The sequence below is a fragment of the Malaclemys terrapin genome, chromosome 4, assembly GCF_027887155.1.
Source record: "Malaclemys terrapin pileata isolate rMalTer1 chromosome 4, rMalTer1.hap1, whole genome shotgun sequence".
Lineage (NCBI taxonomy): Eukaryota > Metazoa > Chordata > Testudines > Emydidae > Malaclemys > Malaclemys terrapin.
This window is the reverse complement of record NC_071508.1, coordinates 90,996,513-91,542,104: the sequence shown is the minus strand read 5'-3', so window position 1 is coordinate 91,542,104 and position 545,592 is coordinate 90,996,513. Positions and strand designations below refer to the sequence as shown.

The 545,592-nt window shown below is 43.5% G+C and overlaps 10 protein-coding genes across 12 annotated transcripts; 3 read left to right on the top strand and 7 right to left on the bottom strand.

Annotated features, from left to right (window-relative positions):
• The first annotated feature begins 7,940 nt into the window (after positions 1–7,940).
• Positions 7,941–20,644, top strand: JMJD7 (jumonji domain containing 7). Of its 2 annotated transcripts, none has more exons than XM_054025387.1 (8): positions 7,941–8,036; positions 9,475–9,628; positions 10,383–10,636; positions 11,446–11,502; positions 12,564–12,659; positions 14,414–14,490; positions 17,922–18,081; positions 19,305–20,644. In XM_054025387.1, the coding sequence occupies exons 1-8, from the start codon at positions 7,952–7,954 to the stop codon at positions 19,391–19,393; spliced, it is 972 nt and encodes a 323-aa protein (XP_053881362.1). In that variant the 5' UTR covers positions 7,941–7,951; the 3' UTR covers positions 19,394–20,644. The 2 variants fall into 2 exon arrangements, with proteins under 2 accessions (XP_053881362.1, XP_053881363.1); XM_054025388.1 differs by lacking the exon at positions 7,941–8,036 and adding an exon at positions 8,274–8,367 and having other exon boundaries at positions 19,305–20,643.
• A 1,200-nt stretch (positions 20,645–21,844) lies between these two features.
• Positions 21,845–48,885, top strand: LOC128835749 (acyl-coenzyme A thioesterase 1-like). Of its 2 annotated transcripts, XR_008444696.1 has the most exons (4): positions 21,845–22,420; positions 24,961–25,163; positions 27,087–27,768; positions 46,620–48,885. XR_008444696.1 is itself a non-coding variant. In XM_054025386.1 (3 exons), exons 1-3 carry the CDS (start codon positions 21,967–21,969, stop codon positions 27,687–27,689), a joined length of 1,260 nt encoding a protein of 419 aa, XP_053881361.1. In that variant the 5' UTR covers positions 21,845–21,966; the 3' UTR covers positions 27,690–38,417. The 2 variants fall into 2 exon arrangements, 1 of the variants encoding a protein (XP_053881361.1); XM_054025386.1 differs by lacking the exon at positions 46,620–48,885 and having other exon boundaries at positions 27,087–38,417.
• A 30,916-nt stretch (positions 48,886–79,801) lies between these two features.
• On the top strand, positions 79,802–98,214 carry LOC128835748 (cytosolic phospholipase A2 beta-like). Its single transcript, XM_054025385.1, has 11 exons — positions 79,802–79,829; positions 81,158–81,195; positions 83,290–83,426; positions 85,007–85,229; positions 85,859–85,976; positions 87,829–87,966; positions 90,026–90,130; positions 91,143–91,334; positions 92,963–93,129; positions 94,856–95,042; positions 97,784–98,214. Exons 3-11 carry the CDS (start codon positions 83,308–83,310, stop codon positions 98,026–98,028), a joined length of 1,494 nt encoding a protein of 497 aa, XP_053881360.1. The 5' UTR covers positions 79,802–79,829; positions 81,158–81,195; positions 83,290–83,307; the 3' UTR covers positions 98,029–98,214.
• A 14,076-nt stretch (positions 98,215–112,290) lies between these two features.
• On the bottom strand, positions 112,291–249,961 carry SPTBN5 (spectrin beta, non-erythrocytic 5). Its single transcript, XM_054028619.1, has 64 exons — positions 249,866–249,961; positions 247,740–248,371; positions 246,568–246,706; positions 242,705–242,937; positions 241,956–242,109; positions 240,285–240,485; positions 237,169–237,375; positions 231,048–231,260; positions 229,920–230,072; positions 229,295–229,425; positions 227,449–227,700; positions 226,812–227,099; positions 225,784–226,027; positions 224,608–224,747; positions 222,520–222,619; positions 221,015–221,185; positions 220,398–220,562; positions 219,549–219,775; positions 217,172–217,358; positions 215,816–216,016; positions 214,212–214,328; positions 212,606–212,769; positions 210,799–210,931; positions 207,814–207,959; positions 205,916–206,030; positions 203,416–203,526; positions 201,871–202,050; positions 199,168–199,371; positions 197,098–197,247; positions 185,140–185,244; positions 184,174–184,359; positions 168,889–169,044; positions 168,037–168,228; positions 166,596–166,691; positions 164,347–164,465; positions 163,081–163,195; positions 161,692–161,805; positions 158,157–158,278; positions 156,901–157,063; positions 154,761–154,949; positions 153,360–153,437; positions 151,777–151,949; positions 150,614–150,704; positions 149,510–149,656; positions 147,964–148,101; positions 146,297–146,553; positions 145,965–146,151; positions 142,679–142,891; positions 139,610–139,806; positions 138,756–138,960; positions 137,771–137,965; positions 136,855–137,010; positions 133,450–133,667; positions 130,130–130,319; positions 128,769–128,945; positions 127,549–127,653; positions 126,417–127,025; positions 122,986–123,057; positions 121,371–121,457; positions 120,845–120,936; positions 120,521–120,606; positions 118,753–118,888; positions 117,215–117,342; positions 112,291–114,095 (listed from the first exon to the last, which is right to left on the bottom strand). The coding sequence occupies exons 1-64, from the start codon at positions 249,959–249,961 to the stop codon at positions 113,950–113,952; spliced, it is 11,094 nt and encodes a 3,697-aa protein (XP_053884594.1). The 3' UTR covers positions 112,291–113,949.
• Positions 187,225–191,973, bottom strand: LOC128837431 (uncharacterized). The gene is made up of 2 exons (XM_054028620.1): positions 190,228–191,973; positions 187,225–187,299 (listed from the first exon to the last, which is right to left on the bottom strand). Exon 1 carries the CDS (start codon positions 191,820–191,822, stop codon positions 190,290–190,292), a length of 1,533 nt encoding a protein of 510 aa, XP_053884595.1. The 5' UTR covers positions 191,823–191,973; the 3' UTR covers positions 187,225–187,299; positions 190,228–190,289.
• Positions 249,962–251,804: 1,843 nt separating the features above from the next.
• Positions 251,805–261,288, bottom strand: LOC128836151 (spectrin beta chain, non-erythrocytic 5-like). Its single transcript, XM_054026169.1, has 5 exons — positions 261,178–261,288; positions 257,634–257,801; positions 257,394–257,523; positions 253,717–253,831; positions 251,805–252,099 (listed from the first exon to the last, which is right to left on the bottom strand). The coding sequence occupies exons 1-5, from the start codon at positions 261,286–261,288 to the stop codon at positions 251,805–251,807; spliced, it is 819 nt and encodes a 272-aa protein (XP_053882144.1).
• Positions 261,289–279,137: 17,849 nt separating this feature from the next.
• On the bottom strand, positions 279,138–344,317 carry EHD4 (EH domain containing 4). The gene is made up of 6 exons (XM_054024973.1): positions 344,065–344,317; positions 321,934–322,110; positions 313,059–313,156; positions 297,832–298,244; positions 287,084–287,248; positions 279,138–280,755 (listed from the first exon to the last, which is right to left on the bottom strand). The coding sequence occupies exons 1-6, from the start codon at positions 344,298–344,300 to the stop codon at positions 280,219–280,221; spliced, it is 1,626 nt and encodes a 541-aa protein (XP_053880948.1). The 5' UTR covers positions 344,301–344,317; the 3' UTR covers positions 279,138–280,218.
• A 10,988-nt stretch (positions 344,318–355,305) lies between these two features.
• On the bottom strand, positions 355,306–411,542 carry LOC128835464 (cytosolic phospholipase A2 epsilon-like). The gene is made up of 21 exons (XM_054024972.1): positions 411,432–411,542; positions 410,944–411,030; positions 404,745–404,814; positions 394,210–394,346; positions 392,316–392,444; positions 391,017–391,057; positions 390,349–390,391; positions 389,437–389,512; positions 386,379–386,548; positions 386,157–386,252; positions 385,292–385,329; positions 380,142–380,277; positions 371,543–371,679; positions 370,382–370,607; positions 367,575–367,689; positions 366,941–367,078; positions 364,388–364,495; positions 362,826–363,014; positions 359,682–359,848; positions 357,324–357,510; positions 355,306–355,988 (listed from the first exon to the last, which is right to left on the bottom strand). The coding sequence occupies exons 1-21, from the start codon at positions 411,540–411,542 to the stop codon at positions 355,756–355,758; spliced, it is 2,634 nt and encodes an 877-aa protein (XP_053880947.1). The 3' UTR covers positions 355,306–355,755.
• Positions 411,543–445,994: 34,452 nt separating this feature from the next.
• On the bottom strand, positions 445,995–479,968 carry LOC128836754 (cytosolic phospholipase A2 epsilon-like). Its single transcript, XM_054027314.1, has 21 exons — positions 479,858–479,968; positions 479,075–479,161; positions 476,592–476,664; positions 476,009–476,145; positions 475,464–475,595; positions 471,875–471,915; positions 471,069–471,111; positions 469,978–470,050; positions 469,122–469,291; positions 468,913–468,999; positions 467,643–467,680; positions 466,596–466,731; positions 455,862–455,998; positions 455,213–455,435; positions 454,285–454,399; positions 453,750–453,887; positions 450,450–450,557; positions 449,619–449,810; positions 447,970–448,136; positions 447,374–447,560; positions 445,995–446,466 (listed from the first exon to the last, which is right to left on the bottom strand). Exons 1-21 carry the CDS (start codon positions 479,966–479,968, stop codon positions 446,258–446,260), a joined length of 2,604 nt encoding a protein of 867 aa, XP_053883289.1. The 3' UTR covers positions 445,995–446,257.
• Positions 479,969–487,372: 7,404 nt separating this feature from the next.
• Positions 487,373–540,996, bottom strand: LOC128835398 (cytosolic phospholipase A2 epsilon-like). The gene is made up of 21 exons (XM_054024853.1): positions 540,901–540,996; positions 540,070–540,156; positions 526,541–526,613; positions 521,157–521,293; positions 517,746–517,877; positions 516,543–516,583; positions 514,182–514,224; positions 513,256–513,313; positions 511,421–511,587; positions 511,215–511,301; positions 509,444–509,481; positions 506,409–506,556; positions 504,559–504,695; positions 500,759–500,981; positions 498,287–498,401; positions 496,779–496,916; positions 493,544–493,651; positions 492,707–492,898; positions 491,749–491,915; positions 489,706–489,892; positions 487,373–489,374 (listed from the first exon to the last, which is right to left on the bottom strand). Exons 1-21 carry the CDS (start codon positions 540,994–540,996, stop codon positions 489,166–489,168), a joined length of 2,583 nt encoding a protein of 860 aa, XP_053880828.1. The 3' UTR covers positions 487,373–489,165.
• Positions 540,997–545,592: the final 4,596 nt, after the last annotated feature.

Below are 545,592 nucleotides of genomic sequence, written 5' to 3'. Positions count from 1 at the left end.
AGGCAAAAACTTGGGTGCTTAGGTAACTTTTACCCTGAAAATGCAGATGCTGAGTAAGTTTAGGTGCCTAAAGGGTTTGGTGGGAGTTTTGGCAATTGCAAAGGAGCCTAAAATTGGGACTTAGACACCTAAACCTTTGTTAATCTAGCCCTAAGTCTCTATAATGTGGCCATAATATGTAGTGTACATGCCTGGTTTCTTCAGATCTTCATAAGAATGTTAGCATCCTCCTTTTTCTCAAACCATTTCTCAGTGTTGTCAGTAAAAACATCCCTCACAGAAAACATGTGCATGTTCTTGCCAACAACCTCTGCATGCAGGGTGGATAAAAATAAATGATTTAAAAAAAAAATCAAGAAAATCAATTTTTTTTATTTAAATGGGCTTTTTTTTTATAAAAGGTTTTTTCCCCTCAAAAAGCATATCTAAAGATAGTTTTAATGAAGATACATTATAGCTCAAAGATATCTCATCATGGAATAGGGATTATAAATTCTAATTCTATAGAATGAGACAATATAGTCATGTAATGTTTAAGAAAAGTTTTGTAAATGAGTTCCAATAGTTCATGGATTAGGGACCCAATCTTGTGGGTTCCACAGGCTTCTGTATAGATTTCAGTTAATCTTTCTATCTACCCAATGGGACTCAGTGCTCAGTCTAGAAGATACCATCAGAGATGCTTAGTTTTGCAGTTCTCAAACTGTGGATTTGTGTCTCCAGAGATCACATGCTTGTTAACAGCAAAAATGTTTTTAAATAAATAATATATAGAGGTGAGAAATAACAGACCTCAACCCTACTGTCCCTCTGCAAATTTGTGTACACAGAGTCAATCCCTTACCTCTCTCTAAAAGTGCAAAGTTTCAAAAAGTTCAATGAATAGAAGATTGTTGGGGGCGGAATAGATCTGGACAAGGAGAAGAAGTCTGAAGATAAATGTGAGAAGGGAGGGACAGGCAGTAGAAACAAAAGTGAAACTGTTTGAGCACCATATTCCAGAAGCCTTGAGGTCTTTTTTCTCATTGATTTGAGATATACCAAACCATTCTCTCACTAGAAGGGAAAACCTAAAATGGCAGCAGACTATAAAAGAGACCCAGTTTGGGAATATTTTAATGAAGTTCCTCTACCTGTGGGTAAGATAGGCATGCGTGCAAAATACAAACAGTGCAACAAAGAAATGCAAGGCCTGGTTGCCCGAACGAAACATCATAAGAAGTGTTCCTTCTCAGGAGGAAGCTGCGTTGAAGATGATGAAAGGAACATGTCTGAACATGCAGGATCTTCAGGATGGTACACTTTTTTATTTCGTACTTCTTTCTTAAGGACTGCCTGTCTTCCTTCTGGACTAGTCTTGAATTCTCATGTTTGAGCAAAAAATATAGTTGTTACTCTATGGTACTATCATTTTAGATGCAGTTGTGATAAAAAATAAATAGCTGAAATAGGCAGATCTTCCTTTTACAATTTCACCTTTAAAGTTGTACTGAGTGTCAGTGAATGCAATGAGTAATACTAAATGAGCAGTATGGTTATAATAATGAAATAACTGCATTGACTTATTCTGTTTAGGAGAATCCATCCTCAATATATAGGATTCTGAAGACTATCCACCTTCAAGATCACCATCATTTTCTATAGTTTCAGAGTTATCTGCCAATGATAGTGTTTGTCACATCATGTATGTCACATAGCCACAGTATATCACCTGTAGGAAAAAGAAAAAAAAACTCCATCAATCAGAAACAACCACAGATAAGTTTGTGATAAGAACCAGCAAATTACAAAAAGAGGTAATTGACGAAAAAATTGCCTGGTTTGTTTATGCAACAAACTCTCCTTTCTGTGTGATTGAGAACCCACACTTCATTAACATGGTTCAGTCATTAAGACCAGGATACAGTCCACCCAACAGAGCAGATGTCACAGGCAAATTGCTGGATAAAGTGTATGAAAGAGAAATTGAGCAGTGTGCAAAGGGTCTAGAGGGTAAAATTGTTAACCTGAGCCTTGATGGGTGGAGCAATGTCCACAATGATCCTGTTGTATGTGCTTGTGTGACAACAGAAGAAGGGAATATCTTCCTTACAGAAACAATTGATACATCAGGAAATGCCCACACAGCAGAATACTTACAAGTAGCAGTAAAAGCTATAACAAACTGTGAAAAAATTCACATGTCTAGTACGCAGCTTGGTCACAGACAATACTGCACATGTCTCCAAGATGAGACTAAATTATTTAGAAGAGAGTCCCAAGCTAATGACATACGGTTGCAGTACTCACTTGATGCACCTCCTAGCCAAAGACTTCAGTGTTCCAGAAATAAAGGCTAATGTTGTTGAAATTCCAAAATACTTCTGTAACAACCACTTTGCACCAGCTGCTCTGAAAAAAGTGGGAGGAACCAAGCTAACTCTCCCACAAGATGTGCAATGGAACTCAGTAGTGGACTGTTTTGAGCACTATATCAAGAACTGACCTAATCCAATGACAGTTTGTGAACAAAATCGTGAAAAAATAGATGGCACTGTCACAGCCAAAGTTCTCAACATTGGGCTTAAGAGAAATGTTGAACACATGCTGAGTACCCTGAAGCCTGTTTCTGTAGCCTTGAACAAAATGCAGATAAATAGCTGTTTTACTGCTAACGCTGTAGAAATTTGGAAGGAACTGAGTGAGATTTAAAAAGAGAAATATGCAATGACAGTTAAATTACAAGCATTAAAAAATGAATGGGACAAGAACCATCTCGAGCTCATTTTCTTGCAGATATTCTCAATACTTGGTACCAAAGTCAAACCTTAACTGCTGAAGAAGAGGAGTCGGCTATCATGGACATCCAGCAGTCATCCCTCCATAATACCAACTATAATAAACTTCAGAGCTAAGGGTGAACCATTCAAGAATTATACGTTTGCTGATGCAGTTTTAAAGAAAGTCACACCAGTGAACTGGTGGAAGTCACTTAAGCACTTGGATTCAGAGACTGTTGAAGTGATAATCTCACTTTTAACAGCAGTATCCTCTTCTGCTGGTGTAGAAAGAATATTTTCTTCCTTTGGACTAATTCATTCCAAATTGAGAAACCGTTTGGGACCTGAAAAAGCAGGAAAGCTTGTTTTTCTTTTCCAGATTATGAACAAACAGAAAAATGAAGGTGAAAATGACTGAGTTAGCTGCAGAAGCCAATATTTTAAGTTTCCCATGTTGACCTGGATGACAGTCAATTAATTTTTGTTTAATATTTCATTTAACGATTTTAGTTAAACAATTTTAACAAAAACAAACCTGATTTTAAAAAACTTGAATGTTTAAGTAAATTAAAAAATTCATATGCTTGTTTTGTTAAAATATTGTTTGCTGTTGACGAAAAAAATCCAGAATACATAATGTTATTGTTTTAGTTAAATAAAACAATTTAAATGTCTGTCTGGTGATGTTCTCCTCCTAATACAGCATGGCAAGAAAATCCTACAAATATTAATGATTAACCTGTTTAACTGGAGATAGTTCACCTCCCAATGACTTTATAAATATCTGCTTCAGTTACCTTTGGTAAATGAAATAACCAAACAATCATTCATTTTCTGATATAGCTGAAAAACTAATCTGAAAAGTAAATCACTTTAAAAATGTATCATGTGTACCTTCTAAAAATGAAACCTACATTTCTCTCTGAGTTGTGAAGAATATGTATTAAGGTTATAACAACCAACAAGAATGCACTTTTATGTAGAAATCCATGATTAAATCGAGTCTTCCTGACTAGTGATTTAAATCATGAGTTAAATCAATTTGATTTATATCAAATCCACCCTGACTGCAGGATCCACCATGATGCTATCAGGCCTTCATTTTCCTGCTCATGAAAGCTGTCCTGACCAGCACAGAGCAGAGAGAAGGAGCAAGATCACATTAAATGTTAACCTTAACTCATGTATTGAAACTTTGTCAGGCCAAAACTGCTCCACTGCTTTGCTCCTTCTCTTTGGACTTAAAACATCAAATGTGGGTAACACCTCGACTCTACAATACTTAAAAAGACAGGTCAAGGCCTCAATGGTTAACAGTGTTTGCGGGTGTGACGTTGTGCAGTCTATATGGTTTTATAAAAACTTGATAATAAGTCAATATAATGTAACTGAGATAGTTTTAGAGAAAATACGGTAATAAGTGAATGTAACATAACTGGGATATGCTTCATGCAAAAGGTCTCTTGTAAGGTATCATTACAAAGCTTATAATCTACTGAGTATGATCATCTGATTTGTATAAATGTACCACTCTTGAATCTAAAACTAGAAATATAAAATGTAAATCTGAGGGCCTATTGTAATTGTGTAAAGTGTGGACCATTAATGATGGTTTGGAATCTTGATGACTCCCATTGTCTGCAGATGGCTGTATTTACCTGTAAGTCTTCCTGTACATGTGTGTGCTGGCAAGTGAGTAATGAAGTCTTGCAGTGACATGTGATCACGTCACCTAAACTGGAATCCATCTTTAACCTGGTGCTTTTCCAGTGAGGGGGGGTGGAAACCCAGAGAGACAAAGGGTTTCCCGCCTTATGCAAAAGATATATAAAGGGGGGGGAAGAGAACAGAGAGAGAGAGAGAGGAGCCATCATGAAGAATCCCCTAGCTATCACCTGAGCTGCAACAAGAGCTGTACCAGGGGAAAGAATTGTGCCCAGGCCTGGAAGGTGTCCAGTCTCAGAAAAAACTTACTGAAGCATCTCTGAGGGTGAGATTATCTGTATTTGGTTTGATTAGGCATAGATTTGCGCATTTTATTTTATTTTGTTTGGTGACTTACTTTGTTCTGTCTGTTACTACTTGGAACCACTTAAATCCTACTGTCTGTATTTAATAAAATCACTTTCTATTTAGTAATTCACTCAGAGTATGTATTAATACCTGGGGGAGCAAACAACTGTGCATATCTCTCTCAGTGTTATAGAGGGCGAACAATTTATGAGTTTGCCCTGCATAGGCTTTATGCAGGTAAAACGGATTTATCTGGGTTTAGACCTCATTGGGAGTTGGGCATCTGAGTGCTAAGGACAAGCACACTACTGTAAGCTGTTTTCAGGTAACTTGCAGCTTTGGGACAGGAGATTCAGACCCTGGATCTGTGTCTGGAGCCAGACGGGAGTGTCTGGCTCAGCAAGACAGGGTGCTGGAGTCCTGAGCTGGCAGGGAAAACAGAAGCAGGGGTAGTCTTTGCACATCGGGTGGCAGCTCCCAAGGGGGTTTCTGTAATCCAACCCGTCACAGCGGGAAGGACTCCTGCGGTCTTCTATGGTCACTCTGACCGACGTTGCCAAAACGAAGGCAACTTTACTTCTGAATGAGAGTACCAATGTAGGATAGAGACCCAGCAAAGAAAAACCCCATGGCTAGCCTGTGTCAGCCGAATCGGGCTTGCAGGGCTTGGACTGTGGGGTTGTTTCATTGCTGTGTAGACTTCCAAGCTCAAAGATCCTCCCACCAAGCCGGATCCCAGACCTTGGGCTCCAGCCTGAGCCTGGAACTCTACGCAGCAATGAAACAACCCAACAGCCCAAGCTCTGTGAGCCCGTGTTGGCTGGCATGGGCCAGCGGTGGCTTTTTCTTTGCTGTGTAGCTTTACCCAAAGAGAGTTAATGCACATAAGTTACACTGCCCTAACTTCGCACCTTTAGTGTCCCTCCATGTAGACCAGGGGTTCCCAGCTTTGGGCCGCGGCTTGTTCAGGTTAAGTCCCTGGCGGGCCGCGAGACGCTGTGTTTACCTGAACCTCCGCAGGTTCAGCCACTCACAGCTCCCAGTGGCCGCAGTTCGCCGTTCTCAGCCAATGGGAGCTGCAGGAAGCAGTGCGGGCCGGGCCACCGCTTCCTGCAGCCGTCATTGGCCGGGAACGGCAAACCGCAGCCACTGTGAGCGGCCGAACCTGCGAACGCGCAGATAAACACAGCATCTCGCGGCCCGCCAGGGGCTTACCCTGAACAAGCCGCGGAACCCCTGATGTAGATAAGCCCTTAATAAGGAAAGGGAAGGGAACGAAAAGTTAAGGAGAGGAAACCTCTTAAAACATTTTAAACTCAAGGAATTAACTAGTTTTCCATGACTCCCACGCAAATGGGGGGGATGAGGCATTCAGCTGCAAATACCATTAATGGGGAAGGAGCAATGTTAGCCACACAATCAGTATCAGAGTTGTCAAGCTATTAATAATAATAGTTCATTTAACATCTAGGTCAGCATTATAGCCTGTGTCCTCAGAGCTAAGAAAATGTATGTTTTTACTGTAGGGTAAATAACATGCATTAGCTATCCCACTGTAAAAACATAGTGGGCACAAGGCACTTTAGTTTCACCAAAAGGCAAACTAGAGGAGGTCAGCACTATGCCCTACCCCCCTCCCCCCCCCCCGGCCAATGAATGCAAAGGAGTAATAGGCTCATGGTGTGCACTTTACAGGATGGGGAGTTACTTACAGAAATAAGGATTTTTAATAAGTTTTCAATTACAAAGCGGGGGGGGGGGGGGGAGAGGAGAAGATTCAGATGTTACTGGAAAAGTCCAAAATGGTATTGAATGTTACAGGAATGTACAACTGTTTTAGGCATATATGGATTCTTTGGGCAAGGTAAGAGCAAAAGTATGAAGTTTGTGTGCCCTAGTGGCTCAGAAACAAAAAGACAAATTTAAAAAAAAAAAAAAGTATTTGTTTATTATTAATTTAATGACTTTTGGATGCATAACTCGTGATTTTTTAATTCTTCTGGTTCTTAAGCTATTTTGGAGTTATGCACCTATATTTAATACAAAATGACAATAGAAATTTGCCTCTGAGAAAAGGATTTCATAAAAGATTGCCCTTAAAACCAGATTTTTAAAGGTCTTTAGGTGACTAACAGGATTTTCAAAAGCATCCAGGTGCTTTCAACTTTTAAAAATCAGGCCTGCTCTACTGAATATTTATAGGGTGCTTGATAAAGAGGCAAAATAACAATTGACAAAGGCAATCCCTAGTGGTGGATCAAACAAAAGATGCTTTGACATCAACCAAGGAAATCAGTCAGCCTTGATGTCATATGATCCCAAAGAATAAATTTGTGTACAAGAAACTTCCCCCCAAACTTTAGTCTTAGAATTAAAAACTAATATAGCAATATAACCAGGCAGCATTATAGTAGAAACACTATGGGCTGTAATTGCTGAGGCTATTCTCAAGCATCTATTAATATTTTCAATGATTAGTTGCTATCAAAAATGTTAAATAGCACAATGACATCCCTCTTCACAATGTTAACAAAGGTAAATGAAGTGCTAAGAGGCGGCAATAAAAACAACATTTGAAAAAGTAAATAAGTGAAACCACAGTGTGTGGTGGATTACGAGGACAAGGCCGTTCGGTTCAGGCAAGCAGAACAATAGCTCAGCTCTGTGAACTCCTGCGGGGCTTTATGCGGATATATGAACTGCGAGGGGACTTCGTTTAAACACTAGTACAACCATGAGTGATAATTATAATTTTTAGGGGTATGGCCGCTCTCCCTTAGCAGCTCAATCCGAGGCAGGAGGCTGCACCTTAACAACACAGCCTGGGAAACGGGTGCTGAGATGCGCCCTCCTTTTGCAACCAGGGCAGAGGGCTCACCCCAGCTGGGGTAACTCTATCCCCTCTGCCCGCGCCTGGCAGCCCATCCCCAAACCCAGCACCTGCCCCTTGGCCCCGGTCCTTCACCTGCCGCCAGCTGTTTGACTCGCGCGTGCACTCTGTTGATCCTGCGCAGACCCTGCCCCCTTAAGCACGTGGAATCCCCAGTAAGAGCAGAGCGAGGGCAGCGGCTTCAGCAGATGTTACTGAGCATGCTCAGTAACCGCCGAGTGGCACGTTGCGTCGAGGTGCGTCACAGCTGACGTCAGTACGGCCGGCTGGCGGCCGCGGCTGCTCAGGGATGGCCGGTGCGGGTGGGGAAGGGGAGGCAGCAGCGCTGCGGGCGGTGCGAAGGTGCCTGGTGGCGTTCCCGGCGGAGGCCCGGGGTGAGCGCGAGCGAGCCGGGCCCTGATCGGCTGCCACCGGCCGGAGGGGGGCTGGGAGCTCTCTGGTGGCTCGGCCCCGCCATCCCGGGGCCCCCTGCAAAGGGGGAGGGGCGTGCCCGTGCCGTGCCTCGCCTCGCCTCGCGGGGGATTGAGGGGCGGGCTGTGGAGCGCTAGTAGGGGAGGGGAGCAGCCCAACGCGCGCGGGGGGGGGTTGGGTGTCCGTCACCCTCCCTTCGCCGCAGTGCCCAGTGAACACTTTGCAGAAAGACTCGGATTTGGTGACCGTTGCGGCCCTGTGATTCTATGGACACCCCCTGACCCGTTAGTGAAGGTGTGAGAGCCAATAATAAACCTCTCCGAGCCCCCCCGAAGTCTTGCAGCAAGATCAGGGAAGGCCAGACTTTACATTCCTGATGCTACCAAAAGTATAAACTTAGCAGAAAAGAAAGGGGGGGAAAAACACCTTTGGGGCCTTTGTCATATGTCGTAGAGAAGCAAAGCAGTGCACAAATCTAACTGTTAAAAAATCTGTTGCAGGACCCTGCTAAAGATCCAATGGCACCATGTGGGGAACTTTGAAAAACATTGTTTAGAGATGGTTCTCCTATGTTCTGCTTTTGATTTAGTGTAATCTCTAAATTAAAAAAAAACATAACTAAAGATTTATTTGACAGCAGAGCATGTATTATATATTTATTTGTGTAGACAGTAATGATATTTGGGCACCCAATTTGGAAAATGGCCTTAAAGGCAGGTCTCTACATTACATTTAGGCACCTAAATGAAAGTTGCCTGATTAGAGGTGCTGAATGTTTCAGAAGGTGAGGCTATCTCTAGGCACCTTTGTTGTATGAGCCCCACTATTGGTGCTGTAAAAGCAGCAAAGAGTCCTGTGGCATCTTATAGACTAACAGACGTATAGGAGCATGAGCTTTCGTGGGTGAATACCCACTTCTTCGGATGCATACATACGTCTGTTAGTCTATAAGGTGCCACAGGACTCTTTGCTGCTTTTACAGATCCAGACTAACATGGCTACCCCTTTTGATACCATTGGTGCTGTTTCCTTCTTTCAGCTTCACATGGTCTTTTATCTATATGAAGTATTGTCACATGGGAGATGAATCACAGCAACTGATTGACCACAACTTGTTTCAACCTGTTGTGTGGCTTTGCATATGAGGAATCTGACAGTGGAGACCACCTCATCAATATGTAGGGTTTTGACACCTGGAGACTACAGGTTCCAGCATACAGCGTGACCAGTTCTAAGCTGGAGCACTGCATGTAGGGATGTATAGTCTCCATGGTCCTGTCTACACTGGGGAAACTTTCTAACGTGTTTTAAAACTGATTAGAACAGTGTAGAGATGGTTTAAAGTGGTCTGAACTGCTTTCAAGACTTCCGTAAGATTGATTTTTTTCTTTGTCTGGGCAGAGTTGGGACTGATGGAATCAGTGCCATACCTAGATAGCCTTCTGTCTCCGCTGGAATTTTATCGGGAATGGGTGTGTCCAAACAAGCCATGTATAATTCGGAATGCCTTTGATCACTGGCCAGCTCTGAAGAAGTGGACGTTAACTTATCTCAGGTAGGAATCCGCTTTGAAGCTAGGCAGTAGCTCAGCTGAACATTACAAACCATCAGAAGAGAGCTTCTTGTTGTTTTGGTTTTTTTAAATTATTGATAAGACTGGCTCAAATGAACCTGGGATCCTGTGTGAAGACTTCTATTGGGCATCCCAGCTGCAGCGCCCAAAATTCAGAAGTTACTTTCTTCCCCCAACTACTGTACTGTACTTAGTTCCATTAAAGGCTATGGGAGATTTGGTTTTGTGTGCCAGAACTTGTGGGGGAGCGGAGGGGGCAGAGAGAGAGGAAAATAGTGTTTGGAGGCTTGTTAAACAGGAGGAACATGCAGAGTGCCCCAGTCAGGGCTGCAATAGATAGTGATGTCTTGATTCCCCAGCAGACTCAGATTTTCACTACAGCGCTCATTCAGCACAAAGCAGGCCATGCTGCACACCTTGTGACTGTGGCGCATGAGCAGAAACATGCTGGCATTTCATCCTATTCTGATTGGGGTGGTTTTTCTGTGGCTGTAGGTTTGGCAGCATTGCTTGGTGGCATTAATTATGATTAATCCCTGGTGGCATTAATTATGATTATTTAAAAAAAAACAACAACTGGGTGTGGACATGAAATAATTCAGTGATTGAAACTTTTATGTCAAAGAGAGAGGATTTCTCGGTGCATCCACACAGCAAAATGTGATTTTAAAAATCTATCTAAAGTATATGTTTGTAGATTCCTCAATTGGCTCTGAACCTCAGATATATTTTGCAGGAAGGTAGCAGGCTCCAAGATGGTGAGTGTGGCAGTGACACCAAATGGTTATGCCGATGCTGTTTATCAGGACCGGTTTGTCATGCCAGAGGAGCGGCACATGCTTTTCAGCAACTTCCTGGACATTGTGGAGAAGAAAGTGATCTCTCCAAGTGTGTTCTATGTGCAGAAACAGTGTTCAAACCTGACTGAGGAGTTCCCTGAACTTTTAGGTGATGTGGAGCCTGAAGTACCGTGGATGAGTGAGGCACTTGGTAAACACCCCCTGCAATCAGTGAATACTTGTATAGCACTTTAAACTTCTGTGATGTTTATATGTTTATTTGTCAACTCAGGAAGGAGGGAGCTAGTAAAATAGCCTAACCTTGCCCTTTGGATTGGAGGACTCCAAAACAGCTTGCTTGCCTACTGGGTTCATAGAGTGTGAAACTGTGCCATTGTATTAATATACCTCATTTTCATCCACAAGTGGCAAAAATGTTGGTGGCTTCCTGGGGACCTGTCTACACTACTGCTCATGACGTTGCTACCACCTGTGGAGCTAAACTGATAGCAAAAGGGGAATTTTTTTAAAGCCTATTATAGACCGTACTCTAGAGTACTGCTTTAATATTACCTTTCTGCCCCTTGTTGTGCAGTTGAAGGTGCTTGCTTATGGTAGTAAAGGATTATTCGTTACAGCTGACTTTATTTCTAGAGCATAATTCATTCCTTTTAATGTGGTTCTCCTGACCCCTTTGGGGTTTTGGTACATGAAATGCTAGTTTGTGATTTGAGCTATGTATTGGGGACACAGGTCTCCAGAAATTGTGAACTGAAGGTCATAAGCACAGCCTTGGGGATGAATAATGCTCCATCAGTTAGTACAATGGGTCACTGCGACAGCCTTCAGTCTAGAAGGAGCTCATAATTATTAGCTATTAGCAATCAAGGCTGACATATTTACTGAGGTGCGTGGAGAATATAAACAAACTGAGTTGGCAGAAAAATCTTCATCTGCGGCTCTTTAAACATAATATTGAAATTTTCTGTTGAAAATTACTTCCTCTTCCTCCCCTTGCAGGAAAGAAGCCCGATGCTGTGAATTTCTGGCTTGGCGAGTCTGCTGCTGTGACATCCTGTGCGTAGCATATGATGCTGTCAGGTCTTGTATGTGCCCTCAGCTCAGATTTTGACATACTTGTTTTGAGGGGCAAGGGGGTGGGTCTCTTTGTGGACTCCTAATGGATAGGTCTTCATATGTAATGATCTTTCTTCCTACCCACCTTGTCCCAGCACTTGGCTGATGTATCTGTATGTGCATCTGGCTTATTGTTTCAGGTGGAATACTGAAGATTTCTGCCCTTTAAATCTTGGACCTTGGTTTAAAGTAAAGCAATAAAATTTCAGTCTCGTGCTTAATAGTTCAGACTAATTGCTATAAGTGTCAGGATTCTCCTTCCCTAGTAAAATTAATTTGCACAATTAATAACATTAGGGGTGTTTTCCTCTTCTTCTGAAGTTTATTAGTAACTCCCATACAGTACATTGGATATTGGACTTGGTAGATCACTGGTCTGAGGTGGTATGGCGCCTCCTGTTTTTCTCTGTTTTTGTCCTAGCCATCTCTTTTTTCTGTGAGATTTTGAGTTTAGAGCGGAGCAGAAATGGATGGTTTAGTGGTGTCGTCATCAAGTTTGAAATACATTTACTCTCTGGAATCAGTTTCAGTTCCCGGAATGGTTGACTCAACCCTTTATTCTTCTGAGGTAGATTGAGAACCTTGCATTTTGCTCTGTATGGGGGTATTTTGGATGAGACTTTAAAAACTGAGGTAATGTCTGCTCTCCTTGGACATTGAAGATCTCAGGACATGTTCATAAGAGGAGGCACTAGCCAAAATTCCTGCCTGCCCTCAAACTTGTTCAATGTGTTTCTGTGCAGGTTGCTTGCCAGATTCCGCCCCAGAAGTGACTGTTTTTCTGTGGTGCTCTCTGTATGTTGCTGGTGAAGTGATTTGGAATCCTTTTGGATAAAAAGTGCTGCATGCTTATGAAATATTATTTCATTATTACTTCTTTCTCCTCTGGCCCAAGAGGAAGAAGCAGCCTACCACTGCCAATAAGAGTTGTCACTTTCAGTTTGCTACAGTTTGTGATCAAGAGTTTGTGATGTGGTGCTTTTCTTCTTTCTCAATCCTAGTACATAAAGATCACTACGAGAACTTGTACTGTGTGATTTCTGGCGAGAAACATTTTCTGCTGCATCCACCAAGTGACCGCCCCTTCATCCCCTACGGTACATGCTTTAGAGTGTTTGTGTGTGTATATGTATAGAGAGAAGTGACTAAAATAATTAAAGGTAGAGACAGGAATAATGTTCTGATAATTTTTTCAGTGTTACATTTTGCAATGTGAATAGAGATATCTACTACTCCGCACAGTAAGTATTTGGTAATAGATTTCTATTCCTGGGGCTGGATCCTCCGCTGGTATAAATTATTGACTTCAGTGTAGTTGCTCTGATTTATACCAGCTGAGAATCTAGCACCTGGCTCTATGCTCTTAAGTGTCGGACTGCCTGGAATTCCTCCAGCTTTAGAATGATTAAAATATCTCATCTGCAGTGAAGCTTGCAGGATCCTCATGCCCTGTAGTTCTTGATTCCTCCTGCTGATTCTCTTTCTTTCTGGAAAAAAGCAGGGAAATTAAATACAAATGTGTACATTAATGAAATATTAAAGTTACAAATGTAAATGCTGAAATCTAACAAAGAACAAAATAAGGTTCTTATAGTAACATTAGCTTGACCACAATACCTATAGCTTTTATTTCCTATTTCTGTTACTTTTACAAGTGCACATTAATATTAATATTTATGTTAAAGGTATACAAAAAATGCTATACAAGATGGACTATGTGAACCTGTTCACAAGAACCTTAATTTTTTTTAACTCCCTGACTTTTGAGCTTTTAGATTTATAACCCTAATGTAAGACTAAGATCAGTTCGTGTGTGTTATTTTTATATATTATCATTGTTCTAATATTGCTCTGGTATTATTTGAAACTTGCACTTTTATAAAACCTGTTGGAGCTAAGACTTTGCTGAAGTTTCTTAATCTGTGTTGCAAGGCAGATCATGATATCTAAAGATCAGTAAAAGAACCATTGGAGTGCAGAGTTAGAAAACCACATGTGTAGAAGCAATGAAAGAAGAGCAGCCCAGGTTTTCTAAAATGGCTGATAAGCCAAATAAGATAAAATTAGAAGTGAAAGGTTAGCCACAAGTCATTAAGAACTTAAATGAGAGCTCTCTTGGTAGAATGACCAAAGCAGAAAGGACAGATAATAGAGTGCTGGGTAAGATAGGGGAGAAATTGTGACTTGAAAATGGGATGGTAATTGGAACAAAGTAGGCTCGAGAGTAAGTGGCATGTGTGTGTTGAGGAAAAGGAAAAAATTAATTCATTTGAAGGAAGAGAGGACAGAGCCCAAGAAAAGGTAGGCATTGGTGAACGTTGTGATGGAGTGCAGAGCTGGTAATAGAGAGGACAGAAATTGGAGGACTTGTGGTCACGGAATGAACAAAGGGAAGAAGGAAGCAGAGGAAAGAAAACTGGAAATGGTGGTTGTTTGATGGTGTCTTAATATTTGCGTCCATCTGTGAAAGTGTCATGTACTATGTCACTAAGGCCTGGTCCACACTAACCCCCCACTTCGAACTAAGGTACGCAAATTCAGCTACGTTAATAACGTAGCTGAATTCGAAGTACCTTAGTTCGAACTTACCGCGGGTCCAGACGCGGCAGGCAGGCTCCCCCGTCGATGCCGCGTACTCCTCTCGCCGAGCTGGAGTACCGGCGTCGACGGCGAGCACGTCTGGGATCAATCCGGGATCAATTTATCGCGTCTAGATAAGACGCGATAAATCGATCCCAGAAGATCGATTGCTTACTGCCGAACCCGGAGGTAAGTGTAGACCTATCCTAAGACTCTGTATTTATTATTAAGATTAATGCCATTTAACCCTTTCCGTGCTCTACACTTTCAGAACTCTACCTTCCTGCAACATATTGCATATCAGAAGATGGTTCGTTTCAGGTTGTGGATGAGAAGGCTGCAGACAAGGTACTTAGGACATCTTTGTATTAAAAGAACACCATCAACTTGACTAATTTTTTTTTAATTGACAAAAGTAGTTTCAGGTATTACACCATACCCTGTGACCCCTTGCAAGTTTTTGTGGTTATTATTTGAGTATGTCCTGTTTCTAAGATGACTCTTTAACTGCATACTGGGAACCATTGAAATCAATAGCTATTAAAGGAATAGCCTTTCAAAATAATGTCTTCTGTGCGCTGAACACAAACAGATCCATTACAAGTCTTTTTACATAATACCAGATAAAGGAATTTAGCTCATCGGGGGGAATTTCTCTGCTGTGCATACCTTGTGTTGGCTCTCTGCAGAGGGGTGAATTTCATCCTAGAAAAATATCTTCTGGTGCCATAAAACATAGTAGTTATCTTTATAAACAAAACATGTTTTCTTCATAGTAGTAATTATTATTTGGTCAGAATGATCGAAAGGAGGCACCATACAAAACATATACAAATACTAGGTCCCTATCCCAAAGAGAAGTATGGCCCAGTGCTTAGGGTGTTAGCCTGGGATTGGGGGGGCTTGGGTCAGTTTCCTGTTCTATCATAGACATTCTGTGTGGCCGTGGGCAAGTCACTCAGCCTCTTTGCATCTCAGTTCTTCAGCTGTAAAATGAGAATAGTAATACTTCAGTAATACACAGAAATGTTGAGGGAAAATATGTTAAAGATTAGGAGGTGTTTAGATATCATGATAATGCAGGCTAATAAGTACAGAAAACTTACAATTCAATTTTAGACATGACGGAAAGGAAGATAAGAAGGGATAAAGATTGCAGTTATAAAATTATGCAGTTATTCTAAAATCATAGATTTTTAAGGCCAAAAGGCACTATTGTGATCATGTAGTCTGACCTCCTACACATCACAGGCCACAGAATTTCACCAACCCCATCCTGTAATAGAACCATAACCTCTGGCTGAGTTAGTAAAGTCGTCAAATGATGATTTAAAGACTTCAAATTACAGAGAATCCACTATTTACTCTTGTTTAAATCACCAAGTGACCTGTGATGTCCCATGCTGCAGAGGAAGGCGAAAACCCTCCAGGGTCTTTGCCAATCTGAGCTGGGGGGGAAATTCCTTCCCGACCCCAAATATGGCAGTCATTTGAACTCTTGAGTATGTCAGCAAGACCCACCAACCAGTCCCCTGGGAAGAATTCTCTGTAGTAACTCAGAGCCCTCTCCATCTAGTGCCCCGTTTCCAGCCATTGGGGATTTTTCCTAATAGCAGTTGCAGATTGCCTACAATGGCATGTGGCCCATCTCATCATACCATCCCCTCCATACATTTATTAAGCTCAGTCTTGAAGCTAGTTAAGTTTATTTTTGTCTCTTACTGTTCCCTTTGTAAGGCTGTTCCAGAACTTCACTCCTCTGATGGTTAGAAACCTTCATTTAATTTCAAGCCTAAACTTGTTGATGACCAGTTTATATCATTTGTTCTTGTGTCAACACTGGCACTTAAATACCGGGGAGGCAGAGGAGTTATCCTTGTGATGTAGAGAGCAATCAATCTCCCCTCCGCCTTTATTTGGTTAGGCTAAACAAGCCAAGCTCCTTGAGTCTCCTCTCATAAGATAGGCTTTCCATGTCTCTGATCATCCTAGTAGCCCTTCTCTGTACCTGTTTCAGTTTGAAATCATCTTTCCTAAACATGGGAGACCCACATTGCACACACAATTCTAGATGAGGTCTCACCAGTGCCTTGTATAATAGCAGTAACGCTTCCTGTCTCTACTGGAAATACCTCGCTTGATGCATCCTATGATTGCATTAGCCTTTTTTCACAATTACATCGCACTGGTGGTTCACAATCATCCTGTGATCCACCAATACACCTAGTTCTTTCTTCTCTGTCATTTCCAACTGATACATCCCAAGCTTATAGCAAAAATTTATGATGGTAGGCTCTCAGCACATGATCTTTCATTTTGCACTATTAAATTTCATCCCATTTCTATTATTCCCATTTTGAAGGTCCTCCAGATTTTCTTGTATGATATTCTGGTCCTCCTCCATATTGGCAATACCTCCCAACTTTGTGTCATCTGCAAATTTTATTCGGGCACGCACACTTTTTGTGCCAAAGTCATTAATAAAAATGTTAAATAAGATTGGTCCGAAGACTGATCCCTGGGGAACTCCACTAGTAATCTCCCTCCAGCTGGACCAGTTCACCTTTCATTATGGCCCATTGTTGTCTCCCCTTTAACCAATTCCTTATCCACCTTTCAGTTCTCCTATTAATCCCCATTTTCTAATACTTTAACTAATAATTTCCCATGTAGAACTGTATCAAATGCCTTACTGAAATCCACAAAGATTAGATCTGCATTTCCTTTGGCTAGAAAATCAGTTATTTTCTCAAAGAAAGAGATCAGGTTGGTCTGGCACGATCTACCTTTTGTAAAACCATGATGTATTTTATCCCAATTACTGTTTACCTCTGTGTCCTTTACTACTATCTTTCAAAATTTGTTCCAAGACCTTGCATTCAACTCAGGTCCAACTAAAAGGCCTGTAGGGGAAAAGACTGATCGGGGAAACTTTCTTAAAAATAAGTGATATATTACCTATTCTCCAGTCATAGGATACTAGGCCCGAACTTACATATTCATTAAAATTACTTGTCATTGGGCCTACAATTTCATGTCAGTTCCTTTAATATTCTTGAATGGAGGTTATCTGAGCCCCCTGATTTGGTCCCATTAAGCTGATTGAGTTTAACTTCCACCACAGATGTGGTAATTTCTACTTCCATATCCTTGTTTCTATTAGCTACTCTGGCACTACCCCTAAGCTCCTCGTTTCCCTTATACAATTTGAGGCACAGTATTCAATTAAGAGTTGGGCCATGCCTAGATTATCTTTAATCTCCACCCCATCCTCAGTGTTTAGTGGTCCCACTTCTTTCCTCGATTTTGGCATATGTGTATCACCCAAACAATTGTAGGTTACCCAAGCTCAACTTATCTTCTGCTTTTGTTGGCCTTCATACTTCCTACCAATAGGCTAACTATGTCTGTCTTCATTCAGCAATCCTTCAAGTACGCCATTTTCCCCCTGTCCATTTTCTATCCCAGGTCCATTCCCTGCCATGTAACCTCTGTCACAAACAATCAGATCCCTTTTCCTATGCCCAAAACAGTGTCCACAGAGTCTGCAGTTAGTACTTGGTAAATGTAAGGCTCCATCACCATGTCTTATAGAAAGGAGCATTCTTGTAATATGGTAAAGTGGATTTTACAGGATTTACAACTGTATATTTTCTAGTACATTTTATTTACAAGCTCAATAAATGAATGTTTTTGTTTATTAACTCCATTTTCAGGGGGACCCTAACATTTTATATCTTGTTAAATGCCACATGTACAACATACTCTTCTCCTTGCAGGTGCCATGGATTCCGCTGGATCCTTTAAATCCAGATCTTGAACAATACCCAGAGTATGCCCAGGCAAGGCCTTTGCGGTGCACAGTGAAAGCTGGTGAGATGTTGTACCTCCCTTCCCTCTGGTTTCATCATGTTCAGCAGTCACATGGTTGTATAGCAGGTAAGAAGAGCTGTTAGGAAAAAACATATTTTCAGTCCATGATGGCATAGTCCATTTTCTCCAGCAAAACATGGTTGGGTACAAGGGCACTTTCACATAGTCTTTTCTTCTTCATCTCTGGTAGAGTTAGCTATCTTGGCATGTGACTATAGTGTTACCTCCTTGCAAATACTGTTCTGACCATATCTTGTATAGAATTGCTAAAGAATGTAGTGAAATGGGTGAAGAAGGTAGGAAAAATCCACTAGTCTTTGAGGCTGCAGAGAGAGCCACAACACAGTCACCCCTGTAGTAGTTTGTTTTGTTAGAGAGAGCTAAGCAGGTTATTTGATTGGTGGCTGCAAATTGACTGACTCCACACCATAGGCAAAGAAACTGCACAAGGAAGTTTGGGTTTTAAGTGTCTGTTATTATCAGACCAGTAAAAATGAGTCTTTAATGCATAAAAGAAAACCAAACAAATATACAAGTTACTTGTTGTCTCTGCCTTTAACAAAAATCCCTTCCTCTGCTCATAAGATATCATGTGTCTCTCCCTCCCGCCCCCCTCCCACCTCTCCCCTTGGAGAGCTCCAGACTTGCAAACCTTTCTCCTCTTATACGCCTATACCATTACTGTCTGTATTGCAGGATGCAAGGAAGGGCTTTACTGTATTTGTTCTCCCATAGCCAGAGCAACTCCTTCCATGCAGAGAAAAAATATGTAACAGATGAGTGTTGAATAACATCAACCCAGTTATGAAAGCAAAGATACAACACTGCTTGCAGATATTGGAGGCATTTTAGTACTTGCCATAGCATGGTAAAAAGACCCATTAATTTTCATTTTAATTAAGAGGCAAAATTTAAACACTGGGGGGAGAGAGAGGTTCAAATCTAGAGTAGGTCATAAATTAAAATGAATTTGTATTCTTGGCCTAGATCACAGCACACATTTTCTGTTTCTAAATGTTTTGCAAGTCTGCTCAGGAAAGTCCCAGGACTGGCATTTTGGGGGTTAATATGAGTTAGGATTGAGGTGCATTGGGAGAGCTATGTAACAGATGCTGACTCACTGCCTGCCTGCATTATGCTTGGCTCTAGTCAGAGCTGGAATTCTTTTAAAGTTCATCCAGTTTTGAAAAATGAGTGCCTGCATTACCTTCTAAAGCAGCATATGAATATGGCCATAAGGCATTTCTAACACCAGACTATAACAATTTTCCTATCTCTTGTCTCCTCAGTGAATTATTGGTATGACATGGAATATGACCTGAAGTACAGCTACTATCAACTTCTAGATTCTCTCACAAAAGCTGTGACACTGGTGTAGCTGAGACTGGGGACTCAGTCATAAACCTTTCTGATGTGACTGAGTTATATGCGTCTGCCTGGAGTACAAATATGCTTGAGTCAGAACTACTAAACATTAAATTATCCTCAACAAATGTCTGTCAGAGGATATTTGTCTTGCTTGCCTTTGGAGATGGTATCATGCAGTCGTTCAGTGAAATTCCAGGCCAAATGGCTATCTTTTTTTGGCTTGACAGGAGAGAGCTTGTTGACAATATTTCAAAGCCTTCATGCTTAGCCTCAGATGCCTCAAGGAAGGCAGAATTTTAGTGGAGCCACTGCAGGTTTTGGAAACCTCAAAAATGTAAACCATGTGTGTTCCTTTCCATTTGCTAGACTCTTTAGAGCAGTGGTTTTCAAACTGTGGGTCGCAACCCAGTACTGGGTCACGGAATGTAAGTCAGTGGGTCGCAGCGGCTCTGGTCAGCACCGCTGACCGGGCTGTTAAGTCCCATTGGAGGTGCTGCCCGGCTAAGGCAGGCTACTCCCTACCTGTCCCAACACCGCGCTGTGCCCCAGAAGTGGCCAGCAGCAGGTCCGGCTCCTAGGCAGGGAGGGGGGCATGGGTACTCCATGTGCTGCCCGAGCACCGGCTCCGCACTCCCATTGGCTGGTAATCGGCTAATGGGAACTTGTGGGGGGAGGCGGCGGTGGTGCCTGCGGGCAAGAGCCACGTGGAGCCGATTGTGCACCTCCACCTAAGAGCCGGACCTGCTGCTGGCCACTTCCAGCATGCAGCGCAGTCTGCGGTGCCAGGACAGGTGGGAAGCCTGTCTCTGCTTCCCAGCTGCACCACTCACTGGGACTCGCTGGAGGTAAGCCTGTGCCCCAGTTCCCAGCCCTGAGCCCCACTCAAACCTGGAGCCCCCTCCTGCACTCCAAACCCCTCATGCCTGGCTCCACCCCAGAGCCTTCACCCCCAGACCAGAGCTCCCTCCCACACCTTAACCCCTCATCCCCAGCTCCATTGGGTTGCGGGCATCAACAATTTTCTTCAACTGGGTCACCAAAAAAAAAGTTTGAAAACCACTGCTTTAGAGAACATGCAAAGCTGTAGCCACAGATCTGTCTGATAACTGGCAAAATAATGAGGCAAAACCAGCTCTGCAGTAACAATGTAATCATCAGCCCATGACTCCCATTCCTTATGAGACAACAATACTTTGAGTTTTAATTCACTGTGTTCAGTGGCTGTGTGTAATGCTCTGAGAATTCAGAATACAAATTGTGCCATAAAATATCAGTGTTTGTAAGCTTATTTAGATACTAGCTATGGGAACCCTCAAATGATATGGGGAAGGGGAGTGATCAGGAAATCATGATCTAATTGTGATTATTTTTCATGTAAAAACATGTCTACATTTCATTGTGCAGATTGCCAATGGTTGTGTGGGGCTTTAAGAGTTGCTTTTCTGGATTCATAATAACTGAGAATCAAATCCCATCTGTTCCCATCAACAGAAAATTCTACTTGCTAAAGCCCATTTACCATAATCTGTGACTTTTCTAATGAAATTCTGCAATTCTATGGCTTGTGTTATGGAGGTTACTAGATAACTGTGCCTCTGTCCTTAAAATGTATGAAACACATGGTCAGGGAGTTGTGTGAACCATGGGCCTGATTCTGCACCCCTTACATGAATATTTTCATTGAACTCAGTGAAACTACTCATCTGAGTATAGAACTGCAGGATTGGGCCCCATGACAATGCTGTTGCATACATAGATCTCACAATAGATATGTTCAACAGCATTGTTAATATACAAAATGCCAAATTTTATTTATTACAAATCTTCAGAGGTACATACAAGCATTACTCAATCAGGGCTTAGTGGGAGAAACTTGTATTCACATATTATTAGTCAGGAAAATGCATAGAAACTTTAGACAGTACTGATTATTGCAAGAAAAATCCTTTCCAAAGAAACACATGAATTTTTAGTCTAAACCTATTTTTCAAATCTAACTCCTGTTCAACAGTTACTGAAAACTAGAGATGGACTCAAGACAGAATTCAGATTCATAATTGGATTAGAATCTTTGTGTCTGGGGTATTCAGGCTTATTTGGATTCAGCGTGCCTTAATAGAGCCCAAGCCAGGAATTTCCAAATTAATTCTATGTTCAGCTGTAAATTTCCCCAAAGTCTGGAGAGAAGATGGGGTTTGGAACTGTTTTTATAGTTCGGCCCCATATATATGAAACACTATCAGGTCCCAAGGACTTTTTATTCATTCCAGGACTTGTGTGTGTGTGAAATAACTATATATCTATCAAATATTAAATCACTAGTCCTGGAATGAATGAATTGGTAGTATTTCAGTACAGTCTCTTCAAACAAAAACTTCCCTGTTTGGAGTTGTGCTGTCCTTTCCTGATATAGTGAACTACATCTCCCAGAAACCTTTGCAACAGGGCTTCCGAGACTGTAGTTCCTTTTGGACTCTGGCATTCGCAGGGATTGCAAGTCTCAAGAAGAGCCAAAGCTTCTGACAATTCCTGTGTCACACAGCTGGTATTTTGCATTAAGCTGAATTCCTCCTCCAACACTCAATGGCAGTGAGTGTAAAGGTCTTGCCTTCTCCCAAGTGTTTGTTTGATGATCCCATTCAGATTAAAGTGGAGGGTCTCTTACCGCTGCAGAAGGTCACTCTGAGGGCATCCCTGACTGATGAGAATGGGGAACTTTTCCAATCCTTTGCCTACTACAGGGCTGAGAGCAATGGAGAGCTGGACCTGACATGCTCCTCAGCCCTGGCTGGCAGCTACTCTGGGGTAGAACCCATGGGACTGCTGTGGTCACTGGAATCTGAGACGCCCTTCAAACGGTTGGCAAAGAAGAATGTCCTCACCCCTTTCTATGTACACGTGGAAGTGTTTGAGGGCCACGATATCACCAGCCAGCTCCTGGACAAATGCATTAATGAGCGGAAATTTTTGGGAGAGGGGGTGAAAAGGATTCCGGTCAGAGAAGGTCGGCTTAAGGCAACTCTCTTCCTGCCTCCTGGTGAGTTTTAATTTCCTATTAGTTTTTCAGCTGTTTATTAGATCACGTAATGTGCACTATAGTCCTTGGATAGACTTATGGGACCCAGAGCAAGGTTTCAGTTAGCTGGTCACCTGGGCTACATGTTTCTCCTCTCCCCTCAAAAAGGAGTGGATCCAGTTTTTGTATGAGGAGCATAAGTGTTTATTGCAGAGGCAGTGCTGGCTGATGCTCGCTGAGGGGAGTGAGAGTAACCTATGACATGCCAGCTATTTTCTTCAGGTTGCTGCTCCATTCAGAGAAGAGAGAGCAGATGGAGGCAGGGTTGGGTGTGGAGTGAGGGCTCTGGGGCAGGGACAGTTGTGATTTTTAAACTCCTCTGTGCAGTCCTAACACAATGGGTTCCTGAGTTTTGACTGGGGCTTAGGTGCTACTGTAATACAAATCATAGAATAAGAAAAGATGGTCCTGTGGTGAAGGCATTGCACTGGGACTCAGGTGACGTGAATTCAATTCCAGGCTCTGCCACAGTCTCTTTCCTAATAACCTTAGGCAAGTTACTTTAATCTTTTGTGCATAAATTCTCTCTCTGTAAAATGGGGAATAAACAGGATAAATTCATCAATGTATGTGACACATATATACTGTGGTGATAAGGTGGGCTGGCAGAAACAGGTGGGAGAGCCTAATTGACTATGGCTCACCTTCCCCACGGGAATCCTAACCTGCCATCAGTGGAAAATCTTTTAACTCCTTTGAAATACCTAGGAAAGCTTTTTGAAGGGACAGTAGAAATGTTGAGAGGGGCATGCAAAGAGAAAGGGGTGGGATGGGCAAGGCAGGAAAAAGAAAGCAAGGTTGTGGTTCCCAAGAAGAGAGGAATTTAGAATTCTGGGAGAACTGGGACTTGAGGGAATGTCTGGAGCCTAGATTCGACAGAAGTCGGGAGAGGCGTAAGGGAGGTGAAATAGACTTGAAGGAGGCTGGGGGTGTTTAAGGGCTGCCAGCTGGTTGAAGTTTGAGAGATCAGAATGAGGATCTGGAATCAATACGAGGGGAACCAGAAATGTAAGGTGCTAGGTGTTTGGTGTTTCATGGGACTGGAACTAGAAATACGAGGTCAGTAGTTGTGGGATTAAGGAAGACTGATAATGGGGATTGGCAGACTGGGGTGAGATGTGCTAGAAGAGGGAATAAGGAGGATAAACCTCTGCTGTATGAGGGTCTTGGAATACAGATGGAAATGGGGAGGAATAGTTAAGGACACAGGATGTCCATGTCCTGCAGACCTATAAGGCCGCCTAGGAGCATGGGAGTACTGATGGAGAGATGGAATCGTGGGGACAAACAAAAGTGGCAAGATTTGAGGATTAAAGACCTGTTTCAAGGCTGTGTAGAGAGATACTGATGAGACTGGGATGCTGAGGAAAGCTGTTGCTAATTTTTAGTGGTTATTTGCCTGGAGCTGTGCTTAAAGAGCACTCAAAGTTGACCAAAATTTTTAATTTTGTAGAAACAAGTTTTTATAATATCAAAGCCTTGTTAGAAATGTTTCCACTTTTTTTTTTTTTTTTTTAAGTTTCCTAGTGAAAGCAGTTGGGCATGACAGTGATTGATTGATCAGATCATAGAACCATAGGAAAGGGTCCCAGAAACTGTGGGATAGCCACCCAGAAGAGAGTAGAGTTGGTTAGTGTCTATCCAGGGCCAAATGTGCCCAATTCTGCATGGCTAGTGTAAATGCATAGTTTGTGCTTCGGTCAGTTCAGTACAACCAACTGAAGTACAAATAATGTAAGTCTTTAATATGGACAAGGCTTTAGAATAGGCATCCTAACCAAGGTGCTGATATATGTTAGACAAGCATGTTACAAATGCCTAGATCAAATTCTAAACTAAGGGAATTCTCATTAGTGACACGCAAGGAATATGGAATCCAGGAAAGAGAATCTGTTCATTATTACATAAACACTTCTTCTGAGAACAACAATCACAGGTAAGTCATTTTTATCCTTCTTAGTGAAGGACATAAAGTACATATTGTAGGAGAACCAGACAAAAGAGGAGGTGGGCTTTTTATTTCTTATCGTTTACTCCAGAAGTCCTTGGTATCTTGCTACAGAATATTAATATCTCCCACTGACTTCACCGCTAGAAGTCACTTGTATCTTGTGGTGGGAGCTAAGGCCCCAAGATTGTTTTAGGTCTTGTCTACCTAAAATTGATCGGCATAACTCCAACAGTATATAACTAATAACTTCCAAAGTGAAGTAAATTAGTCTGCAACAAAGTCATTTTTATTCGAAAAGAGTGTCCACACTGTGGAGTTATGCTGGCACTAGTTATTCCACTGTGGCTATGCCAGTCTGTTTCCCCATCTAGACAAGCCCTGAGAGTGTGTGTGTGTGTGTGTGTGTGTGTGTGTGTGTGTGTGAATCTAGTTTAAAAAAAAAAGCCTGAGTGATTTTCTGTCAAGACTTACTGTATGACTTCGTGCTGTGGAAATATTACTAGACAGCTGTAAGACTCCTCCACAGTGAATGAGCTCTCCTTCCTTTCAGGATCTGGTCCATTCCCAGGACTTATCGACTTGTATGGAACCGGAGGAGGTCTTGTTGAGTACAGAGCAAGTCTTTTGGCTAGCAGGGGCTTTGTTACACTAGCTCTCGCTTATTTAGCCTTTGAAGATATCCCAGCTCTCCCAGACATCCTCGAACTGGACTATTTTAGGGAGGCTGTGGAGTTTTTGCAGAAGCAACAGCAGGTATGAGACAAATTAGAGTGCCTTTCAACTGGAGGCTATATCACACTTTCCTAAATTGAGATGTATATGCCAATAAATACACTTAAGTTTCTGAGAGAGGTGGAAGGAGACCGTGGAGTCAGAAAGACTGAGCACAGTATGAAGAGCCAGGAATGCATGAGTTCTAATCCCAGGTTTGATACTAATTTGGTGTGTGTGTCACATCTCTGGCTCTCATTTCCCCCAGGTGGAACAAGAATGACTACTTCACAGGGAGCTGGGAAGCTTAATGAATGATTTGCACAGCATTTTGTGATCCATGGCAGAAAGTCACTATCATGGTGCTATGCAAAGCAGCAATTGTTATATAAAGTTACACATTAGAGAAAACAGCTGGGAGTTACAGGAATGCTAAACTGCTTAAGACGGGACATGTTCTAATTCTTTGTCTATTATTGAAGCTTAAAAGATACTGGAATGGAAAAAAAATCCGTTCACTTGCTGTGCTAAAATACCTTTCAGGTTGGAATCTTATACAATTTTGGCCCCGAATAAAGTTTTAGAAGCCAATAATAGAGATTTATAAGATTGGTTCTTAAAGCTTTAGTGTCAGAGAGTGCCAAGCTACAAAACACACAGAGGCCAAACTTAAACAGCAATGATTGATGGGGATGGCATAAACAGCAATGTATCATCACACTAGAAAAATGTAAAGAGAAATAAAATACCAGTTAAGCTTTAAAATAAATGTTACCATGTTTTGCAGCTTTGGTCATTTCCTAGCAGTCAGATACAGTGAAATGACCAAAGGATTCATCTGCACCATCCCATTTGGTTGGTAGTAAATATTATACAAATTTGTAAGCATTCAGGGCACTTTACAAGACACAGCATGAGACGAGTCCTATGCTGAAGAATTTGTACTTTAGAGGTATTGACTTCAATGGGAGTTCAGGATGCTCAGCACCTTGCATAATCGAGTCCTTACACAGCAAAACAAAACACAAGACAGCAGTGGTTATAAGAGATGGTGTTACAATGTGGGTTGCCTGTTGAAAGGCCAGGGGTCTGGAGCCAGGCAGTCCTGTTCTTAGGCCGAACTCCTTTAAGAAGAGGTGTATGGGCCTAGTAGAAGGGATTATCTGACTCAGTTGGGAAGGGGTCACGGGAGGGCCTGATGAGAACCTGATTCTTTTAAAGGCTTGAAGAGTTCAGTTGAGGAGGGGAGCATGGGAAGCAGGTTGACTACTGGGACAGGGGGATTCCCAGGCAGAGGGTCTGTAGGAGGACTGGGGAGGGGTTGCCAGGAGTAGGGAGACTCTGGCAAGGAAGGCCCTGGGACGGGGAAAGGTAGCTGTTGGGTTTACGTTGAACTGTTTTATTTTGGGATTTACTAAATATAGTTGGTGCAACCAACAAATGGTGTCCTAGAAAGAGGGTCTGAATAGACTCTGGGCATGGTGTTAGTCCTTCCTAGGCTGCAGGAATGGCCAGCAACCTCCGGAGGGTCTGAGAAATCAATGGAAAGATCAGCCCAGGAAGGATTCATGGAAGAAGTGGGTTTCCAGAGGTTTTTAAGATGGAGATGAGGGTTCTTGGAGACCATGCATAATGAAGCAGCAGCAAGATTGAAGCCAACAGTGGTGGGAGGAGAAGGGCTTAGTCCAGGGAGAGGATGTGTGTGTGTGTGTGTGTACAGTGTTGGAGATGTAATAAGAAGACATGGGAGCAGAAACAGAGGGACTGAGGAGTTTGAAGTCAGGATAGTGGAAGCCAGTGACAAGATTGAGGGAGTGATGTGGTGAGAGCAGAGGGAAAGGAAGAGGTGGTAAACTTTAGTGGATTGGTCGGTCTGGCACAGGGAAAAATGAGAAGGCTGACAGATGGTTACAGTCGTTTAGGGGAAAGATGGCATATGATGCTTGTTCCATAATTGTTTTGCAGGTGAAAGGTACCGGGATCGGAGTTTTGGGCTTATCTAAAGGGGCAGATCTAGCCCTTTCTCTGGCCACATTTCTGCGAGGCATCCAAGCAGCTGTCAGCATTTCTGGATGTGGTGTTAATTCCTTTATCCCCCTGCGTGTTAATGGTTTCACTATTCCTCCCCATCCGTGTGACTTTGGGAGGATGAAGACTGTCGGTGAATTTGGAATGATAGATTATTCAGAAGTCCTGGACGATCCTAGGGACCCAGACACTTGGGCCTGCCGCATCCCAGTAGAGAAATCCCCTGCCAAGCTCCTCTTTTTGTCGGCGCAGGATGACAGAAACTGGAAAAGTGAGCTCTACTGCCGAGAAGTTGTTCACCGCCTTCGACAGTGTGGGCGAGATGTGGAGTTTTACTGTTATCCTGGGGCAGGGCACCTCCTGGAGCCACCGTATTTGCCTTTGTGTCAGGCCTCAATTCATAAGCTGCTTGGGGCATGCATGCTGTGGGGAGGGCAGTGGAGAGAGCACGCCCGGGCACAGGAGGACGCATGGCACAGGATACAGGTCTTCTTTCGGCAACACTTGCTGGACTCTGATGCCATCAAGAGTAATCTATAGGGGTGAGATTGCCATGGTGCCTGAGGGAGTTAGGTAGCCAACTCCTGTTGAGAGTCAATAGGAATTGGTCCTGGCACTGGTAGGTATTTTGAAAATAATCTTTACCCTATTACTCTTTAGTCTTCATCTTCTATTCTCTTCTCAAACTGCACGCCCGCTTTCCTGTTTAGCTTTCCTACTGCTCTGCTGATTTTATACTAATTTGGAGTTGAATTTTAGGGTCCTGTAGACTCAGGTATATTGTTGATAGGCACAGTGTGATTTGTCCTTATACTGCTGCAGTACCAGAGGTCAGTCCTTGTATTGAACAGAAGTGGTCTATCGTGCCAAATTGGTTTTGTGGTGTGGTATGTTGGCCACTTATCTCCTAGCTCAGTTCCTTTGTAACATAGGATCTGGATCCCCAGGGGTGCTTAGCACCCATAACTCATGTCCAGGATGAGACCCTTAATGGAGTCTAGACATGAATACAGGTTTAAGGTGAAACACTAATGCCATCGTCCACATCTCCTCAGTACTGGGACAATTTACTGATTCTTGGTGTATCGCTTTCTCCTGTTCCATGATGATAAAAATTCCACTATTCTAGTGTCAGGCAGCACCCCATCATCAATGAGTAGGCAACCACCTCTGCAATGGAGTCTTGGGGGCAGTTATACTCTTTTTTTTTTTTTTTTCCCTGCCTCAGAGATAATCAGACCACGAGAAATAAAGTTTGCAGAGGTTACACTATGTTTATCAACTTCTGCTTTAGGTATGATTCATTTGAGATGGAAGTGTCTAATGTATTAATCAGTAAATGCATGGCAAATGTATGTACAACTGAGTATAGAATGACTTTAATGTATAGAAGTAAACATTTCAGTGTACTGGTTACTGTTCAGACAACAGGTTACCCAAAAGTTCGGTTTAAACACAGCACTGGATTGGTTTAGATTAAAGGTAAAACAAGTTTATTAACAAAAGAAGATAGGATTTTAAGTGAATTCTACTATGAGATAAAAGTTAGAAATGGTTACAAGTAAATGAAAGTGAAAACATGCATCCACAAGTCAAACTTAATCTAGCAAGTTTGGGTTCAAGCTTTCTTTAAGTTGGCCTTTCTCACCCACAGTCTTCCAGCAAGATGGTGACTTATCCTTTCCTTGGTCAGGATTTTTCCCAGAGGTCTAAAGATGCTGGTCCCTTTGTCGTCTTAGGTGAAAGAGAGAACATGGGGTTCTCTTCCTCCTTTCTTTTATAGTCCAGTGAGCCTCTGAAATACTTTCTTCTGAGGGTTACCCTTCAAAGTAGTTTATTCAAGGCTCAAACAGTAAAGAAGGTGACATGGAGTCTGCTGGTGAAGGAGGCTCCATCTCTGTCTCTTTGCCTGTGCTTGCTGAAATGCAAATTTGTTTTGTCTCCTGCTATATTCTCCTCCTGCTGTCTTGTGGACCCTGTTTACTACTTTCAGGTAAATTGAAGTAAACGCACATTCCTTTGTTTAGGATAGACATGTTTAACAACTTTTGCCTAGGTAGGCCGTGTGGTTTTGAACATGTGGTAACATCATCACACGGGGATTTCATACCTTTAAATAAAATGTTGCTACATACATTTTGCCATGAAGTTTTTGGCCATAGAGTTGTTAGTTTTCAAATGATAATTCACAAGGCATATTTTGTACAAAGATCATTACAATAGTATATTGGGTGATTAGTATCACGGGGATACCCCTCCTTTCCAAGTAGGCAGAGAGTTTTGTGTTCCTGGCTCACCTACACTTGCTTGCTTCTTCAGTATAGTGCCACTGTTGAGCTCTATGCTACTATCTGCCCAACCCAGTTTTTCCTCATGTCATTCCTCCCCCATGCAGGTATGTGTGTCCAGCATCTGTTGGTTCCTAGCATTTAGTGGGATGGTGGGAGCTAGCAGCTCACTGAAAGAGGGCCAATTGGAGGAGAGGGTGTAGTTCCCATCATGAGAAGGCAGGCTCCATTGTTCCTTACCCTTCTGAGGACCTGAGAGGTTAAGGGCCACAGTTTAAAAGTAGCATCAACTTCAGCTTGCTTTAGTTTTTTGGCTTCCCAAATTTAAACAGGTAGAACTTGATTTTCAGAGATGCTAAGAACCTGCATTTCCTGCTGACTTCAGTTGGAGTCAGAGACTCAGCACCTCTGAAAGTCAGATCCTGAAAAGCACCCCAAATTGGACACTACTTTGGACACTTTGCACCAAAGGTCTCACAGCAAGTCAGAAGCAAAACTCAATTACTCGTGACAGGTTCGGTCACAGAGACCCCCTTGGGACTGTCACTTGACATGCTGGAATTACCTCTGAGCCTGTTTTCCCTGCTGGCTTGGGACTCCAGAAACCTGCCTTGTTGAGACAGACACGCTAGTCTCCTGCAACACCAACCCAGGTCTGGTTCACGCCCCCAAAGCTGCAGACTTTAACCAAAAACTGCTCAGCAAGTCACCTATCTCCAGCACCCAGACACCCAGCTCCCAATGGGATCCAAACACCAAATAAATCCATTTTACTCTGTATAAAGCGTATACAGGGTAAACTCATAAATTGTTCACTCTCTATAACACTGATAGAAAGAGATGCACAGCTGTTTGCTCCCCCAAGTATTAATCACTTACTCTGGGTTAATTAATAAACAAAAGTGATTTTATTAAGTATAAAAAGTAGGATTTAAGTGGTTTCAAGTAATAACAGACAGAACAAAGTTAGTTACCAAGCAAAATAAAACAAAACACACAAGTCTAAGCCTAATGCATTTAAGATACTGAATACAGGTAAATCTCACCCTCAGAGATGTTCCAATAAGCTTCTTTCATAGACTAGGCTCCTTCTTCATCTGGGCCCAGTCCTTTCCCCTGGGACAGTTCTTGTTAGTTCCAGCTCAGGTGGTAACTAGGGGTTTTATCATGACTGCCAACCCCCTTTGTTCTGTTCCACCCCCGTTTATAGCTTTGGCACAAGGAAGGAATCTTTTTTGTGTCTCTGGGTGCCCACCCTTCCCTCTAAATGGAAAAGCACCAGATTTAGGATGGATGGACTAGATGATCATAATAGTCCCTTTTGACCTTAAAGTCTTATGATTCCAGTACCAGGTGACATGATCACATGTCACTGCAAGACCTCATTCTCCATTCTTTCAGGGCTGGCCTGCACATACCCAGGAAGGTTTGCAAGTAAACAAAGCCATTCACAACCAATTGTCCTAGTTAATGGAAACCATCAAGATTCCAAGCCACAATTAATGGCCCACACTTTACATAGTTACAATAGAACTTAAGAGTAATACTTCATGTTTCTAGCTTCAGATACAAGAATGATACATTCATACAAATAGGATGAACACACTCAGTAGATTATAAGCTTTGTAATGATACCTTACAAGAGACAATTTGCATAAATCATGTTCCAGTTACATTATATTTATGCTCATAAGCATATTTCCATAAACATATGGAGTGCAATGTGTTCCGTCTTCCTACTCTAACCACTAGAACATGTTCCCTCCCTGATGCAAGGAGAGAAGGAGGGCAAAGGGACAAGAGAAGTACAAGTCATTAAAGTGTTTGATTTTGACTTACTATAGGGAGATATCCTTTTTAATGCTTTTTGGGTTAGTAAAAAAAAGAAAAACCTGTTTTGCATCCTTCACAATTTGGCTCAGGCTCTGGGTCATTCTGTGCTTACTGGACATGTGGTTTGCTTTTGTTTTCACTGAGTACAGTGAGACATATATTACAGTGTGTGCTCTACTGATGCAATAGCTCAAATGACTTATTTGTTTTTGCTGTGGAATCAGAGGGCCCTTATTGGCCTGTTAGGTGCCTATTATTGCTAAGCTGTCTGATAGCCATCAATGACATTTAAATTGCTGAGTTAGCTGACCCAGCTCACTGTTATGAGCAAATAAATAAGGTAAGAGGCCACTCTAGCCGGTCACACTAGATTTTTTTTTTTTTAAAACAAGTTTTTTGCTATTAATCCCCATTGTGAAATTTGGGTTCAGGAAGTAGAAATCTGAAATTTAGGGGGGGGGCAAGTCTAAATAATTAAATTATACACCATTTCAGCAAAGTCTTGTGGTGTATGTGATTAAATGTTTTGCTGACCTGGCACCAAAGCTTCTAAGTATGTGTGGTTTTCTGCTGGAATAAATAAGGCATTTAGAGGTAGTCCAGGCAAATAGGGCAAGATTCTGTTCCTCTTGAAGTCAATGGCAAAACTTCCATTGAGTTCAGTGGTGTTGGATCAGGACTTGACCTCAGGCTTCAGCAGTGGGACAGTACAGGAAATGTTACTCAAGAATACCTAGAAAGTTGTTATATAACTAACGATAATCACCCTCAATTTCACAAGAGAGTCCATGCCGAGCAAAGCTATTGCAGGGAATAAAACATTGATGGTGGAAGCTATGCTCATAATTTGTTTATAATTTTGAGAGAGTTAGCTAAACCGTGACCTGCCAGATTAGCCTATGGTAGACTGAACTAAAAGATCTTTACTTGACACTTGCATCAATCATCCTTTTGTGTAGAAATTTGAGGTACCTCTCTATTAAGTGAATGAAAAAGCTTTGTGACAAGTCTCTTAAAGAAACTGAAAAAAGCTCTACAGATTTAAGCTTCTCTGAAGAAATTTGCTATAAAGAAATAATACATCTCGCAATGCAGGTTTTGAGCAGAATAATTTCTATAGCTGAACTGGAGTCAAGCAACAAGAGTTCATAAGTTTGTCAGCATCTAATTAAAACCTTTCTGCACTTATCCAGTCCCTGAATTGCAAAGAGGAGGATAAAGAACTATAAGGAATTCCGATCTCTTCCAGGGAACTTAGACTAGTACTAAAGGTCCTCTGTGGATGAGTGCTTCAGTGGATTGTCTTTTCTCACAGAGGATCACTTATTTTCCTGAAGGATTATGAGCTTGTAGGGGGGCTAGAGTGGACTTCGCCCTCTATGGCCAGACCTGGCTAGTCTGAGATTTTTGGAACATGATCTCAAAGCAGGTCTAATGGTCTAAACCAGGAGTGACCAAAGTTACTGACCCTCCAAGTTGCATATGACAATCTTCAGAAGTTCAAGAGCCAGGGAGCACCTGCTGGGGCTCGGGGCTTCATCCCCGTGCGATGGGAGGGCTCAGAGCTTCATCCCCACGGGGGTCGCCTGCTCAGGCTTGGGGATTCAGCAAGAGTGAGGCTGAAGCCCCAAGCCCTGGCAGGCTCACTCCATAGGGCTGAAACCCCAAGACTCCCTCCCAGCAGAGGAGATGTGATGCGGGGGGCACATGGGGTCACAGATCCCACCAGATTTTTGCCAGAGTTTGCTGGCTCCGCTTGGTCACATGGTGCTGCCAGGCCACCTCCCTGCCTAGCAGCTGCTAGAGCCCGCAAGCTTGGAGCTGTGGCCATCGGGAGCGGCAGCAGCAAACAGCTGGGAGCTGCAGGGAGGGCCACTGCTTTTGCTGCTGCCTCTCCCCACTGAACTAAAACAGAGGCCCTTCCCCGCAGCTCCCAGGTGTTTACTGCTGCCTTTCCACAGGGAGGGGCCACTGAAGGTAAGGGGTGTGTATAAACCTTTACATTGTACCTCCCCCCCCTTCTCAGCAGGCAAAGCCCCTAACCCCGCCACAGGGCAGAATCCCCAAGCTACCCCTCCTCAGTCTGGTAAGCAGAGAATGGTGGGGTGGAGAAGCGGCGAGCTGCACTTTAACTGTAAAAGAGCCGCAGGTTGGTCACCCCGGTCTAAACAAAGGTGTTAACAGTTGGGCATTGCTTGAAATGCGTGCAGGGACTATCTTGTGCTTTGCAAGGCCCCAGGTAAGAGCTTATGCGAAGGGGCATCAGCTGCATGAGTTCTCCTTTCTTCTCCCAGGGGGAAATTAGGCTGAGTTGTTGAGATTATAGGAATATACTGAAGTTGTTGGTCAATAGGGTCCAAAAAGTACAGGGCCCAAATGGTTACTTGAACAGAACGTAAGGCTTGCCCTGAGTCAGTAGGATCCAGGTACAATACAACTGTCTATTAACTGGAAGCACAGAATAAAAATGATCAAAATATAAGCAGAGCCTTATTAACTGTGGGGCAGAGAGGGCAGTGAGGCACCGAACTCTCCTACTGTAAACCTACAGGACTTGGGCACCCACCTCCCATTTGTGCTTTTGTACATCTGCCTATTCTAATATTTTCCAATTATATAATAAGATGTAAAATCACATTTGCAAAATCCCAGTCTCTAAAAACAGAAATTTCCGGCTAATTCACTCTAAAATACAATAATTGTGTGAATTTCCCTATGCCCACAGAAATTGCAATTTCAGGTAGGGCTGTTTAAATATTTTCCAAACAGAAACCACTGATTTTACTAACAGTTTTGTGACTAAAGTCTAAGTACTTCAGGTCATGAGTTCTATTATTCCTGTAAGAGGTCTTAAAAATATGGAAATAGCCAAAGACAAGTTTGGTTTTTTTAAAAAGGTATGGATAAATTTAGGGGGAGAGTGTCTCCTTTAGCTGTTGGGAAAAGGCACTGAGGGCTTACAATTACATGCCCTTTCCCTTCTCAGTGAAGGTTGTGATTGTCCCTTCAGCAGGGAGAAGTGAAATCCTTGGGCATCTTTCTGAGCCCATACTTTGCAAGGCCTAGACACCCTTCAGGAATGTGACTTTCTGGTGGACACTTACGCCTTTGGAGAAGTAGCGTGTGTAACTTGAATGGAATTTTTCTAGCAATTCTGCTACACAAAGAGCTCATGCTCAGGACAAACATTCTCATCATTTAATCATTTCTGGCCTTGTAAAAAAAATCAACATCTCTCTAGATATCTTACTCAAGCAAGACCACTGCGGTTCTATGAAACACATGGAAATGAAGAGGTTCAGCATGGGGATATACTCTCTGTAACAGACAGTTTGGGTCTTTTTCTTCAAAACTGAAATCTCACTTCATTTTCCAATGCATTAGAGGGGTTTTTTAAACAAGGCTTTAGAGCAGGGCAAACTCTGAACAATGAAATGGAAGATACTCAAATCTGAATGTGTTAAAATTTCACTGTGAAAGGTATAATTGTGCCATTGCTGTAGAAAAATTGCAAAATTAGTACATTTTGACCTTGAAAATAGATAGTTTTCTGTAGAATGGAATCTGAGCCAAAAAGTGTGAAATATTGCCAAAGAAATGGGTTAGACTTTGAAATAAAGCCAAAGAAAATTAATATGTTTGATGTACAAACCCCACGTATCTCAATTGGAAAAGATAAATTTTGCAGATAAGAAAATTGCCCGGGGGAAAAAAATTGCAAAAACTTTAAATACAAGTATTTTATTTGCAGAGCCCAGTCCAGGCATGTGACGGTGACATTGCAGAGTGAAGGTGACAGCATTCTGCACTTTTGGGTAGGAATACCCCATGTCACCCAAAGGGTGTGTGTATGTGTCCCACATTTGCTTATCCTCCAGTCCGCTTGCATCCCACTGCTTGTAGAGTTTATGCTGCTCTGTGCCTTTCTTGGCCAGTTATCTGCAGAGCCCTGCCGGGCACTTCATGTTCCTGCTGCTGCTCCCACTCTCCTACAGGAAGAAGTAACCCATGCCCTATCTGTTCCGGTCTCTTTCTCTCTCACCCTTTTATTCTTCTTCAACCCCCTCCTCAGATGCAGGCTAAATCCAATTAGTGGCAATGCCCATTCCTGAGTGAGAGAGAAAATACATGAGCTATGGCTGCGGAAGGTTACTGCTAGGGTAACTAAGCTTCCCCTGTTTAGTATTAGTTCAGGGAGGTAGGGAAAGCAGTGGAAGACATTTGAGGATAATGGAGAGGGAGGAGGATGGGAACATAGGGGGAGGGGGAAGGTGGGCTTTGGGCAGTTATAGAGGAGTTTTGGTGAGTAAAAGGGAATATGGGCAGCCAGCAAGGGGCATTTAGGGTATAGTGGAAGAATATAGGGGAAAGAGGCTATTTAAGGGGATGTTTAGGAGGAAAAGCTATCCTTCATTGTCCCTCATTTTAGGGGTCAGTGTCCCACATGGTTTTGTTTGTAGGGGGAGGGGCTGTATCCCACGTGATTTTTGAGAGGTTTGAATGGATGCTTCCACCAGCAAGTTGTAGCAGCAAAGAACTTAAAAATCTAGAGCTATCCTCCAAATACATTGTATAAACACACACACATTCTTATTACATCACACCCTTATAGCACGCGCCTGGCCTTACAGAGCCTTATAACTTAGAGACACAGTTATACTCTCAATGCCTGGAGACATTTTCTCTTTATACCACTAGTCAAGGAGTAATTAGTGAGGGCGGGTCATGCTGGCCTTCAACAAAAGCATGCAGCTAAACTACAGCTCCGCTCCAGGGCATCATCCTATAAGCTATGCAATGAAAATTGTTCAGAGTTCTAATGTTCAATGCTTTTAAAATGCAAACCCCATGTTCAGGAGTTCCAGAGAAGCTCTTGTGGTTATACACAGGGCTAATGCAGAAGCTTGTCTTTTATCTCATAGCCTTCCATTGGAAGTGGGTCTTGCCCTTAGTGCCTAGCGCAGTGGCCAGATGGAAGGATGGGCCCAGGACACAGTTACTGATGATATCCCAACTTCCTCTCTCTCCACCCCTCCCTACAAGATTTGAGATATTGATTTTCGGCTTTCATTTTTGCAAGAGTGAAGCACAGCCCTGTGGAGATGGAAGAAGGGGAAGTAGATTTTCTTAGCTTAATGTCACCATATACAGTGACAAATCTGACCTATAGTGAGGATGTCTTTGACAAACTGCTAAAGTGGAGTGATTACGGCGTCAGGAATAACAGAGACCAGATTCTGCAGGCTTTCCACACAGCCAATGACTGGAGAAAACACAGGAGACAAGAGCGTCAACAGCCTGAATCCACCTTGAGGGAAAGTTTGGATTAATATCTATCCACACACAAGCACCCAAATGCTCTGCCAATGGCAATATGACAGTGGGAATGGCTGCTTGGCCAACATAGGGCTGTGTGATAGAATACTCACTTTATATTTTCAATTACAAATGTTGCTTGCCTATTTCAGATACTTTAAATCTTCTGTTAAGGAGATTGCTGCTTTACAGAACGGTACACAGGAAGTTCCTGAGCCTTTTGAAAAGCAGTGTTGTCTGGAGGAATGACTGCAGGGCTGGGGACAATGAGGTCCTGAGTTCTAAAGTCTCCTCCAACGCTGGGTGACCTTAGGCAAGTAACTTCACCTTTTTGTCTCAGCCTCCTCAGCAGTAAAAGAGGGATAAGAATTCATATTTTCAAGGGTGTTGTGAGAATTAATTGAAGGTCTTTACAGCGCTTTGAACATGTGAACAATTATAAAAATGCTGATTATTGCCAAAAGACCCTGCTGTCGTGCCCCAGCTGATGGCTCAGCCGTCCAGACATTTTCCTGAAATTGCCTTATAAAAATATTTAAGGCCCCCGTTGCCATACTATCTGAGGGTATATCTACACTATGAAATTAGGTCGATTTTTAGAAATTGATTTTATACAGTCGATTGCATATGTCCACACTAAGTGCATTAAGTCGGCGGAGTGCGTCCTCACTACCATGGCTAGCATCGACTTACGGAGCAGTGCACTGTGGGTAGCTATCCCACAGTTCTCGCAGTCTCCACTGCCCATTGGAATTCTGGGTTAAGCTCCCAATGCCTGATGGGGCAAAAACATTGTTGTGGGTGGTTTTGGGTACATGTCGTCAGTTGCCCCTCCCTCCGTGAAAGCAATGGCAGTCAATCGTTTTGTGCCTTTTTTCCTGGGTTACCCCTGCAGGCGCCATACCACAGCAAGCATGGAGCCCTCTCAGCTCACCATCACCGCTGCTGTTGTGGGCAAGTCTACTGTGGGGGCTGCTGTGATCCAAGTAGCCAGTGAAATCATTGACGTTCTGTTATCAAGGGGAGTGACTCTGGGAAATGTGCGGGCCTTTTTTAGATTTTAGGTGCATCATATTCCTGTCCTTTTTTGATAGAAGTCTTGCAGCCGTACATTCCAGTCCGGTCAGCGCTGTAACACCCTATAGCACTTCTGTGGTTGACACATGTAACAGCTCCAGGGCTGTTTTTCCTTGGCTGAGGTACCTTGCCCTACCCAGACCTCCAAGCATTCGATACAGAAGCACCTGCAGCAGCTGGCATTGCTACACAGCAGCATCTCCTTGCCTTCGCAGCAGACGGTGCAGTAGGACTGCTAACCATTGTCTTCCACTGCAACTCTGCTCTCCTGCTCCCCAGTGATGAGCTCGGGGGATCCATTCATGAAGCCTGGACAGTAGTAAGGAGCAGTTCAACTATAGGCTGAGTAAGTGCAGCATCGTGGTAGAATGCGCCTTTGGACGTTTAAAATCTCGCTGGCGCTGTTGGTCAGACCTCAGCGCAACCAACGTTCCCATTGTTATTGCTGCATGCTGTGTGCTCCATAATATCTGTGAGGGTAAGGGGGAGATGTTTATGGCGGGGTGGGAGGTTGAGGCAAATCGCCTGGTGTCTGATTTTGAGCAGCCAGACACCAGGACGATTAGAAGAGCACAGCTAGGCATGCTGTGCAGCAGAGAGTCTTTGAAAACCAGTTTCATGACTGGCCGGGCTTCAGTGTGACACTTGTGTGTGTTTCTCCTTGATGCAAACCCGCCCCCTTGTTGATTTTAATTCCCTGTAAGCCAACCACCCTCCCCCCCTTTGAAATAAAGTAACTATTGTTTTGAAACCATGCAGACTTCCTTTATTAATTTAAAAAAAAAAAATGAGATAACGGACAAGGTAGCCCGGGTGGGGTGGGGGAGGAGAGAAGGACAAGGCCACATTGTGTATTGTAGCCACACTAAAAATCAAACTGTTTGAATGACAGCCTTCTGTTGCTTGGGCCATCCTCTGGAGTGCAGTGGCTGGGTGCCCAGAGCCTCCCCCTGGCCCCCGTGTTCTTGGGTGTCTGGGAGAGGAGGCTATGGAACATGGGTAGGCGGTTATACAGTGGATGCAGCGGGGATCGGTGCTCTTGTTGGCTTTCATGCAGCTCCAACAGATGCTTCATCATGTCAATTTGCTCCCCCAACAGACACTTCATCATGTCTGTTTGCTCCCCCATTAGCCTCAGCATCACTTCCTGCCTCCGCTCTTCGCACTCACTTAATTCTTTCCTGGCCTCTGCCACTGAATGCCTCCATGCATTAAGCTGTGCCCTATCCATGCAGTAGGACTGCATGAGCTTGGAAATCATGTCATCACAAGTGTGTTTTTTTTACCTTCTAATCTGCGATAAGGGGGAGTGTAGAAACATTCTATGCTCAACGATTCTGGGGGGACTGCATGGTCACCTGTGCGGCTGAGTTCGCCACGCTGACCAAACAGGAAATGAAATTCAAAAGTTCCTGGGGCTTTTACTGTGTACCTGGCTAGTGCATTGGAGTTCAAAGTGCTGGCCAGAGCAGTCACAATGGAGCACTCTGGGATAGCTCCCGGAGGCCAATACTGTCGATTTGAATCTGCACTACCCCCAAATTCGATCCAGCAAAGTTGATTTTAGCATTACTTCCCTCGCCGGGGAGGAGTACAGAAGTCGATTTTAAGAGCCCTTTAGGTCAGCGGAATGGGGTTGGTTGTGTGGACGCAGTCATTTTTAAATCGACCTAACACGGCTAAATTTGACCTAACCCAGTAGTGTAGACCAGGCCTGAGGCTCCATTTACATAACTCCAATAATACAATAATATTCCTCAAACATAACCTTTCTCCTCCCTACACTCTAGCTAAGCCCTCCATCCCCCACTCTACTGGGTACTGAAAAATCACATTGTACACTGGAAAACCTCTCTCTAGAGTCTAAATGCAGGAGACTTTCTTTCCCTCAGACATAGTGAATTATAGAATGTTTCTAGAAAAACGTTTTGATGTTTTGTCCTAAAAATGTGTTAGTACATTTTTTGCCAGTGAAAATGAGGGACCAATAGCACTTCTGAGCCAGACATGCTGGGAGGAATCCTCAACTGCACAAGCCTTATAAGGGCTCTTCCCCATGAATATCCCTGTACAGGTGGGCCTCCTTGAGACACAGAGTGTGCAAACTTGGCTTGCACCTCTTCCTCCCATCCCTTGCCAGAGCCCCTGTTGCAGGGAGTGTTCTATAGGGGCTGGGAGTATGTCAGGGCAGGGCCAGGCCAGGGCTATGTGGGGAGATAGTTGAGGTATTCCTGTGCCTGAACCACTGGTTCTCAACCCGTGGCCCAATCAGCATAGAGCTGCAGCCCATGTGACAGCCTCAGGGCCATACAGGTAGTATATCTATTGTGTGGATGTGGCCCACCTAGAGAGGTGCATATGTGGCCCCCAATGGTAAATAGGTTGAGAACCACTGCCCTGGGCTATTCCCAGGCTGCTATGAGGCCCATAGCGGTCCTGTCACCCAGCATACAAGTGAGGGAAGTCCTAGATGCATCTTGTACTAAAAATGCATCTTGTACTGGCAATACTGCAGTAGCAATGTTTCCCATCACATGAGAGAGAAGAGTTTGATTCCCAGTGTTTTGCTACTCAAGTCATTAAAGGCTAAAAAATCATTTGGAAGAAGCATGCTTGGTCCGTGGTGATGACTCACATCACACATACTGAATAATGAATTGTGTTGATCTGCCTTTTGGACCAGGAGGATTGTGTCTATGACCAAATGGTGAGGGATGGAAGAACACAGGTGTGTATGTTGGAAGGGCACCTCAGATGTTTTACAGGGCCACGGAGCATGCAGAGATACACAAGGTATATACAAACATTTAAGTTGGGGGTGGGGAGGAGCAATCTCTGTAGCTGAGTAAAACACATTGAGCCAGAAGATGGCAGTATAACCAAAGAAATGAGAGTGCTACTGTAACAAACTTCATTGCATTCCATATTTCATTAACCTCTAAACTCTGCATTTTCATTGTCAAACTGACAGACTTACTGCTCAATGTTCGAAACCATTATATAAAAGAAGTAACTGACATAATGTCACTTTCTAAGCTAGCTTCTGTAAATTCATCGTCATCACTCCCATAACGTCATTGGTCGTTGGGGCACCATCACTGATAACCAATCATCTCCACCCTTGACGATTGTGTGTCTCTGCGAAGTCCATTCCTGTCCACTCTTATTTTGTCAATCCAGCTCTTCTTCTTACTCAGGCCAAATTTATCTGTGGTATAACTCTGAAGTGAATTGATGAAGTTGGCCCATCTGCTTGTAAGATAACTAACACAAAATAAAGCAACATCATATTTGTATAATAAATGCAAAAGCAATATTTATGGAACTATAAAATGTTAAACTTTCACACCTTGTAAAAGCCAAGAAATCGTAAGTTAAGGAAGGTAATTGAAACATCTTTTTCTGTTTTTAATGTGTTCCTTTCCCACCTTCTTAACTCTGCCCCTAGTGTGTATCTATGATTTATTATTTTTAAACATCATGTATATTAGAGCTGAGTAAATAATTTTGCTAGGAATAACTTATTCAACAAACTCTTCTCTTTCTACTTGTGGAATATGTCAGAGAAATTGCTGATATACAGATATATCACTATCTATATATCTATAATAATTTCCCTGCTATTGTTACTCTACTGATTGCAAACAGTTCACTGCTAGTATTTGTTATTTTATGCTGAGAATCTGAAGTGTTGGTTAGTTGTGATTGGTCACATCACTCATGGTATTTAAATTTTTTCCCATGCCTGGTTGATCATAATGTAGGAACAGGATTTTATAATGTCCCATAAGAATTAATGTATGGTTTGATTTCATCCTGTAAGCCACCTTTTTTGAATAGCAGAAAGGAATAACAGACCAGAACAATCCTTCTGACTGATTATGGTCACCCTTTTGTTTTAGGATAAGTTATACGGTCTACTATGGTTTCCTATACGTATTACAAATTAGGCACTCTAGTTAAATATACATTTCTTTGTTTTAAGGTTTTAGTAAGTAAGAGACAGACTCTTGTATTGTATCTATGTTAAGGAGATTAGAGGAATGTTGAGGGCCTGTTTTAGTTATGAGATTTAGCAAGGCTTGATTTACAATATATTCTGCTGAATATACAATACTGCTGTCTGTATACCTTTGAAGGTTTCTGTAAGAGATAGTTTGTGTGAATGAGGAATGCATGCATCAGGAAAAGATAAGGTGTGAAAGCCATCACAAATGTCCAGATGGTCAAGAAAAAGTGAGAGACTTGGAAAGACCAGGAGACAATCAGAAAACATCCATTGTATCCAATGCTAAACATGTTAGCAGCATTGACGACCTCAGAGGTGAGGCAGGCACCCCCGAAGGCGAAACAACAAATAGAAGATAACGATGGGAAGCCTGACAATAACCATCAAATGATAACACCACTTCAGGACTAATGATTACAGGGCGACATTGCAAAATGCATGGACTCAAATGGGAATTTACAGCTATAAAGCTGGGGTGTTTTGCCATGGAACGCTGGGTTCAGTCCTGCAAAGCCTCGAGCATCAGATCGCAACCAACAAGAGCCCAGCTCCACACTCGTGCTCAATCTAACTGGCCATTAGATTGACTCGAGCTACAACAGACTGGTAACTATAAACATCAACTGGCAGGACTGTGTGTGTGTAACTAAAAAGCATATGCTAACAGTTGTATTTTCAATAAATGCTGCGTATTTGCCTTCTCCTATAAAAGATCCCATGTGCTTTGTATAGCATAACAATAACTTTTACAGAGAACATGTCTAGTATGAATATTTGCACACGAAATTTCCAGCTCCCTTTTTGTGATTTTTCACACAATGAGCTTGAATCTTCTATTCATGAACATCTGTGAGAGTGAATTTGGCTACTCCCAATGTCAGTGGAAAACAAACACAAATGGGGAGACCATGACAGTGTTGAGTCTGAACTTTTGATGAGCTTAAACTTAACCCAGACTTGATATCTCTGTCTGAACTTTTAATCAAAGCTCTGACCTGCGAACTACTCATGACACCCCCTCCCCTTAAGTAGCCATCTCCCCTTTTCTCTTTTTGAATTTACATTTTAACCTGTTTTATCCTGTAGAATCTTGATTGATTATGCATGACCATTATGATCTGTTAATCACTTTGTTTACTTCTGTGTATAAATATTGATGCTCACCCCTAATAAACTTGCCACACTTACTCTGAAGCCTTTCAAGCTAAGGATAGTGTGAGCCCGTTGATCAACGAATTGGTGTCTGGTCTCTGACAGATTGTGAGCCCCATACCAACTCCGCACAAACTCGGGTGCTGGAGAGGTGAGTGAGGACTTGCTTTTTACCTAACAATTTGGGGGCTCGTCCGGGATTTCCTTCTGGTGCGGTGCCTCTGTCCAGTGGTCAGACCACTCATATACGAATTGGCAGGCGCCACGGGAGATTTCTCCCAGCCAATTCAATATTGAGGGGTCGTGTACTGGACAGCAGGGTAAACGCCAGTTGGAGGGCTCCTGTCAGACACCATGGGTCAAGGGACTAGCGTGCCTCTTGAGAGTCCGTTGGGGATTGTAAATAAGTTATGGAACGAAGGGAAACTCCCAGTACAGACAGGAATGTCTAGGAGGAAGTTGTACACACTGTGTGTAAGGAATTGGACTGGGTATACCGCGGTATTGGCCGACCCGGAGATGAGGTGGCCTTCGTATGGCTCTTTCGAACAGGCTGCCTTAAGAGGAGTAAGGAGCCAGATCGAAAAAGACCATCCGGGACAGTTATGTTACTGGTTTTGTTGGGACACAGCAGCAGAGCTGTGGAAATCTTTAAAAATTATGGCAGTCAGGTATTCTCCCGAGAGTGAACCCCCTCCATGTTATTTCGATGAAGGGTGTAAACCACGGCGTGTTTTGACTCATCAGTTGGTCCCCACTGCACCTGCCCCTATTCCTCCGCAGGGGGACTCTCTCCAGGGTGCAGAGGGGAATCTGCAGGACTCCAGATCGGAATCTCTGCAGAGGGATAAGGGGGAAATGGAAGGGCACACCTTGGGAGAAGTAATTACTAGGCAAAAGATCAAGCAGATGCAGCAGGTTGCATACCCCTCCCCTGGGGACGCCCAGAGGGTCCGGTCGCATCCGCAGATACTTACACCAGGGATGAATACATCCCTGCACCACCAGCTCAGCCCGTTCCCGAGGCCTGGATCAACTACGGGCAACAGCAGCAGCTGCAGCAAACTCAGCCTCCTCAATGACGGTACCCCGGGGGCGAAGGCAAACAATGTGATGGTCTTATTTCCTTAATGTCTTTAGCCGGCTCCTTCCTCACTTTCTTCCCTCCCAGCAAAGAGCCTCGTCTAACCCTTTCAGTCCAGGGACTGCCTGTCTCCTTCCTCAATGATACTGGAGCTACTTTCTCTCTTTTAAATCATGCCCCCTCTCCCTGGCTATCCTCTGAGGTTAAAACTGCAACTGGGGTGGAGGGCAACCCACAGTCTCTGGGACTCACTTTGCCTCTAAATGTTATTTATGCTGATAAATGTTTTTCTCACCGTTTTCTTTTTTCCCCAGCTTGTCCGATCCCTTTGATGGGCCGGGATTTACTCTGTAAGCTTGAGGCTACTTTAACCTGCACTCCTGAAGGGGTAGGATTATTGATGACAGTGTTAGGAGATTCGGCCCCAACTCAGGGTAATTGGGAACCCCCCCCCCTCCCCTGACCTCACTGACTTGCCTTTAACCCTCTGGGGAATTTCTGACACTGATGTTGGCCTGCTCCTTTCGGCAGAGCCAGTAAGGATTCAAGTGAAGCCCTCCTTAACCCCCCCGTCAGTCCCTCAATATCCCCTGTCGCTGGAAGCCCGGGAGGGCATCCGCCCCATTATCGAGGGATTCATTGCACAAAAGCTAGTCCGCCCTCAGCGCACTCCCTGTAACACCCCTATACTGCCTGTCAAAAAGCCTCCTAAAAAGGACGGAGACCCTATTCGTTGGCGCTTTGTACAGGATCTACGGGTTGTTAATCAGTATGTGGTCCCTCTTCATGCAGTAGTTCCTGATCCAGCTACTATCATCAGCCAGATCCCCTGGGATGCTAAGTGGTTCACTGTTATTGACTTAAAATCAGCCTTTTTCAGCATTCCTGTGCACCCAGACTCTCAGTATCTCTTTGGTTTCACCTGGGAGGGACAAAGTTATGTCTGGCAACGACTTCCTCAAGGCTACAGAGACAGCCCCATGATTTTCAGCCAATGCCTCCGCCACTACTTGGAAGGCTTCACCAGTCCGCAGGGATCCACGTTAGTCCTATACGTAGATGACATCCTATTAGGTAACCGCGAAGAAGCTGCCCTCCGCATCGACGGTAAGACACTTATTATACCTACACACCAGAGGCCACAAGATAGACCCTAACAAGATTCAGTGGGTCTCACAGAAGGTCCGATATCTGGGCTTCCTGTTAACCCCAGAGGGGAGACAAATGGACCCAGTCCGCATAAAGACTATCCAAAACTGCCCTCTGCCAAACACCAAGAAACAACTTCAAGGTTTCTTAGAATTAATTGGCTTGTCACCCCTGGTTGCCGTCCTGCGGGGAGTTAAGCAAACCGCTCCACCGACTCACTGCTAACCTTGCTCCTGACCCTTTGCAGTGGTCTCCGGACACAATCCAAGCCTTTCAGTTACTCAAGGACAGTGTGGCCTCCTCCATGTCTCTCCGCCCCCCCCAATTACAGCAACCCTTTCACCTTTTTGTCCACGAGAGGAGCGGAATTGCTAGTGGCGTCCTTACCCAGCTGAGTGGGCCCCACCATTTCCCGCTTGCTTTTTACTCTCAGCAGATCGACCCTGTCGCTCAGGGAACCCCATCCTGCACCCGGACTCTGGCAGCAGCTGCCCTGCTGATCACAAAGGCAAAGAGCCTGACCCTGGGTCATTTTACCACGGTTTGGACCTCTCATGCCTTGTCAGCCCTTCTGCGTAGGGGCACAACCCAAGTCTTTTCGGCCCATCGTCAGCAACAGCTAGAGGCCGAACTCTTAGAAGACACTAACCTAATTTTTGAAAGGTGTGGGCCCTTTAATCCAGCTACCTTGCTTCCTGACCTTCCAGTCCTCCAGGATCAGCACGACTGTTTAGAAGTAGTTTATAGCATCTTACAAATAAGGGACCTGGCTTATGCCGGATGGCTGAGCCTGCCTCCCTCGCTCCACATACCCCGTGGCAGTTCACTGGCACCATGATAAGGGGGGTCACTACGGCACGCACGCCCTTGTGGACACCATCGCTCGCTTTTGGTATGCTCCAGGCATTCAACCCTACTGCCTGTCAATAGTGAAAGCATGCAGCACATGTCAGCGTAATGGACCTGCTCCACCTCTTAACAAAATTAAGGGTGGAAGACCTCCGCCTGCTGCTCCATTTCAACATCTTCAAATTGACTTTGCAGATATGCCAAAGGCTTTTGGGAAAAAGCACCTCCTTGTTTTGGTTTGCCCTCTGACTTCCTGGGTCGAAGCTTTTCCTACTGCTAATTGTACTGCTGCCACAGTGGCGAAGATTCTCCTTAGAGACATTGTATCCCGTTTTGGCATCCCTCTCGTGCTTGACTCAGATCGCGGACCTCACTTTACTGGTCATGTCCTTGGCCGTTTAGAACAAGGACTGGGCATTTCACACTCCTTTCATACACCCTACCACCCTCAGTCTAGCGGGAAAGTTGAGCGTATGAATAGGGAGCTTAAGTTTACATTGGCTAAATACTGTCAGGAAACAGGGTTAAAGTGGCCTCAGGTACTTCCCTTGGTCCTGTTTCACCTTCGTACTCGCCCAACCCGTGTATTGGGATTATCCCCCTTTGAGCTGCTCTATGGACACCCCTCTTTCAAAGGCGGGGCGCTACCACGTGCTGATGTTTCACTATTGGGAGGGGATCATATGACCGCGTGCCAGTTTCTCTCCCTACAGGCTCGCCTCCGTACCCTTTGGAAAGCCTCGCAGTTTTCCCAGACCGTGCCGCTGGAAGAACAGATCCACCCGTTCCAACCAGGGGACTTCGTCTGGGCCAAAAAGTTCGTTCGTGGCGACACCCTCCAGCCGAGGTTTACTGGAACCTACCAGGTTCTTTTAACAACCCAGACTGCAGTGTTCCTGGAAGGACGCAAATCCTGGATCCACCACTCCCACGTCAAGCCAGCCGTAGTGGACCACAGTGACGGACCAGCAGCTCTTGCCACCACTGAGGACACTGCCTCCGACCAGTGGACCAGCTTACCTCTTTCAGACATCAGACTTAAATTGACTCGGCAAAAATGAGAGGACCTTTTATTCTGACAACTGTATGTTCTTTATTATGCCTTTTTAGTTTATTTTCTGCCTATGAAGATAATGCTTTTATTAGATATTCCCACGAGGTTAAAACTCGTATTTTAGGAAATAGAAGTAATTGCTGGGTATGTACTCAATTTCCAGTAAATGCAGAACAGGGACTCCCCTTCACACCCATTCCCCTGACCACTGCTAATATGACTTGGATGCCACCGGCTAGAGTAAAAGATCCAGTCCAACACAATCTTACATGGAACAAAACAGGAGTGCCAATTAACAGATATCTCAGGGTAACCAATCAGACAGGATCACTGTGTTTTGTTAAAGAAAAGGGGTCAACTTTTGTGGGAACAAGTAAATGCAACATGTATTTTAATGGCACCGCCTTTAGTAAAAATCTTGGCTTCAAGCCTTGCGCATCCCACTTATCCCATATGTGGATCCTCACCCCGATCCAACTTTTTCATGGGTGGGCAAGCCTTCAGAGTCAGCTTTTAAGAAGCCCTGCTCAGATCACGAGGGTGTCCAACTAATTGCTAAGGGACATACGATTGCCTTCTACAACTGCTCAAGCAGTACTACACTGCCCTTTGAAAACACCACTACCAAATTGTGCCTCTGCAGTTCGCACAATGACCCCTCTGCGTTACCAGGGGAACAGTGGTCCAACGGGTGGTGGGTTACCTCCTACTTTGAGAAATGGAATACCCGAAACGCATTGTATGGAACATACTGGGTGTGCGGGCCCAAAGCTTATTACTTTCTCTCCCCTGATTGGGCAGGGTCATGTTATTTAGCGTGGCTAACACCGCCTTCTCGCATCTCCCTCACTCCCCCTCATTTTCCCCACGTTCGTAACATCCGTGAAACCTTCAGAAATATTAATATCCGTGATGGTTTGTCGTGGCAGCGGTGGGCTGGTCTCATTAGCTTGAGGGGTGGTGTCATCCGTCTACAGGGATTACTAGAATCTTTAACCAATGAACTGCGACCCTATTTGAGAATCAGGCCGGGGAAATGTCCCAGCTGCGCCAGTTAGCTTTGCAAAACCGAATGGCTTTAGACATAATGTTAGCAGCCTAGGGAGGAACTTGCGCCCTCATAAATGAAGAATGCTGTGTTTTTGTAAATGACACCTACTCTGACACTTTTCAACGTACCAAACATCTAAGGGAAATGGCTAAGAACTACTCCTCTGGCCAGCCACCTTATGATTGGTGGGGAGCCTTATGGAATTGGCTGCCTGGATTTGGGTGGGTTAAAAAACTCTTGGTGGGTATTGTTGGGGCCATAGTAATCCTTATAATACTGTGTTGCTGTATTCAGTGTGTCCCCTCCCTCATAGACTCATGTGGGTCAGTTTATTCTTTTCCTACTTCAGCCAAGGGCCTTACTCTCTTCGAGTTGGCCCAGGCTGAAATTGCCAAGCGGCCCTTGGCTCCTTAAAATGGGGTGTAGCTTTTGGTAAATAGTTATCCCAAAGCTACAAATGGAGGAATGTTGAGTCTGAACTTTTGATGAGCTTAAACTTAACCCAGACTTGATATCCCTGTCTGAACTTTTAATCAAAGCTCTGACCTGCGAACTACTCATGACACCCCCCTTCCCTTAAGTAGCCATCTCCCCTTTTCTCTTTTTGAATTTACATTTTAACCTGTTTTATCCTGTAGAATCTTGATTGATTATGCATGACCATTATGATCTGTTAATCACTTTGTTTACTTCTGTGTATAAATATTGATGCTCACCCCTAATAAACTTGCCACACTTACTCTGAAGCCTTTCAAGCTAAGGATAGTGTGAGCCCGTTGATCAACGAATTGGTGTCTGGTCTCTGACAGATTGTGAGCCCCATACCAACTCCGCACAAACTCGGGTGCTGGAGAGGTGAGTGAGGACTTGCTTTTTTACCTAACAATTGGAATGGATTCACTTTAAAATATGAATGCATATTTATGGAAATTCTTTTGTCGTATTCATGCAGACCTAATTTATATGAAGCTGTATGTTTACATAGTGCTCTGCAAATATAGATTGTCATGTTCCATGTCCAGATGAGTTTAAAATCAAAGGACTTGATCATGTAACCTTTTGCACATGAGAAATTGCATAGGAACTTGTTTGCATATGCAAATACAGCTCTCATGACTGAATGGTAGAACCAAAATTTTCATTGGCTATGTTTTTATATACCTGAGTTTAGATACCACAGAATTTTTACAACAGTTATTGATCTGAGTTTACTGCCAAACAATCAGCATATAATGTATCAATCTGAATAGCCAAGAACCTACTTTGCTAAGACACAAGAAATTTTAAAAGCTTTCTATACCCATTGTTACTATAGGAGTGTACCATCCTAATGCTAAGCAGTTGGCCACAGGGTGTCGTTGTGATTTAAGACATCAGAACTGGCTGCTAAACCTTTAGCACTCTACACGTATACAAAAAAATGACCCCTTGACATTACCTAAGGAGATAATACAGCTAAATGACAAGTTCATTGAAGTTTTGCTATAATAATTGTTGAGGAAACTCTTTCATTCTAATATCAGGGGGTAGCCGTGTTAGTCTGTATCTACAAAAACAACAAAGAGTCTGGTGGCACCTTAAAGACTAACAGATTTATTTGGGCATAAGCTTTCGTGAGTAAAAACCTCACTTCTTCGGATGCATCCGAAGAAGTGAGGTTTTTACTCACGAAAGCTTATGCCCAAATAAATCTGTTAGTCTTTAAGGTGCCACCAGACTCTTTGTTCTTTCATTCTAAGCCTCCATTTTCAGGCACTTTATATTTTTTTTTGCAAAGTATTATACTTGGGGTTGGAATCTGTCATGTTTGTTTTCAGCCCAAAGTTGCCGGCTCTCCAGATATGTGCATATGTAAGCATGCTTAAATGTGGCAAGACTTAGATAAAAAATGTAGTGTAGAATGACTCTGGACTCCTCCCGCAGCTTACCCGGCTGCCTCTCTAATCCTTCCAGCTTTTGCATATCTGAATGTGCAACTGCATGCAAATTAAATAACTTCAAGACAAATGTTGTGCACCTGGGGGCTGTACTGACCAGCATGTCCTTTGCCACATGGAGCACGTAGCATTTGAAATTGCAGGTCTTGTTTGGACCAACAATACCATTCAATTCCTACTATACTTTCCCAATTTTCCGAAAAGCTCTGGCTCGGGAGAGCTGTGGCAGAAGCTGTTGGATTGGGTGGTTCAGGAATTTCATAATGCACTGCTGCAGCAACAATTCTGGGGCCAGTTGTGTATGAACATGGCCCAAGCACTCGCTGAAAAAATGATTTGCCATGTCAATGCACTACAACATTGCAAGGTCACATGTTATAACCAGTACTTATGCTCCTTGTTTCTCTATGAAATGGTGTATTGTCCTAGAGTAGCAGGCCCTATGCTAGCATCTTAGTAGACTGCACTTGGATTAGTTTAAGACCCCACTTAAGTTATAAGTGACGGCATCTGACACTTACCTACTAGCCATGTGCAATACTATATTTTCATTACTGTTTTCATTTTCAGTCACTTGTAACCTTTTTAGATTTGTGAAGTGCTGTGGTAGATGGTGTCCAGCTAGTTCAATATGAATCATAGAATATCAGGGTTGTAAGGGACCTCAGGAGGTCATCTAGCTCAACCCCCTGCTCAAAGCAGGACCAATCCCCAACTAAATCATCCCAGCCAGGGCTTTGTCAAGCCTGACCTTAAAAACCTCTAAGGATGGATATTCCACCACCTCCCTAGGTAACCCATTCCAGTGCTTCACCACCCTCCTAGTGAAAAAGTTTTTCCTAATATCCAATAAAGTTTACTTTCTTTGTGAGGATTTTAGAATCTGCATATTTCTCAAAGTTATGTGGAGGAATCCTGCTACTGGGAGATTTGTCATTGACTTCAATAAGACTAAGATTTCACCCATCATTTTTTTTTATCCTGAAGCTGGCTGCATGTGATAGTCTTAACTCTTCTTGTATGGTTGATAATGAAATGCTACTAAAGGTGCTGTTTACTCATTAGGCCTATAAAGAGAAAATTTGTGTGCAACCTTGGAGCAGAAAGGGAAATGGGGTATTGCCATGAATAGATGAAATGGATATTTATTCATGTATGATTGAGGTGGGTAGGGACACGAATCAGACAACATTTTTTTCTTGAAATATCATTTTTTTGTCTTATTAATCAACAGCTGCTCCTGAAAGGAAATAACTACATAGGTCTGGCCTGGAAGGTGATGCACTGATAAGTGCTCAATGCAGTTGGGAAACTGAAAAAGCCCATAGGCTTTAGTAGAGGACACAGACACTCTGAGGCATGTGATTGGCTTGAATTGACAGACACATACAGCCTGTGAGAAAATAAATGCATTTTTGGGCCATGCTTTAGGTAATGTCCATATTCTTAACTGAAACCTAGTGCCAGCCTAGTCATGCTTTCCATGGTATTTGTCTAAAAACACTTACTTTGATACCTCTTTACTCTGGGATTTTTTCCCCTCTCTTTTTGTAAAATTATCTTAAATGTAAGAATATTTTATTGACCCTCTGAACTGGTCTCTGACTATGAGATGGGGCAGATATGAAGAGGTGTTGGACAGTGAAAGTAAATTCTGATTTTGGGAGAAGTAGACACCAGAGTGGGTAATGGCTTGAGGGAAAAAGCTAGAGGTTGTGATATTCTTCCCCAAACAAAGCTGCAGAAATGCTGCTAGGTCTATTACGGAAAGGGTAGAACTAATTGACCTGAAAGTTAACAGGCAGGATTGCAACCAAGATTGACATTAAAACTGACTTTTTTTTTTAGTTATCTGGATGCAAAAAAGATAAATAAAAGCTGCATGTACATGTATCATGGTGGCATGAATTCGACTGCTCAAATGATTTTGTTCAAATGTTTAAAAAAAATACATTTGGCACAAGACTAAGTGTGAGCAATGTCAATGTTAGTTTTTTGTGTATGAAAAAAACCTAACCATGCATGTCCAGTCAAAATGACTTTTATTTTAGATTAAGAAAAAACAAAAATAAGGAAGAATAGCAATAAAATTTCTGTGAGAGATCTAAGTGTGTTTCTCCCCTGTAACAGACTACAACTCAAACTAGATGGCTGCTTTATCTGCAGCCATTCAGAGCTCTCAGAAACTTCTGAAAGGGATTGTAATTTTGAGCTCCACACATCCCCAGAAGGAGGCATTCTGAGGTAATTATGAAGGAGTGAAAATACAGGTTTGGAATAGACTGTGTTGTTGATCTCTTTACTTGTGCCCTGCCCTGTGCCTGTCTTGGTGGTAAGGAAGAAGGATATCATAATTAGGTTAGCCATATCATTATAATTGTCCTAATTATACTGCCTACACACTGATGTGTTAACAATGAACAGGAAAGTCAGAAACCTGCTCAGCTAACCAGACATGAATTAATACATGAACTGTGCCGCTCCCATGGAATACCCATGGAAGAATGGCAACTGACCCAGGAAACTCTGTGAGGTTCACCTTCTGCTATTTCCTCCAACTGTTGACTCAGGGAGGAAGGGCTTGGGAGCATATGGGAGAGGCAGGGGCTGTTTCCTCCTAACCTCATGGCTCCTAGGATCCACAGGGAATTGAAGCCTGGGCCTACTCAGTAGGACCCTGCACGTGTCCTCTGTAGTACAGCACCTGAGAAGTTTTGCCAGACACTTCATGCAAACCCCATATTTGGGTGAAGTGCAGGGAAGTACATGTATGAAGCCTAAGTTTATGATGCTTCTAGCAGACTTACTTTAGTTTTAGATACTCCTTGTGGCAACAGGAGCAGCAAAGCTCTTCACCTGAAGCCCTTCCCTCCCATATAGCTCATGGAGAGCCTTCACCGCCCACTACCATTGGAACAAACCTCTGAACTGTTAATATAGGCAGGGTGGGTTGGGGGCTGGGAAGCAGAGGAGAGTGATAGATTTTTAAGGTCAGATGGACCTACTATAATCATCTAGTCTGACATATTGTATAACTCAGGCCATAAAATTTCAGCCAGTGATTCCTGTCTGACGCCCATGTTGTTGGGTTGAGCTGGAGCATGTCTTTAAAGGAAAAACATCTAGTCTTGATTTCATTGTAGATGTCTAGTGGGAGGGAAGTATGGGGAGGAGGCTGAGGAAAAGGTCAAGGTCACAATGTGAAAGGAAGGTATGGAAGGGAGAGAATACATAAAGGTCATCTTGGAGAACAAATAGACTCAATTTTCAAGGACTAAAAATAGAAACGATTATTGGTTTTACCCCAGCAGGTAGAAACCTCAACTGGGATCAGGGCCCCATTTTGGTAGTTACTACACAAACACACAGTGAGGGACAGTCCCTGCCTGGAAGAAACTGTGTCTAAATAAATAAAATAAAAATCAACCCCAAACAGATCAGTAAATAGGGGTGAATGGATAAAAGTTAAACAAAAATAACAAAAGCTAAGCAGCATTGTTTGAAGAAAAAAGTCGTGTGTGGAGAGGAAGGCAGGGGGAGAATTGTGTTGATATTTCTTATGTCTGTCTATTTGTGGCCTGGTCCAGCAAACAGTTATGCATGTGAGTGTTTTTACTCATGATAATTGTACGATTGATTTGAATTAGACTAGTCATCTGAGGAAAGGTATTATGTCTGTAAATATTTGAAAGATTGAGGCTTTAGACTGTAAGTTCCTTGGACCTATAAAATGGCGGTAAAGTGTCTAGTACAATTTTGGGTGCTCTCTAACTAGGATTAATAATAAGCCATCAATTACTACAGGAGAGAAGGCTATGTCAGATCTGTTCCTCACCACTTGCCCCCAGCACTACACCCCCAAACCACACACAGCTTCATCCCCACATATTGTTACTATGGCAGACTCAAAGGCAGGGAGAGAATGATGTGGTGGCAATACATTTAGTTAGAAAAGCACGTATCTTCATTACATTTTTCCTTGAAACAATAGAGACACCCATTTATATCCATACTGCACTGATCCAGGAGCAAGGAAACCCAATTTGTTTCTACAATCGTTAATCTCCTGCAATGGATACAATGTTGCATTCTTACATTGGAGCAATTGTCTCATGGAGGACACTGCAGCATTCATGGTAGATATTAGAGCTGATTGAAAATTTTCTGAAGGAAAATGCTGATTTGATAAAATCAAAATGTTTTATGGGAAATTTTGTCTTGAAATTTTCAACAAAATTGATATCAAAATGTATTGTTTCAGCAACCAAGCGCTTTGACATTTTTGACTATTGTTTTGATTTATTATATAATTAATTATGTGGTAAAATAATAAGTGTTTCAACCTTATAGAGACAAAATCTTTAGATGAGGTTGTTCTGATATTTCCAACCAAAATTTTTCAGAAAGTTTATTCTGTGGGAGATTTCAACTTTGCATTATGGTTCGAGATGAGAAGTTGAAATCTCCCACAGAATAAGATTTTTATTTTGGTTCAGGTTGAAAGGAAACATTCAAAAGATGGAATCTCCAAGTTTCAACCATCTCTCTGATAGGAGGTAGCATTCCATGCTATAACTAATGGGGACACGTCTAATATGCTCTGCTTCACCCAGTGTAGCAATGGGAACTCAGATATTCTGTCCAGCAATAGATTTTATGTGGAATACTATATTGACACAGACAGGGCACATAATGTGGCTAATGTGAGACAGGAGGGAGGTTACTACTGATGGTTATGTTGGGAGGAAGGCAGTGCAGTGTAGGGGTTAGGGAACAGGGTTGGAAGCCAGTATTCAAGTGTTTATTCCTAGTTCTCATGCTTGAAATAAGGAGGCATAGATACCCATGCTTCTTATCAACTGCTGATTAAATGTGTGATCTTAAGCAAATCGTTTTGACATTGGTTTCACCATCAGACACTAAAGCGGGGCTAATAATTCATATTTCATAGGCGTGTTGAGAGGCTTTGAGCATCTCAGATGAAAGGCATGACAGAAATCCAAAAAAGGATTTAGTTCCATTCTATTGTGCAGTCACATAAGCATTCCTGCACACAGTCATAATTGGAGCTCATCACTTACGTGATACATTTTGCTTTACAAACACACACATGGTACATTTTTATTATGTAGCTCATCTTTCAAGCATGTTTGTGGGGGATACTCTGACAGACTTGACAGGTTTGCCAGTAAATATATGGCACAATAGGGAGTAACAACATATCCAGAGACAGTAGTGTGAGTCAGACTGCCCCATCCACTGAGATCCATGTGTACATACATGAGGATGCTTATGTTCTGAATCCAGTGATGCCATGCTGCCCATCTGAATGCTGCTCTACACATAGGAGACTCTTTCACCTCTGAAAGAAGTTCAAAAGATGGGTGTGGTATGTTGCTATAGCAAATGACTGGCTAAAACCTGCTCACCTTTCTCATGCAAAATTCCCATTTGAAATTGGTGGCTAATACCCCAAGAATCAGAGGGTGAATTAGAAAATTAGTATCTGCTTTAGTGAGAAGCTTAATTCAAATATTTGTCAGGACATCTGGAGTTGTCTCTGAGATCCACAGACCAGGTTAGGCCAATTTTCATACTAACCACACAAACACTTAAAAAGCTATAAAGTTACGTGTATTATATCACCAGAACATTCCCATTGGCTGAATATACCTGGAGGTCAGGGACTGTTACCAAGCATTTTGAGAGCTGTTGAACCCTTTTGTGGATGTTGCACAGATGTAAGTATAAAGCAACAGAGGGTCCTGTGGCACCTTTGAGACTAACAGAAGTACTGGGAGCATAAGCTTTCGTGGGTAAGAACCTCACTTCTTCAGATGCATCTGAAGAAGTGAGGTTCTTACCCACGAAAGCTTATGCTCCCAGTACTTCTGTTAGTTTCAAAGGTGCCACAGGACCCTCTGTTGCTTTTTACAGATTCAGACTAACACGGCTACCCCTCTGATAGATGTAAGTATATTTGTCCAAAACTGCTGCTTTTATTTCTAAAAACTTTTGGAATTATCAATGTTTCATTGTTGCACAACTTGTTGTATGCTCGGAAAACCAAGACACATCAGTCAGCTGTTTGCTTACAGTATTGGAGGAAGAGGAGGAGGAGAAGGAAATATTTCTGCTACAGCAGCCTACTACTTCCCAGTTGCACAGTTTTAACATATGCAAGAAGTTGGACCCTGATTCCAAGGAAGTGATGGCTGATGAGTAGAGCTAGTCAAAAATGTTATGATGGAATAGTTTTTCCATCAGAAAATGTTGATTCCATTGAAACTAGGTAGGAACATGCTCTGCTCTCTGGGTCCCCAGGCTGCCTACCTCCCTGAGATGCCAGGCTTCTGGTTCCTCGGCATCCTGGGTTCCACAGTGCCCCAGCCAGCCATCTCCCCAGACTTGTCCATCTGGTGGGCAGGCAGGCTGGCCAGCTCGCTGGGCTATCTAACTCACTGGCTGGCTGGCTCTTCATGTTGCCTGCTGGGTGGGTGGACTGGAGAGCCAGCCCCAACTTTTTTGGAAAATTCTGTTTTGGTTCTTCTGAAATGGAATTTTTCAAAGATGTCTGTTCCTCAAAAAATATTTTATTTCTGACTTTTTGTTCCTATTCAGAGTGAAACATTTTTTGGAAATGCAAATTTTCTGTGCAATGGAAATGCCAGTTCCTGCACAGCTCTACGGATGAGTCATGTGAAGTTGTAGAGAATTAACAGCTTGCATAACAACACCTGGCCGACAACTACTTGTAGCATATGTGTGAATGTGCAATAGCCTGTAGATAGCTTCTTGAATCCTGCATCACAGTATGTGAGTGTATGAGCTATTTCTATGTATGTGAAGTTTTGCATGATCTCTATTACAGAGTGAGAGACTGTAGGGTACCAATGTGCATACGCTGTGTAGAAAACCCTATAGTTAATTTGCACACTCCTTTTCCACCTAGGAGAGGCAGCTGTGCTAGAGGTGATCATGGGTGTTGGCACCTCTGAAATCTAGAGTTCCATAGGAGTGCCACTGACAGAGACTGTTTGCAAGAGTCACCAAATCAGTACATCTCTTCGCCAGTCTGGCCCCATCCCATCTGGGCCTGGCACACTCAGTTTTAGGCTTCTGGGCCCTGTGGATGGTTTGTACTACTGTGCTTCAGTTCCAAGCAGACTTATTGCATCTCCGGGTCTACCTGGCTCATTGGCCACCTCATACCACACTGCTGAGTTAAGCCGTAGAACCCTGGGCTTAAAATCCTTTGCTAAGAAGATGCTGGATGCTAAGGGTTCCCATTTCCTTCAATAGCTGTTAAAGAGTATACAGAATTCCTGGATTTTAAGAAATAACATACAGAAAGGGTGGCAGTTCTAGATGCCTCAAACATTGTGTGAATCAAGGCGTTTGAGGAGATCTTGAATTCCAGGAACTGCAAACAAAAGAAATTATGGGCACTCTACCACAATGTGAGTTCTCTCCATGGGGAAGTGGTGAAAGTCCCACTGTCTGAAATTAGATTGAATGAAATAGTACAGAATGGAGTGTAGAGACCAGTCCTCTATGGGCTGAGCTAATATGTCTTTTTCATCTTTAACTGTCATGAATCTGAGTCTGAAGTCTTTGGGCAGATCTGTAGAGGCTGTACTGAATGCCCCTGATTCAACCTATCCTACCTGCCTCAGACACATTTCAGTCCAAAGCAACAGAGGGTCCTGTGGCACCTTTGAGACTAACAGAAGTATTTCAGTCCAAGTGTCTTCAGATATCTACCTCGGATCTTGTTTTAACTCCTGCCTCTTATACATGCTTTGAGTGTCCACTCTCATGGTCCTGTTGTATTCATGTTGGGACTGATCACTCAGTATGTGAGTTGGACCTGGAAACCAGACTGCTGTTGCAATGAATTTAACAGTGCTTGCATCCTGTGTCTCACTGTCATGGCCTTTATGTTCCTATAGGCATAGGCTTTCTCACCTCACGCTTCAATGCAGCCTTCCAAGTCTGCTGAGACAAGAATAGTCCACTGGTACTCATTTGCTCTGCACAAGCAAGGGAATGCCCAGGGGTCCTGGCATTGGTCTTCACCAGCCCACACTGTATTTTTGTCCACAGCTTTTTTCAAAGGAAGTACATTTTCAGTACTGAAGAAACTATGGAAATTTGGTGTCGTTTTTGAATTGTTGTTTACTGCCTTGATGCACAGACAGTATCTGGCCCTTTGATTATGATCCACAGCTTGTTACTGTTGGTTAGATCTCTTTACATAAAGCTGTTAACTACGTTCTGACATGACAATTAGGGCTAGATTCTGTCATCCTTACAAAGATATCCATGGACTACTTGTGGAGTAGGTTACTCCTTAGTGTTAGAAGGGTGGTAGAGTTGGACCCTTAATGCAAGAACAATTTGTTTCAAAAAATTGTTTGAAAATTTCATTTCAGAATTTAAATACTTTTATTTTCCTTTTAATATTTGTATTATGTTTCCATTATTTCATGACATCAGTAGTAGTAATGCATCATGTGCACTCCTACTACTTCTGTTGACGTCATAATATGACATAATAGAATGGCTGAAATACTCTATATTTATTTATATTTAACATTAAGGGCTGCTGCTACTTAGCTTGAAACATCTTGTCTAGATCAAAGTGTCTCTTGTTTGTGTTGTAAAAGGGAACCAGTCTATAGTCAAATCACTACTTCTGGGTGTAGGGAGGCCTTCAGCATTAACTCTTACAGTTCCTTGCAGCCCAATTCCCAGACTTATTTTTATTGGAGTTCCCTTTAGATGGGTTGATGCCTCTCCCCATCTTCACCCTGACCCCCTCATACCATTCCTCGGCATGCTTGCTGCACTATCTCTTTTTTTCCTGTCCAGTTTTTCCTCTCTCCTCTCCTTTGTTTTTAATTCTACTTTTCCCCTTCTCATCTTGTTTCTTACCAGTGTATTTTCCCCTCCCTGCATCCTCCTTTTAATTGTTTTTGATGCCCTCTTTCAGGTAGCTCCCTCTCCCCATCCTCCTACTTACTGTAAGGGTGCATGCTACTTATAGTGGATGTCCATTGGTGGCTCTGTGGGGCTGGGTCATGTCCATTCTCATGGCTGAGCTTAATGCTACACAGTTAAGAATAGTTTGGCTGGTGGGCAGCTGCATGGGCCTGTGGTATTGCACACATGAGCTGCTACAATTGCTGCTTTAGAAGCTACCTTGGGAGCAGGGAGGGAAGGTAGGTGCTTTCAAGGAATCACTCAGTATTCTACCCACAAGCACAGATTATGAGCAGTTGCTTCCCCTGCCCTCATTGGGTTTTTTCTTTGTCCCACATGCACTCCTGAGCTAGCCTGGGAACCCCCCTTCTATAGAGCCCATTTGCCAGGTTAGGAAATCCTGTTACACTGGTAAATAGAAAGATTCAAAACTCTACATTTAAAAAAAAAAAAAATCCCAGTACAGAATGGGCTGAGCTGAGAATCTGGGGATGAGACGTTTCACCATAGACATCTGTGGCTGAGATTCAGGGATTTCTTCCCATCCTCATTCTTTATGGAAGTATTGTGCTTTTTGGAAGTGTTGGATAAAAACCATTATGGGTAGGCATGATTTGGTGGAGATGTTAGGGATAACTCCTCTGAACATGGTAGTATGCACTTACTGGCCACCAGGCACATGAAGTGTTATGATAGCTGCATTTTTCCCCTCACCCCAAGTATTGGGGCACACGTCAGCAGACTGTTTTCTCTGCATATAGGAGTCAGGGGGTGGATCTCAGAGTCTCTATAAATTACACCTGCCCTGCTGGGTGTATCAGTGTAAAGGCAACATCAAGCTGTGTGTGTGTGCCTGGCAGCCAACAGCCCTGTTGCTCAAAAGTCAGTTGGAATTTTGCCATCATCACCACGGCCTAACTTGCAATTAATGGAGAACTCTGCGGGTAAGGTAAGAAAATACCCAGTATCCTTAGTGACCGTCAGAAACCCGGCTGCTGTGGAGCATCTGTGCCACTTCTCCTCAAGTAACTTCCAGACGCAGGCCAGATCCTTTGAGATGCAGATGTGACTGCCTGTGGTAGAATGCAGCATATTTTAGTCCTGCTTTAGCTGCAGGGAAAGTTCTGATGTGGCATTTGGGTGTCTTTTTGTACCTCCACTATCCTAGTGGAAGTTCTTCATGTCTGGGCTTGCGCACTCCACTAATGAGTGTCTTTGGCAGGTGAGGGCATAATTCTTACTTTTTACTAAAGGTAAACAGAATTGTTAACAGTCTGAGTTATTTTCTCACAGGCGTATTTAAGAGAGGGTGGCAGATGGCAAAGAAAAGGGACTACAGCATAGTGGAGGCAGTACAGACTGAGTTATTTCCAAACCAATATCCCAGCTCTTATACCTCATTCACAAAAAAGTAAGAGAAAAAAGGGCATTTTGAGGTTTTAAACAAAGTAAGAGGGACAGTGTTGTATGCTGCAACTTGAGGAGAATCATTGCTGATCATGTACTATTTATAACATTCTCACACACAAAACCCTTTAAGGTGAAGTTAAGGTTGCAGTACATATCGATGGTTTGAAAGCTTAACTTTAAGAATAATAGGTTAAAAACAATTTAAACATTACAAATCCCTTTTGCCACCCAGAAGGGGTGTGGACCTGTTTGAATCTTTTATACTGACAGAAGGCTTCATGTACATTCTGAAGACATTAGATTCCTATTATACCAGCTAATGCTTTTTATAAAGAGCATCTGAAGGGACATTTGCATTTTTCAGCATCTTGACAGGGCAAGTTAGAAACCAGGGAATAGTGGTTTTATTTTTAAAAATAGAGTTCTGTAGAAAACATAAATACATCATAACATCTAGAAAATTCTCTTTACTATTCTTAGAGTCTTAATGCATCACCATGGTTTCTACAGAAGTTTTGGTCATGGTTACTGTCCAAAGTGATGATATAATTTTGATTTGATATTCACATCAGGGCCTTTTCTTCTGGTATTGGCTGTAGTCATCCCTAGAGCTGGTCCAACATTTTCTGATGGAACATTTTTCTGTCAGAAAATGCTGTTTTGTTGAGGTTGAAACTTTCCATGGATGCATTGATTCCGATGAAATTTAATTTAGAAAAAATGTAAAACACAGTGATTTGTTCTGATTCAGCATGAAAACAAATTTTGAAATCAGGGAATTTCCTGTGACATGGAAATTCCTCTTCCTGCATACCTGTAGCAATCCCTCCTCAATAGTTTTTATTTCTTAGGACATTATGTCTCATTCTGAATTTGGGAAACAGGCTCACTTTATAATTAGCCGAACCAAAATTCGGTATCCAAAAATAATGATGAATATGTTGAGTGACTCCATATGGTGTAAGATGTATTACTTACATCCCTTTCCTCTATACAGTAGTGGAGAAAAATTGTATCACACTGAAGGAAACAGTTGCACCAAGCTAGAAGTCACTGAGTAGAAGTACCCACTGCTCGATATAGACCTATTTAGCTAACTACAGGTTGCTGAAAGGGCAAGAGAAAAATCTTCATCAAAGGAGCAATGAAGTTACACCGTAGGGATTGCTTTGGCCCAAAAAGGTACTTAGCTTTGATGAGATGAAGGTGAAATATGGCCAACCCTCCCAACTTGGGATCCAGCATGTACACATCAAGGACTTTATTTCTAGGTTTGATCTTAGAAGTTGCACTCCCAGCTGGACTTTGCATGCTGTGGAACTGACTCTCATAGAAGAAACAGCTAATAGTAGAGACAATAGTGGGACTGGTTTGAGACTATGGCTGAGAGACAGGCATTTAGATCTGGAATCTAGAGTTTGATGTATAAATTCCAGATTCTATTTCTAAATGGCTTTTCCTTGTCCTATATCCAAACAAGGTCTTAGTAGACTCTTTATTGTTAATTGATCAAGCAAACAAATCAATGTTCCCTATGGACAGAGAAGCAGTGGGGGAGTGGATATCCACCTAAATTGCTGGTGGAACTGACATTTGATACAAAATTTCTGGAACCATGTTTTTATTATTTTATTATTATAAATGTCCTGATTTCCTTTGTTAAAACTCTAAGGTTTTGGTTTTGGACTGGTATCACAGAGAGACTGTCTATAAGCAGAAGAGACAATTGATTACCATCTTTTTGGTGCTAGTAGGCATATGAATTACTGTTTTAGAAGCTGGGGAGCAGATCCAGCAAATGATTAGCACTGTAACCTTCCAGAAACTGGCTTCCAGGGTCAGCAGGATGAGTAATGTACACAGCATACAGAGATCTGGGGGCCCAAATTTTAGGAACATGTCTATCCTATGATGTAATTTCATTGCCTCTTTGTCTTAAAATATTGAAAAAACAACAAAAAGCTTTCTCTCTCCTCATAGTTTTGTCCAACAAAGGTAGGGTACATCAGGAGTTGCTATACAGCAAGATGGGAAGAGAAATCTTCTGTGTGTTTATGGAATAATATTTCCCAACCTCCATTCCAAATGTTAAGAGTATGTTCTAGAAGAGTATGTGCTGCCTGGTGATTTCTAATGGATGAGAACATGATCAAGGGACCTCAGGGCAAATATGTTCTTCCTCCTATCTAGTCAAAGCTACCTCCTGCTCCTAACCAGCCAGAGAGCTACAGCTCAAGGCACAGAAATAGACTGGGAAGGGGGAGGACCCTGCACCTTTCGTTCATCAAAGTTTATTATTCTACAACAGTTCTGTAGTGCTGTGAATTATTGCTTTCGAAATGTCAATAACGTACATTACTTGCATTGAGGAGCTGACAGCCTAAATAATAGAACAGCAGCACAGGAAAGGAAGGATGTGGGGCATTATTGATTAAGAAGAAAGGAGCAAGGATTGCTTGGAGAGACAGATTTTAAAGAGGGGTTTGTGGAAGGACAGAGGGTATTTGGCTGATGGGGACAGGGCCAGCTTTCCAGATGTAGGGGGCAGCATGATGAAAGGCATGAAGCTAAGAATAGGAAAAGGAAACAGCCTGTACATTCCCCAGCAGCACACTGGGGAGCTTGGGAATGGTACAGTTTAGCACAAAGGGAACAGTTAGGCCTGGGGACTGAAGGAAGAAAAGGGAGTGAGAAGATAATTTGGAGTAAATTCTATTCTATTCTGCATAGGTTCTTGCTCTACGTTTATCACTATAGCATGTAAGCACCTTCCAGCAGTGCATTAAGCAATATGACTAATATCTGTCATATGTTGTTTGTTCTCTCATCCTCCTCCCAGAGGGAGAAGCACGTGCAATGCAGCATCTTGTTTTGGCAGAAGATTTTTTAAATGTACTAATTGCTCTGTTCATATGCTAGAGAAGACAAGGTCAAAGAAATGTGCCTTGCCCATAGAGTGGAAGGTGGTGGGGTTTGTGATGGTCCTTAGTCCCTGGGGGAGTTCATTTCACAGCTTGGATTGGTCCCTGAGAAAACTCTGTCTTCTGCACAGATGAGCTTTGCTCTTATTGTTGAGAGTTCCATTATGCTTAGGACTTTAGGAAGATCTTTGAAGATAAGGACTGATATCTTGAACCTGATTCAGTATTCTCTGGGAAGCCAGTGTAGAGAGCAGAGGATGGGGTGATGTGCTTGCTGTAGCCTGCATTGTTGTGGCAATGTGCTGTAGCATTGTGTACTAGTTTGAGTTTCCTCAGCAGTGAAGGTTTCATGCCCACGTATTCTACATTGCTGTAGTCTAGAGGAAAGGTGATGAAGGTCATCATCCTCAAGGATGGGACGGGGTCTCCAAGCCAACCAGATATGGTAGATAGCATTACTCATAGACGCTGCTATGTGAGAGCTTAGAATCAATGAGGAATCAGACTACAAACTGAACTGATCTATGGTGGGAATGAAACGATCACCAAAGGAGACTTCACTGTGACTACAAACGCTTCAAAACATTTTCCTCTTCCCATCTGCCTCATCCCTGTTTTGTTGAGGTTCAGCTTCAGTTAGCTGTTCTTCATCCATACGCTGATCTTGTCCAAGTCCTGGGCCACCTTTGCAGTAGCAGTGTGGTCATATGCGGTGAAGAATAGGTAGAGCTGTTCGTCATCTGCATACTGCTGGCACTTGAGTCCATGTCATCTGACCAATTCACCTAATTGCTGCATGTAGATGTTGAAAAGGACCAGAGAGAGACTTGATTTTTGTGGGACTCCACAAGTCAGGGTCTAGTAGTGGAGGTGCAGTTTTCCATCACTACTTATTGAGCATTTCCTTCCAGGAAGGCTACTAACCATTTAAGCCATTACCCTAGATCTGTTACCTCTCTCAGATGAGACAGCAAAAGCTCATGGTCAACAGTGTCAAATGCTGCAGAGAGGTCCAGGAGGATGAGAATTGGACATTAGGAAAAAACTTCCTAACTGTCAGGGTAATTAAGCACTGGAACGAGTTGCCTAGGGAGGTTGTGGAATCTCTGTCATTTAAGGTTTTTAAGAACAGGTTGGACAAACACCTGTCAGGGCTAGTTATTACATATTCCTGCCTTGAGTGCAGGGGACTGGACTAGATGCCCTATTGAGGACCCTTCCAGTCCTAAACTTCTATGATTTTTCTATCTATTGATAGGAGAAGACCATACATCAGTGCCACTAAAGCAGTTTCAGTTCCATGTCCTGACCTGAATCCAGATTGTGCTGGGTCTATGATGTTGGCTTTAGCCAAAGCTGACTACAAGCTCATCTAACTAGCTTCCCTACGAGCTTGCTCAGGAATGGGAGGTTCGACACTGAGCAGTAGTTATCTAGAACCAGTGTATCCAGGGAGGGTTTCTCCAGTGTTGGTTGGACTATTGCATGTTTGAAAGAGGAAGGGAAGCTTCTTTTTCTGAATGAGGTGTTGGCTATTTTGGTGAGGAGTGGCACTAGTTGGTCATGACTCTTTCACAAGTCCAGAAAGGGTATGTGTCAGATTCACAAGTCTTGGGATGGGATGCCCATAGGGTGTCCAGAACTTCTTGATGAGTGAATGTATTGACCTCCAGGAATGCAGGGGGGGCGGGGGCTGTTGGTTGGCAACTGCAAGTGAAGCAGATCTGTGTCATCTGATAAGGCTTCCAGAATGTGTGATTGTTTCAGCCAAATATGTGTTACTTCTTCACAGTGCTTGGTGCTCAGTTCTGATGCAGGTTGTAAGCATTCAGAATTGATGAAGTGGTCTCCCACTCTGGATGGCTCCTGGGGGCTGGAATTTGGCAGCTTTAATGGATGCTATGGATAAGAAGGTTTTCCTGGCCTGTAATACAGCCTCACAAAGGCTATGAAGACTTTGTTATGTTTGATCCTGCCTGTATCAGCCTCTTGTTTTCACCCTTGAGCACTCAACTTTCTAACCTCTCTTCATCCAGTGCAGGGTGTCATAAAATCCAGAAAATCTGTGTGTGTAATGGGAAGGAAGGAGACATCTGGGGGCCGCTGTGTCGATGGTTGAGGCCAGGATAGAATGATAATTATTCACCAGATCCCCGATTCTTCATGCTATGGGTGGAGACTGGTGCTGGAACACTTTTTATAGTGGGAATGCAGAAAGCCATTGAACAAAACCATAAATTTGGTACATGATGGAAGCTGTGCATTCGGTTGCTATTATTAGTTCAAGCTGCTGCTGTATCCCCAGCACCCCCTGGTGGAGTGCTGCTGTATTTTAGCGGGCTTTGGAATTTGTTGGAGTCCATCAGTCTTTGTGGTCAAATCACAATCATTGGTCTTTCTTGTTACCTGGGACTTGGAAGGTCTCTGACCACTGCCTAAATGAAATAATGGTCTATCCAAGACAGTGGCTGGGTTGTGATGTCCTCAGTCTGGATATCTAGGCTGAAGATCAGGCCCAGGATGTGACTGGCTGCGTGGAATGGACCTGAGATGACCTGTCAAAGTTCTAGAGAGGCAAGTGAGGCAGTGAGTTTTTGGGAGTTCGGGAGCAGGATTATAGGGACTTAGCAGATTCTATTCTGTGCAGGTTCTTATATTGCCTTCATCACAGTAGTATCAGAGTGCCTTCCAGTGCTGCATGAAGTGGTTTGACTACCTTCTGCCACATGTGGCTTGTGCTCTCTCACATATTTTCTTCATCAGGTGAACTGTGTGTACTCTGTAGTGTGTTGTTTAGGTAGGGTTTGGGGGTTGTTGTTTTTTAAGTGTATGTGTTGCTCTCTTTATGTTAGAGAAGATGGGTTGAAGAAACATGCTTTGCATTTGGAACAGAAGGTGGTGAGGTTTATGATGGTTCTTGGCTCCTGTGGGAGTTCCTTCCACAGTCTTGGAACAATCCTCAAGAAAATCCTATCTCCTGCACAGATGAGCTTTCTACTTATTGTAAAGAGTTCCTGTGGGCCAGAGGAGTGGAGCTGTTAACTCTGCTCTTCATCCCTGGCGGTAAGTGATCTTTCAGATACACTGGACCCAAGCCAATGAGCTCCTTGAAGAAAACGACTGAGCCTTTGAACTTGACTTGATATTGACACAAGTAGACAATAAAACTCTCTCTGCTAGCTCCTTTCTCAATCCCTGTGGACATCATTACAGTTCTCTCTGTCACTCAGGGCCCTAACCTGTCCATCATTTTTGACTCGGACCTCTCTGTAGCTCCTCAGATCCAGGCTATGTCTAAGTCTTATAGATTCTTGCTGCATGCTGTCCATAAGACACTGCTTTTATTATTCATCCACACAGCTGAAACTTTTGCCCAGGCTCTTGTCACCTCACATCTTGGTCACTGCATCATCCTTCTCTCTATCCTTGACAAATGTACTCTTGCCCCACTCATATCCATGCAGAATGCTGCTCAAAGATCACTTTGCTAGCCCGTCGCTTTGACTGTGTCACCCCTCTTTTTGTGTCTCTCTACTGGCTCCCTTTTCTCCATCGTATCAAGCACTTGTTTTCACTTTCAAGGCCCTTCATGTCCTCTCCCCACCCTACCTATTATCTCTCACGTGGTATTGAAAGGTCATCTCGTGCCTCTGATCAGCCCTGATGTCCGCCTCCATCACCTGTATGTTAAATTTTCAAACAAGCTCTCTTGTGCTTTCTTCCATGCTGCCCCTCATTCCGGGGAGGCGCTCCCTGGAACCATCCACGAAGTGAACTCATTCGCCTCCTTCAAAACCCTCCGTAACACTTTCCTTTGCTGTGAGATCTATAAAAACTTGAGTGCTGATGAGGCCAAGGTCTGTGAACTACACAAACATATTTACACCCAGAGCTGAATCCACCACCCACTGAAGTCAATATTCATTTTCATGCAAAAATAAAGGGTTGTTTTCTTTGTTTTTGTTTTGGCCAGCTCAGCAGTTGTGCTGAAATGTATACATTTGACTCTGCATATGTACACGTGAGTGCTAGTCACTGGTGTGGGCCTATTTTGAGAGGAAAAAATGGGAAAATACTGTGCACATGGGAAAGGGAAGGGTGCCCCAGAGCAGCAGGAAAGGTTTAGGTACGTGAATATTGTGACAATCATTCAGAAACTGTAAGAGTGCTTATGATTTTGAATTAAATGTAATATCCTATGTAGTTTGCTGTGTTATGAAGACAGCAAACCTTACCTTTAGCTCATGCTAAAGTGGTTGGGCCCAATTTTTATCTCAGTTACACTGGAGTGAACCTGGAATAACTGAGGCCTTGGTTCCATTGTGAAGTTGGATCATGTATTTTTCACTGGAGTGTTTTGCACTGACTGCAGCACAAATGATTCAGTGAGCCCTACCCGCCACCTTCAATTTGTTTGGCCCTGGATCCACACTGAGGCTGTCCTAAGCCAATTCAGGTGTAGCAAGTTGTCCTCTTTGATGACCTCTCTCAAGCTAAAGGGGAACACTCCAACCCTTTAAAGGGGAGACTGCTGCTCTGGTAGACTTGTGCACTCTAATGCCACAGAACCCCAAGAGGTGGGTGGAGGGGGAAAGTGGGCAAGATGACAACTGTCGCAACTGACAACTCATCATTAGTGAAACAAAGATTCATCCGTGCCGCCACTCAATTGATTCAGCCTGCAGCAACTGGGACTCTGTTGTTGTTTGAGCTATACAATCCTAGGGCACTTGCTGTGTTTATTTATCCTCCCAACAATTGATTGTAGTACTTTTTGTATCTGAACACAAGACCATTTGTACTGATTGAAGGGGACAATTTATTGTTTAATTTCTCCAGTGTGGACAAGTTCTGAGAGTAGATGATGGCCCATATTGTGCTGGAGGTGTCATTAGTTTTAAAACCTCGTATTAGGATGTTAATGAAATCCCACCAGAAATACTGGTTGTACAATCCAGCATTCAGATGTTAATAAGTCTTTGCATGTGAAGATGTGTAAGTCAAACTCTTGTGATTGGCTCAGAGGAACAGTTGGGAAGCCAATTTCCTTGTTTGTTAGGCCTTGTCCACATGGGGAAATTGACTGGCATAGCTATTGTTGAGTGAACTATTCCCAAGTAGAATGATGATTATTCTGGAATAAAAATACTTTTATTTGGGAATTAGAGGGTCCACACAGGAGAGTTATTCCTTTATAGCAGTATTATTTCAGAATAGCTATGCTGGTCAATTTCCCCTATGTAGGTTAGGTCTTTGAAAGCAAGTTCTTTATGAATAAACACTACAGTAGCTACACACCTAGATTAAAGATTAAACATCCGATCTGGAAGGGGAAAAGTTTAGCTACTAATGCATCCAAGGGTCCAGCTATTCTGTTAGTGTGTGCAAATGTGATTTTTCATAGCGCAGTCAGTTGTGAGCACACTGAATTGAGGCCATCTTGAGACTTGGTGAAAAATGGGTCCTAATGCCTAGATCCCTGGACAGTGCTCTGATATCACAGGGTAATGCAGTGCTAGAAACCTATAAGGTGCCCAGATATCACGGTGGGGTACTAGTATAAGTATCTAGGTAGAGCTTGTTCAAGCAGCCACATGCTGCCAGGGTTGGTGTTATGTAACGCTCAGTTTTGGCACAACTTGGGTCAGTGGTGCACTGCTGCCAGCAGATCTGCAGCGTAACCATGCTCGACAGCCATCAATGCACTCAGGAAGTCTGAAGATGAGGCAGCATTGACTTGACTGTAAATGTTGTGCCTGGCTGTAAATGTTGTCAGAGGCTGAGACTATGGATCCTCCCAGCTCATACCTTCATCCATCCAAGACGTACCCAATAGCCTGTGATACATTCCCTGGCATAACTTGTTGCTATTAAATTAGATCAAGGTTCCTTCATTCTAAATTTACCTGGGGGGTGGAGAGGACAACTTTTAAAGGCCAGTTTTCAGGGGATAACGGTGATGGTGGTAGTCATGCAATGTATCCTTCCACTATGAACAATAGTTGCTAGTAGAAGAATAAGAGCAAACCATAAATAGAAAGGCCCTTTTCTGTCCTATTTTGAATATATTTAATGTTGTGTTATTTTATGCTGATGAAACTCGTGTTTGGTTTCTCTGCAGATCAAAACCTCTCCCAACTGCCTGCTCTCTGTGAGAGTCATCCGAGCCAGGAACATCACCTCGAAAGACCTCTGTGAGTTGTGTTCTTCCGTCAGTACTTCCCAGGGCTCACTGGCTGTGAGCAATATATGTGAGAAGCAAATGCAGTGTAATTAAAGAGGTTGCACCTGGATTATTACTGGGGGGGCCTGAAGTACCTGCAGATGTGAGGACATAGTCTTTCAGGGAGTTAGTGGGACAGAAGACTCCCAACTGTGGGTCCTTTTGATTGTCCCTTGCAGTCAGTCATTGCAGTCTGTTAATCTGCTTGGGACAGTTTGTTTATGGTTTTCACATGTGGATAAATCAACTCATAGACTGGAGTTTCACCAGCCAGACTGTGTGAAATGCAAATGTTCCACATGCTTTAAAAAGATGATATAAGGTACTGCAGACACTCAGAATCTCTATTTCAATTTCCATCAGATGCGTCTGACGAAGTGGGTATTCACCTATGAAAGCTTATGCTCCAATACGTCTGTTAGTCTATAAGGTGCCACAGGACTCTTTGTTGCTTTTTACAGTTCCAGACTAACACGGCTACTCCTCTGATACTCAGAATCTCTAGTGTCTCAGGGCAAGATAGAGAATTCTGGGCAGCCTAAGCCCCTCTGTGTTCTGGGGTCTCTGCAGTCTCCAGATTCTCAGCCACACAAAATTATATTGATTCTCCCTTGATAAGAAAAGCAACCTGCTGGGCCAGTCCTAAATATGTGCTGAGTATGCAGCCAAAATGGGTCTCTTTTGTGAAAACCCCTCTTAATTCGCATTCCCTCCCTACATATTCCCCCTCTCAATGGCCTACTATGGTCCCCTTTGAAAGATGTTGTGACATTATGCCCCATATTCTTTATAGAAATATTGTTATGATATGAATATGGCAACCCTAAGATATGTTTTATGCAAGATGGGTCATGTGAGATATCATTGGAAAGGTTATGATTTCCTGAATGTGAGTATCCAATTTGTATGCATGTTATCCGTTCTGTATCTGAAGCTAGAAATATTGACTATGTAATAGTTACAACTGTGTTTTCACCTGGGAAACACCCACCAGACAGTATGCAAACAGCCTGGATGGGCCATTTGGAAGGAAACTAGGACTTTAGATACTAATCTCCCTCCTTCCTGAGAAGTTTCCTGGGATGCTGCTTTCACACTGTAGGGTCATGTGATCATGTCACTTTGTACAGGATTCCATCCTGAAATGCTGGTACTTTTCCACGGGAAGGGGGTGGGGATCAAACTAGGAAACAACGGATTCCTGCCATATGCAAATCCTATTTAAGGCTGGGGAGTGAGTTAATCAGGGCTCTTCTCCACTGCCTCCCTGCCCAAGAAGGAAGACTGCTGAAAACACCTGAAGAAACAAAGGATCTTAAGTGAGGGGGAGGGCAGGGGCTGAGCCCAGGCAAGAAAGGTCAGCCTGCAAAAGGAATCTCTACAGATTTACGCTGCAAGCAGTGCAGTTTACCTTCAAGAAACTCTGAAACCTGCTTGAAACAATATTTAGGGTGAGAAATTATGATTTGTAGCCAGTATTTCTTAGTGCAGTGGTCTCCAACCTTTTTACACCCAAGATCACTTTTTGAATCTAAGGGCAACCCAGGATCTACTCTGCCCCTTCCCCAAAGCCCTGTCCCACTCACTCCATCTCCCCCCTCCGTCGCTCGCTCTCCCCCATCCTCACTCGCTTTCACCAGGCTAGGATAGGGAGCTGGGGTTCGGAAGGGGATGCGGGCTCTAGGCTGGAGCCCAGGGGTTCGCAGTGTGGGAGGGGGCTCTGGGCTGATCCTGGGGAAAGGGGTTGAGGTGCAGGAGGGGGTGAGGGGTGCAAGCTCGAGGAGGGAGTTTGGGTGCAGGAGGGGGCTCTGGGCTGGGACAGAGTGTTGGGGTGCAGGAGAGGGTACAGGGTGCTGGCTCTGAGAGGGGGGTCAGGGCTGGGGCTTGGGGCACTGGAGGGGGTTTGGAGTGCAGAAGCGGGGTTCGGGGTGCTGGCTCTGAGAGGGGTGGTCAGGGATGAGGGTTGGGGCACATCAGGTGGCACCCTGGAAGGGGAGTCCAACCCATCACAGATGTACTCTGGGACACTCTCACCTCCCATTTGCAGAGGTCCTCCATAGTTGATGAGACATCCTTTTGAATATCCCCAGTAAAGACAGGCACTCTGACCCCCCTCCTCCAGTTGCTTAACTGTCCTCTCCTGCACTTTCCCCTAAGCTAAAGCATCCTTGATCTGTCCAGTTAAACCATCCCACTCCAAGATGTGTTATGCGAGTTATGGAAATATGTCTGAGACCCCACACCTCTCACTTCACAAAGCCATGCAGAATATTGGCCCAGTCCTGGCTTCAAGACAGACCTGACACTGTGCATCTTTGAGTGGCCTTTTGTGTCTTGGAGTTTTTCAGATAGAATGTTACAACCAAGTCCCTGAGCAAAAAGGCAGTTGAGTGAGCTTCCACAATGATTCAAATAAGTGTGTGTGGGTTAATAAGAATATCTGGGTGTATAATAATAATAAAGATTAAAAAATAGCCTAGAGCTTCTGAAGGGAAATAAGTGGCTCTTGTGCTCCAGGACATAAGCTAACTTCTAATGGGGCTAGAAAGATAATTTCTGTGTGGGCAGGTTATTTAATAACTGTGCACTGTAGGGTTTTTTGTACCTTCCTCTGAAGCATCAGGTACTAGCCAGTGTCAGAGACAGATATTGGATGGAGCACAGCTCTGTGGTATCATCCATCCATCCATCCATCCATCCATCCATCCATCCATCTATCTCTCTCTCTCCCCTTCTCTAGAATAGACAATTTCTCTTTTCTCCCCAAAGCCTGCTAGGTAATGTCATTCATGTCTGCTTCTAAGACTGAAACAAGTTTTAAGTATTTGATATAAAATACTGGCATGTCATTTCTTTTTCTTTTGCAGTCACTGTATCTGATTGCTACGTGAGCCTGTGGCTGCCAACAGCTTCAAATAAAAAGGTCAAGACCAAAACCATCAAGAAAACTGAGGACCCTGTCTGGAATGAGACCTTTTACTTCAGGATCCAGAATGAGGTCAAGGTAGTTAAGACAATGAGAATTCATCCTTATGAAGAGTCCAGAGGCTTCACTTTAAATCCTGCTGATCAAACAGAGTAGACAAATTAGGGAAATGCTCTTGAGACCGAATTCCAAAGAGCTGATTGTGCAGAGTAAAATAGAGATCAGGTGATTTATTTGAGACAATCTTGGTTATGGAGAAGCTGAAATCATTGGTCCTTGAATTGGGTGACAGCAAAGGCTCTCCAGAGAGGAACCATTTCCCCCATCACAGGATACAACAGATGATTGAAAAGACATTGACTGAATCATTATGCATCAGTTTCTTGGAATTTAGTTAATGACTGAGTTCCACATTGCTAGGCTCGTGAAGGAATGCACTGCCTCCTTTGTTCTTCTCTTCTCTCAGCTGAAAGATAATGTAACAAAGATTACTTAAATTTTTGTCTCTTTTAACTAGGGTATAGAATTCTTACACATCTTCCCTTCTGCTTCCAGAATATCCTAGAATTGACAGTGTATGATGATGATTCACTCACCAAAGATGACGCACAATTCACTGTTATGTTTGATGTTGCTAAAGTCAGGCCTGGAGAGGTAGCCTATGAGATATTCTCTTTGAAATCAGAGGTAAGAACTGAAATTTGAGGAGAGCAGATCCTGATGTTGCTGTCTCATCTGCTTCTCGTACTGACCTGGCTTTGGCTTTACATGAGCTGATACCCTTGTCCTGTTTCATTAAATGTTTGTTAGCAATGGCAGCAAAAATCTCTTTTCATAGATCCAGAAAAAAACATTTATTCTCTGTTATGCCATCATCTTTGTGAGAGGCTAAAAAATGTTGACAACTTGTTATCATTTAGGCCTGTCCAAAGTGCTATTTATCTTATGTGGTCCAAATCAATAGCTTTCTACCCTTTGACTTAATTTTACTCTCCCCATGCTCAGATGCTTCTCTAAAAATGTGAAAAATTGGTGAAAAAACCTGAGGAAAACTCATACATTTCCTAAATGACACAATTATTTCAGGGGGAGAGGGGTTTGTTTTGCCAGGTTCTGTGGGTTTCCTTTCATTTGATTCTCATTTTCATTGGCCAACAGTAAAGGGAAGCATAATCTGATAACATCCCTGATAGTCCAAGGGTCTGGTCGAAGAGAGTTGTCCAGAAAGTAAAGCTAGGATAGTTCTGGTCTGAATGGGTTGATACCACAGATGCTTATTGTTCCTTTTTCTTTTCAGAAACAGGAGTCTCTGGAAGTAGAATTCAAGATGGAGAAAATGTGAGTAAAAAGTCCAAAGTTGTAGGCCCTTAAGTGGTATGTGTAGACTGGTAAGGTGCTAATAACAAATTCACAACAAGGATCAACATGAATGTAATATTGGAAATGTATCCTCCTCCTCCTCCATTTAAAAACAAAAGAAGAGGAGAGTTGAGATTACAGTTTTACTGCTTAACTTTGTTTTATTTTTACCTCATTATTCCAACACACACTGCCTCCATTTATCTGTTTTGTACACCTATTGCAGGTGTTTCTAGTGGACAGAGGTCTGTTCTCAGTCCAGTACTATTCAGTATTTTTATCAATGATCTAGGTGAAAACAGAAAATTATTGCTGATAAGATTTGCAGAGGACACAAAAATAGGTTGAATGGTAAATAACATCGGGATAAGTCAGTTTATAGAAACCAATTTGCATTGCATGGTAAGGTGGACTCTTTTGAACAAGATGTATTTTAATACAGCCAGAGGCAAGGTCTAGAGTAAAGAATGTAGGTCACACTTACAAGATGAGAGAGGGTATCCTGGATTGCAGTGGCACTGAAAAAGATTTAGGAGTAATGGTATAACTACCATGAGCTCCCAGTGCGATGTTGTAGCTAAGATGGGATTATGAGATATTTGGATGTATAAAATAAGGAGAATATCAAGTAGGGAGGTGGTGGTATGCATTAGTGAGACCACTGGTGGAATAATGCATCCAGTTCTGGTGACCACATTGCAAAGAGAATGTTGAAAAATTGGAAATGGTTTAGAAAACAGCTACAAGAATGATTAGAAAAGAATGGAATGAAAAAGAATGGAAAACATGCCTTATGATAAGAGACTTTAAGAACTATTTAGTTTTATCTATGAGAAAGTTAAGAGGTGACATAAGCATCTTCTGCAAGTACCTACATAAGGAAGAGATCTCTGATAATATATGGCTCTATAATCTAGCAGAAAAAAACATAACGAGAAAGCTGAAGCTAGACAAATTCAGACTAGAAATAAGATACATTTTTTTGACAATGAGAGTAACTGACCATTGGAACAATTTCTCCATCATGCAGTCTTTAAATTCAGATTGTATGTTTTCCCCAGAGATATGCTATAACTCAAACAGAAGTTATAGGCTTGCTGCAGGAATCATTAGGTGAAATTCTATGACCTTTGTTATGTAGGAGGTCAGACTAGATCATTATAATGATCTCTTCTGGCCTAAAAATCTATGTATCTATGAAAACACTTATGCCTGTGCTTACTTTACTGTGAAATCAGAGTGTCTGAGATTTCCTTCCCCAGACCTAAAGAAGAACTCTGTGTAGCTCAAAAGCTTGTGTGTGTCACCAACAGAAGTTAGTCCAATAAAAGCTATTACCTCACCCACCTTGTCTCTCTCAAATCCTGGGACCAACACAGCAAACATGCTTTATTACAACTGCCATGAGCAATCCCATTGATTTCAGTGGTCTCACTGACTTTACTACTAAGTGTAGTCTCATTGATTTACTCACAGTAATAAACAAACACATGTATAAGTGTTTGCAGGATCGAGGCCTTAGACTGTAAGCTCTCTGGGGCAAAGATTGTCTTTTATTATTGCTTGTCTGTATAGTGCCTAGCACAATGGGATCCTGATCCTTGTTCAGGATTCCTAGATGACCATGATGTAAATAATCTGGAGTAGTCAGACGGGATATTTCCTCCCACTTTAAAGCATTGCATAATTTGTATTTATAGTGGTTTTTGCTTTCCTCTTATGGATCATGTGATGGCTTCCAGTACAGTTAATCACAAATCAGGTTGATCTGAGGCAAAGACATTTGTGGCTTCCATAGCACTTGGTTTCAAGTTGGGACGGTTCACTATAGCTCATCTGACCCTAGGCCTGAGTGCCGCAGGAGAACACGAGAACCCTGGGGTGGGCTCCACCTGCTCCCATGAGATTGGAGTGAGCCTGTATGTTGCATTGAGCGTAGGTCGTTAGGCTGCCAACTGGTGAGATATGGCAGAACAGTTGAGCAACCAGTCCAATGCCAAAGCTGCTCAGATGAATACCTCTCCCACCATATCATGCTACAGGCAGGATATGAATCTAGATGGACCAGGACCAATGTTCCCTGTAAGCTGCACACATGTGCAGCTGTGTGGTAATCTTGTATATGTTGCACAGGTCAGAAACCATTCAACTCATGTCTCCTCTGTGTGGCCCAGCAGGATGTGGTATGGCCCCTTAAGAACCTGCTCCGCTCACCCCCAGGACAGGGTGTGTGCAGTCCCACCTCCCCACTGCAGAGTGGTGGAAGTGCTCCTGGTCTCCATGCTCCCCTGGCCGGAGGGAGGTGGCGGTGCTGGGATGCCCCTTGTGCAGGAGCTCAGTGAGGGGCCTGGCTGGGCTCTGTGGTGCCAGCACAGGGCAGGGCTGCCCAGAGGATTCAGGGGGCCCAGGGCAAAGTAATTTCGGGGGCCCCTTCCATAAAAAAAGTTGCAATACTATAGAATACTAAATTCTTGTGGGGGCCCCTGCAGGGCCTGGGGCAAATTGCCCCACTTGCCCCACCTCCCCCGCCCCGGGCGGCCGTGGCTCAGGGCACTGGCAGCTCCGGAGGTGTGGCCTGATGCGGCCAAGGCATTGTCCCCGGTTCTCCTTGCCTGGCAGTTGGTTTCCAGTGCTGCAGTGGTTGCTGCTGTAGAGAGGCAACAGGGGAAGGAGTTGTGGCCAGGCGCCTTCCTGGGATTGCCCAGCGGGGGGGCCTCAAAACCTCAGCCTGGGACAGGTGCAGTCTGACACATCCCATATCCTGCACAGACCCCTGGCTGGGCTACTGCTGATGCAGAGTGGATGGCTGCAGGGACTAGTTTGTGATACTGGGAGTAGCCACCCTGGGGCAGTGTCCCCTGTACAACCCCCTCCCCCACCACATATGTGCACACACACCTCTACATCCCCTACCCCATGCACACACAATCACCTTACACATCCCTACATCCCCGGTGTGCACACAATGACCTCATCTGTCTTTCTGTCTCTCACACACTCACACATACCCCCTGCACACTCCTCCTCACACCCTGCACACAATCCTCACTTAAATAAAAATGTAAGCTTACCCAAGGACAAATATGTGCTCAGTGTAGTCTGTAGCCCCTGTAGTATATATACACTAAATAAATAAAAAAGGTAGAGGGAACATTGACCTGGGCACCAGTCTAGGTGGTCTGCTCTGTTATGGACTGTCTTGGTCCTGCTAGTGAAGGCAGGGGGCTGGACTCTATGACCTTTCAAGGTCCCTTCCAGTTCTAGGAGATGGGATATCTCCATTAATTATTATAATTATTATAATTATTAATTATTTATCCCAAGAGGAAGTTTTAAACTTCAGTTGTTAGTTTTTGTATTAGGTTTTTTTTTATTTTTGGTTTCTCAATGTGATAGCAGCTGTGTCTCTCTATTGTCTAACTTTGTAAAGTTTTGCTTAATCTGCGTAGTGAGTGCCCATATTTCTGTTCCATATGTTAGGGCTCTCAGAATACATTAGTGTTTTGCAGTAATTTTTAAGCAGGGAAGCCATTTGTTCTTAACTGTACAGTGACAAGTGCTCATTTGAAAAAAATCCTTCAACTCAATAAAATTGGTTTGATTTTTTGGTTCTGTTTTTTCAGTCCTGGTCCTCCTGAGAAGCTCATTACAAACGGTGTCCTAGTAGTAAGTTTAAATTTGACTTTTCCTTTGTTCTTTCCCTTTGTGTCTTCCCTTCATTGTTTCTTTTCCCTGTGCCAGAAAATCCTTTTTTGTACTTTATACAGAGGAAATAAGTCAAAATGATAGGTAGTAGCATGGGTTTGAAAGAAAGAAAGAAATGAAGTAGGGATTCCCATCCGGTGTGTTTTCAGCATTGCATTCTCCATGCACAAATAAGTATTCCAAAACATATATGACATCCTGGCAAGTTGATGGGAAAACTATCATTGACTTAAATTAATTTAGGATTTTGTCCCATATATGGTTTGTAAAGGCAGCAGTGACCCAGATCAGCAGGGTTTCCTAGACAGTGTTTCTTTCTAGATCTGCTAGAAAGTCTTCACCATGAGAGCCTTTATTCTGTTTACTTTGGGTCATGTGTAGCATCACAAGGGTAGGGAGGGTGCAAATATTTTTTCTTGCCCTCTTCAAAGGCCACCCACAATGTGGCTGAGGCATGTAGGTACTGTGCATTGGCATTAGCCTTAAGTGGGGTGGAGTGAAGGTGAGGCTGTTTCCTGTAGCAACCTGCATGGAACTTGGAGGGAGGAGCACAGGTTGCAGGAGGGAAGAGTTTGGAGGAGGCACCTGGAAGACTCTCGGCATGCACGTGTTTGGAATGCTAGCCGCAGTTGCAGCCTCTCTTAATAAACGGCCAATTTAGTTTTACAAGCTTGGAGTCTCTCATGTTATTACTCAGCAGGTGTTACATGAAACATTGCCAATCCTCCTGGGCCATGCCTCCCAACAGTCTTGGATTTCGCAGGGATCTCACTTTGACCCTCAAAGCCCCTCTTGCTTGAAGGCCACTTTGCCCCAATCCCTTCATTTGATGGCATGTGACATGGTGCACTGGCTCACAGCACCAGTCAGGGTTGGCCCGTTTGCCTCTCTGTGTCCATCTACGAGAGGTGGATGGGCCAAACCTGAGTGGCACTGCGTTCCACTTTCGCTACTTTGGACTGCTGAAAGGTATGCCCTTGGCTGGCCCAGTGCCTAGGGAGCACAAACTGCACCCTACCAAGTAGTGGAAGAGCTGCTGGCAGCGTACACTCCTCAGGAACCTCTCCTTACAACTACCAATCTCGGGTTGCCTTTTGAAGTAATGTTTTATCCCTTTCCCCTTCATTTCCTGAATAAGGAGTAAGACTTCTGGCCATAAATTTTCCAGCCATGCTGTCTGAATGTGCTTTTGTTAATGATTTAGTATAAGTTGTCCTTGAAATGTCCCAAGGAGCTACAGTAGCATTAACAATGCATTAGAGATCAATTGGAATAAATTGTAGGGAAGATAGTTGAAGTAACCTCGATCAGGAACAGTGGGAAGCTGACATACATGCTCTGATTATGATACAAACTGCACAAGAACCCATCAGCTGTCCATGTCTCCAGTCTTCACCCCCATTAGTAGATTTCTTTATCATCCATTCTTTCACTGATTGTCTCTCACAGTCTCGTGAAGTTTGCTGCTTAGAAGTTCAGGTGGACAAGGAGGAGAATAAAAAGTATTTGAAAGGTGAGTCCATTTCCTGGGTAGGTAGCAGGCAACAAAATCTACCCTTTTAGTAACCTGCTATTTCCAGCTGCAGACACATTACATCACAGTGAGGACTGTTTCTAAATAGCCCTTTGAATGACAATAAAATATGGTGCAATGAAAATCTCTGAGCTGCCTTTCTCAGCCTCGATCCTCTTTCAATTTTAACTGTTAACTTTAAGGAAAAGGGATAGAGTTACCAAGGTGGCACATGCTTTTATGGGTGGGAAAAAGGGGGAGGGGATCCCCCCAAGTCAACAGTGGGAAGGCCAATATATCTCAAATTTCCTTTTGTTGAATGAGAATACTGGCTACTGGCCATTTTTGGTTGGCTGCTGAAGGGTTGTGTGAAAGATGTAAACTGCACAAAAGGAAGTGTGCCACCTTTGTTGGTTGTTGTACTCCGGAGTCAGTCATGTTCCCTGTATAAATCTATTTTCTCTAGAGAATAAAAATGTTGTGCTTACGGTGGATGCATCATATGAAGGAACACAGAAAACCACTACGGACTCGGATATTTTCCGCTTTCACTGCATAAAGAGTTGGGAGCCAATACTAAAAGCCAGGCTGCAGGTAATATCCTCTCTTCGTTATCCTTTGTTACAACTCTCCCACCCATTTACAGTGGATCAGAGCTGCTCAGTTGTTCAACAGATTTGAAATGTTTCCTGCTTCCAGATAAAACAGTTAAGTTCCCCTTCCCCCAGTGTGTTTCAGATACAGAAGAGAATAAAGACAATTCAGATGACTCCTTAACAATACCCTTGACATTACTTGCTGTGGGACAGAAAGTGAAAGTAGGCCTTCCTGTAGAAAAGGTGAGTGCGTTGTCATTTACATTGACTTTTGCTGAAGGGAGCAAAGATAAAGGTCGGTTGAATGAATAAAGGAAAATAACTGTTAAGCATTATAGCAATTGGTAATCTGTTTAATTTATCAATAAACTAGTGGGGTGGACAGGAAGCTGGGATAAAACTAGCAGGTTATTGAGGCTTCATAGATTCTATGCTGTCTTGGAGAGTTCACTATCTTTAGAGTAGTGACGTTTTATTGGTCTGAGCACTGTTGGGACATCCCTTTATGAAGATGATGAATATGGGTGGGTGTGCCCAAAACTAAGTTTCCTGAACAGCAAGGGTAGCAGTGCTCTCCGACCAGCTGGATATTTTTTAATCTTAATCTAAAAATGTTTGGCTGATTGACATTTGTGGACATCATCCCTGGAGCTGGCTAGCTGACTGCTCCTCCAGTTCTAATAGACCAGGCAGAGCTAGAGGAGCGCCAATCCAACCATCTCCTCTTACTCAGGGCCGGCGCAACCCATTAGGCGACCCAGGTGGTCGCCTAGGGCGCTACAATTTGGGGAGTGGTGACTGTGGTGGTATTTCGGCGGCGGGACCTTCCGCCGCCTCTGTGGGGGGCAGCATTTTGGGGCGGGACCTTCCGCCGCCTAGGGCGTCAGAAAAGCTGGCGGCACTCCTGCTCTTACTCTGCCAGTGGGGACCGTGCTTCCTCTTCCAAACCTCATGGCAGGCTTGGGGTGAGGCTACGGAGTGAAGAAATTAATCCCTCAGGAGCCTTTCTCCCAGGGAGAAGGGAAAATGAAAATCTTTCTGACTCCCTCTGGATCCCCCATCCCTAGAAGTCTCAGTGTTCCCCTCTTCAGCAGGCCCTGACTTCTCCTTTTTTACCGTTAGCAGCCTTTTGATGGGACCTAGTGATTTATATCCCTTCTCCCTCTGCCTGGTCTTCAGTGGACTGGCTGGCCCCCTTCCTCCAACATTTGTCTTGGTGTGAGGGGAAGCCTGGTACTGCTGCTCAGGCTGGCATGCTGATCCACGACTCCATTTGGGCATCCACAGGGAGGCGGGTGGCCTATCCCACTCATTCAGCAGTGGAACCAGAAACAATGCAGTCAATTCCACTGCTGCTGAAACTTTAGGCTGCCTAGAACATCTGTTGGGGGCAATAGGCTTATTTACTCCCCTTCTCCTTCCCAAGGATAACAGAGGAGGAGGGTGGGAAGCCATTCATCTCCGAAGACACGGAGATTGGGGAGTTAAAAAACATCCCTCTCACTAAACCACCATTGTTCATTTATTGAAATCTTACCCGTCTTTTTAATATTGTAATTCTTTGCTTTTAGGGTACAAAGTTGGAGCTGCAGGTCCAAGTAAATGATTGGTAAGAAATCCTCTTTCTCCATAATGTTCTTATTGCTTCTTGGGGCAGTAATTCTAAAGCACTTGAGAGGAGAGGCAATTCTTGACTTAATCCTAAGTAACACATCCAAGTCGGTTCAATAAGTCACTATAGTAGAGCCACTGGAAGAGGGACCACAATATAGCAAACATCCTTGGGGAAAATCATAACATAAATGAACACCATGACATTAAGTGAGAAAGGAGAATTTGAAAACTGAGGAACCTAGTTGCAAAGGCCCTAAAGTGAATGAGAAAATTAAAATCCTTAGTCTCAGCATGGAGCCTTCTTAAACATACCACAGCAGAGTCAGAGAAGCAGGAAAGCACTAGAAAAAACGGATAGCATTTAAAAAGCAAGGTTCAAGAGGTTATTCAAGGCAAATAGCTATCTTCCAAAAAAAGAAATCCAGCCCAAGTGAAGTCAATAGAAAGGAGCACTAACTAGGGAAAATAAAATGTTAGGATGCACGAAGAACAGAAAATACAGAACATAGTATATTACAATTCCATCAATCAATCATGCAGCCTCGCATGGAATCCTGTGTTTGGTTCCGGTCACCATAACTCAGAAAAGATGCATAGCAGATATAGCAGGGGTGCCGGTGTCAAAGCTAATTAGAGGCATGAAGAGATTTCTCTCCAGCTTAGCTATCTTTCAATGACTGAAATACCAGATATGCTTGGAGAATAAGCTTGTTGTCAGGCTGGTCCTGCCAGATATGTGCTGAAATTCCATTCATCTCACTGGACTTTCTAGTGAAAAACATAGAAAGGTTTTCAAGACAATGCAAAAGCGTGAAGAGGCTAATGTCAGGTGTTTGCTCTGAGGCTGTGGGACTGGTTTGTGTGTCTGTAAATCTGAATGATGAATCATGATTCTTTATAGAACTTAGTTGCTGAAAATGTATGTTTAAATTTTAAGAAGCTGATCTGGGCCTGTGTGATTACATATCATTATGTATGTTCCAGCCCAGAAAGTCTAGATGTGCGTTTAGGATACAATCTGTGTGAAGAGGAGCAAGATTTCTTACAGAAAAGGAAGAAGGTGGTTGCTAGTGGCTTGAAAAAGGTTCTTCAGCTGAGGAGAGATCTGCATGAGCATGAGGTTTGTGAGTCAGTCAGTCCTGTGACTGGGGTGAGGTTATGGGAGAGGAAAATATATTTCAGATATGGTGAGTCTGAATCTGTGCGGTTCCCAGGGAATTTCATCTTCAGCCCTTCTATGTTGCAGGCAAATCCATTGATTTTAATGGAGCTGGAACAGAACCCCAAAGTGCCATATTTAAAAATGATTAAGGATCTTGGAATTATGCACACTGAGTAGTGTTTAAAAATGCTGCCTTGTATGTCCAGCTTTAATATTAGAGCTGGCCAAAAATGGGAAGTGTAGTCCAGCCAGGGACCCTGGTCCATAGAGGGGAATGGGGGCATGAGGCCCCAGAAATTCAACTCCCATAAGACATCCTGCCTGCACTTCTGAATTGAAATTTTTCTGGTTTTGATTTTTCACAAAAAATTCTTGTTATTCCACAGTATCTGCTTTGCTGCTAAGAGCCAGGATGAATTTTGAATTTAACACTTCCCTTTCTAGATGTGTTTTTGTTAGAGTTAAGTAAATAATTAATAAAGAAAAATTTCATTTGATGAATGTACTGTTTTCCTCCCTCCTCCGCACCTCTTGCTCTTATCTCACTAAGCAGACCATGATTTCCTTGAATTCTTTCATTATTAGATCTTTTAAAAATTTTCTTGATGCTAAGGGACAACTTCTTATCTGGTATAAATCATCACAGTGCCACTGATAATGGGTGAGGAGAAGGAGGAGACTTTGCATGTTTATTCAAAATTTTAAACTTTTTTAGGGTTCAGTTGAGACTAATGGAACCCACATATCTTTTGAGGTTCACTCCTCACTAACATCAGTGAATAAGATGACTCTCCTGAGGACTGACTAAACATTGGCTCTATTTAAGCTTTCTCCGAGAATATCCGCTGACTCCAACCCCAGATCTTCAGTTGTCTTTTCTGGGTAGGCAGGTAGCTAAATGTTAAGGTTAATGTTTGTTTTCAACAGATCCCAGTGATAGCTGTCATGGCAACAGGAGGAAGTGTCAGGGCAATGTCAGCAATGTATGGCCACCTCTTAGGTCTCCAGAAGCTGAATCTCTTGGACTGTGCTACCTATCTCACTGGTACTTCTGGCTCAACATGGTGAGGACAAGAGAGGGGCTTTATTTATTTATTTTTAATTACAGCTCCAGAATGGCTGTGACTCTGACATTTCAGTGCAGTGACAAATGCTTGTAACTTGTTTAGATCCTTCGTGTTCTTGAATGCTCCTAGTCCATTGCTAAAACTTGGAGTTGGCTTTTAAAATAATTTCAGTTTAGGACTGCTAAATCTCTCCAAGTTTTGTCTCTTTTTCAACCCCTCTCTTCTAAAAAAACACAAATCATTGTAGAAAGCCTTAGGAGGTTCTACTTGCCCTCACATAGAGATACTCTCTGCTTTTCCCCATCACTTTTGTATATTCCCAGCCTAAGGCTATGGTTACACTACTGCCGGATTGATGCGCCAACGATTGATGCACTGGGGGGTCAATTTAGTGGGTCTAGTGAAGACCAGCTAAATCGACTGCAGATCGCTCTCTCGTCAACCCTGGTACGACACCTGGAACGAGAAGAGTAAGGTAAGTCGACGAGAGAGTGTCTCCCATCGACCCAGTGTAGTGTAGACACTGCAGTAAATCAACCTAAACTAAATTGACTCCAGCTATGTTATTCTCGTATCTGGAGTTGTGTAACTGAGGTTGACTTACCACGGTAGCGTAGACATTGCCTAAGTCATGTATATAAACAGAGGCTTCCAATCCTGGCTCTGCCACTGACTCTTTGGTAAATTTGGGGAAGTCACTTAGGATTGGAGCTGACCACAGGATGACAGTTCTGTTTCGCAGAAACTTTTCAGGTTTTGAAATTTGGTGTCATTCTGTGCTGGAACAAAGGAAAACTTTTTGACGATTTTTGTGAAAATGGAATGATATTGAAATGTCTCTTTTTGGATTGAAACCTGATTTTTTTTTTTTATTTTTTTAGGCGGTGGAGTGTTTAGGTCACTGGCTTGGGAGACCCAGGTTCAAGTCCCAGTTCTGCCTAAGTTAGAACAGTTTTTCCTCCCAGATCACACTGAATCAGGCAGGGACTTTGAACCGGGGTCTCCCACAATGCAGGCCAGTGCCCTAACCAGGCTATAGGCTATAAGAAAGCACACTTTCTGTCTCACTTTCTTCCTTCTCCTTCCTGATGAAAACCAGAAAAACTGATATGGCTTCATGAAATGTTTTGGCTTTGCTGAAACAGCATATTGCAGTGAAAATTTCATTTTTGTCATAAATGTTCCAACCAGATGTATTTAGGACAGGAATCCTGCTCCCAGTGCAGTCAGTATAAACCCTGCACTGAGTCCAAGGGGTTAGGAGCAAATGCTTAACAACTCTCTGGGTTTCTCCATCGGCAAAATAGGAATAGCAATTCTGGACACGGGGCCCAATCCAAGCCCTCAGATCCAAACACCCCCAAGCTCTTCGAGGAACACTGGATCTGGATCTGAATACTGTAAACCAAGAACATCCATAAATAATTCTCACCTGCTTCATAGGAGTGTGGTGAGGTTTAATTCATCGAAGTTTGTAAAGTGCCTTGATGTCCTTGAGTGGAAGACACTAGGTAAATGTAATGTGTTTTTATTATTAAACCGATTCTTGTTTTGTTAACATCACCTCTTTGCTTCAGGACCATGACCAACCTGTACAAAAATGCCAACTGGTCACAGAAAACTCTGGAAGGGCCAATCAGTCTAGCAAAGAAACAGGTGATGAAGTGCAAGATGAATGTTATTTCCATGGAGCATCTTAAATATTATCACGAAGAGATGATTAAGAGGGCAAAAGGAGGACACATCTCATCTTTTACAGAGCTGTGGTCACTTGTTCAGGAAGCGTTTTTACATGATGAGGTACGTACAGTGCTTCCTGGAGCATGTACCTGCTATGCCATAGCTAAGGAAAATAATTTCGCTGTTTCTTTGAGCCTTTAATGACAATGTGGGTGCGTGCAAACATATAGTCTCCTAAAATATAACTGTTCAGAAATAGAGGTGGATAAAGTTCACCAAAGTGCCTAAGTCCTATGTTTAAAGGTGACTTAAGATTTTCCAAAGCATCTAGTGATTTTGAGTGCCTCAGTTTTTGAGTGCCCAACTGATTTTCGAAAGGTGCTGAGCAACCATCCTCTGAAAATCAGCCGCCTTTACAGGTGTCTGCAGCTGGGCACTCAAAAGCTGAGTCACCAAAATTACTAATAACTTCTGCAAATTTGCCTCTGCCTCATTGAAGGTCAATAGGAGTTAGGTGCCTAAATCACTCAGATGCTTTTGAAAATGTTACCTGGTGTCAAAAAAAAATCCAGGCAGAGATTTGGAGGCCACTTCTGAAAATATGTCCAATAGATTCATACATTTGGTATTAACACATCTATTTATGCTGCCCAGGTAGACTCTGTTGGCAGCTTCTTCTTATTGCATTTCAGATTGTTTGTTTCAATTTTCCTTATGCTCTTTGTGATATTTTGTGTCTCCTTCATTAGCCAGAGGAGAGTAAACTCTCAGACCAGCGCAAGGCGGTGGATCAGGGTCAGAACCCCTTGCCTCTCTATGCAATCCTCAATGTCAAAGCGGAACAAATCAGCACTTTTAAATTTAGAGGTAAGTGTTCCAAGCTTTACCCGTGTTTCTGAATTCAGTTTCTTAAGGGTCAGAGAGTCTAAAGAGATTTTCAGAAGGGAAAAAATCCCCTCCTGCTCAGCACCAGTTCTGGAAGGTTCACCTTTTACTGGAGTGAGAAAGGAATTTGTCCTTACCTGGGAACTGCTGGGTGCTCATTACTTTTGAAGATGAGAGGAGATGATTTAGTGGCTAGGGCCCTTGGACATGAACAGGGAACTTGGATGTAGACTCAGGAGACTGGAGTGTAGTTTCCAGCTGAGCCACGGACTTTGTGTAACCTTGGGCAAATCACTTAATGTACCTTGTGTTTTAGTTCCCCATCTGTAAAATCCGGAGAGTACTTCTCTACTGCCCTTGGATACTACTGTGAGGAGGGCCATATAAATATCTAAACAGGCAATGATCTGATCTTATTTAGAAGCCTGAATCTGGGCTTTGAAGTCCAATGTTAGGCGCACATTTTTTGAAAATCTTGGCCTTAGCATCTGTGATGGTTCTCAGCATGCTCAGGAATGTGAGTCACCTTGTTAAGTGCCAAAACAGTCTCCCGTGGGCTATGCCAACACTTACTTTGCCTTGCAGCTTAACATTAGGTTCACCCCAGTCCCTGACCCCCCATTTGAATCATTTCATTGTAGAGTCCAGCCCTTATCCACTGAACACTCACAGAAATACTAGGTATTCTGTCCCCAAGGGAACCATGTGCACAGCAGTTTGTCTGATTCAACCCAGGACCAGTTCTTGTATAACATCACAGCACTGAGATTTATAGTGAAAACAATCTATCTTAAGTTTATTATCAAAGGTTAAGATTTAAGAGATAGTGAGTAAGGATAATGGAAACAGAAAGGTTACATATAAAACAAAATCAATACCTGCTTTCTAGAGACTAAACTTAACTTTAACAGAGTAACCATCAGTCTAAAAGCAGTCTTATGTCACCTAAAAGAATACCGTGTTTCCAACCAGGGCAGGTTGGGATCCCATTTTCACAAATGTAATTGCGTTGCCTTCCGCAAGTGCAGGATCAAGGGGTGTCCTTTTGCCTTCTCCTTATATCCCCAAATTTCATTGTTTGTCCCCAGAGTCAGGACAACTCCCTGTGGTTCAGTCTCTGATGTCTTGCCTCCCTGTTGACTTTCCATCTCCCTGTTGACTTTATATGTAAATAGGGCTTCAATTGTGTTGACTTACAATGCTACACGTGAACCAAGATAGGTAGGTGGATATATGCCCTTTGTCTGGAAAAAAATCCATTTGTCAACCATACTTTGATTCAAACGTTAGGAGCATGTTTTCATTATGCATACGCAACCTTTTACATAATAGCCACACAGACATTTCACAATAATATTAATGATCAGCATGATCCTGGCTTTCATGTAAGATCTTACATGACGTGGTTTATGGATAAATACCATGAAAGCGGTGTGTTGGGGTAATGAGTTTGTCAGGCCTGTTAGGAATTGCTGTTACACAACAGTGAACCCGTTGCCAGTTGGCACCAATTGGCCTCTATGTCAGAGTATCCAGATTCATTCAATCCTGGGCTTCCACCCAGGGCTTCATCAATGGGTCTCTCAACTCTTATCTGGAGAGACAATATTCTCCTGAGATGAGAAACCAATTTAGTCTCCATGTACATCAGCTCCAAATGTTAATGAAGAGGGTAGTAGGGCTTATCGTATACAAGCTACTGACAGCACAGAGGAGCTGGGAGGAGCAAAATTGTTCGATTGGTGAATTGCTTTATCCATCTGCGTAAGTCTCATTTTCTTTTCCTACTCTCTTAACATTATAATAAAAACCTTGTGTGTCAATCCTTTTGTAGAATGGGTGGAGTTCTCACCTTACGAGGTGGGATTGCAGAAATACGGAGCCTTCATTCGATCAGAAAATTTTGACAGTGAGTTCTTCATGGGGAGGTTGGTGAAGAAACTCCCAGAGTCTCGGATCTGCTTTCTGGAAGGTGACCTATTATTCATGGAATATAGCCTAATGAAAACACCATAGAGAACATAAATGTGGCACTGGCTAGCTACAGGCCTATATATTGCAGTCTTAAACAGCCAGACTCCTAGGGTCAAATTTACTCAGATCCAATGGAGTAGAATACTGCCAACTTCAAAAGTTCAAAAATCATGATTCGGTCTCCCTAAAATAATGAGTTTAAAAAAATTATATTGTGTTTTTGATCTATCTTTTGATTTTTGAACTCCTCCTGCCCCCTCCCCCACTGACAGATCAGAGTTGCCAACTCTTCCAAATACAGAGTTGGCTGGTTTTGGCTCTCGCAAAGATTCCAGCTTTTCCTCAAACCCCAAATTTCTAAATAATTAATTCTGTGCCCTGCAGCCCCACATCTACCCACCCCCCAGCCCAGAAATTAATTATGTACTTACCAGCCCCCACGTCCATTCTCCCCTACCAGCCCCCACACCTGCCCATCCCATAGACCACCAATTAGTGATGCATTCCCAGCCCCTCATGACTTCTGTCCCATCATTCCTACATCTGCCCCTTGCCCATCTGTCTACCTCTGGTCCTCCTGCAGCTCCAGGGATTCTTCACCCCCTTCCCAGACCTGGTGGCACAGGGATGGAGGGGGAGGAGCAGCCAACAGAGCCAATCCATTTTTCATGGGAAGGGAGGAGGAAGCAGAGTCACCCTGAGCTGCTGGGGTCTTTCTGCTCCCTCCTCTCCTGTGACAATGGTGTCAACTTTCCCCTGCCCTACCCCCAAACTCCTCTTGACTCTTGAGGGGAGAGAGCCATCATTGGTTGCTCTTCCCCAGGAGGCAGGCATGTGGGGAAGACAGCCAATCAGAATGGGTTCCCCCCTTTAAGCAGGGCTGAAATCCATGCAAGGGCAGGAGCTTCTGGCATCACTAACTGGCTCCACTAGGGGCTAAAATTGTCATACTCTCATTGCAAGAGATGGCAACACTGGCAGTCGCACCATGATTGAGTTTGGCCTCTTATGTGTGTGCATGGAGGGAACAAACCCTGCATTGAGGGCACAAGAAGTGGGAACTCCTTGCACCCCAATACACCTACACAAGTCCTCACAATCTGATCCTGTACCTGTCAAATTCCCATTGAACAGATACATGCCTTCATTTATAAATAGAAGTAATAACACTTGATTAGATAACCCCCTCTTAGGTGCTGGTGATTTCATGCAAGAGAAAAGCGTGCTGTTGGGGAGCAGCAGATGTCTCTGGGTCTCATTTACATAGTAAATGCTGCCCCTGTGGGGTCTCTGCAGTGCTGTGGTAGCCATCTCTCTTGAAACAGTACCTGGAACCATGCTAGGTGTGCCACAGCTGAGGCAAGCTCCGTATGTGCTTCTGTTGCTAAGGCCTTATTAGCCCTCACACCTGGTGGAGCTCAATGCTGTTCCTCAACTGCCTTCAACACCAGGCTGCTCCCACAGTCCCAGACACCTTGCTTCTGTGCCACATGCCTCCCAACTGCCATCCTAGCATCCACCCCCAAATCTTCCCCCGCTGGTGCCCTCTCACTCTCTTCAGCCTGATGGAAAGAGCAACAACAGCTACACCCTTAGCAGATGTTACTAATAATAGATTCACTACATTGTACTCTGCTGGTCTATTACTGACCCAAAGACCAGTTCACAGAAGGGTCTTAGGTTCATTCTGCTTCATCACACCTTTGTGTCAATATTATACCTTCTATCTCCACTAATACACATGGGCATTAGAGGCGCTCTTTTGGGTGGGTGAAGTCTGTACTTTGCTGCCCTCCAGTAGAGTGAGAGAATGCAATGTTCACCAGCATCTGAGGAGGAGCTTTTCTTGTCTGAGCTCTACCAATCTTTGTAGCCGAAGTCCCAGATTTGCTATTTTATCTAGGGCACTATGTTACAGCACAATCAACTCAGACTACTGAATTATACTCAACATGGGTTCTTGTAAGTAAAAATTCATGACATTTTTATCCAGATGAGATAAACCACTGGTTAACTTGAGCTGATATGGTGTTTCTCTCATGTGGTTGGACTTGCAGGTATCTGGACTAATGTTTTTACTCGGAATTTGCTGGATTGCTTATACTGGTCCTCAAATTCAGATGAATTCTGGGACCACTGGGCCAAAGACATGGTAGATATGGGTAAGAGTTTAAAGCGTTTTAAGAGCAACATATATTCTTGCCTTAACTGACCGCATAGTTCTCATTATCAAGGAGAGGATTAGGAGAAGATACATTTCTCCTACTTCTGCTAATGAACCCTCACAAACTCTCTAAACACCAGTGCATTACCTGTATTCTGTTATTCCACTGTGGTTACCAGTGGATCCCCCAGTATGATTTTCACTTATATCAGATTTTCTCCGATAGCATTGTGATAGTATGGGAGTCTTCCCCTTGTGACAGAAATGGGTTCATTCTGCACGGAGGCCATGTAGGACTCTGATACCAGTATATTACAGTGTAACCTTTTGTCTGCCTCTTCCTCAGCTGATCAATATTGTGTTGCCATTGTTTCATATTCGGTAATGGCGCTGGGTCAGTAGCACTGCCCTTGCCTTATTTTTGTGTCTTTTAAACAATTGAAATGGAAACTCTTGTAAAGATCAAAATAGGACCAAAATCAAATAGGACCAAGAATCCTAAAGTGCTAGTATCATCCTACTAGCCAAAAACAACTTATCACTCACCTTTCCATTCACCTGGTGACCCTGCCAATCTCATCCTGTTGAACCCAGCCATATTTAAGTCCTAATTTAAAATGTTTTGATTAGTTTTAATTTTGCTCTCAAACCACTAGTTCACTTCAACTGTGACTATGCAAAGGGTGGGGCAATTGGTGATGTCAGGCTGTCAGCAGGGCTATGAAGCAAGCATGTCATTTGAAAGACTAGAAGTTGGAAATTGTTCTTTAAATAAAAAAGAATCAAATATGATCAACTGTTTCATTAAAGTGTGTGTGTGTGTGTGTGTGTGTGTGTGTGTGTGTGTGTGTGTGTGTGTGTGTGTGTGAAAGAAAGTGAGAGGTGCACAGACAAAGAAACAAGAAGAGGGTTGACCCACGAAGTAGACAGAGAGGATGATGAGCCCAAGAAAGGAACATTCCATATTCTTTGTCAAAGTTCTCTCTTACCCTCCTTTTTCTATTTCCCAGGTAGAGAAAATAATGCTTCTGATGACTCTTCCATTGTCATCAAGTCTCCATGTTCCATATCAGGAAACCTTTGTGAAATCTTTAATGACATTCTAACCACCCGCCCGCTACTGGAAGAGACTCATAACTTCTTGAGAGGCCTAGAATTTTACAAGGACTATCTCCAACAGAGAGGATTTATTGAATGGAAAGGTAACTGCAACGCAACTAACATTAGCTGCACTTTTGAGGTATCATCTCAGGTCAAGGGATACGACTAATGGCAATAACAAAAACTTAACAAGCCATTATGTGTTAGAGATGAGTGAATGGGTCGGCTGAAAATATGAATCTGGTGAACCAGCCACTCTGGGACCCAGGGGCAGCTCTAGGCACCAGCAAAGCAAGCATGTGCTTGGGGCAGCCCATTTGCAGGGGTGGCAGGGATCCAGCCTGGGAGCTGAGAACCAACGGGGGGCCCTGGGAGCTGTAGTTCCTTGGTTAGCTCCCTGCCTATAGAGCCAGCCCTGGAGCAGGGAAAGAACTACATTTCCCAGCATTCCCCTTGGCCACTACCAACAGGAAAAAGGGGGAAGGAGTGAGGTAGCTGAGACCTCATGCTGCAGTGAATGAAGAGCTGCACTGTGATAGGGATACCATATTTTAACATTCAAAAAAGAGGACACTCCACAAGGAGGGAGGGTAGCCCCACCCTGCCCCCATCCACTCCCTCCGACTGCCACCCACAGAAACCCCAACCCATCCAACCCCTCCTGCTTCCTGTCCCATGATCACCCCCTCCCAGGACCCCTGCCCCTAACTGCCCCCCAGGATCCCACCCCCTATCTAAGCCTCCCTTCTCCTTGTCCCCAACTGTCCCCTCCTGAGACCCCCCCCAACTTCCCCTCTAGGACCCCACCCCCTACCTGTCCCCTGATAAACCCCCAGGACTCCCATGCCTATCCAACCGCTGCCTGTCCCCTGACTGCCCCCCCCAACCCCTGACCCATCTAACCCCCCCTTCTCCCTGCCCTTGACTGCCCCCCCCATCCAACCTCCCAACCCCCTTTCCATGCCACTCAGACCAGCGTGTCTGGCTCCACGCAGCGCCAGACACTCTGCTGCATACATGCTGCTGTGCTCCCCCGCGGAGCCACAGCCGCCTTCCGCCCCCCCAGCACCTGCCTTCCAGATTTGAACACCTCAAAATTCAGGAGTGCTCAAGCTCAGTTTGGGCAGCTGTTACTTCGTTTCTCCCAAATCAAATATACTGATCCACTGTAACTTGCTTTAGAAAAAGTAGGATAAAATTGAGCAAGAAATGCTTCCCAATGGTTATTAGGACTGGAATTGCTATTTTCAACAGCCATTGCCTTTTTTGTTTGTTTGTTTAAAAGGAAGACAGTGATATTGCGTTGGCAAATTCTCCATAGAAAGAAAGAGAGGAACAAAAGAATAATAAATGCACCTCAACTTTTCTTCATTTCTGTAGGACAGTCTTATAATATGCATCCAGATATCCTCCAGTCACACAAACTGAAAATTGTTCCACTTTACTGCAGTTTTGTAACCATATGAGAACCAATCCTGTCTGTGTTCTGTGCACATCTAAAATTCCTGCTGAATGACCTGCCGTGGGAGCGAGTTACCAGTGACCCAGGGCTGCGGCGGAAGGAGGGTGCGGGGGGGGGGGGGGGGGGAGGGGGGGAGAGGGAAGAGAGCCCAGGGCTGGGGTGGCAGCAGGTGTGTGTGTGGGGGAATGTCTTTTTGTTTTTTCTTGTTCTTAGAAAATAGTCCATTGTTCCTAGTGATACAGTGATTAAAATGCAGTTATCTTTCAGACACTGTGCTGGATATATCCCCTAACAAACTGACTCCACGGGAGAAACATCTTTGCCTAATAGATGTTGGCTATTTCATTAACACCAGTTGCCCACCGCTTCTCAAGCCAGAGAGGAATGTGGATGTCATCATCTCACTTGATTACTCGATGGGCAATATGTTCCAGGTGAGACGATTCAAATTCACTATTGCTTGTAGCACTGATGGCACCTTTCCTACAAGGCTTGCCTGCCATTTTTATTTTGTTTTTAACAGTACAGTTATAATAGGATTTGGACTCAGTAGTCTGAAGTCCACTATCACAGTGGTACAAAAGAGAAGTAACTCCTGATGTCAGAAAATTAATACCCATGTAGAACTGTTATAAGCAGTTGCTGAATTAGGTCCAATATCTTTTGCCACCAAACTAAACAGTGTTTAGTTAATTACCACCAAGAGGCTCCCACTATTTTCCCCTTCATGGGAGAGCAAACTAGTCAGAATGGCCAAAACACCAGTAAAAATGCACAGAAAAGGTACAATGTTCCAACAAAGCCTATCTCCAGTTTACATCAAGATCCTCCCCTGCATACATGGTTTCATGAAAAAATGAGGTTATCTATTATGTTTTACATCTTTAATAGGAGTGTGAGGAGAATTAGCCTGCTTTTTCCTTCCATTTTGACAGTGAGTGGCTCCATATGTATGGCACAATCATTTCCATGTTGGATTAGTGCACAGTGAATTGCTTAGAGTTACATACATAGACCGCTGGAAAATTCAGTCATTCCAGAGCGTAGTAGCTCAGATATTTAGTGTTCCTTGCAAGGAGTGTAGTAAATCTTTGCTCCACAGACTGCACTAGGTTCTAGTTCAGGGGTGGGCAAACTACAGCCCGCGGGCCCAATCCGGCCCGCGAGCCGTTTTAAGCCAGCCCGAGAGCTCCTGCTGGGGAGCAGGGTTGTGGGGCTTGTCCCGCTCTGGCACTCCAGTCGGGGCGCTGGGTTGGGGGCCGCACCACGTGGCTTGGCTCCGCTCCGGCACTGGGTTGGGGGCAGCACCACTCATGGAAGCTGCGTCGTGGCGCTCCAATGGGAGCTGCAGGGGTGGTGCCTGAGGATAGGGCAGTGTGCAGAGCCTCCTGGCCGCACCTCCACATAGGAGCCAGAGAAGGGACATGCCGCTGCTTCTGGAAGCCGCTTGAGGTAAGCGCCGCTTGAAGCCTGCACACCCGAGCCATATTTTGCTTACCTTGGATTGGTTTATGAAGAATGATGCTTTACTGAGTATTGTAAAGGCACCTAGAAGCAGATGGACAGGGACATTTTACTAATGGGATAAAGTACAAAGTACACACAGGGGAACATGCCAGTGCTTGATTCTCTTCAGCTACTATAACAGTTCCTACCATGGATGGATAGCACCGGTGAGCTTGAAACAAAACCTTGGCATTGAACATCCCTCTCTTGATAATGGACTGAACAAACACCTCGGCTCAGACATTTCCATACTTTTGGAAAATTCAGATGTGCCCTATGTCTAATAGAGAAAAATTGTAACCCTTTTTCCCTCTTGCCACAAGCCCCTTTCATTACTCTGTGTGGGGTTTGTTTATAAAGTATGGATGGGATTTTCAAAACACTCAGAGTTGGCCTAATTCTGCCCCCACTAAAATCTAGGCTAAAACTGCCACCAACTTCAATGGAAACAGAGTTAAGCCAGTGCTGGAAATTCCCACCCTCTGAGCTTTAATAACACAGAGGCTTTTGGTCAGGCAGCCGTATAGGGTGTTTGTATCATCCAGTATTGTGCCTCGTGTGGTTTCAGAGTAATTCAGTGTCACTTGTTACAGGAAAGCCTGAGTTTAGTCTTTTGTGGGGGTTCTAATGTGGTCTTATTCTGTGTCTAACCAGCAATTAGAGATGACATACAGATATTGCAAAACACAAGGAATCCCATTCCCCAAAATTGAGCTGAGTGAGGAAGACAAGAAGAATCCCAAGGAATGTTACGTGTTTTCAGAGGCAGAGAACCCCAGAGCTCCCACAGTGATCCACTTCCCATTGGTGAACAACACTTTCAAGGACTACAAGGAACCTGGTAAGTTCATTGTCAACAGGAAACAATCATTTTACTACACTTTGTGTGACCCGTCTTCCCACGTCTGATTTCCCATTTGTCCTGTTCACCTCTGTTCTGTCCTCCCTGGGCTGAGTGCCCTGTTTTTTTGACTGCACTCTCCAGTGACCTAACATATAACAGCAAAAGCTTTGGCAGAGCCAAGTTTGAGCAGACACGTGGAGATTGATGCAGACTAGCAAACAATGTCAGAATAAATGATGCTCTGTGGCTTTTGCATGTGAAAAGCGTGGAGGGGGCTGGGTTGTAATGGGGGATGGGATAAGAGAATTTTTGGCTGACTCAGCTAGAATTCTTCCTGGACTCCGGGGGGAAGAACATATTAGAGTAGCAGCTCCCCGCCTTGTAAATGGGTACATCCGCGCTGGGCCAGCTCTGCTCTCTACCTGACGCTCCCATGACCTACGGGGAGGCAAGCACCACCTCTAGCACTGCTCATTCTCTGCACCAAGATTGTGCTTAAATCTCTGTAGATATTTAGCAGCAGACTGTTCCCTCAGAAGGTGCCTTGAAATTGATGCCTTAAGCCGCAAAGGACACTTTAAAGCTAGAAGGATTCAGTAGGTACCCAGTTTTCTAAACAGCTGTGGGACACCCTGAAAAAAAGCAACAGGCAATGTTCTATCTATGCCTGTGCAGACATTCCAATTGTAAACACTCTGAGCTTTTAAAATAATGAATTGGTTTTATTCAACCTTGGAATGATTTGCCTTTCCCAGTGAGGATGGTGAAGCCAGCCAGGCTTGAGGTTTCTAGCTGCAGCCCTTTTGAGCTCTCAGTGCAAAATTTCAAATCTGACCTGAAGCAAACTGGGTTTTTTAGATGAGTTCGCAAAGAAAAATACTCTAATTGTTAAATCGATTCTGTTCAAGCTTTGCAGAAAAATTAATTTGCTCTGGGACAACTGCATGGAAAACTTTTCCTCAGAAGGAATGTTTGGAGAAAGTTATGAGCAACTAAAAAATAAGCGGTTAAGAAAAATGTCTCCACTGCTACTATCATTTCCCATGGAACACTAATACTAGTGTTAAACCCAGGATAAACAGATACACTGTGACTAAATCCGGTTTAGAAACTTTACAGGTTAGTAATCAACGTATTAGGAAGAAGGCTGGAGCTGGTCCATAGGGACAGAGAAAGCTTCACAGAGTAATGCGCGTTCAGGCAAAGCTGTTGAAGACAGCAGAGCAGGTCAAACAGAGGCTTTCACAGTTCACTTAATGAAAAGCAGCTGAGTGTGTGTGGAAGGAATGCAGGAGTTTAGCTTCTCAGTGCCCGAGGCCCAAACCTGTGAGTTATGAGTCATACCGGTTTGCCTCCAAAGAGTAATTTATTCATAGATCTGGGCTTCAAGCTGACAGGTCAACTGTAAAAGTGTGCATTTGGGGAATGGGAGGTCTAGTGATTTCAACTTTAAAGGTGGTAATTTTCATTTCTGGCTGAGTGGGAGACACCCCAGAGAGCTTTTTATTTAATCATTTGATTTTGGCTAGGTGGCCAGTTTTGAAAAGTTGGCCCTTTAAAATGAAAATCCTGCATTTGTATGTTAAAAACAAGCAGTGGCATCTACAATGTAGGTGATTGGCATAGAAAATGTGGCTCATGATGCTAGAGCACTAAAAGATTCATTTGAGGCAAAGTGTTAGCACATCACCAGAAATTCTACATAGTATTATTCAGTATCCCTAGCCTGGAAATCAAACTTACAGGAAAAACTGACAATCCAAGTTAGAGTGTGGAAGTCAGCTGATGCTTCATGAGCATAGTGTAGGTGTCAATTTCACATGGGTCAGGTGGATATTGCAGATAACATTTCACATATGGCCTGTTTAGAGCCCTAGCAGAGATCGTACAAAATTAGATTGATCTGGGCAGGTTGCTTTCAGACTGCAAATAAATTAGATTCTCTTGCAAAATGAGAGGAAGGAAGCGTAACTCCAAACTCAAAAGCATAAATATTTGGTTTCTGTAGTCCTGGGATGCAGTAAACAGGATTTCCTGATATGAAGTGCTAAATAAATAATAAAACTTACCAGGAGCATTGGACTGTTGGATACTGGCACATTGGGGTATGGTGTTAAACTGGAGAATGAAGATGTGATACCTGATGGCTGGAGGAAGGCAGATTGATATGCAGAAGACTCCCCGCCCCCTTCCATTCTTCTGTGTGCGACAGGCTTGGACTCTGTTGATTTATTTTTTTCTGCAAGAATTGTGTGCAAGGAAGGGACACTTGAAAATCAGGCCAGTAGTGTTCAGAAAAAGCCTATAGGCCTAATTCTGCACTCAGTGTGATGTCAAGCCAACGCATTGAAATTAATGGAATTACTTCGTATTTATGCCAGTTTAACTGAGAGGGGAAAAAATTGGCCCACTGCCTCCGATATATTTTTGTTCCTTCTCTGCTTTTGACATTGATTTGTCATCAGGTTTAAAGTCAGAGTTTGAAACGCAGACGTATTATACTTAGCTTTATCAAAAACCACCTATTTATGCCCACAGGATACCCACAGAGTTAGAATCCCCTTTTGACCAATCAGACTGCTCCATTTATACTAGCCCTCATCTAATGACCAGTAGAACTTAACAGAAAATGGTCACTGCTATTGCTATTGAGAATGTTATGTGCGCCAGACCCACATTTTCCTGTCTTTCGTATTCAAGATTCAGCTCACAGTGGTGGCTTTTCTCTTCCTCTGCAGGGGTGAAGCGCAGTCCCTTGGAGATGAAGGATGGTGATATAAATTTGACCAACAATAACTCACCATATTATTTTACAAAACTGGTGTACTCTGCTGAAGACTTTGACAAACTGGTAAATCTGAGTAGCTACAACATCCTCAATAACAAAGACCTGATTCTACAGTCCATCCAGAGGGCTATGGCATGGAGGAGAACCAGCATGAGTGGACGTTTACCCACCGGTTTTGAAGTTCAGTCTGCCTAGGCAGTATTTCTGCATCATCTACCTGCTGTAGGTTACAGTGTTCTGCCAATATTTTACCAGAGGCACTGCTGGTTACCTATTACATTGTATGAAGTGATACGGCATCTGTGTATTTCTCATCTTGTCCATTTCAAATTGTCTTAGCTGTAAACAAGTTTTATTAAAAAAATCCAGTTTTTGCAGCCATACCAACCTCAGGCTGTGTTCTTATAAGCTCCGAGGGTGGGGCCTGGTTAGTGGTTGATAGGAGACCTCCCAGGAAATCCCGGTGGTAGTTCAGTGAGTACACTCTTCTCTCAGTGGCTGGGTCACTACAAAAAAATAATTTTCCCTCTGTTGATATTCACCCCTTCTTGTCAACTGTTGGGAATGGGCCACATCCACCCTAATTGAATTGGCCTCGTTAGCATTGACCCCTCCCCCTTGGTAAGGCAACTCCCATCTTTTCATGTGCTGGATATTTATACCTGTCTACATTTTTTCACTCCATGCATCTGATGAAGTGGGCTTTAGCCCACAAAAGCTTATGCCCAAATAAATTTGTTAGTCTCTAAGGTGCCACAAGGACTCCTTGTTGTTCTTACTGATACAGACTAACACGGCTACCACTCTGAAACTCTTCTCTCAGTACTGAGCCGATGTCCCCTCTCCCCCATCCCCTCATGGTGTTGCGGGAATGTTGTCGGAGGTGCGGAGTTTGGGATGATACATTACAAACAAAAGCCCTGACCCCTGGCGGTCATGAAAGGCCTGATTTTCAGAGGTATGGAGCACTTAAACTCCCATTGAAATTAAAGGGATCCATGTGGGCTCAGCACTGGAGACCAGGCCATACAAGAGTGAAAAGAGTTAGTGTACGTGGCCAAATTCTAATGGGAGAATTCCATTCTACCTACCTTCCCCTTGTGGCTTAGTGGGAAAAAATATTTTCCTTCCATTGCCTCAAACAAATGGGCACAGAAATGGTGTCATATTCTACCATCCAAGGTCAGATACATTTCAGTGGTGTGTGAAATAAGCTTTAGAGAGTTAGTAAAATGATTCTGAGATCCTGCTGCTGGAAACATGCTATAGTGTAAATGATTTTTATTAACTACTTTGTGTGTGGTGCTTTTAAAGAATATCATGGGCCAAATTCAGCCCTGAAATAAGTGGCTGTAATGGAGACATGTCTGAGTCACTTTTACTAGGCCAAGAAGACATAAGTCGAGATGTTCTTATTCATTTGTACAAACTGAGCTCTGGGCAAAGTTAATACAGAATAAAGTAAGAGTAAACAGCTATGGCATTTTTTACACAGGAAATTTGTCCTTTACAAAACCATCGCCTATATCGTCTTATGCAAAGTATATTTTAATAGGTGGGATGGAGAAATATTTAACGTTTAGCCAAAATAAAAAAGGGAAAATGCTTCATACCGCTTTGCTGAAAGAAAAACAAAGAAAATTGAGTCTGGTTTTCATTTAATTATGAATACACTCAAGAATGTGACTTGGAACTACGGGGGACAGACTTCGTAACCTTTCGGTACATTAAAAGGATGTTGAAACTTTTCTGAATAGAACACAATGCATTTACAAACCAGATCTTCAGCTGGGGCAAATCAGCATAGCGCCACAGAAGTCAAAGGAGTTACAGTGACTTAGGATCTGGTTCATACTATCTAAGAGTTTTTTCAATCCATATTTATCCTTGGTCCGCCAAGAAAAACGTACATTCCTATGTATTGTAGATATAAGCAGGGTCTAAATTAACTGAATTAATTCTCCCCTGACAGCTAGCAGGGAGGGGGAGAGACTTTAGGAGCAAGCTGTATTTACATGAACACACATATAGATATCCAGCAGATAGCGTGGGGTTGCTCAAAGGAATCAACTTTGGCTAATGTTAGCGGGGGGCGGGCAGGTGTCGAGGAGCAGTGACCAGTCAACTCAAGTGCTCAGATGGCGGAGCAAGCAAGGTGCCTTCTTCCTGGGGTGGGAGCAGGGCTGGTGCAAGGAAGTTTCGCGCCCTAGGCGAAACTTCCACCTTGTGCCCCACCCCCCCGGTGGCAGCTCCCACCCCAGCCCACCTCTGCTCTGCCTCCTCCCCGAGCACGCCACCTCCGCTCTAATTCTCCTCCCCTCCCAGGCTTGCAGCGCCAAACAGCTGATTGGCGCTGCAAGCCTGGGAGGCAAGAGAAGTGGAGCGGCAACTGCGTGCTCGGGGAGGGGGCGTAAGAACGCTGTAAAAAAAAATTAGGGGCACCACTTTTTGGCACCCCCAAATCTTGGCGCCCTAGGCAACCTCCTAGTTTGCCTTAATGGTAGCACTGGCCCTGGGTGGGAGGTGAACGCACACATATGTGCCTCTGAACCCTGGGTTGTCTCTGACCAAGGACAACCATTATGCATGGGGTATGGTGAGGGAGCAGAGAGAGGCACAGAAAATGAACTTTTGGTTATAGAACATGAGGTCCGGTTCTGAGGTGCAGCATCAGGGCTGTAGGCTGGCCCCACGAGGTCCAGGATCGGTGCTCTTGGCCAGCCCCGTGGGGTCTGGGATGTAGGGGCAGCTGCCGAGTCCGGCAGGGTCTGGGGGCTGCTGAACAGCTCAGTGGGGTCCAGGATCTGGGGCTGCAGGCTGGCCCCAAGGAGTCTGGGATGTGGGGGCAGCTACCCAGCTCTGGGGGGCGACCAGGACTGCTGGCAGACCTCACAAGGTCCCAGGCTGCTGTATGGTTGTGAGCCTGCCCAGCTCAGTTGGTAAACTCTCAGACTTTTAATCTAAAGGTTCAAGGCCCTGGGCAGGTAATGAACTAGTCACTAAGATCTTAAAAAGCTGTCTTTAGAGTCTTCCTTGATGTTACTTTTGGCCCACGAGGGCTCAGTGAGAGTACCTCCCCTTCTGGGACCCAGGAAGCCCCCACTGGTCATTCTGCTCAGGCTGCCCTGCTAGCTGGAGCTCTCACCTGGGCTACTGCTGCTGTGTGTGTGTGTGGGGGGGGGGGGGGGGGGGGGGGGGCTCTGCCTGCCCTCCGGAGCAGAGCACCTGACACCACCACCATCACCATCCCTAGGTCTCCGCTGGCTGGCTGCTGCTACCCTCGAGGAGGAGGGGAGGGGGTTTGTTCACTAACTGAGTGATTTCTAACATCTCTGTTCCTGGGGTGGTGGTGACTCCTGCTGCTGTTGTGGGGAGCAAGGGGGCAAGGCGTGGAGCTCTCCCCCTCACCCATCTGCTCCCCTCCCCCACTTCCATCACCATACTTGGACCTGCTCTTTGCCCCTGGATGCGGCCATCTGCTTCGCCCTGTATCCATCTGGGACTGAGTTTTGCAGGTGCACCTGCCACCACCCTGCCTCGGACAGACCCACCCTTCCCCAGTGCCCCCCAGCCTCTCTGCATTAGTTTGCCCCTTCCCCCACCTGCCCCTTGCTGCCCATTTGGCCTCCCTCCCGATTTTCATCTTGACCGTCTGGGAATTTTCCTGTCTGTTAGTTTGCCTGCCCACTCTAGCCTTTGTAAATTTGTCTGCCCCACCCTGGCCCTTCAGTGTTTGCTATTGCGCCTGCCCCGTCCCAAACTTTGGGCGTCCCGTTGGTTGCCTGTCCCACCCTCACATTTTCAGTGCCCTCCTGTGATTTTTCTGCCCTGCCCCATTCCCAGCCGGCTCCCCTTCTTCCCCTACCTTCCCTTGCACCCCACATCTCACCCTTGTGCCCATGCACCCCTCCCTAAGCACTTGTGCCCCCTTTCAGTTACCCCCCCCCCATTGTTCACAGCCCTCCCGATTATGGTGCAGTCCCTCCCCTTCCCAGTGCAGCCAGAGGAGCCGGTATCCCCACCCTGTGCAGTATTTGCACCCCTCCTTTTCCCCTTCGTTGCTCTGCCCCGAAGCTCTTCTGGCCAGAACTGCACTGGGTCTCTACAGGGTCCTCCACCTGCCTCTGGAGGAGGGAGGACAGAGTCTGAAGTGCCTGTGCACGCAGGTCCATGTCATCCACCTCCAGGCCCTGCAGAGGCTCCTTTATGGTGCAGGTAGTCCGGCATGGAGCGTACTTGCGCACGCCTTCCTGCACCGCTTCTGAGGGCTCAGATATGACCGGCAGCTCGTTTAGCTCCATCCGAGAGGTCTTCTGCGAGACCTCTCTGGGCTGCTGGTCTTCTACCAGGACCTCCTCCAGACCTGGAAACTGCTCTCAGTGACCAGGTCCGTGGTGGCAGATCTCCTCATGGAGCCCCTGCTACACAACCCCCAGCTCCGTGTGCAGGTGGTGGAGTCCCCCTCGGTGCGCCAGACGTTGATCCTGGCGGAAGTCGCCAGAGTCGGAGACCTCCTCGACTATGACCAGGGAGACTGGCTGGATCCCCTGACGCTCGCTCTGCACATGGGGCTCTCTAGGTCTTGTACTCCCGGCACGTACTTCAGGAGGTGAGAGCCGCTTTACCACCCACTGCTTGGGTTTTCCTTGACTGGATCCTGTGAGAAGGCATGCCCCGCCCACCCTACACCCCCAGAGCCGCCGGCCCTTTTCATCGGGCCCCTGCCCCATGGACCTACCCCGCCATCCCACCCCTTTACCGCGAGTCGGCTGCACAAATCGCAGCCGGTTCGATTCTGGACCGCACCAAGAAAACATATGTACACACTTCATGTCCTCACCCTCGCGTCCCGCCCCGACACAAAGTGGCAGGACCTCCTGCCACCTCTGGCAAGTGAGAAGCCCTGGTGGGCCAGCCTACATTCCACCCTGGTCCCGAGAGCCACCAGGGACATTAGCTGGCAGCTCTGTCACGGAGCCATGAGCACGGGCGTGTACTTGGAGCGGTTCACTCCTGTCCCAAACACCTGCCCCTTTGCGGCATGAGGGAGACCCTGGCGCACATATATCTGGAGTGCCCCAGGTTGCAGCCCTTATTCCGGCTCCTCCTAGATATTTTATTACATTTTTGGTTGCACTTTTCCCCTCACCTTCTCATCTATGCACTCCCTATCCTTGGCCCCACAAAGTCACGGGACCTCCTTGTCAACCTCCTCCTAGCCCTGGCCAAAATGACCTTCTACGAAACTAGGTAGAGGAGGTTGGCCGACAGGGTTTCCTGCGACTGTGGGGCCTATTTCCGCTCCTCAGGCTGTTCATGCAGCCGGGCAGAGTTCCTGTGGGCTCTCTTGAGACCTTTGAAGAGCAGTGGGCACTGTCCGGGCTTTCTGCTCAGTGTCCCCATCCGGTTCCCTTCGTTTAGCCCTGTGACCTCACTCCCGTTCCTGTTATATCTTTAGTTGTCCCCCGCAATCATTTGGAATCCTGGACCTGTGGAGCCTCCCCTTAGGCTAGGGGAAGGTCCTTTAGGCCTGGTCTACACTATGACTTTAATTTAGCAGCGTTAAATCGAATTAACCCTGCACCCGTCCACACAACGAAGCCATTTAATTCGAAATAAAGGGCTCTTTAAATCAATTTCTGTACTCCACCCCGACAAGCGGAGTAGCACCAAAATCGATTTTGTCATTTTGAATTAGGGTTAGTGTGGCCACAATTCGATGGTATTGGCCTCCGGGAGCTATCCCACAGTGCACCATTGTGACCGCTCTGGACAGCAATCTGAACTCGGATGCACTGGCCAGGTAGACAGGAAAAGCCCCGTGAACATTTGAATTTCATTTCCTGTTTGCCCAGCGTGGAGAGCACAGGTGACCACAGATAGCTCATCAGCACAGGTGATATGCAGGCCGATAATCGAAAAAGAGCACCAGCATGGACTGTACGGGAGGTACTGGATCTGATCGCTGTATGGGGAGAGGATTCAGTGCTAGCAGAACTTCGTTCAAAAAGACGAAATGCCAAAACTTTTGAAAAAATCTCCAAGGGCATGATGGGACTCAGATCAGTGCCGCGTGAAAGTCAAGGAGCTCAGACAAGCCTATCAAAAAACAAAGAAGGCAAACGGTCACTCCGGGTCAGAGCCGCGGACATGCCGCTTCTACGACGAGCAGGGATAATCTCATCAGCTACAGCTGAGGATTCTGCAGACGGGGAAGAGGAGGAGGACGAGCTTGCAGAGAGCACCCAGCACTCCGTTCGCCCCAACAGCCAGGATTTTTTTTTCAGCCTGACTGAAGTACCCTCCCAACCCAGTATCCAAGACCACAACCCCATGGAAGGGACCTCAGGTGAGTTTACCTTTTAAAATATAAAACTTGTTTTAAAAGCAAGGGTTTTTAATGATTACTTTGCCCTGAGGGATGCATTCGCAGCCAGTACAGCTACTGGAAAACTCTGTTAACGTGTCTGGGGATGGAGCGGAAATCCTCCAGGTACATCTCCATGAAGCTCTCCTGGAGGTACTCCAAAAGCCTTGCCACAAGGTTTCTGGGTAGTGCAGCCTTATTCCGTCCTCCATGGTAGGACACTTGACCGCGCCATGCTTGCAGCAAGTAATCTGGTATCATTGCATGACAAAGCCTGGCAGCGTATGGTCCCAGTGTTTGCTGGCATTCAAGCAACATCCGTTCTTTATCTTGCTGTGTAATCCTCAGGAGAGTGATATCGCTCATGGTAACCTGGTTGAAATACGGGAATTTATTTAAGGGGACAGAGGTGGCCATTCCTACTGGGATGTTTGCCTGTGGCTGAAAAGAAATTTTTCCCTGCAGTTAGCCAAGCGCAGGGGGGCGGGAATTGGACCAGAGCTTTTCGCGTTTGGCTAGCAGGGATCTTCCCTGATACCAGCCACGTGGTGGGGGGAGGGATAAAGCGATCATCCAGAGAATTAGATGGGGGGGGGGTGATTAGTTTGTTTTCTGCTGCTGAATGTTAACAGGAAAACCACAGCACTCAACGGGCTTTGCTTGGTATGTGGGAAAGGAGGGCGCAAAAGCTGAAAGACAATGGCTTACTGTGGCCGCATGCAAACTGAATTCTGTTGCCCGGACCTGCGTCTGTGATCTCTAGCAGCAAAGCCACAGGCACTCAATATTAAGAGGCAAAATGCGACCTTGCACAGAAATCACATGTGCTATGTAATGTGAATAGTGTTGGTCACCGTGAAAGAGTATAAGCATTGTTCTGCAAAATGTATCTTTTTAAAAAATTCTCTCCTTTTTTCCCTCCCTCCAGCAGCTGCAAATTCTTCAAGCCTCCCTCCTCCGTCCCGAAGGCTATCACAGATAAGGCATCAGAAAAAGAAGACGCGAGACGATATGTTCGCAGAAATCATGGAATCCACCCGCAGTGACAGAGCTCATCTGAGTGAGTGGAAGGACACGGTTTCAAAGTATAGGAAAGAAGCCGGTGAACGTGAAGACAGGAGGGACCAACGTGAGGAGAGGAGAGACGCTTGAGATGAGAGGTGGCGGCAAGAAGATCAGAGGAGGCAGGATGCAACGGTGGGGCTGCTGTGTGAGCAAACAGACATGCTCCAGCGTCTGGTGGAGCTTCAGGAATGGCGGCAGGATAACAGAGTGCCACTACAGCCCCTGTATAACCCTCCTCCCCCATCCCCATGTTCCATAGCCTCCTCACCCAGACGTGTAAGAACGCGGGGCGGGGGGAGGCTCCGTACACCTTCCCATTCCACCCCAGTGGACAGCCCAAGCAAAAGGCTGTCATTTTTTTACGGCCTTTTCCTTCCCACTGATCCTCCTCCCAAACCCCACCCGGGTTCCCTCCCTCTTTTTATAATCTATTAATAAAGAATAAATGATTTTTAAATGATAGTGACTTTATTTGGTTTGAAAGCAAGCTGAGGGAAGGGGGAGGGTGAGTTCCTTACAGAGAATGAGTCAATAAAGGGGGCAGGTTTTCATGAAGGAGAAACAAACAGATATTTCACACTGTAGCCTGGCCAGTCATGAAACTGGTTTTCAAAGCTTCTCTGATGCACAGCGCTTCCTGGTGTGCTCTTCTAATTGCTCTGGTGTCTGGCTGCGCGTAATCAGCAGCCAGGCAATTTGCCTCAGCCTCCCACCCTGCCATAAAGGTCTCCCCCTTACTTTCACAGAGATTGTGGAGCACACAGCAAGCAGAAACAACAATGGGGAGATTGGTTTGGCTGAGGTCTGAGCGAGTCAGTAATGATCGCCAGCGACCTTTTAAATGGCCAAATGCACATTCTACCACCATTTTGCACTTGCTCAGCCTGTAGTTGAACAGCTCCTGACTCCTGTCCAGGCTGCCTGTGTATGGCTTCATGAGCCATGGCATTAAGGGGTAGGCTGGGTCCCTAAGAATAACTATTGGCATTTCAGAAGTATTGGGAGCATAAGCTTTCGTGGGTAAGAACCTCACTTCTTCAGATGCAAGTGAGGTTCTTACCCACGAAAGCTTATGCTCCCAATACTTCTGTTAGTCTCAAAGGTGCCACAGGACCTCTGTTGCTTTTTACAGATTCAGACTAACACGGCTACCCCTCTGATATTGGCATTTCAACATCCCCAACAGTTATTTTCTGGTCCGGAAAATAAGTCCCTTGCTGCAGCCCTTTAAACAGAGTAGTGTTCCTGAAGACGCGAGCATCATGAACCCTTCCCGGCCAGCCCACGTTGATGTTGGTGAAACGTCCCTTGTGATCCACAAGTGCTTGCAGCACCATTGAAAAGTACCCCTTGCGGTTTATGTACTGCGTACCCTGGTGCTCTGGTGCCAAGATAGGGATATGGGTTCCATCTATCGCCCCACCACAGTTAGGGAATCCCATTGCAGCAAAGCCATCCACTATGACCTGCACATTTCCCAGAGTCACTACTTTTCGTAGCAGCACCTGAGTGATTGCTTTGGCTACTTGCATCACAGTAGCCCCTACAGTAGATTTGCCCACTCCAAATTGATTCCCGACTGACCGGTAGCTGTCTGGCGTTGCAAGCTTCCTCAGGGCTATCGCCACGCGCTTCTCAACTGTGAGGGCTGCTCTCATCTTGGTATTCTGGCGTTTCAGGGCAGGGGAAAGCAAGTCACAAAGTTCCATGAAAGTGCCCTTATGCATGTGAAAGTTCCGCAGCCACTGGGAATCATCCCACACCTGCAACACTATGCGGTCCCACCAGTCTGTGCTTGTTTCCCTTGCCCAGAATCGGCGTTCCATGGATAGAACCTGCCCCATAACAACATGATCTCCAAAGCACTGGGGCCCGCGGTTTGACAGAATTCTGTGTCCGTGTCCGTGTCCTCATCACACTTGTCGCTGCGCTGCCGCCGCCGCCTCCTCACCTCGTTTTTCTGGTCCTGGCTCAGCATAAACTCCACGAGAACACGCGAGGTGTTTACAATGTTCATGACTGCTGTCTTGAGCTGAGTGGGCTCCATGCTTGCTGTGGTATGGAGTCCGCAGTGTTCACCCAGGAAAAAAGGCGCGAAATGGTTGTCGGCTGTCCATTGCTTTTTTTCATGCAGGGAGGGAGGGAGGGGTGAAACTGTACCCAGAACCACCTGCGACAATGTTTTTTGTCCCATCAGGCACTGGGATCTCAACCCAGAATTCCAATGGGCGGGGGAGACTGCGGGAACTATGGGATAGCTACCCACAGTGCAACGCTCCAGAAATCGACGCTAGCCCCGGTACATGGACACACACCACCGAATTAATGTGCTTAGTGTGGCCGCATACATTCGACTTTATACAATCTGTTTCCCAATTTCGAATTAGATAAATTCGGATTAATCCCATAGTGTAGACATATAAGTAGTGCACCTGGTAGTGGGTCCTTCCTGGATCCCAACAGAACCAGGAGGCCCACTACCAGGTGCACTACTCCTTGGGGGAGGCCCGGTGTTACCTCTGCTGGGCGACGGGACCTGCCATCTCCGGCAACCATGGTTACCCATCTCCCATGGTTGTCCCTCCTCCTTCTGCCATCACTCCCACTCAGGCCCCAGAGGTAGCCCCCACAGCGCACCCAGATGAATGAGTGGGCCCCGCCTCCGTGATGGGCAGGGCCCATCGAGGAGAGGGCAGCAGGGCCGTTGCTGGGCACAGGAGAGGGAGGGCTGGGTACTCATGCAGCAAAAGGGAGGTTCCAGCTCAGAACCTCCCCCTTGACAATGGGGGGGCTGCCCCCAAGCCTTCTGCCACGCCCCCGGATAGAGCCCACCCAGTGGAGCCAGCCAGGAATGCCATGGCGGGGGGGGGGAGGGCCCAGCCCTTTTGTCACCTGTGCCCCGCGTTGGCACCGAGGCGATTGCTGCCTCGGTTGCAGGCAGGTAGGACTCTGGGGCAGTGGGGGGAGACTTCACCTTTGAGGAGATCGAGTCTGACCCCAATCACCCAGGGGGAGAACGACCCTTTGCCAGTAGGCCCGAGTCTGAGCAGCCGTTTGGTCATGCTGCCCCCTCCTGCTCTTTCCCCCTTGCCCCAGGCTGCCACCCCTGGTCTCGAGCACGGGGCGCCCTTGGGTTCATGCAACTGCCCGGCCTCAGATGGCATCGTGCTCGTGGCTGCCGAGCCCCTGGTGGCGATGGCCGGGGCCCAAGCCCTTGGGTGCACCCCTTTCTGAGGCAGGGAGGCCACCTCCCCGCCCGGTGGGGGGAACCTGCTGCTGATGCCACCATACCTGAGGCCGCGGTTGAGGGTGCTGTGCTTGTTGAAGCGCCAGGGCCTGGCATCGGTGAGGTCCCCCTTCCCGTCCCTGCCACTTCGGCCCCTGAATCCGGTTGAGAGGTGCTGCACTCTGGTGGCATGCCTGCCGGGGACCCTTCTCCCACCTTTGCCTCCGCCTCCATTCCTGGTGCTGATCCCAGCCCTGCTCCCGACCCCTGGTGATGCGTTGCCCACCTCCTTCCCCTCCACTCCCCATATTGCTGCCGCTCCTGGGGTTGTTTTGTTTCCCCTATCCTCAGACAACCCTCAGGCGGCAGTTTTCGTGTCCCCCATCCCTGACCCTCTAGGGGCTGCTCTCTCCCCTCCGCTGCCCCCCTCCCCCACCAGAGCTGGAGACGGGTCACACAGTGCCACCACTACAGGCGCCACGCTGGGTGTGTGTGTCTGCCCCCTGTTTGCCCATCTCCGTAGGCCGCGGGACTGCCACGGGGGCCCAACCAGAAGACGGCAGCAGGTCTGTGACCCCGTCCCCCGCTGTGCTGTGGGACGAGCTGCACCACTTCCTATTGGAAACCCGTGGCTTCAAGGGTAAGGGTAAGCTCGCTTTCCAGTGCTGAGGGGACTTCCATCTCATCCTCCAGGCTGTGAGGGCTGTTTTGCAGGAGGGAGGGGGACCGAGAGGCAGGACATCATGGCCTATGGGCGGGCCTGCAACTTCCGTTGATTGTTTCAAGGCCTGCTGGGGGCTGCCGACACCCCTGCCCACAAGGATCCTCCCCAATCCTCACCATTAAAACCAACCGTCTGCTACCTTGAACACCCGGGGCTGTAGGATGGGTCTTTGGGAGAGGGGGTACTCTGTGATTTTCCTGTAGGAGACCCACACGGTTCCAGTCACCGAGGCTAGGTGGAGGCTGCAGTGTGGGACGGGGTGTACTTTAGTCACCTCAGCGCCCATTTGGCTGGGGTGGCCACCCTGTTCTCCCCCAACCTACAGCCTGAGGTGCTGGGGGTTGCTGAGGTCATGCCAGGTCACCTGCTGCACATCTGGGCCTGTGTGGAGGGGCCAACATTGAATCTAGTCAACATCTGTGCCCCGAACACAGGCCCGGAGTGGGTGCATTTTTACCAGCAGGCGTCCGCCTTCCTTGGCATCTTGGATCCTCGCGAGTGCCTGGTCCTGGGTGGGGATTTCAATATCACCCTTGAGGACCGAGATCGCTCAGGGCTCGAAATCAGCCAGGCTGCCGCAGGCATCCTCAGGGAGATAGTCGACCATCACTCCCTGGTGAACGTCTGGCACGACCACCACCCCGATGACAATACCACCTTCACCTATGGCCAGGTGGAAGGTGATCGGTCGCGCCACACCTGGTTGGACTGCATTGATTTAATCACACTTCCATCTGGCATGAGCCCACTCCTCCGGCATTCGGCTGGCCCTGTTGAGGTTCTGGCTGCACTTTTCCCCACACCTGTTTATATCTGCACACCCTGTCCACGGCCCCACCAAGTCATGAGACCTCCTCATCAACCTCCTCCTGGCCCTGGCCAAAGTGGCCATCTTCAACACTGGGAAGAGGATGTTAGAGAAGGGGGTGCTCTGCGACTGTGGGGCCTATTTCCGCTCCTCCCCGGTCTCACGCATCTGGGCAGAGTTCCTTTGGGTGGTGTCCTCTGGCTCCCTAGATGGCTTTGAGGAGCAGTGGGGGCTGTCTGGGGTTCTCTGCTCAGTGTCCCCCTCTGGATCCCTAGTTTTGGACCTGTAACCTTCACTCCTGACCCTGTTATTCATTAGTTGTCCCCCGTCTTCAGTTGGTTCCCGGGTCCAGTGGTCCCTCCTGCAAGGCTGCCGCCCTGCCCCTCAGGATCCGGGGTCCGGGATTGGGTGATGCCAGCCGGCTGGCTTCGCAGAGCCCAGGGTCGGCGTTGGCGTTGCCGTCCAGCCCCACAGGGTCTAGGGCTGCTGGCCAGTCTCTCAGGGTTAGGGTTGCCAACTTTCTACTCGCACAAAACCGAACACCCTTGACCCGCCCCTTCTCCGAGACCCTGCCCTCTATTCACTCCATCCCCCTCCCTCTCTCACTCACTCTCCCCCCTCACTCACTTGCTCATTTTCACTGGGCTGACTCAGGGGTTCAGGGTGCAGGGGGGATGAGGGCTCTGGCTGGGGGTGAAGCGTTTGGGGTGCAGGAGTGTGCTCTGGGCTGGGACCGAGGGCAGGAGGGAGGGCAGGGGGGTTGGGCATGGGGTGGGGCAGCTCAGGGGTGCAGGTTCTGGGTGGCGCTTACCTCAAACAGCTCCCGGAAGCAGTGGCATGTTCCCCCTCTAGCTCCTATGTGGAGGTGCAGCCAGGGGGCTCTGCACGCTGCCACATCCGCAGGCACCACCGCCACAGCTCCCATTGGCCGTGGTTCCCAGCCAATGGGAGCTGTGGGGGCAGCTTGCGGAGCCCCCTGGCTGCCCCTACAATGGAAGTGCCAGCTGCTTCCTGGGAGCTGCGTTGACTAGCAGGGAGCATGCCAGCCACGCTGCGTGGTCCACCAACTGGACAGTCAATGACCTGGTCAGCGGTGCTGACTGGAGCCACCACGATCCCTTTTCGACCTGGTATTCTGGTCCAGGGCCCCCGGCTGGCCCAGCAGGGTCTGGGATCTGCCCCATGGGGTAGGGGTTGGGGCTACCGGGCCCCGCAAGGTCTGGGGCTGCAGGCCGGCCCCCTGGGATCTGGGGTCCTCGGATGCCCGCCTAGTCTGGGCCTGCCGCCCAGCCCCACAGGACTGCCACCCAACTGCCCTGCCACCTGGCCCAACCCAGCGGGGTCCATGGTTCTTGCCGCCCCCTGCCTAGGGCTCCACTCCATAGAGGGGTCTGTGGGCGTGAGGTGCTGGGCATAGGGGTCTGTGGAGGGGGGTTGGGAAGGGGGCGTGCTGTGGTTCTCAACCTGCTGCCCAGGTAACTTATTGATAAATAGGTTGAGAACCAATGATGTATGGAGTTGTGCACTTAAGATGCTTTACATCACCATGTGTACTAGCACTAATAATAATTCAAACCTTAGCAGAATAGGAACTAAAATAAGTCACTAGCCAACCCCCCACCCCCACTTGAAGTGAGAGTGGGGACAACATGTCAAAGCCATGTGTCCACGTTGTCCATATAAACACGGCTCACAATCTGTTTGCACATCTGCATGGCCCAGTGCAGGCTCCCTAATTTGGATCCAGGTCCTCAGAGGTAAAGGATGCTGCACACCCACTTAGAGCTCCTCCTATTCCTCCTCCCCTCATAGATGGACACGGAGAGGCCAGGAATAGATAGAGTTTTCGTTCTGTGCCCCTCACCCCCGGCCATTTGCCATACTTTTTATTTTAAGCCACTGCTTGGGGAAAATGTTAGTACTTTTTACCTGCTGAATAAGAGTCTTTTGAAGTAAAGAATTGAATAAAGTGCAATGGCCTAGTGAAAAACTTAATGCATAAACAAACATTGAACAGCATTTTGTGTTTTATATTGGCTCTACTTACATTTGCTATGAGCACTCTCTAAAGTATTTGTTACAATACCTGATTTTAAGAATGGGAAGGAATGAAATTCTGTATCTCAATTGGCGTTGGAGGGGAAGAAAAGTGAAAAATCTACTTTTACTTCAGTCTTTCCCAGTGGGCTAGCAGTCAAAAGCACAAAACAGGTTCTTGAAGGAGGCTATTAAGAATTCAGTCAATTGAAAGATGCCATAATTTTACCACTCGGTGACTTTATTTAAATAGAAGCAGGAAAAATATTTTGATTTAAACTTTTTACTAGCGACTGAACAAGAAGTTCAAAATGAATCGAATAAAAAAATCTGAGAACACAGTTTGCAGTTATTAACAATGAAAGGAAGACAGAATTTCCATTAATTTCCTTTGCTAGATTGACCCTAGTTTTGTATCTGTATTTTATTATTAAAGCACACAGAACCCTTTGAGCCTGGGTGCTGATAAATTTGAATTATTAGCATATTAGCATATAGCTGCAGTAATGGTTTACCAGATGGCATTCAGATTTTCCCTACCATATGCTCCCTTTCCTGGGCTTTCATCCCATAGTTGCCATATAAAAACCTAAGACAGGTGCACTTCATTTTTATACATTATTTGCCTGTTGCAAAGGGGTGAATGCATCTCCCCTCAAACAGCCTCAGAAATTGCCATCTAAACACAGCTGCTAAAGTTTTTAACTTTACATGATTATTTGGCTAGCATCACACACAACTATACATCATTTTTAGGGAGATCATTCATTTTAGTTCCACAGTTATTTACATTCCATTCAAATCTGGTGCCCCCCTCCCTTTTATTGTTTAAAATTATTTGCATAATAAATAAAGAATCCTGAAACTGAGGGTATAGACAGAGCTGTAGACACTAAATTGAATCCCACAGCATTTTGAGGTTCTTGATTGAATTGTTTTTGGCAGTTGATGGGGAGCTCTGCAAGAATCTAGCAACACCTGAAAGTTTAATATGAGTAGGAAATATTCCTCTCTCTCTTTCCATAGTGACAGCTGAAAGCATTGCAGAAACGATTCTTGTCACTTCATGGAATGATTCCATACAGAGTGCCACTCACAACAGTAATGGCAAGCTGTGTGCATTTAAGCTGTCACAACTGTACACAATGGAATCAACAGCACCTTTATTTTAGAACTTAGAGGCAAAATAAGGGGGAGAGGGATAGCTCAGTGGTTTGAGCATTGGCCTACTAAACCCAGGGTTGTGAGTTCAATCCTTGAGGGGACCACTTAGGGATCTGGGGCAAAATCAGTACTTGGTCCTGCTAGTGAAGGCAGGGGGCTGGACTCAATGACCTTTCAAGGTCTCTTCCAGTTCTAGGAGATAAATTAATGGAGATATCCTAATTTTAATTTAAGACATTGCATGGATACATTGTGGGGGGGGGAAGGGGTGAATACACTAGTGGTTCATCTATAGAGATTTGGGATCAAAGTGCAGCTTATGCAATAAGTAGATACGAATTCAGTTGTATCTTATCTTGGTCCCTGGTAGACATTAGTCATCATCACACAATTTGCCATGATGGGTGGGGATAAGGAGTATACCAGACATTAGCCAGCACTATTATTTCCTCACATTCATGAGCATTCAATTTAAACAAAAGCCTTCTATAGACCTGGTACAACCAGGTACATTGATCCACCCAAGTTCAATTTGTTAAAACAGTGACAGTTCTATTCTTTTCAAAGTGATGTCTCTTTTCCCAATGCTTGAGCATTCCCTTCTCCCATACACATTTCACTTGCTCACTATCCATCTGGACTCCAAGGCAATAGGGTGCTATGAAGGGGAAGAGTCTGTCTCATCCAGAAAACTGAAGAGTGCGTGCTCTCTTGTGCTGCTGCTCTTACTTCTTGGAAAAAAACTTTTGAAAGACATTCTTATCTTTCTTGCGTTTCTCCTTCCTGCCCTCAATCGCTAGATCTTCTTTCATCTGGGTCTGTGGATTTGCTAAGCGCTTGGTCTGCACACTCTGATCCTCAGCCTTGGTTCCTGAAAAAGAATTAGTGATGTATTCATTTTCTTGGGATAGGGAACACCGAAATATGGGCTCCCCCTCAGATGTGCATGTCAAGGAGGCTCTCGCTAGGTCTCCCTACAACAGACTAATCCAAGCCATTTCATAGCATTAGCATCCACACCTTAATTCTCAATTGTTATATCCCTTCTTCTCTGCTATTGATTGGTAGAAGCTACGGTGATGTAACTTTGAATTCCAGAGGGCCCTGGGAGGGGGAGGTGATGCTAGCATGGTACACATACCACTACCCAAAAGTCTAGTATCCTCTTCATGATACTTCACAGTGCCAGATGCCATAGGTAAAACTCCTCCTTGGACAATGGCTTGTGCCATTAGCCCAAGAAGCAGCATATTTAACTTTTATTCACAGTCCTGGAAAGGATAAAGCTTTCCCATTGCAGTGCCCTCTGTTAAAAAGAGCTGGCGCCTCTTAATATGGTTGCAGGCTTTTTATGGTATTGCTTTAGTATAATGTAGCTGCTTTGCTGGGTGCACTGTGGAGCACGTGGAAGAAAAGCTAACAATTTGTGTATGTTTGACACACTTCTCAGCTGTAGAAATGTAAGAACTGTGAGAAAGACCAACAAACAATGAGAACATGAAAGGACTTTGTACAGACACTATTATTGGAGGTGACTTTCTCAGCTCTCATCACCCCGAAGGACTCCCAGTATGTTTCCTAGTCAATCTAGGTTCTCACCAGGATGATGTGAATGTAGAATCACTCCAGCTTTGTAAACTTTCCCAGGGGAGATTTCAGGCACCTGGATTTCCTTTTTGAGCTCCTGCTCTCAGTGTTTACAATGACAGTCTTTTTTTTAGTGGTGTCTCAAACTATCTAGGGGGAAGTTTGCTATATGTAAGTTTTCTGTGTAATCTTAGTCAGAGAGCAGAGACAGTAAGGAGCTAGGAAACAAAAAGCTAGTTTTGATATGTTGTAAACATTAAAGATTGGGGACACTCTGCAACTTTTGCTGATAGTGACACTTGCATAAGACTAGCTGCAGGGACTATATGGCATATTTTAACTAGGTTATCTCTGTAACAATAAGGGTCTAGATACTCCAGTGTGAGAACAGGTTTAAAACCCAAAAATAAACAGTTAAACCAATTGATTGCATGCAATGGTGTTGTATTATAAAATATATCAAGCATAGCCTTTTATGAAAGCTTGCAATGTTCTAAACTCAATCATTATGAGATACGTATGCAGGCTATGATTATGAATTTATGTATTTGTATATATAGAAAACTACGCTGCAACTTCAGCTCCACTTCAAAGCAGGGCAGTGAGTAGTCAGGAAGGTAGGAACACCTCCCAAAGTGTCTACACGAAACCAGCTTCAAGTAACTATTCATTTTCCAGACCAGGAAGGGACACCGGAGGCCCATTAAAGTGAATGGAAAGACATAGAGACAACTTGAGACTGAAAAGAAAACCTCCATCTTTAGAAAACGAGAAAGACGGTAGTTTTTCCCACTTTGAGTATTTATAGTGACTGAAGGGAAAAAAAACAGGAAATCCTTTTAAAATGGAAAGGGTTGAACTGAAGACCATTCAGAACTTGGGGGACAGTCTCAAGGTGGGAGGCGGTCTATGAATGCTGGATCCCTCCTATAGCTTGGGAAACTGTTTTAAGGCAGTAAGTAACTCTTATTAGAAAAGAGATTTTATTTAATATGAATGTGTAAAGTGTGAGGTTTATTAGGTCACACTCCTCTATGTGAATATGCACAACTGCTCCATGGGTGTTCAGATGGGTTGCCCACAGTTCACACCTGACCACCCAAACCCATTCATTTGGCAGAGGGGACTAGGTGTTCAGATAAAACTGAAAAGCATGTGGCATTTGTGTGTCCAAACCAATACTGAAGAAGAAGAAAAAGAATAAATGGACAGAATAAACCCTTCTCACGTCTTCCTTATGGATTCCCCTGTTCTCTTCCTCATTCACCAAACAGGTCAACACTACTTACTGGCATGATAAAATACGCTCTTACATTTAGATAACACCTTTCCTCCAGAAGGATACCGCAGCACTTCACTAACATTTCAGCTATTCTCTTTGAACTGGAAAATAGCAGCTGCTTTAAAACAATGCACGGTAACACTACACAACCTCAATTTGACCCCCGATGTGTACGCATTATGATACACTATTTAATTACATAATCACATACTTATTTTTTTTCCCACTGGACCTCTGCCTCATTTGGTGCCCAGGATGGACAGCGCTCAGATAATGAACACCTATTTGATACTTTGTTTTCCCCTCTTTGTTCAGTGTGTGCCATCAGGTCTTATATACTGCACCCTATTCAAACCCAGCTCTGGACACAGAACCATCACTTTTCTCATAGGCTTTTCTGTGAGGCTCATCACTACAGTATCTGAGTGCCTCGTAAACATTAACGTTACCAGAAACAAACATGAATGAATTTATTTTCACAACAGCCCTCGGAGGTGAGGGATTATCATTCCTGTTTTTACAGATGGGAAACTGGGGCACGGAGCCACTATGGTCAAACATGAGCACTGTCCACTGAATGAAGCAGGGGTCCTGTGGAAAAAATAGTATGTCATCATGTAATTAAAGGTGGTCATGACGCATACGCACCAGACAGCTGAATTAAGGTTGCACATGAAACCTGAATTCTGGCATTTCCTAATTTTTGAGTACTGGACACTGAAAGCCTCACCTTCTTTTGACATAGATTTATGTGTGTTTAATCTATATATAGATACAGATATATCATGAGAGACTGAGAGAGAGCCTGAGAACAAACACCCTGTATTTCATAATCCCAATAAAGAGAAAACTACTGTAGGAGTGAAACCAGAAGACAGGCAGATCTACGGCACGTGAAGTATAATGATCAACTAAAATAAGCTCTTGGGGAAAGTCACTAAGTCAAAATGTATCAGTAAATTTCCAGAGGAAGTGAAAAAGCAGAGGGATTAAGACATAGCAGGGAAGGGTGTGGCGTATATTGGGTGATACAGCATTTTCCTCTTTCTACATTTTGAAACATGATTTCTCAATCTCAGTACTGTGCTTCTCACACAGATCAAGGCAGAGTTTCTTATTACCCATGTCTGCAGGGTTCTGGACAGAGGTGGAGCTTGGTGTCCTCATAATCCCATGTGTGTCTCCCTCAGATTCCCTGGGAATGTTTGCAGATTCTTTCTCTTGCCTGAGTTTGAAGGAAGGAGTTCTCCTGTCAACAAATAGCACCACAGAAACTCAGTGACATTTCAGACATGAATTAAATCAGTAAGTAAAAAGTAAGTATTCAGGAACAATTCAGTCATGCAACCATTTCAAAAGCAAAATAACCACCGGACAGAAGAGATGTGTTGTATATACATATGTGCATTAATATAACCAGTCTGCAACACAGAATAGGAGTAACTTTGCAAAATGCACCTACCCACTCACCTCTGGTGAATTACTTCATTTGAAGGACAAATAAAATATCAGTAATTATTTTATCATTGTTCATCACAATGGAATAACGGGGGTAAACAGATTTTGTGACTGGGCTGGAAATATTCTTGACAATTTTGCAAGTCTGATACTAGTCACTAGGTTTGTGTTACGTCTTTTGGTCAAACAGTCAGTTTCCCATTTATCTGAGTGGGAACAACAGGAGTAAATCTGTGTTTGTACAGCAATCACAGCTGGTACTCATTGACAATCTATACAGAGAAGAAGGATGGTCTTGTGCTTCAGGCACTGGACGGGATTCAGGAGACCTGCATTCATTTCCTAGCTCTGCAGTAGACTTCCTGTGTGACCTAGGGTAAGTCAAATCTCTCTGTGCCTCACTAGTCAAAATGAGGAGAATAATTCTACCTTACCCCATGGGGGATTTGCAAGAATAAATTCCTAAATATTTGTTGAGTTACTCTCGTGATGGTAAGGACACTCTCTGCAATTCTCTGGTAAACTCCGTGAAATCTCTAGCAATTATAACGTTGCAGTTCTAATCACATTAACAGGCATGAGGTGGTGAGTTCTCCTGCAAAACACAAGGAGTCGGCTGGGACAATCAAACTGGTCTTTTTGGTTTCCATGATACCGTGTGTGCTATTGCATTCCAGGAGCCTATGGGTTTGCACAGGTCTATGGCTCACACAGCTCATGAAGTTTAGACGCATGGATCCTCCCAGTACAATAGACTAGACAACGGGGCTGTTTTCACGTCATAACTTGTAGGATTTCTGCACACTCCATTTGCAGCAGAAATGGATTTACAGATTTTCTACAACAGAGACACAAACAATATGTTCAAATGCTACCTTTGGATTCTCAGATTAACACTTGAATATGTAAAGAGGCCATTGTGTGTCTAGTTTTAGTTCATCACCCAAGGGGAGGATTTGGATGACCTTGTTAAGGACCCCTATTGGAAAATTGCATTTAGCATGTCATAACTGTCAAAATGGACTGAATCAGAGAAGTTACTGCATAATATAGTCCTGAGGCTGTGTGCTGCTGAAATACTGAAAACTGAGCTGGTCTTTTTAATACCAAGCCTGTCTATCTGGCATCATCCTGTATTCGAGCACTGCCTAGCTACTAGCAAGAATGAAATCAGACCAGCTCAGCAGTATACAGTTCCCACCTGGGTAGGAAGCCTCTGCTGGTTTGTCTGTCAGCGGGCCCTCCACCTGGGACGTTCCAAGGTCTGGTCTGAGGACTCTCTGTATTTGGAGCGACTGGTTGTGCCATCAGCTTAGAACCATGACTGTTACTGTGGCCTGCAGGGTCAAAGAAAATACAGGAAACATGTTTGAATCAGAGACAGAAGCAGAGTCAGTCATTCCTATATCCACTGCATACTTCTTTGAGCTGCCGGTATCACTGCATTCCTGTCCTTTTTCATTATGCCACAGAAGCCATCACTGCTTACTGAGGTTTTCAGAATAAGGATTGGATGCACAAGGGAGCAACCAAGAGCCAAGGGCCCTGTCTACATGAAGGCTGGAAAAAATGCAAGAAGCCATTGCGCATTTCTCCCCAGCCAGTATCTTGACTCAAGCCGCACTACAACCAAGAGGCTGCTTTCTATGTCACTCTGGGGACACTATACTGTAAGGTGCCCAAGGGTATGTCTACATTGCAATTAAAAACCCATGGCTGGCCTGTGCCAGCTGACTCAGGCTCGCAGGGCTTGGGCTAAGGGGCTATTTAATTGCAATGCAGGTGATCAGGCTCAGGCTGCAGCCTTGGACCCTGAGAGGTGGGAGGGTCCCAGAGCTCAGGCTGCAGCCTGAGCCAGAATGTCTACACCACAATTAAACAGCCCCTTAGCCCGAGCCCCATGAGCCCAAGTCAGCTGGCACGGGACAGACACGGGTGTCCTATTGCAGTGTAGACGTACCCGTCACGTCAGCTATCAAGTGCCTTGGTGTGTACTGTTCTCTATGGGTAACACACACAAGCAGGGATCCTAGAAACCTTTGCCATGGAAAAAATGCAAAAAACCCACGGAATTTACATTTTACAGAGAATCTTTAGTTTTTATATTTTGTGAAAAAATAAAAACATATATTAACTACATTTTACTGAAAGTACCAGTGTCACTTATTCAATGCATGCAACCTCACACTCTTGTGGTTGATTTTTGAATGCACTTTAAATTTGTATAGCTAAACATACTCCAATCAACTGCTTCCAGCATACAGAGGTTAGTTACTCAACTGCATAGCAGGGTTCATGTTTTAATGCATCTTAGATTACACGTCAGCCTCCAGACATGAGTAATTAAAGTTATGAAAAGATGCCAAAAATTGTAAAAATCACTGCTAAAGACCGTGACACTCGGCAAGGACAAATTTCACATTGATGGTAATGTGCTGTTCTGTACTGTATGCAGCAAGGCTGTAGAGTACATTCAAAAGCAAACACTTGTAGAATACATGGAAAGCATTAAACTTAAACTGAATGCAAAGAAATGAAAACAAGTGGCTGAAACAGCAGGACCATCGACAACAGTAAAGAAACAATGCACTGTGACTGGATCATTCTGTTAATTTTACTTTGTAATAATGATTGATGGCACTGGTAGGCTTTGAACTTGCTTAAAAATTGGAAATATATCAATAAAACATTGTGTTCAACTGATACCTATATATATGGTGGCTCGGGAAGTTCAGTGTTTCATTTTAATTGTGGAAAAACACGGATTCTTATGGGTTTTTTTTAAGTCACAGACTTTTTTTTTTAATCACAGAAAACTAGGCTCCCCACAGATGAGACACTCAAACACATTTAAAGGAAGAGCACCACACAAGGGACAGCTTGTGATTTCAACATCCTTTATTTCCTCACCCCTCCTGTCATCATCACTAAACTAAACAATTACCCCTTAAAAATGAATGATGATCTACCTATAGTATTCCTAAGTGCTTGTATCCATTCATCCATCAACTTCTGAGAAGGTGCTGCAAAGTAGTATTCTGCCCCATCACTCAACCTGTAAACAGCAGGGATAGGAAGAAGGGCATTCAAATTAGTCTAAATGTCTACATTATTGTCCTATTGAGAAAGGCAGGAACTGCAGTATCTGCAAATTCCTGCACAGACAGCACTCTTCAGCTTTGCCATACCACAACGTTTTCTGAGATAGGCTTGGATGAGTATGGCTGCGAGTAGTTGCAACATTGCAGAGCAGCCAGACCTGTTTTGCTAGCAGGTCTATGCGTATGATTTACCGTAAATGAAAGGTGTTCTCTTTCCTGGCATAGTCAGTCAGCCTCTCACACTTGGCACCAGCAACACTGATTGATGGGATTGTGGTTACGGTCTGAAGGAGGAAGAGATTACAATGAATGTCCTAATTGCCCTTCCTTTTAGGATTCAATCTCATCCACACACTGTGAGCACACACTGATACCATCATTCATATTATTCCTAACACTGTCACTAGGTCCCCTGGTAGGAAGAACTATACAAGATCCATCCTTCATACAGTTTGAAGAACTGGTACTTCATTGTGTCTTGAAGGCATTAATCAAACAAGAGAATGTTCAATAAATCTCAAAAGCCCTTTTCTCAACCTTATAGCTGGAAGCTGCACCAATCAGACTAAATTTCGACCAACTGATGCATGAAAGAAATTAATCCCCTTCTAATCCTATGTTTTCTTTTTAAAGAAATTGGGAGATTAGAATGGAAAAACAGGGAACAAATCTTAAACCACCTTTGGAGATTACCTGACAGATTCAAGAAACAAATTACCTTGGACGCTTCCGTTTCATCATTGTAGAAGTCAAGTTTTTGTTTGTTGAGTTTTACATAATAGGAGTTCCAAGTCCTTGACTGTGGCTACATGAATAAAGAGGATAATAAAATGTAATCACAATGGTATCTATAGTTACATCAATGACATCCATTTCTATATGCGGTTTCTAGCCATGCAACTTGGGGCTGGGACCTCATCAGCTCTCACGAGCCAAGAATGGTCAACCTAGGCTATTTCTAAGGAAACCCAATGCACTGTAGGAATTGGTTTTAGTGATTCCATCAGTGGAGCCACATAAGTCAGTGCTGAACTAATGACACAGCCTGGTGGAAGCAGGCACTAAACTGTTGGTTCCTTCTATCTTTTAGGAAGGATATAAACCCAGCATTTTATTTCTGCTTGTTGAAGACACCATTTCATTTGATCTAATTGGAGTTGGCTCTAGTGCGCTATCCATGTTCCAATTTTGGCCATTATAATCTGCCTAAAGTTTCAATGTAGTGTGGATATCGAATTCTTCCCCACTTACTGGGCACTGTTTTAAAAGCAGCTGCTACTTTCCACCCCAGAAGGTGGTTGTATGTCTGCAACCGGCGACACATTTGTGAAGTGTTATGGGATCCTTCTGGATGGAAGGTGCTGTCTAAATGTAAGATGATATTATTTTATTGTGCCAAGAGTTGTCTGCTGAATGAGAGAGGAAGGGGGAATTGTTAAGGAAGATGTGAGGAGAATTTATGTTATGAATTTATTCTATTTCTTTTTTTGTGGGTGGGTGGGTGAGATGAGAATTCACTAACAGTTAATGTAACTTGGGGTTTCACTTGTGTATCCTTAACAGGGTGACAGTAGGTTCTATTTTGCATAGGAAATAAAGACCAGTGTGGATTTGCTTAGGTCCGGTTAAAAGTTTCAGATAAAGAATTATTCCCAGGGAACAAACAGTCTAAGAGTCCTGTCTATGTCTAAGGCCCACACAGACTCTGTTAACAAAAATCTATGCACTGGTAGATAGTGACTGAGAAAACCTGCACAGAAATTTCCCAGCTGTGGTAAATATACCACCACTACTTCACTGATGCAAGCCTTGCCCTGGAAATGGACTTATATTTTAGGGTAAGAGGGGAATTCGAGCTTTAATTTCATTCAGCCTTGGCCATGCTGAAACTATCTCACCAATTTACTACCCAACCATCAACTGGAAGAAACACCTCTTCTAATACGAGCAGAAATTAATATCCAAGCTAATTAAATTAGAGGCTCTCTCTGTCATCAGGGCTTCACTCTTTTTGAAGGGGATTTTAGTCTACATGTTCATTTAGTCCCAGGTTCCAGTAAGTGCCCCATCAATGGGAATTAAGCCTGAGCTGGAACATCTCTCAGATAAGTGAATTCAGACATCTTGTTCATTCCAGGCCTCATCTAACACCCACTGAAGTCAAGGGAGTCCTTTCACTGGCTTCTGTGGGAACTGTATCAAGACCTCGGTTCTGAGAGCCTTCCCAGTGAAGGTTCACCGCCCCTCCCCCACCTCCCAGTCAGGTTCTGTAGCTATTTGGTCATAATGTAAGGAATGGTGGCTGAACATGAAGTGAATGCATTTGATTCTACCTGCTTACGTCCTGGAAGAAGCTGGTCCCTTTTTTCTAGTAACCCCTCCATGTTCTGGTGATTTACAGAAACCTGAAACACACAAGGACATTACAGTTTCACTTTGAAGAAGTCTTTTCAAAACTTCAGAAGCAATTGTGAGACATATCCCAAACAGGCCATTGTTTTCCCTTTAGCCTTTGTCTTTTCTATGCTCCTGGAAGCCCTCTGTAGACCACATACAGAAATCTAATTTAGTGCCTGAATGAAGATGTTCAGACCTACACTGGACAATCTACTCATATGATTAGTTTCACCATAGTGTACCAAAGGTCAGCTTACTTGGAGTGATACTGCATTTTGTGGTGTAATATAATGTGACTATATGAAAATATCTTAGCAGGTATGTTTTTATGCAATGCTTAGAAGTAAATCTGAATCCTTCACAAAATATTTTACTTTGGTTGCTGTCATCTAGATCCTGCCTGAAGGTCTGCCTGGGGATCTGACTCTGGCACTGTGTGGTAGAAGAGACTCCAGGAGAAAAATAACTGTTTTATGGTTTTGGATGCTAATTTGCACTACTATAATTAAAAATTATTATTTAAAAATTAAACAACCATAGTATTTTATAATACATATGCAATACATTATTTTAATATATTTCTATAACAATTTATTATGCTGTTCTGGCATGTCTGGAGATCAATGTCATAACACTACCATTCCGCTTATTCACCAATAAAATACCATTAAGAGATCCTTAAAAATCCTCATATGGTCCCTCTTAATGTATACCTATATCCGCACGTACTGGTCTGACCAGTTATTGTAGATCATCAGTGTAATTTTATAATAAACTTTAACTAGTTAACGTACTTCTCTAAATAATCTGTTTTGTCAATATATCCTCTCATACATGAGTCCCTCCATTCTATTTATCATCCCTGCTGCCTTATTTTGCACTCTCTGCCTTCTATTGTTACATTTCTGCATTCCAATGAGGTAACAAAACCAGGATACTGTATTCCAAATGTAATCTCAGTGTTTCCATGACTATTTAGTTGGGAATTGGTCCTGCTTTGAGCAGGAGGTTGGACTAGATGACCTCCTGAGGTCCCTTCCAACCCTGATATTCTATGATTCTATGATTCTATTATGCGGCTGCTTACTGATTTACATGCTATAACTCTCTTAAAACAAATCAAGCCAATATTCTACTAGCTTTTTTTACTGCTGTTGCAAAAAATAATCCTTTGTTTGATTGTTATATGGCAATTTGTGTTATAACATCATCATTTAGCATTCAGAAAAGGGTGCTGAATTGCACAGAGATTGATAATAGAGAAAAAAACAACCAGTATATTATAGGTGGTACAGGTAGCAACACCTACAGTTCAGGTTCCCCAACATTTTTCATAATATTAACCTGCTTTAATGTGCTCATAACTTTGCCAAACTTTAATCATTCAGGCTGAAATTTTTGATTCTGGGTGGCTGCCTGAGGCTGAAGCTTTTGGAAAAAATGTCAGTAAAACTGGTTCAGCAATTCTCAAAATGGGGTACATGAAAAATATATTGTTTTGCTCATTTTAAAAAAAGACTGGGAGTTAGAAAAGAAGTTGAAGAAGGTGGCACAAGTGGAAAGACTGGGACAAGGAGCCAAGGGAGGAGGGGGCAGGTAGAGAAACTAGGACTGTATCATAAAGACTGTCATAATTAGGCTTGAAAGGACTGGATTTTTATCAGTAAATGTCGATTTCACCATACACACACAAACCAAAAAAAAAAAAAAAAAAAATTCTATTGATAATCAAAATTTACAGATAGGCAAAGTAATAAAAATGATGCTTAAGAACTTACTAGAGTTCGTTCCAAGGATATTTACTTTGTATGTTTTGACATATGATGTGGACAATTTGTATTTTAATGGTTATAAAGCTTTAACTTTTTGAATCTCAATGTCTACTGTCATTAAACAATTATTGTCTCACCCTCCATTGTCTAACCCCCCCACATAATTTCTTCCCACTGAAAATTTATAGGAATAAAAATCTAAAACAAATGCTTAAAAATAAGCATCAATATTATCCATCTAAATTATTTAAAAAACCCTCAGATTCTGCAAAGCCTAATAATAATGCATATGCACAAAGAAGCCAGATTAAGGTTGCACAGACAACCTTTATCTGATCTAGAACTAATTGAAAATTTTCCAATGAATCAGGTTTCCTCTGGAAAATGCTGATTAGACAAAATTGAAACATTGCAGGAGTCCATTGATTTTGTCAAAAATTTCTATGGAAAGTTATTGAAATGATTCATTTCAACTTTATCATTTTGGGATGAAATGAGATTGAGAAATCTCAGAATTTCTCAAAGGAAGGAAATTCTATTTTCCAGTCAGCTCTAATTTTAGCATTTATTAACGTCTGGATGCTTAGTTTGAGACCTTAGTAAAGTTCTTTAATGTATTTTGTAATGTATTAGACATTAGGGTGACCAGAGGTCCTGATTTTATAGGGACAGTCCTGATATTTGGGGCTGTGTCTTATATAGGTGCCCTTGTCCCCCACCCCCTGTCCCGATTTTTCATACTTGCTGTCTGATCACCCTATAGGACATAAAACCTTTACTGTTCAAACTTGTTCTAGCTGACTGCATAATTAAATCAATAGTCTTTTTGTGTATCAGTCTCCTTCAGTCTTACACAAAAAACCCACCTGTGTGCAGTCAAATCAGGTAGCTACATGCAAAATATAAATCACTGAAGGCATAAGATTATCTAGTTAGGCACTCACTATTTGCACAAGCAAATGAGAGGTTTAGTGGATGCAACTGCGCAAACGTGTTTTCAACAGCCAAAAATCTGGTCCTATTCATTAATATTTGCATTTTTCAATTAAGTTGGTCTATTTTGAATGCTATTTGTTATTCATTAAAGTGAAGAGTGATATATGACAAGATATATTTTCTGGGACATAAATTCAAATAAAATATTGCTGGACAAGATTTAACCTAACAGTCTCATCATGGGGATTAGCTATCATGCCAAGAATGTATAAAGAAAATATCAGTCAGAATAGATGCTTCTTGGCTTCAGGGGAAAGACATTTTTGTGAGCAACATACCCCCCGTAGTGAGAGAGAGAGAGAATAGCACTCATTGCCATATCAGGTAGCAGTAATGTCTATAGAAATGAGGCATTTAAAAAGATTCCATAGACTGCAGGCATACAACTGCTTCATATCACTATCTTTCTGGATAATTTAGAAAGTATATAGCAAAGGCACATTAAGTGTTTCTTGCTGTTTGGGTCCACTAGGGATATATGTGCATATGGTCAATCTTTGTAGTTTTCTCACACTCCTTATGTTGGCTAGTAAGATATAGATCTGGGTATTGCTTCAATAGGGTGGCTGTAAAGGTTCTGTGAATGTAGATGAACTTACCAAAAGGTCATTTTCTGACCTCTCAAGAGAGGAACCGGACTGTGGTGAATGTGGAGAAACATCTAATGAACTTTGGCTAGACCTAGGCGAAGTCTTCACAACTTTTATTTCCACGTTAGAGACGGGGCAACTGCTAAGGTTTTTCTCACGGGGTGATAAGAGGTCCTTGGAATATGGTTCTGACAAACTGGTGGCTCTTTGTCTGTTTACTGGACTGGGAGGAGAGATGTGGCTTCCCAAGGACGTGACTTGCAGGCCCATCAGTTTTGGCGTAGGTTGAGCGTTAATCTCACTGAGCCTCCTCACAGCTTTCGTTTCTCCATTGGTGCTGGGCAACATCTCTGGATTTTCCCCAGACCCAAATTGCTGGAATGCCTCGGTGGACTTTTGGACTGGAGAGACAACAGTTTCAAGGGGACCCCTCAAGGCGAGGCTGGGTGAGGAGGATAGAGATGCCAACGGTCTGGTTCTCTTTATCTCTATCAGTCTTGAGGGTGGCATCCTTCTGTCTGAGGGCTTCCTTCTCAGAGATGGGACCCTAATGATTTTCCCTCTCTCCTTTTGCCCATTTTCCTCAGCATAAATCTGCTTCAGTATCTTCATTTCCCTCTGCAAGACACAAAGGTTACATATATGACAATCTATGAGTGCACATGTAAATTGAAGTTAGGATTACCTTCAGAAGCATTTTCTATTGGCCTTTATAAAAATGGTATTGGCCTTTATAAAAATGTATCTGACAGCACAGGGCCCAACCTTCTACTATGGATTCCCAGCCCTGGGAACTCTAAACAGCTTGGGCATCTGTAGTCCAAACTGTATTGTCATCTTGTTCCCAAGGCCTCTTCCTATGCTCACAGCCTCCCTTGTTGCCCTCCTGCTCTCGGCAGAGCACCAGCTCCCAGGTCTGCTCTCCCTGGAGTCTTCCTCAGTCAACCTAGTCTTCTCTGAATTACAGTCTGCTCTTATTTTCCCAGCAGGTCTCCTCTTAGTCCCCTGATCCTTTACCACGTCAGGAGGCGAGCTGAGTTTAGCACAGGAGCAGCAGAGCCCCAACCTCCTAAAAAGGCCATCTCACCCCATGACAAACCCCTGTCTCACGTACTAATCCATCAGCCTTCTTCCCTCTCACCTTTGTTTTCCTGTTCAGCTGTACAAACTTCTCCTCTTGGGCTGCAAGCATCGTCTCAAAGTCCCGGTGTTTCTTCAGTAGTTCCTCTACATCAGACACTGAATCCTGAGTGGAAAAAAAAAAATCAACAATAGATACAGGAATCCAGTGAGACAAAAATAACTGTTCCTGAAAAGACTACGACTGAGATTTTCAAAACAAAGGAGTACATTTAGCCACATAACTCCCTTTAAAATTAATGGGAGTTTGTGTCTAAATCCTCTAGCTGGCTTTCAAAATCTCAGCCTACACTTCTAAAACAAGTGGTCCATGGGCTGAATGTGGCACATGAAAATAAAGGCTCAGTTGACAAGACTTCTTTCTCCCCAGCTGCTGGCTTTGTCAGCCACCAGCACCCTTACTGGAACCCACCAGTACAGCCATTACGAGAATGCAGTATCTTTCACAGTGAGATGATCCTCTATGAGAGTCACTAATTATTTAAAAATGTTGCGATTCATGTGAAATTTCTCGTCCTCCTTCTCCTCTCTGCTGTGGAATAAAGGCCCTGCAATATCACCACCAGCATGGCTTGCATAAGGTATCGTGATTTCCATGTGGTATCCTGGCTGCTACAGTATAACCAATGGCACACAGGTTAAATGCCTGGATTCAAGTTTATGCCAGACACATGGTTTACTCCTGTCTTTCCCCCTGCCAATGATCACTGCAGGGATCTCACAACTGATCCTCTGTTGCCCCTGCATTGGGCCTCCATAGCCAAGTGTGTGGCCACCCGCTCAGCCACCATAATATGGTCATCAAACAGAAAAAAGCTGTTGAAGTTGGTGCAAGAACAAGGATTTCTAGGGCAAGCTGGAAAAGCCATGTACACAAATCTCCCCACCCCCCCAAGAGAGGCCAAATCACCCCTTCTCTTCAAATCAGGCTCTCTCCCTCATATGAAGGGGTAAGAACCTTCTTCCAGATCCCTGACTAGGCTAAGGAATGGGTAGAAATTCTCCCCAATCTTTTGCCACAGCAGGTCACTACCCCATTAGTTACTTTTCCTGCCCCAGGCTAAACCCTTTAAAAGGACATAGTACCTACCTTTTGAGAATCCCAAAGCTGCATTACTCAGCCATCAATGTTTTGACTGTGATTAACGTAAAACAGAATCTCTCAGGGGTGGGGTTACTTGAGATGGTGCATTTTAATAATGTTATACTGTCCTTACTCACCCCATAGCTAGGATCTGAGAGAAAGCCCTCCTTGGCAGCCAGCCATGCCTCTGCTTGATCCAGCTCTCGCCGTAGTAATTGGATCTCCCAGTTTTCCTCATACAGCTCCTTCCTCAAATCCCAGCTCTCCTTCACCTTCTTCATCAGTTCTGACAGCTCTGACAGTTTTTCCTCAATCTAGGAAAACAACATTTACAATATAGGGAGATAAAAGATCCACTTAGACTTTCATTTGACAGCTATCTGCCTTGTAATTTGATCATGTGACCCATACATGACCTCCAGAGAACTTTGTGATCCCAACCTAACTTAGAAAGGAAGTTTGAGTCTGCCTTTTGCCTGCCTGAATTAATTTAGCCTCGTACTATATTCTATATCTGTATGCATATTCCGTGTAGGCAGGACCAGTACTTTGCTATATGTTCTTCCAGGGCTACACTTAACTCAGATGTTGCAGTTTGTAACTTATAATACTGAACTAATGGGTACCCACACAACAAGACAAATTCATCTGGCCATGGCATGACAACACTGATTTATCTTTTAATACCAATGGAAAACTGTCTAGTCCTCTCTGCAGCAAAGTTTGCAACAGAAATGGGATCTTTCACAAATTCCAAAGACTCTTAACTTCATGATCTCCAGATCCAATTACAATCTCAAGCCAAGCCTGGGGTCATTGTAATGGTCAAATTCTGAAGTTACTTAGATAACAGGATCTTAGAGTTTTTCAAAGTTACTTCTCGCCCTTTTCTCCTTTGTAAAACTCCTGAAGAATCACACGTTTTCTGAAGTGTGCAAAGACATTACCCCACTCTGTATTTGTTCTATATTGTATTGCATTCTATTTATCCTATTTCTTGTGCATTTAGACAATAAGATTTAACAATGGTATTTCTGTGGCACATATTCCCCACTGTATAGTGTGACGTAGGCCTACAGCACAGCATAAACAACCACCAGCAATATTTCAATCTAGGTATTGTTGTAATTTTACAGGTTAGTTTCAGAGTCAATTTTGAAGGAGATAGGAACAACTCTAAATGGCGTTCCACTTATTCAGGTCTCTATGCAAAATTTGTCTTCATATTTAATATTAAAAAACCTGTTTTTTCTATCTAGCGTCTCTGTTTTGAAGGACAGATTTATGTGAAAACCCCTGAGAGGCATGAACTCTCTGGGGGCGCTGAAGTCTAGTTCCCTCCTGAACACTTACGGAATGTCCGTTATAGACCGTAGTATTTCTGGCAGCGATGCTTCACTCAGACTTTTATAATATTGTAATTAAGGTGTTTGCCCACTAAGTTTGTTTCCTTACCTGACTCTGATTTTTTAAAATGTTTAACCCGCCATCAGCATACCTCCATGGACATGAAGTGTCCGTTTTTCACCAGGTTGTTCCCTGCCCGCTGCATATCTTCATATTTTAGCCACTGCTTCTCTGTTTCACGCTTATATTCTTCATGGTGCTTGATTAGCAGCTCAGCACCAAGAACATCGCTTGCTAGTTCCTCAGATATCACCAGTGCATGCATCTCATTGGCCCAAACCCTACGGGAAAGGAATCAAAAGGCGTCAGTCAACACTGAAAGCTGCTGAGGATAAAAATGGAATGATTCACAAACACTCAGACACGCCCACAAGCTTATACATCCACAGATTTACAAGCCCTTATTTACATACAAGGGACACACACATGCACCACTCTGGTAGATATCCACATCCATATGCACATTTACACACTCAAGGGACACATTCCAGTGCATAAACATACACTCAGACATACCCTTGCCCCATCAATAATTATATTATACTTATGGGACAAACATGATACACATTCAGATAATTAGAGAAGGGAATCATGAAATTACATGCACTGAAGAATATCTCCTGTATATATTCACAGTGCTTTTATGCACTGGGCATTTATATGCATACTTAAATGCATGACATACATTCTGTCATGCACAAGAATACTTAACACACATACAGGGCACACATACATGAAATCATATTCACTCACAAAGTTAGGCAAAAGCATGTACCTACAATAGGGTTACCATATTTCAGCAAGCAAAAAAGAGGACGGGAGGAGCCCCGCCCCTGTCCTGCCCTAGCCCCGCCCCCTGCCCCACCCACTTCCCACCACCTCAGAACCCCCAACTCTCCCCCCCGCTCCTTGTCCCCTGACTGCCCCCTCCTGGGACCCCTGCCCCTAACTGCCCCCCCAAGACTTCACCCCCTACCTAAGCCTCCCTGCTCCTTGTCCCCTGACTGCCCTCTCCTGAGACCCTCCCCCCAATCCTAACTGGCCACCTAGGACCCTGCCCCCTACCTGTGCCCTGACTGCTCCAACCCTTATCCACACCACCCACCCCCAGACAGACCCCTGGGACTCCCACACCCCATCCAACCACTCCTCACCCCCTGACAGCCCCCCCCCAGAACTCCCGACCCATCTAAACCCCTCTGCTCCCTGTCCCCTGACTGCTCTGATCCCTCTCCCCACTCCTGCCCCCTGACAGCCCCCCCCCAGAACTCCCAAACACCCCCCCTGCTCCTTGTCCCCTCCTGGGACCCCTGCTCCTAACTGCCCTCCAGAACCCCACCCCCTACCTAAGCCTCCCTGTTCCTTATCCCCTAACTGCCCCCTCCTAAGACCCCCCCCAAACTGCCCCCCAGGACCCTACCCCCTACCCATACCCTGACTGCCCAAAACCTTATCCACACACCTCCCAGAAAGCCCCCCACGAACTCCCGCCCCCGCCCCCCGTCTCTTGACTGCCCCCTCCAGAACCTCCCTGCCCCTTCTCCAACCCCCTGGCTCCCTTGTCGTTGGCCTTCGGTTTGCCGTTTGTCCCGGCAGGCTGGGGAGCAGCAGGGGAGGGAGTAAGTGAGCTCTGCTGCAGGGGGAGGAGGGACTCTCTCTAGCTGTCGGAGCCACATGTAAGTGGCACCATCCAGCTGCCCTGTTAGCCGCGCGTGCTCTGCATGGGGGAGGGGGGAGGGGAGTCCGGACATTAACAAATTCCCCCCGGACGCTATCTTTAGTTCAAAAATCCGGACATGTCCGGGGGAATCCGGACGAATGGTAACCCTAACCTACAAGGCCACAGCCTCAACTGGTATAAAACAAGGTAGCTCCATTGATTTCAATGGAGCTGATTTACAGCAGCTGAGGAACTACCTCACAGTAGGCTATCCCCACCTACACACTCTGACAGACAATATTCCTAAAACAAGAACACATTTGTATTCCTGGGACAATGCTCGTAATACTTAATAGAATTGGTCAAACATTTTCTGATGAAACATTTTTCATGGAAAATGCCGTTTCACTGAAATAGAAACATTCTACAGGAATGGGGCAGGAGGGAGAGATAGCTCAGTAATTTGAGCATTGGCCTCCTAAACCCAGGGTTGTGAGTTCAATCCTTGAGGGGGCCATTTAGGGATCTGGGGCAAAATCAGTACTTGGTCCTGCTAATGAAGACAGGAGGCTGGACTTGATGACCTTTCAGGGTCCCTTCCAGCTCTATGAGATAGGTATATATCTCCATATATTTATAACATGTAGATGTTGAAAAAAAATCACTAGGGAGTGTTTTGACTTTGAAATTTATTTTATGATATAAAAAAATTTAAAACAGTTGAAATTAAAATGGAATGTTTTGATTTAATCTGAAAGAAATGTTGCCATTGACCTAAAACAGAATTGTTGTCAGTTCATGGGAAATTTCAAAATTCAATGTTTTGTTCAGATTAGGAACAAAACCCAGTTTCAAAATAATGGAATTTCCTGCAAAATAGAAATTCTGGTACCCACACAGATCTTTTATTTATGCAGAAGGGAAACAGCAACAGGCACATGCAAGCAATATTATCTCTCTCCCTGCTCCCACACAAAATACTTCAACTTTTGTACATGCCTGAAATAGCTGTGCTAGGATTGCCTGTGAAATGGTTGTGCTGACTCTTACACACAGGGCCAGCTCCAGGCACCAGCGTAGCAAGCAGGCCAATAAAGAGGGGGCGGCACGTCCGGCTGTTCGGCGGCGGGGCCGTCACTCCGTCTTGGAGCGAAGGACCTGCCGTAGAATGAAGCAGCAGTAGAGCTGCCGCTGCTTGCGACTGCAGCTTTTTTTTTATTTTATTTTATTTTTTTGCTGCTTGGGGCGGCAAAAACGCTAGAGCCGGCCCTGCTTACACATGGGAGCAATGGTGTCTGTACAGCTGCACAGGGATTGGAGTATTCAGATGTGAGGAAAGGACTATGCCCTCATGTAGAATCAGCAATGTTTGGAAACCAAACCCCAAAGTACTGAACTACCCAAAGTGCTTGATTTTCCAAGACACTAGAGGTATTATTTAAGTTGTCCAAAATTTGGCGGGTCTGTAACACTGTGCTGAAATAGAGTGGTATGGTCCCACATCCAGTATGTGACAGGCTCCAGAAACAACCCTATTAGTTTGAACCAAAGTATCTGTTCTTCTCTACAGTGGGGTCCACTCTGGCCACTGCAGCTGAGAAGATGCTTTGCGTTATCATTTAAAGGGAGCTGTAAGCAAGCTGCAGAGAGATGGGGGCAGGGATGGCCTATGCCAAGTGTCTAATTTAGAAGACTGCATTGAGGAAAACAAAAATAAGGCCCCATTGCCAGACAGAGGGCCCAACACATACATCAGCTCCCTGCAGTCGTTGAAGTAGACCTGGACCTGTTCTGCCTGGCTCAGCCTCTCCTTCCTCTCCACAGACTTCCTGTTCAGTTTCTCCCAGCATTCATCCACCTCTGTGAGTCTCTCCATTATGTTCTCCCTGGCCTGTGGGTAGAGCCGGCTGAGACGCCGAGCCTCTCCTTGGATCCGCTCCAGCTCTTTCGCGATGGCTGCAAGGTCTCTCTGGAACACAGAAGCGATTGATCACAAGACGAAATTGAGAGCATTAGGTTCTGCTTCAGCATTGACACTGCAGGGAAATAATCCTGAAAGCAGATCTCAGACTGTTCTTGACCTTTAGGCTCCTTCCACCCAGTTGATCCCACAGAGTGAGAAATTACCTCATTACTTTGCCTGCTGCCAGTTACCTTCTGGGATTCATCTACATTCACCATTGAACAAGCTTGTTCAGAGTTGTCATGAAGGACACTGCAGTAAGGTAGAAGATACCTTGGGAGTCTCACTCCCTGGGCCAGCAAAAACTGTGTTTCTAATATAAATGATGTATTTGGGGGGAGGTCAGGGAGGAGTCAGCTGCATCAACTGGGGGAGGAGGTACTACCCTGTAATGCAGACCAGTGACACTGGGGCTGGCTTTGAAGGAAATGGGAAGGAATCGGGTGAGGATTAGGAGAGAGAAAAAGACAGGAAAGTAAGGGTGCAGCAATTCCCAGCAGAACATCTGCTTTCCAAAAATTTAATCTTTTATTTTTGTTTTGAGAAAGTACTTAGAGGAAGTCTGGCATGTTCAAAACACACCCAATATTCCTTCCCCGCCTCAGTAGCACCCCAACTGGAGTCTTAGAGATCATCTCAATTCTCCTGCTCTCTAACTCCTTTTTTCACCTCTGCCTCATCTGGCCTAAACATCATAAACACCTACTGCCAGCCCACAGGGATTGCCTGCTCCCAATCCAGAGCCTGACACACCATTTAAGTTGAAAAATAAGGAATTTAGGTACAGCAAAATCTAGGCTCGCCATGCTCTGTGAGGCTAAGTATTACTTCGACAGGACTAGCAATTCCTGCTGGCCTAGGGAGCAAGAAGTCACATCCCAGAATTCAACATGGGCCTTTTGAATGGCAGCAAAATATCAGGCTCTGATGGCCTCTTTTCTAGCAATGGGCTGGCAGTCCCAGGAGCCACTGGTATTGCAGTGCTAGAGGCTCCACATCCACTTCAAACTAAGGCTTTGAACTTATTTGAGCTTGGGTTGGAATTTAGTTTCAAAGCCTGTCATAACTATAAAGGGAAGCGTAACAGCTCTCCTGTGTACAATACTATAAAATCCCTCCTGGCCAGAGACTCTAAAATCCTTTTCCCTGTAAAGGGTTAAGAAGCTCAGGTAACCTGGCTGACACCTGACCCAAAGGACCAATAAGGGGACAAGATACTTTCAAATCTTGGGGGTCGGGGGGGGGGGGGGAAGGCTTTTGTTTGTGCTCTTTGTTTGGGAAGTTGTTCGCTCTTGGGACTGAGAGGGACCAGACATCAATCCAGGTTCTCCAAATCTTTCTGAACAAGTCTTTCATATTTCAAACTTGTAAGTAAACAGCCAGGCAAGGCATGTTAGTTTATCTTTGTTTTCTCAACTTGTAAATGTACCTTTTGCTAGAGTGTTTATCTCTGTTTGCTGTACTTTGAACCTAAGGCTAGAGGGGGGTCCTCTGAGCTCTTTAAGTTTGATTACCCTGTAAAGTTATTTTTCCATCCTGATTTTACAGAGAGGATTTTTACCTTTTTCTTTAATTAAAAGCCTTCTTTTTAAGAACCTGATTGATTTTTCCTTGTTTTTAGATCTTGATCCACCAGGAGTTGGTGGGAGGAAGGAGGGGGGATGGTTAATTTCTCCTTGTTTTAAGATCCAAGGGGTTTGGATCTGTATTCACTAGGGAATTGGTGGAAAGTCTCTCAAGGCTACCCAGGGAAGGGAATTAGTTTTGGGAGTGGTGGCAGCAGACCAGATCTAAGCTGGTAGTTAAGCTTAGAAGTTTTCATGCAAGCCCCCACATTTGGACCCTAAAGTTCAAAGTGGGGAAGCAGCCTTGACAAAGCCTATTAAGTGAAGTGAAAAATACAGTAAGTAGTACTGTGGAACTCCTTGCCAGAGGATGTTGTGAAGGTCAAGGCTATAACAGGGATCAAAAAATAACTACATAAGTTCATAGAGCAGTGGTTCCCAAACTTGTTCCGCTGTTTCTGCAGGGAAAGCCCCTGGCGGGCCGGTCTGGTTTATTTACCTGCCACATCCGCAGGTTCGGCCAATCGCGGCTCCCAGTGGCCACGGTTCGTTGCTCCAGGCCAATGGGAGCTGCTGGAATCGGCAGCCAGTATGTCCCTCGGCCCGCGCCGCTTTCAGCAGCTCCCATTGGCCTGGAGCAGTGAACTGCAGCTCCTGGGAGCCGCAATCGGCTGAACCTGTGGACGTGGCAGGTAAACAAACTGGCCCAGCCTGCCAGAGCCTTTCCCTGCACAAGCGGCAGAACAAGTTTGGGAACCACTGTCATGGAGGATAGGTCCATCAATGGCTATTAGCCAGGATGGGCAGGGATGGTGTTCCTAGCCTCTGTTTACTAGAAGCTGGGAATGGGCAACAGGGGAGGGATCACTTGATGATAACCTGTTCTGTTCATTCCTTCTGGGGCACCTGGCATTGGCCACTGTCGGAAGACGGGATACTGGGCTAGATGGACCTTTGATCTGACCCAGTCTGGCTGTTCTTATGTTCTTATATCATTCCTGCACATGTAGATGACCTCTCCTCCTGCCTCTGTTCTAAAGATGGGCTCTTGGACCTAACCTTTTACTGGCTTCACTGAAGTAGCAAAAAGAGGTTGCAACACCTGATCAATTGTTCACTTTTCCTACAACAGACTGTGTGCTTTCCTCCATGCCATGCCTTATGCATGGGACACCTTCCCTGAACTAATCTGCAACGCTACTATGCTCTCCTCCTGCAAATCCCTCCTCAAGACCCATTCGTACTAGGTTGCCTTTACAAATATTCCAGCTGATAATGCTCGTTAATACTGTTTATTTGATTGTATGTTTTATCCCTCTCCCCCATCACTTCAGATGTTGCAGAACCAGGCATTAGCCACTGTTGGAAGACAGGTTACTGGGCCAAATGGACCTTTGGTCTGACCCAGTCTGGCCGTTCTTATGTTCTTACTAATATTGTTTCAAGATGTTAAAAGCAGGATGAAAGGCCTCTTGCATGAGGCACCATAGACACTGCAGTAATGGATCAGACACGTTTTCCATAGCTCTGAAAACAGAGCAGCCTGAGATGCCACTGAGTCAGGTGCGGGTCTCTTGATTTTATTCATTTATGTTTTTCAACCTGTGTTTCAAGGCTGTCCGACTTACCTCCACTCCTTCATGCTGGCTGAGGAGGGTCTGCACACCCGGAAGGTCATATCCATAATCATCTATGTCCACCACTGCCTCTTTCTCCTGCATCCAACCCTTTAGCTCATCCACATCGTGGTCATACTGGTGAACTTGCTGGGCTGCTCTCAGATTCTGAACAAAGAAATGGTTCACTAGCGGCATCATCCACTATGCAAGGTGCCATTCTGCTCTGATGCTAAGGAGCCTAAAGTGACACTCTGATGCAAAGTATGGTAACACTGGAGCTGCTGAGCTGTTCAGAGGCACATGGTTAAAAATACTATAATACACATTTACCTTTATTCCAAGATCAAAAACCTGTTTTTAAACAAACAGCTAAAGCTGCTAAGATATAATAATGTACTTAACTGCCACCTTATTTAAACCCATGTGTATAACAAGGAAATTAATAGTTAAGGACATCATATATTTTACTTTGTGCACATACCAAACACAAACATTGGGTCAAATCCTGGGCCCTGTTCTTTGTGTTACCATGTTGATCTGAAGCTGCAGGAAGCGTAGGGAGACAGAATATATTGGAATTGGCTAGGAGATTGGACCTGAAACTTATCTTCTTACAAAAAGTGTTAAAGGATTTTAAGGACCACAAGTGATTAGTTTTCAGTTTTAAGTCTCATCTGAAAGATGTTTTATATGTAATAACCGGTAAATACTAATCCATTTTCGTCAAGGATAATGCACAGGTCAGCAAAGGCTATAAGACAATATTTGAACAAAAAAAGAGCTGTCTGCAACACCCTTTCTGCTATTACAACAAATGCATTCCGAGAACAGCCGTGGCACCTGCCTGATGAGTCAGAAAGGGAAGTAGGAACATTCAGGAGCTTTAGTGCTCAAAGTGCATTTTATTTAGTTGCGTGCATCATACCTCTGTCCTTGTCTGGATGGCTTGGCATAGTCTCTCCCATGTGTCATTGACCTGATGGGTCCTCCTCTGGATATCTCCTATCTGGCTGTGGCACTCTTTCTCCAGGTGAGATGCTAATTCATTTATCGAGAAAACCTTAGTATGTCCCAGAGGTTTCACCTCCTTTATAAAATCTTCAAACTTTTTCTCCAGCACCTGCAGAAAAAGGATGGGGAGGCAGATTCAAATATGAAGAACTTCTACAAACCCATGCCACCAACTATGAAGGAGGCAAAGGGAACTGATCACTTCTCTGCCATGTCCTACAGAACTTTCCTGGAGCGTAAATCACTTAAGTCAGATTTCCTCCACTCATCCCCAGAACAAAGCACCTCTTGCTGTGAGGAATCAACATCTTATGTCACACAGAGATCACCTACCTCCTTGATGGCCTGATATGTCAACCAAGAACAACAAGCCAAGAACAGGAATGGAAATGCAAACAATTCAGCCTCTTCCCACAAGCAATAGTTGTTGAAAGTATATATTCAATGAAGCAAGTATAAATTACACCTCTCTGCACCAGCCTGGCACCATTGTGCCTTCAAAGGAAATTAACCCTGGGGTAAGCAATTAGTGGTATGGATGCTCTATCTCAGGCTTTTCCGCTGAGGGTGCTACAGATTTACAACCAGAACCCCAGTTCCCAGCCCCTTTCTAGCCAGTGCTGGGCCCCCTTTTGGGCTATGCTGGTCTTCTACAGCCCTCTGCCACAAAGGAAAAGAGGATGTGACAGCTTTCTTTTGCCCCAACTTTCTCCTCTGGTCGATGCTGCCTCAGAGAGCCCTGCAAATGGGTTAACCAGGCAAAAATTAGACCCAATGTGTGTAAAAGAGACAATCTGATTTTGCTTAATTTTTGTCTGTGTATTGTGCTTCAGTGCCACCAGTTATACATACAATAAAGCTAATACCGTCCCAGTTCTACCAGACAGGAAGCTTTTTACCTCAACATCTTCCAAATCCTGCCCATAGTCATCTGATTCTGCCACAGTCTGTCTGCTGGAAAGCCAGGCATCCACTAACTGGATCTCTCTCTCAAACTGGTACAATTGGTATTGTTCCTGCAGGTGTCTCCTCTGGGTCTCGGCTCTCTGTAGAAGAGACTTGTAGTTTGCTAGGACAGCCTGGAGCTTCAGAAGCATGGCTGGACTGTAAAGAATAACAATCAGCAGCCATGTCATTGGGTAGAGTACTTAGCCAGTAAAAACTATTTCTGCTACTATGTTTGTAAATGTCTCTTTTGCCCTCTAGTGCTATCAAAGCAGCAGCTCAAATACAAGAAAAAGGAAGAATCTAGTAATAGGGTGAATTATGTTAGAAGTGTGAGAACCAATAGGTTCAGGAAATTAAAATATCTTATTTCAGAGAATGATCCTTTTTCCATCTCCTCCCTCCCTCCCCTGCGACAGAAAAACATATTGGAAAGAGAAAGGTAATGAATTATGAAGAATTCTGATTTGCTTAATTCCCGGACATGGTTAGCTCAGATCCTTTAAACAAATGAGGTCTGGATGAGAACTGCTGGGAGTAGGCAGGAGCCAGAGAAACTAGGCTAAAATCTATAACCTTTTGTTGCTTGTTATGTGGTTCTATTGTATTCACTGAATAACAGGAAATCAGGAAAATGAAAGGTATGTTTTTGTTGCAGTGGGAAGGAAGGGCTTTAAAATGTCTCCTGACAACAGTGTTTCTGACAGAGTCACTGAATGGTTAATGCGGGCTACTCCTCTTTTCAGTTTGTACCTCTCTAGCAGGTTTCTGTTAGAAGTGGAACAGCAATCCGGTTCCATTTTCCTACCTCTCTGGGTTATCGCTGTTTACTAGATTGGTGCCAGTCTCCTGAAGCTTCTCAATTCGGGGCTTGAACCCTTCCACGTCCAGCTTGGTAGCCTCCAGTTTGCGAAGCAACACCTGGGTGGTTTCTTCATTCTTCCCACAGTCAGATGTCTCAAGGATGAACCCCCTGTCTGCCATCCAGGACTCCACTTCCAAAAGCTGTTGGAAATTCCGGGATAAATGTGAGACACAGATATTCATGCATGAGAAAGAAACCTGGAAAGCAGTAATGCTCTAAGAGACCTAAAGGTGATAGTGGACAGCAACCTAGATGTGACCTTGCAATGCAATATAGTAGCTTTCATTCTGAAAATTGTGAGACTAAACCCAAAACTTAAGAGTCATGTAGTTGGCCCCCATTGTGGTAACTGGGGAAGCAGTTTTTTATCTCCCTCCTATCTGTATAAGTACTTGCCAAATATGAAAAGTCACAAGAATGGTTTGGGATTCTGGTTTAATCCATTCTAAGAACTCTCACCATCAGTTAGCACTCTGGACATCTGATCTATGGTGGTGTTCAGCAATCACTCAGAGCCAAGAAGGCTGACAAAGGCCTGCTTCATTCAGTGTTTGAATTCTACCTGACTGGCATTGCTTAGCATGGTTGGCCTTCTGCATAGCATAACAACCAGTTGCAAATGGCTCGTCAGAGCCTCTTAAAGGTACAGTTCCACACATGATCCTTTAAACAAATGAGGACAGCACAAGAGCCTCATGATGTAATGCATATATGGCACTGATATACCTTGAATGATTAATAAGTAACGATTCCATCAAGGCCTTAAAAATTAGAAACACTATCCACCTCTGTTTATCCCACAATAGGATCCACCTATGAAGACAATAAGAAAATGGTTCACATCATGTGAGACGCTCTGTCTAAAGACTCACACATCAGCCAAGGTCAGGCATTCCCCTCCCCGACTATAGATACTTAAATGGCTAAATGAGGGTATTGTTAATCACCTAGGCAAGAATCTCTCACTATTTGCATAGGTGTAAATTTCTTTCTCTCTCCCAACCGAGCTAAAATATTCCAAGTTGCCAAACACTCTGCTTTCCATGTTGAGTGGGTCAAGACAAGAAATGGGTGGGGAAGCTGCCAGTTAAAGAAACTAGAAATGTGGCTGTAAGAGCGAAGGTTAAATTGGGCAAACTATTACCACAAGAAATCCAAGCCATATGTTTTCACCCCAAATTATAAACTATACATTGTTTCCTTGTAAATCAAATATACTGTGAATAATCTGTCTTTCACCCCAAATTAGAATCTGCACATTTGTTTGCCTTCTGAGTTAGATCTATAGCCTTCTATATGTGGGAAAGGCCTCTTGCTCTATTGTAAGTCCTAAATAATGTGAAATGCTTAGTATAATCAGAGAATGCACAGAGTATGGCCTCCAAATTTAGAAGGTCATAAGGATTGTTGGTTTTCATTGTAAATAACTGTTGCACTCTAGAAGTAATAGAAATTGTCTGGCACAAGGAAGGAGAAATGTTGAAAGACATTAACTAGGGTATAACTTTGGGATATTAAGAGATTGCTTAAAGGGGGATCCAGATTGTTAGTAGGGCAAATAATAAAATACAATCCTTGAAATGAATCAAACTTAAAAAGCCTCCGACAAGAAAAGGATTAAGGAAATTTGTTATACACCAGTGCCATCTTCTGGTGACCAATGGAAGCAGCAGAAAAACTAAGAGCTGAAATCTGAGGACCCACTTTGCACCTGTCCCATAGGAATCAGAGTGTGGTCCCCTCCAATGAGCCCTGATGCTAGAGTGTATAAATTGAGGCTGCCATGCGTTCAGGGAGTAGACGGAACCCAACACAACAAGCTGCAGAATCCCAAGTGTGACTGACGCCCATACCAGCCATGTGGAAGGACTCTCCCCTGTTACAGGGTTGAGAGCAGTGCTTAATTTCTGCCAGGGCTGAGTGTTGGCACCTCTAGGCTTGGCAATTCATATCCCTTACACATCAGTTATGAAAGTAAAAAAAAAGCTTGATCCTCGGCACCTCTTTCATTATAAATTAAGCACTGGTTAAGAGGATAAGAAGAAGTGGGGAGATTTCGTCTCAAAGATTGTATTTCCCCTTCTATTCTTCAATAGAAATAGCTATAGGTTATCTTGCTGAGTCTACACTCTCTAGTGAGACCTCAAATAACCATATTTTATATTCTAACACCTTTATAAGTCCAAGTAAATTGGCCTAAGAGAGATTAAAAACAATAACTTTAAGCAATTGCTTTTAATATTCAAAACGTGTCCTTTTTGGACCAGTCTAGTCTAAGAGAAATAACCACACTCTTCAAAGTGCCTTAAAGACAAATGGAACCTTGGAAGTGTGACAAATGTGTTAGGTAATAAAGAATTGAGAATTGTTGGTAGTAAGAAATGTTGGTAATTTGCACTGTTCTTTAATATAACTGTAGAGCCTCAGCTCTAGTATGTGATCATTGCTTTTGTATTGTGTGTGTCATATACACAACTGGTGTGTGTACATTTGAGTGGTGAACTGTTGATTATATATTTATGTGGTTCTGGGTGAATTAATACATTGTTGGTTGGTTAAGAATAAGCAAGTGTCCTGATTTGAGAAATACTGTTCAAGTTAAAAGCTGACCTGGAAAGAACCCAGCATTAAACTAGTAAGCTAATGCTCCCTGGACTCAATAAAAAGGGGTTATCCCATTGGATTCTATTATACATTGACAAACCTTATTTGTTAGATTTCAGCTTTAAAATCTAACTGGGACCCTGGCAAATTCAAAAATTGACCCCCTTTTGCACATATAATGAGTCTTTATAATAAATATAAAATAATAATTAATGGAGATATCCCATCTCCTAGAACTGGAAGGGACCTTGAAAGGTCATCGAGTCCATCCCCCTGCCTTCACTAGCAGGACCAACTACTGATTTTGCTCCAGATCCCCAAGTGACCCCCTCAAGGATTGAACTCACAACCCTGGGTTTAGCAGGCCAATGCTCAAACCACTGAGCTATCCATCCCCCACTTTCTTACCTCACTGAGGAATTGATGGGCCTCATATGATTGCATGAGTCTCCTTCTTCTCTCTTGAGCCTCAGCCTTCAAGATTTCTACAGAAGTCTCCAGCTTCTTCAAACGTTTCATGATCTCCTGGGAGGCAGAATGCCCACCCCTCACCAGCTTCTGCCCAGTGCTGACCACCACTTTTGTTAGAGCATCACGGCTGCTAATCTCATTCTCCAAGTTCTGGAAAGCACAAATGAGACACCCCAAATGTAAGCGATGGAGACCTTTCTACCTATATACTGCACTTAGCAGCCCAGTCAATCAATATAATAATTACAAATCAATGTCTTTTTCACATTTAAAGATGGGCCAAGGCTGCAAAGTTTAGATCCAGACCAGAACTTATTGGAAACTGAGGAGTATTTGGACTAAGAGTTTCGTTTGGCCAGTTACAGAAAGAGGGTAGCTGCAAAGTTCAGCTCCTGATCTAAACTTCCCTAAGGTTTTGAGGTAAAATATCCTAACCACAAATACTTGCTATCAGGAGCAACCACCTGAAACACTCACTTGAATCCATGGTTATGCCATACTTCATGAGTTAATTAATGAACTTCTAGGAAACAGCCCCAATTTTCCATCAGTTCAACAGCTAAATAAATGTTTCTAGCTCTTCAATGTAATTCCAGGAAACACAGCTTTACCAAAATGGCATTTCAAAGCATAAAAGGAACACACAGCGATGGCCAAGACAAGGAGATAATGGTAGGAGACATGAACTACTCAAACCAGCTCCCCAACAACCTCTTCCAGCCCAGTGTTTGAAAACATCTGGCGTTTACCAAACCAATTCAGTTCATTCCTATGCACACACATTCCCACCCAATAGTGCTCTTCCTTGTCTTACTGGTGTAACTTAGACTTTATTCTCTTTGGGCAGGGACTCAGTCTTCTCTGTCAAGGGGGCCAGGCATTCTGTAGGTAACAAAATGACAGCACCCTACACTCAAAGTATTTCCCAGCCTGATGAAATAGTTCTGCTTAATTTGTAATTACTATGGAATTGAGCCAGAATGAGAGTTGCACTGCAGTGTTACATTATGTAGAAGAGATTCCCTCTGTAGCAATGAGCCATACTTTTAGCTCAGCTGGCAGATCACTTGTCTGTGAATGATGGGGGCCCCTAATCTTATCTTTAATTTCCCCTTATTAATCTCAGAGGCAGCCATATGTTGCTGAAAAGCGATACCATGTCTGACACTAGCAGAACAGAATCCAGTGTCAAACAGTTTGTACTGTGTATTAATAAGTCAGCAATGTGAAGAAGAACTTCACTATTTAATATTTAGGGACATGTTTTCAAAGCTCCTTCATTTGTACCCACAGGAAATGGAAACAGTGGTGTGTATAAACCTTACATTTATGCACACAAACTGAATATTTGTGTGAACACGATTGCTATATATGCAGGTAAATACACATTTGCAGAGGCAGGTATTAGATATTTGCTCACAAATTTCATCCACACTCCTTTCTGTGCTAGCAAAGGTGGGACTGAATTTTGAAAACTTGGCCCACCAGGACTAGAAATAAAACAGTAGTGTTCTTTAGAGGGTGAAACTAATCTCACAATAGAGTGGAGACTGGTTCCTGATCTTTAACATGAGATCCCCTACACAACCAACGTAAAAATGTCTAGTAGCCTGTAGTAAACTAAAAGGTTCAGAACCGGAAATCTGAATTAAAAGCTTTGAGGGCCAATCACGTCCATTGGAAGAACTGGCAAAATGTCAGGGAAGAGCAGGCCTGTTATTTTGCAACTGTAATACACACTATTTTCCACCCGACTAAAATTCTATTGAAATATTTCGAAACAGCAATAAATAACAAGGAGAATTTTGCAGCTTAAGGTGTCATCACCACAGTCCCCCCCTCCTAGCCCAAGCTCCTTCCCCTGGCAAATCCAACCCCAATCATTCAGTCCTTTCAGGGACCTAACTTACCTCCCTACAATGCCAACGTTCAGAATGTTTTTAAACAGAGGAGTTTAAATGCAAGCACACACTCGTCCCCACTTTCCATCCTGGTGAAATGAGCCTTCCGCACCAATTGCATGTTCTTAAAACGCTATAAATTCTCCTATTTCATTTGTTCAAACCACTCACTGGTCAAAGTAAAATCTACATCAAACATAAATTATTCACAATATACCTGTGGCCTCCACAGCAATATGCTGGAGAATGCTTGACAGCCCTTTGTTATAAATGTTCCATTTAATTCAAGGGATATTTGGGATGATTTTCCCACCCTTCACGGGAGTCCACACCTTTCTAATAAACCACCTGGACTGGACATGACTTTTACCCCACGGCTTTAAAAAATTACTGAAGAGCAGATCTTTTTTCTCTCGAATTGCATCATATTGCACCAAATGTCAGGTGTTTTAAAAATATATTCCCAGGGGATGATAGCTCTTAGTAGATCTGTAATTTGTAATGGGGCTAGGGGCCAGAAGAAGTTTAACCAACAGAAGACCGGGGATGGTACTGAAATGAAGTGCCCCTCATTACCCAGCAAAACCAGTAGCTGCTGCAATCTCCCTACCTTGAAATTCTTCTCTCCTATCTCATTTATTGCAAAGGAGCAGATTACTCTAGTTGAAAAACATGCGTGACACAGCTGCTGTTTCATTGGTATGGGAGATGACAACGTTCCAGGTTCTCCTTGTCTCTGATGACAGATCTGAACCTTGCAAAAATCGTAGTAACTAACTTGAAAGTTGTTGCTAAAATGATGGTGGGATAAAGGTAATAATGTTCTGTTAATTCCCTTATTTTTTCAAAAAGTGCAGGAGGAGAAGGTTCCTGTCAAGCCCCCACCCTGCAGGCATCTGGAAGGCTAATATGCCTGGATGTATTTGCTGAGTTTTAACATTTTTTCTTGGGACATCTGTTGCTTGGAGAAGCCTTGCCAGCATGCACAGACGCTTGTAAAATCTATTTAGTATTGCAACAACCAGGGTCGGAGCTCAATAATTTGCACAAAGGGATAGGGTGCCCAAAGGGGAGTGCAGGGTACACTACTCAGAGTATTGGTGTGAAAATACATGCCCTGGATGCAGTCTTGAACATTCGAAAGGCACAGAATTGCTCATTAAAGAGCACCCTTGTGAGACAAGGATAAAAGTCATCCCTGGCAGTGACAGTTTCGCTGTAACCAGAGCAGAGGAGAAGTGTTCCACTGTAGGTACATAGGCACCATCCCACGTTCTCCTGCTTGACTTCAAACAGTGGGGATGGTTCCCATGCTACTTTACCTGATGCTTTTCCTGTAAGCTTTGGACTGTTGTCAGAGATTGGCCATAGTCCTTGGAGGAAGCCAGGGGGAGCTTCTCATGAACCCAGGCCAACTCATCATCAACATCCCGGAAGAACTGGTACTGTAGCCTGCTCGCTTCCAAACTTCCACGCCGCTCCTGCAGTGGATCACTTAGGTGCTTGTACCTGCAGATTTAAAATGGAACCAAATTAACACAACAGAGAGATCGTAAGGTAATAGAAGCAGGTGCCTTGGAAATGAGAAAATAAACATAAAGGAGAAAGATAGAAGGGGACAGAGAAGTGAGAAAATGGGCAGACACCTACATACCTGTGCACCACCTGATCAACCCTCTCCTGTAGCTCATCTGCAAGAAAATGCTTCTCTTGCTGGAATTCGCAGGCTGTGTCCACAAGCACTTGTAGCCGATCGCTGTGGCTAGCAACATCTTCCTCCAATGCCCCTTGTTTCTTCAGGAGACTATTCAAAACCACCAGGTCACTGCTACTATCTGGAGCCTTCAGCTCGCTTTCCACATCTTCCAGCCATTTCTCTATATCCTCCACACTCCGCTGGAAACGCAGGGCCTGGGGGCAGGCAGGAAGCAAATGTCAGCAGGCATTTAGGGTTAAAAAAATCCCAACCTCCTCTGTCAAGGAGCATGTGTGTCACTTTTGAAAACCTTTTCAGGGCTCAATGAATTATCTCCTCACTTCTGATGTGGTGTGCAAATGTAGAGAACACAGTCCATTGAACAAACTCACAGAATATAAAAAGCTCTATGATCTGGACAAACTGGAGAAATGGTCTGAAGTAAATAGGATGGAATTCAATAAGGACAAATGCAAATTACTACACTTAGGAAGGAACAATGAGTTGCACACTCACAAAATGGGAAATGACTGTCTAGGAAGGAGTATGGAGGAAAGGGATGTGGGGGTCATAGTGAATCACAAGCTAAATACATCTCTACCTCGATATAACTCGCCCCGATATAACACGAATTCGGATATAACGCAGTAAAGCAGTGCTCCGGGGGCGGGGCTGCACACTCAGATCAAAGCAAGTTCAATATAATGCGGTTTCACCTATGATGCGGTAAGATTTTTTGGCTCCCAAGGACCGCGTTATATCGAGGTAGAGGTGTACAAGTCAATAGTGTAACACTGTTGGGGAAAAAAAAAGCAAACATCATTCTGGGAGGTGTGGACAAATTGGAGAAAGTCCAGAGAAGAGCAAAAAAATGATTAAAGGTCTAGAAAACATGATCTATGAGGGAAGATTGAAAAAATTGGGTTTGTTTAGTCTGGAAAAGAGAAGACTGAGAAGGGACATGATAACAGTTTTCAAGTACATAACAGGTTGTTACAAGGAGGAGGGAGAAGAATTGTTCTTCTTAACCTTTGAGGATAGGACAAGAAGCAGTGGGCTTAAATTGCAGCGGGCTTAAATTCCTCTCAGGGTCGTTAAGCACTAGAATAAATTGCCTAGGGAGGTTGTGGAATCTCCATTCATTGGAGATTTTTAAGAGCAGGTTAGACAAACACCTGTCAGGGATGGTCTAGAGATAATGCTTAGTCCTACCATGAGTGCAGGGGACTGGACTAGATGTCCTCTCAAGGTCCCTTCCAGTTCTACAATTCTATGATTCTCTGACATGCCCAAGGCAGCTGGTGGATGTGATAATTCAGTGCATATCGCCTCTGCATCCTCCTCTGGAGGTCTGGCTGTAAAGTAAATCTTCCACCAGCAGACACCACATGAGAACATAGCAGCAGCAACAGACTTCTCTCTGTGGGGTTCCCACCTCTTTGCAAAAGCTTCAGTGCATCTGGCCTGTGCTTTGTAGTATTTGTTATGTGCCACTGATGATTAACTCCTTGGCTCCAGTGGCTTGGTGCGACAGAGCACGCGAGGCAATGGCACATGGATGAAACTTAGCACTTCTGCCTTGCTCTGTCACATGAAATGGCCGCAGGACCTGTCCCCAGCTTTACCTTGTAGGCATCCTGTAGCTTGGTCCTTTTTTCATGGCAGTTTTCCAGCAGCTCATCCCAGAGCTCTTCCATTTCTTGCAGTCTGGACTGAATGGCCTCAGGAGCATAATGTCCCTCTTGGAGCATCTTCTCTCCCTCCTGCAGCAAAGACAGCAGACACCACCCTCTCTATTAGCCCACTGCACCATAATCCACCACCTATCTGTCTGAGATGTGTGCTTGGTTATCAACACCCATAAGCCACTGCTTGGGGGTGAGAACCTGCTTCTATAATCTTTATTAATCCCTTAGCAGAACACGTGGGGTTTGGTGGGGATAGAAGAAAACACTCTAAGTTAAAACTGTTGCTGGAATTGGGATGGTAGTTGAGCTTGCCAGACTTCAGGCCTCTAGCGCTATTTGAAATGCCAGAGACCTATTGCAGCAGGATGTCTGGGAGTCAGGTACTGACTTACAAAAACACACTACAGTCTCCTGGCAGAGGATCAATCTGAGGTGAGAGTATGCAGTATTTGTACTGCCTAAAGGCTGGTACTGAATCTGGTTTGCCAGCATGGTATTAGTAAGTGCCCATCAACCCATCTCTCTCTATTTAACACCTCTGAGTGCTAAAATCAGGACCACCTTGTGCACTGTATGATATAGTCCGAGTCTGTCAGTATTTCTAGGATAACTCCCCAGTTTCAGATGCTTATAGATTAGCTGGGAAAAAACCATCCAGCAGGCTGGCAACTTTGCAGTATGTTCTCAGCCCATGAGCAAGTTTGTATTATATCCTTCTAAAGTTAGACTAGGGCACCTTTTAGTTATACAAAGGGGAGAAGTGGGAGAGGAAAGAACCCATAACAGGTTTCCAGTTGCAGATTTTCCTCTACAGAATCATTCAAAGACCATCTTTGTTACATGAAGGAACCCTAAAAAAAGATCCTTTCAAATGACTCCTTAAAGGCACAAGATCCAGGCGGGTCAGAGAAGGCTATAGCTGCACACTGCAGTATTCTACAAACAGTGGGTACTGCAATACCCAGGCACAACGAGATGAGTGTGGGTTGAAGCTTCACTCTTAACTCTGAAGTGTCTATTGTAAAGCACCTTGTACACGATTGGTGCAATAACAACAATTACTGTACTGAGTTTAGGTTAAATAAATATACACATAAGCATCTCCAGACTGTCCATCTACACCTGATACTCGATACCTGGCCAAAGTTTGTCATGTTTCCCTCATGCTTCCCCCACTGGCAAAATTTTAATGATAATTCCCCTTAAAATTCTTTGTTCCTCTTAACACCCTCCATCTGATGTGCTCTAGGTTCTTGAGCGGTATTAATAAACTAAACTTCAAAACTCCCTTTAGAGGTTGGTAAAAGTATTGCACCCATTTTGCAGATAGTAAAGTGAGACAACGCCATGTAGAACTTAAGTTACTTTGTCCTGGATCACACAGGTGCCCCTGCTTATTTAATATCCTTGTGATTCAGACATTCTGTTTGGCTGAACCTTTCCCACCAGCCCCCACTCCCCACATCAGCCCTGCATCTCTTACAGCCTTGATGCTGTCTATGCGATTTCTGTTGGCCATGATCTCTGCGTGGAAAGTCTGGTGTTTCTGCAGCTTGGTCTTCAGGTTGCTCGGGTCCTTCCAGCTCTCATCCAAAGCAATACTGGTCTTCTCATTTATCCAGGCTGCGACCTTGGGGTGGGGGGGTGGAGGGAGGACACAGAAGATGACAAGAATTTCAGAAGCTACTCAGATCTTATTTTCTAGGATTCCCTCTTATACTTCTAATACAGTGGGGCTAATTAATGGAGAGAAGCAAAAATGGCTGAATTCTCCTTTCTATGCCTCCACAATCTCCTCCTGTCTTTCAAGAGGAGGAGGTCATCTCTATATCTCCAGCCACTACCATTCCGTCTACCTCACATGACACTAAACACAATGGCATTATCCCCTTTTCCCACCCTGTGTGCATGTGTGTGGGGGAAGGGGCTGTCTCCATAGTTCTAACCACAAGTCCACTGTGTCTCACAAGGAAAGGATTGCTCAGCCCCTTTCCACTACCTCTCAAATGTGGAATGCACCCCCTTTAACGTCTACTTTTCCTTCTGTACCACAGTGTCCAAAAGATATCTCAGGCTATATCTACACTGAGCCGCAGTGTGGACTAAGGGGGCATGAACTGCAGAGTGCACCGAAGTGTTGCATGCTAACTGCCCTGTGTGGATGCTGTTGGCATGAACTAAAAGGTACTTAATTTGCATCAACACAGCTTTGTCTGAAAGAGGACTATGTTAATGCAAACTAGGTATCTATTAGTCCATGCCAGCAGTGTTCACATGGGGCAGTTAGTGTGCAACACTCTGATGTACTCTGCAGTTCACACTTCAATAGCACACACTGTGGTGCAGTGTAGACAAGCCCTCAGAAGTGGACGGAATTTTAGGTGGGGAGGCAGGTGTGGCTTGAGGGTTGAAGAAGATGCCTTTTTTCTCTACGCCTATATCTTCCCGTCTCATCTGATGTCATCCCAGCCTCAGTTCCTTGGCTCTTTCCTAGTAAAAAAACTTCAGGGATTCATGCCCAAGCAGCACTGCTGAGTTGTCAAATGTTTTAAGAAATCACAACAACGTGAGGAAGATATAACTGTACCTCAAAGGAATTCCGCAGAAACCTCTGCAATAACCTGGATTCCTCCAGCACATGCCTGCGAGCCAGGGCGTTCTCCAGCAGTTTATCTTTCCTGGGATTAAAAAGAGACACATGAGAACAAAGCTACAGCAGAAGAGACTAGTTGGCATAAGTGGGTAGCATTTTAGCCTTTCACCTCTAAAACTCAGGTTTGCAATGTGACCTTATGTTCTAGTGGATACCTATCCATATAACCCAACTATCATATAATTCAGCATGGCAGACTTGATGCCCAGGACTGGAATATCAGGGGTTCTGTAGTTAACCACCATTAACTATATGATCAGCACAGGCACACACTATACCTGTCACCAGCTAACGCTACCGATGCCTTCAGCGGATGGCTGTACAGGCTGCCACATGATCAGCAAGCTAATCTTGACATTGTGCCTATATGCACATCACCTACAACGTCTCTTGTTCCTGAAATACGGTTTAGCCATGGAAGTTTATCATATTAAAGCTACACCATTCTGAAATGCAGCCTCTCCCATTATTACAAAATACAGAGGAAACAGTATGAAGTGTGACAAGTAATCGAGGCCCTGAGTACTGTATTCAAGTAAATTCATACATGTCCCATTTCATCCCAAAGGATCTCAAAGAACTTTACAAACTATACACAGATCATTTCAGTCACGCCTAGTGTGAACAGCTGTTTAACAGTTCACTAAAACAACATGCAACGTTTTAGGACAAGATGTGAAGAACACCTTATGCAACTGAAATTAAAAGGTGAAATTTAGACAGGACACAAATACCCCCATTGAGAATTTGGTCAGGACATTGGGTCAACCCCTTTACAGTTGTGAAAAATGCATCCCTAATACCAGGCAGGGACACTGATTCAGTACAGACACAGATGTGTCTCTTTCTGAATCACCAACACCTCTTCCTGCAGCACCGAGGTGTTCCTTGAAAGTCTCCCATGGAAATACCGACCTGCCTCAAGCTTCCTTTGCTTGCAAAATGTGACAGGGCTTCAGCACAAAGTGCAGTGTGGACTAAAGTACAGACCAATGTCTATGGTTCCCCTAAAATATCTAGACAAAAAGCAGTAGAGCAGGAAGGGTCTCATTTGGACAAGGCTGGGTAACAGTGACAGGGAAAGGGGTTGGATTTACCTCCTCAGAATAGCCTGACACTTGTTCGTGATGTTCTCCGAGTCGTAATGCTTGCTCTGCCTCAGTTGCTGTGCAAAGGAGGCCATCACATTAATCTTCTCCATCTGGGCTTCCAGAGCCTTTTCAAACTGCATGTGTTTCCGCTGCAGGCTCTCCACACTGGACACAGAATCCTGGATGGGATTCAGTGATAATATCCATCATTAGAAGGGAGTCATACCATTCACCACATTCAGGACTCAGGAATTAAACAGTCATTACTCTTCCCCCACAAATCGTCCTGGAAATGTATTGGCCTTTGAATTTGAGACCACAGTCCCCTGGCCTTCAAGGATTTTCTACCCACCATGTGCGGGCAGCAGTTCAGGATCTGTCTGCTTCAGTGCTGAGCAATCTGCTGGAAGCTTAGCTCCATATGCTGGAGTGTAAGGACAGAGCACTCAACATTGATCGATACAGAGAGCTGACTGAGGTTTGGAGATACGGAGCCTTCTCCTACCCTGGTAGGAAGCCACAGGACGGAAGACTAACATTTTAGTGGATTTGAGCCGCATTTAGTCATAATCTAATCTTGCAAGAAATATCTGCTGGAAGCACATAAATATGGATGACAAGCTGGGATCAGGGTTAATGAACAAATATGTCAGAGAGAGAGAGAGAGAGAGAGAGAGATTTAAACCAGAGCACCAGATCCAACCTATGAACTTGGAGAAAGCTCAGATCCAGATTTGAACTGGATAACTCAAGTCCTGTTTTGTCAGAAGCATGGACACTGAAGTCCCCTGAACTTTGTGATCCAAACTTCATGACTCAGATCTCACTCTCTCTCTCTCTCGTCTGCATTTCTCTGGACTTCCTATCCAGAATCAGAGGTGTCAAAATACTATAACTACTCAGGCATGTTTCTCCTATTACTTCCACCCTGGATGACACTAGAAAGCATTGGAAATCTCTTGAGGAAAGTTATCTTCATGAAAATTCTAGCCCTGTTTTCAGATCACAATGCACCAGAGAAGTATGCAAATATCCAGACATTTATATGAGTCTTTGGAGGCGTGGCCATCATCAGTAAATACAGCAACATAACTGAAAGGCAGACGGTACTCAATAGGATATTTTCTATACATTCATGAGCTGAAGATGAATGGGAAATATAGCAGGGATTCATAGGAAGCCATATATTTCAATAGATGGTACTGTACATGTGTACATCCACTCCTGGAGAGACAGACACCAGGCACCAACACCAGACATATTCCATGTTATTAACACTGATGGATATGTTTTCCTGGGCCATATGTGACAGGTCACAGATGTAATTCCAGCTTCCACCTCTAACAGGGGTGGATAGAATATTTCACTATATCTGATGTTGAAAGCCTGAGCCTTCTGTGTACAAAACAAATAAAAGAAACAGGATTCTGCATAAACAGCAAGATGCAGTAGGGATCTCCTCATGAGGAAGCGCGACATGGGGATTTTAAAAAGGCTCACAGGATGTCAGAGTATTTCACACCTTCCCCATCTTCTCACTGATGTCTCCCTGCTCCAATGGAAATGTTGTCATTATCCAGCTCACCTACCCCTAAATCCTCATTGGCCAAGAAGGCCTCTTTGCTGCTGAGCCAGCTCTCGTTCTGCTCCACATAGCCAAAGAATTTCTGTTTAGGGGAGAAAAAGTAACCGTGAGTTCAGTTTCTAGCCTGTAAAACAGGGATAACCCTCATCTGTAAAAATGGGGCTGGTAAATACTTACCTGCTTTATAGGACTATTGTGAGGATTAATTAGCTAAAATAGACCAAGCACTTTGAACATGAAAAGTGTACGTAAACAGTGTAAGTAAGTATACCGTGTAAGTATTTAGCTATTATTAACAGAACTCTCTTGCTGGTATATACAACTACTCAGACTCAGGATACTGGATTTTCTCATATGCAACAAAAATATTTGTGGCATATGTGCTAATGCTGCAGATCAGAATCTAATACCTTTATTCACAATGAATAGTACCGTACTCTATGAGCCGTCCCAGTGGAGTAAGGTATTACTCAGTTTGAGAAAAGAAATTAGAATCTGGTCCTAAGTAAGTAGAATAAATTCTATTCTCATGAGCTTCAGAGTACAGAACACTCTTTGGGATCCTGTAATCCAGCATTTGCTTGACATGTCCAAGCCACCTAAGTCTTTTCTTACTAATCAACATTCCCATGAATGACCAGCACGATTTAACACTTCCACATTTGTTATCCTGTCTTGCCATATTATTTGAAGAATTTTATGCAAGCATCTGCTATGAAAGCTGTTTATTCTTTTGGTATGTTTGACATAAGTCGTCCAGGTTTCTGAGCCATATAGAAGAGTGGAAGCACTCGGACAGTGTACTGATGAGCACCATAGAAAATCCCATGAGGAAATTAATCATTCTCTCTTCAGAGCAGGGTTTGAATGGTGTGCAGTAAATAAGGCCTACAGCCACATATTGAACAATGAGGAGAAAACTAAATATCGAATAGCTGCTCATTCTTTGAGCACCAGCCATTCTGTGCACTGTGGAGAAAAAGGTATCAAGTAATTAAACACTGTATCATAATGCATATGGATCACTTGATGATTACCTGTTCTGTCCATTCCCTCTGAAGCACCTGGCATTGGCCACTGATGGAAGACAGGATACTGGGCTAGATGGACCTTTGGGCTGACCCAACATGGCCATTCTTATATGCACAAGGGGATCAAATTAAGGTTGTACAGGCAACCTTAATTCTGGCATTCCTAACTTTTGAGTGCTTGACTTTGCAACCTCAATAACGTTCTTATATTTTTGTGTGTATAATATATAAATGACAGGTTATCAGAGGAGTCTGAGCACATATGTCCTCACCACCTGTGGCTAACTCCAAACGAAGTCTGCCCATTCTTTTCGAAATCCCTCTATGCACTGAGGAAGGTTCATTGATGCTGCATTTTTCTGTTGATCACTTACCTGTAAGTCCTGGGCCTGAAACAGTTTTACATATTGCTCCTGCCATGCCTGCGTCAGTTCAGACAAGGCTTGCTGCAATCTGGAGAGAGATTGGTGGATCTCAAGGGTTGCATAATGACCAGAGTTGGCAAGTTTCTGACCAAAGCTGCCAAGTGAGTGGAATCTTTCCATTCGGGCTTCAATCTCCGCCTAAAGTTCATTAGAAAGATTGATGTCAAAGGTTTATGGAAAGTCAGCTATTCAGGATATAGGTCTTTAAGGGAAGGAAATGGACTGTATTTTAACCTTCCAATACTAATATTTGTATGGAAAATCATTCATCTTTGTGCTATGTCACTGAAACAGCAAAGGAAAGTCTAAGCACATAAATATGGAAAACAAATGCCCTTATTTCTCCAAGAGACACTGGTCCCCTGCAAGTCAAGATTGTGATTCATTTGGGAACAGAATGGGAAATGTTTAGAATTAAATGGACGTGGATTTTTAATTTGCATAATGTCATCCTTTTCTCTCATAAAGGGTGGCCCCTAGATGGCAAACTGTACTTGGAATTTCTCTTCTCCTGTCTCCTGCCAAATAAATTGGCAGCAGGTTATTGCATTACAGACACTGTTTAACCTTCTTTCTTCGTGTTGAAGTGAAACATGTTTAAACTTCTTTTCTAAAGTGAGAAAAAGGTAGCAATATGTCTGTATAATGAATCCTTAAGGTGAAAATGTAATTTATTATGAGATGTATACATTTAATGTGGAAGTTACAATATAAACTATTTGAAAATAAAAGAATTGTTCAGAAAAATACCATTGTGCACTCACTTTTTAGTAAGATGGACATGTAAAACATCACAGACAGTTGATGGAATATTAATCACCTGAAATTAACACTGCTGATTCTTAGATCCAACTTTTCCTTCACTATTAGGCCTTGGGGGCACAGCTTTAACTTTGTGTAAATTAATAATTACAGTGCATTTTATGGCTGGAAATTTGGAATGTACAATAAATCTGTTTTCGGTGAGGCCTCTTTTTACTGCATTGTAAAATTATTAACATTGTTGAATAGTTTCTGACATGAGAGAAAACTGGCAGCACATAAAACTTGTGTCAGAAGAAGGGAGAATATCTGGAGTTTGTTATTAAATCCTGATCTGGAAGATTAATTAGGATTGTATTTTGTTAGTGCTGGGACCCACAGAGTGTGTGGACTTTTATTCATAACTTTCGTTAATGATTCTGGGAATATGCCTGTTCATAAAGGTAACAAAACTGCAAAGGAAATCTGACAAGGTAGGGGGAATAGCATGATAAACAGTGATGGAACAGCTGGGATGGGGAAGAGGTAGTAACCGTATGATATTTATAGCTCATTGTTTTGCAAAGTTAATTAGCGATTCCACTCCTAGTAGGAAATCTGCAAAAAAGTTAAGTAAGCAGAAGGGGGAGTAGGAATTTACAAGGAATTTACACTGGGATAAGGAGTATTTCATCTTGCCATCATTGGATAACAAAATGGACTAGCAGTGGCTCTAAATTACCACCTGCTGGCCATTCGGTGTCCTCTGTGAAATAAGCTGGTGATCTCAGTCCACTTCCCAGTGGACATCTGTCTACATCACAGAACATAACGTATAAAAAATTGGCGCTAACTGACACCCTTGTTTAGGGTGACCATATGTCCCAATTTTATAGGGACAATCCAGATATTTGGGGCTTTTTCTTACATAGGTGCCTATTAACCCTCCCCCCCCCCCCATTCCGATTTTTCACATTTGCTATCTGTCACCCTACCCTTGTTAGCAGTCTCAGCAGAGTGGTCAAGGACTGAATGGGCCTGCAGACTGAAGCACCTTTTTATATCTAGAGGTGGACTCTCCAGTGCAGGGTTAATGCACACCGATGGGATTGTTTAGAGAAACACGAATGGGCACACAGCCCATGCAGTATCTGCTCAGGGGATACACAGATTCCTTCAGTCTCCAAAGATGATATTTTGGCATCTTTTAGTTGTTTATTTTAAGAGAAAGGATGATCTGATACAGGGAACATGTTCCCTAGGGGTGTCCTGCAGTGAGTAATTCCAATCACAGTACCCTGGAAAGGTTCTCCAGGGGATACAATTATAAGCAATGATCATTACTTGCCTTTCTCTCATGATGCTCCTCAATCATGCTGTCTGCCTCAGCTGGGCTTTTGGGAAGACCCCCTGCCTCCATTAAGCCTCTGATTTTTTGGATCCAATCTAGCAGCTCCTTTAGCTCCAAGTTAAACTTCTGCAACTGGTAAGAAGCTGCCAACTTTTCCCTCCTGCCACATGATGGACAATTATGCATTAGCCAATACACGGTCAGTCTACTTCCTTTCCCTGCACAGCCCCTGCTCCTGCACCATTCTCTACAACAGCAGCTCTCAACCTTTCCAGACTGCTGTACCCCTTTCAGGAGTCTGATTTCTCTTGTGTACTCCCCAGTTTCACCTCATTTAAAAACTACTTGTTTACAAAATCAGACATAAAAATATGGAAGTGTCACAGCACAGTATGACTGAAAAATTGCTTACTTTCTCATTTTTAACCATATAATTTTAAAATAAATCAATTGGACTATAAATATTGTACTGACATTTCACTGTATAGTATATAGAGCAGTATAAACAAGTCATTGACTGTATGAAATTTTAGTTTGTACTGACTTCACTAGTGGTTTTTATGTAGCCTGTTGTAAAATCAGGCAAATATCTTTATGAGTTGATGTACCCCCCGGAAGACCTTTGTGTACCCCCAGGGGTACGTGTACTCCTGGTTGAGATCCACTACTCTACAAAGCTCCTGCTGGGAGAAGTTGAGGCTGGGGTAATTTGTAAACTTCCCATACGACTCCTTACAGTGTTGCTGTTAAGCTGAGCTCACAGTAGCTGCAAACTGCATTGGAATCACCATGATGACATTATTTCTTCAGTAATTCCTCATGAGAGGCCAGAACTGGAGCAACTATCAAATCCTTCACAGCCACTCCCTTAAGTGATGATTCCTGCTCAGAGCCAGCCTTTGCATTTTTGGATGGGCCTGAGAAACAATCTTTTGTCCCCACCCAGACATAACTGCTGCACACAGTGATCTCACCAGGGCTGGTCGGAGGATTTGGGGGAATTTAGAGAGATTATTTTTGGGATAAACCACAGTCTTACTGGACTCATTTTACATAAAAAATATGTATGTGGAACTTAAATTCCATTAAATTAACCAAACTGCTGCAGAAGTAAAGCCCAGCTGTCTGCACCGGATATTGTATGAAGTCCCCAGAGAACTTTGGTGGCCCATGGCAATTGCTTTCAGGGCCCCAAGGAGCAGCTCTGTTTCTGCTGACAGAGATTCAGATAGTAGCCTGGTAGAAGGCTTTACCTTTGTTTGGCCTGCCCCTGGAGTCGTAGCCAGCTGTCTTTCATCTCTCTTTGCTTTGTACTCAGTTTGTCATTTATGGATGGATTCATCTTGCAAAGGCGGAAAGATTTCACTTCCAATGTCTGAGGAGAGATTTATAATGGACTACATTTACTCAGATTAATTATTGTATTGGTTCCTATGAGCTAGCCTTTCCACTCAATTGCTTGAAGGAAAGGGATGCGGCTTATTTTAAGGGCCCAGTTTTCAAACATTTCTGCCAAAATTGTGGCAACAAATTACACACAGGCAGTAGTTGCGTGCAGACTCCACATTTGTGTTTGCAAATAATCATCCAAATGCACAAACCAAGTAACTATATGCTATTTTTCGCACACACACATCAATTGACACTTACAAATGCTGTTTATCTGTGTGTGTGAGAACATTTATTGGCACCACTTAGGCACTGATGTTTGAACGTTTCACCCTTAAGTAACAAGAATGCTTTTTCCTCTATATGCAGTGTTGTTGTTGCTGTATCGGTCCCAAGATATTAGAGAGACGAGATGGGTGAGGTAATATCTTTTATTGGACCAGCTTCTGTTGGTGAGAGAGACAAGCTTCTCTGGTTTATTGGGATGTACACTATTGGCATGAGAGGTGGCTAAAACAGGAGTTCTTCTTGTCGGTTCATACTGATGACTTGAATGAGAAGTGATGGCAGCTACAAGTGAGGCAAAGGAACCTCACAGTGTAGGGGCATCAAGCCAATAAAAACAAATGTTATTAGATAATTGGCTGTAGATTACAGGTTTTAATGTATATGCCAAAAACAAAACAAAACCTACAGAAGAACCTCTAATTCTCCCTAATGACTCATGGTGCACTACTGAATTTTGCAGTTCAGTGAGCATGTGAAAAAACAAACCACCAGGATACTGCCTTAAACAACTGTACAGCAGAACATCACTAATCGGCACAAATGGGACCAGGACCATTGTGGATGGATGCGGTTTGAGGCCTAGATTGTGCTATGAATGAGGTGCACCAGCAGCTAATTCCTAGCTCTGTTTCAGGGCATCAGTGAGTGCCAGGAAGTAACGTGATGCACTCCCACTGGCCTGACGGGAACATGATGTTACTGACACTGGCTTGACCTTCAGCACAGGATCAGAAGCTCATTTGTCTCTGCTTCAGTAAACTGCAGTCCCAAAACATCATTTTCAATGTGGGTTTGTGGTTTACTGAAGTGCTATTTAGTGAGGTTCTACTGTCATTATTTAACACAGCCTGGCCAAATTGCCCAGGATTCCCATCTGGATCCCCCCCCCCCCTCCACCATGAAGATGAAATGAAAAATATATATTTATAAATAGTGAAAAATCTAGAAGGAAGAATGTTACTTGCCCATCAAGAAAACATATTTTGTCTCCGGTGATATGCAAGGGGGGTGGAATAATAAAAAAAAGATACTCATTTCACATTAAATTTACTGCAGGACATGACTAATAGTATGTGTGGAATAGACAATAAATATATAGGAAGGTCACTGATAATCAGCTTTTTCATATTATGAAAATTAACCAGTGGGGTATTATTTTATGAATTTATCACACATTCTCTACCTTTGCATATTTTTTTTCAAAGAAAGCTGAGAGAAATTTATGGCTTCCAAACGTGCATTCAAAATAAGTAATTATCCTTAAATCTTCAGTTGGTAATTAAATTGGGAACACTAGCTCATGTGACCTGCGTGACTATCTGGGAATCTCTCTACAATTTATGAATTTATCTTTACCAGGCTGCAAACCCCATTTTGAATGTGCAGCCTTTTGCCTTCTCTGTTGTCTACTTGCCTCCATGTTGGGTTGGAATTCCAAAGACGGGTAGCAAAAGAATAGCAAGAGAGAGATGCTGAAGTTAAGTGCTCTTCCGTTGAAGGGGAACTGCTCTAAACCACGGATGGCTCCCAATGAAGTTTAGCAGGGGAGAAGTTGCCTTGGCAATGAAGTCACCTGCCAGAGATCTCTGGTCACCTGGGGAAGCTGGCAAGAATGTTGCCTGACAAAAGGGGCTAAGTGCAGGGCCAGATTTACAACTTACGTGTCCCTAGGCACAGCATCTTCAGCACCCTCTCCCTCCCCACCCCCCCGCTTACAGCTGACCTTTGTGTTGCACACAGTTTTAGAGAGGTGCCCCTAGAACGCCGGCGCCCTTAGGCATGGGCTTACTGTGCCTAATTGGAAATCCGGCCCTAGCTAGGAGTTATAAATTGGGAGGAGCTGATTTATTTGGGTCTTTGGCCATTTTGTATCCAGCTAGAGAGGAAAGAAAAGCAACCCAGCATATAGGGACCTGCATGAAGGAGGGGGCCCTGCTTGATTTCCTGAACCCAGATGGTTCCCCAAGGACTCCCAAGGGAAGGGTGAGGTAGGGAGAGTCATTGCAGTTAGGATGGTTGTCATGTTCTATACATGATGTATACACTCCTGTGCTTTACATGATTAAGTGAAAGAGCAATTGAGTTAGACTCTGGGCAAAGCATCTCTCTGTATCAAATGCATTTCAACAACTTACTAGCTTCCAGAGAGACTCAAATGGTAAACCAGAAGGCTCACACCTTTTGGTGGGGTTCTGGGAGAAGGTGTGTAAATATATGGGAGTCTGAAGGGTTGCCCTGTGACCAAAGAGGCTAAGCAGCTGGACAGCTGTTTCCTGCTCTCAGAAAGGGGTGGCAGATAGGTCTGTGCCTCAAGAGCGTAGATAGGGACCCTAACATTGGGCCAGTGTCTTGACCCTGTTTAGGCCCTAGAAACTTAAAACATTCAGGGATTCAAGAACCCAGAGCTTTGAATTCCTCTTACAGCTGCCTTGTGGGTGGCCACCAGGGGTACAGACTGGATCTGTGACAACCTGTGCTACTGCCTCTGAAGTTGGAACAGGACCCAGATACCTCATTTGGACGCTCATATTAGCCCTTAGTCATGTAAAGGTCAATTTTACATGCATACGAGCTGCTTAGAGCATTAAAATTGACATTTGGACATTCTGTTTAGGGGACTACACTTGGAAATTGTGCCCATTGTGTTTTTCCACTTTTTAGAACAGAAATGGATACAAGCTTTTGGTTTAGTCCATTGCTGATATAGGAGCCAAGTTGCAAAGATGCGATAGGGATCTGGATCCATACTTTCCATAAATTCAGGGAAGGTCCAATCCAGCACTGAGATGTGGAACCATCTCCAAACAAGAGAAACATAATATGCTAAAAACATATGTTCCCTTCCTTCTCAGCTTTAGTACTTCAGAAGGGTGGGCATTTCATATGACAAACTGTGATTGAGGGGAATACAAAGGAACTAGAATCGTTCATTATAAAGAAGTCTGCTCTGAGGACCTCCGAGTTTTCTATCTGCTATGTTCCCATCCCAGTTCATCTTGTACTAAGCCTCTCTGAAGGAGCTCATCAAGGATTTTAGCAGAGACAAAGAAACAAAAACAGAGCATTGTTTTAGCAGCCCCAATATGTACCCGCTATCCCCCAGCCTCTGACCTCCATTTTGGACTTGATGACACTGATTTCCCTCTCCATTTCCTCATGTCGTCGCACCAGGTTTGCCACACTCTCCACGTCTTTCCCGTAATCCAATGCTTGTATCAGTGCACTCTTGGGGGGTAGGGCAGAAGAAGGAGAAAAATGACAGGATCATATCTCAGTTCCTTCAAATGTTTCCTCTCTCCTTCTCTCTTAAAACCTTCCTTTTATCCCCGTCCTAAATTTCAACAATGCAATGATAAGTGGCACAGAGAGTTGTCACTAAAGAGGTAGAACAAGAGTTCAGAACTCCTTGACCACTTCCAACCCTGCTTGACTTGGTGTGTATCTGCATGCGTGTGTATTTAACATAAGCACGAGAGAGACTTTCTATTTTCCTTCATCCCTCCCTGTCTATTTTTCCATAAACCATAATGCTAATAGCCAAAGACAACTACGGGTGGGACTTTCATGGGAAATTTATCATTCATAAAATTGCAATGTAAGTGCATTTTGTGAAAATTTGAGGGGAATTTTTGAGTCCTCAAAATTTTGCCGGAAGTGAAATTTTGGAGACTCAAGAAGAACATGGAACCAATTGGCAAAAATTGTTATGGAAAATTTTACAACAAATTGTTTACCAAGTTTAACAAGTGCTACTGTATGTGTGTTTGCTGATATATAAAGTCATATATGAATTATATAAAATCATACATGTGAAATAATAATACTTAGTCCTTATATAGCATTTTTCTTTCATAGATCTCAAAGCAAAAAGCAATGATGGGTATTATTATTCTCAGTTTACAAATGGGGAAACTGAGGCAAAGAGCGAGATTAAGTGACTTGCCCAAGGTCACACATTGAGTCAACGGTACAGCAAGGAATAGAATGCTGAATCTCTTGACTTAGTCTAGTATCTTATCCACTGCACCTTGCTATGTCCCTTTTAAAGTATCTAACCACCTCCTGCATGTCTAGGCATCGAGCTAAAAAGTCCCAGTCAATCTATATTTCAGTATCAACTGAAAACATTTATTTCTGACCCTAATCTGGAATTTTTGACAATTACTTTCAATACCTTCAAACTAGAAGTCTTCATTATATTTGACTGCATTTCAGTCTTTCTACAGACTCTGATTCATAGGAAACCCCAGGGATAGCGAAGCAGTATAGTACTCTAGCTGAGCTTGCTCCATGATTTACAGGTTGGTTAAAGAGGTTTTGCCGTTCCTATTTTGCACAGAGGCTATTATAATAGGTCACCTCTGAATGCTCATTCTCTCTATAATAATTGGACGGATGGGAGTTTATCCACTTTTACAGGGTGCCCACTTATCTTCAAGATGAAGTGATTTCTCTCAGTGGATGAAGCCCCTCCCATTAACACAATCATGAGCAGCTCACCTTCTCACTAATTCTCTCCGTGATGTCATCAATTTCTCTGATTAAGGCATGGATTTCCAGGGCTCCCTCCAGCTTCCTCCTGTAGGTATTCAGGTTACCATGGAAACTGGTCCACCTTTTATTGAAAGACAGGTTTAGGGGAGAGCATGAATATCAGAACTTCCACACCTGCAGCTAGATCACATTCAAACATGCAATTTCTGAGCTTCCTCGCCCATGGACTCCCTCTTCCCACAGCAGCCCAGATACATCTCATAGGTAAAGATTTAATGTGTCGGAAAGTGACTGTTCTAGGATTTTTTAGAGTCTAGGTAAGGGGATCTCAGATGAGGATAAGAGGGGGTTCCCAGCAGTGGGGGAAGGACTCTTGCATGGAACAAGTCCTGACCCAACTGCCAGAAACCCTCAACAAACCCATACACCCCATCCTCATGCTGCTCATTCTCAATTTGGCCACTGGGCTGTGAACCAGCAGAAGTGGGATAAGTTGGCCAGGAATACAGGTTTTCAGGGGGTTGGGATGGAACTAGCATGGAGCCAGACAGGGTCAGACTGGGGACAGGAGATGGCAGCCACAAGCAGAAAGCAAGGAGAAAGTAAGAATCTATTGTGAAGAGACAGAGTCTGCTGTGGGGTCAGCAGCTTGGAGAAGAGCTAGAAAACCTGCTGTAGGGCAGATAGTAAACAAAGACCATTTAACAAGATGGTAGTGGGAATGAGGTATGGAGTTGTTCCGTTAAATAGAGAGGTCAGGCTGGGTATCCAAGGCTGGCTCCACCACCTGTATCTCCAGGATTCTATTTCCCTGATAATCCAAGCTATGCTCATCCCAGCCACGAGATTCCACCATAGCAGGAAGGGAGCAAGACATCCTTTTAAAACTTCACCTGGGCAACCCAATGACCAATTAGAAATACTCTAAGCTACCATGCACAGGAGCAGGGTTTCATTGTGGGGAAAGCATGTTCATCTCTAAGGTTGGAAAGATGAATTTTGCATTGCTGAACGGGAAAGCCTTCCGTCCAATTGAAGTGCTGCTTTGACAGTCACTAAAGAAGCTTTATTGGCTAGAGGTGGAAGCTAGCATTTTGTACGTCACGCTTGTGGAAGAGGGTGCTTAAAAGGAGAAAAATTGTGTATATATCCCCAGCTTTTGTACAGCTCAGCCCAGCCTAGCAGAAGCCTACCCTTCCCTCCCTGCCATGAAACCATTAGAACAGCTTTGACTGAACTTTCCATCATCCAGAACCTGGAATGTATACTCACTTCTCATTGAGCTGCTTCCGGCGCTGATATATTGTCTTCACCTCTTCCTTGTTCTGTCTCTCCAGTTTCATGGCCAAGGCATTGATGGTTTTGATGTGAGCATCATCCACTGTCGTCTCCTATAAGGCCAGAACAAGAAAATATCAGTTGTGTGCCCCAAATGCCCATCATTGTGCCAGTTGCACAGAAGATCTCAGATCCAAACACTCTTCCCTGATATTGCACTTTTGTATCAGTCTCAGATAAAGATGGAGTGGGGATAAGGAGGGACATCACTATGAAACCAATAATGGTCAAAGTTCTATACAAGGACCTTAAGGGCTTCTTATCTAATCAGAGTGGAGACATCTGTCAAACAAATCACCACATTCTCTTTTAAAAACACAATTCTACCTTAAATTGTATAACTTTTTTATTCTGCTTGCTTCCCACATACTATGCTAGGGAAAGGATAATATTTGCACATAACTCATTATCTGAGCTATGCCACATTAAGGATGTTCTTCTGAAGCATGACCTGCAGCCAGTTCTGAACAGTACATGGCACTGAATGCAAAATAGAGGCATTCCAACACTCAAAAATATTGAATGTTGCAGTAAGTCCAGTAAATCACATACTCAGCAGGGAGACATTAATCATGGGTCTAGCAGAGGCACAGTGGCAGGATGCCAGCACTCGGATAATAGAAGTATTGATTCCATCTGCATTTTATATATGCTACGTACATACCACTGTGCATATTTCTAAGTGTACTCTGCTATGACACACAGCTGGAAAGTGAACACACTGAAAGCATTCTATATTGAATATAATCCATCTGATCCAGCAGAAACTATTCTAATGAATCAGAACCCCACAGTCTCCTGGAGGTTGGGAACTGACCCGATTGCCAGAAACCCTAAATAAACATATACACCCCGTCTCTATGCTGCTAGTTCTCAATCCAGCCACTGGGTGTGAACCAGCAGGAGTAGGAGGTGTATAGGCAGCCCAGGCTGGGGATCATTGCTCCTTGGATGGTTACTCACCACCCTAATCCCAGGTTTGCCTGGCAGGTAACCCTGTGATACTGGTGAAGAAGGTTGCAAGCAGTTACCCCAGGCGTAGCCTCTCTCTGCTTGTGCCAATGTGTTAGTGTTATGACTGAGCACTGGTTACGAGGGTGATCATCACAGCATCTACAATGCCAGCCTCTTGGAGATGTCTATGGAGCAGCGCAGAACTGCTTATGATGGGAATTCTCTGCTACATAACACAGAAACTAGGCACATGACCCACTTAAGATCTATCTCATTTATAGATTGATAAGGTGAGATTTTCCCTATCCGGACTCCCAGAGTGACTTGAGGATTATATCGTTCCTCCTTTCCCACCTCCACCACTCCTAACTCTTATTCTTATTGGCTGCCTCTACCTGTATCCACCTCTTTGTACTGTCCCTTAACCACTAGCTCTGCAGGTGACGGCTGAAGGGCCAGTGAAGGTTTCTTTTGAACTCTTCTGGCCTCACTTCATTGATATCTGAAGTGTGACAGTTTGTCTCTCTGCCTAGATGCAACATTACTGCATTCTCATAGGGACTCTAGAAGTGAGAGGCACTGGAAAGGAAAGCCCATATTCTCTCCAAGCCCCAGGCCTGTGCCCAAATTAGCACACCAATTAGGGTGTGAGAAAGCCAGCTGCAGTTTCTCACCATGGACGATAGTTCAGAGATCTCAGCAAAGAAAGCTGAACCAGGCAGTTAGTGCACTGTTGCTCCACAGCAGAACCTCTCTTTGGAGGTTCGGTTCATGAAGGTCTGGAATGTGTTACAGGTTCCAAACCAACCTAAGTTGAACCTCACCTGAAACCACCAAGTTTGCCTGATCTGAGGTGGAACACACAGAGTTTTGCATAGTTTCTATCCAAAAGTGTAACCCATTTGACGCTCACTCTAAATCTAGCCCAGGATCACTCAAAAGAGTTTCAGGTTTGCAATGCAATCCGAAGTTTTAGATTTCACTGTGATCATTTGTACACCTCTGTTCAGTTGTCATCAGGCATTTGATGTAGTGATGCAAGGATAGAGGATAATAGCTATTCTAACAGCTTTTGAACTGGCAAAGCCCTCTACACTTCTTTCTGCTCTTCCTTCCCCTAAGGAAAATGAAATAGCTTCAGTGGCTGTGATGCGCTTCTGTGCTGGAAAGCTGGCTTTTGGTTTAAGCCATACCAGGCATAGGGGACTAGGCATGGAAATTTCTCTTACCCCTGATGCTGATCCTCGGAATTCATTCAGCTTTTTCATGAGCTGCAGGCAGTGTTCGTAGTCATTCCCCACATCACCAATATTAATCATCACTTCCTGGGGAAAGGAAAAACAGTTAGGTGGATATTCAACTAACCATGGGACTTGCTTCAAGCCCAGAATGCAAGCAGCCAGCATTTCCTATGGGTTATCCTTTTCTTGATAAACCAAAAATGATTTCAGTCATCCCACAACCATACACTCCAGGAACACAATATCCTTTGTGATGGAGATTTTGTACATCAGGGCCCAATAATGTTTTAAGTGGAAGTTTTCTGTGTCCCTGAATATCATATCCCACTTTTTGCTGCTCACCCATGCGCCTTGATTACTGAATGTCCTGGCACAATGCACAATATGCCGTTACTTGCAGAAACTGATACAAGGAATAGAGATTGGATTCCCCAGATCTAAAGGATGTGTTTTGTTACTGAGATCAAGTAGTGGAGCCCTCACTTTGAAACCCGAATACAATTCTCTATTTATTTTTTCTCCCCCTAAAGTGGATTTTAGGGTTCATAAAAGCGAAGTACTTCTATAAGTAAGTAAGGGCTAGAGCATGGTGCAGCGGGGGATGGTGTTTTGCAAGTTTCTCTCATACCATTCTCTAAGTGCATTTTAAAACGTGACCTGCAAACCCTTGGACCTTTCCTGTAGTCCTGGCCCCCAGCTCTGAAAATGCATTTCATTCCATTTCTAGAAACCCCCTTTCTATTGGCCCTAGGGGTTTCTACTGAGCAGAGACTGACCATTATAAATTTTGTATAGTTTTGTGATATAGACAGATGTTTAGTGAATATGGTGAGGTCACCCCCTAACTCATTTACAATTATCACATACTTGTGCGTTAATCCATTGCACCACTTAGTACGAACTCCCCACCCTTAACAGCATGTACCCTATTAGTGAAATATGACTACTGACCTCCAAATCAAGGCCCTACGTATGTCTCATTGGACAAGGTGACTGTTTTTTCATTCTTATAAGAAAAATGTCTCAGAATTAATACACAATTTAGATAATCTGAATCTAGGATTTCAGGTGCTTAGGGTAGGCTCTATTCTTTTTTTCATATCTCTGTTTCAGAGGAGATGTAAAAGCAGAGCCCCGAACCCCTTGGTCACTATAGACCCCATGGCACTTTTTGAATGAATAGGGATGTTAATGCTGGTGTCCTAGCCAAATTCCAACTCTGGCATGGAAACATATCAGAATGTTTTAACAGTTGCTGTAATATTCCCTATATACAATCTGTAAAGCACTTTAAGATCCCCTATGACAAAAGACACAATGTAAATGTCCTGAAAGGTGATAATATCATCAAATGTTCATTACTAAAAAGCACTTCCCCATATAGCACCATGGGCTTGCTTTCCCCAGTTAAAGAATAGAGTCCATGTACCTTCTCCCTAATCCAGGCCTCCACTTGATCCACTTTCTGCAGAAACTCCAGGAAGTCCCGAATGTCCTCCAGCATCTTTCCATGAGCAGCAACAGCCCACTTCAGCTTCTTCCAGTGCTCCTGGAGCATACGGGTCCTACGACAGATCTCCCCTGATTTTGGGTGGCTCTGTGACACCAGGGCTTCCCCTTTCTTCGTGTTAGAAAGAGGGAATTAGAAAGGAAGTTTACCACTAACAAAAGGGTTACATGGTCTTTCTAGGAGGACCTCCTTATCCCCACCCACCACAAAACTCCACTACAAGAGCCCTCAAACTGTGAATACTCAGCCATTATTTTCAATAACTGGTAGGAAAGTCGGCATTATTCTGATGCAGTCAAGAACATTAGGCTTGAACATTCCATGGGCAAGGTGAAATTCAGAGGTTGAGAGCACAAGGGAGGGTATTTCAGACAAACATCTTCCAGATGATGATTCACTCATTCTCAGGAAGATAATTCAGACATGGTATGACATCTTCTTTCCTAGATCAGGAAGATTCAGTACTAGCAGGGGAAGTCAGTGGCTCCTTCCCATATAAGGAATACGGAAACAGAGAAGTCCCCTGGAAACCATACATGGACAATTAATGGGACTCCCCCACCTTGAATTAATGACATTCCAGTCACCCCTATAAAATACCACCAAGATTCTTGTCACACAGAAAGGGATGGTCACTGGCTCGATGGAAGAAGATAGAGAACTGGCACAATGCTGAGGAATGCTTAATACTCACTTTGAGCTCCTTCCCCCTCTCCTTCTGCAGAACGAACCTGCAATAATCTTAGGATAGCAGCAGAGTGGGGGAGTTACCTTGTTAACAGCTGTGATGATCTCCTCATTAGCCAGAATCTCAGCCTCAAAGACCTGATGTTTCTGCAGCAGCTTCATTTTGTCCTGCAGATTGCTGTGGTCTCGGATAGAAGGATCCTCCAGCTTTTGCATGTGCTCATTGATCCAATCCTCTGCCTGCAACCAAGGGGACCAGCAGAATCAACATGACACCCAGAAGCCATCTCTCCTCTCCCAATCTCAGAGTCTCCTCCCAAGGCACAATGTTGTCCTGTGAAACGGCATGTGCCTGGAGTAGGTAGATTTCCAATAACTGGTAATAACAACAGTGATTTTCTGATTTCTGAACTGTCCAGCTGAAAGGGAGTGAAAATAATTCTATCAAATGATAAGAGGAAAATATGGACAATTGCTTGGATACTATCGTTATTGTATCTCAGGTTATAAGTGAGATTAGATGCAAATCTATGGTGACTCTTGCTCATTCACACAGACCTAACATGTTGGTTATGTTTGGGGCCAGAGAGGAATTTTATCCCAAGATTACTGCCAAGGATTTTTTTCCCCCTGTCCTGGGTCACTGGGCAATGATCTTTCAACAAAATTGAGAGAGCATGCCACACAGAACCTATTTCCTGGTATTGTGGGGTGTGCACTTGTTCTTTTCCATTTGCTCCTCTCCCTCCATCAAAGAGCTGATCTCCTAGAAATCCTTGCTTCCCTTTATGAGCCTCTGAATTAATTCATTTTAGTTGTATATGGTGGGGTACATTTTCAGCATGGTAAATGGAGATTTAGCTTAATTACTTCATGTAACACAATGGCGGGATTCTTCATTTGTCCATTCTGTTAGCAGGTTTTGGAACATGTGGGAACCTGCAGGATAATTACTGTTAGCTCACGGGAGTCCACCCTGAATATAAGGGAGGTAGGAAGAGCACTCTGGAAAAGGAAGGTAGGCGTAGGATGGGTAGTCCCTCAAGGAAGTAAAATCAGGAGCAGATAGCTCTAGAAAGAAGGCAACCTAGGAGTTGATAAACCGTCTGCTCAGGCTAAGGCTGGGGGTTCACGTAGTATTATTTTGGAATAATCTTTATTGTCAATACCCCAGATGGGAGGAGGATGGTCACATACTTCGGTTTATCCTTTGTTTGGAGCTGGATGGGGACTCCGCTAGCTTCCATCGCATTAATGACAGCTAGCTGTTCTGTTGATTAGAGCACGGGGCTGAGAGTTAGGAATAGAACCCAGGAGTCCTCCTGTCTCTGCCACTGACCTGCTTTGTTACCTTGGTGCAGTCACTTAATAGCTCTGTGCCTCAGTTTCCTCCTCCGTAAAATGGGGATATTTACCTATTCCAAACAGGTGTTGTGAGGCTTAATGAATTAATATGAAGTAGTTAGAAATCTTCACGTCAAAGGCACTGTAGAAATGCCAAGTATTATTAATATTAATGGCACCTGTGCTACTAAGTCCTTTAACAGTACTTAAGAGTGTTACCTCAGCATGTTTTAAACACACAAAAGAGGATTTTTTCCAGTTCTACCAGTTAAGTGTGAAAGATACCCTATGTTCTCCAACATGCAGGCATGGTGGGGCTCAGCCCTAGATATTTTCTGAGCCCCCCCTTTATTTTGGACGGTGTTGAGAGCCTGTTCATCAGGATACATTTCACATTTAACTCTGAATCTCTTCACAGTCACTGTTTTCTGTTACAATTGGATGTAAGCGTCACCAAATGAGTAACTGTGCCAGTTTATTTCTGTAAGGTACGTCCTTCACGTCTCATCCCCCTTGTGTGTGTGACATCCTCAACTGTTGGTCAAGTCTGTCTTCTAGACTGTAAGGGGAAGGTTCTGTTTTCTATGAAGTGCTTGCTGCACACTTGTGGCTGCTAGAAATTAAACAAGTAATAAACAACATAAGAATGGCCATACTGGGTCAGACCAAAGGTCCATCCAGCCCACTATCCTGTCTACCGACAGTGACCAATGCCAGGTGTCCCAGAAGGAGTGAACCTAATAGGTAATGATCAAGTGATCTCTCTCCTGCCATCTATCTCCAGCCTCTGACAAACAGAGGCTAGAGACACCATTCCTTATCCATCCTGGCTAATAGCCATTAATGGACTTAACCTCCATGAATTTATCTAGCTTTCTTTTAAACCTTGTTATAGTCCTAGCCTTCACAACCTCCTCAGGCAAGGAGTTCCACAGGTTGACTGTGTGCTGCGTGAAGAAAAACTTCCTTTTATTTGTTTTAAATCTACTGCCCATTAATTTCATTTGGTGGCCCCTAGTTCTTATATTATGGGAACAAGTAAATATCTTTTCCTTATTCACTTTCTCCACACTACTCATGATTTTATACACCTCTATCATATCCCCCTTAGTCTCCTCTTTTCCAAGCTGAAGAGTCCTAGCCTCTTTAATCTCTCCTCATATGGGACCCGTTTCAAATCCCTAATCATTTTAGTTGCCCTTCATTTAGTTGCCTTTTTTAATGCCAGTATATCTTTTTTGAGATGAGGAGACCACATCTGTATGCAGTATTCAAGATGTGAGTGTACCATTGATTCATATAAGGGCAATAAGATATTCTCTGTCTTATTCTCTATCCCTTTTTGAATGATTCCTAACATCCTGTTTGCTTTTCTGACTGCCGCTGCACACTGCGTGGATGTCTTCAGAGAACTATCCACGATGACTCCAAGATCTCTTTCCTGACTATTTGTAGCTAAATTAGCCCCCATCATATTGTATGTATAGTTGGGGTTATTTTTTCCAATGTGCATTACTTTACATTTATCCACATTAAATTTCATTTGCCGTTTTGTTGCCCAATCACTTAGTTTTGTGAGATCTTTTTGAAGTTCTTCACAGTCCGCTTTGGTCTTAACTATCTTGAGCAGTTTAGTATCATCTGCAAACTTTGCCACCTTACTGTTTACCCCTTTTTCCAGATCATTTATGAATAAGTTGAATAGTATTGGTCCTAGGACTGACCCTTGGGGAACAACACTAGTTACCCCTCTCCATTCTGAAAATTTACCATTTATTCCTACCCTTTGTTCCCTGTCTTTTAACCAGTTCTCAATCCATGAAAGGATTTCATGGAAATCTAAGTACACTATGTCCACTGGATCCCCCTTGTCCACATGTTTGTTGATCCCTTCAAAGAACTCTAATAGATTAGTAAGACATGATTTCCCTTTACAGAAACCATGTTGACTTTTGCTCAACAATTTATGTTCTTCTATGTATCTGACAATTTTATTCTTTACTATTGTTTCAACTAATTTGTTGGGTACTGACGTTAGACTTACCAGTCTGTAATTGCCAGGATCACCTCTAGAGCCCTTTTTAAATATTGGTGTTACATTAGCTATCTTCCAGTCATTGGGTACAGAAGCTGATTTAAAGGACAGGTTACAAACTATAGTTAATAGTTCTGCAATTTCACATTTGAGTTCTTTCAGAACTCTTGGGTGAATGCCATCTGGTCCCGGTGACTTGTTACTGTTAAGTTTATCAATTAATTCCAAAACCTCCTTTAGTGACACTTCATTCTGTGACAATTCCTCATATTTGTCACCTACAAAGGATGGCTGAGATTTGGGAATCTCCCTAATATCCTCAGCCATGAAGACTGAAGCAAAGAATTCATTTAGTTTCTCTGCAATGATTTTATCGTCTTTAAGTGCTCCTTTTATATCTCGATCGTCCAGGGGCCCCACTGGTTGTTTAGCAGGCTTCCTGCATCTGATGTACTTAAAAAACATTTTGTTATTACCATTTGAGTTTTTGGCCAGCTGTTCTTCAAACTCCTTTTTGGCTTTTCTTATTATATTTTTTACACTTAATTTGGCAATGTTTATGCTCCTACTACCTCACTAGGATTTGACTTCCACTTTTTAAAAGATGCCTTTTTATCTCTCACTGCTTCTTTTAGATGGTTGTTAAGCCATGATGGCTCTTTTTTAGTTTTTTTACTGTATTTTTTAATTTGGGGGCATACATTTAAGTTGGGCCTCTATTATGATGTCTTTGAAAAGTGTCCAGGCATCTTCCTACTGTATTTTCCACTGCATGCATCCGATGAAGTGGGTTTTAGCCCATGAAAGCTTATGCCCAAATAAATCCGTTAGTCTCTAAGGTGCCACAAGTACTCCTGTTCCTTTTGCTGATACAGACTAACATGGCTACCACTCTCAAAAATCTAGTCACTGTACCTTTTAATTTCTGTTTAACTAACCTCCTCATTTTTGCATAGTTCCCCTTTCTGAAATTAAATGCCACAGTGTTGGGCTGTTGAGGTGTTCTTCCCACCATAGGAATGTTAAATGTTATTATATTATGGTCACTCTTTCCAAGCGGTCCTGTTAAAGTTACCTCTTGGACCAGATCCTGCTCTCCACTCAGAACTAAATCAAGAATTGCCTCTCCCCTTGTGAGTTCCTGTACCAGCTGCTCCAAGAAGCAGTCATTTAAAGTATCGAGAAATTTTGTCTCTGCATTTTGTCCCTAGGTGATATGTACCCATTCAATATGGGGATAATTGAAATCCCCCACTATTATTGAGTTATTTATTTTGATAGCCTCTCTAATCTCCCTTAGCATTTCATCATCACTATCACTGTCCTGGTCAGGTGGTCGATAATAGATCCCTACTGTTATATTCTTATTAGAGTATGGAATTACTATCCATAGAGATTCTATGGAACATGTGGATTCATTTAAGATTTTACTTCATTTGATTCTACGTTTTCTTTCACATATAGTACCACTGCCCCCTCTCCACCCGCATGACCTGTTCTGTCCTTCCGATATATTGTGTATCCCGGAATGATTGTGTCCCATTGATTGTCCCCACTCCACCAGGTTTCTGTGATGCCTATTATATCAATATCTTCCTTTAACATGAGGCACTCTAGTTCACCCATCTTATTATTTAGACTTCTAGCATTTGTGTACAAGCACTTTAAAAACTTGTCACTGTTTATTTGTCTGCCCTTTTCTGATGTGTCAGATTCTTTTTTATGTGAATGTTTCTCGTCTGATCTGGCCCATACTTTATCCTCTTCCATCTTCTCCTTCTGACTAAAACCTAGAGAATCTCTATCAATAGACTCTCCTCTAAGAGAAGTCTCTGTCCGATCCATGTGCTCCTCTGCAGCAATCGGCTTTCCCCCATCTCTTAACATTAAAAAGGTTGCAAAGCAGTTTTTAAACGAAGTGCCAGCAGTCTGGATCCACTTGGTTTAGGTGGAGGCCCATCTTTCCTGTATAGGGTCCCCCATCCCCAAAGTTTCCCCAGTTCCTAATAAATCTAAACCCCTCCTCTCTACACCATCGTCTCATCCATGCATTGAGACTCTGAAGCTCTGCCTGCCTACCTGGCCCTGCATGTGGAACTGGAAGCATTTCTGAGAATGTTACCATAGCGGTCCTGGATTTCAGTCTCTTTCCTAGCAGCCTAAATTTGGCCTCCAGGACATCTCTCCTACCCTTTCCTATGTCATTGGTACCTACATGTACCACGACCACCGGTTCCTCCCCAGCACTACACATAAGTCTATAGATGCCTTGAGAGATCCACAACCTTCGCACCAGACAGGCAAGTCACCATATGGATCTCCCGGTCATCACAAACCCAGCTACCTATGTTTCTAATGATCGAATCTCCCATTACTAACACTTGCCTTTTCCTAATGACTGGAGTTCCTTCCCCCAAACAAGATCAGCAGCTCTTTCTGAAGAGCTAATTATGGTCATGTCTCTCTTAAAATCTGTCTCCTTCAGGGATTTAAATGCAGTCTGTTAGAATAAAACAGGCAATAGGATCTACTTCAGTTTTTCACAAGTAAAAAAAAAGTATGCCAAGTTTCAGTTCTTAGCACTGAAAGAAATGTCTTCTTTCCATCATGCCTTTGAGAACCGGAAACTTGACACATATCATGACCCATCCTGTAGTCCTCAAGCCACTGACATACAGTGAAATTTTGGCTGCACAAAGACAGCAAATTGAGATCATTTTTGTGTGTCTCAAAACACATTGTTAATTGCCTTTGGGGGACTGCACTGACTGTATATGGGACTCAGAAGCTGGGTGATTTTTCCTTGTTAATTACCAGTTTGAATCCTCCTTTCAGCCACTGAAATTCTGTACACAGAAACAGCCCTCATCTGGTTTTTCCTCCCATAAGCACATGTAGGGATTAAACAAATAAACTTGGTATCAAGGTTGTCCAGGGCAGCAAACTGTTATCTGTGACTTTCATTACTAACACACTCCCTGCTCACAGGCTAAGGCCATCCCTGTCTCCCATTACGCAGCCACACATTAACACTCAAAGGACACTTAACTGTCTCTCTTCTTTTTAAAAGGAGAGTTATCTGAACAGTGAGACTGGGCAACCAATCTTTTCTGGTAACTCAGCATGGGGTCTCTTTCACACTTTCTAATATTAAACCAGGGCATGACGACACTCTCTTTAACAGGGTCATTGGCACACTCTAGTGGCAGACCAGATACAATTTTGTTTAAATCCCATTTAACAATCATTTCTGTAGCTTTCCTCTGATCATTCTATCAAGTGACTTAGGCTACATCTACACTACAGGGGGGAGTCGATTTAAGATACGCAAATTCAGCTACGTGAATAGCGTAGCTGAATTCGACGTATCGCAGCTGACTTACCCCACTGTGAGGACGGCGGCAAAATCGACCTCCGCAGCTTCCTGTCGACGGCGCTTACTCCCACCTCCGCTGGTGGAGTAAGAGCGTCGATTCGGGGATCGATTGTCGCGTCCCGATGGGACGCGATAAATCGATCCCCAAGAGGTCGATTTTTACCCGCCGATTCAGGAGGGTAGTGTAGACCCAGCCCTAGACAGTCCCCAGGCTCCAGTAGAAAGGAGCAGGCAGCAGGATCTAGATAATGAGGAGGACATTCAGGGTACATAGCAAAGCTGATCTATTTTCCCAGGATCTGTCCTTGAAGTGGGTTGGGATAGGGATGATGAGTGAAATCCTGGCTCCACTGAAGTGAGTAGCAAAACTCCCACTGGGACCTGGGTTTCACCCAGTGTAGGAGAAGGGAACGGCCTGATTTCTGGTGGGCGCTGGTTGTTTTTTTTAATTCTATACAGCCTCTATTTAGAAACATTTAGTTTTGAATGTATTTGTGCTCAGAACTCAGGGTGAGCACACTTGGCAACTGAAATACATTAAGCACAGTACATTTATATAGTGCTGCATGAGTTCCAGGCCCTGTATAAATATTAACGAATTAATCCTCCCAACGCCCCTATGAGGTAGGTGGATAAGTATGTTATTCCCTTTACAGATGGAGAAACAGAGAGAAAGGTGGAGTGACTTTGCCAAGGCCACGTGATGAATGAATTGGCAGGGCCAGGATCAAAACTCAGGACCTCCTGACTTTCAACCTTGTGATCATTCCCTCAGACTAAAGTAAATAAATTCCTCATCAGCAGCTTCCCTTTTGCCCCAGATCATTAAGGATGTGATGCACAGTTTGTAATAGTACGGAAGCATATTGGAGATCTCACTACACTGGATGCTCAAATAGCTATGGTAGCAAAAAATATCCCCTACCAACTTCAGCAGAAGACTGTGCCCCATTCTGTGATCCACGTGTGTGTTCTCCAGACTTCGGGATTGCAATTTCTGTCTAGAAATGAAGCCACGTACTCTGAAAATGCTCAGGCTGCTGCATTTTGCACCAGCTGATCTTAAACAGACCATATGACTCCAGTACTCTGCCTTCTGTACCATCTTCCCAATAAATACAGAATCCAATTCTCTCTCCCGATATTCAAAGCTCTCCATGTGATTAGCCTGAGTTATCTGACAGTTTGCTTCGCTCCCACGGCTATAACTGCTACCTTCCACTGGAACAATGATTCTGTCAACCAATGGGGATAGCTTGTGACTGCAGGAGACAGGATTTTCACAGGAACTGGACCTAGACTATGGAGCTTACTCGAACAAGAAATAAGAATAATTGCTGTTGGCACACAATGAATAACCACTGTGTTGGCACACAGGGCCAGATCCTGCTCTAAGGTATATAGGCGTATCAGTCAGGGAAGGAGGGAGAGCTTCTTTCCCCAGCACAAGAGCGGAGAAGGATTATAATTTAATACTCAGGAGGTACTAAGGTGCAGACATATTCCTAAACCAGCTGGTGAACTACATTCACAACTAGCATTGCCAGTCCCCCATCCAGGCCATCTGCCTCATTAACCTGTACTTTTTGAAAATAGCAGCAGTGTGCAATTCGCCATTCATTCCCTCAGCCCAACCCATGGACTCCTGCTCTGCCAGGAGTATTTGTGGGTCAGAGGATGCATCAAGCCAGCATTCCAGCTACCATACGCACCACTGATCAGATCAGGATTTGACCTGTTACTTATTGACAAATGCAAGGATAGCATTTGGCTGTTTAATAGGGTCTTGCTAGAATACATTTTAAAAAGAGGATGGGCTTTGAAAAAGTGTTTTCCGACCCTGAATTCAAACACTGCCAAGGAAGAGGGACCTGCTGAGATACTGAACTGCTTAACCTATTGGTGTTAGGGGAGAGGGACACCCACTCAGACTGTTTGTACAAATGGAATCTTAAAAGCTGTTTTAAAAAACCTCTGTCTGTAATATAAAGAATGAAGTGCAGGTTGTGGGCAGCAACTATCCAGCTGGCATTTGCTTTTGGTAACAGTCTGAGCTTGAAATATGTCAGCTTAGCGCAGGGCAACGTTTGGGGTGACTGAACCTCTCCGCTTTTTCTTTCCGCTGCGGGGGAGTGTTTCAAGGGAGGCCGCAACAGGTGCATCTGCAAACCCAGTAACAGTGTGTGCAAATGCCCCCGTGTGTGTGTGTGATGTTTGTGCCAGCATGACGGATGCTGGCACATTTTTCAGGCACGCACATTGGGCTGCCCTTTGGAAATGTGACCTGGAATGTCTTTCCCAACAGTGATGTCAGCAGCAACGACAACTCTATTACAAGGCTAAGTCCAGAACAGGAGAAACAAATAGAATTGGAATCATTTTACAGAGATGGGCCTAAAGCAGCTGAAGAGCTGCTCTAACTTATGACACTGGCATAAAGTTCCTAAGTGACCTTACACCAGTGGAGGATAGGCCTAGCTCTGCTTGGCTTCACTATGCTCTCTCCCCCCCCCCACATCAGTCCCACCTAGGAATGCCCATTCCCTCCCTCTATGCCAGAGAGAAGGGAGCAAGGGGCATAGAAGGCAATTATTTCACCTTTGCCATTTTTACCCTAGTGACGAGTTCCACTATGTGCAAAGTGGCTGTAAATGGACAAGAGAACCCAACCCTAGAAACCATGTCATAATCATGGTGCAATAACAACCACCTTTATTAAAATAATTTCCTCTTCAGATGTTTAGAAACACAGGTGTTGCTATACCTGGCTAGTCTCTTGCAGTGGCCAGTGCTTGATGTTTCAGAGGGATGTGATTCCCCCATCCTACTATAAATCATTCTTACTATAATGATAGTAGGAATTTTGAAGTAGGAACCAAATTTACCCATAGTGTTGTAAAGAGAATCATTGTATGTAGTGAGCCTTATCAGCAGAAGCACATTGCTCTTGGAGCCAGGCAGGCAAGCTAGCAGCACCTATCCGTACAGATCTTAGCAACAAGTAAAATGTCTTACTGTTACTTAAAAAGTCTTTTCTTATGTTATAATAGCAAGTTGGCATCAGCTATTGCATGGTGTCTAGGGTTACCATATTTAAAAAATAAAAAAAGAGGACACTCCACGGGGCCCTGGCCCCGCCCCTTTCCCACCCCTGACCCCTGCCCCAACTCCACCCATTCCCCGCCCATTCCCCGCCCATTCCCCAAAGTCCCAGCCCTAACTCCCCCTCCTCCCTCCCAGCCACGCGAAAAGGGCTGCCCAAGCGCTACCGGCTTCACGGTTTGCCGGGCAGCCTCCAGACCCTGCGCCTCTGGCCGGCGCTTCCCCAGCACAGCTGGAGCCCGGGAGGGGCACTTCCCCTCCTGGGCTCCAGCTGCTCTTCTCCTCCCCTGACTCTTCGGCTCTGTTTCAGGGCCAAGCTGCCCGAGCCAGCGCTACCGGCTTCGGGCAGCCCCCTTGCCTCCAGACCCTGTGCCGCCGGAGCAGAGCAGCTGGAGCCCGGGAAGGGAAGTGCCCGGCCGGTGGCTCGGGGTCCGGAGGCACAGGAGCTACCCGAAGCTGGTAGCGCTGGCTCGGGCAGCTTGGCTCTTAAACAGAGCCGAAGAGTCAGGGGAGGAGAAGAGCAGCTGGAGCCCAGGAGGGGAAGTGCCCCTCCCGGGCTCCAGCTGTGCTGGGGAAGCGCCGGCCAGAGGCGCAGGGTCTGGAGGCACACGAAGCCGGTAGCGCTGGCTCGGGCAGCTTGGCTCTTAAACAGAGCCAAAGTCTGAGTCAGGGGAGGAGCAGAGCAGCCGCAGGAGAGAAAGTGCCCGTCCGGTATTTTTCCCGGACGTATGGTAACCCTACGTGACTGGTGCCCGGGGCTGGGGGCGCAGCTCCAGCCCCAGGGGGACGCAAATCCTGACAGTGCCGGCTCCCCGCAATGCGCTGGCGTCCACAACCCCTTCGGGGGCGCCCCCCAGCCCTGCGATGGCTGCCGAGCGGCGCCCAGAGACACCCCCCATCCAAAGGACAGGGGCCCGCGCCCCCCCCTCCCCCGACGGCTTGCTGCCTCACAGGGGCAGGTTGGTCGTGTCGCAGGGGCTGCTGGGAGTTGTAGTTCTCGGCCGCTCCCCTCTCCTGGCTCTCCCTGGAGTGTGAGGCCTAGCCAGACTACAGCCCCCAGCATGCCCTGGGCAGGAGCCGAGTGTCACACTGAGATGATGTCACAGCGGGCGACCCACACACACAAATTCGGAGATCCTAGCCTCCCTATTTCCCCGGACATGTCTGGCTTTTTGGCAATTCCCCCCGGACGGGGATTTGGGGACCAAAAAGCCGGACATGTCTGGGGAAATCCGGACGTATGGTAACCCTAATGGTGTCAGAAAACAATGAAAGTAAGAAAAGAGTAGAAGAAAACTGAAAAGAAACGGACCAACTAAAGCCTCCAGAAAAGCGTTTGAAGAAAATGGAGAAAGTGGAAGGAAGGATTAGAGCTGGACAACATTGCAAACGGCACGGACAAAAACAATGAACGTCTGCAAAGAGCATTATTTCTTTCTGTGGTCAGTGAAGAAAACAGAGGAGTATTTAATACTTTTCAATTTGATGATGTAGCAGATAAAGAAACAAAAAACAGATCATACAGAATATGTTTAAGGCATACTGTGCACCGCAAAAAAATATGTATGGGAGTCACAAATTTTTCACCAGAAGTCAGACGGATGGGAAAGTATAGACCAATATGTAACTGATTTAAAACTGGCAATACAATTGTGAAGAACTGTGTGAGTAACTCATTAAAGACTGCATCATGTGTGATGTTGCATCAGATTCAGTTCAAGCTAGGTTGTTGTGGGACAGTAATTTAATCCTTGAATGTGCTGTGGACATATGACATGCAGATGAAATGACTGCAAAACAACTGAAGGGCCTGGATGAACTGGAAAAAATACATGCACATATTGCAGCATATGTCCACCTTTAGTAAGCACCCAGACACAGCCATCAACTAGAGGGGTGTCCTGCAACTAATAAAAGCCTGTGATCGAGAGAAGGGAAAAGAGCAATCAGAGAGGCAACTAAAGGTTGTTATAAATGCAGCCGTAGTCATGCCATAAGGTAGCCTCCTACACACGAGCAAGAATGCTGAAGATTTGGCAAATGCAATCATTTTGCTAAAAAGTGCAACTCTGGAAGGCAAAAATACCAGGGCAAAGAGATGTTTAACCTCACAGAAGCAGGTGAGCACTTGTAAGGTCTGTTCCTCAGCATGCTAAGTACTGAGCCTCCCGAGGATGAGTGGAATGTGGATTTGCTTATTATTGATCACAAAACTACGAGTTTTAAAATCAATACTGGGGCACAGGCCAAAGTGATGTCTGTAAAGTGATACAACTTTTTAATGGCCGAACTCCTTCTCAACTCAAGTATTCAGCTGATAACGTACTCAGGGGGAAAACTGCAGGTATGTGGTGAATGCAACTTGGACTGTGAGTATTGGCATAAGGAAACATTGGTGGAATTTCAAGTGGTAGAATTTGACTCCAAAGCTATATTGGGCTTACAGGCAGTGACAAATTTAAACTTAGGGCAGAGAGTCAATATGATAAAGGAAGAATCAGAAGGTGAATGGAATACATTTAAAGAATACAAGGATTTATTTGAAGGTGAAGGGTGCTTGCCAGGTAAGCACACCATAAAGATGAACTTGCAAATACAACCTGCAGTTCATGCACCTTGCAAACTTCCACTGGCATTAAGGGACAAAATAGAAAAAGAATTGCTCTGCATGGAACCGTTGCAAGTAATAACAAAAATGCAAGAACCTACAAAATGTCAATTCCATACTAATTGTAAACAAACCAGGTTGAGATAAAATAAAAGTATGCTCAGATGCAAGAGATATGAATAAAGGGATACAAAGAGAACATTTTCAATTACCTAAAGTAGAACTCACTAGCAAATTAGCAAAAGCTACAGTTTTCACCGTCTTAGATGCCAGTAGTGGATTTTGGCAAATACAGCTGGTTGACAAAATTCTAGACTGTTCACTCAACACACCGTTTGGAAGGTACATGTTCACCAGAATTCCTTTTAGCATCTGTTCAACTCCTGAAGTATTCCAAAGAATGCTCCAACAGACATTTGAAGGTCTGGGAGGTGTTGAAAGTTATATTATAGATGACATACTGGTCTGGGGAAATACCAGACAAGAACACGATGAAAGGCACAAGAGAGTTCTAGACAGGTATCGTGAAAGGCACCTGTGACTATCTGAAGAAGAGCAAACACAAATGGGCTCTGACAGAGATAAAAATTTGGGAGCATTCCTTGACCACAGAAGATTATTTATCTTGGGAAATTTATCCTGCACATGTCAACAGTAGCAATTCCTTGAAGACAACTGTTGGGAAAAGATGTCAAGTTCACCCATATGCCAATGCATGAGGTGGCATAGGAGCATTTGAAAGAATTGTTTACAAGGGCACCCGTACTGAAGTACTTTCATGTCAAAGAGCAGTTGCTGTGCCAGAGGATGCGAGTTCTACTGGATTAAGAGCTACTGCTGCAAAAGGTGGCTCCTGTTGTTCATTGCTTCTAAAGCTCTGACAACTACCCGACAGAATTATGCCCAAATAGAAAAAGAAATGCTGGCAATAGTATCTGGCTGCACTTGACTTCGTCAGCTTATCTATGGGAAAAAAGTAGCTATGGAAACAGACCACACAGCTCCTACGGCCATTTTCAGAGAACCATTGCGCAGTACTCCACCAAAGATTCAAAGACGGTTGCTAACACTCCAGAAATATCGACTGAAAGTTGGATAAAGACCAGGGAAAGTATTAGCAATCGCTGATGCTTTATCCAGAGTGTCCAGATTGAAGTAAGTTCAGAGGAAGCTGATATTGCAATACATCTCACAATGTCTTACTTACATATTTCAGAACAGAAATTGAAGGAATTTCAGACAGATACTGCAAATGATGTCCTGCAAACCTTAAAACAAACAATTTCCCAAGGATGGCCAGACCAGAGAACGGAAGTACCAGAGGACAGTTGTGCTTATTGGTCATAGAGAGAGGAACTAAATATGCAAGATGGACTTGTCTTTAGAAGAGATAGAATCATAGTACTGGAATATCTCAGAAAGGAGATCTCATCTTGTATTCATAAGAGTCATATGGAGCAGAGCTATGTAAAAAGAGAGCTTTGCATGCTGTCTATTGGCCAGACACATGTAGTTAAATTGAGGACATGGTATAGTCTTGAAACACATTCAACCTTGAGAGACAAAGATCAAAAGGAACTAGTGTTACCACATGAGGTCCCAACAGACCATGACAGAAACTTGGCATGAACCTGTTTAAATGTCAAGGTACAGATTATCTTATTCTGGTTGTTTATTATTCAAAATACTTGGAAGTCTACTTGTTTCAGGACACCACAAGGGTGTCTGTCATCAGACACTGAAAGTCTATAATTACAAGGTATGACATACCTTGATGAGCTCACTAGTGACAATGGACCACAATTTGGCTCTAGAGAATTTAAAACTTTTACAAAGCAATGGGACTCTATTCACAAAACATCACGTCTGTTATTCCTACAATTGAATGGAATGGCTGAGAGAGCAGTTCAAACTGTGAATCAGATTCTTAAAAAAATCTAGTTTGGGTAACACACATCCCTATCTTATTGGATAGGTGTTATTGGAATAGTCCTTTAGAAGATTGAAGATCACCTGCTCAACTCCGTATGAGAAGATGTTTAAAGACCAGATTGCCAACTTCATCAAAGTAGTTGCAACCCAACCTGATGCAAGAAGATATACAAACTAGCCTAAAATTGAGACAAGCAAAGCGGAAATATTTTTTTGACAAATGTGCAAAGCTGTTATCACAAGAAAGTGGAGACACTGTTTGTATTCACCAAAAAGAAGCATGGAAACATGCAAAGGCGATTGACCAACATGGTGCTCCCAGATCTTGTCTTATTGAGACAGAAGAAAGGGATGTCTATAGCAGATACAGAAAGGATTTGATGAACACTAAAAGAACCGTGCAGGAGGGGAATGAAAATAGGGGACAAACAGAAACTGTATCACATTCAACTCAAATACAAGCAACACCAGCTCAGTCTACTGAATCTACTGAGACTCAAGCGGCCAGTTCGAATACAGAAAAGAAGTGGGACACTGATAATCCTGCTACTACCTCAAGGCAGAGTGATAAGAAAACCTATTAGATAGATAAATTGGATACAGAGACTAATTGTTCTAGACTCTTAAGGATTCAGATTAGAGTTATGGATGCTAAATTAAGTAGACACGTTAAGTAAAAAAGCTGAAATGTAGTTAAATTGTATGCATTTTTAAAAAGGGTGCAAATGTAATGATAGTAGGAATTTTATGGGTAATTTTGGTTCCTACTCTAGTATTGTATGGAGGGAATCATTATGCAGTGAACCTTATCAGCAGATGCACATTGCTTGCACTTGGAGCCCTGCCGACAACCCAGCACCTATCTGGACAGTTCTCAGCAATGAGTTAAGTGTTTACGGTTACATAAAAAGTCTTGAGTATCTATCTTTCCTTATGTTATAATGGCAAGTTGGCAATAGCTATTACACCTACTTCTGCAAGGTTCTGGTAGAAGAGCATGAGAAGGAGTGTGGTCTGCAGTTTCTCCCGTCTACTCTGAGACAGATCTTTGATCCGACTCCTCCTCTCAAGTACAGAGTTCAGTTTGTGCTGGATCCTTATCCCTTCCAGCCCATCATCCTTCTGCAGCCTCTTTGCCTGATCCTGAAGAGATGTCACCTGGTAAGGGAACAAAACTGAAATCACAGCTGTGTCCCTTAACACATGGAAGGATACAACAGAACAGTTTCCTTTCTCTGTCCCCTTCTTACCATAGCTAAAAAGATGGTCCCTTCTGGAAGATCCAAGAAAGGCAGTAACAAGCTAAAATAACATTGTAACACATCTCTGGCCACCTTGGATTTCCCATTTGCCACTATGCTGCATATCATGGCTACTTTGACCTACAGGGCAGCTACATGTGTTAAAGGAGAATCTCACTAGTTGACAGCAGCTCTGAAACACACACAGCTGAGCAGTTCTGCTTCTATCCCAAAAGGGACAGGGGAAAACACACACACACACCCCATTTCATTACTAATTTTGCAGACACACACACTGTATATATATTTACATAATCCTTGCCCTGTGGTGTTCTGTGCTAACTAATATATATTCTTGCTCTAAAATTTTGTTTTTGAGGAAGGAATAGGAACATATGCTATTAGCAGCACATAGTACAGAACTCATTCTAGATTTCCTCTGGTAAGTCTCAGCATTCCAATCATTGGGCAATTTTCTTACAGGTAATAAGACACTACAGCCTGGATAAAACCCTGGACTGTTTATTGCTTTCCTTCCACTTTTCAGCCTTCTTATTTCACTAGACTTCATTAAGACTTTCCTGCCTGCCCAGCATTCTCTAGTTGGCTTAAGCATATCAGCCCAGCCAACAAGTCTGTGCTTTGCCCATAAGACAAGACTCGTCCTCTGTACTTGATACAGTATTCTTCATTTTACCTTTTCATCCTGAGAGGTCAGAATCTTCTCAAAAGCCTCGTGTTTCCTGATCAGCCGCTCCACCTCATCTACCGAGTTTCCCAGGTCACTGGTTTTCAAATAAATCTACAAACAAAAGTTGAATTAGTTTCTAGCCAACTTTGTTGTAAGTGAAAATTGGGTGAATCTGACGCATTCTAGCACCTTTGGGAATGAGACATTAACGCCAGCACTGACAGTGTGCTCCAGAAAGGAGCAGACATTAAACAACTAATGGAGGAAGGGGAGACATTGCAGAAAAAAAACAAAAACTTACCAGTATAAAATGGTAGAGCTGCATATTTTTGGGCAAAGTGGAGGTGTGTTGAGAGAAAGGTTTGAGGAAGCTTGTATATCACTTGCATAGTTCAAGCTAGTACTATCACTCACTGCTTGAGAGAGTGTTGGAAGGGCTGAGGATGCGGCTGATACATTAGTAGAGCTAAATGAAGAATAGGGACGTGTGAGTGTGGATGATGGTTGCACAGCACTTGCCTGCAATGTGTTTGGCTCCAGCCAATGTTGTGTGCTTCGGAGAGACCCTAGACTGGAATAGCAGGGACAGCTTTTGGAGAACCGAGCTCTGCACTAGTCACTTCAGAAATTGTTTGTCTGTTTGCTGAATACGCCACATGCATCTCCAGAGCACTGAGCTGTATTTCACATCTTATCCTGGTTTTAGAGAAATCAATTGCACGAATAGGTGTTTCCCATACCTTCTGTAACTAATGCATTTTTTTCCCAAATGCAAAATAAACACACTTAATTCCCCTTGAGGGGGGAAAAAAACAAAACTCTTCTGCAGGATGCTTGTAACTTGCTGAATTTCCTTGGAATGAATTGCTCTTTAGTTCATTCTCCTTTTTACTGAGTGCAAAAGGCAGGACAAAAACTTTAATGGATTAGATGGCTATGGCAAGGCTTGGCCAGGGAGTAGTGGGGTAGCCACTGGACAAACATATGGCTGCACAGACAGTTTCTAGTTTTGCAGAGAGGGAAGAGAAGTCTGAGACCAAGGTATAATTTAAAGGAATTAAGAGGAGGGAAAAAATAGAACAAAATCAGAGAAACAACAGGAAGATCAACACTCCTGGAAGAAGCCCCACTGGGAATATTGGCAAATTGGTATTGCACAATATATATGTGCATGGGAGAAATGATATTGTCCAGAAAGAGTTCTCACAATTTGCAAAAGATTCCAATTCAATCCCATCTCAGTGTGTAATATATACTAGGGCAAAGATATTCTTACACAGCTACACTGGAAAACCAATGGTGAAACCACTTGTCTGGCCAGAAATATCAAACAATCTTCCTGTCCCACCCAGTAGCTTCTAGAGGAGAGGCTTACCTTACATACTTTACATACAGTGTCAGCCAGACCTCCTGCTGAGGCTGGAAGGTCTGGATACAGTTGGATCAACTGACTGAAATCAAGTCCTGGACTCACCTTCCAATTCATTTTTTGGAAGTGAACTTGAGATAAATATTTTGCATAAACAGACAAGTGTACAGGGAAGTATTTAGCCCAATCTAGATGTATTAGCTGGGCTGCATTAATCCACTTGTGAGTATGAGAAGACAGGTTAAAAATATCCCCATAGCTAAATTTTAGTGGAGGGGGACCTCCATAGACCATGCCTAAGCTCTTAATAAGTCTGTCTCAAAAAGTGTTGGATTGGATAAAGGGGTGGATTATCATCAAAGCCTGTTTCATATTAAAACTAATCACACTTTAAAGCAAACAATGTTGTCCCTCATACTCTGGCTCCTCCTATCTAACCTACAGTTCAGGGGTGTGGAATAAAGATGCTAAGACTTTTGTTTGTTTTAATGTTCTTCTTTGGTTGGGCCTTGCAGAGAATAACTTCACCCATTTTCATCTGTCTCCTGTACAGTCAAATAGCCACCCTATTCCTTGTACAACTGACATGCCATAGTTACCACCAGAGTTAGTCACCTTGGAAATCTATTAGTCCTGGACTCTGAGCAATTCCACATCCCACTACAGTCACCCTTTTCTTCCATCTGAAACTGCATTGCTTGCATAGTGTCTCCCACCGCAGAAGCTGCTTTAAAGGCATATTACTTCCTTTGCCATGTTTTATAGCTTAGCTACAATTTCAGGAAGGAAAAATCCACCTGAGAAATGGAAACATGTCACATTAGACACAGTCGTCAGAGTCTGTACAGCTTTTCACAGGTTCACCTCCAGGCCTGTTTATATGAGTATCCTCCAGTGGTATCTGTATCAAATTCTGGGGCACAAGGAGGAGTGGGCAGCCATCCATTTGCCCACTACTGAATCTGTGGTGGACAAAGGAGAGGGAGGAAAAGGGAGAGTTGGGTCATCATCAACTTCCCCCTAGTAAAGCCACTGGTGACATTTGAAAAACGAGAGTGGGGACAGTGAGCTGTTGCTATTGGAGAGTTTTGTGACTTGTTGCTACTTCCATGGTGGTTTCTATGGATGCGGAATATAGAACACTGAAAGCCTGAGGCAAGCCCCATTGCTCACAATGGAAGAAGTCCCAGTGACTTCGCTGGGCCTTGAACGAAGCTACCACAGAGCAGTGCATCTAACTGTACTGAAACAAAGAGAATCAGCACACAAGCCTCCAGTATTGTAGGAGTGGTACCATTAGTGCTGATATGGTTGGAAGAAAGCAACACCAATAGCGCCAAGCACCCTGCTGAAGGAGTTTGTGTGTGGTGAGAAACTTTCCTTTCCTCATTTAAACTGAAAACTAGATGAGATTTTAAGAATGAGGAGATCTGCAACACTTTGCCCTTCAAGCATTTGCTGTAACAGTCAGAAAGCAGAATGGAAACTGGCTCTCAGACTCTGACACAGGCCCTTTGCCAGTTAAGTCTTTCTTTTTCTTTTCTTTTTTTTCTCTTGGCAATAAGGAACTGCCTGTCAGAGGTCCCCAAACTCCTATTTTTAATGAGAAATGTTAATTTCAAATACAATGAACTGTATTGTTTTCTCCAGATAACTAGCCAGGGCCCCACATTGCATACAAGGGGCATAAGCTTTCTTTCAGGTTTGTTTAAGTGTTTTTGTTCTGAATTACCTCTGCCAAATTCTTAGAGAACAAAAAAAAAAAAAAAAAAGCCACAGATTAGAACAGTCACTATAAAACAGCCTCCCCTTTTAAAATGAAAATTTGCAAAGACTCCTAAAAAGCCACAGAGCGGACCTAGCCCTTCTGAGATTTAAAATGGAACATTTAACAAACAGCCAAGTTGTTAAAAATGCAAAGTGCTGAAACAAACCGAGATTTTCATTCTGTTTCAAATGGAGTTTCACTATCCCTGAGTTCATTGTAAATGAATGTAACTATATTGTCATTGTGACAGTGCAGCCCACACCATAGGTCAGTACAGTGCTAAACACAGAGTTATATAGGTCCATCATGTCAAAATAAATTCCTATTTTAAATTAAAAAGGCACAACATACGCACTAACCTGGCAGACCTGACCAGTTATTTGAGAAAACCCAAAGGAAACATTCTGGTTATTAGTATGCTGTCTGGACACTACAACCTTAAGTTCACCAGCTCATCACACAGACCTGTCGGTGGATGTTGCAGCTCAGAGAAAAGTTGTCTTTCAAGAAATATGATTTTTTCCCAGAACAAGAACTATTGTAACTCAGCACTTGACTGAATCCTTCAACCACTCACTTCCTGAGCTGATTCTCTTCACACTCTGACCAGCTCCAAGTATTCTACCCATCACACCACAAATCTTGGAACCAATGCAATTGTTCCACACATGGAACTCCAGTTGAAGGCTCTGGGAGTTTTAAGTGTGGCCAATGGCAGGAATAGGCCAGTTGCTAACAGTTTTAGGCTCCTGAAAAACCTTAAAGCTGATAGGGAAGTTCTTTGCTAGTGTAGTGGGGAGCAATTGCAGGGATCAACTTGGTCTATAGTCTGATGAAAGTACACTAAAACCAAACATTTAAAGGAGGAAAAACAAGATTACATTTTTTTTAGCAGAAGTAAATAAAGCACTTAATACACTTTATATTTCACAATTATTTGTTTACTATGCTGTATTGAGTAGAAGGTACAATTACAGTATGATACCTTTTATTTTAAGTTGAATAAGACACACCATGTTTGTAAAAATATATACATATGTCTCACTTACTAAAGTCACTCTGCTTTTGGCCTCATGCCTCACAATGCATTTGAGGTGTGTTTATATTACATACATTTGTGGGTGCTCTTCCCCATCCTTCCGTTTGTATGTTATTTCTTACATATATGAATATAAATACATGACATGGCCCTTGACTGAAATACACATGGGAAGCGCACAGAACTCAGTCAATATTCAGTTTCTAGTATTGCTATAATGCAAAAAAACCTATCCCATAAGTGATAGGTTTAAAAACAGAATCCTAACACTTTTACAATATCAACATTAAAATGTTCACTTATGATACCTTCTACTTGAAAACTTATACTAAATTCCCTTTCAACTCCCCCAGGCTTCATTAGTAGAGACACTGTGAAGATGTCCAGATTTTAGAGAGACAAAATTCCCTTCTTTCCTCAAAGAGAGGGTGGTCTCTCTCTCTCTCTCAAAAAAAAAGTAGTTTCTTTCTATGCACTTGAACATATTAATTTTACAAACCAAGGGGTACTTATTAAAAGTTAAAGCGAAAGGAATTATCCATTTAGAAATAAACACGACTTGACAACTTAGCAAATAAAAATTGTAATACAGGAAAATCTAAGCGAATAGACTGATGGTATCTACAGGTTCCCACAGTGACTGGCAAAGAGAAAAAACAATTCTTATCTCAAAGGGTTTGATCCTGAAAGGGGCTGAGCATTTAAATACATGCATACATTTAAGCACACAAGTAACTTCATTTACATTGGTGGGATATTCACATATTTAAAGTTAAGCACATGCTTTGCTGGATCAGATCACAATGCTCGGCATCTTGCAGGATCGAGCTCAATTGTGGCCATAATGACAACAAAACAAAAATGGCACAGACAAGTCTACTCCACTAGATAAGTCATCTCTAGGTAATAGGAGCATACCAGGAGGAAAACAAGGAGGAATCCACATGGCTTGGCTAACCAAGGTCTGTTTGCAAATGTTCCTAGAATGGAATGGATATCTTTACCACTCTCCTCCCAGCTCCAAAGGAGGCAATGTTCACAGCGATAGATGGACACCAAGCACCCCTGCCGGCTCTGTGTGGTGCATTTGCAGTGCGGGCTGGTATGTTTGTTAAGAGGTTGTCAGGAGCTACGGTTCCTACAGTGCATGCATCTTGGGAAGGCCTTGAACGAGATGTTGCCCAATGTTGTTGTGAAGAGAGCAATTCTGGACAGCAAACTGGATTCACTGATAAGGAGAGGCCAGCCCCAATCCCAATGGGGTGAAGGGGTGGGCCAGGTGCATCTGGATCATGTGATTTGATAAAGATGGTTGGTGCTGGACTTTTTCTGAATTCTCTTACCACGTGGATAGGCACAGTAGTCCAAGGGGTGGCAAGTATCAGGGTTATTTTGGAAATCTTGTGGTGAGCTGGTGTTAGCCTTTCACATGGAGTCTTCCCAAATGCTGTCTCAGATGAATGGTTGTTTTGAAAGATGATCAGATCGGGATCTAAATCAGTGTTGGGGACCTCACTTCCACCAACAGAACTTTCTCTTCTAGTCAGCACAGCTGGCGTCAGCCATATTTCTCTGGAGACTGTTTGCTGAGGAAGGCCAGGGCACTCGGCAGAGGAAGTCACATGAAATCTTGTAATCTGAAGAGCTGGAGACCCAGGTGAGGAGAAATCTTGTTTAGACACCTGGGATCCTGGTGGGAGACCAGCAGATGTACCAGACATCTTCTCTAGTTGTGGCACTAGAAGACTGGAATGAGCATGGTTGCTCACTTGAGTATCAGTTCTAAAAGGCTTTATTGCCAAACTGCAGGTTGAAATGTAGAGCTTCACTGAAGCATGAAGGTCTGGAATTGGAACACTGCACTGACTGTAGCCACGTTGGGATGGGGCTGAGCTACGAGATGCCAGTGTTGTATGCATCCTTTTGCTATGGAGTGGTGAAACAGCTGGAATGGCAGAAAGAGCAACATCTAGACGTGATGTCCAGCTTGGTGGGGCTTTTGAGGAAGAAGCAGCAGAAGGCAAAGACACTGAAAGCTTCATGGGACCATTTTTATCAGTGGAAGAGTGACAGGCACTTTGATTTCCTACTGAGCATTGCTTACAAGATGTGGGTGTGGACCAAATGCCCAAACTCCCACATCCGGTGCCTCGAGAGTCTCTGCGAAGATTGGAACATGTAGATGCCATGTCAGAAGGATTCATGCATGGGTTATCTTTCCTGAAAACTTTCCTCCTATTTGTCTGAGCCAAGATGACATCTAACCTTGAACAGTAAACCCCAGAAGATATGTTGCTTGGTGGCAAGGTGACATTTCTTGGAGTACTCTCTGTTGCTGATTGACCAGCTGGAAGATACCATGCTGAAGATGGCATCTTCTGGAAAGGCCGCCCCTGCACAGCTGATTCAAAGGTTGGTGGTGGGGTCACTCTACTGGAAGACAACATCACTTCCACAGTGGAAACATAGATTGGTGCAGATGAGGTCTTGCAGTGATGGTCTCTGCATGACATCCTGCAGCTCAGTCCTGTGCAAAACCAAAGCAATAGAAACTTGCCTTTTCCCCTATTTTTACAATAAACTCCTAATCCTTGTTCCTTTGGCACTGGAAATTTCCATTCTTCCTCTGCTGTGAAGGAGTGAGAGGTTAATAAACATTCCTCGTGGAAAAAAAAAAAAAAGGATAAACTAAAGTATCCACATTCAAAATAAAAAGCTCTATTCCTCCAACGCTACCACCATCACCACCTATCCCGTCTGCAAAACGATATGAGCATGTGATGATCTGAAAGATAAATTATCAAGCATGAGTCCCTGCTCTCTGACAGTGAGACTGCAGACAGAGGAGGAGTGAGCCAAGAATGCTCGCCAGAGACAGACCGTGAATTTGCCGTTATGTCGTCTGTGAAAAAAACCAAAGCAGCTAACCTAAGCAACGCATCTGTTGCCTTGAAATTATTGGGAGAGAGCAGAGCATATAGAGGTCTGCTTCTGTTAAAAAACAAAGCAAGTTTATTCTCTTTTCATCTCTCTCAGACGCTGCCTGTCTGCACTCAGAATGGCAAGATCTCTGTTCACAGGTCTTAGGAGAATTTCCTACAACTGTTCCAAGCAATGGCACAACAGAATTCAGCAATAAAAAAAGATAGCTGTTTGCCTAATTTCCTCCACATGTGCTCTATTTTCTTTAGCACAGAATGATCCTAGACTAAACCCTGCTGAAATCCTTCGAAGGTTTAAGTAACTTGGATGTAACATAAGATGCTGGCACGAAGTCAAACCTGTCACACTGGCACGGAGAACGAATGAGAAAGCAGTTCTAGTTTAAAACACTGTGGCTGCTTACCTTTTTCCTTCCCCTATTCCTTGCTGCTGGAAGAGACTTTGTTCAAGGTATATGCAGCACGTTCTGTGTATGTAAACAACCCAAAACAGGGGTCTGACTGAAGCAACTATGTTAAAGAGACGCATGCACATTCTCCAGACATGTGGCTACAAAAAGACACAGCTAAGTAATGCCACCCACCCACCCACAAAAAGTCAGAAAGGAGGGAAAAAAGAGTTGTGAAATGTCTGCCTGCCTGACGGGGATCCTTTTTAAACAGGTGTTCACTTCGGTCTGTTCCAAGACCAGCAAATGACAAAATCCTTCTTGTGAAAGTGATTTGGAAGTCCACAACTGAAGCCTCGGGGGCAAACAAGGGAATAAAAGCTTGTTATGAAATTAGACAAACAACACGGCTACCACTACACTTGTTAAGAAATGGCAGTTTAAAGTGCTCTCCTTCATTCCTGCCCACGCCACCAAGGAAGAGGACCTGTGACATTACTCAGCCACATTTTAGCTCTGCATAGCCATAGTAGTGCTCAGTCTGTTGGAATAAATGCCCCATCTGCTGTTTTAATGGATATGCATATAATACAAACTAAATAAATACTGATGCGCAGCTTTATCAAACTGAAACTCTGGACCCAGTAGATGGATGGACCCAGCTGCAGAGGATACCAACACATCTCTTGATACTCTCCCTTTATTCAAATAAATGTCCAGAGGCAGAACCTGAGGCAAGATCTGTGTGAAGAATTCCCATGTGGAGAGAGAAGAGAACAGAAGTGAGAACCCCTTAGTGCTAAGTAGAGCACAAACACAGAACAAAAAGACAGTCCCCATCGTAAAGACTTTAGATAACCAACACCACAAGGGTACAGACGGACCGATATTGGAGTACTGGCAACAGTGAGACAGTATTTGTCAACCTGATTGGCTCTGCTGTTGCATTTCTTTATAGATGCCCTGCTTGAGGGAAAGCTCTCTCACTGAAGAGTGCCTTATATTTGGAGCTTAACATATTCAGGCTTGGGCTCTGTCTGGTCTCTCTTGGCAAGGAGTTCAATAGCCAGGTTCAGTCATGGAGAACTGTTCCCCAGCCTAATAGCCTAACCCTGCATCTCTCCAGCTTCAGAATCACTGCAGAGTGTAGCTGTTTTGGAGGGTCATGGAGAATGAGGTGGTCTCCACAGTTGCCAGGTCCCATACCATTGCAGGTTTTAATAAGTAAAAACAGGACTTGGCGTTGTGGTTTAAAACGAACAGAGAGCCAGGGAAGTTTGCGAAACGCAGGTAAGATGTGTTGCTATCTGCGTTCTTTACTTCTGAGGCATGCTGATACATGCTAGACCAATTTCAGCCTTTCTGTGGCATTTTTATTCAATATCAGATGAAAAGAGTTACAGCAGATTAATTTTGAGGTGAAAACAAACAACTTCCTGGGTTTTCAGTGGTGGAAGAAAAGCATTCCTCAGTACTGTGGCAAACTGCAAGTCCAGGAGTAGTGATCAGTCCAATCTGACCCAGAGGCTTCATACCAGCTTGAGCATCTGTTTTCTCTTACCCTATGTTTTTAGTAAATTATGTGTCTTCCCTTTGCCACCAACATCATTGATGTGTTTCTTGGGTTAAGTTTGAATCATCTGCTCTTCATCCATCAACAGATCTCTTCTAGGCATTGTCACATCTCAGGCTATGTCTACAGGACAAATTAGGGGTGTGATTCGCAGCTTGTGAGAGCTTGCATGCGAAAGATAGGTGTATAGCCCCAGTAGCACAGGAAGCAGCAGCAACAAGTACATACCCATGGAGTTCAGGTGGGTTTGTATGTGAGGCAGCTGGTCCGTGCTGCCATTGTGTGTGTGCTACACTACTATTTTTAGCATTCTAGTTCAATGAGAGCTAGTGCAAGTTTGTCTACATGAGCTGGGAATCACACCATAGCTTACAGTGTAGCCATAGTCTCAGCGACGATAGAGGCTATGTCAGTGAGAAGGGAGATTAGTCTCATGTAGGTGCTTTGCTCGATTCCAATAGGAAAAGAGGTACTTGTCAAAGTGGATTATGGCAAAATATGACCTACCTTTTTATTTAAAAAAATAATGAAGCGAATACACCCCATGTAATTCTTGATATAACCTGCAACACAGTATCATGTGTAAATACACCAAGAATGAAAAAACATTTTAGTGAATGTGTCACACTTAAGTTTCTAAGGGACTAGTATAAGAAATAAGGAGAAATAAATACTTTAAAAATGCTTCCTTCCATACCAAGAGTGTTCTTTTAAATCACCTAGAGCAGATTCTCTGCTGCGGTCAGTTTCTGCTGAGTGCAGGGATAGGGGGGCTGTCAGACAGCCTGTTATGGCTCTCCAATTCTCTGCCCCAGCCCCTGCACAAATTATAGCACTATAGCGATATTGCCCCTACCACCCCCCCACATATACTTGTGCTGCGGCAGCTCTACCCCCGACCCTAACGTGCACTGTGCGGAGGGAGAAGGAAGCAAAGAAGCCAGCTTTCCTGGCTCTACATTTGCTGGTCTCAGTTCTGTGAATAGGTATCCACAACAGAGAAACCAATATCACAACTGGCATCTTCAGCAGTCTCCAGAGAAAGGTGGAGGACTGAACTGCCTGCTACAATCCTCTGAATCAGGGTTCAGGTATGCTGGCAAGGCACTCAGTGGAAGCCTGGTCTGTGTTGTACTTCACCTGTTCTATGGATGGTGGACTTGACTCTCCTAGGCTGTTTATCCAGCAGTTTACAGCAGCACCCAGTTTACATGGATACATAAGTAAAGTTAAACTGAGCTGCACTGGCTGGTATCTGCATCAGTCTAACCACTGGAATTGGTGGATACTGACTCCTTCCATGTGAAAGCGGTATAATCTTTTGTAACCCTTGTCCATGCAATGTGATGGAGAGCATGGGAAAGACTAGCCTCTTATCAGCAATCCTGTGTGTCCCACCTTTGAGACAGAGTACAAATAGGAGAGGTATACCTCTGTAGCACCCCTTTGGGGAGATGTGGGTGTTGCTCCTGTTCTGACGGGAGTCGAGATCTGCCCCACCATAAGAGGTAATAACATTTATTGTAGCTTTCAATGCATTTTCAGGGGAAATAAATTAGTGAACCGGCAATAAAGCAACATAGAGACTGCCTTGCACTCCCTTATGCTGGGGTATCCCTTCTCATCAAAATGGCTGCCTTTACTAATAGAATAAGAAATGCCAATTTCATCTGTAGCACTTATTTTCAACTGCATTTCTCAGTGTAGGTAGAGCAAGAAATGTTTCTCAGCAGCAGATTGTACTTATGAAAATGGGTATATTGTATTTTCCTTTTAAGCACACATCTGTGTGTTGGCTGATCTCCATTTCACTCTTAAGAAAATATGCCAAAGGCAGAATTCACCCTGAATAAAGTCTTTTCACAGTGCCTGAGCCTCCCGTGATGATGTTATCCACATGGGATGTTAGCAGGGTCGGTCAGTCCTTTTTTGCTGAGGGTAGGTATTTTCCAACCTGTGTCATTTGTTAGTTGAGCAACAAATACAAATTTATAGCCAGCAGAGCTGTGCTACACTTTACTACAGAAACCTGAAACCAGGTGAAACTCTCCTGGCTTCAGGTTTCAGCACAAACTCAGATCATGGCTGCCAAAAGAGCCACATGTTGGGAATTCTCAGCACAAATGCATTCGCTACAAGCACTGAGAAGTGGTGGCTCCAAGCCCCTGAACTGCAAAGGGTTAAATATCATTGCACAGTACAGCTCAGGGACACTCTGCCAATGCAGCTCCCAAGTGTGTGCATTGACGTGGTGGCACACACGTTGTAGGGAAGCTGGCTGCTGCTCAATTGCATCTGGGAAAGTTCCACTGGCACCGAAGTATGAAGCATTTGCACAGATGCAACCAAAGTCCAAAAAAAACCTGAAACCATTTTGCTGCACTGCCACCAATCTCAGAGATTTAATTAACAAGAAATGTCTCTAAAAATCACCTCTCCAAGAGAAGCTACCCTGAGATTCTACTTGCTTCAGTTCAATTCATCTCTTCAGTTGTGATGGGCATGGCAGTAGTTGTTGAGAAAAACCCACTCCCTTGGCATACCTGCTGCATTCTGGCAACCTGTTAGTTTGAGCAGAGCCACATAAAACTACATCTGAGATTGCATCCACAGTTTTCATGGCAGAGAACATTAGACCTAGTGCTCTGATCACTGGTACTTGAGATGAGTTTTTAAAAAGTTACCACCAGTAGAAAATTGGGAAGAAGAAAAGATTATGAATGTATTTAATACTGGTGAGGAAATATATTTCAAGTGCTGACATCCTGCCTCAGTGTATCCTGTATGCATCTGTACTTTGGGTCTTCAAATAATCCCAGTTATAGTTTTAGAGTCACATGAGTTCTAGGCTGGAAGCATTTCACCAGAAGCACAGGTCACTCACCTCCTGAGAGTTCAGGATCTTTTCCAAATGATCCTGATCCCGGTAGAACATTTGTTCTCGGTGTATCTTCTCCAACCACTCCTTCTTCTGCTCCCATTGATGGTGCACATTAGCCTTTTCTTCCAACAAAGCCTGCAACTTCTGCTGGATCTGAAGGTGGTACACAAAGGAAAACCCGTTTTAGTTATTGTAGCCCATGGGATTAGGGGAAGGCAGGTAGGAGAAAGCAGAGCTGGGAGTGACCTCTTCGATGGCACTTTGGCCAAAGTTATCAAACAAAGGAGAGTAGGAATAAATGCTAGCACTTGTATATGGGCACAAAGAGAAGTTGAGGGGTGTCCAATCTCATGTGAGGAGGAACATTTGTGACAGTATGTCTGTATACATATATAGGGGCCCACGCCAACATAAAGCAATAGTAGCTGTTTCTTAGACTCCTTCTCCAGAACTTATTCCTTGTTATCCATGGCCACCATGGTAGGCACAGAAAGTACCATTGAAAGTTGACAGGACAGACACTTGAATGATGTGTCAGCACCAGGGCCGTGTGCCATAAAGCAAGCATGGTGCATCCGTGTTGAAATACATGGTATTCCAACTGCCAAAACTATTGGTGTCCACAGGCCTCTCGCTATCAGCACTGACTTCTGTTTCTTTTAACTGTACTTGTATGTTCAAAGCCTTTCACAGGTTGGGAATTGGGAAGATTACTAGTTATGGTAGGTGCACATTGCAATATTTAATAAGCATTCAGAGACAGGTTGGTCAGAGGAGAAGGCACAGCACTTTTTATTAACTACAAAAACTCTGCTCAGGCATCTGGAAACACCAAAACCTGATCCTAAGGTACATGATCTGCACAGAGCAAAGCTTGGAGGGTATGGGGGGCGTTGTGTTTAAGACTCACCTGACCTGGACACAACCTGTGCTTCAAGCCAGTCCCCTACGCAGGCTGCTAGACCTTCACCAGCTACAATTATTCACAAGGAGTTGAATGACAGGTTGATGTCCTGTCTGGGTGCAGCACATGTTTTTAGCTCTGAGCTATTATGATTTGTCTTTGTTTCTTCCTTGTTATAAACAGAGAATTGGTTGAAGTCAATCAACCCTCAAGCAGATCTAAGGACAGTGAAATTAGAGCTATGATTTGTGCTATTCCTTTAGTTTCTTTCATTGTTCCTAGTCATGTTTCGAATACAAGGTTTTATTTTGTGACAATGTATTTTATTGCAGCGGTGGTTAATATTTTGAACAAGTGTCCTATCATAACTTCTGTTATGAAGGTTTAGCAGAGTATCCCCTACTACCTAACGGGCCGAGGTTTCACTGAAGAGAATGTCAAATATTTTTTTATAAGATTTTGTGTATAAATGATCAAAATGTTTTACTCTCCAGCAATTGTGTGGGTGGAGGGCAGTTTGCCTACATCCCTTCCAACAGAGATGTTAGCTGTTGGAGTTCATTTTGTTGGTGATTATTGGGTTGTAAGAATGTGAGATACACTGGAATACTCTCCATCATGAGAAATGGGCGATTGTACGGGAATTTTAGAGGATGCTAGTCTTGGTACCCTAGAATTCTGCTTCCCATCTTTCTTTCGTTTTTTGAGATTTATCTATTTCAGTATAATTTAGAGCTGCATAAAGTTTGCCAGTTATTCTTTTAGATTTTCTTATGTATTTGAACCTTTTCAGTATATTTGCCCAGTCTGGTCTAGTGTGGAAGTAGTGCCATAACTGGAAGGCAAGAACTTGTAAAAATCCAATTCAGGAAGTAAGTAGCATTGTCTCGATTGCTCGAAAGATCCCAAACTTCTCAGATATACAAATACCTGCGAAAGCAGAGTTTGGGTTGATTCCCACATGGGTCCATCCTCATGTATGAAGTGATCTGAAAGAACATTCATGTGTGTCCAAGGCAGATATTCAACTGAGATGTGTGTGTGTGTGTGTGTGTGTCTCCAAGCCCAGCTTGAGTGCAGAATGGTATCTGTGACAGTACTGAGCAGTTCTGTATTTGGCTGTGAATGTGACCATGACTCAAATATGCTATCAAATGGTTTCTGTTTACCTCTTTTGATGATATTTTCTCTTCCTGCAGCAGTGACTGTCCTAGCTGTGCCACCTGATTGTATGTCTCCTCTCGTGCCTCGATCTCTGCCAACAGCTGCTGATGTTGGGTAAGCCTCAGGCTGCTAGTGGATATATCCCGGATTGTCTCCTCAGTCTTCATTTCCCTCATCATCTCTGCTGTCCAGGAGAAATAGTCCCACACCTGGAACCCAAGAAAAAGTCCAGGTCAGGTTAGTCTCTAGTCGCAGGCTTAGGTTGTCAGACTGGTACATCATTGCATAACTGTTCATCTCTAATAACAGATAATGCAGCCGTAGAGAACAAGGATAATATTCCATTAAGGCTTGTAATGCTATTATGAACCTCAACAGGGGAGTACTATAAGCTCAGAGGAATATCTACTTTCAGTATTAAAAAACCCACAGGCCTTTTGTTGTAACTTCAGAACCACGACAACATTGTGCAATGTCTCATCAGCAATAATTGGATGTTTTCTGTTGCCCTTTAGACATCTCTGCAGTGTACTATGCAGAGAGCCACAGTTAGAATTTCGGAGACAGCGTTTGAAGCTCTCAGTTGGGCCAATGATGTACAAGAACACACACCAAACACCTGAGAATTGTTTTCGGAATGTGACTGAAGAAAGTTGTGCAGCTAAAAATAATTCTACATGTCTGTGTGCACAATTTTGTGCATCTAATTGATTGAACCCCAACCAGCCCACTTATTGTTGGTCTCTCATTGAGTGTGTAATAAAGGTTGTGCTCCTGTCAAAAATAGGAGGGTGTGAAACACTGGTGGAACTTGTGTGGGAAGAGGACTTAACTTTTTGTTATATTTAAATTGTTCCTGGGCTATCTGAGATGATCTTGTGAATATGGATGGGTCTGTTTGTTAATTAGTGTATTTGAAACAGATTGTCAAAGGCCTCCAGAGTATTGCACAGGTGCTCTTCTATTGCAGAGTACTAAAACTCCACATCAGAAAATAAATAATAATGCTTCATTTGCATACATGATTGCATGCTTTGCACTTGTAACTCAGGTGCTTCGTTTTGAAAATTTAATCAATTATAAATGGGTGCTGTGACCAATGACCATGATTTGTATGTGACCATCACCAGTAACTAAGATGATTTTTGAGGAGGATGATTCAGTGCATGTGTGCAGATTTCATTTCAACTTGCACAGGTGTAATTCAGAGTCAGGGCTAGCTATCACTCAAATCACTGACATTCCACTTGACACAGTGCAAATATCTAAGGCTCACTGAGATTTAAGTGTTAGGGGAAAATCCATAAATCTAGGGATTTTCAGAGCATTGGAATGAACCAGCAGCCACAGGGGTTTACTGAACTATTGCTGGAAATATGCAAGGACAGACAAGACTCCAATCTATAGGAGACTCTTGAGCAGAGCCAGCCTGAGACCACATAGAGTCTAATGCAAACTTCAGCACATGGGTGCTCATGGCCTTTGCTAAACCATGAAACCCACTTTAAACCCTGCTTCCACTGAGGGTTCCTCCAAAGATTTGGAGCCCTCTGCTGTCATAGGACCTATGGTCACTAGGGCCAGCCCTGCTGTTTAGTCACAATGAAATCAAACCTGACACAATGTAGAGGGAAGCACTAGATAACCCAGGAGAAGTCCCTTTCTACAATAATGATTATTTGATTTCTTTTAAATAAAAGAACCCACAACATGAATCAGGACAAGTGAACGAATACACAGCTGTCTCTTTATCTAGATATCAACAAAGTAAAAATATCACCTCTTATTTGCTACAACTGCCTTTCACATAATTTCAATGGCCCCGAAGAGCACTCAACACAGCTAGAAAGAAGGGAAGCAGCGTGGCCCTTTGTACTCACCAGAACTTGGGGGCATTTGGCAGTGACCCAGAACTCAGCTGCAGGTTAGAGTAGCCTGCTATCCTCTGTGCCAGCTGCCTACAGCACCGTGGGGTCATACAGAGCTGAGCAAATAATTGATCTTTCAGTTCAGTGGCTGAACCAAAGAAATCCCCAAAAATATTTGGTTAATTTGCAACCAAATCTGAATTTTTCAGTTTTTCTCATTAAAACAGAGAACTGAAAAAAGTAAAATGGTTTGGGTCAAAACAAAAAAACTTCCGAAGTTGATTCCAATTGACATTTTGTTTTGAAACTGTCGATTAGAAACAAAATGTTGAAATGGTCCATTGTCACCCACCCATTCCCCTATATACATGCACATACAGATGACACCCACAGAATCACCCACTTGTCCATTTCCTTATCAATACTCATGCTTACATGGACAGATAGGTGTTGGTTTGCAGATATGCGGAGCATTAGCGATTACCATCAACTTCAGTGGGATTTTGCAGGTGCTCGCCCTCTGAGAAAATTAGGTTTATCTCCTTCTCCACTTGCACATTGATGTCAACTTCTGCCAATTGCCCTACACAACATACACTCTCATGTATGTCTGTATATGAACATCCCTTGCACTCTGGCACAATATTTCCCCATCTACTAATACATACTGTCAGCTCTGAGCTCTCATACACTTAGCAAATGGCACGCACAAACACCTGTCTGCACTCACATTCTGTCACATAAACCTGTGTGCCAGACACACATGCTCATGCTCACATAACATCAAGTCAGATTTCTTTGTGCATTAACAGACAGAATACAGAAGGCAGGAGTGCTCACATCTGCTTGAAATTGGTAAAGCTTGCAGGCCTGTTCCAAATGTTCCCTGCGCTGTTCCACTTTAGACTTCAGGGACTCCCAGTTCTCCACGACTGCTTGCTGCTTTGCTTGCAGGTCTGCCACCTGTCTCTCAGAACACCAGGCCAGCACGCCATCTGCAGCATCGATCAGCTCCTGCAGCTGCAGAGGGGAAAAAGTCATCATGCGGGTTAAGAAGGGGAAGGTCACGGAGGGCCAGTGAGCATCACAGAAATGATAACAAGACCTATATCAACTGCACAAGGCACAAGAATTCAAGTTACACTTTCAGAACAAAGTTTTCTCCTGTGCCAGTTACAGTCACATGGAGTAATAGTGACATCCAGTGTCTGCTGAGGTTCGTCACAGCAGTGCAAACGTCTCATCAGGTCACAGCTCCTCTTTCCACTGTCCCATTTGTAAAGATGGGAGGCTGTCAGGGATGTGTCAGATATGGGTATCCCAGGAGAACAAATGTCCCTACCCGGTTTTTGATAGGGGCTATTTAGATTAGTCACAGATAGGTTCTTTATGGATATTTGTCTTGCCTCATTTCCCTTTAAAGATATCATGCAGCTGGTTTGGTTAATTCCAGTGTGCCATTCCTTATGGATAGCCCAAGGTCTAGGTGTCAGGCCTTTGCCCCTTCAGTGGTATGCTGCCTTAGTAATTTCAATGTAACATATTGTCAGTACTCTGATGTTGCATTTATCAAACTAGGTTACCAAGAGACAAACTGCATGAACTTCCTTCTTACAGCCAGAGCTGAGCATGTCTCTTTGGACAAAACAGGATTTTGTCTGAACAACAGCACTTTTCGTGACCCGAGCCTTTTAAAAAGTTTGTATAACAAGCCCCAGCCCCATATTCCCAACTTGCCCTCCTCTCGCCAACCTCCTAAACCTAATTCCTGAAGTCTATCCTAGTGAGCTCCCACCTCCCTCTCCTCTTCCATAACTCCCTCTAACCAGCTGGTGAATCCATTGCAGGGCACAGCAATGGAAAAAGCATCTCTCTATTCATTGGATGCCTCTGTCATCCGATGAGAGAGGCATTCAATGAATAGTGGGATGCTTTTGACAGGAGGGATAAGCCTGGCATAAGCACCCATTTCAAGTGGTTATCGGAACCAACCCTCTGACCCATTTCAGAGTCAGCCCTAATTATAAAGCCTGTCTTGTTTTTAATGTTTTAAACCACCCACTTCACACCTATCGCCGATACTCAAAGACATTAAAAGAAAGAGCAGGCTTTGAGGGAGACCATTCCAGGCTCTGACAGACAAGTTAATTGTGGGAAAGTGTTGCTGGAGCTGGCTTGGAATCCAGGCTGTTGGCTGCACATTAAAGAGTATCAGAGGGGAAGCCGTGTTAGTCTGGATCTGTAAAAAGCAACAAAGAGTCCTGTGGCACCTTAAAGACTAACAGACGTATTAGAGCATAAGCTTTCATGGGTGAATGCCCACTTCATCTTTAAGGTGCCACAGGACTCTTTGTTACATTAAAGAGTGTGAGTGACTGATCTCACCTGCTGCTCATGCCCTAAGAGCTCATGTTCAAGGGCCGCATGTTTGCGTAGCTGGGACTGCGCGCCTCTCATGTCCTTAGCAATGTCATCAGGGATGCTCTTGGACTTCTCCTAGAAAGGAAAGAGTTAATGGGAGCTTTGTTAATGAACACCCCAAGACACAAACATTAAGGGTCCACTTCTGAGAGCTTTACTCATGTTACAGGGGACCTTTCTTACTCTGCAAGTAGGGCTGGATTTCCAATTAGGCACAGTAGGCATGTGCCTAGGGGTGCCAGCGTTCTAGGGGTGCCTAAAAGTTAAAAGTGGGTTAAAAGTTAAAAAGTGAATACATACAGCCCCCCTGTGGGCAGCCGGGTTCCTGGCATGGGTTGGTGGCCACCCAGCATGTGGGGCTGGAGCAGGGTGAGTGTCTGAGTCAGCCCGCCTGGGGGCGCTGTGAGCCATGGCCAGGCAGGGCGGCTGCTGAAGGTGCTGGGAGTGTCCCAGCCCCTTCCCAATCTCGGCCACTCCACTGCCTCCACCCCGTGCCGAGGAGGGAGAGGGAACGGCATGACTGGTGCCCCATTCACTTGCACGGGCAGAGCCAGAGCACGGCTGCCACGCCAGGTTGCAGGAGGAACGGAAGACATGCGGGGAGAACTGCTCACCCTGGGGAGAGGTACAGGTCGTCCCCCCCCTGCACCTTGCCTGGGTGCCCTGGCTCGGGCTGGGAGCGCGGTGCATGGCAGAGGGTCTCGGGCCTTCCCAGGGAAGTTGTGTTTATATTTCGTTTTGTTTCATTTATTACGGAAAACATGAAGGTCAGCTGTAGGCAGGGGGAGGGGCGGCGCTGAAGATGCTGTGCCTTGGGGTGCATAAGGTGTAAATCCAGCCCTGTCTGCAAGTAAGGACTTCTCACGGGGACTGTTCAAAGGTATTACTCAATGTAAAGCTGGCAGAATCTGGCCCTAAGACATTATGTGGAATCTGAGTGTAACCCACTGGCAGTGTGTGTTACAGCTTCCTCTTGAGGTTAGTCCACTAAAGGATAATAGCCTACTACTGCTACACTTAATGGAGTAACTTTAGCTGAAATGGTAGAGATCTGTACTGGAGTGCTGAAGGCTCTATATACACAGGCTACTGAAGACCCATGTAGGTGGTCATTACATAAGTAAGAGGAAGATGACCTGCTGACACAAGGGGTATCCAGAGACACAGAGAGCAGCAGATAATTCATCAAGTATGCTGAGATCTACACTGGACTGACCCTTTTGATTTTAAAACAAATAATTTGGAAAATCCCTTGAATTTGGTTGCAAAGAATTCTATACAACATGCAAACTGGTAATGTTCTAGAAAAGACAGATAAACACAATGAGGCAGTGGGGCATACAATATCTTTTAGGCCAGCCTAATGGACTAGAAGTAGCACTGTGTGCTATGATGCATGACTACCTCTCAGCCCACAGAAATAAAAGTATGACCAGGCTTGTGGCAAGTGTAAGCCTTGAATAGCTCTTGTAGTGGCACCTGATGACCTACTCAAAAGAGACATTGGTAATTAGTTTAGGATCTCAGTCCACTTCTTTGGCAACATACAAACCATCATTACAACTGCCACCTGTTGGCAGCAGTCTCAGCAGAAAGGCCAACGAATGAATGGTCATAACTATGCAATGACCGTTCTAACCTTAGGTGTAGTACATCCAGGTTACAATTGAGGTCCATTAGCAGGGCAGCCTGAGGGAAACATTGCCTCTGGCTGGGCTGACCCTAACCTTTGGATAAATCAAGAGTTTGGGCCCGCAGAGCTTTCAATTCAGCATTTTTGTCACAAAATTAACTATTAATACATTCACGCATATACACAGTCTCTCAAAATCCCAGGTGGTATCAAGTGAGATAAGGGGATGGATTCTCCACTCACTTACACTAGTTCAAATCCGGAGTAACTCAATTTAAGTCAACGGAATTATGCCAGTGTGAGTAAGTGGAGAATCCAGCTCATAAAGTAGCAGAATCCTACTGCTTTGCTCGTTGGAAGCCATGTTGGATTTCCTCCTCTGTTTCACACTTAAGGAGATGCCTTTTTGTTGGAAAATATTCTCTCTAATGTATAGAGAATCAGTGCTGTAAAGGGGAGCACAATGAGGCAGTGAACAATAAAGCCTTTTTACTCTGGCTTGATGGACTAGAAGTAGCATGACTGCATGTGCTGCAATATGGGGCAATTTAGTCCAGCTTCAGCTTCTTGCTCCTCACAAAACTCAGCAGGTGTCTAGTCACTTATACAGCTCCAGCAGCCGCTCCTGACAGCAGATCAAGTTCAGTCTTTGAGGGATTCCATAGGAGTCTTTTTCAGCACTTCTGGTTAGAGTGGCTTGTGAGGTATGGGTCTTTTCTGCAGGGAAACTCAATAAGCCAAAGGGAGGAATGGTGGGTGTCCTAGAGACCCTTACAGCACTAGGCAGAAATTAAAGACCCACCTCCTATGTTTTTTCACCAGGATTTTTACCTCAATGTGGGTGAGGGCATCTGTCAGGTCTTGGTAACTCTTGTGAATTGCCTCTGCATCCTTCAGTCGCTCGCCTCGTAACCTGGTCACCTGCAACAACTCTTCCCAGGAGTTCCTGCAAAGGGCCGTGGAGAGACAGACCATGCAAGGGTGTGAAATGGAGACAAATAAGATGAATAGGAGGAGCAAAGATTTTAAAAAGACCCCTGTTTAGTCTCTGGCTCCAGCCACCATGCCTGGCTGAGGCGATTCCCTTGAACGCAGGCAGGCAGTTTCCCATCACTGAGTCAATCTTACAACAGTTCCTGTCACAGTCAAATGCAGGCGATTCAATACATGCCATAGTAGGATTCAAAGGAGGTGGCAGCAGAAAGGCAGTCAACAAAAATAAAGGGTAAATCACCCACTCAGTCGCACTGTATTTTTGTGAGCAGTTTATGCCACAGCAGGCTTTTTACATTTTATTTATAACATGTAATAGGATGATTGAAGCCAAATGGTTTAGGTGCTATTAAACATTTCCTGGACTGGATTTTGGTTTGGGGGTAGGCGAAGGGCCCATCTCATGTGTATCATAGTATACAAAAGGAGAATGAAAATATGAGAACCAGAGAGGGAGAGCCTAAGAGGTAAAATTAGAAGCATGACAAAGTCAGAAGAGTATGTATAAAAGGAGGGCTTGTGAGCATGCATGAAGAATGAACACACTCAAACAGAAAAGCATGAACTTTTTAGAATGCTTAGAAAAACTAAATCTGTCTGTGTGACTACGGATGGAGCGTGAGAGAGAGGAGGGAAAAGAGTGGTGTCACTCTGCTTAAGCTCCAGCCACAATCCTAGAGCAGCTTGACGTTTCAAATAATCAACAGAGAAATAGCGAACAATGCTGACATTTCAATGGTCCCTATTAGCCTTCAGTGTTACCATGCACTGAGATGAATGGGGCAGCTCGCACCTCTCTGTGATATTAACTCTGTCAGATTCTGAAAGGCTGCATTAGATCCAGTCATGTTTGGAAGATTGTCTTCACAACCACTAGTCATAGCAAGATAGTCCTGAATTCTCATTTATACTAAGGCCCCCTCACACCTCGGTGGCAGGGTAAAGAGGCCTTAGTGTAACTGAGAATTCAGGGCCTCTACTCTTTTTAAGTGAAAGCTAACATTCTGCAGCAATAATGTGCCTGTGTAGAATACCAGCCTGGTTTAGCTCAATTCAACCACAGCTTTTATCTGATCCAGCTGGTCCAGTCTGTCCTTCAATGACTTTTTTCCTCCAAGAAATTCAAATTTGAACAGTAATAATTATACATAGCTCCTTTATAGCACTTTTCTCAATAGGTCTCAAAGTGCTTTACAAAGGAGATCAGCTTCAGGATCTCCGCTTTAAAGGTGGGGAAACTGAGGCACAGAACGGGGGGGGGGGGGGGAAATGACTTGCCCAAGATCATCCAGCAGGCAGTGGCAGAGCTGGGATGAGAACCTAGGTCTGAGAACCAGTCGAGTGCTCTATTCACTGGCCACGCCAACCTGATCATAAAGACACAACTAACCTCCTAGCAGCCCAGTTAAGTGATTCCCTTTAAAATGACACTGGACTCTCACTGATACTGCTTGTTAAAGGTCTCTGGTCCACTGCACAAGCTGCCAAATCAGAAAGCTGATACTATGATGATTTTTTTTTAAGAACAAGGCATATTGGCTGTCCTGTGCCAATGAAGTTGCCATTGGCGTCATTTCAGAACAAGCCACATCTCCTTTCAGGTCCTCACTGCGTACATTTATTAACTAATGAATTGTGTGGGCATGTCTTCCACTTTCCTGGATCTCTTCCCATTTGGTCCCCTGAGGTAGGAACTGAAAGAAGAAGAAAGGAAATAGCCAGTGCTAGTCTCTTACCGTAGCTCCTTCTGCCTCTGCCGGATCTCTCTGGATTCCGAATGCCCATGGTCCAGCAAGTGCTCTGCCAGCTGCTGGCAAGCTGCAACTCTCTTGGCAGCCATTTCTATCTGGTGCTGGAACGTATCATATTTGGCCCAAAGATGCTTTTGAAAGAGGAACAAAAACCAGGGATCAGACTTGGTTTGGGAAGCTACTGTTCCACGTGGATATCTGCTCAGCTGCCTACCGAATATAGCCTAACGGCAGGCAATTGGCAGGTGATCTTAAGGAGATGAAGCTTGACTGTAATTTTGCTCCAAAAGACCAACAGGGTCTATAGATTAGCTAGAAAAATGAAAGAATGCTGCTAGCTCTACAATGCAGATAGACGCAGAGAGCATGTTGCAAATGGTAGAAGCATCCCAAAATAAAAAATAACTGGACACCTGATCAAACATACAATGAAAATTGAATTGAGTTCATATTATTAAATAATATACACGTAAGGTATGAATACAAATGTATATTCAGTGCTAGATTTTCAGTCCGCCTCAGTCCAACCTCCTTGTTTGTGGACACAATTTTGCACAAGCCAAGATTTTTAAAAAATGGGTATATAAAATGAGTGGCCAAAATGAGTGGCCTGATTTTCAAGAGTGGTGAGCACCCAGCAGCTCCTACAGACTTCAATGGCAGATGAAGATAGGTAGTTAAGTGTCTACCCACTAATATTTGTGACCAAAATCTACTAAATGGACACTACTTTAAATATCTGGTGATCAAAATATAGAGTGGACCTGAGCCACAATGCTCAGTGCTGGGATTGGATCCAAATCTGAATTTCCCAAAGCATAAGCATTTTAGTACTCAGTATTCCAGTATGGCTCATTACAGAGACAGACCCAAGTCATAGTGCTCAGATCCAGTCCTGTAATCAAATTCAAAACTCCTGTTGAAAATTTTTGTAGCAGGAGTGGGAGCCAGAGTTCCAATTCTGGCTCATCACCAATTGAAAATCATTCATTAATGTTCACGATGCACTTTGAGAACCTTGTAATGAATGGACTGTATGTTATGAAATAGTGTGATGTAAATGAAATAACCATGGACTGACGGTTAGGGCTAGGAAATCCCTCCTGAGCCATCTAGTCTACCTCCCATATACCAGTTAGGACTATCCGCTAAAGTAGTAATCTCCTAATGGTGAACATCATCCTTGTGCAGAGGGCCTACACAAGACCTCTTCCACACTTAAGTGTTACTAAATTATAACTGCCTTTAATGCTATTGCTTCAGTTATTTCCCTTGGGAAAATTTTCCGTTACAATAAAATTCAGTGATTGACCAAAGTCCACTCTTTATTCTCTGAACAGGGTACAGCACAGGTATGTTATGGTGAGTGAACCCCCCTTAGGATGGGACATAGCTCAGTCTCCATGGTCTATTCAATTCATGCTCTAACAACAACAGTGCCAATTGTGTTGGTGTTTTCAGTGATGTAGACTTCTGTCAGCTAGGCACTGAATGAAGGCCACTCCTACCAAGGTCAACCCTATTGAATATAACTTAATCAGCCATGCAAAATACCAGTGTTTCAGAAAACAAAGTCTCACACCAAATAGTTTTGAACAGTTAGACAGAAAACCCTCCCATATGAAGCCTTCCCCTCAGGCTTGCTTCACAAATCTGATGTAAACCTTCTTCTCAGGCCTAGCTCATTTCACTCTCCCCTTCCACTGAGGGCTATTCCCAACCTCTTTTGCCAGGAGTCAGCTGCCACAGTAAGTCAGCATCGCTGAGCTCTTTTTCAGCCAGCTCTTCTGTTAACAGGGTGGACGTGTTAATCAACTCTGCCAGCCTGTTACAGCCAATGAAACTATTTTATTTTCTAAGCGATGTTACATTTCCCTTTATTAGCTCGTTTGCATTTTCTTTTGATCAGCATTATTCCTTATTTTATCACATTCATTCCTCTCCTCTCTTCTACCCCCACCCACACTACTGTCATGATTTTCATTATGTCATACTTTATGGAGCAAAGTAGATGAGGTAATATCTTTTATTGGACCAACTTCTGCTGGTGAAAGAGACAAGCTTTCAAGCTTACACAAGAGCTCTTATTTAGGTCTGGGAAAGATACTCAGAGTGTCACCGCTAAACACAAGGTGAAATAAATTGTTTAGCATAAGGAGTTAACATGTTGCAAGAGACCATTCAAGGTGAAGTGGGCAGTTAACACTTCTGAAGTTGGAGGACAAAGGTGGGTCAGTGGGTTATAGATTGTTGTAATCAGCCATAAATCCAGTGTCTCTAGTAGCCAGTCTGATTTTTCATGTCTAACAAAGTTATGAATTTAAGCTCCCAGGCTTGTCTTTTTAATAGTGTTGTGCAGGTTTCCTTTGAGGATGAGGACTGAGAGGTCAGATATGGAGTGATTGTTTTGTGAAGTGTTTGTCCACGAGTAATGTGGTGTTTTTGTCTTATCATTTTTCTGTGTGAATTTATTTGAAAGCAAAGTGGTTGTCTGGTTATTGGGTCGTATAGTGCACTAGCTGAGGTACACCACATGTAGTGATAGGCATGTGTAGGACCCCTGGATCTTAAAAGGTGTGTTGTGGGAGGTGTGGATCATTGTAGCAGTAGAAATATGTCTGCAGGTTTTGCATCTACTGTTCTGGCAGGGTCTGGTGCCACTTTGAGTTGGTGGGTCCTAGTATGTGGGGAGCTTGCTTCTGATGATGATGTTGGAGAGCTTTGGGGGTCGTTGGAAGGCAGTAAGAGGGTGTTGGGAAAAGATTTCTTTCAGGGTATGGTCACCATCGAGTATGGGTACTAATTATTTAATGATACCCCGTATGGGTTCAAATGCAGGGTGTGAGATGACAGCTAGCGGCGTGTGGTCAGAGGACTTTTTTTTCTTTATACACAGTCATACTCCATACCTTACATTTTTACAGTATGAAATCAGGTAAACTTTGCTTGTGTTTGGTACCATTAACTCACCAGGACATGTTCATAATCACTGCCATAATCATCAGAGCTGGCCAACTGCCTCTGCTGATTGATCCAGTCCTGCAGATCCTCATACTCCCTCAGATACTCATGCAGACCAAGAGTCTCATCTAGCTTCTTCCCTCTGTTTAGAGACAGCAACAGGGAGAAAGCGGAATATAAATATCTACACAATGCACAGAATAAGGAAGAGAATAAGGGGCTCTCTCCAAGACAGAAAACTAGGTTCAATCTGAGAGTTCTCACAATAACCCCAAAGACTGGAAATCAAGTTTGAAGGATGGTAGCCTGTAGCCCTGTCAGCCTCTCTACCATTCTCCAACACTGGCTAACTGAGCGTTGCTCTGTGACAGCACAGGAGAATTCCCTCCATTTTTTCCTGATCATTTTTATTTCTACAGATAAATGAGATACTTACGAAAGTGAGAAGGAAACCCACACTACATAGAGTGAGGCTCAGTGAGGCAAGTGCTGGGAAAACCACCTTATGTAGCTCTGCTAATGTTGCCCAACAAGCAACATTCCCACAATTCGCTGTTTAGGTCTCTTGTAGTACAGTCAAACATCTTTTAAGGATGAGGTAGAGATAAAATATACCAACTTTCCAGCTGTTAACGTGCCTGACCAACCAGAACCGTGGAAATGTTCAGGAGAAATGGCAGTGTTACCCCAACTCTTGGGACTTTATTGCAAGTCTCCCAATATTTGGTGTTCTTCCTGAAGATAAATCTCCCAGTGATGCACTGCTGTCTCTCCTCTAGTTGAATCACAACTGTGCATCCTGGGAGACATAGTCCAGCCAGTGAAGAGGAGAAGGATGGATGAGCAGCTCACGCTGACACAGTTCAATGTCAAAATGAGACCAAACAAAACATTGCTATTCAGCCCATCACACCAAAACCAAATATTGTGACATCTCTGAATTAATTTTTTTCTGAACTTTCCATTTCATGAACAATTTCAATATTTCGACTTTTTTGTGAGGAATTAGGCTGAAAACAATTGTTGAAGTATCAGAATTTCCTGTGCCTCTGTAAATTCCAACTTTCAACTAAGCTTGTCTCATTACCAATCTTACAAACTTCCTGGCCTCTCTCTGAATGACATTTCTGTAGGGCAAGAAATTAAACAATTCAGGTATATATTTGCTTCTTCCTAGCACTAAATTTGGAGAGTCTAAAAATCTTAGGCATAATCCAGCTCTCTTGGTTTTGAGCATGTAGTCATAAATGGCGGAAGTGATTAATATTAAAGGATGAAAGCCCTCTTGAATTAACAAATCCTCAGACTTAAGGGAAGGTGTAATTCTATCATTACATCTGTCCATTTGGGTAACACACCAAGAAAACAATAGGCACCACTTCCAGAAATGCAATTCCTTTGTTCCACCTCTGAAGTTAGATTCCAACAAGCAGGCAGATGAGTAAGTATGTGAGATAATCGAGCATTCAAAATCACTTTGCCCGAGGATGAAGAACAGAAAAGGGGAAATGAGAGGAATTAGTATCTTCAATAGTAAAAAAATCTTATTGAACAGCTTAGGTGCAACAAATGTACAGAGCTCCTTTTTTATTATTATTTGTGTAGCACCTCAGTACTGCACAGGATACAAATATAGGCAGTCCATTTCCTGGAGAGCTCACATGAAACAGATAGAAGAGATATGGGGCATGATCAAAGCCCATTGAGATCAATGGAAAGACTCCATTGCCTGCAATGGTTTTTGAATCAAACCCAGGATGCATTAAGGGACCCAGAAGAGGGAGTTAGCAGAGACAATTATTTTTCTAGCCCATACCTTGCTGTGGCCAGCTCCAGGAACTCCCGGAGCTTAGAGTGAACTTGTTCCTGTGGGGCATCAACCTCATCAAACTGGATGGAGCCGGGGAGAGGAAGGGTTTTGGCCGTTTTGCCCAGCTCTAGCATCAAATTCTTGTAAACCTCAATTTCATGTTCCAATGCCTGATAGCAAGAAAAAATATCTGAGTAAGTTATCCAGCATCTACAGTCCATTAACCTTGGAAGCAGCCTCAGCCATACCCTGTGAGGCACCAAAAGGAGAAGCCCAGATTTCCAAAGCAGGATATGGGCTTTCCCTGACACAAACGTTCTTAGTTAATATGTTTACTAACTTTTTCAGAAAAAATACAACGCCGAGGCAAATAAACACAATGAGAGAGGCCTGCTACATGGCTGGAAAGGGAAAGATATTCCCAGAATAATGACTAATCTAGCTCTGTTTTCAGCTCTGGAGCAAAGCAGGGCATCCCTATCTCCCTTTGTGACTAAACACTGCACAGCAGGACATAGTTGGTGCTTTGGCTCACAGAAATGAGACTCCAGATCTCTCAGTTTTGGTTTCCAAGTCAAGCTCTTTCCAGATGCAACAGTACATTGAATTTGTCCTTGCACTACTGATCCAGGGATTAGTGTGAATCCACACAGACAAATCAGTCCTGAATTGCAGACACGTCAGTTTCAAGCAACTGAAAATAATAAAAAAAATCCTCTAGATAGTCAGACTAGTACAAAACTTGTTGATCAGAGCAGTACAATACTTCAGACAGACAATTTGGCAGACCATGCTGCACCATAGAGAATTTAAGCAGGCACTGCTTAGGAAGGAAGCCTTCCCTGACACTAACTTTTGGGAAAACCAACTAGGGCAGCGGTGGGCAACCTGCAACCTGCTGGGCCGCATGTGGCCCACCACTGAACTAGGGGAAAGAAAGTGTAATGAACTGATTTCTAAAGGTACACAGAGAAAATATTTTTCCACCCATAAATCTGAAAAAGATCCTTTTCATGCTCAGTGTGTGTAAAATGGCATGGGATGAATGGCCCAGCTTCCTTTGGAGTGAGAGACGTCATTCTATATGTTCATTCATTTTAAAACTTCTACCACCCAGAACTGGATTTGGGGGTGAAAAGTTATTTATGTCCCTGTTAAAGAACAGATGGTCCCTGCATTCCCCCAATCCCTTGCTTTATAGCCCTTGCCCTCAACATCCTGAACATACTTTCAGTTGAGACAGACTGAGAAGTCCTCAGCAGCCTGCATCACCGCTTTTTAATCAGTCAGAGTTAATGGTGTTAAACAATGTGAGACATTTATTTTACTCCCAGGGCCTGTGCACTACCTCTGTGGCACTCCTAGACTCTGCTATTCCAAGGAATGACACACAAAGACCAAGAAAATTTTGCCATTAAACCATTGCTTTATCTATAAGAGCCAGTCTTCTCCAAAGACAGACACTCAATCTCCAAACCCTTTAAGTCAGGATCTTTCCTACAGTTTGTCCCAAGCAGGCTCCCATGACTGACTAGGAAGGACCACTGTAGTCTCTGAACAGTCCATGCTACATTCCTCAAGAATAATTACCTGGGCAATAACGCTCAGTTACCTTGTGTTTCTTGAGGAGTTTCAGAGTTGCAGCCTCATCTTTGCCATAGTCTTTGCTGGTCACAAATGGAAGCTTTTCTGATACCCAAGTCTCCAGGTCTGAGGTATTCAGTAAAAACTACCAATTAAAAAAACAGTTATTTCCTTCATAATGTTAATGTCTCTCCTTCAATCTGATGCATTCTAGCTGCAGATTGCACTATAAAAATCAACTGTTCCACTGGGGTCAATCTCAAGAAATTCAGTTCTGGACAATATCACGATCTTCACTGCTTCCATATATTCTAGGCTGCAGGGTTCTCAGACCAGTGTGAGCACCATTTGTGCTCAGTAATAGGTGCAGGGGCACAAAGGATTAGCTTTTAGCCCCCTTACCTGAGAAGATGCTCTTTCAGATAGCAAGTTAAGCTACAGGAACTGGTTTTATTGTTACTGCCTGCAATATACTATCACGATCTTAGACACACTGTTGTATCAAATATTGTGCAAAAGGACAAGGCCAGAATTGGTGGATCTCTGTTTTAAGAAAGGCCTCTTTTAGGGTATTAAACCCCTAGAATTAATTTTGGGTGCCCCAGCTCTTTCCCTTCACATCAGTATCCAATATTTGATGTTTTCACTTGACCTTTTCACTGTTAGTGCCTGGCACTCTATAACACCAACTTTGCACTTATATACTCCCCTTTTCTGAGGAGATCAAAGTACTTTATAAATACTATAGGGCCTCATAACACCTCTACCATGAAGGCGAAGTGTTATACCTCTTTCACAGGTGGGGAAAATGAGACACAGATGTGGCCAGATTATCAATGGCAAGTGCTTGAGGTGCACCCGCAAACTTTGTGCAGGCACCTTTGTGTAAAAAATGTATATGCAAACTGGGTTACTGCCCTGCTAATTACCCATTTATGACAGAAAATCTGGATTAGCCAGAAGAGTATTCTTGTGCAATTTTTAACAGGCTCATTTTAAATGCTTGCCTTTGAAACTTTGGCCCCTATTTTGTTAGGGTGAAATTTACTCTGATATGGAGGGCCAGTTTAAGGCCCTCTGTCCCACTTAAACCCCAGTTTGGGGCTGTGTGTGGATACTGCCAATCCAAGTGGCTAGTAAGGGGAACATGTGTACCCCAGGTGCACCACTAAGGGGATCTGTTATACATAGGGCCTGATCCAAATCCCACTGAAGTCAAAGGAATTCCCTCCAGTGATTTCAGAGGGTTTGGGATAAGGCCTACAGACTGGAGAGGAGGGCAGAGATGATGGTGAAATAGGAGCAGACCAGGTAGGAACCAGAAGATCTGCAATGATATGGATCCAGTTGTCCTATCTCACCGAGCGAGTGGTGGAGCAAGGCTGTAGCTAGTTCTCCAAGAGACTAGAATACCAATTTCCGATAGGAGACATTGCTACAGCGCTGCATCCTGACCCACCTCCCTAACACTGCCCAGTGCCCACCATCCACATTGCTCTGGCTTTATGTGGAAGAAACGAATCTCAGCCCTAATGGTCTGAGATCTTAAAACAGATTTGCTTTTTGTGTAAATCACTTTGTTCTCCTCTTAGCCCGAAAAAAAAGTTGGTGTCACTTTGCTGTAACCCATACCTGCTGGAAGCCAACCGAATGCTGCAGCTGCTTCAACCTCTCTTCACATGCCTTCTCCAACTCCACCCAGCTGTTGCTGAGCTCCTGGCATTTCTCCTTTATTCTCTGAAATGAAGAGTGCTTGCACCCAATCATAGTCTTTCCATTCTCCAACACCCTCTGAACTTGCTGTTTGTGGGCATTCACTTCTGCTTGTAATTCCTAGGGAGTGGGAGGGAGGGAGATAAGAGTAAGTGAGGGCAGGACAGTATGCAAGAAAATGGAACAAAGCTGTCTGAAGTGGGAAATTAGAGGGGTGCACATAGTGTGCAAGACACAGTGGTTCTCTATCTAAATGCTCCCTTCAGATGAGCTGCTTCTGGGGGCAACCTACCAAAATGCAACCTTCTGTTGGCAATAGAAGAGGAACATGTACATTGGAGTCTAGCTCATTAACATGATGCTGTCTGCTAGAAAGCAGCAGGGCTAACAGATATCTGTGAAAGACAACTAAAAACCACAAATCAAATTCCACAGAAATCTTACTCTGTTAAACTGTCATTACACTGTTACACTGCTGTCTTCAAAAGTTTTTATGTCAGTCATAGCACTAGAGTGAAGTTTAAATATCTGTTTTATGTTGTCCTGGAGACTGCAGTGTGCATTCATGTCCCTCTGACACTAACTCCCTGATGAGAACAGTAATTATATAGCTAAAACACATACAAGCAAGGAATAGCAGAAGTATTCCACTCAGACAAGAGCAAAATCATTCATTATATTTGGTGTGTAATGTATCAATTTTTAATGGAAAACTAGTGATTTCCTCATAATCCTGCGAGAAGAATGATTTCTGCAGGAATTGATAGATACTCCAATTTCATCAGAAATTCCATGTTCACTCTGAAAATCCTCCATTATATGGCTGGATCATATGCATGTCTCAAGTTATTGGAATTACTTAACTGGGACAGTGTCAAATACTGTCAGTGACAGTGCTGGGGGAGGGATAGCTCAGTGGTTTGAGCATTGGCCTGTTAAACCCAGGGTTGTGAGTTCAATCCTTAAGGGGGCCATTTAGGGATCTGGGGCAAAAAATCTGTCTGGGGATTGGTCCTGCTTTGAGCAGGGGGTTGGACTAGATGATCTCCTGAGGTCCCTTGCAACCCTGATAGTCTATGATTCTGTGAAATATCGAGTTCTAGGGACTGCATGCCAGGGAGAGTTTAGCTTTAATAACAGTTGTCTCCTTCTGCTTAGTGGGCTCGTTTGTAATGGGAAATGTGTAGCTGTGGGTTTCTAGGTGTGGGGGCTGGGGAGTCTGATATACTCTTTGCTCCCATGACACCTATAGAAGGGGTAACCGAAAGGAGTTACCTTGTGTTTGTGCAGCAGGCTTTGAGCCATATCCAAGGACTTGCCACAGTTGGTGGAGTTGGCAATGAGCAATCGTTCACTGATCCAATTCATCTCCATATCATAGTAATGGTAGAACTGGTACAGATCCACTGTTGCCTGCAGCAGCTGGTGCCTCTCATCAAGAGGCACCTGCAAAGACTCAAACCTGAGGATCAGATGTTAAAGTGGAGTTATCTCCAGAGTCACCTGTGATCCTGCAATGCAGGCTGTGACAGGCCAGACATTTTCCCATGCTACTACATTCGCCTGGCTGGTACTGTACACATACAGAATGCCTTCTCAGTAGGGCTGCTCTTGGCATACATATCTGTATGTAAGTTATGTGATACGGTAAGTGTACACATTACAAAGGAGAGCAGGCAGGCAGGGGCAGCAGGTTTGTATAATTTTTGGTGGTGCCCAGAATGGTCCAAGTCTCACCCCCACACATCTGCCTTGTAAGTCGATATATATTTTTTAAAATAATGTAAAATGTGAGGACTCTGGGGTGGTGCTGGTGATGAGGGGTTTGGGGTGTAGGTGGGGCTCAGGCAGAGGGTTGGGGAGTGGGGGTCTGCAGGGTGGGCCCGGGGATGAGGTATTCACTGTGCAGGAGGGTGCTCAGGGCTGGGCAGAGGGTTGGAGTGCGGGGTGTGTGTGAGGGCTCTGGCTGGGGATGCAGGCTCTGGGATGGGGCAGGGCTGGGGATGAGGAGTTTGGGGTGCAGGTATGCTGCCCCGGGGCTGGAGCCAGAGAGGAGGACTCCACCCAGCTCTTTCCCCGCTGGTAGCAGCGAGCTCCGGTGGAGGGACCCCGCTCTCGTCCACGGCAGCACACTCCCCTCACACCACGGTCACTGCACGTGCTCCTAGGGCCCCTCTCAAGTCCAGGAAGCCCCCTCACTTCCCCTGTGGTGGGTGCTGGGGGAGGGGGGCTGCCATCATGCGTGCGCCTCCTCCCATGCTGCTGCCCCTCACTTTAGCCTCACTGGGGGTGTGGGATGGGGCTGCCCCTTTCCCAGCGTGGGGCAGGAGCAGTGACTGCAGGTGCGATGGCCCCCTGTGGTGGTGAAGGGTCCCGCCGGAAAAGGGAAGGGTCTGTCGGTCAGAGGGGAAAGGGCAGGGTCAGGGTCAGCCTGGGTCAGCCTGCCCTGACACTAGTGGGGGGGGGGCAGGGAGCACTAGGACCCTGCAGTGGCAGTGGATGCTGGGAGCTGGCAGGGCAGAGCACAGCGCAGAGTTGCAGGGGGCTGCCGCATGCTGCCCAGGGCACAGGCAGGGTCGCTTGGGGGAGGCATGCGGGGGAGGCGTGTGGGGCCGGGGGAGAGACCCGGCCCCGAACATTGGTGGAGCTGGGCCCCCGGGCCCTGAATATTGCTGGAGCATGGGCACCACGGGCCCATATAACTTGCTGCCCCTGCAGACAATCCTACATTAATCAGTGTGCAGTCGGTGTGCTTGCACAGGGCCCCCAACTCAGGGAGTCTGATGACAGGGTTAAAAACAAACCAACCAACCCACATACCCAGAAAAACAACAACAACCATCCAGGGCCATGAAGGGGGCAGGGCATCACAGGGGGAGGGCTCTGCCTGCATGTTGTGGCAAGAGCCAATGGGCCAGAGTGGAGACTGGGACCAGCCCTGTAGGACAGGAGACACTGTAGAGTGACTGCAGGCTGAGCACAATTCCCCCCTGCAAGGCCTCCCACCTCAGGGGGCAGGACCCAACCCCCAACCTCCCAGGGACACCTACCCAACTATGGCAGGCCCCCAATTACCACAGTGCACAGGGTCCTAAAATACTTTAATCCACCTCTGCAAGCAGATTTAGGAAGCAGGAGTACAGTGTAACACCCTCTCTAAACAATCAATTCTGCTCCATCTTAACCTGCGTTGGGAATACAGGAAACTGGAATTTACTTTTTGACATTATTGTTTTAAATTAGTGTATTGGAGGGGGGGAATGAGATTCACTTTTGGAGACTTGGTTTAAATCAGTCTTAGTTCACAAGCAAAATGAGTTGTAATGGTCTGAACCTAGTTCCTATTAAATGTTGGACCACCTCACACTTTAGCAAGAAGTTGGTAGGATCGGCTAGGAAGCCAAGGACTGGAATGGCAGGAGTGTCGCAGATTAAGATTGAGGGTCATTAGCAGAACATGAGGCTGGGGAGCAGGGAGTTGTAAAACTGAAGTATGTTAGCATAGTTTTGTGGCAGAAGCTTGTAGCAGAAGGAATGCCTGGCTGGCTTTTCTAGTGGTTAGAACAGGAGATGAGGAATCAAGAACCAAAGTTCTGTTCCCAGCTCTGCCACTAATTCTTTTCTTCTAACAACCGAGAGAACACCTGCTCACCTTTCCAGATATTTCTGCGTCTCATCCAGAATCTTCTGGGAGTCAAAGTGATTGGTTGCCATTTTCTTGGCACAGGACACAATGGAGTTCATTTTCTCAGCCAACTCCCCCGTCTCCTTTTCCAGTTGACTGTGCTGCTTGAGCAGATCACGGCTGGAGCGCAGGTCATGGCCCATCTCTGCATCCTGAAGAACCTTCTCAATCTTTTCTATCTTCTTTTTTGCATCCTACAAGGAGCAGATGAACACGAGCTAGCTCAGACCTTGCCGTATGGGCTTTCTTTCACTTGTCCTCCTCCACTCAGGCCTTCCCAGAAGAAGGCTCCCTGCATTCTACACGGTGCTTTGCAAATCTTTTCTCAGTAGAATAATAGGGAGGGCTCTCTAAAGTTGAGACATCTTTCTGGAACATGTTGATGTGTACATTTTTTCCACATGGCTATCCCTGTCCCAGCCTCTTAAACAGATTTCCCAAAATCTAACCCTTGAAATATTTCAAATGACAAAATATTTTAAAATATCTTAACACTCAGAGATCCACAACTGTAGTTGCACCACCACAAGAGTTCCCTTAAATGATGGTAGTGCACAGCTTCATAGCCTGGTGTCTTTCTCACTCCATTCTCCTACAAGCTTAGGATCCTTGGTATGCTGAGGCCATATAAAACTCCCTGTGTGACAATTATTCCTTTGGTGCTGGGAAAATCTAAAATTTAGTCTTCAACAGGATGGCATCCTCAGGGGCTACTCTGTTTCCTGATCTCTGTGATGAACTTTCTGTGGCAACTGACAACATGGAGAGCAACAGATCAGTCCAGTCCTCCCCCACTGAAATCAATCACCACCTGACCTGGAGGAGTTCCATGAGCTGTTCTTGCTGTCCAGCCTGTCTCAGCTTGTCTCCTCGCTCTATCATTTTGTTGTACAATTTCTCCCACTTCTTCTTCAGCTCTGACATCTTGTTCCAGATAGAATCTGCAGCATAATGGTCATCTTGAATCAGCTGATTTCCAGTCTGGGGAAATATATTTTATTATTCAAAGGTCTCAAAAAGGGGCACAATCAATGCTAATCTTAACAACTTTGATACTTGTGCTTGTTTCTTTCCAATTAATACCATGCAGCATGAAGCTTTCTCCTACACCAAGCCTACCATACCGAAAAACAATGACGGTGGAATGATTCACATTGCTGAGCCCCCTCTGAAATTTCCACTCTTTCAGGAAAATAACCAAAGTAATAACTCCCTCACTGTATATAATTTGTCTGCACCCCATCACACCTTTACCTGCCATGCTAAGATTTGCAAACTTAGTGTTAAAAAGTAATCAAGACCATCACTTAATCAAAGACGTATTTGTGGTGCAACTGGCTGTGTTGGCCACTGCTGTTTTATGCAAATAGAACCAAACCTATCAAACACTGGCCAAGTTGATAAATCTTATCCAACAATGATTCCACCCTCACCATTATCAGCTCTGCAAAGTGCTTCTTGTTTGCCATCATTTCCTTCTCAGCAGCTTCATGCCACTTCAGTTTGCGCAGGATATTTGTTGGGTCACGATAGGACTCATCTGATGCAATCTTGTACTTCTCTTCCATCCATATCAGCTGCTCAGCAACATCACGGTTGAACTCCTATTAGGGACAGTTAGGATTAAATATATTTATTTAACTCCTAATTGTACAAAGACTCAAGGACACTACTTTGCAGTGGATTCTGAGAACTCCCTCAGTAAATATTCGGTTCTTATTTTATCTAAGTGTTGGAAAGCCCAGTTTCTTTTAGTATGAAAGACAATTTAAATAATCAGCATCCTGCATTGATGGATCACAATCCTGGATTGCTGACAGACTTGAACAATCTTTTGCAGCCCTAATGTAATATCTGTGTTTCCTCCTTTGGACAATATTTCCTACCCCACTGCTTTCAGTAACCAATGAAGACTCAGATTTCAAGCAGAAAATTGAATGGTGACCCACCATTATGACCATGCAGCTCCATGGTGGGAAGCCCAAATACCATTCCTGACATTCCATTCCATATGAAAAATATGGCTATGAGCAATGTAATAACAATGCTTCCCAATTATATAATAGATATATTATAGAAACTTTAATTTGAAGAACCTTTTGGTTAACTAAAAGAATCCTGTCAAGGATTACCCCAGGACCATTCCAAGTGAAAAACTTTAATGACTAGAGTCTACGGAATGCAGAGAGGAAAATGCAAAGTTGTGCATACATAAAGGTCAGGTTGAGGCCTCTTTGAATATCAGATTCCCATAAGACAAATTATTTCTTTGTCTGTGTGATAGAATGATAGTTAATGAAAATGTGACCAAAACCAAACAAACGGGCCAGTTCTGCTCTTACTGACAATGCACCACTTTTACAGCCATGTAGCCACATTTACATCAATGGAGTACTCATGATTAACACTGGTGTAAGTGAGGGCAGAATCAGGGCCAATGTTTTAGAAAGAAACTTTCATTCCACATCAAGAATCTGAACCAGAGGCTTCCTCCCACTGGTTCTGGAGTATAAGCTTCTTCTCCCCAGTTATAATTTTCTGTGGGAGCCCCAACCCACAGTGAAGCATTAACATATGAGCCAAATGGGCTAAGGCCCAGGGTGACGTTCACAAGGACATTATCTAGTGATCAAAATGCCCAAATGTTTTCATTTCTTGTGTTAATTCAACTCACGGTATACTTCACTATGGCCTAGTAGATAGTCTCTGATCACTCCGACAGTGTTAAATGAGTTCCTAATGTGTTTGGCAATACTCTAGTCAGCCTACATGTGGGGTCAACATTTCCTAACTTCCTGCTCCTAGGTGAAGTGGGCTGTGGCTGGAGACAGGGAGAGTGGCTCAATATTTTTAGCCTTGGCTCAAGGCAACAGAGAGTGTTAAATTACTGCAGCCCTAAGGTTTCCTCTGGTCAGCTCTAGTGCATCAGCCCTTTCACCTGCAGCTGAAGAGATGCCAGCAGCTTCCTTTTTTTCTGTTCATTGCTCTGTCTCAGTCGTTCCCATCGGTTCCGGAATGTAGCCAGTCTCTCTTCGATCCTGCAGAGAAAATAGGACACAGAGCTTTAATTCCCCTATCTGGAATGACGACAAGGCAATGGCACTGATCCATCTGGGTTTCCTTGGTCATTCTTTATTGCTAGAACTTTGGGCTAGTTGCTGTTGCTAAGAGTAAGGGTGTGTGTGTGTAAGGCTCACTACCCCATCCCTTTGCACGACCGTGCTGTGTTTTCCAAGATTGAGAGGTTGTGTGTGTGTGAGAATGGCAGCTCCACTGGATACTACTGCCTCTCCTGTGCAGATAGGTGGAAAGGGGATAGATGGACTGGGGGTGGGCAGTCTTATGATTATTATTAAGAACTATTGGTATTACGGTAGCTCCCCAAATGTGCTGAGCACAGTCCCTACATGTAAGACGATACAGTCCCTGCCCTGAAAAGCTTTGTGTTTAATTCTCTCCCCCCCTCACAAATATTTTATTTTACGACTTAAAGTGATGAAAAAATGAAGGATGTAGTTCCAAGGTTTGTAAAACTCTCCATTTCATTTCTGGGGAGTTTACACAGAGAGCTTGAGTTCAGAAGACAACTTCCTCTAATTTAAACACATGGAACCGAGCCTCAGCTAGCGTAAATCAACCGTTCCATTGAAGCTGATGGAAATACACTAATTTACACCAGCTGAGGCTCTGGCCCATGGTTGTTTTTCCCCAGAGTGAGTCAATTAAATGACAAATATGTCTTTACGACTGAATGGAGACCCCTAGGCTAGAAGAACCGCGGAAAAGACTGAACTGGCACAAGCGTATGTTCCACTATAGCTCAGGCACTATACTTTTGCATTAGAATTTCTCTTTCACCTCCTATCCATGTTCCCATAGTTTCTCTGTATGTGTTTGTTGCTGGGGTTTTTTTTTTTTTTTTTAAACTTTGCCCATTTTTCATCCTACTTTTTCTTTGGACGCTCACTGTGCTCAGCTGTGTTCCTCCCCTCCCCACTAATCTCTCCTAAGCAGAATGTGGTCCAATAACATTTAAGCGCGGGATAATGCAAATACAGTGACAAACACAACCTTCACCTCTTAAGTCCAGCTTTCCGCTCCTGTGTGTCTTTTGGCTATTTGCCAATATGAATTCACTTTGGGAAACAGTCAAATGCTCGTCCTCTCTCTTTTCATATTTAAAATTGAACTATGCCACTGTATGTCATGGCACAAGACACCAGAGCCAGTACAAGCAACTTTAAGCATAATTGTAGCTTCTCAGTTTCCCCCAGAACGCTTACCTTCAAACGGTTGTGCTCTAAACATACAGGGCCCAATTCTCATTTGCACTAAGGCCCCTTTACACTACTGTAGCACTGCGAAGGAGCCATGAATTACACTGACTCCCACTTTAAGGCCATGTTATAGTGCCAGGATGGTGTAAAGGGGCCTTAGTTAGATGAGAATCAGGCCCACAGCATGATGATTACAACAGTTATTCCTTTGTGAACTGATTTGAAATCTATTGTATTCATACTAAACATTATTGATGCCCTCAAATGCAAGGAACACACAGTTACGTGAGAATTGTAAGGAGTTCGTCAATAAAAAATTGTAATGAGTTCGTCATAGAACCATAGGGTTAAAAGGGACTACAAGGTCTTATTGGCATATGTAGTATAAAATGCAAGGAGAAAAACTGGAGTATTCTCCATTATTGTACCAAAAATGGCACTCTGAACTGAAAGTGTTACCCTTGTCATTAGAGTACAGGAAATGCATATCTTTGCAATACCGGCTTCATTCTCTCCAGGTTAAGAAGCAGCATGGAAGGAAATGAGAGAATTCATCCTTTTCCACCCAAATTAGAACACCACAGCTTGTGGACTGATGGGATTTGGTATGAATGCTGGCTCAAATTGGATCTTCTGTTTCACTCTGACAACACTTCATGATGGTTTGTAAAAGTTAAATGTCTTCAGTGGAGTCAATCTCTTGCCTTCCTCCTCTTTCGTACCTAGAATGTAAATGGCTCTGAACTCACATGCAAGAAGCGAAGTGCCTGTTCTCCACTAGGTTCTCCCCATGCTCATTCATCACTTCAGCCCGTTGCTTCAACACCATCAGCAGTCGTTCAAAATCCTCATGTCGCTTGAGAAGGGTGTGAACAGCATCCACGTGGTCCTGGAGTGGAGGGAAGAAAACTTGATAAAGTCTCACCTCTGTAATATGGCTCCCTCTGTGGCAGTGAAGGAGATGGTATTATTTCTGCCTTTGTGCGGGTCTTTATTCTCCATCTTCCCCCCATGAAGCAAGTATATACTGTAGATTTTCCACATCATTGAGGACCTTCGGAGCTTTGAACAAGTGAGCAGCGGTGCCTTGCTTGATCCCTTATCTCTCATGTTTTCTCCTGTCCTAAGATTCTATCCTCATCTTTTAATCGCAGTGGCATGGTGCCACCCTGGTGTAAGCACTATATTATAGGGCTTCCACTTTCACACACTCTTAAAATAACCTTTATATTGAACACTCCAACAGCTATTTTAGATCCATCTGTTTACCTGGCATTTGGTTACCCACAAACTGCAGCAAACCAGTCTCTGAGTGATATGAGGAAGCTACACTTTAGATTCTAACAGTACTAGTACCAGCTCTATCATCCAATCTAAGGGTAAGTCTCCAACAGGTGTTAATAGTACTTATATCCTCTTTCCCAGCCTCTCCCTGTTGGAGGTGAGATCATTACATAGTTTCCCCTGGCTGACTGCTGTTGAGTATTGCTGTGGAATGTACCAATTACTTCCTTGCTAATATTCTACTGACTGCAACAGCACGCTAATGGATAATGGCAGTATACAAGTAGAAGGAACTGTGGAGAAAGCACGGTGAAAAGGTTAACCAGAGCATTCTACCCCAACTGCACAAACACACTTCTGGGTCACAACTGCAGCTTCTTGGTTTTGTGTCTTTTAGCAGTTATGAGCCTGCTTCTCATTTAAAGAAATGAGTAAATGAGAACCAGGCCCTGTGTGTGCAGCTTCTGAATGTTAACACATCACTGTTACAAAAAAGCTGCAACCAATCTAGAAATTCTCAGTTTTGAGCCAGAGGAGAGAGATTGCCATTGAATCTCTGTTTTCACTGAGTCATTGTGGGTCAAGACTGTTCTGGATGGGGAGTGGGAGCAGGAGACAACAAGGGCTGTTCGGATACATACCCCAAGGTCATCTACTCGTAGAAAAGCCTCATGACTGGAGAGGGTTGCATTGATGTGATCTGCTTCCCTATTGAACTTCTGCAATTCCAAGCTGTCTTGGAGCTTCTTCTTCCGCTGCTCCCACATCTCCTCCAGCTCACTGCTTTCTTGGGTAAGCCTCTCCATGGTCTGGCGCACATCCTGGGTCCTGTTGCTGGGCTGACCATACATTACCTTCTGCCCCAGCTCTTCTAGCTGCATAAACCTGCCCAGAGTCACAAGGAAAGAGGACAAGTTACTGTAGGAGGAGACTTGAGCTTGGTGTTCTCCTGGCAAAGCACAAAGAATAATAAACTTCCTTCTCCTATAACTTCCCCATATTTCTCTCTCTCTCTAATGCTGCTCTATTCCTTTCTTTCTTGGTGGCAGAACTGCAGTTACCCATTGCTTTCCCTATTAACATCCTCTTCACTTACAGTCTGCCAGGAAGTGCAGGGGTTGGCTGCTCAGGGTTGTACATCTGAGGTGGCCAGGAGTTTGCTCTCTTGGCTTGAGAGCCCAAGAAAACAGATGGCCAGACATTACATGGGACAGGAAGAGTCGCTGGTTTTTTATAAAGTGAGAGATGGGGCTGGTGGCCTGAGAGTCTGGCAGGCCTGGCTCATAAAAATACAGGAGAGGGGAGAACCCAGGGTAAGTGATTGGATTGCTCCGGCAGAAGTGACCTGGAAAGGAAAAGAGGTCTGAAGACTTTAAATAGAGAGTTTTCTTCCTTGCTGAGCATCAGGGTGAGGTAGAAGGCAACTATTGCAGTCAGACATTGGGTTAGCAGACACTTTCATTTGATATGGGGAAATTAACTGGGTTATGTGCACAGTCAGTTTTTATTTTCTTCATGCTAAATTTTATATGCACTTAAATAAATCCCAAGCACCATTTTCACACCAAGTTTATGTTTCCAGATCTGTTTTCTGGATATGCTCCTGGTATCCCTGGTGCTGCAGCTGCAGTACCTCACCCTCCTTCTTCACCCTCAAAACAAACTCTACCTGTCCTTCTGAGTGCGAATTTCCTTCAGAAGGTCCTGATGTTCCTTCAGCAACTGCTCTGCGGAAGCCACATCCATGCCCATCTCCTCACTGCCCAGCTTCTCCCTGATGCCATCTGCCCACAGCAGGAGTCTGCGGCTGTCCTGCAGGAAAGCCTGTTGATCCTGTGCCAACTCCAGGGTTGTCTCCCTCTCTTTAGTCTGTGACTTGAGTGTGGCCAGCAGCTTCTCCATATTCTCCACTTGCTGTTTGATGGCCCTGCTCTCTGCAGGGTTGGTGTCCTTAATCCTACACAAGGAAACCAAACAACATCCTTGATTTAGTTTCAGAGACAACTTGAGCCTTATAGCTTGACCCAGCTGACACTAAAGTCAATGGGACTGGGTTGTTAGTGGTTCCTCCCAAAAAGAAGGTCAGTTAGGGCACTTAATGTTTTTTATCAGCAGTAAACAGCATAGACATAGTGATCATAGAGTCCTCCAGGAAATTCATCCTGTCAAAAGACTTTAGCACTAGAGGCTGACTTAAGGCACGTGTAAATCAGCCGTTCACAACTATATATACTCTATACACTTCGCTTCAAATATGAAACTAGATCACTAGGCAAAAATATAGATACAAATGGCTGATTTCTTACGATTTGGCCACACTCTTCAGGTATTCAATTTTCCTCTCCAGCACCAGGACCTCCCTGTCAAAGGCAGACAGCTTGCGCCGATCTGCTTCCAGTACGGCAGGTGTGTTTCCAGGTTCCACACCCTTGATATGGACCAGCTTGTCTTGTAGTAGCCCTCTGGTGCTCTCGCAGTCCTGGAGGAATGTCCTCACATCAGCCACCCCAATCAGCTCTGCACCCTTTTCCTCCTTCAGAGTTTCCAGGTGCTCCCATCTAGGAATGAAAAAACAACTGCAACAGCTATATCTAGACACTGAAATTACAGTGTCTTTGTCTATGGGGGAAAAATAGATTTCCAGTGGATTTGTTGCACGCACAATAAAAATCACCTATGGTAAAACTCATCTCTGTGCCAGGGGGCGGAGACAAGCTCTGTGCTCTCTTTATATACCAAAGCAATCTTCAAAATACGACTGTATTGGCACTTAAAGGGGGCATAGGACTAGTGCTCAGCCTCTACACATGGATGAATTTCCCTTCTAAGTAGGTATCCCTCTCCCGCACCCAGTGCAAGTCGCTATCACACTGTTGACTCTATGCAAATAAAGAAAAACGATCAAAATAAGGACCCAATTGTGCCTTGACATTTTTGACCATGGTTGGAGCTGCCAAGAGTCCATAGAAAAACAAAGTTTTTTATAGTTACAATTTTCAAACCTGAATGCCTTAGGAGGACATCCTAACCCCTGCCTCTGGGTGCGCAAATCCGCACTTAGCCATGCAGCACAGGCTGAACCAAACTGCAGAGCCCATTGTGACATTTGACTATCCCATGATGTGCTTGCTTTTACTTTAAATATAATGAAAACAGGCTTATTCCTGTCAGTCTGATGCTTGTATCACAGCACAAGGGATGCAAGGAAACTTCTACCCCTTCTCCTTCCCGTGCAAGGGTCAGGCACCTCCCCTGATGCCCAGATGGGAGTGTGCTGCAGCACCCTATGGATGGTACAGAATTCAGACCCACCTCCCCTCTTGGCTCCCTGAAGCTCGGGCAGGGATAAGGACTTATGAGGAATTTTTCCCACTGGACCACGAACAAAAAGCCCTCAGATCCCAAAGCATCAGCTCATGTACAAAATGAGTGTGTCCATGACCTGGCAATAGTTCTTGTGAATTATATTTTTTCCCCATATCTCCAGCCAGTAACAGTTGGGACAATAAGATTCAATTTTCAAACAGGGACACGTAAACAGAATGGCCCCATCCCCTATGTAGACACTCAAATCAGCATTTATGTGCATACAGTAGGCACATATATGCCGAAGTGATGACTACATATGGCCAAGTGATGATTAAGGTGTCCAGTGTGCAAGATGCTCTCAAATGGAAAAGTGAGTTCCTTGCCTGCCTGTAGAAACTGTTTGTTCTTTTCAATAACTGATTGCCAAGGGCAGAGGATAGACTTTCCATTACAACTGTCATAATACCATAAATCCCGCCGTCAGTCCATGTAGACCAGCCCCTGCTTCTTTTCTTATCACTATCCTAATTTTGTTAGAACATCTCCAGCAGGTGTGCATTAAGCTGTGATGCAAAGAATTCTAGTGATTTTGATTCCATCGCTTCTTAGCTCTATTTAGAGCTGGTTAAGTTATAAATAAGAGAGATTCTACATCTCCAGTTTGGTAAAAGCTTCCCCAGTGAAGTAAACGGAAACTGCAGTGACAAACAACAACTTTCCATAGACAACCCTCTATCTTCACATCTCAGGTCAGTTATGTGTGCCAAAACATATCAGACTGGTATTTTCTCCAGGATCGTTTATGCAGGGCATGATTCCCCATTCTATCAGAAGCACCTTTACCTCCTATTGAGCTCTTTAAGGTGGGCTTGGATCTCATTCTGTTTGCTGGGACTGCTCTTTGCAAACTTATCTGCTAGGCATTTGATCTCTCCCAGCTGGATTTTCCCAGCAGCCATTTCCACTAGAAAGCTCTAAAACAGAAAAAAAATAGAGGGACAATGTATGGAGTGAAGAACTCAAAACTCACCACCTCTATGCAAATAGTGCTCCATAAGCTGTTGTATTCACTCATCTTCTATTTGTATATCTACTATGCTTTTATATCCAATTTATTTCTTTTCTCTCTGTTCATTCAGCTATCTCTTAACAGAATACACTTCCCTATGTGGTTTTCCCCCTTAGCCCATTGATACATAATAAAACTTATTCTGGTATAATATACATCCCATCCCACCCCACTGACACGTGGACAACTTATTCTGGTATAAATCTGCAGTTATATAATCACACCTTAGCTTTCACTGAAAAAGCTTTCCTGTGTAGACAAAACCCTATGGATTAAAATTCAATTAACAAAAAGAAGGTTGAAAGCAACTTCTTTGGAGTCCTTCTTTGCTCACATAAATCCATTCCCCCATGGTCAGTTTGCTTTACAAGTTATCTACACCGAGTGGAGATGAGGTACCTCATATTTCTGCTGTGTGACCTCCACATTGTCTGCTCCAGGCTGAAGGGTACGGAAAATTTTTTCCTTATCTTCCATCCAAGACTGAAACTCTTCACAGGAGCTGTAGAAGCGGTACAATCGGATCATCTCCTCCAGACCTTTCTTCCTGTGCTGTAAAACAGATGGAGAATCAAATATTGTGGTATGCAGGCCTTTTGCAGAAAGAGATCCCCATGGCTAAAGAACTAAAGCATATAGATTAACCTGCCAGGTTGGTGGCAGTTCTCCCTGCTAACACACAGTGAACACAAATTGGCATCTTGAGCCTGGAATACTTGTTCCCGGGACAACAGGAATTGGGAGTATCAGAGAACTGATGCTCACAACATGTTGATAAGCAGAAAGTTTAGTAGTGGTGTGTGCTGGCTGACTGAAGATACAAATCAACACTACAAAGGGAGCATTACCTCTTTAATCCTAGGCATGTGTATAAGCACTGGTTGCAGGAAAGATAGGAATTGGAGGGTTCACACGGCAGCTTTTGGAGCGGGACCCCTTGGAGGTTGAGGATACAGCGGAATAAAGAGAAAAACTAATGGTCTTTTGTCAACATCTGTATTAAAGTTTCCAGTCTTTGCCACTACAGCCACAAGACTTGGGGTTAACCTCTAATGTTTGTCCGAACTAGGAGAGGGTCTCCTGCTGTAACAGGCAAATTCCAGTAAAGCCAAGGGGATGCAGAAGAAAGATACTCTCCAAAATATATAAGAACTGGGAGGAAAAGCTGATGATTACAGAAATTAATTTGTGATTCTCACATAATGATGTACAAGCCAGACTGGATAAAAGCTGAACCAAATGCACACAAAGCTTAAATGAAACTTCTGACTGTTTTGAAGGTAACCCATGATTCGTTTCTCTTCTACTGCTAACGTGATATTGGTCAAAATCAGAAAAGCACCACACAATTTAGCACAGCCAGCAGTCTTTTTGGGGGCTGCATAGTTCAGGATTGCAGCACATTGTCAGAGCTGAGCAAGGGAAGCTAACACAACACCTGCCTACACTTTGCATGATGCTAGACCCCACTATTAATCTCCAAGACAAGCTACACACACACACAAAGTATTGAAAGAGGTACAATACCTTAGCCATGGTCTGAAGATTCTCATAAAGCAAGTTTATTTCATTCTGGGTCCTCCAGATGTTCTCTGGAACAAAGTGAGGATCTGAATCAGGTGGATTAGAAAATCCAATTTCCGGGGTTCCCCAGCGCACAGAGCGGCTTGACGGTAGTTTAGCAATCCTCTGGGGTAGGCTACTCTGGACCTGAGCCTTCACCACTGGCACTGATATCACCTGTTAAAACAAAATACCACAGAATCAGTCTGTGACACTATGGATAATTGGAGCCCCTAATCTTAAGGATAAATTAAAGGACGAAATTTTCAAAATGATCTGCCTGACTCAAAGTGTTAGATATTGCAATTTACAAATGCACCTTTGTGATGTATTGAACACTGTGCTACAATTGTGATCTATCACTTTAACTTCTCAGGAATTTTCCTGGTCCTGCTTGCAGGCAGGGGGTTGTGTAGGGAAGTGAGGGTTCAGAATCAGTCTGCAGAGAGCCAGCCTAGAGTAAGTAGGGGTGAGTTATGCCTCTCTGTTGAAATGAACACCCTGCTTTGTCATCACACTCTGTTTGGGGGTTCTTGTGTGTTATCTATCATTCTGAATTCTAAGAAATGAAATAATGTTGCATGGCAATCTACCAGCAAGAGTATTTTATGTTTTTATGTCACGTCTCTATGCATATACCATGAATATAACTGCAGGGGACCAGAGCATGGGCGGTTTAGCCTAGCAGTCACAGCTGCGCTTGTGTCCACAAGTCAAGGATGGCCACGAGGAAGTAGCTGGCAAGCAGGGATCAGAGTAATTTATAGTGACAGGATCAATAGCCAAGAGTCAGGGTCAGAATTAGGCTGGGGTTGCTGGCTGGAGATCAGAAAGTGAGGTGAGGTTTGGAGTCGCAGCAAGGCAGAAGTCTGCTGGGTTGCCCAGACAATTTTATGGGGCATCCTCCAGGATTAAATAGTGAGCATCGGCCAATCAAAAGGCTGCAGAGTACTGTCACACTGGATCCTTTGTGCGGTACTTCCTGCAGTGCCTAATCTCCACCATGCTCTTTGGATGGGGTTCTACATGGCATCCCAGTGGCAATCCTAGGGTCCACAGACCCAGGTTCTAGTCCCATAGATCTTTACATTGCCCCTCCCTTTTGGAGGGCACCCTTCCTTCATGTTGGTACTTGGATGGTCTTGAAGAAATCTTTTTACCAGGTCAAGGGCATGGACATGGGGAGCAGGTTCCCAGGAGCACAATTCAGGACCCAATCAATGAGGTAGTACAGTCCCCCCTCTGCAGTTTAGAGCTGAGGACAGGGCAGACTATATATTCCTTGGACCTGGACTTGTGGGGGGACTGGTTGGGAACAGTTCTGTGTGTAATGCTTCAGGAGGGAAACATGGAAAATGGGATGTATCTTAAGGGAGTGAGAGAGCTGCAATTTGAATACTGACAAAACCCAGACTGGTCCAAGCTACTGGTGGTTTAGCTTGTGGGATGGCCTGTTCATACAGAGGAGTTTAGCTGCAAGCCAGACTTTTTGGCACACTGTGAGAGCTGGGCTTTCCTGGTACGGATGGTCTGCCTACTCATTGTATTGCTTTTTCGCATCATGGAGGTGGTCCTTAAGGTCTTCCAGAACATGATGAATTCACAGAATCCAGTTGGAGGCTGCTGGGTTCTGGGAGGTTGCTAGCAAGACAAGGTGGAAGCTAGCATGAAACCTGTAATTTGCAAAAAAGAGACTCTGCCCCATGGAGGCATGGTCAGTGTTGTTGTATGACAACTTGTTATAAGGCAGGAGGAAGTTATAAGGCATCTTGTCTTGATGGTAGTTAACAAAGCACCTTAGATATTGCTGTAGTACTTGGTTCACCCTCTCTGTCTGCCCATCTGTCTGGGGGCAGTAAGCAGAGGAGGTAAAAGTGCAAATATCCAGTAATTGGAGTGCTTCACACCAAAAGTATGAGACAAACTGTGAGCCTTGGTCTGAGGTGATATGGTCTGGAAGCCCATGAAAAAGGATAACATGTATCACTAGGAGTTGAGCGGTTGTTTCGGCAGAGGGCAGGCAGTCACAGGGGATGAAATGGGCCATTTTGGGCAACACAAATCATGATCACTGTGTGGCCATCAGAGTCTGGGAAGTCTGCTATGAAATCTAGGGTGATTGAGGCCCAGGGTCTAGGTGGGCTCTCCAGGGGTTCTAAAGTGCCAAGGTGCTCAGAATGGGGTGTCTTGGTGCATGCACAAGGTCACAAGAGTCAACATAGTCCTGGGGGCTACTGGAAGAAACGGGGAGCCATGCAGAAAGTCTTAAGGTGGCCAAAATGGCCCACCATTGATTGTCACGGCAGAGATGAAGCACTTCTAACCAGGGGCACCCTGGTGGAATGGATATGAGCCCATCAAGATATGTGAACTCATCCTGTGTGGAATATTGCATTTTGGTTCTGGCTCTCATTTGCTCAGGTTGTTTCATCACCTTCTGGGCTAACAGATCACCTCGTGAAGTGGATCAGATTAGATGAATCAGGTTTTGGTGTATGGTAGCACTAAGAAAGTTGTGAGGTTTAAGGAGAGAGAGTGGTTTTTGGTTACATTCTTTACCTTCATGGTATTATTCTGCCTTTCAGGATAAGGCATTGATGTTCCCATTCCTGATTCCCAGGTGATGTTGAGATTGAACCAAGAGAAGAATAATAGCCACCTGAGATATCTTTGGTTCAAGGCTCAAGCTTACACAGATATTCAAGGTTCTTATGGTCAGAAGAGACTTGAACTGGTTGTCGAGCTCCCTCAAGGTTATGGCATCACTCTTTGAAGGCTGATTTAATTGTGAGCAGTTCTTTATCTAATATTTCATCATTCTATTCAGTGGGGTCAAAAGGTACATTTTCCATTTTCACATACAGGCTGTGCTTCTGTAGTCTTTCCAGGATGGAACAAACATGGTAACAATGCTGATCAGGGTTCTCTGAAAACAGACATAGGTCATCAAGATAGATGACTATATACTGGTCCAGGATGTCTCTAAATACGTTGTTCACAAAGTGTTGAAAGGTCGCGGGAGCTTTGGTCAGACTAAATGGCATTACTAAATATTCAAAGTGCCCATAGTGGGTTCAAAAGACAGTCTTCCATTCATCTCCTGCCCGAATGTGCATTAGGTTGTAAGTCCCCACCACTCCACTGAGGTCCAGTTTGGTGAAAATTTGCTCGGGGTTCAGCTGATCGCCATATTTGGGGTCGGGAAGGAATTTTCCTCCAGGGTAGATTGGCAGAGGCCCTGGAGGTTTTTCACCTTCCTCCGTAGCATGGGGCAGGGGTCGCTTGCTGGAGGATTCTCAGTGACTTGAAGTCTTTAAATAATGATTTGGGGACTTCAACAGCTAAGTCAAGGGAGAGAATTCTTCCAGGAGTGGGTGGGTCAGGTTTTGTGGCCCGCATCATGCAGGAGGTCAGACTAGATGATCATAATGGTCCCTTCTGACCTTAGAGTCTATGAGTGTCGGATTGAGCCTTTGGGCTTTTACTTGATGTACACATGAAAGGCTGCCAGCTCTGGCTCTGACACTGCATAGATCCATCCATAAGAGGCCTTCGCCCTGGGCTGCAGGTCTATGGGGAGCTGTAGTGCCAATGCGGAGGTAGCATGTCCACATTTTTCTTTTCAAAAATGTCCACAGAATCCTAATACTTATCAGTGAGATGGGAACTCAGGCTTAGGAATGGTTCCTTCTGGTCACCATCGTCTGTGGTTCTCCCACAGGTGCCATCACTTCTAGTCATCTGCAGGAGCCTGGGACCAGAGGTTTGGGGCTCACCCTTCAGCAGTGTTCAGAGGGAAACTGGTCCTTTTTTTTCCACCAGAGCATAGAAAGGTCGGGCTGGTCCAGTTGGGTGATGTTGAGAATTAGAGGAAGTGTGGAAAATGAATCACGTTGAATTTAATACATCTCCATATTCCTGGAGTACAGCCTCTAGGGGTACTGTTTCCTGTGTCAAATCTATCATTTCTATGAGAACTGACCTAGGCATTAAACAGAGGAGTTTTTGTAGGGTTTGAGTGGTTTCAGCATCTATTGAATTATCAGAGCTCCTGTACCAATCAGGGCCACTGAGGGGGAACTAGTTTGGCCCCATCCATCGTACATAACAGTATCTGTACTTGGAAATGTGGGCAGGAACTGCATGTCCAAGATTGGGTTTCCCTTGAGGGGTTGGGGGTAGTTCTGGAGCATAGTGCCCTGGGATGCCCAGACTGGCCCCTCCATACAGCCTGGGTTCATTCATTTCTTGATTCCTTGCTGGTTGAGGTCCGCAATTGGCAAAAGGTAAGAGCACGTGCTGGTGCTCTGCAATAAAAGCATAAGTTATTGTGCAGTCACCGTTCCTTTTCTTCCAGGGTCAAGCTTTGCGGACCAGACCAACCTGCACTGGTTTGTGGGTAGGCACTGGAGTGTTCAGCCCAGTGTCTGGGTGAGATAGCACCATGGTTCACCTCCTCTTTTCCTTTCGCTTATGCAGCTGCTTGTTGAGATGGAGACAGAGGTCAATAAAAGCACTCACACTGTTGGGGTCTCAGTGCGGACTAGCTCATCCTTTACCTCCTCACTAAGTTCACACTGTAACAGGTGCAATTGGGCCGCCACATTCCACTCAACATCAGCCGCAAGTCACCGGAACTGGGCAGCATATGAGGCAGCTGGCCCTTGCCCTAGCTGGAGCTTTCGTAGTGCAGCTTCCATTCAGTGAGTGCAATGAGGGTAATTGAAAATGGCAGAAAACACCCACAGGCAGGCATTTCAGTCAGTTAACACCAGGCTGTCCTGCTCTAGCAGTGGGGAGGCCCAGGCCCTAACAACCTGTCAGTGTATTTTCAATAGCTAGACACTTGCAGATGCAAAGACTACTGAGCACCTAAGAGAGAGAACAAAGCGGGCAGACCCAAGGGGCAAACCACCTACTTAAGAGTACAAGTGACTTTCAAAAGTGTCAGGACACAAATTACATTCCTAAATTTAATCAAGGGATTTGCATATTTAGGACTACAATTCCCTGTCAATAATGTAATAATTAATTTAGAGGCCAGATAACTATATTGATTAAAAACAAATGTTTTCAGAACTTGAATGGGAGCACCATGTGCAGCCAAGCACTAGAGATTCACTTTTATGGTCCTTAAATTATTGAACCAGCGAACAATCAACTGTTAAAAAAAAAAATCAGCATGTCTGTATTTGCCTTCACTGATCAACATATGTGGGCTTCTGAACTTACATGCTCCCTCTAATAACAAGTATTTCAGGAACAAAAAGGGAGGGTCACAAAATGGTGTTCCCAGCTCTTACTACTAATTGCAGTTGTAACAGTTGCTTATCTTGCATAGCTCATTGTCATAGAGAGAGTGTTCGGAGATAAAGAAACCTGAAGGGTAAAAATCAAGATTATGGCCAAAATAGTGAATGTGGGATTCAGACCACAGCTGAAGATCAAATGAGTTTAACAAGACAAATCAAGAAGCAGAGGAATCAAACATGAAAACTGAATTCCCACAGGATGATTACAGAAGTCTCAGGTGAGAGGATTAAAGTAAGTGAAATATTGGAGTCCGGGGAAAAGAAGGAAGGGAGGCAGTGGTTGGTGTATAATGGCCATTTGGAAGGAGAGTTGGATTCAGTAGGAAGTAAATAATAAGGTGGGGAGGAGTAGGAGATTTGTGAGAGCTAGGAGAGAGGTGTGATGTGGATGAGCCAGTCTCGGTGCTAAAGGACCAAAAGCTGTATTTCTAGGATTCCATCAGTGACAGCCAGGGGGCTGGGCCCTGACTCATGTATAATTAAGAGAGTGGATTGAAGCTAGGCTCTTCTGTTTGGCAGGGAATTCCAACATTTCAAAAAAAAAATTTTTTTTCATTCCAATTCGGAATGAAAAGTCATTTTGATCTGGAAAATCAAAACATTCCATTCCAAAAAGATCGAAGCATCTTGACCTTATCTACATGCTTTTTTCAGTGAAGTTTTGTCAACATTGACACATTTTCACAAAATGTTTCAATTTCACCAAATTTCCAACCAGCTCTAATAAATAAAAACAAAGGGAAGTAGAGGGACACAGCCTCATATCCACGTACCGCAGCTGGAGCCTGCTTTGCTACAGTACGAGCTTGTTCTTCCAGGCGCCTCATCTCCAAGCAGTAGCCAGTGATCTCCTTCTCCAGTCGCAAGTGGCGGTGTAGCAAGGCTTCTGCGCTGGACTCATCCTTCCCATAATCCTTACTGGCCAGGAGGGGCTGCCGCTCCCGTAGCCAGGAGTCTGCTTCATCAATGTCAGCAAAGTACTGAAGGGAACACAGGTGGGGAGAATGTTTAATCAAACAGCCCTAAGAGATATACATCCAACAGTCCATCCCCTGGCAAATGGTCAACAGGGCAGTAATTGCATCAGATAACTGTGAGGCTAATCATAACACATACACAGGTCATATAAGCAGGACCATTACTCATCAGGTGGCTCTTTCTTTAGAAACCCCAATTATATTTCAGCATCACACTTAGCACCAATATGATTCACAGGATCACAATTAAATAAATTAGTCCCAAATATTCCCTCCATAAATCTTATTAGCCAGTTTCCAAGTCAATCACTCAGTAGTCAGACTTTGTCACTTAACAGAATCCATAATACATAGCATACTTTCAGACTGTAGGGATGGCCTACAATTTCAACAACAGATGTTTTTCCACAAAAGTTAAAGATAGATCATGAGGATACAGAGTAAGTTTGTGTAATAGAAAGCAGCCTTCACAAATTGCAATTCATGGGAAAAGTTTGAGTGCAATCTTATACAGCTGTAATTGTAAAAAGACATTAAATTATACAAATAATTTAAACTACCCCCTCCCCAAAGCTGGGGGAGAGACAAAGCTATAATAGTGTTAAAACGGCTAGAAACAGGAAATAATTCAATGTTTGTCAAACCAAAGAGAACAAAATTTGTTAAGGAAGGAAATGTTCAAGCTTCTGTGTGAATATGGCAGGGAATGAAAAGGACAGGGAAAACGTTATTACTGGGTAATCTGAGATACTATAGTGTGATTGGTAAATGATGGTTTTATAGTGGCTTTTTGAATGTGTGTGTTTGTGTATTTAAATGGAACGAAACCAAAGTTCCAGTTCTAATTGTAGTAGGAAGAGGGCCTGAGACATAAGCCCTTGTATCAGAGGCCTGGTATAAAGCCTGAGGCCTGAGCTAAAGTAATGGTTAAAGCTTTGCTGATATAAAGCAAAGCCAGGCTGTGAGCAAGAGACAGGCCTGCTCACAGAATTTGGTAAGAACAGAGCTGATATTGCAGAAACACACATTCCTAAGAAATGCTAGGCACAAAGCACTTACGCAAACACATTTCAGAAGGGTGGTACCAGAACACTGATACCAACACATTCCCCAGAGATAACAGGCACACGCTGACTGATCCTAAAGATAAGGTCAGGATGACAGCATGATGAATAGAGATGTTTTGATTGAACCAACATGAACAAGGTAATGGGTGTCACCTAGATATGGCAGAGGGAGGCACCTAGTCATGTCAGAGGAGCTATACGTAACTTGTTTGTATTGGTGTATAAAGAGGTATCTCAGAGGGAGTGTCTTTGGCTGGCCTAGAGGATAATGGAAAGTCCCGCCATTAACTGAGCTAGTCCATTGCAATGAGCATACAATGTGTTAGTGTACCTGTAACCATTGAGCCAGGACATTAGGACCTTGCTTCATTGACAATAAACCTCCCCAAGTGCCTTTGCTACGAACCGAGTTTGTGGTTATTGGGCAGTTTGATCGAGGTCTGCTATGCCAACTATCTGTGAAGAGCTGGGACAGCACACAGAGAACACGCACATGCAGCCAAACATCTAACAACATCTAACAACACTAATCACTCCTCATACTTTGGGGAAACTCCAATCAGGATCCAAGCTTTGTGTCTGATATTTCTTTTTTATGGGACAGATTTTCAAAGGCACAAATGGCAGCTAGACCTATACCTCCCATTGGAGTTTGGTACCAAACTGCCACTGTGCCTTTGAAAAATCCCCCCATACTTCATTCAGTTGAGGCTCTTCAGGAGGGACTTTCATCCATTGCATGATGTTCACAATGAATTTCTCACATGTTGTGTATCCAGCACATCTTGGCTGAGCAGCAGTATCGCACTGAAGGTACAATTATTCAGCGAAGTTAGCAATGTAACTATCCCAGATGGCATTATGCCAGGTAGAACAGAGTAGCTACAGCAATGCTGAATCAAAAACATAAATACAGCAGGCAAAATTCTAATGCACCATAAAATCTGTCTCTCGGAGGTTTTTTTTTGTAAAACGGAAGAATTCTCACTCTATCAACACAGGTCAATTGATGGGAGCAGACCCACTGCCAGTGAGAAAGAAAGCTTTCTGGGAGCCACGCAGGCAAAAGGACCCTCCTACTTAACCATTATCAGCAGCCTGAATAGCCTGGTGGTTTGGCTCTTTGTCAGGGCATTTCACGGATAGAATGGGGGAGTCTATGAGTTCTGAGCTGGGACTGATCCTGCTATTATCTACAGAAAAAGAGTGTCAGACAGTCACCCTGGTCTCACCCACTAGGAAGCTGATTTACACGCCAGTTTTCCCCCCCCAGTTATTTAACTCTAGTATTTCTAACTGAGAATGAAGGTCACTATATATGTTCTCAACTAGCTATGTACCACTGCCCTCTATTGGCTGGCTAGCAGAAGAGAGGAGTCTGATCTCAAATGGTAGGAGCCTGAATTTTCAGAGTTGAAGGTCAAAGTTTCCCGCCCAGTGCTCCACACATGCAGAATAGCTGACAGCCACAAAGTCTAGATGTATCAATTATTATGCTAAGGAACAAGGAAAGCAGAATCTGGAATATAGTGTTTGGGACAGATTTTACAGTAGCCAAATGAAAACAGAAGTCAGCAGTTATGATACACAGCTGATGTCTGCCTGCAGAAGACCAGAATGACTTGTGAGGTACACAAAGTGAGAGAGACAGCACTCTGATAAAAAAAAAAAAAAAAGATTAATATCATGTGAGTTGAAAGCTATTTTGTTTCACCCCAGCAAAGCTTACTGCTTCCAGATCCTTCTTGTGTTCCTTATATAAACCCCAATCTGGTGACACAAGCAGAAATGGAATGAGTTCATGTTCTTTCTGTTACAAAATGCAAAACCTGCAGCTTTGTTTACCTGTTTGATTAAAGCAGCTGCCTGCAGACGGATTTTACGATTGGCCACCTCGTCTTGGAGCTGTTGCCACAGCTTCTGGAGCCTGTCTGTCTGAATCTGGATATCCCTCTGGTTTGAGTGGTTCCTTTGACTTAGCTCCCAGCCCTTCCTCACTATATTGGAACAAATCGCCTTGTGGGAGTTGCACTCAGCTTCTAGAACCTGCCAAATAAAGTGACATGATAATGAGTAGTGGAGACTTACAGGCCCAAGGATCTGGCCTGTCCCAGTAGAATTGTGCCTTTTTCCCATTGCCAAACTCTTCTGTCAGCTACGATAAAACTAACATGTGTAATGATTCTGTTTTCCCTCCATTCTGACACTGCCCCTTTCTCCATAGATAACACTGTCCTTTGAGCCCTAATACCTCTTTTTCACTCACCCACCTAATGATCGTCATTGAGATACTTCCCTTCCCCATTCCAGCAGCATATTATACATGATGGTCTCTGGGGGAGGTGTTTGTCATCCATTGAGTAGGCAGCCTTGTGTCTTCCACTCCCAACACACACTCACCCTCTCTCACATACGTCTCTAGAGATTTTATGATTCATGGCCCTGCTTTCATGCCTTTACTGTTGGCTTCCTAATTATAAAGAGCCTCATGTAGGAAATTACTGTTTAAATTCTGTCGCTGTCTTTCCAAGTCTTCAGGTCTGTTTGCCACAGTGATTTCTCTTCATCAATAACATGGAACTTCATGAAACTAAGATTTTCTCCCCAACCTGTGTCCAGTTCATAGGGAGAGCTGGCAGCAAATTTCTGGGAGGACCCAGCAATGTTATTCTAGAGTTTCCCATCTCTCCTTTCTTTACCACAGCTCAGTCCCTTCCCCTTCATTTATGGCATGCCTATTGTGGAAGTGGAGAAAGGGATAAAGGGAATTTGAACATAGATATCTTAGTCTCTAGGAATAGAGCAAGAGTCAGGCTAACAAAGTCAGGCTGACACCGACTCCAATAATGCAAGACTTGAAGGCAGGGCCTAGGCGAGTGGAAAGCGGGTGGAAACAGACTGTAAGAGATACTGTTTTGACCTTGTGTTAAATAAGAATGGAATGTAGACTGTGGCAGAAATTAATAAAAAAAGTGAAATATCAGGAAAAAATATGTATAACAAAATGCAGCCGTTGCTCATTATTGTATGTAACAAAAGGTATAAAAGCTTGCCCTAATTGTTTATCTAGTGGAGACCTGCCTAGGGAAGGGAAACCCTGCCCGTGTGTACTCTCCCGTGCATATTGTAATTGCTCGTAATAAAGCTGCCTCTGGTTTGTTGCTTCAAACTCAAAATAAAAACATTGTTTTCTTCCGCACTACTCTACTTATTCTCCCCGTGTACTCATTTGGGAAGCGGGAATGGATAAGAACCATCTCCTTCTCCCATCCACCAAAGTGGCCTAATGGACAGCACACCGAGCTTCACTCTGCTTGGTCTGCACATCCACAATCCCATATTAAACATAGGACTGTCCCTCATTGGGAGGGATCCCTAAGCTGCATGATTTCTCAGGTTCCAAAAGCCAACCAACCCCTTAATTTGAGGCATAAATGCTCTTACAGTTGGTTTAGATAAATTATGAAAGACTAGATTCAGTATAGAGAACAGACACCAGTCAACAAAATACTGTACCTTGTGCTTCTGAATAGAGGCAGTAATCTGACTGAGATCTCGTCCTAATATTGCTGTCCTCACTAGCTGCCATTTCTCAGAGATCCATGACTCTTCTTCCTGACCGTCATGGAAAAACTCAAAAAGCTTCAACGCTTCCTGTAGCTGGGATTGTCTAACATAAGACAACAAGCAATATAGCTCGGTCAGTGCTAGGATTTCAGGTACAATGTAGAAACAGAGAATAGATTAAATTAGAGGGCTTCAGCACTGCAGGAAATTCAGAGATTGAATTCCCATGGTACCTCCGAGTCATGGCTGAGTTATGGGTGGAGCAACATGGGGAAGCCAAAAGGAAATTTCCCTCTCAACCCAGGAGATGGAGAATCAGCCATATCAGATCCAGATCACATAGAAGCAACTAGGAATGAACTTTGACACTGATGTTCCCTCTCAGTCCATGATAGCTGAGGAGCCTTAAGGTCAATGTGATGTACTGTCCCTTTAAATGTTTGGGCTCTCCCCCCAACCCCAAAGCAAAGACTCACTTTTGTGTTAGTTTCAGTTTTGAAGCCTGAATAACAAAGCGAGCACAGGGAGAACTATGGTTCTATCAGCTCCCTCTGTGATTATCTCCTTCTCTGCTGGATCTGTTATACCTTTATATGTGGAGAAATGAGAAATTCTAGATTCTGGCCCTCCCATTATCTCCATTTTAAAAGGACTCACCATTCTAATCAGAAAGAGCTGGACCATAAATAGAGCCTTACCGGGATTTGCTGAGAGCCACAAGGTTTTGGTACAGCTGATGGAGCATCCGAGCTTTGGCATGAAGCACATCTGACTTGATTGCTTTGCCCTTGGTGGCCTCTGCTGTCCTCTGGGTGACGTACCTCACCCTATCATCATAGGAAGTGATCTGGAAGTCAACCAAATTGTGCTTCTGCGACAAATCTACTACCTCCAAGAGCTGCTTCCCATAATCCTGAGATGTCACTAGTGCCTGAAAACCAAAAGTGAGAAATTATCAGCACTATGACCTCATCTTCTCCTATGTGTGTGCAGACAATGCCATCCAGGATCTAAGGACTGAACTGGATAAAGTTGAGAAGTGGGAGCAACAAGGGTGATGTCGTGGTTGGAGTCTGCTATAGACCACCAGACCAGGGGGATGAGGCTTCCTTCTGGCAACTAGCAGAAGTTGCTAGATCGCAGGCCCTGGTTCTCATGGGAGACTTTAATCACCCTGATATCTGCTGGGAGAGCAATACAGCGGTGCACAGGCAATCCAGGAAATTTTTGGAAAGTGTAGGGGACAATTTCCTGGTGCAAGTGCTGGAGGAACCAACTAGGGGCAAAGCTTTTCTTGACCTGCTGCTCACAAACAGGGAAGAACTAGTAGGGGAAGCAAAAGTGGATGGGAACCTGGGAGGCAGTGACCATGAGATGGTCGAGTTCAGGATCCTGACACAAGGAAGAAAGGAGAGCAGCAGAATACGGACCCTGGATTTCAGAAAAGCAGACTTTGACTCCCTCAGGGAACAAATGGGCAGGATCCCCTGGGAGAATAACATGAAGGGCAAAGGGGTCCAGGAGAGCTGGCTGTATTTTAAAGAATCCTTATTGAGGTTGCAGGAACAAACCATCCCAATGTGTAGAAAGAATAGTAAATATGGCAGGTGACCAGCTTGGCTAAACAGTGAAATCCTTGCTGATCTTAAATGCAAAAAAGAAGCTTACAAGAAGTGGAAGATTGGACAAATGACCAGGGAGGAGTATAAAAATATTGCTCAGGCGTGCAGGAGTGAAATCAGGAAGGCCAAATCACACTTGGAGTTGCAGTTAGCAAGAGATGTTAAGAGTAACAAAAAGGGTTTCTTCAGGTATGTTAGCAACAAGAAGAAAATCAAGGAAAGTGTGGGCCCCTTACTGAATAAGGGAGGCAACCTAGTGACCGAGGATGTGGAAAAAGCTAATGTACTCAATGATTTTTTTGCCTCTGTCTTCACGCACAAGGTCAGCTCCCAGATTGCTGCACTGGGCAGTACAGCATGGGGAGAAGGTGACCAACCCTCTGTGGAGAAAGAAGTGTTTCGGGACTATTTAGAAAAACTGGACGTGCACAAGTCCATGGGGCCGGATGCGCTGCATCCGAGGGTGCTAAAGGAGTTGGCGGGTGAGATTGCAGAGCCATTAGCCATTATTTTTGAAAACTCATGGCGATCGGGGGAGGTCCCGGATGACTGGAAAAAGGCTAATGTAGTGCCCATCTTTAAAAAAGGGAAGAAGGAGGATCCGGGGAACTACAGGCCAGTCAGCCTCACCTCAGTCCCTGGAAAAATCATGGAGCAGGTCCTCAAGGAATCAACTATGAAACATTTAGAGGAGAGGAAAGTGATCAGGAACAGTCAGCATGGATTCACGAAGGGGAAGTCGTGCCTGACTAACCTAATTGCCTTCTATGATGAGATAACTGGCTCTGTGGATGAGGGGAAAGCAGTGGATGTGTTATTCCTTGACTTTAGCAAAGCTTTTGATACAGTCTCCCACAGTATTCTTGCCGCCAAGTTAAAGAAGTATGGGCTGGATGAATGGACTGTAAGGTGGATAGAAAGCTGGCTAGATCGTTGGGCTCAACGGGTAGTGATCAATGGCTCCATGTCTAGTTGGCAGCCGGTTTCAAGCGGAGTGCCCCAAGGGTCGGTCTTGGGGCCGGTTTTGTTTAATATCTTTATTAATGATCTGGAGGATGGTGTGGACTGCACTCTCAGCAAGTTTGCAGATGACACTAAACTAGGAGGCGTGGTAGATACACTAGAGGGTAGGGATTGGAAACAGAGGGACCTAGACAAATTAGAGGATTGGGCCGAAAAAAACCTGATGAGGTTCAACAAGGACAAGTGCAGAGTCCTGCACTTAGGACGGAAGAATCCCATGCACTGCTACAGACTAGGGACCGAATGGCTAGGTAGCAGTTCTGCAGAAAAGGACCTAGGGGTCACAGTGGACGAGAAGCTGGATATGAGTCAACAGTGTGCTCTTGTTGCCAAGAAGGCTAACGGCATTTTGGGCTGTATAAGTAGGGGCATTGCCAGCAGATCGAGGAACGTGATCATTCCCCTTTATTCTACATTGGTGAGGCCTCATCTGGAATACTGTGTCCAGTTTTGGGCCACACACTACAAGAAGGATGTGGAAAAACTGGAAAGAGTCCAGCAGAGGGCAACAAAAATGATTAGGGGTCTGGAGCACATGACTTATGAGGAGAGGCTGAGGGAACTGGGATTGTTTAGTCTCCAGAAGAGAAGAATGAGGGGGGATTTGATAGCAGCCTTCAATTACCTGAAGGGGGGTTCCAAAGAGGATGGAGCTCGGCTGTTCTCAGTGGTGGCAGATGACAGAACAAGGAGCAATGGTCTCAAGTTGCAGTGGGGGAGGTCCAGGTTGGATATCAGGAAAAACTATTTCACTAGGAGGGTGGTGAAACACTGGAATGCGTTACCTAGGGAGGTGGTAGAGTCTCCTTCCTTAGAGGTTTTTAAGGCCTGGCTTGACAAAGCCCTGGCTGGGATGATTTAGCTGGGAATTGGTCCTGCTTTGAGCAGGGGGTTGGACTAGATGACCTCTTGAGGTCCCTTCCAACTCTGATATTCTATGATTCTAACTGAAATCAATGGAAGGACTCCCATTGGCTCTGACAGGTGTTGGATTGGACCCAAATGAATAAGTGGGTGTGTGGTTTGAACTCTGTGCGAGCACTAACTGGCTGACTGGAAGGAGATAAATAACCAAACCTCTCCTTCAAATTCACAACATATAACCCACAATCCATAGCTTTTATCTGCTGCAGTGGATGTGGGGGAAGTAGTCATATTCTTTAAACAAGAGTCACTTCTCACTCCGAGAATCACTGCTTATGTCCAGCATTTACCATGCCCACTCAGTGCACCTCTCCTATATGCCTGATTATAGTGTGCTTGATTCAGTTTTTATCTGAAGAAATCTAGGATGCTCCCCTCCTACAGTACATAATAATTGTATCGTTTTCCTCTGAGGAATATACTTAGTTTTGGAGGCAAGTGTCCAGTTAGTGGGAATAATAACCAGTGCACAGTATTTTCTTTCCTGACAAAAGGCTAGGGCTCAGAGATTCAGAATAGCTAGTCACTGTCTCCAATTTGCAATTCTCAAGTTTACATAAACTGCAAGGTCCATAAACAAAATGGTTTTTATACTTCATGTTCAGCACAATCCATAATATTCTCTCTCTTGCACAGTACAGGGCAAGGCAAAAGCACACATTTTCAGTGGTTGCCATTACACCCTTCAGCAGTTACCAGTTACCACACAATGGTATCTAAAATATCAGTTATCTCCTATACTAAGTGACTTCAGTTTGAATTGTGGTGATTGGTACTTGTGCAAATCAGGAAAAAAATTAATTTAGGTGCCTTAGTATGGATTCAGCTGCCGACTTTTGAAAATTCTAGCCATAATATGCTCAATTCCCAGCACAATATAAACATTGCAATCCATAACTGTCACTGGAATACTGTGTCTGCTGCAATCATTTATATTGGTAGTGGTGCAAATTGTGTGCACAGCCCACATGCTGATGGAGAGGGGTCGGTACCTGCAGTCTTTTGAGTTCCTCTGTAATGGTATCAATGTCCCTCAGAAGGCCCAGAGTTTCCTGCATTGCTCCCAGAGAGCGTTTCTGTTTCTGGAGCTGCTCCAGTAGATCCTGCCACTGTCGGGAAATATCCTCTTGCCTGTAAAGAAAGGAGGAGAAAGGACCGACTTATCCACAAGGATCTGATGCTTTGGACAGCATGGGAAAAGACCCTGTTGACACATGGGGCTTACAATTTTAGGGGAGTTAAATGAACACCTAGGGTTCCTAAAGTCATATACAGTATATGTGTCATCTAATGAAGCATACACTGGTCTCATGGCTCAGCACACTATATCCTCTCAATGAATACGGTCCTGGGGAAGATATTTTGGTTAATATGTAAATCATCATTAATCTTGTTTGAGGGACTATTGTGTATGGATTCTCATATCCGATGTCCCATGTCCTTTTAGCCTGTGACAATAAATATATATGAAAAAAGGAAGAGTCCCTTATGACTCAGATTAGATAAAAAATTAATTCAAACCGTACCTCAAATCAAAACCAAAACTTCTGTGGAGTTTGGTTAAGTATTTTATTATTTTCACACATGCTTCTGGCTTTGGTTGAGTCTAGAAAAGAACAAGTACTGAAATACCACAGAAAAGGTTGTTCTTAGGGTATTTCCATGAAGTCCCAAACCAGGAATTTCTGATCATCTTAGAAGTACTGATCTCACAAGATTTATAGCCCAATTTGGGAACTGGAGGGGCATCAGAAGATTTGTGGCTATCTATCTGAACCTCTCAAACCACACACTAAAAGAGATATGTGATGGGTTGGCTGAAAATATTCCACTGAAACTTTCTTTTGATGGAAGATTGGGTTTTCAACAAAACAAACATTTCACATTAAGTGTCAGCTTTCCTCAAAATGTTTGTATCTTTATCGGCCAATTTTTGTTCCCCAGTTTTTGAGGTTCTTTTTTCAACAAAAAGTTAAAATTTGAATGAAAATGAAACATTTTGCTTTTTCATTTACATTTTTTGGGGTGGGGAGAGGAGGGGGAATCTGACCACCTCTACTTATGTGGAATAGAGCTGTTGAACTATTCCCTCCTCTTCCACATTCACTTAATATCATAACTTGTTTAGTCTCCATGACTGCCCATTTCCACTAGCACGACTCACTTCTTTATGATCTGGATCTTGTGATGATAGTTCTCTCGGGTTATAACAGACGCCATGTCATTCAGTGCTCTGAAGCGCTGCTCCCTGGGCAGTACATCTGCCACAATAGCCTCAAGCTTCTTAGTGGCAGCCTCCACCTTGTCCACACTCTCTGGCTGGAAGTCCTGCTTCCTGAGCACCTTCCTCATGTCCTCCAAGTATGACTCACGCAGGGCTGCTTTCTTCAGGAACCTCTGGGCCAACTGTTCCACTCTCTCCAGCCTCTGCATCTCCCGCTGCAGCGCTTCTCCCCGGCTGTGCTCCGCTTTCTCCAAGATGACCCAGTGCTTTTCCACATCTTGCAGTGTCCTGCCTTCAGGGGGCAGATATGGCCGTTGATTGTTTGCTCTTTGCTTGGTTCTGATGTGGAAAAAGTGGGCTTCAATCATGCCCCTCTCTTGGTATTTGGGGGGCTTCTCTACCGTGCGGAAGGTCTTGAAGTTGGCCATGAGCATCCACATATCCTGTATGGAGTTGGGAAAGTGGCGATCGTCCAACTCTACTACTTTCTGTTTAATCCATTTCAAGAGCTCAGAGATCATCTGTTCATACTGAAACTTCAAGTCATCAATCTCCTTCAGGAAGAAAAGAATCTGAAACACGAACATGGAAACACAAGGTGTTTAAGCAGCATGATGAAGCGAGGAGGAAGAAAACTATGTGGCATGCTCATAAACTCAGTTTAATCGGGATGCAAATGAGCTGATGGTGTGTGGCCATCAGTACCAGGAAAGTGCTATTTAACACCGCAGGCTGCCATGTCCCTCAGGTTATTATATCAGCATGGAGATGGTTATCACATTTGAGACAAGGAGGATTCCTTCCCAGTCTAGGTTCAGTAAGAGCAGAATGATCATCCCCAAAACATGTTAAGCAAAGGGATTAAAAGTGATTTCATGTGCCAATATTAATTTTAGTTTCTTTTAAAAAATAAGTGAATTTTGAGGCTCATATAAGCTACAGACGGTACTAGCTACTTGTGAGGGGTAAGCATTATGTAGGCAAGAATTATGTAAGCTTCCTCCTACGACTGAAAAATAAGAATTCTGTTTTCAGAATTTGTTTTTGTTCTGCATTGGAACAAAACTTGCAAAACTTTTTTAGGGGAAAAAAAAAAAAAAAGCAATGAGGGAGAGGGAGTGATTGAGATTTGTGCCCTAGAATAACCAATAGGCCAGGTTAAGGACCCTCACCGGAGATGTGGGAGACCCAAGTACTCTGCCTAATTTGGAGGAGGACCTTGAGCCTGGGTCTCTCCCAGTCTAGATGAGTGCCCTGGCTATTCGGGGGGTGGGGGGGTCTTGCTTTCCCCCCCATGTGAAATTCCATGTGAGGCCTGAGAAACCTTCATGAAGGAAAATTTCATCAAAACATATATTTTTCCATAAAAAGTTTCAATGAATCAACATTTTCTGATGAAAACAACATTTTGTTGAAAACTTCCCAGCCAGTTCTACTTTCTATCCACGGTCAGCCTGAAACACCTTTTTCCCGACTAGCAGCACTCCTGCCACTGACTCTTGAACTTGTCTTGAACAGAGACTGAAAAATGTACCACAATAAACAATGGTTTTGTGAGGATGGCAATGTCAACTAGTAGCAACTCTGAGAACACAATACTCATTTATTTCACTTGCCATGTTGCCTGGATTGGAATTCAGTTTTCCTGAAGTGAAAGATTTTACTCTAATCTGTAGTGAAACGGAGTGAGGGGCAACCCCCCCTTTCTATTTTATGTATACCTTTTATTCCTTTTCTTTGCACCTTATATTATATTTCTTCCTCATCCCATAGCCCTGTGTAACTCCTAAACCTGAAATACCCAAGAGATACTATGGCTAATATTGGCTGAAACCTGCTGCATGAAAGTTCAAACAATGCAGAATGACATTCTGTGTCTCTGTTGCTCTCTATGGAGACTCAGCACCATCTGTTTCACTCTGCAGACACTTAAATTAATAAGGAAGGTGTTGCAAGTGAATAAAGACCTATGAGCTACACATTCTAATCTGTTTTTGCCTATCAGAAATTGTACTTGTAAAAGAGTGGCTGTCCCAATGCTCGAAGAGGAGTGAAACAGCACTAACCTTTAGTGCAGGAAAAGCAGCCCGTGGCATCAGAGCTCCCTTCTGTATGTTCTGCCATCGCACCCAGTTCTGGCTGAAGGATCCTAATAAGTGCATGGTCACTGGAGCAGGTGGGGGAAGGGAGATTTACCTCTCTCGATTGATTCCCTCTGCAATCCTGGTCACCCACTTAGCCTCAGCTCTCAGGCTGTCTTGACACATTGAGGCTTCCCTCCCCAATCCTATTAGTGAATTCAGAGCTGCCCATCTGAGGGGACTAAGGACATGAAGATATTATCGTGTGTTCATGTGTGTGTGTGTTTGTTTGCGCGTGCATATGGAGAAGGCAGAGAGGCCTATAAGAGGGAGGAAGGGGAAAAAAGGCTGAGGGGGAGAGAAAAATGGGAAACAAAAAGCAGGTAAATGCAAGGAGAAAAATAAACAATGAAAATAGAAAACACAAACAGGAAAATGCAGAAAAGGAAATCAATGGAACATTTAAAAAATGGAGATAGAAATATTCATCCCAAAACAGTTTTCCAGAATATGAAGATGTATCCTCTCCGATCCTCTGAGTTCTTATACAATTCATCTAAGTAGTGCCTATGATGACAGGGACTTTAGAAATGCCTAGATAGATACAGTGTGTACACTTGAAAAGTTTTCTCACTTCTGAAACAGATTCCCATTTCCAATGATAATCCATTTTACATATAGGAAACAACTCTCAAGCCAGAAGAAACTCTGCAAATGTGACCTCTACTCTGTAGACTATAATTGCAGGACTGGGTAATGTTAGGGATATAGTGGAATGAGAAAGGAAATAAGCTGGTCTAATGAAGAACCTGAAATATGTCTCCAAGCCAGAATCTTAGGTGGTGTCCAGCCTAATCTTTTTGCCCAGTCTCCTCACTCATGCCCAATCACTGCTTAATCAAGCTACAAGTCCTCCTCTCCTCCATCACCTCTGTTCAGAGTACAGTGCTGCTGTTGATATTGAGCTCGGGATGTCTGGGATAAAGATGGGATCTCCTTGTCTTTATCCCAGATTAACTAACAGTGCAAACCTTCCATTGCGAAAGCTTTTTACCTTGTCACAACAAGAGAAATCCTGCTTTGGATTTTTGTCCCTACTACTGTGCAAACATGTCCCTGTCATAGCACAACAATCTTTTAAAAATCAGATGTTCATCAGCTCTCACACACATACATAAGAAGGTGAATACTTTTTGGGTTCACTTCATATTTTTGGCAAAAATGGAAGGGAATTTTTACAGACAGAAAAGCAGCTATTCCCAAAGAAAGCTGTCATCATTGTAACAACCACAACATTTTGGCCAGAGTCAGTGAAAAATACCAATGGTTTTTCCATGAGAAATTTTAGTTTAATTTTTTTAATAAAGAACTGAAACCAATTTGTTTTGTTTTGTTGAAAATACTAAACCTTATTTGTATACGTCTTTTTGTTTGATTGTTTGTTTGTTTGATGGGTTTTTTCCCCTCCTTTTTTCTTACTTTTTTACTTTTGTCCCCTCATCACTGGAAAAGAGGGGAAAAGGGAGAGAAAAGGGGGGGGGGACCAAACTAAACTGAAAACCAATTTTTTTCAGGTTTTAGTTTTTCATGGTTAAACTGAAAATTTTCTACTGAAACATAATTTCACAGACTACTTACTAAGCACCTTAGTTATCAAATACAAAATATGACCAAATAAAGAAGCTAATTTCCATATAGGTAAATCCGTTTAGAAAGGCCAGGTTCTAGCACCAGAGTGGGTCTACACCATTGCCAAATCAGAATTGTCTACGCACTCACTCACACCAGTTGTACCATTTACAAGTGACTGAATGTGCAAGGCCCTGCAGAATCAAGTCTCTGATATGGTCGCACAAATGGCTTGAGTTAACATGACTGCAGTTAATCTGAATAAAAGCTTTTTCCAAACTGGTTTAACTTTATGCTACTGGGGAGGGGGCTCAGTAGAGATAGAGGTAGGAGGCAATTGTAAAAGTGGCAATGCACTGACTTTAGCAAGCCTCTTCTGGACAGTCTGGCCCTGCTTCAGCCTGGAGAAGTAATGGTAATAGAGCGACACATAGGTCATGATGGATCTCTCATCTGGACGAGGAATTGCCACATCCTCAGCATCCAGCAGCTTAGTGATTCCCAGGTGCTTCTGTGCCACGCTGAAGGCATTGTTCAGGTTCTTGATGGGCTGCTCATGCCTCAGTGAGCTGTAATGGATGAGATCAGGCCTGGATGAGGAGAGGAACATACAAAGGACACAAGAGAGGAGGGTTAGGTTTAAAAACAACAAAATAGAAATGAGTTACTATCAAGAGGGGTTACACCTCCCACACATAGCTACACAACATGCTGTATGCACACATATATATTGCAATGTAGTATCTGGTGCATATCACTGCTCTCTGTTATGGGTGGTACAGTAGCAGCTGTTAACATAGATTTTCCTTTGGCTTTAGAGGTCACGTGCTGTGCTTTTGGTGCAGCAGGATCTGTTTTTTATCCCAGCTGTCATCATGAAGTTCCATGTGGCCATGGTGCATGTCACAATGACCACTGTAAAGTCCTGTACAGTCATGGCTTTGTTTAAATACACACAGATTTATATACAAAGGATGCGACTGAGCAAATTTCTGACACTGAACAAGGAACTTTAGTAAACGAGGAACACGGTACAATAATCCCCTAAAGCATTGAGTAGCTCTCTGCTTTCCTGTCGAGCTTTGGCATAGACCCTTCACTAGCCCTCCCTTGCCTGACAGAAGAAGGAAAATTCCCACTGCAGAACTCAGCTCAGGTCACCACAAAACTCCCCATTCCTCCTGCCTCTTGTCGTCCCTGGCTGTTGAAACAAAGATTCACTAGGTAGGAAATTCTGAAGTGGGAATGTTGTCCCTTGCTGGGGAGTTATGGGGTTTTAAGTCTTCCTGTCAATAGATGGAGCAGCACTGATATCTGATGGGAGAAGAACTGTCTAAGGTGGCAGACCCATCTCTCCCTTCTTTCTTCTATCCCCTGCTGCTTCCTCCTCCCCTCAAAAGGGGCAGAGAGGGAAGGAGGGAGAGCCTGCTGCCTTCAGCTCCCAGCTACAGCTCTCATTGAACTGAAAGGTTTAAGTGCTAAATGAAGACCATAGAAAACCCCATTTTCAATAACATTTCAGAAAGTGCAATTGAAACCAGCGAGGAAGGTGAAGATCAAAGAAAGCAAATTTAATGTATATTTCTCTAGTATTTTTCTTCATGCAAATGTTTTGAACAGGAGGAGCCAAGTTTTGAGACACAGCTACTCATTCCTATCAATGGCCAGCCAGGATCACTGAGAAGCACAATTATTCTGCATGGCACAGCTAGCAAAATCACACTCTTGAAGACACTCAGAGGAGACTTTGCTCCTGCAGGGGACACAAACTGGCTGAGATGATGATGTGCTTCTAAGCCTTAGGAATGACTAGCCACTTACAGCAGTGGAACAAAACATGCTCTTGATCTGTCATCAGTCCTTTTATATCACTGTTTGATAGTGACAGATTTAATGCTTTTCTAGCAGATTCTACTTGTTTTCTGAGCAAAATAAAGAAACAAGTTTAAATACAGAGTATATGCTAACAAATTCATTTTTGTTTCCAGGAAGAGAAAGAGTCAAACGCCATGAACCTGATTCTTCCATTCTTATTCAGACAAAACACCCACTTAAAGAAATGGTAGTTCTGAGTGAGTAAGGGCACAGGGGAAGACAAAACCACTTTCTTGTCCATCAAGGAGAATTCAGACCCTGGAAGTGATCATACTAGAGCTAGACACAATGGCGTCAGCTCTTCTTGAAGCCTTCCCTCATCACCTATTTACCTGTGAACGTGGATGAGGGCGTTGAAAGCCAGGCCATCAGACCAGCTTTTGGAAAAGTCCTTCACATTCACATTGGAGTAACTAACAGTCTTATGCTGACACCAGATCAGCAGGGCTTCATTGGCAGACAGTACATCAGCACGGACTCCAAACTCCGCCTGGGAAGAGAACAAGGTAGGAAAATTCAGGATGGCAATAAATTCCTCCTCATAACAACAGCCCAGTTTCCTGCAACTGAGCTTCTTTTATAAAATTTATTTTGTCCCCCTCTAAAATCTACAAAAATTTATATAAGTCTTAAAATTGGTAGGTTAGGTCGAATGCTTTTACCAAGTTGGAGGTGAACAAGGGGTCCCTAAATTATGCACCCGAAAAATAGGTGTTCAGACAGTCTTCTTTGTCCACTTTGTAACAAGCTAATGGAAAACAAGAGAGACATAAAGCTTAGTTTATTTGTCTCTTTAGCCGTGATCTGGTGCACTGCACCAAAACGTAGGTCTTTAAAGCTTAATATTAAAGGTTATTGGCTTTTGATTTGGTAACGTCTCTAAGGAATCTCAGCTCTGGTGAGTTTATCTTATGCATCAAGTGACTCCTGGAGACTTTAAAAGTCTCTAGCAACCAGGGGGAAAATGTTTCTCCCAAAATGTGCTTCATAAGGCTTGTAGAGAGGAGTGAGGTGTGTGTGGAATTCAATAAATCTCAAGCTTCAGGACCATAGGGATGTGGGGTGAGCAAGTCTCTAGATGGGAGAATGGAAGGGGCAGAGGCTATGGGGGATATGAGAACTTGGAGGAGAAAGGTCTCCAGGTAGGGTTCTGAGAACTGCCAGGAGCAGAGTGGTAAAGGTGGGAAGAAGGGATGAGTTCAGAAACAGCTCCAGTGTACTAACACTTCCGTGACTCCTCCACACTACGGACCTCCAGTATTTCGTTAGAGAGGAGTTCCACTGCTAGAAAACCGTGAAGGAAAGTTGGGTAGGGAAAGCCCAAAAGGAATCCGTGTTTTGTCCCAGCTTAGTCATTTGCCACCCGCAAGCTACTCCTAAGCATCCCCTAAAGCAACAGGCTTCTGGTGGGGGAACAGGAGCTCTGGATGCATGAGGACATGGGCAGACTGCCAGGAGAGGAGGGGTTGAGGTGGGGGCAGCTTTGTTAAGGTGCAAGTTAAGGTTGCAGAGCATTTGTATGAAAAGAGCAACAGTTAATTTGGTGATAAATCCTCACATGGAATAAAGGAGACGCATTCTATGGAATTTTTAGTTAATTCTGCTTTCCCTGAAGCAAGACGACTGTCATCCACTGGTATGTTCTCCTGTCTCCACTCTGTCATTGAAGGTACTTTAAGAATCTTTTGGGTAATAAATGTACAAGAGAGAGTATGCTGGCTGAAACGAGTGAATCCATATCTTTAGCCGACTTGACAGTGCAATTTATCCAAGAAGGATGCAGTCCTGTAATCTAGTCCCAGTATCTACTTCACCCTGGAAATGAGTATTTTTTTCCACTTGATGTTGGTCCAGTCTCTCTAAGGAAGTATAAGAGGGACTCAAGTTTTGTGTGTGAGCAGAAGAGAATATGGAATGCTAAGAAAGCTCTCAATCTCTCTAGAATTATGGCTGAAGGGGGTTTCCCCATAAACTCACTCTGAGTTGCAATTTTCCTTCACTTTTCCCTGGATATTACAATGAATAAATTGATGTGTATATGCACCACTGACCTCTATTGGGTGAATTCAGAACTGCTGAATAGTTCATAAGCAGTGATGGTCAAAGTTTGTAAAATAAAATGTTTTAAATTTAAAATGGCGTCTCGATTAATACCAAAAATTTCATGAAAATGTTTTTAGCCATTTGAAATGGTCCACATTTTAAATTAAACAATTTGAAACAAAAATGCTGCCCCAAATCAGTTCAAAACAAAAAAAGTTTCAATTTGAATCAAAGGAAAACATTTCCAGTTTTCATTTGGTTTCCCTAGGGAAAAAAAAGGAAGGGAAGAAGGGAGAGAAAAGGAGAAAAAGAAAAACAAATTTTTGTTTTGATTCTATTCAATTCAAATTGAAATGATTTTTCTTTTTAAAATTCTGCAAAATGAAAATTCTGCAAAAAATTTAAAATTAAACAAACATTTTCTGTTTTGTTCTAATTTTTCTATGGTAAATAATTCCTTTTTTTTTTTTTTTTTTTTTTTTTTGCCAGCCTTAGTCATAAGTTTCATGTTGCTATTAGTGAATGGAAATGCTGCTTTAGCTTAAGTATGAATCTGAGTCTCCCTGTTCATTCCCTTATTTTATCATCCCTGGGGAGAACAAGACTGTCCGCAGTGCTGTCAACCTGCTCAAAACACTTGTAGCTCTGCATTAAGATAATAATTATAAACAGATCTCAGGCTTTGGGGCTTCAGCCGCCTGCAGTGCTCAGGAAGGAATTTTTTTCTTCAGTGAACAACTGGTCAGCTCTATTCTGAGTTATTTTCACCTTCTGGAATAGGCTTCCAAGGGAGGTTGTGAAATTACCATCATTGGATGTTTTTAAGAACTGTTTGGACAAACATCTGTCAGTAGGTTTACTTGGTCCTGCCTCAGCACAGGGTCTTGAGGTCCTTTCCAGTCCTACCTTTTATGATTCTTTGATTCTTCTTCTGAAGAGATTGGCTTCAACTGGAAAAAAGACACTGGATAGTGTGGACCCATGCTCTAAGATGGTACAGAGAATCCTCTTCTGGTGTCCCTTGCTCACATGCTCAGGGTACAACTGATCACTAGAGTTGGGATCAGGAAGGAATTTTCTCCCAGGTCAGATTGACAAGGACTTTGGCTTTTTTTTTTTTTTTCACATTCCTCTGTAGAAGGGGGTGTGGTTTATCTGCTGGGATCTTCTAAGAATCCCACCTAATTGATTCCCTGCCATTGCTGGGGCCTCAGGCATTGCTAGCACCTTGGGTGAAAATTAATGGCCTGTGTTATACAGGAGGTCAGACTAGATGAGCTAATGGTCCCTTACGGACTTAAAATCTACAAAACTGAGTAGTAGGGAGCCTGTGTTTTTGAATTTAGAGGCGTTGGGCAGATGATGCATGTCCTGAGGGGGTCTGTGTGCACTTAGCCAGTGATGTCAACAGTGAAGCTCCTTTATCTGCTGTCAGCCAGTCAGTAGAGGGCAGTGGTAAACACACATACTAGCTGAACACTATAGCCTTGTGGATATCATTCCTTGTACTGGCTGAGATAGTGTCACTCCTCCTCCAGCTGCCTCAGCCAAGCCCTGTGCTTTTAGTGGTGATGGACAGTGAGTTTGAATCTAACATCACATGAATGCAGTTGGCCAGTATGTCAGTGGACTTGGATACATTAAACTTTTCTGCACATCAGAAAAGAAATAGCAAAACTGGAAATAAGTACATTTTTCACAGTGAGGGTAATTAGTCATTGGATCAACTAAGCAAGGGATGTGGTACATTCTCCATCGCTTGCAGTTTTTAAATCTAGATAGGATTTTTTTTTAAAGAACATCCTAGTTCAGCCACATGTTATTGGCCTAGATACAAGAATCACCGGGTGAAATTTTATGGTTTGTGTGATCCAAGTGGTCAGAACAGATTATTTTAATAGTCCCTTCTGGCCTTAATCTCTATGAAATCTATGAAACACCTATAGACAATCAGGAGAAGAAAGACCTTGTTTTACCGTATCAAGTGTGATGGAAGAAATCTGGAACCGGAGGATAATGATCCAGATTAATCCCAGGATTAGGGTTCGGTCCCCATCTACAATATTCTCAGGCCCAATCACCTTTACTTGCACCTGCTAATAGACAAGCAATTCCCTTCAGCATGAAACAATCTGTGTCCACTGCAACTTTAATTTTGAAGTTAGCTTGTAAATTGTTCAGACTACTGTCAGCTTCCACTTCTCACCTTGGATTTGAGGAACGTGATGGCTTTGCTATTGTTCTCTAGAAAATGTACCCTCATCTTGCCCCAGTTTGGTCTAGGCAGTGATTCTCCAGAGAGCAGCTCCAGGAGTTGCAGGAGGTAAATGCCATCCTTCAGCTCCGTGTAGATGTCTTGTATCACAATGTTCACCTGCAAAGACAAAACACACCACATAGATACTTAGTTTCTGTGACTCTTGCACTTGGCTGACATATTCTGATTTTTTTTAACACGGGGCGAAGAACATCTAGGTGCTGACGTCACAAGATCTGCTCTGTGAGATCTAGTTTCGCCTCTGTCAGTGTAGAGACCTGCTACAAGGTTAACAGGAATTACACACTGAATGAGGGCAGGCTGGCAGGGCTGTACAGTAAGGTTTAGTCATTTCGGTGCTGTTCAACAACTTCAGTACTTTGTGTTCTGCTACTGGATTATCATCTCTTCTGTTCAGCCAAGAGCATGATGGGCAGCTCTCCTTTATTCAGCCAATGGCCAGCTCCACTTCCAGAGTTTCTCCCACATAGTGTCAAGCAAGACTTGCAGCCTCTTCCTGGGTTTCACCTGAAGGCCACTTGATTTGAATCTATCTGTGACTTAATCCCTTACAGTTCACTTTGTATCTAACCTTGCAAGTGAAGTCACAATGTCAAAGTGGTGACATCATAATCATTTTTGTGGCAACAGACTAATATTCTGACCACAGGATTGTCACTTTGCTGCTGGATCAAGAATGGGCTCGGTCATGACGGGAAATGGTTTATTAAAATACAAATAGCTAAAAGGGAGCAGTAAAAGGAACTTGGCTAATACCAGCCTCCAGTAGACAGCTCCTGAGTTATAAAAACTCAGCAGCTTTTACACTCTATCTCCTGGCTGAATTCTAATTCAGGGTTATAATGGAACACTAGTTCCAACCTTAACTAAAGCCTCACAGTCAGAACCTCCACATCCCAGACAAAGTCTCACCTTGTTACTTGCTCAGTCATGTATGCGTTAAGATCCACCCACAACAAGCATATTACCCTGTTGCCAAGGAGGTGACCTAATGGTTCAGCAATATGGCATGATGTGTGTGTACTGTAACCTAATTATAGCATGCCTGAGGAATATCTTTTGGCCTCCATGTCATTAACCCTTACAGTGGGTCATTATTAGACCACACCACATCTCTCAGGGTAATTTACTATGATTCTGAACTACTAATTTCTCCAGACAAACAAGACCATACTTTTAAGATGAAGAAACAGCTTTTTGAATTAGGAGTAGAGTTACGTGTGAGGAAAATAGGACCAAATAACAAGTTTAAAGATCAAACCCTGCCCTGTCATCTGTGGGTTCCACAGGCCCTTTTGCAGCAAATCAACAAGAATGGAAAGTCCAGGAGCAGCTCCGAGCAATTTTAAGTAGGCATGTTATGTAGGACAAGTAGTTGACAACATTCTCTTGACTGCTTACCTCCAGGCCCACAGATAGCACCCTATTTCATTCTCCTAGTTATTTCTTTTTCCATCTTCTGTGTCTACCTGTTTAAACGTTATAGCTCTAAAGTATTGAGAGTGGTGTCTGACTGTTTAAAAAAGGTAAAAACCTCTCGGTTATGTTTTGTGCCAGTTTTATTCATGAAGACAAAATCTTTTTAAAATTATAGTTTGTAATGAACCTTTCTGTATAGATCTGTGCTTTGTACCATCATGCAGTAATTATATATTTTATTACTGCATGATGGTACAAAGCATATAGTTCCATACAAATTGGAATAAAGCTACCAAACCCATGCTTTTAAATAATCTGACAGTGGGACCACATTACAATTTGAGAAGGAGAACAAAGAGAAGTGGGCTCAGTTTGCAGAGCAGTGTTTTTTGTCCTACCATTTCCTACCCCCACTACGGTCAGCAGGGAATCCAGGCATATTACAGTGTCTGAAATGTAGCTTGCGATCTAAGCTCAACTCCTTTATCTCATGGGGCCAGAAACTGTCCATCTCGCAGACAATAGTGCTCACATTAGTCTAACTCACAGTGGAACCTAAACTGCTCCAATGGTAGCAAGACCAGACCATAGTTGGGAACAACCCCCATTCCACTGTGGGTTACAATATGCACAGTTAAATGGGAGTGTCATAAACAGATAGTTAAGGGTTAATGCCTCTTTTACCTGTAAAGGGTTAAGAAGTTCACCTAGCCTAGCTGACACCTGACCAGAGGAACCAATGGGGGAACAAGATGTTTCAAAAGGAAGGAATGAAGTTCCTTTTGTCTTAGGTCAGTTTTCAGTTTGGCTGGAGTGGAAAAGATCAAGAAATCAGCGTCTTGTCAGAGTAGTGAGTATTAAGGAAGGAAATAAATAGGTTTATGTTTATTTTCTTTTGTAACTTGTCTCGGGATTAGGGGGATAATCAAATTGGGTATTCTTTTGTGTACTAAGGTTTTTGTCCAGGGGAACATCCTGTGTGTTTTGAATCTGTTGTCTGTGAGATCAGCTTGTATGCTATCTCCCAGAGGTTTTCTTTTACCTTTCTTTTCTTTATTTAAAAGCCTTCTTTTTAAGAACCTGATTGATTTTTCCTTGTTTTAAGATCCAAGGGGGTTGGATCTGGACTCACCAGGAATTGGTGGGGGAAAGGAAGAGGGGATGGTTAATTTCTCCTTGTTTTAAGATCCAAGGGTTTGGATCAGTGTTCACCAGGGAATTGGTGGAGAAGTCTCTCAAGGCTACCCAAGGAAGGGTTATAGTACTTGGGATGGAAAGATTTTGGGGGAGAAGACAGAGTCTCCCAAATGACTCAAATATTTGGGTGGTGGCAGCAAAACCAGATCTAAGCTGGTAGTTAAGCTTAGAGGTTCTCATGCAGGTCCCCACATCTGTACCCTAGAGTTCAGAGTGGGGGTGAAACCTATGACAGGGAAGCAGCAAGCACTGGCGCTAGTTACAGGTAAGGTCCCAGTCTGGTCAACTGGAACAATTTCCCCCAAAGATTTGGAAGCCTTGCAGAGAGCCACAATTTAGTGAATGTCCCAGATGCATCATTAACTGCTCAAATGATCAACTCCTATCTTTTTTTCACTTTAAATGTGTTCATATTAAGACTACATAGTCATAGTCACTGAGACTGCATGAGCCATTGTAGCCCCAGATCAATGGGATTAGATTGTACAGATTCTACAAATGAAGGTTTTTTTCATGGGGGATGCAATTCCTCTCTGGGGATAACTAGTCAACTCAGGACCTCACACAGAAAAGATAATCGAAATAGGAAAATTCACACAAAGGTCAAGAGATTAAAGAAAAACAACTCATGCCACAAGACAGAACTCTGATTTCAGGGGAGATCAGGAACCTGGACCTTAAAGAAAATCAGAAGGATTGTTTTGTAGGTATGGTGAAAAATACATGATTGGGTCACCTGCCTTGGCAGGAGTCTCTGCTGCTTATATTATACATCCAATGACAGTAAATGGGGAAAGGCTGAGCAGAAGATGAAACTGAGAATGAAAAAATAACCAAAGGAGGAGGAACTACCTACATTGTTCTTGTAGAAGACATTGTTTATCCAGTTGGTGAAGGTTTTCTTCTGCATGGACATACGCTGCTCTTGCAGCTTCTTGATGTGACCTTGTTCATATTCACTATCCATGGTAGCCTAAGAAGACAAACATCAACTTGAGTAATTCACTCCCTCTTCCTCCTACCTTGTTCTCAGCTCTCCCTTCACGCTTAAGCTCTCCTTTCTTGAACACAGCCCCTCCTTCACTACATAAACTACATAAGCACATACACAACCTAGAGAATTTATACCAAGCTGCCCAATCATCTATCACATCACCCTTTTTTGTTCTCTCTCTAAGTCACTTGACCCCATCGGGGGTATCACGGTCTGCAAGTCAGCAGCACCTTCCTAGAGCGTCCTGAAAACAGATGGCTGAGAACTGAGCCTCAGTCTCTCCAGGCAGTAGTGGGATCTGCCAACCCAGTCTTGGATGTGTTGCTTGAGAACCTGTTCCAGTGTTATCGTTCAGTTCTCAGTCACCTGCTTTCAGGACATTCTGGGGTATTGCTGCTGCCTTTCAGAACACGGTATATTTGATGGGGCAGGGATCTGTCTGGAGAGGGAAGGAAAAATATGCGGGTCCCTCCTTTTGATGAGTCCTTCATTGTCAGCACATTTCCAGTGGAGTCCCCCGGCCAAAGGTACTATTTTGTAACAGAACTATGCCACCTATATGAGGACGAGAGATGTTTTACAAAAAAACAAATAATATAAAAGCTGCAAGTTTGAGAACCTTTAGTGACCAGAAATTCACTTGCTTAGATTTCTAATTGTATTATCTTTTGAATTAGTATATGAAGAAATTAAGATTAATTACCCTGAAGAACAGCCTAGCTGAATCTTGGTATCATGCAGTCAGAAGAGGAAATTACAAACAGACAGCTGGCATTGGATCACTGAAAAGAGAGAAGGGACTGGAACATACCAGACTGACAAACCACAGGGGAAATGGATACACCTGTTGTGCTTTAGAACTTGTATGTTTCCCTCTGTCTGGGCCTGGCTCTGAGCTGCAGTTACCTACAAAGGGTGGAACACTGGCAGCATTGTAAACCCACAAGTCAGTTGGCAAGTGTTGGAAAATGGCACCTGGGAGGGTTAGAACAATGCTGGGGTGCAAGCAGCAGTAGCCCATGGAAAGTTGCCTACATGTTATCCTTCCTTGGATCTAACACATGAGAATAAGACTAGAAGCAGTTTTAGGACACATGCTATCCCTGGGATGGGGGAGGAAGGGGTTAAAAGCACAGATTTGCTCCTGCCACCCTATCAAAATAAAAAAAATGGAGAATAAATCCATGACATTTTCATGAAAGTTACACAGAGCTGCTTGGAATTTTGCAAATTTTAAAATTAAAAAGAAATTCACAACTTTTCCCCTTCTTTTGACCAGCTCTAGCACCTAACATCTTGTCTGTCTGGATGATGGTTAACCAAAGAAGTGTCTTTCAATGAATGCTCCTGTCCTAGGGGGCTGATATTAACTGAACATTCCCAGAGAGGCTAACATTTCTCACCCTCCACTCTCCTCTCCTGGACAGTCTTTAATCCCAACACCTGATGACTATCATCAAGCCTACCATTGTCTCAGCTGTCCCAGACATAACTTTGCTGACTTAGAATGCAGGGTGGGTAGGGTGACCATATTTCCCAAAGGGAAAATGGGACATTGTGTGGGGCTGGCCCGAGCCACTCACCCAAGCCCCCCTCCCTGCATGGGGCTGGCCCGAGCCCTGCCCCTCCTCCCCACACAGGACTGGTGTTGCTGCTCACCCAAGCACTGCCTGCTCCCCACACAAGCCCCGCCTCACCCCCGTGTGTTCCTCCGCACCCCCACTTTTTTGACAAAAGGTGAGCATTTGTCCTGTTTTCTCTTGCCAACTGATCAGGTTGGCAAAAGCAAACAGGACAAATGTCCACATTTGCCAAAAAAGTCGGGACAGAGGGGACAAGGCTTAAAAAAGGGACTGTACTGGCCAAAACAGGATGTATGGTCACTCTAAGGGTGGGAGAATGGAGAAACAGATGCACGCAGGAATTTGTAAAGAACAGTAGCCCCATTTCAAGGCCCAGAAAGGGTTGAGAACCCCTCTCCTACTGCAAGATCAAGTTCAGTAAAATGTCAGGTGTCTCCTGAACACATCTTTATTCCTGGCCTTCCCCTGTAACTTATTCTATATGGTTAATACCTTCTGTATGAAATAATTCCACCTAAATTTCCTATTATATGTTTCATACAGTATATTTCTCCCCACCTCCTTCAACTTTTGAAACCTCTACCAGTTAAAAGTGATCTCAATGAATTATATTAAAACTCTTTCATCATTTTCAAACCTTTTTTGAGATCACCTTTGAAGGCTCTTCTTTTCTAAGGGACAGACTGAGATATTCTCACTCGTATCACATAGTGCCTTAAAGAGAGTTCACATTGGATGAAAAAGATGTTTTTGCTAATATTGCTGCCACACTCTCCATCCCACTGACCAGTGAACAAGTGTTCATACTTGTTAAGGCAGACAGAACCATGAAAGGAGTGGGTTTTCTGGTGAAGTTGCACACATTGATCAGGTTTGTATTGTAACACACCCTTTCCCCCCCCCCCCACACACAAGTAAAACCTTCTCATTAAGAGATATTTTAGGCTGAGAACTATCTGCATCGGCATAGAAGAATGGGGCCACTAACAATAGAACTTGACTTCAGTCACACATCTTCATTTATGCCACACAGAGAAAGAAAACCAAGGAACATTAACAATCAGGACTTACCCAGGTTTGTAAAGATTCCCCTTTCAAGTTCAGAAGTCCGTCATTCTGGAGATCGACTTTCAACTCCAACTGTGCTGTTCCCGTATTCTGTTCCTCCTGGGCACTCAGAGTGACCTTTGGATGCCATAATAAAGGGAAGGTATTTTATAATCCACATGCAAACCCTTCTTCTGACTGTGGAGGAAACAACCCATTAGTGCAGAGGGGGTGGGGGGCAAAGGTTATCACAAATTGCGTTGGTGTGATTGTTATGCTTACAGAAAGGTAAGAGGCAGCTCCAACGCTGACATACTATACTAAGATGTGCCTTGGGATGCAATGCCAACAACATAGGTGTTCTGACATACTATACTAAGATGTGCCTTGGGATGCAATGCCAACAACATAGGTGTTCTGATAAATAAATCACTGCCCTCCATACTTCGGTAGCTCTGATGAACATGGGCTCTACAGGAACCTGTTATCTCTGAGATCTCAGCTGGAATTTGAAATTGAAAGTTCAGTAAGGAGTGCAGAGGTTCTAATTGTTCAAGAGTCATTTAAATGGGTGGAATCAAATGTGAAGGCAGAGTCATGCATGCTGGAATTAGCAAGGCACTGCTGTGAGGAAGCCCACACTGCTGGAAGGCCAGCTGCTGGTGGCAAAGCTCTGCTGTAAAGAAGCTCTCATTGCTAGACTTCCAGTTGACAGAGCCAGGTGATCTAATGTCAGTAAGTTTACAGCCCTGGAGTGCCTCACAAGTGACAGGGCTGCAGTGTCACAAAGCACACTGGTCCTAGATATTAACTGGGCTGGAGTCGGGCTCACACAGCTGGAAAGTGAGCAGGCATTTGAAGTTAGTACTTATAGGCAAGGACTGGGCTGCTAAAGGACAGGAATGGAATACTGATCCTTCCCTGCTAGGCTTGAGATGTCTTCTCATGCTGAGGAAAACACTAGACATGTCGTTTCTATTAGCATAAGACCATAAGAATGGCCATACTAGGTCAGACCAACATAAGAACAGCCATATTGGGTGATCTAGCCTGGTATTTTGTCTCTGACTATGGTCTTGCTAGAAGCTTCAGAGGGTATGAACAGAACCGGTGACTTTCTCATGATCCATCCCCAGTCATCCAGTCCCAGCTTCAGGCAATTGGAAGTTTAGGGACACCCAGCTTGTGGGGTTGCATCTCTGACCACCTTGGCTAATAGCCACTGATGGACCTATCCTCCACGAACTTACCTAATTCTTGTTTGAACCCTGCTATACTTTTGGCCTTCACAACATCCCATGGCAATGAGTTCCAACCATTGACTTTGTGTTGTGTGAAGTACTTCCTTTTGTTTGTTTTACCTGCTGCCTATTCGTTTCATTGGGTGACCTCTAGTTCTTGTGTTATGTGAAGGGGTAAATAATACTTCCTTATTCATTTTCTCCATACCATTCATGATTTTATGGGCCTCTATCATGTCACCCCTTCATTGTCTCTTTTCCAAGCTGAACAGGCCCAGTCTTTTAAAGCTCTCTTCATATGGAAGCTGTTCCAAACCACTAATCATTTTGGTTGGCCTTCTCTGCACCTTTTCCAATTCGAATAGAACTTTACTGAGATAAGGCAACCAGAACTGAATTCAGTATTCAAGGTGTGGGCGTACCATGGATTTACAGAGTGGCATGATATTTTCTGTTTTATTAGCCTAGCCCTTTCCTAATAGTTCCTAACATTGTTACCTTTTTTGACTGCTGCTGCACACTGAATGGATGTTTTCAGGGTACTATCCATAGTGACTCCAACATCACTTCCTTGAGTGCAAACAGCTAATTTAAACCCCATCACTTTGTATGTATAGTTTGGGATTATTTTTTTCCAATGTGCATTACAGGGGTGCTGGAACACTTTGTATAGTGGGGGTGATGAGAGCCATTGAATCAAACTGTAAACCCTGGATATGATGGAAACCACTTCAAACCAGGGGATGTGGTAGCACCCCTCCCCCCACTCCCCGCACTTCTAGTTCCAGCGCCTATGGTACATTATTTTGCACTTATCAACAATGAATTTCATCTACCCTTTTGTTGCCCAATTTAGTAAGATCCCTTTGTAAATCTTCACAGTCAGCTTCAGACTTAACTATCTTGAGTAATAGCAAGTTGAAGACAGACAAAGGGTGAACTGGACTTTCATGTCCGTGCTCTCTCTATGGGGACTTGATTTGACACTTTAGTTTAATTCAGTGGATTTTTTTTAGTTCTGTGCCACAGGTTCAGTAAACCTCCAGAGTACGACACACATGAACTTCTTAGAAAGGCAGGGATTTTCTATGACATGTACAATCACTTCCATAAAACATGTGAGTTAATCATTAGCTAATGATTAAATATGTGGAACAAAGTTTCTTCTTTTATAGCTGAGTGGTAACACTATAGGCAGTAGGGACCCTGGTATGAATTCTCTATAGATCTTGAATGTCTCAATTTATGCTTTTTTAAATCCTCGGATATGACAATGAGCAACAATGTTTATAACAATACATACAATAGTAATAAATAAAGCCATTTTAAACACATATTTATAAGTCAGCACAGTAAGAGGAACTGGACAAACACACACTCATCAGTCAGCCCCTGAACAACATCTGGAGAGAGGGAGGCCTCGGGTGATTCACAGAGGAGCACATTTGAACTAATGAAGTGAATCTTACAGTAAGCCTGGGATATGGCACTTATTGTTAAAGGAAACGACACTTTGTTCATTTCATGTACAGGTCACCCTTTAAAAAAGAATCTCCTCTCTGAGCGACTGTTGGCCCCATCCTTCTCCCATTGCGGAGAAATCATGGTTTTCCGCTGACCTCAATAAGTTGGGGGGAATCAGTCCTTATGGGCCAAATTCTACTGTGCTACTCCGCTGTAAGTCTGGAGTATTCCCAGGGAAGGCAGGTGCACATCTAGTATCGAGGATTCCTGGTGGCAGCAAATGGTGTTGCATTTTACAGGACAGCAGCCACACAACTAAAGTCACAGCATAGCTGATAACTAGGGCATTTATTATTGGTGGGATATAACTCCATCAACTCCTCATGACCATCTCCTCTGGACACAGTCAACTTTAACAGCATACACCTGAGAATATTACCCACTATTATTGCAATTATTATTTATTATTACTAAAACTGAAAGAGAGGGAAAAGCAGTCTCATTTTTTCCAATGTATTTACTAAAGTTGAGTGGCCATCAGGATTTCCATGCTAGAGGAGATTCTGATATTTGCTTTCTTCCTGAATTGAGGCAGAAAAATAAAATTAAAAATTTTCATTAAACAGAATTCCAAAAATATCAATTCAGAAATTGCCAAGTTTTATTTTTTTGACATCGTCAATCAAAATACAAAACATTTGTATTTCCACATCAAAGCATTTTTGTTTGTTGAAAACATGTAGTTTCAAGTTAGTTTGATATTAAACTGCATCTGCCTATGGTGCCACAGGGCCTCATAGGAGTTATAATCTGGTTCCTCTTTTCTCCATTCTCCCGCGTGGCCCAGACTCCCTGGCCAGATGAAATCTTCCGTAATGAACCTCCATGGACTGTAAAATGCCCACATTCTGGATCTGTGTGGCAGGGCATGGGTCTTGCTGCTGCCTCAGTTTATCCTCCAGCTCACCTCAAACACACCTCTCCGCCTGCAGTTTCCACCCCACTGTCAAGATGATGCTTTGTGTACAGGCATAGACGACAATCCAATTGTACAGGTACTGAACTAGGGGCTTCCAAAGAGGAAATATTTGACAGCAAAAGAAACAAAGCAACAACATTGAAAGCATAAAGGATGAAGGAGAGAAGAGCTTTAATGACACCGATCCAGGCCTCTGCACTGGCATTGCGGTAACTGGATGAAACCTGTTGTGTCTCCATAGAGATGGGATTAAGAGGACTGCAGAAATAATAAACATGAAGGAGGACGGGGTGAATCCAATGCCAAAACCACTAATCCAGTTCTCTCTATCAGTTTTCCATATAACTAATTCAGAGATATTTTCTAGGGAAAAAAAAGATTTGAGTTGTTATAGGATAATCTGAAACTATTGCTGGTGAATGGGAGACTGCTGACCACAGGCAGAGACGTGGAGCCCAGGAACGGCCAAGGCACCAGCCCAGAGAGTCTCAGTTTCAGTCAGAGGAAAATAGGGCAATTGAAGCTAGCAGTTTTTACGCAGTAGGAAACAGAGAACAGATGGCAAACCAGGCACTAGAATAATTTAAAAACTTTTTTTTTTTTGCTTGATCCTGGCTAATATTAATGACCCAGTCCATGAAATTCATGACCACAATAAATCCATCTCCAGTTGTTCCCACAGAGGCTTCATGCTCTTGCAAGCTATTTCTACAATTGGCACTTAGAAAAGATCGAGAAAAAAAAAAAAAAACGCTGGGATAGCGAACATCAATGTGCTTCTTTGGAGATATGGATAACACTACTAAATTAATCGCAGAAATTGACAAAACTATTCTCTTTGCAACTGTTTCTCTGTTCCAAATAAACATTTTACAAAGCCTCTTCTACCAAACGGCACTTGGCATAATGGAATTGTAGCAAAGTCTCAGTTGGTCCGCCGAGCCACTGGGGAGCGGTGGGGAGCTACTGCCTCGCTGAAAGGCCTTGGTCACACCTCTCCATCGATGGGGAATTAGTGGAGGGAGGTGTGCCATCACAGCTGACATGATACAGGAGCACCAGCTAGAGTCCATGACACACCCCTCAGGCAGGGGAGCGCCGGCAAGGGTCAGTGGTGCGCCCCTCAGGCAGGGGAGCGCCGACAAGGATCAGTGGTGCGCCCCTCAGGCAGGGGAGTGCCGACAAGGGTCAGTGGTGCGCCCCTCAGGCAGGGGAGCGCCGGCAAGGGAGCGCTGACAAGCTGTTTATTGGGGTAGGGGTAGGGGAACACAGGCCCACCCAACTCCACTGCGCTCCAGCCCAGGGCCCTGACAGTGGCAGAAGGAGAGGGTCCTGCCACTGGGTCAGTGGGGATCCGTCTGCAACACATTGACCAAACACTACCTCACCCCACTGGCCAGTTCTGCCCCTGGGCTACTTCCTACCCGGTCTCTTGAGTGGGTCCCTCTGGTTCCTCCAACTCATTGGGCTATTCAGCCACCAGTAGCCCCGGCAGCTCCAGCTCACCCTCAGCGTCAGGCTCTCTCGGGCTCGGGTCACTGCCCAGCTCCTCCAGTTCCTTGGGTACGCTGCCGCTGGCAGTCTTGGTAGCCCAAGTCCTTCCTCTGGGGCAGGTTTCCCTGGTCCAGGGCGTCGCCTGGTTCGGCACTAGGGTCTACAGGGAACAGCCAGCAGTCTGTGTCTGTCTCCTTCCTCGGTGCTGCCCTGACTGGGCGAAGGGCCCCACCTTTTGTACTTCCAGTTCCTCCCTCCCCTTCCGGGGGGTAGAGTAAGCTTGGCCTGGCTCCGCCCACTCAGGTTGAGAGAGTGGCTCTTTACCCTCCGGTTTGGACGGAGGCGACCCTGGCTCCCTACAGAAATATCCTCACCAATGCCTGCTACACTTTGTGGTTGCTCAGAATCAATATACCAGAATGTACAAAAGGACAGGTACATACCACTATTGCACAAAGCCATCTCCAAGGGCTCATGACCTTCAACATATATGAAAAGAGAATAAAAGCTATACAATTCAACATGTGAAGGAAGAAAAACAAGAGCAGAGCTTTAAATGGCACCTACATGGGCCTCTCTATTTGCGCTGCTGAAACTGGATGAACACCACTGCATCTGCTTGATGTGTCTCCATAGAGATGTGACTAACTGGACTGCAGAAATGATAAACATGATGGTGGGCAGGGAAAATCCAATGCTGAAGCTAAAAAAATAAGTTAAACGCATTCATCTTTCCTGGAACAATTTCAGTGCAATTTCCAGAAAGATTGGAAATTGAATTGTTACAGGATATTCTGCCACTACCTCATGCGAATGGGATATAAGTGATCAGAAAGGGAAGCACTGAGCCCAGGGGCAACCACAGCACCAGCCCAAGGAGTCTCAGTTTCAGCTGGGGAAGAAAGGTGGGCTAGTTCAAGTTGACAATTTTCACACTGTAGAAAACCATCAGGTGACAAACTAGGCACTGGTATAATTTAGTAAGACAAAGGACAGCAACAGTGTCTTTCCCTTGATTCTGTCTATAAAGGAAAGGATAGCACAAAATGCAGACAGCATGCACAAGTAGTGTCCATTGGAAAGAAAGATCTGGATAAGCCCAAAGTGATCAGGATAGCATCACATGTGGTGAGTTTTCTGCTTTTAATCCACTCAATGAAATTCATAACCACAATAAATCCATTTCCAATAGTCTCCATGGAACATACAGTTCCTACCATGATCAAAGACCTGAAGAATGTTTGCTATTAAATTATCAGGGTCTTCGCCATCCTTGCAGATTTCTTGAAGCTCTTATCCAGAATATCAAATTCTCTTATGGCACAAGTATATCAATCAATAACTGGCTCAGAAATGCACAATTCTACCTTCCTGCTGCAAAAGCAGCAACACTGCTAGAAATGTATTTGTGATTTTTCTATGCATTGATCAGGGACGTGTGCGCTCATATTCCTAGGGAGACATATCAAAGAGGGATTCTACTACTACTCTCTCCATTTTACAGACATATATTTGCATTTGTTCATTCAACGTTCTTGGACTACACACCTGGAAGAAGCAACAGAGGGTCCTGTGGCACCTTTAAGACTAACAGAAGTCTTGGGAGCATAAGCTTTCATGGGTAAGAACCTCACTTCTTCAGATGCATGTAATGGCCACACAATAGCAGATGTAAAGGTAGCCATCTTACAGCAAAAAAACTTCAGGACCAGACTCTAAAGAGAAACTGCTGAGCTCCAGTTCATTTGCAAATTTGACACCATCAGATCAGGATTAAACAAAGACTGTGAATGGCTATCCAACTACAGAAGCAGTTTCTCCTCCCTTGGTGTTCACAACTCAACTGCTAGCAGAGCACCTCACCCTCCCTGATTGAACTAAACTCGTTATCTCCATACTGATTTATACCCGCCTCTGGAAATTTCCATTACTTGCATCTGAAGAAGTGAGGTTCTTACCCACGAAAGCTTGTGCTCCCAAGACTTCTGTTAGTCTTAAAGGTGCCACAGGACCCTCTGTTGCTTTTTACAGATTCAGACTAACACGGCTACCCCTCTGATACTTGACACCTGGAAGGAATTTGTTTTAAGAATTTACTGTTTTAGACATTCTCAACTTTTATCAACATGTTCTAACTATAACATTTAATTGCATAACAGAGTAGATTCCCCTGAGCGTCATACTCAGCTGGTTCTGATATTATGCTCTGTTGCGTTCTTCTCTTTGGACATTCCCCTTGACTCCCATCTGTAACATTTTCCTAACAGCCTGTTTGTATACACAGAAAGATATCACTACATCAGTTTATGCTCAGTTCACATCTGGAAGGTTATTTTCAACCACAAGAGCTAGAAAGGGATTTTTTAAAAATGAAAACAGGTCCTGGAGCACAGTTCTGGAGTAGGCACTGGATTCTGCAGAAAATTCTAGGGCCACAGAATAAGCAGAGCCCCATACTGGTTATTTCACAGCACCTGTAAGGCAAGCATCATGACCTATTTACAGAGAAGTAAACTGAGGCACAGATTAAGTGGCTTGCCCATGGTAACATGGCTAGGTAATGGTAGCGCTGGGACTCCTGAGTAATAGACTAGAGTACTCTGTAGCACAGAAGGAAGTAGTAATTCAGGGGTATATGATCTAAATGACTAGACCAAACTTCTTCCTCTAATTGTTTTTCCTCTCAGAAACAAAGTTTTACAAACCCCAAAGAATAGGTAGTTTAATGGTTTATTAATCAGCAAGTTTTATCACAACCACCTGAAAGTGATTACAAAGCATATTCAAATATATATATATATAGAAAACATATTACAGTATCTGTATGGAATTTATTGTGCATGTAACCAAAGTACAAACCTCAATGAATGTATGCCCTAGTTTCCTTACTTGTACAGACTGGAATATGCACCAAGAAATTGCTATTAAACATTTCCTTAAAAATGAGAGACAATACCTTTGCCATGAACTTTAAATATTTTACAATGGCACAAGGACAGGCGATTGTGTAAAACAGAAAATGCAAAGTGGCATGTTCTCAGTGCTCAGGAAATTACACACACAAAACAGAAAATATGTCCTAAACTCTTTTGATTGAATTAAAATGACAAACTATCAAACTGTAGAAACAGCACATTGTTAGGCTTGGTCTACACTAACCCCCCAAATCGAACTAAGGTACGCAACTTCAGCTACGTGAATAACGTAGCTGAAGTTCGAAGTACCTTAGTTCGATCTTACCTCGGTCCACACGCGGCAGGCAGGCTCCCCCGTCGACTCCGCGGTACTCCTCTTGTCTAGCTGGAGTACCGCAGTCGACGGCGAGCACTTCCGGGTTCGACTTATCGCGTCCAGACAAGACGCGATAAGTCGAACCCAGAAGTTTGATTGCCAGCCGCCGAACTAGCGGCTGGGTATAGACGTACCCTTAGAAAAGATATGCATTTTTAAGTGTTGTAGGTAAGTTGATGAAAGTGAGGGACTAATAATATCACTCGCTTGAGACAGGCATATGAAGAGCAGGTTCTGTACAAGTTTCCATGCCTTGCACCAAAGACGCATGTTGTACACTAGGTGTGGACATATAAGGCCCTTCCAGGTGTGGGGCAGGCAGGCTCAACCAGGCAGGATCCAAGTGTGAAGGGGCTCAGTGTGGGGGGATCCAGGTGTGGGATTAAAGGGTTATGTGTGAGACAATCTGGGTGCAGGCAGCTCAGTGTGGGGGGGGGGGTGTCTAGGTGTTGCGAGATCTGGATGCACAGAGGCTTATTGGGGGGGGGGGGGAACCTTAGTTCCAGGTGCAATGGGACTCTGCAGGGGCTTCCAGGTGAAGGTGGTTGGGGCTCAGCGGAGGGATCTGGGTGCTGGGGGAGGCGGGCTTGGCGGGGTGGGGGTCTGCCATTCATTTAGGAGTTGCAGCTAGTTGAGGATCAGTGGTGGGGGTGTCTGGATGTGGGCACTAAGGGTGGTGCAAGGGGTGAGGCTCATCAGGGCGGGGGTTTGAATGCAGGGAGCTCAGTGGGGGGTGTTCTGGGGTGCGGGGATGGGGGGATGGGGGTCCAGAAACAGGGGGTCTGGGTGCAGGGGAGCTCCAGATGCAGGGGTTGAGGTTCAGTGGGGTAGGGTTCATATATGGAATGTTAGGAGGGTTCTGGATGTATGGGGTGAGGCCTGGCAAACTCTTCCTAGTATAGATAAGACCCCAGTCCTGGGTCTTTCCTGAGCACAATAATCAATAATAATAATGTCAAACTGAGTGGTGGTGGTGGTGGTGGTGGTGTTGTAATGTAGTTCCCAGCAACTAATCAGAAAACACATTTCATTTAGGACTTTTCAACATTTTTTTACTTCATTGAAATGAAAAATTTTGACTTTCTTGAAATTATATGGTTAAAATAATTTTTTTAAATATTCTTTTCTGCAGGAAATTCTGAATTTGGAAGAAAAGCAAATTTCAGAATTGGAGCATTTGCCATGAAATGGAAAAACCAGATTTCACTCAGTTCTCTGGTGTAATGGCAAAGAACATTGAAGCTCAGGTTCCACATTTCTTGCTGTCAAAATTCCCTCTCCTGTATCCTTCTTCCCCTCTTTCCACACTTCCCCAACAGTGTCGTAATTCTTTTAAAAGAATGGCAAAGGATATGTGGGGCGAAAGGGTGGGGAGACGCTTTTGATGGCTTCACAAGTTGCTGGACTATAACTTTTTAGATGCAGATACTGCAGGGTATTGATCTCACAACAAAGTCCACATTTCTTGGTTCTTTTGTCTGCATTGCTTTGGCAGTTATTTTCTATTAAAAATTATTACATAAAATAAAAATCAAACAAAAAAGTTGAAATGGAACAGTTAAAATGAGATGTTTTGACTTTATCTAAATGAACCATTTTGATTGTTTCAAAATAAAATTTGGGCAAAATCAACATTTTTCATCTGAAAATTTGACCGGCTCTATTCATTACCAATGTTGAAAGTGCCATGAAGTGGTAGCCTACACACACAGGAATGGAAAGAAGGTTGTGCCACCACCTTTTCACTAACAAAACTAGAAAGATAAAATGAATGACAGCAAGTCACTGAGGGACAAATCCTGCTCTCCTCTTCAGCAGGTAAGGAAGGTCCCAAAGTAGTGGAACAATTATGGTTCCATTGTGTCAGAAGGACTCAAGATTTGGAGGCTACACATAGTGGTAATTTGCAGCCCAGGTACACTATGGACCCCTGTGTATCTGTATACAGAAAGGTCAGCAGTAAGGCAGGTGTAGGGCTCGAGGATCAGCAGATACCCAGATCCTATTTTCCTCCTATGCTGCAGTAGACTGCAGTAAAAGATTCTTCCAATTTTTCCCCAGTGAATCTCCCTAGCCAAAATACTCAGGGAAGGTGCTAGGATGTGCAGTTGCCCGACGGCAGATATCAAACAAATGTAACACCAATCTCAATTTCTATTAAACAAAACAATATTATATGATCAAAATAAAGTGATTTTATAACCTGCAGCATAAATTACATAGAAGATCAGTGTCACTATTAAACATAACAAGGCTTTTGTACAGACCCGGGGCTAGATTCAGCCCTGACATAAATGGGCACAACCCCACTGAAGGTAATGGGACTGAATTTTGCCCTTAACTGGCTCGGGAGGGGTTGGGTGCGTGTGTGTGACTAAACTGTATTAAGGAAGGAAGAGTAATGAAAAACAGACTGAGTGTTCAAGAATAATTAACTAGAGCAGGGAACCCTTGATACAAGGGCCTGAAAGTCTGGCTGGGTAAAGTAGTGTCACCCTTCTGTCACCATCTAAAATGGCTCCATTAATTTCACACAGAGCAGAATCTGGGTAACGCTCAGGTAGTTCCTTCTCAAAGCACAACTTCACATCTAGGATGGGAGAAGGCATTAGTTTAAGTTGCAAACAGTCTGGACCAGCAGATTTTAAGAAAGATATTCTTGTATCAGTTTCCCTTGCTCTTTGGTATCCTTCTTGCCTTAAAAGGAATGTACAATCTACAACTCCGTTCATGAAAAAACCCATGGACCAAATCCTGCAGTCCATACTCAGGCAAAACTCACATTGACTTTGTGCTGGAAGGGACTTTACTACTGAAAACCCCATTAAACCTGGAAGTAGTGCAAATCATGTCATTAATAGAAAGCAACTCTCTTTCTTGTTACCAAACATGCCTCTTTATACTCCTTTCCCCTGACTGAACCCTGTCACATGACAGTATCAGAAGTGGCTGCCTCCCACATGCAGGGAACTGAGATAAATGGGAAAGGAAGAAGTGAAGCTCCTCTTCAGTAAGGGAAGAGTTTGTTTTCCATCTCACGTCCCCCAAACACTGGAGGAACCCTAAAAACATGCTGTCCTGCCACAGCTGAGCTGAAAGAGGAGAGAGCGAGCACTAAGTGCTCGGACAATGTGTGTAAGGGTATGATCAGCTCAAAGAGGAAACAACCAAGGAAAAGCAAACAGGAAAAGAAAAATAAACTGTATCCTTCAGGAGGATAAGTAAAGAGGAAGCTCTGCTAAGAAAGTAGGCTTTAGGCCACAAATAGGGTAGCTTTAAGGGGCCCAGAAATGCAAAGGGTCATTTATACAATAGCTTTGAGGAAATCAACAAGTTGCCTTGGTGACACAGAAGCAGCAGGGAATAAAACACAAGCTAAAAGGAACAGAAATCATTGCCCCCTTCAGGACAATGGAGTTATTTCCCCATACATGCTCCAGTAATCTTTAATTTTTCTGATAATTAGCACAGCCAACATGGACAGTTTTGAACAGCTTTATGTTGTTTCAGGGTTCATCAACAAAATTGAGTAACATCAAGTATACGTTTCTCATGTACATCATGAGAGACAAGGCAGAGGGGACACTGGATTCATCAGGCCTAACACCAGGTCAGAAGAACATGTATAAAATAGAAAAGAAACAGAGGTAAATTTCAATTGGAAACCTGAGCAATCCTCACAAAAATATCAAAAGGGAACTGGAGAATTTTTTTTTCAAAGCATTAAGAGTCAGCGGCAAAGAAAAGGTAAAAGGGAATCGTGAACAAAGCAGAATACCTGAGCATCTCCAACTGGAGACTTTGGGGACAGGTAAACGCAAAAACCTACTTGATGGAAGACGTGCCAAGACCCCTGAAAAATTGTAATGGTCTGAAAAACTGAATACCATAGAAGGGACTTATGCAACTTTACACAGACCTTCAAAGCAATTAGAAGTGATACAGAGAACCAGAGACACACGTAAGATATTCAGCCTTGGTAAAATGGTTACCGAGCTAATGGTGTACGACCGTGGCAATGCTGAGAAAATTTCCATTCCCTTCCACCCCCGTCTCCACAACCTTAGTGATGACTGTAGCTGGAGTAATGGATTCAATATAATATTTAACATATCAGCAAGCATATTTCAGAACTCCAGATCACACTCGTTGGCTAGTGTTAATGTGAAAGCCTCAGAGAGCATAGAACCTGGGGCAGATGAAAGCACAGCCAGCACATCGGCAGAATACAGATTGGAGACTTCTGGCAGAGATTTCTGGTAACATACTATGCTTATATAAGAACTTACAAGATCACTGGAGAGCTTTCATATTGTTGTTGCTACAGTCAAGAAGAATGAACTTCCTTTCCAAACACCAATGCATTAGATGGACTCTAGGGCAAAGATGTACGAGAGCTTATGCACTGACAACAAATAACCTTATGGCTGAATTGATGCAGAAGTGGGTTTGTCTCCAGCCAAAAACCAATAGTAAGATTTCAATATCAACAAACATGTATCTAATTACTGTTGGAAGAGTTGCTTTAAATTAGGTACTCAGTTCTAATCGCTGGGTATATCCACAAGCTAATTTAATAGTGTGTGTATGGATTTAACAACTTGGTTGTAAATTAACTTGAGACCCTGAAGTACTACTTTTCAGTTTTACACAGACATGCTAAGAGATTTGAGATGTTTGATTTGTTTAACAAAAAATACTAGCAGTATCAAACAGTCAAGTGGATGCTACTGAAGAGATGGTGGATAGACAGTCCTCTCTCACTTATTACACTGAGTGAAGGTAATATACTTAACAGTTGATTACAAAAAAGCATCTCATTCATTTGTGAATAAATTAGATCAGTTCTTTGAATTATCTTAAGGGTTCTAAAACAACTTAATAAAGAACCTTCTAATGGAATACTTACAATTAGCACACACATATAAGAATGGATAAATATTTATTGGTATATATACCATAAGACCTTACTATAGCTATAAGCTAGAGTTATGCATAAAGATGGATTACAATTTTGCTTCCATTTGGTGAGTTTTTTATATTGTGTATGTCTTCAAATTACGTGTTAGCTGTAGTAAAGATGTGAATACATTGTTAAACTACAGCAAAGAACAACAATACTAAGCTACATCAAATGATTAAAAACAATCCAATGGAGAGTGTACTGTTGTGCAATACAAACTCATGGTGAAGTTTCAACCAAGGACCCATGTCTAAGATTTGGTCTGTCTGCCCAGGGATGTATGAATTCTGTAGAAGGCATATGGAAGAGCTACTAGATTGATCAAAAGTATTGAAAGATCTGAAGTAAGTGGCTAAGTTGAAGAGCTTGAATTTATACAAGCTTGAGAAAAAAAGCTATGTGGGGAGGATCTTCTTAGATCATTTAAGTACTTAACACATGGACATTCCTGAAAATTATACATTTAAAACCAACTATACTCAGGAAATAGGGAACTGGTGAGGAGATGGAGGGAGGCTGTACAATACATCACTGGAAGGTCATATGCTGAGTGCTCAAAGTTAGCAATGAGCCATAAAGGCTTCTGAAAATTCTGCTATAATGTCATTGCTATTCAGACATGAATAAATTAATCTGCTTACTTAGTTACTCTCAGAAAATTCTCCTTCCTTCACCCAAGAGGTTAGTCAATCACTCTTTAGATTGGTCTGTCCCAGAAGGTAATTCCAGAATCCACCTCTAGCAGGGTTCTGGTGCAAAAGCACCTAATTAACCCCTGCCCAGTCAGCTCCAATCAGTGGAAACAGATTGGGGCTGATGGAAAAGGCCTGATGCAGGCCTGATGGAAAAGGCCTGATGCAGGCCTGAGGATTGGCAACACCTGCTGGCCTGACAAGCCAAGCGCTATAAAGGCTGGGAGGCAGCCAGAAAGCATGGGGCAGCCAGGGAGAAGTCAGTCAGGGAGGGAACTGGAGGCCTCCTAGCTGAAGGCTGCCTCTACCTGTAAAGGAGGTGACTAATCCTGAAAGACTTGTGTATAGATAGACACTGGTGGTGGGAGAACCTTATCTAAATAAAGACATGGGTGTTTCACAACCCTGAAGCCTCTCTGAGCCTTATTGGGGGCAGCAGGCGGACCCCAGGAAGAGGGGCGGGATGTGGAACCCTGTTACACCACCTTACTTGGATTCAAGGGGAAAAAGTGCTCAAAGTTACAGTACTTTTGATACTTATAGTATTTTATGCTATATATGGATTACAAAGTGATTTTCACTCACATGCACGTAACTAAACTAACTGCCAAGTTTGGTGTCAGGAAGGAATTGTTGTTCTATTCCCCACTCCCCGTGCAAAAAGAAAAAGCATATTAAAATTAATGGGGACGGAGAATCACTTTCCTCTGGAGCACTGAGAACAGGGATGTTAGAATAAGTTGTGCGTAGCTCACATGATCAATTTTCTTTGATTGTACAATTGGGAAGGATGGTGAAGTGAAGTGTTGGTGCACTTCTTTCCTTCCCAAATGTTTCTTTAGTAAATTAACAATGCTTTAAGGGACCAATCCAGCTTTTGTGAAAGTCAGTTGAAAGACTCCCGTTAACTTCAGTGGAAGTTGGCTTGGCCCCTTAGTGGCCTACCTTCTGAAGATGATGCTACAGTAGGAGTGGAACATATTTTCTACATTTGCCAGCTTCCCATTAACAAAGGAAAGAATTCAAAATTCTGCTGAAATAAAAGAAACTAAAAAGAATACTTGGATGTAAGAATATCCATATAATTGGTTGTAAACTTTGGGTGTAAATCTCAAGAGAATTTATCAAGCCAACTGAATATGCACACTGAATATCCAGAAAAGAAGTTTAATACAATACACCCTTCCCTCATGCTTCAAAACAAGGCCTCTGTTTCTGCTAAAACACGTGAATTCCCATGCTTCCAAGAACCAGGACCAAACAGTGCTATAACTGGAAAAGTTCAGGAATTTACACCAAACAATGTGCAAAGCAGCTAAACAGAAATCTCAAAATTCCCATCCCCAACACAGTGGGGATCCAAATCTTTTTAGCTGATGGGTCAGTTGCACATTATTTTATGCACAAAGCAAAAGGAAGCATCTCTTCTGTTTACCACAATGCGCAGTTGACAGATATAAACAGTTTTAATAAATTGCAGATTTTAAAAAATAATCTCTGGTAAAAATTCTTATCTTTCTGCTCATGTCCAAAACATTCTTACAAAAAGTTCTACCCATGTTCCCCTTTCCTCCCACAAGTTAATATTATTAAAATCAACAGCAGAACATGAAGGCAAAGTCCTTTGTATTTCTGTCTTTTCTAAAGCTAGGGATGCTGACATTCACAAAGGCACCTAAAGTATCTTTATTAAACAAATGTATGCCTTCTAGAAACAGGTGGGTTTGAGCTTCAGCATTTCCTTCCACTTGCTAAACCGTCTGGGGAGCTTTGTATTTCCTAGGTATTCATGTTTAGTACAGGATTGTAGGTGTGGTCTATGTCTTTTCTGCTTTTTGGTTGTAAATACAGTGAGACATGGACAGGGTGATTCTCAAAGAAAGCCTTGCTATCTTAGCAATGTAAGGTGTGGAAGTAGTTACAAAAGGCACTAGTGATAAACCTATCTCAGTGAAGGTCAGCCAGAGCTATTACACAAGTAACCTCTGTACTATGCTGCTGGTTCCAGTAATTTGTTTGAAATCTGATATGTGATTTAAAGATTGCCTCTAAACCCAATTTCAAGCCTTGATGGTTCAACTCATCTGTAAAAAGATTCAGAGGGCTTTCAATTCCCTCCATCCCTCACTTAATCTCCTCCCTGTGTTTTTCACTCTGACACCTGCAAAGGTTTCCTGTGTGATGGTGGCACCAGGTGAGGTGGTAGGATGCTGGGCAGTTCATACCCATCCAGTTTAATCTTGATGAGATGTTTTGCCAGTGCAAACTCCTCCTCGTCCAACATGCCGTCATTATCACAATCTGCAAGTTTCCAGATTTTCCCCAGGACGCTGTTCGGCAGTTTGGAGTTCATCATTTCCTTCTTTGCATTGACCCCAGAGATTTTGCCATTGATTGGTGACAGAGTATAGAAGATCTCATCATATACAGGTTTATCTTTGGCAATAACCCATTCCTCCTCATCAGCTCCTTCCCTGGCACCTTCCCCATATCCCTGGCCAAAGGGTCCAGTCATGGTGCCATCGAAGGCTCCACCATGCACCATCGGTGTAGGCATGTTGCTTTCTTCCTGGTTCATCAGGCTCATCAAAGAGGCGATTTTATTGGCCAACATGTTATCCACAGCTTCAATCAGCTTTGGTTTCAGAGAATGAAATTTAGAGAAGTCACAGTTCTCCAGCTGTTCCTGTCAATAACAAAACACACATACCAATGATTAAACAAAACATTTGCCAAAGGTTTCATTTTTTTTTTTTTTAAGAGCAAATTCTGTTGAAGGAACTCCTTCAAATTAGATTTCTGTCTGCAGAGGTCTCATTTGAAACAGTTCCCACTGCAGAAACTCAAAACTAAACCCACTTGAAAGAGAAATAAAAGTTGGCGTTTTATATGTATACCCTCATACACTGATCAGCCTTAAATTTGAAAGTCTAAGCATAATTTTCCAATGAATCAGTTATTATATCCTTCCCTAATAAAATACATTTACAACATTTTTCTCAAGAAACAAATATTTTACAGAAAACTGTCAGTTTATATTTATGTTAACTGACAAAGTTTTCCATTTAATAGTATTCTTTGTAAGAAAATATTTAGATATGAATATCAAGAAGGAATTACATCACAGGAAGAGCGTGAGGTTCACCAATAAGGCCCCAACCTTGCAAACACTTACGAATCCACTGAAAGTTAAAAACATGAGTCAAAATATTTGCAGCATCAAGACTCAATTTTGTAACAAACCCTTTTATCAGTGGCTATGGGAATGAAGGGGAAGCATAACTTGGGAGTACAAATTCACTGTGCATAACAAATTTTATTTAGCCCCATGTCTCTCAAGAGTAACTTAAAGATGTTCTATAGCACCTTTTCCAGTTATAAGGGGAACCTCCCTCTAGCTAGAGTTAATTCCCCCCCGACTCAACTTCTACAACTCAAATAACTGATTTCATTTACAATTTCACAATCTTTTTTTATCAGGCAAGTTAAGGACTAAATGTCATACTTAAGTTCACTGAACTTCCCTGTTTTTTGTCATATCTTTAATGTTAAAACAGGTTTTAGGTAATGTAATATATACTTATTGGACACTGCCATGTACAATAATAGCAAACTCCTTATTCCCATGCCAGCAATACTAATGTTTTAATACGGTCATACCTGGACCTTCTTACTCAGCTATAACTCCCACTGATTTCACTGGGAGTCCTGCCCATGTAAGGTTTCAGAGTAGCAGCTGTGTTAGTCTGTATCCGCAAAAAGAACAGGAGTACTTGTGGCACTTTAGAGACTAACAAATTTATTAGAGCATAAGCTTTCGTGCATATATGCATCCGAAGAAGTGGGCTGTAGTCCACGAAAGCTTATGCTCTAATAAATATGTTAGTCTCTAAGGTGCCACAAGTACTCCTGTTCTTTCTGCCCATGTAAGGTGTGCAAGATCAGGCCCTTGTTGATGTACTTTTACGGCGGAGATAAAGCTATTAAAATATTTCAGGCTGCTATGAAACGTTGCTATCTAATTAGCTGTCATTTCAAATGCTTCGCACAAACACCCAAGTGAAAATGAAAATGGCAAAGAGCAAAGATTCCTGAGGGCATGTGGCAACAAGGCCAGCCAGGAACAGCTTGTCCTCACTGATGAGATAACTGGCTCTGTGGATGAGAGGAAAGCAGTGGACGTGTTATTCCTTGACTTTAGAAAATCTTTTGATACAGAAAGTCTTCCACAATATTCTTGCCAGCAAGCTAAAGAAGCTGGATGAATGGACTATAAGGTGGATAGAAAGCTAGCTAGATTGTTGGGCTCAACGGGTAGCGATCAATGGCTCCATGTCTAGTTGGCAGCCGGTATCAAGCAGAGTGTCCCAAGGGTTGGTCCTGGGGCCGGTTTTGTTCAATATCTTCATTAATGATCTGGAGGATGGCGTGGACTGCACCCTCAGCAAGTCTGCAGATGACACTAAACTGAGAGGAGTGGTAGATATGCTGGAGGGTAGGGATAGGATACAGAGGGACCTAGACAAATTAGAGGATTGGGCTAAAAGAAATCTGATGAGGTTCAACAAAGACAAGCACAGACTCCTGCACTTAGGAAGGAAGAATCCCATGCACTGCTACAGACTAGGGACTGAGTGACTAGGCAGCATTTCTGCAGAAAAGGACCTAGGAGTTACGGTGGACAAGAATCTGGATATGAGTCAACAGTGTGCCCTTGTTGCCAAGAAGGCTAACGGCATTCTGGGCTGTATAAATAGGAGCATTGTCAGCAGATCGAGGGACATGATCATTCCCCTCTATTCGGCATTGGTGAGGCCTCATCTGGAGTACTTTGTCCAGTTTTGGGCCCCACACTACAAGAAGGATGTGGAAAAATTGGAAAGAATCCAGCAGAGGGCAACAAAAATGATTAGGGGGCTGGAGCACATGACTTATGAAGAGAGGCTGAGGGAACTGGGATTATTTAATCTGCAGAAGAGAAGAATGAGGGGGGATTTGATAGCTGCTTTCAACTACCTGAAAGAGGGTTCCAAAGAGGATAGATCTAGACTGTTCTCAGTGGTAGCAGATGACAGAATAAGTAGTAATGGTCTCAAGTTGCAGTGGGGGAGGTTTAGGTTGGATATTAGGAAAAACTTTTTCACTAAGAGGGTGGTGAAGCACTGGAATGGGTTACCTAGGGAGGTGGTGAAATCTCCTTCCTTAGGAGGTTTTTAAGGTCAGGCTGGACAAAGCCCTGGCTGGGATGATTTAGTTGGGATTAGGTCCTGCTTTGAGCAGGGGGTTGGACTAGATGACCTCCTGATGTCCCTACCAACCCTGATATTCTGTGAGTCTATGATTTAGTGACAAGTGTCACGTCAAAGTCTCAGTTCCCTAAAAGGAATAGCTCATGGGTATTACTGGTAGTGAAGGTGACAGCTAGTTTGCCAACCTCTGGTTTTTAGCAGGGCAAGATAGGAAGACTCAGCAGAGAAATATAAGGAAATACACATGGGCAACTTTTATGATCCCAACTGTCTAACCTATATATAATAAAGGTTATATTTAGCTCCAGAAATGGTTACATTATATTTTTATTTCTACAGCTATTTCAACCACTAGACTTGGTCTTGTTCATCAGAACAGAGAAAGTGGTCAAGATTTTATGTAAGGATAATTGTCGCTAACACAACAAGGCAGTACCATGCACTCACACATTATGATTGCATTTGTTCTGTCACAATAAGCATATCCAACAAGTGATAGCATTTAGGAGCGGAGTTTCTTGCACTGTAAAGCTGAATTTAAAATGTCAACTTAGTAATCAAATTTTGCTAACAAACACAATACACGAATAAGAGAAATCCTACATAAAACGTGTTAGTACTTTGAGTAATGGCAGCATAGATACCCCACTCCTGGATGTGCATATGTTCTATGCCAGGGGTGGGCAAACTTTTTGGCCTGGGGGCCTCATCTGGGTGGGGAAATTGCATGCAGGGCCATGAATGTAGGGCTGGGGCAGGGGGGTTGGAGTACGGGAGGGAGTGCAGTGTGCAGGAAGGGGCTGAGGGCAAGGGGTTGGGGCAGAGGAGGGGTGCAGGGTGTACGAGGGGGCTCAGGGAAGGAGGTTCAGGTGCAGGAGGGGTTCAAGGTGCAGCAGAGGGCTCAGTGCAGTGGGTTGGGGTGCAGGAGGAGTGTGACAGTGGGCTCAAGACAGGGGGTTAGGGGGCTTAGGGCAAAGGTTTGGGGTGTGGGGTGCAGGAGGGATTTGTGGTGTGGGCTCCGGCCCAGCGTCGCTTACCTGGAGTGGCTCCAGGGTGGCAGCGGCGTGCACCGGGCCCAGGTCAGGCTCCCTGCCTGCCTTCCCTGTCCCCGCCCACTCTGCTCCGGGAAGCGGCCAGCACCATGTCCCTGCAGCTGAACGCGCTGCCCTTGCCTGTGGGTACTTCCCCCGAAGCTCCCATTGGCTGCTGTTTCCCGTTCCCGGCCAATGGGAGCTTCGGGGGAGGTACCCACAGGCAAGAGCAGCGCGCGGAGCCCTTCCCCCCACCCCAGGGGCCGCTGGGATGTGGTGCTGGCTGCTTCCTGGAGCGGGGCCTGCGGCGCCACGTGGTGGCAATCCTGCGGGCCGATCCAAAGCCCTGAGGGGCCAGATCGGGGCCAGATCCGGCCTGCAGGCCATAGTTTGTCCACCCCTGTTCTATGCACTGCAATCAGAACCTTCTAAAAAGCTGTAAGTAGCCTAAGTCATGGTACTGAAAGTTCAGATCCAAGGTACTATAACCAGCTGTAGCCCTTAATAACTTTATTTCTTTCTAGTTGCTGAAGTAATGAGGTCAGAAATCTGTGCCTCCTGTTTGTCATGGTATCAGCTGGTGCTATTCATGTAGTTTCTCATAAATATTCATGCAAACAGTTAGATTTGTTATCTATTATTGTTAATTTAAAAATAGTGATTAACAGTTTAGATTTAGGTCCATGTCTTTACAGTCTCTTAGTATGAGAAGTATACCAGTTCTATTGGAACTCATTTAAACATATCTGGTACCAGAAAGAAGGCTGACCTATTAAAATAAGAAAAGTTGGATTTTAAAATGGCACTCATCTTGCTGTGGCTAGATCTCGATAACTGACATAACATTTGAAGTGTCTTGGGGACATTTGCTGAGGGAGGTATATCATGTCATTTGCTTGGGAGAAATAGGGGTGAAATCCTGATCCTATTCAAGACAATGGCAAAACTCCCATTTACTTCAGTAGGGCCAAGATTTCAATCTAGGAATCTAGATTTCAACCTACGAACAGTAGTTTTCCATTATAACTTTCCCCTTCCCCCCCGGCAGCCTCAGTCACCTGTTAAACACTGATAAATTGCTTTGACAAATCATGGCTAACTCAGGGCTTCCCTGCTCCATAGAACTCTGGAGTCTAGTAGTTCTGACTCACATTTCTTAAAAAGCGTGTGCACACAAAATTAATTATACTCTTGTAAGCTGGCAAGACCAAAAGACTATTGGTTTCCTTTAAATCAATCTATTTGGCTGGAATTCATTCACTATTACCTGCTACAAAGTCTGTACTGATGAGTTAAGTTTCAGGAAGCAAAGATCAAGACCACAACTCAGTCTGCTAGCCACACTGTTCTTTCCTTAGCATGAACGTGTGTGAGAAATCGCTTGTCACAACTTTGCTGCCATCTGCTGCTGAGACTTAGGAAAATACACCAGTCATTTTTCAAATACTAAGCCCCACTGAAGAGTTTAGTAACAAGCCTGTCTCAAGTGTTCTACTTTATTTACCTGTTTCCAAACTCCACCAGCAATGACTGCCTAACAAAAAGGAGATTGTACTCTTCTGCTTTTCTTTATATAAATCCTTCCTTAAAGTCTACCTTTTCAAGCAGTCACCCCTCCCTCCTGATTAATTATTCCTATAGCGTTCAACTCCTCAACTATGTCTTGAGTTTTTCTTGTTTTATTGCTCATACAACTTGCTGGTTTCTAAATTAACTGCAACCACTCAGGAAAGAGACCTGAACATCATTGTGGACAGCTCAATAAAAATCTCTGCTCAATACATAGTAGTTGTCAAAAAAAGCAAACAAAGCTGTTAGGGTGTATAAAGGATAGGATAGAAAACCATTCTGAAAATATTATGCTGCCATTACATACATCAATGGTCCACCTTCATTTGGAATACCATGCTCTCTTCTGGTCACCCTATCTTAAACACAGATATAGCAGAAATTGAAGAGATCTCAGAGATGCATGGTGAAAATGATTTGAGGACATGAAAAGATATGAATAGGGACTGAAATGAATGGGACTGTTTAGATGAGACAGGAGACAAGGAGAGACACAAGAGTTATACAAAATACTGAATGGTACAAAGAAGGTAAATTAGGCACTCATATTTACATGTTAACATAACATAAGAGAAAGGGGACAGTCTAAAACTGAAAGGCAGTAAGTTTAAAAGTGATAGAAGGGTTTTTTTAAAATTTGTTTTTTATGCAATGCATAATTAACTTGTAGAACTCATTGCATAAGAAACCATTGAGACCAACAGCATAGTAGGATTAAAAAAAATTATCTGACATGTATATGGAAATGAACATCCACAGTTACATTTAGTAGGATTTTTTAAAATAATGGATCTAAACCTGTAATTTCAGGGAACAAACCAACCACTAGTTTGTTCCATAATTGTCTACAGGGACAAGATACTGAACTAGATGAAATACTGGTTTGATTTCTATATGTCATGTTATGAGTTTAGGATACTTTTTTCTGAGGAATTAATCCATTGATTTCATTACTGTGATCCTAACTCATGCTAATCTAGTGTGAGACACAACAGTCAGTTTTCAATCATGATCAATTTCTGACACTTTCTTGCCACTGCCTGCAGAACCCACACTGTTGAGAGCATTATGGGAGACACTTTTGTGTTCCTACATTTGCCAGGCTTGTCAGAAGTCACTGGTTAATAGTCAGGGCACAACTGCACTTTGGTTTGAGTTAATGTACCTGCATTTTCTTGACCTCTGGGAAATCCCCAGGCGAGATATGGTGCTCTCGTTGCAGTTGGATATAGATTTCAGGTAATTTGCTGATCAGCTCCCTCTTCTTGTTCTCTTTTCCAAATACAGCTGGCATTTCCTTCTTTAGATGGCTGATAATATAAGCATGAACCTAGAAGAAATGGATAAGGGTTGGCATTATTATGTAGAATCAAAAATCCATGCCAGTATTCCTCCTCCTGCCTATAAAAGGAAATGTGAAAGATGAGTTGGGTATTAACACATCTTAGGGACAACGTATATCGACTATGGTTTATTGAGAAATACATTAAAATAGACAAACTGCTGATAAGAACATAACATAAGAACATAAGAATGGCCGTACTGTGTCAGACCAAAGGTCCATCCAGCCCAGGATCCTGTCTACTGACAGTGGCCAATGCCAGGTGCCCCAGAGGGAGTGAACCTAACAGGTAATAATCAAGTGATCTCTCTCCTGCCGTCCATCCCCACCCTCTGACAAACAGAGGCTAGGGACACCGTTCCTTACCCATCCTGGCTAATAGCCATTAATGGAATTAACCTCCATGTATTTATCCAGTTCTCTTTTAAACCCTGTTATATTCCTAGCCTTCACAGCCTCCTCAGGCAAGGAGTTCCACAAGTTGGCTGTGCACTATGTGAAGAAGTGCACAGCCTTTTATTTGTTTTGAACCTGCTACCCGTTAATTTCATTTGGTGCCCCTAGTTCTTATATTATGGGAACAAGTAAATAACTTTTCCTTATTCACTTTCTCCACATCACTCATGATTTTATATATCTCTATCATATCCCCCTTAGTCTCCTCTTTTCCCAAGCTGAAAAGTCCTAGCCTCTTTAATCTCTCCTCATATGGGACCTTTTTCAAACCCCGATTCATTTTTGTTGCCCTTCTCGGAACCTTTCCTAATATCAGTATATCTTTTTTGAGATGAGGAGACCACATCTGTACGCAGCATTCAAGATGTGGGCGTACCATGAATTTATATAAGGGCAATAAAATATTCTCTGTCTTATTCTCTATCCCCTTTTTAATGATTCCTAACATCCTGTTTGCTTTTTTGACTGCACACTGCGTGGATGTCTTCAGAGAACTATCCACGATGACTCCACAAGGTCTTTTTCCTGATTAGTTGTAGCTAAATTAGCCACCATCATATTGTATGTATAGCTGGGGTTATTTTTCCCAATGTGCATTACTTTACATTTATCCACATTAAATTTCATTTGCCATTTTGTTGCCCAATCACTTAGTTTTGTGAGATCTTTTTGAAGTTCTTCACAGTCTGCTTTGGTCTTAATGATCTTGAGCAGTTTAGTATCATCTGCAAATTTTGCCACCTCACTTTTTACCCCTTTCTCCAGATCAGGGGTCAGCAACCTTTCAGAAGTGGTGTGCCGAGTCTTCATTTATTCAGTCTAATTTAAGGTTTTGCGTTCCAGTAATACATTTTAACGTTTCTATAAGTCTATAATATATAACTAAACTCTTGTTGTATGTAAAGTAAATAAGGTTTTTAAAATGTTTAAGAAGCTTCATTTAAAATTCAATTAAAATGCAGAGCCCCCCGGACCGGTGGCCAGGACCCAGGCAGTGCAAGTGCCACTGAAAATCAGCTTGCGTGCCGCCTTTGGCACGCATGCCATAGGTTGCCTACCCCTGCTCCAGATCATTTATGAGCAAGTTGAATAGGATTGGTCCTAGGACTGACCCTTGGGGAACGCCACTAGTTACCCCTCTCCATTCTGAAAATTTACCATTTATTCCTACCCTTTGTTCTCTGTCTTTTAACCAGTTTTCAATCCATGAAAGGATCTTCTCTCTTATCCCATGACAACTTTGGTGAGGAACCTTGTCAAAGGCTTTCTGGAAATCTAAGTACACTATGTCCATTGGATCCCCCTTGTCCACGTGTTTGCTGACCCCTTCAAAGAAATCGAATAGATTAGTAAGACATGATTTCCCTTTACAGAAACCATGTTGACTTTTGCCCAACAATTTATGTTCTTCTATGTGTCTGAATTTTATTCTTTACAATTGTTTCAACTAATTTGATGAAACTGACGTTAGACTTATCGGTCTGTAATTAAAGGGATCACCTCTAGAGCCCTTTTTAAATACTGGAGTTACATTAGCTATCTTCCAGTCATTGGGTACAGAAGCTGATTTAAAGGATCTGAAGAGGCCCTTGAGATGTAGGCGCATTTCATGCAGCTCCTACTTTGGGTTTGCGGAAATATGAGTTAACCAGCATTCGCTGCCTTCCCCCAAGCCTTCTGATGGGTTTTTGTAAAATAAGCAGGTCTTCTTTAAATTGTCACCCAAAAATGCTTGAAAAATTGAGTGCAGCTATTGAGACGCACAGCATGACATTCTGTCAGTGCCAACAATGAGAGTGAAAGCAGCATAGAAGAATTAGGCCATGATCCTGCAATAAAGCTATGTGTGGGTGTCACCTGTGCCTACACAGAGCCCCACTTTTAAGTTTAATTGAAACAACTCCATCTGCCTTGCCAAATAAATTATTTTGGGAAGTGAGAGAGCAATCTAAGCAATGTCAAGTGATAGGATGATCTAAGTGGAGTAAGTGACTCAATAGGAATGTGCGTCACTACAGAAGAGGGAGTGCATGGCTTCTATATTTAGGCAACCACAAAAAGATGACAGAGCATGCATCATACTGTAACAACATTATACCTTGATTGCCTTATGAAGCATGAGGGGGGAAAGCAGAATTATTCCAGCATAAGGAAAGATATTTCTTTAGTATGAATCCTAAAATGTGTGGCTGCTTTCATAGCTCACTTGGCCTCTGATCCTACATGACCACTGAAGTCAATAAAACCGCTTGCAGTGTGTAAGTTAAGCATGTGACAAAATCTTTTCAGGATTGAGGCCTTACCTTGTAAAAATGTGTGTGTGTGTGTGTGTGTGTGTGTGTGTGTGTGTGTGTGTTTTTTAATATATGCATAGATGCAATAAACACATATAAAAGCAATTATACAAAGAAAAAATCCAAAATGATTTTTCACCAAAACTTAAATAATTATTTCAAAAGAATTTCTAACATTTTGATAGATTTCAAAAAGTTAGCACCGAGGGAGGTGAGGGGAACGGGGAGTGAAAAGCAGCAGAGAGTAGCAGTGGAGAGAACATAGGCATGCAAACACCATGGTGATAAGCACAGTACAAATACCTACATAGATACTACAGAACATGTTTTACAGCATTCTATACAAAAGTAACCTGTGAAGGAAAGAAATATGTTTGTACCCTTTCTGGCTTCTAGAGGAGACTTGAAAGGATTCTCCCACTCTCCCTGCCCCCACTGTTTGCTTGAGGGTTCTATTGTCAGCTGAAGACCTAGAGATGGTATGACTTCAACTGCCAAGAAACAGAAACCTTGAACAATTGAGAAGGGTTTTTAATCAGACTGTATAATACTTGTGTGTTAGTTAATATCGATTTAATTCAAACTTCATGTAGACACTTGGGAAAAAGCGCTTTATGCTAAGATTCAGACAGCACTGCACCTTTGACTGAGAGCTGAGAAAGCTCCCACTCTAATTCTTTGGCCCTCCAACTAAAAACAGAAACAAGACGACTTGATATTCCTGAGTTCTAAGAGTTCTCGATAGGCCACTTTTGGTATAGCTGCTTTAGTTGCAAGATTTACGTGTGTATGTGTGTACTAATGAATTTTTTTTAAAAGGTTGATTATTGGTCCATATGACAAAGACATTATAGAAATACACCTAAAAGCAAACTGAAAACCAAACACTCATGCATGGAATATCCCCTCTTGTTTTATAACAAATGTAACCTTACAATCATTGAGAAAAAGTCACTTCACCCATAGCCTAGCCCTAGAGGATTGCCTGGAATCCCTTCACACCAAAACAGATGAGACACAGGTGGCATCATCTGTAGAGGAAACTGGGGTGTGTGTATTGAGGATGACAAGGTTCAAAAGTGAAGAACTTAGATGCACTGGAAAGTGTCCAAGAAGATAGCCATGTCTCATTTGAGTCCAGTGTAAGAATCAAGAGTTCTGAAATGGTTAGTTTTCTTGTTTAAAAAATACTTCAAAAACCTTGCAACTAGCAGATCAATTACACTGCTCTACAGCCAAAATGCTTCTGAAATAAATGTAGTCAAACTTTACTAATTCTGGGTCACTGAGAACAAAAATTATGCTTAAAATTGTTGATTGGCTCTAGTTTTCAAGATATGCTATTGGGTCAGTATATACGACCCTTGACTTGGGAATGGCAGAGGATAAGTGAGTTATAAAGGGAAGAGATCTCAATTTAAACCAGAAATGACTAAAATACATCTTTGACTGCATCTATGAATAAATCTATGACTGGGTTTGGACAGTACTTGCTTTTTAGGCAAAACGATGAATGATGCAATCTGAAACTGGTATTGCGTCACACATGATATGAATTGCATCATGTTATTCCTAGAAGTCATGGATGATGCAATCATAACGAAGCTTACATCACTCTGCTGAACAAATTGCCCAATATCAGCTCTAGAAATCATACAGTGTCGTGCTCTCTTATTTGTCAGTGTTTGATTTTGCAAAGGGACACATTTCTGTTTAGCCAAAGTGAGCAGAGATGCCTCGTACTTGTGTGAACAGTGCAGATAACTTCTGCTATGTTTGTGGTAAAGGACTTTTGCATCACAAAAGTGCAGTATAACCACTGTGGTTAAGAAAGCCTATCACCTTTATTTTGGCTGCAAAACTGGAGATCAGGACAAAAGGTGGGCCCCACACATATGCTGCAACACTTGTGCAACAAATCTTCGCCAGGGGTTGAACAGGAAAAGGAAATCTATGCCTTTTGTAGTGTCAATGATTTGGAGAGAGCCAACAGATCATACCAGCAATTGTTACTTCTGCATGGTGCCTCCAGTTGGGAAAGGTGTGTCAAAGAAGAAAAAGTGGACTGTGCATTATCCAAACATTCCATCAGCTATACGCCCAGTACCCCACGGAGAAGGACTGTCGGTTCCTGATGCATCAGAATCATTCTCACTTGAGTCAGATGAGGAAGAGGAAGAGGATGAAACTTCTGGTCCTAAACCATCAATGTCACAGGACCCACATTTTCTCCCATCCTCCTCCTCTGAACCACACCTCATAACACAAGGTGAACTGAATGACCTTGTCAGGGATTTGGAACTACCCAAGAGGAAGGCAGAGCTGTTGGGCTCCAGACTACAGCAGTGGAATCTCCTGGCAAGTGATGTTAGGGTTTCCATGTTCCGTGACCGTCAAAAGGATCTTGTCCCATTCTTCTTCATGGAAGGTGATCTTGTAGCCTGCAACAACATGGATGGTGTGATGGCAGCCCTCAACATCGTTCACGATCCAGATGAGTGGAGACTGTTCATTGATTCATCGAAGACGAGTCTTAAAGCTGTTTTACTGCATAATGGCAATGTTTTGCCATCAATTCCAGTTGGTCATGCAGTCCATATGAAGGAAACCTATGACAACATGAAACAACTTTTGAGGTGCATAAACTATGACCAACATCAGTGGCAGCTTTGTGGCGATTTGAAGGTTGTTGCTCTCTTGCTTGGTCTGCAGACTGGATACACAAAGTACTGCTGTTTTCTCTGCGAATGGGATAGTCGTGCAAGAGATTCCCACTACATCAAGAAAGATTGGCCACTCCGACAGTCATTGGAGCCTGGGAGGAAAAGTGTTCAGCATCCACCACTTGTTGAATCAAGGAAGATTTTGTTACCACCCTTACACATCAAGCTGGGTCTGATGAAGAACTTTGTCAAGGCCATTGACAAAACACAAGCAGCTTTCAAGTACCTCCATGGAAAATTTCCAAGGTTAAGTGAAGCTAAGATAAAGGAAGATGTCTTTGTTGGTCCTCAGATTCATGAACTTCTTCGAGAGGATGCATTTGACCATGCACTGCGTGGCAAGGAAAAGACGGCATGGAAAGCCTTCCAGTTAGTGGCAATAAATTTTCTCAGAAACAACAAGGCAGACAACTACAGGTTGTTGGTGGAAAACCTCCTCAAGGCATACAAAAGCCTTCGTTGCAACATGTCACTAAAGATACATTTTTTGCACTCTCATCTAGATTTTTTTCCACCGAACTGCGGTTTCACCAGGACATTGCAACAATGGAGAACGCTATCAGGGCAAATGGAGCCCATCAATACTTGCAGACTATTGCTGCACAGTGACAAGAGATGCTCCATTTAATGAATACAAGAGACAAGCCAAGAAGCGCCGAGTAGACACTGAATAGGACTAAACTATGTACATAATAGTTTTTTGCCTTTTGTTTCATAATACATTTTATTTATATAACCCTTTTGCTGATTTTTAAAGTGTTACATAAACAGGACAGGTGAAATATCATGTAAAGCAACCATAAACACATGAAAAGACCTAGGTTTACAATTTATGATTAAAACTCTACTATCTACACAATATACATAGACATAAAATGTAAAAACTTAAATATCTTAGAAACAGTAGCCAATCAGTTGTTTTAATTGTCATATTTGAATTCAGCACATCAAAATACATAATAAATAGCACAGTTTATCTCTGAAGCAGACGACTTCTCAAAAATTGTAGACCAGTGTTATACACTTGGGATGTAGGCCCAGAACATTCACATTATATGGATTCCAAATGAGAATTAGATACCTGACTGAATTAGCAGAAAAGACTAAACATGACCTTTTAGTTTTAGAAGTCTGACAAACTGAACATTGTTTATAAAATTCCTGTTATCCTTTAAATGCATCATTGCAGAGAACACCATGATTGTTACATTCTCAGATAGGTGAAACCTATTTCTTATAGCAATGAGGAAGAAAAGAGTTAGTGTATGAATGCTCACAATGTGTATATTTCAATTATTTAAACTAGTGTGCTATTATTGAGAAAGACACTGATACAAGGAATACTAATGCTGAAATAGGATATGTCTCTAAGTACATGATAAAGAATCAGTAAGAATCAGTTACATGATTACCAGGGGAGGGAGAATAATAATGAAGAATTGGAGGAATACTGCTGGGGTTGTATTTGAAATATTTTTGCTCCTTTGGCTAAATTTTGGTCATCTTAAATGTGATTAATTCACTATTCCTTCAAGATCTAATGGAAGGATCATTACAGTCAAGGTCTGTGGACAGCTACTGCAGTCAGCTACTGCAGTCCCCTAATCACTGACAGACCATATACAGATCAATGTTGCTCCTACATATAAAAACAAACAAACAAAAAACACTATACATTTTTGTTTTCACACATGTTTGTGTTTAAATTTTTGCACAGATGGAGGAATGGAGAAAAAATTAAAATGACAACTTTCGGTATACAAATTCTAGATCTGCAGGAAGGGAGATGTATGGGTAATGCACACTTCTAACACAATACCAATTAATAACAGCCCTACAGGATTTAATAGATTTATATATGTATAAAGCATCTAGGAAAAATATTGAACTGCAAATTTGAAAGGCACAATAACTACAATCCTGCACTTTTATTCCAACTGATTACAATTCCGTAAATATCACACATGTTTTATAAGAATGTTTTCCATCTTCAAAATATTTTATAACTAATACCTAACACCCTTGTGGCTTTGAAGTGACACTAGAAGGGAATGATAAGATAAGAAAGGAATGATAAGAACTTGACAGTGAGATGGGAATTCACTTGTTTTATTTTTGGATATGTTATGAGTTTCAGGACAGACTGGGAAGGTGTTGCGAGTGTTTAAAGAAATGGACCAAGATAAAATACTTCACAATGATTTTGTTCAAAGAAGACTGTGCAGCTCTGCATAAAAAATGTGTTTCTGAATTACAGCTATTTTAAGATCAGCTAGGACTGAGACATATTACACTGCCGTTGCTTGGATAAGCAGCTGACTTCCCTTTCCATGGCTGTCAATTTAGTACATTCAATGAACATTAATTTCACTTAAAAATGGATGAAATTGAATTTTTTTATTTTGTATTTAAACAGGATTTCTATTGATTAAGCGTCATCTGCTCTTGATGCTTCTCAGTCATCACAATCAATTACTTTGAAAGGGATTAGTATGCCAATAAGATTGATTAAATCAGATAAGAACTGCAGGAAGGACAGATTAACTTTTAAGAAAAAAATATTAATAGAAACATGATATCAAAATGGAATTTTAAATAATGATTGACAATTGTTTCTAAAGATATTTTTTTCAAAATATTCCACGCAACATCAGTAGTCCTAGTCCCCAATTTTCCACATCACTAACTCATTTCACTAAGGGCTTGCCTACACAGGAAAGTTTTACTGTATAGTCAATTAAACCATATACCCTGTTTCCCCGAAAATAAGACAGTGTCTTATATTAATTTTTGCTCCCAAAGATGCGCTAGGTCTTATTTTCAGGGGATGTCTTATTTTTCAGAAATGAAAAATGCCTTATTATCGGTGGATGCCTTATTATCGGGGAGGTCTTATTATCGGGGGGATGCCTTATATTACAACGAGAGGCAAAACTGTAAGTAGGCCTTATTTTCGGAGGATGTCTTATTTTCGGGGAAACAGGGTAGTTAACTGGCATAACCCCCCCCACATAGACATTCTTATTCCAGTGTAAGAGTGGCTTTTTCTTTGTTTTAGTTTCCCAAGCGACAAACTGATAAAAGGCCCTCAGATACTGTAATAAGAATGTTCACACAGGATGTTAGACCAGTATAACTATATTATAGGTTCAAACTCGCACCTTAGCCAACACAGGTATAATTTACCCATGCAGACAAGCCCCAAAATACTATCATCTGCATTTGTATGTCACAGAAATCTTTAATAAGTAGCAAATTTCTTCTACAATAGCTTCAAAGTTATTTGATTTTTCTTCCTTCCGATTTTTCAGCAAAAAACATTTTCAAATCATTTGCCTGCTGAGATTTAGAAAAGGAAAGGTGCTAATTATTAAACATTCCCTAGGGCTTTGCAGAAGAACAGAATATCCGAGTACTTTTGCTAGTATTCTATCTGGAATTTTAATACTATACAATAAAGGAAGTCTACTACGGAAGAAAAGGAAATATTTAGAGGAAACCATTTAAAACACAGCAATTGAAGTTTATCCAGGTTGGGCCTAGACAGGAAAGGACAGCAGAAGCTAGTGTCATTAAGATGCTAGTTTGAAGGATAATTAGAGGCCTAACAAAAAATTAAGTTCACACTTTCAATAGACAATCTAAATAAAAATCAAATACTGCCAAGCCTAGACATATGGACACAAGTCAAGTAGCTACTGCAAGGAGCAGTTATCTGATTAGCACATGCAAATACTATTTTCTGTTGTTTAAAACAGAGGACAATGTTGGTAGGGCATTTGCCTTGAATGGACCTCTTAGAATCTTAGAACTCACTTCCTCCCAGGTCTGTCAGAGACTAGGATTTCTTCTGGAAATGATGCCAAGCCCACCTTTAGCTGAGTATGTGGGAGATGATGGGTTGGAAATACAGAAGGTTTAATCAGGGGATATTACTTTTACCGTTGGGTTGGCTTGCACAACAGTGATATACGGGCAGTTCTGTTAAGTAAATGAATGTTTTTAAGTAGCAATATAGCAGTATTACTCCTTTTAATAGATGTGAAGTGCCAAAGTGGTGTGTGTGTGGTATATAAAAAAAAAAAATCAACATAAATTTTGATTAAGGAGAAGTTACTTCCCATGGGCAGTATGTTGGTTGGCCATGATCTAGTACAAATGCTGTGTGCTGCCATGTTTGCGAGAGGAAGTAAGTGTCTGGATCTGAACTGTGATCTTTGATCCAGGAACCGCAAGTGCTGTGAAGGTGGTACACTTGGCATTTTGGTGAAGGGGGCATCTTGTTTTGTTCAGTCACAGCTGCTCTGCCTAGCAGCTGTTGATGAGCTCCAGGGAGTACATACAAATGGCCCTACTGGATCAGACCATATGGTCCATCTAGACCAGTATCCTGTCTGTGACAGTGGGTAGTGCCAGATGCTTCTGGCCATTGGAGGTTTAGGCACTCGTGCAGCACAGAGTTGTATCCTTCACCATTTTGACTAATAGCCATTGATGGACCTATCCTCCATGAACCTAATTCTTTTTTGAACAGTTATAGTTTTGGCTTTCACAACATCCCATGACAATAAGTTCCACAGGTTGACTGTGCATTGTGTTTAGAAGTATTTATTTTGATTGTTTTAAACCTGCTACCTATTAATTTCATTTGGTGACCCCTACTTCTTGTGTTATGTGAAGGGGTAAATAACACTTCCTATTCACTTTCTCCACATTATTCATGATTTTACAGAGCTCTATCATATCCCCCCCAGTTATGTTAGTAGTATGAAGTTCTCCTTACTAGAAAGAGGAGGTATCCTAGAAGATTTCAAGTCTCCTTCAAAAGGCAGAGAGAATAGCATCCTAAAACACAATACTTTTCCTTCTATGGCCATCTAGAAGGGTCCACTGATTGGCTCACCACATTACTGTCCATCTCCAACACATACTTTAACAATAATTTTTCCTTTAACTTTGTTAACCGTATCCATTTTCCAGAAAACACCTTGTTTCTGGGTGGAGAGGGAAAGACATGAGAGGAGAGAGTAAGAATGAATGAAACAAACGTAGAAGAGATTGGTCATTGAAAATAAAGTTGGCTCTATTCCTGTTTTACCTTTGCAAGTCTTGCCCTCTTGATGAGATCATTGAGTTTCCGCACAGCTGCCTTCTGTGGGAGACTCTGAATGTCTTGGAAGAGATCCTGGGCTTCCACCTCAAAGAGCCTGCGGTTCTCTGTGTTTTGTAGAGGCTGGGCCCAAAAAGAACCAATGTAGACTCGCAACACCTCTGGAGTGTTAATCACCTTTCCCAGGGACCACATGAGTGCACCATAGACCCTCATCAACTGCTGGGTGTCCACCTGGTCAGCCTTGTTCAGCACCACTCGAATCTTGTCATCCTGTCCACGGAATGATTTAATAGCCTCCGAGAACTCATCAGAAATATCCAGCTTATGGGCATCAAAGAGGAGGATGATGCGGTCAACTCGTTCAGCAAACCACTGGAGGACCTGGCAGAAGTCATAGCCTGAAGAGAGAGAATACACCATTGGATGTCACTAAATTGATAACTCTTTATTAAGGATTGTTTAAAGGACCGGTTTATAACCCAGCTCATAGACTCATAGACACCAAGGTCAGAAGGGACCATTATGATCATCTGGTCTGACCCCCTGCATGCTGCAGGCCGCAAGACCCTTCCCTGGACTCTACCGTTGAAGTCCCCAATCCTGTGTTTTAGTGACTTCAATCGGCTGAGACCCTCCTGCTAGTGATCCCTGTCCCATGCTGCGGAGGAAGGCGAAAAACCTCCAGAGGCTCAGCCAATCTACCCTGGAGGAAAATTCCTTCCCGACCCCAAATATGGCGATCAGTAATACCCCGAGCATATAGGCAAGAGTCTCTAGCCTGACCCTTGTTGGCCATTATGCTGTTCATGTACCATTGCTTGGTTTTCCTTGGCTACTATGTTTTATCATTAAACCATTCCCTCCATAAACTTATCCAGCTTAATCTTAAAACCAGACAGGTCCGTCGCCCCCACCGTTTCCCTCGGAAGGCCGTTCCAATATTTCACCCCTCTGATGGTCAGAAACCTTCGTCTAATTTCAAGCCTAAACTTCCCCCCGGCCAGTTTGTATCCATTCGTTCTCGTGTCCACATTAGTACTAAACTGGAATAATTCCTCTCCCTCCCTTGTATTAACCCCTCTGATATATTTAAAGATAGCAATCATATCCCCCCTCAGCCTTCGCTTTGTCAGACTAAACAACCCAAGCTCCTCTAATCTCTTTTCATACGACAGGTTTTCCATTCCTCTGATCATCTTAGTCGCCCTTCTCTGCACCCGTTCCAGTTTGAGTTCATCTTTTTTAAACATTGGAGACCAGAACTGCACACAGTACTCCAAATGAGGTCTCACCAGCGCCTTATACAACGGAAGCAGGACCTCCCTATCTCTACTAGATATACCTCGCCTAATACATCCCAAGACCGCATTGGCTTTTTTCACCGCCACGTCACATTGCCGACTCAGTCATCCTGCGGTCCACAAGGACCCCTAGGTCCTTCTCCTCTTCCGTTACTTCTAACCAATGTGTCCCCATCTTGTAACTAAAATTGTTATTATTCGTCCCCAAGTGCATCACCTTACACTTTTTACTATTAAATTTCATCCTATTTCTGATACTCCAATTCACAAGCTCATTCAAGTCTCCCTGCAGAGTATCCCTATCCTCCTCCGAGTTTGCAACTCTTCCCACCTTCGTATCATCCGCAAACTTTATCAGCCCACTCTTGCAATCGGTCCCGAGGTCAGTTATAAATAGATTAAATAAGATGGGTCCCAAAACCGAACCTTGAGGCACTCCACTAGTAACCTCCCTCCAACCCGACAATTCACCCTTTAATACGACCCGCTGCATTCTCCCCATTAACCAATTCCCTATCCACCTCTGGATTTTCATATCGATCCCCATGTTTTTCATTTTAACCAATAGCTCCTCATGGGGTACTGTATCAAACGCTTTACTGAAATCCAGGTATATTAGGTCCACCGCATTTCCCTTATCTAATAAGTCCGTTACTTTCTCAAAGAAGGAGATCAGATTCGTTTGGCACGATCTGCCCTTCGTAAAACCATGCTGTAATTTATCGCATTTGCCATTAACTTCAAGGTCCTCAACTAGTTTCTCTTTCAGAATCTTCTCCAGCACCTTGCACACTACTGATGTTAAACTAACAGGCCTATAGTTACCCGGGTCACTTTTTTTCCCTTTCTTGGAAATAGGAACCACATTGGCTATTCTCCAGTCTAACGGGACTACCCCCGAGTTTACAGATTCATTAAATATAGTCGCTAATGGGCCTGCTATTTCCCGCGCCAGTTCCTTCAATATTCTCGGATGAAGATCGTCCGGACCACCCGACTTAGTCCCATTAAGGCGTTCTAGTTTTGTTTCTACCTCGGATGCGGTAATCCCCCATCCCGTATGCCCCTCTGTAACGGTGCTAGTATCCCTAATACCTTCATTGGCCTCATTAAACACCGATGCAAAATATTCATTGAGATATTGCGCCATGCCTAGATTATCTTTAATCTCCTCTCCGGCTATAGTCTTCAGCGGTCCCACTTCTTCTTTCTTTGCTTTCTTCCTATTTATATGGCTGTAAAACCTCTTACTATTACTTTTAATTCCCCTCGCTAAGTCTAACTCTTCCCGGCCTTTGGCCTTTCTCACTCTATCTCTACATTCTCTGACTTCACTAAGGTAAGTTTCCTTACTGATCCCTCCCCTCTTCCACTCTTTGTACGCTTTCTGTTTTTTCCTAATCGCCCCTTTCAGCCGGTCGCTCATCCAGCTCGGTCTAAGTCTCTTGCTTAGTAATCTTTTCCCCTTTTTGGGGATACAGGCCTCTGACAGCTCTTGCATCTTTAACTTAAAGTAATCCCAGGCTTCTTCTGCCTTTAGGTCCCTTAATACGTTTGCCCAATCCACTTCCCTTACCAGTCCCCTTAATTTGTTAAAATTGGCCTTTTTAAAATTATAAACCCTAGTCTTTGACTTAATTCTGGTACTCTTTCCATTTAGTTTAAAGCGAATTAGCTCATGATCACTGGAGCCCAAGTTGTCCCCCACTACCACTTCCTCAACAAGGTCCTCACTACTTACCAGAATCAAATCTAAAATGGCCTCCCCCCTCGTCGGCTCAGCTACCACTTGATAAAGGAATTGATCCGCAAGCACATCTAGGAACATCTGAGCCCTATTATTGCTACTAGCGTTTGTTCCCCAATCTATATCCGGGAAGTTAAAGTCCCCCATAATTACACAGTTTCTATTAGTATTTACCTCCCTTAATACATTAAACAATTCCTTATCCATATCCTGGGTCGATCCCGGCGGTCTATAGCACACCCCAAGCACTATCCCCGGAGAGGCTCTAGTAGTACTTTTACCCAGCTTGAGTATCGCCCAGACGGACTCCGTGTTATCTATTCCATCCACTATTATTTCTTTACAGCTTATTTCACTATTGACATACAATGCCACCCCCCCACCTTTACCTTTATCCCGGTCTTTCCTAAACAGCGCATACCCCTCCATACCTGCGTTCCAGTCGTGACCGCCATTCCACCACGTTTCAGTTATTCCTACGATATCCGGTTTCAATTCTCGGACCAAGAGCTCCAATTCCTCCATTTTATTACCTAGGCTTCTCGCATTGGTGTACAAACAGCCTAATGTATGTCGTTTAGCCTGTCTCCCATTACTAGCACTGTATGTTGCGGGCCTCTTTGTGTTCGTCCCCCCTGTCTTTGTGTTCGTCCCCCCTGTAGTAGTGTGACTTCTAAACTCAATTCCTAACCCTGGTGTCTCAGTCCTTAGATTGGCAGGAGACTGGGTATACCAGTGGTTCTCAAACTGGGGGTCGGGACCCCTCTGGGGGTCAGAAGATTATTACGGGGGGTGGGGGGGTGTCATGGGCTGTCAGCCTCCACCCCAAGCCCCGCTTTGCCTCCAGCATTTATAATGGTGTTATACATTAAAAACACTTTTTTATATATTTAAGGGGGGTCGCACTCACAGGCTTGGTATGTGAAAGGGGTCACCAGTACAAAAGTCTGAGAACCCCTGGGGTACACTCTAGGAATGAAGGACTGCACTGTAACACTCCACAGCCCATTAAGCAGTCCAAGTTACAAGAATTTTACCCATTCCAATGATGGCTTTAATGACAGGGTGGGTTGCAGTGAAGAAAAATGAGTCATGATCTTTAAGACTATCTGGGACACAGAACAAAAGGAAGTTTAAAGCAAAAACTATTTTAAAAGTCCGCTTGCACAGTTTACAACTCTTGTTGACTGCCTCACAACAACCCAACTCACTGTCATATTACAAACAGTACTTCAGGAACTCCTCTGGGAATGACACACGCAGTCTACAGAAGGCGTAATCTGTTTGTGAAATGGCACTGAGTGACTCATCTTACTTGAATGAGGAACAGGTGAACTAGAAGCCAGTTTTCCATCCCTGTCCATCCTCTAAAATGAAAAATTACTCCGAAGGACAGTCGGAATGCAAGGATAGTGGTGAGAAAACCTGAACGGAATCCAGAATCACATACACATCATAGTTGAAGCTGTTTGCCAGCTGTTAAAAAATTCAGTAAATAATCACAAGAAAAATAAGTTTACTGAATCATTAGCGGCCATGCTTCCAAGATGCCTGCTGCGAGCAGTCAACCCTCCTGTGCTTTCCAATAGGAAATTGGCTAGAGGCAGTGTCTAGGAACTCAAAGATATACATGAAAACATTTTAGTGCCAAATTCTGCCATAAAGCACATAGCTGTAGCACCAGTGGGCAGAGGTTGGCCATAAGTCTTTTATTGAAACTATTAAATCATTAAATTTGACAAGTACATAGTATGTGAAACCAAAAACTAGAAGCTCTAAGTATATTACTTAAAATCTTCCCAATTTTTGCCCTCAAGTCTAATTCCATTACAAATCCAGCACGCTCATGCCAAATAAGATGGCAAGACTATGCTAAGAAATCTGTACTGAGCTCAAAGCAGATTCAGGTCAGATTCATTACACAGCTAAATAAATAAATAAATAAATAAAAAGCAAATGCTACGCCTCCCATTAAGAGAATTGCTTAGCAAGGAATACAAAATCCAATCCCTTTCCGGGTTACTCAGTCTTTTTTTTTTTTTTCCTTACCTTTTTTCTTAAGAGCAGTTCAGGAGGAGCAGAACAAAAGCCAACGGGAAAAGAACATGAACAAGACAAATCCAAAAGATAATTCTTGTTACCCCAAGGTGTAACATTTAATCCAAAAATATTTGATTACTTATCAGTGTTCTTTATAAAAACTATAGAAATAATAATCAAAAGTGAGGAAAAAACTAACAACACACAAACCACTTCAATCTGCAACATGAATTTCCTGTCTGAAGGATAAAATTAGAATGGGGGAGGGAGACCCACTCCCGGGTTAGGCAGAACACCAAACTACCCAAAAATATGAATTATATATCACCCACACTAATCTGAAACATGTAACAGCTTGGTTTGGATTTTTATTAGTTTGGAAGAAAAACGTTATTAAGTTATGCATTTCAATCCAAACATAATGATGCAAACTAGTGAATTTAAAATAGCCGTTTTTAATAAAATTTAAGTTTTGCAGAGTTGACTAAGTGAACCAATCCCTGATAAAGGGTTGGCTGAAAATTTTCCATCAAAACTGTTTTTCAACAGAAAACTGAGTACTGAACTAAATGAACATTGGTGGAAAGTGTTTTCTTTCCCCAGAAAACTTCAACTTTGAGCTTTTGGTGAAAAAACATTTCGCCTTTCAGTTTTTCAATGAAAATAATTTTCACTTTCTGTGGAAAATAAACCCATTTTCTGACCATCTCTAGCAGTTATATGACTTTGGTATAACCATAGTAGAAATCTCAGCCATGGTTAAACATTTCAGCCATATATTTCTAGCACTTTTTATTTCTCTGATGTTTCACTGAGGCCAAGTTAACTATCTTGGTTTATGTGAATTATTGTAGTATGCCCACAAACAGCACTTGCTCCAGCCATTGCCACAATGTGCAGGTGCAGCACACATCCCGTAATTCAATTACGGTCTGTCTTTAACCAGTTCCTCAGAAACTCCACAGCTAATCAAATACTTGTGTGACATCCATAGTTTTGGGTCTTCTAATCCTTCTCTTACCTTCCATTTCTAAGTTTAACACAGTTTCTTATATATTCTTCTGGTCTTCTTTTCATGTGCCCAAACCATCTAAGCCTGGATTCCCTCAGCTTTTCTATAATTGATACCACCTTCACATTTCCCCTAATTCGTTTGTCCCAAACATGGTTAAACATTGTAACTTACGACATCTATTTTACCATTGCCATTTTCACTCTATTCAAGATCTGCTCCGGTGTCTTCCTTAGTGCCCAGCATTCAGTCAAACAAAAGTGCTGGCCTAATCACCATCTTGTAGATCTTACTTTTTAAAGTGACAGACCTTCTCCTATTGCAGATCACTCCCCTCACTTATCTCCATTTAGTCCATGTCCTTCCTTTTCTACTTATAAGTTCGTCGCTGAGTTCGCCATTATCCTCTACTATCAAACCTAGGTACTTGAACTTCTGTATCTCTGGTAATGGCTGGCCCCTTAGACTTACAGTCCCACTGTCTTCCTACAAGGTATCATCAAATCTACAGACCATCTACTCTGTTTTTCTGCCAATTTTCATGCCATTTCTTTCAAGTACACATCCCCATCCCTCTAAATCTTCTTCCATTTCCTCTTTATTCTCCCGCATGAGCACGACATTGTCTGCAAAAAACATGCGCCATGGTGCCACTCTTTGGATGTTTTCTGTAACTGCACTGAACACCAACATAAACAGAAAGGGGTTTAATACCGAGCCTCGATGTACTCTGATTCTTACTAAAGACCATTCCGTTTCTCCATTTGGCTTTCTAACTGTGATAACTAGGGCCCTACCAAATTCATGGTCCACTTTGGTCAATTTCATGATCATAGGATTTTTAAGATCGTAAATTTCATGATTTCAGCTATTTAATCTGAAATTTCACGGTGTTGTAATTGTACGGGTCCTGACCCTAAAAGGGGTTGTGGGAAGTTGCAAGGTTATTGGGCAAGGGATAGCTCAGTAGTTTGAGCATTGGCCTGCTAAATCCAGGGTTGGGAGTTCAATCCTTGAGGGGGCCACTTAGGGATCTGGGGCAAAAATCAGTACTTGGTCCTGCTAGTGAAGGCAGGGGGCTGGACTCAATGACCTTTCAGGGTGCCTTCCAGTTCTATGAGATAGGATATCTCCATATATTATTATAATTGTAGGGAGAGCTGCGATACTGCTACCCTTACTTCTGCACTGCTGCTGGCGGAGGTGCTGCCTTCAGAGCTGGGCAGCTAGAGAGCAGTGGCTACTGGCCGGGAGCCCAGCTCTGAAGGCAGCACAGTTGCCAGCAGCAGAGTAGAAGTAGGGATGACATGGTATGATATTGCCACTCTTACTTCTGCACTGCTGCTGGCAGGGCACTGCCTTCAGAGCTGGGCACCTGGCTAAAAGCCGCTGCTCTCCAGCCACCCAGATCTGAAGGCAGTGCAGAAGTGAGAGTGGCAATACTGCGAGCCCCATAAAATAACCTTGCGACCCCCCTGCAACTCCCTTTTGGGTCAGGACTCTCAATTTGAGAAACACTAGTCTCCCCTGTGAAATCTATATAGTATAGTGTAAAAGCACACAGAAGACCAGATTTCATGGTGGCAGACCAGATTCCACAGTCCATGATGCGTTTTTCATGGCCGTGAATTTGATAGGGCCCTAGATCTATATTATGGCAACAATGGGGCAATGAGTGTGTCAGGCCTGATGTCAGTTACTGTGGGGGGGGAGGAGTTTCTCTGCCACTGAGCCTTGAAGGGCTTCTGGGTCACGATCACCTTAAAGATATTAAACTTTTTGAGAGCTGCCCTGTATAAGACATAGTACTATTTACAATTAAACATTCTCGCTATGACATTTTTTAAAAAATGTGGGCTAGGTTCAGCATTTTTCCTGTTGCCTTTCCTGTTTCTCCTGTTACTTCAAACACTTGTTTGGTAATTACTTTACAATTATGGCTAAAAGCACACAGAAGACCAGATTTCACATATGTACTAGCAGAACCGTAGACATCTGATCCGAGGAGCTAGAGACTATGTTTTGCTTGGCAATAAACCTAGCCGAGTGCCTTCGTACCTTATCGAAGTCTCTGGTCATTGGGCGGTTCGCTGGAGATCTGCTGTGCCAGCTATCTGCGCAGAGCTGGGACAGCACACAGGAAGAACACACATGCATGCAGCCGACTTATCAACATTGAACAGAGCAGAGCACCACACTGGTGGCGTCTGACGACAACATATACCTCATGGTTCAACAGTATCAAGCAGCCAAGATTTTTTTTTTTTTTAAACTATGCCTCCCCCTTCATTTCACGTTAATGTAAGCGGTGAACTGTTGATGTAAACCAGGAAGAGCTGCTAAATGTGTTTTGTTGTAATTGAAATGGAAGCTTCTCCAGTGCCCCACCTCCTTCCTTCCCTTCCACTTATTTTCTTTTCAGATCCTGTAGGCAACAAACACATGTCTGAAATAACTCGGCAAACATCACACCTTGTGTTACCACAGAACCTTCTCACCTATGGCAAGGTGCCCAGAGCATATATACGTCCCCCAGGCGTCATATTGCTATGTATTTACACATACTGCTTGAAATCTCCTGCAAGTTTAAGGAGAGGCTAGACGCATAATAAAGTTTATGGAATATCTTGCTTGTTCATAAGGGCAGGACAATGGTGTTTTCAAATAAAGCCAGCTTTGAAAAGTGAACAGAACCTTACCTTGGAAAGGGGAATGTAAATTTTTGTCCCTTTTCAAAGTTGTCAGTTGCTCTTTCTCGAGTAACTAGTCGAATTTTCCAAAGCTTTTAATAAAATATATGGGTAGGTAGTCATGCTGAAGGGCAAGCACCAGGGTGGGTTTATTAATACAGAAGAAAGCTTAATATCTTACATTTTAAATTATACAGTTTCTACATTGGATTTTAATTAGTCAACACAGGATTAATTTTACTTATTCCCAGTAAATTAGTAATGCTTATTAAGTCTTTCTTGCAATTATGTTTGCACATATAAACTGATAGTTAATAGTTAAACCATTCAACAATTGCTTCATAGAAAAAGAGTGAAACCTTTAACTCTACGCCCTGAAAGCAAAGAATGGATTTCCTTCCCCACTACACACGCACAAAATATTACCAAGGAGGCAGATTGCTGTTCACCAAGTTGTCCGAAGGTGACCAAACTTTTCTTTCACAAATGTCACTGAATCAATCAGGTGATTACCACTGTGAGTGTCAATAATGATGGTAGTCGTATGATATGGACAGTGGATAGAGGGCTCAGACTAGCCATCAGATGGTACTAAATTTCACTTAGCAACCTGGACCAATGCAATTCTTCCCCATCTAATTAATTTACTTATGGGGTGGAAAAAAAATCCAGTTTTCACAAAAAAAAAAAAAAAAAAAAAAAAAAAAAAAAAAGCTTAAAGGAAAAGTAGAAGGAAACTGAAAGTTAAAAAAGGTTGTTGAAATAAGAAATTTAGAAAGAATGAGAAAAGCGACTCTTCCAAATAAACAGCACTATGGCTGAGAGATTTCCTGCCACACAAACAGAACGTCAGCTACTAAATACAAGTAAGTCAGCAATCAGCTCAGAAACAAAAGGAAATGGCAGTTCCTATAGAAGATGAACGGGCATCTAATTTTAGTTCGAAACAGTTGGTGAGCTAAAATACCAGTATCATATTATTTAAGGTTTGGGCTGAAATAAGAGAAATAAAACATGCTTAATTGGGTACCAGGGCACTATTAATTGGCTATATAAGAAATTGCTTCATTTGCAATTGGCCTTAGTGTAGGTCCAATAAGTAGGAATGACATCACTTGTTTGTAAGGGGTATAAAAAAGTAAACTCTTAAAGGGTTCATTGCTAATACCTGTCTGATCAAGTTGGAGCCCCGACCAACATGGGTCTAAGCACACCTTGGTATCTTGATCAAATGCTTATAAATGTTTTGTTACGGTTTGGATATGGAAAATTACTTATTACTTAGGCTTTTTAGGCCTGATTAGAGCAATTGTATGTATACCATTCAGCCTCTGGATTTAATAGAGGAATTTATGGCTAAATTAGAGTCGTGGTAATACCCTGCATAAATAATAATTACAACAAGAATGAAGGGGCAAGAACAAACACCTCTAACTCGCAAGAATGAATCAGGTGTTGCAGGAAAGCACAGGACAATTCCCACCCCTGAAGGAGGGGGACGGCAGTTTTACTGCTAATAGAAACCAGCTACTTGTGATGTGATCCTCCTTGTTCCCCTCTCCTATGAGTGTTGCTGGTCTACCTGCGTGCAATGGAGATGGTCCCTTTCATATATCCCATTAACCAGAGGGGAAGTGATCACAGGTTCCTATGTCTCTCCTAGGTTCCTAGCTCCAGGGATGAAGAATCCCCTGCTCTGATAGCACCTCTCCACCCCCACCCCACCCTCCAGTATGGCCTTCCTCTGCCACTGCTAGCTGATATTCACAGGATGAGGGTTTAGGGTGAACGAGAACATGGATTTCTGACCTACTAGCAATTTTCTTCAATCACTGCTGGTCTTTGGATATTGGGGATGCACAGTTCTGCCCCTTTCCACCCCTAGATTGTCTGAAGGGTCCACTGCTAGTTCTCCTCTGTAGATCTTAGCAGCTTGGCTGCCTCCTGCTGCTACTATGGTAGAAATAAAGGGTATGTTTACAATGCAGCCTAGGCCCAGGGCTCACACTCACGCTCAAGCCTTACCCCTCTTCTGAGTACACACAAATCACACTAACCCAGAGCTCACTCCCAGGGTCCCAGAACCTCACAAGGGTGGAGGGTCTGAGCCTGAGTCAAGCCAGGACCCTACTGCTTTGCAGTATAGACACAGACCCACTGGGCTTGTCCTCTGGGAGTCTGACAACACTACATATTTCATAGTCCCACAGGCCAACTTTCTTTGTCATCTACATAGCCAAGTTTGGTGGATTGTCAAGTTTTCCCACACTACACCATGAACAAAGGGCTAGAGTGGCCACATTTTGGAAGGGTGCTAGGAAGAGGGTGATTAAGCGTGGGCCTGCATAGAATCATGGAAGTGTAGGACTGGAAGGGATCTCAATACGCCATCTTAACCAGTCCCCTGCAATCAGGGTAGTACTTAGTAATGAAGTAATAATAATACATAATGCAGTGTAGATGTTGGAGCTCCAGGGTGAGACCCAGGATTCAAGAAGTTCTAACCAGGGATTACAAATGAGTGCAGACGCTCAAGCCCTAGGTTAACAAACCCAGGGTCCGCTCACTCGAGTTCTGCTAAGCCTGGGCTTACCCTGCAGCGTCTGCTTTTTGCTCAGATGCTATCAGCATGGGCAGGGCTTAGTTTTGCTAGTGGAGAGAGTAACTCCTAATGGTTTTAAAATACAACCTTTTTTACAAAGCTAGGGTCAAGCATAAAGCCACTCTCAGTAGCTTTAACTCTCACACAACTAGTGTACCAAATAAACTTTCACTAACTATTGGAGAGAAAAAATGTTAGGACTTGTGCCCTGGGAGACTTAATTCTCATTGCCAGAGGCCAGTCTCCATTTTCTACAAGGCGTACTCTGTTTGTTAAGACATTTTAGATACAAGTTCATGAGTAATCTGGACTCTTAAATCCCATTCACATTAGTACACAATTGATTTAGAAAATCATTTAACAAGTTTATATGGTTTAAAATGTGTTAAGTTAAACTATTTTCACACTAAGGTTATTGTTCATACTTCTCCTTCAAGAAGCAGCTCAGAGAGGCTTTGCACTGCACTGAATCACAAGTCTGTTCTCCACAAAACCCATTGTTTACATAAATGTTTGACAATACAATACTCAAAGTAGACTCAACAGCAGCTGTATTTGCACTGATTGAGCAGTCATTATGTCACACACTCGGGCATGTACCTGAACGTTCAGTACTTCAAATACATGTGGGTGAGCACAGTGTATTTGCATAATCATCTGAGCAGTAACAGGACTATTTACTCATGTGTACACACCTGAATTTGTTGGAGTGTGCATCTACAACAAAATCCCAATTCTTGATTCCTTGTTCAAAAGTAGATGCTCTGCCAACCTTGGGGTGAATTTACATGGGAGGTTTGCTGTAGAACAAAGCCCTGTTCACACAACAATTAAACTGGCTAAAGCTAACTAGTGTTCAGCAGAACCATATTCTAACAAGACTGAAAAAATAGCTGATCTATGTAATGACACAAAGCTAACATTTTCTGCACCTAGCTATTTAAAATTTAGGAACAGAAATCTATCTTCTCCTCTGTCAATGCCATGTGCACTAGAAACTATACTTCCATTTCTATGGTTATCAGATATTAAGCTACCCTCAAGAAATCACAATGTGATTCATATTATTAAGGAAGAGATCATTATTTTTAAATACACAAAGAGCTTTGCACGTTGGAGTTCTTCCTTCTCTATGTTCAATAAACAGCAAAAGTATCTTAGAGCTGCCATTTACAACTGGCACTGTGGTCACATTTAAACCCCCCCCCCCCCCCCACACACACACACAATCCATCTGTGAGAGGACAGGAAGTGAAAATGCAGTGTGTTCCACTGACACTCAGTGTACTGATTTAGCAGATAAGTCAATAAAAGATATTACAATAGTTTTGAGACAATGCGTTACAAAAGAGAGTATCATTTAGATACTGGAGTGACACCTTACTTGTAGGAGGGTTTTTTTGTTATTTAAGTAGTTTTTAAAAAGCAGACAGGTCTCCTACAAGTATTAAAAAGCCATGGTCTAATTTTTTGTACAATTTTAGTTTTGCTCCCTTTCAAGTTTAATGCATATATCATAATAAAATATCTGAAAATAACATTTGGGAGCTTGCAGTACTAGCCGATTTTGTGCTGATGAACAGACATGTTGGCTTCATAGGAGTCAGAGATACCTTTTGTTAATGTAAACCATACTGTGTCAATATGGTTGAGAATCTCTGTCAGAATAGAGATGACAGGAACTTGTCAGGATGTAATATCAACAGTCCTCTACCATATTGACTTAGTAGTTCATCTCATAGCTACTGTAAGTCTGCTTCCATGAAAAGAGGAACAACAAAGGACAGGTATTCATTCTCCATTTCCATTTTTTTATTACTAACAATAGCAGATTATTTCAAGTGAATTTGCTAGTTGAATTTACTAGTTATAGTCTTCTTAGTACAATATAAATATAAATATGAAACACAAATAAACAACATTAAAATACCATAAGGCTGCAAAGGGAAGCACTCAAAACTTAGGAAATGCCTGTGCAACTTTAATTCAGACGCCTTGTGCATATGCATTATGATGCAGTCTTTGATTACATCAACACATGCTATCTTTTCCACATGACATTTCTTAACTTTTGAGTGCTTACTTTGCAACCTTAATATTCTTTTAATGTAAGCTTTTTGTAGGTAATTTCTGAGGTTTTTACAAAAGCAAACTGAAAAAACAGATTCTATCATGTGGCATCATACTGACACCAAATGGGTCATGAGTGAAGCTGGAACTTCTAGTTTCATTGGGCAGACCTCTGACACTTGAACTAACGAAGTAACTGATAACAGTCGTAGGTTTTCATCTTCGCTACACTAGAGGGGGATAAGACATTTTGCCATGGGGTTTCATCTGTCTCAATCCTGTCTCTTCTCCACCATGGGCTCCTTGTACAAGTCCAATTCTTCTTGCCTACCCAATCCCAGTCCCCACTGCTCAGTCTCCTCAGCCCAGTCCCAATCTCCTCACCAGTCCCAGTTCTCCCCCTCCCACTCCAACTCCTCGTCCCTAATCTCCCTACCCAGCCAGTTCCAGTTCCCCACTTCTGGCTCCTCATATGATCGGTCTCTCCCCTCCCCACCCACTGGCTTCCACTCCTAGTCTCCTTCCCCATGCTCCTCAACCAATTTCAGTCCCCTCTGCATCCTCACCAAACCTATCTTCCCTCCTCTCTCATGCCTGTTCCACTCCACACTGGTTCCTAGTCCCAGTCTTCTTGTCCAGACTCCTCTCCTTTCCTGCCTCTCAATCCTAGTCTCTTTACCCAACTAGACCTAGCCACTCTACATCCCCCAGCTCCCTGTCATATCTCAGTGTTCCCTGCCTCCAGCCATCTGACCCCTGGCCCACCCTCCTGTTTCCCTCACCAGCTCCCAGTCCTTTCCTGGCTCCCAATACCAGTCTCCTTGCACAACCAGTCCTAACCTACCTTTCCCCCCTGCTGCAGCGCCCAATCCCTGCCTCTCCTCCCCCTGGCTCTCAGTCTTCTTGCCCAACAAGCCCCAGTTTCCCTACCTCCAGTCCCTGTCTCACCAGACTCCTTTTTGCAATCTACTCCTTTCCATCCCCTCCACATTCTAATCAGATGGCTTCTTCCAAACTGCCTGGGCAATGACAGGAGCGACATTTAAGGTTTGGCAAGGTGATAAGCAACTGAAAACATGGTGTTATAATAGCAAGAGTGGGCAACCTTAAAAATAGACAATGCTATCAGCCTTGCCTAGAATTATAATCTACATATTTATAATTTACATTATTTGCACTACTAAATGTAACCAATTTCTGGAACTACAATACTCAGTTACTATTCTTCTAAAAATCCACACAAATTTGGGCAAGTTATAAGCCTTTGAAAAAAGTTGTTGTTTGCATGCTCAGAGACTTTGTCAATTTTAGCAAATATTCAGTGTGATGTTAAACTACTTGAAGTTTCTTGTTGGTTGTTTCTTTAGTTTTATATACATTGAGGGACTGTGTTTGATGGACTCTGAAAATTCAACACAATGCTTTTTTTTTTTTTTTTTTTATTATTATTAATGTGCTTTGGCGCATTTCAGCACAATAACAAAAGCCCCTGCACCACTCAACATGAATGGAACATTGATCCCAATCTCTACAGCTAACCTCAAAACATTGATTGCAACAGACTTTGTAACATTTGTTCAGCATAGAGACCAAAAAGGGACAATTTACACACAGGTCTCCCACATCACAGTGGAACTGCACCATTTCCAAGCCACTAGAGCAGGCCTTAAGAAAGATTAGCGGGACCAATTTCCCAGCACAGCAGAACAGGTCGTTAGAGATGTTAGTTACTTTGACTGCTTCAACTCACCTCTACTGATGCGCTGTTTCTCTCCTGAAAGAATGCCGGGACTATCAATGATGCTGATGCTCTTCAGAACCTCATTAGGTAACTGAGCACACATGAACCTGCAGGAAAGAAGGAAAGAAGTTATTTACAGCAGCTCTAGTTCTTGGTTAGATTGCCTGTAGAACTCCCCACTCTTGAGTCCATATACTCTTAACAAAGGTGGACCTTTTTGTAAAGCAGTGAACATTGGGCTCACTGTATTGCCTACCACAAATGTTCAATCATGAGATTTTAAAAAATAATTCTTTTGGTGTTCCTTTAATTTGCCTTCGAGTTTCTGAGCCCTTAAGGTACACTTCATTCACATTTTCAGGCTTTTTTCTGCAGCAATTACAGTCAGAAACTTTCATTAAAAAAAAAAAAAAAATCTGAGATTCTCATGTAACCAACCACTTGCCTCCAGTTGCTGAGGCTGTACTAAAAATACCGAGGATAATGAAACACTTGATAAAATCATTAGGGATGGCAACAATGGATCACACACTTGCCATGGCAAGAAACCAAATGCCAGGTGCAAAGTTACTGCATATATACAGCTATGGCATCAGTTCCTTTCCATTTAGTAAAAATCCCAGAGACTCTAAAAATCTGAGGAAGGTAGATAGAAAGCTATAGAGATATCAGAGCTGTAATAAACTGTCAAATCAAGAGAGTAGTCCTGCTTAAACATACACATAGAACTCCAAAGACCAGCCTTATACACACTGTGTTAGAAAGTGCTCAGGCAGAGTGCTTCTGACCTGGAAAAATATAGTTTAAGGCCTTTGGGTACTATATCATCTGCAAGTTCATAACAGGCTTGTATATAAAATATGAGCCACTTTGACACTTTCCAAGTGCTGATAAATCTAAAGGGAAAAGCTATCCCTGTATGTCATCAATAGCCTAGGAGACCTGCATAAGACTTGCCTTATTTAGGTAGTAGCTCAGGGCCCTATCAACAACTGGACATTAAAACCTATCACCCTCTGGTAAAATGTGTAATATAGGGGAATAAAATATAGACAGGCTAATTATTTCAAATGGAGGGAAAAAATCACCTTCAGAGCTTTATGCAGAAATTTAGCAAGTGAGTAGGAACATCTTATCCTTATGGAACACTGTAAGGAGAGTCAGCCAATAGATCTTGGATCTCACTGACTCTCATGGCTAACATTAATGATATCAGTAGCAGGGTCTTCAGAGACAGCACAGTGGCCATTCTCCCAAAATTCAAATGGTAGTGCCCTCACCTTGGCAAGTGGTGCCTTCAGCTTGGCAAGTCCCAAGAAAGTGGTGCTTCAGACAGTAGATGTCTGAAGAAGGAAGATCCTTGAATAGATATATAAGCTGATATAGCCAAATAACGAACCTTGTACTTAAAGGCCAAACTGGCCTATGATAGTAAATAGTCCAGCATAGAGGAAGATGCTAAAACAATTTTCTTCTGAGCTGTCTAAAGAAAGAATGTTCTGTACTATACTGCCTAGAATTCATGGCTCTCTAACAAAACATACCGCAATCAAAGTCAAAATGTGTTAGTATAGTATGGTCCAGGCAGCCAACTGCAGAAATTTCAAGTCCAGATGGAGAATATGCTCCTGCTTCTAAGACAGAAGATCTGGAAGATCCAGGAGAATTGGAGGCACCCAAGTTAGAAGCTATCAACAAAACTAAAGCCTTGTCTTATTTTCCATGTGACCTTTAGAAGTAATGATATTGGAGAAAACGCACAGAGAAACTCCTTGCTTTTATCCATTAAAAGGCATCGCTCAGGAAACCAAACTCTGTTGTATCTGTCATCTCTTCTGATTCAGAAAGACACAACCACCTTGACTTTCCAATAGCACATGTTAAGTAAACAACATTATCTCAGTATCTCCTATAATTACTATAGAGAATACGGAGTACTAAATATAGCAAATTCTGCAAACATAACCTTCTGCAAAGTAACCTTATCTATTTAAGTAAAGGTTTTGCAAGTACATATGCTGCTTTTGAAAGGTCAAAGTGAGACACTGCTATTAAAAAAACTTTGCCCTTCACTTCCCAACAGCAGAGATAATAAAGGAAACAATGCACCAAAAAGCACAAAACTGGCCGGATTCTAGGAACAACACTACACAGGCAACAACAGTTAAGGAAATACAAAAATGTAAACATACATCAGATGCAAGACTTGACTCCTAAAATATAAACTAGATGATCAAGAGGACAAAAGGAGAGCAATGGCCAATATATACAAGGTGAAAACTCCTTCTTTTATTAGAAATATTAGAGACTGAATTTTTTCTTAATCCACATACTTTCACACCATCTCACCTTTATGTAGAAAGCCTGGTGGCTGTTTAGTATCAACTAGAAAATTTGGCATCCATCTTATGAGAAAGAAGAACCTTTATTTCAGCTGAACAATGCTACAATGTCCAAATTTCTCCACAAGCCAAATGACATAACAGCAGTGACAGGTTGTACAGGCAAAACAAGAGCTATAGTTAGACGTGGGGATAACACTGCAGATCACACAAGAAGCATTAATAGGATATGGAAGAGGACAATCTAGAAAAGGAGTGATAAACAGGAGTACAAATTGAAGTTAGAAATGGCTGGCTGCAGTTTCTAGATTAGCCTATGACCTGAAAGCAAAGTGGAGCCAGGTTACAAAAATATTTCCACAAAAGTTAGGTCAGTCTAATATGTCATATAAAAGTTTCAAACTGTAAATGTAACTATATCAGCATGATCATTTTAAACTGCTTTTTATGACAAGTTTTAAGAAAAAGCTATGCTATGCACCTGAAATACAATAAATTCTAGTTCTGAGATAAGTCTCAAAGCACATTTGTCTCATATACACCTTGCTATTGTACTTAACTGTCCAGAAGCAAACAGACATGCACCAAAAAACAGGTTTACAAAGTTGTTGTAAACACAGTGTTGCAGTGCCATAAGTACAACAATGAACGTTTCCTCCTCATTAGCACCATACATAGGGTTTTCATTCCATATTTTCCACATTTGAAATTAAACATACAAGTACTGAAACACAAGTACAAGCAGTGATATCAGAGTATCACTGCAAGTGTAAAAGTGAGACGTCTTCATCAGAATGGAAACAACAAGAAATCTTGGGTATACTGCAGAAAGAATCTTGTAGATGACAGCACACTTGCCAACCTTCTCAAAAGATAATAAATCAAGAAGGAGCAAATTAAGTGCCAAGCTACAAAGATCAATTTACCAACATATACCATTTTCCATTTCATGCCATTCCTGATTTGAATGCATCTCCTTTGTCTACAAGTAGAGCAGTGATCCTTAGCAAGAACAGACTAGGTGAAAGCTGAAGCTGATGTACATTGGTCTGGAAATAAGAAGTGAGCCAAATTTATAATTATTTTGGATTGCAACAATTTTAGAAAGTTTGCCTAAAAAGCAGTTGTAGTATCTGAAACTGAAAACTAAGTTTTGCTTTACTGTCAGAAAGCTACATTCAATTTTATTGAATAACCCGTACGTAAAACTATGCTGAGAATATCAAGGCTGCTCAAATAAGCAATCAAAACCTGTTTTTTTTAAAAAAAGCAAATTAAGGTTGCACTTACATTCTTAACTCCACCTTCTGGTGTACACTGTATGCATTACCACATGCCCTTTTAATTACATAATCACATGCTATTTCTCAAATGCAAATTAATATCATACAATTTTTTCTGTAACCTTGTAGTAATTTTCATTCTTGAGTACTTCATCAGCACCCAAGGGCATGCTACCTAGGTTTTTTTACCAAACAAAAAAGAGGTATTGTCGCTGCACCTAGGAACCTGTAATTTAGTTTTAGACGTGTCAACTACTATCAAGAGCAACAAAAAGTAAGGAAGAATAAAAGTATAATAATAATAATAATAATAATAATAATTGGCCTGTTAGGTTCATTATGTACAACTCTTGATGGTACTGCTGCATTCTTGTTTGTTTGCTAACTTCTCCATTCTCTCAGTCACTATTTCCTCTCTTACGTTACATTTGATTGATGTGGGCCTTATGGAACATGAGTCTTTAAGAAAGATCTGAATTCTTAAAAAAGGAGGGGTGTGACACTGTATGGAATATGTGGAACACTTTGTAATGCTATTGATATCAATGTTATAAAATGCAATGAATCTGACCAGATACGCCATGTAAGGTATCTGCGAAAATGTTACAATTGGCCAAATAGGATAATCTTGTTTATATGTTTGCATCACCTTTGTATTATGAGTTATAGATATGTACGGTATATCTGTATTTCCAAACTTGTGCTGTGTTTCTGGGTGACACCCCCAGACAGACTGGCATAAGCACTGCCTAGCCTGTTCGATGGTCCATCAAGGGTCATCAGCGGTACAACAAACCCAGGGAAAGGAGCCAGGGGATACATCTTATGAGTCAGCAAGACATGTAGGGGCACGTGTCTATGGACAGAGAACTCTAACGCTTTTCCATGCCATGTGCTGTGAAGTTTGTGTTTGGGACAAAGGAAGTACAAGCCACATGGCTACCCCAAACACCCCAGGTCATAGGGGGTCCTGGAGTACAGTAACTCCTCACTTAAAGTCGTCCCGGTTAATGTTTTACGTTGCTGATCAATTAGGGAACATGCTCGTTTAAAATTTTGCAATGCTCCCTTCTAACGTTTGGCAGCCGCCTGCTTTGTCCACTGCTTGCAGAAAGAGCAGCCCATTGCAAGTAGCTGGTGGGGGCGTGGAACCCGGGTAGACCGGCAGCCCCCCATCAGCTCCCTGCTCCCTTAAGTTCCCTGTGCAGCAGCTGCCCAGCAGGCTATCAACTGCAGGCAGTTCAGCTGTCCCTCCCCCCACTGCCATGTGCTGCTCCTGCCCTCTGCCTTGGAGCTGCTCCCTGAGACTCCTGCTTGCTGTGCGGGAGGGAAGGGAGGAAGAGCGGGGTGCAGGAATGAGGGGAGGGGGGCACCCTGACAACCCCTCTTACACTATGTTCCATAGAACAGGGGACACACACGACAGGGCTCAGGATGGAGAGAGCTTGTTGGCAGCAGCTGTGGTCTCAGCAAGCTGATCTAATTAACAAGGCAGTGTACTTAAGAGTAGGGTCAGTGTACTTAAAGGGGAAATGCGCATCTCTCTCTCTCTCTCACACACATGGTGTGTGTCTCTGTCTGCGATGCTGTCTCCCCTCCCTCCATTCCTGCTGCCTTGTAGAGTGTGAGAGTTAACCCTTGAGTGCTCAGCCAATTGCTAGTTCATCATTTAGCAGTAAGGCATTCCCTGGGAAATATCCCACCCTCTAACTCCTCCACCTCAACCAAGCTTCACAATCATCATCACTGTAAGCTTATGCTCCAATATGTCTGTTAGTCTATAAGGTGCCACAAGATTCTTTGTTGCTTTTTACAGATCCAGACTAACACAGCTACCCCCGATACTTGACAGTATTAAATTGTTTGTTTAAAACTTATACTGTGTGTGTGAGCGTGTATATATTATATGTATGTATGTAAAATATAGTCTTTTGTCTAGTGAAAAAAATTTCCCTGGAACCTAACCCCCTCATTTACATTAATTCTTATGGGGAAATTGGATTAGCTTAACATCGTTTTGCTTAAAGTTGCATTTTTTCAGGAACATAACTACAACATTAAGTGAGGAGTTACTGTATTGGGATTGGAAGGCTGTTCCAACCAAAGGGAGCAGCACAGAGCAAGGCCAAAAAAGATAGAAATGGAAAAATAATACAATGAGATGCCAAGATTGTCAATACCAGTAACGTAAAGGGGATGAGGGAGGGAAAATAAGTAACAAGATCTGAGATACAGGGAAGGTGGAAGTTAGGCGAGTCCTTGAATGCAAATTTAAGAAGTTTAAACTTGATAGGGTAAGTGGAGGCAGTTCAGGGATTTGGAGATAAAAGTAACATGGTCGGAATAACAGATGAATGATAATTTTTTGCAACAATTTTGGACACGCTGACAGGGAGCTTGTAAGTATCAGGGAGGCAAAGGTTGCTGGCTTATAATCGCATTGCAGTAGAGTATCTTGCACCATGACAACCAAAGCAGTGCATGTATTTTAATAATTTAGTCAGTAACCATGTCTGAAACGTTTTCTTTTCAGCCAGGAACACAGCCTTCCTTAGGGGCAACTCAGGGGCTGAGACAGTTAGCTATGGGGTGATTTAGTAAATAATCTAGGTCATCCTATTTAGGTCAGCAAATGTTCACTATTACTATGTCTCTGTTTAATCAGTAGTGTATTGTATAAATACTGTTTACTACATACTTCTCATATACACCTCGACATAACGCTGTCCTCAGGAGCCAAAAAATCTTACCGCGTTATAGGTGAATCCGCGTTATATCGAACTTGATTTGATCCACTGGAGTGCGCAGCCCTGCCCCCCCGGAGCGCTGCTTTACCGCGTTATATCCGAATTCGTGTTATATCAGGTCACGTTATATCAGGGTAGAGGTGTACATGGCTTTCATGGATTGCTTGGTATACAGAATAGTACACAGTACTATACTGTCTTGTGAAGAAAGAATAGAGGAATATGCAGTGGAGACCAGAGCTTTGGTCACAATAGCAAGCAGTGTTTGCCACAAAAATACATTTTAAATAAAGCTTATCTGCAGCTGCCCAGAGAGCTGCCGTAGTTATTTACATAAATTCATTTCTTAGCAAACTGACAGTCTGCTTGGCTTCAAGCAGACACAACCTTTCTTCCATGAATAAAAACTGCATTCTAACAGCTCTGCTAAAGCACAAGACAGAGTTTATCAGCCGAACAGGAAGCACTCGTGTTAGAAGGGAACCAATTTAACTTAATTTGTCTCGCAGGTCCTGGCTTCCTCTTCAAACCACCACTGACTACAGCAGGAAAATAAAAGAAGGCTGGTTCATGAAGTGCTTACTCTGTCCACTGAAGTCACTGAGAGTTTTAACTCAGCAGGGGCTGTGGGATTTGACCCAATACATAAATATAGTCTAGGTTACTCCTGAGGGCATTCCGTGCCAAAAAAATTAAAATTCTGCACACAACATTTTAAAATTCTGCAAATTCTGACAAATTTTATTTGTCAAATAAATGTGGAGGCTCCAGCATGGCACTGGGGAGCACGGGCCACTGGCTGCACAGAGATGGAAGATCACTGTGCAGCTCCCCTCCCAGGACACAGACTCAGCAGTGAGGCTGCACACAATCCTGACACAGCGCAAGGATCCAGCCTGCCCCAGAAACACCACAGGACCCTACCCCTCTGTGCGGGCAGGCATGGCAAGGCAGGATTCAAGAGTGGAGGGGCTTAATGTGGGGGAATCCAGTTGTGGGTTGAGAGGATTCGGTGTGAGGCAATTTGGGTGTGGGCTGCTCAGTGGGGGATCCGGGTGCGGGGGGGATCTGGATCCAGAGGAGCTGGTTGGGGGTTCTGAGTGCAACAGAAATGGGACTCTGCAGGGGGGGGTCCAGGTGAAGGTGACTGAGGTTCAGCGGGGGGGGGGGGTATATGGGAGTGGGAGGATAGAGCTCAGCAGGGGGGTCTGAATGTACAGGGATCCCTCCCCCTGCAGCTGAGGAGTGATGGGTGCAAGAAGTGTGTGTGTGGGGAGTTTGCAGAACTTCCTGCAGCCGGGGGAGAAATCTGGGGGTGGGTTTGACCTGGCCCCAGATGCTGTGCAGGAGAAGAGGAAGTCCTGCCCTCCCCAGCCCAGCTGTGACTAGCAGCTGAGCCCAGCACAGAGTATGAGCCACCAGCTGGGTCTTCCCCAGTCCTGCCTCCTGCCCCACAGTGATTTACCTCTCTACCGGCTGCCCTGGGCACCTGAAACATACTGCTGGGGAGGGTTGCATGACCGCTCTTGTAGCTTCCCTTTGCTTCCCTGTCAGAGTGTCATTTTTCTGAAGGGAAGGAAAGAAATCTGCAGGCGACATAAATTCTGCTCATGCGCAGTGGAGCAGAATTTCCCCAGGAATTACGTGCTCCAGGTTGCAAAGCTTTCAAGCAGTTAAAAATCCCACATTTATGCAAAATAAAATAAAAAAAATAATAATAAACCACCCAAATCCCAGTACTACGCTGTCTTATCAAAACCCTTGAGGGCTGTCTTCATCTATTCCACTCGTCAAAATTCATCACTTGCAGCTTGGAAGTGCACACAAATCATGTGGAATTTTTCAAATGTTGTCCCTCTTAGGAGGTCTTTTAAATCTCCAGAAACCACTGCTCTAGAGGGCTGTGCCAGGAACTGTGGTATCCAGAGCACAATAATGGATGCTGACCAAAACTACAACCAATCTGTACCCGAAAGAGCATAGCTGGTGTGGACACACAGCACCATTGGTACTTACGTTGACGCTAATCTACACAATCCACTCTCTGAGGTAGAGAAGGCCAGCTAGGGCTAAGTCTGCTCTAGAGTTATGTATTGCTGAAACTCTCACACCCACGAGATGTTTGGCTGAAGAGACCTTTAAGCAGCTTTTTGTGAATTACTTTTCATAATGACCAGTCCAGTTCCTGTAACTGAACATACATCATATTTATATTTTTGTGTAGTTTGGATCACCATTATAATGTTTGTTTATTGCATGTTATCTCCCTTCACAGTCAACTGTTGTGATTTTATACATTCAGCTCCAGGTTAAAAACTCACTATATGGTATTTTAATCTTTAGATATTAATTTTTATAACAATTCCCAATTGCTAGTTGCTGCATTTGAATACGTAACATTTATATTGTTAGAAAGGAATATAGCAGAAAATGAGTAGTCTTAGTAAATGACATAGAGACGGATGGAATTTTAAACTTAAAAACAAAAGGCCAGCAATGAGCCTGCCCTTACCTGTTCAGAAAAGCATTTCCAAAGCGGCTGAGTTTACGGAATGGCTTCTTGGGGTCCACAACCAAAGCATTTCCAGGAGTACTCCCTTCTGTATCTCCATACATCACAGCAATGAAAGAATCTGTGGTAGGCTCTGGACCGATCCTCATGCCTGGAAAGTCCTGTTCTAATAGGTACCTAGTGAAGGGGAATTATAAAAAGGAAAAGGAAGATGAGCAAGCATTTAGGTTAAAAAAAAAAAATACTGCCATTTTCTTTATAATTATATTAAAGAAATAAAATTCAAGAGACATATACCCCCTTAGTCCAACCACCATCAGGGACTAACTTTTTATGCATTTCACTATTTTTCTTGGCAAGAAATAGTTGTCGGAGTGTAAAACTGGAATTCCAACTTTTCACAAAAAGCAGATCATAGAATATTAGGGTTGGAAGGGAGGTCATCTAGTCCAATCCCCCGTTCAAAGCAGGACCAACACCAACTAAATCATTCCAGCAAGGGCTTTGTCAAGCTGGGCCTTAAAAATCTCTAAGGATGGAGATTCCACCCCCTCCCTAGGTAACCCATTCAAGTGCTTCACCAACCTCCTAGTGAAATAGTGTTTCTTAATATCCAACCTAGACCTCCCCCACTGCAACTTGAGACCATTGCTTCTTATTTGGTCATCTGCCACCACTGAGAACAGCCTAGCTCCATCCTCTTTGGAACCTCCCTTCAGGTAGTTGTAGGCTGCTATCAAATCCCTCTTCTCTTCTGCAGACTAAATAACCCCAGTTCCCTCAGCCTCTCCTCATAAGTCATGTACCCCAGGCCCCTAATCATTTTCGTTGCCCTCCGCTGGACTCTCTCCAATTTGCCTACATCCTTTCTGTAGTGGGGGGGACCAAAACTGGACACAATACTCCAGGTGTGGCCTCACCAGTGCCAAATAGAGGGGAATAATCACTTCCCTTGATCTGCTGGCAATGCTCCTACTAATACAGCCCAATATGCCATTGGCCTTCTTGGCAAGAAGGGCACACTGCTGACTCATATCCAGCTTCTTGTCCACTGTAATCCCCAGGTCATTTTCTGTAGAACTGCTGCTTAGCCAGTTGGTCCCCAGCCTGTTGTGGTGCATGGGATTCTTCCTTCCTAAGTGCAGGACTCTGCACTTGTCCTTGCTGAACCTGATCAGATTTCTTTTGGCCCAATCCCCCATTTGTCTAGGTCACTAAAGTCATATAAAGTCAGAATAATGAAAGTCAATCCTCCCCTGTAAAACCATAGATAAAAACATGCCCTCAACTATAAGATTCACTTCACCAGTTAGTGATTCAAGCATGACTGCACAAAGTTGTAGTTAAATTAACGTATGCTGCTGCACGACTGATGCCAGCAAATACAGCAATGCATACATTAGGAAGTCTCATTTAGCACATGTGTATTTAAGTTTGTATGTGTGCTGCTAACAGCAACGCCTATAGAAAGAGGGGTTTTTAAACTTGCGGACATGGTCAGAAAAGCGATCATGTGAAAATGACACCAACTTCCTGAACAGATCTGACTGCTGGCTGAATTCACAGTCATATCTGCTGATTTCAGTAACATACGTAAGTAAACTTTTCTTCTGGTAACACTTGTAGAGCCAACACATGGAGGAACGGGAGGTGAATTTGAGTCTGAATTGTATAACAGAATTGTTAACTACGTTCCAATTGCAGAACTAATTTCTGTCCTAAGGCACATATATGCATCTCAGTTGAAGACAATTTCCTTCCTAGTACAGCATTGCACAATTGCCTAGCAGCATTCTGATGGGTTTTCTATCTCCCACTGAATCACCAGGGATAGGCTACTGCCAAAGGCAGTTCCTTCATGGACCAGCTTAAGTGCTTAATTTCAATGGAACTTAGGCACATGCTTAAAAGTTGGGGACAGGCTTCCATGCTTTTCTGAATGGGGAAGTATTCCCAATTTGAGGCCAATATTAATAGCAAAATTCAGTTTATTAAGTAACATGCGCTTTTGCAGCATACACCGGCTTACCCATTTTTCCAGATTCAGAGAAGGAAAGAGCAACTACAATGAGCCCTGCTTAGCTTCAAGAAAATTGTGCTCTAACTCCCTATTCATAATATGAACAGCAGAACTACCCTAGAAATACCCTTGAAGAATTGCATGTAGGAAAACAATTGAGGATTTAGTAATTTAAGAGTCTCCATCAAACAAAGAGAATCTGATCAATCAAGAATTACTAGGTTCGTGGGTTTCCCACAGAATTGGTGTATTTAAAGCCAATCACGACTTACTACAATTTAGGGCACGTTTGTGGATTGCCACTGTCAACAGCTTAAAATAATCAAAATTGGACTTATCAGGACAATTCTTCAGGCTTTAGTGGTAGTGGTATCACATGATACCATTGCTCTGACAGCCAGCGGCAGAATGCTCTGAGCATTCAGTGGGTGGGAGCCTGGACAACGCTGCTACTTTGGGGTCAATATTTAGCAATGGTTTGGTAGGTTGTGTGTCATTTTATAAAACAGCACTAATTTAATCTTACTTCAAGACTGCTGTAGCTGCATATACATTCCATGGAACTTTTCCACTTGTTAAACAATTCCCGCTTCACTCTGCCTTCAGTTCAACAGAACCCAACAACTGAAGCCTTATAATATTGGTAATAAGAAGTTAAATTCAAGGAACTAAAAGTATGATAGCTTTGAAATAGTATCTCTTCACCAGCCTCGGTAAACTTGCTTCAAGTAGCACCAAACTTATATTGTACAACCTACAGGGAACAACTCCATCATCTTACTTGAGGTCTAAAATCTGGAGGAATGGAAGAGGGGAAGAACTACTATTTAACTCATACAGACCAAAACCAGAAAGATGACATGTAAGAGCCAAAAGCTTAGAAGAGAGTCTCTCTCTCTCTCTCTCTCTGAATCTCCTATTTACTACCATGATATCAGAACAGGCCAAAGTCCGTCAACTACATTGTTCTGCTTCCAGGAGTGACCTATATCAGCTTCTGCTTAATGCTCCAATGCCATGACTATGTTATTTATTTGGTAGAGGTGGGGGTGCAGAGAGAGAATAGTATGCATTCTTGAGCTCAGAGGACAGTCACTTCATGCTCAGATATATTGTAGCTAAGGTCTAAATACTGAAAATGGATCTGCACATCCCTGCACCCACATGGATTCAGTTTCAGCATCTAGACAGGTTTCAGAGTAGCAGCCGTGTTAGTCTGTATCCGTAAAAAGAACAGGAGTACTTGTGGCACCTTAGAGACTAACAAATTTATTTGAGCATAAGCTTTCGTGAGCTACAGCCCACTTCATCGGATGCATAGAATGGAACATATAATAAGAGTATATACATACATACATACATACATACACACACACACACACACACACAGAGAAGATGCCATACCAGCTCTAAGAAGCTAATTAATTAAGCTGACCTATTATCAGCAGGAAAAAAACTTTTTGTAGTGATAATCAAGATGGTCAATTACGGACAGTTGACAAGACATCTAGACATGTGTTTTCTAAGGACTAGATGTCCACTAACTACAGGTGCTAGTGTATTAATCTTTTTTAATCTAAAATTCTTTGTATCAGTAGCTGCAGAAATGAGTTCCATAGATCAGGTATACTCTACTTTGCTTTCAAATAAGGATTTCCTTTTCACTGATGTTGCTCTTCAAAAAGAGTCTCTATTTTTGGTTCTAAGTCTCCTATTTTGCTATGAATCAGCATTTCCAGAGACTCCTGCTGATGGAAGATGGTGATTCAGAAGATGGTGACACATACAACATAAAGCTTACAAAGTGGCAGCAACAATCTTAATCCCCAGTTCTGCAAATCAGAGCCACATAGATGAATCCACAGGTCTCTGAGGAGACCCATTGCGCAGGTGTCCACCAGCCTAGATCAGATTACAGGATAATGTCCCTTAGATACCGTTACCGCTCATCAACATGTCAGGCACGTTGATGACGGAGGATTTGCCCCAGATATTCCCCTCTCCCACATCTTCTTTTGTGATTTCTTTTTGGATATCTAGAGCCTGCTCAGGAAACTGCTGGGCTGCAACTCCAAATGAATTCAGTGGGAGTTGAACAGTATTAAGCACCTCTCAGGAAAGACCCTTATGAACAGATTTTCCATTATAACAACATAAATGTGCAAATTCAAGATATTTATATATTCACATACAATCGCCATGTGTGGGCAACTACCAAACTTGCACAGGCAAGCCATGGTAACTGCATCTACAACTTAGTTTCACAATTACACAAAATTTTGAAAACCAAGCCCTCATAGTAGCAATAATTTATACTTCAATATTGACTTCCATCCAAGGATTTCAAATCACTTTCCACATATTACGCTTCACACAATTGACCCTATATACTACACTGATAGGCACACTAGAAATACTGAAGATACATATGTAACACCCTGGTAAGACAGATATTATGCATATCTGCAGACAGGAAACCTCTTTGCCTCAGTTTAAGTGACTGCCACAGACTTGCTGTATTACTGTGAGCCAGAATCCAGAACAGAACCAGATACTGACTACCAGTTGCAAGTTTTATTTAGCACATTTCCTCTCAATGTACAAACACCAGTCTCACCCAGCCACATGAAAGGAGAGGGCAGTCTCACTAAGAGTGAAAAACGACAGTGTTTTTTGTACAATACATTATGTTAACACAGGAAAACACCCAGATGTACAGTATAACGCCAGTGATCTCATGGCCTTGTCAGCAAAGATCAGTAGAGAAGGAGTCCAAGAGTTTACAGGAAGACTATTTTAAAATAGGATGTGTCTCACAGACAGACTAGTTCATGCCACACACATCCTGTGGACTGCAAGCTTTCCTTCTACATGAGGTGCAGTCTTCCTGCACTTATAATGAATGCTGTAAGGTCTTCCCAAGACCTCGTTGCAGAGCTTGAAGCCAAACTGTGGGAAACTTCATTTCAAAATTAGATGTGCCAAGGATTAGGCAGAGTTCATGACATGGTGATCAACCTTTAAAGTGCATTGCTTCAGTTATGCTGAACTACTGCATTAGCACAAGCTAACTGCTTCTCAACAACGTTAAGCAAGGATGCTCTAGCTAGCAATAATTATGACATGTGGAAACACAATGGAAGGCTTCTTTCCTCCCTCCGGACCTTCCACTCAAAATAGCCTCCAGTCACAAAACCTCTATTTTTGTTTTATAAACTGGGCTCTTTAGTCCAGGCAGAGGATGTTTGTTTAAGTGTGGGAATTCTGCTCTGAAAGAAAACTCATGACATTTGATGTCGGTGAATGATAAATTTAATCTTTACAAATCCACAGAGATTAAAAAGTATCATAAATCTTATCCAAACCATGGTAGACACGGGGCCATTGTCAGTTCTTCCCCACAATCAGATTAAATATACTCATATACCCACCCTTTGCAAACCCAAGATTTTATATGCTCCCACATTTTGAAAGTGTAACTCCGACACAAATGTTTTAAAATCCTGCCTCAATGCTTGACACTGGCTATGGGGAACAAAAAAAGTTAAGTGTACCATTGCACCATAACACTGAATATAATAACAAAGCTAAACTTGGCAGACTAAGGAGAGAAAGTTTTAATTCTGAATTTCCTTGCCTTGATTAGTTTTTAAAAAGTCAGACCCTTCTAGTTTTAAAATACATCTATTTAGTAGTATAAAAATGCTTAAACTTCACATTGATATCAAAATGAGACGCAACAAGATTTTAGAATAGGGTATAAATTCATTTGATCATTAAATAGAAAAAAAAAATAAACACCATAGCTGACTACAAAAGCATAAGGGCTAGTTCCTGTTTGATATAACAAAGTGTCAATTGTCCCCATTTCTCTCCACCTTCAAAAAAAAAAAAAAAATTGTTTTGGTTTGCAATCACTTGCCAAGAGGTACTGAATGCACAATACTTCCTTCCTTCTTTATAGTAACCATGACAAATTGAGAGACTAATAGAAGGATTAAGGGTATGCTGTTACGCAGTTTAAACCTAAAATAAAGATAGTTTTTCCTAAAAAAAACAAAACAGGGGGAGGATGATGAATAGGAATGTTTGCTGGATTTATTATTTGAATTAAAAATACATTTTGTTTGGTTTGGTTTTTAAATTATATATTTCTTTAGACATTCTCTGGCAGTGTCAGATACTCAAACAATCAATACCGTACTACTATACAATAACCAGATAGGATAATAAACAGGACAAAAATCAATGAATTAAATAAATAAATAAATAAAATTGGATTTTTTTATTTAAATTTGATATTTTTGATAAAATGCTTTTTGAGGAAAAAACTATCTAAAAGTAGTTTTAATTAAGATACATTATAGCTCAAAGATATCTCATCATGGAGTAGAGATTATAAATTCTAATTCTATAGTATGAGACAATATATTCATGTAATGTTTAAGAAAAGTTTTGTAAATGAGTTCCAATAGTTCATGGATTAAGGACCCAATCTTATGGGATTCCAGAGGCTTCTTTATAGATTATTTAGGTTAATCTTTCTATCTACCCAATGGGACTCAGTGCTCAGACTAGAAGATACCATCAGAAATGCTTAGTTTTGCAGTTTTCAGACTGTGCATTTGTGTCTCCAGAAATCACATGCTTGTTAACAGCAAAAATGTTTTTAAATAAAATAAACAGAGGTGAGAAATAACAGACCTCAACCCTATTGTCCTTCTGCAAATTTGTGTACACAGAGTTGATCCCTTACCTCTCTCTAAAAGTGCAAAGTTTCAAAAAGTTCAATGAATAGAAGATTGTTGGGGGCGGAATAGATCTGGACAAGGAGAAGAAGTCTGGAGATAAATATGAGAAGGGAGGGACAGGCAGTAGAAACAAAATTGAAACGGTTTGAGCAGCATATTCCAGAAGTCTTGAGGTCTTTCTGAGTGTAGCCTTCATTGATTTGAGATCTATCATCTCACTAGAAGAGAAAACCTATAATGGCAGTAAGTTGTAAAAGAGACCCAGTTTGGGAATATTTTAAATGAAGTTCCTCTACCTGTGGGTAAGACAGGCATGCGTGCAAAATACAAACAGTGCAACAAAGAAATGCAAGGCCTGGTTGCCCGAACGAAACAACATCATGAGAAGTGTTCCTTCTCAGGAGGAAGCTGCATTGAAGATGATGAACGGATGATGAACATGCAGGATCTTCAGGTTGGTAAACTTTTTTATTTCATACTTCTTTCTTAAGGACTGCCTGTCTTCCTTCTGGACTAGTCTTGAATTCTCATGTTTGAGCAAAAAATATAGTTGTTACTCTATGGTACTATCATTTTAGATTCAGTTGTAATAAAAAATAAATAGCTGAAATAGGCAGATCTTCCTTTTACAATTTCACCTTTAAAGTAGTACTGAGTGTCAGTGAATGCAATGAGTAATACTAAATGAGCTGTATGGTAATAATAATTAAATAACTGCATTGACTTATTCTGTTTAGGAGAATCCATCCTCAACATATAGGATTCTGAAGACTATCCACCTTCAAGATCACCGTCATTTTCTATAGTTTCAGAGTTATCTGCCAATAATAATGTTTCAGTCACATCATGTATGTCACATAGCCACAGTATATCACCTGTAGCAAAAAGAAAAAAAAAATCTCCATCATCCAGAAACAACCATAGATAAGTTTGTGATAAGAACCAGCAGATTACAAAAAGAGGTAATTGATGAAAAAATTGCCCTGTTTATGCAACAAACCAATGGGAGCTGCAGGAAGTGGTGCGGGCCGAGGGACGTACTGGCCGCCGCTTCCCGCAGCCCCCATTGACCTGGAGTGGCAAACCGCGGCCACTGGGAGCTGCGATCGGCCGAACCTGCGGATGCAGCAGGTAAACAAACCGGCCCGGCCTGCCAGGGGCTTTCCCTGAACAAGCAGCGGCCCTAGTTTGAGAACCACTGGTCTAGAGGGTAAAATTGTTAACCTGAGCCTTGATGGATAGAGCAATGTCCACAATGATCCTGTTGTATGTGCTTGTGTGACAACAGAATAAGGGAATATCTTCCTTACAGAAACAATCGTTACATCAGGAAATGCCCACACAGCAGAATACTTATAAGAACTAGCAGTAAAAGCTATAACAAACTGTGAAAAAATTCAAATGTCTCGTACACAGCTTGGTCACAGACAATGCTGCAAATGTATCCAAGATGAGAAGAAATTATTTAAAAGAGAGTGAAGAGAGTCCCAATCTAATAACATAGGGTTGCAGTGCTCATTTGATGCACCTCCTAGCCAAAGACTTCAGTGTTCCAGAAATAAAGGCTAATGTTGTTGAAATTGCAAAATACTTCTGAAACAACCATTTTGCAGCAACTGCTCTGAAAAAAGTCTGAGGAACCAAGCTAACTCTCCCACAAGACTCAGTAGTGGACTGTTTTGAGCACTATATCAAGAACTGGCGTAATCTGATGACAGTTTGTAAACAAAATCATGAAAAAAATAGATGGCACCGTCACAGCCAAGTTCTCAACACTGGGCTTAAGAGAATGTTGAACATATGCTGAGTACCTGAAGCCTATTTCTGTAGCCTTGAACAGAATGCAGGGAAATAGCTGTTCTATTGCTGACGCTGTTGAAATTTGGAAGGAACTGAGTGAGATCTTAAAAGAGAAATATGCAATGACAGAGTTAAATTACAAGCATTCAAAAAACGAATTGGACAAGCACCATCTCCAGCTCATTTTCTTGCAAATATTCTCAATATTCAGTACCAGGGTCAAACCTTAACTGCTGAAGAAGAGGAGTTGGCTATGATATGGACATCCATCAGTCATCCCTCCATAATAAACTTCAGAGCAAAGGGTGAACCATTCAAGAAATATGTTTGCTGATGCTGTTTTAAAGAGTCACACCAGTGAACTGGTGGAAGTCATTTAAGCACTTGGATGCAGAGACTGTTGAAGTGATAATCTCACTTTTAACAGCAGTAGCTTCTTCTGCTGATGTAGAAAGAATATTTTCTTCCTTTGGACTAATTCTTTCCAAATTGAGAGATCGTTTGGGACCTGAAAAAGCAGGAAAGCTTGTTTTTCTTTTCCAGATTATGAACAAACAGGAAAATGAAGGTGAAGACGACTCAGTTAGCTGCAGAAGCCAATATTTTAAGTTTCTCATGTTGACCTGGCTGACATAGTCGATTTAATTTTTGGTTTTGTTATTTTAAATATTTCATTTAACTATTTTAGTTAAAAACAATTTTAACAAAAAGAAACCAGACTTTAAAAAACTTGAATGTTTAACTAAATTCAAAAATTCATATGCTTGTTTTGTTAAAATATTGTTTGCTGTTGAAAAAAAAATCCAGAATTCAAAACGTTGTTTTAGTTAAATAAAACGATTTAAATGTCTGTCTGGTGATGTTCTCCTCCTAATAAACCATGGCAAGAAAATCCTCCAAATATTAATGATTAACCTGCTGAATTGGAGATAGTTCACCTCCGAATGAATTCATCAATATCTGCTTCAATTACCTTTGGTAAATGAAATAACCAAAGAGTCATTCATTTTCTGATATAGCTGTAAAACTAATCTGAAAAGTTTTCAAAATAAATCACTTAAACAATGTATAGTGTGTATCTTCTAAAAATGAAACCTACATCTCTGAGTTGTGAAGAATATGTATTAAGGTTATAACAACCGACAAGAATGCACTTTTATGTAGAAATCCACGATTAAATCAAGTCTTCCTGACTAGTGATTTAAATCATGAGTTAAATCAATTTGATTTAAATCAAATCCATCCTGATAATAAAACTAAACTGATCATTTAAACTAAGTGAAAAAAGACTCAACAGTATCAAGGGTGCAGCTGAAGTGTTATTAGAAACATGCAGAGATTTGTTCAAATTATTTGAAATCTTGCCAGCATTCCTTTATCTACTTTCATTCTGTATAGGCTTGGTGTTGAGGAGTTAGTGTTTGTGGAGTTTGTAAGGGGAGGGGGAAGAGTAGCACCTGGAACCATAATTTTACATTTTTGTCAAAATGTCTAAATTAAAAAATGACTATATACTGACTATAAACAATGCAAAAAATTGCATTCAGGTTGACTAAAACCAAAACTTTTTCACATGAAACTAAGAATCTAACACTAAGTCACAACAACCAGCACTCATATGATCCTTACCTACTTCCTTCATTCATTCAGCCCCCAATCAGGCAAAACATTTAAGCATGTGCTTAACTTTAAGCAAGTGACTTCAATGGGACTACTCTCATACTTAAAAGTTAAGTGTTTTGCTGACTCAATAGAAAAGACTGCACAAGACGTATTTTTTCGGGGTAAAATGGTTTTCCACCTTTTAAATCTCAATCCTTCTTGAGGAAGCAGAGCATTAAATGCAGAAGCAGAAGTATGGATTTATGACTTCAGGTTTAAATTGAAGTTTACTTGTGAAAAGCCTATTGGAAGAAATTTACCAGCCAATATTTATTTACAATAAAATAATATTTTTCCCTTTTCTCTTCCCAAGCTCTACACTCACAGCAGTTAACTACATTACTAAACATTTTAGGGAATAGAGTTAAGCTAAAAGCAGGTTACATACAAGTACGTGGCACCAAAAATATATTTTTTAAAAGCCCTGCAGGGAATATTGGAATGTTTAAACTTTCTATTTATTTTCCAAAACTATCCTTTGAATTCAAAACGAAGAGTACAGAAAACCTGAAGATCCATGAAATATTTGCTCTCACCTAAATTTGCCCTGAGGTCAGGTAATACATTGATTTGGAAATATATTTGTGACGTTGCACTTCATATGCTTTATGGAAATAAGCTTATAAATATGACATAACTGGAATATGCTTTATGCTAAACACCACTTGTATGGTATCATTAGAAAGCTTGTAATCTACGGAGTGTATTCATCCTACTTGTTTGAACGTATTATTTCTATGTCTGGAGTTAGAAAAATAAGATATAAACTTGTATTCCTGATGTAAACATATTAAGTGGAAGCCATTAAGGGTGCTCCAGAATCAATGAACTGTAAATGGATTTATTTACCTGCAAGCCTTCCTGCGTAGGACTGGGCCAGCCCACTGGTAATGAAGAATGAGGTCTCACAGGGACATGTGACCATGTCACCTGATACTGAAATCCATCTTAAATCTTGTATGTTTCCATTTAGAAGGAGGGGTGGGGGCAGGGAGATGCAGTCAGTGCCTAAGGTTGGGGATGCTCTCTCAAGGGTTGTCTGTCAGGAATTTGCAGCTAAACAAAAGGCTGACCCCTCCCTTGAGGGCATAAGAAAGTGCGTCTCCGAGGGAACTCCAGGAAAGGGGGCAAGGAAGTGGGGGAGGTTTTTTGAAGAGGATGGGAAACTGTATAGGGAGGCCCCTGTAGGGAAGAACCGAGGCCCTGGCCAACCCTATAAGCAGTTAGTTGTACCCAGCCAACACCAGGGGGAATTAGTGCTGGTAACGCACGATAGGCCCGTTGCTGGTCACTTGGGGGTACAGAGGACTTATGACAGGCTGAGGAGGAATTTCTACCGGCCAGGGATACTGAATGATGTGAGGGATTATTGTAGGACTTGTGCAGTGTGTCAAGAGAGGAAGAGTCCCTTGCCTATCATACAGGAGGCATTCCAAAGGGTGGCAATGGACATAGTGGGTCCTATGCCACACCCCACTTGGAGGGGGAACAAAGCCCGTTGCCAACTCTGTCCACATATCATTCAAGGGACACCATGATAGGACCTAATCACATCAGCCACACCATCAGAGGCTCGTTCACCTGCACATCTACCAATGTGATATATGCCATCATGTGCCAGCAATGCCACTCTGCCATGTACATTGGCCAAACCAGACAGTCTCTACGCAAAAGAATAAATGGACACAAATCAGACTTCAAAAATTATAACATTAAAAAACCAGTCGAAGAACACTACAACCTCCCTGGTCACTCAATTACAGACCTCAAAGTTGCAATATTCCAACAAAAAAACTTCAAAAACAGACTCCAGCGAGAAACTGCTGAATTGGAATTAATTTGCAAACTGGACACCATTAAATTAGGCTTGAATAAAGACTGGGAGTGGATCGGTTATTACACAAAGTAAAACTTTCTCCATGCTAATTTTTCCCCCTACTGTTACTCACACCTTCTTGTCAACTGTTGGAAATGGGCCATCCTGATTATCACTACAAAAGTTTTTTTTCCTCCTGCTGATAATAGCCCACCTTAATTGATTAGTCTTGTTATACCTGGTATGGCAACACCCATTTTTTCATGTTCTCTCTATATATAGCTATATCTTCCTACTGTATTTTCCACCGCATGCATCCGATGAAGTGGGTTTTAGCCTATGAAAGCTTATGCCCAAATAAATTTGCTAGTCTCTAAGGTGCCACAAGTACTCCTCGTTCTTTTTAAGTACTGTATATCTTAGTGGTGGTGGATTTTGTCTCGGTATCCTGAGGCAATCGCGCTAACATAGAAGCTGAAACAGTGGCAAGAGCCCTGGCTCACCATATTCAGCAGAGTGGGCTTCCGTAAGGAGATTTTGTCTGATCAGGGGGCAAATTTTATGTTGCAGTTGTTCAATAAGCTATGGAAGGTATGTGGAGTGAGACAGCTTAAGACGGCCCCCTACCATCCCCAGGCCAATGGGCTGGTGGAAAGGTTCAATAGGACCCTAAAATCCATGCTGGGGATGTATGCCAAGAAAAGGTGCCAGAGTTGGGACGAGTTATTGCCATTCCTACTGTATGCCTACAGGGAGGTACCCCAAGAGTCCATGGGATTGTCCCCATTTGACCTTCGGTATGGGAGGAAAGCGAGGGGACCTCTCTATCTCATTAGGGATACCTGGAAAGGATGCAACAAGGTGAAGGAAGAACCCATGACTGGATATGTTCAGAGGTTCAGGAGGGAGTTAAAGGACATGATGGAAATTGTCCAAAACAACCTCCAGAGCAGTCAGGCCAAGTAAAAGGCATGGCATGATAAAAATACTTGTAAACGCACTTTTGACATGGGTGATTTGGTAATGTTACTCAGTCCTGCGAAAAAATTCAAAATGCAAAACTCCTGGGAGGGGGCCTTTGAAGTGGTGGAAGTGGCAAATGAGGAAACTTATAAAGTTAAAAAGCTGCTTGATGATACTATGCCCTATCTAGTATATGTAAACAGACTCAAGGCCTATCACAGTAGAGTGGCCAGGGTAAACATGATCGGTTGTGTCAAAGGGGAAACTGAGGCATGCCCACTCACTGATTTGATGGCTGAATGCCAAAATGGGTCAACTCTGGAAAGGATGGAAATCTGTAGGGAGCTGACACCAGTCGAAAAGGGGGAAATGTTATCAATGCTGCAAAAGTACAGTGAGTATTTTCCAACAAACCAGGGAGGACACACTCGCTGTCCCATAGAATCCTCACGAAAGGCACACAACCCCCCCGTTCCAGGTCTTGCAGCACCACCAGCAAGATGAAGGAGCAAATTCATGCTGAGATACAAAGCATGTTGGACCTGAGGGTGATTAAGGAATCTGACATTGCGTGGGCTTCCCCTGTGGTCTTGGTCCCCAAAAGGGATGGCACTGTAAGATTTTGTGTAGACTATGGGAAACTCAATGCTGTCACTGTAACAGATGCATACCCCATGCCAAGAATTGATGACATGCTGGATATGCTGAGCCAAGCCAAGTACCTCAGTACCTCTGATCTAACTAAAGGCTACTGGCAGATCCCTTTGGAGGGGGAGGCACAACAAACATCAGCTTTTATCACGGACATAGGGCTCTATGAATTTACGGTGCTACTTTTTGGTCTGGTAAATGCTGGTGCAACCTTCCAGAGACTGGTTAATAGAGTGTTAAATGGTTTGCAGAATTATGCTAGGGGGCATACATAGATGGCTTTGCTGTATTCAGCAACACCTGGAGTGACCACAAGGAGCACCTGGGAGTTGTGCCATCAAAGCGCAAAGAAGCTGGGCTAACTGTGAAACCCTCTAAGTGCAAGACAGGGGCAGCCAAAGTCCCTTATCTAGGACACTGGGTAGTGGGGGGGTGGGGAGGGGCAAAATATCCCCCAACCTTCTTAAGGTGGAAGCCATCATAAAATGGCCTGTACCCCAGACTAAAAGGCAAGTCCAATCCTTCATAAGCTTGGCAAACTATTACAGGAGGTTTGTGGAGGGGTTCAGTGACACTGTATCCCCAATCACACACTTATGTAAAAAGCATCAACCTAATAAGGTAATTTTGTCAGAGGCGTGTCAGAAAGGTAAATGCACTCTTGTCTGCGGAGCCTGTGCTGGTCATCCCTGACTTTGATAAGACTTTTGAATTGTGTACGGATACATCAGAAACAGGGTTGGGTGCTGTGCTAATGCAGTCAGGGGAGGGCAACAAGAAGCATCCCATTGCCTTCCTAAGCAAAAAGGTGTCCCCTGCTGAACAGAATTACTCTGTCATAGAAAAAGAGTGATTCTAACTGACCATTCAACCTTGGCATGGCTTAACCGAACTAAGGACATAAAAATCCAAACTGCTACTCTGGAGCCTGGTCCTGCAGGAATTTGACATGGAAATTATGCATATTAAAGGAAAAGAGAACTGGATAGCAGATGCCCTGTCCAGGAAAGAGGAATTTTAGGTGTACTGCCTCCACCATGGACTCTGGTAATAAGTTCAGGAGGAGGGTGTGACGTTGCACTCCATACGCTTTATGGAAATATGCTTATGAATATGACATAACTGGATTATGCTTGTGCTAAATACCCATTGTATGGTATCATTAGAAAGCTTGTAATTTACTGAGTGTGTTCATCCTATTTGTTTGCATGTATTATTTCTATGTCTGGAGTTAAAAAAATAAGATATAAACTTGTATTACTGATGTAAATATATTAAGGGTGCTTCAGAATCAATGAACTGTAAATGGGTTTATTTACCTGCAAGCCTTCCTGTGTAGGTGTGAGCCAGCCCACCGGTAATGAAGAATGAGGTCTTACAGGGACATGTCACCATGTCACCTGATACTGAAATCCATCTGAAATCTTGTACTTTTCCATTTAGAAGGAGGGTTGTGGTCCAAGCACAGACAAAAGATCCCCGCCTTGTACCAAAGCTATACGAGGGGGCGGAGCAGGACAAAGGTGGCTGCCAGTCATGAGAAAGCCCCTGCTTACCACCCAAGATGACTGCTGGAACTAATAAGGACTGTACCAGGGGAAAGGATTGGGCCCAGACTAGGAAGAAGTCTAGTCTGTGAAAGAAGTTTATTGGGACATCCCTGAGGGTGAGATATTACCTGTAATCAGTTTCTTAATGTATTAGGCTTAGACTTGCATGTTTTTGCTTTATTTTGTTTGGTGACTTACTTTGTTCTGTCTATTATTACTTGAAACCACTTAAATCTTATTTTTATACTTAATAAACTCACTTTTGTTTATTAATTAACCCAGAGTAAGTGATTAATACTTGGGGGAGCAAACAGCTGTGCATCTCTCTCTATCAGTGTTACAGAGGGTGGACAATTTATGAATTTACCCTGTATAAGCTTTATACAGAGTAAAACGTATTTATTTGGGGTTTGGATCCCATTGGGAATTGGGTGTCTGGGTGCTGGAGAGGTAACCTGCTGAGCTGTTTTTGCTTAAAGTCTGCAACTTTGCGTGCATGGCCCAGACCCTGAGTCTCTGTTGCAGCTAACTAGCATGTCTGGCTCAACAAGGCAGGATTCTGGAGTCCCAAGCTGGCAGGGAAAACAGGCTCAGAGGTAATTTCAGCACATCAGGTGACAGTCCCCAGGGGATCCCTGTGACCGAACCCGTCACAATACTATAAGAACTCCAAACCCACAAAGCAGCTTTTAATTTAATAAAAAAAAAAAAAGTTAATGTGAGCACAGGGCAATGTTTGAACAATAAACTATTTTTCACAAATAGCCTTAAAATACAAATAACTTTTCCACTTCTCTTATCTGCACCTACCCTTTGGGAGCCCAAAGCTGCACTTGGTTTCCTTACCTAATTATGTCCTAATTCGCAATTCTGCAAATACTTATGCATAACCTTAATTTACTCATCCAAGCAAAATTAAGCAGTGTATAAGAGCTTGCGGGATGGAAGCAATAATCACTAAAGAAACCAAATTCAGTTTCAAGCTTCCAATGGGTAGTTGTAAATAAGAGAAGAGAAAACTAACTTGCTATTTAAACGTTTGAAGACAGTTGAACTGTTCAGTGGTAAAGGTAAACATGGGTATAAGACTCTGCAGGATCTGGGCCTATGTTAAAAGAGAAAAAAAGATAGTTTGTTATTGTAAGTTGCTAGTAAATGATAATCTGTTGGTATTTAGAGAATAAGAAAAAAGAAGTTTTGTAGAATTTAAAGTAGGACTTTCCATGAACCTTGCAGATATAAAAAGCAGATTAAAACTTGATCCTCATCTCTACAACGTTCCTTGGACAGTTCTAAGTTACTGTACTTGGGAAAATTACATTTTCAGTGCAATTTATGAGGAATGCAAAAACTAGCAACTTTGTATAATTAACATGTGGGGAAATGCAGACATTTTCATGCCATGTACATATTTGCAAGGTCATGCCCTGTACATAATCGTAAAGTAATTACCAAACAAGTGTTTGAAGTAACAAGAGAAACAGGAAAGACAGGAAAGGCAAGAGGAAAAATGCTGAACCTAGCCCACATTTAAAAAAAAAAAAAAAAATCATGAAATATTTGGGGCAAGGGAGGGATAGCTCAGTGGTTTGAGCATTGGCCTGCTAAACCCAGGGTTGTAAATTCAATCCTTGAGGGGGCCACTTAGGGATCTGGGGCAAAAATCAGTATTTGGTCCTGCTAGTGAAGGCAGGGGGCTGGACTCAATGACCTTTCATGGTCCCTTCCAGTTCTATATCTCCATATATTATCACTGCAAGAATATTTAATTGTAAATAGTACTATGTCATACAGGACAGCTCACAAAAAGTTTAATATCTTTAAGGTTTCGTGACCCACAACCCCTTCAAGGCTAAGTGGCAGAGAGCCCTCTTCCCCCCGCCATACTGTAACTCACATCAGGCCTGACGCACTCATTTCCCCAGCACATTGTTGCCATAATATAGATCTAGGGCCCTACCAAATTCACTGCCATGAAAATCGCATCACGGACATGAAATCTGGTCTTTTGTGTGCTTTTACCCTATGCTATACAGATTTCACAGGGGGAGACCAGAGTTTCTCAAATTGGGGGTCCTGACCCAAAAGGGAGTTGCAGGGGGCGGTCACAAGGTTATTTTAGGGGGGTCCACAGTATTGCCACCCTTACTTCTGCGCTGCCTTCAGAGCTGGGTGTCCGGAGAGTGGTGGTCAGAGAGCAGAAGCTGTTGGCTGGGTGCCCAGCTCTGAAGGCGGCACCCCGCCAGCAGCAGCACAGAAGTAACGGTGGCAATACCATACCATGCCATCCTTAGTTCTGCACTGCTGCTGGCAGCGGTTCTGCCTTCAGAGCTGGGCTTCTGGCCAGCAGCTGCCACTCTCTAGCTGCCCAGCTCTGAAGGCAGCGCCACTGCCAGCAACAGCACAGAAGTAAGGGTAGCAGTACCCCCACAATAACCTTGCATCCCCCATGCAACTACTTTTTGGGTCAAGTCCCCTACAATTACAACACCGTGAAATTTCAGATTAAATAGCTGAAATCATGAAATTTACAATTTTTTAAATCCCATGACTGTGAAATTGACCAAACAGGACTGTGAATTTGGTAGGGCCGAATATATATATATCAAAGGTGTCAGGGAAGGTGTCATGTGTGTACTGGTGACACACTAGTCTTGAAAATCATTGTGTGATACATGTACAGGTTATATTCAAATTCATTCATTCATTCACACTCTCTCTCTCTCTCTCTCTCTCTATATGTCTGACCAGCTTGGTTACAGGCAGAGGACAATGGAAGTTCATTTACATATAATGTAAACAAAGCCATCAAGCTAAATGAGCACGGGAGAAAACCACTGACCCATCACAGCAGGGGACAGAATCTGCACCCCAGGAAGCCTTCCTGGTTCTTGAGGCAGACACAATGGACTTTGAATAATAAAAGGGGAGCAAAAAAGATATTTTAGTTACCCATCACTTAGGGGACACAGGGAACAGCACGTGAACAACTTGTGAGCATGTGAAAGTTGCATTCTCTTGGCCTGGAGATGCTGATAACTTGATATAAGAAAACCACTTAGGCAAAGATTGCTAAGATTAAGTTTTAGTCACTAGAAAATGTGTTGTGCGTTGTTTTATTTGCAACCATATCTATCTCTTTTTCTCTTGCTTATTACCAATAAAGTCTCTCTTCTTTGTTAATAAACGTATTCTTGTTTTATTACAAAACCAGTACTGTGTATTAAAGTGAAGGGTGAGTTTTCAGCTAACCTACAGTCTGATGTGTGCATTCTCTCTTTGGAGGCACCAAACAATTTCTGAGAGTGTCCAGTGGGAGGGACTGGACACTGCAGGGAGACGTCTCTGGAGAAGTCAGGAACTGGGCTTCACTGATTGTTACCTGAAAGTTTACACTGGTAGATTCTTGATGAATTTGTTGGAAAGACAGACAGACTGGTGTGTCAGAGAACTGACGCACAGCTTAGCAGTGGCAAAGCTCTCATTCTTGCTAAGGCACAGGTGTAACACAGTGGCTCACAGTTCTGGGTGTCCTGAGCAAGACAGGTTAGTGATCACTGGTATAGAATTGTAGGGTCCCATTTCCTTCAAAGTTCGTTATCTCCACAGAACTATATTTCATAAAACTATCACTTCTAAAAGATCTTACATCCCACTCAGGTGCAATCTTACTTATACTAAACTCAAGAAAGAGTAGAGTGGCATATGCCTACGTATAACTTAATGCACATGTGCTACCTTTCTGAGGGATCTGAATCTACCGGCCACAGAAACAGAAGTACCAAGGTCACTCGCAAATCTGGATCCTGCATTTCAATGCAACACCAAAACTAGCACTATGGGCTGCACAGCTTTTAGATGTTTTACACTTGACTGCTGATGCAGTTATACACTATATTAACTCACAGTAACTACTGTTTATTGAACCAAGCTAGAAAAATATTACAGTAAATGGAAAACAACACATATTCCTTCCCATCAGTACAAAAAGCCATGAGATAGCGTCCTTAAACAGGAAGGCAAAAACAGAACAGAATGCTGAAAAAATTCAGAAATGTGCATCAAACTTAAATATCATATTTTTCAGACGTTTAGAAAAGCTTTTCTCTCCAATACAGTGATAACACAACAGAAGGCTTACCAGGGGAGGGCAAACTATGGCCCGTGGGCCAGATCCGGCTCATCAGGGCTTTCAATCCGGCCCGCGGGATTGCCAGCCCCATGGCATAGCGGGGCTAAGGCAGGATCCCTGCCTGCCCTGGCCCCGCTCGTTCCCAGAAGCTGACAGCACCACGTTCCTGCGGCCTCTGGGGGAGCAGGAGGCAGAGGGCAAGCCAGTGCCGGACATGCTGGCCACTTCCAGGAGTGGCGTGGGGCCAGGGCAGGCAGGGATCCTGCCTTAACCCTGCTGCGCGCAGCTGCCACCCCGGAGCCACTCAAGGTAAGCAGTGCCAGGCCAGAGCCCGCACCCCTCCTGAACCCCACACCCCAACCCCCTGCCCTGAGCTCCCTGCTGAGCCCCAACCCCCTGCTGAGCCCCTTCCTGCACTCCACACCCCCTCCTGCACCCCAACCCCCTGCCCTGAGCCCCGCCGCACCCCGCACCCCAACTACTTGCCCTGAGCCCCTTCCTGCACACCACACCCCCTCCCACAACCCACATTACCTCCTGCACCCCAACCCCCGCCCCAGCCCTACATTCATGGCCCTGCATGCAATTTCCCCACTCAGATATGGCCCTTGGGCCAAAAAATTGGCCCACCCCTGGCTTAGACTGATTAGTTAATTTGCATGTCAACAAACAAAAGGTCCTGATTCACTCAATACACCAGTGCTACTTGCTTTGTGGCTTTAAGATGGAACAGGTAGTTAATACATGTTATGTTTTTATCTTCTTTTAAAGTACTTTTAAATCATGCGTTCGCACTTTCCTACATACTCCACATTTTTCAATCCTGCCCTCATCCAAGCAAACTTGTTCCACCTGTCCACCCAGTGGAGATGTTTTCACTTGCACGTTCATGATAACACAAGCCACAGCTTGGAGCTTCTTCTGCCTCAGCCATCAAGGTTATTGTCTTCATTCTAGTGACAGGCCTCTCAACTTTCCACCCCATGTTTACTCTAGAGGTGTGTTACTGTTCAAGGATAATAGGTTTGTTACTGTATGAAAATGGTAGGTTTGTTCACCCGGGGTAGTGGTACTTACCACATGAAAAGGTATTTTCTTATGCAAGTGCAGGGGGCAGATGGAGGATTATTTAACAGATAGGCAGCAGGGCCAAGGAGGTATTTACCAAGTGAGAGTGGAAATGACAGGGTGAGGGGTATTTATCATATGAAGATGGAGGAGCAGGGAACTAATCATTCAGTGGAGGTGTGAAATGGATACTTACTGTATGAAAGGAAAGTGGCAGAGGGGGCATGGCCACGGTGCATGCAAGAGTGGGTAGTTATGGAGTATTTATTGTATGAAACTGTGTGCTGGCAGGAGGGCCAAGGGAGTATATAACCCAGTTGCTGATGTCTTTACAGTATGAAGCTTAGGCACAGCGGCAACTACACTGGTGGTGGGCTGTATGTCAATGTTGTTCCCCTGGGTAAGGGCTGGAAGGTATTTACCCCTGTGGGGGTATTTACCGAATGAGGAAGGAAAGGGGACGTTTACCCTCAATGGGGTTATTTCTAAATGAAGGAGTGTACCGCTACTGGACTGAAGCAAGGAATATTCACATACGTGGGCAGCGGCGGGGGTCGGGGGTATTTACCGGATGAAGGCAAGCACTGTGTGTGTGGGGGGGGGGGGGAGGGGGGTATTTACCGGATGAAGGCAGGCAGTGTGTGTGTGTGGGGGGGTATTTACCGGATGAAGGCAGGCAGTGTGTGTGTGTGGGGGGGTATTTACCGGATGAAGGCAGGCAGTGTGTGTGTGTGTGTGGGGGTATTTACCGGATGAAGGCAGGCAGTGTGTGTGTGTGTGTGGGGGGGGTATTTACCGGATGAAGGCAGGCAGTGTGTGTGTGTGGGGGGGGTATTTACCGGATGAAGGCAGGCAGTGTGTGTGTGTGGGGGGGGGTATTTACCGGATGAAGGCAGGCAGTGTGTGTGTGTGGGGGGGTATTTACCGGATGAAGGCAGGCAGTGTGTGTGTGTGGGGGGGGGGGGGGTATTTACCGGATGAAGGCAGGCAGTGTGTGTGTGTGTGTGGGGGGGTATTTACCGGATGAAGGCAGGCAGTGTGTGTGTGTGTGGGGGGGGGGTATTTACCGGATGAAGGCAGGCAGTGTGTGTGTGTGTGGGGGGGTATTTACCGGATGAAGGCAGGCAGTGTGTGTGTGTGGGGGGGTATTTACCGGATGAAGGCAGGCAGTGTGTGTGTGTGGGGGGGGGGGGGGTATTTACCGGATGAAGGCAGGCAGTGTGTGTGTGTGTGGGGGGGGGGGGTATTTACCGGATGAAGGCAGGCAGTGTGTGTGTGTGGGGGGGTATTTACCGGCGGGCGGTATTTACTAGATGAAGGTGGGAGGAATGCAGGCAGGCAGTGGGGGGTATTTACCAGAGGAAGGGCGGGGGGGGGATTTGCGGAAGGAAGGCAGGGAGGCGCGGGGGGGGTATTTAGCAGAGGGAGGCAGGCAGGCAGTGGGGGGTATTTACCAGAGGAAGGGCGGGGGGGGGGGATTTGCGGAAGGAAGGCAGGGAGGCGCGGGGGGGGGGTATTTAGCAGAGGGAGGCAGGCAGGCAGTGGGGGGTATTTACCAGAGGAAGGGCGGGGGGGGGGATTTGCGGAAGGAAGGCAGGGAGGCGCGCGGGGGGGTATTTAGCAGAGGGAGGCAGGCAGGCAGTGGAGGGTATTTACTAGAGGAAGGGCGGGGGGATTTGCGGAAGGAAGGCAGGCAGGCGGGGGGGGGGGGTATTTACCGGATGAAGGTGGTCTTGCCCGTGCTGTACTGCCCCACCAGCAGCACCATGGGCTTGTTGTCGAAGTCGGCCTTCTCCAGCGTGGGCGAGTGGAAGTCCTGGAAGCGGTAATAGTCCTCGAGCGGCTGCAGCCGCCGCGTGTACAGCTCCTTCAGCCCCCCGGTCACCGTCTGCACCGCGTCGCCGCCGCCGGCCCGCTCTCGCCCGCCCGCCTGCTTCCCCATCCAGCTGAACATCCCGACCCCGCCGCCCGCTACACGCAGCACCGCACAGACTGACTCACTGGCGGCCGGCCGGCAGCGCCCCTCCTCCCTGGGCACGGCCCGAGCACCGCCCCCGGGGCGGGGAGCCAGCCCGGCCTTGTCCAACCCTCTCGCTCTCCGGCGGGTCTGCGCACCGCTGGGGAAACCCGGACTGACCCTCGGCCTGGGGGTGTTGGGGGCCAGGTTCCCTAGTGTCCCATCAACACCGATCAAGTGGAGTCACCGCTGCCCCATCCCCGCACGTTCCCAGAGCACGAAGCCGCACGCAACTCCAGAGCCGGCACCGGCATCCCCTGGGGCCTGCATCCTGCTGAGTCCAGCCCCTAATGTCCCCCAATCCCCTGTCCATGCTAAAAAATTGTGGGCCTGGACTCTCTCCTGGCACGCAGCCACCGCAGACATTGAGATCTGGCACATGAATCCTGCCAGGCCCATCAGATTTAGGACCTTAGTCCCAAATTCTGTGGCACGAATGGACAAATCTAGACGATCCTACTATGGAAAAAAAAAGCCTAGACCCAATCCATCCCTGCAGGAGTTCTACCAATATCCACAGCCAGCACCTGGATCCACATGGATCTCGCAAATTTTGGCCCAATCCCCAAATTACACAATCTGAATAGAAAACAAACATAGCCTCTCCTACTTCACTGGAATCATCTGGATTGTGATGCACTTTAGCCCAATAATACTATAAAAACATGTATCTGGTACCCAGATTGAGGTTGATTTTGCCAATTCTTTATCCTCATTTCCCCCAATTCTACGTCTGAATAGAGAAAAACTGCACCAGCTTTTAGCTGGACACTGTTGAAACTGGCAGAGCAACACCTCAAAAACATTCAGCACCCTCATCCTAGTCTCTTCATACCAAACTTCTACCAGTTAAATAGAGAAGAAGGGCAGCTGGCTCTACTTCTTGTAGAAATCCAGACCCCTGTGCATCTCTCCTCAATAGGTGGTGTAGTAGGTCCTAGCCGGGGCTCGACCCTTCCGGACAGGAGGGGAGCCACACCGACTCACTACTGTGGGAACAAGCAGTCAGTTAGTCCCGAAACTCCGGCTCTTTAGTGCAGAGTCGGAGCAACCACAGTTAAAGCTCAGGCCCTTGACTGCAGGGGCTGAGCGAGCAAATAGATCAGAGCCCAGGCCCTGGATCAGGGCGGGGCAAACACAGTTAGCTCAGGCCCTTGGTTGCAGGGGCTCAGCGAGCAGGACAGTTCAGAGCCCAGGCCCTGGATCAGGGCGGGGCAAACACAGTTAGCTCAGGTCCTTGTTTGCAGGGAGCTGAGCGAGTGAATAGTTCAAAGCCCAGGCCCCTGGATCAGGGCGGGGCAAACACAGTTAGGCTCAGGCCCTTGTTTGCAGGGAGCTGAGCGAGTGAATAGTTCAAAGCCCAGGCCCTGGATCAGGGCGGGGCAAACACAGTTAGGCTCAGGCCCTTGTTGCAGGGCTGAGCGAGCAAATAGTTCAAATAAGGTACGCCTAGGCTTCTGTAGCCGAGCGTTGGGTGAGGGGAAGCCTGCCACCCGTGCGGAGGGTGGCAGGGGGGAACGCAGGCCCACCCACTCCACTGCGTTCCAGCCCGGGGCCCTAACAGCGGTTGCTGCCGCTGCTGGTCAGTGGGGTATCCAGACCGCAACACACTGACATAGGCTCACACTCAGTTACAGCCGGACCGGGGTCGGCTACCCCCGGGCTACTTCCGTGATCCCCCTCAAAGCCTACCTCATTCGTTGCGCCGGGGATCGGGCCAGTCCACCTGCATGGGCTCCTCTCTGCCCGGCTCGGCGGCAAGTCTGGTAGCTCTGCCGGAAGTCCGGCCAATGGTCCTCAGGCGGCTCCTCTGGATAGCAGCAGGGGCGAAGGGGTTCGGGTCCAGTCTCACCCTCAGGGTTAGTGGGGTGCGGTTCCCAGGGATTCTCCCAGTAGCGGGCGGTGAACGGCTCCGGCGGCTCCTCCTCGTAGCGGGCCCGGGGTAGCTCAGGCCAGCTAGGGGTCCAGGCCTCGGTCTTCGACGGTCTCCTGGCCGGGAGCTCCCGGCCGCACGTCTGGTGGCTGGCCGCCGACTGAGCTCTGGCGGCCGGCCTTTATACTTCCTGCCCCGCCCCTTGACTTCCGGGGGGCGGGGACAGGCGGTGGTGGTCCCACCCACTCTGGTGCCTGCACGTGGGCTCCCTCTTCCGGGCAGGAGGGGAGCCACACCGACTCACTACACCCCCCCCCCCCTTAAGACTGGCTCCCGCATGTCGGGGCCAGGTCCTTCCATCTCCCCCATGCGGGATAGGAAGTCCTCATTCGTATGGTCCTTACCAGCTCGATGCTGGACCGTAAATGCGTAGGGCTGTAAGGCGAGGTACCACCGCATAATGCGGGCATTATTATCTTTCATCCGCATTAGCCACCGGAGGGGGGCGTGGTCTGTGACGAGGGTGAACGGGGCCCCGAGGAGGTAGAAGCGCAGGGCATCGCAGGCCCACTTCACCGTGAGGGCCTCTTTTTCCACCACTGCGTAATTCCTCTCACGGGGGAACAGCTTCCGGCTGAGATATAATACGGGGTGGTCCTTTCCCTCCACTTCTTGGGACAAGACTGCCCCTAACCCTACGCCGGAGGCGTCGGTCTGTAGGATGAATGGGCGTTTAAAGTCCGGGCTATAGAGAACCGGCTCCTGGCAGAGGCACTTCTGCAGTGTCCGGAAGGCCGCCTCACATTCGGGGGACCATCGTACCTGCCGGGGGCTGTCCTTCGTCAGAAGCCCAGTTAAGGGTGCTGCGATGGTCGCGAACTGGGGGATGAACCGTCTGTAATACACAACGAGGCCCAGGAACTGCCGAACGTGCCGTTTGGTCGACGGGGTGGGACAGTCCAGGAGGGCCTGGACTTTCCCGACGAGGGGCTTGACCCGCCCGCCCCCGACGGTATAGCCGAGGTAGTTGGTCTCTTGCCAGGCAATACGGCACTTTTTGGGGTTGGCGGTCAGGCCCGCCTGTCGTAGGGACCTTAGGACCGCCGCAACCCAGGGCAGATGGTCCTCCCAGCCGCGGCTATAGATGACCACGTCGTCTAGGTACGCTGCCGCATAGTCCTGATGGGGCTGCAGAAGTCGGTCCATCAGCCGCTGGAAGGTGGCTGGGGCTCCATGGAGACCGAATGGCATCTGCGTGAATTGGTACAGCCCCGTTGGAGTGGCAAAGGCGGTTTTCTCTTTTGAGGTCTCCTCGAGGGGGATCTGCCAGTAGCCTTTGCTGAGATCCAAGGTGGTGATATACTGGGCCTCCCCCAGGCGTCCCAATAACTCGTCCACACGGGGCATCGGGTAGGCATCGAAGTGCGAGATGGCGTTTACCCTCCGAAAGTCGATGCAGAAGCGGCGGGTACCGTCCGGCTTGGGCACCAGGACCACCGGACTACGCCACTCGCTCTGGGACGGCTCAATGACGCCCAGAGCCAGCATGGCTCTTACTTCCTCCTCGACCGCATCCCGCATCCGATAGGGCAGGGGCCGGGTCGTCTCTCGAACCACTTTCCCCGGCTCGGTCTGGATGGAGTGTTTGACCAGGGACGTGTAGCCCGGTACGGCCGTGAAGGTTCGTTTGAAGGTCTGCAGCAGGCAGTTAGTCTGTTTACATTGCTCTTCCGTGAGCGATTGTCCTAATTGGGGTGCCGGGGGGTCATCCGTCGAGGGTACGTGGGGTCCCAATTCCGGCTCGGGCGGGCATGGGTCAATTAAGAGGCCCTCCCGGTCCTGCCACCGTTTCAGCAGGTTTACGTGATACCGCTGGGTTCCCTTCCGCTTGTCCGGTTGCCGCACCTCGTAGGTGACGGGACCGACCTTACGCACGACGTCGTAAGGTCCCTGCCACCGGGCTAACAATTTTGACTCACTAGACGGGAGGAAGAGTAGGACACGGTCTCCTGGTTGGAACTCCCGGACTTGGGCTCCCTGATCGTAGGTTCGTTTCTGCCGCTCCTGCGCCGTCTTCAAATTTTCGCGGGCCAGGGCTCCGGCCTGGGCAAGGTGCTCCTGTAACTGGATGACATATTTCAGGAGGCCCTGGGCTGGGGACGCTGACTGTTCCCAGGTCTCTCTCATCAGGTCTAAGAGGCCCCGTGGTCTGCGTCCATACAGCAGCTCGAAAGGGGAAAATTTCGTTGAGGTCTGCGGGACTTCTCGGATGGCTAGCAGCAAGGGTGGAAGGAATTGGTCCCAGTGGCGGAGGTCCTCTGCGGGGAATTTCCGCAACATGCTTTTCAAAGTGCGGTTAAACCGCTCCACCAACCCGTCCGTCTGCGGGTGGTACACGGACGTCCGGAGTTGTTTGATGCCTAAGAGGGCACAGACCTGTCGCAACAATTGGGACGTGAAGTTCGTTCCCTGGTCGGTCAGGATCTCTCTAGGCAGTCCTACTCGGGCGAAGATTTTCAGCAATTCCCCCGCGATAGTCCGGGCGGTAATACTTCGCAGGGGGATGGCTTCGGGGAACCGAGAGGCATAGTCCACCAAAACCAGGATGTATTGAAACCCCGCGGCACTTTTCGGGAGGGGGCCCACGAGGTCCATGGCGACCCGTTCAAAGGGCGTCTCCATCACTGGCATGGGGACCAGGGGTGCCTTGGGGATCCCGGGCGGGGCGACCCTCTGACACTCTGGGCAGGAGGCGCAATATTCTTTCACCTCCTGGGAGATTCCTGGCCAAAAGAAGCGCGCCAGGATTCGAGCGAGGGTCTTCTCTCGCCCCAGGTGCCCGGCGGCTGGCACATCGTGGGCCAACTTCATTACCGCCCGCCGGTGACACAGGGGCACTAACAGTTGGGTTTGTGGTTCCTGGGTGCGGGGGTCACGGTCCAGGCGGTAGAGCCGGTCCCGGCGCAGCTCAAAATGGGGCCACAGGGTGGCCCGCTGGGGGTCCACAACACTCCCGTCTACTGCCACGAGCTGCTCGTAGAAGCGGCTAAGGGTGGGATCCTCTCGCTGGTCCCGACAGAAATCGGTATCGAAGCGGGGCTGAGGGGCCGGCTCCGGCGGCGGTCCCGCTGCGTCCGTGTCGTCTATCTCGGTCGCCGGACCCTGCTCGGGGGTCTCGGAGGAGGACCCCAGCCGATCAGCCTCCAGGGCCGGCGTGGACCGTAGGACTTCCTCAAAGGCCGGCCAGTCCCGACCGAGGATCACAGGGTATGCAAGATGGGGAGCTACCCCAACCACCAGGTGTCGGGTGATCCCCGCGATGGTTAGGGGGACCCGGGCGCTGGGGTATGGTCGGACATCCCCATGGATGCATTGTAGATGAATACATCCGAGGCGGGTATCACCCGGCGGTACCAGGTCCTTACGGACCAACGTCTGGCCACAACCCGAGTCGATCAAGGCCCGCGTAGTCCGTCCTCCGACGGCCGCCGGGACGGTCAGCTTGGGGTTCATGGCTGGCCTGGCTCGAGTGTGGCCCGCCCACACTTACCCATAGCTGCAATCCATCTCCGGACAGTCTCGCCGGAGGTGCCCCATCTTCCCACAACTGAAGCAGGGTCCGAGTTCAGGTCGTCTGCTCCGGGGGCCTTCTCGGCTTGGGCTCCGGGGGGGGCTTCGCCGAGCCCTTGGGGGCCCCTGGCCCGGGGCCACTGGTCCGGTCCGAGGAGCCGGGTCCGCGTGCCGGGTCCGGGTCTCGCGGCGGGGGTCGGGCCTCGGTGCGGGGTGTCGTGGTCCGCTCGGGGGTTCCCCTTTCTTTTCGCCGCGGGCTGGTTCGGGCCCGGGGCGTCGGAAGGTGGGTCCTACTGCATCTTCGGCGGCTAGGAAGTCCTCCATTAGCGACACTGCCTGGGCCAGTGTCGTCGGCCGGTGGCGAAGCACCCAGGCGCGCCCTCGGGAGGGTAGGGTGTGCACGAACTGTTCCAACACCACCTGCTCGGTTACCTCCTCCGCCGTCCGGGTGCCGGGCTGTAGCCACCGTCGGCAAGCCTCTTTTAAGGTTTGGGCCACTACCCGCGGTCGGGCCCCGGTGGGGTAAGTCTGGCCCCGAAACCTTTGTCGGAAAGTCTCGGGACTGACGTCGAGGGCGTCCAATATCGCGGCCTTCACCAGGTCGTAGTCCCGTGCTTCCTCAGCCGCCAATCCCCGATAGGCCACCTGGGCCGCCCCCGTCAGGTGGGGGGCTAAGAGGGTAGCCCACTGGTCCCTGGGCCACCCGGCGACGAGGGCTACCCGCTCGAACGTGACCAGGAATGCCTCCGGGTCGTCGTCTGGGCTCATCTTAGTCAAGCGAAGGGGGGCAGCTAACCGCGGCATCTCCGCAGCCTCCCCTGCCGGCCCCAGTGCGGGGCGAGGGAGCGTGACCAGCAACTGCTGCAGCTGGACTCCCAACTGCCGCACCAGCTGTTGCTGTTGCTCGAGCTGGGCGGTGTGCTGCTCCTGCTGCAACTGGAGTTGGGCGGCATCTCGCTGCTGTTGCTGCGCGAGCTGAGCGGCCTGCTGTTGCTGTTGCTGCTGCAGCTGGGCCGTCTGCTGTCGCTCCTGGCTCTCCGTGAGCAGCTGAAACAGCCGCTCCATATCCATCCTTAGAACGGGGGGGGGGGGCAACGGCCACTCCCCCTCTAGCCCCTTCTCACAGGGGCAGGGGCTCGTGCCCCACGTTGGGCGCCAAATGTAGTAGGTCCTAGCCGGGGCTCGACCCTTCCGGACAGGAGGGGAGCCACACCGACTCACTACTGTGGGAACAAGCAGTCAGTTAGTCCCGAAACTCCGGCTCTTTAGTGCAGAGTCGGAGCAACCACAGTTAAAGCTCAGGCCCTTGACTGCAGGGGCTGAGCGAGCAAATAGATCAGAGCCCAGGCCCTGGATCAGGGCGGGGCAAACACAGTTAGCTCAGGCCCTTGGTTGCAGGGGCTGAGCGAGCAGGCAGTCAGAGCCCAGGCCCTGGATCAGGGCGGGGCAAACACAGTTAGCTCAGGCCCTTGTTTGCAGGGAGCTGAGCGAGTGAATAGTTCAAAGCCCAGGCCCTGGATCAGGGCGGGGCAAACACAGTTAGGCTCAGGCCCTTGTTTGCAGGGAGCTGAGGGAGTGAATAGTTCAAAGCCCAGGCCCTGGATCAGGGTGGGGCAAACACAGTTAGGCTCAGGCCCTTGTTGCAGGGGCTGAGCGAGCAATAGTTCAGAGCCCAGGCCCTGGATCAGGGCGGGGCAAACACAGTTAGGCTCAGGCCCTTGTTGCAGGGGCTGAGCGAGCAAATAGTTCAAAGCCCAGGCCCTGGATCAGGGCGGGGCAAACACAGTTAGGCTCAGGCCCTTGTTGCAGGGGCTGAGCGAGCAAATAGTTCAAATAAGGTACGCCTAGGCTTCTGTAGCCGAGCGTTGGGTGAGGGGGAAGCCTGCCACCCGTGCGGAGGGTGGCAGGGGGGAACGCAGGCCCACCCACTCCACTGCGTTCCAGCCCGGGACCCTAACAGCGGTTGCTGCCGCTGCTGGTCAGTGGGGTATCCAGACCGCAACACACTGACATAGGCTCACACTCAGTTACAGCCGGACCGGGGTCGGCTACCCCCGGGCTACTTCCGTGATCCCCTTCAAAGCCTACCTCGTTCGTCGCGCCGGGATCGGGCCAGTCCACCTGCATGGGCTCCTCTCTGCCCGGGCTCGGCGGCAAGTCTGGTAGCTCTGCCGGGAAGTCCGGCCAATGGTCCTCAGGCGGCTCCTCTGGATAGCAGCAGGGGCGAAGGGGTTCGGGTCCAGTCTCACCCTCAGGGTTAGTGGGGTGCGGTTCCCAGGGATTCTCCCAGTAGCGGGCGTGAACGGGCTCCGGCGGCTCCTCCTCGTAGCGGGCCCGGGGTAGCTCAGGCCAGCTAGGGTCCAGGCCTCGGTCTTCGACGGTCTCCTGGCCGGGAGCTCCCGGCCGCACGTCTGCTCCCTCCGGTGGCTGGCCGCCGACTGAGCTCTGGCGGCCGGCCTTTATACTTCCTGTCCCACCCCTTGACTTCCGGGGGGCGGGGACAGGCGGTGGTGGTCCCACCCACTCTGGTGCCTGCACGTGGGCTCCCTCTTCCGGGCAGGAGGGGAGCCACACCGACTCACTACAGGTGGGTAAAGACACACACACATCCACTACCTAGAAATTGCCAGCTCCTACCAGTTTTTGATCCCAAATAAAGGACACATGTTGCCACTCCTACTTGACCAGAAAAAACTTCAGACTTTGGCACAATCCAGTGCAAAAGCAACACAGATCTGGTACCTGGTTCTCACCAGTTCCATCAAAGTTTTGGTCAGACACCATGTGTTCCTCCTATTCCACTATAAAAATCTGGTCCCTGATATCTAGCTATGGACCTGGAGCAGCAAAGTTTTGTCCATTTTTCCTCCTAAATTCCCAACAGTTTATCTTCTAGATACAGCAGATGTAGCCATCCATTATCATCTGAGAAGTCTGTACCTAATGTAATGTGTATCACTGAAGCCAAGCTAGCCCAGACTGAGCATCTTCTTCCTTTCTAGACACACCTAAATTTCCTATCATATTAACATTGACATTTTTCAGTGGAACTGGTCTAATAGATGTAGATGATCACATTATATGTGTAGTTTTAAGTGATCATTTCTTATTATTTATCCCTTTTACTTGATAAGTCTCTGTCCAATGCACTGAGATTTTCAAAGCACCCTACGGGATTTAGACACATTCCATTAATTTTAGAGCATTTTAATGGAAGATGTATGCCTAAATCCGCTAATTGCTTTAAAAATCTCAATGCATTGAACAGAGACTTATCAGGTAAAAGGAATAAATAAATAAATAGGCTTGCTGCCTATCTAGAAGGTAAAACTTTGGGGTGGATCTGGGTGAATGGGCAAGACCTTGCTGAAGCTAGGTCCGTATTTGGCTTTAGAGGGTATGACCTCCATGGTGAAGGCTGATACAAAGTCATTAAACTTCTTTGCAACATCCTTTTCCTCCTTAATTACTGCTTGGTAGTCCAACATAGCTACAAACGAGATTTGGTGAGTATTTACTTTTCAAAATCCTGGTTAGACCTCCTACTTTCCATCATGCTTATTGAATACCACATTTTATGCTCTCATCTTTTGGCTTCAGTAGGAGTGGATTCCCTCTCCTCTCCCTTCCCCTCAAAGATTAGCTGTTGGGCTCAAATAACCGCTTGTATTTTAACCATTCTGGTTTTGCTTGCATTTCTGCTTCATGTTTTGTTTAAGACTATGCAAGCCATTTGTAACTCAGTTGTGGTGTATTTAGGAAACCTCCATGCTGAGTCTAAGTATTTTAAAGTGCTTCACGTTTGCTTTAGGGTCTTTTTGACTGGCTTCCTCATTTTTTTGGAAATACCCATTTCTTAAGTTTTGTTTCCCCTTTCTTAAGTTTGGTTTCATGTTTCTTATTTTTGATGACTACTCATCGAAGGTGTTGAACGTAAACATGTTGTAGTCATTATTACTTCTTCCAACCAACATCTGTGTATTACTTAAGAGCTCACTACATAACAGCTATAAAAATAACCTTATAATGCTTCTAAGTTGCAACAAACCAATAGGAGGCAACCTACTCACATACACACCATGGGGCCAATTCGCCGATGTATTCAGCCAGCTTTGTGTTGCTCTATCAGTGGATAGAAGATTCCTTCTGCCGGGGGTGTGTGCCTGCACATAATCCTGGCAAAGTCAGTGGTACTACATGTGGGAGAAAGGGTCTGCAGAATCATGCTATATGTTATTGAAGTCTGGGATAGTAACATCTTTTAACCATGCACAGTATCAGCACATTTTTACATAGTTCTGAAGTTCTGAGTTTTCTTACTCATGTATGATACCTCTGTGTGTAGTCTTCAAGAGGTTCCATTTTTATGTCTATTAAACTTCGTTAACATGCTCCTTGTTTAAGGTTGCAACTGATTTCCAGTATAAAACTTTATTTTGTTACTCCCTCTAAAATTCAGAGAGTCCCTGAGAGGGAAACTCTTACTTGGTGTCTATTACAAGAAAATGTTACTCATGGAGCTGCACAAGATGTGGGAAAGGGGCTTATCACTCCCTGTAAGCCCTTCATGGGGTCTAAAAAGCAGCAGGAAGGTAAGGGAAGTGGTTCTTCTCTTGGTTCTGCTCATCAAGCTTCCTACCCGGCCACATTTCCCTCTCCCTTTCCTGCACTCAGCAGAATTCTAGTTCTTATGGCACTATGAAGCCAAAAGGAAGAGTGACACACTTATGCCCTCCTTGGATGAGAGCCCTGATCCTGAGGACCAACAGGAATTTGCAGAAGTAAGACTTCCTTTTTGAAGACCATGGGAAGTCTGCAGCATCAGGACTTCCCTCCACAGAATGTTGGGTTAGCAGTGGGGTGAGCAAGCAGACCAAGGGACCATTCCCACTAATCACTGAACCTCCTAAAGTCTGCTGGATTGTGCTTCCTCTCTTGTAGGCCTGGAAGGGTTTGTAGGAACAGGGAGCCTTTGTAACAGAATGTAACAGAAAAAAATTAAGGATGTTCCCAGACCCGAAAAGTTTGTTAAATTAAAATCAAGTTTGCAGGCACATATCAGTGATCTGAGTTGCAATAACATTAGACTTAAAAACTAAACCTCTGCTATGTTTCTACAAAATTAATTTCACTTTAGGAAATTTTTGTGTGTGAGATTGTCTTACTTGAGATGAGCCTAAACTGGAATCCCAAATTCAAACTGTCCAAAACACTAGGAAAGTTCACATTCAGTTCCAATGCTGAACTCTGGTGCTTGCATCATCTCTACGCCAGACTCTTTGCTAGTTGTGAATACAGAACCAACCATTTGCATTAATAGTTCTGCTAATAGAAGAGGACGTTGTTTTTTAAAAAAATCTCATTATTACCACTTAGAATCCAACAAAACATTTTATTATGCAAAATTTTACTTTATATTTATATATATTTGTATAGAAATCTTAGTATGTTAATTATTTTATTTAAAAATTGATTCTGTTCTCTTTAAAGGTTCTGGACTGGCAGTCCTGGTAGTGGAAGTCCTCTCTTAATTGACATAATAGATACAGCACAAACAATGGCAATGCAAGCTGCTTCACATTTCCTTGCCAATCTGCCTCAACCTTGACTTGGAAAGGCCACTTCTAGAAGTGACAGCATTAGTTCAGCCTCAACACCAATTCAGTACTTGGCCACTCTGCTGAGAGTGTTAACAAGGGAAGCACATGAATAAATTATGGAGGAGCTTTCCTCTTTATCTTTATTCCCATTTCTGACAGGCAGATATAGTTTTTCCTGGTACAGACTGAATGCTATTTTTAGCATTCTTTGGATTTCCATCACTGTCTGTTTCAGTTCCTTTTTTCTTCAGTAATATCAACAGATGGATATTTCTTTCGTATTCCATAATGCTGGACAATCAGTAGAATGTTGGGATCCTTCCCAATGATGGGAGAGAAAGATGTATCATCACAGAGGAGTATGAGGTTTGAGACTATTTCTATGTTGTTTTTTCCGTTCCACAGCTATACGCAAGGCCTGAAGAATCAAGTCTTTATTATTCTGGACATTGTAGTAACTCAGTTTTGCCAGCTTGTCAAAATCTTCCTCTGAATAGCGCAGATTATTTATATTATATGAACCATTGATATCGGCAACATCAATTTCACCTTCTGCCATCTCTGAGGGACTACGTTTCACACCTAGAGGAAAATAGCAATTAGGTTTATTATTGCGACATGATTATAGTCCTAGGCTTTATCAGCCATGTGCACACAATCAGTCACAGACCAGAGATTTCTCTCCAGTGAGATTTTATTGCTATGAGGATGTTTTAGGAGTATATTTAGCTTAATTCACTACATTGCTGCCTGGATCACCACTGTCAAGACTGGTGGAAATTAGATGCCTGATGTGGTGAGGGACTGCATCATTCTTTGAGCACCTCCTACAGGCCAGGACACTGGGAGACATTCATAGTGATCTTAGAAAAAGTTGTACATCCACTGCCAAATCAGGAGAGGCGTGTACCTTGATGGCAGTCAGCATACAGAAAGAGGGATTGGGGAAAAAGAGGAAGGGTGTGTTAAGAGATGAGTGGCAGAATCAAGTTTATTACAAAGGAGAAATAGTTATATTAATCATTAGGCCTCATGTATTTTGTGACAAGCTACATCTAAACTCTGTAGCAGGACGCCTGGATTCTGTGGGATTCTGATGCAATAGACTGGAAATTCCATGGCAGCTTCATTTAAGAAATGGATGCGATTTTAATTTTTAATACAAAAATGATTCAAAAATTATTACAGCAGCCCCCATATTGTACATTTTGATATTAAATTCAATTTATTATATGATGTCCTCAAATTTTCCATTTTCAACGTAGGGTAGATTTTTGTATTGATAATGAATAACTTGTATTGTAGAAGATGTTCTGGGGGAAGCAGGAGGTTTTAGCACTTGGGTAGGGAACAGCTGAGGCTTTTGGCACATAGGAGGCAGTTTGAGATTATGAGATAAGCACATTAGGTGGATATGGCTATTAAAAATGATCAGCAGTCAAGTAGTTAACAAGGTTGACATTTAAAACAGTCAATTTGAGGTTTCAGAGTCAAGAACCCAGTGAAGTGAACAGAAACTTCTCAGGTCTCAGGCTCTGGGGCTATAAAATTGCAGTGTAGACGCCCAAGCCCAAACATCCATACTGCAATTTTATAGCCCTGCAACCTGTCATGTGGCATAAGCCAGCCACATGTGTTTTATTGCAATGTAGACTTAGTTCAGGATTTAGCTGGGGATTGGTCCTGCTTTGAGCAGGGGGTTGGACTAGATGACCTCCTAAGATCCCTTCCAACCCTGATATTCTATGATTCTATGATAGACATACCTGGTACTACAGTGAGGAGTCTAAAAGCAAAGTCTTTTACAGGCACCCAGCCAATATAGGTTCATTTTAATGAAATTAAAAGTGGGAATCTAGAGAATGGATAAGCTCATCATGCTGGCTTTAGTAAAGTGATTGGCTGCTGCTAACTTACCAGGTGCTTTGTAGTTTCTGAAGGTGTCGTTCACTAGTGGGAAAAGAAGCACTACAGGTGTTTCTGGGCCTTCTTTGTCTCCAACTATGTAGCACTCCTTTGGACTTTTTGCTTCTTCTTCACCTGGCACAATTTTGGGGAAAGGGATTCCCTGCTCTGAGAAGTACTTAGAGGCTTTTATCAAAGGCTGGGTAATCACAGAGGGGAAAACAAAACATCAGAAACCAATGACAAGACTAAGACCAAGATTTACTTAAGAGATAGACTTCAATAAGAGTGGAGTAAGTCTTCTGGAGACTTGTGAAGTAAGTCACTAAGCAACACGAATAAGGGTGGTAGCGTCTAGCGCACTGTGAACTATAGTTCCCACATCCCCCTTCCGTAGGGTAACCAGATGTCCCATTTTTAAAGGGACAGTACCATTTTTGGGACTTTTTCTTATATAGGTGCCTATTACCCCCCACCCCCTGTCCCATTTTTTCAGTTGCTACCTGGTAACCTTACCCTTTCTGCCAGAGCTGTGGCTGTATTTCAGGTGCTAGTGAAGTGATCCCTATGTATAGTTTACATATCACTTTGAGTTTGTATACCACACTGGATTCCTTCAGGGCATGAGGCACCATAGGTTGGTATATTATTATGTGGCTGAGTTAAGATTTTTGTGACAAAAGAACTGCATGTTAAGAACCTAATTGTGCAGGATTTACTCATGTGGTGGGTGCTCACTCACATGTATATTCCCATTGAAGCTCATCACTGTAATAGTTACCCAGTCAAGCCCTAAAAAGTCAATCACAGTTATTGAGACGGCAAGGCACCTTGGGTTCTCTGAATGTCTGATCAAACACTGGGATTAAAAAAAAGCACCAAATGCTTTTATTTGAAAGTCCAATCCTTGTGATGATATACACAAGTACTTGCATTTAGATATCTGGTGAAACATTCAAATTGTCTTTGCATGTATTTGAATGTCTGACCACAAGGATCAAACACTCAAATGGTTAGGGGTGTGTTTAACTGAACGTGCAGTTTCCCACACATAAAAATGTGTGTGAAAGCATGTTTATACCTGGAAGTGCACACCTATACATGTGGTGGCATGTGTAATTTTCAAGTGATTATAACTTCACTATTTCTAAACCGAATTTCTTCAAAATTAGCCAAAGTACACCCTCCCCACCCACCCCCTCAAATTTAAAATCTTTCACATTGGGATAATCCCAAAGTAGCCAGAATAATTTTTCCCATATGTTAACATACCCATAACACATGTGTTGAACAAGTGAGAGAAAATTTTGCCCAATCCAGAAACTTACACATCATCTCTACTATAAGTACTAAGGTGCCTAGCCACCCAGTAGAATTCACAAACCCTGAGTTTGGCAGGTTTCCTGTACAATGAATGGGGAGAGATAGGCACCTGAAAATGGGATCCACAAAAACTAGTTGAGGAGCTGCCTAAACAAGCCAATAGCAGATGCTGATGAAAGGGTTTTTTTCTAAGTCCTGCCTCTCTGAGGCTTATGCATCTAAGTCCAGGCTGGAGCGAGGCACCTATCTCTACTTGGGATCCAAAGCTGTAAACCCTCTCCTGGAGTCAGGCAACTAAGCCAGTCCTTGCTTAACTCCTAGTGAAAATGCTGGAAGGAGGAGACGCAGCAGCCTCTCTTATAACTTTTAATTCAATAGTTAGGGCATTCATCCAGAATGTGGGAGACCCCAGTTCAATCCCCCCATCTGCCTAATGTAAGGAAGAGATTTGAAAATGAGTTTCCTACTTATTGAGTGCCATAATCACTGGGCTCAAGGATATAGTGGAGGCTGCCTCCTTCCCATCCCTCCAACCGAAGTCGGACATGCTTTGAGAATGCCTACCAGTTTGGGTTCCTCTGGTAAGATAGCCATAGCAACCCATAGTTTCTCCTGGTTTGAGGATCCCGCTGAAGCTTGGACATGAGATAGGTGTCCGGCTGTCTAGCTGAGGCAGCAGTGCACATATCCAGTGGCAGAAACTTAAGCTTCTAGGGGACTTTTACAGAAATAATGTAGGTGTCTTAGGTGCCTGCAGGGTTAGGTGGTGGCTGAGCAGGGGTTTTGAGGCTCTCATTGGTGCCTATATTTTGGATTTAGGTGCCTAAAGTCAGAGCTAGACACCTAAGTCCTTTTGTGGATCTGGGCCTAGGTTTTTCATACAGAGCACACAGTCCGGCGATCCTGAAACAAGGATTCACACCACTGGTAATACGAGTTTATTCCTGTTAGAAACAACTTTTTCTTTAAGTCTTTGGAAATGGACAGTTAACAATTCTGGCAGCTGAAAGGGGGAATATTAGTGAAGAAAAAGGCAAAAAGTCTGACCGCTATCTGTGATCCTGAACTGTAGTTGAAATGCAGGATGAGGTCCACTTTCCTCTCAGGCCTCATAAGTGGTGGGTAACTGGTTTCGAAGGCAAATGCAGTGTCTACCAGAGTGAGGTGATCTGCTGCTCCTGTCAGCTGGTTGGGGTGACAGTCAAGCTCACAGTCTACCAGAAAAATATTTCTTGTCAAGAGTGCGCATCACTGCAAGGGTAGGTGTTCTACTACTCTGAGGACAATACAGAGTTAGAGAGTGGAAAGAGAATTCAGCTCCCTTTTTGACTCCAGACACAGTTTTGTACAACTGTAGTTCAATCTTTTTGTTCTTCACGTCTGGGTTTCCTCATTCTGCCTTTTGCATTATTGACCTGCAGCAACCACCCTTTTGGGCAGCATAAAGTAATGCTTTCTGCAGACAAAGGGGCTCTAGGTTGGGACACACAAGACCAGAGTTCAATTCCCTACTCTGCCACAGTCTTCCTGTATGACAGTGGCCAGGTCACTTGGTCTCTCTCTATCCCAGTTCTCCATATGAAAAATTAGGATAATAGTACTTTCTTACTTCATGGGGATAAAGACAGGGAGGTGTCCAGATACTAAGGTAGTGAGGTCATATAAGGACCAAAGATAGATATATGTACATTTAAAGCAACTATACAGTTTTCTTTTTCCTTTCACTGGTATATGAAATATTACTGGTGTAAGACGAATTCTCTATATTTATAATGGGGAATACCGCCAGAGCCAGTAATATCTTACCTACCAGTAAAAAGGGAAAAAGACAACTTTTTAACTGCAACTACTGCATATATACTCACCCACACACATGCTACTTGTGATAAATTTACTCTTGAGGGCATTCTGTGCCAAAAAAATTAAAAATTCTGTAAGTTTTATTTGTCAATAAATAAATGTAGAGGCTCCAGCATGGCAGTGGGGAGCACAGGCCACTGGCTGCACAAAGGTAGGAGATCACCCTGCAGTCCTCCCACCCCCAGGACATGGACTCAGCAGTGAGGCTGCACCTGACTCTGACACAGCACAAGGCCAGGGCCTGCCCCAGAAACACCCTGGGGCCATGCCCCTCTGCATCAGGTGCACTAGGTGTGGGGCAGGCCAGCTCAACCAGGCAGGATCCAAGTGTGAAGGGACTCAGTGTGGGGGGATCTGGGTGTGGGATGAAAGGGTTCTCTGTGGGACAATCTGGGTGCAGGCAGTTCAATGGAGGGGGGGGGTCTAGGTGTTGCAGGATCTGGATGCACAGTAGCTTATTGTGGGGGTTCCAGGCACAGGGGCAATAGGACTCTGCAGGGGCTTCCAGGTGAAGGTGGTTGGGGCTTAGCGGAGGGGTCTGGGTGTGGGGGTCTCAGCAGGGGAGTCTGGGTGCTGGGGGAGTGGGGCTTGGTGGGGTGGGGGTCTGGGTGCAGCAAGTTGGGGGTCAGTGGCATGGATGTCTAGATGTGGGGGCTCAGGGTGGTGCGGGGAGGTGGGGCTCATCAGGGCGGGTGTTTGAATGCAGGGAGCTCAGTGGGGGGTGGTCTGGGGTGCAGGAGTGGGGGTCCAGAGGCAGAGGGTCTGGGTGCAGGGGGACTCCAAATGCACAGTTTGAGGTTCAGTGGAGGTGGGGTTCAGGTATGGAATGTTAGGAGGGTTCTGGGTGTATGGGGTGAAGCTTGGCAGGGGTGTCTGGGTATGGAAGGTCCAGATGAATGGGGGTTGGGAGGATGGGGGAGCAGCTCCTCATATAGTGACCCCTCCTCTTGCAGCTGAGGAGTGATGGGGGAGGAAGCAGGGGAGGATGCTGAGCTTACTGCAGCTGGGGGAGGTTTCTGGGGGTGGGTCTGACACAGCCCCAGCCACTCCTTGCAGGGGAAGAGGAAGTCCCGTCCTCTCCTGCCTCCAGCCCAGCCGAGACTAGTAGCTGATCCTGGCTCAGGGTAGGAGCCACTGACTGGGTTGTCCCCAGCCCTGTGGTGATTTACTTCTCTACCGGCTGCTCCAGGTGCCTGAAATGATGTACCTGCGCGGCTAGGGAGTGGCGTGATACTGTTCTTGCAGCTTCCCTTTGCTTCCCTGTTAGAAAGTTATTTTTCTGCAGGGAAGTAAAGAAATCCGCGGGCGACATAAATTCTGCGCACATACAGTGGCGCAGAATTCCCCCAGGGGTATAAATTGCAAAGCCATGTGATAAAGGAATTATCGTGTACCTTTAACTTCCTTGTCTGCCCTCTGGCCACTAATCCATCCCCCGGGGACTTACATTCCAAACCTCTGAGAAGCTTAAATCAACCTACAAAAGAAATATTTTCTCCTCCTCTAAATGTGGATTTTCCCCAAAAATTATACATGCCCAAGGTGGGTAAGATTCAGTCATGCACCAATAACAGCCTTTCTATAAGTAAAAATGTCACAGCTTTAAAATCCATTATCAAAAGCAAAGCTAAAAACAGGATCTTTATATCACTGGGAAGGGGAGATTCCCAGCAGGAAACTGCATTTGCTTCTAGCCCTGCAGGGCTGTGAGCTATCTTACCTAAAATCATGATGTATTTAGGTATAGAAAGGTTTGAATATCCATTCTAGAGGCTTTTATGGCTTTCTCCAAGACCTGCATAGTTAGAATCATGGTAACTAAGACCTCTGACATTTGAAACACAGGGCCCAAAAAAATAATCCAAATGCACTTTTGAAAGCTGTCTAAAACATTCCTAGAGCAAATGTTCTGTAACATCCATGGCATATACAGAATATATGATACTGTGTTGTGGTATAAAGGTTTCCTAGGCATTTGTTTGGGAGGCAGAAACTTCAGCCTCCTCAATGTCTTGACAATCCTTTCCATATTTGGGGCATATCTGGAATATAAACAACAGCAATATAATAATAGCCTGTATAATTTACTCATGGCTTTGCCACTCATAGGTAATGGGTGTATCCAAATTTATACCCGTGAAGCCTTCATATCATATCATACCATACCACACCACACCACCATGTATTACTACCTAGAATTTCTCACAAAGTAACAGAACTATTTGAGTCACTTCATTCACTTCCACTAAGGACCACAGCTATCCACACTAAATTCCAGACCCCATCCCAATCTTTAAAAATGCAGCTTCAAATAGGAAGTTATCACCATACCTTTCCATCTAGAAAACTCATTCTCCAAGTAGTTATTGTGCATCTGGCAACCCTTTAGAAAATTGTGGATTTCTGAAACTGCTGGCCGCAACATAAGAACATCTCGAAAAACAGTTGAAAGGCTCTCTGGGGGGGAGACCACCCGAGTAGTTAACTTGCTTGGCCTCGTAGGTAGAACAGGTTCTTCCTCTGCAGAGAAAATGATAAAAGTTTTGTATATCTGGATTCATTTTGGGGATAATCCTCTATAATAATAAATTATGATAGTATATGTTTGGCTTCATTTCAATTTCCTTCTCTCCTAACATCCAGGTTCTCCACAGAGCTAGTTTCTTATCTGTCTAACCTTTCCAAAATCTGCCTCCTCTTCTCAGTCAGCACTACTAAAAGCCTTGCCAATAATATAGTTCTCTTTAACCTGGTATACTGTAACTTCTTTCTCTCTGCCCCTGACCTTATCCAAACTGACATTTTGCACCTAACATAATTTTCCTCTCCTGCATCCTTCCCATGTCTCTCTCTCTCTCTCTCTCTCTCTCTCTCACACACACACACACACACACATTTCTTTACTAATTTCCTGTCTCTCCAACAAAATCAATCTTTTTATTCTTGTTCTAACTAACTAACTAACTATATATATATATAAACAACAAGCTGCAGTTTACAAATGCAACAAGATAAAATAGTAATATTTGCTGCAGTGCTCTTCTTTCTCCACAGTGTCTGTTGTAAGGATTTACTGTATCTCACATTTTGGTCCCCAACCTGCAAGCCTTTACTATTGAGTGTAGTGCTTTTTATTGACCTTAGTGAAATGACCCACAGTAACAAGGACTATATTATTCAGTAGTAAAGGTTTACAGAATTGGACCTTTGCACCATAAACTCCTTGGGGCAGGGACAATATCTTTTATTTCTGGAAAGCATCATGCACATCTATGCTGCTTTTTATTATTATTACTGTTATTATAATGTATGTCTTACATCTCTGGGAATCCTAATGAATGGTAAGTAAAACTATAAGGAAACATACCTGAGTGGGATCAAAAATAAAAACCACTTGCAAACAGCAAAAACTAACAAAGGAAACAAGAGTATGTTAAACCTCACTCGCAAGGAGAACACACATCTGTAGTTTGGCTAGACAGAGAACATGGAAGAATGGTGGGCCCTGGAAGGATAAGCCCCACCTCCCATACTTTCAAGAGTATTTTTTCTTATACAGCAACAGAGAGTCCTGTGGCACCTTTAAGACTAACAGATCTGTTAGTCTTAAAGGTGCCACAGGACTCTGTTGCTTTTTACAGATCCAGACTAACACGGCTTCCCCTCTGATACTTTTCTTATACAGTTTACCCTCCTCCTGCAGGGGCATCTCATTTGCATCTATGGTAGATCTCATCAATTCTGCTTCTCAATCAATCAAAATGATTGCTGCACAGTAACTCAAGACATGGCTTTCCGCTTCATGTATTAGATAATAAATAAATTAGTAAAGTAATTAAATAAAATAACCCTAAGAAAAAGTAAAGCAAAAATGCAATGTAAAAATAACTAACCAATGTCAATAACTCTGTCTTGGGTCCATTTGTGCCAGAACTCTTCTGACTCAAAGGAGATATACCAGGCATCCATAAGGTTCAAGGAAAATACACTACTCCAGATCCCTGTGACATGAAAGAAATTTGACAGAGAAAAACCTGTAACTTCAAAGCACTTTATTTAAAAATTGCCTTCTGTCCTTACTAGTGAACTTTATTCAATTTCTTTCTGTTAGGAGAGTTCCATATAAAAAAGAAGCATCTCTCTCTTGCTCTGCATGCTCACATGTATAGTAAATATAAAGAGCACCATCTACTGGCATAGGCTACATAGTGCGTTTCATAAATTTGTAGGTTCATTATATTTGTTGTTACACTGCAAATAGCTCCTTTATTAAAAAGATCAGCAGACTTTTGCATTTTCTTTCAAGACTCTGGTTCTTGCAGTCCCAAATTCTTGACTCATTTGGATTGCACTTCGGCTATAGATATGCAATCCAGGTTGGAAGCTTACTTTTTAAAAAAAATGACAGCTCAGATTCCCAACTAATCACATACCTCCAGGAATTGGGCTTTAAGAAAAATACCAAGTATTGCATGACTTGGGTGGGGCTAGGGAGGGGAAATCACATGAATTGGCAACAACGCAAATACTACATTTCCTGAAGATTTGAAATGTTGGCCAGTTTGGGGGATTTGAATGAGGTCCAGAAGTAGCTGGGTCTGAGCAGTTGGGAGATTACGTGTACACCAACCTGGGAATTACAAAGAGCACTTCCAAGAGCATTCCAGCCAATCACTGAATATAGTTAGGGGTCACATGACCTATGTTAGTCAGCATCCACTCTTTCCTGGGTGTGAGCAGTGTAAAGGTAGTTTGGTGCTGTCACTGAAAGCTTTTTCGAGCGGCTGTTGTGAAAGCTCCATACAGGCAAATAGTCACAACATTGCTAATTTAATAATAGGAACTTGAAACTCCATTTACATAAATCCTTTTTTAGTTACAGCAATCAGGGTGAGAAGCAGGAAGAGTAAGCCAGGGGCTTTCTTTTTCTATAGCTGTGTGCAATGCTTATGCAAAAGGAAGGGAAGGAAATATTAGATTCTATGTACAATACAGAATTACCATATTGAGGCATCTGGTTACAACCCAGTTGTGCCCTCATAATTTTATATTATAACATAGTTTGATGAAGTTGTATAGACAGTACTGTGCTATAGTCCTATAAAGCTGGGAAAAAACACATTCCTGAGCGACATAAGTTTCACTCTCAGAAGTGCCAGTGTGGACAGCGTTATGTCAGCGGGAGAGCATCTCCCACTGACACAGCTATCACCGCTCATTGTGGGTGGTCTAATTATGTTGACGGGAGAGCTCTCTCCTGCTGGCATAGAGCGGCTACACAGGAGATCTTACAGCATCGGTACAGCTATGCTGCTGTAAGCTCTCTAGTGTAGCCATGGCGTGAGTTAGTTTCCCAGACCTGAAGAAGAGCTCTGTGTAAGCTAGAAAGCTTCTCTCTCTCACCAACAGAAGTTGGTCCAATGAAAGATATTACTTCACGTGCCTTGACTCTCTAATATCCTGGGACTGATACAGCTACAAGACTACATATACATATGTGGTAGATATTGTTATTACTTTACTATACTTTTTAACTGTAATTCATGTCTGTCACAGTGACGGTAATATTGCTAACCAGCCATAAATTGGCAGCCTCTTCCTGCTTCCTTCTGCTTCATTCACGCCACATCTCTTTTTAAAACTCATCTGAAAAACTACATGCTGTTTCATTTCTCTCTCATCTGTTTCTGTTCATTTCTCTGCTCTCTAATATTATTTATTACATTGTATTCTTTACATTTGTAAAAAGTTTGGGGATACAGTATGTGCAAAAGACTCTCCTTAGAACAGCTGCACTGCTTCAGAATATTAGACATACAGGTCTGTCGCATCTTATGCGCATTTAACATGCGCGATTTCAACTTTACGTGGTTGGCAAAAAAAAAAAAAAAAAACCCAAACAATTTTAATACTGTACTTGTAGTGCGGGCGATTTCGCCCGCCATTGAATTCAATGGGATTTTGGCTATAGCGTGCTTTTACGCGCTAACCGCGGAACGGAACCCCCGGGTAAGATGAGACAGACCTGTACTGATGATTATTAGGTTATGTTTCAATGTCACATTGCTGAATCAATCAGCACTAAAAGTCAGCAGTAGGACCATTCTATACCAGGGGCTGAATTTCATAGATTTGGGATCCAGAAAGAGACTAGTACTTGAGCAAACTTCAACATTTTGAAAATTTTGTTCAAATAAAGGTGAAAAAGTATCTTTCAGATGCCTTGTGCATGACAGTATAATGAAATCAGACTAATCTAACTCACTTAATTTCACTATAGAGAGATTTTAAATCTGCAGATCATGACATGCTATTGGTTCAGATACATCACCTTATACAGTTTCTAGAAGGTGAGACTGTACCAATTGCAGCAACCATAAAACTGTGGCTTGCCAGTGACTGGCTTATGTTACATTACTTTACATTTTTCCAGGACAATAAATCACCTTCCAAGAAGCAGATCCGGGATTCTGGGAGCTTCTTCATCAGCCTACCCATGAAGAACTCACTTCCAAAATTCTCAGCACGAATGAAGGCCCCATATTTAAGGAGTCCCACCTCATAGGGAGTGAACTCCATCCATTCTAAAGAAAGAGTCACAAGAAAAAGTATTACTGCAGTAACCTGACTGCGGGTAAAGAAAAATATTGTTGTTATATAAATAAATTGAGTTATTAATGGAATAAGATTTTGGTTTCAGCCTCTTCATGACAAACTAGTTGCTGAACTACCATATTTTCTAACTAGCCACTTTTATTCAATACAGATATAACAGTGATGAGCATGGAGAATGAATTCTCTTCAACCACAGGTGTCTGGAAAGCTCATGAGATTTCTGGTACTTCCTGCTTCTGTGCAGGCCAGATAATCTTGTGATACTAGCCTCTGTCTTAATATTCTGCTTCTGATCGCAGGCAAAACCAGAAATATAGAGAGACACAAATTTAATTAATAAGAAACATAAGCCCACTTTTGAGTGAATTAAGAAGGATTCTTGCATTAAGTTAACCAGTTTGCCTAACCCTAAGATGAACCCTGTTAGATTTAAAGAAAAATAAATGTCTAGAACATAATTATTACCTCTAAAATCTCGATTGCTAATTTTGTCCTTCACATTGAGAACAAGGTAGATGGGCAGGGGATTCTGACCATGACTTAGTGCTTGTTGCTGATCTGTGAGTTTATGCTGGTCTTCCTGTTTGGAAATAAGATACATAACTGAGGAAAATTTAAATCACATAGGGACCTACCACTGTATTAGGGCTTGGAACATTACAATGAAATGCCTACTCGATTCCAACCAGGTTCTCCTCTATGGGCTTGATCCTGTAATGTGCTGAGCACTCTGTTTCTGATCCACCAAAACACATACGCATGTGCTTAACTTTAAGCATGTGAGTAGTCTCATTCACTTGAATGCTTAAAGTTGTTTAAAAATCAGTTTGCCAAGGTTTTGTATACTGAAAAATTCAAAGATTCCACTGGTGAAAAACTGTCATTTTTTACCTTTTGCTTATTTAAAAAAAATGGGCCCCCACACACTTTTTCAAAAAAATTCTCAGTTGAGAACATGCATGAGTCATTTCATCCAGACAGGGTAAATGTCACAGGAAAGCCACTACTACAGCACAACTATACAAGAATGAAGAGCCCAGGTATGATATGGTTTAAATCTGTAGTGTGGCTAGAACTTAACTGTTTCCATTGTGGGTACAGGTGACTTGCACCATGCAGCACTGACCAATAGAGGGCAATGCTGGCTGGGAACAGTGTTAAGTGCCAGCCTGGCTGCACAAGGTGCTGATTCAGCACCTCCCTGAAGTGGCTTCATGGGGAGGGTGGCACTACTCCCCACACCCTGGTCTGGAATCTTGAAGGAGAGCAGCACTGCCAACATTACCTGCCTTTCTTTGAATTGAATTCAACTCTGGGAGCAAAGGGTTTTGCTAACACAGAGAAATGATACTCGCATCTGTCTGCATCAGCAGTCACGAAATTCTCCTATTGTCTTTTAATTGGAGGGAGTTGAAATTTTGAATTTTTTTCAATGACCTTGTGGAATAAGTAAATAATAATGAATAATAAAATAGGGGATTTTATGTGGGTGTGTGTTTTAAATGTAGAAAGTTTTGATGGAAATGGTTAAATCTGAAAAAGTTTGGTCATCCAGTGAAATTTGTATTTTTTTTTTATTTGTCTGATTTGGTTCTTTATGTTGCTAATTTTCACTGCTCATCTCAGAGTCACACTGATTGTTTTTCAAAAATAGGGGGGGAGCAGGAATCATTTTTAAAAATCAAAATTAATTCATTTAGAAGAGTTACTGATTTGGGGAACAAAAAATGGGGATAGAAAAATTCCATGGAAAATGAAATATTGAACCATTATGGACAACAACAAAATGAAAATTCATTCATCTCAGTGAATGTGCTGCCTCCTCCTCCTTCCCTAGCCCACTCTCAGTTCCATATGCCCGTGGAGTCATACGTGCTGCTTTTCACCTCAGCGTTACATGCTGTGGCATGCTTGGAGTGTGTCTGTTTCTGGCTCCCCAGAGAGAATCAGCCCTACTTACAGCTGTCTGGCAGGCGTTCAGTGAGCCTCTCCTGGTGGACAAGAGATTCAACCTGGCCAGGACACTTGCACTAGCCTCTTTTGTGTCATTTTCAATATGGTAGCTACTCCCCTCCAGGGCCAGTGCAAGGAAGTTTCGCGCCCTAGGTGAAACTTCCACCTTGCGCCACCCCCCCACCCAGCTAACCCCGCCCCCCCATGGCAGCTAACCTCACCCGCCGCGGCAGCTAACCCAGCCCGCCACCCGGGGAGCCCGCCGCGGGAGCCCCCTCGCAGCAGCTACCCCGCCCGGGGAGCCCCCCTCCATGACAGCTAACCCCGCCCGAGGAGCCCCCCTCTGCGGCAGCTAACCCTGCCCGGGGGAGCCCGCCCCAGCTCACCTCCACTCCACCTCCTCCGCTAAGCATGCCGGGGCCGCTCTAATTCTCCTCCCCTCCCAGGCTTGCCGCGCCAATAGGAGGAGAATTAGAGTGGGGGCTGTGTGCTCACTGGAGGAGGCAGAATGGAGGTGATCTGGGGCGGGGAGCAGTTCCCCTGTGCGCCCCCCCCCCCCCGTTACTGCGGGCAGCCCTCCCTGCACCCCCCCATCCCAGCTCACCTCCACTCCACCTCCTCGCCTGAGCGGGCTTTTAGGTGCCCTCAACCACTAGGCGCCCTAGGCGGTCACCTAGTTCACCTATTGATTGCACCGGCCCTGCTCCCCTCCCTCACCTATCTCCCCAGCCCCCTTTCTCCCTCATACTAGGCTTTATCTCCCAGACACAATACTACCCACTAACCTGGTACAAGGTGGGATGTGAAGAGAAGGGTAGATGGCTTTGGGGAAGCATTTATGGGGTGGTAGTGGGGGGGGTGAAACTTCCTCAAAATTGAACATGGATTTGAGAGCACTTCGAAAAGTAAAAGCAGCTCATATGCCAAAAGGTTTGGGCCGCATTTTGGGAACCGCTTGACCAAAAAATTCCAAATTTTCACCACATGCTCTATCCCAGCTCCACTTGTAGCATACGCATTATCAAGGCAATCTCTCTATGCATACGGGTTTTAAGGCACTTTGAAAAATCAGCTCTTAAAAAAGAATTTTGGATTTTCTAGAGTTTCCATGGGCAGGGGGTTTCTTTCCTGTTTTTTGAACAGGTCTAATTTAACATATATATGATGCAGTCAACAAATAAAACTTATTTGTGTGGATAACTCTGCAGCCATGTTGAGTGGGTGTATCCAGTTAGGGTTTACAGTTTATCCTCATTTCTACTTTCAGAAGATTAGCTACTTAGAGGAAGACTCTGAAAAGGACAAATGTTCTATAGTACCCCATCATGTAACATGGCTTCAATGATGAGTCCCCACAGATCTGTAAAACATATCTTGTGCCCCTCTTGTTTCCGCTGGTGCAGCTCCTTTACATAGTATTTCAGACGATCCACGGAAAAACAGGCCAAGAACTTGTTTTTGATCACGTGTTTCCGAGCATCACTGACTGATGCCTCCATATCCTTCTGTGACCAGTCAGGATCTTCATATAAATTTGACATTGTCCTGAGAAAAGGAAATATAAGGAAAAGTTGGGGTTCAGAATTAGAGCTCTTTGAAACCCTCAAGTTTTGGCTTAGAGAGCACTGGACAACATTTCTTGATTTCAGATTGGGTGCGTGGGTTTACACCTTGATGTGCCTTTTGGGTTTGAATGAAACCAAAAATCTCAGTGAAATGTAACTAAATTTAACTGAAACCACCAACTTTCATAAAATGTCCATTAAATGGGCTCAGACTTGCTTGACACCCAGTCCAGGTTTGCCAAAAGGTTTGTGAATTTCAGCAAACAATTTGGAAGCCTAGCTCGAGTTTTGGATTTGTAACAAACTCCCCAATCCTGATTCCACACCTTCGCTGCAGCAACTACATTGCTTAGGTACATGAAAAAGTGATATTAGGATAGTATTAACACCACCAAATTAAAACAAGATTGTTTTAATGTGATGGGTGTGGCTGCTTTATTACAACAATCCATTTCGCTAAGAGTTATATATTATTTATTAATTATTATTTCCTACTTGTGCTGGTGTTGTAGGACTGTACATTTATTAGCACCAGGTCTCCCTTGATTGCCTGTAGCTTCAGATGCTCTAATCTCTCCAATTCACTTTGCTACTTTTCCAGTGTTGATATCATTCACACGTGATCATGGATGATAGCAAATATTGGTAAACACCTAACAAAGGCTGACATGAAAAAGCCACACTAGATGAATAAAGCTGCTTGTTAATTATAATTCTGTTGGCCAGAAAGGCCTCTGGAAACCATAAACAGTGATGGTTTCTTGGTTTGTGTATGCAAATAATAATAATTGGATATTTAAACTAGGTTACAATGGGCACATGCATAACTACTTGGAGACTAATAAACATTTCACCACTCTGGAGATTATGTCTTTAAATAATTTCTTTGTGTCAGAAGCTTGTTGTTCTCCTTACCATGTTGTGCCAGATAAACCAGTGATGTATGAAATACAGTCCAAAACATTCAACTTCTGGATACTCAACAGGTGAGCGTACATTGCTGTCAGTGCTCTAGTACCACCACCTGTTGTCATGAATGCCACCACTGGTACCTATTCAATGCAAAAAAGCATACATTTAATGAAAAATAACTATAGGGGTGGGGACAATTAGTGATTAGAATAGAGATGAGTAGAAATTATGTTAAGAAGTTCAGGCCCTGATTAAAAGGTAAAAAAAAATGTATATGATCAGTTTGCAAGCAGAGACATGATCTGAATTAACCATGCTGCATAGAAATAACTGGAATTGCTCTGAGTTTTCTGTAACTTACTGCTTAGCAATTGGAAAGCAAAGGCTGTCATGTTAGGCATGGAATTTTAAACACTGAGCATAACTGGAGACTAACCTCAATACTTTCAAAAACAACAAAGAGTCTGGTGGCACCTTAAAGACTAACAGATTTATTTGGGCATAAGCTTTCGTGAGTAAAAACCTCACTTCTTCGGATGCATAGAGTGAAAGCTACAGATGCAGGCATTATATACAGACACATGGAGAGCAGGGAGTTACTTCACAAGTGGCGAACCAGTGTTGACAAGGCCAATTCAATCAGGGTGGATGTAGTCCACTCCCAATAATAGATGAGGAGGTGTCAATTCCAGGAGAGGAAAAGCTGCTTCTGTAGTGAGCCAGCCACTCCCAGTCCCTATTCAAGCCCAGATTAATGGTGTTGAATTTGCAAATGAATTTTAGTTCTGCTGTTTCTCTTTGAAGTCTGTTTCTGAAGTTTTTTTGTTCAATGACAGTGACTTTTAAATCTGTGATAGAATGACCAGGAAGATTGAAGTGTTCACTTACTGGCTTGTGTATGTTACCATTCCTGATGTCCGATTTGTGTCCATTTATTCTTTTGCGGAGGGACTGTCCCTCCGCAAAAGAATAAATGGACACAAATCGGACATCAGGAATGGTAACATACACAAGCCAGTAAGTGAACACTTCAATCTTCCTGGTCATTCTATCACAGATTTAAAAGTCACTGTCATTGAACAAAAAAACTTCAGAAACAGACTTCAAAGAGAAACAGCAGAACTAAAATTCATTTGCAAATTCAACACCATTAATCTGGGCTTGAATAGGGACTGGGAGTGGCTGGCTCACTACAGAAGCAGCTTTTCCTCTCCTGGAATTGACACCTCCTCATCTATTATTGGGAGTGGACTACATCCACCCTGATTGAATTGGCCTTGTCAACACTGGTTCGCCACTTGTGAAGTAACTCCCTGCTCTCCATGTGTCTGTATATAATGCCTGCATCTGTAGCTTTCACTCTATGCATCCGAAGAAGTGAGGTTTTTACTCACGAAAGCTTATGCCCAAATAAATCTGTTAGTCTTTAAGGTGCCACCAGACTCTTTGTTGTTTTTGTAGATACAGACTAACACGGCTACCCCCTGATACTCAATACTTTCAATTCTCCTAAAAAATCCTCTACAACAACATAAAAATACAGGAATTGTTATCTCCTGATTATAATAGACTTGTACTAAATGCAATAAACTATCACTGTTGTGACCTTGTCAGCAGATATTGGTCATCTAGGAATATATATTTTTATAATATGGAGATATACTTATCTCATAGAACTGGAAGGGACCCCAAAAGGTCATTGAGTCCAGCCCCCTGCCTTCACTAGCAGGACCAAGTACTGATTTTTGCCCCAGATCTCTAAGTGGCCCTCTCAAGGATTGAACTCCCAACCCTGGGTTTAGCAGGCCAATGCTCAATACAATACAAGCTGTCAGGAACAGTATCCCTGATGATGACACAGCACAACTTGTTGCTGAGCTCTGTGACTTTATCCTCACGCACAACTATTCAAAATTGGTCACAATATATACCTCCAGACCAGTGGCACCGCCATGGGCACCCGCATGGCCCCACAATATGCCAACATTTTTATGGCTGACCTGGAACAACGCTTCCTCAGCTCTCGTACACTCACGCTCCTCCTCTACCTACACTACATTGATGACATCTTCATCATCTGGACCCCTGGGAAGGAGACTCTGGAAGAATTCCACCACGATTTCAATAGCTTCCACCCCAACATCAACCTCAGCCTGGACCAATCTACACGGGAGGTCCACTTCCTAGACACCACAGTACAAATAAGTGATGGCCACGTTAAGACCACCCTATACCGAAAACCCACCAACCGCTATGCCTACCTTCATGCCTCCAGCTTCCACCCCAGACACACCACATGATCCATCGTCTACAGCCAAGCACTGAGGTACAACCGCATCTGCTCCAACCCCTCAGACAGAGACCAACACCGACAAGAGCTTCACCAAGCATTCTCAAAACTACGATACCCGCACAAGGAAATAAGGAAACAAATCAACAGAGCCAGACGTGTACCCAGAAGCCTCCTGCTACAAGACAAGCCCAAGAAAGAAACCAACAGAACTCCACTGGCCATCACCTACAGTCCTCAGCTTAAACCTCTCCAACGCATCATCAGTGATCTACAACCCATCCAGGACAATGATCCCTCTCTTTCACCGACCTTGGGAGGCAGGCCAGTCCTCGCCCACAGACAACCTGCCAACCTTAAGCATATTCTCATCAGCAATCACACAGCGCACCATAACAACTCTAACTCCGGAACCAATCCATGCAACAAACCTCAATGCCAACTCTGCCCACATATCTACACCAACAACACCATCACAGGACCTAACCAGATCAGCTACAACATCACCAGTTCATTCACCTGCACGTCCACCAATGTTATATATGCCATCATGTGCCAGCAATGCCCCTCTGCTATGTACATTGGCCAAACTGGACAGTCACTACATAAAAGGATAAATGGACACAAGTCAGATATCAGGAATGGCAATATACAAAAACCTGTAGGAGAACACTTCAACCTTCCTGGCCACACAATAGCAGATGTAAAGGTAGCCATCTTACAGCAAAAAAACTTCAGAACCAGACTCCAAAGAGAAACTGCTGAGCTTCAGTTCATTTGCAAATTTGACACCATCAGATCAGGATTAAACAAAGACTGTGAATGGCTAGCCAACTACAGAAACAGTTTCTCCTCCCTTGGTGTTCACACTTCAACTGCTAGCAGAGGACCTCACCCTCCCTGACTGAACTAACCTCGTTATCTCCAGACTGATTCTTGCCAGCATATTTATACCTGCCCCTGGAAATTTCCATTATACGCATCCGACGAAGTGGGCATTCACCCATGAAAGCTTATGCTCCAATACATCTGTTAGTCTTAAAGGTGCCACAGGACTCTCTGTTGCTTTTTACAGATCCAGACTAACACAGCTACCCCTCTGATACATGAAAGATAAGTTGGCTCAACTAACATTAAAGAAAGATACCATGCATTGGGCTAAAGACACTGCTGGCACAAATGGTAAATTTAGCCTAAAGTCTTTAAGGAAGTATCATTTTTGTTCAGAGGTGTGGATGACTTTAAACCTGTCCAGTGTGTACCTTGTGTAGTCATTTGCACTTGCTAAGTGAGTACAAAGTAGTTGTAAATACAACCAACTCAGAATGGTAGTATTTTGCACCCACGCAGCACAGGTGCAAATGGAAAGTCAGGTTCAAATCAATTGTAAACAGTGAGGCCTGGTCTGCATTACAAAGTTAGGTCAACACAAGGCAGTTTATGTTGACCTAGTTGTGCATGTGTCTACACTTACATTTATCTCCCACCAATGTAAGTGTTCCATTACGCCAACTTACTAACACCACCTCCTCAAGCAGTGTAGAGCCACAGTCGATGTACATAGGTTGATGCAGTGTGAGTGTAGACACTGTGTTACTTATCTCAACCCTAACTGTCCTCCAGCATCTGTCCCACAATGCCCCATAATGTCTGCTCTGGTCTCAGTTGTGGACTCCCCAACCCAGGGGTCATAGAATTTTTGAAACTCCTTTTTCTGATTGCCCAGCTTGGCAAGCACCCCAGCAGCTCTCCATTGTTGAGTTCAACTGTCCAGCTGACCATGCCAGCTCCATGCTCCAGACGTGCTCCTGCCCAGAAAAGACAGGAGATATTGGCCCTCCTAGGCCTGAAGAGGCTATTCAGGCACAGCTCCACACCAGCCATAGAAATGTCAACATCTATGAACAGATTGCTCAGGGGATGCAGGAGAAGGGCTATGACAGGGATCAACAGCAGTGCACAGTGAAAGCCAAGGAGCTGCGGCAGGCATACCAGAAAGCCAGACAGGCAACACTCGATCTGCTGTGCCACAGACCTGCTGCTTTTATAAGAGCTGCATGCTGTACTTGGCAGAGACCCCACCACCACTTCCCACACCTCCATGGATACTTCCATGGAAACCGAGTCACAGGATGTGCACAGTGAGGCGGAAGAGATGGTGGATGAGGAAGAGAAGGAGGAGTAGAGAGGACAGGCAACCTGGGGAATCCAGCTGCACAGCGAGCCAGGACCTGTTTTTGATTCCTTCCACAGTCCTGCCAGTAAAGCACGGGTGACCCCAATGCAGGGGAAGGAACCTTGGGTAAGTGTATAGATAAATTTTCAATTAGAGGGATGGCATCCCCAAAATAGCAGGACACATCTTTTGACTTATCATTAATTTACTTGTGCTAGAAGAGGTAGTGGTACAACCAAGAGAGGTAGAGTTGCTATCCCTCTTCCCCTGTTTCATTACCCTCTAGAATTACCAGAGGGGGCCATGCAGAGAAGTTTGTTTATGTACTCGGGGATGTCCCTTGAATCCTCCTGCGAGATATTGATGAAACTTTCATGGAGGTACTCTGCAATCTTCCGAAGATCTGCCGAAGATCTTTATATCTTTCTCTGCGGTAGGACTCTTTCCCATGCCACTCAGTGATCAGTTCAGCAGGCACCATTGCAGTACACAGACTAACAGCATACAGGCCCAGGCAGCTTTGGGACACCAGCAGCAGCTGTGCTCTCTCTGTCTTCGTTACCCTCAGGAGTGAGATATCAGCTAAAATCACCACCACCTGTGGAAAACAGTGCCAGTATGCAGTGGCAATGCCCTATACTACTAGATTCATGCAACCAAACAATTCCCTCCACATTTCCTCAATCCTCGGCAGGCCTGGTTGGTGCTGTGACTGGCACCATGCGCAAGCAATTCCAAGCAGAAGTGAGAACGTAGTCCTTAAAACTTTAGGGGAGCCAGGGGAATGAGGTCAGCATCTTAAGTTTCACTTTCTGTAATGAATAGACTGACAATGGTACCTCTGTGTGTTTTATCTGCAGCTGGTGCCATTGCAGCTTTTAGGGTCTCCCTTTCCACACCCATGTAACACCTGAGCCAGATAAGGAGAAAGAAGAGGACTCAGGATGACACGTTCAGTGAGATCCTGCAAGCCAGTGCTGCTTCAGACAGAGAGCACAGGGCTTGGATGATGAACACTGCACGCAGACTGGAGAAGGAATGAGGGGAGAGCAGAAAGGCCCAGGAGTCCAGCAGGAAAAGGAGAGGGAGATGCACCAGAACATACTGGGGCTTCTCAGGCAGCAAACACAGATGTTGCAGGCTTTGGTGGATCTGCAGATTCAACAATTCTGGGCTTGCCTCCCTCTGACGCCCATTGAGAACTTAATATCAGGACCCTCTCAATGTTCCATGTGGCATCAGGGGTTGTTGCACTACCCCCACCACTCTACTCCAGGGGACATTAAAGACAATCACAGCTTCACATATGCCAACCATGGCTTTCACAGGTCAGGGTATGTGTAGCTGAAATGGACATAAATGTTCTTTACCCTTCATACATTCTGTTCTATTAATTTATTATGGTTTATTACATTTTTAATGTATTTGTTTTAAAATTGCACTTGTTTGCACTTATTTTGTTACAGAATAAAATTCTATTATTTGGAACATAATTCATCTTTATTCGTTCACAACATATGCTGCCGAGAACTGAGCAGCCAATTACCTGTTACTGCACAGTGCTACACAACTCATAGGATTAGTCACAAACAAAATTAATAGGTGCATTGACATTGTCACCTTCCTATGTGTGCAGCAATCACCACACAACTCCTACCAGGCCACAAAAGAGCAGGGCCAGGTAGAGCACACTACAGCCTAAGTTCCCTCTAAGCTGCGTGGCCGTGCAGCTGCCTATTAAGCCCTGCGCAGGGGCTCAGGCTTGCAGCAGGGAGAGATGCCTCTCCCTCAGCATGGACCAGCCGTGGCAGGGAGAGGCACCCGTCCCTGCAGGCCCCCGCACGGACCTGTCATACATCACCTCCATATTCGTGCACATAACAAAATTCATTCTGCACATGGACATAAAAAAGTAGAGGGAACACACATTTCTCTAGCTCACTGTTAAAGTGGTCTTTCAAAGCCTCCCTGTGCCTATAACTCGGCATTGAGCTCTTCTAATAGCCCATGTATCTGGCTGTTCAAGTTCAGCGGACAGCAGCTCCACCTTTGCCCCAGTGGACACATTTCCCCCTTTGCTTCACAGATATGATCTACGACACAGCAGGAAGCTATAACCATTGGGATATTTTTCTCACTGAAGTCCAATCTTGTGAGTGAACAATGCCAGCATCACTTCAAACAACCAAAAGCACATTGAATTGTCATTCTGCACCTGCAAAGCCAGTAGTTGAATCATTCCTTTGTGCTGTTGAGGTGGCTGGTGTACGACTTCATGAGCCAGGGGAGCAAGATGTATGCTGGGTGCTCCAGGATCACTACTGGGCTTTCATCATTGCCAAAGGTAATCATCCGGTTGGGAAAGCAAATCTCTGCTTGCAGCTTTCTGAAATGTCCTGTGTTCTTAAATATATGAGCTTCATGCACCTTCCCTGACCAGCCCACATTGATGTTGATGAAGCATCCCAGTGATAATCATAGAAAAGTAGCCCTTTCTGTTGATGTACTCTGTGGCAAGATGATCTGGTGCCAAAATAGGGATCTGAGCTCTGTCTATCTCTCCCCCTCCCCACTCTCCGCAGTTTGGGAACCCCAGTACCACAAATCCATCCATTATGTCCTGAGGCATTGCTGAGTCACAGTCCTGCACTGCATGACAACAGCCCCTATGGTGGATTTCCTGACTCCAAATTGATTCCCAACTGATCAGTAGCAATCCAGCATTGCAAGTTTCCACAGTGCAATCGCCACTCACTTCTCCATTGTCAGTGCAGCTCTCATTTTGGGGTCCCTGCACTGGAGGGCTGGGGCAAGCTCAGCACACAGATCCAGGAATGTGGCCATGTGCATCTCAAAGTTCTGCAGCCACTGCTCGTCATCCCAAACCTGCATTGTGATGCAATCACACCAGTCAATGTTTGTTTCTCAGGCCCAGAAGTGGCACTTCACCATCTGCAGCTGCTCCATGAATGCCAACAACAACCTTGAATTGGTTTCCACTATGTCCCATGGCAATCCGTCCTCCAAGAAATTATTATGTTCCCTACTCATTCAATTCTTCTTGCAGCTCTGCAAATACTGCAGGATCATGTGCTTGCAACACTTACGACAATAGTGCAGAGCTGTGCTGACTCCATGCTTCTGTCAGATATGGTGGACAGTGTGAAGTGTGGCGTGGATTTGCGGGATTTTGAAAAAAAAAGGCGCAAAAATTATGGGATACAGATAACATTATGGGATGGAGACAGTTGCAAACTGGGAAGTTGACCCCATGTTCCCAATTACTCCTGTGCAACTCATTTAAGCCCCATCATGCATTGCCAAAACTTCCCAAAAGACAGTGCGCTGGATGGTGGCGAGTTGCACAGAGAGATGCCTACTCATGGTGCACTGCACTCTCTATCAACACAAACACTCCTAGTGACTATGCACACCACAGATACAAGGAGCCAAGTATTTACACACACAAGCAATGTACTAACTACAGTGGTGGTATGCCAATGTAACTAGAGGCAACATGAGTTTGTAATGTAGACATGGCCTGAGTGACAGAAGTTCTGAGTCTGTCTGCATGGGAAGAAGAAGAACAGGAGTACTTGTGGCACCTTAGAGACTAACAAATTTATTAGAGCATAAGCTTTCGTGGACTACAGCCCACTTCTTCGGATGCATATATATATAAGCATCCGAAGAAGTGGGCTGTAGTCCACGAAAGCTTATGCTCTAATAAATTTGTTAGTCTCTAAGGTGCCACAAGTACTCCTGTTCTTCTTTTTGCGGATACAGACTAACATGGCTGCTACTCTGAAACCTGTCTGCATGGGCTGGCTGAGAAGATGGTTGGGCCTAAGAAAGCTTTTGCTGTAATTCTGAGAACATGGGCCTAAATCATCTTGGTATTTAATATCTATATCTATTAAAGCAACACTCTTTAGGAACTGTACATATAAGTAAAAAGATGTTATTAATGTCATCTGTGACCACTCATTTCCTTCCTAAAAAGTAAAACCACCCACTTCTTCACTTCCTGACCGTCTGGAGATTGTGAAACTAGAGAACAAGATGCCACATTTTGGTGCCCGATTGACTGAGCACACCTTTGTGAGAAGGAGTGGGAAGGATTCTGCCCCACATACCTCATCATCCTGCAGGTCCTCCTCTAGCTGGAGAACCTTTTTCAGAGCAGCAGCAACCACCTTTTTCCTTTTATGCAGGAAATCCTGCTCCTCCACACACAGCTCAAACCCCAAGCGCACATCTAGGTCTTCCCGGCTGGAATACAGGCACAAATATTATACGTTATGACTTGTATCTCAAGATGTACTACACCTCTACCCCGATATAATGTGACCCAATATAACACGAATTCAGATATAATGCAGTAAAGCAGTGCTCTGGGGGGCGGGGCTGCGCACTCCGGCGGATCAAAGCAAGTTCAATATAACGCGGTTTCACCTATAACGCGGTAAGATTTTTTGGCTCCCGAGGACAACGTTATATCGGGGTAAAGGTGTATATAGTTAAATTAATAAACGATATACACTTCATAAACAGACAAGACATTACCACTATTACTATTGATTTAACCCTAAGCAGAGCACAGGATCTGGTCCACAAGGTGAATATAGCTGAACCGTTTGGTAATAGTGACCAAAACATAATAAAATTTAACATCCTTGGGGGAGAGGGGGGCACCAAAGCAGCCCACCACCATTGCATTTAATTTCAGAAAGGAGAACAACACAAAAATGAAGAAATTAGTGAAACAGAAACTAAAAGGTAGAGTGCCCAAAGTGAAATCCCTGCAAGCTGCATGGAAACTTTTCAAAGCCACCATAATAGAGTCTCAACTTAAATGCATAGCTCCAATTAAAAAACATAGTAAGAGGACCAAAAAAGTGTCACAAAGTAAAAGAAGGAGTTAGAGGCAAAAAGGCATCTTTTAAAAAGTGAAAGTTAAATCCTGCTGAAGAAAATAAAAAGGAGCATAAACTCTGGCAAAATATGGTAAAAATATTATTAGGAAGGCAAAAAAAAAAAAATAAAATTGAAAAACAACTAGCCAAAGACTCAAAAGTAACAGCAATTTTTTTAAGTACATCAGAAGCAGGAAGTCTGCTAAAGAACCCCTGGGGCCACTAGACAATCGAGATGCTAAAGGAGCACTCAAGGAAGACAAGGCCATTGCAGAGAAACTAAATGAATTCTTTGCATTCATCTTCATGGCTGAGGGTTTGAGGGAGATTCCCAAACATGAGCCATTCTTTTTAGGTGACAAATCTGAGGAATTGTCCCAGATTGAGGTCTCATTAGAGGAGGTTTTGGAAAAAATTGATAAATTAAAGAGTAATAAGTCACCAGGACCATATGGTATTCACCCAAGAGTTCTGAAGGAACTCAAGTGTGAAATTGCAGAACTACTAACTGTGGTATGTAACCTATCATTTAAATCAGCTTCTGTACCAGATGGAGGATAGCTAATGTGACACCAATTTTTAAAAAAGGGTCCAGAGGCAATCCCGGCAATTGCACCCTGGTAAGACTAACGTCAGTACTAGGCAAATTGGTTGAAACTATAGTAAAGAACAGAATTACCAGACACATAGATGAACACAATTTGTGGGGGGAAAGTCAACATGGTTTTATAAAGGGAAATCATGCCTCACCAATCTACTAGAATTCTTTGAGGGGGTCAACAAGCATGTGGCCAAGGGGGATCCAGTGGATATAGTGTACTTAGGTTTTCAGAAAGCCTTTGACAAGGTCCCTGACCAAAGGCTCTTAAGCAAAATAAGCTGTCCTGGAATAAGAGGGAAGGTCCTCTTCTGGATAAATTACTGGTTAAAAGATAGGAAAGAAAGGGTGGGAATAAATGGTCGGTTTTCAGAATGGAGAGAGGTAAATAGTGGTGCCCCCTTGGGGTCTGTAGTGGGACCAGTCCTGTTCAACATATTCACAAATGATCTGGAAAAAGGGGTAAACAGAGAGGTGGCAAAATTTGCAGATGATACAAAACTGCTCAAGATAGATAAATTCAAAGCAGATTGCAAAGAGTTAAAAAGAGATCTCACAAAACTGGGCGACTGGGCAACAAAATGGCAGATGAAATTCAATGTTGATAAATGCAAATTAATGCACATTGGAAAACATAATTCCATCTATACACATAAAATGATGGGGTCTAAATTAGCTGTTACCACTCAAGAAAGAGATTTTGAAGTCATTGTGGATAGTTCTCTGAAAACATCCACTCAATGTGCAGTGGCAGTCAAAAAAGATAACAGAATGTTGTGAATCATTAGGAAAGAGATAGATAATAAAACAGAAAATATCATTTTGCCTCTGTCTAAATCCATGGTATGCCCACTTCTTGAATACTATGTGCAGATCTGGTCACCCCATCTCAAAAAAGATATATTGGAACTGGAAAAGGTACAGAGAAGGGCAACAAAAATTATTAGGGGTATGGCACATCTTCTATATGAGAAGAAATTAATAAAACTGGGACTTTTCAGCTTGGAAAAGAGACAACTAAGGGGGGGATATGATAGAGGTCTATAAAATCATGACTGGTGTGGAGAAAGTAAATAAGGATGAGTTATTTTCCTTCTCATAACATTAGGGGTCAACAAATGTAATTAATAGGCAGCAGGTTTAAAACAAACAAAAGGAAATATTTATTCACACAACCACACAGTCAACCTGTGGAACTCTTTGCTGGAGGATGTTGTGAAGGCCAAGACTATAATAGGGTTAAAAAAATAACTAGATAAGTTCATGAGGATAGGCCCATCAATGGCTATTAGCCAAGATGGTTAGGGATGCAAAACCATGCTCCAAAGTGTCCCTAGCCTCGTTTGCCAGAAGCTGGGAATGGGCAAAAGGGAATGGATCACTTGATGATTACCTGTTCTGTTCATTCCCTCTGAAGCACCTGGCATTGGCCACTATTGGAAGACAGGATACTGGGCTAGATGGACCATGGTCTGACACAGTATGTCTGTTCTTATATTATGTTATTACAACTTTTATATGGACAAACTAATAAACTATATGAGAAGACAGAGAGCAAAATGTGCAGAGTCCTGTAATATTTTAGTCTATTAACAAAACAAAAGTATCTATCTGCTCTGCATGATATTAAGGTATTTTTTATTATCTAAAATGTCTAAAGATAGCTGCAAGTAACAGAATTGGCAACTTGCATCTCCAACGGCAAAGTTACACATAGAGGGTCAAATTTTCAATAGAGCTTTCTAAAGAGCCTTTTCAAAATTTTGAGACGCATCCATTTGCACCTGCAAGATGAGTAATTCCAAGGGCTTGCATGTTCAAATGCATTTTTTGGTTTGTACATCTGGGTGAATTCACAAGTATGATCACAGTTTTGGAAGCTGCTTTGAAAATATTGTAAAAAAGTGCAGTAAGAGAAAGATTTAAGTAACAGCCATCATTTGTCCACATTGTATATATATTTAATGGCATAAACATTAGCCCTGGTAGAGAATATAAAATATAATATTTGTGCAAGGGGACAAAATCACAGTCGCTGTGAACAACAACATTTGATTTTTTTATATTTTAAATCTTAGCGATAACTCAGAATTAACATAGTTTTTTGGCATTACACTTCTTTGGTTCAAAAATAAGAAAAGAGGATTGTATTATCTAACACAGTCAAGTATATGTTTGCATTTACCTAACTGACTAAACGTTTAAATATACACAGGTACATTTATTTCAATTTGTGGGTATCCTAGATAGACCAAATGTTATGTCTTTGGTCTTGTAATTGTTTTCTTGCTAAGGTAGGAATGCACAAGTTGATAATGCTGTCTTACTTTCCCTGCCCTTCAAAGATTAGGCAGAGACTGAAATGTTCAAAGTTGCCTAGAGGATTTGGATACCCATTTCCCATTAATTTTTATGGGGATTAAGAACTGGTTGTTCAAATTGAAAATCTCTGCAGTGTATCATAATCCACTGTAAAGGCAGGCATGTTTCCCATAATAAATATCTGTGGATAGTAGAACAGATGCTGATAAACATTAGAATATTTTTCAGTGTACCCCCTTGTGACTGTTTTGTAATGATATTGACACTGTAAGCACCAAACAGGCCAAAATCTGTGCTGACTGCGACAATATGGCTTGACAGTTGGGGTTGGTCCTGCTTTGAGCAGGGGATTGGACTAGATGACCTCCTGAGGTATTTTCCAACCCTAATCTTTTATGATTCTATGACAAATATATGCTGTATATAACTTTCTCTCATACAAAACTGAATGTGATGCAACATATTGTTAATGGAATGTTATTCAGAATAGCTTATATTTTTTCAAGCTTTCTAATAAAATTCATAACTGGACTGAGAAGCAGCAGGAGAAATCCAACACCAAAGGCAATTTCCAGAGATGAATAAATTGCTAAAATTAGGATCTTAGAATTAAAATGTCTTTTCAAGAATAACTATAAAACATTGGGGCCATAACATGCTATAATGTCATCTCCCACCGAGGTGATTTAAATATTGAAGCATACAGGGTAGGTGTTACACAAAGGATAAATGTATGTTCATACACTGAGAATCTACATTGCAAATAACTGAGCCATTAAGTATTTTTCCAAATGTTGCCTGTCCTGAATTTCTGTATATGACAATACACAGCTGTTGGACCCAGGTGTGTAGGCTGGCACCACTACCCTGTGGTATACAATCTTAATTGGATTTACATTTTATAAGGCAATTGGTAGGTTTGTATGTTTTTTGTCAAGTCTTTTATTAACACTTCTATCTTATGTCACTGGCTATGTAAGAGATTTTACTGTGCATAATGGCTGGCACAAAAATGGTCAGTGGACTGCGGTGCTCGGAGGATAACGAATCAGCAGGATGAATGAGATCTCTTTTTCTAACCCTTTATGCCAAGTAAAAAGTCTGGAGTGGCATAAAAGGTCCCTAAGACCTCTCATTTTAGCTGGTGGATGATACGCCCAGCATTCATAAAGCTTTCTTCCAAGGAACTCCTCACAAGCCCTGGCAGCACAGCACAGAATCTCACCCTGTGCATACAGATTTCAAAAACCACCATCAGTAACACTTATGCTGTATCTAACGTAGAAGTCTCATTAAATATTGCCTGCACTGGGTGTGTTTTATTACATGGTCTCAATCTGATATCAGTACCCAGCAGAAAGTTATGACATGAGCACATCTTTCCCCAGAAACAAAGAGCATAACTTGGTCACCATCCATCAGAATCCAAGGAGCCAAGAAAGAAACTTACCACTGTTTTGTCTTAAAGTGTAGGTCAAATTTTCTGTGCTGAAAATGAGAAATGTAAATATAATAAATGCTGAGATATTTCTACAGCCTTCCTTCCTCCCCACTTGAATGAGTTTCATCTGCTCCTAGTCACCAGAACATTCACAAAGCCGTGAGCTGTAGTAATTCGAGTAATGTATATGACCTCAAGAACATTTGTAGAAAATTCTCTTGCATCTCAATGTTTCCTTGTTTTTTTCAGGCTGGTGCATCAATTTACCAGGTTAAGACCTTGACTGTCTCATCTACCTCTGTCTGCCTCATCTCACTATTGCTCGACTGGGCTATGGAGCAGCCCAAGCTCTGTTACAGGTTGGGGAATACACACATGAATGGGAGATGGGCAGCAGTGGAACTTCAGGTCCCAGTGGAAAGTCCATTATTAAGCCCTGGACAGGCTGCCAGGAGTATCAGAAACAAAAGCTTGAAGTACCAGTATTGATGTGTGAGCCTAGTCCAGCTGAGGATTTGGCCCATAGTGGTAGGGTTTAGGATAGAATAGCCCACATTCTTAGGAGACACTGGGCTTTTCAAGAACCTTGAACTATGCAGTTCTTTTCCTGCTCTAGGCCCTCTTGCTGGTTGAGTGTGAATGATATCAGACTCTTTTCTCCTCCTTTCCCCCCCTCACTAAAGAACTGCTGCATTGTGTTTTCTGGCCCTTCCCCACACCTTGGCAGACACACTCCCATATTTTCTTTTTCTAATCTCCTTAATAGAAAACGTCCTCTTTGGTTTCTAGGAGGCTGGGTTTGTTTCTCTGGGTGGAATCAGCAAAAATTTAAACAAAAAATTCAGCATTATTCTAAAAGGCTGGCAGTGCTTACCTTATCTGTTACTTCTTGATCAAAGGGAAGTAAGTTCAATGGCACAGTCAGAGGGCCATTTCTGCTCCTTCCTGCTCTACATGACATACAAGCACACTGAAAAGAAACCAGGGTTTTTATTAAAAGGAGAAGTACTCTTTTGCTGCCCCTTCCCAAATAAAGGTAGATGTATGTTGCTGTCTATATTACTCCATACTACTACCATGTTCAATTATAACGTACAAAGCTGGAAAGTGTCTTCATTTTCGGGACTGTAATATCCAGTTGTGGCTGGCTATGCTTGGCATAGTGAAACAGGATGGGATCTGTAAGATGAAAGCTGGGGTCACAGCACAATGAAAGGCTACGGGTTTCTTCAAAGGATCCTTTCACTGTAAACGTGAAGTCATGCTCTAACGAATGGAGACAAAAGAAAGAATAAAACCAAACAAAACCTTTACCAGCGCCTGTAAAAAACCAAACAAAAAAACCCGCCAAAAGATAAAAATACTTAGAGATGGACTGGAATCAAAACCCATGTTCTGTATGCTCCTGGGGGTGGGGAGATTTGAAATCTGGAAATGGACTCAGATTCAAATATTGCCTATGGCCCTATCTTTACAATGGCCTGAACAAAAACCCCAGATCGGAACATCCCTGTGCTTTGGGATGCCATGTATTTACTGCCACTATATTTTGACACAGCAAATGTACATGATTGTATTGTATGTTATTATAGGCCAAATGATGTGCGGTGCAGCTACTCTGCAGGATTTGACCCTACAATAGCTAATAACCCTCTTTATCAGAACAAATAGACCAGATGAATCTCTTTCTGTCCATTTTAGTCACTTCATAGATAATAGGCCAGATGCTTGCCAATGCTACAACTCCTTTGTGACACTTGATCAGCACAAGGGGGTGTGAAGAAGTGTAACTAGTCCAGCTAGTTAGAAGTCTAACTGGGCAACTGGAAATTCTCTTTGCATATGTCCCTGGTTTACTGTAGGGAGCATGCCACCAATTCCCAGCCGGTGTATAGGCTCATGAGAGCCATAACTGCTAGTATAAATTAGAGCAGCCCTGAGGCTCATCTAACACTAGGCGCCAACCCAGCTTCTTGAAGCCATGGGAGTTCAAAGACAGCTTAAAGCCACCTTTGCAATCACTACCCCAGCCCTTCACATGCACCAAGCAGAGCACACAGTACCTCTAGACACAGATAGATTTTATTTTGTAATAGATCAAAATAATTAAAAACAAAGGAATTTATATTGGGGGAAGTGATATTATTAATCACACAAAGTCAGAAAGTTCAATCTTTTCATTCCCACATGAAAGTTACCATTCCTGCATGCACTACAAGAGAGCTAGTCATTACATAGTGATGGTCACTGTGACGGGGCAGAGTGGCCCTGCACTGATACCACGGGGGTTAACCCTTCTTTCCTAGCAGAGGAAGCCATGCCCCGGAAGCTCTGCTGGGCATGCTCCAACTGGAGAACAGGTATAAAAGCCTGCAGAGCTGCTCAGTCTGGGCTGACCGCCAGAGGAGAAGGAGGCACGCTGCTAGCTCCTGAAGAGGGAGAGCCTGCGCACCAGGATCCAAGTGCGCCAAGCCGGGACACCCCCTGCAGGGCTAGCTCCAGGCACCAGCCGAGCAAGCTCGTGCTTGGGGCAGCGGATTCTAAGGGGCGGCTTCCCTCCAATCCTTTTTTTTTTTTTGCTTCGCCGCTCCGGCTGCCCCGCAGGTTTTTTTCTTAATGGTTCACTGCTCCGGCCGCCCTGTAGGGGGCGGAGGAGGGGAGAGCCCTGCTGGGAGCAGGCTGCGCGCTCCATCTGCTCCAGCCAGTGCCAGGTCTGCAGCAAGCCCGGCAGGGCAGCCCGCGTCCTTCCCTGCCTGCTGACCAGAGCGGTGCGGCGGGAGGGGCCGCGTGACGAGTGCCCCGCTGAAGGAAGCCCTGGCCGCCCCTCTTCTCTCTCCCCCCCCGCTCCCTTCCCCTCCCCCTGCTAGCCGGGGCGCGCACTCCGCTGCCCATGGCCGCTCTGGCCACCCCACAAGTTTGTTGTTGTTTTTTGCTTGGGGTGGCAAAAAAGCCAGAGCTGGCCCTGAACCCCTGATACCCCGATGGAGGACATCACAGGAGGAGAACAGACTGGAGGACCCTCCACAGCAGAGAACCTGACATTTATGGTAGGAAGTGACCCAGGCAAATGGCGTTAGAGCCGCATAGGCGCTTGGTGTGTTGCTGTCGGATCCCCGCTGAGTGGGTGGCAAGGGGAGCTTGCCACTACGAGGGCCCTGGGTCGGGACCCAGTGGAGAGGGTGGGTCCGGGTCCCCCTACCACCTCACCCCAAACTGTGAGGAATCCTAAGGACTCTGGCTGCTAGGCCGCGCTACCCGACTTGTGAGGAGGATTGTATGAACTCTGGCTGCTAGGCCGCACTACCCCGCTTGCAAGGGGGATTGCATGGAGTCTGGCCATTAGGCTGTATGGCTCCGATGTAGGGGAGTGAGTTGTATGGACTACGGCAGCTAGGCCACACGACCCTGCTTGCGAGGGGGATTGTACGGACTCCGGCAACTCGGCCTCACTATCTCGCCAGACAGGGGTGATTGTGTGGAAGGAGGCCATTAGGCTGCAACCGGCTGCCCACAGAAAGGCGGGTGCAGGAACTCGAGAGTGGCGAGGTGCCGGCACCCCATCCCACCCCTGCCACAAAAGGGTGCTGCGGTGCCAGGCCCGCCACAGGCACATAAAAATGGACCTGTGACATATTATGTCATTTGCACACACACACACACACATATATATATATACACATAAAAATAAAAAATGAGTTCTTTTCTATAACAGCAGATAAACAAATGGAGCATTTATTTCATGTATGACCATGCAATGAAAACCTTGTTGCAGTGTATATAGGAAAGGGGATAGAGTTATGGTTATTAGTGGAATCATAAGTCTAAATTCCAAGGACCTGATTCCCCATTTTCCGGCACATTGTGTAGGAAATACATCAGTCATATACATCAGTGCAAAGTGTGTGCAAAATGCTACCATTCAGATTTGGTAACATTTTATACACATTTTGCACTAGTGTAAATGACTGTACACTGTGCAGGACTAGGAGTAGTACGTCCAAAATCTCAGCCTGAATGTTGCTTTAAGGCAGTGGAATTTTAACAATCAGTTATAGATTCAGCCAGTGTAACCTATAATAAGGATTACACATTTCCCAGTTGCTGTTATAAAGGCTATAACTACTAATAACCAGTTAACGAAGCAATAACCTCACTTGTAGAATGTGTTTTTTTCTTCTTCTTCCACCTCCTCCTATCCACCTGAACTTCCAAGCAGGAAATTTCACGAGACTGTAACAAATATGACCAATAAGATGATTACACACAGAAAATATCGCAGAGGGAGACTTACCTCTTCAGCCCACTATTTTGCTACCAGGGTGGCAAATATTGGGAGCACTGTGGAGACAGCATGCTTGTTCCCTGATTCTAAGTGCCTTGCATTCTTCTGCAATGATTTCTCTGGCAGACTAAGAAGTAATATTAACAGGCTCTAGAGAGAGTCATATCTAATCCTCAGGTGAAAGGATGGTAGCTATGATACACATACCCTAGATTTCTATGAAGTGTGGTATAAAGCAAGAGAAAATGACGGCATTCTTCAAGGTCCTATAAGGATCCACCAGGACTCCCAAAGGGGAAAAATAAAGCTACAGAGAAAACAGATGTCCTTGATGAGTGAAGATTTGCTATGTATTTTTCATTGCGTTCATAACTAGTGGCAGTTAGGCTATGGAACGATGCAGGAGTACTGGCTGGAGTAGTAAAATGTCATTCCTGCAGTACTCCAATGGAAGTTTCTTCCAACAGTCACTGCAGGGAATAATGGGAAAGCACCGGCTGTGAGTGCTCATTGTTATGCCTTTTCCAGCTGGAGTCATTTCTATGGTGTGCTGGCTTGAGGAAGCTCACAGATACTCTAGTCTCAGCCATTCCCAACATAGACATTGTAGGGAATGGTGGGGAAATGCAAACTGTTCACAAGCTATCCAAGCTCAGATTTGCCTCAGCATGAGGAAGTGTTTAGGAGTATCAGCTCTGGGTCATTTTACTGATTCTCTAGTTTCTGCACAGTATGATAAGTATTGCTATGCAGTACAGGCAAGAGAAAAGAAAACAATATTTACCACTACTACTCCATTAGTGATGATGGTTTCAGGAAGATCCAGACTAGAAAACAAAATGAAAAGTACACATTTCACAATCAGTATCATACTACCAGTAAATACTACTTTAAGCATTTTTATATTGATCATTTTAATTTTTGGTTGTTCATAAAAAAGTGTAACTCTTTTGACTAGCTCCCACACTGGCTACTCAGAAGCAGAGATGGTTCAACTGTAGTCAAACCTCTGGGATAGGCTTGTGACAATTGTAATATCATTAATGACTGTGTGGGTCACATTGCCCCAGTGCCATGAATTGGCCAGGGGTGCCCACACCACTGACATGCATTTTACTGGTCCCAAGAAGCCAGCCTTGGACTCCTATAGGGGACCTAAATAACACATCATCGTTAGGAAAAATTACAGTGACACAAATTATTAATAAAAAGTGATATGGATATTTGTTGTGCTCTTCCCCCCACTCTGTCTCTTTTCTTCTCCCTCTTTCTTTTTTTTTAAAAAAAGATTTGTTTAAGTGTTCTCTGTTTTGGAAAAGAAAGGAATCTAGGGATGGGGCCTGGCTATTGAAGAGACAGCAGGGATATGAAATATTTTCCCTATTGATTGATTACTCTTGGAATTGCTACATCCATTAATTTCTGATTTCATAATATTTGAGGTTTACCCACAGGTTCTCCAGTGTGAACTCAGCCTCCAGCTCCTCCCTTCTCTGAAAATTAGAGAGAGAAATGAATGAAGCATGCAAAAACCTTCCCCAATAAGGGCAATAAGGGCAGCCCCATTGATTGTGTAAACTCTTCCTCCCCCTCCTGCCACCCCTGCCCTGATATTCAAGGATCTTCTGCAAAGTAGCCTTACATTTTGTGCTGCAAGTACAGTCAGTTAACTTCACTTTTTGGTCTCTAACAATATTCTGCTTCCCAGAAGCTCTCCCCACCATTAGGGGTGAGAAGCTCATTGCTTTGACCTCTCTGAGATCAAAAAGATGTTGATATTACTGAATGAACTAAGGACTTTCTCAATTTTCCTTATTAGTTGCTTGGACATAAGATATTAAACAGATCTCTTTCTTTCCTGTCAACTGTCCCTCCACTTCAGGCAGGGGCTAAAAATTTATCGCTTCAGAAAATATTGTGAAAATCTAAATAAGGCTTTGAGCATCCAAATCAGGGATGTTTAAGTGTGTAAAATGTGCCTTCTTGCCTATTTGCCAAATATGGAATTTGGTGCCAATATTTAAATATTAAACTCATGCAGCATATTTATCAGATTCTTGGTTTTATTACCAGTACAGACCAATACCTGTTTCAAGAGTCAAAATCACTATTGTGCTCCATAATTGCTAGGTCAATGGTGACAAGTTATGACACAGAATAATATTTTACTGCTTGTATAGTTCCTTCCATCAGAAATTCTAAAAGCACTTGACCCAAATTAGTTATTTAATCTTCATAACATGTCTGTTCCTTTTGGAGAGTCATTGTCCTGATACGAGTTTGCATGTGAGGAAACAGGTAGAGAGAGATTGATTTGTCCAAGGTGACTTGGCCAGACTACAACAGAGCCTGGGGTAGAGCCCAGGTCTTCCTCTCTCCCAGTCCTGTGTTTTAAAGACAAGACCAAGCTCCCTTCTTCAGAACTCCTCAGTGATGTAATTGGATATGTTCATCTCCAGAAGTTCAACATTGGTGATTCAGTCAACAATATCATCAAACCCTTGATAAATTCCTCTGACAAAGTATGTTGCAGTTCTGGCCAAACTATTCAATACAATGTGAAAGCAATTTTAGAGAGGCTTTGCTCGTAGATAGGCTGAAAGAAGTAAATATGGATAGATATATGGATGGATGGAGAGAGACTAACACTCACTAAGGTAAAAAAGAAATATAATACAAACTAACTTTATGAGGAAATTCCAGAGAAATGTATGCTTTCCACCTCGCTCTGCTTTTGATATCGGTTCTCACCTGTGGATTCAACTGGAACGTCATAAAAATTGTTTCTCCAAGTGGGATTTTAGCTATATCGAAGAGAACAATGAAGTGGCCATCATCTTGGACAATGTCTTCATCAAAGATTGTCAGTTCCAGGACGTTCTGGGAATAGAAATTAAGAATATATTCTTTGTTAGATGGCATCTAGGAAACAAGGTTCTCTGTGAATAATCTATATTTAGTGTGTGCATATAGTACAGGAAGATAAAGAAGGAAAGAAGTGGGGGAGAAATTGGCACAAAGACAGAAGAAGAGAGAGCTGATGAGTAAGTGAATAATCACTCATCTTTACTGGAAATATATTCTAATCTGAAGGTTGTATCAGGAATTCTATTTTGATTCTGTTTCCATTTGCAAATACCGTTCTGAAAAATTCTCCATCTGGATGAATCAGACAATTTAATTTTAAATGTAGATAATCTTATTTTAAAAACAGCGGTTGTAATTTATCAACTCATGAGAGAATAAATGTTTCCATTCAACAGGGAAGCAGTTATGGCTCCTGGCAATTTTTCCAAGGATTCATTTTTTAAAGTTCTCTGTTGGTTTTACTGATCCATATTCCTTCAAATTCATCACAGAACCAGCTGTGTTCAGGGAATGTTTGAGTATAATTTTCTTAGCAAGACCCACCTGAATAAAGTGCTTAACACTTTATGTGTCATATTGTAACAAAGCTGCTACTAGAAATTAGGAGTTCCTTGGTCTCAGTTCTGTACGCTGTTGTTCATTATCTCAAGCTACTACTCAATGAGAATTTGTTCTGATTGTGTAATGATTCTAATTTATATTTCATTGGGTGAATTTGTTGTCACTCTGCATTGTATCTCTCTATTGCTAGAGCATCTATCAGATGTTGGTGTTATACATATAATAAATAAATATCCTTCAGGGGAATTGAGTGAGTGAAATCTGAACTAAGTCAGAATTTTCTAGCTCTCCAGCTTGTTAGTGTAATTTTCAATAAACTCAGTTGAATTAGTTCAGAACCAGAAAATAAATTATGTTTCTAACTTGCCTCTGGAGTCTTATTCCAAACATTGAACTCAAACTCCAAACGTGTGTTACTGGAGTTGCTTATGTGATTCAAAGAGGAATTTTAAGGGTACTTTTAGCATCTAGTAATTGAAGGGATATTATATGCAGGATGCAAGAAAACCTTGTCCTGGCTTTGTCTAGACCAGAAGGATCTGGCTACAGGTGAGACACTAGCAGGGGTGAAAGTAGAAATAAGGACTTACCGGTACGGGGCTGGGTTGGGACCGGCTCTGGCCCCCGGAAGGGGTGGGGCCTCGGGCAGAAGGGGCGGGGATGGGGGGGGGTCAGAGCCAGCCCCGGCCCGCCCTGTACTGGTAAGTCCCCTCCCCCGCCGGGGTAACAGCGGTAGCCAGGGGCTCCGGCAGCAGTTTAAAGGGCCCCGGGCTCAGCCGCTGCTACCACCCCGGGCCCTTTAAACTGCTGCCAGAGCCCCCGGCTGCCGCTGCTACCCCAGGGCTCCAGCAGCAGGGCTCCAGGGGCTATTTAAAGGGCCAAGGACCCCTCTGCTTCTACCGCCCCAACCCTTTAAATAACCACCAGAGCCCTGGGGTAGCGGCGTTGGGGCTCCCGCGGCTATTTAAAGGGCCCAGGGCAGTAGAGGCAGCGGGAGCTCCAGCCCTTTAAATAGCCCGCGGAGCCCCCCCCCGCTACTCCAGGGCTCCAGCAGCAGGGCTCTGGCGGCAATTTAAAGAGCCTGGGGCTCCAACCACTACTGAGAACCCCAGGCCCTTTAAATTGCCGCCTGGGGAAACCGGGCTGCCCCGGTACAGTGCACCAGCTTACTTTCACCTCTGGACACAAGAGAGAGTACTCAGCATTTTTTCTGCACCTTGACCTGACTCTGGATCCTAAAATAGAAGGTTTCATTCCACACTGGATCCCTGCAGTTCTTGATAGTTTTGGTCCGGACCTTTTCAGCTGAAGCGGTCGGCAACCACAGGCTCACGTAGCAATCGGACTGGCTTACTATTGGAGAAAAGTACAGAATAATTGGCAATGTAATTTATAACTATACATATGCACACAAACACACACACGCTATATATGTATGTGTATATATACATACATTATGACCAATAAGAAAATCTATAATTACAATCAGACATGCTTCTGACAAAGTGGACATTCACCCACGAAAGTTTATGCTCCAATACAGCTGTTAGTCTTAAAGGTGCCACAGGACTCTCTGTTGCTTTTTACATAATTACAAGGTTCTCTACATGAGATGGTATATCAGCTTGCATGTCACACATTCCTTAGTGCTTCGGAAGGGTCTAGAGAAAAAATATCCTACCCTAAATTTGTTGATAAAACATAAAAGAAGAAAATCTCTCTTCTTGGAATCTTATTTACATATCTGTAATTTAGAAATAGATATGGGTGAAACCTCAAGATTTAGATAAGCACTCCAATTTTTGACTTGTCACATAGGGAGAGCCATGGTGTTATCCTCCCTCCATGCCAATCAGTGGAGCTGATCCTACTTAGGGTGGGAAGGAGTACACACTGAACCTCTTCAAGGGTAGCACAGTGGTTTGTGTTCTCTGTGACTCCATGGAGATAATAGTATAAGGCTATGTCTATGCTACCACTTATGTCCGCAAAAGTTATGTCGCTCGGGGTGTTAATGTTCCAGCCCCCTGAGCAACATAAATTACACTGGCATAAACGCCAGTGTGGACAGCGCTATATCGGCAAGAGAGCCTCTCCTGCTGACATGCTATCGCCACTCATTGGGGGTGGTTTAATTATGTCAATGGGAGCGCTCTCTCTCATCAGCACAGAACAGCTACATGAAAGATCTTACAGCTACACCACTGTAATCTCTGTAGTGTAGACATAGCTGCTGCTTCCAGGAGCCAGGCACAGCCACAGCACGAGCAGAGTGGGACAAGCCCCTGACCCCGCTCCCTGGCAGGAGCTCGAGGGCCAGATTAAAATGTTTGAAGGGCCTGATGCGGCCCCTGGGCCGCAGTTTGCCCGCCCCTGTCTTAGAAGAAGAGTGCCTATCCCAGGGAAAGCAGCTCCTATCCTCAGCAAACAAGGCAACACTTAGCATTGTTTGCAAACTGATTCAACATCATGTCTCAGTAGGTCACATAGCTCTGCAATCCAGGTAAATTGTTGGAAACATTCACCATCAATCACGCTAAGTATGTCCCTGTAGAATAAGAACATAACATAAGAATGGCCGTACCGGGTCAGACCAAAGATCCATCTAGCCCAGTATCCTGTCTACCGACAGTGGCCAATGCCAGATGCCCCAGAGGGAGTGGACCTAACAGGCAATGATCAAGTGATCTCTCTCCTGCCATCCATCTCCATCCTCTGACAAACAGAGGCTAGAGACACCATTCCTTACCCATCCTGGCTAATAGCCATTAATGGACTTAACCACCATGAATTTATCCAGTTCTCTTTTAAATGCTGTTATAGTCCTAGCCTTCACAACCCCCTCCCCACTGGACACATGGTGCTGCCGGGCCCCCTCCCTGCATGGCAGCTGCTGGAGCCGGCAAGCTGGGAGCTGCAGTAATGGGGAGAGGCAGCGGCCAAGCTGTAGGGAGAGCCACTATTTTTGCTGCTGCCTCTCCCCATGGAGCTAAAGCAGTGGCTCCTCCCTGCAGCTCCCAGTTGTTTGCCACTGCCTCTCCATGCAGAGCTAACACCTGGGAGCTGCAGGGAGGAGCCACTGAGGGTAAGAGGGGGGTGTACCTGGGAAGGCATGACTCAAGCTGATTAGGAGGGGCAAACCTTTAAATTGTGCCTCCCCCCAGCAGGCACCAGTTGTCTCTGGCAGAAGCCTCTAGTTCCACCACCCTGCCACAGGGCAGAAACCCTGAGCTCCCTCCTGAGTCTGGTAGGCAGAGAAGTGGGGGGGGGGGGGAGGGAGTTGGACTGGGAAGTGCCACAAGCTGCACTTTAACTGTAAAAGAGCCGCATGTGGCTCACGAGCCACATTTGGTCACCCCAGTATAGTTCATGAACTTAGTATAGTGAGAGAGATAACTCATCTCCTCCACTATTAACTAAGGTTTGTAATCTGTCCTTTAAATCGGCTTCTGTACCCAATGACTGGAAGTTAGCTAATGTAACACCAATATTTAAAAAGGGCTCTAGAGGTGATCCCAGCAATTACAGACCGGTAAGTCTAACGTTGGTACCGGGCAAATTAGTCGAAACAATAGTTAAGAATAAAATTGTCAGACACATAGAAAAACATAAGCTGTTGAGCAATAGTCAACATGGTTTCTGTAAAGGGAAATCGTGTCTTACTAATCTATTAGAGTTCTTTGAAGTGGTCAACAAACATGTGGACAACGGGGATCCAGTGGACATAATGTACTTAGATTTCCAGAAAGCCTTTGACAAGGTCCCTCACCAAAGGCTCTTATGTAAATATTCACACAGTCAGGTATCAGTGAGGTGTTCTCATGGGGAGGGTCAGTTCTGGTGGCATCATGGTCCCTGCAAGCCAATGGGGGAGCATCACTTCACTCCATGCTTTTACCCCTGGCACTGTCTAAAGACCCAAGACAAGGCTACTTACACTAGTTCTGACACTAAGTTCTTCCTCACTCCCAAATGGTGCAGCTTCTCAAGTTTTTCAGACTGTAAACTCTTTGAGGGCAGAGACTGCGCTTTATTAAGTGTTTGTATGGTACCCAGCACTGGCTGGGATCTTGAAGGGCTACAACAATATAAATATTACGGAGTAACAATAATGATAATGCAAAGGAAGAGTGACTGCCTGATGCAAGTTAGAATAGCACTGAGCAAAGACCAAATATTTCACATTATATATGCCACACATTGGCTATACAACAAAGGAGAAGGAGGAATTTCAGATAGTACTTAACCAAGTCATAATTGAAGTACCACAAGCTGAGTTCCTAATCATCGGAGCAGATCTTAACGGCTCTGAGTGAGAAAACAGACAAGGCTATGATGACTGTCACAGAGGACGAGGCTTTGGAACCATAAATGAAGCTGGTTAGGATGTCTTAGAGTTAGCCAGAGCCCATGGCCTAATTATTGCTAATACAAAGAGGGAGGATCACTTAATTAAGTACAAGAGTGATGTCAACAAGTCCCAGACTGACTACTTCCTGATTAGAAGGAGAGATTTAAAAACCCTAGGAGATTGTAAAGTGATTCCAGGAGATCAGATTGCAGAGCAACAAATTGCTTTAACAGATTTTTTATGAAAATTCTAGTGGAGGATAAAAGTCAAGTTGTGCAACAAAGGATAAAATGGTGGAGGTCCATGTGTAGGCAAGTTAATCTGAGATTTAAGGATGAGATGAAGGTTGGACAATGACCGAACAACCATTATGACGCCAATGAGGTTCAGGGGAAAATATTCAAACATGCTACAGAAAGTGCACAGCTGTGAGTGTACAAATGAAAGGAGATGTAGTGGTGGCCCAACGATGTACTAGAGGCTGTATAGAAGGAGGAAAGGTTTAAGTGATGGCAAAAAGTAAGAATGGGGCAAAGTTATGAGGAATACAAGCTGGTAAAAAAAAAGTGAAATGAACAGTTGCAGAAGCCAAGGGCCAAATACTGAAAGACTTATATGTGGGTCTACTTACGAAGAAAGTGGGAAAAGGAATATCCCCATTAACCAGTATCAGGCAAAGAAGGACTTGGGAGTTGTGAAACATGTCAAAGCAAAAATGAGATGGCGGAATCATTAGGAGAGGGCAGCTGTTTTGTGAGAAACTGCTTACTGAAACAACAAGGAGTCTGGTGGCACCTTAAAGACTAACAGATTTATTTGGGCATAAGCTTTCGTGAGTAAAAACCTCACTTCTTCGGATGCATAGAGTGAAAGTTACAGATGCAGGGATTATATACTGACACATGGAGAGCAGGGAGTTACTTCGCAAGTGGAGAACCAGTGTTGACAGGGCCAATTCAATCAGGGTGGATGTAGTCCACTCCCAATAATAGATGAGGAAGTGTCAATTCCAGGAGAGGAAAAGCTGCTTCTGTAATGAGCCAGCCACTCCCAGTCCCTATTCAAGCCCAGATTAATGGTGTTGAATTTGCAAATGAATTTTAGTTCTGCTGTTTCTCTTTGAAGTCTGTTTCTGAAGTTTTTTTGTTCAATGATAGTGACTTTTAAATCTGTAATAGAATGACCAGGGAGATTGAAGTGTTCACTTACTGGCTTATGTATGTTACCATTCCTGATGTCCGATTTGTGTCCATTTATTCTTTTGCGGAGGGACTGTCCGGTTTGGCCAATGTACATGGCAGAGGGGCATTGCTGGCACATGATGGCATATATAACATTAGTAGATGCACAGGTGAATGAGCCCTTGATGGTGTGGCTGATGTGGTTGGGTCCTCTGATGCTGTTGCCAGAGTAGATATGGGGACAGAGTAGGCAACGAGGTTTGCTACAGGGATAGGTTCCTGGGTTGGTGTTTCTGTGGTGTGGTGTGTAGTTGCTGGTGAGTATTTGCTTCAGGTTGGGGGGTTGTCTGTAAGCGAGGACTGGCCTGCCTCCCAAGGTCTGTGAGAGTGAGGGATCATTTTCCAGGATAGGTTGTAGATCGTGGATAATGCGCTGGAGAGGTTTTAGCTGGGGGCTGTATGTGATGGCCAGTGGTGTTCTGTTATTGTCCTTGTTGGGCCTGTCCTGTAGTAGGTGGTTTCTGGGTACCCGTCTTGCTCTGTCAATCTGTTTCCTCACTTCCCCAGGTGGGTATTGTAGTTTTACGAATGCTTGATAAAGATCTTGTAGGTGTTTGTCTCTGTCTGAGGGGTTGGAGCAAATTCGGTTGTATCTTAGGGCTTGGCTGTAGACAATGGATCGTGTGATGTGTCTTGGATGGAAGCTGGAGGCATGTAGGTACGTATAGCGGTCAGTAGGTTTCCTGTATAGGGTGGTGTTTATGTGACCATCACTTATTTGTACTGTAGTGTCCAGGAAGTGGATCTCTTGTGTGGACTGGTCCAGGCTGAGGTTGATGGTGGGGTGGAAATTGTTGAAGTCCAGGTGGAATTCTTCAAGGGCCTCCTTTCCGTGGGTCCATATGATGAAGATGTCATCAATGTAGCGCAAGTAGAGGAGGGGCACTAGGGGACGAGAGCTGAGGAAGCGTTGTTCTAAGTCAGCCATAAAAATGTTGGCATACTGTGGGGCCATGCGGGTACCCATAGCAGTGCCACTGACTTGAAGGTATAAGTTGTCCCCAAATCTGAAGTGGTTGTGGGTGAGGACAAAGTCACAAAGCTCAGCCACCAGGCTTGCTGTGGCCTCATCAGGGATACTGTTCCTGACAGAAGAAGTGAGGTTTTTACTCACGAAAGCTTATGCCCAAATAAATCTGTTAGTCTTTAAGGTGCCACCAGACTCCTAGTTGTTTTTGCAGATACAGACTAACACGGCTACCCCCTGATGCTTACTGAAGAGTATCTGAGGAAATAGCGAGGGAAGTATGAGCAAACAACAACCTCACAAGACTTATAACCAGGGTGGAGATTCAGATAATACTAAAAAAGATGAAATGTGGGACCAGATGGTTTATTAACCAAGGCATTTAAAGCACTAGGCCATGAGGGAGTGGTGATGATGACAAATGTCTTTAAATTAATCCTCCAAACTGGAAAAATGCCTGACGAATGGAGAAAGATAGAGACCAATATGATCTTCAAGGGTAAAGGGAATGTGCAAGAATGTAGTAATTACCAACTCATCAAGTTACTGAGTCACATGGTGAAGTGGCTGGAAAGAACTATTGAGAAAAGACTTTGTGAGGAACTGGAGCATCAAGTAAGTGTCAACCAATTTGAGTTTCTGCTTGGAATGTCAACAATGAAACCAGTGAATTGTCTATCCTTCTAAGGTAATGAGGGAATTGTGGGAAGGCATTGGAGGACTGTCAGCACTCAAGTGATTTAGCCTAGTCTCACTGCAAAGGGAGTCGCATAAGTGAAAGCCTCACTCAGGCTTTAGTTTACAGCCCCAGACAAGCCCCACTAGCCCTGGTTGAAAGCACCACTGAACTCAGGTGAGAGGGTTTTGTGTGTGAATCAGAAGGGAGCTAGGGCAACACCCAGGTAAGAGCCCAGGCTAATTCAGCAGTGAAGACATACCCAAAAATCCTAAAGTCCCCACCTGAATTTCCTGCTTGCTAGGACTCTCACAGCAGCCCCAGTGGAGGCATATAGGAGCAATGAGAGTCTGGCCGTGACACCCATGGTGGCAGCAGCAAGAGCAGGACAATAGGCAGGAACCAGAAGTATCACTGTCAGAGGCCCTATCACAGGGCTTCAGTTAAGTGCCAGTGGCAAGACCAGGGACTGATGTAACACTCCTCTGTCAGCCTGCAGAGAATGTCTCTTCACCCTCACTTATGCACTAACAGATGCAATCATTGCAAACTGCAGTATTAGATTTCAGCATGAGCATGCACACCTACACACTCTTACAAAACACCCAACTTGAAATTCTCAGAGAGATGTAACCTAAGTAATTGAACATTGTCCAGAGATTACTTCATATTGGATGGGAGCCATATCATGGAGTGGGGCCTGTGACAGTGCTGAGAACCAGCAGCTGAACCAGCACCCTGTAAGCCCAATTAATTTTCCCATGGAAGGGCCTGACTGAGGGAAGCTGGGGCTAATTATTAGATCAGTCTGAGCTAGGAGAGCTAACAGGCTAGTTAACCCATTAACTGAAAAAGCAGAAAGGCACACAGGAAGAAAGTGCAAAGGGAGAATGAATGAGAAGGAGAGGCTAGTACCGGGGTAGTGAGAGATCTCTGCATGGAGAGATGTCTTGACTCTGGCAAAATGGGATAATGTTTGTATGTCACTGTAAACAGAGCTGCTGTGGAGGACCGTAAAGAGGTGGTGGGTGAGATAAACTACACATCAGTGTTTACAAACCGGAGGTGTTAAGGCCATTTGTGTGAGAAGACAGAAGTGGAGAGCCATGCCCTGTCACAGGGCCTAAATCCCAAGTCAGGATTTTTGGTGATCGGTACATAGGTCAAGAAAGCGTAAAAGCTCCTGACCAAACCAACAATGGTGATCACACCTGCACGAACTAATGGAAGTTCAGGGTAAAAGCGGGAAATTTTGTCCAAGTGGAAATGGAGAGAATAGTTAATGGACGGGTAACCGTGCAAATTAGCAGTCCAGGAAGGCTGAATATTGATCAAAAAGAAAACAGCAGAAGCAAATACATTCAGTTGAGAAGGTGACTAGCTCCTATATTGAACACAAAGCAGATTAAAAATTACAAAAGTTATCCAAAAATTGGTAATCTTCTATTGGCACTCCAACCTGTAGGCACACTTGCATTAGCTGCTAAAGCTCACTATCCAAGAAGAAAGGTAAGTCATAGCACTGAGAGATGCTAAAGTAGTGGATGGTGATTAAGGCAGTGTAGAATGTATTCTCTATAAGTTCTAATTAAAACACAATGGTTATGTAGCTATTTACCATATTTTTTGTTGTAATATCATGTGGCTCTATGGAAAAGTTGGTAAGTTTTTTTTTTTTTTTTTGCTAAGGTTGAAAAGTCAAGCACTCAAAAATTAGGAACTTCCAGAATTAAGGTTATCTATACACTCTCTATTTGGCCTCTTTGTATATATGCATTATGATAGTCCTCAGTCACTGGATCACATAGTGTTGTTTTCATAGGACACCTGCCACACTCAGCACAGAGGATGGATTGGGCTCACTGAACAAGCAGCTGTTCAGTTTTTTGTTTTCTCCTCAATGCATTGCTCAGTGTTTTATTCAACCCTGTTGTCTCTTGTCTTATACTTAGATTGTGAGCTCTGTGTTTGTACAGCTCCTGGTACAATGGGATTTTGGACCATGACTAGGAGCCCTAGTCATGGAACATGGTGTTCCAAATGTCAGTATGGAAATTCAGTAGCATTTGCTGATAATGCCTGTTACTTGTACTTTATCTGCATGTAAAAAACTCTTCTCAAAATAATTAAAATAGTTAACATTTACACCACACTGTACATATTTCAATCCTTATACAGCATAAACTAACCAATCCTCAGCACCTCTATGAAGTCTGTATTTAAATATTATTCTAATTTTTCAGATAGAATATGAAACAGAGATCGATGGGTCGCCCTTGGCTACAGAGTGAGTCAGCAGCTGAGCCAGGACTAGACCTCAGACGTGTCCTTGATTAGTCAATTATTCCCATCACTAAGTCATTTCAGCCTCATTTTTAATTCTTGTCTAACTGGTCTCATTAAAAATCCTTTTGAACCAGGTATTACTTGGGCAATCACCAAACTAATCTGCTTGCTGCTGTAGTTTCTCACTTGTGAACAGCTCAGTCACAAGGGCAAGGTTTTTTTTCAGCACATATTTGTGTCTCTTCCTCTGGCCATATCTTGTGATTATTAGAAGCTGTCTTACAGTAGCACCTAGAGACCCTAATTGATATCAAGGCCCCCTTAGGCCAGGCACTGTACAAACACATGTAAAAGCTTACATTCTAAATAGACATAACAAAGGAAGTATTATTATCCACAATTTACAGAGGGGGAACTGAGGCATCGAGAGATCAGTTGACTTGCTAGGTCTTATATACTTTCCAAGGAACTGATTTGTATGTAAACCCCATATGATCTCAGGAGAATCAGTCCTGTGGCATATAGAACTATCTGGGACAAAAGTTCCAAGAGGTCTCTTAATTATTATGAGTGAATGATTGAAGTGGTTCCTGGCTCCTAGGCAGTTGATTCCAAGGGATCTTCTCCAAAATCCTTCCTGTCCCACAAGTAAAGGAAGAGAGAAGGCAGAAGATTCTGGAAGTGAATTGCTGACTAAGTGATGTAGGGTGGAGGGGTTTGTTTTTGTGGAACATTGGTACACCTTCTAGGGAGAGGGGGCTGTATAGTTTGGATGGTTCCACCTCAGCAGAAGGGGAACCTATCTCCTCAAGGACAGACTGGCTAGAATATCAGGAGGGTGTTTAATAATACTAGGGGAGGGTAAAAATAAGGAAGATATGAGCACTGATTTAGCACACACTCAAGATATTTAGAACAAATTAATCAAGGAACCAAAGGACACGAAGAGAAGAAATTCTTTAATTGCCTAAACAGCAATACTGGGAGCCTGGCTAACAAACAAGAGGAATTGGAATTGCTGATTTATGAGCATAAATTCAGTCTAGTTGGTATTACTAAAACCTGGTGGGATGAGTCATGCTATTGGAATGTTAAAATCAATGGTTATAACTTATTCAGGAAAGATCAAGTGGGCAAAGTGGGAAAGGGAATGCACTCTGTCAAAATGGCATTACCTGTTTCCAAGTAACTGATAACTCAGAAAATAGTATCTTGAATGTTTATGGATCAATGTTCTAACACATAAAAAACAGAAGATAGGGTATTAGTTGTTGTCTGCTACAGACCACCAAATCGCACTAGGGAACAGGATGACTGACTACTTAGGCTATTTATAATGTGTAGGGAAAAAAGCTGCATGATCACGGGGGACTGCAATCTGACTGACATATGCTGGAGATCTCATGCTGCCAGTACTAAAACATCCTAGGAATTTCTAAATATTATATAGAGGACATTTTCCTAACTCAAAAAGTGTTGCATCTAACCCAGAGGAATTTTATATTAGACCTCCTCTTGACAGATAAAGAGGAACTGATCACAGAAATCTAAATTAATGGAAGCTTAAGTACAAGTGATCATGACTTGATCACATTTATAATGTGGAAAAGGAATAAAGTCCAGACCAATTATATATATATATACACTTGGGGTTTTCAAAGCGCCAATTTCCACAAATCTGAGAACAATTATGAGCCAGATCAGCTGGGAGGAGGAAGTTAATGAGGAAAATGTGAATGATAATTGGGAATTGTTTAAGAACACTTTACTAGAAGCTCAAAAAGCCACAGTCCCACAGCCGTAGCACAATGGGGTCCTGGCTCCATGACAGGTGCTACTACAATAATAATAAATAATAATAATAATTTGATTGTCTGATTATAGTTTGACAATATTCTGAACATGTATGATAGCCCAGACACTCTTCACTACTCCAAGTATCTGTGATAAACTGCAGTTCTACTGTATTTGGGTAACAGTATAGTTATTTGTCCTCATGGAACTGGACTGTAGATAATATTCTCTGGAAATAATTTGTGTGCATGGGTCCATTTCACAACACACATATGGCCAAATTCACTGCTGCTTTAGTCATTCTGCTGGTTTAATTGAAGTCAGATTCATCCTTGGAATTAAGTTACCTCACGAATGAATCGCCGTTGTTGCTCATCTGTATTCTCAGTCATTCTAGAACTAGGAGGAGCCCCAAAGGAACAGTAAAGGTACTCACAAAAGTCTCCCTGAGGAAGATTTCTCATTCGTATGATTCTTACGGTGAGCAAGTAGCAAAGTGATGCTTCCTTGGTAGAAAAATGACATATAAAATACATGTGTGAACATTATCCTATGGAATGTTTTTATTTATTGTAATTTATAACAACACATTAAAAGGAGCCCCACTGCTACTCATGGAGCCTATTTAAAATAACAAATTGGTCAAAAATAAGACCCACAAAACAAATCCCAGAAATCTCCACTCTTAACATAACTCAGTAATAGGTGGAATTTTCCCCACCGTAACTCCAGCCCCCATTTTACAAAAATCACTCCTATCGGACAGGGCCGGCTGCAGGGTTTTGCCCCAAGCAGCAAAAAAAAAAAAAAAAAAAAAAAGCTGCGATCGCGATCAGCTCTACCGCCACCGCTTCAGTCTTCGGCAGCAATTTGGCCACTGGTCCTTCGCTACGAGAGGGAGTGAGGTACCTGCCGCCAAAGAGCCGGACTTGCTGTTGGCCGCCCCAAGCACCTGCTTGCTGGGCTGGTGCCTGGAGCCGGCCCTGCTATCGGACCCCAAACTCTTCAGCTGCCCAAGCAAGATGTAGAGCAGAGAAGAAAGGCAAACGAAAGAAATAACCAACAGATGAGGAACCTTAATTAGCCAACAATACAATTTTCATATATTAATCATCTAAGACAATTTCTTGATTTAAATTGTCTCTCGTACCTAAAACATCCCAGCATGAGATAGTGATTAAACAAAATCAGGGGTATTCTCTTTGGTTTTGTGTGATGGTTTAACAAAATCCTCTGATGTTTTAGAATCAAATTCAAGGCCCATTTAGAGGCTTCTACTTTTTATGCAGTTTTTTGATGTAAGGAGAAAAAATTAAAAAAAAACTTTGGTTTTTTTGTTTCAAAAGGTAGAATTTTAATTTTGTCAGAACTAGTGACCACCAATACAGACCACATGGTTAGTTTCTCTCCTGCATTAGGTGAGTGGCAACTAATCATAGCAAATCTCTTTTTAGTGTAGGCCTTCCACTTAGGCCTCCTTTACTCTCAGCATGGTAAGGAATTCTTCACCATAGCAACTATGGAAGTCCTAGTGTAGACTGGACGCTGGTACTTTTCCCTTTGTGTGGTCTGGGCTTTCTCTATGACTGTATGGGGTCCTGAGTAAGTCCAAAAAATGTCATTCTAAAAAGTCTTCCTGGGTTGTGTTTCCACAGCACCCAGATTCAGTCTAGAACCTCAACTTCTCTTGCTTTCTGCCAATAAACCATCAGAAAGGGAAAATCTCAAAGCCAAAGTCTTGCAGGGTATGTCTACACAGCCCACAGCAGCGAGTCTCAGAGCTAAGGTCAACAATCCGGGCTCACGGGCTTGCTGTACGGCACTAAAAACACCTGTGTAGATGTTGCAGCTCGGTTGGAGCTCAGGCTCTGAAGCCCATCCCACTCCCTAGGCTTCAGAGCCTGAGCTCCAGCCCGAGCCTGATTGTCTCCATAGCTGTTTTTAGCACTGTAGTACGATCCCAAATCTGTCAATCTGGGCTCTGAACTCACTGCTGCTCACTATGTAGACATACCCTCCGAGACCAAGGCAGCTCCAGGAAGCCTTTCCATCTCCCTCCTAGTACTTCTTCAAAGGACGGAGGGAGAGATATGCAGTGATCTTCCCTATTCATCCTACCCCGAGATACAGGAATCACTTTGAAGGGGGCTGGTAGTCCTTTAACAAGCCAGTCTCCAAGACAAGAGAAAATGAGATTTACTCTTTATAGGGGAGGGCAATTTGGAGAAATCTTGCTTCTTTGTTCCAAAATACTGCATATGGTCCAGTCCTACCAGCAAACTGGCAGACATTAAAGTTATCCTGAACAAAATAGCATCTCCTGAAACCAGGAACCCTGGCCATTTGCACTATTAATGGAAATAGCAGTTCCTTCATGCTGCTAGGACTTTTACGGCACTGGAGATTAACATTCCCTTTAAATAAAGCCTTAAACAAACAAACAACCCCCCCACAAAAACTAACCTCCAACTCCCAAATGGAAGGAGCCCTTTGTAATAACTATGAGCTGGCCTCAGCTTAGATAGAAGCAACCATCTTCAATTCCTTCAGTGTGTTTTCTAGTATTAGTGGCAAACATACAAGAAGGCAAAAATAGCTACTCAAGAGTTCTAAAGGAAGACAAAGAGGACCTTGGTTAATGCCCATTTCACACCCCTAATGAGATTTCATGACTTCATAAAACTTTCTGATAATGCATCAGACAGAAAAGACAAGTGGGATTTCTTCTGTAAATGGTCACACTTCTTATATATCCAATGCCACAGACCTGGGCATGCTTTCCTAAAACAAATACAATCACTACCGTGTTACACCAAGCAGTAATTGACTGCCTCCACCATACCCAAAAATCAGGCAAACGTTTGTGCATATAGATGAACCTTTCATTGTATTATGCTCTGTAGCTGGATGAGCTTTGCACCATTTTACTTGGCTTATGCCTTGGGCTAAATATTTGTTATAAACACAGGAAGTTTCACAATACCTCTGTCAGGTAAGCATTTTCATCATATTACAGATGGGCAGCTGAGTCACACAGACATAAAATGACTTGCCCAAGGTCATACAGGAAGTTTGAGGCAGAGACAGGGAATAGAATCCAGATCTCCCAGCACACAAGCCTGTCCTTAACCAACCCTCCTTCATAGTTTACTATGGAAAAGTGAACATGTTTGACCTTGTTTCATACCAATGTGAACACTGGGACTTCAGAATTTCAATTCAAGGATTCAGTGCTGCCAACTCCTGCAATTTTACTTCAAGCCTCACCATATTTGGTGTTTATCCAAAAGCCCCAGCTTCTGGAGTTATGTGATTATATAAGACTCTCTGCTTTCGTTTAAAAAAAATAAGTTTATAGCTCTTATGGTGGCAGAAAAAAACTTGAAAATGTGAATTCAAACAATTCAAAAGCCAGAGATAAATACCCCCCCCCCCAAATGTATTACTTTAAAAAAATCTCATGATTGCTAAATGCTTGGGGATGGCAATTCTGAGCATTACTAAAGTTGCTACATTTAGATGAGGCTGTGAGAAGAGGAGCAGAGAGCTGAAGTGATGGGGAGGAGCCTACCTTATCTCAGGCCTTGTACTGAATACACACAGTTTTCTTACTGCTTTAACTGTATCTGTTCAGAAGCTTAAGCTATACAATTCTAAGCATCTTTGTATCCCTTAATCTGCATCCACACTAGGGGTTGTATCACTTTAATTTTGTCTGTTGCAAAACAAAAGGATGTTTCAAAACAGATATAGTTAAAGCAATACAAAAACTGTTGTAAGACCAGGTTTTACATTCCTTATTAGTTGCTTTTCCTGCTATATTACATCCCCTTTTTAAGCGCCAGCATGCAAGATACACACCCACTGAATGCCAAATCAGGGCAAATTATACTATGTTCCCACTTACATCAATTTGCAGACCCAACAGGTGACTCGTCACCATTTTTCCACTCTCAGTTACACTTTTAAAATGAGAATTCCCCTCCGCTGAAGCTGCCAGAGTACCTCTACTGAGCGTGATTTACATATTTTTGGACAACTTATGAAATTATATAAACAAATATTTTATACCCTGTGGATTTCTGTGGAACTTGAACTTTCTTTGTACAGAAAAGAGGCCAATTTCCCCACATTTCCCATGAGTCATATTCCTGAGTCCCATTTTATTATAGACACCATTAGTGAACTTGAGATAGCTTTTCATTTAAATCCACCCAGTTTTGCTTTGAGGCAACAGCTGTATATAATGCATAGCCAGCAGTAAGCAATCCAGGAATGGATAGAAATATTTGCATTGATATTTCTAATGTATAATAAACACAAATGTAGATCTAGAACTGATTCCCAAGCAATCCTGCAGGCACCACCGGCTTTCTTCCCTTAGAAGCCTTTTATTGTGATGACTTTCCATCCAGCAGAGCTTGAAGGAACATTTGTTTTGGAAATTGGGGTTTATCATTAAAAAAAACAAAGGACTTTCAACAATCGTGTTATGAATGTGAGACACTAGGCCACATTCTCCTTTCACTTTGGTATAAATGAGTAGTAACTTGATTAAAGTCAGTGCAGATATGCTGGTGTAAAAATGATATAAGTGAACCAAGAATCAGGCCCACTGTCTATGATATCAAGTATCAGGGGGCAGCAGTGTTAGTCTGAAGAAGTGAGGTTTTTTACCCACGAAAGCTTATGCCCAAATAAATCTGTTAGTCTTTAAGGTGCCACCAGACTCCTTATTGTTTTTGTGGATACAGACTAACACGACTACCCCCTGATACTTGACACCACGCAAGGCACTAAATTTAGCCGTATGGAGTGGAAATCCATCAATCTCAACATGCATCTGAAGAAGTGAGGTTTTTTACCCACAAAAGCTTATGCCCAAATAAATCTGTTAGTCTTTAAGGTGCCACCGGACTCCTTGTTGTTTTTGTCTATGATAGTTACTCCTGGGGGAATTCTGCGCCGCTGCGCATGTGCAGAATTCATGTCCCCTGCAGATTTCTTTGCTTCCCCACAGAAAAATGGCTTTCTGACAGGGAAGCAAAGGGAAGCCACAAGAGTGGTCATGCAACCCTCCCCAGCAGTATGTTTTGGGTGCCCAGGGCAGCTGACAGAGAGGTAAATCACTGTGGGGCAGGGGCTAGGGCTGGGGAAGACCTAGCTGGTGGCTCCTACCCTGCACAGGGCTCAGCTGCTAGTCCCGGCTGGGCTGAGGAAGACAGGATTTCCTCTTCCCCTGCACAGCATCCAGGGCCAGGTCAGACCCACCCCCAGATTTCTCCCCAGGTTGCAGGAAGCTCTGCAAATTGCCCCCTCCCCTACTTCCTGCATCCATCACTCCCCTCAGCTGCAGGGGGAGGGATCACTGTACAGGGATCTGCTCCCAATCTGAATAATTCCCGTGCATCCAGACCCCCTCATACCCACACCCTCTCGCCGAGCCTTACTCCCCGTACCCAGAACCTCCCTTACTGAGCCCCACTCCCCCACACCTGCACCACCCCAATGAGCCTCCCACACCCAGATCTCCACCCCACTGATCCCCACTCTCCCTGCATCTGGATCCCTCCACTGAACCCCCCATACCCAGACCCTCCTGCTGAGCTCTATCCCCCCCTTACCCAGAGCCGTCCCACTGAGCCCCAACCACTTGCACCTTGACCCCCCCTGCAGAGTCCCATTACCATTGCACCCAGAAACCCCCAACAAGCCCATGTGCATCCAGATCCCCACACACACACATCCCCCACTGAGCTGCCCACACCCAGGTTGCCCCACACAGAACCCTCTGAACCCACACCTGGATCCCTCCACACTAAGCTCTTCCACTCTTGGATTCAGCTGGGTTGAGCCTGCCTGCCCACACCTGGTTCACCAGGCATGGAGGGGCAGGGCCCTGGGGTGTTTCTGGGGCAGGCCCAGTCCTTGTGCTGTGTCAGGGTTGGGTGCAACCTCACCACTGAATCCATGTCCCGGGAGGGAGCTGCAGAGTGATATCCCACCTCTGTGCAGCCAGTGGCCTGTGTTCCCCAATGCCATGCTGGAGCCTCCACATGTATTTGACAAATAAAATTTACAGAATTTTGCAGAATTTTAAAATATTGTGCGCAGAATTTTTAATTTTTTTGGCACAGAATGCCCTCAGGAGTAATGATAGTAAATAATATACAATGGTGAGTCCACCTAAATGAATCTCTTTGAAAGGAATGAAGCTATGAAATGAATATATGTTGCCTGTTACAAACAGAGAGAGAAATATAGCACAAAAGAATAATGGGATTCAGACAGGGCTTAATTTATAATGAAAGAGATACTGGAGATCAAGCAATTAGGTGCCAGGGCTCAAGCAATTTTTTTACATTCATAACTAGTGAAGCAAGCCCAGATGTGTCAGGGCGATGAACTGCCAAGACTAGAGGTGCTGGGGTTCAGCCCTGGCAAGCCCTGGCACAAATTAAGCTCTGGATTCAGATGATTAACATAAGAAAATTTCAACATGGAACCTAGTATCACTAAATATTCAACACTTTGATAACTAGTAAATTCATTCCAAAACTCCTGCCCCCACTCGCCCTCCAAAAAAATCCATAAACTTATTTATTCTCCCCAAAATGTTGTCTATAGTATGGTACCTTATAGTCAGCATCCCACTGTACTGCCCGCTGCTTCATCCATTTAGTTCCTACATTTCCCAATGGGTCTGTTTTGCTGTTTAAGTCCTGGGGGAGGGGGGAGAGAAAGAATGGGCAAGTGGTAATATTTGAAAATATTTTTCCATTTTCATATTATAAATTCATAATTGCAGCACCATATTTTGACTTCAAAGTGTGGAGCTGTTGCTTATTCACTCCCAATGTGGCACAATGGTGTGCTAAGCAGCAGGTCAGTCTGTACTTCCTTTTTGTTTTTATTGACAAGGCTCTTGGTAAAATGAAAAAAATATGGAAGTGTCAACCATTTCTATAAAATATGGTAAGGGTGCTAACTCCCCACAACTGTAGATGTCAGAGGAACAGCAACCCTGACTGATAAGGCAGGACTGAAACTCCATGCACTCGGTTGTGCCGTTCTGGATCAGGGTCTCAGCAAATCTTATTTGGTTTTATTTATTTTTTCTTACCTTATGGAAGCCAGCAGGTGATTCCATTGTGGTCTCTGCTACATTCAAGTCAGGCGCTATCAATGGTACTGGAGTACTAGGTTCCACAGCAGGCAATGACTCCTGAAACATATGTGCAGACTTGAAAACAGCCAGAGTTGCTGAGCCGGTGCTGTAAACATATTGACACAGAGCCCTACCCCTCTGTGATTCTCTTAACAGAAAGAATCCCTGCCCACTTTCCTCACAATAAGAGCAAGTCTGTTGCAAGAGTGGGATATTCTTTTGCAGCTGAAGTGATGGAGGATCAGGATATGCAGAGGCCAAAGGGGCACATGCTTTGGGCTTTTAGGCATTGCCCATACGGGGAGCAGTGGGAAACAATGTGCCACTCCTTTGAGGTTCAAATCCCACTTTTGCTCTCCTGTTGCAATGAGGACAGAGAGGGGGAGCAAGTTGCTACAGCCATTAAGAGAAGGCCTGATACTTGTCCCTTGCCCAGTGTCCAACCAGCTTGGCTCCACTCCCTCCCAGATCACCTGCTTGGGGCAGGGAGCACAGTGGAATAACTGTTACCAAAGCTGAGGGGGACACAGACCTCCTTCATAGTACCACAAACATCCCCTTGCCTCCTGACATAATTTACCTCCTACACTTCCACCACCAATAAGCCTGAAAACACTTCTCTCTCCTCAAACATTCCCCCTCCCTCACTCCTTCCAAATTTCCAGTTTCTCCTCCCTTTCCCTCCAAAAATACCTCCATCTCTCCAAGGCTTCTTCCAACCCTATGTCCCCCTGAATTTCCCTCTCCAAGTCTCCCTTTAAGGCCCTTCCCTGAGTTTGTGTCCTCTCCAGGGTCCCCCAAAAGCCTGTCCTCCCAAGACCCTCCATATCAATGTCCCTTCTGAGGTTGTTTCATTACAAGGTCCCCCCATAGCTGTGGCTCTTCACAAGATCCCCTATGAGTCTGGATTCCACCCCAGCTTCAACCCGCAAGGTCACCCCACAGCCCAAGTTCTTCCCTGGTTTCCCTATCTTCAATTCCTGAACTTCTTTAATGGTGAGGGAAGGAGGAGCTGCTGCTGGACAGGGGTTGGTGCAGCATTAGGAATATGCTACACAGGAGTCCTCCTAGGGCACCAAATTTTATGGGCACCTGTGATTGTGACTTAGCCACATAACCCCTCACCAGCTGTGAACTGTAGCAGTGCGGTTTTCACTCATCTGTCCCTAGCACACTTGCAGTGGGACTGTCTTTTTAAGGCATAGTCCAGCAGTGAGATCGTTATGGCTCCAGCCTAGCTGTCCCTCCCCCAGCTTTCAGGGGCACCCTCTGCACTGTGTCTTTAAGGGCACCCTATGCACTCATACATGTGCATACACCAATGACCAAAAGCTGGAGCTACCACTCCAGTACAGCTCCTGCATGGCTGGCCACTATAGAGCCTCAGTTTCAGCCTTTAAAGGGCAGCCCCCTTGTATCGGCTTCGCTACAAACACTATACTGGCTGGGTACTCCCCTGAACAACTTTGGGAGGTGGCAAAATACAGTGCCAGCCCTGGTCCAATGGAATTCAGGTGTCCATGCTGTGAGGCCCAGGACTATATAGTTTTTGCACTTAGTGTAACGTGACACACCAGCTACTCCTGGGGGAATTCTGCGCCACTGCGCATGTGCCGAATTCATGTCCCCCACAGATTTCTTTGCTTCCCAACAGAAAAATGACTTTCTGACAGGGAAGCTGCAAGAGCAGTCATACACCACTCCTTTGCTGTGCAGGTACATCATTTCAGGCACTTGGAGCAGCCGGCAGAGAGGTAAATCACTGCAGGGCTGGAGCACCCCAGTCAGTGGCTCCTACCCTGAGCCAGGATCAACTGCTAGTCCCAGCTGGGCTGGAGGCAGGAGAGGAGGGGCTGCAAGGAGTGGTTGGGGCTGTGTCAAACCGAACTCCAGAAACCTCCCCCAGCTGCAGGAAGCTCAGCATCCTCCCCTGCTTCCTGCCCCCATCGCTCCTTAGCTGCGGGGAGAGAGGTCACTGTATGGGGAGCTGCTCCCCCGTCTACCCAACCCCCATGCATCCAGACCTCCCATACCCAGACACCCCTGCCAAGCCTCACCCTATACACCCAGAACCCCCGTAGCCCTCCATACCCGAATCTTATCCCACTGAACCTCAATCCCTGCATCGGGAGCTCCCTGCACCCAGACCCTTGCCTCCAGACCCCCACCCCTGCACCCAGACCACCCCCCACTGAGCTCCCTGCACTCAAATCCCCACTCTGAGGAGCCCCACCCCCTGCACCACCTTGAGCCCCCACATCCAGACCCCAATGCCACTGACCCCAACCAGCTGCACCAAGACCCCCACCCCACCAAACCCCACTCTCCCAGCACCCAGACCCTCCGCTGAGACCCCCACACCCAGACCCATTCGCTGAATCCCAACAACCTTCACCTAGAAGCCCCTGCAGAGTCCCATTGCCCCTGCACCTGGAACCCCACCCCCCAACAAGCCTCTGTGCATCCATATCCCACAACACCTAGACACCCACACACACCGAGCTGCCTGCACCCAGATTGTCCCACACAGAATCCTTTCACACCACACCTGGATCCCCCCCATAGTGATCCCCCTCCACACTTGGATCCTGCCTGGTTGAGCCTGCTTGCCCCACACCTGGTGTGCCTGATGCAGAGGGGCAGGACCCCAGGGTATTTCTGGGGCAGACCCAGACCTTGTGCTGTGTCAGGATCGGGTGCAGCCTCACCACTGAGTCTGTGTCCCGGGGGTGGGGGGGCTGCAGGGTGATCTCCCACCTTTGTGCAGCCAATGTCAATCCCTTACCTCTCTCTAAAAGTGCGAAGTTTAAAAAAGTTCAATGAATAGAAGATTGTTGGGGGCGGAATAGATCTGGACAAGGAGAAGAAGTCTGGAAATAAATGAGAGATGCGAGGGACATATGTTTTTTTGTTAAAATATTATATGTTTGCTGTTGAAGAAAAAAATCCAGAATACTTAATGTTGTTGTTTTAGTTAAATAAAACAATTTAAATGCCTGTCTGGTGATGTTCTCCTCCTAATACAGCATGGCAAGAAAATCCTCCAAATATTAATGATTAACCTGTGGAATTGGAGATATTTATGAAGTCAGTGGGAGGTGAACTATTTGTTTCAATTACCTTTTGTAAATGAAAGAACCAAACAATCATTCATTTTCTGATATAGCTGTAAAACTAATCTGAAAAGTTTTCAAAATAAATCACTATTTAAAAATTGATTTAAATCAAATCCACCCTGATGGAAAGGTGTTGATTTCGACAAAATTCATTGAGAAAAAAATTGGAAAAGCATTTCGGTCAGCATTCCATTTTCAGAATGCAATGTTTTGACTTTTACACTTAGGGGGAAAGGATAGCTCAGTGGTTTGAGCATTAGCCTACTAAACCCAGGGTTGTGAGGTCAATTCTTGAGGGGGCCCCTTAGGGATCTAGGGCAAAATCAGTACTTGGTCCTGCTAGTGAAGGTGGGGGCTGGACTTAATGACCTTCCAGCTCTATGAGATAGGTATATCTCCATTTATTTTATTTATATTGAAATGACTTTCTGTTTCAATTTTTAAAAGGTTATAGAATAAAATATTTTGTAAAAAGTCTAAAGTAGAACAAACTATTTCTAGTTTGTCAAAACAAAACATTTTGTTCAACCTAAAATTAATTTTTTCTTTAGAATTTTATTTTGTGAGAAATTTCTAAATTTTTATTTTTGTTCCGAATTAGAACAATAACAAATTTTGACATGTCAGCGTTTCGCCTGGAACAGAGATTCCAAGTTTTGCCCAGCTCTACTCAAGTAACATGGTAATATGGCATTACTAGAAAGACCGGAAGAATTTACTGGGCTGGGGCTGGTAAATTGGAAGGATCTCTTAGCACATCAAAGGAGTGGGCTGAATGATTATATGTTCTGATCAATAATACAAGTGTCATAAACACATATCTAATACATCTATGTAGAAAATCCTCCCAAATAATGAAACTGTAGCACTTGTAATGAATCAAGATTAGTGTGATGATGAACTTGACACTTACTATTCAAAAATTGTATGTTTATGAAATCATAGCCTCTCAGACATTATGGTGATGAGTGTGGTATAAGAACTACACTGACAGATATCAAGTTTGATTGATAAAGATAATCATGTTGATCTAATATACTTAGACTCCTTCAAGGCATTCAACTTGGTATTGCACACCATTTTGATTAAAAAACTGGACTGATATAAAATTAATATGTCACACATTAATTAAAAACTAGCTAAACAATAGGTCTCAAATGTAATTGTAAATAGGGAATCACCATCAAGGAGGTGTGTTTCTAGTGGGGTTCTGCTGGGATTGGTTCTTGGCCCTGAGCTATTTAACATTTTTATCAATGTCCTGGAAGAAAACATAAAATCATCACTGATAAAGTTTGCAGATGAAACAAAAATTGGAAGAGTGGTAAATAATGAAAAGGATAGGTTACTTATATAGAATTATCTGGCTTATCTGGTAAACTGGGTGCAAGCAAACAATATGTATTCAAATAGTGCTAAATGTAAATGCATTCAATTGCAAAAAATATGTTACTGCAGAGCTAAAGTTGCTTGGTGGTATGTCATTCCCTTGCAGAACACTGAATTGAGCAAAATTCAAATGTCTGCCACAATATACCCCATTAACACTTATACCTTTATTCTGCCAACTGCACAGTTGCTGAAACATACAAACTCTTCACCAACTTTTATAACCGATTCACCCACAACCACAGGATTCCATCTAGCACTTTTACAGAACCAAAAAGGGAAGAAAAACTGGGAGGAAAAGGTTCCCCATGCCACCTCCCTCTACCCTCTTTGAGCAATGCCTCTGCATGCACATAGCCACACTGGCCCTTGGCAATATAAGATTCAGGAAGTTCCAGATCCTGGTGTACATTCACACACTTAGCCAGCTCCTGAGAAAGAACACTACACACTTACAGTTTAAGAACCACTTCACAGCCTTTTACAGCCCCCTTACACTTACAGGATACCATCTCACCTACACTTTCACTTAACGATCATTAAAGCATTAGAATCCTCTTGTATTCCACCTCTCTGCTGACAATAGCCTTTGTCATAAAAGCCCTATGCCCTGCTACTGACATAACCTATACAATTCTGCATAGAAATGATGCATACTGCCATGGACGGCACGTGAACCACCCATTTGGGGAGGCTAGCCCCCCCCCCAAGAGTCCTGAGCCCTCTACTATGGCCACTGGCCGCACCCCATCAGCCACCTGATTGCCCCCAGCCTCAGAGCACCAGGTGGGCAGCTGCAGCACCCCCATCCCCAGAGTCCCGGGCAGCGCGGCCCCAGCACCCCCAGCCCGAAGCACTGGGCAGGCGGCCCAGTCGCCCCAAGTCCTGAGCTGCAGACTGGCCCCCCCTAGCCCCAGCCTGGGCCCCAGGAGAAGAGCGGGAAGCAGGATGGGCTCAGGGCAGAGCGTGGGCAGGGCCACACCTGACTGTTTGCAATACCTGCATCCTGAAGGTACGCATGCACCTCTTCGCTTTCCTCACACATGTTGGAAGGTGCAAAACATAGATTTCCTCATATCATAATCACAGCTCTGTCACACACCTCCAACTAACCCACACATGTCCTTACATCCCAAATACGCCCTATACTATGCAGGCCAAATTACTGCCTCCACCATTTAGTGTAGGCACAACTAACACACTGACTGCACCTGGAGAGTATGCAAATAATTCCCTTTGGCTACTGCTAGTTTGAGGGGAACAGAGGGGAGGTGCCAGGGCAACATTTTAAAAAACTTTTTGTCCTTTAATAGTGTTACATGGAATCCTGTGGATGAGTGAATGAGTAGTAAAAGGAGATGAAGAGTTTGTATATTTCAGCAACTGTGGGGTTGGTAGAGTAAAGGTATGTGTGTTAATGGGCATATCATGGCATTGCTGAAGAGAGCAGAGTTAAGGTTGCATGGGCAATCCTAATTCAGCATTTCCTAGTTTTCCGAAATTTGAGTGCTGCTCAACTCAACATTCTGCCAGGGGTCAACATACCACCTACCAATCTTAACTCTGTATTAATGTCAGTTTTGCCACTGAATTACCTAGTCTTTTTAACAGGAAAAGATACACTATTGGCAGAAGTTAATAGTCATTGAGTCGGTTGTACATATCATCAGGGCCGGCTCCAGGGTTTTTGCCACCCCAAGCAGCAAAAAAAAAAGCTGCAATCGCGATCTGTGGCACTACCGCCGCCGCTTCATTATTCGGTGGCAATTTGGCGGCAGGTCCTTCACTCGGAGAGGGAGTGAGGGACCCGCCACCGAATTGCCGCCAAAGAGCCGGACGGGCTGCCTCTTCCCCGTGGCTGCCCCAAGCACCTGCTTGCTGAGCTGGTGCCTGGAGCCGGGCCTGCATATCATATTCCACAATTTGCACACAGAGCCAAATCAACCTGCAGAACAATCTCTATGTCATGGTGCACACTTTGCTCTCCCACAAACTTCTGCAACCTTGTGATCCAGGAATCAGCCAGAGTCCACACACTAGCCACCCTGGCTGTGCACATATTTATTTTCCCTCAGCGATCGAGGAACCTGCACAGTCAGTTCCACACCATATTAATCTGTCCCAAGATTTTCTCAAACAAACAATCCAAGGCTTTCCTACCTCCCATCCTCATTGCCTAACCCCTCTATAGCTGCAACCCCTCTCCCTGTCTCTCCATCACATGCACACAAAGACGGCTGTTTTCAGCTCTTTCCCCTGCTGACTAGTCTGCTGAGTTCACAGTAAACCTCTCCATAAAATAAAAACACATTTTATTATAATAGAGACAACTTGTAGCAAACTACATGAGTTATTAAATCTTTATTGCAGATGCGTACTAAGGTTTGGACTAGAAAACACAGTGGTGGGATGTTCAAATGGGCAACTGTGTTGACACATTCCCTCATACTACCCAGGCCAGCAAAAAGAGGCTGCATAGAAATCCTCTCATGATTTTTTCTTTATTGGTGCATGCACAATGTAGTCCTTTCAGAGTGCACATCTATGAAAGTGAAGAAGTGAACATGTTCTTAAATATAGGGTGACCATATGTCCTATTTTGGCCAGGACAGTCCCTTTTTTACACCTTGTCCCAGCCATCCTGACTTTTTTTGGCCAAAGTGGGCATTTGTCCCGTTTGCTCTTGCCAACTGATGGAGCACAGAGGAATGTGCGAGGGGGCGAGCGGCGACACCAGCCCTGTCAGGGTAGGGTGGGAACAGGGCTCCAGTGAGTAGCGACGTGAGCCTCACAGCGGGGAGGCAGGGTTCAGGTGAACAGCAACAGCTGTGAGGGGGCAGACAGGATTCGGACAAACAGCAACAACCAGCCGTGCGAGAGGGAGGAAGGGGGGCAGGCGGGGCACATGGTCACCCTACTTAAATAGTGCTCACAGTTTGGGTTCCCTAAAGACTTAGTGTGCGCCATGTACTATCTTTGGTAAAAATTGACTGATTGAGACCATTTTGACCCGCATCACATCAACAGCTTGATCTCTAGCTTTGCACAAAACAAACAAAAAACCTAACACCTAGAAACTTGTTGAAAAACAGCTATTTTTTCAGGACTTATACGTCCAGAACCCCTGGCTCAACTAGGTGACCAGATAGCATATGTGAAAAATCAGATCAGGGGGCGGAGGGTAATAGGCGCCTATATAAGAAAAAGCCCTGAATATCAGGACTGTCCCTATAAAATTGGGACATCTGGTCACCCTAGGCTCAACTGACCCCCAAATGTGGGTCACTAATTCCACTCTGCACTCCCACCAGGCATATCAAATTCCAAGAAAATTTGTGTAAGCATGGGGGATTTTAGAGCACTTAAACCATGTCTACATTAGTGTGCTTACAGTGGCCTAGCTGTACCGATGAGGTTGCACTGCTGTAAGATCGTTCGTATAGCTGCTGTATGCCAGCGGGAGAGAGCTGTCCAGTCGACATAATTAAACCACCTCCACACGCGACGGTCAGGAGAAACTCTCCTGCCAACATAGCATTGTCCACACCGGTGCTTCTGTCAGGGTAACTTACGTCGCTCGGGGGGTGTTTTTTTCACACCCCTGAGTGACGTAAGTCATACTGACAAAAGTGGTAGTGTAGACATGGCATTAGAAATGTCATCCTCTACACAGGAAGGATAGAGAGACAATGGAAGGAAAGGGCTCATCTACACATCCATCTGCAGCATAGGAAGCTCTGTGGGTTAAAGTGGCCTATTCATCTCAATGTGACGTTCTCAGCTGAATGACAACACCCCATGGAGATGAATACAACCTGAAACAATAGCTCTGAGACACATGAACCACTCCATTCATCTCAGTAGTAGTTCCCATCTCCCTCTTTAATGCTTTAGAGCTTGTGATATACATGAAATATACCTGTTCTTAGCTCTCCACCCAAAGGCACAGGGCTTCTCCAGAATCCAACTGATATGACTGGAGTGGAGGGCGGGGTCAAACACCTGTGGATGGACATGGGTCCCATAGATGCTGGCATACACATGGGAATAGTGAGAGGGGCTCAGACAGCCCCAGAGGGGCAAGGACCCCATATCCCAGCTCATATGAGGGGGAAAGGAAGGGGCTCAGACCCCCCTGGAGGGACAAGAGACCCCCAGATGTGGGCACACACATAGAAGGGGAGAATGTAAGGATGACAGGTGTCCCTACCCCATTCTGCCCCAGTCCCCCTGTCACTCACCCCCACCTCCTCCTTCCCACTGTTCCACCCCGCCACTCCCCCTATTTCACCTTTGTATTTGGCACTGGTGAGACCCCTGCTGGAATGCTGTGTCCAATTCCATCATCCACAATTCAAGAAGGAAGTTGATAAACTGGAGATGGTTCAGAGAAGAGCCACAAGAATGACTAAAGGATTAGAAAACATGCCTTACAGTGGATAGTCTCAAGGAGCTCAATCAATTTAGCTTAACAGAGAGTTAAGAGCTGACTTAACAAAGTTTAAGAGGTGGCTTGGTCACAGTTTGTAAGTATCTACATGGGAAACAAATATTTGATAATGGGATCTTTAGTCTAGAAGAGAAAGAGTGGTTCCTTCTGGTCTTGGAATCTATGAAAACTATTACAAAACCAATCACCTTCATGATCTGTGGTGCACCTTTCTGATACTCCACATGCAAAAAGGTGAAAATGAAAGGCTGGCATGACCAAGGGGGGAGAATTAAGCCAGTTTGGCTACCTTAGCTGTCATTCCGTACTTTAAATCTTTGGATTTCTTACATGTTTAACCTTAAATCTAAGTGTTCTGACTTTTTAATATTTTTAATGCAACAATGTATCTGCCTCCTTGTGAGAAAACAGGAGATAACATTTTTAATGAAAGTGTTTGTCAGTATATACCTTTGAAGAGTCAGTTAGATCCAATTGTAATATATATAAAAATTACAATAGAGAAAACAGAAAATAAGCAATAAGTTAATTATAATTAATACCTATACCATACAGCACTTTAGATACAGAGTAAGGCCTTGTTTCTGTAATATGTTGAAATCAGTGGGGCTGTGCAGGAGATCAGAGATCTAGTTGCATGCATCACATTGCAGTTTTGGGCTTAAGGTAAAAAGAAATGAGAAATGGGGGGAAAAAATCCAGTATCCCATTCTGAATCATGACTAAGGCTATGGCTACACCTGCAGATGTAGAGCGCCAGGAGTTAAACCAACCCTCGGAGACAGCAGCAGGGAAAGCACTGCCATGTGTTCACACTGACAGCTGCAAGAGCAGTGGCGTTGCCACATTTGCGGACTTGCAGCAGTATTTGGAGCGGTGCATTATGGGCAGCTATCCCACAGAGCACTTCGTCCCATTCTGGTGCTGAGGCTTGTGGGAAGGGGGGGGCACGGGGCATCCTGGGTCCTGTCCCAATTCCCTGGGATGCATTGCTTCGCATCCCAGCAATATCTGTGCTTCCATCCACATTTGGCACCATCTTTCAATGTTTTTTGTACTGCGTGCTCTGTCTTCCCTTTCAGAACTGCTGAGAAATATGCTGATCGCCAGCACGTCACGAATTGCAGTTGAGTTACTCCTTAAGCTACAGAGTGACAGTGAGGAGTCCAATGATGATGTCAACACGCATAACGCATATGACATGAGATTGCTTGTGGCATTCATGGACACGCTCATCACCATGGAACGCCGCTTTTGGGCTTGGGAAACAAGCACTGAGTGGTGGGATCACATCATCCTGCAAGTCTGGGATGACGAGCAACGGCTGCAGAACTTTCGGATGAGGAAAGCCACTTTTATGGGACTGTGTGATGAGCTTTCCCCAGCCCTGCGGCGCAAGGCTGAGAGATTGAGAGCTGCCCTGATGGTGGAGAAGCGCGTGGTGATTGCAGTCTGGAAGCTGACTACTCCAAGACAGCTACCGATCAGACAGTAACCAGTTCAGAGTGGGCAAGTCAACCTGTGGACTCATGTTGATGCAAGTGTGCAGGGTCATTAATCGCATCCTACTCAGAAGAATCGTGACTCTGGGTAACATGCATGACATTGTGGCTGGCTTTGCACAAATGGGTTTCCCTAACTGGGGAGGGGCGATAGATGGCACACATATTCCAATTCTGGCACCAGACCACCTAGCCTCCGAGTACATAAATCAGAAGGGGTATTTCTCGATGGTTTTCCAGGCACTTGTGGATCACCGTGGGCATTTCACGGATATTAACACAGGCTGGCCCAGAAAGGTGCATGACGCATGCATCTTTCAGAACACAGGCCTGTTCAGGAAGCTGCAAGCTGGGACTTTCTTCCTGGACCAGAAGATCACCATATGGGAAGTCGAAATGCCCATTGTGATCCTTGGAGATCCCGCATACCCTTTAATGCCATGGCTCATGAAACCATACACAGGGAGCCTTGACAGCAGCAAGGAGCAGTTCAGCAACAGGCTGAGTCAGTGCAGAATGACTGTGGAGTGTGCTTTTGGCCATTTAAAGGGCCCCTGGTGCTGTTTGTATGGGAAGCTGGACCTGGCCGATGACAACATCCCTACGGTTATAGCCACATGCTGTACTCTCCATAACATTTGTGAAGGGAAGGGTGAAAGCGTCACTCAGGCATGGCTCACTGAGGTTGAACACCTGGAGGCTGAATTTGAACAGCCAGAGAGAAAGGCTATTAGAGGGGTCCAGCATGACGGCCGTACGGATTAGGGATGCCTTGAGGGAGCAATTCTATGCTGAAAGACACTAGTAATGTTTGGTGCCCTGCATGGGAGTGAAGTGCAGTGGCTCCAATGCTAGTAGGCATCTGTGTTTGCTACATATGATGCACTGACTAGTAGTGCCTGTTGCTTTCCTGGGCTATACTATCTTTTACTTAATGCAATAAAGAATGTTTCCAAAACCAAAAAATTCATTTATTGAAAAGAAACACAACTTCTGAAGAAACACACATGGCATGACACATCTGTGCTGTGTGGGAGGAGGGAAGGGGGCGGGGTGGGGAACGGAACAATCACAGATTTGCGTATGTCATAGAATCATAGAATATTAGGGTTGGAAGAAACCACAGGAGGTCATCTAGTCCAATCCCCTGCTCAAAGCAGGACCAACACCAACTAAATCATCCCAGCCAAGGCTTTGTCAAGCCAGGCCTTAACCTCTAAGGATGGAGATGTCCTGTTATCATACTCAGCCTTCCTGTCTGGAGTGTCATGCAATGAGTACTGCACTTCAGGCTGGCTAAAATGATTGGTGATGGGGGTTGAGTGCAGTGGGTAAGGGTCGTAGTTTGCAGGGTTGGGCGGTGAAGCTAAAGATGTTGGAGGCAGCTGGTGGCGATAAGAAACCAGATGTTGGGGAAAGTGGGTTGGCGGTGATATGGGAAAGAGTTTTGGGAAAAGGGCTGCGGGGGGAGGGGGGAAGGGCAGGCGCAGATCTGCTCCGTATGCAGTGATATGAGTCGAGTCCACTTGGCGCTCCATAATGCTTAGGAGCCACTCTGTTTTTTGTTGCCAGCGATCCGCATTCTCCTGGCGGACCCTGCTTTCACTCTCCCACCACTCCTGCACTTTTTTATTTTCAATACGGGACTGCTGCATGATTTCATGCAGAAGGTCCTTCTTGCTTTTTCGCGGCCGCTTCCTGAGTCTTTGCAGCCTTTCAGCCATTGATAACATGGATGGCTGGGATCTCAAGGTTGCATCTGTAAAACCAAAATGCAACATTTAACAGAGGCAGCACTGTTAACACTAGACAGAGCAAAGATTTCGCAGAAGTTATAGACAAGCACAATGCACATAATATCATAAACGGTGTGTCCCAAGGCGAGCGCACATAACTCACAAGAGCCCCGAAATGGTGAGTAACCACAGGGGTAGGGGGGACTGATTGTTCCAGGGCCATACTGTCCTCTGGGGTCGTGTGTCTTGGGGAGAGCCAACAGCTGTGGGGACGCATCACTCTCCGCACATTTTACACAGGATAGGTTCGTCCTGGAAGATATCTCGCTGCTGAGGGTGACCTGGGAAGCAAGGGAGGGTCTTCTGCAACAATGCAGCTTCCGACCTGGCCCTTCTGTGTGCAGCAATGGTCCCCCCACCCCTCACAGCACAGTGGCGCGGATATGTTAGCCTTACTGGGGCAAGGAGCACAGTAGCTCTGCCAAGGAACCTGCACAAGCAGATTGCCCAGCTTCTGCATGAGACCTTCAATGAGATCATGGAGGCTGATTACCACGATGTGAGAGCGTACATCAACGCTCTATTCCACGTGCACGCAGCCCTAACCCTTCTTTCTGCAACCCTCTTCATCCCAACAGCCTGCACCCAACAACTCCCTTCTCAAAATAAAAGCGGCTTACCGGGCACCTCATCTGCTGTTTGTCCTTCCCCAAGCACCGGCTGCCGTGACTGGCTACCTTCTTCCTGGCTTGAAACAGCTCCTGGCTGCATGCATCTAGGGATGCCGTGCCGTCCTCTGGCTCTGGGCCCCACTCCTCCTCAGCACCCTCACTCCCGCTTTCCTCCTCCTGCCTTGTTGCACTCTGGGCTGCCACAGCCTCTGAAGTGTCCATGGTGCTCTTCAGAGTGGAGGTGGGGTCGCCCCCAAGTATCCCGTCCAGCTCTTTGTAGAAATGACAGGTCGTGGGGGCAGCACCGGAGCGGCGGTTTGCCTCCCGCGCTTTGTGGTAGGCATTCTGCAGCTCCTTCACTTTAACCCTGCACTGCAGTGTGTCCCAGTCATGGCCCCTTTCCATCTGACCGAAGGTATTGTAATTCCTACAGCTGGAGCACAGCTGGGACTGAACAGCTTCCTCCCCCCAAACACTGATGGCGTCCAGCACCTCGCTATTGCTCCATACTGGAGATCACCTGGCGCGTGGAGGCATGATCATGTGGAAAGATTCGCTGAGAGCACTCCATGCCTAGCTGAACAAACAGGAAGGAGAATTTCAAAATTCCCAGAGAATTTAAAGGGCAGGTCTGATGGTTGGCAGGGCAGTAGACTTCAAGGTGATGACCAGAATGGCTAGAACAGGCATTATGGGACACTTCCTGGAGGCCGATCAGAGCGCATTAATAAACCAGGGCATCCACACTGGCACCGTGGCACTCCAGCCAGGGTGCAGCAAGCTCTTTGCTTCTCATGGAGGTGGATTACCGGGGCGCTCCAGCCACGCAGTCCGGGTGCTCTACATGCTTTGCCAGTGTGGACACCTCAGGAGTTAGGGCGCCTGGGGCTGATTTAATGCGCTCTAACTTGCAAGTGTAACCAAGCCCTAAGACAGGCCTGCACAACTCGTAAAGCGGTGAGGGCCATATTACTCCAAAGAAAACAGCTGAGGGCCGAAACCCCCTGGCCCCGCCAAAACATGCCCCCCCCCCCCAGCGCCGCCCGGCCCCACCGAAACAACCCCCCCCAGCACCGCCGCCCCATCAATACAAATGGCCATCAAGTTTGTGAAATCTAATCCCGACTTATCATTCATGCACTTTACCACTTCACTGGAGATTCCTTTTCTGGTTGTGCGACCTGTCATGGAGCACATGCCAGCAAGTTCTTCAGTGATTTCAAAGTTTTTATCAATACCTCTAATAAAAATAAGAAGTTGGGCAGTGTCTTTTAAATCAGTGCTTTCATCCATAGCTAGGGAGTAAAAGCAGAATTCACTGACTATCTGCTTAAACTGATCACTTAGGTTGATAGAAATGTCAGCTATTCTCTGTACAATCATGCGTGATAGACTGACATTCTCAAATATTCCCCTCTTTTCTGGACATAACTCAGATACAGCAATCAACGTACACTTTTTTTAAAACTTGCCTTCTGTGAAGCATTTTCCAGCAGCAGCAATTTCCTTAGAAATTTGAAAGCTTACTTTAGTAACCGTATCGTTCTCAGTGCTCACTTTCTTGAAAATTTGCTATACTCCACTAAGGTTTTTCGCTAAACTGGGTGCTTTAATTATTTTTTCATTTGGGTTCAATTTGGCGAGATTGGGATGTTTAGTTTCAAAGTGCCGTCGAAGGTTGTATTCTTTCGGAACGGCTAACGTTTCGCAACACACGAGGAACAGTATTTTGTCTTTGGAAACAGTACATAAGTATTTATTCGTCTATTCAGTGATGAAAACTCTCTGCTCTGATTCTATTGTTCTCTTTTTCTTTTCGTTCATGGTATCCATTATGAAGCTCAAGATTTTGTTGAATAAATTCACACACAAGGGAAACACTCACAGTCACACACAAAAAGAAGAGATATCTCAGGGCGCATGACACACTAGCAAGGCACTGACGGTGTGTGGAAGCCTGTAGAGGGGAAAAGAAACGACACGCATAGGGTGACCAGATCATAGCAGTAAAATAGGACCCGCCCCCACCCCGCTCGGCCCCACCATCACAACCCTCTTCACCCCCCCAGAGGTCACTATATTACTGCACACAGCAGTCAATCAATGCAGTTGTAGATAAATCTCTGCATTATGCATTTTTGTATAACTTTTATATGACTTTGTATTGAACCTTAGTAATATGTTATAGCGGGCCCCTAAGGTAGTATAATTAAGGTAAAAGAAAAATGTCTTTTTGCTAGAAGTAGAATAAGATCTTCCCCCCACTTTGTAATCAATTGCCCCTGTTGAATGAATGAGGTGTGAATGAGGAAGGCGTGGAAGGCAGGCACCTCCAGACAGCTGCAACCCTTGGAGAGGGGATGGAACCCAGACCAAGGACAATCAAACTTGTCAAGTGGGCTGACTAGAGAAGAGCAGACATACTGACAGCCTCAGGGGTTAGAAGCAAGCACCTTCCTTTGGGAATACCCTCTTTGCAGCATTGGGACAACCCCCCCGCTCAGAGAAAAGCAGCAAAAAGGACCAACAGATTTTGAATCTGAGAGATTTGCCCCCGTCCAGCCACCGACTCGCCACTCGCCTCCTCACCCCATCTCAAGTATAAAGCCTCGCCGCCACTGCCCGCCCTCTTGGCTCATCTGCTCCGCCCACCGCCAGCTCACCTGCCTGCCCGCCGCTGGCCTCTTACCTTCTGCCGCTGCCCCCGCCTCCTGCCGCTGGCTTATCCTCACTCCCCAACCTGCAACTGGCCTCGTGCCCCCCGCCAGCCGGCCAACCAGCCAGCCAGCCAGCTGTTGGCTTGCGCCATCCCACCGCTTGCCTACTAACCCCCCGCAGACCACACATTGAGCCCATGCGGGCCACATGCGTCCCAGGGGCCGTATGTTGTGCAGGCCTGCCCTAAGAGCTGCTTGCGGTCTAACAGCTAATCTGTGTTGCCAAAGCCCCAAGGCAGATGCAAGCATGTTTTCCTTTGATTCAAAGATGACACAATTAACTAGTTACTTGGAGTGGTGTCAGAGTTCAATATTAGCTTTTCTTTGCAAAGCGTGTTCCCATTTGCAGTTACACAAAAATTACAATTGTCTTTTTCCTGTTACAACATACACATTGAGTAATCATTAAAATGCATCTTCGTCAATTATTTGTTTCCAAAGTTTCACCGATACAGAGCAATCAGGAACTTGGGCATTTTGTGAACCGGGGGTTGTTTTGTATTGCAAGAACTGTGTCAAAACTCCATAGGCAGAGCTCTATTAATATGCAAATGAAAAGCTTACATTAATCATGCATTTGGGCAATGAATAGCACAGTTCTTGCTGTAAAGGTTAGTAGAGGATCCAAAATTTAATATTGTAAGTGCCAATACATCAACTTTGTTCAGAATAGTGACTTTGGAAATATATATAAGGTATCAAGTGTCATAGGAGTAGCCTTGTTAGCCTGTATTCACAAAAACAACAATTTTCACTCCACGCATCTGAAGAAGTGTGTTTTTTATCCCCGAAAGCTTATGCCCAAATAAATCTATTAGTCTTTAAGGTGCCACCGGACTCCTCATTCTATATATAAGGTAGAAATTAAACTGTCATATTTCATTTTCAGTCAGTCTAAGGTCCTGGCAATGTGCTTCATGACGTTTAGGGGAGGAAGGTGGAGGAGAAAAATAGTGTTGAGCCACTTTTATGCCTCCACTCTAATGCCATCTTGGGGGCAGCTTTTCACTCCCTGGCATAAGATAGAGCAGCCTTAAGGTTGCTCTAGTTTGCATTGGCTGTCATTGGACCCTTAGGATCATTCTGGTAGCTAGGCATTGCTGGGGTGTAAAGATGCTTATTTTTCTCTCCCTCCTCCTGGGGATCTGAGCCTGACCCTAGAGCTGTTGCGGCAAAAGTAAGGAGCACGACAGCTAAAGCTAATAGCAAATCTATTTACTTCTTTATCTTGCTTTCCTGTACCTTAATCTCACTCCAAGGCACTGTGTGCTATGACAGTTATGCATGGTTTCTAAATAAAGTGCCATTTCTTTTGCACTCTTGCATGCAGGTCTGGTTCCAGGCACCAGCGAACGAAGCAGGTGCCTGGGGCGGCCAATAGAAAGGGGCGGCAGTGCGTCCGTTGTTGAGGAGGCACATCCAGTTCGGCAGCAGCAGCACTTCGGCAGCAGCTCAATCGGCCCACTCCGGATCGGCGGCGGGTCCTTCACTCGCTGTCTTCCTCTTCAGTAGCACTTTGGCGGCAGCTCGTTCGGGTTTTTCTTCTTTTTTTTTTTCCGCCGCTTGGGGTGGCAAAAAAGCTGGAGCCAGCAGTGCTTGCATGGCCCTGATGCTTCTGCTTATGAAGTTCCACAAACTTTGAATGGTTCTGGCTATCTAAGTGAGTTAAATGCCCACCTAACAGCAATTGCAGGCAATGTTAATTTTCTACCAAGTCTCTCAGAATTCCCATAGCTATCCTCCCTCCCAGATGGAACCTGGGAAAGTCTGGAGCCAAGACATTTTCTTGAGATTGGAGGGAAACCTATCATTATCCTTTTCCTACAAGCTTTTTTTTTTTCTCGCTCTCTCTCCAAGGCTACAACCAATGAGTGAACTAAATCAGTTTGGATGTTATAATCTAACATATCTGCGACTAGATGAGAGAGCTGGTCACGTCTAGGTTTGTAGCAGTGATAGCTAAGGATAAGTAAAAGATCAATGCCAGGTTACATGCTTTTCTCTGCACCATACTCCCCTGCAACTCCCTTCAATTGCCTTCCCTGCCCTTCACAATTCGCATGCATCCCCCTCAAGCTCCTCCTGAGTGCCACATTCCACTGTACCCTCTCAGCTTCCTCCTGTACCCCACATTTCTTTACCTCCCCCTTCAGTCTTATCCTGCACCCCATATTCTATTACAAACTCCATAGCCTCCCTCCTGCGCTAGCACATACCCTTGTCCTCTCATTGTGTCCTGACCACTCTCCTAACCACAGAAGAAAGGAAGCAGCCATCTTGCCTGGTGGCAGCTTGGCTTCAGTCTTACTGGAAACATTGGGAGATGATGGCCATGTTCACTAGGACTAGTCACTCTTCAACCTACAAAGGAAGCAGGAAAATGGTGGCCATTTTGACTAATGTCAACAAGTAGTTTCATTCATATTGAAAGCAATAGTATATGGTGGTTATTTTGAATAAAAGCAAACATTCACAAATTTCATTCCAGAAATCAAGAGATCAGAAAATCTTAAATAAACAAACAAAAGTAAAGAAAGACCAAAAATAAAAACCATGCCAAATGTCACAAGATGTGATAAAATCATGAAAGTTGGCAACTCTGCCTGAGGGGGGGTCAGGTGACTGAAACCAGGAACTAAAATACATTCTTCCCACCACTCCTGTGTGAAACACCTTTAATACAATGCCATTAATTATTTTAGTCTCACACTATACTGTTGTGAGGTCAATAAGTATTTTATCCCTATTTTTCATATGGAGAAATGGAGGCAGAGAGAGATTAAATGATTTCTCCAAGGTCAGACAAGAAATCTTTGGCAGAGTCAGGAATATAACTAGGAATAGTTGAGAAATCCCAATTGTTTTTTCTGAAAATTAAAATAAAAATTGGATTTTTGATGAAAAACCAAAACAGAAAACCAAACATTTTTCAGATTTTTGATTTTTTTCCCTTCCTTTTTCTTCTTTTGTCCCCTATGTTCTCCATTTTTTCCAGTTGCAAAATGTAGGAAAACATGGGGAGGGAAGTAATTCTGTAAAGATCTGAACACTTTACTAATAAACAGGTGTGAATATATTAGAAAAAGTTCAGAAAAGAGCAACTAAAATGATTAGGGGTTTGGAACGGGTCCCATATGAGGAGAGATTAAAGAGGCTAGGACTTTTCAGATTGGAAAAGAGGAGACTAAGGGGGGGATATGATAGAGATATATAAAATCATGAGTGGTGTGGAGAAAGTGAATAAGGAAAAGTTATTTACTTGTTCTCATAATATAAGAACTCAGGGCCACCAAATGAAATTAATGGGTACCAGGTTTAAAACAAATAAAAGGAAGTTCTTCTTCACACAGTGCACAGTCAACCTGTGGAACTCCTTGCCTGAGGAGGTTGTGAAGGGTAGGACTCTAACAGGGTTTAAAAGAGAACTAGATAAATTCATGGAGGTTAAGTCCATTAATGGCTATTAGCCAGGATGGGTAAGGAATGGTGTCCCTAGCCTCTGTTTGTCAGAGGATGGAGATGGATGACAGGAGAGAGATCACTTGATCATTACCTGTTAGGTTCACTCCCTCTGTGGCACCTGGCATTGGCCACTGTCATATCATCTATTTTGTAGAGGATGTTGGTTGGTGCTTTCTCTGCCTGTCTGATACTGGGATACTGGGATAGATGGACCTTTGGTCTGACCCAGTATGGTCATTCTTATGTTCTTATTATTATTCAGGACTCTAATAAGCTTCTGTGTACAATTCACCTTAGTCCAAATATAAACATCAACAGGTGTAAAAGGCAAGATTCCTCTAAATAATTTCATTATCTTTCATACCCTCTCTCACCCCAGGTCTAAATTGCAACACCTGGGAAAGGGCGCATTGCCAATTTGTATATCTTCTGTTTTATTAACAGCAACATCTATGCATTTTCCTCTTACAATCACTTTGATGGTTTCCCACAATATTCTGCCATCTTAATCTTTTTGTATCTTTATTGTTTACAAAATTGTAACTGTTTTAGGCCCCAGTTCAGCAAAGTTCTTAAATATGTGATTAATTGTAAACACATGACTAATCCCATCCTTGTACAGCAAAGCATTAAGCATATGACTACCTTTAAGCACACAAATAATTACTTTGAAGTTCAATGGGGCAATTTACATACTTAAAGTTAAGCAAGAACGTAAATGCTTTGCAGACTCAGGACCTTAATCCTTTTAACCATCTTTATTTTGAAACACCCAATCTTAGGGTCCACATCCTGCTAAACAGTTACACATGTGCTTAATTTTACTACTATGAGTAGTAAATCATGAAATCAATGGGTTTACTCACAGTAGTAAAATTTAGCACGTGCATAAATGTTTGCAGGATCAGGGCCTAAGTGTCTAAACCCTTCTATGTCATTTACTACCATTCATGGAGATCATTTGCCCTCACTGGGAAATGATCTCATAGACCAGGGGTCGGCAACCTTTCAGAAGTGGTGTGCCAAGTCTTCATTTATTCACTCTAATTTAAGGTTTCGTGTGCCAGTAATATATTTTAACATTTTTAGAAGGTCTCTTTCTATAAGTCTATAATATATAACTAAACTATTGTTGTATGTAAAGTAAATAAGGTTTTTAAAATGTTTAAGAAGCTTCATTTAAAATTAAATTAAAATGCAGAGCCCCCCGGACTGGTGGCCAGGACCCAGGCAGTGTGAGTGCCACTGAAAATCAGCTCGTGTGCTGCCTTTGGCACACGTGCCATAGGTTGCCTACTCCTGTCATAGACTCAGACTTTAAGGCCAGACAGAACCAAAAATAGTGAAGTAGTCTATAACTAGGCATGGAAGGACTGTAGTGTTGGTAAATGTCTATTTCGCCATATACACACAAACCAATCAAAATGTACAAATAGGTCAAGTAAGAAAAATGCTGCCTGTGAATTTATTAGAGTTTGATTTAAGAATATTTACTTTGTATATTTTGACATTTGAGATTGACAGTTTGTGTTTTAAAGGCCATAAAGCTTTAACATTTTGAATCTTATCATCTTGTCATTAAATTATTGACTGCCTCCCTCCCCATAAGTTCCTGCAACTCTGAAAATTTAAATCAATAAAAATAAAAAAAACTTAAAACCCATAATTTTGCACAATTGTGAACATTTAAATTGATAAAAAGCAAAATGCTTAAAAATAAATCAATATTATGCATCAAAATTATTTAAAAAAAATCCAATTCTGCCAAGCCTACCTCTATCACATTGTGATTTTTCCTATCCAGAAGAGTACAAGGAGTGGTGACCTGAATGAAAAGTATAATCTGTCCCATCTTTATTTTGTTCTCACCAAGTGTCAACCAGCTGGAGTGGTATTAAACTTCAAGAGTATTAGATGGGAGAAAAGTCACCAAGTTACTTGTTTCTTACCTAGTATTGGGTTAGGGGACCAGTGTATGCCAATATTTTCTCAATGGAGGCATGCTGACAATTTCTTGGGAATAAATTAAATATTGTACAACTGTATTTCCTTGGACGTAATCAGACTTTAGGATCAGATTTTGATTGCATATGTTTAGATGGCATTATTTTCCTAATGACAACTGCAAGAGATGCATCTCATACAAGGACATTTGTTTTGGGTATTTCCCTTTAAATGCTTTTATTGTTTTTAGCCACCAATGTCAAGCGGCTGTAAAAAAGGCTTTATCAGGTGAGGCATTTCCAGTAGAGATAAAGAGGTTTTAATGCCATTGTACAAGGCACTGGTAAGACCTCATTTGGGATACTCTGTACAATTGTGGTCATTCATGTTCAAGAAAGATGAATTCAAACTGGAACAGTTGCAGAGAAGAGCTACTAGGATGATCAGGGGAATGGAAAGCCTACCTTCTGAGAGATTTTAGAGTGGTAGCCGTGCTAGTCTGTATGAGCAAAAACAACAAGGAGTACTTGTGGCACCACTGGGTAAGGCAACTCCCATCTTTTCAGGTACTGCTATATATATCTTCCTACTGTATTTTCCACTCCATGCATCTATGACGTGGGTTTTGGCTCACGAAAGCTTACGCCCAAATAAATTTGTTAATCTATAAGGTGCCACAAGTACTCCTCATTGTTTTTACCTTATGAAAGGAGACTGGAAGAGCTTGGTTTGCTTAACCTAGTAAAAAGAAGCCTGAGACGGGGTATGATTGCGCTCTATAAACACGTTAGGAGGATAAACACCAGGGAGGTGGTTGAGATTTAATCTAAAGGACAATGTTGGCACATAACAGTCAAGTCTCCTGTGGGCTGTAATACAGCCGGTCTAACTTCAGTTGTTGGGTTTAATGTGCAGATGCTGGATGGTGTTGGTGGCTTGTGATGTACGGGAGGTCAGATGAGATGATCTGGTGATCCCTTCTGGCCTTAAACTATATGACTATTGGTCTGTTTAATCTGTGAGACTAGTCTGAGGACATAATCATCTTGTATTTATCCTACCTTAATATTATGTATTAACCTCCATTTTTCAATTATATTTGGGACTCTTCATGCCTTCCCCTATACTATTTCTCCTGAGGACAGTAAGAAAACAAAAAACGTAACATCCACAATGGGGGGGTCAACTATGGGACAACTTTTTAAAAAAGCCAAATGCTTTTTCCCAAAATCTGCAACTACAGGTATTTTGCATCCACACAGTAACTGCAATTGGTTTCTTTGGCATTATTGCTGCTGAGAGAGAGAAGTTTGAACTTCAAATTTCTGTGACTCCTTCAAGTTCAAACACATGATCCACACTTTCTATAGCAGTGTTGGCCATCCTTTTGGCAAGCTGTGCCACAACATGAACTTAAAAAAAATCAGAGTGCCACTTTACTAATTATTATTATTACTGTGTATTATTAATATTGTTAAAATATTGTAAAAAGATAATTAATTATTCATTTTAATATACTTAAAACTTAGAATTTTAGAATTTAAAATTAAAATTATTTGAGGCGGTCAACAAGCATGTGGACAAGGGGGATCCAGTGGATATAGTGTACTTAGATTTTCAGAAAGCCTTTAACAAGGTCGCTCACCAAAGGCTCTTAAGCAAAATAAGCAGTCATGGGATAAGAGGGAAGGTTCTCTCATGGATTGGTAACTGGTTAAGAGATAGGAAACAAAAGAATAAATGGACACAAATCAGACGTCAAGAATTATAACATTCAAAAACCAGTCGGAGAACACTTCGACCTCCCTGGATACTCAATTACAGACCTAAAAGTGGCAATTCTTCAACAAAAAAACTTCAAAAACAGACTCCAACGAGAAACTGCAAAACTGGAATTAGTCTGCAAACTGGACACCATCAAATTAGGCCTGAATAAAGACTGGGAGTGGATGGGTCATTACACAAACTAAAAACTATTTCCCCATGCTAATTTCCCCCCCTACTGTTACTCACACCTTCTTGTCAACTGTTTGAAATGGGCTATCCTGATTACCACTACAAAAGTGATCTTCCCTCCTGCTGATAATAGCCCACTTTAATTGATTTGTCTCATTAGAATTGGTAAGGCTACCCCCATCTTTTCATGTTCTCTGTATATATATATATATATATATATAACATCCTACTGTATTTTCCACTCCATGCATCTGATGAAGTGGGTTTTAGCCCACGAAAGCTTACACCCAAATAAATTTGTTAGTCTCTAAGGTGCCACAAGTACTCCTCGTTCTTTTTCCCAGACCTGAAGAGCTGTGTATGGCTTGAAAGCTTGTCTCTTTCACCAACAGAAGTTGGTCCAATAAAAAAAATATTACCTCACTCATCTTGTCTTTCTAATCATCTGAACTGTCAGAGGAGTCCTGTTCCTGGGAAGGCATCACTAGTTGCACTTTTCTTGTTTTTTTCCTTGTTGTTGGACTATCACTAGTCATGTAATCACAGGGCATTTATTAAGAGATTGTGATATAACATCCTTGCTCTTCCCTGCTGATTCTCTGGAACCACTACATATACTTGCTGATCGCCCATCTTTTTGGTAACAATGTGAATCTGCTTTTCCCAATAGGCTTCTAATTTTGCAGGTCCTCCATGCGCTGACAACTTCCAGACAAGTACCCAATCTCATATGGGGAAAGGATCGCACTTTGAGCTGTGCAATCATAGTGATTATTGTTCCTTGCAGCCAATTTTCTGAAGTTTTTGTTGCCTAAGACAAAAGTTTCTCTCATCTGTGCTTTTTACTTTTGCAGGTAATCACCACAGCTCTCCACTAATTCCTGATTCCCCATTAAACCAAATATAAAGTAAATTGGCAAATGAGGGGCTCTCCCATACGAAAGGAGGAAAAGTCTTCAGCTTTTCCATACTGGTGGCCTGGATCCTTTGGATTTTGCTTTTATTGTCAGGTTGGCTTCCGGAGCATACATAGTTCTTCCCAAGAGATGAGTCTAGGTGTTGAAGATACACTTGTTAGTTTATCTCCTCCCATCCATAGTGATAGCAGCTATCCAGGATATGAGCCCTTCCTCCTGGGCCTGTACTAATTTTAGTACAGCATTTACAACAGCAATAGATGTTTCCTCAGTACACTCTTCCATGAACTGACCCATATCAAATGACATGCAGGACAAAATATCAGTATCAATGTAAGGCCAGTATCTGATATAGAAATTAAAGTCAACCAACTATCCAGTCACTGCTGCCCAGCATCATTCAGGTTAGCTGACATAAGTAAATATATCAATGGGTCATCTGTATAAACAGGAAAGGATGACACATAATATAAATAATCCCCAAATCACAGTGTAATTGCCCAATTCAAGCCAGAATCTCCAGTTTCCCAGAATGCAAATTATATCTTTTTTCTACAGGAGAAAGGGTCCTAGAGCCACAGCCTATCACTTGGAACTTGCCCTCCTGTCACTGGTACACCACAGCTCCCCACCCATCAGAAGATGCATCTGTATGTAAAATGAATGGCAGGGGGAAATCTGGATAGGCTATTACTAGGGGTTGTATCAGAATGTCAAACAACTTTTCTAATATTTTCTGATGTTCCTCAGTCTAGGTGATTGGTTGGCTAGGAGGCACTTGACCTCCCTATTCTTTTTCTGCTTTCTGCAAGGCACTCTTCACCACAGATGCTTTTACTGGTGATCTTATTCTGAGGTAGAAAAGACAACAGGCTATACAAAAATCTTGCCACTTTTGAAAAGTCCATGATGTACTGGCAATAATAATTTAGGAAGCCCATACCTTCCACAACTTGCTCACATTGCAATGTTTTCTTCTCTTCCAATGTCGCTACTGCAAAGGTGTCAGCTGGGTCCATTTTATATCCCTCAGCTGTTACAGTCACACCCAGATATTGGACCTCCCTTCTAAATAAAAATCACACTTTTCAGTCTTTAGTTTTGTACCATATTTTTGATATTGCTGAAAAACTTCCCAAACATGCTTAAGGTGTTCCTCAAAAGTTCTACTGGGGACCAGGGCATCATCTAAATACGGAACACAACTCTGATCTCTCAGACCATCAGGACAGTCTTCCATACACCTCTGGAAGGTGGCAGGAGCATCCATAATCCCAAATGGAATGTGAATCCATTCATACAACCCACAGGGTGTAATAAAGGCTGTGAGGGGGTCAGCTCTCAGCACTTTGTTAGGCCTTGCCCTGGACTAGAACAAAAACACATGACTTCCCACCATGCCATCTATGGGGAAAGGGTTGACAATCTGGCACTGTCTTTTGATTCAGTTCTCAGTTGTCAATACAGAGCCATAAACTACCCTCCTTTTTCTGCACTCAGACAACCAGTGAAGAATAAGAAGAGCTGGACCTAATGACCCATCCTCAGTTCAATAAGTCTTGCAAATAGTTTAATTCCTAATAGAGGGGGCAGGGGACTGCTAGGCAATCCCTCTTTATGGGTTGGGAGTCATGGAGCTTTATGTGCATTTTTAAACTCTCAACCTAGCTTATGTCCTTATCATTGCAAAAGCACCTGACACCTCTCATAACATGCATTGGATGGCCTCCTGCTGTTCCTTACTAAAGTGATCAAGGTTAACTAGTGGTATCCTAAGGCGTTACAAGGGTGTGAATTCCCAGCTGGCTGATTTGACCTGGCGTTGTTACCACTAGGAACAGTGTCACATCCAGCTCTCTTCACTTTGAACTTGGCCTGGTTCAGAACTAGGCCTGGTACTGGCAGTGGAATTACTGTATGGATCATCTGTTACCATCCCAGCACTATGTGCTGGTGGAATGTAATATCCATGTTGGATTGAATTACTGATGGGAATATTGACTTTCTGCAATGACCCCTGTGGAATTCTGAGTAGGGTCTCCCTAATCTCTAACCCTTCTGGCCAATAACCCCAAATCCCTGGCTCCAAAATGGTTGGTACCCCAGCAGAAAGGCAATTTATATAAATCTAACATCTCAAGTGTATCATGTCCCCTTTTTAAATTTTGATCCCACATTTACCTATGCATGCCATACCAATGTCCGCAAACTTTGTGGCCTTTCAAAGGTGTACTAACACATTCATTTTTTCCTGCTGAAATGGGAAAAGGCAGTTGACAAATGACTATAGAGGGCTGGGGGTACTGTATCATCTGGCCATTCGTGACAATACTGTTTAACGTCCTCTTCAGTAACATTATATCCAGTTACAGGACTCTCCATCTCCTGAGTTGTGACCAACATGTTAGTACTGAAACTGTGTTGCAACGCACCCATCATAGCGAAGAGGGGTACAATTAGCATCTGTGAGCCTCAGGCTTTGATCTCTCTCAAGCAACTCTCTGAGCTCCCTGGCTAGTACATTAGTAAGGCTCTCCTTCACTCACTGCCATGACACTATGCATACCAGTGCATCCGTGTCCCACAAAGATGCTACTTAAACCCATTCAAGGTACACCAAACCAGACATTTCTTTCCCACTGTGTTAGGTAGCTTAGCATGCTGCTTTGATGTCAATGAACAATTTCCTTCTATCCTTTCAATATTACAATTATACTCATGGTTACTGGTTCCCTGTCCAAGTACATCTGTACCAGATTTTAACATGTCTCACTTTATTAGTCCTGGGGGTTTCTCAATTTCTTATTTATTTCTGGCAACTGTCTCTCTGTGGGACCTTTGGGGCTGGTTGATCACTCAAGGTCCCTTTGGAGTGACTGGGGATAGTTTCCCTTCCAGTCCACTCCTTTTGGCCTCCTGATGAGTCAACATCCAGACTAATTGTGCTCTTCACTTCCACACTGAAAGCAGGGATTGCAAGTATTGCCCTCATCCTCCTTCTGGCAGGGGGGAGAGCCCCACCTCTGAGGTGCTGTCTTTGGGGTAAATTGGCATGGTCTCCTTTCTTCTGTCATAATGGGGTGCTCTCAGAACTACTTGGATAGCAGTGATCTCCATTTTTAGCTAGATTGTTTAATGAAACCCAAGAGAAAATCAATCAATTGGTAAACTATAATAACGATCAGAACAGAAACCCTTTTCTTGGGAAAGAAATTATTTTTTCAGCATATGGAGAATAGGTAATCAATGCCATAGGCTGCTTCTGGTGATGTAACAGTTGACAACAAGGGAAAGGAAACAGGCTGAATCATACGTGGCGGGGGCGGGGGGGGGGGGGCGTTGGGGTTAACCTTCTTGTACATATGGGTTCTAAGTTTTCCTCCCATGTAACATAGGGCAAAGATGATGCCCATCGTAAGGATACTATGGCCAGTAATCCATCCCTTCCATCCAATTCCCATTCCTTAAGGTGTACTGTCTTGTGAATTGACACTATCTAAAATTTTAACTATTGCTTGATTTGCTTTATCCATGTCATTACTAATTTCAATGAAATGTGAATCTTTTCTTTCTAATAATTGTTTTAGCTGTAAGGTTAGTGGTGGTATATATGCATGAATCACTGGAGTACTTTGTCTGATCAAATCCTGATAATCAGGGTTACTCAGAATAGTGGTTTCATTTTCAAAAGTGGGTATTGGAGATATTGTTAGGTTTCAGAGTAGCAGCCGTGTTAGTCTGTATCCGCAAAAACAACAGGAGTACTTGTGGCACCTTAGAGACTAACAAATTTATTAGAGCATAAGCTTTCGTGGACTACAGCCCACTTCTTCGGATGCATCTGTGGGCTGTAGTCCACGAAAGCTTATGCTGTAATAAATTTGTTAGTCTCTAAGGCCTTGGCTACACTTACCAGGTAGTTCGACGGCTGGAAATCGAAGTTCTGGGTTCGACTTATCGCGTCTAGTCTGGACGCGATAAGTCGAACCCGGAAGTGCTCGCCGTCGACTGCGGTACTCCAGCTCGGCGAGAGGAGTACCGCGGAGTCGACGGGGGAGCCTGCCTGCCGCGTGTGGACCAAGGTAAGTTCGAACTAAGGTACTTCGACTTCAGCTACGTTATTCACGTAGCTGAAGTTGCGTACCTTAGTTCGAATTGGGGGGGGGTAGTGTAGACCAAGCCTAAGGTGCCACAAGTACTCCTGTTCTTTTTGGAGATATTGTTGTGTGACCAATCATTGTAGGCACTTGTGGTTTAAAACGAAAATTTGGATTTGTGACCATACATCTGTGTTGACCATGATAGAATTCATTATGGTTGGTTACTACGCAATACTGTCTTTGTCTTGCATAGGTTATTCGTTCCATAGAAGATCTCCATTTGCTTAGTTGTACTGGACATGATATCTGTGTTGCATTCACTGCCACTTTTCCTGCTGACCACATAGTGGAGTTATTACCTCAAAGACAGGGGTGGGCAAACTTTTTGGACCGAGGGCCACATCTGGGTATGGAAATTGACTCGGGGCCATGAATTTGGGGGTTGGGGTGCTGGAGGGGGTGAGGGCTCTGGGTGGGGGTGTGGGCTCTGGGGATGAGGGGTTAGGAATACAGGAGGGTGCTTCAGGCTGGAACCGAGGGGTTCAGAGGGTGGGAGGGGGATCAGGGCTGGGGCAGGGGGTTGGGGCACAGGAGGAGGTCAGGGGTGCAGGCTCTGGGCAGCGTTTACCTCAAGCAGCTCCTAGAAGCAGTGGCATATTCCCCCTCCAGCTTCTACATGATGGCACGGCCTGGTAGCTGCCCCTACATGTAGGAGCTGGCGGAGGGACATGCCACTGCTTCTGGGAGCCGTGTGGAGCAGGGCAAGCCCCCTACCCCACTCCCTGGCGGGAGCTTGAGGGCCAGATTAAAACGTCTGGAGGGCCGGATGTGGCCCCCGGGCCGTAGTTTGCCCACCCCTTCTCAAAGACATCACTCCTACAGATCCATTGATGCCCCTTTTGAGAGCAACAAGCCATCTGCAAGAGGTAGTACCAGCAGAGGTACTTGCATCCATTCCTTGTAAATGTAATTTTCTAGGTGGCCTATAGACTGGACAGTAGCCAATTGATCAAATATATCTTTATCTGGATCAAACACAGGTAGCGATAAAGTGAACAAAGCATATAAGGATTGTTTCATGTCACAGTTTTTTTTTTTTAATAATATGTGTCATGATTTGGATGTGGCGTCACAGATCCTAGGATTCTAATTGCCCCAAATGATATTTTTTTACATTCCATTTGACATTCAACTTTCTCTCCTCCATGCTTTTGAATACATTGTGGACAATACCAGTTCAAAATTTGCTGGTCTCTAATCAATTCTGGTACCTTTTGCAGTTCCAAGAATTGTAAGGTATTGATTTCAATTACACCACAGAATACAAAGTATACTGTGTTCACTTTATATTATTTTTATTACAAATATTTGTACTGTAAAAATGATTAAAAAAGTATTTTTCAATTCATCTCATACAAGTACTGTAGTGCAATCTCTTTACCATGTGTGCAACTTACAAATGTTGATTTTTTTTTTTGGTTACAGAACTGCACTCAAAAACAGAACAATGTAAAACTTTAGAGCCTACAAGGCCATTCAGTCCTACTTCTTGTTCAACCAATCACTAAGACACAAAAATTTGTTTACATTTATGGGAGATAATGCTGCTGGCTTCTTATTTACAATGTCACCTGAAAGTGAGAACAGGTGTTCACAGGGCACTTTTGTAGCCGGCATTGCAAGGTATTTACGTACCAGATATGCTAAAGATTTGTATGCCCCTTCATGCTTCGGCCACCATTCCAGAGGACATGCTTCCATGCTGATGACACTTGTAAAAAAATATATATGTTAATTACATTTTCGACTGAACTCCTTAGGGGAGAATAGTATGTCTCTTGCTCTGTTTTCCCCACATTCTGCCATATATTTTATGTTATAGCAGTCTCGGATGATGACCCAGCACATGTTGTTCATTTTAAGAACATGTTCACTGCAGATTTGACAAAACGCAAAGAAGGTACCAATGTGAGATTTCTAAAGATAGCTACAGCACTCAACTCAAGCTTTAAGAATCCAAAGATAAGAATCTGGAATGCCTTCCAAAATCTGAGAGGGACGAGATGTAGAGAATGCTTTCAGACGTCTTAAAAGAGCAACACTCCGATGTGGAAACTACAGAACCCGAACCACCAAAAAAGAAAATCAACCTTCTGCTGGTGGCATCTGACTCAGATGATTAAAATAAACATGTTGGTCCGCACTCCTTTGGATCATTATCCAGTAGAACCTGTCATCAGCATGGATGCATGTCCTCTGGAATGGGGGTTGAAGCATAAAGGGACATATGAATCTTTAGCGCATCTGGCACATAAATACCTTTCAATGCCGGCTACAACAGTGCAATGTGAACACATGTTCTCACTTTCAGGTGACATTGTAAACAAGAAGCGGGGAGCATTATCTCCTGCAAATGTAAAGAAACCTGTTTGTCTGAGTGACTGGCTAAAGAAGAAGTAGGACTGAGTGGACTTCTAGGCTCTAAAGTTTTACATTGTTTTATTTTTGAATGCAGTTATTTTTTGTACATAATTCTAATTTGTAAGTTCAACTTTCATGATAAAGAGATTGCACTACAGTACTTGTATGAGGTGAATTGAAAAATGCTATTTCTTTTGTTTTTTACAGTGCAAATATTTGTAATAAAAAATAAGGTGAACACTGTACATTGTGTTCTGTGTTGTAATTGAAATCAATATATTTGAAAATGTAGAAAACATCCAAAATATTTAAATAAATTATATTCTATTATTGTTTAACAGTGTGATTAATCGCACGATTAATTGCAATTAATTTTTTTAATCGGGTGATTAATCATGATTAATTTTTTTAATCGCTTGACAGCCCTAGCCATTATATAAATCTATGGTATGCCCACATCTTGAATACTAAGTGCAGTTCTGGTCACTGTATCTCAAAAAAATATTAAAATTGGAAAAGGTACAGAGAAGGTCAACAAAAATTACCAGAGATATGGAACAGCTTCTGCAAGAGGAGAGATTAAAAAGACTGGGACTGTTCATCTTAGAAAAGAGACAACTAATGGGGAATATGATGGAGGCCTATAAAATCATGAACTTGGTGGAGCAAGTGAATAAGGATGCATTATTCACATAACACAAGAATCAGGGGTCACCCAATAAAATCAATGGGCAGCAGATTTAAAACAAACATAAGAAAGTATTTCTTCACATAATGCACAGTCAGCCTATGGAACTCTTTGTCAGGAGATGCTGTGAAGGCCAAAACTATAACTAGGTTCAAAAAAGAATTAGATAAATTCATGAAAGACAGGTCTGTCAATGGCTGTTAGCCAAAATGGTCAGGGATGCAACCCCATCCCTAAACCTCTGATTGCCAGAAGCTGGGGCTGGATGCCAGGGGTGGATCATTCAATAATTGCCCTGTTCTGTTCATTCCCTCTGAAGCATCTGGCACTGGTCACTGTCAGATAGGGTGACCAGACAGCAAGTGTGAAAAATCGGGACGGGGGGTGGGGGGTAATAGGAGTCTATATAAGAAAAAGACCCAAAAATCGGGACTGTCCCTATAAAATCGGGACATCTGGTCACCCTACTGTCAGAAGACTGAATACTGGGCTTGATGAAGCCTGTCTGGCCAATCTTATGTCATGTTCTTATCTTTGTTTCCTGTGCTCAGTATCTCCCATACACCACTCCCAACTGCAGCTGCTAGTTGTATTGTCTTCGAAGTTCTGCTCTAGGGAAGAGTTGTTTTTTAACTCCAGGGACCAGCAGCTAACAATCCCTCACGACTGGCTCACCAAATGTAATGCTTCAAAACACAGATTCTGTCCTTCGAAAACACTCTATCATCAGAACCATACAGCACACCCCTGTAACACAGAGCAGAGACGTAGGGGGTCTGTGCAAAAACAGTGCTCCAAATCAAAGCAACTGCACCCATACCACAGCACCCCAGGTAAGGGAGTGACTAAAAATTACCACCTCTGGGGAACACAGTTGGGCGTTGTCCAAAATGTTCAACCACTGTGCACTCCCTTTTGTGTACGCCTTATAGCTGCAGGCTCTGCCAGTTCTTCAAAGCATTTCCCTTGACCAACCAGCATTCCCTATGCTTCCCCTGGAAGGCGCCTGTGCTGGTTCTTCAGTCATGTCTTTATTCATGTAGGCACCGGGTGATCCAATATTCATTCCCGTAACATAGCTGCAGCCATCAGAAGCTTGACAACATCAAACACATGGCAATGCTGAAGGGAGGCCTATTGATTTTCAGTGAAAATGCGAGAGTTTGAGTTTTTTCTATGGTTTTGGGAGTGGTTTCCAGATTAGAACCTCCCTGTCACATGCAATTCAGCAGGAGGATCAAGTGATTGTTGCTAATCAGAGAGAGCTAGACAGAGCCAGCCAGTTTTACTGCACTAACATGTACTGCCTGCTTTTCCTCCTACTGGCAGTGCTCCAGAGTTCTGCGGCAAGGCTGGTAGCTTCCTCTATTATAGTCCTGGGGAGAGATCTAGGAAGCACAGACCATGGATGGAATAGAATACAAGAAGCAGCAGTGGTGACATTATGACTTGGGAGAGGAAGAGACAAAGGTGTTCTACACATTTCTATATGCATCCGAAGAAGTGGGCTGTAGTCCACGAAAGCTTATGCTCTAATAAATTTGTTAGTCTCTAAGGTGCCACAAGTACTCCTGTTCTTCTCTCTACACATTTTGGACATTGTTTCTATATGGTGTCGTGTATGGGCTGGTTAAGATGTTGAAACATAGGGCTGAGTGACATGTTCACCCATGTCTATTTCAAGGTGCTAACATTCCCAATCACCGATGCTGCCTGGTTCTTGTATGGGAATGATACTTGCACAGAAGCAGCTCTCTCATCTGGAATCTCACCATATATTGAAGCCCTTCCAAGGCTATGACAACTTACTACATTGTGACCCATTGTGCAATATGCAGAGCTGTACACAACATATCATGTAGGCAGTGGCTAGCAAGCACAGGTTCTGCTAAGAATTGCCCTGCATTACCATGCCATAATATGTCCATATTACAAATACAGTCAATCATGCATACCTTGTATACTTACTGAAGCAAAATGCCTGACTCTTCACAGATACTATCAATAAAAAGCAATTCCTCTGAGTGTGCCAAAACACTGCAGTCTGCTATTAACCTGAGCATAGGAGTTGAGAATAGGCAGGCAGTCGGATTTAGTCACCATACCATAAACTCACACAGGGTGAAATTTACCCCAGTGCTGAAGTCAATGCACCACTTTGGTCCTCAAAATAGGGCTGACTGAAAGGATTAACTTCTATTAATAACCAGACAATGAAAGACTTTATCAAAGCAATTGCAAAATCTCATAGGGAAGTCTCTCAGAAATGCATATAAAAGAAAAGCTCTTAAGGAGATCAAGATAGGATGTGCCTACATATTTATCTATTTCATGCTGGTTTTAATCACCATTGTGACTGAAGTCTCTTATTTTTCAAGGAGTCAATCTCTTGTCTGCGGATTTACAAAAGCTTGAAAGTGCTATACTAAAACTCAGAAATGAAAGTCAATCAGGACCCTCAAAGAGGAAATGCATGCTTAGGGGAGACAAATTTGAAGGAGTCAATATTTCTGGGTCTCCATCACCAGAGCTGCAGAAAAATAAGAGCTACACACTTGATGCCAAATTGAACAGGCTATGCCAAGTAGCATTCACATGGTTTTAATGCTTGGACTCCACACAGAAGAGTAGTGATAAAAAAGAATTGTCCGTTTATGTGGTTATATATGACCACCTGCTAGGTTGCTTTACACAGGTATGGAGTGAAGAAGAAAAGGAAAGTGCACTCTAGGTCAGTTTGCCTTTAAAATTACCCTTAAATACCATCAAGTCCCAGACAATGGTCAAGTCAGGATATATGTTTATTTTAAATGAGAACTGTTGATTAAAAACATACTTAACAGATAATGACAAGGGCACCTATGTAACTTTAAAGACCAGGAGGAACATTCAGTTTATATATTGAAAAACCAATATGAAGTGGCAGTTCAAGATAAACTTAAGCATAGTGTGTTGCAAGAACTAGGGAACAGATCCACAAAGATACTTAGGAACTTAAACCTCAGACAAACCTAAATCCCAGTTTTAGGTTCCACTGCAATCCACAAAATCCCCATTTGGCTGCTGCCTAACCCTGTAGGCACTGAGAGGGAGATCTGCAGCAATCTCAGAACAAAAACAAGACTATACCTTAAAGACCACCTGTAAGTATCTAGAGAGCGCAGTCCTTGTTTTTCCCCCTCCATCACAGGGATGGTAGCTGTCCTTGAGCCTTGAAGGGGTTGACTGGCAAGATTCCTAGTCCTCTTCCCTACAATGCACTTTAGCACAACAGTCTGGCCCATGGACAATATTTCACAGAACAGCCACTAAAACAAGGCAGAACAATAGAAATCTTTACTATTTAAAGATTAATTGAATCCAGTGTGTACACTGTAGTTTGGACTTATATATTTTTAAACTCACTCTCTTGGCATTTAGACCATGCCACCACCACAGCAGCTCCTTGTATATGGCTACCCATGTACTGGATTTCCACCATGCTGCAAATTGCACTTTTTTCTCCTAAATTAATTTTGTAGCAATTAAATTCTTTAGGGAACAAGGAAGGTTTCTTTATTTGGTGACCTTTGCTCAACAGGGACAGCCAGTTAATAGGGTCAAACTGGAATCCATTGAGGACTGTTGGCCAACCTTCAGAAAAGCTGTGGTTCTCCATATGCCAGAGGATACAAAAACATCCTCCCAGAGATAAAGGCACTTGGCATGGTGACTATTTTTTATGTCGCCTTTTCCGTTCCACTGCTGTACGCAAGGCTTGAAGAATCAGGTGTTTGTTATTCAGGATGTTGTACTCAGTCAGTTTAACCAGCTGATCATAATCTTGCTCCTTGTATGTGACTGAATATGTAGAATAGGGGGAAAAGCAACTGGTGAGATCAACTTTGCCCTCTTCCATCTCTAAGCTGGAGCGCTTCATACCTGGGGAAAAAATTCAACAGGACATTGCTGTAGTATTGGGCTTATTTCTGTCATGTACCACCAGTAACAGCCCAGAGAAGGAGATTTCTCTGCAGTAAGAGTGCTCACTCATTTAAATGCTCTGGGCATGTTTTACAATCGTTTCTGTTGCAATCCAGTAATTTGATCCCTGGATCAGGGGAATGTCAGTTGCCTGATGTGCTGAAGGGAGAGGTATAGGTGACTATCTCTATGAGTGTCTCCTGTTATCTGCTCATAACAGCCTTAGAGAAGTCTTCACATGTGACTCAAGCAGGAAAGGGAAATACTGACATGGCAAATGGCAGGATTTGGGGAAGGGGAATGGAACCAAAAGAAGAGTAGAAGCCTCAAAAGGTATTTAATAGGTGAAACAGTGTCCCATCCAATGGAAAGGCTATTCCTACTGAAAAGAGGAATAGTGATCCTGTCAGTGAATAGGTTATTTACATGGAGGCTCAGAGTTGTGACACTGGCCTTTTTATACTTTGGACAGAGACCCAACATTAGAGACACCAAAAGAAGGAAAGAAAAGTCTGCTAAAAGAGAAGGAAGCTTGTAATTATTTTGGGTTTTCTCCTTAAATGTACATTTCCTTTGACCTTAGTTTAAAGATTTTGCATTTTTATTACAATTTACACTAATATACAGCAAGATAACTAGAGGTGTGTAACAGATGAAGGTGAATATGGAAGTAAAACAGGGTCCTATTCTTCTTAATAAGAAATATGTAATAGAACTAAGTAAAAATGTTAAGTTAGGCAATGAAGAGGTTTGTTGTAGGGAAATGAACAAGTGGAGAGGAATGAATTAAAGAATGAAATTCAATCTGTTGATAGGCTAGCCAGCGTGGCCTTCATTGAATGCTTGGCTACTGCTGATAACTTACCAGGTGCTTTGTAACTTTGGTAGGTGTCATTCACTAATGGGAAAAATAGCAATATAGGAGCTCCTGGAGTCTCGGTATCATCGAAGAGGTAGCACTCCTTTAGATTTTTCCTCTCTTCTTCACTCAGAGCAACTTTGGGGAATGGGATTCCTTGTTCTGAGTAGTACTTACAGGACTGGTCCAAAGGCTGTATCAAGGAAGAGAACAATATGAGAACCCAAAGAATACGCTGAGATCAGGATTTCCTGAAGTACAGCAACTATGATTCTATGAACTAATACTAAATTGTGCTGGGCTACCTCTGGGATAGCACTGGCTTTCCTCTTGGAAAGAATGTGGTTTGAGAAACATACATTATATGAAAATACATGGACAGGTTTTTAAATTTTCCCTGGAGTACTCAACAAAAAACACTGAGTACCACAAAAGAAAATGGTTAGGTTACAGGTTGTGAATACAACTTTAAGATACAGCATTAAGCTAAAATACTGTGGTTCAGAATACTTAACACAGGGCTTTTAATAGAAACAATATCACTAAAAACTTAAGACAAATGACTATTACTAAAGAAAACAGAATAATCTGATTTCTCTCACCAGTATCTGTGATCCTGCACTGTAATTTAAATGCAGGATAACATCCACTTTCCTCTCTGGCCTCAAAAGTGGAGGGCAGCTGGTATTGATGAAGAATCCAGTATCTATCAGGGACAAGTATTCTGCTGTTTCAGTCAGCTGGTTGGGTGATGTGTCCAGCACAGTATCTAAAAGGAAAATATTTCTTGCCATAAGGGAAATCGCAGAAGAGCAGTTTGCTGATGCTCTGATGAACACACTGTTCAAGAAAAAAGGGTATTCAGCCCCATTCAACATTTCTAATTTCATTAGACATTTGATAAACTATTTACATCACTGTTGCTCAGCCTTAAATTAGAACAACTATTTTCTCTGATGTCAGACTCTCCATGGTCATTCTATTCCTGGCTCATTCAAACTGTGCTAGCCCACCCATCCTCCCTCCCACTTTCCCCCCCTTTTTCTTTTGGATGCATTTATTTGATTTGTGTGTGTGTGTGTGTGTGTGTGTGTGTGTGTGTGTGTGTGTGTGTGTGTATTAAGGCAAAGTTACAAGAAAACATTAACACACTACATTGCACATTACATGTTCAGGATCAGATTAATATTCAAAGAACTTGGCTAAAGATTGTGGCTTGCTGGCTTGGGAGCCCTTCTCCTACAAGTACACTAGAAAGGGTGACCAAATTCCTAAATACTTATCCTCTTTTTGGTGTTTCTCTCATGTACGTACTTGCTTTGAAAGCTTTTCCATTACAAGATCAGTCTATATTTTACTTTACCACAGTACCATAGGAGGGGTCATGTTTTTCCAATAATGTGCAATACAGTGTATGTCTAAACTGCAATTAAAAACCCGTGGCTGGTGTGTGCCAGCTGACAGGCTCACAGGGCTCAGGCTGTGGGGCTGTTTAATTGCAGTGAAGACTTCCAGGCTTGGGCTGGAGGCCGGGCTCTGGGACCCTGTGAGAGTCCCAGAGCCTGGAAGTCTTCACTGCAATTAAACAGCCCAAGCCCCATGAGCCAGTACAGGCCAGCCACGGGTGTCTAATTGCAGTGTAGACATAACCACAGAATTTAGCTACTAACAGTAAAAATAAATTAATTTGTTGTTCTGTTTAAAATGCAGATCCTTTACTAGAGCATTAAATAAGCAGGTGAGGGGTCTCTAGGAAGCCGGCATTTGGTCCTTTTGACCTGCAGTGGCACCCTCTTCTGATGATCAAAGATTTCTTCTGTCTACTCACTAAGGCCCAGAGGCTCAAACTCCCTAAATACCTTTGAGAGTCTGGGCCTTAATGTCTCCTTTCTGTTCATAAAGACTGTGAATGCTGCCAACACACTGAGCCAAACTATGGAGATTTAATCAACCAGCTACAGCCCAAAGAGAAATGAGCTTGAACCCCATCAAATCCATGTCACTAAAGATTTTCAGCCCTGTATATATCAATTGATTGATCAAACAATTCTGTTTAAAAGTAGATTCAAACTTTGGCATGTAGGGAAGCTGGGGAGGAGGGGAGAGGGTTGAGGGGAACGTGGGAATTGTTTGTTTTGTTTTGTTGTTAAATAAAATCCGTTCATTCTCTCCCAAGTCACGCAGATCTCCTCACTATATCGCAGACCTCACATTCCTGCAAAGGATGCTGCTGAAAGGCAAGTGCTATTACCTTTCCATCTACAAAACTTGTCATTCTCTAGGTAGTCATTATGCAGCTGGAGGCCTTTGAGGAAACTGTGGTACTGGGCAACTGACGTGCGCTCTGTAATGGCACCACGAAGAACACGGGAAAGGGGGCTTGCCGTGGTGAATATTTGACTCTTCTGTTCGTGTGGCCTCATAGGTAGGACGGGCTCTTCCTCTGCAAAAGAAATAACTAAGGGGTTTGTTTGCCTAGATAAATGTTTCTGAGGAGCCCCCAAAATAGCAATAATAAACAATAACAATCTCTACTCTATTAGTTTATGGTGTCCATGATGAAAGGTCTCACGAGCACCTTAACAAAAGGTAGATAAACATTTTTTTGATCTATTAAGACAAAATTTCTTAACATACCCCAGGGCTGGATTAAAAACAAAGCCCTAACATCCAATAAGCCATACAACGTCACACCGCCTACAAATCATAATCCTGAAAAATAAATCAAGTTGAACTGTATTTGTTAACTTAAAAATTCAGCCAATCTTGATGTGGTGTTTTTTGAGTCTCTAATTAGCTGCAAACCAGGATCATTATTCCTGAATATATTTACTCTCTTACATAGTCAGTGATTATTTCTAGTGATCAAAGGGCAGGAACTATATCAATGGGTTATTCAGAAGTGATCCCATGATGGTAGTCAATATTAGTCTTTTGAAACTGGTTCCTTCCAGGCAAGATAAAATGCTTCTGCAGATTTTTAAAAATAAAACTCCAAAAAGCAAGTGCATGGTTTACACAACAAATGGGTGTGAAGCATAGTGATAAATAAATGGTAAGGCAGAGGTACAAAGTAACTTACCAATATCATTTACTCTGTCTCGGGTCCACCTGTGCCAAAAGTCCTCTGACGTGTGGGACAAATTCCAGATATATAACAGATTCAGGGAAAATAAACTACTCCACATGCCTGTGAAAGGAGAGAGAGATCAGTATTGCCAACCCTAAACATTAAAAAAATCATAAATCAGGCCTTCCAAAAGCATAAAAGATGGGATTAAAAATAATGAAATTTGTTTTTAAATAATAAATGTTGAGTTATTTATATTTGTTTTCTGCTTTTTTAAAACTTTAGGGCATTCTTGGTGCACATTTTCAAGCTTTGCTCTAAAACCATGAGGGCTGAGAAATATTTTTTTAAATGAAAGTTGCACTTCTCATGTACTCCCATGATTCTGGGCTTCAAGAAAAAACACACCACATAACTCAAGACTTGTGATAAAATCATGAGAGTGGGCCATGCTAGAGATTTTATGGAGACCTATATGATCGAGTCTTGGGAGCAGTTAATTGAAAATTGCCTTTTTATCCTTCCATCTGAAGTTGTTCCCTTACCTTCTATTTTTTGCAGGCATCTGTCTCTACACAATTCCAAACTTCTGCTTTTAATATCTGACTTGGGGTCTTTAGATTCTAAGGACCAGATTGTGTCTGGCTTTGTGTGGGTGTGCAGGTAGGATGCAAAGAATCTTCCTTTCTTGTGTATGCCTTGAAAGGGGCCATGACAGTGCCTGTGCTCTGGGAAATTCAGTGATGCTCTTTACTCATGTATGCTGCTCTCTCTGTAGACCAGATCGGGTGCTCCAAGGGAACAATTTTAACCATTTTAAAGCATGGTGCAGCTTGCATAGTCATGCACAACTGAGAGCTTGAAAAGGAATTTATGACTCCTAGGGCACAATGCCCCCCCAACCAACCCCCGCCCAAGTAATTCCTCGGGCAGTGCAGTTCTTTACAGGTCTCTGCCTGAATGGTACAATTTTACCCAACTCTAATTCAGATAGTCTGTCACAGTGAGGGTTATAGGTCAAATCCATCATAAGATGGAAGCCTTCTTGTATCTCTGCAGATCACCCATTCTCTTCCTTTCCACGTCATCTTTCTTTTCTCTGTTGCTTACAGCTCTTAATTTCTCTTCCCCTTTTCAGGAGTGTATTAACTCTGCAGAATTTTGAAATACAGGCAGCACTGGTATGTTGGATTCTCAAAAAGGTCAGTTTTATTCTATTATTTTCTACATATCACTGGTGTGCTTGTGTTGCAGAGCATTACATTTTCACCGACCATGTGAGGTTTTGTCACCTTTTGTCACACTGTTACAGCGATGGAGATCTCACTGACTCCTTTCCCATTTCAAATGGAGTCAAACAAGGCTGTGTCCTTGCCCCTGTACTGTTCAACCTTTTCTTCACCCAAGTTCTCAACCATGCTATAAATGGGTTCAACAGAGGCATAGACATCAGATACAGACACGACGGCTCAATCTTCAATTTTATAAGGCTTTAAAGCAAAAACAAAAGTAACAGAACTACTACTAAGAGAAGCACTCTTTGCAGATGATTGTGCCCTCCTAGCACACACAGAGGGAGATCTCCAGTTCATTGTAGATTGCTTCGCTGAAGCATCAAAATTGTTTGGCCTTACAATCAGCCTAGAGAAAAATGTGGTGTTGCATCAATCATCTTCACCGCACTGTGCCATATCCCCTAGCATATCCACTAGTGGATTCCAACTAAAGCAAGTTGACAGTTTTACCCATCTCGGCAGCAATATCTCCAATGATGGATCTCTTGATAAACAAATCACAAACAGGATACAGACAGCTTCTCAGTCATTAGGAAAGCTATGTAACAAAGTCCTGAAATCCCACAACATAACCCTCTCAACAAAAATAAAACTTTATAATACTTTTGTGCTCACATCTCTCCTCTATGGCTGTGAGACCTGGACACCAAAGAAATGGCATATCAAACAGCTAGAGACCTTCCATATCTGCTCACCATTATGGGGATCCACTGGCAGGACAAAATAACCAACCTGGAGGTTCTCCAAAAGTCAAATGCCACAAGCATCGAGACCATGCTGATAAAAGCCCAACTACGCTGGGTTAGACACATCATTAGGATGCCTGAATATCGACTCCCCAGAAAAAAATTCTATGGAAAATTGGCACAAAGACACCAGAATCAAGGCCACCCCTGAAAGCACTACAAGGATAGTATCAAGAACAGTATACACTTTGGTGCAATAAAACTGAATGATCTTGAGAAGGCTGCGTTAAATAGATCAGCAAGGCAACACACAACACTCAGAGCTTTCCAAGCCTTTGAAGAGGACAGAAATAATCGATTGTTAGCTGCCAAGGAAAAGCATCATACTACTGCTATAGCTACCAAGATGCTCCCCAATGACCTCGTCTGTCCTATATGCTCATGAGCATGCGCGTCATGCTTTGGACTTCAGAGTCACTGCAGAATCCTCAAAAAGAGATAGCATGAAAATGTCATCGTTGCACCGACGGATCACACACACACACACACACACACACACACACGCACACACACAGAGAGAGACATATCCATCAGAGTTAAAATTCTGGATTAAGACCATTTTTAAGAGATTAAACTCAAGACACTTGGGTTACATCTGCATTGCGAGCTCAGGGCATGAGTCCCAGCTTACGTACACATACTTGCAGTAGCTCTGATCTGAACTAATGCACTAAAAACAGGAGTGTAGCCACAGTAGCATGGGTAGCGGCAGCACACGTTAATTACCTCAAGTACAAACCTGCCTGAACCCCCTGGGTACATATTCAGGGCAGCTAGACCATGCCATCACTGACACTGTCTGTGCCACAGTGGCGACACTATTTTTAGCTTGATAACTCAGATGAGAGCTAGCATATGTGTGTGCGAGCTGGGAATCACACCCCTAGTGCACAGTGTAGATTTGGCCTCTGGACGAAATCCTGGTCCAGTTGAAATAAATGGCAAAATCCCATTGACTTCACAGGAGCCAGGATTTCATTCTTGGACGGGTGGTAAACTGTATTGTTATGCAAAATCAAATAGAAAATTTCAGATAGAAAATGTTTAAAGTCTAGTAGTTGCCATTCACTTATTATTTTAAGTTTCCTGCTTTAACAATGCAAAAGAAACCACTTTATTAACTATTAATTCATATATGGTACTGGCATATATTCTGGCAGGTGATACTGTACCATTGCTGCCAATCACACAGCAGTGACTCACCAGTGCCCAGTTTATGTAATCAATTATGTTTTTTATTAGTTTACCATTTTTCCAGGACAATAAATCACCTTCCAAGTAGCAGATCCGGGATTCTGGGAGCCTCTTCATCAGCCGACCCATGAAGAACTCGCTTCCAAAGTCCTCAGAGCGAATGAAGGCTCCATATTTCATGAATCCAACTTCATAGGGGGTGAACTCCAGCCATTCTGCAAACAGAGCCACAAACAAAAAGACAAAAACAAAACCAAAAAAATCTTTTAGAGCAGACCCCTGGCTGAGGATAAAGAGTTATGGTGTTATCAAATGGATACAAGGCATTAGAAAAAGGTTGAACCGCTGAAAGTTTATTCCAAACATTTCCAATCCAGCACAAACACCAGAAATGTAGAAACACCACAAAAATTAAAACTAGTGATTACAAAAAGCCAGCTGGTGTAAGCTGATGTAGCTCCATTGACGTCAGTGGAACTATGCCAATTTTTACCAGGCCATGGTCTGGTTTTTAATTTAGAGGTGGGTTTATGTAATCTATATGAGGTCTTACACACAAAACTGAGCCGCTTCCTAGATTTAAGATCAAGTACATCTCTGGAATATCTTTACCTTTGAAATCCAAAGTACTATAGTTGTCCTTGACATTGATTGCCACGTAGATGGGCAGTGGGTTCTGACCCTGATCCACTGCCTGTCGCTGATCCGAGAGTTTATGGTTGTCTTTCTGTTTTTACAAGAAAAGTAGCTAAATTAAGATGGGTGGGGGAAAGGAACTGACATAGGAATCTACTCACTATATCTGTACTTGGAATACAGAAAAATGCCTGCATTTCAGCCATGATCTCCATTATATTACTGATTTGTGTGCAGGGGTTAATATGTCTGGGATCTTCCATACTCTCCATAATTCCCATGAAGAGCTGACAATCATGGTGGCTGCAAGTTCTTGATAACTATATGGTACATGATTTGATGGCACTTTCAGACCAACATGATAGGAGTGGCTAAAAAGGAGAAAGAGATGCCTACAGCGTAGAGGCTCTGGAGTGGTCTAAGTTAAGAATGAGTCTCATAACCAGCTGACATCCCAGTTTAATGTACAATACTGCAGCTATATATAGGATTGGGCATGCATGTATCAGGAGGACTGCAATTGCATGTGCTGTGAAAAATGAGTGGATAATAGCCTACTGTTTGCTGTTCTAAAACAATTAAAATTTCATTATTTCTAAAGAAAATATCTTCAAAATATACCTACAGCACTTAACTATTACGTTTTCAAAATGTGATTTTTCCAACAAAAAGCATCCAAAAACCTACGAGTGAAAATGGTCATTTCTCCCCCACCCCTCCCCCGCTGCATTCAGAACAAGCATGAAAAAATAGTGTCCCAAAAGGGTCAGTTTCAGAAAGTTATAAGCCTCTGAAAACTGAGTCCCTTTTAAGTGAAGTGTTTCCTCAGCCATAAAGATAAGATTATTAGTGCAATATTAATCACCATAATGATTTAATAAAACCATGCTTTGACATACTGTACCCCATCATGTAACAAATATTCAACAATGAGCCCCCACAGATCTATAGAAGATGTCCTGTGTCCTTCTTGTTTCCGCTGACACAGCTGCTTGTTATAATACTTCATACGCTCCATGGACAAAGAACCCATCTTGCATTTGGTCACATGTTTTCGAGCTTCATTGATTTTCCCAGACAGATCCTGCTGAGACCAATCAGCATCTCTGTACAAATTTGCCATAGTCCTGGGAAATATATTGAAGGGAAAAAACAAATGGAGGCTTTTATTAGAGAAGGTGCTAAACTTAACGTTTTCAATTTGAAGGGTTAATGTAAACTTCACAAAAGGTTTCATGTCCTAAATCTATGCTGCCTTTGAGTTCTAGGTTCCCCAAAAAACATTACATTTTTTTTTAAATCACAAACATTACATTTCCCCCGCCTGGTAAATTTAAAATCACTGGCCAATTTCCCTAAAATATTCTTTTAAACATATACTTCTGCGCTGACACTAACTATAAGAATTTTCCACTCCAAAAAGAGATTTTTCTGGCAAAGTTATAAATGGATTAAAAATAGGGCTTGGGTCACAACGCTGGCTATGGGGTAGCTTCTTTAGCATAGATCATTGTATCAGCAGCATAGAGAAACTCTGCTCATGTATTCCTTACCATGTCGTGCCAGACAAGCCAGTCAGGTACATAGCACAGTCTATGACATTTAACTTCTTGAGACCCAGTAGACTGCCATATGTCGTTGTCAGTGATCTCATTCCACCACCTGTTGTCATGATTGCCACCACAGGAATCTGTTCAATACAAAGACAGCAAGTTACTGCAAAGCAAATGACATATGAACATTTAGATGAACCTGAAATGGAACACAAGACCCAATCCAATTCCAAATCACAACTGTAGTCTCTCTTCTGACAAGGTCAAAACTGAAACACTTACACACACACTCCTGAACTCTCGAGAAGTTTAGAATATGATATGGACCCAACCTCAGTAGCTCAGGCCCTCTCTATTTGGAATAGAGAAGGGGAAGGACTTATAATAAGTTCAGTTGCTTTTGTTCCTCCTAAAGAGTTTTTGTGGCCAAGATGTGTTGAATGATGAGCTCTCCCTAGAACAGTGGTGGGCAACCTGCGGCCTGCTGACTGCATGCGGCCCGTCAAGGTAATCCACTGGCGGGCCGCAAGACAGTTTGTTTACATTGACCATCTGCAGGCATGGCCGCCCGCAGCTCCCAGTGGCTACAATTTGCTGTTCTCGGCCACTGGGAGCTGCGGGAAGCGGCGCAGGCCACAAGGATGTGCTGGCCGCTGTTTCCCGCAGCTCCCATTGGCCAGGAACGGCGAACCGCGGTCACTGGGAGCTGTGAGTGGCCATGCCTGTGGACGGTCAGTGTAAACAAGCTGTCTTGCAGCCTGCCAGAGGATTACCCTGACGGGCCACAGGTGGCCCACGGGCCGCCCTAGAAAATGCCTCATATGGCTGGCTCAATACATAGCTTCTAACAGTCAAACTCCTACCACTTGCCTTCTCATGGCAGAGCTGTTTTTAACTGGAAGTGGGGGTGTGAATGATGGGGGTCTGGTGCATTATAAGCGGCTTGCCCCAGGCAGATGGGGCTCATTAGCCATGCAGGCAGCCCACCTAGGAGAAGGAAAAACTCCAATTTCAAACCAAGAATGTCAAGCGTGGCTACCCAGTTTGTAAAAGTTGTGTCATTTGCACATGTTCCACAGGTCTTCATCTTCAACGAGTATATCAGTACAAAGGGTAAGCTGGTCACCCTACTTCTGGGGGACACAGGTCCCATTTTTAAAGGGACAGTCTCATATTCCTGCAGGTTTCCCAACTTTTTATTAAAAATGGGCAAATTGTCCCATATTTTCTGTCTCCCCCTGTAACAGACTTCTGGGTGAAAAAGGCAATGCAGGGGTAGGGGGCGCTAAAAGATGAGCTGTGGAACAAAGGATAAAGTGGTGGAGGCCTGCAGATACGGAAGTTAGTCTGAGATTTAAGGATGAGGTTCTATAGAGGTCAGACAATGACCAAACCAGCCATGATGATACCAATGAGGTTTGGAGAAAAATATCCACAGGTAATACAGAAAGCTCACAAGCTGAGTGTGGAGAAATGAAAGAAGGTACGGTAGTGGTCTAATGATGTGCAGGAAACAGAAAAGAAAAAAGGAAGGAAGGCTTAAGTGATGGCAGAAATAAGAACAGTGAACAGTTATGAGGAATATAGGCTGATAAAGAAAAAGGTGAAAATACTGGGTGCAGAAGCTAAGGATCAGGCACTTAAAGCTTTATATATAGATTATCGAGGACGGAAGGGCAAAAAGGAATATAGAGGTTAGCAAAGATCAGACAAAGAAGCACTAGGGATTTGGGAGTTGTGAAGTGTATCAAAGACAAAAATGGAAGAGTACTGGTGGAAGATAGCAAAATCATTAGGAGAGGTCAGTGGGTTTATAAGAAACTGCTCAATGGAGAGAATCTGAGGAAATCATTGAGCTAAGTATGGGCAAACAACAACCTCACAAGAGCTATCACTGTGTTAGTGAGTCAGACAGCATTAAAGATGATGACACATGGGAAGGCAGAGGGACCAGATGGTGTAGCAATTGAACTATTTAAATCACTGGGCCATGAGGCAGTGGTGGTGATGATGATGAACTTCCTTAAATTAATCCTCCAAACTGAAAAAACACCCAACTAATGGGGGAAGAGCATATTGGTCTCTATCTTCAAGCATAAAGGGGATGTGGAAGAATGTAGTAATTACTAATTGTAATGGGGAGGGGCACTCACTTCTTGTGCAAGTCCTGCTGCTGCTGCTGCAGTGCTACAAGCTTTTTCTGCTGCTGTCACCTCCTGTAGCTTTGTCGACCTCACTTGGCAAGTCTTCTGTGGCTTGGCCCTCCAACTGAGTCATAAAGCCCAAATGAATCCCTTCAGGGGTATTAAACTGTCTGATAAATGAACAGTCTATTTGTCCTTAGAAGAGCCTTCAGTCCTGACTTCGGTCTCCTTTAAATGCAGCCCTTTGTTTGGGTTCCTAGCTCAGCCCTGCCCCCTTTGTAGGATTTATGCTGCTTTGTTTGTGGTCGATAGGGGAACCCAGACCTGCCCACTACTCCAGTGGCAGGAGTCAGGCCCTGCAGTTAACACTGCTCAGTACTCCTGACACCCCTAATGAGCCAACTAAGCTGCCTGATAGACTGCCATGCCTGATTGGCTGAGGAAGCTCAGCATTAATAGCTTGCTGACTGCTCAAAGTACATGCTAACAGAGCCTCTCCCTCCTTGTGCCCATCTCTTGCCAAGCCCTGTTCCTGCTCTGGTCCTCCACTGCTCCAGCCCAGATCCTGCCCTGCACCCAGCCTTCCTCCTGCCTTCTCTGACTCCTGGTAATCTGGTTCCAACCCTCGGTTCTGATTCCCAACACTGACTTTGTCTTGACTCTTGACTCTGGCATTCGGACTCCAACTCCAGTTCTGACCTTTGGCCGTGCTTCTGGACCTGTCTCAACCCCTGGGTACTGCCTTCAGACTCCAACCACTAGGCCTGACTGCCTACAACCTGGTCTCCTGACATCCAGGTTCCAACCTAGGGTCCCTAAAAACAGCAGTTCTGCACTGCTCAATCTCAATTCATTGCTGATTCTTCCTAGGCCTCTTCCTACCTAGCCCCTTTTTGCTTCACCCTTACTTCAGGGTTAAGGTTCTTGGGACCTCTCTGTCCCTGCAAACCCAGCTAAGCAAAATGCAGCTAGAACAAACTTGCTATCCCTCAGGCTTCTGTGGCCAGAGAGGACCCTTCCTTGCAGGGACAGCTCTAGGCACCAGCAAAACAAGCTGGTGCTTGGGGCGGCACATTTTTAGGGGCAGCATGGCCGGCGCCAGAATGCCACCCCTAAAAATGTGCCCCCGCCGCCCTAGCTCACCTCCGCTGCTGCTGCCATGGCGCGCGAAACAGCTGATTCACGCGCCGCTACTCACCCTCCCTCCCAGGCTCTCAAGCCTGGGAGGGAGGGGGAACAGGGGCGTGCGAATCAGCTGTTTCGCGCACCACTGCGGCTCGGGGTCTCCCCCTCCCTCCCAGGCTCTCAAACCTGGGAGAGGGGGGAGACTCCGAGCGGCCGCGGCACGGGCGCCGCTTCTCTCCCTGCCTCCCTCCCTCCTAGGCTTGAGAGCCTGGGGGGAGGAGGCAGGGCTGGGGATCTGGGGAAGGGGCGGAGTTGAGGCGGGGCCGGGTAATTAAAGAACCGGGGTGGTGGGGGGAACGGCCAAAATTGTTTTTGCTTTGGGCGGCAAAAATCCTAGAGCCAGCCCTGCTTCCTTGCCCCTCTGGTCCCAGCCAGGAACTAAGCTGCTAAGGCCCTGCAGCTCCTTTTATCTGAGCCTGCTGGGCTGTGATTGGCTGCGTCTATGAAGCCTCTTTAGGCAGGCCTGGAGGACCGACCTTTGCCCCTGCTTTCCTGGGGCAAGGTGCAGTAGGACCATGGGGCCTCCATCTGGGGGCCTGGTGTACCCCATCACACTGACCCCTCAAGTTAATGAGTCACGTGATGAAATGGCTGGAAAAAATTAGTGAGAAAAGAAACTTTCAGGAGCTGGCGCATCAATAAGTGACAACCAAGTCAGGTTTATGCCAGAAGGGTCAATGCTGGGTGCAATGTTTGCAGCCCACACATTGCAGGAGAAGTAGAGGGAGAAATACAAGGAATTTCATTTAGTTTGTGGACTTAGAGAAGGCTTCTTATGGAGTTCACAGAGACCTGATATGGTGGTGTCTGCATTTGCACAATCTGCTGGAGACATGTGCTACCCTTGCAAATGTCCATGATAGTCTGAACATAACAGTAGCAAGAAGCAGTTGTGACTACAGTGAGCCATTCACTGTGAAGGTAGGTCTACATCAAGGATCAGTCCTAAATCTATTTCTATTCATGATTGTAATTGACTCCTTCACGCAAGGGATTTGGGGAGAGGCTGTATGGAGCATGCTTTTCACCAATGCCATTATATTGTACCATAAAGATAAATACAAACTGGAAAGAGATCTAGAAGAATGGAGGGCTGCAGTAGAAGAAAATAGTTTAACTAACAAAAGATGGAAGTAAGATGCTAAGTAAACTAAAGCACAAGGTGTATAAGACATGATTAGGTCCACCATGATGTATGGCTGGCCAATAAAGAATGCTGGCCAATGAAGAACATAATAATGTCCATACTAGGTCAGACCAATAGTCCATCTAGCCCAGTATCCTGTCTTCTGACAGTGACAGGTGTCAGATGCTTCAGAGAGAATGAACACAACAGGGCTATTATCAAGTGACCCATCACCTGTCATCCAGTCCCAGCTTCCAGCAGAGTTTTAGGGACACCGAGAGCATGTGTCCCTGACTATTTTGACTAATAGCTATTGATGGACCTTTCCTGCATGAATGTATCTGATTCTTTTTTTTAACCCAGTTATACTTTTGACCTTCACAACATCCCCTGGTAACAAGTTCCACAGGTTGACTGTGTGGTATATGCAGAAATACTTCCTTATGTTTATTTTAAACCTGCTGTCCATTAATTTCATTGGGAGACCCCTGCTTCTTGTGTTATGTGAAGGGGTAAATAACAGTTCCCTATTCATTTTTTCCACACCAGTCACAATTTTATAGACCTCTATCATATCCCCTATTAGTAAGCTAAGATTTTGTCATGGGTATTTTTAGTAAAAGTCACGGACAGGTCACAGGCAATAAAGAAAAATTCACAGAAGCCCATGACCTGACCATGACTTTTATTAAAAATAACCATGACAAAATGGGGAGCTGTGGAGTCCCCACACTACCTGCAGAGGCTGGGTAGCTGTAGGGGCCCCGGCTCAGAGCTCTGAGTCCCCCACCGCCCACAGCTCAGAGCCGCGGGGTAGCCCCACCACCCACGGTGACTTGGCACTCCAGGGGGCCCCCGCCACCCACAGCGGCTGCGAGGTGCTAAGCTCAGAGCCCCCTGCCTCCCGTGGCAGCCAGGAGCTGTGGATTCCCCCATCGCCCGCAGGTAGGGTTGCCCACTTTCTACTCGCACAAAACAGAACACCCTTGCCTCGCCCCTGCCCCCCCTCCTCTGAAGCCCTGCCCATTCCCTGCCCCTTCTCCGAGGCCCCACCCACCACTCACTCCATCCCCCCTCCCTCTGTCACTCGCTCTTCCCACCCTCACTCATTCATTTTAACCGGGCTGGCTCAAGGGGCTGGGGTGCGGGAGGTGGTGAGGGCTCTGGCTGGGGGTGCGGGTTCCTGGGTGGGGTGAGAAATGAGGGGTTCAGGATGTGGGAGGGGGCTCCAGACTGGGGCAGAGTGTTGGGGTGCAGAGAGGGGAGGGTGAAGGCTCTGATGTGGGGCCGGGGATGAGGGATTAGGGGTGTAGGAGGCTGGGACCGAGGGTTTTGGAGTATGGGAAGGGGCTCTAGGCTGAGGCAGGGGGTTGGAGTGCGGGGAGGGGGGGTGAGGGCTCAGGCTGGGGGTGCGGGATCTGATGTGGGGCCAGGGATGAGGGATTTGGGGTGCAGGAGGGGGCTCCAGGCAGGGGCTGAGGGGTTCGGAGTGCAGGAGGGAGCTCTGGGCTGGGGAAGGGAGCTGGGGTGTGGGGAGTCTAAGGGCTCTGGCTGGGGGTGCAGACTCTGGAGTGGGGCTGGGACCGAGGGGTTTGGGGGACCAGGGGGGATCAGGGCTGGGGCAAAGGGTTAGGGTACAGGATGGGGTGAGGGCTTTAGCTGGGGGTGCGGGCTCTGGGATAGGGCTGGGGATAATGGGTTTGGAGTGTAGGAGGGTGCTCTGGGCTGAGACCGAGGGGATTCAGAGGCCTGGAGGAGTATCAGGGCTGGGGCAGGGGGTTGGTTAAGGTGAGGGCTCCAGCTGGAGGTGCAGGCTCTGGGGTGGGGCTGGGGATGATGGGTTTGGGGTGTAGGAGAGTGCTCCGAGTTTGAATCAAGGTGTTCGGAGGCCAGGAGAGGGATTAGGGCTTGGGCAGGGGATTGGAGCATGGGAGGGGGGTCAGGGGTGCAGTCTCCAGGCGGCGCTTACCTCAAGCAGCTCCCAGAGCAGTGGCATGTCCCCCCTCCAGCTCCTACGTGGAGGCATGGTCAGGTGGCTCTGCACGCTGCCCTGTCCGGCAGTTTGGGGCAGGGGCAGTGTGCAGGCCCCCCTGGCTGCCCCTACACGTAGGAGATGGAGAGGAGACATGCTGGCTGCTTTCCAGGAGCTGCATGGCATGGAGGTTAGCAGGGAGCCTGCCAGCCCCGCTGTGTGGCGCCTCCAACTGGACAGTCAACGGCCCGGTCAGTGGTGCTGACTGGAGTTGCCAGGATCACTTTTCAACCAGATATTCTGGTCAAAAACTGGACACCTGGTCACCCTACCCACAGCGGCTCAGAGCTGGCCCCCGCAGTACCCCGCAGCTCCGAACCGCCACAGATGGCAGGGAGACCATGCAGCTCCCAGCCGCCATGGGCTGAAGTCACAGAGGTTTCTGGAAGTCACGGATTCCGTGACTTCTGCGACCTCTATGACACAATGGTAGCCTTTCCTATTAGTTGTCTCTTTTGTAAGATGAACGGTCCCCATCTTTTTAATCTCTCCTCATATGGAAGTTGTTCCATATTGTTGTTGCCCTTCTCTGGCAATTCTCATTTATTTTTTTCCAAATTCTTTTTTCCAATTCTAATATATCTTTTCAAGATGGGATGACCAGAAGTGTACGGAGTATTCAATGCTTGGGTATACCATGGATTTATATAATGGCATTATGATATTTTCTGACTCATTATCTATCCCTTTCCTAATAGTTCCTAACATTCTGTTAGCTTTTTTGACTGCCGCTGCATATTGAGCAGATGTTTTCAGGGAACTATCCACAGTGACTCCAGAATCTTTCTTCAGTGATAACAGCTAATTTAGATCCCATCATTTTGAATGTATAGTTGGGATCATGTTTTCCAATGTGTATTATTTTGCATTTTTCAACATTCAATTTCATCTGCCATTGTGTTGCCCAGTCACCAAGTTTTGTGAGATCCCTTTGTAATACTTCACAGTCTGCCTTGGACTTCACTATTTTGTATCATCTGCAAACATTGTCACCTCACTGTTTACCCCCTTTGCCAGATCATTCATGACTATGTTGAACTGCACTAGTCCCAGTGCAAATCTTTGGGTGACCCTGCTATTTACCTCTCTCCACTGTGAAAACTGACCATTTCTTTCCTATTCTTTGTTTCCTATCTCTTAACCAGTTACTGATCCATGAGAGGACCTTCCTTTTTATCCCAGGACTGCACAGTTTGCTTAAGAGCCTTTGTTGTGGGACCTTATCAAAGGCTTTCTGAAAGTCTAAGTACACTATATCCCCTGGCTCACCCTTCTCCACATACTTGTTGATACGCTCAAAAAATTCTAATAGATTGGTGAGGCATGACTTCCCTTTACAAAAGCATATCGTGTTCAACTATGTGCCTAATAATTCTTTTCTTCACAATAGTTTCAACCAATTTGCCTTGTACCGAAGTTAGGTTTACCAGACTGTGATTGCCTATGGGGACATTTAAAAAAAAATCAGCATTACATTGCTATCATCTAATCATCTGGTACAGAATCTGATTTAAGTGATAGCTTACATACCACAGTTAGTAGTTCTGTACTTTCATACTGGAGTTCCTTCAGAACTCTTGGGTGAAAACATCTGGTCCCGGTGACTTATTACTGTTTATCAATTGACACCTCAATTTTGGAGAGTTCCTCAGATTTGTCACCTAAAAAGGATGGCTTAGGCATAGGAGCCACCCTCATATCCTCTGCAGTGAGGACTGATGCAAAAAATTTGTTTAGCTTCTCCACAATGGCTTTGTCTTCCCTGAGTGCTTTTTAGCACCTTGATCATCAAGTGGTCCCACTGATTATTTGGCAGGCTTTCTGCTTCTGATGTCCTTAAAAAATGTTTGCAGTTAGTTTTTGTATCTTTTGTTAGTTGCTCTTCAAATTCTTTTTTCGGCCTGCCTAATTATACCTTTACACTTGACTTGCCAGAGTTTATGCTCCTTTCTATTTTCCTCTGTAGGATTTGACTTCCAGTTTATAAATGAAGTCTTTTTGCCTCTAGCTAACTCTTTTACTCTGTTGTTTAGACACTGTGGCATTTTTATCCTCTTACTGTTTTTTTTTTTTATTTGGGGTATACATTTAGTGTTGGGGTATACATGGTGTTTTTAAATAGTTTCCATGCAGCTTGCAGGCATTTCCCTCTTGTGACTGTTACTTTGAATGTCCATTTAACTAGCTTCCTCATTTTTGTGTAGTTTCCCCTTTTTGAAGTTAAGTGCTACTGTGGTGGGTTTCTTTGGTATTTTCCCCCCAAAAGAATGTTAAATTTACTTACAATATGGTTGCTATTACCAAGCGGTTCAGCTATAGTCACCTCTTGGACCAGATTCTGTGCTCCACTTAGCACTAAATCAAGAATTGCCTCTCCCCTTGAGGGTTCCAGGACTAGCTGCTCCAAGAAGTTCTCATTAATGGTGTCTAAACATTTTATTTCTTCATCTTGTCCTGAGGTGACATGTAGCCAGCCAAATTGGGGGATATTGAAATTCCCCATTATTATTGGGTATTCTGTGTTTGTAATCTCCCTGAGCATTTCACAATTACCATCACCATCCTGGTCAGGTGGTCAGTAGTATATTCCTACTGCTATACTCTAAGTAGGGAGACAGAAGAACAACAATGGTACACTGCTGAAATAAGAATGCTCAGGTGGATGCTGGGTAAGACAAGAGCTGATAGGCTACACAATGAAATTGTATGAGCCATGAAGTGGGTAGCCCTATCATAGAAAAGTTGAGGGAGTATTGACTGAGATGGCTGGGTCAAATGAAATGATGAGACATGGGGTATGCTGGTGAGAGAGTATAAGATCTGGTTGTCATGGACCAAAGACGCCGAGAAAGACCAAGAAAACGGTAGTTCTATATTCCTAAAGAGGACATGTTGGAAGACGCACTCGATAGGAATGCTTGAAGATAAAGAACAAGAGCCTCCAACCCCGACTAAGAGGGACAAGGTGAAGGCAAAGAAGGAGAAGTTGCTTTTGTTCAAGTATTATTGTTATTTGTTTCCAGTGTACCTAAAATGTACTATGTTTGGTACAAACACAGAAAGAGGAACAGTTCTTTCCCTGAGAGCAAAACAAACATACAGAAAGAGGAAAGAGGTACAGTGAATCAAATAGTAAGACAGGAAGAGAACCTAGTGAGGACAGTACAACAAAAATCTCAGAGAGGGAAAATGTCAAGAAGGAGATGATTATGAATAGTGTCAAAAGCACTGGAAGGAACAAGGAGGATGAGGATGGAGTATAGCCTGAGATTCTGCCGTTATTAAAATCCTTGAGTGAGAGCAATTTTGCTGGAGAGAGAAATTGATAACGAGCTGGGATGGGATGCAAGATGAAGCAGAAGGAAATTTAATTCAGGGCAACAAATATAAATGATGTATTCTGTCAGTTGTGAGGTGAAAGAGGAAAGGAGATCAGGCAGTCATTAGAGAGGCAGGTGGTGAGAAGTATAGATGCTTATGATGGATAAAGGCCAAAACATACTTATATTGTGAGGGAAAGTAGCTAGAGCACAGTGACAGGTTAAGGAAGAAGTATGGGAGGGGTGATAGTAAGGAAAGGTCGGAGTGGGGAAGAGATGGAGTTGCTGAGATAGGTAGAGAGAGTAGTCAGGAAAGGAAGAAGAGGGTATTAGAAGGTGACGGGGCAAGTAAGGGGAAGGAGGACAGAGATCATGGAGGACTGTATCAATTTTCTGTTTGGTGAAATTGACAGGATCTTTCACAGAAAGAAAGGAGGGTGTGGAATGGGAGAAGATTTTAAGAGGAAGCAAAAGGTAACAAATGAATGACAGGAATTGTGGGCATGGGTGTCAATGAGACAAAAATAGTACTATTTGACCAGGAATGTGACAGAACTAAAAAGGAGAGAACAAATGTGCATTGGAGTAAGACCGTGGGGTCATGATACTTCATCCACAGACCTTTGGTGACATGGGAACAGGAAAGGAGGAAGCAGATTTTTGGAATGAGCCATGGCTGAGGTTTATTGGGATGGACTTTGTGTGGCAAAGGAGTCAAGTGTGTTGGAGACAGAGGAGGGGAGGGATGAGACAACTGAGTCCACTGATGTGATGGATGAGAATGCTGGTATCAGAGGGCCACCCTTGAATCGAGGGCTTCCTGACCATTCAGAAGTTTTGATAATAGTAAACATGTCACATTAGGTGTCCAGTTGCTGAGTGATCACTGGAGCTGAGGAGGAACATCTGGGATTCTGTCCTACGTACCTCATCATCCTGCAGGTCCTCCTCTAGCTGGAGAACCTTTTTCAGAGCAGCAGCAACATATTTCTTCCTTTTACAGAGGAAATCCTGTTCCTCTGTGCACAAGTCAAACCCTAAGCGCACGTCTAGGTCTTCTGAGCTGGAACACAGATGAAGAAAAACACAGGCACACATATTGCATGTTGTTACTGATAGTCAATTTTAGAACTTACAGTGCAGACCAACAACCATTTCCAAAAAGAGTCAATCTGACAGAAGAGTCTTTCCCACACTCCTGTATAGACAAACTGATGTAACATGAGCAAGAGAGAGAGAAAAGCAAGAAAAAAGGGGGGAAATTAATTCCTATAAGTAATTTCTGAAGGCGCTACCAGGAGGATCCTGCTATATTTTAGACATAAGCTGATGGCTGTCAGGGCCGACTCCAGGTTTTTGCCACCCCAAGCTGCAAAAAAAAAAAAAAAAAAAAAAAAAAGCCGTGATCATGATTGCGATCTGCAGTGACAATTCGGCGGAAGGTCCTTCGCTCCAAGTGGGAGTGAGGGACTGTCCGCCGAATAGCTAGACGTACCGCCCCTCTCCAGAGTGGCCGCCCCAAGCACCTGCTTGGAAAGCTGGTGCCTGGAGCCAGCCCTGGTGGCTGTTATTAAAGCCCAATGCTTTTTCTAGAGCTGTAGTAGAATAAGTTTTGCTGACTGTAACTGATCAACTTTATATCTAAACAGCATCATGATAGATTATGGATTGTGCTGAACGGGAAACCAACATAACAGGACAAATACAGATTTAAAATTGCTAACTCTGCCATTACTTCTATCTCATACATGAGTCTCATTAAACTGATGAAAATATTGGGTACAGTACATGCTGTGTTCCTTTTATATATAAAGTTCCAGCTTTCAGTCTAAAGGAATTAAAAGTTGTGTGCTTTTAATTTCTTTGCACGAATTATTGACATACATTAAGCAGACTTTTTCTCATAAACAGACAGGGAGAGAGCGGAATTTAGCTGACAAAATCATTAACATCTAAAGAGGATGGATCTCTTACCAGTCTGTAGCCTTCACATATAAATCAAATTTTTTATTCTGAAAACCAAGAAAACAAATACCTTAAGTGCCATCACATTTTTAAGGTTTCCCCTCCCTTCAGCTTTTGAGTGAGTTTTATCTTGTCCCTTTTCAGCAATGCAGACACCAACCTGAGATGCTATGTATATGGATTCAACACCTCTAATTTATTCTCTGTAAAGCTTCTCAGTAATTCTCAGCATTTTCCAGTGACTGTACCATTTTAAACAGATGAACACCTTGGGCTGTACTAGCCAGTATTTGTCTCCTCCCATGCACCTGTGTGTGATCTATAACCCACCAGAAGTCTGGTGCTGCCAAAGTTCCATGGCTAGTTAGAATGCCCCCACCCCCACCCCCTGGACAGGAGGAGATGAGCGGCAGTGCCCCAAGACCTAGCACAGTGATTTATCATTAAGATCAGGATGGAATGTCTAGAGTGTCACTCACAAAAGCCTGAAGAGGCAAGCACTGGTTGAGAACTGGTGGAATAAATGACAGTTCAAGGTGACTTGTTTGGCTAATCATGAAAATCTCATTATAGCTATTAGCTTTTGTAGAATCCAGGGTTTTTGTGAGAAGTAGTGGGTTTTCTTTTCCAAAGCTAAATTTTGGCTCTTAGCAACATCACTTAACTGTGGCCCTTTAAATTGGGTTTACATAATCATAAAGCATATTGTTAATCCCCATAACATTTCAGAATCATATAATAAATCAGGAGTTCCCAACTTCCCAGCCTTCTCAGGCAACTGCACCAGTGTACTGGGCTGAGATCTCTGCTATCAGCCATTGTCCTCCATCTTCCATTCACTTAGGCCCACTGCAATGAGTTTGGAATCTTGGAACTCCCAATCCCAGGTACATAAATACAAGATTGCATTCCGGAACAATGGTTCCAATGCTTGCATTCCAGAACACTATAGTTGCATGGCTACAGCTGGAGCTCCACTGTCAGAGACAACAGAACACATGGAGAGTCGGTTGACCCTTGTGGGACAGACAGAGATCTGGCTCCCAAGATTCATGGAGGTGGGAAGGGGCATAGCCTTTGAAATCAAATTTCCCTAACCTCTTTCACCATAGGGATAATGCCAGAAAAATTCATTGAGGGGATTATCTTCATTCTCTTCCTCCTCTTATCCCCTTTCCATTATTTTTTCCAAGGAAGGAGGCAATCTAGGCCATTATTATTACACGGGATCCAGACATGGATCAGTGTTTATTCCTAAGGACTAACAATAGGCACTCACCTCTGCTATTGTTACTTTCTCTCCTGTGGGAAGTGAATTGAGAGCCACATTTGGTGAGTCTGCCTTTGTGTTATAGGAACAGCTACGCTGAAGAAATACATACAAGTTTATATCACAAGGAGTAAAATGAAGATAGATTAATATTGCTATCTAATGCATGTGTTTCTTTAAAGTTACTACTAAATTTATTAAGGCCAATGATAACTTACAAAGGAGTAACGTGGTTTCTGCTTTGGTAGAATAACATCCAATACTGGCTGCTTATACTTGACATAGTGAAACTTAGTGGGACATGAGGATCGAATGATGGGATCAGAGGCCAATGTAAGGTCTTGGGTCTCTTCATGGGATCCTTTCACTGTGAGGGAGATGTCTTTCCCTAAAGAAATGAGACAAAGCACACACAGAAGTTACTATTATTGGACTGGAAACATAGCATTATAGGGGTATTTAAAAAACCCCTTCATTAAACTGATTAGAAGTTCTCTACACTGAGCTCAAAGAGACCATTTATTGATCAATATTATTCTATTATGATATTTAGAGAAATAGGGGGTTGGGTAATCAAGGAAATTTTGGGGTAGGTAATTGACCCTACAGGTATTGACAGAAATTAGGATAAAATGAAGTTTCACAAGAAGGGGCTCAAATACATGGGGTTTTATGAGAGATGGGAACCATTTATTTGCTTCTATTTTATTCCAATGCAGCAAATCTATACTAATGTACCATATGTAAGGCTAAGATTTAGTCATAGGTATTTTTGGTAAAAGTCATGGACAGGTTAGGGCAATAAATAAAATCAGAATCATAACTCTAACCCTTATGTGATTAAAATCTCAGCTTTAGTGTTACTTTAAAGGAGTTCAGTATATAGATGTATGTGATACAGTCCATGTAACCGATAACTTAGATTACTCATTTTAAAGTTGATGTTACGAAAGTTGAATCATGTGGAAATATTTTATTCCATTTATTTATTTTAATGATTCATAGAATGGCCAATCGCCATAGTAGAATCAATAGCTGGTTACTTATAGCCAGTTAATGAAGCAACAATCTCACATGATGAAGGCTTCCTCTTCTTTTCCCTCTTCTTCTCATCCACCTGAACTTCCAAACAGCAGACTTTGCGAGACTGTAACAGAGAAGAACAATAAAATAGCTCATGATGGAGAATATCATGGTTTGAAGTTCTATTTCCCATCCTAGTGTATTACTATTGATGCACAGATTGAGTGCTATGTAGGCAGCATGCTCAGCCCCTAGGAAAACCAAATGTTCTACAATGACCTTGCTATTCAATTATGAATGAAACTGAATGACTGTAGGGAGTCACATGTAGTCAACAGCTGTAAGAATGGATGGGTGGTTGTGACTTACAAGACAGCTTCTCTGAAGAGTGTAGGGCAGGCCAAACTAACAGCATTCTCAGGGTACAGAGAGGGGCACAAAGGACTAATTCAAGTAGAAAAAAAAACAAATAATGAGAGAAAGCTACTAAGACAGCCAATATCATTGGCAAGCAAAGCCCTTGTGGGAAGTGTTATTGTTATGAATGTTTAAGTGCCAGTAATTTTGGGGACTGGTATAGGAACAGAGACTATGGGGAAGCAAATTGTTCCTCCACCATTTCATACAGTTTCAGGATGGGACTGAATAAAAATGTCTATGGGGGATCTCATAGCTTTACAGATATCAGTGCCTCCCACTGCAGGAAATAGGGTGAGAACGCTGGCTGTGAGGCAGCTCACCACTATACCACGCCCAATTTTTGCCAGGAGTCGTCACTCTGCAATATTGTAGGAGTGCTAGCTTGGCGGATCTCACAGCTACTCCAGTCATAGCTCTCCAAACATAACACATGGGAGGAAATGGTGTGAGGCAGATGACTAAGCAGGAGATCACATCTATTTTCAGTCTCAGCCTCTCTCTGCAGGAGTGTGCCTTGGCCTGCTGACTGCAAAGCAACTCACAGTTTCTCTAGTCCCACTGAGGGTTGGAGCCTCCAGCAATTAAAGTTTAATCTTTAATTAAATATTATGTCATGTGATGAAACCTCCAGGAATACATCCAATCAGAATTGGCAAACCTCCTCTCACCTGCATTATGAGTACTGCTACAGGAAAGGAAAGATAACAGAACATAAAGGTTACCACTAGAACTCCATTAGTCACGATGATTTCATAGGGATCCGAACTAGGAAGCAAAATGAAAAGTGCATATTTAGTAAGGGGTGCAGTATAATTTAATGAGACACTTTTCTCCCGACTGCTATCTGGCTTATCTTAGTTTTGTGCTAAATTTTGGAAGTGTTGTGTCTGAATGAAGGAATAATTCTAGAAGCCTCATGGTGCAAGTCTCTCTATACCGCTTTGCCATGGCACAACCACTATAGCTCATGCCATTCTAGTCGTCAAGTTCTGCTAACAAATATTTCCTACTGGGCCACACCATGTGATTGTTTTCTGACATTCACTAAGATGAGATTACAGTTGGCTTCATTGGATCAAGATTTCAAATGTAAAAGAAGGATTCCAGACAAAACATTGATGCATTTATCGAAGACCCCATTATCCCTTTAAGAGGACAGTATTGCCCCATTTATCTCAAAGACAAACTATGAAGCTAAAATGAAATTTGAGTTAATACCAGATGCAGGTGAAGACTGTCCCACTAATCACACCTTAATGGGTATTCAGCACAGGAAAAACTTAACTAGCTTTTTAATAATTTCCCCCCTCTGTGAAATTCTCCTGCCTGTCCATGATTCACTGATGATTCTCCCAGAATGCACAATTCTTTGATATTACAGATACCATAAATCTCATTGTAAACTATGCTTATTAGTAGTAGTGTCAAAGAATGATGCATTCTGGGCCAATGAAATGGATTCATTCGTTAGTCTCTGAATTGTTGTTTCTGTCCCTTACAGATTCTATATCATTTGGCTTTTACTTACATATTCTCCAATCTGAATTCCACCTCCAACTCCTCCTTTCTCTGAAGAAAAAAAGTTAACATGATTATTATACCAAAGGTTCTCAAACTGTGTCCCATGCACTACTAGTCATCTGTGGAGCACTTAGTGGTGGTCCATGGATACCTGTCAGTTCACTTGGTGCTGACTTCTCCTCTTCGCTTCTAGCTGCTTTTACACAAGCACTACTGCTCTTTATTGCTAAGAGCCTGGAGGTCTGTAAAAGCAGCTGTTAACAAAGAAGAGGTGTCAGTTTGCCTTCCTCTACTGGGAGCTGCTGTCATATAACAGGGGCGGGGGGAATGAGATGCTGTCTGGGATCACTGCCACCAGTGGGTCTGGGGTTGCAACCCATCAGTGGGAGAGGAGCTAGAGGCTGTCAATAGAAGGAAGCCTTCTGGCATATGTCTGCACTGCAGCTGGGAGGTGTAATTTCCAGTGTGGGTAGACAGACTCACACTAGCTTGAGCTGAGCTAGCATGCTAAACATGGCAGTGTGGATGTCGCAGCCTGGGCTACCCGCCTGAGTCCAAGCGTCCCTGACCCCCTATATCTGAGCTTGGGTCGCTAGCTCAAGCTGCTGCCAGTGCTGCAATTTCCACGTGGCTATATTTAGCACACTAGCTTCAGCTGAGCTAGCATGAGCCTGTCTTCCCGCATTGGGAATCACACCTCCCAGCTGCAGTGTAGACAGACTGCTAGTGGGAGAGGAGATTGAGGGTGTGTCTACACTTCAAACAGGGGGAAGGAGGATGTGAGTCCCAGCTTGAGGAGACGTACTCTCACGAGCTCTGATTGAGCTAGCATGCTAAAAATAGAGTGGAGCTGCGGCCTGGCCAAGACAGTACGTACATATTCAGAGCAGTTAGCCCCTCATGTATGATGATCAATGGAGTGGAGTTAGATGGCCATGTTCCCTTACGGGACTGTTCCTGAGGGGACAACAGTAGGGTTACCATACGTCCTCTTTTTCCCGGACATGTCCGGCTTTTTGGCACTCAAACCCCCATCCGGGGGGAATTGCCAAAAAGCCGAACATGTCCGGGAAAATGGCGGCTCTGCTCCTCCCCGACTCTTCGGCTCTGTTTAAGAGCCGAGCTGCCCGAGCGCTATGGGCTTCAGGCAGCCCCCTTGCCTCCGGACCCCAGTCGCCGGCTGGGCACTTCCCCTCCCGGGCTCCGGCGGCGCAGGGTCCGGAGGCATGGGGTCTGCCCGAAGCCGGTAGCGCTGGGGCAGCTCGTCTCTTAAACAGAGCCGAAGAGTCAGGGGAGGAGCAGAGCCTCCAGCCGCGGCGGCTCTGCTCCTCCTCTGACTCTTCGGCTCTGTTTAAGAGTGAGGCATGAGGGCTGCCCAAAGCCGGTAGCGCTCGGGCAGCCCGGCTCTGTTTAAGAGCCGGGCTGCCTGAGCGCTACCGGCTTTGGGCAGCCCCCATGCCTCCGGACCCTGCGCCGCCGGAGCCCGGGAGGGGAAGTGCCCGGCTGGGGGCGCAGGGTCTGGAGGCAAGGGGGCTGCCCGAAGCCCAAGCGCTACCGGCTTCATGGCAGCCTCCAGACCCTGCGCCCCCAGCTGGGCGCTTCCCCTCCCGGGCTCCAGCTGCGCTGGGGAAGCGCCGGCCAGGGGCGCAAGGTCTGGGGGCTGCCCGGCAAACCGTGAAGCCAGTAGCGCTCGGGCAGCCCTTTCCCCATGTCTGGGAGTGGGAGGGAGGAGGGGGCGGAGTTAGGGCGAGGAAGGGGCAGAGTTGGGGAGGGGCTGGGGTGGGGAAATGGGCAGGGCCAGGGCCCGTGGAGGGTCCTCTTTTTTTATTTAATAGATATGGTAACCCTAGACAACAGGAAAGGAGGCAGTGCTAGGAGTTAGGCTGAAAGCAACTCAGCCACATGGACAGAGCAGTCCAGAGTGTTTAATAGAGTTCTGCTTGTTCAACTTAACCTGCATTCAGCTACACTCATTGCAAATGAGATATTTCCCACTGCTCGCGCTTCCGTAGGTACACTCTCTTTTTAGTGCACTAGCTCGAACAGAGCTGGGAATGACACCCCCAGCTTGAAGTGTAGACATACCATGAGAAACATACAGGGGAACAGTGGAAGAGGAGGACAAGGTCACTTGGCAATCTGCCCAAAGCAGCAGAGTAGAAGGAAATCTGGAATTGGGGCAGCATGGATGGGGTCTGGAGAAGAAGGGGATCAGCTGGCAGGAAACTATGTCCAAAGGAGTGGGAGGGTCAGATGGGAAGAAAGGAGATGAATAATTGAAGAGTGAAAGGATTCTGTGTGATTAGTATAGTCTTTTAAGAAGGACAATACACTTATCACATTAAAGACAGCTAAAAACATACCTACATTCTTTCCAACTATTACCTTTACAAAGAAGCAATTGTTGTAACTCTCTCGGGCATGTTTTGGGATCACAAATGGGATCACGACTGAGATGTTGGGAGACAAATGTGACAATCTCTCCAACAGATTTGGTCCATGATATGAAAAACGTTAAGAACCCCTGAACAACATGATAATGCTTCCGGTTCAGAAAAGCCCTGTTGCATGTATAAACCTGACCCCAGTAAAAAAAGTGCTGTTGCAAAGTCACCTTCAATTTTTTGCAGCAGATGCAGCTTACTTCATCTTTTCAAGTCTTAAAAATCCCCCACTATACCTGACATTATTTTGCAACACAGGAGCTGCTCTCACTGTTCGTGTCTGTGTGGGGATACTTTATATAAATACTATAGTCCTGTGCTCCTGTTGCTTTGACCTCTCTGGGCATTGTGAAAAGTACACAGAGATTCTCCACATGAACACACAAAGGATATTCTCATCTCTCCTACCTAGCCAATACTCTTTACCTTAGCACTGATAGTACCAATGCCAGTGAGGTGGCTTGGACATAAAACACCTGATATATCTCTTGATACTAAGCTTTCCTGTTAATTGCCCTTTCACACCAGCTGTATATTACATTGCAATTGATCACTTAGGAAACCTGTTAATAAAAAGATACAACTTTCCAGACGTGACTTTCAAATTTGCATTCTAAATAGGAATTTATACAGCTAGTTGTCAATTTAAGTGATCAGCTGTGCATTTTAGACATCTTATTTAGGTAGCCCTGTGCCAAAATTAGTGTCACGGTGTATAATTATAATCTATGCGTGAACTAGTACTAGATACAATCTAGTATCAGTTCCAGATCTCAGAGCTACTACCTCATAATTGCTGGGTTGGTGCCAACAAGTTGTGACAGAGAACTTCGAGTGATACCCGCTGGAGGGGAGAATAATCTCCACTAGGGTCATCTTTGGTGGCAAACTCATCAAAGAGACTGCTTTGCAAAGAGCATCCCACTTTCACCAGCCTCCATTGCCCAAGAGCGCAGAGGCAAAACCCTTGAGTATAATGGAGGAAGCAAGAGCAACGAGTCCTTTCCAGAGGGTTAGAATGACAGACTACTATGGTGGGCAATCCAATATGCAGGAAGGAAAACAGTAATACATTACAAATAGTAGCAGAGGCAGAAAACCCAGGAGTGTGTGTCCCTTTCACCCAGCCCTCCCTGTTATTTCATACATCACCTGTGGGTCAGACTTAAAGTACATGAGAACTCTTTGTCCAAGTGGAAGTTTAGCCACATCAAAGCGCACAGTGAAGAGGTGATCATCCTGGGTAACATCATCCTCATCGTAGACACCCAGCTCCAGCACATTCTGGGAAGGGAGGTAAATGATTTTAGAAATTCTGCATTCTGGCTTTCACAGAGCCCAGGAAGCAGGGAATCCTGGGGAAAATCTTGCACAAAGAGAGGGTGAGAGAGAAAGAGTGTATGGTGTGAGAGAGGAGGAATGAGGAAATGATGCAAAGATGTACCTTTGAAAAAACATCTTCTACCTCTAAGTAATGTGGGTTTTCCCCAGCCCAAAGCGAGGCATGTGGCTGACTGATACATTTGGCTTCCACAGCCTGGTGCAAGATGGCAAACTTTTGAATTGAGATGTGTCATTTCACATCTTTCTGCATCTCTTCCTGCCAGCCAGGAACATTACCTGCATCCTTTCTGCAGGAGAGATACCTGGCAGGAACTCTCTAGAGCACAGATTGGAGGAAGTTCTCAGGGCCTTACTTTGATCTGACTCTGGATCCTGTAGTAGAAGGTTTCATTCCAGACTGGGTCTTTGCAGTTGTTGATGGTTTTAGTCCAGAACTTTTCGGCTGAAGCTGTAGGCAGCCAGAGGGTCACATAGCAATCAGATTGGCTTACTGCATATTAAAAACAAAAACAAAAACAACCTTGCTAAATGACAACACAGCAATTTATGCAGTGTGGGGAAGTGTACAAGAAACCTCCCCCACCCTTGCACAACCTATATAAGGTCAGACACAGTTGCAGTCCTTGCTTTCAGTGGAGGGCAATAACTGCTGTCTCAATTTCCCTCTGAGCATGAGGAGAAGTGTGGAATAGGTGCAAGCAATTGCCCTGTCCGCTCCTCTCCACTCTGGCACTTCACCCTGGATCAGCACACAAAGTAAATATGCTGCATCTCTTAAAAGGGTGTAGCAGTGGGTGGACTCCTTCTGGGCACTGGGGGAAGTCTAGGACACCTTCTTCTTTCCTGGAGGAGTTCAGGTCCCCCTGGAGCAGAACAGCTCAGCACCATTCCCAGTGGAGAACTATGTGGAACCTCTAGATCAGTAAAGTTACTCACAGGCATCTGTCCGATGGAGATTTCTCGCCCTTATGACTCTTACAGTGAGCAAGTAACAAGGAGATGATTCTGTCTGCAGAATAAACATACAAAAGGCAAGGGTGAACGTTAAAATGTGGGGTATATCTAGCAGATCGAAATGGTCAGGAGGGAGGGAGAAATACACCTCTACCCCAATATAACGCGACCCAATATAACACGAATTCAGATATAATGCAGTAAAGCAGTGGTCTGGGGGGGCAGGGCTGTGCACTCCAGTGGATCAAAGCAAGTTCGATATAACGCGGTTTCACCTATAACGCGGTAAGATTTTTTGGCTCCCGAGGACAGCGTTATATCGGGGTAGAGGTGTACCTAACATATAAGCAACCTGCTCAGGCAACTTAAGTATGATAATAAAATGATCAACAAATCTATTTGACTACTAATCATCTAAGCCAGGTTCTGTGATTAAAATAATATGAGACACAGATTCATACAATTAGGGGAGCTTGGTTTGGTTTCTAACTAAAGTCCAGTTTTGTTAGATTGTATAATTCAGGGCTTAGTTGGGAGCTGGATTTTTCATGTAGTTTTTAGGTGAGAAAAGGAAAAATTGCAGAAGTTTTTACAAATGGTACAATTTTAGTTCTTTGAGATCCAGCTGCCACTGGTGCAGCACATGTGGTTTGGGAGTCAGGGAAGTGGCCGCTATTCTCAGCAGAGCTCTTCTTAGTGCGTTCAAGCCTGTTACAGCCAATATTTACTACAGGGTCCCCAAGTTGCTTCTAATCTCAATTTTGGTTCTCTCTACTTTGATACCTCCCTCATGCTACTCCCCATGGAATATTGATTCCTTTGAAGTGATTTCTTGTAACTGCATGAGAGCACTGAGCTAAGCTCTGTGATTTCAGTGTACAGAGATTTGTGAGAATCTTTCCTTTAATTTTGAATCACCTGGGTTTGGACCCTTGGAGTTTGCACCAGAAATCTGAAGTGAAACTCAGGTGAAACTACCATGTTTAACCCGCTGTTTCACATAAAAATCCCTCATCATCTTTACCCAGCTGTTTAATTACTATTAAGCAGACTGCATCTCCTAGGGTGAGATTTAACATTTCTCCCCCAAACTCTCACATTGCTCCCCTGATCCTTTCTTGGGGTCTTCTTCATTTCCCCCATTTTATTTATTTTTTTTCATTCAGTTCACACTTTCCTTACTACTAACCCTCCATTTCAAAGGTTCCAGAAAGGAAAAAAACAAAATAGGACACAAAATTAATTGGCAGTAAATCATTACTCAAAACGTTCCAACTTAACATACTGTACATAGTGCAAGTAATATACTCAAGAGAGCTCAGAAGATATTGGGAGGGCTTAAATCATTAATAGACAAAATCAAACAGTCTTTACTAATGCAAATCTACCATTTAAATCAATGGCAGTTTTGACTAAAGAACCCTTGAAGGATTTGATTCAAAGTTTGTAAAGCAATTTTTGATCCGTGGATGAAAGACTCTAGGGAAGTGCAGCGTTATTTTTATATTAATGTGTTACATCCAATTAATGAACAGGAGGGGAAAATTTCTTAAACAATCAGTATGATGTTTGTAACTCAATATTTTGTGATCCCACCTGACAAAAATAAGTGGTGTTTCCTAAATAGTTTAATAAATGCCACTATATTAGAGATAGATTCTCTTAATTCTGCTAATTTGCCCATGGAGATTCAAGAGAAAACCATTCAAATCCTTCATGATCTGAGAAATATTATTCAATGTTAGCATATTCCCTTTATTGCTAACAAACACAAAGTCTGTCATTTACATATATAGTTTTTAATCTATTCAGCCATGCCACATTCAGAGGCTTCATAATAGAAATGTATTCTACAGTGGATGGACAGGGAGAAAACAAAAGGGAAGGTTAGAGACAAGATGAAAACTGGAGAGTTTGCCAACGTGAAAAGATATCTTCTTGAGTAAAGCTGGTACCCTGACTTCCCGTTGGAGGATTTAATATAATGTGTTTTAATTCCCCCTGAAGTTCTGTGTTGTGATGACTTTCCCACCAGCAGAGGCCAGAAGAAATGTTGACCCATAAAACTGGGGCTTGCATCATTTGAGAAACCAATGAGACACTGTGCCAGATTCACTGAAGGTGCAAATAGCCCCACTTCATTGATGTCAGTTACCCCTCACACCAGCAGTAAATTTGTCCTCGTCTGTAGTAATACATATTTTACACTAGAAACTCCGTTTAAACCAATCCCTTTTCAAGAAACAGAGATACTAAAGTTTTCCATGCACCAAAGCTACAGAACTTTAATATGAACAAAGAATGATTCAAATGTTAAACATCAGCATGTTTCACCCATGAAGCTGGCATTGCTTAGCCATTAAGGAGCTATTCAAATTATCAGTGAATAAATTTGTCCTCCCCTTCCCTCCGCCGGCAGAAACAACCCTAACATGGTTTGATCTTGAAATTCTCTTGTATAGTACCTTATTGTCAACAGTCCCCTGCACTGTCCACAGATTCCTCTCCTTGGCCTCTCCCATTCCCAATGGATTAGTCTTAGTGTTCAGGTCCTGAAGCAAGAGAGGGAAATGGTAACACTGAAAAGAAACTTCTCAGCATCCAGTATCATTCACCATTATAAATGTGTAACTGTATAACAAAGGCTGAAAAGCCCAAATTCAGAGCTGTGGATCACAGCCCCAGAATGTGGCAATGCTTGTCTGGTGCACCAAGTACTACGTCATTTTGTACACCCTAGTTACTTTAATTGGTACGAATGTAGGCACAAAAACCACATAGGTGCCACCCTTTGTACGAAACAGCAGAGGATGAAGGATCCTCTCAGCTGGGCTATAAAAGGAACAGTAAACCTGCCCCCTGTAGACTCACCCGCCTTGCTTTCCACCTGAATCTCAGCTGCCTGCTCCCTCCCTAGGGGCTAATCATATCACATTTTAAAATAACATTTTAAAACAAGAAAAACATGAAACACACAAAAAGCCCCAGGTGATCTCATATCTTTGTAAGTGAATCTCTCTCTCTCCAAAGATGTTTCCCCTCTCCTCCCAGCCTGTTGTCATTTCTCATTGAGATTGTAAGTTCCCTGAGGCAAGGACCTTCTCCCCTGTCGGGAAAGAGCCAGACACAACAATTAATATAATAATAATTAATGACCAAGCAGGACGAACAGCACCTGCTTTGCGCTGTACACACCTCAGTGGACTGGAATTTCAAGCAATCTTATTTTGTCGTGGGGGCTTTCTTACCTGAGGTAAACTGGCACATGATTCCATTGTGGTATCCGTTACATGCAAGTCCAATGCGATCAATGGCACTTCAATACCACATCCAACACCTGGCAGTGACTCTTGAAACATATTTATAGTTTTTAAACCAGCAGAAGCAGCTGAGCAGCTGTTTTATAAACTGACTCAGAGCCCCACCCCTCTCTGACTTCTCAAACAAAAAGAATCTTCCCCCATTTCCTCACCCTAGGAAGGTGAATCTTTTGGGTGACTGCAAAGGGAGAAGATTTCCTTTGCAGATGCAGTGGTTGGAGAACAGGAGATGCTGAAACCACAGTGTCCTATTCTTCCCAGTGATGGGGTTTTTAGGAAATAGTAATAAATGATAAGAACATTTTTTCCCATTTATATTGCACCTTTCCTCTCAAAGAAATCCAAAAAAGTCCTGTGTGAACTATGCACTTAGAGCACCACCGAAACCCAAATATCTATAGACAGTGATAACCAATTAGCAGACAGCATGGTAGTGCCCAAACCCCACATGAACTTGAAGTCAAGGAGCTATCAAAGACACTGGTCTTCTGTATCTTCATGAGAGGTCAAAACAGCTAGATGTGAATGATAGTCTTTGGCTAGACTGTCATCCTAATAGCATTGGCCAAGAACAAGAAACTGCTGGCCTCTTGAGTTGAACTGCTTAAAACTGTTCTGAGTGTCTTCAAGATCCCTGACCTACATGGCTGTCCCGCTCAACTCTAGGGAGGCAGGGGACAGTGGGGAATCAGGAAGGGCAGGTCTACTCTATAAATTTACATCGGTATAACTACATCACTCAAGGGTGTGAAAAATCCACACCCCTGAACGATGCAGTTACACCGACTTAACCTCCAGGGTAGATAGCACTATGTCAACAGGAGAGCTTCTCCTATCAACATAACTACTGCATCTTGTGGAGGTGGATTAACTACGCCAACGGTTGAAGCTCTGCCATCGGCATAAGTAACGTCTTCACTAAAGTGCTACAGCAGTGCAGCTACGCCGCTGTAGCATTTTAAGTGTAGACCTGCCCGAACTCTATACGGTATAGAGAAATGAGTGGGGCAGCTAGGTATCAAGGGACATTGGGGTATTTAGCAGCTTCACAAGGCACTGGGGGAAAAGTGTATGCTTTGATGTGAAAAAGATCCTTAACCTTTCCTCCTGGCAGAATCAAAGTGGCTCCAAACTGAGTTACAGAAATGCTTTAACTTGTCAGCTTGTATTGACTGAAAATTAGAGCTGGGCAAAATTCTTCATCCAAAACTTTTTTCACTGAAAAAATGCAGATTCAGGTCAACTGAAACATTTTGTGAATTCCGGCTGAATTCACTGAATTGTTTCAGTCAAAGAAAAAAAATTGAAACGTTTTGTTTTGACAATTTCAGTATGAAATATTTCCATTTTTCAATTCCAAACACCTTTTTGTTTGGAATTTTACTGCAATTTAATTTTTTTAAAAGGGTTAACAAAACCTGAAAAGGAAACAAAACATTTCATTTAAGGTTAAACTAAACATTGAGTTTGACCAGAAACAATTATTTTTTAGTCCAGCCACCAAATTAAAAAAAATCAGTTATTTGCACATCTCTACTTAATATATAAATGTTTAATGTTAAAAGATTCCTCTCCACTGTGTTTGCTTGTTTGGTGCGCAGGAACTTCTGCGTCTGTCATTAGTGCTTGAATCACTGAAGGAGTGATCAGGAGTTCAAGGGACAAGGTCAAGCTGATGTCTGAATTACCTGGCTCAGCAACCTCAAAGACCGGATCTTCTAACTGCTACAGACGTAGTATCTGTGAACAAGGACTTAGAATCTAATTCAGAGGCCAACTTCTTCAGTATATTCCCTGCCACCGAAGTTGGGAGCTTTCTCTCTTGGCCCTGTTTGTTCACTTGGCATCAGGGTGGAGCTGAATGCTTGAGAATGACTTGTGACCACTCCAGGCGATTACCTGAAGTTTCCTATAATAAGGGTAGGTTATTATCTCTTTCAGTGCCTGCTCAGAACTTGAAGACAATGGCATCACTTATGCAGAGATCTGAAATTCACCAGGGTTTGTTACTCTGTAAAAGAACAGAACTGTGGGCCAGTTGCCAGCATCAGCTACAGTTGTGATTCCTGTATTGCTTTTCTGGTTTGTCTGGGGTGGAGCAGTAGAATGAAGAATTTCCAGGCATGCAAAACTGCTTGTATATTTCCAAACGTATTGAAACATAGGTGCAGCTAGGATTACCAAGAATTACATTACAAATCTGTTACATAAATTAAAGAGTCTTTCCCTGCCTGCCATGCCAAATAATTTGGCAATTGGCATAGTCAGCACAATATTGTAATTCTTGCTATGGGCTACATTATTTCAAAACACTGCAGAGTATAACACCTACATGCATTGTGCAATTTCTCTGTATGCAGGCTACAATAATATAGCATTGTGAAATGCCCTTTTTATTTAGGTCGCATTCTATAATCGCTCTTGCTGATAAGTAGAGCGGGTGGGAAACAGTTTTCCTGTCCCATGAATATTTTCAAAAGTTCAAAAAATGTTCCCAGCTCAAATCAGGATGAAAAATTGAAATCTCAAAAATATACAGACAGACAAACATTTTTTTTAATTTTGGGTCAATCAGATAGTTGATTTCAATCATTTAAAAATGTTTTTGATTTTTACCCTTTTTGAAACCCTTGTCAGTCTCATTACCTTACATTTTGAAATGAAAAGTCTTGAACCAGAAAACTGAAATTGAGAAAATGTTGAAACAAAATGTCTCAACAATTCAGAAACTTTTTTTCTCCGCATTTTTTCAAATTGGGAAATTTGTTGAACCCAAGCCTGTTTCACAAACAGTTTTGGTTTTGATGAACTGGCATTTCTTGACAAATTCCTGAGTAGCTCTACTAATAAGTATCATATGTATACACCTTGGCATTCTGAATTAGGTGCAAAACAGCAACATCCCTCTGACACAAACATAACTTAATTATATTTAGGGATATTTTATGCTTTAGGGGAGGATTTCATGGGAAGTCTATTGTTGTGGGGAATCTCTGTAGAATGGAAGGGTTCTTTAACTTATGTTCTGTAGAATGCATCAACTACAGTTGCAAAAAAGTCCAGAATAAAATCCAATTTCTAGTGTTAGGTAATGTATTGTATTTGCTTTATATAATTACCCTTACATTTTACCTTGTTTAATCATGAATGTTGGCAACCTCAGAATGTACAGTTAGGGCCTGATTCTCTGCTGTTCTGTATCTTATGCAGTCATTAGATTAGGGCAAAATGAGTGTAAATCAGTAGCACTTTGAGTTAGCAGCATTCTACATCCACTTGGCAATGATACAATTGAGTCCTTAATGTGCAAGGAAATAGAAAAACAGGCCCTTAGGCTATGTCTAGACTAAAATTTGTGGCCCTGTTTTAATGAGAGTTAATTGATTGCTGAGTAAATTAACACATCTACTAAAGCGAGTCTTGATAATCTACATACATTTGCTCTAATATACAAACGTTTGTGGCTTAGGCTAGTATACAAATGTTTGCAGCGCATCTGGACTACCATTTATAAATGTATTAGTGAATTTCAGTTAACTGGCAATCAATTAACTGGAGTTAAATCACAATCCAGTCAAATCCCAAGGGACATAACCTTCCTGGAGAGAGAGCACCACCTGTGTCAATATTTTATTAGGTCTTCAAGATGGTTTGGCTGGACATTCAGATGCAGCCTGGCCAAACTCCCCTGGAAACAGGAAACCATGTCACATATCTACCGTTAATTAAAACAGTTTTCTGTTCCATCACAGAGCTCTTCTATCAATGACTCTATCAACCCAGGGGCACTAAATTGCCTTATCAGATGCCACACACTTGCTCGATGCACTGAATCAAAGGCCTGATGGAAGTCTATAAAAAGTGCTGCACAGAGATTATTAAATTCAACCATCTTCTCAAAACATTATCACAAGGTGAAGATCTGATCAAGAGTGGGATGACTATGTCGAAAGCCACAGTAAGAGTCCTGGCCTTTGCCACAAAGTAGATAGCTACTAATGATTCCAAACATTAACACAGAAGCAAAGACTTCCCTTTGCCTCTATAATTGCTACATTCATCATCACCCGTTTTGAACAGAGGCAAAATAATACTCTTCTAGTTATTGGGGGATGATATTAGTGCACCAGACTGGCTGGAAGAATCTATGCAGCCCCATCATAACAATACTCTCATTTGTCTTTAGCAACTCAAGGGTGATGTTACAAACCGCTGGTGCCTTCCCAAACTCGAGCCAATGGACTGTGATCTGGATCTCTTCTTGATTGAAAGAAGTTGGCTGAACCAGAACTTCCTGCCCAGGGGTAGCTCTGTGTGTTTTGCCGCCCAAAGCACAGCAGTCAGGCAGCTTTCGGCAGCACGCCTGCGGGTGGTCCGCTGGTCACGCCGATTCGGTGAAATGCCTGCGGGAGGTCCGCCGGTCCCGCGGCTTCCGCGTATACACTGCCGAATTGCCGCTGAATCCGCGGGACCAGCGGACCTCCCGCAGGCATGCCGCCGAAGGCAGCCTGACTGCCGCCCTCACCAGGACCGGCAGGCCGCCCCAGGCACATGCTTGCTGCGCTGGTGCCTGGAGCTGCCCCTGTTCCTGCCACACTTCCAACTGGCAGTGGTCAACAATTTGAGTTAAAACAGGACCACAAATGCTAATCTCTGAGGCTTGTCTATACGAGGACAAAGGTATTTTATTCAGTCTGTTTATCTTAGTCAAGCTAGTTTAACTCAATTGGAAATGTCATTTAACACAAATGTAGGTACAGTTTAACCCCTTTAGCTTCATTCAAATATGTCAATTACAGCTAAGGCAGAACCTTAGGCTATAAGTTGAGCTGCTAAAGCGTGATTGAAAATAGCACCTTTTTCCTAGTCTAGACCAGGCCTGAGGCCTAAATGTGTATCTAGACCAAAGCAGAGAAGCCATCTGAGGGTTTGGCATGAAACAGGAAATAAATTCTGGTTCCTGGGTTAAGCTTATTCAGAGTCAAGAGAGCAGTTCATTCCCGGCACAGTTCCAATAGAGAGCTGCTCAGTCACTGAAGAATTTGTAAATTCAACTCTTAAATATTAAGGGCCAGATTTACAAAGATATTTAGGTGCCTAAAGATAAGCTATACCCCAGTGGGATCTACAAAAGCACATAAGCAGGTTAGGCACCCAACTCCCTTAGGCACTTTTGGAAATTCTACTAGCTGCCTATCTGCATCGTTAGGTACCTAAGTACCTTTGTAAATCAGGCTCTAAAAAATTACACGATATGAGGATCAGTACTGACATCAAAGCAAGTGAAATTCAAAAAATACTGCAAAGAACTGGGTGTGCTGAAAGGAGCAGCTTCTGCTTATATTCTCCAGGCCCAATGGACACTGCTTCAGAAACCCATGTCTCTGCAAATACTTTACAGAAGCAAGAAATAGTCACAGACTTTGACTTGATGAGCTTACAGTCTAGTGTTGGAGAGGGTGAGAAGAGTAGGGAAACAAACAGTAGGAAGAGATGAGTGAGGAAGTGTTATAGTGATAAAAATCTCCCAGCTATTCCGTTAAGGCATATTTCACAGCTTTGTTCAAGTCATGCCACCCCAGTAATAATCAGTAGTAATTATTAAGTGACTTCTTGAGGATACCATGGAAAAAGTGAGTCTTTCAGAGGGAATAGATAGAACAAACAGAATGTAGAGGCTTAGTGGATCAGAACCAGGAAGGTAATTAAATTTGTTCCAAACTGTGATATGAACTCCTTCCTTCTTCCCTATCCCTCCAACCAGCAACTTCTTGCCTCGCTCCCATCTTACTATCCATATCTCCAACCAGACAAATGTCCAGCCCCATTCAGTATAAAGAAAGGTTCAGGAACATTGGCTGTGCAGATCCTGGGGGGGCTCCTGAGGTTGTGAAGACATGATGTTGCTGAATCTCCTCTGGCTAATCCCTATGGAAATTCTCTTCTTCCCCAGGGGCTAGGGCTGGGCAAATATTTATATCAAATATTCTAAATTAATTACAATCTTTAATTTAAATATGCAATGGGGAAGTATATATTTGAACAGCACATGGGAGTACTAGTCACACTGGGAGACAGTACACAGTATATTATTTCATCAGGGAAAGTACTCATTCACATTTCTTATCCATTATTATATGGTGCTGAGCACAATCCAGGCAGTCAGAAAGTATACACATATCCTTGGCGACAAGTTGGATCTGCTATAATTTGCTAGCCCAAAGCAACACTTAACTAGTTTCCACAAAGTAGTCTACGTACGTGCAGACTTAAGTACGTAATCGATCTATCGGGGATCGATATATCGCATCTCGTCTAGACGCGATATATCGATCCCTGAACGTGCTCCCGTTGACTCCAGAACTCCACCAGGGCGAGCAGCGGTAACAGAGTCAACGGGGGAGCCGCAGCCATCGATCCCGCGCCGTGAGGAAATAAGATACGTCGACTTCAGCTACGCTATTCCCGTAGCTGAAGTTGCGTATCTTACATCGACCCCCCCACCCTAGTGTAGACCAGCTCTAAATCAAACACAGGTGTAAGTGGCGGGTTGGATTTCTGAGATCAGAACTCAATAGCACAGCCTTGCTTTTAATTAATTAATGTGAGCTGATTGCATATTTTATGGCAAAATATGGCTCCATCAAGTTAATAATGGCTCTTTATTAGCACACTCTAGCAGTGGTGGCTCTTGGTAAACTGAAATACATTGTGTAATGAAATCACCATATTCTAGTAAATAGTGGATGAGGAAAAGGAAAAGGAAAAGTAGGCACTACAGTTCCAGTGTGCAATGCATAGCTGTGTTGTTTACAGCAATGATCTCCAGAATATAATGAAAATACTAACTGTGATATTTAGGGCCACATCCTCAGCAGCTCTAAATCAGCACAGCTCCATTTAAGTCAATGAAGCTACACTCTTTATACTACTTGAGGAGTTGGCCCCATAGGGTCTACTGTCATAAGCAGACGCTCAACTAAGAACACAGTTTGTCCTTTTTAGATATCGTAACACCGTATGAACATATGATGATGAAGTGCAATAAAATCCCACAAGGAGTGCAAAGCATAATTTTATGCTCCTTGTGCAGAGGGGAGTTAACGATGGTATACATCCTTCTGCACAAGTTACAGGCTGCAGGAAATCATTCTTCAGATTTGACTTACCATGGATAACTTTTGTAAATCATACCAAATGCCGGTAAGGGGAATCACATGCCCCCAGATCAACTCACATATCTGGCTGTTCAGAAAGATGATAGAAATCGGGGTAAGTGTGGGTAGTTTGTTCCTTTATTCACTATACTCATAATGAGGATTTGTTTGCTATGCTTTTTGTCCCAATAATAGCTGTCACAAAGAACATGATGTGATCATGAAATAGGTCACTGAAGTGTATCAGTTGAATATATAAGCAGAAGCTGATTTTCCCTTTTGCAAACAACCCTTTATTGTGCAACATATCAAAACATTAAATATTTGCTTTTAACTAACATTTCATCCCAACTGGTGCAAGTGCTATGGCTAAAAACAACCAATCATTTTCTTCACAGTAAGGATTGGAGGTTCAAATGGGTGATATTTCTTATGTTGTTGATGTGGCGTACAGAGCCTCTTATTTCAGATTAAAGCTGGTGAGCTTACTATAGAAGGTGTTGCAGAAAAGGAACAAAAACACAGATTTATTCACAACTCTGAGTTCTTAAAAACTAATGTCTGGGCCCTGAGCTGTAGATTTGTAGCATCAGGACATCAAGTTTATTAGTAAAGTGGGAATTACTGTCAACATATCTTGTTTGTGAAATGCAGCGACTGCTACATTTGTATGTTTGTCATTTTACAGCTAACACCAGGCGCTCTCACAAGTGGAAAGACACTTTCCTTAAAAAAATACATTTTTTTTTAATCCAACCCCCTGTCAGTCTTTGATCCCACATATAGGTCTGCTATCCACCTGAAGCTACCAGTGGGGCGGAGCATGCAGGTACAGAGTTTGACTCTCCAGTATGCTACTCTACCTATGTGTCTGATTCACCCAAATCTAAGAGGGCTCATTACACAACTAGAAGCCATTCACTGCTCAGTTTGTATGACTGTGCAGGGCATTTGTCCTTATTGTGTTTCCAGACACTTTGACACAGATCTTCAAGATAATTGCTAAACTGAAAGTAGTTTCGGGGATCAAATGCCATCTGAATGGTGTGGATACTTTGCTTTATGCAGTATATGCACCACTCCTGAGTGCATGGCTCCTGCTTAAGTGCTTTCTGGTGCCCCCTCCTGGGTTCAGTGTTACCTCAGAATTGTGAACATAACTGGTGGGAAAGAAGGGGTATCTTTATGCAGCCTTTCTACATCACCCCCTGAAGGCAGGAGGAATAAGCCCTGCAGCAGCTGACACTTCTAGCTCTGCCTCAGATTATGCATGAAGCTAAACCCATATGACCAGACCAACCACAGGAGCTACAGCAGGGAAGGTGAAGGAATGATTTAATTGGGGGCTATTACAGAGACTAGCAGCAGTGGGAGGGAAGGAAGAAAAGAAGCATCTCCTGTTTTCCTCACTGGCACAAGAAAATTTGGTGTGGACTGCACTAGAGGAAGGAAAGTTGTAGGGCAAAAACCACTCATTCAACTCATCCCATTCCCCCCAGTGATTGTGTAACCCACACACCTTCTGGGTGTGGTGTTCTGGCCCATCTAGTGGCACTGAGACCACTTAAAGAAAGAGCAGTTGATGAGTCTGCTCTACTGTCTTAGCTAACAGCCAGTTGGCTTTTAACTCATGTGGTAGAAGCTCAGGCACTAAACTCTAAAGGTCCCTGGTTCAATCCCACCCGCTGATGACCAGTGTCTGTCGGTGTTATAATTGCACCTATGTTGTCTTGGTTTACTTTTATATTTTAAAATATATTTCCTATATGCCATAAATTACACTGTATTCACTTAACATTATTTAAACTTCATTATTAGATTTCTGGAATAATTTTAAAGTAGTCTACAAACAGCTTTGTTGTAATTAAATTCATTAGGGAACAAAGTATGTATAAAGTCTTCACAGATGGTGAATTTTGGTTATCTATGTCAGCCATTTCACAGAGATGAAAGAGAATCCACTGAGGTATCCAAGTTAAGCAGCTTTTATGGCGTGTAATGGTCAATCATCAGCAAGCTTTGGTCCTTCCATGTGCTGGGAAATACAAAAATCTCAACCCTGAAGATATAGGCTGGTGTCTACTTTTTATGTTGCCTTTTCTGTTCCACTGCCATACGCAAGGCCTGCAGAATCAGGTGTGCATTATTCAGGATGTTGTATTCACTTAGATTTACCAGCTGGTGGTAATTCTCATCAGTGTATCTCATTGAGAAGGTATTATATGGGGAAGTGCAACTAGTAACATCAACTTTGCCCCCCTCCATCTCTGAGCAGCAGCGCTTCATACCTAGGAAAAAGATTCAAAAGGACATTGCTGTGGTATTGGGTTTATCGCAGTTGGATGACAACATTTTACACTAATAATAAACAGATTTGTGAGACAGAATGAAACATGAGACTGAAACAAGGGCTGAGCATCTCATAGCAAGGGACAGTTGATGATACAAGTAACAATGAAAAGGGTAACTTTAACCAGTGGAGAGGTTCATGGAATTGAAATGACCAGCGGGGACCCAGCCAGTAGAAAGAGTCATCAAATGAGAAATGGGGATCCAGTGAGTGGGTAGACCGGCCATGCTGACCCTTAGTTAAATGCTTTGCAGCTGTTAACAACTTACCAGGTGCTTTATAATATTGGAAGGTGTCATTCACAAGTGGGAAAAATACCACGATGGGGCTTCCTGGGATTTCTGAATCTTGAAACAGGTAACACTCCTTTAGATTTTTCCTATCTTCCTCACTCAGGAAAACTTTGGGGAATGGGATTTTCTGATCTGCATAGTATTTACAGGCCTGGTCCAGAGGCTAGAGCATTACAGAAGTGAACAGTATTAGAGCCCAAAGAGGTTAAGATTATAGGATACCTATAAGATACTCCTGGCACACCTGTGAGGCTGCATGTAGTTTGAGACCCATGGACTATGTTAAATAGCATCTACTATGTATTGTTGCTACCTTCCCCCCCACACCACGAGTACTCAACACAAAATCATCATATGATACAAATAGAACTCAGTAACTGTTACAAACTGTAAATAGAGTTTTAAAGCTAGACTAATAACTTGAAATATAGATTGATAAGAATTCTTAAAACAGGGTCTTGAATAGGACCGCTATAACAAAAGTTTAGAGTAAAGCATGAAGTGTCAGAAAAGGAAAGAGGCTGCATTAAATATAATTAATGGAATTTAGTCAGAAAAAAATACATTAAGAAAATGTTTTGGTTTCATGGTTAAGTGCTCAAACGTCAGGAAACAAAGTTTGGTTTGCGCATGCAACCCCATACCCTTGTATATAAGTATCATGGTAACATTTTTAATTAGATTACATTTTCATTAGCTACAATACTCTGACTCAAGTAACATAATATATCTTACTTGATTCACAACCTGAAATGCTCACATCTAGCATCTATACTATTCTATATATGCTAAACAAATAGAAAATAGTTCGTATTAACATGCTAAAATCTCAGCATCCTTCCTACATGAAACTCATTTTATCCCAGTGGATGCCATAAGATGAAATGATGCTTTGTTAGGTGTACATACTGTGTATCATATAACTTGAAAAGTAAGGGCATAGCTATTGTCACTCACAAAAAAACAGTCTATTCAAATATGTCAACAGCCTCATGTTATAAAGATGGTCAATGTAAGCACATGGCATTCCCACGCAGCCCCTAACAAAGTAAATACACTTAATATAAATATCCAAATTTACTCCTTCCCTGGGCTAAGGCTTTATAGGTAACTTAATTAACTTAACCACAAAACCTAAGATTCTGCCTCAATTCTCCCCCAAAGATGGCTTCCAGAGCTTTCCCTGTAGTATCCCTCATTCCCAGCCTGTAAAATTCTTCTGCTCCAGAGAGGCTGTCATGTCATAGATATAGATATACACACACACAGATACATTATTATACACACACATATATACACACACACACATCTAGTTGGAGGCAGCAGAAATTATCTTCATCTTTATTCACACTTCTAGAATCTGAGTTTAGTATGACTCAACAGAAGATCCTTGCATTCCTATGCAGCATCTTTGAATTTTCCACAATATTAGCCATCTTGTCTGAGCTGAAGTCATAATCAATTCAGTGTATATCACGACAGGTCCCTTTTACAACTCTGGTGGAAAACAGACTGATGTCTTTCAGAAGATTCAATACATTCATAAATCAACATCAGACATTCCCAGCATAATAGAGGGAATTGGAACAATTTCATTAACTGCTACACTGAAAGACTCACCACAGGTGGAATGCATCGCACAAATCTCTGACACTAAAAAGAATTCTACAACCCTATCCTTTCTTCTTCTTCTTTTTTTTTTTTTTCAGTTTCTAAGCCCTAGTGATCTGTGATGATGAGATCAAATGAAGATGGAAGTGAAATGTTTTAATTAATTGCAATGTGTAGATCAATGGTCTGAAACAAGGATTCATACCACTGAAATTGGCAGCTGAATTTTCTCTCTCCTGGAATCACCTTCCTCTTCTAATGCTTGGAAATGGAAATATAGGGATTAAAATGTAATTAATTTAATAAATTAGTTGAAATAACATAATATTTCTAGCTATTAAGTATTGGAAGGTCACAGGCAAAAGGCTATCACTGGAAAAAAACAAATGATAAATTGACTCATCTTACCAATGTCTGCGATCCTGCACTGTAACTTAAATGCAGGATGACATCCACTTTCCTCTCTAGCCTTAAAAGTGGTGGGCAGCTGGTATTGATGAAAAATCCAGCATCTACCATGCCAAGGAGATCTGGTTGCTCGCTCAGCTGGTTGGGAGACATGTCTAACACAGTATCTAAAAGGCAAATATTTTTTGTCATAAGAAAAACAATGTATGAGCAAATCTGCAACTTCTTTGAAGAAAACAGAGTTGAAAAAGAAAGGGCTCATCCCACACTGCCAATTGAATTTCATTGCCATACTACTATAGCTCAGCTTTATCCTAAAGAAACAACCTTCTCTGATTTAGGATTCTCCGTGTTTGTTCTATTCCCGGCTCCTTTACACAGTTCAACCCCATCCTTGACCTGCAGGGGGCACCCAACTCTCTCCTTCTGCCTGCCCATGGAGCCCCAGTCCAGCAAAGCCCATAAGCACATACTAATCTTTAAACGCATACTTGTCTACTTTGCTGGATTGGAGCCTTAGTCCTTTCTTTCTGCTCATAGAAAACTATGAACTTTGCTAAACGTCAGTTATAGACTCATAGACTCAGACTTTAAGGTCAGAAGGGACCATTATGATCATCTGGTCTGACCCCCTGCATGCTGCAGGCCATAAAACCGTCCCTACCCCTTCCCTGGACTCTGCTGTTGAAGTCCCCAATCCTGTTAGTTAAACTCAGTGACTGTACTCCAAGGAGACAGGAGTTAAGCCGTATCAAACTGATATCACTACAGATTTTCAGCCTTGCACAATTCAGGTGATTGGTCAAACAATCGTTTTCTAAATTAGATTCAAATTTTGCTACTTATGGTGGGTTAGAAATTGATGCTCATACACTCTCCTCCAAGCCCAGGCTGCCTCACTAAATTCCTCACCCGAAACCATCTCAAAAGATGCAGTTAAAAAACCCAATGCTATTACCTTTCCATCTACAAAACTTCTCATTCCCCAGGTAGTCATTATGCACCTGGAAGCCCTTGAGGAAATTGTGATATTGAGCAACTGACAGACGATCTGTTAAAGCATTTCGAAGAGCACTGGAAAAAGGGCCTTCAGGAGTGAGCATGTGAGTTTTCACCTCATGTGGCCTCATAGGCAGCATAGGCTCTTCCTCTGTACAAGGGGAGACAAGGAGAGGAAAAGCTTTGGTTCCGTATAATTATTTTGGGGTGTTGTCCTTGTATTTAAGTGATGGTTGAGGCAGGTGTGAGGATGATTTATTTAACCAACAAACAATAATTTTTAAAGTAATCATGGTACTGTTGTTGCTGTAATATTGCCTAGTTTTAGTCTGTGCATTGGTCTCTGAAACTGGTTCTGGTCTGTGTGTGTGCTGGTCTGTGAGATTCAACAGCAAATGTGATGCTGCATCCTTTTCTGCAGGATGTGTGGCAACTTTCAACTGCCTGCTGAAGCTTAACCCTTTTTAACACACTCTGTAGTTTTAGTAGTTATCATAATTGCAGCAATATTTCCTCCTGATTTGAATCCTCCTCCTTTAGGTCCATGCATCATGGTAATTCTCTTTCAGTTGAGGAGGGTCCCATCAGTGCTGCTCCTAGACCAGCCAAAAGAACTTTGCACAGCAGCAAAGGCATTCCCCTAGCTCCATCTGTGGCTTCTGCAGTAAGTGTTTAAAAAAAACCTTCCTGGAGAGAAAATGTTCACACTATGTGACAGGCTTCACATGTCAGACAGGCATGAATCTCCAATTTAAACATGAATGAAAGGCAAAGTTGAGGTATACAAATGTCTCACCAATATCAACTATTCTGTCTTGAGTCCACCTGTGCCAGAAGTCCTCTGAACTGTTGGACAAACTCCAGATGTATAACAGGTTCAGAGAAAATATACTGCTCCACATGCCTGTGAAGGGAAAAAGATTTTATGGAAACTAATCTAGTGAACATTTGGAAGCATCTAATTGAAAACTGCCATTTGCCTTCCCCATCAACTTGTTCAATTTTCTTCCAGTTAATTTTTGAGGGAGCTTGAGGAGCACAATTCAAACATTCCTAAACCTTTAAGTTTTAATGTATTTGACACTTCAAAGGTGCTGACTTTAACTAATTGAAGAAGTCAACCACAGGGAGTGTTATATCTCTAACTTACCACAAGTAATGTTGCACTCGAAACAGAGGAAGTGATGGGAGAGAAATCCAGGTGTAGAAATACTCTCTCAGGAAGCTGAATAGAGCTTTATTGCAATAAGCCTGAGATCATCCCATCCACTTACCTTTTCTGGTGGTTCCCTAACTTCACTGTCTGTACAAAAGTCGTCCCAGCCTTGAGTTGCCCTGAATCCCCTTTGAATGGGGATTCTCTGGTTGTCCAACAGTGTACCCTATCAAAAGGAAAAGTCCCCCTGGTATGTTGAAGGGTTCTGCCATCTCCCCAAACCCTCCCCATCCCCCTACATTCCGGCCACTCTTTTTTTCCTTCTAAGATCAACTTTTCTGCCCACACCCTCTCTCAAACTTCTCAGACTCGCACTTTTGGCATCTCAGATGGGAGCTGCTCTGAACAGCTCTCTCAAATGGTCCCATCTGGAAACACATGTACCATTTTAACATTACCTTTGAGCAAAACACTCCATTTGACTTCATTTTAAACATGCTTTTAGGATATGTAGGTTAAGACCTTACTACTTCCCAAGGAAGAGAAGATGGGAGTCAGCATGTGCATAGAATGTATTACCATCTCATTTTTAATACTGCTGATAAACCCATATCTCCATTAGCTGCATGCTGGCTAGAGACATGGGGTCAAAGCTAAACTTGGCTATGGACTGAGAACTCAGAATGTCCTGAACTTCAGACTCTTTTTTTTTTTTTTTCAAATAATTCCATTCTAACGAGGAGCTGGAGGGTACTGGAATGAGGAAACTGGGGAAGGTGACTCTGATGTAGTGGGGGCTGACAACAGATGAAGATCCTGGAAGGGGAGATTGGGATCCAGAGGGAGTGACTGCTGGGGCTGGCCAGGTGCAAAGCCTGGGACAAAGATTCAGGAATGAGGTAGGGAAGAAGAGACAGGACTGAGACAGGGACTGGACAGACAGGTATGTGTCACCAACAGAGAACATTCCCTTCCAGACCAGGAATAGAACCAAATATTCCTGAATCTTATCACCCTCTGCCATCAGCAAATATCTATGAAACCCCTCTTGGAAAGTATGTGTCTCATCCTCTGCTAGTGGCTGGTTCACATAAAGGATGACAACCTACTACTGCTACCAGTTATTCCCTTAGCTCAAGTGACAGAGGCTTGTGTGGTGGTTCTAAAGTTTCCAGCACTGCTGATGACCTAGGTGGTAGTCAATATGATATCCTATGATGGATTTACTGCTTTTTCTTTTGCTTTTTTTAATTATCCAGGAAATTATATATAAAAACACTAAGTTAAAGGAACAATAATTTGCCCTGTTGTGCATATGTATTATGATAGAATCCTCTATTACAGGATGACTTAATATTTTTTCCACAGAACCCTGCCTCATGGAATGCACAGGATGGACTTGCTCTGGGGATGAATCAGGATTATGTAGTGAAGGAATCCATGTCTTGTCTAGTGCAGAAATTGAAAGGTGAGTAGTGAATGAGGCAGAGTATTGCAGAATGAGAAGGGATGGTCTTCTGTATAAGGCAATTGAATTCTGCTCTGGAGAATTGTATTCTCTCATTGCCTCTGCCACAAAGTTCCTGTATGATGTTGGGCAAGTTACTTAAACCAAACTACTCGCACGTAGTCACTAATTGTGTGTGCCTCACTTTCTGGGCGCCTGACTTGAGACTCTTGCATCTAATTTGCAGAAGCACTGAGTACTCACAGCTGCATCTGAAGTCACTGGAAATTACTTTGAACACATGAAGTGCTATCTAATGCTAACTACTCTGAGAAATCAGGCCCTAGGCATCTCAGATTGGGCACCCAAAATCAGTGGATGCTTTTGACCTTAATCTCTTTGTGCTTCAGTTCCCCATCTGTAAATGAGGAATAATACCACCTTCTCACCTCACATGGGATGTTGTGAATCTAATTCAAATAATGGTTTTGAAGCACTCAAATATTTCAAAGATAAGCACCACAGAAAAGCCCATAAATTCATTAATAATCCTGTATCCAGAGCAGAGTTTGAATGGTGTGCAGTAAATAAGGCCTGGGGCCAGACATTGAACAATGAGGAGAAAACAAAATATTGAATAGTTGCTCATTGAGTGAGCACCATCCACTCTACAGACTGTTGGGGGCAGAGGTCCTGTGGAAAAATAGTATGGAAACATGTCATTAAAGACTCTATCATAATTAAGAGTGGGGTGACATTTTTGTTTTAAACTTTTTTTCACCAAAATATGCAGATTCCAGTCAACTGAAACATTTCACAGACTCGTGTCAAATTTGCTGAATTTTTTCTGTAAAAAAAAAAAAAAATACTGAAAAAATCTAAATCTATTGTTTTGACATTTTTTAAATGAAAAGTTACAATTTTTCTATTCAAAATCACTTATTTTGAATTTAATTTACTTTTTTTTTTAAATAACCAAGATCAAAATGAAATGTTTCATTTTGGGTAAAGTGAAATGTTTCATGGTACCTGAAACAAACTGTTTTGACTTTTTTGTTTCACCAAAAAATGTGAAAAATATTTGGTTTGGTTTTGATTTTTCTGTTCAGCCACTAAACCAAAAAATCAGCTTGTTGTACAATTCTATCATATTGCATATGAACAAGGAGGCCAAATTATAGTTGCACAGACAACTTTAATTGTGGCATTTCCTAACTTTTGATTTATTTTGCAATCTTAACATTCCTTTAGCATACTTATTTGGATGAGATAGATAGATAGATAGATAGATAGATAGATAGATAGATAGATGCATCTCCTGGCAGGCACTATCCTAGTACTGAATGTTACAGACCAACAAATATCCGCTTCCTGGTTATGGTTTTGTGTTATTACAGTAGGTTGACATTTCGCAGGACAATACATCACCATGAAGGTAACAGATCCGGGTTTCGGGGAGCCTCCTTAACAGACGTCCCATAAAGAACTCGCTTCCGAAATCCTCCGTGCGAACAAATGCTCCATATTTCAGGAATCCCACCTCATAAGGAGTGAACTCAACCCATTCTGCAAACAGAGCCACAAAAAAGACATTTAGAAATGTCTTCCAAATGACTGGAAAGAGAGAAACTGCTACTAAATGAATCAAAGAGTTTGAGGTGGAATAAGCCTTCTGTTTTCTATCTGATCTTTGCAAAGTATAATTTACAAACCAGCCTCTAGATTGGACATTAGTAAACACTATTTCACTAGAAGGCTGGTGAAGCACTGGAATGGGTTAACTAGGGAGGTGATGGAATCCCCATCCTTAGAGATTTTTAAGGCCCGGCTTGACAAAGCCTTGGCTGGGATGATTTAGTTGGTGTTGGTCCAGCTTTGAGCAGGGGATTGGACTAGATGACCTCCTGAGATCTCTTCCAACCCTAACATTCTATGATCTTCTGGGCCAGATTTTCAAAGTTAGCTGCATGAAGCTGAATTCATGAATTTGTGTCTCTTTTATACGTGAAGTTACCTTATACGCAAGTTAGGCAATTAACTTGGCACGTGCACACACAAATACATTGTTTTGTGTGTGTACTCTAGGCCTGATTCTGCTTTCACTTTCTCTGGTTTTACACCAGAAGTACTCCCCTGACATCAGTGGAGTTAGCAGAATCAGGCCTATTGTGCGCATAAATTAGGTGTATACAAATGTATACATGCAATTCAGCAGTGAAAGGAAGCCCAGTACTTGATTTGCTTTTTTCTCTTCTTGGCTGAAGAGAAAAATACTGAAGTAGTGATGAGCAAGATTCAGTGAAGTCCTCTTGGGTCATGAAAACAGCATTTATTTCTAAAAATATTTTCAATGGTTTCTTCTTCCAATCAGCCAGAACATATTCTGAGAACAGCCTGTCATATGACATTTCTACACTTTTATTTCTAATCCTGATCAGAATCCTGAAATTTGGAATCCCCAAAACTCTCCTTGGCTCTCTCTTTGGGTATGTCTACACAATAACCATGAGGCACAACTGCAGCACATACAGGCATACCCGAACAAGCTTTGATCATGCTAGGTCACTAAAAAGAGCAGTGTAGGCCTGGCAACATGGTGGTGGCATGGGCTAGCCACCCGAGTACAATCCTGCCCAGGGTCCTACGTACGTACTCAGGTGGCTAGCCCACGCTATGCTGCCTATGCTGTCATGGCTACCCTGCTATTTTTAGCAAGCTAGCTCCATTACGGCTAGTTTGGATATGCCTACATGTGCTGTCCTGATTACAGTGCACACACACCCTCTGCAAATGTTTGTACAGCACAAATGGGGCTGCGGTCTATAAGCGTTTCCAGAGCGCAAAGAACGAACAAACAACTGAACAGGTATGCCTATGACAAAACCCAAACCGTGGTAGATTTATAATCAAACACATCGCTTGAACATCATTGTTACCTTTGAAATCCAGAGTGCTATATTTGTCCCGGACATGGACTGCCACATAGATGGGCAATGGATTCTGACCCTCTTTCACCGCTTCCCGCTGGTCCGAGAGTTTATGGTTCTCTTTCTGTTTTTGAAGAAAAATAGTTACCTGAGAATTCATGAAATGATACAGGAACCTCTCTACTGTGAACTAGATTGCAGCATTTATGCCCCAGCCCTGTACGCAAGGTGGCACAGAGCCTTGTCACCCTAGGAGAAATACTGGCAATGATTGTTCCTCAGGCAGATACAATCCCCCCGGGCTACTCAATGCACACAGGTGTACCCAGTCTGCACTTCCTGATGTTTCAGCTTTGCTTTGTGAGCTGGTACAAGGAATGGAAGGAAGGGAAGAGCCACAACCCTGTCATCTCTCCCAATCCCTTTTAGGCAATTTGCTCCCCAGGGCGGAGTGGGGAGAAAACAGTCCTTACTTTTCTCTGACTGTAGGGATTGCTATCGAGGGAGACCCTTCAGTGGTCATATAAGGGGATGGTGAGTAGGTTTCTTCCATGACCCCATCACCCAGTGACTGCACAAGGGCCATCATAATCTGGTGCCTTGTCTGGTTTTAGAATATTATAGTGAAATACCTGAATCCCAACCAAGTTCTTCTCTATAAGGCTGTATTTGTAACCAGGGGGTGGGTCTGTCTGGAATATTCCAAAATCCCATGAACAGCAGACAACTTTGATAGCTGCATGTCCTTGAAGATTATGGACAGTTTGACAGTTAAATAAACATGGTAGAGATTATTCAAAAGGAGGAAAAATTGGCTAAAGTGTGCAGAAGATTTCATATGATCTAGCATAAGACAGAGCCACCTAAACAGTATACACGCTAGTTTAATGAACAACTTTCCATAAACAAACACACACATATATTATAGCGTAGCAAGAGCACTGTATTTCAGTGCATCACTTAAAATGATAGTATAAAACTAACCTGTTTGCTATTCTGAAATATATATAATTTAATTCTTTCTAAAAGAAAAAAATCTACAAAATATAGTCGTATGCTTCATATAGTAGACCTTTTTGCAAGTTTCAGAAATGCTGGTTTTGAGTTATCTAAGCACAAAAACAGCATAGAAAATCTTTAACTGGTAAAAAGTGTCATTATTTCACATTTGGCTATCTCAATGCTATTCTGTTGTAAAATGTAGTCTTGCACTTAGAACAAGCATAGACAACTTCACCCCCTAGTAGTATTCTGATGAGTGTTTCCTCAATTACAGTTATAGCAGTGCTGATGCAACCCTAATTTCCATAGTGATCTTAAAAAGCATGTTTTACTTATTAAAAATCTTGTGATAACCTCCAGCTATATGAAATGCAACACAGAAAAAGCATCAATGATGTTGCACATGCCCACGTTCACTCACCTCTCTCTTAAGGTTGAGATGACATCACAGTGTACTTCACAGATAATTGTGAGCTATAAGTCAAAACCCTGTGGCCATTTGACAGCTTTCAAAGATACATTTTCAATTTAAAAACTATACCCGAATAATCCCAATAATCCCAAATGGGGGTCACAAGCTATTGTGGTGGAATTTCATGGCTCCTATGGTTCAAGGCTGAATTTGGAGAGTGACCGCACCTTTGCAGGTGCAATAGCCACTTGCAAAATTTGCACTCACACTTTTGTACCTGTAATTAAACTGTGGATGCAAAACAGGGTACATACATCTCTAGCTATGAGACTCTGGTTGTAGATTAGGAGGTTCTACTACTACTGCTCATCATACCTTGCTGTTACATAGGATTTTCATAGAAATGAAAATATTGTGATCTGCACCGCCAACTCTTTTTGCATGTGCAAATTGCATCTGCAAAAAAGAGGTCTGGCCTCCAGTTTAACATCACAAAGAAGTTAAGGATCTGCCGCACTTTCAGTGTTCCTGCAGACAAAATACAATGTATTTAATGTCTGGCAGGGGTGTCCAAACTGGTTCATGAGCCGCATGAGACTCTTTTACAGTTAGAGTGCAGCTTGCGGAGCCCCGCATGCGCATCCCATTCTCCACCTACCAGACTGGGGCGGAGCTCAGGGCTTCTGCCCTGTGGAGAGGGGAGTCTTGGGGCTTTAGCCGGGTGGGGAGTGCCTTCCAGGGCTCTGGGCTTCATCAGGAGTGCAGCTGAAGCCCCCATCAGATGCGCCCCGTGGGGCTGAAGCCTCACTCCAGCTGGTGCGCCCTGGCTCTCGAACTTCTGAAGATTGTCATATGTGGCTCGGAGGGTCAGTAAGTTTGGCCACCCCAATATATGGTATCATTTTATACCTAACCATTCCAAAATAAATTTGATTCCAATAGAATTTCTTGATGCAGATAACTCTACAGCACCGCAGGGCATGCAATCTCTCCTCACAGATTTATTGCTCTTAATTCTTATAGAGAAAACATCTGCAGCTCTCTGAGAAAATAAATAGATACTGTACCCCATCATGCAGCATATATTCAATGATCAGCCCCCACAGATCTATAAATGATGTCTTGTATCCCTCTTGTTTACGCTGACACAGCTGCTGGTTAAAATATTTCATGCGATCCATAGAGAAACAACTCATCTTGCATTTGGTCGCACATTTCTGGGCTTCACGGATTTTCTCATCTAGATCCTTCTGTGACCAATAAGCATCTTTATACAAGTGTGACATGGTCCTGGGGAAGGGTAATATAGAAAGAAAAACATTAACATAAACAAAAAATAATTTACAAAAATTCTGTTCTTTTGTTAGAGTGTCAGTTTTAAGTGTTTCTTGTAGTTTGTGCACTACTTGATTTTTTTATAATAGTTTGTGGGGGAAAATATCATTTGCGGTTTCTATGACTGTTCTATAAAAGGCCTGTGTGAGTAAAATTTTTTCTGGTGTTTGATATTTCCTTTTTCCAATGACTGCAGCATTTTAAAGGGTGAAATTAATAGGTGTGAATCTTTAGTTTGCATAGATTGGATAATTTATTGTAGAGTTGAAATTTTATTTTCTATGTTGATTTTTCATGATAAATATAAATTTGTTTTGATTGATAGTATCCTGGCATCATATTCTAGTCAGTCAGCATTAAGTTTATGGCACTCCTTAGAATATGGCTTTTCTGGATTCATTTCCTAATGCTTAGCAACCCCTTTGATTTTGCTGGCCTTGTGAGAGGAAAAGGCGAGATGAAATGTAGTTGTGTGGTTAAGGTTATGCCCTAAGACATAAGCAATGTGGGTTCAAATCCTGGCTTTACTACAGGGTCTCTGTGTGATGATGGGCAAGTCATTTCTGTACCAAATGTGATGCCAATTTTGAAAAAGGGCTCCAGAGGTGATTCCGGCAATTACAGGCCGGTAAGCCTGACTTCAGTACCTGGTAACTGGATGAAACTATAGTAAAGAACAGAATTGTCAGACACATCGATGAAAATAATTTGTTGAGGAAGAGTCAAAATGGTTTTTGTAAAGGGAAATCATGCTTTACCAATCTACTAGAATTCTTTGAGGTGGTCAACAAGTATGTGGACAAGAGGGATCCAGTGGATATAGTGTACTTAGATTTTCAGAAACCCTTTAACAAGGTCCCACACCAAAGGCTCTTAAGCAAAGTAAGCTATCATGGGATAAGAGGGAAGGTCCTCTCATGGATCTGTAACTAGTTAAAAGATAGGAAACAAAGGGTAGGAATAAATGGTCAGTTTTCAGAATGGAGAGAGGTAAATAGTGGTGTCCCCCAGGGGTCTATACTGGTATTAGTATTAGTCAACATATTCATAAATGATCTGGAGAAAGGGGTAAATGGTGATGTGGCAAAATTTGCAGATGATACAAAACTATTCAAGATACTTAAGTCCAAAGCAGACTGCAAAGGGCTACAAAGGGATCTCACAAAATTGGGTTGCGGGGCAACAAAATGGCAGATGAAATTCAATGTTGACAAATGCAAAATAACGCACATTAGAAAACATAATCCCAACTATATATATAAAATGATGGGGTCTGAATTAGCTGTTACCACTCAAGAAAGAGCTCTTGGAGTCAATGTGCAGCAGCAATCAAATCAAAAAAGCTAGCAAAATGTTGGGAATAATTAAGAAAGGGATAGATAATAAGACAGAAAATATCATATTGCCTCTATATAAACCCATGGTATGTCCACATCTTGAATACTGTGTGCAGATGTGGTCACCCCATCTCAAAAAAGATATATTGGAATTGAAAAAGGTTCAGAAAGTCAACAAAAATTATTAGGGGTATGGAACAGCTTCCATATGTGGAGAGCTTAATAAGATTGGGACTTTTCATCTTGGAAAAGAGATGACTAAAGGGGGATATGATAGAGGTCTATAAAATCATGACTGGTGTAGAGAAAGTAAATAAGAAAGTGTTATTTACTCCTTCTCATTACACAAGAACCAGGTGTCACCAAATGAAATTAATAGGCAGCAGGTTTAAAACAAATAAAAGGAAGTATTTCTTCACACAACATACAGTCAACCTGTGGAACTCTTTGCCAAAGGATGTGGTGAAGGCCAAGACTATAGGATTCAAAAAAGAACTAGATAAGTTCATGGAGGATACGTCCATCAATGGTTATTGGCCAGAATGGGCCAGGATGGTGTCCCTAGCCTCTGTTTGCTAGAAGCTGGGAATGGGCGATGGAGATGGATCACTTGATGATTACCTGTTCTGTTCATTCCCTCTGGGGCACCTGGCATTGGCCACTGTCAGAAGACAGGATACTGGGCTAGATGGATGGCCGTTCTTATGTGAGAGCCACAGCTTCTTGCTTTTCTTTGATCACACGCAGTCCCATTGTTAGGAGCATGTGGCATGATTACATTACCCTAATACCACTGCTTATTAGAGTCTCTCATCTTCCTGCTCTTTAATATAAGTTTGGGGAGGTTCAGAGCCACAGTCTGAGCCCAAAGTGTGAGGGAAAAAAGATATGAGCCATAATATTTTGATGTCACGTGATTTTTTGGGGGGGAGGCACTATATCTCAGAACCCCCTACTTCAAATTACCTCAAATTTGGATCATTAATCCTACTCTGGATCCTCATGTTAGACAACAATTTTTAAGACATTTAGAATAAGCATGTGAGCCTGGCTAGCTCAGTTGGTAGAGCATCAGACTTTTAATCTGAGGGTTCAAGTCCCTGGTCAGGTGATAAACCAGTCACTAAATTCTTAATCTGTCTCTTTAGAGTCCTGCTTGATGTTACTTCAGGGGGGAGGGATAGCTCAGTGGTTTGCGCATTAGCTTGCTAAACCCAGGGTGGTGAGTTCAATCCTTGAGGGGGGCCTATTTAGGGATCAGGGGCAAAAATCTGTCTGGAGATTGGTCCAGCTTTAAGCAAGGGGTTGGACTAGATAACCTCCTAAGGTCCCTTCCAACCCTGATATTCTGTGTGAAATTTTAGAGCACTTAGAAAAATCACCTGTTAAACCATGCTGATTAAACTTTCTAGTGCAGGCCACACCTAAGCTAGTCTCAACCTTAACTACAGTGGTGGTATCACCCCACTTTAAGGCCACCATTTAGCTTATTACTGCTCACTTTGGGCCAATGTTTAGGGTGAAATGGAACTGCACTGGGAGGAAGAGTTGATCCCATCCCAAATGTATGGCATACAGGACGAATATGCACACTGCGCTGCCATGCTTCCATTGTACAGCCAACCAGCCCCACCTCATAGTAGTGGTAGTCCCAACCAGCAACCGACAACAGTGGAAACAGGTTTGGACCCAAAGCTATAAACAACAACAAATCCCTAACAACAGTGCTTAAACACTACCCATTTTCTTCAGATACAGCTGGTGCAACATATTAAAGGATTTTAACTGCAGTAGATGGAAAGCTGGAAGATGTAATAAGTCATTTTGAGCAAGAGGCAGATAAAGAAATGTTAGACAAAGTCAAACTTTCAAATTAAGGTAATATTTAATGACCTGTAACTGAAAAGCAGTTTGTTAGATTTTCTTCAAACTTTGCAGAATCTTCACAGCCATTCTGGCAATTTTCAGACCAAACCAAAATGTCAAGACAACTTATGGGGAAGGGCTAAAATAAGGTTTTATAATGGAAATTGGTTGCACCCTGACCTATGGAGGCTCTCCAAAATAGAAATAGGATTACAGTCTTTATGATGGAGAACTGCTATTAGCATCTCCATGATATTTTTTTACCAGAGCTCTTTGTATCAACATCTTACAGAAAGATTAAATAAAACCCCTGATTGAGTTCTGCTTACCACGTCGTGCCAGACAAACCACTCAGGTATGTTGCACAGTCTAAGACATTTAATTTCTTGAGACCCAATAGACTACCATATGTCGTTGTAAATGATCTCATTCCACCACCTGTTGTCATGATGGCCACCACTGGAACCTGTTCAACACAAAGACAGAAAGATAGTGCAAACCAAGCACACATGATTACTCAGAACTGGAAATGGACCGGAAATGGAACACTGGACTCAGTTCAGTTCCAAAATTTCATAGTTAAGGTCTCTCTGTTTATTGGATCAGAACTGGAACAGCAAATCCAAATACATCTTCCCTTGGGGTAAGTTTGGAATCAGATATGGATCCAAACCCAATGGGTCAACCCCGCCTCTATAGAGAAGGGCAGGAATCATAGTAAATTCAGGTGCTTTTATTAATGCAAGAAATGTAGTATTCACCCCCAGCCATTTCATTTCCTTATTGCTTCATTCTATTCTATTCCCCCTTTCTTTTTTTAAATCTCCTTATCAACCTGTGAGAAAATTCAAAAATGTTGTTTAATCACCCCTGACAGGGACCTTCCCCCACCCCCCTGCCCCCAGGATCATTAAGTTACTTAAACGAACAGAAATTTTGCTTTTGGAATTCACAAGCTTGCAACAGAGAGCAGGTGTTTTAAAAAATATTCACTGGAGAGGTTAACTGAGCCCTCTTGAAGGGGTTTATCACTCACTCCACAATTGATGGAATTCAAGCAATGCATTAAATACTTGCTAATTAGTTTAGTTAATGTGCATGGGTATTTATCATTCAAGACCACTTATGGTCCGGAATGGAACATACAGGTACGAGCCCCAGAACTGGAGATGGTGTACACATTACAAAATGGCCAGACATATGAGAGACACATATGGTGCGCCTTCCTCATAAAGACCACATTGTGCTGCCTCTGCAGCACTGGGACCCCTTGCTGGGCAGTCACACACCAGGCCAGGAGTTATATGTGTCTCATATGTGCCACTGCAATGCAAAAACTTCTGAGACACAGATTGCATTTAGATACAGTAGTCTTTAATTAGCTAAGTAACTGAGGTCTTTGCAATTGGCCTAGAATTCAGGGGTTCAGAAACTCTGGTACTAGAATCACTGGCAGCACGTAAGCTTAATGTTCCATCCATTCACTTCACAACAATTTTTTAAGAAGCTAGTATGTGAATCAATACAATTTGGGAGCCGCACATAGTGTAGTCATCTTAGCCATATGAAAATCGAGGAAACCTTCAGCAGACGCCTGAAAGGCAACTATCTAACCCAGCTTTCAAGTTTACCTCCCAAACGGCTGAGAGGATACACCTGTTCAGAAAAAGTGTCAACAACAATAATTTTTATACTTATGAAAACATAACTTAAAAATCTTTTGGAACAGAAACACGTAGCTTCAGGGTGACAGATTTCAGAGGGGTAGCTGTGTTAGTCTGTATCAGCAAAAACAACGAGGAGTCCTTGTGGCACCTTAGAGACTAACAAATTTATTTGGGCATAAGCTTTTGTGGGCTAGAACCCACTTCATCAGATGCACGGAGTGGAAAATACAGTAGCAGGTATATATATATATATATATATATATATATATATATATATATATATATATATATATATATATGCATCTGATGAAGTGGGTTTTAGCTCATGAAAGCTTATGCCCAAATAAATGTGTTAGTCTCTAAGGTGCCACAAGGACTCCTCGTTGTTTTAGGTACAGGGGTTGCACATGCTCCAGCTATTATTTGTTTATTAGTCACATTTTCTGTCCAGTTTGCTGAGCACTCACACGAGGGAAGGAGAGAGTGGACACCCAGGATTCCACTTCACATACCTCATGGTCCTGCAGGTCCTCTTCTAGCTGGAGAACGTTTTTCAGGGCAGCAGCAACATACTTCTTTCTTTTGCACAGGAAATCCTTCTCCTCTGCACACAGGTCATACCCTATGCGCACATCTAGGTCTTGTGGACAGGAACAATGACTAGGACAAACACATGCATTCTTATTACATATTAATATTCATGGTCAATTTCAGGACTTACACTACAGAAAACCCTAAACATATGTATAGACAAAGCTTTTCACACCCCTATATAATCAGGTTGATGTAACATAATAAGCAGAGAAGAGGATGATGTCAGTATTAGCTGATATTTTAATTTTATTTTCTAAAATTAGGTAAAGTTATATATTGTTGCAATTTACTGAAGTGGAACTTCTGCTTTACCTCTAAGGTTAAAAACCTAAAGGGCCAAATTTTCATAGGAGCCTCTTGAATGATGACTGCAAAATTGGTGGAGTGTCATCACCCTCTTGTGGCTAAATACTACCTCAGAATTACATTTACATTTTTAACATCTCTGAAGTATATGTAATCATGATGCCCTCTCCTGGCAGCAGTCCATACAGGATACAGGGTTTAATCCTGGCCCTATTGAAGTAAATGGGAGTTTTGTCATTGATTTCAGTGGGGCCAGGATTTCACTCTAGAAACTCTAAACTTCCTACTCAAGCATGGCTTTTCATAGCTAAGCACTAGTAGATTTCTTTCATGTCTAGTTTTAGTCACAAATTGCAAAGCACAATCTTACTCAAGAAGGAAAATTATGGGCATGTCAAATTTAAATTTTAAAAACAAAACTGTTTTTAAAGTTATCCAAATGCAAAGATGAAAAGTGTATAGAAAAAAAATTTTTCCTTCACCAAGATAACTCAGAAACAGGTACGTGGATTTTCTTCAGCATTTCAAATGAAATTAACTTTTGGACTAAAGGCTTGAAAAATTCAACAACAAAATATTAGTTACCAGCAGAATCCTATGTAGCCTCAACAGTCTGGACCTAAATTATTCAGCACAACTTTCTTATTTCTGTGCTAAATTCTACATTGGAATTGCAATTTCTGCTGCATTATGAAATGAATAATGAGGTTTCCATTGCAATAAACAATTTTAGAAGTTCACTGCACTGACTGTAATATTCATTTAAATATTTATGTTGAGCTGGTGCAGAAGTCACCATTTACAGCAGAGTTTGGTACTGGTATGCCATGCAGATCAGGAGTCATGCAGCACTACACTATTTTTCATTTTATATTAACATCGTTTTTTATGGTGATTAGTAGGATTATCCTTTCCTCATCAGATGCAGATCCCCATATCTAGCTGCACCAGCTATATTAAGGGAAAATCCTGTCCCTAGCTCAGTGGCTGCAGATGGCCATTGGTACAATGCTACTTGTAAGGTTCTGCGCCATGGAGAGGATGAGATCTGTGGACTCTACACAGGGAATCTGAGCTGCTGTGCATCCTAAGGACTGGCTTACAGAGCAAAGAATGTGGGCAGGACAGGGCTAGGCTGGAGGTAGTGGACCCATCACTATTCAGATCCACCAGAACATTCATGACAGAATGTGGGGGGAAGAGAACAGTGTAACACCAACAGACCCCGGTCATCGTCGAGATCGAACCGGGGACCTCTGGAGCTTAGTGCATGAGCCTCTACTGCATGAGCTAACAGCCATTTATCTGACAGAAGACTCATTAATCTCTCTCAAAGTGGTCTCGGTGCCACAAGATGGGACAGAACATCCCACCCAGAAGGTGTGTGGGTTACAACAGCATGAGCTATGACAGCCTTAGAAGAGTACTGGTAAGCATGGAGCAGCTACTTTACACTGCTGAACCAGAGCAGAGAGAGAATTCCTTTTTCCCACTCACAGAACCCAGCTACTTGGGCTTGGTGCAGTTGGGAAGGGTTTGCCCCTTAGGGCTGGTCTACACTGGGGGGGCGGGATTGATCCAAGATACGCAACTTCAGCTACACAAATAGTGTAGCTGAAGTCGAAGTATCTTAGATTGAATTACCCCCGGGGTCCACACTGCGCGGGATCGACGGCCGCAGCTCCCCCATCAACTGCGCTACCGCCACTCGCTCTGGTGGAGTTCCGGAGTCGACGGTGAGCGCGTTCGGGGATCGATATATCGTGTCTTAACAAGACGCGATATATCGATCCCAGATAAATCGATCGCTACTCGCCGATACGGCGGGTAGTGAAGACGTACCCTTAGTGATTATATTTAGTGAACTCAGTAATACAGGGCTGTTATTGGTGCTGTGACTGGAAGATAAATAAATTAATAAGCAGATGTAACACTAAATTGAACTGCTTGGTATAGTGGGTATATAATTTTTGACTGCTTTGAAATTAGTTACACATTCTAAAAGAAAGTTATAGATAAGTGTATTGTTTGGCAGCCCGAGGTATTTTCATCAGCTTGAGCAGCAGAAACTAGTCATTACTGTCAGACAAGTTGATCAAGATGGCAGTGGTGGTTAGGGACTCCCCTATGAAAATCATGTGCTATTCTGCAGTGACTGCTGTACACAGAACTAAAAAGCCTTTTTTTAATGCAGAAAAAGAATAAACGTTGCTGTATTGTGATTGATTAAGGCCACGCTTCAAGAAGGCACTGAAGTACATGTTTAAGCCTCTCCCTGTTCAGGAAAGGGCTTAAGAATGTATTTAACTTTAAGTAGGTACGTTAGTGCTCTCCTGAATAGGGATGCTTTCTTGAATTGGGGCCTTAATCTGCCCAAGCTATATATTACATAAGATTATGGATAACACTAAGGAAGTGGGCAACATATCAGTCAGTGTGTGCACAAATTGCTAGCTACCCTGTCTAATGTAGTTTCTATCTAATGTCCAGTGTCATATATTGGGTCTGTGTTGTGCATTCTTTTAAAAAATACATTCTAGTTTTCAATCCAAAAATGTTTGGTTTTTTAAAAATGCAGAAAGTGGCACGGGCAAAGCTTGGCTGACAATGTCACTGGCATCCAAAGAAACAGGAGAAAAGCTCTTACCAGTCTTCTGCCTTCACATGCAAATCAAATCTTTTCTCCTGAAAAACAAGAATGTAACTATGAAGGTACAATCATAGTTTTAAGCTTTCCTTCCTTCCCTTCAGCCTTGAGAGTGAGATTTATTTGCTCCCCAACAAGGCACAGCAGCCACAAAATTGAGTCCCCCACTAATCTAAGAGATGTATATAGCTTCAAAACCACTAATTTATTTGTAATAGAATTTATTCTTAGTAGCTCAGTATTTCCCAAAGGTTTCAGACAACTGTACCAATTTACCTGACTGTGACCTCATTGGCACCAGCCAGTTCCCTCCAGTGCCCATTCAATTATGCAAACCATCAAACGCAATGAAGAGTGAAATCCTGAAGCTCCCAGATTCAGTCTCATAACTGCAAGACTTTGACTAGCAACAGTCAAAGATCTATTGTGTATTAGACAGTGCACAAATGAAAACAAGATATACCAGGCCCCAGCAGAAAGGCTCGTGATTAAGGCAGAGAATGGAAGCCTAGCGTATGAGTCTCAAAAGCCTGAAGTATCAGAACTGGAGCTTGTTTCTGTGGTTAGGAAGCATATTGGATGCCAGGTTGTTTCAAAAAGGTTTGCCAGACTGAGAAACATTTCATTTTTTCTTAGAAGTAATATTTTTGAGGGAAATTGAAGTGCTTGTGCCCACATTTATGCAGACAAAGCAATTAACTGCACATGCTAACCATGCTAATTGGTATTTGCATACACATTTTCTACCTGTATATGCAGTGGACAGGTTTCCGTGTGCAAATATGTGTAAGCCTGTTGCATGTGAATCTTAGCCTCTATTGTTTAAAAATGTGGTTGTTACAGTCTTTATAATATTTCTTTGTGTGTCTGTATTTTTTTTGTTTAGTGCAATGTGCTGTACATATAGTTGACATCAATACACCCTTCTGAGACAGAGAGAGCAGTGGATAGCACTGATGGCAAGACTGATATTATAAACTGTACCAAGAAACTCCTCTTCATCTGAAGCAAAAGGACAACGGTTGCCTCTAAATCTATGAAGGCAGACTGGCCAGCTTACTGTATAGCTGAGGAGCTGTCCTGAGAGGCAGAGTTGGGGAGGGGGAGGGAGTGCGGCTGGGGAATTAAGGAGGCAGAATACATACAGGCTGGGGAATTGGGGCTCCCTTGCTGTTCAGCCTGCCTCTCCTCTTTTTAAAGGACAGTTCAAGACACATTTGCACAACACCAGTATTTTTTTAATCGCATTGGCCCAGATTGTCTCTTGGAGATCTGGAAACTGAAAAGACAACGCTGTGGCACCAGCCCCCTTCACCAGCCCCACAAAATGTCCCTTTATGGATGCTTGCTCAGTGCAGAAGGGGCTCAGCAAACTGTTTATGGGAGGTGGAGATGGAGCAAGGGAGGCGTCCTACTCAGTGACACCCTTCTCTGCTCTGAACTCAGCTGTATTATCCATCTCTGTATCCTCTGTTAGCATGTGCAAGGTGACCCAGCCAAATGACAGCATGGCCTTTAGCAGTGCCTATGCTGCTATGGAAAAAGGAGCCAGAGAAGCAGTAGTCATCCCTGCAGCACAGATCCCAGCTCCATGGAGAAGGAAGCAGTTCCTTTCTCCAAGGTCTGAGGAGAAATTCATAGAGTTTTTCTCCCTCGTAGTACCTTCCTGCAGGTTTTTTCTGTGGGAGGGGATAATCTAGCTCTTTATTCTTACATTATAATTTTTAAATAGGTCACTGTTAATTCCTAAAGGCTGGCAGCCGGCACTCACCTCTGCTACTGTTACTCTCTCTCCCATGGGGAGCGAATTCATCATCACAACTGGGGAGCCTGTGCTTATAGTGTAGGTACAGGTACGCTGGAGGGAAAAAAAAGTTTATTTGCACAAAAAGGAAAGGGTTACCCTGCTCCCCCATCAAAATAGATCATGTTATCTACTTATTACTATTATGTTTATAAAGGACAGTTATAACATACAGCATTGTAATGCTTCTTCTTCGGAAGCATAACATTCAGTGTTGGCTCCATATACTTGACATAGTGGAACTTGGTAGGAAATGAAGGGCTAATGATAGCATCAGGACCCAGTGTAAGATCCTGTGTTCCTTCATAGGAACTTTTCACCGTGAGGGAGAGGTCTTTCCCTGAAGGAAAAAGAAAAAGCACACAGAGAACCTTATTATTATCTAACTGCAAATTTATGCTTACATGATCAAATTTAAGAAAACACTTCGGAGTTTTCTATATTGCATTCAAAGAGTCCATCTAATAAGCCAAGAAAAACATAATCCCTCTAGAAAAAGCCTATTACTCAGCTAAACAAAATGAAACCTAATGTATACAAGTATGAAAGAACTAATGCTCATGAAAAATAACTACCATGCTTTTTCATACTAAAAAACTGGACATGGTAGTTAATTCCGGATCACAGCTGTAGCTCGTCTACTAAAATATTAATACTAAATGTGATCTGCATAAAATAGTCAACTTCTGTATGTAATAATAAGTGTCTGTATGATACACTAAACAATCTCTTCAAGCTTTTCCGCAACACACTGTATTTTATTGCCCTTGTTCCATGAGTGTAATGTATGAAATACACTCTTTTCTCTCTCAAAACACATAGGTTTACATTTTCAAAAGTGAAGCCTGATTTTGGGTATCCAATTTGAGACACCTTGAGGGAGCCTGACTTTTAGGAAGTACTGAGCACCTGCCTACTGAAAATCAGGTCCTTTTCAGATGTCTTCAGTTTAACACTAATATCACCATCACTTTTAAAAATTAGGCCATACAATACAGAGCGATTTATTCAATATGACATGGAGACATCAAAAATATTTGAATCAAAGGGATTAAAATAATCAAGCAAGATTTTTGACAAATGATATACATAGGTGGGATATAGCTGAAAATAGGATAAGAAAGAGATTTGTATTGAAGGGGTTCATACGCACGGGGTTTTAAATGGAAATTTTTTTGCACTATATTCCAGTGAAACAAATTTCTACTATAGCATTTTATATTGTACACATTGTCGGAGAATAACTGCTTCCACATTAACCAAGAGTGCTTGTTAAATGACCTCATAGACTTGTTTCTTTGGTTCCATTTGTTTTATGTTTAGTTCCTTCACAGACAATAAGTTGATATTATAATAATCTTCCTTATAGTTCTTGCATGGGTTATTATAGCATCATAATGCTGACTGCTCAGCACATCTGAAAATTGTTCTGGCACTAAATCTGGATTTAGAAACCTACCTTTATGGGTTTTGTTTGTTTGTGTGATTGGTCTTGCCCCAATTCTACACCATGGCATGTATGTTCTACAATGGATTTGTTTATTGCATGTTAAACTAATACAATAGTTTAATAAATAAAATAATACAATACAAAGACTCTGAATTCCTTTCTGTAATTAAAGATGCAAAAATTTAGGACTCTGAATTATTTCCTGTTTGCTAATGAAAACCATGTTGTAATATACATCAGCTAATGCAAGGGACCAAAGTTAAGGCTGCTATCATAGAAACATAACTCTGAATATCCTGACTCTTGTGTGGTTAAAACCTTCTCTTTAGTGTTGTTTTAATGTAGTCTGTTTGCATACAGCCACATAGATGTATGTGATGGAGTCAATGTAATCCATAACAGAGATCACGCATCTTTCTGTAGTTGTTAAAAAGTTCAAATAATTTGAAAATATTATTTTATTCCATGCATTTATTGTAATGATCTATAGAACACATATCACTATAGCAGTGTAAGGATCTGGTTATTAACAGCCAGTTAATAAAGCAGTAACCTCACTTGATTTCTGCTGCTTCTTCTCATCCACCTGAACTTCCAAACAGCAAAGTGCACGAGACTGTAACAGAGAAGAACAATAGAACAACTCATCACAGAGAATGTCTCAGTTTGAGATTCCATTCCCCATCCTAATCTATTACTATCTGAGCTGGCTGTGGAGTTTGAACACTGTGAAGGCAGCACACTCAGTCCCTGGAAGCGCTAATTGCCTGGCACTGCTCAGCATTAAGCCCTCTAGTCAATGATGAGTGAAAGTGAAAGGCTCTGGGGAAGTCATATCTAATCATCAGTGGGGGCTGATGACAAACTAAATGGTGTCTAGAGTTAAGTATGTCAGGATGCAAAATGGCAGCACTTTTAGGGTCCTAACAGGGATACAAAAGACCAAACAAGGCAAAAACATAATTAGAGAAATCTACTGAGAGCACAGGAGTCATTGGTGGAAACAGCCCTTCTCTAAAATATTGTTATGGATTTTTAGGTGGCGGTAGTTCCTCTGTCACTGTATGAAATTGTGGTGGACTGATGTCTGGGGGGGAGCTGACAGCTACACCTATCTCAGCGTCTCCCACTGTAGGGAATGGGGTGGGTGAACTGGCTGTGAGGGGGTTCACAGTTATACCACTTCCAGTTTTTGCAAGTAGGAGTTACTGTGTTCCTTTTTGGAGGAGTGCTGGCTTGAGGGAACTCACAGCTACTCCAATCACAGCCTCTCCTATAGTGGGACGCTCCAGGATATACACTCTAAGAAATAGGGTGAAACAGCTGAATAGCAGAGAAATCATAGTTACTTCATTCCCAGCCTATCTCATCAGGAAAGAGAGGGTGTTGGCCTGCTGACTGTGGAGCTGCTCCCCGCTTCTCTAGTCCCACCTGTATTACCAGTATTGCTATATGACAGGAAAGATCACAGAACAAAAAGTTACCACTAGTACTCCATTAGTTATGATGGCTTCAGGAGGGCCTGAACTAGGAAACAAAATGAAAAATACATATTTCACTGCTAGGTTAAATCAAGTGACCACTCTTTTCCCCCTGGATGTTTATCTTGCTTGACACTCATATGGAAGTGTTGGGAGTGATAGCGAAGACCAGGCAACAAGAAGAGTAACTGTGGCAGACATGTGATGCAAAGTTCCTCACAAAGCTTGCTTTGACTATGCACACCTGCTACAGTTCCTGTTATTCTTGTTCTTCTAAGCAGAGCCTTACCATTGTGCCAAAACTGACTGATATGAAGAAATCACAATTTAAAAACAATTTCGATCATGCTTGATAATGGGGCTAAATAGTTTTTCACAGTGCTATCACAGTCCCATAACCATGTAAATTGGATTCTTAGTTTAGACAGTTAAATTCCACCTCTCAGGACAGGCCATGTTGTCAAGTACATTTAATCTACCAACATTATGCTAGTCCACTAGGATATACATGCTGGGAAGTGTCTTGATTCTAAATGTGACACTACACCCCCATATTCTTCATAGAGATATTGTTCTGATGTGATTATGGCATAACTAAGATGCATTTTGGGCATGATAAGGCATGTGAGATATCATTGGAAAGGTTATGATTTATCCTATTTGTATGCATATATCATTTCTGTATCTGAAGTTAGGAATATTGACTGTGTATCAATTAAAAGTGGGTTTACATGTGGGGGATGCCCACCAGTCAGAATGCAATCAGTCTAGAGCAGTGGTTTTCAAACTTTTTTTCTGGCAACCCAGTTGAAGAAAATTGTGGGGTTTGAGGGGGGGCTCAGAGCTGGGGCAGAGGGTTGGGGTGTGGGGGTGAGGGCTGCAGGGTGGGTCTGGGAATGAGGGGTTCAGGGTGTGGGAGGGGCTCTGGGCTGGGGTGTGGGAGGGGGTCAGGGATCTGGGCTGGGGGTGCAGGCTCTGGGGTGGAGCCGGGGATGAGGGGTTTGGGGTGCAGGAAGGGGCTTGGGGGGAGCTCAGGGCTGGGGCAGGGGATTGGGGCACAGGGCTGGGGCATCAGCTTACCTTGGGGGGCTCCCAGTCAGCGGCGCAGTGGGGGTGCTAAGGCAGCTTCCTGCCTGTCCTGGCACCACAGACCCAAAAGACTCTGTGTTCCAAAAGACTCTGTGACCCAAAAGCAGCCAGCAGCAGGTCCGGCTACCAGGCACAGGCACCGCCCTCTCCCCCCCCCCCAGCTCCCATTAGCAGGGAACCAGCCCATGGGAGTGGGAAGCCAGTGCTCGGGGTGGGGGCAGCACGCGGAGTCCCGTGGCCCCCCACCTAGGAGGCAGACCCACTGCTGGCCACTTTGAGGGGGCAGCGCGGTGTCAGAACAGGTAGGGACTAGCCTGCCTTAGCCAGCACTGCCGGCGGGACTTTTAATGGCCTGGTCGGTGATGTTGACCAGAGCTGCCGTGACCCAGGGCCTTACGTTCTGCAACCCAGTACTGGGTCGTAACCCACAGTTTGAAAACCACTTGTCTAGAATGGCTCACTGTGAGGAAAAGCCATTAGACAGAATAATAGACCTTTGAAGATGCTAATCTCCCACCTTCCTGGGAAGGCTTCCTGAGGATGTTACAACTAGCCTTTGAGTTATGACTGAAAGGTCCTGTGATCAAGTCACCTGGTACTGGAATCCATCCTGGAATACCAGTGTTTTTCCACTGACTGGCGTGGGAATTAAGTTTGGAAACAAAGAGTTCCCGCCATATGCAAAGCTATTTAAGCAGGAGAATGACCTCAATGTGACTCACCTGTCATATGGAGATCTATGGATGAAAAAAGCTATGTTGTATTGTTTTTTTATCATTATGAATTAGTAAATATTCAATTTAGTATATAGGGGAGAAAATTTCTGAGACTGAAGTGGTGCTGTGGGTGGCAATCAAAGGATTCTCAGCTTTGTGAGTATGAATTAGGATAAAAAATTAACCGAACAATTCGATTTACAAGTACGAGTCAAGAGATTTTCCACCACATCTGAGCTTGAGCATACATAAAAAGATTGATACAAATAAGTCTTCTGAAGAGTATAACTAGGCCACAAATTGATGTCGTGCAGAGACTCGCCAATGCCAAGAAGAATTTTTTTACATTAAAGGTGATCAGATTATAGAACAAACACCCAGATTCTGCTGATACAGATAAGCTGTATACATGATTCCAGTGGGGAATTTACTAGAGTTCTGAATCCAATGGGTCTGGCAATTTCCTTTGGAGGCAGCAATTATATGAAGCAGGTTTCCAATTGCTGGTTTATTACTCTCTGAATTTTTGCATCTTCTAATTAATTTGTATTTCACTTACATGCTCTCCAAGGTAAATTCTACCTCTAGTTCCTCCTGTGCCTAAAAATAAAAAAAAAAGCAGAAATGAGTGAAGTCACTATATGCTATTCTCTCCCTACAGGGTTTGTCCTGTGGTATGCAATAGAGGAGGGTGAAATTTAATGGCCTGTGAAATACAGAGGGTCAGATGAGATGTTTCTAATGGTCCCTTCTGGCCTAAAACTCTAGGAAGCTTCTGCAAATTAACACACATTTTTGTTTTTTGGTGTAGAGTCAGTCACTTTGCAGTTTGCTTCATCTTCTAGGGTCTTAATTTTTTTATGTTCTTGACATTATTCTACTACCCAGTAGCTGCTCTTGCTATTAATATGGGAAGGTTAACAGGGTTATATGTCCTGTTACCTCATCTCTTTGACCTCTCTGAGGAATGTTAAAAAACATTCTATTTTGTTAAAAAACTGCTATTACTGAATGATTAAGGGACATTGTTAACTCTCCTGCCCACTGTTCCTTATATTTGCATCAACAGCACCAATATGCCAGCGATATTGTTAAAACATAAATACAATGGCCAGATGTCTAGATGCAAAGCTTTCCTGCTGTATGCCACTCCATTTCAGCTATACGTGATATTGTAATGTAATCATTTAGAAAATTTTTAAAATTTAGAAAACCAGTCTTCCAAATAAGGATACTTAAATATATTTAGATCCTGTATTTACCTTTCAAATATGAATTCATGTTTTTAAATGCCAATTTAAGTGACCAAATGTGGGATTTAGAAATCTCATTCAAATGCCAGTATTTGAAAATTGTGTCCGATAATATAATTTTTAGCTGAGTTTAGACTAGTACCAGATCTAGATGTTACAGTCACACAGTTGCTGGGTCAATGGAAAACTTGGACAACAGATCTCTGATTACAGCCATTGGGGTTGACAGTCTCTGGGAGGTTCACTCTTGGTGGCAAAACCAGGAGAAAGGGTCTTTGCCAAGAGCATCATATGTTTGCCATGTTCCACTGGCCAAGTACGCTGAGGCCAAATTGCTCTGTATAAAGGTGAAGCAGTTTTACTGTGTAGTAGCTGAGACATACTGGAGGTATAGCTGGCCAATCCATGACATAGGAAGGAAAAATAGTAGTAGTAGTAGGAGTAGCTGGCAGGAAACTGAGGCAAGTGTGTCTTTCCCACCCAGCCCTGCCTATTATTTTGGATCTCACCTTTGGGTCAGTCTTAAAGTATATGAGAACTCTTTCTCCAAGTGGAAGTTTAGCTACATCGAAGTACACAGTGAAGAGGTGATCGTCCTGGGTAACGACATCCTCATCATAGACACTCAGCTCCAGCACGTTCTGGGAAGGGAGATGAGGGGATTTAGCAATCCTACATGCTGGCTTTCACAGAGCCCAGGAAGCAGAGACTCCTGGGGACAGTCTATTTTTACCTTCTGCAGGGAGAGGAAGAAAAGTGAAGGGATACAGAAATTTTGCAAATATCCAACTTTGAAGAAATCTATTCTGAATCTAAGTAATACAGTTTCCTCCCCAGTTAAATTTAAATGCTATAAGTTAGGTATGTGAGTGAATGATACATTCTGTTTCTGCAGCATAAGTAAGAAACCAGGCCCCTCCAATGAATTGTCACATATTAGCACTCCATGACAGCCAGGAACCTAATTGTCATGCCCTGTGTAGGAAAGATATCATGAGAGAGACAATGGAAAAACTGAAGGAATCTAGAAAGTTTGTTAGAAGCCAAATCCCAGCTGCTCCTACATTCCTTGCTGTACAGGGAGAAATGATTGGTGGATCTGCATGATGGTGGGTACACTGGCACATGCCCAACCTCCACTGCATGGGACTGTACAGGGCCCCATGACCCCACAAATCCTGCTCCTGTGCAGTATAAACTTACCAGTTTCATTGCATATGGGACTTTTCACTTTGTGGAAGAGGGGGAAGGATTTGCCTCTAAGTTACAGGCCACATATATTGGGCTCCATTTTGCTCCCATTGACATCAATGCAAATGATGCTATTGACTTCAGTGTGATCAGGGGCAGGACCACTATGGGTAGCCTGTAACTAAAGAGCAAAACCTGTCCTCTAGCACAAAGCTCAGGGCCACATACTTGGTCGAATTGATACGGTCTCACTGAGCAGGCAGGTGAACACTGCCTATGAATTGTGTAGCAGTGGTTACTGTAAGAATTCATTTATTGTCAAATTACGTTGAGTGGTAGAGTGATCCAAAGCAAATGCCATGTAATCTGTAATAAGAATATGTGGTTTATTTTCTACACGTCAGCATGCAGGTGACATAGTAATTACTATGGTAAAGTACCTACTAAATGCAATTCTAATGCTGTATGTGGGGATTTTATATTATTACGCCTAATTGCACAACAATACCAAGTAAATCTTTTGTTGTCACATATAAGGAAATTATATTTACATGCCATATATGTGCTGAAAAATTAAATACCTTTTACTAAAGAAATATTCCAAATATCCTGCAGTTTACCCAGCACTTTAGCTTGATACCAAGCTGCTAACAAAGGCTTTAACCTAAACTATAACATTTTTGACTTGTAAATGTTTGGTATTTTTAACTTGATCTTTAACCTTAACTTTAAATTTTCCAGGTTTTCGTATATTTATTTCTTAATAACTAAATGTCCTGACAGTTAGTTAATATAATATTTTACTAGTTAATGTATATAAAGCACTTTGAACATAAGTGGCATATAACTTTTAAGTGTTATTGTTACTATTCTAACAATGTAGTTTCACCATCACTTACTTGAAGTGTCATTACTACCTTAGCTGTTTTTTAAAGATTTGGGTCTTAGAATCCTTTTGGTCATTTAATAAATATTTTAAAACACCAATATGCAAAAAAAAAAATGTAGATTGTTGTTTTCTTCTGACAGAGTAATTTTATTAAGATTATAGATATGGTATAAAGATGAGTACAATAAGACAACATATAGCGTAGTACTTGGCAATTGTAAATTAATTGAATCACTGCAGTTCAGCTGACAGAACTTACCAATGGTGCTGGCTTCTCCAGCAAGAGTATTCTATGGATAAAAGAACAGCACACTCTATTGACAGCAAAATGTATATGGGAAATTAAATTCATTGTAGAAAATTAGGTTCCTTATGTGACACTAGTCACTGGCCTCTCTATCCCAGTACAACCAGCTTTCCCACAATAACCCTTCTTCTGGCTTACATATTCGTCAGTTTAGTTGTAATGCACACAATTCACCAATTCAGGCCTCCCGGCTCAGCTTCACAGCTGAATGGAGTGCATTGTGTTCTGAGACTGAATCACTCTGATGGCAGCTAGAACAGCAAAGTAAAAATCCATGAGGAATCTCAGTGCTTTAATGGTTCAAAATTTGTCAGGTATTGAGTAGATAAAACATTGCTGTATATAACCATCCACTAAAGAATCAGTCAATTCAGTAGTAGTTAGTAGTGCTGGTTGGGAATTCTTCATCAAAATGTTTTTGGGATTTGGGGGTTTGTTTATTTTTTGGTGGGGGTTTTTTTGTTTGTTTGTTTGTTTTTTTAATGGAAAATGCAGTTTCCACAAAACTTTTCTGGGAAAAATGTAGAGTTTTCTGGAGTTTTGTATTTTCTTTTAGGAAAAATCTAAATGAAATGTTTAATTCAACATTAATCTGTATTTGCTTGAGTGGCTGCAATGCCTCATGGGATTTGTAGTTTGGGTGCCTTGCACCTCCATTCTCCTCTATGGACTGGACTTCCTGGTTAGACTCCATCTCCCATGATGCTCTGAAGACTCATCCTGGTTGAACAAGCATGATTCATAGAGGAGATGCAGTCCAGCTGGGGCTTTTGGCCCTTTTAGGAGAATGGGGGCATGAGACACCAAAATTACTACTCCCACAAGGCACTGCAGTAGCTCAGGAGGACACAGACTAATGTTGAGCCAAGCTGAAGCAACATGTTTTGATTTCATTCAACAAACTGAAGTGAAACATTTTGCTATGGAAATGCGCAAATGTTTCATTTCAACATTTCCGAACCAAGTTTTTTTTGGAACTTTCCATGCCACACAAAAAAAAAAAAAAAAAACAATCAATATTTTGATTCCCCCCAATTTGGAATGAAAAGAATTTCAGAATATGAGAATTTCCTGTGGGGTCAAAATTCTGAATATTTACTAACACTTATTGTTAGGTAACAATTCCTAGGATCACTGAATTTGTTATGATGATACACTGTTTCCCTCCATGTTACACAGAGCATGTTGTCATTCAGTGCCTGTAGGGGGTTGTGTGGTAATGAAGTTTAAGAATAAACCTGAATTTTGTGGCTCCTGTTTACTAGTGTAGTTTCCATTAACTCAGAAAAATAACAATTTCTTTATTAAAAATGAATTTTAGCTCTCTTAATTTACCCCAGACACTTAAAAAATGAATTCTCCAAACCAATAGTTATCAAAAATGAGAAAATGACCTCAAAAGAGTTTTATTGGGGGTATTTTAATCATCTAGTGTTTTAAACTGCAGGTTGTAGAAGACTTGAAAATCCTACTTCTGCGTAAGTGGTAACAGCTCTCCAGGCTGCTGAAAGAGGGGAATTCTTAGTTTCTTACCTTGATCTGACTCTGGATCCTGAAGTAGAATGTTTCATTCCACACTGGGTTTCTGCAGTCGTTGACAGTTTTGGTCTGGATCTTTTCACATGTAGCTGTTGGCAACGACAGGTTGACGTAGCAATCAGAATGGCTTACTGTATAAAAAGAGGTACAGCATAAATGTTAATGTATCAATACTCCCCGTCTTAAGTGGCACTGAAGAAATTAGTGCACTGCACTAAAATTAAGTTGTATTTATTTAAAGACAGAGATTAGGGTAACTTATATATAACATCTCAGGTTCTCAGCAGCGGGCCTGTGCCTTAATTCGGTTCTCATGGGCATATGCATTATGACACAGTCTTTAATTTCATGAGCACATACTATTTTCCCACAGAACCCCTGCCACCACTATATTGTCTGAGTGCTTCACAAAATTCAATTAATTTATTCTAACATCACCTCTGTGTGATTAAGGGATGCTATTATGCCCATTTTACAGATGGGGGACTGAGGCACAGAGAGATTGAAGTAAAAGTGTCCCAATTGGGTGCCCAATTTGAAATGCCCAGGAGCTGGTTTTTCATAGTACTTAGAATTATATAGCACTTTATATGTCCAGCGCACAGCTTTCATTGACTTCTGCTGAAGCAAGGTAGAATGGCCCATTAACTCACAGGAAAATGATAAAAGACAAACACCCTATCACCTATGGATTAACACTTTTCACAAAGCAATCGCTCTGTGCCTCAGTCCTCATCCTCAAAGGAAACCTGCACAACACTTTCAAAAGACAAGCCTGGGAGCTTAAATTCTTTATTCTGCTAGACACTAAGAATCATGGACTGAACAGAGACACTGAATTTATGGCTTATTACAATAATCTATAACCCACTAGCCCCCTCTTTTTGTCCTACAACTGCAGAGGTAGTAACTGGCCATGCTACCTTGAATGGTCCCTTACAATATGTGTTGCTTTTTCCCTGTCCTCCTATCCCCCAGTATTAACCCAGAAAACTGTGACATTAATTTTTGCCCTGATTTTCACCCATTTTTTGATTAAACATTGATAAATTCCCAGGAAATTTAAAAACAATAAAAACCAGAAATGAAGGGCCTTAAATATAGACAATAGATGTGAGCTAACTAGCAAAACTGTGCATTTAAAAGTTTCACTTTGATACTATTTTGCAACCTCCTCCCATAACCTTATTATCTTATGCCAGTTGATATGCATAAGAGTTTAAAAGAGCCCTTGATGAAACACTTCTGATTTAATGTGCCAGCATTGCTGTTTCATAATCCCAGAGTAAGTGCAGGATACTACAGTATGGAAACATAAAATTTGGTCTTTTGTGTGACTCCATGCTGTTTCCAGATCCATGGTGCAATCTTCTATGTGCAAAGCACATCTTTTTAATCTGGGTAATAATTCAATTCTTGGTCAATATGACCAGTGTTTGACAAAACTATTCTATAGAAAGGGAGACACATTCCACACAGTGGTTTTAGCTACATGCATATCATGTTAGGATTTACCTATCTTTGTAGAGATGCAGCTTGGTACTATGTATTTCTTTGAAAACAACAAGGAGTCTGGTGGCACCTTAAAGACTAACAGATTTATTTGGGCATAAGCTTTCGTGGGTAAAAACCTCACTTCTTCAGACGCATAGAGTGAACGTTACAGATGCAGGCATTATATACTGACACATGGAGAGAAGGGAGTTACTTCGCAAGTGGAGAACCAGTGCTGACAGGGCCAATTCAATCAGGGTGGATGTAGTCCACTCCCAATAATAGATAAGGAGGTGTCAATTCCAGGAGAGGAAAAGCTGCTTCTGTAATGAGCCAGGTTTCAGAGTAGCAGCCGTGTTAGTCTGTATCCGCAAAAAGAAGAACAGGAGTACTTGTGGCACCTTAGAGATGCATCCGAAGAAGTGGGCTGTAGTCCACGAAAGCTTATGCTCTAATAAATTTGTTAGTCTCTAAGGTGCCATAAGTACTCCTGTTCTTCTTTTTGTAATGAGCCAGCCACTCCCAGTCCTATTCAAGCCCAGATTAATGGAGTTAAATTTGCAAATGAATTTTAGTTCTGCTGTTTCTCTTTGTATTTCTTTGGTGTCTTCAGACTGGTTATATTGGCCTTATTAAATTTGTTGGCTATGTACTGGAGAGTCCTCTGAAATATACAATAATCTGCCCAGCCACTCTTGCACCCTGGCTCATGTATTTTTTTCCTGAGTGTGGCCTGGCAGGCAATGCTGTCTTTATTCTTTTATACTGTACTTATGTGTATGCTGGTAGTTTCTGTGCTATGCAATATACTGTAATGTTTCAGTTGCTGAGGAAGTGGGGGAGCCAAACTAGGTCCCAAGACCATGCCATTTTGCATCCATCCTGTTTACAGTGTTTGTAATCAAAACACTGTAAACAGGTTCATACCCCCTACATCCTTTTATCTATGCTAGCATAGCTGCACTGATTCAAAAAGAAGGTTCTGGTTACAGACCATCTATATTTTAAAATAGTTTCCCAGATATAGATAAGAGACAAATTTAGACCTCATTTCCTGCATGCAAGAGGCAAGGTCTTTTCGCCTCCCTGTTTCATATCACATTCCATCACTCTTTGTTCCACATGAATTTTTAAAAGATGCCATGTACCTAGTACTTGTTTCATTACAGATAGTAATATATAGCTGCCCCATTATGAGATTGCTAGATAAGCATTTGAAAATAAAGAGAATTCACCTTTGGGTCAGCAGCCATTGCTATCCAATAATAATATTAACATTAGCATTGGAGGTAATAGTTTTAGAAAGAACTTCGTTATTCATTTAATGTAAATGGATCAGAATCAAGATCAGGGAGGTAAAAACTGAGGAAAAAATAGAGTTGCCTTCTGCTAACATCAAATAAAACATACTGCAAATACAGATGCAAAGAGCAGAGGTGATGTGGAAAGTGATGTAAGCTAGACTGCCTTACACTTACAGACTTCCTGAGCCTAAATTTTCAAAAGAGGCCGTTGATTTGGGGTATCTCCATTTTTTAGTGTCCACCTTAGGCCTGATTTTCAGAGCTGCTGAAGCACCCCTTATCTCTGGAGCTGCAGGTACTCAGCACCTCTGAAAATCAGGCCAAACATGTCTCAAGCTAGGCACCAAACTCAGTGCCTATTTTTGAAAATGTGAGTCTCTTGTAACTACTTCACCCACTTACCAATGCGTAAGAGAGCATAGAGGGAATTTAAATTGATTTAAGTAGTCAAGGAAATGGAGGAAGGTGTAAGGTGCCAGTTAAATCAGAGGTGATCTGCTTGCACTCACACTCTCGTATTAGTTTCTTTTTCCTACATACCTCTCTTCTAGCCCCACCTGTGTGAGAGTTATACAATTTATACTCTGACTCAGTGGGCCAAATTCAAAAGTAATGTGGCAGGGCAGGAGCACAAGTTACATACAGGTAAGTGGGTGTGATGATGAGACAGTCTAAGTAAACAAGAACTACTTAGTCTACGGGAGCCCACACTGCTATAACATGCATATTGAGGGGCCTGAAAAAAGTGCAAATAACACCAATTTCGATTCCCACTGGACTCCCTCAGATACACCTCTGAATTCAACCCTATGCCCATGTACAGCATCAGAGACATTGCAGATAGATACTGCAAGGTTTAGTTTGAAGAACCAGAGAGCTAAGCACACCCAAGAAGGGTAAAGTATAAGGGAGTGTTCAGATTCCGAGCACAAACCACACGTAGGCGTGAAGCCAAGAGAGAAAACATGTGATTAAAAAGTATAGACCTTTGGAAGAAAGAGACTGCATAGGCATATCTTCAACTCCAGCTCTGCTCAGCACAAAGTGGCCTGAAAGCTTCGCCGAAGAGACAGCCAAGGGCTCTGGGCATAAAGCCAGAGTATGCAGCACTATAGCATGTGCTCCCTCACCACTCTTTAGAAGAGGCACCTCAGGGACACAGAAGCAGGTCAGGGGCATGGTCAGGATGGGAGGGGGAGGGTCAGAGTGCACAGTGCTCTGTCGAAACCTGACCTGGTATAATTGTTCTTATGGGACCCCTGCAGCCAGCTTAATTTAGGCTATGTCTACACTACCACTTATGTCAGCAAAACTCATGTCTCTCAGGGGTGTGAAAAAGACACCCCGCTGAGCAACATAAGTTTCGCCAGCATAAGTAGCAGTGTGCACAGTGCTATGTCAGTGGGAGAGCTTCTCCTGCCAACATAGCTACCGTCGCTGGGTGGGGTGGTTTAATTATGTCAACAGGAGAGGTCTCTCCCGTCGGCACAGAGTGGCCACACAGTAAGGTGTAAGGTCTCTAGTGTAGACATAACATTAGATACCTTTGGGCAGCCCCAGAATCAGGGGAGACAGCCAGGTGAGGCAGCTTGGGGCAGCTGAGGATTTGGCCTGCTATTTCATGTATGTATGGGGGGATAGTAGTAGCAAGTTATTGATCACGACCTTGAGGTGGTCAGCTGTAATAAACTGTTGCCAAAGCAAACTTTGAGCTTGATCCAATGCCCAAATGGAGTGAATGGAAAGGCCCCCGTTGATTTTAATAGACATTGGACTAGGCCCTTTATGTTTTATATGGCTGTCTTATTTTGACCTAAGAGTCGAATGCATTTTTTTAAAAAAAATGTCTATAATACAAGGAAATAGCTGTCTCATTAGATTTCAAAGTAAATAAGCCCCAAAGGAAATAAGCATCATAGCAAACTTTATGAAGTGCATCTAAACTCACAGGTCAAGATGATTCTCTTAAGTGTATTGGAGAAAAACAGGTTGCCAGGTGGGCATGAAAATACTGCTTTTTTAAAACTAAGCTTGTCCAAAATGCATGGACTACTATCTCAATGCACTCTAGAAACTGCCCTGTCAGTAGAAGACAGTACAGAAACATTTGTCTTTAAAACCAATCAGAGCAATCTTAACCCGGGTGTAGCTCCATTTATTTCAATGATATAATAACAAAGATGCATTTGGCCCATCATGTTTTATTTATATGAGATGCTGGATTATTTCAGAAACACATGGTTTATGATATTGATATATATGTAAAAGAAAAACTAGTACCTTTTCATTCCTGGTAAACAATACACCTTGTGACACTTCTTAATTTGTTTTGAAGAATATGTTGTCTTTCTTGCTACAAATGGAAGGTCATTTGACTAGTTATACTTGCACAATAACATAAATACTAGTTCTCAGGTCATGTTCTGATAATCAACTATACTGTGATACTGTAGCTGTTCATGTATACCCTAGTAATATCAATTACTTCCTTTTTTTGACTTATGGTGTTTGCAGTGTTCAGTTGTGCACTGATTACTTTCAGAAGTAGGAACAATTTCTAGGAAGAGTAGAGACACTCACGTGTATCTGCCCGACGGAGATTTCTCATTCGTATTATTCTTACAGCGAGCAAGTAACAAGGAGATAATTCCATCTGTAGAAGAATGATATATGAAAGAAAGGTTAAATTTAAAAGCACGATACCTAACAAATGAAGAACCTCATCAAGTATTGTATGACAATTAACATATTTTTGCTGAACATTTTATCAATCATTTTCTAGACTGATATGTAGAGATTCACAAAATCAGGGATCATCATCACAAATCATGAATTTATTCCTTCATGTATTTATTGTTAACGAAATGCAACTGTCTTTTTCTGAAAAATTCAGGGCATACTTGTGAGTTTAGGTTTTTTCACTGAGTTTTTAGGGGAAAGAAGGAAAAATTGCAGTTTTTTTTTTTTTTTTTTAAACAAATAGCACAATTTTAATTCTATGGAGCCCGCTGCTAACAGTTGCAGTACACAGATTCATAGATTCATAGATTATAGGACTGGAAGGGACCTCGAGAGGTCATCGAGTCCAGTCCCCTGCCCGCATGGCAGGACCAAATACTGTCTAGACCATCCCTGATAGACATTTATCTAACCTACTCTTAAATATCTCCAGAGACGGAGATTCCACAACCTCCCTAGGCAATTTGTTCCAGTGTTTAACCACCCTGACAGTTAGGAACTTTTTCCTAATGTCCAACCTAGACCTCCCTTGCTGCAGTTTAAACCCATTGTTTCTGGTTCTATCCTTAGAGGCTAAGGTGAACAAGTTCTCTCCCTCCTCCTTATGACACCCTTTTAGATACCTGAAAACTGCTATCATGTCCCCTCTCAGTCTTCTCTTTTCCAAACTAAACAAACCCAGTTCTTTCAGCCTTCCTTCATAGGTCATGTTCTCAAGACCTTTAATCATTCTTGTTGCTCTTCTTTGGACCCTTTCCAATTTCTCCACATCTTTTTTAAAATGCGGTGCCCAGAACTGGACACAATACTCCAGCTGAGGCCTAACCAGAGCAGAGTAGAGTGGAAGAATGACTTCTCGTGTCTTGCTCACAACACACCTGTTAATGCATCCCAGAATCATGTTTGCTTTTTTTGCAACAGCATCACACTGTTGACTCATATTTAGCTTGTGGTCCACTATAACCCCTAGATCCCTTTCTGCCGTACTCCTTCCCAGACAGTCTTTTCCCATTCTGTATGTGTGAAATTGATTTTTCCTTCCTAAGTGGAGCACTTTGCATTTGTCTTTGTTAAACTTCATCCTGTTTACCTCAGCCCATTTCTCCAATTTGTCCAGATCATTTTGAATTATGACCCTGTCCTCCAAAGTAGTTGCAATCCCTCCCAGTTTGGTATCATCCGCAAACTTAATAAGCGTACTTTCTATGCCAATATCTAAGTCGTTGATGAAGATATTGAACAGAGCCGGTCCCAAAACAGACCCCTGCGGAACCCCACTCGTTACGCCTTTCCAGCAGGATTGGGAACCATTAATAACAACTCTCTGAGTACGGTTATCCAGCCAGTTATGCACCCACCTTATAGTAGCCCAATCTAATTTGTATTTGCCTAGTTTATCGATAAGAATATCATGCGAGACCGTATCAAATGCCTTACTAAAGTCTAGGTATACCACATCCACCGCTTCACCCTTATCCACAAGGCTCGTTATCCTATCAAAGAAAGCTATCAGATTGGTTTGACATGATTTGTTCTTCACAAATCCATGCTGGCTGTTCCCTATCACCTTACCACCTTCCAAGTGTTTGCAGATGATTTCCTTAATTACTTGCTCCATTATCTTCCCTGGCACAGAAGTTAAACTAACTGGTCTGTAGTTACCTGGGTTGTTTTTATTTCCCTTTTTATAGATGGGCACTATATTTGCCCTTTTCCAGTCTTCTGGAATCTCTCCCGTCTCCCATGACTTTCCAAAGATAATAGCTAGAGGCTCAGATACCTCCTCTATTAGCTCCTTGAGTATTCTAGGATGCATTTCATCAGGCCCAGGTGACTTGCAGGCATCTAACTTTTCTAAGTGATTTTTAACTTGTTCTTTTTTTATTTTATCCGCTAAACCTACCTCCTTCCCATTAGCATTCACTATGTTAGTCATTCCTTCAGACTTCTCGGTGAAGACCGAAACAAAGAAGTCATTAAGCATCTCCGCCATTTCCAAGTTTCCTGTTACTGTTTCTCCCTCTTCACTAAGCAGTGGGCCTACCCTGTCTTTGGTCTTCCTCTTGCTTCTAATGTATTGATAAAAAGTCTTCTTGTTTCCTTTTATTCCCGTAGCTAGTTTGAGCTCATTTTGTGCCTTTGCCTTTCTAATCTTGCCCCTGCATTCCTGTGTTGTTTGCCTATATTCATCCTTTGTAATCTGTCCTAGTTTCCATTTTTTATATGACTCCTTTTTATTTTTTAGATCGTGCAAGATCTCGTGGTTAAGCCAAGGTGGTCTTTTGCCACATTTTCTATCTTTCCTAACCAGCGGAATAGCTTGCTTTTGGGCCCTTAATAGTGTCCCTTTGAAAAACTGCCAACTCTCCTCAGTTGTTTTTCCCCTCAGTCTTGATTCCCATGGGACCTTACCTATCAGCTCTCTGAGCTTCCCAAAATCTGCCTTCCTGAAATCCATTGTCTCTATTTTGCTGTTCTCCCTTCTACCCTTCCTTAGAATTGCAAACTCTATGATTTCATGATCACTTTCACCCAGGCTGCCTTCTACTTTCACATTCTCAACGAGTTCCTCCCTATTTGTTAAAATCAAGTCTAGAACAGCTTCCCCCCTAGTAGCTTTTTCAACCTTCTGAAATAAAAAGTTGTCTCCAATGCAGTCCAAGAATTTGTTGGATAGTCTGTGCCCCGCTGTGTTATTTTCCCAACATATATCCGGATAGTTGAAGTCCCCCATCACCACCAAATCTTGGGCTTTGGATGATTTTGTTAGTTGCTTGAAAAAAGCCTCATCCACCTCTTCCACCTGGTTAGGTGGCCTGTAGTAGACTCCTAGCATGACATCTCCCTTGTTTTTTGCCCCTTTAAGCCTAACCCAGAGACTCTCAACACTTCCGTCTCCTATGTCCATCTCTACCTCAGTCCAAGTGTGTACATTTTTAATATATAAGGCAACACCTCCTCCCTTTTTCCCCTGTCTATCCTTCCTGAGCAAGCTGTACCCATCCACACCAACATTCCAATCATGTGTATTATCCCACCAAGTTTCAGTGATGCCAACAATGTCATAGCTGTATTTATTTATTAGCACTTCCAGTTCTTCCTGCTTATTCCCCATACTTCTCGCATTTGTATATAGGCATCTAAGATACTGGTTTGATCTTTCCTCCCAGTTTTGTCCTGACTCTCCTTTCTCTCTGCCAATATAGCCCACACTCCCTCTCGTTTCCGACCCATCTCCCCGGTCTCCATGTTCCCCACTTACCTGTGGGCTTTGCTCACCTGTCCCCGTCGGTGACAGGGTTTGGTCTTCTTAGATACAGGAGTCAGGAAAGTGGCAGGTATTCTCAGCAAAGCTCTTTTTAGTGTGTTGGAGCCTTCTAGGGGGCAAAACTTACTCCATGGTCCCCAGGTTGCTTCTAACCTCAAATTAGGTACTTTGATACCTCCCTTGTGCTACCCACCACGGTGCATTTATTGCTTTGAAGTAATTTGTTGTAAGTGCATTGTAGACTTGAGCTAAACTCACCGGTGAGTGTACAGAAGTTTGTGAGAATCTTTCCTTCAGTTCTGAGTCATATGGGTTTGTGCTGCTTGAGATTCTGTGTGAATTTTACGTTCAAACAAAACCAGAATATCAAAATGAAACTCAAATAAAACCAGCAAGTTTAACCCTGTTTAACATAACAATTATGCCAACACAGAGATGTAAGTTCTAGCTCAAGCAGAACTAGTTTTCATCAAGCTACCACACTAAAAATAGAAGTGTTAACCGCAAGGGCACAAGCTGAGGAATGGGGTAGCTGCCCCAGTACAATCCCTCTGAAATCCTAGGTATGTACTTGGAATGGCTAGCCCATCCCACTGCTTGCGCTGCCATAAGAATGGCCCTACTGGGTCAGACCAAGGATCCATCTAGGCCAGTATCCTGTTGTCCGACAGTGGCCAATGTCAGGTGCCCCAGAAGGAATGAACAGAACAGGTAATCATCAAGTGATCCATACGCTGTCGCTCATTCCCAGCTTCTGGCAAACAGAGGCTAGGGACATCCTTTCTGCCCATCCTGACTAATAGCCATTGAGGGATCTATCCTCCATGAACTTATCTAGTTCTTTTTTGAACCCTGTTATGTTCTTGGCCTTCGCAACATCCTCTGGCAAAGAGTTCCACAGGTTGACTGTGCATTGTGTGAAGAAATACTTCCTTTTATTTGTTTTAAACCTGCTGCCCATTAATTTCATTTGGAGTCCCCTAGTTCTTGTGTTATGAGAAGTAGTAAACCACACTTCCTTATCTACTTTCTCTATACCAATCATGATTTTATAGACCTCAATCATATCTCCCCTTAGCCGTCTCTTTTCCAAGATGAAAAGTCCCAGTCTTATAAGTCTCTCCTCATACGGAAGCCGTTCCATACCCCTAATAATTTTTGTTACCCTTTTCTGAACCTTTTCCAATTCCAATATATATATTTTTGAGATACATCTGCACACAGTATTCAAGATGTGGGCATACCATGGATTTATACAGAGGCAATATCACATTTTCTGTTCTATTATCTATCCCTTTCTTGGTTACACTTCTATTTTTAGCATGCTATCTCTATCAGAGCTAACATGGGTAAGTCTACACAAGCTGGAAATTACATCTCCGACTCCAGTGCAGAAATACCCTGAGAATCTGGGCCGTAGGCTCCACCAGTTGCACTACAGCAGGAAACCCAGTAGTCCATGCACTCCGTTTTCAGTCTTTAGTAATTAAAAGGACAAGAAACAATAAGAAAATAAGAAGGAAGGTAACACTGTTGCTCATAATATGGCCTTCGGTGCTCTGAAACCCTCACCATAAAAAACTTTTCTAGCTTAATAGGGTGTTTGCAGCATCCCTATGTGATTTGAAGTCTCCTCCCAACGCACTACCACTAACAAGTAAATCCCAAACTCCTAAAAAGCTAATTGAGAGTTTTCTTTTGTTGAGAACTATTCCTGGTCTTCAAAACCTCAAAGTTTCCCTTTGTCTCCTATCCTTCTTTCTATGAGGAGACAGCAATTTGTAGTCACCATATACCTCAAATGCCTAATTCCATCAAAGACAAAGACCCAGAAATCCATTTGAGTATCTTCAGGAGACTTTATGGCTAGAGGAGTTAGGTGCATCAATCCTATTGAAATCAGTGGGGTTATGGTGCCCAGCTCCCTTAAGCTCCTTTGAAAATCCCAGCCATAGTCTTTTTTCTAAAATAAGATGTTTCCTGATGGTGTATTTGCATATGCTGCATATAGTCAAGTCATCCTGGCAAAATGCTACTCTGACAGAGCCCGTAAACAATTCAGTATTTCCTATGACCAAGAAACTTGGTGATAAGGCCCACACACAGATGCTGCAGTTTCCTCATACTCCTAGGAACCTTTCCTCCAACAGTGAGCATATACATCCAAATCCTAGACCAGCATTTCTCAAACTGGGGTCCACGGATCCCTGGGGGTCTGGGAGGGTACTCCAGGGGGTCCACGGACCCCACTGATCAATTCCTCCACCTCCCTCCCACTGCCTCCTGCACGCTGGGGAACAGCTGTTCAGCAGCGTGCAGGAGGCGTTGGGAGGGAGGGGGAGGAGCAGGGATGGAGCACACCTGGGGAGGGGGCAGAAAGAGACATGGAAGAGGAGGGATATGGGTGGAGAGGGGGCGGGAAGAGGTGGGGAAGGGGTGGGGACTTGGGGGAGGAGTAGAGTGAGGAAAGGGCTTGGGGCTGAACGGGAGGGTTTGGGGGTCTGCAAAAAATTTTAAATCAAAATGGGGGTCCTCGGGTTGCTGAAGTTTGAGATCCTCTGTCCCAGACCATAATTATTTTTATGAGCTGATTTCAGCTCAGACAGAAGCAGCCATCTTTGTCTCCTACAATACTTCACATACTACCTAGAATGTTGGCAAATATACAGGCAGAGTAGATGTCGAGAGAGTTTCAGATGAAGAAAGGCTAGAAGAACTTCACCCAATGTGTCCATTAATTGAAAGAGCCTAGTCAAATTTCCAAATTTCTCAAAACAGTCTTCTAATGCATCAAACTGATACTCTGGCTAACCCCACAAATGTGATATTTTTATTTCAAATTGACACTAATGACTAGGCCATTTAAGGCCTTTACATTTTATTTATGGAGAAATTTATTAGGTTCACAATGCAACAGCCTCTGGGCTCCTTAATGTAAATAAAAATACTACAATGATTATGACTAGCAACAATAATAGGCAGTCATCCTCTTGTGCATCCATACCCCATCATTTGCAGACCTCCCAACTTAAGTCCACACCAAACGCATACTTGAGCAAATAAATAGATGAACCTTGCAGTGTACTTGGAAGGACAACTGTCTAACTGCGTCGCATGAGCTCAGGAACTCCACAGATTAAAAAATAATAGTTACGTATGGGGTTTCAATATACCAGTTTATAAACCTCGATTTGGTTTGTTTTTCAAAATATATGAATACTCTTCAATACATTTTAAATGCTGTAAAGAATGTCATGAATCCACATGGTTGCCAAATTTTGTTTAAAAAAAATTATCCCACTATGAGTTAAGACGACAAATAGACTTTGTTACATCAAATCTGTTCTTCTTACATGCGTGTTCCAAATCTTCCCACTCCTCCTTGCATACAGATGTCCTACTACATACTAAAATATGTGTCCTATGCTGAGGCTTTGCACATTGTCCCCACAGGGAGTTCCGATTATCCCCCTGATGATCCTTACAGATTCCACCATTTTCTTCCTTTTTAATTTTTTTAAATTTAAGTCCACTCTACATGTCACTTCCCTCTATTTCAAGTAAGGCTGCCAAAATAATTATAAACAAATAGAAGGCAGTAACAAATTACTCAATAAGCTGTAAATAAGCATACTGTAATTAATACAGGTTTACAACGATTAATCTCAAAAGAACTCAGAGTTTGTGCAAGGATTAGCTAGTTAATGGAGCAAATTCAGTCATACTTACTCAAGCAAATGGAAGTTTTGCTTGAGTAAGGACTGACTGGCCCAATGTTTATAAAGTATTTTAAGATCCTTGGATGAAAAGCAATATAGAAGTGTAAAATGTTATTTTTATATTAACTTATTACCTTAAAAAGAACAGGAGTACTTGTGGCACCTTAGAGACTAACAAATTCATTAGAGCATAAGCTTTTGTGGACTACAGCCCACTTCTTCAGATGCAAGTACTCCTGTTCTTTTTGCGGATACAGACTAACACGGCTGCTACTCTGAAACCTGTCATTACCTTAAGTTAGTCAACAGAAGGGGAAAATTGCTTAAACAATAAGTATGACACTTAAAATGCAATATCTTTGATCTAGTTTCATAAAAATATAAGATGGTTCATACATATTATATTTTATTAATACCAATTATATATTATACATATGATAAAATATTTGAATTCTGCTACTTTGCCTATGTAAACTCAAAGAAAAGCAATTTCAGGTCCATTCTAATCTGCATAACACATCATTAACACTACAATTATATCATGCTTCACTTATTGGTAACAAATAGAAGAACTTTTTTTATATATATAGGCTTTAATGATGCAGTCAAAATGTGGAGGGTCCCAAACATAATTCTAAATTGAAATGAACAAGGGAGTGACGTACAATACTTTAATTACCTTGCCATCAAACTTAAATTTCACTTGAGATAAAACAGAAACATTTATTCTTTGAGCAATTTACTACTAATTGTCAAGCCATCTTCATTTGAATGCCTGCAAAATAGCATGCACAAGCACATAACCCTGCATAATGTAGATGCAAGAAACATTGTATGTACTAAAGCCAATCTGACAGCTAAGTACATATATTCACATATTAGAATTTGCATGCAAACATTATGCAATCTAACTGGGTACAAGTCCATTTGAAATGTAGGCCAATCTGACAGCTAAGTACATATATTCACATATTAGAATTTGCATGCAAACATTATGCAATCTAACTGGGTACAAGTCCATTTGAAATGTAGGCTATTAAATGCACTATGCACAAAATCTAATGAAAACTATTTTAAATCTATTATTTTTAGCAAAAAGAATAGGACAGTCCCCCAAATGAAAACCAAAACCCTCTTCCCTGTGCAAAATAACTGAGCGAAAAGAAGGGCTTTGCACAATGTGCTAAATGTCAACAGACTAGAGTGGGGTAGGCAACCTATGGCACGGGTGCCGAAGGCGGCACGCGAGCTGATTTTCAGTGGCACTCACACTGCCTGGGTCCTGGCCACCGGTCCGGTGGGCTCTGCATTTTAATTTAATTTTAAATGAAGCTTCTTAAACATTTTAAAAACCTTATTTACTTTACATACAACAATAATTTAGTTATATATTATAGACTTATAGAAAGAGATCTTCTAAAAACATTAAAATATATTACTGGCACGCGAAACCTTAAATTAGAGTGAATAAATGAAGACTCGGCACACCACTTCTGAAAGGTTGCTGACCCCTGGACTAGAGTTTTATTGTACAAATGGGGAAGGAAACTCCTTAGTAAAGGACCCTCCATTATGAAAGTCCTGCCACAAGTCTTCAACTGTTTAAATCTAGGGACTGTTAGCCTGAATGCCACTGCTGACCTTAATTGTTATTGTAGCATATGGGGAAAGGAATGGTCAGGACCCAAATAATATACTTCTTCATTAAAGATCAAAATCAGCACCTTGAATTGTGCCCAGAAGCAAATAGGAAACCTGTGCTGGTCCTGGAATATGATCTAATATGCTTCCATACAACTGATTCTGTGTAACAGGCAAGCAGCTGCATTCGGTTGTAAGTCCTCATATACTTCAGTGATGAGCACCAGATAAAAGCTTATAGTTGAGAGAAAAGAAAAGAGAAGACAGAAGATTAAACAGGCAAAGAATATAGGTGTTCTTCAAGTGTAGCACCACATACAATACACTGCACTGTCCCAGTCTAGAAGTCACAAAGACCGATTACTGTGACAAGGTCTGGCTCTGCAAGAAGAAACTCCAAACATGTCATCAGAGAACAGATGATTATTTCTACCAAATTGGATGCAAACTAGACAAGTGTCTTCTAAAAACAGAGGGTTCACTGGATTTTTTAAAAAAACTTTACAAATTCCTCGTCGGGCGAAGAAGTATATTGAATGCAATACTTCCCCACCCTTCATTAGTGCCTGATCATGTAAGGATCTAAGGGCACTCTATGCCTTGGCATCATGATATTCCCTTTGCCAGTCAATTATCCAAGTGACATGATACACAGAGCTAACATATACAAACCATCTAAATTCAGATTATGAGATTACAGCATTTACACAAAAAGCTTAGTACGGTGACAAAGCATCATGTTTAAAGCTTGTCTACATAAGAAAGTGGCATCAGTTTAAGTTAAGGCTTAATTTAAACAAAAGGCTATGTGAATGTTGTTATATCTGCTTAGGTAGAACCAATGCACCCTTCTCATGTAGGCATGGCCTGTGTATAAGAGGCTATGTCTGCACTATGATTTAGGTGTGAGATTCCCAGCTCACCTACATATACTCGAGCAAGCACTCATCTCAACTACAGCACTAAAAATATTAGTTTGGCCGCAGTAGCATAGGCACCGGCATCAGTGGCACAAGCTAGCTGCCCCAAGTACAAACCCACCTAAACTCTGTGGTACATATTCAGAGCAATTAGCCCATGCCACTGCCTGTGCTATGTAGCTATGCTACTACTTTTAGCACAACAGCTTAGATGAGAGCTAGCACAAATATGTCTACATGAGCTGGGAATCACATCCCTAGTTCATAGTGTAGACATACCCAGAGAAACTAATTCACAAAACTAATCATAAAACTATGTTTTGTAGTGCACATTTATAATACTCCAGATGCAAAGAAGGAAAGATAGTAGAAGGGATCTCTAGAAGGACAGAGTTAGGATATTTTGGATACCTTAACTGCAAATGTCCATGTGACCCAGCAATCTCTTGGTGCCAACTGGCAGAGGACCTGGGGTGCATAAGTGTTACAAGGAGCCCCTGGTTCTGGTATGTGTGTATGGATAATATGTAATGAGTTACTTATATGTACTGAAAATTATGTTCTTAAGGTCTGTGGCTTGGGGCTGGCCACCAAACAGTGAGAACAGGTTTATTTCAGACAGAAGATGTTTATCTATCAATCTGCCTACATGTGAATTGAGGATTGTTTACTCACAATGAGTGTCTAAGTACAGACTGAGCCAAATGCTAATCAAGTGATTGCAAAGTCCTCAGCAGAGCTCCTAGACAGGAAAACACAAGCAGTGGGTGGTTATCCTGTTTGCAAGCAAGACAATGGCTTTTTGGACTATCGCTGTAGAGACAGAGAGATAAACTCTGTATCTTTCCACTGAGGAGTCAAGAAGACAGCATGGAGTCTCATGAACGAAGGTCACAGCCTGACTGTAATACACTGGATGGATTTTGGGTGAGCTTTGGCTCTATATGACATGACAATGTCTTGTTAGTTAAGTTCAGGTTCGGATATGCATCTCATGATTTTATTTTATATGTAACCCTTTGTTTCTAACATTTTATTTGCTATTATTTGACTGTCTTTGTTAAATAAACTTATATTTGCTTTCTTTATGAACAAATCTAGGTGTCGTGTTATGCAGAGCTGTGTTCTTCAGCGTACTGGTAAGCTGCAGCGTACTGGTAAGCTGCAGTGGGAACAGAGGATCTGGGAATTCGGTGACTGTCCAATGGATCTGGGGCTGGGCACTCCAGGGAGACACTCTGAGCACCGGAGTATGCCTATTGTTAACCTGTTAAGAGCAAGCAGGGCCTGCGGAGGCTTGGAAGGCCGTGCTTGTGTTGCCAGAGGCTCTGGGTAACCATCACAGTCCATGCTTTCAAATTTTGGGGTATCATCAATTTAATGCTAAATTATTTTAATCTAATTTAGATCTGCTCTATGGAGAAGGTTTAGTTTGACCTTCTCCATTGCATTCTATAGAATTTCACTTTGGGGTTCCCAATCATGCCCAATAACATGATGCTGAACTATAGCATATGTTTTAGAAAGACATTCCATCTTGATTTAAAGATATCATGTGATGGCAGATCCACCACATCCTTTGGTAATTTGTTCCAGTGGTTAATTACCCTTATATTTATCCTTTGCATTACACTTGCAAATACCCTGGTAAAAATTTGTGCCTTAAGCATACTTTCATTGTTGTAATTGATTGATGTCATTTTGAACAAACCATATGGTTATTACAGCTGGTCAAACTATTTGTGATGAATTCAGTACCCTTTTTTGATTCAGGAGTTATATGCAAACAAATCCAGACGTGTGTGCGTGTTCATTGTTTATAAGCATACATATAGGCTAAAATTGTTCAGTGAAATTATCAATTTGCTCTGAGTATTCATTAGTTGTGTTGCATGATTGGTTATCAAAGTCAAATGGCATTATTTCTGCTCCACAATTGGATGTCTCCAACTTTTTAAACAGTAGAATAACGAAATTCCAGCGTAATTTTTCAGATAATCATTTGTGAAACTTCCAGAATTCATAAATATTTTCATTAATATCAGCTGACCATCCACAAAATGAATAACGTGATTCACAAGAAACCAAACTGATATTTCCAGTCACAAATCAGGGTTTTGTTATTATTCAAATAGCTCTCTAGTACAACAGCTGTATTGCAATATTTAACAGCACAGATTTTCTCAGACTTTTTAACTGCATAGAATGTGGAAACAAATGTCTCTAGATTTCTAGGGTCCTCAGTTGTGTTCTATTTTGGATACCATTGCTGAACCTAAATTAGATCTTCATTTAAATCCCCCCTTATTCAGTTTTGAACTGACTACAGCTGATTACTGCACAGACAGAGAGCAAACAGTCTAATAGAGGGTATGTCTACACTTTCAGCTGGGGGTGTGATTCCCTGCTTGAGGAAACATACCGGAGCTAGCTCTGACGAAGCTCACGTGCTGAAAACAGAGTGTAGCTGCAGCGGAACAGGCTAGCTGCCCCAAGTACATATATGTCCAAGATGCTAGACATGTACTCGGGCCAGCTAGTCCTGCCTGCCACTTGTGCTGCAACAACTACACTCTATTTTTAGTGCACTAGCTCAATCAGAGATAGTGTGGGTATGTCTCCTCACCTTGGGAATCGGACCCCAGCAGAACTCTCACCAATGCCACTGACATCTAATAAGTACAAAAATGGATCCATCACTGACTTCCTAGGAATCCCAGAAGCAATCAGGGCTGGCTCCAGGCACCAGCCGACCAAGCATGTGCTTGGGGCGGCACCTTGGGGCAGGGCGGCGCTTGATTTTTTATTTATTATTATTTTTTTTTTGATTCAGCGGCGAGGCGCTCGGAGGCGGGGCGGGGCTTCGGGCGGCGCAGTGCTCGGAGGGGGGCGGGGGCTTCGGGCGGCGTGGTGCTCGGGGGGGTGTGGCTTCGGGCGGCGTGGTGCTCGGGCAGCAGGGTCTTGGGAGGGAGGGGGCTGGTGCAGTGCGGCACTCGGAGGGAGGGCGGGGACTTCGGGCAGCGCGGCGCTTGGAGGGTGGTGGGGCTTCGGGTGGCACGGTGCTGGGGGGGCGGGAATTTCGGCAGCGCTCACAGGGGGGCGGTACGGCAGGGCGGCGCTCTTCTTTTTTGCCTGGGGCGGCAAAAAAGTTAGAGCTGGCCCTGGAAGCAATACTGATGTATCCAAAATTCCTTCCTCCCTCTGAAGCCCTTTGTTATGCTGGTTTTCCTTCCAGAAGAGCTGAGGGTGAGCAAATATCCTGGAAATCAGGGTTTAAGCACCCAAAAGACCTTTAACCACCATGTCATGAAAGTAATACACATGGTCAGAGGCGACTCTATTGAAGCTGATGGGGTGGCGTCTACTTACACCACTGTTTAATGTGACTCAGAGTCAGTAACAAGAAATATTTTAGAGACGAAATTCCATCTTTTATAAGTAATGAAGGTAACAAGAGAAGGGACATTTTCCATGCATGAAATCTAGGGTGACCAGATGTCCCGATTTTATACAGACAGTCCCGATTTTTGGGTCTTTTTCTTATATAGACTCCTATTACCCCCCACCCATTGTCCCCATTTTTCACATTTGCTATCTGGTCACCCTAATCAAATCAAATGCAAAGAGAAATACAGAGAGCAATTTTGAAATTCCCAAAATTAAATAAGATGGTTCAAATGCTAAACCCAAGGGAGTTTCACTCACAAAACTTGAACTGCTGCTATCACTAGTTGTCACTTTAAATTGATATGCCATTAGGTCCCAACCTTTCCTCCCTCCAGCTATACGAGCTTGGTTTTGAAATCCTCTAATTGACAGTACCTTAAATTCAGTATTCCCCTGCGCTGCACAGTGACTCCCATGCTCAGTTTTGACATTTCCCAAAGGATTTGTTTTAATGTTTAGATCCTGAAAAGAGAAGGGGGAAAAATAAAAACATTGTCAAGCTTTATCATGAGTTCATCATTGCAGTAACCCATGCTGAACCCTCAAATTAGAATGGCTGTTCATTATGACCTACTATGTTTCAATACTCACACTGGTGTCCCTACTACCAGGTCATTTTGCACACACATGCTTTAATTGGCAGAACTGGGGTGCAAGATGGGTACGAAACCCCATGTAAGTGCCACCCTTTTCTATGAAACAATGGAGGAAGACTCCTCTCAGCTGTGGGACATCAAAGCAGCAGCAAACCTGCTTCCTATAGACTAACCCTGTAAAAAAGTTTTGCTTTTCTATCTCAAATCTCAGTTCTGTGCTTCCTACTTCCTCTACTTATATTTAAAATAAAAATAAAAACTATGAAAAATGCAAAACAAGACAACACAGATGATCCGAATTCCTAATCTCTCTCTCTTCTTTTGTTTCCCTTCCTTTTCTTTCCTTATCGCCTGCTACTATGTCTCATTTAGACATCAAGGATGAAATCTTAGCTGCATTGAAGTCAATGTAAATGTTGCCATTGATTTCAGTGAAGCCAGGATTTCACTCTTCTGGCTGGGACATACTGTCGTGCTTCCCGTCGGGAAAGAATCATGCACAGCAGCTGGTACATAAATACTATAATAAAGCAGGACTCGTATTACCTGCTTTGTGCTGTACACATCTGAATTGAAACCTTAAACAAATTTGGTGTTAGGGCTTTCTTACCTGAGGTGAACTGGCACATGATGCCATTTTGGTCTCTGTTGCAAGCAAGTCATGTGGTACTACTGGCACATGAGCTGGCAGTGGCTCCTGAAACATGTTTGCAGTCTCACTGGCAGGCGTCAGTGAGAAGTTGTTTTATACATGGACTTAGAGCTCCACCCATCTCATTTCTGCAAGGAAAGATGGCTCCTCCCAGCCTCCTCCCACTACTATAGAGTGTGATTGAATGCACTGGATGACTGTAAACTGGGGAGATTTATTTTGCAGCTGTATTGGGCAGTAGAGCCGGTAGGAAATTTTCCAATGGCATTTTTTAAATTGTAAAATGCTGATTTTTCAAAATTGAAATGTTCTGCAGAAACATTTCGTTTTCAGTAAAATTTGGACAGAAATCATGCAGGTTTTGGAGGGAAATCTACCTGGTTTCCTGCAATCTGAGCTGTCTTCTCTGCAGCCCACTTGGTGGGCTGCCAATGGAACTGGGACCTTGGGGGGATACATCTCCTGCAGCAAGTGGCAGCCTGCAGCAGCAAATCCCAGAGTCTGGGTTGAAAGATTCAGGCTCGGGCTTGGGCTCTTAAAAATAGAGATGCAAACGTAGCAGCTCGGGCTGGAGCTCAGGTTCGGAAGCCTAAGGAGGGGCTGGACTTCCGAGCCCCAGCTCCAGCCCAAGCCTGAGCCCAAGCATGAGTCTATGCAACTATTTTTACCATCATAGTGCAAGCCCTGCAAGCCCAAGTCTATGGACCAAGGCACTGAGACTCATTGCTGCAGGCTGCCACTTGCTGTGTAGACATATTCGTGAAGTCCCGTTCCTTGGACTTGCAGGCTCCTGGCTTCTCAGTATCCCACAAGATGGGCATCTGGAGTCCCTGGCAGGTTGGGAGCCTAGGAAACATTTCAGAAAGATCAATACAAAAGGGTTTTTTGCTTTTTTTCCAAACCCAATTTCAGTCCAGTAGAATGTCAGTGCATATAGCAACATAAACACTGAAACCCTGATGAGCTGGCTAGCCTGTCCACTGTGTTAAAATCACTGGGAGCTGGGTGTCTAAGAGCTTTTGAAAATCCCAGTAGGTGCCTATCTGCATCTTTAGGTGCCTAAATACCTTTAAAAACCTGGCCCTACATAAGTAAATGAAGCATACAGGTTGAGTGCCACATCCATCACAGCTAAGATCACACAAAAACCCTGGTTGCAGCCCTAGCACAGGGGCAATTAAATAGGCCAGACAAGGGTATGGCCATGTCCTTCATAGTTAGGACAGCACACTCACATATCACATATCGCAAGTACTGTGTGTAAATATGATGAGAGAAAAATTAATTTTAAATCTTCCCTGTAGTGAGGCGGTGTGGCGCCCCTCGGTCCCGGATAGGGCCAAACTTCCCCTAACCCCAACGTGGGCGGAGCCACCGGGTCCGGAGCCTGCCCCGACCCGGAAGCATAAAAGCCCGCCAGCAGAGCTCAGTGAAGCCCAGACCGCCAGAGAGAGCAGACGTCTCGGGCCGAGCTCCCGCTTGGGAGACAGCCGCAGGCCGCGAGCCGCCTGCTACCCCCTCCCCCCGCACCAGTCAAGCCTACCTCTTGCCAGGTACCCCGAGGAGGACTGGCCAAGCCTGCCCCAGGCCCGCTACCCCGAGAAGGACTGGCCAAGCCTGCCCCATGCCAGCTACCCCGAGGAGGACTGGCCAAGCCTGCCCCGTGCCAGCTACCCCGAGGAGGACTGGCCAAGCCTGCCCCATGCCAGCTACCCTGAGGAGGAGCCAAGCCTGCCCCGTGCCAGCTACCCTGGGAGAGAGCTGCCGGACCGGCCCCCAAGCCCCGCACCAGAGGAACCGATGCTGCTGGACTGGCCCGAACCCGGCATCTCCAACGAAGTAGGCCCCAAGGGGGAACATGGAAGTAGCCCGGGGGTAGCCGACCCCGGTCAGGCTGCAGAGGCCTGTGAGCCGATGTCAGTGTGTTTCGGTCAGGATACCCCACTGACCGGCAGCGGCAGTAACCGCTGCTAGGGCCCCGGGCTGGAACGCAGTGGAGTGGGTGGGCCTGCGTTCTCCCCTGCCACCCCACTCACGGGTGGCAGGCTTCCCTAGGGTTACCATACGTCCAGATTTTCCCGGACATGTCCGGCTTTTTGGGCTCCAAATCCCCGTCCGGGGAGAAATCCCAAAAAGCCGGACATGTCCGGGAAAATCGGGACATGCGGGGCCGGCAGTGCTGGGCCGGGGGCTGGCGGCTCCGGGGGCCGGCGGTGCCGAGCGCCAGGGGCCGGCGGCTCCGGGGGCCGAGCGCCGGCGGGGCCGAGCGCCGGGGGCCGGGGGTGCTTGGCCGGGGACCGGGGGGGTGCTGAGCGGGCCGGGGGTGCTCGGCTGGGAGGCCAGGGGCCGGGCCGGGGACCGGCAGTGCTGGGTGGGCCGGGGGTGCTCCCCCTGGGGTGCCGGGCCTGGGGCCGGCACCCCAGGGCCCGAGCCGACCCAGGCTGGAGACGCCGGGGGAGGCAGATTGGGCCACGCCCACTCCCCCCACACTTCCTTACCTGCTTCAGGCTTCCCGCGAATCAAATGTTCACGGGAAGCAGGGGAGGGGGCGGAGTTGGGGTGGGGACTTTGGGGAAGGGGCGTGGGCGGGGCCCCGTGGAGCGTCCTCCTTTTGGAGGCTCAAAATATGGTAACCCTAGGCTTCCCCCTCACCCAATGCTCAGGTGTAGGACCCTGGGCTTACCCCAACTGCTTGTTTGCTCAGTCCCTGCATCCAAGGGCCTGAGCTGTGACTGTTTGTGCCCCGCCCTGACCCAGGGCCTGGGCTCCTGAACTGCTCGTCTGTTCAGCCCCTGCACCGGAGGGCCTGAGCTGTGACTGTTTGTGCCCTGCCCTGACCCAGGGCCTGGGCCTGCTTAAACTGTGGACTATTGCTCAGCCCCTGCACCAAAGGGCCTGAGCTAGCTGAGTGTTTGCTAAGCCCTGCCTGAGGGCCTGAGCTCCCTGAACTGTGGGCCACTCAGCCCCTGCGTAAAGGGGCCTGAGCTTTGACAGTCTGTGCTACAGTGAGCCGGTGTGGCGCCCCTCCGTCCCAGAGGGTAGAGCCCCGGTGCGACCCTACTACATTCCCCCAGCTTTTAATATACAATTTCTAGCAGTTATGTCTGAGACAAAGCCTGACTAGAGGTTTGGTAAAGGCACGGGTTTTAAATGTCAAAAAAATTCCCAAATCCTAGTGATCCACTGGGTCCTAATAGCACAAGATGCTTCTACTCTCTCCCTGGGAGAATTAAAGATTCAGGTGTCATGCGCTATGCCTCTGAGGCTACGCCTACACTTGGAGATGGGAGTTCCCAGTTTGAGTAGACACCCTCATGCTAGTTTTCAAGCATGCTAAAAACAGAAGTGTACCCATGGGCTCACAGGCAAGGCAAGCGACAGCAAGGGCTACCCGCTCTGAGTACAGACCCAGTGGGTGCATACGCAGGGTGGCTAGTCCATACCACTGCCCGTGCCACCATACCTACCCTACTATAAGCTAGCGCTAGTATGTCTACTCGAGCTCGGAATCACACCCCTAACTCCAAGTGTAGATGTAGCCTAAGAGAGAGTGGGGGCTAGGGTGACTTTAAGCCAGCTTGGCACCTTCCTGATCCTGCACTGGGCTTGGCTGCAGCCTCTGGTGTAATTTAGATATCTCTGGAGGCCTGTCTAAGTTATGGCAGCCTGTCTGCAGCTGCCTAAAATACCGCCGCTGTGCCTGTGATATGCTCCTCCTGCACCCAGCCCCACACTCACTATGCTTCCAGTGACAGGATTTAGAAGCTGGCCCTCAAAAGGCAGCCTTGTGACAATGGTAGGAACAAAGAGCAAGTGCAGGCTATGAGTGAATTTTACAAGAAACAAATAGGCTGAAATACATTTGAATGAAACAGTCATTGAATACTCTTCAGTAACGAACACACTGGTAAAAATCCAAGTCTGTTCACAAACGCTGCCTGAAAAGAAAAAAGATGAAATTCTCTAAATATTAGTTTGCCACAAATAGTTCCCTTATCTCTAACATATTTCAGTTTTCTCCATGTTGTATGGTTGTATCACAACCATTTATTACTTTTAAGAACAATAGCAATTTGTTTTAAAAGATATATGGAAATATTTCTGTTTGCTCCCCAGAGTTGCTGAGCAACAGCAGCTCCTCTTGACTTTAACGAGTGTTGTGGAAACTCAACACCTTTGAAGATCAGGCCCTTAATGACTATCCCTCAGCATCCAACCAAAAGTGTAGGCCCAATCGAGCAAAGCACTTAAGTACATCTTAACTTTAAATTCAAGTGTAGTCCTGTTGCTTAAATGCTTTGCCAGATTGGGGTTTAATAGTCTTCTCAGTGCCTCCTCAAACACAAGAATATTGAATAATTATAAACAAAGAGGCAGAGGTTATCCACAGCACTGAGTTTATGCAATTTCCTTGGATTCTTGTCTATATCGTGTAAAACTGGCTTTTCTAGCCCTTCCAGGAAGCCTGAAAAAGACATTATAAACCAGCATCAGATCTTTACCTTGGAATCTGTTACTATCATTCATGTCAACGTATAAAATGCTGCAGAAGTATTTTTGACACTTCTAGAATGACCTCTCTCATTATTTCTAATGCAGACAGAATCTCATGGAACAAACCTCAATGCCAACTCTGCCCACATATCTACA

Coding starts and splice junctions, on each gene's coding strand:
- JMJD7 (XM_054025387.1), top strand. CDS start 7,952: ATGGCCGGTGCGGGTGGGGAAGGGGAGGCAGCAGCGCTGCGGGCGGTG. Junction 9,629..10,382: donor TGGACGTTAACTTATCTCAG/GTAGGAATCCGC, acceptor TATATTTTGCAG/GAAGGTAGCAGGCTCCAAGA. Junction 10,637..11,445: donor GTGGATGAGTGAGGCACTTG/GTAAACACCCCC, acceptor CTCCCCTTGCAG/GAAAGAAGCCCGATGCTGTG.
- LOC128835749 (XM_054025386.1), top strand. CDS start 21,967: ATGGCAGTGAGTGTAAAGGTCTTGCCTTCTCCCAAGTGTTTGTTTGAT. Junction 22,421..24,960: donor AACTCTCTTCCTGCCTCCTG/GTGAGTTTTAAT, acceptor CCTTCCTTTCAG/GATCTGGTCCATTCCCAGGA. Junction 25,164..27,086: donor TTTTGCAGAAGCAACAGCAG/GTATGAGACAAA, acceptor ATTGTTTTGCAG/GTGAAAGGTACCGGGATCGG.
- LOC128835748 (XM_054025385.1), top strand. CDS start 83,308: ATGGCAACAGGAGGAAGTGTCAGGGCAATGTCAGCAATGTATGGCCAC. Junction 83,427..85,006: donor GGTACTTCTGGCTCAACATG/GTGAGGACAAGA, acceptor TCTTTGCTTCAG/GACCATGACCAACCTGTACA. Junction 95,043..97,783: donor CAAGGACTACAAGGAACCTG/GTAAGTTCATTG, acceptor CTTCCTCTGCAG/GGGTGAAGCGCAGTCCCTTG.
- LOC128837431 (XM_054028620.1), bottom strand. CDS start 191,822: ATGTCATGCAGAGACCATCACTGCAAGACCTCATCTGCACCAATCTAT.
- SPTBN5 (XM_054028619.1), bottom strand. CDS start 249,961: ATGCACTTATTAGGATCCTTCAGCCAGAACTGGGTGCGATGGCAGAAC. Junction 216,017..217,171: donor GCCTGCTGCACAAACACAAG/GTAACTCCTTTC, acceptor CCCACTCCCTAG/GAATTACAAGCAGAAGTGAA. Junction 153,438..154,760: donor TTCAGGCCCAGGACTTACAG/GTAAGTGATCAA, acceptor TCCCCTAAACAG/AAATTCTTTGGCTATGTGGA.
- LOC128836151 (XM_054026169.1), bottom strand. CDS start 261,288: ATGGATAGTGAATATGAACAAGGTCACATCAAGAAGCTGCAAGAGCAG. Junction 257,524..257,633: donor TCACGTTCCTCAAATCCAAG/GTGAGAAGTGGA, acceptor CTTGTCTATTAG/CAGGTGCAAGTAAAGGTGAT. Junction 252,100..253,716: donor GCCCTCATCCACGTTCACAG/GTAAATAGGTGA, acceptor CTCCTCATCCAG/GCCTGATCTCATCCATTACA.
- EHD4 (XM_054024973.1), bottom strand. CDS start 344,300: ATGTTCAGCTGGATGGGGAAGCAGGCGGGCGGGCGAGAGCGGGCCGGC. Junction 322,111..344,064: donor GGCAAGACCACCTTCATCCG/GTAAATACCCCC, acceptor CCCCTTCACTAG/GTACCTATTAGAACAGGACT. Junction 287,249..297,831: donor AGAGGGCAAGACTTGCAAAG/GTAAAACAGGAA, acceptor CATTTCTTCTAG/GTTCATGCTTATATTATCAG.
- LOC128835464 (XM_054024972.1), bottom strand. CDS start 411,542: ATGTTTCAGGAGTCATTGCCTGCTGTGGAACCTAGTACTCCAGTACCA. Junction 370,608..371,542: donor GGTTTATCTGGCACAACATG/GTAAGGAGAACA, acceptor TCCTTTTCTCAG/GACAATGTCAAATTTATATG. Junction 367,690..370,381: donor AAGCCATGTTACATGATGGG/GTACTATAGAAC, acceptor ATTTCCAAACAG/GAAGACCAGCATAAACTCAC.
- LOC128836754 (XM_054027314.1), bottom strand. CDS start 479,968: ATGTTTCAAGAGTCACTGCCAGGTGTTGGATGTGGTATTGAAGTGCCA. Junction 467,681..468,912: donor AGAAAGTAACAATAGCAGAG/GTGAGTGCCTAT, acceptor CTTGGTTTTCAG/AATAAAAAATTTGATTTATA. Junction 453,888..454,284: donor TAGTACTTTGGATTTCAAAG/GTAAAGATATTC, acceptor CTCTGTTTGCAG/AATGGCTGGAGTTCACCCCC.
- LOC128835398 (XM_054024853.1), bottom strand. CDS start 540,996: ATGTTTCAGGAGCCACTGCCAGCTCATGTGCCAGTAGTACCACATGAC. Junction 511,302..511,420: donor AGAAGAAGCATTACAATGCT/GTATGTTATAAC, acceptor TTTTCCCTCCAG/CGTACCTGTACCTACACTAT. Junction 496,917..498,286: donor TAGCACTCTGGATTTCAAAG/GTAACAATGATG, acceptor CTCTGTTTGCAG/AATGGGTTGAGTTCACTCCT.